The sequence below is a fragment of the Bufo gargarizans genome, chromosome 3 (genome assembly GCF_014858855.1).
Source record: "Bufo gargarizans isolate SCDJY-AF-19 chromosome 3, ASM1485885v1, whole genome shotgun sequence".
NCBI classification, from domain to species: Eukaryota; Metazoa; Chordata; class Amphibia; order Anura; family Bufonidae; genus Bufo; species Bufo gargarizans.
In genome coordinates, this window is record NC_058082.1 from 260096010 (window position 1) to 260629029 (window position 533020).

Below are 533020 nucleotides of genomic sequence, written 5' to 3' on the forward strand. Positions count from 1 at the left end.
CCACCAAACTAACAGACGGATTAACTATATTAATTTCCCTGTCAAGTATGCAGTGCAGGTGTACCTCACTCAAAAAATGGGAATATGTCACCAACCGAACTAACAGACTTTATATTAACAATTAACTATTATATTTTTGTGTCAGAGGTACAAAGATGAAGGATTGCACCCACAAGAAAATTGCTGTAGGTCACCCACATAATTAACATCCAGATGAATTATTATATTTCTGTGTCAGGGGTGCAAAGCTGTTGTATAGCTTCCACAAAAAAAAAATCACTATAGGACACCAACAAAACAAATAGCCAGATGAGATTCCTAACACTGTCCCTCACTTCAGCTGCCTGCTTCCTGTCCCTGCACTACTCAGAGCTGATGGGCGGTGCTACACGTGATCCAGCTTTTATAGATGCTGGGTCACATGATGCACCGGCCAATCACAGCAATGCCATTACTAGGCATGGCTGTGATGGCTGGGTCACATGATGCACCGGCCAATCACAGCAATGCCATTACTAGGCATGGCTGTGATGGCTTCTAAGTGCCCACAGCTTAAAAGCTTGTTGAATGGCTGCCCTGCAGCCTTTCAACAAGCTTTATTAAATTACTGAAAACCGAACTCGAACCCGAACTTTGTTAGTCAGGTTAGTCAGAGAAAATACTCTTAATAATCCTATTAATAACAATTGGCTCAATGGTTAGAGTGTCTGCCTCTGATACAGGTGGCCTTGGGTTCAAGACTTGGCAGTGACAATCTAAAGGAAGCAACATAATTAAGGTTAAATATACAGGGGAATACCCAAGTGCCCTTCAGCATTTCCCCTTCATTGTCATAGTGCTGTGAAAGTACAGGACCCCTGAAGCAGCACAGCAGAAGAGCCACCTTTAATGCATGATATACGGACCTCTTGACATTTAATGGGGTGACCCTCTTTGATATACAGCGCTATTTTTCACATAAAAAAATAATAGAATCTGCAATGTAGGCTCCTAATATAGCCTCTGATGCATGAGTAAACAGAGCCATAGGGGACATTTGGTGATTATTCACTTGTTCTTAAAATGACTATGTAAATCTGACCTCAAGTGTCCACTGACAACTTTATTACATTGGCAATTTTTTTTCTAATCTTAGGCTGTCTCCATTTTGTTTTATATATGCTGAAACAAATCAACCTGTTCTGAAGCTGAGCAGAATTCACTGATTAACAATGCCACCTATGGCACTAGATTAAATGCTCCATGTAATGTGTCTTCTCCCCTGATATTTTTCAAAGAAAAGTAGAAAGAATGGCAATTATACTAGAGATATACTTAAAGAGGACCTTTTACCACTCCTGACATTTATGTTTTAATAGCTCCATGCATTCCCCATGTGATAACAATTCTGGAACATTTTTCTTGTGTCTGTATGTAGTGCCGTTCCTTTATTATCTCTACTAGAAGTTATGAATTAATTGTTATTAGCCTTTAGTAAGGGTACAAGGGAGTGGTATCAGTTGGGGGGGGGGGGGGTGTACATGCACAGACTGACTCTATCCAATCAGTGCTGCCATTTTTAGACTGTGCAGGTACACACCCAACTGCTTACCTCCCCTCTGTACCCTTACTGAAGGCGAATAGCAATTCAATCAAATCTTCTAGCAGGAATAATAAAGGAACGGCACAACATAGAGACATAAGAATAGATGCTCCAGAATTGTTAGTATGTGGGGGATGCAGGAAGCTATTAAAATAGGCAGGTCAAGAGTGGTGAACGGTTCTCTTTAAGACAAACAACAAAATCTGCTTCCTACGTTCTTCTATGTTATTCTTTACAACGTAAGTAATTGTTATTGAAGATATGCAGGTTTGCATGTAGTTAGTAATATTAATAGAAAAATAGTGCTACCCCACAAGAAAAACTATCACCTAATATAATATCTGCATCAGAGTCACGAGTAACATACAGCCTGTAGACTTATCCCCCCCCCCCCCAATCCCAACCCAATCACAAATGTGGGTGTCACCCTGAGGGGAATAGCACACACGACAGAACCTGACTGTACCCCTGAATCCTATTCACAGTAAGTTTGTGCATCTTTTCTCTTGTAAGTCTATGTGTACTAGAATCATCCAGCCTTCAGACTGGACAGAAAGAAGATAACTGTCACGTTCGGTTGTGGGAGGAAAACACCACACAGAACATAGGAGGGAAAGGGGTGAGAGAATAAGGCCTGGAAACTAGGGAAAGGAGATGGACACCTCCTAGTAAAACCCTAATAAAAGTCCTGACTAAAACCAGTATGAACAGACCCCAGAGGTAGGTGAGTTCATACACAGGAATACCTATTGTCCTAACTCACCCTATAGGACCCTGGTACTAATTTTCAGGATTGAGACAACCTATTCCTCCAAAAGGAAGGACAAACAGGAGTCTCCCTCAGGCCTTAATTCAAATGAGAGGGAAATGCAACACACAAAATAACCCAAACAAACTACAAAAGGGAAAGAAAACACTTCAAGTGGCTATGGCAGCACTAGAAACTCAGCCGAGATCCACACAGCAGTTATCCTCAACTCCAACAGAAGCTATAAACCGCATAGCATAGTGGGAGAAACAACAATAAATAGAGAAGGTTAAATGACCCTGTAACGGATCTCCTGGCACCCCCGGGTACCTCTGTCGATAGATGCTCCTAGTGCTTTCCGAGGACTCCAAGCACTCCACTTGACACTATACGCACTGCAGACCCCACAAACCGCCGAAGCTTGGTTGAGGTCTCACCATCTCCTACCCACCCCTGACCTACGACAAGGCTCCAGGTATCCAGTGGGTGAACCTCTCCTAAATCCCGAGAGCAGGAACAGCTCTTACAAGAGCTAGTAGTTATGCCAGGGGAGTATAGCAAATCTTCAGCGTATAGCAATCCCCCAGTGTCGATCAGTTACCCAAACACCAGCCTCAACATGGTAAAGGGTAAAACAGGAACTCTTTATTTGAACACACAAGCATTGTTTTATACACATTTTCCAACAAGGTTACTACCCACAGGGTTTTGTAAAAATAGCCAATAACCACGTACAATACACTCAGACACTCCCACATTACCAAACGTAATGGGCTAACTTAATCACTCACAGACAAAGAACACACATTTTTCCCAAAACACAGAGAGACAATGGAACAGACCTCACTACTCAACGTATACAATGTCTCCACCTTTACAATACACATAGACATTTAACCTCCCAAAATGGCACGAATTAGACCAGGGGTTCAAGTTAGTACAAGTCCTTTGTGAACAAAGGAAGCCTGGCTGATGAGAGGGCCCATAATCCTGGGGCAAGAGGCTGGTAGCCAGGCCCCTCCAAAACCCAGTGGCGAGGTTAGTTTCGCTACAGACCCTAATAGCCACACCTGGGGAAAGAAGGTGTGGCAAGCACCAGAAACAACACAGACATCATTTGATCCAAACGGAAAACATGTCAGATCAAACCACGTGTTGCCAGTCTCACCGATCTCCTGCGACTTGTCGCAGGAACGTCCGTCACAATAACAGCCACCACTGACGACCATATTAACCTTTGTGAGTCTGATGTTTCAGTCACTTGGTCATACGAAGGGTCATCCCCCTAAAGGTGAAAGAAGCCTCCCTTCTATCACTCTCATTGAGCAGAGACATGCTTGATTGAATTTACTTTTTTTTACATAACCTGGTGATCTGCCATAAATGTCTGGAATAAAAATACCCCTTTAAGATCTGACCTATTTGGAGATTATTTTATTGCCTTTGTTCTTTCATTGCAAGACTCCAAGATCCATAACTTTTTATTTTTTTATTTTCTGTTGACGTGGATGTGTGAGGCTATTTTTTATTGTTTGCACTGCGCGGTATACATATTATGTTAACTTTATTCTACAGGTTGATGCCATAGAGCCTCTAGATATGGCAGTCCATGATGTATATTTACAATGAACTTAGCTCTTTTATACAATGTTATTAAAGGGGTTGTCCTAGTATGACAACTTATTCACTATACACAGGATAGGAGGTAGTAGTCTAATTGTCGGGGGTGCAAATGCTAGGCCTCCTGTTGATCATGAGAATGGAGGCTCCTTTTGCTTCATCTGAATGGAGTGGCAGACATGTGATTGTCCACTGCTCCATTCAACTCTAGCAATGGGGACTAGCAACTATCAATGTGTGCAACTAGCTCTTCTACCTGATCTCTAGCAGTGGCATCTATTCATATCCAACGGCTATGCATGTCCAGAATGCTACTTGCCAAGCACTTGACAACAGAAAATAATTTATTAGTGAGTGTAGTTAATATTACAATGAGAAATTCTGTTTATGACTACAGTGGGTGCAAAGGTTGCAGTTGCAACTGCACCCTATTAGTAATGGACCTTGTGCCACATGATGGAATACCAGTGATTTCACTTCTAATGTCCATTCTCAGTACTCTGGCGTAAGTTTAGATATTTACTATACTTCTACTGTTACCACTAACGGTTAGTGCATTATTCTTGCATAATACTGTGTTTACCTTGTTCTGTGGCATCACTGCGTTTGCTATCTATGTACTGTGTCATCATTCATGTCTCCTCATGAACTCCATTTCCACAGAGGTTCAGCTAAAGTTCTTATCAGCTGTATTCAGGATTATAATCCCTAACAAGCAGAGCAGAGAGGAGGATGAGGCAGCTCTTTAGCTCAGTGATCTGAAGTAACTTGTCCTGCTGTGTGATCAGGACAGGTTTTGTGTGTACTAATAGGACGGCGGCCATTTTATTTCCCACGATGATTGCTCCCTAGACAAAATGAGCTATATATATATATACAAAGAATGATGTATACATGTGTGTGTGTGTATGTATGTATGTATGTTCCTCGATCCCTCAAAAATGCAACCATCAATTTCAATGAAACTTGGTATACACATTCCTTGCTACCTGGAAAGAAATCTTGTGAGGGTCACAGCTCTCTAGCTGTTCCTGAGATATTCCCCCAAAAAATGACCTGCATTAGCCAATACAAGCCTGCAAGTCTTTCTCTTCATATCCCAACTGCCATACACACGGTCACATGTCCCTTATCAGCCAATAGAAGCTCGCAGGCCCTTAGTCTCCACATACACACAGTTTTACTCCAGGATTTCATAACAATCCAGCCATTTTTCTTCACTGCTGTAGGTCAGCTGCTAGGGCTACACGACGACATGTGTCGTGCGACAATAAGTCGCACAACACATAGGGCACAACTACACTGTTACATGTGTCACGCGACATTGATGTCGCACCAATGTCGCGCGACAATTTTTATAATGATAGTCTATGGTGTTGCACTGCGACATGTGACATGCTGCAACATCTTGGATTAAATTTTTTAGAACTGTCGTTTCGCAGTTGCAGCATGTCACATGCCGCAGTGCGACACCATAGCCTATCATTATAAAAAATGCTGAGACAAAATGTTGCACGACACACGTCGTCATATAGCCCTAGCATTAAAAGAGTAGGGCACTGTGGAGGTCACTGTTAAAGAGGCGTTCACTGTGAATGTTACTGTTAAGGGGGCAGGCCGCTGTGGAGGTCACTGTTAAAGGGGCGGACACAGTGGAGGTCACTGTTAAGGGGCAGGGGCCACTATAAAAGGGGCAACTGCTGTGGAGGTCACTGCTAAGGCAGCAGGGTACTGTGAGGTCACTGTTAAGGCAGTAGGGTACTGTGGAGGTCACTATTAAGGGGACTGGTCCCTGAGGAGGTCACTGTCAAGGGAGTGGGGTGCTGTAAAACTCACTGTTAAAGGGGTGGGCTGCTCTGAAGGTCAAAGTGAAGGGGATGGGCTGCTGTGGAGGTCCCATTTTCAAGTGGCGTGGCACTGTGGGGGGGGGGGGGGGTCAGTGTTAAGGGGTGGGGGACTGTGGAGTTCACTGTTAAAGGGGCGGGGTGCTGTAGAGGTCACTGTTATAGTGGATACTGTCGATATCTTTTAATGACACACACAAACATTAAATTAGATAGATGTAATAGACCTGTGTGAAGCAGAGTTCTTCTGCTAGTAACCCATAAAAGGTATTTGGGAATATATTTATAATAAAGTAATGTTTAAGTATTTTCAGTACCTTCATTTTCTTATTCCTGGAGAACCCCTTTAAAGTATGTACAAACATGTAAAGGTTAGGAACCAAGAACGTCAAGCTACACGTCTTAAAATAAAGCTGACCTCAAAAGTTGTAATTACATTGTAATTGTTTTACTTTACACAAAATTCATCAGTTTTTTACATTTTCCAGCAAAACTAGGAGCTTGTTCAAAGATACAAAAATGATCACCAGGAAACATAGTCCCCACTGATTTCCATCAGTGATTGTGAGCCAATATCAGGGGTGGAGCCTCCACATACATAAGGTATAAGGGAAGGATCTGCACCTGTTCTGTGTTTTTGACACATATCTGGTTTGGGTTCATAATCACTGATGGAAATCACTGACTGTGTTAGGCTACTTTCACACTAGTGTTTTAGTTTTCCGGTATTGAGATCCGTCATAGAGGCTCAATACCAGAAAAAAACGCTTCAGTTTTGTCCCCATTTATTGTCAATGGGGACAAAACTGAACTGAATGGAATTGTCACGAGAGGCAGACGGCAGGCTTCCTGTTCCCTGCGCCGCCGTCGGCCTCCGATCTCGCGGCAGCCAGGACATTCTAGTCTCCTGGCTGCGCTCTCCTATCTGCTGCGTCCCGGTTGCCATGGTGCGGGGGAAGGTGGGACGTTCGGCCGCACTCCTCCTGCAGGAGCGGCCGACGCTCCCCGTCACCAAGGGAACCAGCTGGGGCTGAGCGCCGAGCTAGGCACTCGGTGCTCTTCTACTGTCAGGGAGCTGGGATCATGTGACGCTGGCCACGTCGCATGACTTCTTCCCTCCACTATTTAAACAGGCAACCTTCTGGCCACAGGTTGCTTGTGATTTTCGTCCCTTAGGCTGTGTATAGTTGTTATTTGCTTACCTCTGGAATTGACCCTAGACTTGCTTCCTGACACCTCTTCTGCCTTTTCCCTGAACCTTGATGTGACCTCCCGGATTTTGGACCTCGGCTTGCCTTCTGATTTTGTCTTGTCTCCTCCCTTGTACCGATGTGACCACCTGGACTGACCTTGGCTAGTTGACCCGCCTTCCCCTTCCGTTTTTGGAGGTACTTGCTTGTTCTACCTCTCTGTCTGCTCTAGTGCTGCGTCTCATTGCCTGTCCACTTCCCTGCTGTCTCTATCTCTCTGCTTGCACTTACGCAGGTCAGGGACTGTCGCCCAGTTGTGCCCCGTCACCTAGGGCGGGTGGTGCAAGTAGGCAGGGACAGGGGACCGGGTGGCAGCTCAGGGGGTGTACTTCCGCTCTATCCTATTAGCCGTGACATTATCCGTGACAGGAATGCTCCAAAATGCATTCCGTTCCATTTAGTTGCCTTCCCATACCGGAGGGCAAACTGCAACATGTACTTTGCTTTCCGTCCTGGGATGCGGAGCAAGATGGATCCGTCATGATCCACAATGCAAGTCAGTGGAGACGGATCCGTTTTCTCTGCCACAATCTGCCACAATAGAAAACAGATCCGTCCTCCATTGACTTTCAATGGAGTTCATGATGGATCCGTCTTGGCAATGTTAAAGATAATACAACCTGATCTGTTCATAACGGAAGAGTTTTTGCTGAACTCTGCCAGATCCAGTAAAAACGCTAGTGTGAAATTAGCCTAAAGGCGGCCATATAGAAATGAGAATGTACAAGTCTTTGTAAATAAATAAAAAAAGTACTGTTTGTTAAACATATAGGAAACTTCTCTTAAGAAGTGGTTATGTAACACAATATAACAAAGACAGCTCCTTTCTATAGAGTGACTTTCAAGAAGCACCAAAATAGAATCTAGGCACGAAACAATTAATTCCTGGATCCCCTAATTAAGCTGTCAAGTTACCCACTTAACAATTCAAGCATTCCTTAGTAATGACAGATTTTTATACTTCTTACTTTATAAGTTTTCTTCAAAGTCTCAGAAAGTTTACATCTGAGAAGGACATTTTATATGGAAAGGCGATGGATACTGAAATATACCAGGTGAATTAAATGCAATACTTTTAATCTTAGGGATGCTGATCCTTAATAGAGATTGCCTTGCAGTTCGCACGCGCCATATTTCTTTGCATACCGCCAAACTTTGACCCATGACACATCCATCAGGTGGTACAGGACAGCCAATTGAGACATTTCAGCACATGGACATACCCCCTACCCTATAAATAAACCTGATCTGGCTGCCATTTTGCATTCTGTTTTTTTGCCAGTGTAGGGAGAGGTTGCTGTGTGGAGCAGGGACAGACTGTTAGGGACACTAAACGCTAGCTAATAGGGCCACAAAAGTCATTTTAAGGACTGGTATAGGTGTGCTATCGATAGGTGTGACATACTGCGGGGTATACTTATAATATACTTTCTAACATAGAAAGTACAGTCGTGACCAAAAGTTTTGAGAATCACATAAATATTGGAAATTGGAAAAGTTGCTGCTTAAATTTTTATAATAGCAATTTGCATATACTCCAGAATGTTATGAAGAGTGATCAGATGATTTGCATAGTCCTTCTTTGCCATGAAAATTAACTTTCCACTGCATTTCTTTGCTGTCATTAAAGGACCTGCTGAGATCATTTCAGTAATCGTCTTGTTAACTTAGGTGAGAATGTTGACGAGCACAAGGCTGGAGATCATTATGTCAGGCTGATTGGGTTAAAATGGCAGACTTGACCTGTTAAAAGGAGGGTGTGTAACGGGGTGCCGAAGGCGCACTTGGTCTCCCATCAGCCGCAGATCTGCTGCTTAGCTTTGGGAACGAGGATCTGTGTTTGACCTCGTTCCCAGGGAGGCTTTGCTAGCTGGGAGGCTCCCTGCTCCTAGGTCTGCCTTAAGCGCTGAGCTGATCACTCGGTGCTCGACTGGTCGATCATGTGACGCTGGCCACGTCACATGACCCTCACTCCCCACTATAAATACAGGCAGCCGGCTGGCCACAGGTTGCCTGTTAATTCTAGGTTCCTGGCATTTTGTTGGACTACTGAATACTACCTGACCCTGTTTCCTGACGATCCTTTGCCTGCTCCTCCTGTACTGCGCGTCTCTCCTGGTATCCTGACCCCGGCTTTCACCTGACGATTCTTTGCGGACTCCTGTTGTACTTCGTTTCTATCCTGGTATTTGACCTCGGCTTTTCCTGACTATTCTCTGCTCATTCCTGAGTACTGCGTAGCTCTCTAGGTATTGACCCGATCTGTTCACGTTCCGTTATTTGTCTTGTCTGTCTTCCCAGCACGTATCCTAAGTTAGGGACTGCCGTCTAGTTATCCCCTGTCATTAGGACTTGCGAGGCAAGTAGGCAGGGCCAGGGGTGAGGGTGGAGCGCAGTGGTCACTATCCTCCCCCCTGTGTGTAGTGTACGTGACCGTCACAGGGTGATGCTTGAAATCATTTGTTAACCATGGTGACCTGCAAAGAAACGCAGGCAGCCATCATTGCGTTGCATAAAAATGGCTTCACAGGCAAGGATATTGTGGCTACTAATATTGCACCTCAATCAACAATTTATAGGATCATTAAGAACTTCAAGGAAAGAGGTTCAATTCTTGTTAAGAAGGCTTCAGGGCGTCCAAGAAAGTCCAGCAAGCGCCAGGATCGTCTCCTAAAGAGGATTCAGCTGCGGAATCGGAGTGCCACCAGTGCAGAGCTTGCTCAGGAATGGCAGCAGGCAGGTGTGAGCCCATCTGCAAGCACATTGAGGTGAAGACTTTTGGAAGATGGCTTGGTGTCAAGAAGGGCAGCAAAGAAGCCACTTCTCTCCAAAAAAACCCATCAGGGACAGATTGATCTTCTGCAGAAAATATGGTGAATGGACTGCTGAGGACTGGGGCAAAGTTATATTCTCCGATGAAGCCTCTTTCCGATTGTTTGGGGCATCAGGAAAAAGGCTTGTCCGGAGAAGAAAAGGTGAGCGCTACCATCAGTCCTGTGTCATGCCAACAGTAAAGCATCCTGAGACCATTCATGTGTGGGGTTGCTTCTCATCCAAGGGAGTGGGCTCACTCACAATTTTGCCCAAAAACACAGCCATGAATAAATAATGGTACCAAAACACCCTCCAACAGCAACTTCTTCCAACAATCCAACAACAGTTTGGTGAAGAACAATGCATTTTCCAGCACGATGGAGCACCGTGCCATAAGGCAAAAGTGATAACTAAGTGGCTCGGGGATCAAAACGTTGACATTTTGGGTCCATGGCCTGGAAACTCCCCAGATCTTAATCCCATTGAGAACTTGTGGTCAATCCTCAAGAGGCGGGTGGACAAACAAAAACCCACTAATTCTGACAAACTCCAAGAAGTGATTATGAAAGAATGGGTTGCTATCAGTCAGGAATTGGCCCAGAAGTTGATTGAGAGCATGCCCAGTCGAATTGCAGAGGTCCTGAAAAAGAAGAGCCAACACTGCAAATACTGACTTTTTGCATAAATGCCATGTAATTCGATAAAAGCCTTTGAAACGTATGAAGTGCGTGTAATTATATTTCACTACATCACAGAAACAACTGAAACAAAGATCTAAAAGCAGTTTAGCAGCAAACTTTGTGAAAACTAATATTTGTGTCATTCTCAAAACTTTTGGCCACGACTGTATATTATAGTGCATTTGTATTGTGCAGCAGTTGTGTGCGGTTCTGCTGAGATACTGCAGCTAGATAGAGGGACAAACGCTATTTGAAGTAACTAATTGTAACTGGTGTGATATACCTGTTGCTCCCCCAAAAAAAAAACTGATTGAGGGGTGTGATACCTATAATATACCTTCTAACATAGAAAGTATGTTATAGTGCATTTGTATTGTGAAGCAGTCGCGTGTGGTTCTGCTGCGATACCGCAGCTAGATAGAGAGACAAACACTATTGGAATAACTAATTGCAACTGGTGTTATATACATGTTGCCCCCCCCAAAAAAACTGATTGAGGAGTGTGATATACCTATAATATAGAAAGTATATTATAGTGCATTTATATTTTGCAGCAGTTGTGTGCGGTTCTGCTGAGATACTGGAGCTAGATAGAGGGACAAACGCTATTGGAATAATTAATTGCAACTGATGTGATATACCTGTTGCCCCCCAAAAAAACTGATTGAGGGGTGTGATATACCTATAATATACCTTCTAACATAGAAAGTATATTATAGTGCATTTGTATTGTGCAGCAGTTGTGTGCGGTTCTGCTGAGATACCACAGCTAGATAGAGGGACAAACGGTATTGGAATAACTAATTGCAACTGGTGTGATATACCTGTTGCCCCCCAAAAAACTAATTATGGGATAGATATAGCAGCTTCCACCAAATATTAATTGAGGCCTGCGATACACCGGCTTCCACCAAATATTGATTAAGGGGTTTGATTTACCAGCTTCCAGCAAATACTCATTAATGGGTTCTATATACCTGTTTCCACAAAATACTGATAGAGGGGATTGATATACCGGCTTCCACCAAATATTGATTGAGGACTGCAATACACCAGCTTCCACCAAATATTGATTGAGGGGTTTGATATACCAACTTCCAGCAAATACTCAATAAGGGGTTCTATATACCTGTTTCCACAAAATACTGATAGAGGGGATTGATATACCGGCTTCCACCAAATATTGATTGAGGCTTGCGATTTACCTGCTTCCACCAAATATTGATTAAGTAATTTGATAAACCAGCTTCCAGCAAATACTCAATAAGGGGTTCTATATACCTGTTTCCACAAAATATTGATAGAGGGGATTGATATACCGGCTTCCACCAAATATTGATTGAGGCCTGCGATACGCCGGCTTCCACCAAATATTGATTAAGGGGTTTGATTTACCAGCTTCCAGCAAATACTCATTAAGGGGTTCTGATATGGTTCTGGATCTGACTCCAATAGTCAGTGATGTATTGTTGATGTATTGCTCCGAATGATATAAAATAATTGGCATACGTACGCCTTGAAAGAGAGATCACACACAGACTGTCACAGAGAAGTCAGTCAATGCAAGATGCTGCGTTTATTGAGATTACATGATATTTTATAGCAAAAAAGAGGAACTTTATGACTCGGCTAATTTGATGATCTAATTGTCACATTACTAAGTCCCATGACAAGGTATCACATTATCACTCCATACTTTAGCAATGTCAGCACTATGTCAGCAATTTCAATATCATAAAGTGTTTAGTAAGGGATTATTAAGGGAGCTGGCTGCTACTTCAGGGGCCATCTTGTTTGTTAAGCAAACTGTTAGATATAATACAAGCAAGTATACATTTGATACTAGATATATAGATATATGATTCCACAACAGTCCCCCCTTGTAGACTTGATTGTAGACTTGATTGTAGACTTTCCCTAAACCTAGCGAATCCCCTGGCATACCATTCGTATCCTCTTCACCCACAGTGGCGACAACTTATCCCTTGTGAATAAGTTCCCGATTGAGCGGACTTCTGGTAATACCCTGGGATTCATTTGTCCCTAATTCTCATCATCTCTTGGATCTTCAGGTCTGGGTGGAGGAGCTTCATCCGCGGGAGTTGGAGAAGGCGGGGGTGTCGGGAATGCAGGGGGTGTCGGGAATGTAGGGACGACATCCACGTCTATTGCGGTGCTAGCCATTTGTTCATAGAGAAGTAGTATGGCTTCTTCAGCAGGCTTCTTTCTGTTGGTGATACGGTTAATGCAGGAAACAACAAATTTGATAAATATGTAGATTACCATCAATATTAGGGCTATCTGTAATATTCCCTGAATTATTCCCATCGTCCATCCACTAATTCCCTTGAACCAGTTACTGGGATTAAGGAATGAGAAAGTGTCAGACCACCATGTTGACTTATCTGCACTGTGAGACTCTAGCCACTCATCTTTTCCAAACCAGCTTTTACCTGTAGATTACCTTGTGGATCGATATAATGGCAGCATGCAGTACCTACTACCTGACACATACCTCCATCCCATCCTTTGCAGTGAAGTAGTCTAATACTAAAGTGTGTTGATTAGTGACTATGATGAGCTGATTCTGGACAACATTAGATGTATTCATCAGTTTCATAATTTCCCAAATCTGATCATCCAAGTAGTCGGTAGCCATTACTAGCTTGTCATATGTTTGTGTAAGCATAGGATAGATTAATAGAGTACTAAAGAACTTGTTGGCACCACTCATTTCCACAAGATGGGGTTTTCCATTTGGTCTAGGAATGTTATCTGCGGCTCTTTTATATAAGGTGTGTTTGGGGATAGCATTGACATTTAATTTTCCATGAGGCAGTGTAAAAGTGGCTGGTGTGAGCCTAGCAATTGTACATAAACCTTTGAAATCCGAAGGGAGCCATTTATATGCCCTGTGTCCACATACTAGGTATATATTTTTTGGGACCGAAACCACTGTACTATTGAACAAACGAGTGATTAAGTGGGCTAGTTTGATACCTTCTGCCAGTTTTTGACCCTTTTCTTGACCCTCTGTGGTTTCACTAGTCATCCCTATTGTCAAGTCCTTTACACTGCGCCGGGCGCAGGCCAGATCACCACTTGCTTCAGCATATATACCAATGCACTGTACTGGACTGTCTGGGTTGGAATCATTACAGCCTGATCTGTTATGGGAACTGAAAACCATACCATGGGTTTGTACCTGTAGGCAGTAACAGTGGGTCCAATTTGGGAAGCAGGATACATTGCTCCACATATAGTCATTCCAGGGCATATTGCTATTCTGAGCTGAGGGTCCTGTTCTGTTTATCATTAGCCATGGGGACCCATCCCATGCTACTACTATTAGGGAAGCTTTTATACAACACTTGATGATGTTTGACAAACTTATTGTCCCACCCGTCATCATCCATTTCCGCCGGGGGAGGAATGTATGCACTGGTGGTGAGTGTCACCAGTGCTAGCAGATAAAAGAAAATCATTTTGTTATTTCTGAATCTGGCGGGTTCCTTATCCTTTTGCAGTGAGAGGCGTGGATCCAGGTGGATCTCCCTTCGAGCTTTACAGAAGTTGGAGTGGTCAGTAGTACTTGGTAAGGCCCCTCGAAGCGTGGTTCTAGGGTACTTCTGACGTGTTTCTTGACCACTACCCACTCTCCTGGTTTCAGAGTGTGGCTGCCTTCTAGGGAGTCAGGATCTGGAATGGAAGAAAAGACTTGCACATGGATGTTAGACAACTGTTTGCTCAAAGCTATCACATACTTTGCAACAGATTCATAATGCATTTGCAACTGTTGAGGGAAGTACAGCCCCATCCGGGGTCCCGATCCAAACAATATCTCATGTGGAGTCAGCTTATGGGGAGGTTTGGGAGTGTGTCTGACTGCAAAGAGTGCTATTGGTAAACACTGAACCCAATTGAGCCCTGTTTCCCTAGTCATTTTCAGCATTTTTGACTTTAATACCCCATTCAGTCTCTCGACTTTGCCGCTACTTTGGGGTCTGTAAGGGGTGTGGAATGCCAGGTGTGACCCTACCATCTTCCAGACCTCTTGGGTTAGGTTAGCAGTGAATGCTGGGCCCTGATCACTCTCAATGACCTCAGGTACCCCGTACCTACAGACAGTTTCCTGTATCAATTTTTTAGCAGTAGTTGTTGCTGTCTGATTCCTGACGGGGTAGGCTTCTGGCCACCCAGAGAACATGTCTACCACTACTAACACGTATTGAAACCCTTGGCACATTGGCATCTGGATATGATCAATCTGGATCCTCTGGAAGGGGTATAAGGCTTTTGGGAGACATTTTTTGGGCGTGGGCTCAGTCCTACCTGGATTGCATTGGGCACAGATTAAACATGACTGGACATATTTCACTAGTACAGGAGTGATTCCTGGGGCTACCCATATTTTATCGATGAGCTCTTTCATTATCGTCTTAGATTGATGAGTGGGCCCATGGGCCACAGAGGCTATTACAGGATAGAGTGCTCTAGGCAAGCACACTTTCTTCCCTTGTGTCCAAAGTCCGGATTCTTCTTCCAGGGCTGACTCCTTTAACCAGGTTTCCTTTTCTGAGCGGGTGGCTTGCTTCTGCATCTGTTTCAGTAGATCCCATGATATTTCTTGTTGCTTGACATTCGGTTGTGCTAACATGATTTTATCTGGCTGTGCTCTTTCCTCTTCCATTGCTGCCTGTTTGGCTGCTTGGTCCGCCAATGCATTTCCTTTGGCTTCTGGTGTGTCAGCACGGGTATGTGCCTTTACTTTGATTACTGCTACTTTGGTGGGCAGGAGTACTGCAGTCATCAAAGCCTCCACTGCTAAAGCATGTTTAATTGGGGTTCCTGCTGCTGTAATGTAATCTCTGGCCTTCCATATTATTCCGAAATCATGAACTACTCCAAAAGCATATCTGGAGTCTGTGTAGATGTTAGCAGTGGAGTCTTTTGCTATGAGGCAGGCCTCAGTAAGAGCTATGAGTTCAGCCTCTTGTGCTGACTGGTCTGGGCGCAATTGCCTTGCACACAGTACTTCATACTCACTAGTAACTGCCATGCCTGTATGGAATTTCCCTTTGTCATCGGCATACCTTGAACCGTCTACAAAGAGTGTCCAGTGCGGGTTTTGCAAAGGAGTATCCTGTATTGATGGTGGAGTTCCTACTTCAGCTTCCATCATTGTAATGCAATCATGTTCTTGTTCTTTGTAAAGAGAGTCGGTTGAGGCCCATAGTTCTTCTTCCTGAAGATCTTCTTCAGCACGTAGATCAATAAAATCTGCAGAATCTCCATCTGCAGTATACTCCCCCCTTGGGAGAGGAAGGAGTGCAGCAGGATTGAGGATGTGGCATCTCTGGATGGTGACATTATCTGGCAGAAGCAGGCTACACTGGAGCCTGAGGTGGCGTTGTGCAGTGAGGTGTTTAGGTTGTGTTTGTTGCAGGATAGCTGAGATGTCATGGGGAGCCATGATGGTGAGTGGGTGTCCCAGGACGATGTCAGCTGTAGCGTTCAGGAGAGAACTAGCAGCATGAACGGCCCTGACACAGGAAGGGGTGGCTCTGGCTACAGGGTCTAGACGTTTTGAGAAGTAGCCTAGAGGTCTACTACGACCCCCATGGCTCTGGGTGAGAACTCCAGTGGCATGACCCTGACGTTCCATGACATAAAGGCGAAAGGGAAGCTGATAGTTAGGGATGCCAAGAGCTGGGGCAGTGACAATGATTTGTTTGAGAGATTGGAATGCTTTTATGGCTTCTGCAGTCATTTGGAAAGGAACAGTAGCAATACGGGGTATGCAATCAAATAGTGGTTGCATTAGAACGGATGCATTAGGGATCCATGGTCTACAGTATGAAATGAGTCCCAGAAAGGTTTGCAGTTGGTGAGGGGTATCTGGCAGTGGGATGTCTGAGACTGCTTTCTTTCTGGCATCCGTAAGATGCTTACTGCCTTGAGAGATGCAGTGACCTAGGAAAACAACTTTTGGAAGACACAACTGTAATTTAGAACGTGAGACTCTGCACCCAGCATCCGCCAGGTAGGCAAGAAGTGAGGCAGATGAGTTCAGGCAGACGGGGTGTGAGTCAGCACAGAGGAGTAAATCATCCACATATTGTAAGAGTTCCACCTCTGGGTGATCTGCTTGCCATGGTTGTAAGATGGATGCCATTGCTTTGCTAAAGCAGGAAGGACTATTATGAGCTCCTTGAGGCAACACCGTCCAGGTGTATTGTTTTCCATCATGTGTAAAAGCAAAGAGAAATTGGGAGTCTTCATGTAATGGGACAGAGAAAAAGGCATTTGCTAGATCAATGACAGTAAAGATAGCAGCCACAGGAGGAATGCTAGCCAGCAAAGTGTGGGGATTTGGTACAATGGGGGTTTCAAAGACCGTAGCCTCATTAACTGCTCTGAGGTCTTGTACCATGCGATATACAGGAGGCTGTCCCTTCACACTCTTCTTTTTAATTGGGTATAAGGGAGTGTTACATGGTGAGGTGGTAATTTTAATAGCTCCATTTGCAAGAAGAGCCTGTATCTGGAGGGTGATAGCATCTCTCTGGGAAATGGAGAGAGGGTATTGTGCTTTATAAGGCAGTAAGTTAGGATTCTTCAAGGTTACAGTGACTGGTGGGACTTTGAGACGCCCAATGTCTTGGGGACCTTTGGTCCAAAGGGTATTAGGGATGAGGTGCAAAATGCTTTGCAGCGAATCCCCTTGTTCATGTGATTCAAGTGACTGGGATTTTAATGCCATTAGGAGGCAGGTTTCTTCAGGACTCAATGCCGTACCTAAAACAACTGTACCATTTTCCTTGAACTGGATGTTGGCACGTATTTTCTGAAGAAAATCTGAGCCTAATAGGTTATAAGGACATGTCTGGCTTACAACAAATTGTGACATTACTCCAGTGGGCAGATGTAACTGTGGAGATTGGCTTTGGGATTTAGTAGAGGGAGTAATCAAGAGAGGCTTAGTAACAGGGTTGTGCTGGGTGACCCCTTCTAAACCAGAGCAGGGTAAATGCATATCTGTGAGCCAGGAAGGGAGTATGGCGGTCTCACATAACACACTGCGGGCTGCACCAGTGTCTACAAGGAATGAGAGTTCCTTCCCTGCCACATCGAGGGTGATTCGAGGGGCGGGGCCTGCAGGAGGGGCAGAGACTGCCATACACGGGGTGTCCCCTCCCAGCAACACTGGTTTGCCAACGTCCTAGTGGGATGGAGCTGGCCATGGAGGAGGAGTTCCTCTTTGGCTCTGATCTGCTGGCCACAGATGTTTGGAGCGACAGTTTCTCTTAATGTGCCCTGGTTTGCCGCACCCATAACAGACACGGGGCGGGGGTCTTTCCTCTCTTTCTTCTCCCGTCATGACTGCCATGACTGATATGCGGGATTTCTTTGTACTACTCTCCAGCCCTTTTGCAACTTGTTCTAAGATTTCCAATGTTAATGATTTCCATTCTGGGCGACAGGTTACAAGAGCTTTGTTCAGATCTGGCCTAAGGCCATCTACAAATGACCGTGCTAGGAGTCTTAAGTGCACAGGTTCATTTGGACTGAATCCCATATCTTTATAGTTTTGTTTAACTCTTTGTACAAACTTTTCTACTGACTCTGCTTTATCCTGCACCATGTCTTGCAGGGTCGTGGACTGCTCTGCTAGTCTGTCTTTCGCCCACTTATATAATTGCTGAATGAAATCACGGCCAGATTCTGAATCACGAGTGTCATAATTTGCTCCAGGGAGTTCTGGTTGGCGTATGTGATCCATTATAAGTGAAGAAAATTCACCAGTTTTATTTTGTACAATACTTTGCAAGTCTGACCAAGTACACCCGTAGGTTTGATAAACTTGTGCCAATTTTCTATAAAAGGGCATAGGGTGTGTATCTGGGTCAGGCATGAGGTTCACTATGGTGAACAACTGCTGGGGGGTAAAGGACACATACCTAGGTGGCCCGACTGGGCGAGTGTTCAAGTATATTTCCCTTAAGGCTTCAAGATTTCCTTGTCCTATGTTATGGATCTCTCTTTGCAGCTCTGTAATTTGGTTTTGAAAAGACTCATTCATTGCTCTTGCTGCACCCTGCTGACTACTTAGGGTAATATCAGAAAATTGTCCAAGGTGCGGTGGGGGGCTGCGATATCCCGGGGTTTGTGCTGCAGTACCAGGTGCATAGTCCACTGTCTGCTGTGAGTCTTCCCCTGCATCTTCCTTTTGTTTCTCCCCATCCTCATCTTCCTGATCTACAGCACCACTTCCTCCTACCATTATATGAGCTGGAGCTATGGGCTGACTGGGTAGCATGTAGGTGCCGTCAGGATTTACAAGTGGGTATATAGCAGTGACTTGTGGCATGACAGAAAGAGCAGGGTTTGGGGAGATTACAAGTCCAGCCTTGGGCGTTGGCTGAGGACAAGATGGCGTCACTGCTGGGACTGGTGAGACGTGCTGGGGGGCTAAAAGAGCATGATTATGTGGGCGTGGAGCACCACAGGCTAAGCACGTATCACGGGGGGCAGGGTTCTGCTGACCACAATGTGTACAAGTCCAACTTCCCCTTTTGTCTGTTCAAATTCTTTGCTACAGTCCAGCCATACCCTGACTGTATCTATCAACTTATCATCATTCAATTTGCCTCTTTTCTCAGTCAACAATGTCTGCCACACAGCAGAACACAACACACCTCCTTTTGCAATACCATAATTCTTTTCTAACTTGCTTAGTCCTTTGACATAACCTTTTCCTCTCCGGTCCGCCACGTACTGTTCAGGTGAACAATAGCCCTTCGGGACACTATTTCGGTTACCCATCTTTTCAAAACAACACGTTCTGGAGCCTTCAACACTTTCTGGAGCCTTCAACACTTTCTGGAGCCTTCAACACTTTCTGTCTCTGATAGTTGGATTAGCACAGACACTGACAAACAAACACCTTGAGCTTGAGATTAACACACCACTGGGTTATCAGCAAGCCGTCTCCTTCCCTTCTACTATTTCTTGGGGTTACACACCAGGGTTACCCCTCAATGTAGGCACTTTAGGAGACTTCTATTGTTCTGTCAGTCTATGCCTCTCCTTTCTCCCAGAGACCAGAGAAACCAACCATACACAAAAAAATAATAAAACACAATACATCAAGCTTATCAATACAATGGGGTTCTTACTTTCATGCCCCTGAGGATGCCTCACTGTCGGTGCACCCCTCCCTAGAACAAATATGGATAGACTAAGCCAAGGGACACAGAATAGGTAAGATGAATATATTTTCTCACCTCTTATTACGGGCCGCGGTCCCGGTGTCCGTTGGCTTGTCTCTCTGGGTCCAGTCTCTGGGGGTACGCCAGCAGGAGGTCCAATCCTCAGGCCCCACGTTGGGCGCCAACTGATATGGTTCTGGATCTGACTCCAATAGTCAGTGATGTATTGTTGATGTATTGCTCCGAATGATATAAAATAATTGGCATACGTACGCCTTGAAAGAGAGATCACACACAGACTGTCACAGAGAAGTCAGTCAATGCAAGATGCTGCGTTTATTGAGATTACATGATATTTTATAGCAAAAAAGAGGAACTTTATGACTCGGCTAATTTGATGATCTAATTGTCACATTACTAAGTCCCATGACAAGGTATCACATTATCACTCCATACTTTAGCAATGTCAGCACTATGTCAGCAATTTCAATATCATAAAGTGTTTAGTAAGGGATTATTAAGGGAGCTGGCTGCTACTTCAGGGGCCATCTTGTTTGTTAAGCAAACTGTTAGATATAATACAAGCAAGTATACATTTGATACTAGATATATAGATATATGATTCCACAACAGTTCTATATACCTGTTTCCACAAATTCTTATAGAGGGGGATTGATATACTGGCTTCCACCAAATATTGATTGAGGCCTGTGATACACCAGCTTCCACCAAATATTGATTAAGGGGTTTGATAAACCAACTTCCAGCAAATACTCATTAAGGGGTTCTATATACCTGTTTCCACAAAATACTGATAGAGGGGATTTATATACCGGCTTCCACCAAATACTCATTAAGGGGTTCTATATACCTGTTTCCACAAAATACTGATAGAGGGGATTGATATACCGGCTTCCACCAAATACTCATTAAGGGGTTCTATATACCTGTTTCCACAAAATACTGACAGAGGGGATTGATATACCGGCTTCCACCAAATACTCATTAAGGGGTTCTATATACCTGTTTCCACAAAATACTGATAGAGGGGAATGATATACCAGCGCGGCTTCCACCAAATATTGATTGAGGCCTGCGATATACCTGCCTCCACAAATATTGCTCTTCTATAGGGACTTTGTCACAGGGTCATTTTGAAAATGACAGGCAGAGGAAGAGGCAGGCCATTCCACAGGGGTGGTAGGGGTCGGGTAGGTGCACCAGGCCGAAACCTAAGTAGGTAATTGGAGAAGGTGCGTGCTATTACGTCAAAGGACGCACCAGAGTTGGTTGAGTGGCTCACTCAGCCTTCCGCTTCTGCACCCTCCTCACTCTCTGCTGTGGGCACCCCCAAAGACACCACCACCACCATAGCCCCTCCACTCGAGTCAGAGGAATTACCGATGCACAGCCATTTTTGGCATCGGATGAGGAAGAGCAGGTAGCAACAGCCGCCACCCAGAGGTCTGACGACAGTACCCAGATTAGCCCAAGGACAGAGGTCCACGATGTTGCTGCCTACTCCGAGATCTCTAATGTCAGTGGTGGTGAAGGTGATGATGATGACGTGTCGATAGATGTCACATGGGTGCCCACAAGAGAGGAAAAGGAGGGAAGTTGAGAGGGAGACAGAGTAGCAGATAGGGGTAGAAGAAGGAGAAGCAGGCAGAACTCACAGTTCACAGAAGGCAAAAAACAGACTGCAAATGTATCTGGAGCGAGCCATCCACCATGCACGGCGCTCCCAGAATGAATGTATCTCTGGCACACAGTGTCGGTGCCTAGATACATCTGACCACAGACATGTGGTCTAGCAAACACAGGCAGGGAAGGTACATAACTTTTACTGACCACTGGGTGAGCCTTCTGACTGCTGTCAAGCATGCAACCTGTGGCACCTGTGTGGATTTTGTGTTACCGCCACGGATTGCATGCAGGCCTGCCTCTTCTTCTCCTCCTCCTACTCCATCCTCCGTCTCCTCCTCAGCTGACTCCTCCTTTTCCGCTGCACCCCCCAAGCCCCCAGAACCTATTCGACGTGCCAGGTGAAACGTTGCCATACTGTGCTGTGGCTGTTGTGCCTGGAAGCCAAGAGCCACACCGGTCCTGCACTGCTTTCAGCTCTGCGGTCACAGGCCGATTAGTGACTAACCCCGCTCAATTTGACAGTTGGTAAAGTGGCTGGGGGGAGGAGGAGGAGCAAGAAGAGCAGGCTTTAAACTTTTCGGGGATCCCTGGTTTTGCCCTTGGCTGGGGGGAGGAGACTGAGGACGACATTCTCCTGGGCAATGAGCAGGAGCCAGTGTGCTCCATCGCTTCCAATTTAATGCAAATGGTGGCCTTCATGCTCCAGTATTTGAAGAGGGACCCCGTATAAAAAGCATAAAGGGCAAGGACCAGTACTGGGTAGCAATGTACTTAGACACCTGGTACAAACACAAAATGGCGGACATGTTACCAGCATCACAGAGGGCTGTCAGAATGCAGCATTTCTAGGCCTTGCTGCGAGAGATGCTGCATTTTGCTGTTGCGGGCACTGGCAGAGGAATTTCCACCCACAGTGAAACAGGTACAGGTACCAATCCTACCGCGCCTGCAAGAAGAGGGCGGTTTAAAGATGTGTTGGTCACTTTGGATATGAGATCATTCTTGCAGCCAACCCATTGACAGCCACCCCCCTCAGGGATCCAGCCTCAGGGAACGCCTAGACGACAGGTGTCCGACTACATCAGGTAAACGGTCGATGTGGACGCTATGAGAAGCAAGGAACCCCTGGACTACTGGGTGTGCAGGCTTGACCTGTGGCCAGAGCTGGCACAATTTGCCATGGAACTCTTGGCTTTCTCCTCGTCGAGTGTCCTGTCCGAAAGGATGTTCAGTGCAGCAGGGTGGATTGTGACCGATAAGCGCACTCGCCTAGCTCACGACAGTGTGGACTACTTAACATTTCTAAAAATTAATGAGGCATGGATCTCGGAGGAATTCAACACCTGTGATGACCATGTTTAATTGAATTACCTCATGCCAGCTCACACATCTGCCACCACCCAGAACAAAGAATGGTCCCTGTCTTATGTAAATACAGTGGCATAAAAGGCCTTTTCTGTCCGGTGAATGCCTAATGTTTGGGGCCTGTAATCTAACTGGCCAACAGTATAATTGTTGAAGGGTGACCGCCTAATCTACCTCCAGCCACATAATCACTTGTTCTTTTCTGTCCGGTGAATGCCTAATGTTTGGGGCCTGTACTCCACTGGCCTGCAGTAAAATTGATATTGAACGACCTTCTAATATACCTCCAGCCACATAATCACTAGATGTTTTCTGTATGGTGAATGCATAATTTTTAGGGCCTGTACTCCACTGGCCTGCAGTAAAATTGTTATGCAATGACAGTCTAATATACCTCCAGCCACATAATCACTTGATGTTTTCTGTACGGTGAATGCCTAATTGTTGGGGCCTCGGAGGAATTCAACACCTGTGATGACGACGTGTTATCGAATTTCACCTATTATCATTTGGTGTTTATTCAAAAGGGGGGATTTCGTTAGCCATGCTTTTAATCCAATTTAATAATTATGGTTCTTATAAACATATGTATTTGACATGTATTTGTACTGGCCTACAGTAAAATTGTTATCCAATGATCATCTAATATACCTCCCAGCCACATAATCACTTTATCTTTTCTGTCCGGTGAATGCCTAATGTTTGGAGCCTGTACTCCACTGGCCTGCAGTAAAATTGATATCCAATGACCGTCTAATATATCTCCAGCCACATAATCACTTGATCTTTTCTGTACGGTGAATGCATAATTTTTGGGGCCTGTAATCTAACTAGCCAACAGTAAAATTGTTATACGGTGACCGCCTAATGTAACTCCAGCCACATAATCACTTGATCTTTTCTGTACGGTGAATGCCTAATGTTTGGGGCCTGTACTCCTGTGGACTACAGTAAAATGTTTATCAATTGACCGCATAATGTACCTCGAGCCACATAATCATTTATTCTTTTATGTCAGGTGAATGCCAAATTTTTAGGACCTGTACGCCTGTGGCCTAAAATAAAACATTTCTAGGCTCCAGCAGGGCACATTTTTGAGAATTTCCCTTTAAGACTCATAAAATTGGCCCCTGATTAAAATACATTATTTTGGGGGGAATTTTTGTCATTGATCCCTCTCTAGTATGTCACTGTCCATGTTGTGGGACTATTTGTGCACTTCTAGTAAGTATTTGGTGGCTGCAAATATGACCTGAAGATTTTCCAGGTTCGCCTGCCATTAAAGTGAATGGGGCCCGCCACGAACTTGCGGTACGCGAACATTTGATGGCGTTCTCAAACCGTCTCAGCTGATGTTTGTCCATCACTAATCCTTAATAGCACCATGCATGGAACTTTTTAGGGTTCAGTTACACTGCAATCTTCTCTCGTGATTGCAGTGTAGTGGTGCTAGTTTAGAAATAAATGGGTCGCAGCACCACTTGCAAGTGTGCCGCTATCCCGAGAACATTTTTGCCATCTGATAAGCTGTTGCATCATATAGTAGTAATTCCTTTTACACTCTGCTTTGGTTCATGTTGGAACACAATGTTACGGGGGTGACGATGGGAAGCCCCTGTGCACCTACCCACGCCAACCTCTACCTGGTCTGGTGGGAAAATAAAATGTTTTTTGGGGAGGCAGGGGAGAAATAGTCATTGTCAATTGTTCTCTGGCTCAGATACATTGGCGAAATGCTCATCCTGTGGAAGGGGTAGGAACAGGAATTTTCAGAATTCGTTGCCTGCCTTAATACTAATGAGTTGAGGCTATATTTTACATCTCCTTTCAGCGCACTCATATGACGGTTTCTCGATTTAACCTTGATTAGAGAGGGGCACGGAAGAATGACTACCACAATGTTTAGGAAGGATGTGGCAACAAACAGCTTATTGCGCTGGAAGAGCAGTCATCCCATTGCGCTGAAGAGGGGGATCCTTAAAGTCCAGTTTTTGGGCTCTGATGGGCAGGCTTTAGCGCTGCTCTAGCTGTTTTACAGGCTAGGGAAGCGCTAAAGCCCGCCCATCAGTCCTGGTGACGTCACCGAACACAGTGCTGGGTGGAAGCCTCCGCCTAGCAGTCCCTATGGAGAGCCCGATATGTCAGTCACTGGATCTCCTAAAAATGCCTTTGCCTGTGCTGAATCTGAAATGCTCCGATGCCTATATTATGGGGGGCTGCCTGGGTGACAATGTGGGTATGTCCGGGTTCAGCTCTGAACCCAGACAACCCCTTTAAATACCCAGGCATTAAATTACTACCACAAAACTGCACTCTTCTGCTCTGCAAAAAAAAATCTTTCCTCTTAAGTCTCGTCACAAATCAAATTTCTTTATGAAATTCGATGACGCAGCCAAATATAATTTTTCTAAATTTCACTCAATGCTGGTTGCAATTGGAGATAAGCGAATTTTTTAAAAATTTTATTCGGCCGGTTCGACGAAATATTTGAAAAAATGTGGTTCAATCTGAATTTATTTGTGGCAAATCGTGTTAAAAAACAGCAATTTCCTGGCTGCAGAGAGCCTTTATAGTGGTGTAGAATACTGTGCCTTGCAGTAACACGCATAGGGAGTCTGCTGTGGTAGTGAAACAATACAGGGAGTCAGTATGACATGTAGATGACAGGCGTTGCTCTTAGACTCACTGAACACTTCACTTATTTGGGCAGGTACGGGGCCAAAACTGACCAAATAACTCGTGTGAACTCAATCTTATAGGTCAATGTTGGCGTCAAGAAGAAGTGCCCTCCTTTTACACCGTCGTCAGCTGATTCCACATAGATGTCTACAAAACCTGTTCTATTAAACGCTTATACAAGTAGAGCCCCCCGACAGAGTGGAGTGGGTGTCAGTAGTAAGTTTGTGTTGACGTCACCGATTCTTTTGCCCTTCCTCTGATCCATCAGAACAACAACCCCCAAAAAATGGATCCTGTCTGTGGTGCATCCGCCTTCACTCGGTCAACATTTGGTCAGTAATCCATCAGTATTGCTAAAGCAAAAAAAAAATATGAAGTGGATCCAAAACATAGATGACACATGCATAGAATATTTGCATGTCATCTGTGTTTTGTACCCACTCCTGCTTTTGGCTACCAATTCTGATGCAAAATAGGGACCATGTCATGCAGGCCTTACAGCTGTTACATAGACAGGATCCGTTGTGCGTCTCATTTTTCCTTCCTTCTGACAGATCAGAAGAAGGGTCAAATAAATGATTATGTCAGCCAGGCCGAAAGGCAAAATAGTGGCCCAATCATGAAGTGGGGATGGTGGAAACAGCATGAGAAGTCCACAGAGTCGCACTATGACATTGTGCCACTCTGTGTCCTCATCATGCTCTGTGTCAAGCATGATGAGGACACAGAGTGGCACAATGACAGAGTGTGAAGGTGGCGGCGGCAGCAGCATCAGGAGGAGTCCACAGAGTGGCACAATGACAGTGTGGAGGTGAAAATAGCAGCATCAGGAGGCGACAGAGAGGCACAATGGCAGAGTGTGAAGGTGGCAGCAGCATTAAGAGGCCACAGAGTGGCAAGGTGACATAGTGTTTAGGTAGCAGCAGCATCAGGAGACCACAGAGTGGCAAGGTGACATAGTGTGGAGGTGGCAGCAGCATCAGGAGACACCAGGGTGACACGGTGGCAGAGTGGGGAGGTGGGTGGCAATACCAGTACCAGCTAAAGATGGTGGGTGAAAGAAGGAGCACTTGGCATCAGATGTGTGGCATCAGTCGGGTGGCAGCATCAGAATAGTAGCTGAGGCAGGTAGCCAGAAGAAACTGGTCTCTTTTGTCATAGTGTTGGTGTGGCACTATGGATGATCTAGTCTGATGCATCAGGCATTAGTGGGTGGAAATCTTGGCTGATCCACGCCTGATTCATCTTGACAAAGGTCAGTCTCTCCACATTTTGGGTGGACAGGTGAGTTCTCCTTGGGGTAACTATGGCCCCCGCTGCATTAAACACTCGCTTTGATGCCACACTACTGGCCGGGCAGGACAGCTTTTCTAGGGCAAACTCTGCCAGTTGCGGCCACAAATCCAGTTTGGCTGCCTAGTAGTCCAGCGGATCTTCAATGTGGGGTGGCAGGGTGCTGTCCAAGTATGCCACCACCTGGTGGTTCAGATCCTGCTCCAGGTCTAGCTCTGCTGCTGCTGCTGGTGAGTAGTTTCTCACTAGGTGAGTGAAGAAAGCTGCTCATCAGCGACTCTAGACTCAAGTTGCTGCTGATGGAGCTGGAACTGCTCCTACCCCCCCCCCCCTCCACAGCAGCCATGGCAGAGGAATGTAAGCGCAGAGGGCCCCCCTGGTCAGACCTGCGAGAGGATGGAGGATGGCGCAGATAGGCAGCGGCCAACTGACTACATAAGATGTCTCTGTAGTAGTTCAGTTTGTCCTCCCAGCGGTTGTAAAAAAAGACCCCATTTTGGACCGGTGGCGAGGGTCCAAGAAGGTGAAGAGCCAGAAGTTATCCCTCTCCTGAATGGTGACAATTCAGCTGTCACTATGCAAGCAAGTGAGCATGCATCGGGCCATTTGTGCAAGTGACTCGGAGGGACTACCTGCCTCCATGTCCACTGCATACTGCCACAGTGTGTCTGGGTCCTCTGCCTTGTCTTCCTCATCGCCATGCAGCTCCTTTGGCTGCTTCTGCTCCTTCTCTCTGTCACCTGTGTAGAAAAACCACCCATTTTTCTACACATTGCTTGTGCTCCAATGTCCTCCTCCTCCTCCTCCAGTTTATTCCTCACAGGGATCATGTGGCCATGAGATCTAGGAGCCACTTCTCCAGTCCCCTGGCGACCGACAAATAACGTGGCCTCTTTAAAGGGCCTGAGAAAACAGCAGGTGTCATGCATGAGATGCCACTGGCTGACATCGAAGTTACACAGGGGAGTACTCCTGTCTGCTTGGATCATCAAGAAATCGTTTATGGCCTTTCTCTGTTCGTATAGTCGGTCCAATATATGGAGGGTGGAATTCCAATGGGTGGAAACATTGCATATCAGCTTATGTTGGGGGATGCGGTTCTGCCTCTGCAGCTCAAGGAGGGTGTGCTTTGCGGTGTACGAGTGGCTGAAGTGCACGCAAAGTTTCCTGGTCATTTTTAGAATGACTTGCAGATGGGTGGCAGACTTTAGGAACCGCTTGACAACCAGATTGAACACGTGTGTCACGCAGGGCGCATGGCTCAGCCCTCCTTGACGCAGTGCTGACACCATGTTCTTCCCGTTGTCGGTCACTATGGTTCCGATTTTGAGTTGCCACGGAGAAAGACAGGATTTGATTTCTTGAAGGACACGGAGGAGTTCCTCCCCTGGCAAAGAAACGACGGCTTGGGACTCTCCACCTCAGCTCGGCACAAGCCAACAGTTCTCTGAAAGGTGCAGACTCCACCACTTGGAAAGGGAGGGGCTGCAGCACCAGCAACTTGACCAGGAGCACATTCAGCTTCTGCGCCGTTGGATGAGTGCGCGCATACTTTTGTCTCTTGGCAATCGCTTCAGTGATCGATTGCTGATGGAATGACTGACGAGGAGTAGGAGAAGGAGCAGGAGCATCAGGATCAGCAGATGATGGGAAGGCCACACAGCACCCTTTGGCTGAGGTGGTGGAGCCTTGACTGCCTGAAATTGGGTGCGTGCCACTGGGCGATGCAGCAGTTGCTGCGGCAGGCTGGACCGACACATTGGAGCCACAGTTCTCTCACGGTTATCAGGCCACTTTGTGGTGACGCTGCATATGTTGACGCAGGGCCGTGGTGCTTCACCCTCTGCCCACAGATTGTACAAATGGCTATGTTTACCTCCTCCGGCTGCTTAACAAAAAACTGCCACACTGCCGAGTAGGTGATTTTACCCCCAACACTCCGCACTGACTGACTGCTACCGCCAGTGCTTCCGTGAACCCCTGCACCACTACTTTTCAGGTAGGTAGGATCCTGCGAAGCGGGTGGTCTACCCTGGGCACGTTTGACTACCGACCTCCCACTACTGCCACTCTGCTGACTCCCGGCCATGCTAGCAATTTGCTGGCTCCGCCGCTGCCTCACAGGCAAGCTGCCACCCTCTTCTTCCGATGATGAAGCCCCTAATTCCCCAGGATCCCAAGTGCGATCAGCTACATCATCATCATCGATTACTGTCTGCCGTCACTGATGTCTTCCTTAACGGTCTCTGGGTCAGGAGCCTGACCACTCGCAATACCAGCTCCCACGCCACTCTCCTCATCACTACTTGCCCAACTAACGGAGGAAGCGGCGGATGTCTCCTCCATATCTTGGCTGGCCAGTAGCTGCTGACTGTCCTCTAGTAGCTCGTCCTCGCTGTATAGTGGAGCTGAGCCCACAGCATATAATACTTGTCTGGCTGAGGGAACAGAAAAGGACATAGGCAGGTTGAGGACAGGTGAGGGCACAGGGCCTGCTCCCGGGCCATGCCAACTGAGGGTTGTGTCTGGTGAACCCACCGACTCTTAGCTGGGGGTGTCTGATGTCACTTGGGACGAAGTGGATGACCAAGTCAACCATTCAAGAACCGCTAGATGACACCGGGAGACCAGGCCTGTTGCTGCGACTCCTGCTGCCACGCCCCCTTACTCTGCTGCGACCTGTGCCTGCTCCAGAAACATTTAGGCCTCTGCCACTCCCCTGTGCAGGGCCTGGCACGTCTCTGTCTGTCTGACATACTGTTAGATCAAATAAATAAATATAAAAGGAAATTAAAACACCCCAAAAAACTCCGTAATTTTCTCATTTCACCACACAACGGCTAATAAGCCCATTTTTTCCCCACTAATACATGCCAAAGAAGGCTTTAGTACATATTTATTCCATAAAGGTGATCGCGCTGCCAAAATTAAGTGGAGGCTTCTAGGTTCGGTCAGATTGTAACAGGTAAAAATCAATCTTCATCCCATGTGGCTGTATGGTATCCATTCTATATATCCATTCAACCTTGCAACAGTTGATGTTAGCCACTGGATCACCGCCAGGCCAGTTCACTTTTACCTTTTCAATACCTATAAACATATGCCCTTTTGGATCTTTCCCATGAAATTTCTTAAAATGTGATGGCACACTGTGATTTTCAAGACCCTTTATCATATTTCTAATATGTTCTTGTATCCTGGTTTTCAGTTTCCGCATAGTCCTACCGACATACTGAAGCCCGCAAAGGCATTCTAGCAGATATACGACCCCCATCTGCTCACAAGACATTTCACCTCTAATTTTATGTTAACCCCTTCTTAGACTGAACTGCTTGTACATTGTTCTTCTTTTTTTCCCTCTAAGGTGCAGTTCCTGCATGGGATGCAAAAACCGACCATGTGAACTGATTTCTTTCTTTGTTTTCCATTTTCATGGGAAAAGACACCATCTCAACGTAAACGAGAAATTTTTGTTTATTATTTATATTTTCATTCTAATTTTTATTTTTATTAATTCACTTTAGAACATATAACTGCACTGCTGAACTGCAAATAATATATATTTTTATGCCACTAATACATGCCAAAAAGGGCTTTAGAACATACAACTGCACCGCTGAATGCCAAATATATATTTTTTTGCCACTAATACACACCAAAAAGGGCTGTAATTTTCTCACTTCACCACACAATGGCTAATAAGCCCTTTTTCACCCACGAATACAAGCCAAAAATGCTTTAGAACATATAACTGCATCGCACAAGGGCAAATAAGATATAGAAATATTTCCTTGTAATAAACCCTGTTAATGGCTGTATCAAACAGCACTTGCACCCCAATAACAAGAACGGTTTGCTGGAATTAGAGAGCTGTATAATGGCAATTTGGATCCCCAGTCAGTGCAGCAAGGTGTAATAGGATTGTTCCTATTACCCAGGCTGTAAACTCCCCTACTGAAACCTGTTCAATACTGTGGAATGATTCCTCCCTATCCTTTCCCTAAACTTCTATACAGCAAAATAAAAGTTTTAAAGTCTTTTCTACCACTGTCCCTAGTGCCTACCACTGTTTGCAGAATCCAAGATGGCTGAGGCTATTTATAGGGCTATGACATCACAGGGCTGATTGGCTGCATGCATGGCATTGTGGGTGATCCCTTGTTCCCAGAGTTCCTTGCTCCATGTCCTAACACGTGCAGCAGCCATTTTAGGAAAAATGTGATTTGTTACCACCATGCATGAGGAAATTCAAATTCGGTGTGAATCTTTGTCAACTTCGATTCGCTCATCTCTAGTTTCAATATTAACTGGTTTCCAATTTTTTGCTACTGTCAGGAGGCCACCAATGCACCAAGCCCGGAAACCTTTTCCGCTTTATCTACAAGAATGGAAAGAAGAATCTATAGAACTATTATAGGTCATTATATTACACCCATTCATACCTTTTATGCAAGGACATTGCAGAGTCCTGGTAACAGTTAATTTTCTAGCATATTGATATAATATTAAATTTAGCCTGTAATGCTTTTATGCTTTTATGCCAGGAAAAAAAAAAACAGACTGGCAGCTGTAAACCTAAAATGAATTATTATCTGCAAAGCTAAACTGAGTAACACAAAGCAAAAAGGAAAGCACTATGGCATAAGACTAGATTTATGCTCTGAGCACATCAATGCTTTCTGGAGTGCTAAAGATTTATTCTTGGCTGCTCTTTAATAAGCCGATAACAAATTCACTTTCTTGTTGTCAAGATGAAACACATCTAGAAATGTCTATCAGGTTTTATCTGTGATTTCGCTGTCATTTTGGGATTACAAAATATTCCAAATCAGAAGAATGTTTAGATGAACATGTAAGGGTGTATTTACATGTGCTGGTTTGGTGGTGTTTTTCTGCACAGCATCTCTGCAGCAGTTTTGTGTAACAGCAATGGTTTAAATTGCAGCAAATACTGGCCAAAAAATGTGGCATTTAAAGCATACCTGTTTTGAAAAAAAAGTTTGCATCATGGCTGTTCTTCACTGTACAATCAGAACTGTGAAAGAACAGTTACTTTTTTTTTCAGCCACATTATTCCCAATTTCAGCTGCACAGTTAGATGCATTTCTCTCAGAAGTAGGGGGTTGTCTCCCTTCTGTGGAATCTGGCAGCACTCTACTGCTGTGATGTCTTTTCCCTTCCCACTATATTTGTTTTCAGCTCTGGAGTCCACAGAATAAATAGGGAGGGATGAGAAACTTACAGACACACAGAGGGTTTCACTGATGTTCAGAAGCAGTGTAGAAGCAGTTGTTTATCAGTCTAAAAATCTCAGCTAGCTCGGACACGCACCCACTTCCTCTTAGCCGTTTTCTGAGTCTCTGTTACCAGAGACAGATCTTGCCTGATAACAGGTAGTTGACAACAAAATAGATGGAAGTGAGACCCCTAGTGGCCATGACTTCACAGCTTTTTCAGGTGGATGCAGGCATATTTTTTAAATGAAGTGATTTAGAAATCTGCTAGTTACACCACTATCTAATAAATGAAATTGTGTGAAAGTACAGTGACTCTTTAAATTCATCCTAAAGAAGCAGTAGGCAAACAGTTTAAACTGTGGTGGCAAATTATTATATATGGCCTCTTTATTGCAATATGTAGGAAATGCAAATGCCGCAAATACCACTCCATATCTGGTATCAGAAAGGGACAAAAAGCCTGTCTGCTACATAAAAAGACAGCAATTGTATAATTGGCACATGGTGGTCTGAAACCCTGATAAATATTCATCAGGTCACAGGAGCTACAAGGATACAGGGATTTATGGTGGTTCCTTTCCCCTACTTAGACCTCATGCACATATATTTTTTTCATATATTTTTTTCCGCATTTGATCTGCTTTTTTTTACTGTTTGGATGAGGACACATTCATTTTAATGGAGCTGCAAAAAATGCGGACAGCACAGTGTATGCTGTCTGCATCTGTATGTCCGTCCTGCAAAAAAAAATCTAAAATAGAACATTTTGACAATGAGGCCTGCGAAAATTGCGGGATGCAGGGTCGGATTGGCCATAGTCCTTACAGGGAAATTTCCCAGTGGGACGATGCCCTGGGGGCCAACTGGGCCCTCCTCACAGTCGGCCAGTGGAAGTTTTTGGGGATATATTTTGTGCTGCTGGAAGTATTTTGTGATGCACTGTGGTACTTGGCTCTGTTGGGGTGGTATAATGTGCCGCAATATGGTATTGCTGGCCCTGCCTTCCATCAATTTAGACCTGACTACAAAACCGGGGCCACTTTTAGTATTTTTTCCAGGGCCACTTCAAGTTCCCAGTCCGCCCCTGGCGGGATGCACGTGTCCAGTACTGTATCTGTATTTTGCGGCTCCACGGTTTGCGGACTGCAAAATATATATGGTTGTGCGCATGAAGCCTTACAGTCCATAATAGTGTGGGTGTGCCTAGTACTGCCCACTCAAGTGAACGAAGCTGGGCTTGGTTGGGCAGCATCCGCGGACACAGCCACACACTTGCTTTGATGAATACTGGAGTGAAAGGGCCATGCTGCTCTATGTAATATCCTGGAACAGCACCCTATCCTCTAGTAAACTATCCTCTGACAGTAATTTTATGTAAAGTGGGGTCTTTCTTTGCAGCACAGCCTTCTCAATATATGTAATGTTGCTGCCTATTGAGGGGTTTTTATCCTTTGCTTCCCCAATAACCTCTAAACATTCTTTCACATTTAATGTGTATGACGAAATAGAAAAACAGCAGACTGAGAAGTGAAATCTTTTATTGGGCATTTTATTTATTTTATTTAAATTATACAGTACAAAAGCATGCAAAAAATATCATCTCTAGGAATGGTACATATTTACATGTAACAGATACATACTGTTACTTCAATGAGTCCATGTAACATGCTTTTGTTCTAGTCAATGGCATACAGTGCTTGCAGCTGAAAATCAGTATATAACACACATACATACATATACATGGAAAGTAGATATACAACGGACAAGGTATTGTTGAGTTTACTCTCCACTCCTCCCTGGTAGTCATAAGAAAGATCAGCAATCGTATGAAAGGGTGCTGGTGAAAGCTTTTCATATAAATTAAATGGTTTGTGATTGTGGATTTTAAATGAAAAAGAAAAAAACAAAAATGATTCTTCATATCTCTCCAAACCCCTCCATACACATGCATGCTCGGCCAAACAGTCTTGTAGAAAGCCACTTCCAAGAAGCTCCCAGTGAACGAAAGCATTGGACGTTTGGATTTTTGATCCTTATCTCCCCTGACATCAACCATTGAGGAGAGTTGGGAGGATACCCATTAGATTTTTGACCTGTTCTGCCAAAATTTGTGGGTTCAGCCAAAATGTATCTAATGTGTATGGCCAGCTACATAGATTTCAACCACTGTTTACTGTTTGGCTAATAGATAAACAGTCCTGAATGGAAAGACCCCTATATTTACTTATAATGTCCTACAGGTCCTTCTAAAAAAATTAGCATATTGTGATAAAGTTCATTATTTTCTGTAATGTACTGATAAACATTATACTTTTATATATTTTAGATTCATTACACACAACTGAAGTAGTTCAAGCCTTTTATTGTTTTAATATTGATGATTTTGGCATACAGCTCATGAAAACCCCAAATTCCTATCTAAAAAAAGTAGCATATCATGAAAAGGTTCTCTAAACGAGCTATTAACCTAATAATCTGAATCAACTAATTAACTCTAAACACCTGCAAAAGATTCCTGAGGCTTTTAAAAACTCCCAGCCTGGTTCATTACTCAAAACCGCAATCATGGGTAAGACTGCCGACCTGACTGCTGTCCAGAAGGCCATCATTGACACCCTCAAGCAAGAGGGTAAGACACAGAAAGAAATTTCTGAACGAATAGGCTGTTCCCAGAGTGCTGTATCAAGGCACCTCAGTGGGAAGTCTGTGGGAAGGAAAAAGTGTGGCAGAAAACGCTGCACAACGAGAAGAGGTGACCGGACCCTGAGGAAGATTGTGGAGAAGGACCGATTCCAGACCTTGGGGGACCTGCGGAAGCAGTGGACTGAGCCACCGTGTACAGGCGTGTGCAGGAAATGGGCTACAGGTGCCGCATTCCCCAGGTCAAGCCACTTTTGAACCAGAAAAAGCAGCAGAAGCGCCTGACCTGGGCTACAGAGAAGCAGCACTGGACTGTTGCTCAGTGGTCCAAAGTACTTTTTTCGGATGAAAGCAAATTTTGCATGTCATTTGGAAATCAAGGTGCCAGAGTCTGGAGGAAGACTGGGGAGAGGGAAATGCCAAAATGCCTGAAGTCCAGTGTCAAGTACCCACAGTCAGTGATGGTCTGGGGTGCCAGTCAGCTGCTGGTGTTGGTCCACTGTGTTTTATCAAGGGCAGGGTCAATGCAGCTAGCTATCAGGAGATTTTGGAGCACTTCATGCTTCCATCTGCTGAAAAGCTTTATGGAGATGAAGATTTCATTTTTCAGCACGAGCTGGCACCTGCTCACAGTGCCAAAACCACTAGGTAAATGGTTTACTGACCATGGTATTACTGTGCTCAATTGGCCTGCCAACTCTCCTGACCTGAACCCCATAGAGAATCTGTGGGATATTGGGAAGAGAAAGTTGAGACGCAAGACCCAACACTCTGGATGAGCTTAAGGCCGCTATCGAAGCATCCTGGGCCTCCATAACACCTCAGCAGTGCCACAGGCCTTGCCGCATTGAAGCAGTCATTTCTGCAAAAGGATTCCCGACCAAGTATTGAGTGCCTAACTGAACATAATTATTTGAAGGTTGACTTTTTTTGTATTAAAAACACTTTTATTTTATTGGTCGGATGAAATATGCTAATTTTTTTATATAGGAATTTGGGGTTTTCATGAGCTGTATGCCAAAATCATCAATATTAAAACAATAAAAGGCTTGAACTACTTCAGTTGTGTGTAATGAATCTAAAATATATGAAAGTCTAATGTTTATCAGTACATTACAGAAAATAATGAACTTTATCACAATATGCTAATTTTTTTAGAAGGACCTGTATAAAAGGTATCGGCAAATTAGATTTCTAAACCAAAAAAAAAACCTTTAACACACAATCTAACATTGTTCTTCTTCCAAACTGCAAGCAATTCCTATTTGTGGGTGACTTTACTACATACCAGGCTTCCAATTTAAATGGGTTCTCCAGGCTCCTGATATTGATGACCTACCCTTAGTATAGGTCATTAATATTAATATCCAATGGGTGACTGACACCTTGCACTCCACCAATCACCTGTTTCCTGCACCCTCTGCTGCTGGAACTAGCACTTTGAATGAAACCAGAAGCACAGCTCCATTTAAAGAGGACTTTTCACCTGCAAAAACAATGTGAACTAAGTATGCTGCCATGGAGAGCGGCGCCCGGGGATCTCACTGCACTTACTATTATCCCCGGGCACCGCTCCGTTCTCCCGATATGCCCTCCGGTATCTTCGCTCTGTAAGTTATAGGAGGCGGAGTCTGCCCTTGTCCTGTGGGCGTCTCCTTCTCCTAGGCTGCAGCGCTGGCCAATCGCAGCGCACAGCTCACACCGCCTACTATAACTTACAGAGGGAAGATAATCGAGGGCATATCGGGAGAACGGAGCGGCGCCCGGGGATAATAAGTGCAGTGAGATCCCCGGGCGCCGCTCTACATGTCAGCATACTTAGTTCACATTGTTTTTACAGGTGAAAGGTCCTCTTTAAAGTGTAGTGGCCGTTCTGGGTTACTGCAGCTCAGCTTCCACTTACTTCAGTGGGAGCGGAGCTGAATTTTTCTTTTAGACAGTTTCATAAATCTTCCCCTATGTCTCATCTAAGACACAAATGTGGTGTGAACAACATTTTGTCCATTCTTTTTAACAATTTGAGCAGGTAATGATCTACAAAGCAAAATTAATAGAATTATTAATATAATTTTTTTAAAAGACTCTGAACTCTTATTAACTAATTCAGAATAACATGACCGTATTTATGTGTCCGCATCTGTTCCACGATGTGGACCCATTTATCCAAATAGGGCCGCAAAAGATGTGGACAGCGCATTGTGTGCTGTCTGCATCCGTACTTCCGTTCTGCAGCCCCACAAAAAAGCAATTGTGGACAAGAATAGGCTTTTCTATCATAGGGCTGGCCGTGTGTTATGCAAAATGCGGAATGCACCTGGCCGGTATCCATGTTCTGCATATCCGCAAATTTGCGGACTGCAAAACACATACGGTCGTCTGAATAAGCTCTAAATGAAGTAGTGTAATAAATGTAATTTTAAACCCATGAATATTTTCTGCTTAATGTATTTGACAGATACAGGCTTAATTTTAATATGACACAAATATAGCCTAGGATTAACATGATGTGAGCTACCAGAGCTGTATTACAAGATTTCTAGGCTCTAAACAGTTACACAGCATATATAGAGATAAGTAACTGACTGTCAAATGGCTGTAAGTAGGTCAACTGTTAATTTGTCATTTTATAGAAAACATTATGAATTCCCTATGCCACCTTGATTTTAATAAATAGGGTTATTACTGGTATAAACTGGTAAGTGCACTGGACCTGTTCTCTAGATGCTTCCTCTCTAATGAAGATGATAAGACACTTGTGGCCCGAGATTCTAAAAGAGAATAAAATTATTTTAAAAACTCTGCTACCCCTTACACAGATATCAGGGTCCGGTGTCAATGAAAGCTGGTCATTGATAGGGCTGGATCATAGGGAGGGCACCTGGGGCTTCCTCCTCCTTGAGGACCTAGGGGGCCTTCAATACTCACCTTCATTAATGGCCATTCAGTAATCCTACTCAGCCAAAAAGATGTAACCATGCATGATCTGAAGTCTAAGTAAGGCTACCTGCATACAGGTGTGGGTAAACATACAGAAGATCCGATGAATTTCCATGAGGATTTCTGTGTGTTTCCACACCAAAAGCCACGTTACTTGTTTTTGTTGCAGATTGATGTTCATTGAAAGGAGTGAAGTTCACACCAAAAATTGTAAACATGCTGCAGATTTCTAAAGCCACAAAGAAGGTCAATTTCCACAAGCAATGCAAAAGCAAAGCATACATGAGATCTGTCTAATCAAATACACTTTGCTGGTTCTGTATTACGATGCGTTTTTTCTGCACAAGAATCCACACGGGAAAACCAAATTGTAATCTGCAACTTGTGCTGGTAGCCTAAGCAGACGTTCACACAGCGGTTTTTGACAGTTGAATTTGGCAAGGATTCCAGACCAATAAGCCGTCGTTGGCCGCACTGATCCTGCCTTCCATTGTTTTCAATAAAAGGCCATGCTGTTTTTCATGTGGCTGCGGTTTATGTCCTTTCTTAGCATGGTCATAAAACCACAGCATTCCATTGAAAACAATGGGAAGTGGATTCCACAAACCCGACGGTGGCTTTTAGGAGAGTTAGATAACCAAGTGCTCTATGAAGAAAAAGTGTTGTCACTATAACAAGGTTTTGTTCATTCAGTGTAGTTTACAAAAAAAAAAAACACACTGACTTCTGCTTTAAAACTACACAATGTGAACAAGGTTTAAGTAAAATGTCACAATTTTTTTTTGTAAAAATATTTCTGGTTTGCTATAGTTATCTCAAGGCATGTCTGAAAATAGCACTGGTGAGGGTCAAGGTGGTTGGACCCTCACTGATTATTAGAATGAAGGGGCTACAGTGCTGAGTCTTCAGCTCAGAAGTCAGAGAATTCTGCACCTTGAGCCATGCTAATAGGCGCTGTATTAATTAAACTCTCAAGTGCATACCAGCCACACAAGAAGAAGACCAGTTGTATCTGGTAGAACGAAAAAGCTGAAAACGCGTAAGAGGATGGGAATGAGAAGTGTGCAATATAGTACAAAATGCTCAACAACATCAAGTGCCTAATTCCCTCACTTACTGAGGAAGATGTCTTCAGGAAACTATCAGGATGATAATGCTACCCCGGAGAAATCTGTCCTTTACACCAGTGTTCCTCAACTACAATCATCAGGGCTCACCTACTGGTCACGATTTGAGAATATCCTACAGAATAAATACCTGTGGTCACGGCCACGGCCACAAAGACAACCGGACCCCTATGCAGACAGAAAGCATGGTGGCCCCAGGCAGAGCTGCTCACCGACTAGTGAGTCCCCCTCTGAGGAACCCCGACACCCCCTTCTGGAGGTTATGCGACTACCAGGGGAAATATCTAGCAAACATGCTGGAAGACAGACATGTAACGACCACTAGACATACATCAGACCCCCACACATAACCCACACCAAACATAGATACAAGGGAAGGTAAAGCCATAGGGAACATAGGGGAGACATCAAGGTGACACTGGTGTCTAGCTAGGAGGCCCTCCCACTGGACAGATGTTATAGCCAGGATAGGAGCAGCACTCCAGCTCACACAAAGGCTGAAGGGCCACTGACCTCACGCTCACAACACAACATATAAAAAGCCAAGAGGCCAGACCCAAGACTCACCTAAATACACACCAGCCAGATAAATAACCCCTTCGGCACCAGACAGGGAAGGACCCAGGGGAAAGGAAGAGCTGCAAAAACTACACGTTGCCGCAGGCAAGGCAACAGTGTCGCGGTGCACACAACAGAGGCCGTGACACTGATGCACTGACACCAATTATCTCACCTGCTCAATACTAAGGAAATCCTGTAAACATGATGGACAGGTGGACCCTGAGGATCTGCTTTACACTACACAGCAAGTCGACAACATCCTGACCACTATAGTAGTAAAGCAACGTGCTTTACAATGAAGACTATTACTAAAGGGAGTGTAATCGTTTTGTAGTGCTATGTACATTAAGAAATACATAAATAATAGCTTTAAAGAAGGCAAGGAAAAATTGCAAAAATCAGCACAGGTGTTATAGTATTCTCAACAGGCCAAAGTGCGCAACAAGCTGTTCAGTGATGAAAATTAAATGGAAAAGGTCCAAGCTAATGTACTGAAAGAAGAACGTGACGTGCTTACAGAATAGACAGAGAAACCCTGGCCTAAATGACTATTTCTAACTCCTAATTCTGCAGTAACTTGTATTATTTCTTTTTTTCCACAAAATGGTAGATTACACCAACTGGCCTGTGCCAAATACACTCATTGCCAAAAAAAAAAAAACTGCACCCAGCTAGAAATGTCAAATTGCTGCAAAACTCGGCAATCGGTTATGTGTCAGGCAGATCTGTAAATGATCACAGGTGTGGTCTCATTAGACACTGGGTCTTGCCACAAGATGGCATAAAAATGCTTCCCCTTCTGCCCTATAAAAAGGCTGTCAGAGGCTACTTTGGGTAATGTACCTCTTGGTGAAAGATCCTTTACTGCTAGACATACCTCTAGAGTACAGTTGAAGACATTTTGCCCAGATTTTGAGAGGGGGCTCATCACTGGACAGAGAGAAGCAGGATGGTCAAAGAACTGCCAACCATCTAGTCCATTCTGACCTAGCTGAGGAGTTGGGAACAGTAGTTACATGATGGCATGCACACAGGCTACAGGTGGTCCAGACAGACCACCAGCCATCACATGACAGTTGGTTATCCCAGTAGGGATATGAGGGACACTAAGAGTTCAGTGATTTGTGCAGGACATCCTGCGGCCACATGTGTTGCCTCTCATGGCTGGGCTTCCAAATGTCATTTTTCGGCAGGATATGCTCACCCACACACAGCAAGGGTTTCCCAAGAATGTCTCCAGACTGCAACACTTCCTTGGCCTGCCCGCTTACCAGATTTATTGCTAATCGAGCATTTACGGGACCAGCTGAGATACCAGCTTCAGCAACCTACAAGTATGCAGGATCTACTGGCCCATCTGCAAAATCTTAACATCTATGGTCAAATGTGCCGCAGGATACCATACAGAACCTGTATGCCTCCATGCCCAACTGTATCTGTATCCAGGCTAGAGGCAGCCAACAGGATACCATATAGAGCCTCCTTTCATTGTACAGTTTTCCTCAATAAACTTATCCTTTCGCTCTAATATTATAATCACTTACATATATCATCATTACAGTCACACATATAATGTTGGAAAGCCTGAGGAAGCGAGCACTGTCTGGTGATACGCGTGGGGACACCTTCTTACCTGCATAATCATGTTTGTTTAATACCGAATCAGATAAGTATCTAGTGCACATATATGCTTTTTGATGTCATAATCATGTACATATTTTATCATATTTAAGTGGCACTTTGATGTGGATACCCTATCTACAAATTGTGTGGGTTTGTGTTTTACATTTTTTTTTTGTTGTTCGATCTCTTTATTAGGGACAAAAAAGTAGTAAATGCAAAGGCATACAACCACAAGACATAGCAATATACCATTTCAGGAATTAGCAGTACAAGGATACAGAAAGTGGTTGTGTGCATAACAAATATAAGGCGGTCCGTCAGTAAAGTGACACAATTCGCATATAAACATACGCCCACTCTAAAAGAGAACAAGAACACAAGGGAACATATACACATACAAAACAGAGACAAAGGGGAAGAGAGGGGAAAATGCCTAAACCCATAAGAACAAGAAGTATTATACATTGATAGAAACGTTGCCCAGCCACGTATGATAAGACTGGGAGCCTTTGAAGAGCAACCAAGGAGACCAGATCTTAAGATATTTAGCCTCATGACCCCCATCCTCAGCAATGAGCTCCTCCATTCTATGTATCCTTTCAAATGTGTTAAGCCATTCTTCGATATGTTTTACATATTTTTGGTCCACACATGGAAGCATAATTGTATACAATTGATTTTAAATGTCTTGGACTTTGTGTGTTTTCAATAAATTATATATTTTTTTTAAGAGGTGCGGCCTTGGCTTGCGGTATTTCTCTTCTCTTCTTGGACAATTTAGTTAATATATTGATACCGTGGCATGCACACTGGATGATACTTTAGGTGTGCCCCCATTTCTTTGGCTTTTGACATATAATGTTTCACTAGATTCCAACAACTCTTTCTTGGTGCATTATTTATTTTTGTCAGTGAGCGCATCAAATATTTTTATTTTTTTAAAGGTTGGGAAACCTCAATAAATTCTCTTCCCAAGGTCTATGATTTCTTAAATATGCTGTTACATGTGTTAGTTAAAATAATGTAAAATAACACTATTGTATTGGAAAATGCAAACCTCATTTATGCACGTGATTATATATATAGTCACATTCTTGGTTTCTGGGAAATGCACCTGTGACTCGGGGAGGCCCAGTGCAGTGGTTGTTGTGGACACAGCGGGGAATCGCTGATGCCAAATCTGTAGCATTCTCATTTGTTATCAGCTACCTGGGAAACCATTCTCCTCAGAGGGATCATTAGAGTGCAATCACATGTGGCTTAGGCAGGCAAGCAATGATTGCCTGGAAAGAGCAGATTCCTGAGAAGGGAATAATGTCTGCTCTTACACCGTTATATTACTTCTAGGGACTAAGAAAAAGTGTTCCACTTAACGTGCATAATTCAAAGACACAAATTGAGATGGTGTGGTAGCTCTGCTACTGTGAACTGTTCATCTTTCCAAAGAACTGCTCTGAATGAAAGGGATCTGCTACTGGGTATATTGATAGCAGAGAAGAAATGTTCACAGCAGAGGAGAAAATACTCACTTTCTTTAGTGCCAATAAACCATAATGATAATTGCTATGTCTATTTGGTGATCAGAAAAAAAAAAAACTACATAATTTACATTCTGAACTAAGATGAGACAATTGTTTCTCGTTCCCATCTTATACTCTGCATTTAATGCCAACTTCAAAACGGGTAAATATGGTGATCATTCTGTATGCCATATTTTCTGTAGTTTTTGGTGAGCAGAGAGTAGAAACACACATATTGCTATAATTAATGGCATACATAGAGGGACCGGGCCCTATAGCAAACATCAAAATGGGCCTTCAATATGGTGCTGGCTTTGGAAATCCAGGACAGAAGTACCTGCTCTCCATATTCTGCTCCACACCCTTTCTAGACTTGCATGGGTTCTCAAGACTCTTCAGCAAGGGATATGGGACCAAGTATAATATGAATATGGATAATTATAACATTTCTGCTATAAGTTCCTCCTGCAGGACCAACTTGCAGTATAATTACAGAAAACCATAATCCGCTGCTGGGTTCTTAACATCATCCTCCATTACCTGTCATCCAGGACTAATTATGCTGTTGCATTATCTGAATATCAATGTAAGTGACAATAGCGAAACCTGGAGAACCAGGTTACCAATCACAGACTGCAATCTTTGTTAATAAGCAGCAGCCAGGTCATATCTGGGAGATTATTAAAGGGGTTCATACCTACCTGGTTCATGCCACTGCTCCCCAGCCATCTCTGCAACTCTGATGCTCTGGCATCAACATCCTGTTGACGGACGACCAGGTAAGCATGAGCTCAACCGCAGGTCGGCTACTCTCTGAGGTCTTTTTAAGTCTTGGATAACCCCTTTAATGTAAGATCTTTTAGTTAACTGCCAGCTGGAACTATAAAGACGTGTAGTAGTATGCTAAACGCAATGTTAAAGGGAACCTGTCACCTCCAACAAACATCCCAAGCCGGCAGCAGTACCTTAGAGTAGCCAGCAGCATGTTTGTAATGATCATTTTCTTCCTACAGGCAGATGAAGCAAAAGCTGTAAAAACGTTCTTTAATCCCCTGCCGGCGCACTTCTATAGTCATGCTTGAAGTCACGGGGGCAGTGGCCTCCTTGCTTCAAGTCACGGTAACCACGCCCCCTTCCCTACCCCTTCGCTGTGACCGACAGCCAGCAGTTCGGCAAAGCCAGCCAAACTTTCATGCGTGACTTCAAGCATGACTATAGAAGCGTGCCGGCAGGGGATTAAAGAACGTTTTTACAGTTTTTGCTTCATCTGCCTGCAGGAAGAAAAGGATTGTTACAAACATGCTGCTGGCTACTCTCAGGTACTGCTGGCGGCTTGGGATGTTTGTTGGAGGTGACAGGTTCCCTTTAAATAACTCTTTACAATATTGTATGACCAAGATAAGTAAACTGTGAATACACAAAATACTTGAACATATTATTTGATGATGGTAGCCTTTGGACTCCTGTCCCATATGTATTTAAGGCTGCCATGGCAAACACTGGCATTCACAGGCACTTAAGCTGTCAAAATGCTTTATAGGGAACTGCAAGCATATGACAGCTGCTGAACGCCTCTCAATTCTTGGCTGGAAATTCTAGTATTTCTGATGATCAGAAATGACACAAGAGTTGACACACTTTCAAATGAAAACAAGAAGTGATAGGCAGCGCAGCGAACTACACATTGCAGAAAAATATCTTAGTGTAAAAAAAATATATAAGAAAATGAAGTAGCAGTGATTTGTTAAGAACACACAGAATGTTGCCTTATTTCAAAGAAACTCAAACTGGCACAAGACCAGTAGAATCTAAATGTGATTCATCAGCTCTTTTGATGCCAAGAGTCAGTGAGAAAAACTTTTGATTAATTATTAATATATATATATATATATATATATATATACAGACGTGGACAAAATTGTTGGTACCCTTTGGTCAATGAAAGAAAAAGTCACAATGGTCACAGAAATAACTTTAATCTGACAAAAGTAATAATAAATTAAAATTCTATAAATGTTAACCAATGAAAGTCAGACATTGTTTTTCAACCATGCTTCAACAGAATTATGTAAAAAAATAAACTCATGAAACAGGCATGGACAAAAATGATGGTACCCCTAGAAAACACAGAACATAATGTGACCAAAGGGACATGTTAATTCAAGGTGTGTCCACTAATTAGCATCACAGGTGTCTACAACCTTGTAATCAGCCATTGGGCCTATATATATGGCTCCAGGTAATCACTGTGTTGTTTGGTGATATGGTGTGTACCACACTCGACATGGACCAGAGGAAGCAAAGGAAAGAGCTGTCTCAAGAGATCAGAAAGAAAATTATAGACAAGCATGTTAAAGGTAAAGGCTATAAGACCATCTCCAAGCAACTAGATGTTCCTGTGAGTACAGTTGCACATATTATTCATAAGTTTAAGATCCATGGGACTGTAGCCAACCTCCCTGGACGTGGCCGCAGGAGGAAAATTGATGACAAATCTAAGAGACGGATAATCCGAATGGTAACAAAAGAGCCTAGAAAGACTTCTAAAGAGATTCAAGGTGAACTTCATGCTCAAGGAACATCAGTGTCAGATCGCACCATCCGTCGTTGTTTGAGCCAAAGTGGACTACATGGGAGACGACCAAGGAGGACACCATTGTTGAAAACGAATCATAAAAAAGCAAGACTGGAATATGCCAAACTACATGTTGACAAGCCACAAAGCTTCTGGGAGAATGTCCTGTGGACAGATGAGACAAAAATCGAAGTTTTTGCCAAGGCACATCAGCTGTATGTTCACAGACGAAAAAATGAAGCATATCAAGAAAAGAACACTGTCCCTACTGTGAAACATGGAGGAGGCTCTGTTATGTTCTGGGGCTGCTTTGCTGCGTCTGGCACAGGGTGTCTTGAATCTGTGCAGGGTACAATGAAATCTCAAGACTATCAAGGAATTCTAGAGAGAAATGTACTAGCCAGTGTCAGAAAGCTTGGTCTCAGTCGCAGGTCATGGGTCTTGCAACAGGACAATGACCCAAAACACACCGCTAAAAACACCCAAGAATGGCTAAGAGGAAAAAATTGGACTATTCTAAAGTGGCCTTCTATGAGCCCTGACCTCAATCCTATTGAGCATCTTTGGAAGGAGCTGAAACATGCAGTCTGGAAAAGGCACCCTTCAAACCGGACACAACTGGAGCAGTTTGCTCATGAGGAGTGGGCCAAAATACCTGCTGAGAGGTGCAGATGTCTCATTGACAGTTACAGGAAGCGTTTGATTGCAGTGATTGCCTCAAAAGGTTGCGCAACAAAATATTAAGTTAGGGGTACCATCATTTTTGTCCATGCCTGTTTCATGAGTTTATTTTTTTACATAATTCTGTTGAAGCATGGTTGAAAAACAATGTCTGACTTTCATTGGTTAACATTTATAGAATTTTAATTTATTATTACTTTTGTCAGATTAAAGTTATTTCTGTGACCATTGTGACTTTTTCTTTCATTGACCAAAGGGTACCAACAATTTTGTCCACGTCTGTATATATATATACACACACATACATACACATACACACACACACACACAGTTGCAAGAAAAAGTATGTGAACCCTTTGGAATTATATGGATTTCTGCACAAATTGGTCATAAAATGTGATCTGATCGTCATCTAAGTCACAACAATAGACAATCACAGTCTGCTTAAACTAATAACACACAAAGAATTAATTGTTACCATGTTTTTATTGAACACACCATGTAAACATTCACAGTGCAGGTGGAAAAAGTATGTGAACCCCTAGACTAATGACATCTCCAGGAGCTAATTGGAGTGAGGTGTCAGCCAACTGGAGTCCAATCAATAAGATGAGATTGGAGGTTTGGTTAGGCTCCTTTCACACTAGCGTTCGTCGGTCCGCTCGTGAGCTCCGTTTGAAGGGGCTCACGAGCGGACCCGAACGCTTCCGTCCAGCCCTGATGCAGTCTGAATGGATGCGGATCCGCTCAGACTGCATCAGTCTGGCGGCGTTCAGCCTCCGCTCCGCTCGCCTCCGCACGGACAGGCGGACAGCTGAACGCTGCTTGCAGCGTTCGGGTGTCCGCCTGGCCGTGCGGAGGCGTGCGGATCCGTCCAGACTTTCAATGTAAGTCAATGGGGACGGATCCGTTTGAAGATGCCACAATATGGCTCAATCTTCAAGCGGATCCGCCCCCCATTGACTTTACATTGAAAGTCTGGACGGATCCGTCCGAGGCTATTTTCACACTTAGCTTTTATATGCCAATATAATGCAGACGGATCCGTTCTGAACGGAGCCTCCGTCTGCATTATTATGATCGGATCCGTTCAGAACGGATCCGATCGAACGCTAGTGTGAAAGTAGCCTTACAGCTGACTTGCCCTATAAAAAACACACACCAGTTCTGGGTTTGCTTTTCACAAGAAGCATTGCCTGATGTGAATGATGTCTCGCACAAAAGAGCTCTCAGAAGACCTACGGTTAAGAATTGTTGACTTGCATAAAGCTGGAAAGGGTTATAAAATGATCTCCAAAAGCCTTGCTGTTCATCAGTCCACGGTAAGACAAATTGTCTATAAATGGAGAAAGTTCAGCACTGCTGCTACTCTCCCTAGGAGTGGCCGTCCTGTAAAGATGACTGCAAGAGCACAGCGCAGACTGCTCAATGAGGTGAAGAAGAATCCTAGAGTGTCAGCTAAAGACTTACAAAAGTCTCTGGCATATGCTAACATCCCTGTTAGCGAATAGACGATACGTAAAACACTAAACAAGAATGGATTTCACGGGAGGATACCACAGAGGAAGCCACTGCTGTCCAAAAAAAACATTGCTGCACATTTACAGTTCGCACAAGAGCACCTGGATGTTCCACAGCAGTACTGGCAAAATATTCTGTTGACAGATGAAACCAAAATTGAGTTGTTTGGAAGAAACACACAACACTATGTGTGGAGAAAAAGAGGCACAGCACACCAATATCAAAACCTCATCCCAACTGTGAAGTATGGTGGTGGGGGTATCATGGTTTGGGGCTACTTTGCTGCGTCAGGGCCTGGACGGATTGCTATCATCAAAGGAAAAATTAATTCCCAAGTTTATAAAGACATTTTGCAGGAGAACTTAAGGCCATCTGTCCACCAAATTCCGAAGGGTTCACATACTTTTTCTTGCAACTCTATGTATGTGTGTGTGTGTAATATATATATATATATATATATATATTTCATGCAAAGTTTTACTCTATTTTTACACATTGTTTATAAGAAATCTGTAAGTTCTATCACAGAAATTAAAAATATTGGATGCTATACACCAGTCAGCCATAACATTAAAATCACTTGCTTAATATTGTGTAGGTTCTGCTCCAAAACAGTCATGGAAAGAGATGAGTGAGTTGATTCTAAACTAGTCGGATCCAACGTAGATTCTGTAAAAACTGCATCCGAATGTGAATTTCTAAGGGTGATTTGATTTGGGTGAATTTTGGAGAGAGAAAGACAAAAATTTATAAAAAAAGAAAAAAAAGAAAAAAAAGTGAGACTAAAGAGAAAAAATAGGAGTCCTAAGAAACCTTGATTCAGGTAGAATTGATTCAGAAATGTATTGAATTGGTCAACCGATTTGGCAAAATTTAATTTTGAGCATCTGGCTCATCTCTAGATCTGACCCATCGAGGAATGGAGTCCACAAGATATCTGAAAGTAGACAGCAGATCCTTTAAGCTTTATAAGTTGAGAAGTGGATCCTCCATGGAGTACACATGGTTTTCTAACACTTCCCACAGATGCTTGAGATCTGGGAATTTGAAGGCCTAGTCAACAAAGTAAACTGTTTGTTATGCTCCTCAAACCATTCCTGAGCAATAATTGCAGTTTGGCAGGGCACACATGCTCATTGTAGGTGCTCTTATTGGTGGACAGGAGGTCAGAATGGTTACCTTTCTATCATATACAATATTATCCTCTTTGGCAATTTGTGCTACTGGAGCTCTTCTGTTAGTCTTTGCTCTTCGTGTGCATCAATGAACTTTGGGTACTCACTACCCTGTTGCCGATTCACTAGTTGTCCTTCATTGGGTCACTTTGTCAGTGGTTGTAGTGTTCTAGCTGATCAGTGTATATTATAATAAACTCCATTCCCAATTGGGGGGAATTTATCATGAACATAATATTTAAAGTCTGCTTTGCATCAGTCTGCACTGGGATACTTTGCATCAAATTTACAGTATCACACGTCCAGTGTCGGACTGGGGTGCCTAGGGTCCACCAGTAAAATTTATTTTGGCTGTGCACTGTACGGATATATTTAAATATTACCTGCTCACACAGCAGCAAGATGCTACCAGATGACTGAATAGGGAAGTCCCTGCAGCAACTTTGAGAAGATAGTTCCTGGGGAACAGAGGACTCTGGCTAGCTTTCCTCTATACCTAGAAGTCATCTCAGCTCTGATGGTGTCTATAATAATAAACTGGGGAGTTTCTTTATCTATCAAGTTTTTTTATATGAACATAGGCTGGTTGAAGTGTTGTACATTGAATATATGTATGTAGTGCAGTAAGTCTACTGTGTTATGTGCCACTTGTGCAGGGGCTGGGAGACTAGGGGCCCACCTTGCTCAGGGGCCCAATGAGGGATTCACCTGAACACCATTCCGACCCTGCAGATGTCACACGTTGTTTATTAATTTTAAACCTAACTCCTGTGTCTAGAAATAATACTCTTTTATGCCATCCTACAGGAGTGACAAAAAAAGTCAGATACATTTGGAGTGAAACTGATTAACATTGCTGACCATAGCCATTTTTTCACCAACTTTTAAAGCTGGAGTGTGTGGTTAAAAAAAAAAAAATCTAAAAGTTGCAAACATTTTTCAAAGGTAAGCATAAAAAGTCACAATGCCCTATTTTGGGGCTTTTTGAAGCCTAAATTCTGGAATGCAGGATGTGATAAATCCAATCCCATTGATGTTTTATAAATGATTTAGAAAAGGTTTGTGGACAGAGAAATTGTTCTTTGTTTGGTAGGTTTTAAATGTGCATTTTCAGCATTTTTATGAACAATAGTGAACTCATGTTTGACAATTCTATGTACAATGCAAACCATTTACATGCCATTTACATGTCTACTGTGGGAAAAAACGCAGAGTGCGACTAGCTATATATGTAGTAATAATAATGTGAACGGCAACTGTAATAGACTATTACTGAATCAAAAAAATACATTACTTGGGGAATGTGTCACATTCTTTCATTCGTTTTTCTATTTCACTACAACATACTGAAACAGATTTTCTTTAAATTAGTTTTATCTTGTAATTCTAGAATTTTCTACTCTGTTGTTCTACATGAACATGGGGGCAGCAATCTTTCCTCAGAAGCTGCAAAGTGAGCAGTAAGAAATTTTCATTACAGCAGGCATCTGGATATTAGAAAACTCATTCAGAAAATGACCTATCGATTCTATGGGATGCTCGGGGATGTATAGTAAATGAGAGCTGCAAATTCCTATTGAACCTCACACTATTTGATATCTACACTTTGGTATATGATTCCCCTCCTCTTTGTCCTATCATCTTTCCACGTGGATTAATGGGTTGTGGATAACTTGTAGTGGATGCTCTAATAGCGCTGCTGGCCACATGTGGCCAGGCTATGCCTTTTTCTTGGCAATCAATGGCCTCATGATTTTACCGCACAATCATGTGGCCATTAGTTGCCGCAGGTGGGCGTGAATGCATTGTTGGCCCATACCCTTATGGTTGGCCCATACCCTGATAGTCGGGCAGAATATCGGGAATGTACATTCCTGTGAACACTCGTTCCCGACCATCTGCCCGTCTAAACGTGCAGCCAATCACCTGATGAACGAGTGAAACGCTCATTCATTGGGTGAAACTGTCCTTTTGCAGGCACCTAGATTATAATTTCTGGGCAGATCATCAGGCGGTGTAAACAGCAATCTGCTGCCAGGAAACAATGCATCTGTATGAGGACGAGTGATCGCAATAGCCATCGCAAGAAATATGTATCACTTCTTATTAAATGAGTTCCCTGATGTCATTTCTGTAGCCTCGAGAACCCTCTTATTAACAGTGGTTGTCATATAGCAACAGTACTAACCTACATTGGCTGGACAGTGTCAGACTGTGCAGGGACACACCTAGCTGAACCTTTGAAATGTATTCAAACTTCCAAAAGCAATAACAGAGGAACAGCACAATATAGAAGTATATAAAAAGATGCTACAGAATTGTGGAGAATGCAAGTAATAACTAAAACAGATGTGTCAGGAGATGTGACAGGTCTTTAAGTTGTGGCAGTCATCTTTCAGTGGGAGTCCAGTTTCACAGTCGGTAATAAAATTATATGAAAAGTACTAGTTTTGGATAATGCTCAGTTACGATTTGTTTTTTAGCTTATCAGCTTTGCTCCATAAGGGTATGCCTGTGATTAGAACTGCATCTTAACTACATTGACAAACAGTCCAGAAATCCATCTTCTGTATCATTACTGTTCCAGCCCATGCAGCTATACTTGTTCTGATTGGCTGCAGTGAATAACCACAAACCCACCTGTGAGGAATATGGATTATTATTTATTGGCAGCCCTGATTGTCATTTGATTCACCTTTTGGCATGTACAGTCAGTGTATATGCAAAATATGTTCTCACCCCCAGTCCTCTGATGTCAGCTAGCAAGGGAGGAAGCCCCAGGGGTCCAGGCTTCAAGGAGGCCCCAGGTGGATAAAGTCACACCTCAACCAGCCAGGTTGGAGGCAAACTAATCCTGCAGGAAAACCCCCAGCAGGAAGTCTCAGCCCTTGCCCAGGATCAATGATACCTCCCAGACATGTTGGCACCTACATTTCATAAGGAATTATGAATTGTCTGTCCATCCCAGGCATAATTTGGTTATATTTTAGCGATCCTGGGGCAAAGCCAAATATCCACATGGTTCTGGCTTGATGCTAGGATGCCCAGGAGAAACCAAATAACAGTCTCTAGTCGTAGCCGGAACCCAGGCGGATCAATTGGGCCCAGAACCATCTTCCTGCGACATTCCGGTCTGGGGTTATGACGCCTAATAGGTTTTATGGGTCATTTGCTGCCAACACCAGAGAAGGAGGGGGTGGACCCTTCCCAGAGGCGGGGAGGGGAGCGGCCAGCTACACATCATAAGCCCATGCAAGCCAGCGGGCGGTGTCTTTTCTGAAGGGGGAAACATCGTGCCAATGTGTTTGGAGAGACCGGGAACCAGCTGACCTCACTGCCCCCACGTGACTGCAGCCAAGGACTATTCCACCCTTATCACCCTAAGGAACCTTCATCTACCCAGTAACTGACTTTTGCTCTGCTTAACCCTGTTGTACCTCTATCACCTGTATCTGTAACCTCAGACCGCTGTATATATTCTTTGTGTATAGTGTTATATCTAGTGCGCGCTTAAGGCTACTTTCACACTAGCGTTCGGGTGTCCGCTCGTGAGCTCCGTTTGAAGGGGCTCACGAGCGGACCCGAACGCAGCCGTCCAGCCCTGATGCAGTCTGAATGGAGCGGATCCGCTCAGACTGCATCAGTCTGGCGGCGTTCAGCCTCCGCTCCGCTCGCCTCCGCACGGACAGGCGGACAGCTGAACGCTGCTTGCAGCGTTCGGGTGTCCGCCTGGCCGTGCGGAGGCGTGCGGATCCGTGCGGATCCGTCCAGACTTACAATGTAAGTCAATGGGGACGGATCCGTTTGAAGATGCCACAATGTGGCTCAATCTTCAAGCGTATCCGTCCCCCATTGACTTTACATTGAAAGTCTGGACGGATCCGTCCGAGGCTATTTTCACACTTAGCTTTTTTTTTGCCATTTTAATGCAGATGGATCCGTTCTGAACGAAGCCTCCGTCTGCATTATTATGAGCGGATCCGTTCAGAACGGATCCGCCCGAACGCTAGTGTGAAAGTAGCCTTAGGCGATTAAATATATAAAATGTAATCTTTTATCTCGATCATGAATCCCCATGTCCGTGTTTCGGCCTAGTTACAAGCTACCGTGGGTTGGTTTCTCACCCTATATAATCCCGTTAGCGGACCGGGTTTATATCAAACGAGAAGCTGGTAGCAGATTTCCCCGGCGGAGAAGGCGCTGTTTCACGGCGGCAGTGAAAAAGGCTCTCTCAGCTTGTTGCATCTCTGTGCCTGCGTGGACAGGAGGCATCTGTGTAAACTGTACCAACCTGACCTTACCTGCTCCTCTGGAGGGCATAACGTCACGCTCTGGTAACAAGTGACTATACTGCATCTCGTGAGCTCGACGTAGGTGACGTCAAGCGGGCACGAGGCGTGGTATTAGTCACACCACCATAAGCTGACTAGGAAATCCATGGAGACGTGATTTCCATGACAGCAAAGGTAGATTAACTAACAATATCAAAGCACAAATAATATGGCAAATGAACCCAATTAAAGTGGAGCCAGGAGATCCTCTAAATGACATATGGAGGACATTTGTTAAAAAAATGTGTAATACATTTACCTTGAATCATCTCAGATTTACTTTATTAGGATCCATAAAAAGCACCAGTTTCTAGTATAATGTCCAGTTTGCATAATTTATAAATCTGTGAAACCATCCGCAAAGTCACGCAGCCAGGAAACACCCTGGACTTCTTTGAACTGGGTTAAAACCGTAATGTCAACCCGCAATAATGCTTTCAATTTGCAAAACAAACTGATTTAAAATATGACAACAGTGCAAATATGAAAACATCAAAGGCATACTGAAAATGAAACGTATGCATAAATTCTAAAAAGGCGAACACAAGATTTTGGTTTTTGTCACTTATCCATTAGTAATTATTAGCATTGCATTAGACTAGACAGTATAAAACACCTACATATATATATATATATATATATATATATATATCTATATCACATGCTCTATTTAGTAGTGGCAGTGAATTCAATGTACAGTATGTTGTAACCAGATCTGCTAGGATGCATGGCATTCTGGAACATGCTTTGCATGGAGTCATAACAACCTGCTGACCCATGTCACATACAAAATGTCATGAGTTATGAATGTACTGCAGGTGCAAAGAAGAAATAGCCCTTCCTGTAGCGAATGTAAACATGTCTTATTTCATACAATTAGAACTAAAGTAAGGTACAACCCGAAACATATCTCCCTGCAGCGGGGCAGGTCATGTGCAAGCTCCTCCTAGCCCGAAGAAGAATCATTGCTCAGCAGCACGCGTGGTTTTCCACAATAGTCCCTGTACAGTCCTCTTTACATAAATATATAGAGAAATTAAAAAATATCTGTATATCATCTATTGACGCCAGAAGTGAGGATAAAACGATAAAAAACAAAAAAAACTTTTGGTTTTAAATCTGTAAATAAAGACATTCATAGGTCAAGCAATCTTCAAGCTACACGGACTGCGTCCTGCAGAAGCAAAGATGGAGATGAGGCACGTTGTTCTTTGTTTTTCCTGTATATATGCACACATATATTATTAACACATACATGCAGACAGACACATTGAATGCAAAGGGTACCTGTTGTCTACAGACATTGGATAGATATTCTTCCAATGATATTATGGAGACACGAAGCACAAAGTGTCTCATGTTCAAGATGTCTCTAGCTCTTGCAGCATGCTCATGAAAACTGGCTCCACAGTGCATAGGCGACAGGTACAGCCTCATGTAGACGTCGCTATCTATTAATCCCATTCCTCAGATATACTGTAAACATTTTACAAAGAGCTGTTTGCGCTGTATATCAACCACAAGCTTTGGTTCGTGATGGTCATGAGGGAACGTGTTTGTGCAACATAGAAGAGCCAGCAGTATAGCAGCAGGCAAAAGTTCATCTGGGCATGCAGGCTCTCATGACGTCCCCTCATCCTCCTCCACGTCTGCCAGCTCTGTGTCTTTCAGCATCTCGCCGCTTGCTTGCTTTCTGAATAAATGACATGATGACAATATAGATCAGTTGTTTGTATCAATTATAAAGCACCCTAGAAAGAACGCATGTGTATACTGTAGTTGGAATAAAAAGCTGAAAATGGGCGTTTAATTAGAGGACTTGCATTACTGAAATGAATGAACTTTGCACGATATAAAATTTTCACCTGTAAAGTCTTTCCTTCATATTTCTCATTCCCTTCCTTTCTTTGCGTCAAAAAACTGCCACAAAACCCAGTATGTGAACCCACGTAAAGGAGACATCTATGCAGAGATTCAGTTTGAGCTTGCAAGCCTAAAGCCTAAGGCTGCACTACTGAAAGATTCAGATGACAAGATGTCGGTTTCTATGTGCAGTCTTGTCACAGACACCAAACCAGCATCCCTATGAATTCTTACGCCACTATAAACACATTTTGATTACTGAAGGCAGTTAGGATGCGGATATTGATACTGATGGCGATTTCAATCCATACATGGTCTCTATAACAGCACCGCACGTGATAATAATTACATCAGGAAATGTCCTCAGTAGTGCAGCTTCAGGCCACTGTCACAGTATTCAAGTCAGTATTCTGTATCAGTATTTGTCGGGCAGAACCAGGAAAGGGTCCTACAGATAAACAATATCATGGAAAGATTTCTTCCTCTTCTCTGTTTTATACCCAAATTTCAATTTCAAATACTGATGAAAAATACTGACCAAATACTGACCTGTGAGAGTGACAGTGACCTTGAGCTTCTGGCCTGCAACATCAACAAGGGAAGGACGATATTAAATGTTGTTTATATACAACGAATGGCCTTTTATTATTATCTCTGGTAGGTGTCCCCTATAAAGTACAGTTTGTGACTTAAGAAAATATAAAGCAAAAATTATATCTACTTAGGATAAAAGAGAACGAGATTATTTCATAACAAGGCCACAAATGAACATAATCCTGTCATACCCAATCACATACAACAAATTATATATTTCCTCATTAACCTTTTCTACCCCGGGCTAGTTTTCAACTTCCTGCCCAGGCCATTTTTTGCAAATCCGACATGTGTCACTTTATGTGGTAATAGCTGTTTTCTCGTGACACATTGTACTTCACAACAGTGCTAAATTTGAGTCAATATATTCTTCCTTTATTTATTTAAAAAACAAATGGTCAAATTTGAATTTCTCTACTTTTAAGACAGATAGTAATGCCTCATAAAATAATTATCAGTAATCATTCCCCATATGTCTGCTTTATGTTGGCATCATTTTGTAAATGTCATTTTATTATATTTTTAGGACGTTAGAAGGTTTAGAAGTTTAGAAGCCATTTTTTCAAATTTTCAACAAAATTTCCAAAACCATTTTCTGAAGCACCAATTCAGTTATAAAGTGATTTTGAGGGGCTTACATAATGGAAACCACACATAAATGACCCAATTTTAGAAACAACACCCCTCAAATTATTTAAAATGATGTTACAAACTTTGTTAACCCTTTAGGTGTTCCACAAGAATTAAAGGAAAATGGAGGCGAAATTTCACAATTTCATTTTTTGTGCAGATTTTTCATGTTAATCAATTTTTTCTTGCAACACAGCAAGGGTCAACAGCAAACTAAACCTCAATATGCATTACTCTGATTCTGCAGTTTACAGACATACCCCATATGTGGTGGTAATGTTGCTTTAGCCCCACATTTTTCATTTTCATAAGGGGTAACAGGACAAAAAGCACCCAAAATGTGTTACCCATTTTCTCCTGAATACAGCAACACCCCATATGTGGTGGTAAACTGCTGTGGGGGAACATGGCAGGACTCAGAACGGAAGGAGCGCCATATGGCTTTTGCAGCGCAGATTTTGATGGATTCGTTTATGAGCGCCATTGGTTTTTATTTTTTGAGTGATTGTCTTATGTGGGGGCTCATTTTTTGTGGGATGACGTGACCTTTTCATTGGTACCATTTTAGGGTACATAAGACTTTTTGATCGCTTGGTATTACACTTTTTGTGAGACAAGGTGAAAAAAAAGGCTGTTTTGGCGTAGTTTTTATTTTTATTCGTTTTTTACAGTATTCACCTGAGGGGACATATAATGTGATATTGTTATGGACGCGGCGATACCCAATATGTCTATTTTTATTTTTGTTACGTTTTACACAGTAAATGCATTTTTGAACAGAAGGAAATCTTTCCTTTTTATTTCATTTTTCTAGCTATTGTCTTAGATAGGGTCTCATTTTTTGTGGGTATGATATGGCAGTTTGATTGGTGCCCTTTTGGGGTACATAAGACTTTTTGATTGCTTGGTATTACACCTTTTGTGAGGCAAGGTGACAAAAATGTTTTGGCATTGTTTTTTTTTATTTTTTTTACAGAATTTACCTGAGGGGGCATCTCATGTGATATTTTTATAGAACAGGTTGTTACGGATGTGACGATACATAATATGTCTATCATTTTTATTTTTGTTAAGTTTTACACAGTATGCATTTTTGAACAGAATTAAATCTGGTTTTTGTGTTGACATTTTCTGAGAGCCATATATATATATTTTTTTAGGGCGATTGTCTTAAGTAGGATCTTATTTTTTGCGGGATGAGATGACGGTTTGATTAGTACTAATTTGGGATAAATATGCCTTTTTGATCGCTTGGTATTACACTTTTTGTGAGGGAAGGTGAACAAAAATGGCAGTTTTGGCACTTTTTCTTTTTTTTTTTTACTGCATTCACCTGACAGGGTGAATCATGTGATATTTTTATAGAGCCGGTCGATACGGACGCGGCAATACCTGATATGTATACTTTTTTTCCCAAATTTTCGATTAATTAATTATGGGAAAAGAATGCTTTTTTATACTTGAAACTTATATTTTTTTTATTATGCAAAACTTTATTTCAACTTCTTTTTTCCCCACAACTTTTGGAGGTTTGATCCCCTGTACAATGCATTACAATACTTCAGTATTGTAATGCATTGGCTGTAAGTGTATTACACACTGTAATACACTTACAGCTTTCCTGCCTGTGAAATCCAGGGGGCTGTATCTCACAGGCCTACATGGCAGCACAATGCTTATGGAAGGCATTGGGCTGCCTTCCCTGCCATCAGGTCCCCGTAATTTGTAGTCATCTGAAAACAATACACAAGAATTTAGTCACTGAAAGTCCATAACATTAGTTGAGATCAATTTATTTTTTCACTTTTTTTTTGTAATTTCTCCTTAAAGAGAACTTGTCACTGGGCCTGACTCTCAGAACACAAGGGTCATAACTGTCCAGTGTCGAAGCCAAGGTTCCCCTTCTCATTTAGTGTCAAGAATGCTTTAGCTGAGATGGGACTACGGAATATAATACAGCAGAAGGCCAATATATGGAATAGGCTACCTTAAAGTGGACCTTTCACCTCTCCTGACATGTCTGTTTTAATAGCTTCATGGATTCCCCATGTAATAATTATGGAGCATCTATTCTTATTGCTCTAGCAATCTGCAGTAATAGTAGAGTGTGGTGTTAACCAGTTGGGGGAGGGGGGGGTTCCCTTTGCCATGGTCACCCCCCCCCCCAAACTGGTTAACACCCCTTTGTACCCTTACTGCAGACTGCTAGCAATTCATTCATAACTTCTAGTAGAGATAATACAGGAATGGTACAACATAGAGACATAAGAATAGATTCTCCAGAATTGTTATTACATGGGGAATGCATAAAGCTATTAAAACAGACATGTCAGGAGAGGTGAAAGGTCCACTTTAAGGTAGCCTATTCCATATATTGGCCTTCTGCTGTATTATATTCTGTAGTCACATCTCAGCTGAAGCATTCTTGACACTAAATGAGAAGGGGAACCTTGGCTTAGACACTGGACAGTTATGACCTCTGTGTTCTGAGAGTCAGGAGACTGCGTCACTTGGACCTACTTGGACTAAGTGTTATTACTGTAGACAAGTGGGGTCATTTATGACGGGACCATTTACTATCCTGTTTTGCAACTTTTGTAATGCCCATGCGACAATATTATGTCAAATGGGGTTTTTTGCTCTCTGCCACTTGTGTGGGAGTGACAGGGATGTGACAGGAGCATGTGGCCCAGGCCCAACACATATGCCCTCTTTTATGCCTAGAAACAGGCACATGGACTGCCAGCAGGGAACTTAAATTATGACGAGGCCTGAGCCTCCCCCATTGCAGGGGGTAAACAAAGACTGCCATTAAAAACGCTGTTCTTAGTAAATGATAATCTTTACATGTTTTCTTAGGCTACTTTCACACTAGCGTTAATATTTCCCGGTATTGAGATCCGTCATAGGGAAGTCTAGTTTTGTGGAAAACTAGACTTTTTATGCAACTAATTACAACAATTTCTTCTCTGCAGTCGCCTGGTGTGTTTGGAAGGTCTCTGAGGGAAGAAGTTCAGCTGCTTCCCTGAGCAAGGTCTGGAAAGTAGTCACTAACTGGAGCAGTAATGTACCGCTGTGCTCTGCGCCCTGAGTTCATACGTGTCAGTGTGCATGTGTGTGTAAATGTATGTATAGATGTGTATGTGTTTGTAAATATGCATTTACTATGTAAATATAGTCCCAACCCTTCTTTAGGAAATCCTTTGTGGGTATTCTGTCCAAACAAATAAGTGACTTTTGTGGGGGTTTGTGCCGTGCTGTCTATTTTATAAAAGAGTGGGCGGCCTGGCACATTTTTTATACATTATGCAAGAAAACTAGCAGAAAATACAGAAACCTCCCCCTATGTCCTCATTTTAGTGATCGGTAGATCTCTCAGCACTCGGCGTAAAAGAAGATAAATGTGCCAGGCCTGCTAGGCGAGACTCCGCTTCGCCACGTCATCTTTTTAAAAAGTGGTGAGGGCAGTCTAGAAATGCCAATTGTGATAACATTTTGTAACCGTGGCGTTTAAAAAGTTGCAAACTAGCTTGTATAAGAATCTACTATACAAATCATAACCAAACATCACGCTGTTCTGTCATCCAGATCCTAGTGACATCAAATGCAAACTTGCAAAAGCAAAATTCACATGGTTATAGAATACAAGATACGCTGGGCAATCGCTATGTATCAAGGAGAGAAAAGAAACGTGAGATGTCATCTTGAGTGAAGGACTGCATGGAAAAAATTGATCTGATTAGCTGAAAATCACAGACGGGCTGCAGGACGTTAGCGGCAAGCTGGCTGGGTTATAAAGCCTGGCGATGTGTTAAGTTGCACAATGCTGGTTAATATTAAGTAACACAAACTGTGATTGGTGTTTCCGTTTTATTTGTAACCAAAAATAAAATAAAGGACACAAAAAGCTAAAACTTGTCAGCTACTAGCCACATTTAGGAAAGACTGACACTTTCTGGCAAGGGGGAGGGAAAATAAAAGATTGGTTAATTTGGACATCAGGTGATAAGCTATATGCACAGTGGTGAGGACTGAAGACACACTAAACACGCCAGTGTAACCAAAGGGGGCAGAACACAGAAATTACCTTAAGTAGGGATGCAATTTTAAAGATGATTTAAACTGGCACCTGTTCCAAGATGGTAAAAATGATACAAAACAAAAAGAAAAGAAACAACAATAAAAAAAAATTGCAAATAAAAAATGCAAAGCGTTTAATGACAGGTCATGGAACGTACTATTATGCTATAAACAACTTAAATATAGAAGACTGTAAGTCCACTTGCATCTGGTTAGGGGAATATCTCACTGAAATCATTCCATTGGATGAGGATATATGTATAGAAAACATTTACAGTAATCATCATGTTGCGCCGGTCATAGCGTTACAGCATTGTGCAAGTTGTAAGAGGCAATACAATATTTTATACACTTCTGAGCACTATAGATGCAAGAGGACAATCCCGCTTTGTTGCCATGGAAACAACCAGTATCACCAAGTACCCCATAGATTTACATATACGAGAAAAAAATCACATCATTTTAAAATTTTGCGCTGCATTTATTAATAATAGTTAATTAAATGATCTACCAACAATTGAGGATGTTAAATATATGTAGGATGCACATTGTTCCATTTCTGTGGTAATAGAAAGTACACATAGCGTACTCAGCAATGACAAGGTGCATACATTCTACCTTCTTTTGCTTCCATGCCACGTAACAGTATGAAAAGCGGCTAAGGCGGCAGTGTTACTTTAAAGCGACAAAGCGCATTGAAGATGTAGCACACACGGACACTGTACATGGCACTATGCTGGGCTTTGAATGCATGTAGATCATTCTTCACAGCATTCAGCAGATTTCTTACACATGCGACTACGGGTAACCCGCGAGAATAAACTTAGCACATGGCTGTATAAGAAAATATCATTGTATGAGAAAAAATACATCTTTCTAAGGCTGGATTCACACTAGCACTAAACTGTCCCGGCCTGTTTCCAGCTGGACAAAAAACGCCGCTTGTGGACAGGTTTCCCGCCAGGTCCTATTATAGTCAATGGGGACTGGCGGTGCTCCAGCTGTTTCTGGCTATGCTAGATCCGATGAACTCAAGCAGGCTGTTCCTTTACAGGAAAAGCCTGACGGAACTGTTTAGCGCTAGTGTGAAACTACCCGTACTTCAACAGTGTGGGATTTATCAGTAGTGCCATAACATAAATTACTGGAAGGGAGCCTGGCTAAAATGAAACCTTTACTAGATCTTTTTGTGCAAATAAATAGTAGTATCCCTCTTTGGGCATCCAGCCAGAATGTAGCCTAGGGTAGGTAATGGCTCTACTTAAGAAGGCCAACTGTATATGGAGATTTAGTGACAATGCTCCATTGGAAATTAATGTGCAGTGCCCAGGATGTGACCTACAAAGCTGCTGACTATAAACAGTGTCTGTATGATTGAAGCTAAGTCTGCAGGCTGGTATCAATTTTATTCCAGTAAACCTGGATACCCAAAGAGGGAAACACACTATTTAAATAGACCTAATAAAGTTTACATTTCATATGTATATAAAGAAAGGCCCCCCCTTCCAGTCAGATATTGCGTCATAAGATGCACGAATCTAGCAGCTGGCAAAGACAGGGCTGCCATCAGGGTAGTGGTAGTACTGGCACTACTGCAGTCACGGGCACGAAGCAGCTGAGGGGCCCAGGCCCAGTTATTTCAGGTCTGTGACATGGCCAGGCTCCACTTCAGTGCAGTGAATACTAATGAAACTGTGTGGCCATTCCATTCTTGATATGGGTTGGGAAAGGAGCCCTCGCCCAGCACACAGCCATTATTTTACAGGTGTCTGTTGGGAACTAACCCGAAACCTTCTGCACAACAGTCAGCAAGTTTACCACTATGCTATAGAATCACATTACTATAAGGATAGGATTTTCTGTGCCTAAACAGCTACTAAACAGTATTACAGTATAGTAATAGATTTGGTTTCCAAGTCGAGTAGCGGCCATAAGCCTAAGACAACATGTTGGCTGAAATGATTTAAGACAAACCACCACTTGACTCAAACCTCAAGCCCACCTCTCCATCTATAGGATGAATTGTAATGAAGACTAAGTCCATCCATCTGACTGGCCACTTTATTGTCCACCAAAATCAGCTGCTGACCGGGTTTAGGAGTTGCTCTCAGACTGAGTTGTCTGTGGTGAGGTAACCCTTTTAAGAGGGTCACAAGTTTCCTTCAACATCCTTTAAAATACTCATTTATGAAAATTCAGAATAAACATAAAATACTCATTTATGAAGGTAGCTGTAATATCGTAATGTGTTTATTTTACCTTTATTGCTCCTATCTTCCGTTGTGGGCCGTAGTCACATGACTGTATCTATGCAGCTCTTTCTTAATTCCTTTGATGTTATGTCATACAGAGGCAGTGATAGAGGAGTGTCTGTGTAATTTGCTGGGTAGGAGGAGCTATAAATTAGCTGGGTATTGTTAGTGGTGGTGTAGCAGAGGGAGGAGAAGTGCATCATGGGTTTGGCTGGATACGACTGGCCAAAGTGCTACATACAAGATATAAACAAACCAGTGTGATTTGCCTACATGGTAAAAAGGGGTCAGGAGAATCCAAATTGAATCCAAATTGAAAAAAAAGCAAGGGGAAGATGGATAAGCAACTACATGGGCATATCTGTTAAAAACAGCAATCAGGGCTGGCATCAGCACATGGCAAAGCACGCCAAGTGCCTGGCCCACTGAGGTCTAATGGTAGATCGGTCGGGACTATTCCTAGCTTAGGAGTCCCTGCTCTGACTCCATATATGGATATGTCCATATATGGAATCAGCGCTATGACCATGAAGGGGGTATCCCCAAGCATTGTCAGTATGCTTGGGGACACACTGTGTATTTAAGTCTAATTACCCTCTCTTTCTAAAATGTTCCTGCTGAGATTTGAACTCACAACCTTCTACATTAAAGGCAAGAACCTTAACCACTGAGCTATTGCGCTCAATGCTAAGCTGTGACAGAAAAACCTCATAGTAGTTTCTCATGTATTAGATATTCCGATAGAGCAGAAGTATCATTTATTTTTTAGTAACTGTAAAAAAATGTATGGCACTAAATAAATGTGTATTACAAAAAAAAAAAAAAATCATACCTCTGATATATATGAATGCATAATATGTGGGAAACTACTAAGGTTTTAGCGATAATATAGTTACAGCAGATTAACATGAAGCTCGATAGCTCAGTGGTTAAGGTTCTTGACTTTAATGTAGATGGCTGTGAATTCGAATCCCAGCAGAATAATTTAAAAAATAGAGGCTAAATAAAACTTAAATAGACACACCAACCTTTTTCATTTGTGTAACTATTATTTTTTGTTGGGAAAGGTGGCAACCCTAACAGAACCGCTGCTCCCCAGTGACCCCCCATAACTTTTTTTTATAGTTATGTCTACCGAGATGTGTGGGGGCTCATTTGAGGAAAATCTGTATTTTTTAACAATACCATTTTGGGGTGTGTATGACTTGTGTATCACTTTTTATTCAATTTTCTTGGGACATAAAGTGATGAAAAAACGTCAATTCAAGCTTTTTTTTTCCTCTTACATCCTTCGCCATATGGGCTAACTTTTTAAAAATATTTTAATAGTATGGGTGTTTTCGCATGTGACGATGCCCATAATGTTATTCTTTTTTTGTTTATTTTTATTTTGGAGAAAATGAGGTGATTTTACGTAAGTTTTTTTTATATTTTAAAAACTTTGTTTAATTACTTTTCATCAGATTGCAACAAGAATAATGGAAATTGCTTTATTATTCTGTATAGAAATCACTATTATTATATTATCACAGTTTAGTGCTGCCACCTACTATCCTGAACTGGGATATACTAATAATGAGGCTGGAAGCCTTGTACTGGCTGCGGCTCATTTTTACATCAGGGTGCACGTCTGAGCAAGAAGCCCGCGCTTCAGTTTTTTAACACTGTTCCTGCGCCAAAGGAAGGAACCCGGCAGCAGGAGCACGTCCTTCACTCACTGCGCCTGCGCCAAATACTAAAAGGGATGGCGCAGGCGCGGGATTTACAGGACACTGAGGAGAACTCGAAAGTCAATCAATTGGACCTGGGCGTGCCAAAGGGTACGTAGATCGAGCCTCTAGGTGCTGAAGCAACGCCCTAATAGCACCTAGAGGCTTATTTTAAGAGAACGGCGGCAGGCAGGGAGTTATAAAGCATATTGTTATGTACTCCTGACATTAGCACACCGCTAATGTCCGTCAGCTACATAACGTTATTTCTCATGACAGAAACCCTTTAAGGGGTTAAAGACTTAACATCTGAATGGCAGAATGGGCTTAATGGAAGGGCTTAAGGGTGCTTTCACATGTAGGTTTTTGCTAGCGTTTTTCTGTCCTTTTGTATTTCTAGTGGTATCCGTGCACAAGTGTTTTTTATGGTAAAAATGCCAGAACCAGATGTTAGCTGAAGATCTATGGGAAATACTAAATCCAGGATGCACAGACTATTTTTGCTGCTGGCATTTTTTTAAAAATCAATTTGGGGTGTTTTTTTTTTTCAAAAACACAGTAAAAAAAAAAAAAAAACTGTAGCCCTTGGCACCTTCTTAATAGAGATAAATGCCATGACAGAAAACATAGAAAAATGCAACAAAAAACAAAATTAAAAATAAAAACACAATTAGCTACAAAAACAACAACACACAGTTATTCAGTTTGTTTTTCTTTACTGGTAAAAAATGTCAGCCAAAATCTGTGTGTGTATGGACCCTTAAAGGGAACCCGTCACCGGTATTTTGGGTAAAGAGCTGAGGACATGGGTTGCTGGGCGGCCGCTAGCACATCCGCAATACCCAGCCCCCATAGCAATGTGTGCTTTTATTGTGGGGAAAAAAAGACGATTTGATACATATACTAATTACCCTGAGATGAGTCCTGTCCCTGACTCATCTCATGTACAGGACTCATCTCAGGTTAATTTGCATATATATCAAATTGTTTGTTTTCCACAATAAAAGCACACAGAGCTATGGGGACTGGGTATTGCGGATGTGCTAGCGGCCATCTAGCAACCCATGTCATCAGCTCTATACCCAAAATCGCGGTGACAGGTTCCCTTTAATGAAAAATCTCTTGCTCTCTCTAGGGTAGGCTCCAGGCATATTGATTTCTATCGCTACTACTGAACTCAAAGGCAGCTACTGAAAAAAATTCTATCACAATCTATACTAGATATCTTCTTTGCTACCTTCAAGCACCTTTGAATGGAAATTTATGCAGCGATTTTTGGTTTTGACTGTAGATTGGCAATGGCAATGTTTTATGAACAGCATTGATATTCCTTATTTATTATGCACAGGAATTTAGGGTTGTTTAGTTTACTGTGCCAGATGGTTAAAGGGGTTGTCCGGGATTGGGGACATTGGTGTAATAGTACTAGGGTGACATACAGTACAGACCAAAAGTATGAAAAATAAGACTATGAAAATTGTAGATTCACACTGAAGGCATCAAAACTATGAATTAACACATGTGGAATTATATACCTAACAAAAAAGTGTGAAACAACTGAAAATATGTCATATTCTAGGTTCTTCAAAGTAGCCACCTTTTGCTTTGATTACTGCTTTGCACACTCTTGGCATTCTCTTGATGAGCTTCAAGAGATAGTCACCTGAAATGGTTTTCACTTCACAGGTGTGCCCTGTCAGGTTTAATAAGTGGGATTTTTTTGCCTTATAAATGGGGTTGGGACCATCAGTTGCGTTGTGGAGAAGTCAGGTGGATACACCGCTGATAGTCCTCCTGAATAGACTGTTAGAATTTGTATTATGGCAAGAAAAAAGCAGCTAAGTAAAGAAAAACGAGTGGCCATCATTACTTTAAGAAATGAAGGTCAGTCAGTCCGAAAAATTGGGAAACCTTTCAAAGTGTCCCCAAGTGCAGTCACAAAAACCATCAAGCGCTACAAAGAAACTGGCTCACATGCGGACCGCCCCAGGAAAGGAAGACCAAGAGTTACCTCTGCTGCGGAGGATAAGTTCATCCGAGTCACCAGCCTCAGAAATCGCTGGTTAACAGCAGCTCAGATTAGAGACCAGGTCAATGCCACACAGATTCTAGCAGCAGACACATCTCTAGAACAACTGTTAAGAGGAGACTGTGTGAATCAGGCCTTCATGGTAGAAAATCTGCTAGGAAACCACTGCTAAGGACAGGCAACAAGCAGAAGAGACTTGTTTGGGCTAAAGAACACAAGGAATGGACATTAGACCAGTGGAAATCTGTGCTTTGGTCTGATGAGTCCAAATTTGAGATCTTTGGTTCCAACCACCGTGTCTTTGTGCGACGCAGAAAAGGTGAACGGATGGACTCTACATGCCTGGTTCCCACCGTGAAGCATGGAGGAGGAGGTGTGATGGTGTGGGGGTGCTTTGCTGGTGACACTGTTGGGGATTTATTCAAAATTGAAGGCATACTGAAGCAGCATGGCTACCACAGCATCTTGCAGCGGCATGCTATTCCATCCGGTTTGCGTTTAGTTGGACCATCATTTATTTTTTAACAGGACAATGACCCTGTAACGGACCGTTTCAGCAGACAAGGGGTTAAAATCCGTTTAGGCAATATGCCCCTTTCCGAGAGACAGGCACAGCTACTGCAGAACACCAACCTCCCGAACTGGATACAAAATAGCACTCCAAACTGGAACCTCGCAAATAGCTGTCAGCAGACGAACAGGAAAAGCGTATCAGTCAGCTTACACTCCTGGCAATCAGTCTCCAACAGCATACAGGGAATCCCCCCAATAACAAGACAAGGCTCTGTGTTGAGGGTCAAGCAGTGCTCTGACTGTACTTCAAGTACAGCCTCTTTTATTGATAAAAAACAAACATAGTACTGCCCACAGGGTTTTGAAATCCAACCAATCAGTAATTCACAACACACACAATGTAAATACAGCAACCAATCCAGTGGCGTAGCGTGGGTTGCCAGCACCCGGGGCAAGCCAAAAATTGCACCCCCCCCCCCCCCCCCGCGCCTACCCCAGGCACGCCACTTTTAACAGATACTGTAGTAGATCACTAGCAGTCCTATGTTACACCTCAGATAACACAGAGATAACTCTCTGAGTACAGATAATGTAGTAGATGGGTGTGAGGCCCCAGAATTCTGAACACGTACAGTGTGACCTGAAGTCTGGGGCCAGAATGCGGCAGTATGGGCCAAATTCTCAATCTTCTCCCCCAACCCTACCATGAAACAGATATGTGGATGGACATTATTATTACAGTAGAATACCGCACCATACCTGTTACATCCAGTGACGTCTCCTGTGATGTAGACTCTCCTCGACGTCTTCATTCAGAGATAAGACCGCCATGATAACTTCTTTCAGCCGCTTCTCGTCTCTGCAGAGTTTCACCGAAAAAAATTTAGGTTCCTCACTTTACTATCATGCTCTCCTTCCTTCAACACTGTCATCCTGCTGCCCCCCAATACTGAGCTAGAGCCAGACAGATAGCTTTCATTCCCCCTGTATATTATAATGGCCCCCTCTTTATTATTAATGTACTGGCCCCCTCTTTAATAACAAAGAGGGGGCCATTATATTAGCAAAGAGGGGGTCATTACATTAATAACAAAGAGGGGGTCATTACATTAATAATAAAGAGGGGGTCATTACATTCATAACAAAGATGGGGTCATTATATTAATAATGAAGAGGGGCCATTACATTAATAATAAAGAGGGGCCATTACATTAATAATAAAGAGGGGCCATTATATTAATAATAAAGAGGGGCCATTACATTAATAATAAAGAGGGGCCATTACATTAATAATAAAGAGGGGCCATTACATTAATAATAAAGAGGGGGCCATTATATTAATAATAAAGAGGGGGCATTACATTAATAATAAAGAGGGGCCATTATATTAATAATAAAGAGGGGCCATTACATTAATAATAAAGAGGGGCCATTACATTAATAATAAAGAGGGGCCATTACATTAATAATAAAGAGGGGGCCATTATATTAATAATAAAGAGGGGGCATTACATTAATAATAAATAGGGGGCCATTACATTAATAATAAAGAGGGGGCCATTATATTAATAATAAAGAGGGGGCATTACATTAATAATAAAGAGGGGGCCATTACATTAATAATAAAGAGGGGGCCATTATATTAATAATGAAGAGGGGGTCATTACATTAATAATAATAATGTACTGGCCCCCTCTTTATTATTAATATAATGGCCCCCTTTTTATTAATAATGTACTGGCCCCCTCTTTATTATTAATATAATGGCCCCCTTTTTATTAATAATGTACTGGCCCCCTCTTTATTATTAATATAATGGCCCCCTTTTTATTATTAAATGTACTGGCCCCCCTCTTTGCTAATATAATGTCCCCCTCTTTGTTATTAATGTACTGGCCCCTCTGTTATTAATGTACTGGCCCCTCTGTTATTAATGTACTGGCCCCTCTGTTATTAATGTACTGGCCCCTCTGTTATTAATGTACTGGCCCCCCTCTTTGCTAATATAATCGCCCCTCTTATTGCTGTGCCAATGCCTGTGAAGCCTTTCTGCTCCAGTCCTCTCTTCTCCTCTCCTTTCCCACCCCCCATACTGCCGCCAGAGCCTCTGCAATTAGGTAAGTTAACATAAAAAAAAAATACTTACCTATCTCCATCCCTGCTTGTTCCCGCCGCAGGCGGTCACGAACGCCTCACTGTGCCTTCCTGCGCCGCGTCATCGCGTCATCTCGCGAGACCCGACGCAGGAGGTCACAGTGAGGTTATCGTGACCGAGTCCTGCGTCGCTCGCCTCTACTGCCTTATAGGCTTCAGGCCTAGTGGCCTGAAGCCTATGGGGCATAACGGAGGGGACGGGAGCCATAGGCTCCCGTAGCCCTCATTGAAATTTCGGATGCCTGGCGCCCCCTGCAATTTGGCGCCCGGGGCAACGGCCCCTCCGGCCCCCCCCACGCTACGCCCCTGAACCAATCGTTCCCGCCCCCTAGAGGACCAGAAGGGAGACTGCGACACAGGACAGATACAACATATCCCCACAATGCATCATGGTTTCCTCCTCTCTGTCCCGGAGACGACCGAAGACAATCCAATTATCTCTCAGGACAAAAGGGAGATCACCAATACACATGTGGAGACAACAAGACAGACATCACCATTTAAAAACACAATGGGACAATAGAAACACACCCACACAAAATCCTCCCCTCTGCCGATGATGACCATTGAACACAATGACGAATATAATTATCAAAGGCAGAGAAATACAGTTTTATAAAACATATCACAGGAACCCCAAAACATGCAATAACCCCATAACAAATATCCTCGGAACCGGGGGATCTGGGTGAACCACATATCCAAAATTCACCCACATCTGTTCAGTAGTTTGGAAGATACAGTTTTATGCCAGTTACACTGAAAATATACAAGTTATACAGTTTCAAACTACTGAATGATGTCTCTGTGCACCAAATACAGGCAAGATAGCACCGTGTTGAAAAGTCAGAACAGTGTCTGTGAGCTAAAATGGCCGCTATCTATTGTTCTCACCATGTGCTCCATCCAAGCAAGTAAGGCAAATGATGCAATCCAGGGACAGAGGGCTCCGTCCCAAGTGTCTTAAGACCCAATAACTTAAGGGACCATAATCCCAGGGCAGGAGGCTGGTAAACAGCCCCCTCCAAAACACCGTGGCGAGGTTGGTTTCGCCACAGACCCCAAACACACCTCCAGGCTGTGTAAGGGCTATTTGACCATGAAGGAGAGTGATGGGGTGCTGTGCCAGATGACCTGGCCTCCACAGTCACCGGACCTGAACCCAATTGAGATGGTTTGGGGTGAGCTGGACCGCAGAGTGAAGGCAAAAGGGCCAACAAGTGCTAAGCATCTCTGGGAACTCCTTCAAGACTGTTGGAAGACCACCCTGGCTATGTTTACCGAAAATTTATTTGAGACAGTAGATGCACTGGACATAATTATTAACGCCTCACAGATGAGAGCCCTGTCTTGACTCTTAAAGGGAATCTGTCATCAACCTTATGCTGACCTCACTGAGGGCAGCATAAAATAGTGACAGAAATGCTGATTTCAGCGGTGTGTCACTTATGAGCTAAAAGTATGTGGTTGCTGAGAACCAGCATCATAATCATTGCAGCCCAGGCCTTGAAAAGAGTCAAATCTATCTGAGAAGAGTCATGGTCATAATCTCCTGCTCTCTCACCCATCTGCTGATGATTGGCAGTTCTCTCCTAGAGAGAAAGGGAGAAAACTATGTAGAAGACTGTCAGCCATCAGCAGGTGAGCAGGAATTCATGAGTAACCAGGACTCTTCTCAGGTGGCCGGGACTCTTTTCCAGGCCCAGTCTGCAATGATTGTGATGTTGGTTCTCGGCAACCACTTACTTTTGCCTTATAAATGACAGACCGCTGAAATCAACTCACCTGTCTCTACTTTATGCTGCCATAAGTGTGGGCCGCATAAAATTGATGACGGGTTCTCTTTAAATTCTAATGAAAAATGAATTGACATTTAATGAGCAAGCCGCCTATGCCTCTGGTGTTGAGAAATGAATATATTCTGCCGAGTCACTGACTGCAGTGTGTGACTGCAGACTAATTACTGTAGGTGGAAGCCAAATGCAAAACAGATTAATACTGAAAAAGAATGAAAAATGTTTTATTCAGTAAGGCAGCAAAAAAATTAAATAAGAAACAGAAATAACTTTACCTTCAGAAAGCAAAGGTTCAAGTAAACAGTGGCTGGCGGCTGCTCGAAGCAGCAGATTGTGAGACATTTGGGTGGTGATGGTGTCACATTCCTACTGTGATAACAGATGGTGAGTGAAGGTAGATATTAACATTGTTAAGCTTAATGTGGCCACTATCCAAATATTCGTCTGATGGTCCAACTCATCCATATATTAGAATGTAAAAATGTATTTGATGTGAGAAGAGAGTTACCATGGAATATGTATATACAATGATCAGCCGTAACATTAGAAAGGGAATAACAATGGATATCTTGTTACAATGGCGCCTGTAAAGGGGTGGGATATATTAGACATCAAGTGAACAGTAAGTTCTTGAAGATGATGAGGTAGATATACTAATACTGGCGGTAACAATGCCAGCCTTAGTATAGAGTCTGTCAGCAGAGGATGTGCCAAATTTCTTAAGAGGCACCGACCTCTTAATCAATTTGGAGCATTTCCAAGCAGTCCATGCTCCAGAAATTCATATCTACATTAGCTATGAGCTGGCGCAGATTTGAACTATAATTTACACAGGTTACTGGCATAAATGGAAATAAATCTGTTGGGCTGTGAAGACCACGGCCCCTACCGCTAAGCCCCACCTACTTTTTGAAAAGTTGCAAATTAAATGCAAATATGGTGTGCGCCATCATGTGTGACTTTTTTGCCGTGAAACGTTTGATACATTTCCCTGGATGGGTTGGAAACAGAATAAACTGACACATTTAAGGATCTGAGAGACTTTAACAGGTGCAAAATGGTGACGACCAGACAAATGGGTCAGAGAATTTCCAAAACATATTATGGGATGCTCCCAGTATGCAGGAGTCATTACCTAACAAAAGCGGTCCAAGGAAAGTCAACCAGTGAACCGTTGAATGTCATGGGTGCTCAAGAGATCATGTTATGGATGGGGAGTCAAGGTTAGTCAGAATGGTCTGATCCCACAGAAAGAGTTACCGTAGCACAAACTGCTTAACAAAGGTTAATGCAAGCTATGCATTGCAGCTTGTGGTGTATGGGACTGGGTAACCATAGACGGGTCAGGATGCCGTTGATGACCCCTATTCACCACAGACAGTGCCTACAGTTTTCTGCCGGGAAACCTTGGAGCTTGACATTCATGTGGATATTACTTTGCAGCAATGTTCTGTCAGACCAAGTACACCCCCTTCAGCAGTAACATACTCTCTGCCATACAGAAAAAACGTGTTTAAGGAACATGACAAAGATAAAGGTGTTTACTTTCCTCCAAATTTCCCCGAAGTCGATTCTATCAAGCATTTGTGGGACAGGCTGATAAAATAAGTCCAATACATGGAGGTCCCACCTGATGGCTTACTAAGTTCTTGGTGCCAGATACCACAGGACAACAGCAGAGTTCTTGTGGAAACCGTGCTTTAAACGGTCACAGCTATTTTGGAGGCACAAGAGGACCTACATAATATCAGGTAGGTGGTTTTAATGTAATGGATGATTGGTGTGTATTGCAGCAGTTGATAGACAAACTGCTATTTCTCTGGAGATCATATGCATGTAATAATCTTCACAAAAAATGCAACAACTGTCTGATCCTGAGTGCCAAAATACTAAAATGCAATAAGGGACATTTAGTTATGTCTTAACGCCACAATAGTTACAAATTATGGAGCACGCTACATGTGTACAATAATTCACAACTTTTAAGAGCTTCTTTCTATTTTTCTAAAGTGTTGAAAAAAATAGATGGGGCTTAGCTCGGTCCGCAGGATTTACTAAAACCTACAGCAGAAACCAATGTAAGTTATAGCTGAAGTCTACGTCCGCCCCTAGCTGGAGTAGACTTCAATTTCTGGCACACGGACTGCCAGAGATGCACAAAGGATCAAGAATGACATATGAGAACACCAGTCTCAATAACCCCAAAACTATGCTTGTTTTGTAGTAAAAAAAAAATAAAATAAAAAAAGCCCTTTAATATACTTTATAGAAAATTTTTACATATTTATTTGTTTGCTTTTGTTCCAGGATGTGAGCTGATTTTGCCAGACAATACGAGTTATTAAAAGGGTATTCTCATCTAATAAGCAATCACTTTATGATCGATGGTGGTTTGATCTGTAAGAACCCCACCAATCCTGAGAATGAATAGGCCGCAGTGCTGTATCCCTTAATGGTGTAAGCTGCAGTACCTGTGCAGGAAAAAATGGTGAATGAGACGTAGCACTAAATTATTAGGATCAGTGGGCTTCCAGAGATCAGACCCCCATTGATCATCTTCGTGAAACCATCAATATATAAGACTGGAATCTTCAAGCACAGCCCTGCCTGGGCCATAATACTACACTTCCCCACTTTGGTTAATGACTGTGTAGGGAAAGTTAGGCCATTTATGTACAGTACAGTGTGGACTCTGTATGACTGACAAAAGGAATCATTACTGTAATACTTCTCTCTTTTTTAACACAAAAGTACCTAACACCACATGGGACATAAAGGGAGAAGAAAGGAGAGCCAAGGAAACATAATGATGTAATCACACATAGTTTAGAAAACCAGAAGATGACAGATGCAACCCCAGGAAAGATCTGGAGGAAAACAGTATTTGGACAAAATACTTCACAAACCTACAGCACCTGTAGGTTCTGCGTCAATGAACAAGCTACAGCTGTGCCACATACACATAAATAAAAGGTATATTCTGTTATATACAGTAGCTATATCTAAGAAGTCACATATCATCTCCATTCAATAGCACTTAAAGCTAAATCTAATGAGGAAGGTGCTTTCATATTTCTTTAAATATTTTAAATGTGTCTTAACCCAAAAGAATAATGTATCTAAGGCTAGTTTCAAAAGTAGTGGTAAATTCTTCAGGAAGATTGTTCCGGCAGAGAAGAAATCGTATCCAGCATAGCTAGATACTACCATACTGTGCCGGAGCCCATTGACTATAAACTGGCCTGTTTTCAGCATTAGTGCCAGGATTCGGTCAGACAAACACTGCTGCTTGCTGCGGTATTTGTCCAGCCGAATCCCAGCACTAATGCCGTAAACAGGCCTGATCCTCGCCAATTCCCATTATAGTCAATGGGGCCTTATGGTGCTCCAGCGTTTTCTGGCAAGCCAGATACAAGGTTTTCCGGCAGGCTGTTCCTCTGCCGGAAGAATTTACCGCTAGAGTGGAACTAGCCTAACATAATATGGAGCTTTATGTGAAGAAGGCTAGGGGAGGGCAATTATTTTGTATTTGGTGAGTGGTTCAGATCCAGTGGTGTACCTTCCATAGAGGCAGACCACATAACTGCTGCAGGTGCCTTGTGGTGCCCAGTATAAAGAGATTTTCACAGCTTCCAATGCAGTCGATGGTAACTCTACAAATTACTATCCACTTGAGCTCCCCTTAATGGTGGCTCCACTTTTTCCGATATTCAGATAAAGTGGGTGACACTGAAGGTGATTTTTTTATTACAATTTTTTAAATAAAAATTTCTTCCACCTGACAAAAAAATGAATTAATAGCCACTATTGCCCATCTACAACTAAAATAAATGTACCTCCCCATGGTGTGATAACACAGTATGTGGCAAACATGAGACCTATTGTGTCTACAGCATATTGGTACCACGGTTCACTTACATTAAAAGATTTCCAGGGGCAGACATGGACCTTTCTTCTTTCCTGGTGCATTCAAATGGGTTTCCAAATGAGCGCTTCCGCAACATTGCTTTCACTAAAATCTTATCAAGAAAAAAGTGTAATGTCAGTACAAAAACTATTGCATTGAGGAACTGCTTTGTGAGAAAGCAATGTGAGGCGCATAATATACATTCCATTTCACAATTGGCTAACTCCACAAACAGAATGCCAATCACATGTCAAATGACAATGGAACAATCAAGAGTATATGGCTTACTAGAAAGGGGTGTGGCTTTTTGGGAACAGAGGCGTGACCCAATTTGTGCCATTTTGCACCAAAATTGTGGATTCGTAGGATTAGTATATCTGCTCCAGTGTTTATATTAAATCTTAAATTAATTTGGGCCAAGAAATGTGTAGGGAGATTAGTATAAAGTAGGGTGCCATAGTGGCAGGCTCTGGCACAGGATCCTCTTGTTGGCGCACAGCTCTATATGTGAAGAAGGGCATATTAGGTTTTCATAATGGATAGCTGATCTAGGTGGTTGCTATTAAGAATGCAAATATATATATATATACACACACACACATATACAGTCTCTACTATACAGTTACTTGACTGCTGCCCTACCCATGTAGCAGATACTTTAGATTTGGCAATTTTTATTGTTTGTGTTATCGTGTATGGAAAATAGGATTTTTTATGGATATTAGTAAAATATATATAGAATATCATACTCTAAGGCCAATGTTTCATACAAATATTTTCTTAAACATCACTACATATCCCTTTTAATTTCTGAAAATGTCCAGCAAATTGTTTTATTACCCGTTTAACCGATCACAAAAATCTGATGCGTCTCAGCAGTGGAAGAAATGACAAAATTAAAAGTAAAAGTAAAAGTAGGTCATCAATTCTATCGACAGAAAAGAAAATGGTTTAATTAAATTTGCATACTTAATAGAGCCGGCTGGCTATAACCTATGGGGACACTCTTCAACATGATTAAAATATATCACTTTTGTAAAGCTCCACTGCCTACTGCATTTTAAGATGGCTCTTCAGATGGGAATAAAATAGATTTCTTCAAATTCCCATGGAAACTAAACACTCTATTAACCATCTATGACATGCGAACATCTTCACCTTGCAATCTGATTACTAACTATACACTGTATGTCAAATATAGATATACATCTATAGTAGATTTCTAGTCTTGACCCCTTACTGAGCTGAGAAAGCGGAGATGAAATACAGGTTACACTGAATCTTTCCCCATAAAATTATATATCAATCTGCTCAGTTCCTTCTGCTCTAGAACATGCTGCCTGCAGATTATACATTTTCATGGTGACAAGTTCCCTTTAAGTTGAGTAAACAATAAATGTTGAGAACCTGAGGACTGATGCAACTGACTATTTAATACCAACTTTGGTGTCTTTTTTGTTGGTGGCCTAAGGGCAGACACTAGTTGTACTCTACCTAGTAGAGGGAAACTGACAGTGCCTCTCATGGGGTGAATACTAATGAGTGCTTCCATTATGGAAGCGCTCATTATTACAGGCGGACCTGGGAGCGGTAATTGCATCGCTCTCTGTCCTGGTCTCCCTGGACCACACGCTGTGCTGTGTCCTGTGCATCAGAAAGATCAGGAAGAGCGCTGAATCTCAGGAGCGGCAGCAGGGTCCAGAGCAGGAGAGATAAGTTGATTTCTTTTTTTGTGTGTGCTCTGATTAACATAGGCATCTGATCTGAGGTCTGAATGGGGGTATTATTCACATTGGGGCTCTGATCTGAGGTCTGAAACAGGGTCTTTTTTACATTGGGGATCTGATCCGAGATCTGATTGGAGGTCATTCACATTGGGGGGGCTGATCTGAGGTTTGAATTGGGGTATTATTCAAATTGGGGGTCTGCTTTGAGGTCTGAATGGGGATTTTATGAACATTGGGGGTCTGAGCCAAGGTCAGTATGGGATTTTATTAGAGGAGTTATCCAAGTTCTCAAACAGCTCTTCCATGTGCCGGGCCCCAGGATGTTAGGGAGGCTTGTCCCTGTCCCCGGCTGCCATTGGCTGCTCCCCCCCGACACCGGATGTTTTCATCCGTGTACAGGAAAAAGCAGCAGCGGTGCAGGGACCAGGAGCGGCACCGGGAGTGGGGTAAGTATATTACCTGTGAGGGACCCGGCGCATGGGGGGGGCTGTTTGAGAACTTGGATAACCTCTTTAACATTGGGGGTCTGATCTGAGGTCTAATAAAAAATATATTTATTCTCATTTACCTCCTCTAAAACTTAGGTGCGTCTTATGGGCAGGTGCATCTTATAAGTAAAAAAAAATACAGCATGTGAAAATTCTAACAATAGGCCTTTAAGAGTTTTATAATATATAATTGATATTGTTTGTAAATGAAGTACATAGCTTTTAACTAGTTCAAGACCCAGCCACTTACCACCTTCCTGGCCAGATGCAATTTCCGTTTTTGAGTACGTGTCTTTGAATGCTGCTCTGTGGTGTGTGTCATTTTTTTCTTGCCTTTTTTTATTTTATTTTACATTGTGTGCCCCCCATAAGGCCATGCAAACCCTTCAGTGGGCATTTAACATATAAACTTTTTTAAATTCATGATTTCTCCTGTAACTGGGGCTGAGATATTAACAACAGCTACATAGGGAATACAGCCCCTTGGGGGCTGCAGAGCGGATCTGGGTCTGCTAAGACATAGCAGCTCATGCACAGACATCACATGATCGCTAGGACCAGAGCAGGAAGATGCAATGCTACTTCCTGATCCTTATACAAAGTGCTCATTAAGCATTGTGTATACATCAATGGAGAGGGCAGGGGCGGAAAAAATATCTCTGCCTTCTCTATGTGGCACTGACAGCCAGCTCCCTGCTTCTACAGCTGCAGGATTAGAGCAAAGCCCTTTTGGAGGGCTAAAACGCTACGTGAACCCAGGAAATATAAAAATATAGCACATACTGGCTTGGCCAAAACACAAGTTTGAGTGATGTAGCTTTGAAAGTACACATTAGATATATTTATAATATGTCACTGTTACTAATAAAATGTGACCTTAGAATCCCATAGCGAATGCAGTAATTGAAACCTCATACCACAGTTGTCAAACTTGGGATAAGCTTTACAGAATTCTTCACTTCCTCTTCAGTGACTTCCACAATTGTACAATGCTCTTCCTCGAGTAGCATTGGGTCCTCCTCATTTTTAGTTACCCAAGGATGAACCTGCAAAAATACTGACAATGATGTACACATAGAATAGAGAAATTTCAGCTTCAGTGCAGCTAAGGCTACTTTCACACTAGCGTTTTGGCTTTCCATTTGTGAGATCAGTCATGGGCTCTCACAAGCGGTCCAAAACGGATCAGTTTTGCCCTAATGCATTCTGAGCGGATCATTTTCCATTCAGAATGCATCAGTTTGCCTCCGTTCCGCTCTGGAGGCGGACACCAAAACGCTGCTCGTCCGTCCTGGGATGTGGAGCGAGACAGATCCATCCTGACACACAATGTAAGTCAATGGGGACGGATCTGTTTTCTCTGACAATAGAAAACGGATCCGTCCCCCATTGACTTTCAATGGAGTTCATGACGGATTTGTCTTGGCTATTGACGGATGAATGCGGTTGTATTATTGTAACGCAAGCGTTTTTTGCAGATCCGTGACGGATCCTAATTCATATGGAATATATTCTTACAGTTTGGATCTCTGCTGTAATTACCATTTGCTTATGAGGCTTAGTTTTCTTCAGAATAGAAAAGGCATAGAAAGATAATTGATTTCATGTTATTTATAATTAATTGTATTATTTCAATAGGATTAATGTGCTGCATAATGTAAAAAGCACCTTCATACAACTGACTAGGACAATAAATTATACTGCACTGAAAGGTACTCCTTTGATGTGTCTGTTGCTATGGAGTTTATGGCAAAAAGTTAACACTGAAGTAGTGTCTTAAAAAGTAGGACAACCATTAATTCTAAGATTTCTTTTCAAGATTTGCAATCAGTGCAATGTAAAATATCTTGAACTTTGAACATTATTACTGAGTTATTCCCATATTTGCAATATACTGTTAAGGATTCACAGAGACTCTCTAGTTTGAAGCCACTTCATCATTTCAGCCTGCAGGGAATATACTATATCACAGCATTTCTCTGCAGATGGCATTAGCACAAATTGGGCATGTGTCCATGTAGCGTAAACACTGCAGATGTGCCATCGTGGATTTGTGCATGGCAAATCTGCAGCATTGTACAGTAGCAGCCAAGTTTTCTCCACACACTGGGAAAAATAATGGTTCAAAGCGAAACAACTGCTGCGATACCGGCAGCCATACCAATCCAAAAAGCATTTGGGTGGGCTTTGCCGAGGCAGATTTTAGAGAAACCAGCTGCTGAACTGCATACTCTTAGGTGGGGATTTATCAATACCTACACTTCAGATTTCTGACTTCAAAATGTCCCAAAATAGTGCATTTAGTTTTTATCAGCTCCTTGCTTGAAAAAGGAACAGTTTTTAATACTGCGTTAAGATATTGCCGATTATGAAATTCCCTACTACAATATGTAAAGGGGTTATCCTGGACCTATAATGCCCCCCACCCCCATATGCCCAGGCCCCTCACAGCAGTTGTACTTACCTCCTCTCCGGCACCCGCGTCACTTCTGTTGCCAGAACGAGCCTCCCTAGTGTCACCCGAGGGGAGATGCAGCAGCGGCAGTGCGGGCATCAGAAGCAAAGCGGGTGCCAGGCAGTGAGGCAAGTACAACCTCTGTGAGGGGCCTGGGTATATGGGTTAGATAACCCCTTTAAAGTGGTTGCTACCAGAGCTTAAATACTGCACTAAAAAATTCTGCCATCATAATCCTTTATTTTCGTTAAATGAAATGTATTTACATACAAAAGGTAGCTTATATATCCGGTAGTGCATTATAAGTAGAGATGAGCGAATTTCATGTTATGAAATTCGTTCACGCTTCGTTTGGTGGTGAAAGCAGAATTGCGTTATGAATTCCATTACCATGGACCATAACGCAATTCTATGACGGAATGCATAACAGAATGCCTTTAGAGGCATTCCGGCATAGAATTACGTTATGGTCTGTGGTAACGAAATCTATAACAAAATTTGCTTTTACCACCAAACGAAGCGTGATCGAATTTCAAAATATGAATTCTCTAATTATAAGGTTAAAAGGACTTCCCGTAAATGATTGGAAGCATTATGCTTTCCATAAGATACATAACACTAATGCCTATGAGTGGTGTCACTCAGTAATCCAATCTGATTGGCTGGCAGGAAGCTGCTGGCTACAGCAAGTGTGTATGGGAAGTGAGGGAAGGCAGTTTTGACCTCAGAGAACTGGCAGAGGAGCCATCTTGAGAGGTTAAAATTGCCGTAACTAAGGGAAAAACTCAAGGAAAACTGTGGTATGTGAAGAAACTAAAGATTGGTTTATGCACAATGCTGCAGCAGCAGTAACGTCTGCTAAAATTGATTTTTTATTTATTTATGAAAACATGACGTTTACACGTTAACCTTTACATATAGCAGTCCTAAATGTGTATACCTTTATTTCTGGAACAGTTATTCTATCTTCAGGCTTCTTCTCCAGCATTCTGATAATCAAGTCTTTAAGTTCATCATTAATGACTGGCCTTAAACGGGAAAGCAGAAAAGCAGGACAATAAGCAATCTACTACTTGGGTTATCCAAGACTAATAAAGACCTTACAGAGTGGCCAACCCACAGTGGTGGTCATACTTACCTGGTCCCTGCTCCTGGGTTCGGTGTCTCTGTCACTCCTGGGACAGTGCTTCCTCTCCCTGTTGGAAAGGGGGAGGGGGGGGGGGATGGACATGTGACAGGCCGCAGCAGTGACCTTCTCCCCTTGCTTCGAGACAACTGGTCACACCTGCAAATTGGCTGCAGCGGCCAGATGTCCTCCCCATCAATGGATGTTTTTTTTCAGCGCAACAATGAGAGAAAGAGCAGGTCTGGGACCAGATAAATATGATCACCACTGTGGGTTGGCCACTGTGGGTCTGTATTAATATTAGATAACCACTTTAAAGGGGTATTCCAGGTAGAAAAAGTAACCCCCTCTCCACTGGACTGGGGAAAAACTGTTCCCTGATCACTGGGACCCCCACCAATCACGAGTAGGGGTCCTGTGTGCTCCATTCGAATGGAGCAGTAGTCAAGAGTGCCCATCATGGCTCCTTTCAAAGTTTATGGGGCTGCTGGAGATAGTTGAGCAATGCACTTGGCTATCTCTAGCAGTCCTCTAGAGATAAATGGTGCATCAGTGTGCCTCCTCCACCTGCTGCTTCATTCATGTGGAGGCATGGATCCTCTTACTAATCAAACAGTTATCCCCGATCCAGTGGATAGGGAAAAACTTGTTCGAGTAAGAATACCACTTTAATTCAACAAAAATAGGACACAATCCCTGCTAATATATTGTACGCAGTACGTGTTATGTCAATGGGTTATAATGTTATCCCTTTTATGTACATTAGGAGTATTATATAAGGTTTTGTACTCTCTGCAATATTAAAATCTTCTTCATTTTGTTTTATATTTGATAAGGGGTCATTATCCAAAGTATTTTGTTTCTTACGAAATGCGTGAAGTACAGATGGATAGTCTACACAGTCCTTCTCATTAACGATTATTTAAAAAAGAATTTGTCAGGAGATTTAGCATTTCAGAGAAAATTATTTAAAAACAAGCTGGGAATGGGAAGAAGAGTCATTTGGGTGGTCTCCGCTGACTTCTACCCAACCAGCTCAGCTTGATTGACATGCTTCTCCCTGTATACAAGTAGGGAGAGAACGGTCAATGAAGTCGAGCAAGGCTGGGAGAAGTTAGCGAAGACCACCCAAATGACTCTTCTACCCATCCTCAGCTTGTTTTTAAACTATGTCTCATCTGTAATTCTGCAGAATTTGAGAGTCAGACCTAACTGTTTGTAAGGAGGGACCATGTTGGTATTTGATGCTGCCCAAGGTTCCCTTTAACTATTTTATTGATAGACTGTTGAATGTGGGTAGACTCCAACTCAAAATGAAAATGGAAAATTGAATTACGTGGTGGAGTATGAAGGCTAATATGTATAGGGGGAGATTTATCAAAACTGGTGTAAACTGGTGCTCATAGAAACCAGTCAGAACCCATGTTTAATTTGCTATGGGCAACTAAGCCAGTTTTCCTTTACATCTACTTTGATAAATCTCCATAGTCTTAATGATTCAAACAAATTGCAATAATACTATTGGCAGGCAGAACTCATATTACATACTGTTCAGGGAACTCCACTGCTTTATGTTTTATCATGTTGTGTAGAACCAAGATGTATTCATCTATGAAAGGACACTAAAAAACAAATCATGGAGATAAATAGAATTAAACTACTGCTTGGAGTTTATGCTGCACACAGCCAATTTACATTTGATTCTGTGACTCTGGTCAATGATGGTTGCTTACCTTTCCAAATACGAGACAATAAAGCGTGATTCCCATTGCCCACACATCTAGTGCCTAGTAATCGAGAAGGATAGGAAAATGTAAATGCATGATTATGACTATATATCAATGCATACCGGACATAGCTATTGAAATACATTTCCAATACCAAATACAGTGCCTTGCAAGTATTCACCCCATTGACTTTTTTCGTATTTTGGTACATTACAGCCTTAAGTTCAATGTTTTGTTAATCTGAATTTTATGTGATGGATCAGAACACAATAGTCTAAGTTGGTTAAGTGAAATGAGAAAGGTATATAAATAAAATTATTTTTTAGAAATAGAAACTTGGCATGTCCATATGTATTCACCCCCTTTGTTAGGAAGCCCATAAAAAGCTATGGTGCAACCAATTACCTTCAGACGTCACATAATTAGTGAAATGATGTCCAATCTAAGTGTCACATGATCTGTTATCACATATACAAACCTTTTTTGAAAGGCCCCAGAGGCTGCAACACCTAAGCAGGAGGCATCACTAATCAAACACTACCATAAAGATCAAGGAACTCTCCAAACAAGTAAGGGACAATGTTGTTGAAAAGTCAGGGGTAGGTTATAAAATTCCAAATCTTTGATGATCCCCAGGAGCACCATCAAATCCATCATAACCAAATGGAAAAAACATGGCACAACAGCAAACCTGCCAAGAGACGGCCAAAACTCATGGACCGGGCAAGGAGAACATTAATCAGAGAGGCAGCAGAGAGACCTAAGGTAACCCTGGAGCTGCAGAGTTCCACAGCAGAGACTGGAGTATCTGTACATAGGACGACAATAAGCCGTACGCTCTATAGAGTTGGGCTTTATGGCAGAGTGGCCAGAAGAAAGCCATTACTTTCAGCTAAAAACAAAAAGGCACATTGTGAGTTTGCGAAAAGGCATGTGGGAGACTCCCACATCTCATCACCCAAATAACACATCCCCACAGTGAAACATGGTGGTGGCAGCATCATGCTGTGGGGATGTTTTTCAGCAGCTGAGACTGGGAAACTAGTCAGAGTTGAGGGAAAGGTGGATGGAGCTAAATACAGGGATATTCTTGAGCAAAACCTGTATTACTCTGTGCGTGATTTGAGGCATTGAACCCAAACACACTGCTAAAGCAAGACTGGAGTGGTTCAAGGGGAAACATGTAAATGTGTTGGAATGGCCTAGTCAAAGCCCAGATCTTAATCCAAAAGAAAATCTGTGGTCAGACTTAAAGACTGCTGTTCACAAGCGCAAACCATCCAACTTGAAGGAGCTGGAAGAGTTTTGCAAGGAGGAATGGGCAAAAATCCCAGTGGTAAGATGTGGTACGCTCATAGAGACTTATCCAAAGCTACTCGGAGCTGTGATTGCCGCAAAAGGTGGCTCTACAAAGTATTGACTTTTTCTGTTATTTTGTCATATTTGTCGTTTGCTTCAGAATAAATAAAAATAAAAAAAATCTTCAAAGTTGTCGGCATGTTCTATAAATTAAATGATGCAAATCCTCAAACAATCCATGTTAATTCCAGGTTGTGAGGCACCAAAATATAAAAAAAAAGTCAACAGGGTGAATACTTTTGCAAGGCACTGTATTTACAGAGTGGCAGGCTTTCTCTGCACAGTAAATCAATCAGAGAACTGCTCTGACAGCTAAGATTGTAGCTCATATCTCTGAACTACTGTCAACTTATAAGCACTCAAAATAATGTGGTTTAAATGAGTGTTTATGAGCTGTCAGGAGTTCAGAGACAAGGACTACACATGGAGCTGTCAGAACTGCTGTGAGACAGAATCAATGTAAAACAGAAAACAAGCTAGTCTGCAGATATACTGAAAGTGAAGGCTGAAGAAGAAACACTGTAGAAAAGACCAATAAAAAAGTTAATAAAAAGCGAGTAAAAAAATGAATTTTAGCCTAAAAGGAGTAAAATGCAATGATAAAAAAAAAAGATTTCTTTGGCCAGCCCCTCCCTGGCTGCTTAGATTGACAGGGCTAGGCAGTGGCAAATAGTGTTGGGCGCGAATATTCGAATCACGAATATTAAATGCGAATATCGTCACTTCAAGAATTTGTGAATATTTAGAATATAGTGCTATATATTCGGAATTTCAAATATTCTAGATTTTATTTTCCTCAGTAACCTCCCTTCTTGCTTGTCGGCCAATGAGAAGGCTGCAATGTATTTGTCTGAGCTTAGCAACATCCCTAGCAACCAATAGGGAAGTTGCCTACCCCTTACTATATAAGAACCTCCCCAGGAGCCATTTTCTACAGTTTCTAAAGAGAGAGACAGCAGTGTCATTGCTGTGCTCTGTGCTTTCCACACTACATTAGATATATAGATAATATACAGTACAGACTAAAAGTTTTCTTTATTTTCATGACTATGAAAATTGTAGATTCACACTGAAGGCATCAAAACTTTAAATTAACACATGTGGAATTATATACATAACAAAAAAGTGTGAAACAACTGAAAATATGTCATATTCTAGGTTCTTCAAAGTAGCCACCTTTTGCTTTGATTACTGCTTTGCACACTCTTGGCATTCTCTTGATGAGCTTCAAGAGGTAGTCACCTGAAATGGTTTTCACTTCACAGGTGTGCCCTGTCAGGTTTAATAAGTGGGATTTCTTGCCTTATAAATGGGGTTGGGACCATCAGTTGCGTTGTGGAGAAGTCAGGTGGATACACAGCTGATAGTCCTACTGAATAGACTGTTAGAATTTGCATTATGGCAAGAAAAAAGCAGCTAAGTAAAGAAAAACGAGTGGCCATCATTACTTTAAGAAATGAAGGTCAGTCAGTCCTAAAAATTGGGAAAACTTTGAAAGTGATCCCAAGTGCAGTCACAAAAACCATCAAACGCTACAAAGAAACTGTCTCACATGCGGACCGCCCCAGGAAAGGAAGACCAAGAGTCACCTCTGCTGCGGAGGATAATTTCATCCGAATCACCAGCCTCAGAAATCGCAGGTTAACAGCAGCTCAGATTAGAGACCAGGTCAATGCCACACAGAGTTCTAGCAGCAGACACATCTCTAGAACAACTGTTAAGAGGAGACTGTGTGAATCAGGCCTTCATGGTAGAATATCTGCTAGGAAACCACTGCCAAGGACAGGCAACAAGCAGAAGAGACTTGTTTGGGCTAAAGAACACAAGGAATGGACATTAGACCTGTGGAAATCTTTGCTTTGGTCTGATGAGTCCAAATTTGAGATCTTTGGTTCCAACTACCGCGTCTTTGTGCGACGCAGAAAAGGTGAACGGATGGACTCTACATGCCTGGTTCCCCCCGTGAAGCATGGAGGAGGAGGTGTGGGGGTGCTTTGCTGGTGACACTGTTGGGGATTTATTCAAAATTGAAGGCATACTGAACCAGCATGGCTACCACAGCATCTTGCAGCGGCATGCTATTCCATCCGGTTTGCGTTTAGTTGGACCATCATTTATTTTTCAACAGGACAATGACCCCAAAAAAACCTCCAGGCTGTGTAAGGGCTATTTGACCATGAAGGAGAGTGATGGGGTGTTACGCCAGATGACCTGGCCTCCAGAGTCACCGGACCTGAACCCAATCGAGATGGTTTGGGGTGAGCTGGACCGCAGAGTGAAGGCAAAAGGGCCAACAAGTGCTAAGCATCTCTGGGAACTCCTTCAAGACTGTTGGAAGACCATTTCAGGTGACTACCTCTTGAAGCTCATCAAGAGAATGCCAAGAGTGTACAAAGCAGTAATCAAAGCAAAAGGTGGCTACTTTGAAGAACCTAGAATATGACATATTTTCAGTTGTTTCACACTTTTTTGTTATGTATATAATTCCACATGTGTTAATTCATAGTTTTGATGCCCTCAGTGTGAATCTACAATTTTCATAGTCATGAAAATAAAGAAAAATTTTTGAATGAGAAGATGTGTCCAAACTTTTGGTCTGTACTGTGTATATATATATATATATATATATATATATATATATTTATTATCATAGAGATAGTTAGTGGGAGATAGTCAGTGTAGGTCATATCCTGATATAGTGTAGCTGTTGAAGTGCAGTGTGTTAGGTAGTGTGATAGGTTCTGCTGTCTATACATACATGCAGACCTGCTAAAATGTGACGTTTCACGTATTGCGCCAAAATATTCGCATCATTAGTGCCGATTAGCGCAATCGTGAATATATTGGAGCACTGTAACTGCATATAAAGCCATTTTTAATGTTCTCTAGTGCCATCCATTTTCTCCAGTCTCAGGAAACTTTTAGCAGCTTGGAAAATGTAGCAAAAGTGACCCACGCTTGTATTTTGCGCGCATTATGCGTGAAATATCGCAAATTCGAATATAGCCCCTGCCACTCATCACTAGTGGCAAAGCAGTAAGGGAGTGGCTGGCCACAGAAATGAGTAGAGCTTGGGTGCGACAAGTGCAATCGTGATGCCCCTATTGCACTAAAGACTTAAAGGGAACCTGTCATCAACTTTATGCTGACTGTAATGAGGACAGTATAAAGTAGTGACAGAAATGCTGATTTCAGCGGTGTGTCACACATCAGCTAAAAGTAAGTGGTTGCTGAGAACCAGCATCATAATCATTGCAGCCCAGGCCTTGAGAAGAGTCACATCTACCTGAGAAGAGTCACATCTACCTGAGAAGAGTCATGGTTATTATAATCTCCTGCTCTCGCCCATCTGCTGATGATTGGCAGTTTACTCCTAGACAGAAAGGGAGAAACTAGATAGAAGCCTGTCAGCCATCAGCAGGAGGGCAGGAATTAATGAATAACCAGGACTCTTCTCAGGTGGCCGTTACTCTTTTCAAGGCCCGGTTTGCAATGATTATGATCCCGGTTCTCAGCAACCACTTACTTTTAGCTGATGTGTGACACATTGCTGAAATCAGCATTTCTGTCAGTACTTAGACTGCCCTCAGTACAGTCAGCATAAAGTTGATGACAGGTTCCCTTTAAAGAGGACCTTTCACTATTTTAAAAACTTAAAACTAACTTTATCAGTGGGCAGAGCGGCGCCCAGGGGTCCCCCTGCACTTACTAGTATGTCTGGGCGCCGCTCCGTTCGCCCGGTATAGGCTCCGGTGTCTGCAGCATCTTCTTTTGTACTGGGCAGAGTTTTTGTATTAGGGTTGTCCCTTGCTGCAGCGCTGGCCAATCGTAGCGCACAGCTCATAGCCTGGGAGTCCCAGACATACTAGTAAGTGCAGGGGGACCCCTGGGCGCCGCTCTGCCCACTGATAAAGTTAGTTTTAAGTTTTTAAAGTAGTGAAAGGTCCTCTAATATAAAAAAAGAATAAAAAGTATAAATAACTCGAGAACAGAGTCTCAGATCAACAAAAGAAAAACAGTGTTTTAATCAGGTGAACCTCAGTTGTGTGTCTATACAAACAGCTGGATAGGGAGGTCGCTGGAGACAGATTCCTTTTAAGCTAAATTCTTAGGAAACAGATAACCGTTTAGTTTAGGCTACCTTCACACTTGCGGTAGCCTTTCCCGGCAGGCTGTTCCGTCAGGGGAACAGTCTGCCGGATCTGTGCTACCGCAAGTCCACTGTGCAGCCAAAAGTCTTCTCTGGCCCCATTCACTATAATGGGGCGGGCCAGAGATACAGCCACAGCACGGGAAACATGCCGAGAGGCGGCCGGACAAAAACCGCAGCGTACTGTAGTTTTATTTCGGCCACCTCTTGGCATGTTTGCCGTGCTACGGTGGCACGGTAGACTTGCGGTAGCACGGATCCGGCAGGCTGTTCCCCTGCCGGAACAGCCGGTCGGAAAAGGCTACCGCAAGTGTCAAAGTAGCCTTTATTGAGTGTTTTTTGAGCTGTCAGGGAATTAGATACAACGGCTCCAGATCAGCAGTGACAGACTTTACTGCAGATGCAGTGAGACTGAATGCTGTAAAATACAAATTTTTGGAAAAAAAAAAGTAATAGACTATTTTAGAAAAATGATTTTTAGCGCCAGATAAGTAGAATACAATAACAAAAACCTCTTCCCGACTGCCCACTGTGTATATACATCCTATCTGCACATGCCCCGTGCAGATAGCACGTATATACACGTGCAGGCAGCGCTTTAATCCCAGCGCTAATCAGGGCTGGGATTAAAGCTCCTGCTCCTGCAATCTAGCAGGGGCAGGTGGGGTCCTGGCTGACAGACACAGCAGGGACCCTGAGGAGAGGAGCGGTTTATTATTGCTTCTGCCTTCTCCTGCGCCGAGAGCGGTGAACTAGCGCATGGTGGAGGGAGCAGGAAGCACTTCCTCTGTTAGCCTGTGTGTCATGCCATACAGTGGAAACAGTGAAAAAAAAAAAAGTCAGTGTCCTCCAGAGGTATTTTAATGACCTCCTGGGGGACATATTATGTGCCAAACTAAAATAAAAATAAGTAATACTAATAAAAAATGTAAAAAGAATTTAAAATGCAGTCGCTAACAGAACCTATCACCATAGTCGTCCCGTTCTCTCAAACCTATACATGTTATATATGAAAACGATGATCGCAAAATAGGGAACCTATTGCAATAATTCGTTTTTGTGTCAGTTTTAATATTTAAAAAAAGAAAAAGCTATAATAAAAAAAAACACTTTTTAATAATAATTAGCGGTTTTCCACCAAATTAAACCTAAAAAAGTTTTAAAAAAAACTAAAAAAGCATTCTAATAAAAAGTCCAAGTGTCAATAAAAAAACACTAAGATTATTTAGGTAGTCAAACATATACGGTAAAAAAGGTACGGTCATTAAACCACCACGTGCACAAAATCACAAAAAGTTGCCCGGTCATGGAAGGGTTAAAGTATAATTTTTCCTTTAACCATATTTCACAGTTTGAATATACATATAATGTTAGAGGCTGTCCGGTTTTTATGTGCTCCTAACACCCCTCATCATGCATACATATGCACCCAATATCATTTTTCATGTCTGAGCTTTCCTTCCTTCTGGAAGACATCACATTATCCTGGCAGATCTGTTTACTTTCTTCCCTTCTTGTTTTGTTGAATACATAACTTTATTGGTACACAAGCCTGGCTGCACTGCACAGTGATGAGTCACAGACTGGTCACGCCCCCCACTCTGCTATGCCTGCAGCAGCTACACCTACTATAACTTCTGTGTCCATCTTTTTGCACACAGACATGAATCTACTTCTCACTCAGTGTCTAAATCCCATCACTGACCATCTACAGGCTCTTCTCTCACCATGTCCAGAGTGTAATAAACAGCTGGAAGCAGCAAACACACCCAAACAGATCTGTATCTAATCCTATCCTGTGTGATACAGCCTGCTGAGCTGTGTATCTAAACTCATCACTGACTGTCCACAGGCTCTTCTCTCACCATGTCCAGAGTGTAATAAACAGCTGGAAGCAGCAAACACACCCAAACACATCTGTATATAATCCTATCCTGTGTGATACAGCCTGCTGAGCTGTGTATCTAAACTCATCACTGACTGTCCACGGGCTCTTCCCTCACCATCTCCAGAGTGTGATAAACAGCTGGAATCAGCAAGCACATCCAAACACATCTGTATCTAATTCTATCCTGTGTGATACAGCCTGCTGAGCTGTGTATCTAAACTCATCACTGACTGTCCACGGGCTCTTCCCTCACCATCTCCAGAGTGTGATAAACAGCTGGAAGCAGCAAGCACATCCAAACACATCTGTATCTAATTCTATCCTGTGTGATACAGCCTGCTGAGCTGTGTATCTAAACTCATCACTGACTGTCCACGGGCTCTTCCCTCACCATCTCCAGAGTGTGATAAACAGCTGGAAGCAGCAAGCACATCCAAACACATCTGTATCTAATTCTATCCTGTGTGATACAGCCTGCTGAGCTGTGTATCTAATCCAGTCACTGACCGTCCACAGGCTCTTCCCTCACCATCTCCAGAGTGTGATAAACAGCTGGAATCAGCAAGCACAAAAACACATCTGTATCTAATCCAATCCTGTGTGATACAGCCTGCTGAGCTGTGTATCTAAACGCATCACTGACCATCCACGGGCTTTTCCCTCACCATCTCCAGAGTGTGATAAACTGTTGGAATCGGCAAACACGTCCAAACACATACAGTCCTGATCAAAAGTTTAAGACCACTTGAAAAATGGCAAAAAAATCATATTTAGCATGGCTGGATGTTAACAAGGTTCCAAGTAGAGCTTCAACATGCAACAAGAAGAAATTGAGTGAGAAAACATTTTTTGAGCATTCAATTTAATGAAAACAACGAATAAACTGAAGCAGGCTGTTTTTCAGCTGATCAAAAGTTTAGGACCACACCTCCAAAAAAAAAAAAATAAACCCCCCCAAAACAGAAATCCAACTTCCAAACATGAACACAGTAATGAGTAGCTCCGCCGTTATTGTGTATCACTTCAAAAATTTGTTTCGGCATGCTTGATGCAAGCGTTTCCATGAGGTGAGTGGGAAAATTTCTCCAAGTGGTGAAGACGGCCGCACAAAAACCATCTACTGTCTGGAACGGTTGTCCATTTTTGTAAACTTCCCTTGCCATCCATTCCCAAAGGTTCTCAACTGGATTTAGATCAGAGGAACACGCAGGATGGGCCAAAAGAGTGATGTTATTCTCCTGGAAGAAGTCCTTGTCCTGCGGGCATTGTGTACTGTAGCGTTGTCCTGTTGAAAAACCCAGTCGTTACCACACAGACGAGGGCCCTCAGTCATGAGGAATGCTCTCTGCAACATCTGGACATAGCCAGCGGCAGTTTGACGCCCCTGCACTTCCTGAAGCTCCATTGTTCCACTGAAGGAAAAAGCACCCCAGACCATTATGGCGCCCCCTCCACTGTGGCACGTAGAAAACATCTCAGGTAGGATCTGCTTGTCATGCCAGTAACGTTGGAAACCATCAAGGTTACATTTTTTTCTCATCAGAGAATAAAACTTTCTTCCACCTTTGAATGTCCCATGTTTGGTGCTCTCTTGCAAAGTCCAAATGAGCAGTTCTGTGGCGTTCAAGGAGACTAGGTCTTTGAAGACGTTTTTAGTTTTTGAAGCCCTTCGGTCTCAGATGCCGTCTGATGGTTATGGGCTGCAGTCAGCACCAGTAAGGGCCTTAATTTGGGTCGAGGATCGTCCAGTGTCTTGACGGACAGCCAACTGGATCCTCTGGCTCAGTGATGATGACATTTTTTTGGGTCTTCCACTTAACTTTTTTGTTCCATAACCCTCAGGATCATTTAGGAAATTCCAAATGACTGTCTTACTGCGTCCCACCTCAGCAGTGATGGCGCGCTGTGAGAGACCCTGCTTATGCAGTTCAACAACCCGACCACATTCAAAAAGGGAGAGTTTTTTTGCCTTTGCCATCACAACGTGTGACTACCGGACAGAAAATGACAATGAATCCACATCTTTGCACAGATTTGGCCTTTTAAAGGCAGGTGGTCCTAAAATTTGGATCAGCTGAAAAACAGCCTGTTTCAGTTTAATCGTTATTTTCAATTAATTGAATGCTCAAAAAATGTTTGGTCTCAGTCATTTCTTCTTGTTGCATGTTAAAGCTCTACTTGGAACCTTGTTAAGATCCAACAATGTAAAATATGTGTTTTTTTTTGCCATTTTTCAAGTGGTCTTAAACTTTTGATCAGGACTGTATGTATCTAATCCTAACATGTATGTGTGTCTGATACAGAGCCTGTTGTGTGCGATACTTCCTGCTGAGCTGTGTATCTAAAAGCTTATGCACACAACCGTATCCATTTTGTGATCCACATTTTTTGCACTCCCATTGAGTTATATGAACTTGAGGACCTAATTTTGAGGACCAGAATAGGACATGTTCTGTCTTTACTGGAACTGACATACGGATGTAGAAAACACACTGATGACATCTATGTGCTTTCCACATCCGTATGTCAGTTCTGCAAAATATAGAACATGCCCTATTCTGGTCCTCATAATGCAGATCTAAAACCCATAGAACTCAATGGGACTGCAAACAAATGTCTAAATCGCACATGGACAGTAACCATATTTAGTGGATCCGCGACTTGCAGAACGCAAAACGCATATGGTTCTGTGCATGAGCCCTATTGCTTATACTGAGCACCCATAACAGTGACAACCACAATGCCCCCTTTGCCATCCACAATGCCCCTCATGTGCCCCCTTTGCTATTCACAGTGCCCGTCATGTGCTACTTTGCCATCCACAATGCCCCCATGTGCCCCCTTTGCCATCCACAGTGCCCCTCATGTGCTCCTTTGCCATCCACAGTGCCCCTCATGTGCTTTTTTGCCATCCACAATGCCCCTCATGTGCCCCCATTGCCATTCACAGTGCTTCTTGCGTGTTACTTTGCGTACATTGTGCGTACGGCGCCTGCATTGGAGGAAAAAGACGGAGGCCGGCGCTGCAACTTGCAGGAGGCGCTGACGTCATTAGTGACGATCCGTCTCCTGCTCAAGGCAGGAAGAGACGACCGGAAGACAGGGAGACCGACTTCTCCAGGAAGAACAGAAAATCCAGCTGGACGAACCATGTGACAAGGAGGAAGATCTCGGGAACGGCAACACTGTGGAAGGTAAGTTTTTCACCAATAATCTTTAATCCACAGGTTAGCATTAAAGAGCAAAAAACTGTTTTTGGCTGGAGAACCCCTTTAAGCAACTTTGAAAGTGCTTTTTACTGTTTCGGACTTACTCTTTTTTGTTTGCCATTGCCCTTGGTGCAGTTTAAATTGTCATGTTAGGCTGAGTTCACATTGCCATTTAGCTTTCCGTTCTTCTGATTCATCAGAAGAACAGAAAAATAAAAAAGGAAAGTTATTTTGAGAATCGGTTATGCTCAGTTAGCATCCGTTTGCACTAAAAATAACTGATCTGTCTTTTTTTTAAGGATCAGTTATGATCAGTTAGTGTCACCTCCATTAAAGATCAGTTATTTTTGACAGGAGAAGTACTCCATGCAGATCATAACAGATGCTCAAAATAAAAGATCAGTTTTTTTCTGTTCTTCTGACGTTCACAGCAGGTGTTTTTTTTGAATAATCCAAGAAACAGAGCACATGATTTATTACGTCCTGTCCTCACTCCAACAGTCTCTTCATGCTGTGCCCTGAGAACTCCATGCTACATTCACCCTGAGCCCCAGCTCCAAGCTGAACTCAGCACACCGCTTGGACTTCTCAGGATGCGTTAGTATTCTATGGCCACTGCCTGGATGTGAGCTTCAGCCCTGGAGTCTGACCTCTCTGGATAATGCATAATGGAGTGGGACGGAGGATAACATTGATGACTATTACGCCCATCATGCAGACAACCTACAGCACATTGGTTCCCACAGAGCTCTTACCACATTTTTGCTTTCCTGTCCCTTCTCTACACAAGGTTCCACCACTCTGTGTTCCTTGCCTCCTATTATCCCTCTTAGACACCCTGCCAAATTCTGTTCTCCCCTTCTACACAGGACCCCATTTCTTGTCTCCTATTATTCACACAGAACCCCTGCTATACAGTGTTCCCACCCCTACACAGTAACCAGCCACTTTGTGACCCCCCCATTATCCATACAGAGCCACATTCTGTTCCCCCCATACATATGGCTCTACCTCCAATTAGCTCCTAGTAGACCCTCAACTGGGCTCCTGTCCTCACTATCCAAAGTATGTTCTAGCTCCAGCCCCATTCAGTAAGGTGCCCAAAGCACTGGTGTGCAGGGAAAGCCAGTCACCAGTACAGCCAGTTATTGTATGAATGAGCCTTCCCTGGCATTTCCAGTGCATAAAGCCAGGACCAAGAGGTGAAGAGTAGCGGAGACTGCTCCAATGTTGGAATGACAACAGGAGGGGATTGTTAGAGTTAAACCTAACTACCAGAAGACCCCTTGAAAGGTTGTGATGTCAATAGGATAATATACTCTGCATATGTGCGATTTTAAACATTGTAAATGAAAAACTTAAAAGAAGCCCTTTGTATGAAAAATATATTTTCATAATCAAAGTTAAAGAAACATTAAATTATGCAATGGTGACCAGAATTACAATCAATGAGTGGTCATTTACTACAGAGCAGTAAATCTTTGATAGTGCTCAGCAGGTCAGTCAAAAGAAAATAAAGTCCATACATATTTAAAGTCCTTTAATTTTTGGGGAAGTATTTCTGGTTTAACTTCCTCTTATCTGATCTGTAAGTTACATCAGAACGTACCTTCCCACTGAACCCGTGGCCAGAATCCGTGAGAGTCTCAGGTGCCATGAAGGCTGGAGTCCCAGCAGTGCTTGACAGGAGAGCATCATTGCCTTCAAACTGATTGCTTACTCCAAAGTCAGCTATTTTAATATGGCCATCATCTCCAAGAAGTAAATTTGATGGTTTTATATCTCGATGAATAATCTTCTGGTAATGCACTAAAAATAAAGCAGAAGATATCCTAATTAAGGATGTAAGGCACTAAGAATTATGTCAGTATATTATAAGTTGTGCGGAATACACTACAGGTGAAACTCCAAAAATTAGAATATCGTGCAAAAGTCTATTTATTTCAGTAATGCAACTTAAAAGGAATTGCATTAATGCAACTTAAAATTTGTTTTTTTGTGAAAAGGTTCAATATTCTAGGCTCAAAGTGTCACACTCTAGTCAGCTAATTAATCCATACCCCCTGAGCAAAGGGAACCTGAGATTGTTACTTTGGGGTTTCATAAACTGTAAGCCATAATCATCCAAATTATAACAAATAAAGGCTTGAAATATCTCGCTTTGCATGTAATGAGTCTATCTTATATGTTAGTTTCACCTTTTAAGTTACATTACTGAAATAAATGAACTTTTCACGATATTCTATTTTTTCCAGTTTCACCTGTCTATCCTATTGTGCTGCCCAGGACCCCAAACCAGTCCATTGTAACAATGATTTAAACTATTAAATTGCACTTTCTTCACTGAATTAAGGCATAAGGAAATAATAATAATACATATCAAAAACCTTAAAGGGGTTGTCTCCGTTCGGCAAATGGGATTTATCATGTAGAGAAAGCCACTTACTAATGTATTGTTATTATCCATATTGCTTCCTTTGCTGGCTGGATTTATTTTTCCATCACATTATACACTTCTCATTTCTGTGGTTACGACCACCCTTCAATCCAGCAGCAGTGGTCATGCTTGCAAGAACTGCCACTGATGCTGAATTGCAGGGTGGTTGTAACCATGGAAACCATGCACATCACCAAAAGAACACCATACCCACAGTGAAGCATGGTGGTGGCAGCATCATGCTTTGGAGCTGTTTTTCTTCAGCTGGAACTGGGGCCTTAGGTAAGCTAGAGGGAATTATGACAGTTCCAAATACCAGTCAATATTGGCACAAAACCTTCAGGCTTCTGCTAGAAAGCTGAACATGAAGAGGAACTTCATATTTCAGCATGACAACGACCCAAAGCATACATCCAAATAAACAAAGGAATGGCTTCACCAGAAGAAGATTCAAATTTTGGAATGGCCCAGCCAGAGCCCAGACCTGAATACGATTGAACATCTGTGGAGTGATCTGAAGAGGGCTGTGCACAGGAGATGCCCTCGCAATATGACAGATTTGGAGTGTTTTTGCAAAGAAGAGTGGGCAAATCTTGCCAAGTCAAAATGTGCCATGCTGATAGTCTCATACCCAAAAAGACTGAGTGCTGTAATAAAATCAAAAGGTGCTTCAACAAAGTATTAGTTTAGGGGTGTACACACTTAAGCAACCATATTATTTTATTTTTATATTTTTTCTTCCCTCTACCTAAAAGATTTCAGTTTGTTTTTCAATTGACTGGTACAGTTTATAGGTCACATTAAAGGTGGAAAATGTTCTGAAATGATTTATCTTTGTCTCTTTTTTTTTTTTACATCACAGAAACCTGACATTTTAACAGGAGTGTGTAGACTTTTTATATCCACTGTATATATATATATTCCACAAAGCTTTGTGTTGCTGCATGTCATCTATAGAATCGATAGAATGCCCCCTTGCTCCCATGCACTCCTTACATTTGTGTCGGTTTCCTCTAGAAACACCAAAATCATACTGATAAATGAATTGGCTTCTTATAAAACTGGGGACATGGAATGATGAGACTGGCGACCATCTTTGGACAGCACTATGGAATATGAGGGGGGGGGGGGGGGGGAAACTAAAAGATTACCAGATCGCATAGATTATAAATATACTTTATTAATAGAATAAATATAATCAATACGTGAAAACAGGTGCAGGAAAAAAGGCGGCATCCACAAGAGGAAGACACAGGGGTGATGATACTCATATTATAATAATCATAAAAGTGCAATAGTATTCAATTGTACAACAAAAGATCCATACTCTGCTTCCTCTGGGATGCCGCCTTTTCCCTGCACCTGTTTTCATGTATTGATTATATTTATTCTATTCATAAAGTGCATTTATATTCTATGCGGTATGGTATTGTTTATTTGGTTTTTACCATAGGCATACTGTTTTACTTCTCTCATGGATATTATATACATGTAACCTTGCATGGTATACACGTGAACAATTGCGGTTATATATTTTTATTGGTTGAGAATAACGAGGGGTTATAGCCCCAAACTCCAAGCCTATTTGCCTAATTAAGCAGTATAACTGTAAGCTCATACTAACGCTCAGAAAAGTATGCAGCGGGTCGGTCATTCCTAGGTGCATGCCTGTCTGCTCTGTGGAAAAAGCTATTATTGTAATTTGTAAAACAGCATCCCCTGTCACAGACATCACCGCACAATGATAATATTCGATAATAAAATGCAGTAAGGGTGAAATAAGAAAACTGCCTCCAAAATGATGCACATGCATAATAATTAGCTGAAATTAGCTTTTTAAGGATCACATCTGTCAAAATGCAAGACTTGCCAGCAGCACTACAATAATAACGGAGGAAAAACAAAACTGGATGCTTGACAATCCGCCAGAAATAGCGAAACTTCATCAGTCTCATATGACAGTAAAACCTCACATTAGATCGCTGGCCTTGTCTAGATATCGGTAGGAAAATGACATGCTATATAGTGACACCAGAAAGGCATTCCCATGTAAATACATCAAGAATACATGTGGGAGAGAAGATGGCAGATAAAGAAGTAATGGCCAGCACAGCCAGCAGTTCGACTATCACAGTACCTACCACATGTGGTGTATCCTGAGGATATGAACAATGCCAAATAATGTGCCCAGGAAATCAATCATCCTGCACAAAACATGTCTAGATAAAAATTACTTACAATTACAGGCCAACTTTTAGGCCTAGTTCACACAATCGTATATTTTTTTTGCGAGTGTAAGGGCCGTTTTTTTGTGTTCCGTATACGGAACCATTCATTTCAACGGTTCCGCATTAAAAACGGAATGTACTCGGTATGCATTCGGTTTCCGTATTTTCGTTCCGTTGAAAGATAGATCATGTCCTATTATTGCCCGCAAATCACGTTCCGTGGCTCCGTTCAAGTCAATGGGTCCGCAGAAAAAAAAAAAAACTGGAAATGCATCCGTATGTCTTCCGTATCCGTTCCGTTTTTGCGGAACCATCTATTGAAAATGGTATGGCCAGCCCAATTGTTTCTATGTATTTACTGTATACTGTATATGCCATACTGAAAAACGGAACGGAAAAACAGAAAGGAAACACAACGGAATTCAAAAACGGAACAAAGGATCCGTGAAAAAACGGACCGCAAAAAACTATAAAAGCCATACGTTCGTGTGAACTAGGCCTTACTGTCAGAAGTGTTCCACTTTCTTGGCATTGTTTCCTCCAAAGATTTGGCGCACCTCATTTAAGACACATTTAGGGTCCATTCACACGTCCGTTGTTTCTTTCCTGATCTGTTCCGTTTTTTGTGGAACAGATCTGGACCCATTCATTTTTTTTCACGACCCATTGAAAATAAATGGGTCCAGATCTGTTCCGCAAAAAACTGAACAGATCAGGAAAGAAACAACGGACGTGTGAATGGACCCTTAGTATTCAGATGGGGCAAAAATAAATACTTTTTCCTACATTTCCTGGTTTTAAACTAGAATGTGTCTTTTGTCTACCTTTAAGATAAATTTAGGAAGTTAAATAAAAGTGGCACAGACTAAACCAATTTAGAGTTGACATACATTTTTAGTCAACAGAATTTTGGCGCATTGGGACATAATTTTGGTGTATACTTAGCCAACAAATAGGTGCTATAAACTAGACAAGACAGTCTAAAGATGCACCAGATGTATCATCCAGCATCAGCCACTATGATAAATTAAGGATATTTTCAGACTGTCTACATTTAGACTGTCTCGGTCTACAAAGTAGACTGAATTAGTAAATGTGAACCTGCATTTTCCAAAAGCTCCATAGTTGGTGGTGGATCACCAAAGTTACGAAGGGGAACTGTTCTCTACATAACTTCGGCGTATCCAGCGTAACTTCTAAATGTAAGACTGTAAGACTTAGATGTCTTACATTTAGACGTTTTTCTACGCCTGGAAATGGTCATTGAGATGGGCCTCTCCCCTTCCCCGTCCACTCTTTTAGACCTGGCGTGAGAAGGGAGAAGTCGCAGATTGCGGCACCTTGTGCGGTTAAGGTTTTGAAAGCAGCACTGCGTGTGAGGGGAATAGAAGAAAACAAGTTGGTAATGACTATGGAACCTCCAACTTTTGGACAATTAAGTACAGATATATGGATTTAAAAGGGTTTTCCACCAATCAGCTGTTTAAGGAGGCACCAGCGCTCCTGTGAGCTCCGCTGCCTTCTCGCAGCTTACCAAGCATAGCGCCATACATTGTATAGGTTGTACTTGGTATTGCACTCAGTCCCATTTACTTGAATGGGGCTGAGCTGCGCCTATGCCATGTGACCGATGAATGTGTCGTCACTGGCCTAGGAAAAGCTGAAAGAAGGTGGCGGTACTACTGCAAGCGCCGGTGCCTTCTCAAACAGCTGATCGGTGGTGGTCCGACATCCATGAGTATAGGTCATCTGTATTAAAATCTCTTAAAACCCCTTTACGCACCATTTGTTTAAGAATAGCCCTAAGTGCATATGACCAAGAGGCACAAGCATGTACAATCACTTGCTATTTCTTCTTAGCTGAAATAATTCAGCTTTTTTTGCAAAAAATTATTTTGCAGCATTTCACAATAGCCCATAGATGACAAAGGCAGGAGTGTTCTTAGAAAACATAAATGGCAAAACATAAAATGGAATTAAGCTGTCAGTCAAGCCGACTGCAGATCTGGAATGATTCACGTTGGCTGGTGTAATAGTTAAATCACATAGGACTGTACATTAACCCCCAATGATTGCAGCAATTACAGCTGCAAATCAATTTCTATGGCAACTGATCATTTTATGGTGCAGAAGGCACTATATTGTGAAATGCCTCCATCTCAGTATTTCAGATGTTCAATACTTGGACAGATCTTTCATAATGACACAACATAGAAGCGGATGCTCCGTAAGCTATACACCAGATACAATTCCCTGCAGCAGGTAGAGCTGCTCATTTTCTTAATTTCAAGGACTGTTTTACATGAGCCATATGGGATGTGTCAGGCCGTTTTTCACCAACGTGTGCTGTCCGCATTTTCTGCACATAGCACACGCACCCATTGATTTTAATGTGTCTGTTCATATATCAGTATTTTTTTACTGCCCGTGGGTCAGTGAAAAAAATCACGGAGACACGCACTACTTTGATTCATCATGCGGAGCAAACCCACCCATTATATTCTATTGGTCCATCAAAAAACACGAACATAGCACCCGTGTTGCGTCCATGTTTGGTCTGTTTTTCACGGACCATTGGTAGGAGATGCTCTGGAACTTTCTGAGCTGAGCAGTATCTGTGGAATACGGAAGACACACAGAGGGCAAAAAACAGACACATGGACCAAATTCTGACATCTTCAAACAGACTGATGTTTTATTGGATGTCAAATGGATTGAAACGTGAATAAAGCCTCGAGGTCTGATGGTTTGAATGTAAGTTGAATCAGTTTTTACTGTGATTGTTGTATTGCAGTTTTTTTGATCAGGATTGCATCAGTTTTACATCTGATTTTCATGCATGTGAAGAAAAAAGGAAGAATAACACACAGCATCTCCTATTGACCATCAATGAAAAATGGACTACATCCGGATGCCATGCGTGTGCTGTCTGTTTTTGCTTTCACTGATCCATTGACTTGAAAGGACAAAACTGAATGTGATTTTACCTGAACGGACAGATAGTCAATGAAAAACAATGCTCACGTGCATATACCAACTGGGTCTAGGTTCAGTCCGGATGCTATCCATTGCAAAGATGGATCGCACCCGGAAGAAAACTTACTTATGTGAAATAGGCCTAAATTTTGGGGAATAATTTAAGCTTTACAGGAAAAAAAGCATAGTTTTGCTATTAATTCATACATAAAGTGAGTATGTCATCAGGAATCTTGCTATTACACCAAGCATAATGCCTGGTAGGGCCCGCAGAGTTTAACGAAATGTAGGATTATGGATCAACACTAGGATTTTAGGTTGGATTTAATAGACTTGTGGCTTTTGCCAACTTTACCAACTATGTGACTTTCTTTCTGCCATGTGTTGTTGTGTTCTCTAGAAAAAGCCTTTTAATTCAATATGTAAATGTATTCTTAAAAGGGGTTCTCCAGGCTGTTCATACTGATGACTTATCCTCAGAATAGGTCATCAATAGCAGAACAGCGGGGGTCTGACACCCGGCAGTCCCGCCGATCGGCTGTTTGAAGAGAAGGCGCGCTCCGTGCCAGCACTGCCTCCTCTACATTGTTTACCTGCTCGCCGTCGCATCCGCAGCGGTGAGCAGGTGTAATTACACCCAAGCCGTCCCATTAATTTCAAATGGGACGGCTCGTTCTTATTCACTATTCCTATTATTCCCTTTAACAGGCACAGCTTAAGGCCATGCACACGAATATGCCGTGTTTTGCAGTCTGCAAAACACGGATGCCGCCAGTGTGCATTACGCAATTTGCGGAACAGAACAGACTGCCCATTATAGAAATGCCTATTCTTGTCTGCCAAACGGGCAAGAATAGGACATGATCTATAATTTTTGCGGGGCCACAGAACGGAGCAATGGATGCAGACAGCACACGGAGTGCCATCCGCATCTTTTGCGTCCCCATTGAAGTGAATGGATCCACATCCGAGCCGCAAAAAATGTGACTCGGATGCGAAACCAAACCACATTCATGTGAATGAGCCCTAACAGGAAGATTACAATGGTTGGCCTAGGAGCCTACAAAAAATCTGAGGCAGCCATGAAGACCGTTGGGCACCCTGCAATTAAGCCACTGTGGGGACAGTGATTAATCCCCTCCCTCTGTCTAACCTCTCAGAAGCAGTGGTCACGGTTGACTCTGCCATCTGAGGGGTTTAATGACCAAGATCAGAATTATTACTGTTCCTGGTCACTGTGGGCAGGTGTCGGCTGTATAACACAGCCAGTGTCCGTTCGTTAAAGGCACACTCCATGCATACCCCCTCATGCATACGATGAAACTATGTCATACTGCTTTAGGGCTCTTTCACACTTGCGTTGTTCTTTTCCGGCATAGAGTTCCGTCGTCGGGGCTCTATGCCGGAAGAATCCTGATCAGTTTTATCCTAATGCGCTCTGACATCATTCTGGAGCGCCCCGGGAGCCGCACGGGCGGTAAGTATACTGCTCCCCCGCTCCCCACTACTACTATGGCAACCAGGACTTTAATAGCGTCCTGGCTGCCATAGTAACACTGTCTTCAAATGCTTTCAGTTCACTTGCGGTGTTACGGATCCGGCGGGCACTTCCGGCAAATGGAGTACACAATGGATCCGGACAACGCAAGTGTGAAAGAGGCCTTAACCACTTCCCATCCAGGCCATTTCCCCCTTCCTGTCACGTTATGTGGTAATAACTTTGGAACACTTTTGCTTATCCAAGCCATTCTGAGATTGTTTTCTCGTGACACATTGTACTTCTTGACAGTGGTAAATTTGAGTCAATATAATAATCCAAAATTTACCCAAAATTTAGAAAAATTAGTAATTTTCAAAATTTCTATTTCTCTGCTTTTAAAAAAGAAAGTGATACCTTATAAAATATGTATTACTTAACATTCCCCTTTATGTTGGCATCATTTTGGAACTGTCATTTTATTTCCTTTAGGACGTTAGAAGGCTTAGAATTGTAGAAGCCATTGTTAAATTATTTAAGAAAATTTCCAAAACCCACTTTTTAAGGACCAGTTCAGGTCTGAAGTCACTTTGTGGGCCTTACATAGTGGAAACCCCCCATAAATGACCCCATTGTAGAAACTACACCCCTAAAGTTACTCAAAACTGATTTTACAAACTTTGTTAACCCTTTCGGTGTTCCACAAGAATTAAAGGAAAATGGAGACGACATTTCAAAATTTCCATTCGGAGATTTTCCATTTTAATCCATTTTTTTCTTTAACACATCGAGGGTTAACAGCCAAACAAAACTCAATATTTATTACCCTGATTCTGCGGTTTGTGCCCTTACATCATTCGTAAACTGATGTAAGGGCACACGGCAGGGCGCAGAAAAAAAGGAGAGGTTTTTGGAAGGCAGATTTACCTGAACTGGTTTTTAGATGCCATATCCCATTTGAAGCCCCCCTGATGCACCCTTACAGTAGAAACTCCCAAAAATGTACCCCATTTTGGAAACTAGGGGATAAGGTGCCAGTTTTATTGGTACTATTTTGGGGTACATATAATTTTTTATTACTCTATATTACGTTTTTTGTGAGGCAAGGTAACCAAAAAATGTCTGTTTTCATTTTTTACAACAGTCATCTGACAAGGTAGATCATGTGCTATTTTTATAGACCAAGTAGTTATGGACACAATGATATCAAATAGGTATACTTTCTTTGCTTGTTTGTTTGTTTCAGTTTTACATAATAAAGCATTTTTGAAAAAAAATAATTATGTTTCTGTATCTCCATTTTCTGAACATCATATTTTTTTTATTTTTTTTGCTGATCGTCTGGTGCAGGGGCTCGTTTTTTGCAGGAAGAGTTGACGTTTTTTATTGGTACCATTTTTGGGTACATATGATTTTTTTGATCATTCATTATTTCACTTTATGTGGCAAGGTGAACAAAAAATTGGTTGTTTTAGCACAGTTTTTATTCATTTATTTATTTATTTTTACAGCGTTCACCTGAGGGGTTAGGTCATGTGACATTTTTATAGAGAAGATAGTTACGGACATGGCAATACCTAGTATGTATACTTTTTCTTATTTATTTAAGTTTTACACAATAATAGCATTTTTTAAACCCCAAAAAATGTTTTAGTGTCTCCATAGTCTGAGAGCCATAGCTTTTTCATTTTTTTGACCGATTGACTTAGTTAGGGTCTCATGTTTTGCAAGATGAGGCAACGGTTTGATTGCTACTATTTTGGGGGGCATACGCCTTTTTGATCACTTAGTGTTGCACTTTATGTGATGTGTGAGGGCTTGCACCTTCATTTTGTATACTGGATTCCATTTAACAAGCTGGTTTATTTAAGGTCCGAATGGAGAATTGCTGAACTGTGTGTACGCGAGACAAACAAAATGTTACTTGTTAGTTCTCAGAACTATGTGTATCTGATGTTCTGGGAGTACAACTGGTTCTAGATACTTCTCAAGGATGAATAACTCAAGGATAAAATAAAGCTTTTTGTAATTAAATGTGCTTGATTTACGAATACCAAAAATGTTATGTTATTATTGTTAATCATGCAATGCTTACGTAAGTGACGAGAGCTGTGTTAGCTTGAGTCCTAGAAACTGGGTATAAAGTATTTCTGTATCCTCTCAAAGTCAAGAGATTATTCTGATACAACTTTGAGTCTGTCGTTTATCTCTTCCAAGTACTCGCACCTTTACCTGATTTGGACCGCAGAAGGTCATAGAGGTAGGGGTTTTGCCCCAACATTTCTTGGTGCCCAACGTGGGGCTCGACCAGTGGACTCCTCCCAACAACTCCGACCGATGAAGGAGAGGGATCTGGACGCACAGATGATCTGAAAACAGTGCTGTTAAGGTAAGAAGCTTATTCTTACAAATCTATCTGTGTCTCCTTTGCCTTTCTGCCTGGGATCGGGACTGTGGGGAAGTATAAAAGGTCTACTTAAGGTCGAGCAATATTTGAGAGGTAAGAACCCCAACTACGTCATTCCTATGATCGCTGCGTATGGATAATATTATTTTTGGAACACCTTTGGGTTTGCACTTGGTATTGCGATACATGTCTTAGTAAGAGTAACATTTTTGGGGCATTGTCAGTCAGAAGGTGCAAGACACCTTACTGAAGAAAGGAAAGAAGCTGTGAAGGACAAAGCTTCCTCAGGGGCCAAAACCTCTCAGGATATTTTTGGGTCTGGTTTCATATTGCAGACCCTGGATAAGGCATGTATCTATGCTTATGACGCCTTTGTACAATTGCCTGTTGTCAGATCCTTTTTGTCTGACAGAACAGGCGATTGACTCCTTTTTTAACTCTAAAATTGGCAATATTTTCTGCATCTGCTCTTGGTATTCCAAATTATCATCAGCCATTTAACCAGTTTTTTTCAGAGCTCCAGGAACACAGTACAGCAGTACTCACTCAAAAACATGGTGATAGGCACAGACCAGTTGCACATGTCTCTGCCAGATTAGATCCTGTGTCCAGGGGTGCTCCTTCATGTGTCAGAGCTGTGGCAGCTGTCCAGCTCATGGTGGAAAAAGCATCTGACATTGTCCTTGACTACCCTCTAGTGGTACAAACACCACATGACATTCAAGGCATACTTGAGTACAGCCAAAACACATTTCTATGGCCAGACAACTGAGTTTACCTTTAAGAGATGCACAACTCTGAATCCTGCTACATTGTTACCTATCACATATTCAGAAATGGGGGAGGGAGGTACAGGTCCATTACTTGCCGAGTTAATGGAAACAGAAGATCATGATTGTGAGCATTTCATGCAACAAGAGACCTCTGGATTTTCACATGTTCATGATCAACCCCTTGATAACCCTGATCTATAGTATTTTGTAGATGAAAGTAGGTTCATGGGAGAAGATGGCCGGTTCCACACTGGAAATGCTGTTATTATGAAAAACATAAATAAAAGTATACATATTAGGTATCGCCGCATTCGTAAGAACCCACTGTATAAAAATACCACATGAACAAACCCCTCAGGTGAACACCGTAAAAAAATAAAAAAAATAAAAACGGTGTTAAAAAAAGCAATTTTTTGTCACCTTACATCACAAAAAGTGAAATAGCAAGCGATCAAAAAGTCATATGCACCCTAAAATAGTACCAATCAAACCATTATCTCATAAAAAATGAGCCCCTACATTAGACAGTCGCCCAAAAAATAAAAAATAAACTATGGCTTTCAGAATATGGAGACACAAAAAAATATATTTTTTTCAAAAATGCTTTATTATGTAAAACTGAAACAAACAACCAAAAAAATCCATAACAACCTGCTCTATAAAAATAGCACATGATCTAACCTGTCAGATGAACACTGTAAATAACAAAAAATTAAAACGGTGCCAAAACAGCTATTTTTGGTTACCTTGCCTCACAAAAAGTGTAATATAGAACAACCAAAAATCATATGTACCCTAAAATAGTACCAACAAAACTGCCACCTTATCACGTAGTTTTCAAAATGAGGTCATTTTTTGAGATTTTCTACTCATGGGGTGCATCAGGAGGTCTTCAAATGTGACATGGCAGCTTAAAATTATCCCAGTGAAATCCATATGGGGTGTTTCTGTAAACTACAGAATCAGGGCAAGAAATATTGAGTTTTGTTTGGCTGTTAACCCTTGCTTTGTTAGTGGAAAAAAATGGATTAAAATGGAAAAATCTGCAAAAACAAGTGAAATTCTGAAATTTCATCTCCATGTTCCATTAATTCTTGTGGAACACCTAAAGGGCTAACAAATTTTGTAAAAATCAGTTTTGCATACCTTGAGGGATGTAGTTTCTAAAATTGGGTCATTTTTGGGTGGTTTCTATTATGTAAGCTTCACAAAGTGACTTCAGACCTGAACTGGTCCTTAAAAAGTGGGCTTTGGAAAATTTCTGAAAAATTTCAAGATTTGCTTCTAAACTTATAAGCCTTCTAACATGTCCTCAAAAAATAAAATGGCATTCACAAAATTATCCAAACATGAAGTAGACATATGGGGAATATTTAAATAGTAACTATTTTTGGAGTTATTACTATCTATTATAAAAGTAGAGAAATGTAAATTTGGAAATTTGGTAATTTTTCAATCTTTTGGGTACATTTGGTAATTTTTTTATAAATAAATATGATTTTTTTTTAACTCAATTTCACCACTGGTTTTCTTGGTGCCCAACGTGGGGCTCGACCAGTGGACTCCTCCCAACAACTCCGACCGATGAAGGAGAGGGATCTGGACGCACAGATGATCTAAAACAGTGCTGTTAAGGTAAGAAGCTTATTCTTACAAATCTATCTGTGTCTCCTTTGCCTTTCTGCCTGGGATCGGGACTGTGGGGAAGTATAAAAGGTCATGAAGTACAATATGTGACGAGAAAACAATCTCAGAATAGCCTGGTGGGTAAAAGTGTTTTAAAGTTATTACCACATAAAGCGACATGTCAGATTTGCAAAAATCACCTAGGATTTAAGGTGAAAAGTGTTTCGGTACTGAAGGGGCTAAACCATTATATGCATTGTCAACAAAAACAATGTTGTCTGGTGGAAGTTGGATACATATCTCTCAACAGGATAGTAAATATTCCAATAGAGATTTTATTTTCATTAGGTTCAATTCAATGCCTCTCATCTAACATGATAAGAAAGGAATAAACGTTGCTTAGTGGTCAATCTGAGAACCCTTCCCCCACCGTCCCTTCAATATGTCACAAAATTCACTAACGGTGATTACTAATGCTCTGTTTATCCATGTAAGATTCCTACCCATATACTGTATATAAGACATGTCTGTATCCATGTTCTGCAAAACATGGTTGTTTTTCTTTTTCATCTTTTTTGCCAGAAGTTGGAAGCTGAAAGGTTACTATTTGCATCAGCAGTGAGAATTTCAAAATGATGAAGTAAACATTGCATGATTCACAAGCCTACACCTAACAGGCACTCTCCACAAGAACAAATAGTACCCCAGGATTTTGACAAAGGCCTCACACCTAGTTAAGGTAGTTCTCTGCTCTGCACTGAAGAGGGGCGATCACCTCGAAACAGCTGTCTGCAGATGAGGTACTCCTAAATTATGTCTCAAGACCTGTTTTAAAGGGTCAAACATTAACTTATAGGAGTGCTACCTTACATCTGGTGCCATCAGAGGCTCAACTTTCTTTTTTGGGGGGGGGGGGGGGGGAAAGAGCTAATTTGCTTAACTGTGGAAACAAAAACTGACATCATTGCCCTCATCCATTCTCGTCTTGATTACTGTAACTCATCATTAATTGGTCTCCCTTTTCCCCACTCCAATCTGTACTTAATGCAGCAGCCAGGCTGATCTCTCTTTCTAAACGTTACTCCGATATCTCTACCCTGTGCCAGTCATTGCACTGGTTGACCATGCAGTATAGGATCTCATTTAAACTGCTCATTCTCAGAAATTTCTCCAAAGTGCTTCACCCTCTACATCTCTGGCTACCATCCAACCCATCTCTGGCTACCATCCAACCCATGCACTCCGTTCAGCAAACATCCACCATAATCCGAACCTCTCATTCCCGTCTTCAAGACTACTCCCGAGCTGCACCAAGTCTCTGGAATGCGCTACCCCAGGCAATTAGGTTAATTCACAACATCCACAGTTTTAGGCGCTTCCTAAATACCCATGTTTTTAGGGTGATCCATCATCAAACACTATCCAGAGCCCATGCACTCAGAAGCACTACAGATATCGGCTGATTACCAGCTCATGCTTTATATCTTTAAATCAACTCCCCTATTTTGTTAAGATGGCCGGACCATTGTACAAAATAAGCACTGTAAGATATGGTCATATAAAATGTCTGGGTTATAATTTAATCTATTAAGTGAACTATATATCAGAATGTAGAATCATTGATATGGCAGAAGAAAAGGTTTCTAAATTAGTATTCTTGGGGTCAATTGTTCTGGTGGTAAGTCTTCTGTATTGCTGGATGTCTAGAGAAGTGTTCACAGTGACTTACATTTCTAAAGCCTGTATTACACTGCCCAATTTTTCAGCAGGTAATCGTTAACGAGCTTTCGTATGAATATTAGCAATCATTTTGCAGTGTAATGCTGTCGCCGATTGCCCGATCATCGGGCAATCCAACTCTTCGGGCATAGCGATTGTTCCTCCCCATGCTGCGGAGGAGATCACTGCCTGGAATAGCAGCGGTCTCCTCCACTAGTGAGCAGGCGATTGCCGGGAAGGAACTCTTCCCTCCCGACAATCATCTGCCACAACGGGCTGTGTAATACAGCCTTAGGGATCCTGAGGGCAGATGGTCTCTCCCTTACATGTATTAAAACTAGATTTGATAACTACTGATCTGGACGTTTCTAGTCCATGTGATTTCATCACAATGTGAAAATGACGGGGGAATGAAGTTGTCATAACATGCAAATTGTGGGAAAATACGGTACCTTCATTCTCTTGGCGCATATTGGGAGGGAATGCACACAAAGATCAAAACAAGCCTTTGTAGCAGGCTGATAGGATGGGGGGGGGGGGGGGGGTTGGGGGGAGTAAGTGCCAAGTTCCCAAAATGGGAACATGGTGGATTTGGCACACGAGGGGCATGTCCTGGGAGTCTTCCTGGGAATGAGGTGGCCTATGAGAACTGATGCCAAAAGGAACTAAACTAAATTCTGGGTAGCTATATGAATAATTCTGCATTACTGAATTCTTTTTATGTGGTGTTATTAGATTGTTTAATTTTGTAGGTTGGTGGTGTTTTTATGGCCAGGAATCCATTAAATAGTGTTGCTTTTGGCTATTGATGTTAATGGTCTCTGTGTTCTAATCTGTTATATATATTTTATTAATTGAAGTGTTTTTATATTTTGAGAATTGGTTTGTGTTTTATCAATATAAAAGGGATTCTGTCACCTCGTTTTAGCTCATAGAGCTGCGGACATGCACGGCTAGATCGCCGCTAGCATGTCCGCAATATACCTGTCCCATAAAGCGGTGTCCTTTTATTGTGTTTAAAAAATGATTTTATAGATATGTAAATGAGCCTGGTAAGGTGCCCAAGGGGCTGTACTAACCTTCTGTGCTGACATATCTATCAAATCTTTTTTTAAACACAATAAAAGGACACCGCTTTATAGGACAGGTATATTGCAGAAGATAAAACGAGGTGACAGAATCCCTTTAATGCTGCACAATTGGCTCTGTATATTTTAAAAAAAAAATTTCAATATACATTTTTGTTGGTGTGCTTTCTTTGCTGACCGTCTCCTAGAACTTAAGTAGTAATATGGTTATTGTTCAATATTATTATTATTACTATTAATAAACATTAATATTGTCGATGATCATATTTCTCACAGCACCTTTCACCTTATGGGTCACCCCTATCTCCTCATAGACTGTAATCTCTTGCAAGCAGGGCCCGCATTCCTCGTTTAAATTGTTGATTTGAATATGTTGGCAGTATATAAATAAAGATTACTATTATAAGGGAACATTGCATGGCCTATAAAACATCTTATACCTACTAGGTACTCTCCACAATGAGTAATAGTAATCCTCACAAGACTCCAGGTATATACAATCTTGCAACATTTTTCTATCTGTAATCGGTTTCAAGTATCCTAGAGAAGGAACTTGAACTCTGATATTATAATTTTCTATTCGACATACACAAAAAATGTTTTCCGATATTCACTGAAGCAAATAAGAATACAATGATTGTTGCTATTAATAAGTTATGTGGGCTGAAATCTTCTACTTTCTGAACATTAAAGTGTTTTTAGATGCAGATTTCATTTGAACTGGATAACAATATCAGTTTAGCTCAGTCAGAATATGAGTGAGTGTTAGGGGTCTGTGGGGACTCGCTCTGGTAGTCAGGACAAGCGGACGCAGTATAGAGGCAAAGACCAGTTTAAAACTCAAAAACGTCAGTGTTTTTCACACTTGTAGCAAGTCACAGTACGACAGTTCATTTGCATTATTGGTGTTAGTTCACACCCAAGATAGCTCAAAAACAAAACAGTCACCTTTTGTCCTGGGTGTTAATCCACACCCGACCGGAATAGCTCAAAACAGAGCAGTCCTCCTGGATTCAGGCCTCCAGACTGGCACAAGGCTCAGATCCCGGTACAGAGATTGCCAGAGCTCCAATGTCAGAGAGAGATAATTCCCCACACCTGACACTGCTGGCTGCTTTTATAGGCCTGACAAAACCCAGCCTGGAACGTGGGAAGTAGTCACCCACCCAGCACTTTGACTACTCCCAGTAAGAGCCGTTCCGGACCAGCTATTTACAGCCATACTAAATAGCAAACTGTCAAACAGCAACTGCTGCTGACACATGAAAACTGGCTCTTACTCCACCGAGGCCAGGAACCTCGGTGACACATACCTATCATCCACGATGATTCCTTGTACCTTCTTACAGGTCAGACATTAATTTTTTTATAATTATCTAAGTTAATTAGGATAACCGGCACGGTTGCCTTTAAGCTGTATAAATGCACAGCTTACATACTCCAAAGGAAGGTGCTTCCACACAGACATCAGTGTTCTACATCAGTTATACAGGAGCTGCACAGTCCGCTTTATCCCGTTCCTGCACCCACCCATTTTGATCAGTACAGAGATGAAACTGAACATTTAAAGGGAACCTGTCACCTGGATTTTGGGTATAGAGCTGAGGACATGAGTTGCTAGATGGCCGCTAGCACATCCGCAATACCCAGTCCCCATAGCTCTGTGTGCTTTTACTGTGTAAAAAAAAAACTATTTGATACATATGCAAATTAACATAAAAGAGTCATATCTTACTTGTGTGACCAGAGAAGAGTCATATTTTCAAGCTCTGACTCATCTCAGGTTCATTTGCATATGTATCAAATCTGTTTTTTTCCACAATAAAAGCACACAGAGCTATGGGGACTGGGTATTGCGGATGTGCTAGCGGCCATCTAGCAACTCATGTCCTCAGCTCTATACCCAAAATCCCGGTGACAGGTTCCCTTTAAGGTGGAAAATCTGCTGTGTTTACAGTAGCAGCAATGTAGGTGAAATTTTACAAAATCTCATCCACACTATGAAAAAAAATATGAAATTGACTGCCGCATGTCAATTTATTCTGCAGATTTCCACTTTAATCCACAGAAAATGCAACAGGACACTTTGAGATGGTAAGTATGGAAGCAGTGTGTGAAGGAAATGTCTTCATGAGATCAGTCTAGCGGCTCTGCTCTCTCTGCAACTGCAGCGCCCTCTGCACTTTGACAGGGCCAGGCAGTATCATCACACCTGACCCCGACTTTTCCAAATGTCAATCAAAGTGGAGAGGGCGCGGAAGCTGCAGAGAACCTCAAGGTATAAAGGCAACGCCCCATTACTCCTAGAGGCTCATTTATTTATTTATATATATATATATATATATATATATATAATATTACCGTATTTTTCGCCCCATTAGACGCACTTTTCCCCCCAAAAAAATCGGGGGGAAATGCCCCTGCGTCTTATGGGGCGAATGCTGACAATTTAACATCGCTGGATGCGATGTAGCGTGGGCTGGGGCCGGGGGAGGGACTGGGAGGAGGAGCTGGGGGCCGGGAATAGCGGCGGGGCGGTGCAATCAGTGTAGTATAGCACCGCCCTGCCGCTCCGGTATACTAATATTAAATGTCTTATTCGATTAAAATGTATTATATATGCCCACTCACTCCTATATTGCTAATCGTACCTTAAATCCTATTCCTAGGTGCTGTAATGCAGGCTGGGCGGGCGGCAGCGTAACTCCTTGATGTCACGTGCCTGCGCCGCCTACTTTATGAATGAAGCAGGCGGCGCAGGCAAGTGACGTCAGCGAGTGACGCGCCGGCCGCCCGGCCTGCATTACAGCACCTAGGAAAAGGATTTAAGGTTCGATTAGCAATATAGGAGTGAGGGGGCATATCTAATACAATTTAATTGAATAAGACATTTAATATTAGTATACAGGCGGCGGCGGCGGGGGGGGGGGGGTAGCTATTGGATGATCGGTGGATGCCACTGTTATGGGCTGGGGGGCTGTGGATGGCACTGTTATGGGCTGGGGGGCTGTGGATGGCACTGTTATGGGGTGGGGGGGCTGTGGATGGCACATATGTAACAGTGCCACCCACAGATCCCCCCTGTAACAGTGCCATCCACAGACCCCCCCCCCCTGTAACAGTGCTATCCACAGATCCCCCCCCCCTGTAACAGTGCCATCCACAAATCCCCCCCTGTAACAGTGTGTCAGTCATCCACAGATCCCCCCATAACAGTGTCCGTCATCCACAGATCCCCCCATAACACTGTCCGTCATCCACAGATCCCCCCATAACAGTGTCCGTCATCCACAGATCCCCCCATAACAGTGTCCGTCATCCACAGATCCCCCCATAACAGTGTCCGTCATCCACAGATCCCCCCATAACAGTGTCCGTCATCCACAGATTCCCCCATAACAGTGTCCGTCATCCACAGATCCCCCCATAACAGTGTCTGTCATCCACAGATCCCCCCCATAACAGTGTCTGTCATCCACAGATCCCCCCCATAACAGTGTCCGTCATCCACAGATCCCCCCCATAACAGTGTCTGTCATCCACAGATCCCCCCCATAACAGTGTCCGTCATCCACAGATCCCCCCCATAACCGTGTCCGTCATCCACAGATCCCCCCATAACAGTGTCTGTCATCCACAGATCCCCCCCATAACAGTGTCTGTCATCTACAGATCCCCCCATAACAGTGTCCTTCACAGATCCCCAGTAATAGTGCCACCCACAGACCACCATTAGTTCCAAACCCACCAAAAGCACACCTTTTGGTTAAAAATAATTTTTTTCTTATTTTCCTCCCCAAAAACCTAGGTGCGTCTTATGGGCCGGTGCGTCCTATAGGGCGAAAAATACGGTATATAATAAAACATAATTTTCTCAGCAATTTGCACACATATAAACACGGGACCAACACAGATGCCCTCAGCCTCTAAGCGCACATGTAACAGGTCAGCCAGGTTCATAGGTACAGATCTGCTTACAGATGCCCTTTAATCTTAGCCTCGATAACTGCAACATTCAATCTTTTTTCTCCCTTGGACCAACAGGAATACTAACATTAACCACTTCATTGCTCTAGACCACTAGGGATGCAGGTATTAATTCATTTTCTGGCCTAGGCCTAGACCCTAGAGATATTACTATAAAGCCATTACCTACCATAGCTAATTATAACAAATTATATGGGTTTTATAGCACTATTTATTTGCCCCAGCTTTAGATCACCCAGTTTTGAAAGAAACAGCACTGTGTTCTTTGACTTCTCAGTTAGTTTTGGGTGACATAAGAATGGATAGAAAAACACCAATTCAGGCTTCAAAATAAATATACTGCATTTTAAATATTACTAATATTGTACAATTTATTAAATACAGAATGTGTTGCATATTTAATTTCATAGGAACTCCGGTGAGTTTAGTAATTGTAATAATATAAATGTTATGTTCTTTCAAGCTATAGCTCCCGTAGGGACCCTTATAGACATAATTTTTTTTATGAGAGCCTAGCTACAAAGGCTTAGTGGGAACATTGATAACAGGCATCAAAACCAGAAAGCTACAACATATACACAACCTGTATAGAAAATGAGAAGTACAAACATACCTTTGCAAGAATCAAGCACTTAGTCCCCACATGAGGCGTTCTCAAGCACATACCTGTATGCCCTTCATACCTCATACATTATTTTATTTCTCCAGTGCAGATTTAAAATAAAAGCAAAAGACAGAAACCCCTAACACCGTTCTGACATTCAATACTAGAGGTTAAAGGGCTTCTGTCACCCCCACTAACAATTTTTTTTTTTGGTGTACTTATAATCCCTATCCTGCGATATTGCCATACATTATGTTATTAATAATTGTCGTTCAGTAGATTTAGCAAAAGAAAGTTGTCTACTTGCTGGTAGCAGCCGCAGAAAACCGCCCCCTCCTTCTGTTGATTGACAGGGCCAGCCGCGATCTCCTCCTCCGGCCGGCCCTGTCAGCATTTCAAAAATCACGCGCCTGTGTTGATTCGGCGCAGGCGCTCTGAGATAAGGAGGCTCGCCGCCTCAGCACTCCCTCAGAGCGCCTGCGCAGATGACGTCACCGAAAGGGAAGACGTCATCGGCGAAGGCGCACTGAGGGAGTGCTGAGGAGGTGAGCCTCCTTATCTCAGAGCGCCTGCGCCGAATCAACACGGGCGTGCGATTTTTGAAATGCTGACAGGGCCAGCCGGAGGAGGAGATCGCGGCTGGACCTGTCAATCAACAGAACGAGGGGGCGGTTTTCTGCGGCTGGTAATGAGCATATCTTAAAAGTAAATTTTTTGCTAAATCTACTGAACGACAATTAAAGCTAGCTGCTTGTCTTAAGGGACCTTGTATCCACGTGGGTTGATTTTTTATGCAATGTTACATTCCATTTCCCATAACTGATGTGATATGCAGATAAAAGGGGAGTATAGGTAAAACATACATGAAGGATCTATAAATAATTTATCAGCATTATTGTGGAGTTCTTTGTGCTTTAGTATTTTACGTACTGAATATTAAAGGATTTTCAGGATAACTATGGTTTGAACAGATATGCTTGTGTGGTTGCTTACCTCATGAACATCTTCCTATTGTTTTTTTTTTTCCAATTTGGATACATTCCTGACCCATTTTCATCATGCAAACCAATCTGGTTTGTTTCCATCCTGTATGTAGCACTTTGTTTCCATCCTGTATGTAGCACTTTGTTTCCATCCTGTATGTAGCACTTCCTGTTGCTGTATCCAACCAAACCCATGATGCACTCTGTTCTCTGCCACTCCCCCAGCTACCTCCATAAATGATCATTTTATGGGATGTTGATGCAAACCAGAAAACTCAAATACCCCTTTAAAACTTACTGCTCAGACTGACCAGATAATGTTGGCAGGTACATCAATGTAAATGCGTTAAAGTATAAGCAGCTCTAGCTTAAACCCTAAAATAATATGTAAAAAGCATGCAGAGTTTCATAAAAGCTTTTTAAAAATGTTAGCACGTATTCAGGCAGCTGAACTGCAAATAGCCTGCAGACATAAAGAGATGCCTGCACATCAAATTGTTTACAACAGCCAGTGCTGTAATAGGCTCGATTAGAAGAGAAGCCCATTAGTGTTCAAGGGCAGGCACAATCCATATGGCTCCACTGTTGTCTCTGTTTAGTATTACCCTCACATCATCCGGGAAGCAGAAATGATTTAACACCATCAAGTAAGCTGCATCAGAGCTGGTGGACAATAACAAGTCATAAAAATTTTAAGTAGCTGCACTATTGTTCTTTCTATTAAACAGTGTCTGGTGGACCCAAGTCATGGGAAATAGGTGCCTGTACTGACATCAGCACCTGAAGAAGCAATCATGGAAATAAACAGCTTTTAAATAAATTAGAAATAATGATCTTAGGTGGACATTTATCATAGTATTTTATGCCAAAAAAGTTGTGCATTTTGGTGCAAGTCATAAATAAATAAATGTCTCCCTTAGTGGGGAGCATATGGAAGATACAACTGTGGTGTATGGAGACTTATTTTCATGGAAAAATAGGTATTCAAGTGAACTCATACCAGCCAACCATAGACACATGGTATGAATTAAAGCAAACCTTCAGTTGAAAAATTCACATTAACGGAGGAATTAACATTACATTTACATGGTGACCTCATTTCATCTTTTTTAGCTTCAGATCCACTAATCCTGGGGCTCCTCTTCTGTCATCCAAGATGGACGCACCGCTTCTCAGACTACTTTATGTACTCTGTGCATCTATAGCCCAAAACATTTCCTACTTGTCCAGCCCTGCTCTTGGGTTGACCAGCACTGTTCATGTGACCAATGTTGGTCAATCCAAAGGACAAAAGGAAGTGTTGTGGGCTACCAAAGGCAGTTTGCATCATGTCATCTGAAATGCGGTGAGGCCATCTTGGATGGCAGAAGAGGAGCCCGAGAGTTAGCGGATCTGCAGCAAATAAGATGAAAAGAAGGTCACCATGCAAGTGTTCTTTTCATGCCCTAGATTTTTTTTCTTGAGCTGGAAGATTGCTTTAATTTGCAATCTTGGTTTTTACAAAGATAACCACAGTCTAATCCTTCATAGTCCAGAAATATACTGTTGCATCAATTAGTCTCCCAAGTTATAAAGACGTCTTTAACATAATGGATCACATGACCACATATATTTTGGGGGCGAAGAATAAGTCTTCAAGGTTCTGCCTAAAATGTAAGGTATGGCTAACTACAGAGTACAAAACGTCCCCCTCCAATTTGTATGCAGCTGTACATTGCTCTAGAATAGAAGCAATGCACTTTGCGGCAGTAATAAGAGCTGAAACTTTTAAAAGATGCTGTAGGGAAAATAAATGGTGTTCTATACTAAAGAAACAGTACCATGGCCTTATATTCGTGATATTTCATATCACAATATTACTGCATTCTCACATAAAAATAATTCAAAATGGAACATTAGTTACACAGATGCCCTTTATCCATTAAATGGTGCAGTATTTGGGCAACCTATAAGGACGAGTTCATACTCAGTGCCCACATTCACACATCGCTATGGCATGGTAAAAGAGCGGTTGATGCAGGCAAAACCAGCTTCAACATGTGGTTTTCAAGTTTATAGTCAAAGCAGTTTTCCGGGCACCTAATACTGAAGACCTATCACCAGGACAGATCATCAATATCAGATCTGTGGGGGTCCCACATCAGGCGACTCCATGGATCATCTGTTGCCATCATTACTGGCTCTTTGAACAGAGCAGGAAGCACAGCTCCATTCAAAGTGTTGTGGCCATGTTGGGTTACTGCAACTCAGCTCCTACTGAGCCCCATATCTGCAGGAAACCACACAACCCCTCTTTAAAGAATAACATTTTTGTGCTAAAATCCAGTTTAAGCTGAAAGAGCAATTAAATTAGTGAATTCAAGCAAAAGGCAGGGTGTAACTATTTCTTCTACTGAGCGTGTATTACATATTCATCAGTGCACAGAACGCTGCGTCTTGTAACAAACTGCAATTTTATGGCGAACAGCATAGAAACAGACTTAATACATAATTAATGTATTTTGCTTGGAGAGGATTTATCAAAGCCCAGGTTACAGATTCCTAACTACAAAAAGACCTCACCGTAGAAAATAAAAAGAGGAGCTGACCTTCACATAAAACGATGCACAGCTATTGCGTACAATAAGCTCTGTGGGTAGTGGAAATGCATTCATCAGGTTTATTTGACATTTTCCTTTATAATAGGAGATGCTTCATATAACGAATCGGATATCTAACATCAAGCATATGAACATATGATAAGCAGCAGTATATATTTTGTTGTCAATGTAGGTACTGAAAATTAAATCGAACAGAGATGATTTGTATGTCAAGACAACAGATCTAAACTACAAACCAGTTCATTAGGTTTTCAAATCTACAATAACAATACTTTAAAAAATGGTGTAATTTATATTGCTAATATTTTGACAATAATTCCATATATATATATATATATACTCTCTACTGTATTATAGTGGGTACAATGAAGAGCTGCCCCAAATTAAATATGATGAAGGATCATCTGACTGGTTTTACAAACAAGAACAACTAATCTATCTGGGCGCACTGTTTTGCACACAATACGTGTTTCATATTGGCTGACATAGTTATGCTTTTTATACCTTCTAGCATAAGTCTATCATAGTATCTAGAGATGAGCAAATTTCAGATTTTGAAATTCATTCAGGCTTTATTTGGTGGTAAAAGCAGAATTGCGTTATGGATTCCGTTACCACAGACCATAATGCAATTCTATGACAATTCTATGCCTTTAGAGGCATTCCGTTATTATAGAAGTCTATAGACTGCAAAACGGAGCCATCCCGTTTCCGTTATGCAGGGAAGTCCTCTCCTGCATAATGGAAATGGGATGGATCCTTTATGCAGGCCATAGACTTCTAGTATGACAGAGTGAATAACGGAATGCCTCTAAAGGCATTCTGTTATGCATTCCGTCATAGAATTGCATTATGGTCTGTGGTAACGGAATCCATAACGCAATTCTGCTTTTACCACCAAACGAAGCGTGAACGAATTTATAACATGACATTCGCTCATCTCTAATAGTATCTTATGAATATATATATATATATATATATATATATATATATATATAAAAGGAAAACAATGGCGGCACCGGAATACAAAAAGGGTGCTATGTCCAGGGATGTAGCAGCTTACCCCATCAATAGGAAACGAAAAAAGGACAGCACTCCAAGTAAAAGTGATGATGATTTAATCACCCATGTGCAGGCAACGTTTCAGCTCATACAAGAGCCTTTGTCAAGCGCTTGACAAAGGCCTCTTGTATGAGCTGAAACGTTGCCTGCACATGGGTGATTAAATCATCATCACTTTTACTTGGAGTGCTGTCCTTTTTTCGTTTCCTATATATATATATATATATACATACATACACACACACATATACACACACACACCTAAAGAATTATTAGGAACACCTGTTCTATTTCTCATTAATGCGATTATCTAGTCAACCAATCACATGGCAGTTGCTTCAATGCATGTAGGGTTGTGGTCCTGGTCAAGACAATCTCCTGAACTCCAAACTGAATGTCAGAATGGGAAAGAAAGGTGGGCTACAACAGCAGATGACCCCACCGGGTACCATTCATCTCCACTACAAATAGGAAAAAGAGGCTACAATTTGCACGAGCTCACCAAAATTAGACTGTTGAAGACTGGAAAAATGTTGCCTGGTCTGAGGAGTCTCGATTTCTGTTAAGACATTCAAATGGTAGAGTCCGAATTTGGCGTAAACAGAATGAGAACATGTATCCATCATGCCTTGTTACCACTGTGCAGGCTGGTGGTGGTGGTTTAATGGTGTGGGGGATGTTTTCTGGGCACACTTTAGGCCCCTTAGTGCCAATTGGCCATCGTTTAAATGCTACGGGCTACCTGAGCATTGTTTCTGACCATGTCCATCCCTTCATGACCACCATGTACCCATCCTCTCATGGATACTTTCAGCTGGATATTGCACCATGTCACAAAGCTCGAATCATTTCAAATTGGTTTCTTGAACATGACAATGAGTTCACTGTACTAAAATGGCCCCCACAGTCACCAGATCTCAACCCAATAGAGCATCTTTGGGATGTGGTGGAACGGGAGCTTCGTGCCCTGGATGTGCATCCCTCAAATCTCCATCAACTGCAAGATGCTATCCTATCAATATGGGCCAACATTTCTAAAGAATGCTATCAGCACCTTATTGAATTAATGCCACGTAGAATTAAGACAGTTCTGAAGGCAAAAGGGGGTCCAACACCGTATTAGTATGGTGTTCCTAATAATTCTTTAGGCCAGTGTATATATATTTTTTAGTCTAGCCTAGTATTTGATATTCCAACTGCGGCCCCAGTATTGTATCAGTTGCCCAGATGCCTTTTCATTTTATACTAGAAAAAGGTCATCTTTTCTGTATCGTGGAAGTATGCCAGTAGCACTTGACATGAAAGCTAAACCATGTTTAGCCATCCCTGATTCACACAAATCTGAAAATCAGCTCCTAGTCTTTCCACAATACACTGATCCCACCAGAGATTTTAGAAAGTGTCACTCTTCTCTTGACATTAATAAATCATATTCCATAATTGGTTTTAAGCAGGAACACAGAAATCACTCTCCAATAACAAATACAAAGAGGAAATGTAATTACCCTTTGATGTATGGTAGCTTCAGGGTATAGTCTGCAATCACAAAGGCCAAAAAAAAAGCTATCATAAATGAACCTTCACATTCCCCAGAGATAGAACCTCTGGTAAGAATCTATAATGTAGTATGGACTAATTTAGTGTACTCATTTAATATTTAAAGACATATCCCGTTGCTAGTCATGCTGAATCCTCACGTTTATTATTAATATTACACACAGTTCAACAGCTCAAACAAGCAGTAACATGGGCCTTCCCACTGAGCTTTAAGAATATTGATAGCAAAACACACAGTTACGTTTAATGTTCTATCACTCATAGTTACATAGTTGAAAAAATACATAAGTCCATCAGGTTCAACGAAGGGATAGGTGGGGACATGATTCCAAGAAGGAAGAGAGACTCAGATTTCTACACGTTTTCATAAGCATTTATGTTTTTTTTACTTTTAAGAATTCATCTAAACCTTTTTTTAAACTGTCCACTGTTCCTATTGTGACCACGTCCTGAGGAAGTCTATTCCACAGCTTCACCGTTCTTACAGTACAGAAGCTTTGATGCTTCTGGAGACTAAACTTTTTATTCTCCAGTCAGAGGCACTGCCCCTTGTTTTTTTAGGGCATTTGACATGGAACAGTTTTTCACTGTATTTTTTGTATGGCCCATTTATATATTTGTATAGGTTAATCATGTCCCCACTTAGACGTCTCTTCTCAAGACTAAATAAATTCAATTCTTTTAATCTTTTTTCATAACTAAGACCCTCCATGCCCCTTATCAGTTTAGTCGCTCTCCTCTGTACTTTTCCAGCTGCAGAGCATCCTTTCTATGTACTGGTGCCCAGATCTGAACTGCATATTCCAGATAAGGCCGCACCATCGCCTTGTAATGTGGTAATATTACATCCCTGCCTTGCGAGTCCATGCCTCGTTTAATGCATGACAATACCCTGGTGGCCTTAGAAGCAGCTGATTGATATTGTATGCTGTTATTTAATCCATCTACAAGGACACCCAAATCCTTCTCTATAAGGGACTCTCCCAGTGTTACATCACCTAGGACATATGACGCATGGAGATTATTACTACCAAGATGAGTAACTTTACATTTGTCCACATTGGACCTCATTTGCCAAGTTGATGCCCAATCACAAATTTGCCAAGTTGATGCCCAATGAGTGTTCAAGTCAGCTTGTATTTTATAGACATCTTCCATAGACTATACTGTAATACATAGCTTAGTATAATCTGGAAAATTAGAAATGGTGCTATTAATCCTGTCCTTGATATCATTAATAAATTAATAATAGAGGGCCCAGCACTGAACCTTGGGGTACACCACTTATAACCCGGGACCATTCTTAATAGGAATCATTGACCACAACCCTCTGGAAATTGTCCTTCAGCCAGTTTTCAAACCAATTACAAACTATACTTTCCAAGCCTATAGGTCTATAATTGCCTGTGGAGGACCTAGATCCTTTTTTGAATATGGGAAGACATTTGCCTTGCGCCAATCACTTGGCACTGTGCCAGTACCTAGAGAATCTTCAAAAATTATAAACAGGGGCACAGCAATGACTGAACTGAGCTCTTTAAGCACTCTTGGGTGTAATCCATCTTGACCCAGAGCCTTGTTCACATTTAGCTTATTGAACTTATCTTGGACCATATCTACAGTTAGCCAATTGAGTATATTACTGGATAAACAGCCCCAGTACCACAGATAGCAGCTCCTTTCTCTTCTTTTGTATATACAGAGCTTAAAAAAAACATTTAGTCTGCCTTTTCCTCATCTTCAGTGACTACCCCTCCTTTACCATTATTTAGGGGGACCTACCTGCTCAGGACCTTGGTCTTTTAGCATTTATATATTTAAAGAAGTTTTGGAGATTTGTTTTGCTCTCTTTTGCCACCTGCTGTTCGTTTTGCATATTTGCTAATTTGATTTCCTTTTTACAGATTTTATTAAGCCCATTGTAATCTTCAAATCCTACAGCTGACCCCTCAGATTTGTATTTTTTAAATGCCCTTTTTTTTTGTCTTTTATAGCCCTTGTTACCTAAAGGAAACAATTTTTCAGTGCAATTACTCCATGTGGATTTAAAGCTCTCCCATCTATCATCAGTATTATTATATGACAGTAGCTGCTCCCAGTCTATGCCCTGAAATGCTGCCCTCAACCCAGGGAAATTAGCCTTTTTAAAATTCAGTGTCTTTTCTCTGCCTGACAGAGTTTGCTTCTTATAGTTTAGGGGGAATATAATTATATTGTGGTCACTATTACCTAGTGTTTCTCGAACAGTAACATTTCTAACAAGCTCTGAATCATTTGAAATTGCCAAGTCCAACAGAGCATTGCCCCCAAAAATCTCCCATTATGACCACTGTACCAGCCTGCGCAGCCCGCTCTACTTGGCTATACAGTTGCGTTTCTATCTCATCTGTGATGTTAAGGGGTCTATAGATTACACCAAGTATTATTTTTTCAGTGTTTATATCCCTTTGAGCTTCCACTCATTACGATTACCAATATAACTGATGTCTCACTCAAATTACTGGTGATTTAGAGACAAACAAGATGTAACAAAGATCAATTATACATGATGTTAGAATATAGTGGTAAGAAAAAAAAAAAGTTACCATCTAGACCAGCAAACTCAAAATCTGCTACCTTTCTTCCTTAACTACTCTGATTAATACATCTAGGACATAGGTGTTCACCAGAGCCCGCAGCAAGCCAGTTAGACTTTGCTGCTAGAGACCCACCAGGTTACGTTTGTGGACTAAGGAGGCAGCAAACAGTTGTGAGCTCACATGTAGCAGACCTTTCAGATTCCAAGGAGTAGCAGGAGAGTAAAAAAAAGCCATCTTATAAGCCAGTAGAGTCAATAGAAGCCAAAACAGAACATAAGGTGTTAACTAAAAAAACAAGCTGAGGAGTGAAAACTAGGATAATCAGTATAAAACTAGTAAGTGGACATGGGGGTTAATCCACAAAAACAAAAAACAAATAAGTCAAGCCAGGAGAATCAGTATATAACTAATCAGTAGACAAGCGGTAAATCGTGACACAAGCCAAGGTCAATACGCAAGAAAATTCAACAGAAATGCAGCATAATTCTGAGCACACAAAACAGGAACAAGGAAAACAAAACCACTGTACTGACAAGCAGCCAGGACTTGGCTGGTCAGCATGGCAACCCTCCTGCAATAGCCATACAAAGGAAGCATAGCTGGATAAGTTCCTGTCACATGAACTACATATAAAACAAATGCATCCTACATGATGGACAAATTGCGGTTTTTGCTCATCAAAATTTATCAAAAATTCACTAATTGATATGCTACAAATAAAACTAAATTCTCTGGGGGGAAAAAAAAACATTTCTCAGTCCCAAGTAATATGAGCCTCTTGAAGCCATTAAGTTGATAAATTGTCTTTCCTACCATTTTGCGCCTATACCCCTTATACACACACACACACACACACATATATACAGTTGCAAGAAAAAGTATGTGAACCCTTTGGAATGATATGGATTTCTGCACAAATCGGTCATAAAATGTGATCTGATCTTCATCTAAGTCACAACAATAGACAATCACCGTCTGCTTAAACTAATAACACACAAAGAGTTAAATGTTACCATGTTTTTATTGAACACACCATGTAAACATTCACAGTGCAGGTGGAAAAAGTATGTGAACCCCTAGACTAATGACATCTCCAAGAGCTAATTGGAGTGATGTGTCAGCCAACTGGAGTCCACTCAATGAAATGAGATTGGAGGTGTTAGTTACAGTTGCCCTGCCCTATAAAAAACACACACCAGTTCTGGGTTTGCTTTTCACAAGAAGCATTGCCTGATGTGAATGATGCCTCGCACAAAAGAGCTCTCAGAAGACCTACGATTAAGAATTGTTGACTTGCATAAAGCTGGAAAGGGTTATAAAAGTATCTCCAAAAGCCTTGCTGTTCATCAGTCCACGGTAAGACAAATTGTCTATAAATGGAGAAAGTTCAGCACTGCTGCTACTCTGCCTAGGAGTGGCCGTCCTGTAAAGATGATGCAAGAGCACAGCGCAGACTGCTCAATGAGGTGAAGAAGAATCCTAGAGTGTCAGCTAAAGACTTACAAAAGTCTCTGGCTGTTAGCGAATCTACGATACGTAAAACACTAAACAAGAATGGATTTCATGGGAAGATACCACAGAGGAAGCCACTGCTGTCCAAAAAACCATTGCTGCACGTTTATTGTTTGCACAAGAGCACCTGGATGTTCCACAGCAGTACTGGCAAAATATTCTGTGGACAGATGAAACCAAAGTTGAGTTGTTTGGAAGAAACACACAACACTATGTGTGGAGAAAAAGAGGCACAGCACACCAACATCAAAACCTCATCCCAACTGTGAAGTATGGTGGTGGGGGCATCATGGTTTGGGGCTGCTTTGCTTCATCAGGGCCTGGACGGATTGCTATCATCGAAGGAAAAATGAATTCCCAAGCTTATCAAGACATTTTGCAGGAGAACTTAAGGCCATCTGTCCACCAGCTGAAGGCTCAACAGAAGATGGGCATTGCAACAGGACAACGACCCAAAGCATAGAAGTAAATCAACAACAGAATGGCTTAAACAGAAGAAAATACGCCTTCTGGAGTGGCCCAGTCAGAGTCCTGACCTCAACCCGATTGAGATGCTGTGGCATGACCTCAAGAAAGCGATTCACACCAGACATCCCAAGAATATTGCTGAACTGAAACAGTTCTGTAAAGAGGAATGGTCAAGAATTACTCCTGACCGTTGTGCACGTCTGATCTGCAACTACAGGAAACGTTTGGTTGAAGTTATTGCTGCCAAAGGAGGTTCAACCAGTTATTAAATCCAAGGGTTCACATACTTTTTCCACCTGCACTGTGAATGTTTACATGGTGTTTTCAATAAAAACATGGTAACATGTAATTCTTTGTGTGTTATTAGTTTAAGCAGACTGTGATTGTCTATTGTTGTGACTTAGATGATCTGATCACATTTTATGACCAATTTGTGCAGAAATCCATATCATTCCAAAGGGTTCACATACTTTTTCTTGCAACTGTATATATATATATATATATATATATATATCATATGAATGTAGTACCAGACCACAAAGGGTTTATTTGTAGTATGTTATCATGAAAATACATAGCTCTACACAAAAGCTGCTGATACAAGATTGTAGCAATTTTTATGCCAAGTTGGTTAAATTTTTAATTCAGACACATTTGGGACAATAACAATGATTGTGAAGTTGGAAACGGCCTTTAAAGAAACTTAAAGCTGATATTTAGTTTTTAGTCCAGAAGGTCAATCAAATAATCATTTAAACTTGGACCTTAAATGAAAATATATCCAGGATTTATCCAGTTCTGACTCCTCTGGCAAGTAGGTATTAGCAATAGAGAGAGCATTTCATTTATACTGTGAACATCTGTGGTCACACAGTTATTACGGAGATCGAATAATCATATGGTTGACACTATGGCCAATAATACTCTTGATATATTGTAGGACACTATAGTGTAGATTTAGGTGTGTCCATATGCATAATAAACAGACACGTAGATGCAGACACTGGCTACATACACTATTGTCTGTCATATGTTATGATATGTAGCCAATAACAGTTTAATAACAAAGTAACATTTAAAAACTGACCACTAAAATTATTAGTATTGATTTAGTATTGTAAATACACTAGAAAATGTCACCACTAACCTTGCACGGAAGCTCTTAGATATTTGATGTGCTATAAAGGTCATTCAGATGGATAACATTTTGAGTAAATTAAGTACATAATAAAGAAAAGTAAATCTGGCCTTTTCAGTCACTCAAGGGTATATTTTATCATCTATTAATGGTTAATAAAATGTGCATTCTGCTCTCATAGTTTACATATTGTGTGATGCTTAAAGGGAACCTGTCCCCAACTTTATGTTGCCCATACTAACGGCAGAATAAAGTAGAGACAGGTGAGTTGATTTCGGCGGTCTGTCATTTATAAGATAAAAGTAAGTTGTTGCCGAGAACCAACATCACAATCATTGCAGACTGGGCCTGGAAAAGAGTCACGGACACCTGAGAAGAGTCCTGGTTCTTCATGAATTCCTGCTCTCCTGCCCACCTGCTGATGGCTGACAGTCTTTTACCTAGTTTTCTCTCTTTGTCTCTAGGAGAGAACTGCCAATCATCAGCAGATGTTCGGGAGAGCAGGAGATTATAATAACCAGGACTCTTCTCAGGTAGATTTGACTCTTCTCAAGCCCTGAGCTGCAATGATTATGATGCTGGTTCTCAGCAACCACTTACATTCAGCTCATGAGTGACACACCGCTGACATCAGCATTTCTGTCACTAGTTTATGCTGCCCTCAGTGAGGTCAGCATTACATTGATGACAGGTTCCCTTTAAAGAGAATCTGTCATTGTGATTCCGGACCAGATCAGTTTTTTGTTATTTTCCTACTGCTCCCATCCTCCCCCCTCTGTCAGCATTCAAAGATTCACTGAAATACCTGCTCAGGACAAAATGGAGTGGACTCATCTGCGCACGCACAGCAGTCCTAACGGTGTATTTCAATGCAGCCCTAAGCGGTGACAGCGAGGGAATGGCCAAAAGTTTTGAGAATTACATAAATATTGGAAATTGGAAAAGTTGCTGCTTAAGTTTTTATAATAGCAATTTGCATATACTCTAGAATGTTATGAAGAGTGATCAGATGAATTGCATAGTCCTTCTTTGCCATGAAAATTAACTTAAAGGAAACCTGTCACCATGATTTAGCGCATAGAGCTGGGGACATGGGCTGCTAGATGGCCACTAGCACATCTGCAGTACCCAGGTCCCATAGCTCTCTGCGCTTTTATGGTGTTAAAATACCGTTTTTAGTGATATGCAAATTACCTCCTATGTGTCCTGTAGCCGGAGATGAGTCCAGCGGAAGGGAGCCCAGCACCGCCCCGCGTCCGCCGAATCTCCTCCTTGCCTGCTGACGTCATAGAGCTGCAGTGCCGAAATCTCGCGATGCGCGAGCTAGCGCATGCGTAGTTCGTTCCCTGTGCTGATTCCAGTACAGGGAATGAACATGATGCCGAGACTGCGCATGCGCTAGCTCGCGCATCGCGAGATTTCGGCAATGCAGCTCTATGACGTCAGCAGGCAAGGAGGAGATTCGGCGGACGCGGGGCGGTGCTGGGCTCCCTTCCGCTGGACTCATCTCCGGCTACAGGACACATAGGAGGTAATTTGCATATCACTAAAAACGGTATTTTAACACCATAAAAGCGCAGAGAGCTATGGGACCTGGGTACTGCAGATGTGCTAGTGGCCATCTAGCAGCCCATGTCCCCAGCTCTATGCGCTAAATCATGGTGACAGGTTCCCTTTAATCCCAAAAAAACCTTTCCACTGCATTTCATTGCTGTCATTAAAGGACCTGCTGGGATCATTTCAGTAACTGTCTTGTTAACTCGGGTGAGAATGTTAAAGAGCACAAGGCTGGAGATCATTATGTCAGGCTGATTGGGTTAAAATGGCAGACTTGACCTGTTAAAAAGGGTGAGGTTCAATTCTTGTTAAGAAGGCTTCAGGGCGTCCAAGAAAGTCCAGCAAGCACCAGGATCATCTCCTAAAGAGGATTCAGCTGCGGGATCGGAGTGCCACCAGTGCAGAGCTTGCTCAGGAATGGCAGCAGGCAGGTGTGACCGCATCTGCACGCACAGTGAGGCGAAGACTTTTGGAAGAGGGCCTGGTGTCAAGAAGGGCAGCAAAGAAGCCACTTCTCTCCAAAAAAAACATCAGGGACAGATTGATCTTCTGCAGAAAATATGGTGAATGGACTGCTGAGGACTGGGGCAAAGTCATATTCTCTAATGAAGCCTCTTTCCGATTGTTTGGGGCATCACGAAAAAGGCTTGTCCGGAGAAGAAAAGGTGAGCGCTACCATCAGTCCTGTGTCATGCCAACAGTAAAGCATCCTGAGACCATTCATGTGTGGGGTTGCTTCTCATCCAAGGGAGTGGGCTCACTCACAACTTTGCCCCAAAACACAGCCATGAATAAAGAATGGTACCAAAACACCCTCCAACAGCAACTTCTTCCAACATTCCAACAACAGTTTGGTGAAGAACAATGCATTTTCCAGCAGGATGGAGCACCGTGCCGTAAGGCAAAAGTGATAACTAAGTGGCTCGGGGGACCAAAATGTTGATATTTTGGGTCCATGGCCTGGAAACTCCCCAGATCTTAATCCCATTGAGAACTTGTGGTCAATCCTCAAGAGGCGGGTGGACAAACAAAAACCCCACTAATTCTGACAAACTCCAAGAAGTGATTATGAAAGAATGGGTTGCTATCAGTCAGGAATTGCCCCAGAAGTTGATTGAGAGCATGCCCAGTCGAATTGCAGAGGTCCTGAAAAAGAAGGGCCAACACTGCAAATACTGACTCTTTGCATAAATGTCATGTAATTGTCTATAAAAGCCTTTGAAATGTATGAAGTGCGTGTAATTATATTTCACTACATCACAGAAACAACTGAAACAAAGATCTAAAAGCAGTTTAGGAGCAAACTTTGTGAAAACTAATATTTGTGTCATTCTCAAAACTTTTGGCCACGACTGTAGTACTGCAGTTCATAGTCCAAAATCAATCTTGGTGACAGATTTCCTTTAACTTACAGATCAATCATGTAAATATCAAAACAGCTCATATTAAAATATTAAACCATAGCAAATGTAATAGATTTAGGGTTGTAGCTGCAGGGGATGCAGAGGCAGAAGTGACACTCAACCTCTAGTGTCGGAGGGCTCCCAAAGGCTTCTAAGCTATTTAACAAGAAACTATTATTATAAACTGCAGATGGTATGTGTCTCCATGGTAACAGACTACAAACAAAAATTCTACAGTAAATATGAATATGGGGTCAAAAGCAGATGTACATATTTATTTTTAAAGGATCACTGAGTTTTGAGGAAACTTTTGATAAAATTTGATCAGAGGAAGTCTGGCTGACAAAGATGGTCGCCCCAGTCCCCAGATAAGCATCTCTGCCACCCTATATCTGCATAAAAATTGGGTAGATTACAAACTACCTGATTTATTATTATAGACACATTGGTTGGTTAAGGTGACTTCTGGGTGCAGAGGCAGGCCACTCAATTTAATCTTTCCCCAAGGACCCGACTTTTTTAAGTTTTTGCAGGAACCCCCATAATCTATCATCCTGTGCGTCTTATTACTGCCTGCCGCTATGTGAGCAGGTAATATCTGCATGTAGCTGTACAATGGGCACCCCAGTCCGACACTGCCATAAACTAATTACTAAACTTGAGACCACCACTGATCAAAATGTTTTCTCACAACTTAATGACCCTTTAATGCTCCAGTTTTCCACATAGAACACAAGGGGTAAAATAAAATGATGGGCATCATGTCTATTACTGATAAAAGAGAGGGAAGGTTATTCCTCACTAAGGCTACTTTCACACTTGCGTTTACATTTTCCGGTACTGAGATCAGTCATGCCTACTGGTGTCAATATTATTAACGGCAGTGTCCACTGAGCTTTCCTCCATATCCATTATATTCTCTAACAAGCTGTCTTATATTCACCTCAACTTTTTTCAATTTCTAGCAGTGTACTGCAAAAACCATGGTTTCTCTGCACCTCTAAGGCCTGTATTACACCAACAGATTATCTGACCAATCAGACCAATAGTGGTGTGTATAACAAAAGATCTGAGTGTGTAAATGGCCATCTGACCAATGATCTGTCAGATAATCTGTTGGTGTGATACAATCAGAGTGCTTTATCTGACAGACTTCAGACTATAAATTCAGTACTAAGTGACAATACTTGACTGAAGTTCTTCTTTCTGACTTCCTCTTATATTTTACAGAACTGAGTTCAGTTGTAAAGTAACTATTGATATCATTAAACTGCTAGGTCTAAAGGGCGACACCCCGATCACGCAGATGATCATCAGGAGGGAAGCGTTCCCTCCCGGGCAATCGCCTGCTCGCTTGCTGAGGAGACAACTCCTATTACGAACATTCGTTAGCGATCCTTGGGCAGAAAATCTGCCCATCTAATACACCCTTAAGTTAAAGAGGACATTATAAACTAAGTATCAGGATATGTAGGGCATAGTACAGGGATCTAACTGGGGGCTGCTCAAAAAAAACAACTCACCTTCTCCCTGACTGTGACATTTTCCGCTGCGATTGGATAGCGCTACAGCCAGGGAGAAGGAGACTCCCATTGAGAAACAGGGCAGTCTCCTCCTCCCTGTTCCGATACTAAAATTAGTGTACCAGGCGGGAGAATTTAACGGTGGCCACAGCGGGAGAACGAAGCGGCGCCCAGGAATAATAGTAAGTGCAGTGAGATCCCTGGGAGCCGCCCTACATATCCTGATACTTAGTTTATAAAGTCTGGACCCATGAAAGGTCCTCTTTAAGCAGCACTTCTGCAAGCAATCCTCTGAGCCAATTTGCTACACTGTGTAGATTTGCACATATTTAGCCTTGGGTCCTTAAAGGGCTTCTGTCACCCCATTAAACCGTTTTTTTTTTTTTTTCTTTACTAATAATCCCTACACTGCGATCTCATCATACATAAGCTAATTAATGATTTTGGTTCAGTAGAATTTCTTAAAAATCGATTTTTATAATATGTAAATTACCTTGCTACCAGCAAGTAGGGCGGCTACTTGCTGGTAGCAGGCGAATCCTCCGATGGTAATGACGCCCCCTTTGCTTGTTGATTGACAGGGCCAGGGAACGGGATAGTTCTCTGCTGGCCCTGCCTGTTTTGATTCAATATCTTGCGCCTGCGCCGCTGCCGTACCTCTCTTCAATCTGCGCAGGCGCACTGAGAGGCGGCCACTCACTCGGCCGCTCGCTCCTCAATGCGCCTGCGCCGGGTGTAGATGTGACGTCATCGGCGCAGGCGCATTGAGGATGGAGCGGCCGAGTGAGTGGCCGCCTCTCAGTGCGCCTGCGCAGATTGAAGAGAGGTACGGCCGCGGCGCAGGCGCAAGATATTGAATCAAAACAGGCAGGGCCAGCAGAGAACTATCCCGTTCCCTGGCCCTGTCAATCAACAAGCAAAGGGGGCGTCATTACCATCGGAGGATTCGCCTGCTACCAGCAAGTAGCCGCCCTACTTGCTGGTAGCAAGGTAATTTACATATTATAAAAATCGATTTTTAAGAAATTCTACTGAACCAAAATCATTAATTAGCTTATGTATGATGAGATCGCAGTGTAGGGATTATTAGTAAAGAAAAAAAAAAAAAACGGTTTAATGGGGTGACAGAAGCCCTTTAAAGGAAATGTGTCACCAAAAAGTTATCTGCCATTTAAAACCTGATAGTAACACACATCCTTTTTTGTAATCTCTTTTTATTTTCTGATTGCAGATTTCTTTATTCTGTTTCCTGCACATGATTATGGGGGCCGCCTTCTTTCCTGAGCTGTTCATAACAGCATTTAGAAAGCATTAAGAATAGTGTTGATCGTGAATATTCTAATTGCAAATTTTTATTGTGAATATTTGCACCTCAAGAATATAGTGCAATATCTTTGTAATCGTGAATATTCTAGATTCTTTTTTAATCAGTACCCATGATCCCTCACTGCTTCTTGCTTGTGGGCCAATAAAAAGGCTGCAATATCTTTGACTTTAGGATTAGTGTTGATCGCAAATTTCCGTATCTCAAATTTTTATAGCAAATTTTTCGATTGACGAATTTCGCAATCAAGAAAATAATGACTGGAGATCACAAATTCGCAAATATATGACGAATATTTGCCCAAATATTTGCGAAATATTGCAAATTCGAATATTGCCACTGCTGCTCATCGCTGATTAAGAAGATTGCTTTATGGCAGCCCCACAATGGACATGAGGGGACCTCACTGTGCAGAGGTCATTGTACAAGGGAAGAATAGATAAGATTTGACAATCACCTTTTGTGAATGATGGATCCTGTCTTATCTGTCATTTTAATCCTGCCTGTAATGATATCACCTCTGTGTATAGATAAGCAAGAGATTGCAGTAAAGATTGATTTAGATGGGGCAATAAATCGGGCAGATTATTGGGATCGTTCTTGACAATCTGCCTGTCTAAAGGTGCTGCCGATCACCTAATGAACGAGCAAAATGCTTGTTCATCAGGTGATCCTGTCGTTCGTGCAGGCACCTAAATGATCATTTCTGGGCAGCAGATCGTGCTGTCTAAACAGCGATCTGCTGCCGGGAAACAATGCATCTAAATGATCAATATCGATCCCTCGTTCTCATACTGTGGAGGAGATCGCTGCATGTAAATACAGCGCTTCACCCCCACTAAACGAGTAGCTGACTATCAGGAAGGAACGCTTCCTTCTCGACAATTAGCTGCTCCTCGGCGCGTGTAAATGCGCCTTAAAGTGATCTGTACAGACCAAGAAGTGACACCTATTATTAGACTTAGTGGTCAGTGCAAAAACTTAAGGGTTTTATGGTTTTTGTTTAAATATAGATAGTGACATGGACTATTAAAAATATCATCACAAATATATTAATATAGGATTTAAACAATGGGTAATTTTCTGATGACACATTTCCTTTAATGCAAGGGACTTTGACTGACACCTCTAGAAGGCGGTGAAGTTTATATCTGAGAATAATGTGAACACAAGTATGCATTTACTGGGCATCTGAATGGTACCAATTACGTTCTAATATTAATGCTGAAAATGTAGGCCACTGGTTTATGGATGCAAAGAAAATGTGACAGGCCATGAATTTAAATTGCCATAATCATTTTTGATTTCTATAAAAACTTCAAATAGGTTTCTAATTCACATATCATGAAATGCTGTATTTCAAATACAATTAAAATGTGTTCCTCAGACCCAAGACTGGAGTATGAGATGGAGCTTCCCCTATTTTAGGGTCCATTCACACGTCCTGTTTTTTTTCATCCTGAAAAACGGTCCGTTTTTTGCGGATCCGTTGTTCCTGAAAATGTTTCCGTATGTCATCCGTATGTCATCCGTTTTTTGCGGATCCGCAAAAAACGGGAACATGTATACATTTCAATAATCAAATAAAGTTGTTTGGATTTCTTTGAAAAAAAATTGAAAAAATAAAAAATAAAAAAAAAATAAAAAATTGTTATGTGTTTCCAGGAACGGAATCCGCAAAAAACGGATGACATACGGAATGACATCCGAATGTCATCCGTTTTTTGCGGATCCATTGACTTTGTATTGTACCAGGATCCGATTTTTCAGGACAAGAATAGGACATGTTTTATATTTAAACGGACATGCGGAACGGAACAACGGAAACTGACAGCACACATTGTGCTGTCCGATTTTTTCCAGGACCCATTGAAAATGAATGGGTCCAGATCTGGTCCTGATCTGTTCCTGAAAAAACGGAACAGATCAGGAAAGAAAAAACGGACGTGTGAATGGACCCTTAGGCTGGTTTCACACGGGCGTTGCGGAAAAATGTGCGGGTGCGTTGCGGAAACACCCGCGATTTTTCCGCGCGAGTGCAAAACATTGTCATGCGTTTTGCACTCGCGTGAGAAAAATCGCGCATGTTTGGTACCCAAACCCGAACTGCTTGGGATTGATGTTCTGAAGATTCTATTATTTTCCCTTATAACATGGTTATAAGGGAAAATAATAGCATTCTGAATACAGAATGCTTAGTATAATAGCGCTGGAAGGGTTAAAAAAAAATAAAAACGTTAACTCACCTTCTCCTCATGATCGTGTAAGTTCCCGGTCGGTCTCTTCTTTAGCTGTGGGCTTGGGCTGAATGACCTTTGGTGATGTCAGATCACATGCTCCAATAACATGGTCCATCACCATGGTGATGGAGCATGTGATCTGACATCACCACAGGTCCTTTAGTCACAGCTAAAGAAGAGACCGGCCGGGAACTAGGCGATCATGGGGATAAGGTGAGTTAACTTTTTTATTTTTTTTAACCCTCCCAGCACTATTATACTATGCATTCTGTATTCAGAATGCTATTATTTTCCCTTATAACCATGTTATAAGGGAAAATAATACAGTGAATAGACTGTCACCTAGAACCCATGCGTGAAAATCGCACCGCATCCGCACTTGCTTGCGGATGCTTGCGATTTTCACGCAACCCCATTCATTTCTATGGGGCCTGCGTTACGTGAAAAACGCAGAATATAGAACATGCTGCGATTTTCACGCAACGCATAAGTGATGCGTGAAAATCACCGCTCATGTGAACAGCCCCATAGAAATGAATGGGTCCAGATTCAGTGCGGGTGCAATGCGTTCAACTCACGCATCGCACCCGCACGGAAATCTCGCCCGTGTGAAAGGGGCCTTAGACTCCCTAATAGGTTCTGGCTCGCTATTACCTACGAGTCCACTACTACATGTCCAGAACACACAGCTGCTCTTGTGGAGGTCTGGCATTGTCAGTCATTCTCTAGATGGGGAGATGTAGCGGCGGCCGCGTAGGCAGCAGAAGCGACGCAGGTGTTGGGGAGCCAGGTAAGTACTAGCTGTGTGAGGGGCCTGGGTGTATGGGGAGGCATTTTAGGGGTTAGATAACCCCTTGAATCTCAAAATATATGTTTATAAGGAATGGAGACCTATTTTACAGCTACAGAGCTTGAAATGCACAGTTTTCCTTCACACTGCCATAAAGGGAAGGTCTACTATTGCAATAATTTCTCCATCTAAAATAAATGTAAAGCAACTACAGTAAAACAAAAACACAAATAGCCTTGATTAAAAATATCCTTATGGTTTAAAGGGTTTTCTGAGAAAAAAATAAATAAATAAAACAAACACTGTACAGCCATGGGTGTTGGAACAACCACAACATTTTATGTTTTTTTTTTTTTTTTTTTACAAAACAATATACTTTGAGGCAAAATGACATGAAGATGACCGTAAGTGTAGAGTGCTGGTGGTCATTTTCAGAACGTGTGAAGCGTAATAGGTCAGGTTATGTATATGTCAAAAGTGTGAAAATTGTCCTGGAAGTGAAAGAGTTAATGGGAGCTCTGAAGATCCAACCTCTGTGATCAATTACGGCACAGAATTATCGCTCTGGGAATATAATCACTGGCAAATGTCAAGGAGCCTGGATTCTTGTGGCCAATCATAAGTTCAATGAAGAACGTGACTTCGAAGACTCTTAAAGGAATGTGTTGTCTATCAGACTTTCTCCCAGTTAAAACCAGATAGTGACACATCCTTTTTTTTCTAACCTGTTCTTAACAGCATTTACAGATATGCTTAATAAGACATATCACAGGTCTGGTGACAGAGGGTCTTTCATTTGTATCTAAATTGTGCTGATTTGTAATATTCTCCAAGTACAGTAAACCCCCTGCAGCTCTGTCTATTTCACAAGAGCCGCAATCTTGTCTGGTTTATGTTGAGATTGTCCAGAAAAGTCCCTAGAAAACGGATTTTAACATCCGAAACCAACTGTTTTATTTCCATTTGGCAAACATTACTGATTTTTACCAGTGTAAGAGGATTTCAGGTAGAAAGAAGAGCCCCAGGGGCTGGCAGCCAGTCTAATCAGGTAAAATGTTTCCTTTTGTGCGTGGAATGAATAACCCATTTAATTCCTGGCTATCATTCCGCTATTCAATTTCCTAATTTACAGCGGTGCTCTGGTTTTTCCTGTCTGCAATGTGATTTATTCGCTGTAGCCAGGAAACGTAATCCAAAGTGATGGAAGCAGTGGAAATTGCTTCTTTCGAATGTTTCCCTAATCCCGACCTGGAACGGTTTCAACATTACATCTAGCTGCCTGTAAGAGGAAAGGAGAGTACTGGGCACATCATTTGCAGAGAAAAGAGCACGTAGAAAATAGAAATGTCAGCATTTAATTACGGATATGTATTTAGCGATTGCCGCGTAACTATGTTTAGCAGGAGATCTGGGAAGATCATCAGAATAAAAGATTATACTTCCAAGAAATATTGAGGATTGGGCTGTAGGCTTGAGTGTCAGTTGTCTATCACCATTCTAGCAGAACGTGAACTGCCTTCAATCCTGACACTTTGGGCATTTATTATTAGGAAAGTGAAATCGCTTGCAGCAGAGAGCACAGTTGCCCATAGGATTTTACCTGTCATTATTCAAGCACATTCTAGAAAATGACAGCAGATCGGTAATTACTATAGCTACAGCTGCTAATTCACCTCATTTCCAGTTACTTCTAGGATAAATGATTAACTCCTATCTGTATTTGGCATCACTTCTACCTTCTGTTCTAAACAAGCCTGTATTCTGCTATTTAGGTCCAGTTACATGGCATCATGGCAGATCCTTACAGATCATGTTAACATATATGTACCTTCCATATAATGTTATTATTTTACTTTTAGTAAAATAATAAAAACCTGACCTGTGTGATCTGACATTTAGCCTGCGGAGCGCTGTACATTCACAGAAGATCAATGGACTCTGAAACATAACTTAACACATAACACTTAAAAAGGACCGTCTTCCCTTTGGTGTGGAGGCACAGTCTTAGGGTACTTTCAGACTAGCGTTTTTGTTTTCCGGTATTGAGTTCCATCATAGGAGCTCAATACCGGAGAAAAAAACCTGATCAGTTTTATCCTAATGCATTCAGAATGGAGAGCATTCCATTCAGGATGCAGCAGTTCAGTCCCTCTTACGTTTCTTGGACGGAGAAAATACCGCAGCATGCATCCGGATCCGTCTGACAAATGCCATCAGTTTGCGTCTGGAATCCTCTGCCGCAAGTGTGAAAGTACCCTTACTTAATTGTGCTTGTCCCTTCACAGTTAATATGCCTACTTAATGCCCCCTCACAGTGGGTATGCCCCCGTAGCACCCCCTCACAGTCGGTATGCCCCCTTGCTGTCCTTAGTGCTGACTCCTTACTGAAGCCCTTGTAGTTTTAACCCAAAAAAAAAAAGCAGTACTCACCAAGCCCCGCTCTCCAGATGAATGAAGCACATTCTCCCCAGGCTTGTGCTTCTCCTGCTCAATCCAACACTTACTTCACCTCGCCTGCTGCTGGGCAGAGCACAGGCTGGGGAATGGTGAAGCAGGGAGCTAACAGCTTCCAGCTTCACCATTGTATTCAACTGTATCTGCATCCTGAGTATGTATATACAGGTGAAAGCAGGACATGCTGCATCCTCCCAACCGTCCACCGAATCCAGGATTGTTAAAAGGAAAAAGTCCTGTGAGCTGTTGCTGGTTGGCCCAATGCAGTTACACAGTTCGCCCTATGGTTAACGAGGCCCTGGGTGAAGGTATATTGCTCACATCTTAAAGAAATCAAGTGTTTGCCCTGAAAAGGGTGAGTTGATCAACAGGAATCGCTCTCTAGTTTTCTCCCTAATCCTAAAAGCATTATTCTTCAACATTCTGACCTGTGTTATGGTCAAAAGCCAGATCTCTAATGCTGCTATTTATACACCCCCTCCCAACTACACTAAGTGGACAGCGTGATCAATTGATGCCTGATGTCATATCATAGGGGGCTGGGAACAGCCCATCAAATCACCTGATTTCAGGGCGGTACAATAGGCCATGCCCCTTCACCAGGATAGGCTGTTACATGATAGAGGGGCAGGTAGGATGGTACAGCCTCCTTTGATCAGCAGCCTGTTGGAAATTGCCATTGACAGAGGATGACAACTAATTGTCCACACTGCAAGCTGTCATCTCATGGTGGAGGATCCACTTGTCATAGGCTACCTCCCAATTCCAAATGGAGGACTGTTGTGTCCAAGGGGCATGGGTCAGTGGGTTAAAGATAATAATAATCGATGTTCTTGTGATGGAATATTACCGGTCACCGGCCAGACATAAGGATGCAGAACAGATTAATTGTGAAAGCCACGGTCATAGAAAACATGTGAACCTGGTATATTACTTGGCTGGTTGCAGGTCATTGATTAGTCTGATAATGCTGAATGGTCATGGGAACCACATTCGTAGCTATAGTCACGGTATGGATAGCCAGTTGTCATAGTGCTCATCATATGGCTACGAATATTACAGTTGGTGTAGTCACGTAGGGTGCTTTATTGGTTTATTTTGACAGCTATATAGAAATAATGTTGATATGGCTCCATGTGCATTGGTCTTAAAATAATGTAATACAATTACACAGAATATCCATTTACACAATCTACCATTAATATAATATACCACTCTTTAGTGCTGAGCCTCCATTATAATTGGTGGGATCAGTCATATAATTAGTGGGAATAGAACTAGTAGGGACCAGGATACATCCCTATCACATACAGGTCCTTCTCAAAAAATTCGAATATTGTGATAAAGGTCATTATTTTCTGTAATGTACTGATAAACATTAGACTTTCATATATTTTAGATTCATTACACACCAACTGAAGTAGTTCAAGCCTTTTATTGTTTTAATATTGATGATTTTGGCATACAGCTCATGAAAACCCCAAATTCCTATCTAAAAAAATTAGCATATCATGAAAAGGTTCTCTAAATGAGCTATTAACCTAATCATCTGAATCAACTAATTAACTCTAAACACCTGCAAAAGATTCCTGAGGCTTTTAAAAACTCCCAGCCTGGTTCATTACTCAAAACCGCAATCATGGGTAAGACTGCCGACCTGACTGCTGTCCAGAAGGCCATCATTGACACCCTCAAGCAAGAGGGTAAGACACAGAAAGAAATTTCTGAACGAATAGGCTGTTCCCAGAGTGCTGTATCAAGGCACCTCAGTGGGAAGTCTGTGGGAAGGAAAAAGTGTGGCAGAAAACGCTGCACAACGAGAAGAGGTGACCGGACCCTGAGGAAGATTGTGGAGAAGGACCGATTCCAGACCTTGGGGGACCTGCGGAAGCAGTGGACTGAGTCTGGAGTAGAAACATCCAGAGCCACCGTGTACAGGCGTGTGCAGGAAATGGGCTACAGGTGCCGCATTCCCCAGGTCAAGCCACTTTTGAACCAGAAACAGCGGCAGAAGCGCCTGACCTGGGCTACAGAGAAGCAGCACTGGACTGTTGCTCAGTGGTCCAAAGTACTTTTTTCGGATGAAAGCAAATTTAGCATGTCATTCGTAAATCAAGGTGCCAGAATCTGGAGGAAGACTGGGGAGAGGGAAATGCCAAAATGCCTGAAGTCCAGTGTCAAGTACCCACAGTCAGTGATGGTCTGGGGTGCCATGTCAGCTGCTGGTGTTGGTCCACTGTGTTTTATCAAGGGCAGGGTCAACGCAGCTAGCTATCAGGAGATTTTGGAGCACTTCATGCTTCCATCTGCTGAAAAGCTTTATGGAGATGAAGATTTCATTTTTCAGCACGACCTGGCACCTGCTCACAGTGCCAAAACCACTGGTAAATGGTTTACTGACCATGGTATTACTGTGCTCAATTGGCCTGCCAACTCTCCTGACCTGAACCCCATAGAGAATCTGTGGGATATTGGGAAGAGAAAGTTGAGAGACGCAAGACCCAACACTCTGGATGAGCTTAAGGCCGCTATCGAAGCATCCTGGGCCTCCATAACACCTCAGCAGTGCCACAGGCTGATTGCCTCCATGCCACGCCGCATTGAAGCAGTCATTTCTGCAAAAGGATTCCCGACCAAGTATTGAGTGCATAACTGAACATAATTATTTGAAGGTTGACTTTTTTTGTAGTAAAAACACTTTTCTTTTATTGGTCGGATGAAATATGCTAAATTTTTGAGATAGGAATTTTGGGTTTTCATGAGCTGTATGCCAAAATCATCAATATTAAAACAATAAAAGGCTTGAACTACTTCAGTTGTGTGTAATGAATCTAAAATATATGAAAGTCTAATGTTTATCAGTACATTACAGAAAATAATGAACTTTATCACAATATGCTAATTTTTTTAGAAGGACCTGTATACTATAATATGTGGTCAGGCAGATTGTGGGGAAAGAGAGAAGACTAGAAAGAAGAAATAGGAGGAAAGGGGTGCCATCTCCACGAGATAATACTGATGGACATTTCAATATCAGGGGAACTAGTTCAACATCGGTGGTGGGAGAGCCTACAATTACAAAAAAACACTGTCTTTGCAACAGGGGTATCCCTCTTGGACAGGATATCGAAGCTCATTGACTACATAATTTAATGCACAGTCACATCACCATATAGCTAACCCCTCTGGTACTGCAGTCTTTAAAATTCCTTATTTGATAAGTGATGTTAGTGATAGCACTAATATTCTGGCCGGTTGGATATTTTCACGGTCCACACAATATTGGCACTGGTATGTTCCTTTAGCAATGTGTGCCATGGCTATATTATTTTTACAGTCATTTTTCTCGTACACTGGTCATGCTCCACTCCCTGAAAACGCAACCACTGTATGCCATCCATTGCTTCACAGTCCAGTGTGCAAGCAGCACAAGAGAAGTCCTTTTTGGTTATACACTATAAAAAAGTCTTCCTTCTCTGAAACTCTAGGCTCTTATGCCTAGAAATGTAATTTTAAGAAACCCTGATTTATGCATTCTGCCCGAATTATTTTTTAATAAATTACTCCAAATTTTTCAAATGTATAAGGTATAAAATATAACGATGCAAGCTGTTTCTACACTTTCTGTATGGGTGACTTGTAGAAAGTAATTTCCTCATGAATAACTATCAAGAGCTCAAGAATGTCCCTCTACTCTTAGACTGCATACTTTAAAGGGTTTTTCTACTGTTTATTATGTTTTATAGCATATCAGGTTTCATTGTCATTTGTATCAGGTATGCAGTTAGTAAAATAGTCTTAGGTAAGGATAGACACTAGTCAAATTGTCAACTTTGTCAAAATGCCCTGCAGTTAATCATGGCAGTTAGACAGGGCAGAAGACGGGGATGATATGTGAGCTACACAAACAAAGCTGTTCACAGCTCCGGTACGATATGTTGCGGTATTGTCTCACTCTATTCACTGCTAGTCTTTTTTGTTGCTGCTATTTACCTTCAAACTCATCCACAACTTCCACCCTTCTATCCACATCAGTCCTCATCTCCTTTCCTCACCCACGTACAGTACACATACACTTTTTACTTTCTTACGTCACCTTGACCCATCTTTCTTCACGGTGCAGCACAAAAACATGCTCACAAATCACTCAACCATCTGCTGTCTCTTTCAATTCCACTGCTACTAGCTGCAGGTGACATCTCAACAACCCTAGGTCAACCTTCTTTTGCTAATCTCAGCTTCTCACCTACCACACAGAGAAATCCTGGGAATCTGATTAACATTCATTGTATGTCTTCTTCTCTCCTTTAACTGTGCTCCTTAGAACTCTCAGTCTATGTGCAACTAACTACCCATCATCCATTCATCTACTGAATTATAAAATGCTGTGGAATATGGTTGAGCTACACAAATAAATGTTTATTATTAATGAGCTGTCCTGATCATCTGGCTGAAGGAGCTTGTGAAGATGTCTATTAGAGTGTAAAGGGTCGAGTATGGTCAGTGTCTGACTTCCTCTTTTCTTGTAGTGTAGACTATACATTTGCGTTCAATGCAGAGGTGTTTCATTTGTAGCCTTTAAAAAAGATTTCCTGTTGCAGTAGTAACCTACTGTAGGACTGTTGCATTATCCACAAATGGTTCCTAGTTAACAGTCATGAGGATACAGATTAAACATGTTAATGCCAAGGCAGCAGCTTCGCAGACTAGGATGTCAATGAGGTAAGATGTAAAACATGATTGTTGAGAGTTTGAGGTAGGACTCCCTGCAATCACAAAAATAAAAAAGGTCCCAGGTGGCATACCTTGGACGAGAGTTGGCCACGCATGCATGGCAATGCTCTACAGAAAAAAAATAGAGATATAAAAACAGCTGAGCAATGTTCTCAGGATTGGCAAGGGTTCTCGTGGGCATAGCACACAGATTATGCCATATATAATGGCAGAAGTAGTACATCCTGTAGCACAATAGGAAACAGTATGTTACAGTAACAGAATGTGCCGCCACTGCTTTCATCTGCATATGTGCTGAACTATAGATCACCATGTTGAGATAAAATAAACTAATTGCATGAGTAGATGTAAGTCATTTTCCAGAACACTGTAATGACCCATGCCATGTATGTCCATCCTATAACCAGGACAGATTTTTATTTGCTGGATGTAAACCTAATGAAGGACAACAAGCATTGAAAATGGTATACATTTTCATTATACAAAGAATAACCTTAATAAAACCATAATACCATTTTAATGATTTCAGTGCACTATATGATGTGATATTTCACAATGCCTGTTCTTTTTTTCTAGTATTTTTTTCTTTTTATCAGTTTTAGACTGTAGTTGCATGTGATCCACTTCCCCATCTGTAGCAAGCAATTTCTTCCTTACCATTTCCTTCTCTGCGTCCATGCTCTACGTGCAAGCTGCGGCTAAATCATATCTAGTCTGCTATTCTTTTGATCTGATGGCTTGGCAGGTATTATGAGAAAGAAACATCTTTCGGGGGAAGTGGTAAGCCAAAGCGACATTGGCTTATATCTTTACCACAAACATCTGGAAGCAGATCAAATTCCTTACATGCCTGGAGAAACATTTCATACCTCCATGTGCTACTGTAGTCCATGCTGTTCTGAATTCACAGAAGAAACCCCAAGTGCATTCCAACTACACAAAGTATACGTTAGAAATAAAAGCCTCAGACTACCATCAAATTGCCATATTATATGTTATTTTAACACTGGTGTGAATGGAATTTTCCTTTTGATGGTAGAGGCTTGTAATTTACATTTTGTTATATTATTCTTCCTCGTGGGTAACAGATGCTGGATGATAACTGATAATTGGAGTAATTACAAAGCAGAACACGTTGTCAATTCGTTTTCTAGAGATCATGAATGGCATACACATCTTTCTTATGCAACGTTTCCTGTTCCTTGAGGAAGTCCTATGTGCAGAAATGTTGCCGTTTTTGGCTGATGTCCTACAAATAAAGCAATGGAGGTACCCTGGACTCTTCTTGCAAGCTAGATTTTCTTGGTGGGTTTAAGTGGAAGCCACTCCAGAACATGGCATGCCACCAATTAAGTTGGGGCACAGGTTACCCATTCGGATATGCTATCTCCTACTATACCCTTACAGTTTTTTCACATTGCAGTCTTGTGCACTAATAAAAAAAAGTTCAAGTTCACCCCCATCATTGTGCACTCAATACCCCATAATGAGAAAGTGAAAACAGAATGTTCAAAATCTTTGCTAATTTATTGAAAGGGGAAATATAAAATATTGCATTGACATAAGTATTCAGACAATTTGCTCAGTACTTCGTTGAAGTATGGGATTTTCTGCAATTCTTCTCAAGCTATGTCAGATTTGATGGAATCTGTAAGTGGGCAGCCATTTTCAGATCTCTCTAGAGATGTTAGATTGGGTTCAAGTCAGGGCTCTGGATGGGCTATTCAAGGACATTCACAGAATTGTCCCTAAGCCACTCCTGTGTAGTCCTCACTGTGTGCTTAGGGTCATTGCATTGTTGAAAGGTAAACCTTCAGTCCAGTCTAAGGTTCAGTACAAACTGGATCAGGTTTTCATTAAAAGGGGTTGTATATTTTTTTTCATAATGATGATAGAATAGGTTAACTAGATCAGATCGGCAGGTGTCTGACTCCTGGCACCCCCACAAATCGGGGGTCTTACTCACATTGGGGCTCTGATCTGGGGTCTGAATAGGGCAATTCACACTGGGGGTATGAGATGAGGTCTGAATGGGGTCTTAACATTATGGGTCTGATCTGAGGTCTGGTTAACATTGGGGGTTTGACTGGTGGTCTGATCTGAGGTCTAATAAAAATTATAATTATTATTATATATTTTTTCCCTCCTGTAAAACCTTGGTGCGTCTTATGGACAGGTGCTTCTTATAGTGCGAATAAATATTGCTAAATACGGTATATAACCATGACAGTATCACACCCACAACTCCATGATATTAAAATCAACATAACTATATAAAAATCAAAATAACAGTTTTCATAGTATATTTATCCACCCAATACAAATAATCAAGTTTAAACCAACCAAAAGCTCTAAACATGAATAATTGACAAGTAGTTCTTGAACATGTCCTCTCATCACCAAAGTGCTAAAAGCAAAGTAAAAGAAAATGGCCATTTTGTTGAAAACATTCATACTCACAGTATTCAATGCCCAACACAATGTCCCTGAAGTATATCCGAGCTTGCTCTTCTGAAAACGGATGGTCACATGGCACCTCCATGACTGGCCTAAGAAGATAGAAAATTGTATTAAAAGCTACATCCAAGACAGGAATTGAATGGGTTGGACATATTCTTGATGCCTTGAAACACTATAGGAGTTACATAATTTACAGTATAAATCAATATAAAATTATGTCATCTTGGCAGTAAGTTTTTGTATTAACGCAAAAACACAAATGCAATTGCACTCTGCAACCAGCACTCTGCCCTGCCTTTATGCTGGATGTTGAATAAGGCATTGGTGTACATTTTGGCCAAAGCGTAACGAGCCACTCACCACATCAAGGTTGCCTTAACGAGTGGTCCTCGTTTGTATCTGTATTTCGCCATAGCAATCTGCACCTGCTAGGGGTTGTGCGGGCTGAATCTCCCAAGTTTTTGTATTAATTTATATCCAAAGCTAAAGTCAGAATTCTGCAAGGTACAGTACATGAAATGACCTTATTATGGCTTTCAACATACAACGTACTTTCCCTGGGTAATCAAAACTTGAAACCAGCATCAGACTGGACCACCAGAGTACCAGAGGATCCTCCAGTGGGCGCAGGCACTGATACCATTGTGGGGTCCAAAGATCCAGGAGGAAAAAAAAAATTGGAACTGCCTTTGGAGATAATGGGGCAGATTTACTAACAGTAGTGCATTTTATACTGCTTAAAAATACGACTTAGGCTACTTTGACACTAGCGTTTATTGCAAATCAGTCATGGATCTGCAAAAACGCTTCCGTTACAATAATAAAATCGCATGCATCCGTCATGAACGGATCTAGTTAGATTACGGTATGTTTTCTATAACCATGACGGATCTGTCTTGAACATCATTGAAAGTCAATGGGGGACGGATCCGTTTTCTATTGTGCCAGATTGTGTCAGTGAAAACAGATCCGTCCCCATTGACTTGCATTGTCAGGAGGACAGTAAAACGCTGCAGGTAACGTTTTGGTGTCCGCCTCCAGAGTGGAATGGTGACTGAACAAAGGCAAACTGATGCATTCTGAGCAGATCCTTTTCCATTCAGAATGCATTACGACAAAAATTTTCAGTTTTGGACCGCTTTTGAGAGCCCTGAACGAAGCTCACAAACGGAAAGCTAAAACGCCAGTGTGAAAGTAGCCTTACAGGGACACATTGTAGGGTACTTTGCAATGTATAAGAATACGAATCCCAGTCTTAATATTGACAAATCTACTATTCTGGTGTATGGACCTATAAATTAGGAGTATAGTAAATCCTGTGTCAGATTTAAGCTAGAATTCTGTCCATGCGCCAAAAATCCGAGACCAGTATTTAAAATGTGAGACAATAATTCTACCTGTGCACCAAAAATCATCCCTTGCGTCAAAAAATAATTGTTAAAAGTTTGAACCACATATAAGTTGGCTTAGTTTTACTCCAAAAATGCGCCAAGATTTCAGCACATTTTTCGGTTCATAAGGGTGCCCATTTTCCATGTAGCAACACCCCTTATTCACAAAGCCATGGTCTCTGTCAGGTTGTGGTCTTGAGAATAATGTCCTCTGGTGGGCCCAAAGAACCCCGGTTGGGCCCTGCTTGAAAACACATTTCAACAGACAATATTTTAGCTGGAAGATGCAAACAATGATTGTGAGCGCAGTTGTGATGCAGCTGAAAACTGTGTGCAGTTACTGTATAAAAAGACATGCATACACAGTCCAGTTACAGAATTTAGCCAGTTTATCACCTAATTTAAGGGTTTTTCCAAGATATTTTTATTGATAACTTACCCTTAGGCCCCTTTCAGACGAGCGTGTCCGGATTAGGTCCGGATGCGATGCGGATGCGTTCAGTGATAACTGCACGATTTCGCAGGCAAAGTCATTTAGTTTTGACTGTGATCGCGTTCAGTTTTTATCGCGCAGGTGCAATGCGATTTAATGCGTTTTGCATGCGCGTGATAAAAAAACTGAATGTATACAAACATTATCTCTTAGCAACCATGCGTGAAAAACGCAGCTTCATTCACTTCTATGGGGCCAGCATGTTCTATATTCTGCGATTTTCACGCAACGCTGGCCCTATAGAAGTGAATGGAGCTGCATGAAAATCACATCGCATCTGGAAGCAAGTGCGGATGCGATGCGTTTTTCATGCATGGTTGCTAAGAGATGTTTGTATACATTCAGTTTTTTATCACGCTCCTGCAAAACGCATTAAATCGTATTGCACCCACGCAATAAAAACTGAAATTAATGCGATCACAGGCGAAACTGAATGACTTTGCCTGCGAAATCACTCAGTTATCACTGAACACATCCGCAACACATCCGGACCTAATCCGGACACGCCCGTCTGCAAGGGGCCTTAGGACATATCAGCTGGTTGAAGAGATGGCAGCTCACTGTGCTAGCACAGCCTTCACTTTATTGTTTACCTGCTGGCCATCGACATCGCAGAGGTGAGAAGGTGTAATTACAAGAAGCCATCCCATTCACCTCAATGTGACGGCTCGTTCCTATACAAGTGTATACTACATAGACATCCCATTGAAGTAAATGGGATGGCTTCTTGTAATTACACCTGCTCACCTCTGCGATTCCAACGGCGAACAGGTAAACAATGAAAGGAAGGCTGTGCTGGCACGGAGGGGGCGGCCTTCTCTTCAACCAGCTAATCGGTGGGGGTGCCGAGTATTGGACACCTGTCCATCTGATATTGATGACCTATTCTAAGGATAGGTCATCAATAAAAATATCTCAGAAAACCCATTTAAACAAACACTGCTGTTCTGTGTAGCAGAAATTATCTAAATGATTTAATTAATTGCAGCTGGCTACATTCAAAAATAGCACTGTGAATGCTAGTTTGTTGATGCAGTAAATACAATTGCATCCAAACTGCGCTGTGTGCCGGCACCCTTACACTGTAGAACACCATAATTACGTAAAGGCTATGTACATCTTCGGAGGCAATTTTTTTATGATTGCATTTTACTCATTTATGGCTAAAAAACATTTTTCAATTGACCTTTATTAAAAATATTGAACCGTTTTGTCACAAAGGGTTAACAGTTTTTCTAGCAGTGTGACTTGTACTTTCACTTTGTGTGGTCATCTAATAAACTTTATATCTAAACTACTAAGAGGTCACATTTTTTATCAGTAAGATAAGAACGGAGCTATAATAAGTGTTTATAATGTTAGAGAGTAGAGATAAGGAGTCAGTCAGCTCCCTGTCTGACAGAGCACAAAGAAAATCCAGAGGCTGCTAGTAGAACATCTCAGCTCTGTACAGAAAAAAGGGCTCCATATTTTTAATAAAGACCAATTAAAAAAATAATTTTTAGCTCAAAATGAGTACAGTGCAACTGGAGGAACGATCGTAGTACCTGGAGAGGAGTGGCAGCGCAGTAGAGGTAAGTGAAGTTCTTTATTTTATCTCTGATCTGAGGTCTGATGCGGGTCTGGCACTAAAAAATGATCTGAGGTCTGATGGGGATCTGACGTGGAGGTCTTATAGGGATTTGGCATGGAAGTCTGAACTGAGGTTTGATGGGGGTCTGACATGGAGTTCTCATAGGGTCCTGGTATGGAAGTCTGATCTAAGGTCTAAAGGTGATCTGACATGGAGGTCTGATGGGGATCTGGCATGGACGTCTGATGGGGGGGTCTGGTATGGAGATCTGATGCGAGTTCCTGATTTGGGGTCTGATCTGATGTGAGCTCTGAAGAAAAATATTTTATTTTCTTATTTTCCTCCTCTAAAACCTGGGGTGTGTATTATCATCAGGTGCGTCTTATAAAATTTGGTACGACAAAATCATACAGAAAAAGGTCATCATGTCACTTAGGGCTGCAGTAAACGATTATTTTAGTAATCGAGTACTCCATCAATGATCATGTCCCCCAGTGCCATCAGATCAGCCCCTCCATGTACCCCACTGCCAGTCAGCCCCTCCATGTCCCCCACAGTGCCATGTCCCCAGCGCCAGTGAAATAAAATAATTATCTTTCCTGTAGGGGCGCCGCTCCACAGCTCCTTCCTCTTCTTCTCCGCGCGCTGCACTGGATCCTGACGTCACACAGCGTTGGGTCATAGTGCACGCTTACGTGCAATATGACCTGATGATGTGTCAGGATCCAGTGCAGCGCGGTACGGGCCGGCGGGTGACCACGGAGCGGTAAGTAATAGCAAGCGCTTCACTCCCGCTCCATGGTCACATGACACAAACGAATCCTTGATGCTAGGAATTAGCATTGATGATTTTTTTGTGTTGAATTACTTGATTCAATCGAGTAATCATTTCAGCCCTAATGTCAATTTAGCCACGGTGTGTGCCATGAAACCCAAAACAATAATGGCAGAATTTCTTTTTCTCCAACTCAAAATTTTTTTTCTTTTTTTTTTACAGTTTTACTTTATATTATATGGAACATTACAAAACTACAACTCATTATGCAACTAAGGGGTCTGGTATGGAGATCTGATGCGAGTTCCTGATTTGGGGTCTGATCTGATGTGAGCTCTGAAGAAAAATATTTTATTTTCTTATTTTCCTCCTCTAAAACCTGGGGTGTGTATTATCATCAGGTGCGTCTTATAAAATTTGGTACGACAAAATCATACAGAAAAAGGTCATCATGTCACTTAGGGCTGCAGTAAACGATTATTTCAGTAATCGAGTACTCCATCAATGATTTCTTTTACTATTAATCAAGTAATCTAATAAGAAAAAATGAATTAATAGACTGTTTTCCTTTATAAAAACAGATCAGACCCCCTGCCATCAGTCCCCAACACCCGTCGTTCCCCCTTGTGCGATCAGCCCAAGTGCATCAGCTCCGTTCCACCAGTGCCTTCAGCTTTGCCCCACCCCAGTGCCTTAAGCTCCACTGCCCCAGTGCCATCAGATCAGCCCCTCCATGTCCCCACTCCCCCAGTGCCATCAAATCAGCCCCGCCATGTCCCCACTCCCCGTGTGCCATCAAATCAGCCCCTCCATGTCCCCACTCCCCCAGTGCCATCAAATCAGCCCCTCCATGTCCCCACTCCCCCAGTGCCATCAAATCAGCCCCTCCATGTCCCCACTCCCCCAGTGCCATCAAATCAGCCCCTCCATGTCCCCACTCCCCCAGTGCCATCAAATCAGCCCCTCCATGTCCCCACTACCCCTGTGCCATCAAATCAGCCCCTCCATGTCCCCACTCCCCCAGTGCCATCAAATCAGCCCCTCCATGTCCCCCAGTGCCAACAAATCAGCCCCTCCATGTCCCCCAGTGCCATCAGATCAGCCCCTCCATGTCCCCCAGTGCCATCAGATCAGCCCCTCCATGTCCCCCAGTGCCATCAGATCAGCCCCTCCATGTCCCCCAGTGCCATCAGATCAGCCCCTCCATGTCCCCCAGTGCCATCAGATCAGCCCCTCCATGTCCCCCAGTGCCATCAGATCAGCCCCTCCATGTCCCCCAGTGCCATCAGATCAGCCCCTCCATGTCCCCCAGTGCCATCAGATCAGCCCCTCCATGTCCCCCAGTGCCATTAGATCAGCCCCTCCATGTCCCCCAGTGCCATCAGATCAGCCCCTCCATGTCCCCCAGTGCCATCAGATCAGCCCCTCCATGTCCCCCAGTGCCATCAGATCAGCCCCTCCATGTCCCCCAGTGCCATCAGATCAGCCCCTCCATGTCCCCCAGTGCCATCAGATCAGCCCCTCCATGTCCCCCAGTGCCATCAGATCAGCCCCTTCATGTCCCCCAGTGCCATCAGATCAGCCCCTCCATGTCCCCCAGTGCCATCAGATCAGCCCCTCCATGTACCCCACTGCCAGTCAGCCCCTCCATGTCCCCCACTGCCAGTCAGCCCCTCCATGTCCCCCACTGCCATCGGTCAGCCCCTCCGTGTCCCCCACTGCCATTTGCCCCTCCATGCCATCCATGGCCAGCTGTCCCCCTTCAGTGCCATGTCCCCAGCGCCAGTGAAATAAAATAATTATCTTTCCTGTAGGGGCGCCGCTCCACAGCTCCTTCCTCTTCTTCTCTGCGCGCTGCACTGGATCCTGACGTCACACAGCGTTGGGTCATAGTGCACGCTTACGTGCAATATGACCTGATGATGTGTCAGGATCCAGTGCAGCGCGGTACGGGCCGGCGGGTGACCACGGAGCGGTAAGTAATAGCAAGCGCTTCACTCCCGCTCCATGGTCACATGACACAAACGAATCCTTGATGCTAGGAATTAGCATCGATGATTTTTTTGTGTTGAATTACTTGATTCAATCGAGTAATCATTTCAGCCATAATGTCAATTTAGCCACGGTGTGTGCCATGAAACCCAAAACAATAATGGCAGAATTTCTTTTTCTCCAACTCAATATTTTTTTTAATTTTTTTTTTACAGTTTTACTTTATATTATATGGAACATTACAAAACTACAACTCATTATGCAACTAAGCCCTCATATGGCTTTGTCAGTTTGGCCTAGTCAGTTGTGGAAGTCAAAACACTGACACTACATACAAGAGTTTACATACCCTTTACGTAGAAGGTCAAATACTGCAAAAAACAAAAAAGGAAAAAGAAAATATTACAATACTGAACTTTAATAATCCAAACATAAACATAGTAAATAACTATATAGAAAACTGCATGGTAGAGATGTATTCAAAGTCATACAATTTTACAAAATAGCTTTTGTATCCGATTTTACCAGTTTTTAGGATCTCTGCATGCGGTCTTTTAATATACCAAGGAGATAATTATCTGTCCATGGTCATGTAATGAACACACGTCATAACAGCTAACAGGCTGCCGTAGATTTAAGTGTGCCGCATAGCATGGGCAGAAGATGCTGCACATATATTAGAGGCGTACAACTCTACATAAATTTGGCCCATCCTCCAGCAGCATAGGTGTAATCAAGACCAGAGTCCAATACGCCAGTCATGATAAATATCCCCCATCATTTTTAGCTAAATATTCCAGTTTTCACATTGGCTACCAGAGCAAACCATACAATATAGTAAGGAAATGTGTGTCTGTAATATGGCAGCCCCAGTGAACAATTTATGAAGATATATATACAGTTCTATAGGGATCACCCAGGTGGGACACTGAATGAAAAAAATGGAGAGATAAATATTAGAATTTTTTTTTTTTTTTTTTTTTATGGGGAATTACTTATGTTTTTTAATGTATTTAATAACAGTAATTCTGTAATGGTCACTAATGGCACATATTAAAAAGTTCTTATCTGAAAGAATACTATAATTTACCCGTGTGACATTTACTAGCACAGAAAATCACTTTTCTTCATTTATGTGCACTTTATATTTGCTTCAGATGCCAATTTAGGACTATAACTAATAGTAGTAACTGTAGTAACCTTTGTCCTTCCAGCATTTATAGAGACAGAAATAGTAGACACTTGTATGCCATAAATACATTGGGGCACATTTATTAAGATTAGCGTTTTTGACGCTGGTCTTAATAAGCCCTAAAGCTGGCGGTGGATCACTGAAGTTCTGTTGAGGAGCAGGCCTCTCCATAACTTCAGCGGATCCATCACCGATTCTAAATGGAAGACAGCTTCCATACTGTCTTAGGGCTCATTCACACAAACGTGTGCTGCTCTTTACCATATTGCGGACCGCATTTGTGGATCCGCAATACACAGGCACCGTTCCGTGTGCATTCCGCATAACAGACATTCACTTCAATAGGTCAGCAAATCCGGAGATGCGGAACGGAACACTACGGAAGCACTACGGAGTGCTTCCTGGGGTTCCGTTCCCTCTCTCCGCACCACAAAAAGATAGAGCAAGTTCTATCTTTTTGCGTTACAGACGGATCGCGGACCCATTCAAGTAAATGGGTACGCGATGCCCATACAGCTGGGCCACGGTCGGTGCCAGAGCGTTGCGGACCTCAATTTGTGGTCCACAGCACAGACTTCACACGGTTGCGTGAACAAGTCCTTCATAAAAGAACTGCCTATTCTTGTGTGCAAAAAGGGCAATCGGATATGATCTAGAATTTGTGAAACGGACGCACAACATGTGCTGTCCGCATTCCTCCAGGAATGATGCTTAGAGTCTTCTTTCAGACTACTCTCCCATTTGCAAACAGGATCTTTGTGGGTCAGTCAGAGTGAACATTGGGTTCCTGGTCACCACGATTACTTAGTTTAGTGTGGTGGTCAGCTCTAGGAAGAGACCTTCTCACATTTCAGAATTATGGAGGCCACTATGATTTTGGGAACTTTCAATAGAGCAGATATTGTTTCTTATCCTTCTTCAGATCTGTTCCTCCTGTCTCTGAGCTCTACAGACACTTCTTTCCTCCTCGTGGCTTGGTTTTTGATTTGAGATGTGGTGTCAGCTATGAGACCCTATATAGACAGGGTTGTGTCTTTCCAAATGATGTCCAATCTACTGAATTTTCCACAGGTGGACTCCAGTCAAGGTATAGAAACATCTCAAAGATGATCAAGCGAAATGCGAAATGGGATGCTCCCAGAGCTTAATTTCAAGTGTCATAGCAAAGGGTCTGAATACTTATATCCATGCTAAATTTAAGTTCCTTTTTAATAAATTTGCTAACAATTGTAAAATTGTGTTTTCACTTTCTCATTCAGAGGTATTGAGTGTAGAATGAGGGGGACTTTCCAAATGCACTGTACCATAGAGCAGCCCTATCCTTCATGCGTAAAATATGTGAATTGTACAGTTCTAGTAATGCAATGGTTACCAAGCTGTGGCTCACCAGCTGTTGTGAAACTACAACTACCAGCATACCATGGTAGCAACAGATTTTGTAAGCCACAGTTTGTACACCACTAGGGAATGGCACTTGCTTCAAATTTTATTGCATTTTATATTATCCTTGTATATACGGAGGTGTATATTTTTCCAAGCTATATAGTTATGTTTAGAGAAATGGAAGACAAAGAACACCCTTACCCATATAAAGATTGTCTTCAGCTGGATCATCCAACACCTGTGAAATAAAATAAAAAGAAGCAAATTATTAAATAGAACACGTTAGGTATATTTTTGGAACAATATATATTTTATAAATGTTTTAATACAAAAAAAAATATTGGCAACATAAACCATAACATTTTCAAGGCTGACTTCACAATGTGGAAAGAAACATAGAAATATAAAAGATTGACGGCAGAAAAAGGATTTCTTAAAAGGGTGATTCCTTAAAGGGAACCTGTCCCCATTAAATTCTGTGTAATCTACACACAGCATGTTATAGAGCAGGAGGAACTGAGCAGATTTTTATATGATTTATGGGAAAAGATTCATCATAACGTGTTATTTATTTCATTTAAACCTCTGCTTTTTTTAACTCATGTGAGTGGTCCTACTTACTGACTGACCATATTTTTGTATGCTCACTCAGATCACTGCTGTCAGTCAGTGAGTAGAACAGCCCACATGACTACAAAGCAAATAAATAGACACTTTTAAATCAATAAATTACAAGTTTTTCCAATTTTTCCTATAAAACAAAATTGATATATATATATATATATATATATATATATATATATATATATATATATATCAATCTGCTCAGCTTCTGGTCTATATCATGCTGCCTGCACATTGCACTGTATTTTTATGACACGTTCTCTTTAAATAGCACTGCGAATGGGATTAAAAAAAAGTAGCAGTGAGCAAAAGCTTATTAAACTACAGTGTTCTGCAATCTGAAGGAAGTTATCCTTCCTTCAGATAGATTGCAGAACACTGTAGTTCAATAAGCTTTTGCTCACTGCTACTTTTTTTAATCCCATTCGCAGTGCTATTCATCCTGAACCCGTCAGACACCTATGCTAATTACAGATTCCACAATCCATAGACGCAGTGGAGGTCCGACTGCTAACTTTTCTATAGGAAACAAATATGTTTTAGAACTCTACATACAGATTTATCAATATAATGATGAAGCACTATCTGGTCATACAGACTGCTATTATGAGCTCCATATGTTGCATCAAGGCAAAAGTTACCGCCTTAAAACTTTATAGTTGACTTTAGAATGCTAAGAACATTGTTGGATATTCAAAAATGAATTAACTCTTTATACATACCTCCACCAATCTGACAATATTAACATGGTCCAACTTTTTCAAAATTGCTATCTCTTGATAAATCCTGTCGAGTGGAGCCATTGGCTTTGCTTGGTCTCCAGGTGCAGTTTTTGATCCTCTGGGGGGTGGTCTGCCTATGGAAATAGAAAAATAGAAGAAAATTATTTTTAAAAAAAGCTTTCAGTAAAAATGAGGTGTAATGATGTACAAAATGTGCTTAAATATAAAATATGTGAAACACCTTTATAACTAATGGTGGTATGGCATATCATTTGGTGTTGCCACCAGTTTCCATTAATCTCTGTGAGAAGTGTCAGTTAGAAAAGCCAAGGAAAGCTTCATCTAGCCCGAGAGACGTTTACTGGCATATACATCTTTTAGGTTTTTGAGCACCCCACTGCTGCGGTAATGAAAATATAACACTTTTCCGGTATTGAGTTCCGTCCTAGGGGCTCAATACCTGAAAAAAACTGATCAGTTTTATCCTAATGCATTCTTAATGGAGAGCAATCCGTTCAGTATGCATCAGGATGTCTTCAGTTCAGTCACTGTACGGTTTTTGGACGGAGAAAATACCGTAGCATGCTGCAGTATTTTCTCCGTCCAAAATTCCGGAACACTTGCTGTGGCATTATTTTCCATTGAAATGCATTAATGCCGGATCTGGCCCCAAGTGTTCCTGTAATGGATCTCCTAGCACCCCGACTGGGTACCTCTGTTGATGGATGCTCCTAGTCCTTCCCGAGGGCTCCAAGCACTCCGCTCGACAATGTAACCACCACAGACCCCACGAACTGCCACAGCTTGGTTGGAGTCTCGCCGTCCTCCACCCACGCTGGACCCAAGAGTGGGCTTCAGCTTCCAGTGGGTAAATATCTCCTAAATCTAGAGAGCAGGAACCAGGAACAAGCTCTTAAAGAGCTTATACTCAGGGGAGCATTGTGATATAGCAATCCCCAAGAGTGTAGTTATCCCATCCCCCAAACATGAGCCAACACTTCATGAAGGGGTTAAGCAGGTCTCTTTAATGAGCACAAAGGCATTTCTTATATACAGTTTTTCCCACAAGATTACCACCCACGTGGACCTTGTGGAGCACAGGACACAAAAGTCACAACAGCATATCAACACAGTATTGTACAGTTAGACATTCCTAGCTAATATAGAGATGTGGCTGCCTCCTCAGTCTTGCACTCCTGACCACCCTGTCTGCCTCATAGGCTGATTTTAATTAGTGTTAGTACATAGTCTGGCCTGCTCCCCTTCATTCACTGAAGCCATTGCACCAGGAGTGGGATAGTTTGTGGACTCCCACTGCAGTCCTTGGTAGCTGTTGGCGCCGGTGGTGTTGTGGAGTGGGCCTGCTGTGTAACCTGCACTCCCTGGTGTATGGTAGCCATCTTGGCACCTAACAGGTAGGATTCAATGTAGGAATGTGGAACCTACACTCCCTGAAGTGTATGGTAGCTGTTATGGCACCTAACAGGTAGAATATAGCGTAGGAACCCGTCTAACAGAGATCGCCTTGACGCTTGGCAGACGGGCTTGGATAGTTTTGTACAAAACGATTTGCCAAGTATCTCGCACTTATAGTGTAGCACTTGTTATTATTATGCAATTTTGTACTCTATATTGCAGTCAAATGTCGCATTGCATGTTTTTTGTCTCTCTATGTTGTTCCCTGCTATAGCAATGCGCTCCTGCGGTTTGGTATGTGCTGACTGACCCCCTTTTTTTAGGTTCTTCTTTGCAGTTTGTCTTGGAGGTGTGGCTGCCTCCTCAGTCTTGCACTCCTGACCACCCTGTCTGCCTCATAGGCTGATTTTAATTAGTGTTAGTACATAGTCTGGCCTGCTCCCCTTCATTGACTGAAGCCATTGCACCAGTAGTGGGATAGTTTGTGGACTCCCACTGTAGTCCTTGGTAGCTGTTGGCGCCGGTGGTGTTGTGGAGTGGGCCTGCTATGTAACCTGCACTCCCTGGTGTATGGTAGCCATCTTGGCACCTAACAGGTAGGATTCAATGTAGGAATATGGAACCTACCAAGTATCTTGCCAAGTATCTCGCACTTATAGTGTAGCACTTGTTATTATTATGCAATTTTGTACTCTATATTGCAGTCAAATGTCGCATTGCATGTTTTTTGTCTCTCTATGTTGTTCCCTGCTATAGCAATGCGCTCCTGCGGTTTGGTATGTGCTGACTGACCCCCTTTTTTTTTTTTTTTTTTATTCCTAGCTAATGTACACAAACCCCCCTCTGCCTGTGATACAATTAAAAAAATACAATGGGCATTGTCTGACGCAATCAACAAATACAATGGGCATTGCCTGTGACACAATTACAAAACACAATTAACTTAATCACTCACAGGTAGAAAGCACAAATTTTTCCCAAAACACAGAAAACACCTCAAAACCTCACATATTCCCATATATTATATTGACCTGGGTGAACATCATATCAAAAAAATCACTCAGATCCGAGCAGGGTTTCCCGAATTCCATGAAAGTTATATTTGACTGACCGCAAGCATGGCTTTCCTGCAAAAAACAGATTTAGGCTGTGCGGCCGGTCTATCTTCTACTTCAAAGTTAGTATATGGGCCATAATCCTGAGGCAACAGGCTGGCAAACAGGCCCCTCCAAAACCCAGTGGCGAGGTTATTTTCGCCACACATCCCCCATTATTTTCCATTGAAATGCTGGATCCGGCCCCAAGTGTTCCAGGAAAACGGATCCGTTTTTGCGGTCTGAACATGCACAGACCTTTAAAAATGTGAAAAAGATAAATACCGGATCCGTTTTTTCCAGATGACAACTGGAGAGACGGATTCCGTATTGCAATGCTTTTGTGAGACGGATCCGCATCCTGATCAGTATACAAATGGTATCCGTTTGCATACAGATTGCCGGAACTGCCTGCCGGAATCCAACAACGCAAGTGTGAAAGTACCCTTAGTGAGGATATCATAAAATGGCATAATCAAACTTCTGTAGAACTTAGCTTCACTATGCACAGTACAGGCTGATAATCCAATAGAGAATCCAATTAGAAAATAATAATAATAATAATAATAATAATAGATCGTGGTCTATATACATGGAATACGTGTCCCTAGCACCCCATAAGCATGAAAGCCATGTTTCCAAATCAGAAAATAAACTGTAATCTAGTTGAACAAAACACATTATTTTGTCTTTAATGTCACGGCAGTCATGATACTATATGTAACACTTTTACATTAATTAAAATACTTACGTGGGAAACCATATTGCTTCAATAATCTCTTCTTCGATAGCACTTTCATGGCCTAAGAAAAATAAAACACAACATGCAATCATAGTATTTTACACTGCTCTTCAATTATGATTTCTGTGCAGATAATTGGTGCTCCTAAGGAAATATTTCCAAATAGCATGGGTGTTAATTAGATTGCAGTTTCTTATAAAGGTGTTTTATGTGCAACTCAACAATCCCTCTCAGTTCTGTATACTATTCTGTGGGGATTGTGAACAGGATTACAAAACCTAGTACTATGAAAAAAAACGGGGTTTATAGACTGCAGGCTAAACCAATTAGATGTGTCATTTAAAAAACGTGACAATATTAAAATCACAGATTTCATACATTCATATAAAAGTGCTTTTCCTATGGCTCACACAGACAATATAGCATAATACTGTGACCACCCAGTATAAAATAAAGACAGCTGTAAGTAATCTGAATGCAAAATGAAATAAAATAAAAATAAAATAAAAAAAGTATAGGCATGTAGCTAATGAGTGAAGATAAACCAAAATATAAAATAAAAAATGTGGCCCTGACAGATTTAACAAAAAGCTTTCTTAGGCTCTATTCACATGTGCGTTGGAGCCTCTGTTGCAGACGTTATTATCATGTTTGTCTAAAAAATAGCAGTGCATGGATTACAATATGTTTTAATTGAACACCTGAATTTCTATCTTTCTAATGGTTTTAAGCTATTTTCTGCCCCAAAGTGCATTTTTGTTTCTTTTTTTATCCATATTTTAATTTTCTGCTGACTTAAATTTAGAATCTGACCATTCATAATAATTATCATTTGTTTTAAACGCATCATCCACGGAAATCTTAAAGGGGTTTTCTGGAATTACTATGGTTTTTAACAGATATTCTCATGTAGCTGCTTACTGCATGTCCATAATCCTCCTCCTTTCTTCATTTTTATTTTTATTTTATTGATTTAGTCACTCCATTCTAACCCCTTTTCACCCCTCTGGTTTACTCACATCCTGTATGTAGTACTTCCTGTTGCTGTATCCAACCAAACCCATGATGCACTTCTCCTTTCTCTGCCACACCTCCAGCACTGTCCAGCTAGTTTATAGCTCCTCCCACCGAGCTAACTGCATTTAGAAGATATTTATTTCTGCCATATTTTGGGTTTTCTTCTACCTTTTAAATGTTATGTACTTTCGTAAAACTGGCACCCATCATTTTTTGGTTTATTAACCCACCATATTCTGACCACTTCATCTACCTTATATTGTAGTATGTTAAGTATAATGATATAAAGCCAGTATTTTAAACCTCAGCTCAATATATTTGTGATCACAATATAATACATGCTGGGACTTGAAAGCTAACCACAGATACAATCTTTTGAATGTGGTAGAAGGTTTACATAGCCTTATTATCTACTCTCAAATATACAAAAGCCTAAACCTTAATTGATAATGCGATTCAATTACCAAAAGGTCACATTTCCAATTAAAAGATAGAGGGGAAAAATCAAATATTTTAAAATACAGCCCTACTGAGACACGACGAGATAAAGAATGCCAGCTCGACAGCTAGCAACTGTAAATTACTTTTATTCTAATGCAATTCAAAACATCGTCCCACAAAATGACTTTGTCATATGTCTGCACTAAACTCTAAATGACAAAATACTTTACGCAAGAAAATATAATGGAATAAAGATTTATTTATTTATTTTGTTTACACAATCAACTGGAGAAAACTTCCAATGACAGCCTCATTTACACAACCTCTTTCACCGGGTTCTTGGTCTGTGTTTGATTTTTGCTGTTGAAAAATCTCTAAAGAAAAATCAATCTGGAAAAAAGGCAATAACTTCTGATTATGGAAAAAAAAAAAACGTGCATGCAACAATCACACTGCGTGAGCCCACGGTTGGGTCGGCTTCACAAATAGACAATTCAGTCCTGTATCCGTATTATGCCTGCAGAACTGTGAGGCACCAATAGGATAATAAACACACCACAGCAGTACTACTGGACTTCACGTCAACGCAATGTACTGTAAAACGTGGCTGCAATTCATGCTGCCCATTGAAATAAATCAGGATTTATGTATTTCAGTGATCCCCATTACTGCTCCATTGAGGCCTATTTGCAAAGATCCACCAACAAATATGGTTCTTGGCTAATAGACAGGGACAGATTATAAAGAAAAGATGCAATTGCCCAATGTCCTCCACCATCTAGGAGCCCCCCATCACCCTCTACCCAAATATGTTTTACAGACCCTCCTAGCAGCAACACAGAGAATATACAACTTCCTTCTCTATGTTTGACTATCTGAGGCTTCATCTGTCTGAAATAGTAAGAAGTAGAAGAAATCCAGCGGGTGAACACTCATTTATTGACACAGAAAAGGGAGGGAAAGTGGCCACCAGACATCTCACATGCTATCTGAAACATGCCCTGGCCTTGTCACCTCAGCAGACATCAGGGTCAGTTTTCCTGCTCCTATGCATACTAGATTGTCAGTGGATCCTGTTATCGTTGGTGGGATCTGCTGGGAATGATCTAATGTGTATTCTGAGCTTACTTTAACCACACATTACATGAAGATGTTAATGGGGAGGGGGCCTCTATAATATAGTCCAGGTCAGATAACCCCCCTCAGCTCAACATGGCCTAAAACTTTTTTAAATTCTATTCAATTTTTTTTATGTAGCATAAATGTGAAAAAATGTGTGTATTCTAACCCTTTAATTGGTGCTTTTTAACCCATTAACACCCACAGTGCTTTGTCTGTAGGTGGACACTTTTTAGTGATTTTGTGAATGTAATGGTTCACCCCGAAAATTTTGCACCATTTTATTTCTTGTAAAGAAATATAGATTTACATTGGTGCAGTATTAAAGCCCACAGCCTGGTTATGTGGAGGTAAGGCAATTGGTACTTTTTGGGTAAAACCAGTGTCTATAGTGCAAAGAGCTAGTAGTCAAAGATTAAATATATGAGATTGTAGCAACACAAGGAATCTATTATCTGCAAACTACATTATCTCAAGAGAGGGACTGCCACCTCTCAACAGTGGATGTGATACAGGTAACTAGTATATGAAGGGTGAATTCACACAATGCAAATATGTTTCAGATATTTCTGTGACCTCTCTCTTCATCTAAATTGGGCCCCATTCATGGAAATGGAACCGTTTCTGATCACAGAAATGTATGCAACTTATCTGCCACATGTAAATGTACCCTAAATGCCGTCTGAAAAGTGACTGAATGCATTACTGTGCCAGTAATGAATTCTTCAGGGGAGGCCCCGATTATGGCGGGATTCCCTTTCAGGTGAAGTGCTCCCCCGCTAAGGGTAAATTCTGTACAGTAAGTGAAGTTACCAGTGAATGAGCTCAGTCTTAGATTACTGAAGGAGAATCTTATGTCTATGTATGAAATCTATACAAGCTTTCTCCACTGTAACATCATAGCATACAGAAGCTTGCAGATTTTTTGTGAACTTCTATGCTTTTATCATGCCTGCAGCTTCTATGAATGGTCACTGGTGATATCCTCAATGCATGTGACTGCAATTCTAAGAGTAATGGCTGTCCTAAAAGTAGGAGTGACGCATAAGCAGGAATTGGATACACGGGAGGACATTCATTAAGACCAGATGTGGACCCATTAGGATCAGATATGGACCTATTCTCTTCAATGGGGCTGCAAAAGATGCAAACAGCACACCGTGTGCGGTCCGCTGACAGGGATTACACTGAGCCCTATTGGGGATAGCGTGATGCTAATGTCTATAACGCACTGCAGAATATGTCAGTGAAATCTAAGCGAGTAAAATAAAACTAATAAAAATCTATAGTGCATCTTTGAAGGTCTGTGCACCAGAAATGACATACGCTAACAAGGGAGCTGTCATTTATTACAGGTATAATTATGCCAGATACTGGCATACATTATAGTAAATGTGCTATCTAGGCCCTGCACCTCCAACTCCATACCATGCTTCACACACTTTGTTTTGGGTGCTGAAATGTGCTCTTCAGGCTAATTAACAATGTATTCTTGGTAGGGTTGCCACCTTACCCATTTAGTATATAAACCAGGTTAATAGCGGCAATAAATAGGTCTGGTTTGGGGACATGGCTTCACATGGACTAAGCATGAGTGAGCATGGAAATTGGTGGCGTCAGGGCATTGTCTGAGGTCTCCACGAGCAGTATAGATCACACTAACTTGATGGCTACATAAAGAAGCTAGATTTGCATTTCTGATGCGTTACTAATCCAATGAATTTCCAAAAATCACATTAGCTGGCATGCGATGCAGCTTAGCGACGGTAATGTGGACATGTGATGCCAATGTATATGAATGAACCATTAGTAGCCAACCATTTCCACATGAACAAAAAAAAACAAAAACAAAAAACACAACTTTAGTTCCTTCCCCTTCAATATTATATCTGACCCCTCATCATACGGTATAAACTATATCTGCTCCCACCCATCATTAACTATTTTTTCCCCCATCGCCTGTTAAATCTATTCATGATTATCCATTATAGAAATCCAATGGGGGTTCAATCTAAATGGGGGCCTTACACTGTGTTTATCGTCCACCATACATAACTCAATAGAGAAAGGAAGATGGTCCAATAGAGACCTAGCCTCATATTTAATCCATTTCAGATATTTTTTTTATTTATCAGGGTCAAATCTATCCTGGACATCGAGTTCCCAGATTTGCTTACACAGGAATATGCTCATTTCCCCTTCCCTAAATATCCCCATACATGCACAAACCCGGATTCTTGGCAAAAACGTGACAAAGGGGACCCTTGGGCCGAGGTATAAATATCTCTCCCCATGGAAATCCTGTCCTTTTCTGGATTAATAACACAGTTAAAGTCTCCATTTACTATGGAAGGACATTCAGGCCACTGATCCATAAAGTTAATAAACAATTAAGAATATAAAGAGAAAAGGGGAGAGGGATATAAATAAAAGCCAAAATACATACCGTATTTTCCGGCGTATAAGACAACTTATTTTTATTTTCAAAAGTCGGGGGTCGTCTTATACGCCGGGTATGCTCCGATCCAATGGTATATTCTAACCCCCAGGTGTTCCCATGGTGACGGGGACTCTTGCCTGGGGGTTAGAATATACAGGGCCCTGCTGCTCACAGGAGTACATTTATAAACTGTAATCCGTAACTTTAACTTTAATCAGCGCCTAGTGGAAGGTGCAGGCACGTGACGTCAGTGAGCGAGCACCGCCCACACTGCCTGTTACCGGAGCTGAGAGTAAGGTATCCTAGTAAACAGATGAGCGCTGGTTAAAGTTACGTATTACAGTTTATAAATTTACTCCTGTGAGCATCGGGGAGGGGGATCTGTGGATGGCACGGTTATGGGGAGGGGGATCTGTGGATGAAACTGTTTGGGGGGGGATCTGTGGATGGCACTGTTATGAGGAGGGGGATCTGTGTATGGCACTGTTTAGGGGGGGGGATCTGTGGATAGCACTGTCATGGGGGGGATCTGTGGATGGCATTGTTATGGGGAAGGGGATCTGTGGATGACACTGTTATAGGGAAGGGGATCTGTGGATGACACTGTCATGGGGTGGATCTGTGGATGACACTGTCATGGGGTGGATCTGTGGATGACACATACATATAGCATAAGATGCTATATAGTGTCATCCATAGATCCCCCCGTAGCAGTGTCATCCACAGATCCCCCTCCCTATAACAGTGCCATCCACAGATCCCAGTCAGTTCCCTGGACTGGATAACATTGTCTTGAAGACAGGGAGGGCTGGGCATTCAGGGGTAGTCTTATACGGAGAGTATAGCCCAAGCCCTATATTTTAAATTGAAAAGTTGGGGGTCGTCTTATATGCCCAGTCGTCTTTTACGCCGGAAAATACGGTAGTTTCCCAACTAATTTTCCATAAAAACAAATCTCCCCTGCTTATCAATGGAGGATGCCCGGCAGACAAAATCAATCCCTTTGTGAATTAATACTGTTACTCCTTTCTGATTCATTATCTATGATCTATATCTGACCTCTCATCACCCTCTATAAGATATAGGTGATCCTACCATCATTATCTATAATCTATACTTTACCCTTAATCATCTATAAGGTATATCTATTAAAGGACTGTAAATTTAAAGTCGGAGTAAAAAAGAAAATAAAAAAAGGTTGCATAATGTTGTGCTTCTTTGTACAATCATAACTGTGAAGGAACTTGTGTTTTTTGAGCTTCCCTAAAGTCACTTTCAGCCATATTATTCCCTGTTTCATCTGCATAGCGAGATGCATTTCTCTCCGAAGCAGTGGGTGTCTCCCTTCTGCCAGTACTGTATGCAGTAACCTCGCTTCCCATTATGTTTCTTTTCTTCTACGGAGTTCAGATATCTTATAAGGAGGGATCAATCAAAGTTACAGAAAGAAAGGGGGCTCACATGATCTTCAGAAGCAGTTTAGAAGCTGTTGTTTTATCAGGCTCAGGATCTCAGTTAGCTCTGGCACACCAACACTTCCTCTTAGCTGTTTTCTGAGTCCCTGCTACCAAGGACAAATCTTGCCTGACATCAGGCATGCCAATTAGGTGGAAAGCTTTTTTTCAGGTGGATGCAGGCATATTTTATAAATGAAGTGACATAGAAAATTGCTAGTTACACCATTCTCTAATAAATGAAATTTTGTCAAAGTACAGTGACTCTATGAAAATAGCTTATATAGACTAAAAATGATGATGATGGGGGAATTAGATATAAATTATAAATTATGATGGGGATAAATTGTACAACGATACAGTGGACTTTTATTGCTGTTTGTGTTAAACATAACATTCTCCATTAAAATGAAATAATTTAAAAGATATAAATTATAGATGATGGGGGTCAAATGGAGATTGTAACTGATAATGAGGGGGTCAGATATAGTTTATAGATGATGTGGGTCAGATATATGGTTATAGCAGTTTTTTTAATTTCTTATTTATTAATGTGTAATAACTACAATACAACAGATTCATCAGATGGGAGTCAAATTATTACAATACAAGAATAGCCAACAGGATCAAGTCTTATCAAATTTATGTGGACAATTCTTGGACATGTAAAAGAATTTGTAAAATGGCACATATACATTGCCTTACATATACATTTACTAAACTGAGCTAATGAGATTTAAAAAGGGACCCGGTGGAGATGCTATACCTAAAGAAAGCACACACACACATATACATATATATATATATATATATATATATATATATATACACACACACACACACACACACACACATACAGTATCTGTCTATAAAGAGGTTTACCAATGCATGTACTTCCCAGAAATTACATATACTAGCTACTGAGTTAGGAAACCAATCATATAACATATTAATAATGAGGATGTATCCACTCCAAGGGCCCCCCTCTGATCGGTAATGTTTCCATTGACAGAGGTTGCTTCTCATCTTTATTAGAACCTAACAGGTCATATATATATATATAGGAGCTAAGTATCATTTTGAATTTAATTTATCTGTCTGTTTTTTTGTTATTCCCTACGTCCACTGATTTCACATCACCTCCTGGTGAGCTGCTATCTGCAGCTGAAACGCGTTGGGTTTGTCTTTATTGGTTATACATGATTCCATCTGTATATGTGTTTTGTTTCCCCTGGATTTATTTATTTCCAATCCAGGTTCTTTAGTAGGGCCTTTTTAGGGCAATAAAGAGACTTAGGTACGGGGGCAGGGTGTCTCCACCATCAGGGGACATCCCTGGGCACAGGATTTTAGATCTTGAGGGTCATCTAGGGAAAGTGTCTTTTCCCATCCATCTACCCACCACCCCCAATTTTTACCTAGTCGGTACTTTATTGACCACATGTAAGAATTTATTCCCTTTTTTTAAGAGGAGTTTTTGTCCCAATGTATTTATCATATTCGGGATATCACTTGGAGCAAACCCTTTTGCTCTATAACCCAGTCAAATAATAAAGGTATCGTTTTTAGGTAAGCACGTTGAATTCTATACTCTTTAAAACTAAAATTCTGTACGTGTAGTCTATCTTCAATTGTAACTTTTTCAAGTCTGTTTCCCACATATTAATAATGAGGAATGCTTCAAAATTCTCTTGGAACCTAGTAGTCATTTCAAATTGCCCGATTTAGAAAACACATTTTCAAATGCTGTAGGAAATGATTACAAAGGAGCCCCCAATTTATAACCTTTGTTTATTAGCTGCATCTACAGATACAAAGAGCATGTCTGTTTACATGGATTTCAGTGGCAACCATGTAATCTTTCCATTCTGCCCCTGCAAGAGTAATTATCACTTCCTGCCAGGTTCCCCTACAGATCACAGCTGATTGATTATGTTCCCAGCAGCTTGATGCCCTGTAATTATTGTTGCATTCCTATACCCTTTTGCTGATTACAGTCCTTTTTGATAAGCAGTACTACTGTGACTCTGATGAAGTAATCCTTAGATATTGAGCGAGTACACCTAGTGTTATATCTTTTTTTATAAATAAAAATCACTTTACCCACTTTCCTGAACTATGTTTGAAGATTAGATTCTGCATTCATGCACTGAAATAGCTTGTTCAAGGTTTCAGATTTACAATGCTTTCTGGAAATGAGAATTGCATAGATATAGATTGGAATGAGCAGTACTACAGTGCCATGCTATAATTCAGCCAGGCATAGTTTAATCAGCTTTATTTTCTGATTTTATTGTTGCTGGAAGAAGGGATTAAAGAAGTCACTAACTTTAAAAAATTAAATAAATAAAATAATAATTTATATATATTTATATTATTTAAAAAAAATGCCACTACTTGAGTGCTGCCTTCTTTTTTTGCTTCCTGTCTACACTTGGGACCTTGGTCTCAGGTCCCTTAGGAGGATTTTTGCACCCACATACTGTTTTGTGTGCTGCTTCTTTTCTTTTTTCATATATATATATATATATAATATATATATATATATATATTAAAAATCGGTGGTGGTCTGAGTGCTAAGACCCCCACAATCTCTAGAAAGAGAGGATAGCATCTCTGCTTGCAGTTAATAGTGGATTTCACAGTTTATTCCCAGAAGATATAAAGTCCTAATCATGTGATGGATTCACGGGTGAAGGACTGATTACAGACAGACACAGTGTATATAACAGCTGTGTGTGTTAAAACAAGTTGTGCACCTTTATGTTCATGATATGACCAGGACAGATTTATATTCACTGAAAGTGAAAAGGGGGAAAAGAGAGGAGAAGATAACAGAAAAGAAGGAGAAAAAGGGGGGAAAGGAAGAAAAAGAGGGAAGAAAGAGGAAAAAAGAAGGAAGGAAAGGAAGGAAGGAAAGGAAGGAAAGGAAGGAAGGAAAGGAAGGAAAGGAAGGAAGGAAAGGAAGGAAAGGAAGGAAGGAAAGGAAGGAAGGAAGGAAGGAAGGAAGGAAGGTGAGGGGGAGCAGAGGGAGAATAGTGGAAGATCACTTCTGTTTTTTTTTATGGCATTTTTAGAACTCTTACCAGCTGGATTATCCCAATAACCCATAATTGTATGCAGTGGACTTACATTACATGACATGCACTCAATTTGTCCAAACACTCGTGTAGTGATGGAATGAAATGTTATTTTCCAGCCTCCACACTTTGTACATTCAGCCAAGCTGGAACATCAATTACAATTGCTATTATTAGATAATTACCAAAGTAAACAGAGAAAGCCCAGAATAGTTCACTGTTATATTATCACATCTACAAGACATGTTTTGCCCTAATGTTTATGATGAAGGAATATTTCCATCCAAATGTAAATGCAGACAAAGGGTAATCTAGGCCCCAAATCAGACTATAATCTCTATGAGATAAACCAATTAAAACATGTTTAAATATCTAAAAAATTAGATTAATATATATTTAATGGCATGCACCTGTTTCACTCTAGTTCCTCAACTTCGTATTTCAACATAAACCAAATGTACAGTATGCTTCAACAGCTCACGAAGATGAGCTCAGAAAAATTACTTTAACTTTGATGAAGAGATTCAAGTTTATTACCACAGTACTGCATGTAACGTGTGTTTATACACTGAGCAAAAATATAAATGCAACACTTTCGGTTATGCTCCCATTTTGCATGAGCTGAATGCAAAAGACCCATTACTCTCAAATATTGTTCACAAATCTGTCTAAATCTGTATGAGTGAGCACTTCTCCTTTGCAGAGAAAATCCATCCCACCTCACAGGTGTGGCATATCAAGGTGCTGATTAGACAGCATGAATATTGCACAGGTGTGCCTTAGACTGCCCACAATAAAAGTCCACTCTGAAATGTGCAGTTTGATCACTCAGCACAATGCCACAGATGTCGCAACGTTTGAGGGAGCGTGCAATTGGCATGCTGACTACAGGAATGTCAACCAGAGCTGTTGCCCGTGCAATGAATGTTCATTTCTCTACCATAAGCCGTCTCCAAAGGCGTTTCAGAGAATTTGGCAGTACATCCAACCGGCCTCTTAACCGCAGACCACATCTAACCACACCAGCCCAGGACCTCCACATCCAGCAGGTTCACCTCCATGATCGTTTGAGACCAGCCACCCGGACAGCTGCAGCAACAATCAGTTTGCATAACCAAAGAATTTCTGCACAAACTGTCAGAAACAGTCTCATGGAAGCTCATCTGCATGCTCATCGTTCTCATCGGGGTCTGGACCTGACTGCAGTTAGTCGTCGTAACAGACCCAAGTGGGCAAATGCTCACATTCGATGGTGTCTGGCACGTTGGAGAGGCGTTCTGTTGACAGAGGAGTCCCAGTTTTCACTGTTCAGGGCAGATGGCAGACATTGTGCGTGGCATCGTGTGGGTGAGCGGTTTGCCGAGGTCAATATTGTGGATCGAGTGGCCCATGGTGGGGTTATGGTATGGGCAGGCGTATGTTATAGACAACGAACTCAGGTGCATTTTATTGATGGCATTTTGAATGCACAGAGATACCGTGACGAGATCCTGAGGCCCATTGTTGTGCCATTCATCCACGACCATCACCTCATGTTGCAGCATGATAATGCACGGCCCCATATTGCAAGGATCTGTACACAATTCCTGGAAGCTGAAAACATCCCAGTTCTTACATGGCCAGCATACTCACCTCACATGTCACCCATTGAGGATGTTTGGGATGCTCTGGATCGGCGTATACGACAGCGTGTTCCAGTTCCTGCCAATATTCTGCAACTTCGCACAGCTATTCAAGAGGAGTGGACCAACATTCCACAGGCCACAATCAACAACCTGATCAACTCTATGCGACGGAGATGTGTTGCACTGCATGAGGCAAATGGTGGCCACACCAGATACTGACTGGTTTTTTTGACGCCCCGGTTCCAGTAAGGCAAAACTGTGCACATTTCAGAGTGGACTTTTATTGTGGGCAGTCTAAGGCACACCTGTGCAATAATCATGCTGTCTAATCAGCACCTTAATATGCCACACCTGTGAGGTGGGATGGATTATCTCGGCAAAGGAGAAGTGCTCACTAACACAGATTTAGAGAGATTTGTGAACAGTATTTGAGAGTAATGGGTCTTTTGTGTATGTAGTAAATGTTTCATATCTTTGAGTTCAGCTCATGCAAAATGGGAGCAAAACCGAAAGCGGTGCGATTATATTTGTGCTCAGTGTAATAGCTAAAGCAGCAATTCATATATAGCAATTTGCAACATATACTATTGGAACCATTCTTAGCCTCTCTGTTAGCTCACCAGCAGTGGACAGGATGTTCTAATAGCAACTGACATTCTGCTCACAACTGCAAGACAACAGGCGAGAATGCAACTTCCACTGCTTCCGCATTTCCAACAGTGAGATATTAAAGGGGTTCTCTGGGAATTAAGAAAATGAAAATAGTTAAAGATTACTTTATTATAAATATATTTCCAAATACATTTCATTAGTTATGATGGCTTGTTTTGTCAGGGGAAATAAAATGGCCGCCATCCTATTAGTACACACAAAATCTGTCCGGATCAGGAGGACAAGTTACTTCACAACAGTAAAGCTGCCTCATTCTCCTCTCTGCTCTGCTTGTCAGGGATTATGATCTTCAGCTGAATTTCTGTAGGAATGGAGCTCATGAGGAAACATGAAGTACAGAGAGGAGGGTGGGGGGTAATGAGCAGCAGCACTTGTGGGGTCGGTGGTAATGGAGACTGCATACATTACCACAGTTTGTCCTGTCCATCCTCTCTGTACTTCATGGCTCCTCATGAACTCCATTCCTACAGAGATAAAAGCTGAAGATCTTCTCATCTGTATTCGGGATAATAATCCCTGACAAGTAGGAGAGGAAGACGAGGCAGCTCTTTAGCTCAGTGAAGTAACTTGTACTGCTATGTGATTAGGACAGGTTTTGTGTGTACTAATAGGACGTCGACCATTTTATTTCCTCTAATAATTGCTCCCTAGGCACAATCAACTTTTTTTTTTTTACTAATGAAAGGTATGAGACTATATTTATAATAAAGTTATATTTAAGTATTTTTATTTTCTTATTTCCCGGAGAACCCCTTTAAGTAAAGGGTTGGGCTGTATACACACAGTAGCATCTGGACACGAGAGTCCATTCTCCTATGTGCAACAGAACCATAAGCAGTCAGTTTACCACTGTATTACATCTCTGTACAGCTCTGTATTATAGAAATAACTCTATCAACATCATTTTTTTCAGTTTTGTCTAGAATCCAACAAAAATATTCTGCATGAATTTGGAGGCATTCACATGTCTATGTAGTCTTCTATGGATGCTGTAACAAAAATCCATACAACCAGTTCCCTTTTGAATCATCAGATATTTTACTTAAAAACTTTAAAAGGGATTGTGTCACTTCAGCAAATGGCATTTATCATGTGGAGAAAGTTGATACAAGGCACTTACTAATGTATTGTGATTGTCCATATTGCTTCCCTTGCTGGCTGGATTCATTTTTCCATCACATTATACACTGCTCTTTTCCAGGGGTTATGCCCAACCTACAATCCTAGCAGTGGTGGCCGTGCTTGTACACTATAGGAAAAATCTCATGACTCTCTGGTGGCTGAGACTGTGGGAGCGCACATGGACCAGCGCTTTTTCCTAAAGTGTGCAAGCACGGCCACCACTGCTGCGCCATAGGGAGATTATAGTGAAAATGTATAATATGATGGAAAAATAAAACAAGCCAGCAAAGAAGGCAATATGGACAATCACTATACATTAGTAAGTGCCTTGAATTAACTTTCTCTACATGATAAATGCCACTTGCTGAAGTGAGACAGCCCGTTTAAGTAACTATGAAGTGCTTGTACATCATAAAACTCAAAAGGCATCCAGAAATTAAAACCAGTGAAGTGCTGATGAGATTCAATAGACCTGAAGAGTCCTGTTCACACTTATTTAAGCCACATTCTTATCAGTGAGATATAAATTGAGCTATAATGAGTGTTTAGGTGGTCAGAGCCCGTCAGCTGAGCTGTCTGACAGAAAGGGTAAAAATACAGAGCCTGCTACTATAGAATCTCAAGACTGTACAGAGAAAGGGGATAACATTTAAAAATCCTCACAGTCCTTTGACAAGCTGTAAGACAAGTGGTTGCAGCAGACGCCTCCCTGCTGTGCCCTGCCTGTAGCAGGACAAACAGATTGGGGTGGGACCCTTTTTGCTCAGTCCCACCCCAAGTCAGCTGGAAGTAAAAGATGTATCAGATCAGCCGGAGATTAACCCGTTTGTTCTTTACAGGATTTCTAAATACTATGTATAAACGATGCAGAAAATGACATGCAGCGAGGGCAAATTATTTATCTCTTCATTGTACAATTTCAAGCTAAAAGCTCAATTCTGGGTTTCCTATGTTTACTGTATTCAATGAGTCCCAAGAGCTGGTATAAGTGGTGTACCCTGCATAACATAAATCACTATGCAGCATGCTATTATTAAGAATAACAGTCCTTGTTCTCACTGTGTTATTACAATACACAAGCAAATGGAAAACAATGAGGTTAGAAAACCAAAAACATTTTCTGGCAGAAAAAAAAAAAACACACACACACATTAAGGGCTCATGCACACGAATGTATTTTCTTTCTGGGTCTGTTCCTTTTTTTTTCGGACCGTATGCGGAACCAGTATGTCCGTATTTCCGTTCCGCCAAAAAATAGAACATGTCCTATTATTGTCCGTATTACGAACAAGGATAGTACTGTTCTATGAAGGGCCAGCTATTCCGTTCCGCAAAATACAGAATGCACACAGATGTCATCTGTATTTTTTGCGGACTGAAAAATACATATGGTCGTGTGCATGAGCCCTAACCAAACTGTGCCCTTGCATCAGATTCACAGTTGGTAGCTTGACAAACGTTTTGAGCTTGTGTTCGAACAGTAATATAATAATAAAGCATATCATAATGATTATTGAATTCCAAAGTGGGATCCATGCACTAAAGCACAAAGAAAAACTTGCTATGAAATCTCACACCCTGTATGTCCATGAGGTGACAGTCCAATGTCAGAAGAGCAACCGTATAGATGTACAACTAAAGAGCATCATCAAAAACACATGTATATCCATAATGCACGCAACAAAATATCTCTATGGCTTCTCACAGAACATCTGAAAGTGTAAGCATTTTCCAAATAATGAAAGCAAAATATTGACACATGGATCAATTAAATTGATTTAATGGCTGCTAATCTTAAGCTTATGGCAAGTAAATGTTAGACTATCAAGAGGAGATAAGGAATGGTCTGGACCATTTAAAAGATTCCACCTTTCCTCAGCCAATTTTGCCAGTCATGGAAGAGAACTGGCTGCTAACAACGGGGGGCATAGACAGCTGGGGGGCACAGATAACTTTAGTCGTAGGTACTACGGCTAGCATTATAGATGACAACACTACAGAAGGAATTATAGAGTGCTAAGTGGCCAATATGGCTGTTATTAGAGGTCACTAGGTCTTTGGGCACTACGGCTGCGACAATATGCTGGCTTTTAGTGGTGGTATAGCTGGGGACACTATGACTGGCATTATAGGGTACTGTGGTTGCAGTTACAGTATGTACACTAGAACTATGATCATGATATAGTCTTCTTTGCATTATACAACCTATGGCTATAGACACTATTGAATATGGGCTTTATATCTATTGGTCCTACTGCTGGTATTATAAAAGCAATACATGTGGTTTTACCGAACCGCAAAACTGGAGCTTGTACATTACAACCAATAAATAATGGAGTTCACAGCGGTGACACCACTTTTCCCATTAATTTCTACTACTGAAGTCCAACTTGGAGGAGGAAACCATCCAGGTTTGGTCCTACCATACAGCTGGGGCCAACTGACCTAGAGGACATGAATATACTAATATACAGTAGTATAATTGTAATACAATGTGTTGGACACTGCTAGAACTTAATTTTACCAAATAAATCAAGACCCCAGAGTGAACTTCAATTCTGATGTTTATGCTTATTTAAACATATATATAATTAATCTAATATATAAAGCTGAGTGTATGCATGTGTGCGGGTATGTGTGTATGTCCGCTAAAGGAATCTGTACCGTCGTATTTACAATCACAAAATTTGCACACTGGTACATCAGGTATCCGGGAAGGTTTTAGACCAGGTCTCAGCTCTCTAGCACGAACCGTTCTTGAGATATTTCCAAAAAATGCATTAGCCAATAGAAGCCTTGTCACATGACCCTTATCAGGCAATAGAAGCTCGCAGGCCCTTAGTCTCCACATACACCCAGTTTTACACCAGGTTTCCATAACAACCCAGCCATTTTTCTTCACTGCTGTAGGTCAGCTTTAAAGGGGCAGGGAGCTGTGGGTGACACTGTTAAGGGAGTGGAGTGCTGTGGAACTCACAGTTCAGGGGGCAGGTAGGGTGGCCATTCAGGCCACTCTCAAAATCCGGACTTAAAAACCCCACTCCCAGGTCCCGCTAAGCCATGCCCCTGACTTGGTCAGGCCATGCCCCCTCCCACTCCACAGTCAACAGGGATTGAAACAATGAAGGTAAAAATTAACCAATGTCAGCTGCAGGGGTGGGAGGGAGGGTGACTTTCTCCCCGCAGCTCATGCTCAGACAGCACAGTGATGCTGTCTGAGAGTGAGCTGTTCAAAAGGACATCCCTGTGTTCGTCCAGGCCCTGCGCTGGATGTAGGACAGGGAGTTTGAAAGCTGGACTCTCTGGCCTAAAATCGGACCTCTGGCCACCCTAGGGGCAGACTGCTGTGGAGGTCACAGTTAAGGAGATAGTCCACTTTGAAGGTCAGTGTTAAGGGGCAGATTGCAGTCAAGGCCACTGTTAAGGGGACAGGGTGTTGTGAAAATCACTGTTAAGGAGATGGGGCACTGTGGAGGTCACTAATAAAGGGGCAGCCATTGTGGAGGCAACTGTTACAGGGGTGGGCTGTTGTGGAGGTCACTGGTAAGGGGGCAGGATGCTGTGGAGGTCACTTTTAAGGTGCCGGGCATTGTGGAAGTCTCTGTTAAGGGGGCAGGGAATGGTGGAAGTCACAGTTAGGGGGACGGCCCGATATGGAGGTCAGTGTTAAGGAGCGGGGTGCTGTAGAGTTCACTATTAAGGGAGAGGGTTATTGTGGAAATCACTGTTAATGAGAACTGTGGAGTTCACTAATAAAGGGACGGCCGCTGTGGAGGTTACTCTTAAAGGAGAGGGCGATGTGGATGTTACTCTTAAGGGGGGCAGGCAGCTGTGGAGGTCACTGTTAAAGGGGCGGGGTACTGTAGATTGCACTGTTAGGGCTTCTTCACATGAACGTAAGGCCTCTGTGCCTGTGCTGCGGGCAGCATGCGGCCGTTCCGCAATACACAGGTCACCAGCCTTGTGCATTCCGAATCACGGATGCGGACCCCTTCACTTGAATGGGTTCTCAATTCTGGAGCTGCGGTGTGGAACGGAACCCCACGGAAGCACTATGGAGTGCTTCTGTGGGGTTCCGTTCCGTGCTTCTGTTCTGCAAAAAGACAGAACTTGTTCTATCTTTTTACAGACTGCATTCATGTGAATGGGTCTGCGATTCGCATGTGGCTGCCCCGCAGTCGGTGCCCGTGCATTACAGACTGCAATTTGCGGCCCACAGCACGGGCACAGAGCCCTTACGTTCGTGTGAACAAGCCTTTATAGCGGATACTGTCGATATCTTTTAACGACACACACAAACATTAAATGAAATAGATTAAATATACCCGTGCGAAGCCGGGTCCTTCTGCTAGTTCATTGTAATACTGAAGCTGACAAATATAAGATTAACAGACAATATTTGCCCATTACAATATCATCTTGATCTGGTGTTACTTACATAATATTTGTCGTCACTTTGATTGTAAGCCAGTTTCACAACACCGTACGAGCCCTAGAAATAGAAAGATATTTAATATGACTGCATATCACATGCCAAACACTGTGGGTTTGCATTACGCATACGCAAGATAAGGCTTTGCCAGGTTTTCCGAGAGACTGGAAGCTAGAAAAGCTGCTGCTACAAAAATCCACAGAGGTTCCCTATTCAGCAAATGTAAATCAATCGCCAAATATAAACATAAGCAAAAAAATAGGTTGTTCTGAAGAGTTCAATGCTTTTATCATAGGGCAACATCTTTTTAAACAAGTTCTTTTGTAAGATTTCTGAAATGCTAGGATAACACTAGTAAAGTTATTGTGAACTGAAAACTGTGCAAAACAGCAGACCAGAGGTGCTAAAAAATTGGGACTACCCAGTCTGGCTTAGAAGAGGTTGGCAGCAGACAGCACCCCGACCATAATCCTACTGAAAACCTTTGGGAGGAATTGTAACACCACTTATGAGCCCATAACTAGCAGGTGATTTACTATCATTTAATCATCCCCTATATGTACATTTACAGAGGGTCATCCTTTGCTTTTTGTGGTTACTCAAGGGTCTCCAAACGTGCCCACTTAGGTCCTGACTCTAAGCATTTATCTCTTCTGTAGGTATCCTGCCAGAAGTGAATAAATCGCTGACAGTGTCAGACCACCAGAGTACTGAAAGATGCTCTGGTGGGCCCAGGCTTTGATATCACAGTGGGCCCAGAGGTCCAGGAGAAAAATACAAACTATTGGCTAATCACTTGCCACTAGGCTCTATTTCTTTGAATGAAAACCTATTTGACTTTATTGATGATATTGGGGTTGTCCACAGAATAATTTCCTCTGGTGGACTCCAGAGAACCCAGTCTGACACTGATCACCGATGGCTCTGTCTCAAAAGTAATAACAACTCTACAAACCACAATTTGTAAAGTTTACTTACAGAAAGGGCTTCAGGATTGTGTTTTGTATATTCTGTAACTACCACTGTAGCACACACTATACACTGAGTGCACAACTATTAGGTAAATATTTTGACCATATTAGCATTTTTATGCATATTTTCTAACTCCAAGCTGTATAAACTTGAATGCTTATTGGATTGAAGCATATTGGGTAATGTGCATTTCTGTAATGAAGTTGGGGGTGGCGTAAGTAGAGCAAGACTCTATATCAAAGTGTGCATAATTATCAGGCAGCTTGCTTTCCTCAGGCAAAATGGGCCAACATTCAATGGACTCTGAAAAGTCCACAATTGTCAAAGTTTAAAATAACTCCATAACATTTACATAACAACAAAAGCCCTTTTCTCACTCTAAATACCCAGTTAAAATATCTTCCACGTGCATTAAAACATTTACAACTGCATATGGATTGGACTAGGCTCTGACTGGCCCACCGGGGAGCTGGGGAAATACTCGGTGGGCCCCAAAACCAGCAAGCAGTGGTGTAGCGGCAGGGCACAGGGAGATGAGCGCTTCCATTGTAGAAGCGCTCATCTCTATAGTCATCTGTATCGCCGTTCTCAGGATAGCGATACAGATGGCTGCTGCGGGGCATGGGAGGGAGAGGCGTCCCCTTCCCAGTTTCTCTCATAGGCTGCAAGCACTAGGCCTGCAGCCCATCAGAGGCCGATAAAGGCGGCACACTGCCTGAGCCGTACAGCGCGGGATACAGGCCGGAAAAGGTCTGCATCACTGCCAGCATGATGGAGGTAAGTATAGGTGCTTATTTTTTTTTTTATATGAAACAATACAGGAGAGGAGCGCTGTGGGGGGCACTTTTTACTGGCACATGATTGGGTGGGCATCTATGGAGGGGCACTTCTTACTGGCACATGATTGGGGGCATCTATGGGGCACTTCTTACTGGCACATTATTGGAGGGGACTATGGAGGTACTTTTTATTGGCACGTAATTGGGTGGCACTATGGGGGCACTTCTTACTGGCACATTATTGGGGGCATCTGAGGCCACAAAGAAGGGGTATTTTATATGGTGGGCACTATGGGGGAAGAGGGGAGAGGAACACTATGGGGGCTTCTACTGAGGCCACAAAGAAGGGGTATTTTATATGGGGGGCTTTGTATAGGGGCATTTTATACTGGGACACATTATGGTGGGTACTATGGGGAAGGGGGAGAGGAGTACTATGGTGTCATCTACGGGGGCACTAAGAAGGGGTATTTTATACTTGCAAATTATGGGGGACACTGAGGGCATCTACTGGGGCACTATATATGGGGCATTTTATACTGGTACATTATGGGGGGCACTAGGAGGAAGGGGGAGAGGAGCGCGATGGGGGCATGTACTGGGGACACTATATAGGGGTATTTTATACTGGCACATTATGGAGGCACTATGGGGACATTAGCTAAACTGGGGGTTATTAAAAGGGGGTATTTTTTGCACTGGCACACATTATAAGGGGGCATTTTTGTACTGTCACATTATAAGGAGAAATATTACTACTGGGGGGGCATTATGGTGTGCTTTATTACTACTAGGGGGTCCATGGGGGAACATGATTACTAGTATGGGCCCTATGGGAGCATTATTACTTCTGGGGCACAGTGGGGACATGTTGGGGGCACTGCAAGTGCACTATTACTACCATGTGTGCTCTAGCAGAGAATTATTCCCATTGGTGGGACTTTTGGGAGCACTATTGCTGTAGGGGCACCTTGGCACAGTATCAGCTTACCACAATTATTTTTGGGGGACGTTATGTTTACACTATTAGTGTTAGGGGCACTATTTGCAGGGGGCAGTTATTTTTGGGCACTGTGTGCCAATAATTATTGAAGGGGGCATTATCAGGGGGACACTAGTATTATCAGGAGATTTATCTGTTTCTGCAGTATAATATTAGGGAGCACAGCGGCAGAGTATTGGGGATGGTAGGATGATTTGTCTAGAAGATGGGAGGATGATGGAAACGTAGTAAACTAAGATTTTTTTTTTGTCAAATTGCACAGACGAGAAATGGCTGAAAAATGGTGGTCTGGTCCAAAAGGAGAAGATGAAGAAAGAGAACATCTACATCAAAGGAGACGTCACTGAATGTAAGAGGTATGGGGCTCTGTATTACCCTGTATGTTCTGTAGTGATAGGAGGGTGGATATAGAATTTGTCCCACCCTGGCCCCAGACTTCAGGCCACACTGTGCATGTTCTGAAATATGGGGGCTCACACCCATCTACTACATTATCTGTACTCAGAGAGTTATCACTGTGTTATCTGTGGTGTTACACTGGATTGCAAGTAATATCTACAACAGTATCTTTAAAATGGGGCGTGGTCACAGGTTGGGAGGCGCAATACTTGGCTTGACCTGGGTGCTTGCAACCCACACTACGCCAAAGCATTTATGGTACCCCAGTCCGACACTGGATTGGACACCCCAAGAAGTAGATTGAGTTCATGGGGCTACGGCAAGTATGCATAGGAGAATGGAGGAAAAGTGGTAAGAAACATGGCACTGTAGGAATACCGTATACATAGAAAATTCTAAAACTCATAGGCGGAGAGTTATCAACTGGTGTAAAGGAAAACTGGCTTAGCTGCCCACAGCAACCAATCAGATTCCACCTTTCATTTTTCAGAAAGGATCAATCTGATCGGTTGTTATGGGCAACTACGCTGCTTTTCCTTTACAGCAGTTTGATAAAACTCCTGCATAATGTTTGCTGCATCTGTGAAGGGTTCAATGAATTTCTTGAAAAAAGCAATAACATCCATATTAGATTGCTTTGTCAGGAAAAAGATTATAGTGGTTACATGCAGTGGTGTATCTTGGTTTTGTGCTGCCCTAGGCGAGACTAAATTCGGGCACCCCCCTAATATAAATTTGACCCACCCCTTCCTGTCAAGGCCAAACCCCTTTCTCTCTAAACCCCACCCCTTCCTATGTGCCATCCACGGATCCCCCTCCCCTAAATAGTGCCATCCACGGATCCCCCTCCCCTAAATAGTGCCATCCACGGATCCCCCTCCCCTAAATAGTGCCATCCACGGATCCCCCTCCCCTAAATGGTGCCATCCACGGATCCCCCTCCCCTAAATGGTGCCATCCACGGATCCCCCTCCCCTAAATGGTGCCATCCACGGATCCCCCTCCCCTAAATGGTGCCATCCACGGATCCCCCTCCCCTAAACGGTGCCATCCACGGATCCCCCTCCCCTAAACGGTGCCATCCACGGATCCCCCTCCCCTAAACGGTGCCATCCACGGATCCCCCTCCCCTAAACGGTGCCATCCACGGATCCCCCCCTCCCCTAAACGGTGCCATCCACGGATCCCCCCCTCCCCTAAACGGTGCCATCCACAGACCCCCCCCCCCCTCCCCTAAACGGTGCCATCCACAGACCCCCCCCTCCCCTAAACGGTGCCATCCACAGACCCCCCCCCCCCTCCCCTAAACGGTGCCATCCACAGATTCCCCCCCCCCCCTCCCTTAAACGGTGCCATCCACAGATTCCTCCTCCCCCTGACGCTCACAGGAAAACATTTAAAAACAAATCAGTTACCTAAACTTTATTCATTAGTGATGTCTTTACTGTATACCTTACTCTGTCTTTCAGCTTCGGTAACAGCAGGCAGTGCGGGCGGGCGGCGCTCACTCACTGACGTCACGCGCCTGCTCCTCCCACTAGGCGGCGCAGGCGCGTGACGTCAGTGAGTGAGCGCCGCCCGCCCGCACTGCCTGCTGTTACCGGAGCTGAAAGACAGAGTAAGGTATACAGTAAAGACATCACTAATGAATAAAGTTTAGGTTACTGATTCGTTTTTAAATGTTTTCCTGTGAGCGGCGGGGCCCTGTATATTCTAACCCCCAGGCAAGCGTCCCTGTCACCATGGGAACGCCTGGGGGTTAGAATATACCATCGGATTTGTGTTTTCACGCTCTCACTGAGAGCGTGAAAACTCAGATCCGATGGTATATTATAACCCCCAGGCAAGCGTCCCCGTCACCATGGGAACGCCTGGGGGTTAGAATATACCATCGGATCTTCTGAATATACCGGAGGCGTCTGATGGGACAAGGGGCAAACAAGGCATTTTGCCGCCCCATTGGCAAGTGCCGCCCTAGGCAAATGCCTTGTTTGCCTCGCGATAGATACGCCCCTGGTTACATGCATCCTTCCTCTGCACGAGGTCAGACTAGTAACTATATCACACCTGCCTTACATCTGTATTCCTCTTTATCAGCTTAGCATGAAACTAATAGCTAAAGCTGTTGGACTTGTATTTTACCCATTTTAAACTTACTATGGTAACTGTATAGTGAAATGCATCAAAACTGTTTGCATTGCAAATCTTTGAAATCTTTGAATGAATAGGGGGACATAGCCGAATTGGTGGTGTACCCCTCATGGTGTAGTTGAACCATATTTCTATCCCCCCCCCCCCCCCTTGTATCTTGTTTGTATTATCTAGGTTCCAGGGAGGCTTAACTCTCTGTGGGTCAAGAATTTCATTGGTGGACCGTGTTGCTGTCCGGCATCTGGGCAAAGGTGTATTTTTTAAAATATGGCAACATTGGTCTACAAGAACTTCAGCTGGAATATTTGTACTATAAATTTTGGCACTTACCATTAGCGTAGGTTTGTCGGCGCTGAGGAGCTAAAGAAGAACATTCCGCCCCTCCATTTTTTTTTTCTTGTCTATAGTCGTGGTCTTTTTAGTGAGGGGTTAGTCGCCATGACACGGTAAGAGATGATATTACATTTAAAGGGGATGTCTGGGTTCAGATATGTCTGGGTGTTATTTTTACAATAACACACTGCCGGGCGGAGGCTTCCGCCCAGCAGAGTATTCAGTGATGTCACCGTTTTACAGGCTAGGGCAGCGCTAAAACCCGCCCATCAGTGACAGTGACGTCACCGGGCTCACTGCTGGGCGGAAGCCTCCGCCTGGCAGCCCTAAGGAGAGCCCCGTACGTCACTGAACTGCTGAAAATGCCTTTGCCCTGCACAATTCAGCGCAGGGCAAATGAGAGCATCAGAGCATAAAATGCTCCAATGCTCTTGTCAGGGGGGCTGCCTGGGTAAAATTCTGAGTATGTCCGGGTTCAGCTCTGAACCCGAACAACCCCTTCAATATGTCTGATGGATGTATTCATTATTGGCTTTAATTATTTATTTAACCGTTGTAATAACTGGTTAACCCTTTAATAAAGTCCCGCGGCCTGGTTTATCCATATACAATTAGCATGTATTTATTGGGTTGTTACATATAGGGATGTGATCATGTCATAGATTAGTGGTTAAGTGTATGGTTTTGAGTTCGCGAATATGGCTATTCATGTTTACACGATTTTTCACCAGAACTAAACCGCACGGCTGGAGAACATTTAAACTTAACCAAGCAATAACGAGATGTGGACTCATGGGATTTGGAGACAAAATATGGCCTCTAAACATATTCATTTTGATTATACTGTATATCAAATAATATATTGTAGTAAATGTCACCTCTCCTGGGGTCCTAAAATGATACCGCATTCACATGAATGGTTTTTAAACCATCATTCTGGCCGCTAAATGTTGCTAGGCACCATGCTAATAATACAGAACATATTTATTGCTTCCTCTACGAGACATCAAAGATCGAATGCACTCTGTCAAAATGTGGCTGCATACTAAGTGCAATTTATTTTTCCAGGCAGCCATGTTTCAGCAGGTCAACAATGATTCAATATACAAACCTGACCCCGGTCCGGTGCTGCAAAGAAAATTCCCTATAAAGGTTTGTTTTGACAGCCATTCTTAATAGTGTCCCATCTTCTCATCCTGTACCCATTAGTTTAGGGGGTTACGACATTTTTATGGGACAAATACATTGGAAAATGTATCTTTATAATTTAGAATTCCACATACATACTATCCAATATTAACATGTGACTGACATTCTATCAGTTAAAAAACAGTTAAAATACAACAGGCTATGGCTTTTCATTGCGCCATAATCGTCTGGAATTACAATTAACTGCTGATATCAGTTTGCCTCTTTAACTAAAAGAAATAACAGTTTATTATCAAGCATGATGAGTGTAACCATCTTTATAACCAATTATTAACGCAACACTATGTTATAAATACATCCAGTTGACCAATATATACCAGTGTTATTGCTCAAGGACAATGATAAGATAAAGTTGCCTGTGACATTAAAATCACTATTCTGCATTGCAAGAAATGTAATTCATATGTGTCGCTATTTTCTGATAGCATATTAAAGAGGACCTTTCATGGGTCCAAACATTATAAACTACGTATCAGGATATGTAGGGCATAGTACAGGGATCTAACTGCACTTACTTTTTTTTCTGGGCGCCGCTCCGTTCGCCAGCTGTGGCCCCCGTTGTATTCTCCCACCTGGTATGCTAATTTTAACATCCATACAGGGATGCCCCCCCTCCCTGGCTGTACCGCTGTCCAATCGCAGCAGAGAGCGTCACAGCCAGGGAGAAAAAACAAAAACCTCACCTTCTCCCTGGCTGTGATGCTCTCCGCTGCGATTGGACAGTGCTACAGCCAGGGAGGGGGAGCATCCCTGTATGGATGTTAAAATTAGCATACCAGGCGGGAGAATACAACGGGGGGGGGTCACAGCTGGCGAACGGAGCTGCACCCAGAAAAAATAGTAAGTGCAGTTAGATCCCTGCACTATGCCCTACATATCCCGATACTTAGTTTATAATGTCTGGACCCATGAAAGGTCCTCTTTAATAGTGAGTAGAATGAGCTTGTATGTAAGTTAAAATAAATTATTTCATTTTCTAAACCCTTTAATGTAGCCTATTTGGCCATATGGACCCATAGAGGTCTTTTATCTATGAGCCAGAGAGGAAAGCCACTCAATCAATTTTCCAGTTTTTGCTCTGGTGGACCCAGAGAGGGAGATATATCAAGACTGGTGCATCCATCCGCTAGTCCTGATCATCCTGCACTGGCGTGAGAGGCACCTACCGTAATTTATTTAGAGGCAGAAGCATCTCTGCCCTGCACCAGAAACTGAAGTCTATGCCAGCTACTTCAGCTAGAACTTCCACGGCTTTCTGGCAAAAGTTATAGTAAATGCGGCGGGCGGTGTTAAGTCCCGGCCACTTCTGCTAAGCCCGCCCCTTTCGCAGCACTTCAGAAAAGTGTCAGGAAGCCAAAAAAATTGCAAACTATGGCAAACATATGGTGTGCCCCATAACGTGCGACTTTTTTTAAACCACAATAGTGGCTTAATTAGCTTAATAAATGTCCCTTAGTTTTTTCATTTCATTGGCAATTCATTTTAATAGTTATGCAGGAGAAATGATCAGTCAACACTAGCTTTCATCCAACATGTTGACGAATGGGACTAGAGTGAGGCAATGGGGGACTGAAGGAGACAGAGCCCCATGGTGGGAAGCAGGTATATATGCTTCCCCCTGCGAGTCCAGCAGCAGGGGATGTGGATGAAAGGCTCCTGAAGGTGGACAACAAAGGAAACATTTTAACAGACCGTAAAAACTAATCTATGAAGACCTATCCAGAAAGCTATACAGAAATACTGAACAAAGCTAATGTTTTAATTACATCAGATAAGGCTACTTTCACATTTTTGGCACAACTCTCTGGCAGGTTGTTCCAGAAGAGAATAGCCTGCTGGAGTTCTCCTGATACGGCACTGCCAGATGTTACCCTTGACTATAATGGGGGTCTGGCGGAGAACCAACCGCTACCCAGCAAATATACTGCATTTCAGCCAGACAAAAAACGTTGCACACAATGCTGGAACACCCTGTGGGAGGTCTGTGCCCCAACTGCGAAAGCGGTATGTGTGGTGATACATTCTGGTATTGGGTCATATCCTCGTCCAGGTCCCCTGCCCAAAGTCAGGTCAGGAGATTGTAGCCATAAAATCAGTAAGATGGAACCACTTCACAGAGACCAGAGACCCGAGACCCGTATCATAAAACCTGAAGATCGTGTGACCTTTCACAGAGCAGACCCGTTAGAGGTGTCAGGAAAAGGCTAGCATCCTCTTCAGCTGATGTCGCACAAGAAACCCCTATCTTGCCATATACATCAAAGAGATACATGGCCTAATCCATATTTGGTCCACTTGCTTCCTCCTGAGAACTCAGGCCATGTATATGCTTCCATGGTATCAAAATCAAATAGATCCCAGCGCAGTAAGGCCTCTTGCATATGAATGGTTTTTTTTTTCCCCGTTTCTGTTCCGTTTTTGTGGATTCAGATTGCTGTCCGTATGCGGAACCATCCATTTCAATGGTTCCACAAAAAAAAAAAAACTGAATATACTCCGTATGCATTCCGTTTCCGTATTTCTGTTCAGCTAAAAGATAGAAATTGTCCTATTAGTGCCCGCAAATAACGATCCGTGGCTCTATTCAAGTCAATGGATCCGCAAAAAATACAAAATGCATATGGAACACATCCGTATGTCATCCATTTTTTGCGGATCCATGCCCACTTCGCCCATGTGTATACTGTTAAAACACAGTGTACATTACACATTCATGATTAAAAATGTTATGTTTCTGTTTGCGATCTGCAAACAATGGATCGCATACGGTAACCATACAGAGATTTTTTGCGGAACTACAGAACGGAAACAAAAAAACTGAACAATGGATCCGTAAAAAACGGACCGCTAAATACTGAAAAAAACATACAGTCGTGTGCAAGAGGCCTAACAGGGAGTAATTATATAACTCCGCCATGTTTGGTAAGCAAGTGTGCGGGACATTACAACGGAGTGGATGGAGGTAATCTGAAGTTGCTTGGATAAAGGCCCGAAAAGATATTTTAATCTATATTTTAAAGAATAAACAAACCACACATACTTGATCAAACGATTCACGATGCAGTGTTCAACATGATTGTATGTAACTAATGTCTTATCACAATGATTCTAGATAAAATAATCCTGACCCATATCTCTCAGTAGATCTTGATATGTGTAGACAAACTGCATTATGACCCTCATTTAAGACCTTATGCGTTAAGCTTTCTATTACGGAGAGACGAGAAGAACCAAAATACGATTATTCAGATGGCGCAGGGCCAAGGGGACTGGAGTTCTGCAGTCAAGGAAGTTCTTGCTGTGGACTTTTTTTTAAAAATCGGTAATTGTTCGTAGGAGCTTGCCAAAGTAGAGCATCATGCGAATTGATTGCTAGCTGGTTATCCTCATTACCTAGCCAGCTTGATGCATATTCCAGATGCAAATAAAAGAAAGCATTGGCAGAAACATACAAGAATGTTCAGATTCAGAGCTGCGTAGCAATTACTTTTCCTGAAGAAAAAGCAGGAACAGATCTCAGAGACCCGTCATTTATAGGTCATTAATATTATTTATTAGTATGTAATAACCAAATGTAGTGGTATTTTAGGCGTCTGTAGCCTCGTTCTGATCAACACGAGCAATAGATATAATTAGTGTTGCTTTGTGCATGTGCCGAGTGTCAGGCCTCGTTTTTGATATTGATGATGTTGACTTCCTGACATGCGTTCTGCTCTATTAGGTACACCGATTTTTTTGTGGCACTATTTGCAGTTTACAACACATGCAAGTGAATGGTGTATAATTACTATAAATAGTGGATTCATTACTTTATCAGTCAGGGGCAGACTGGGAACTTACAGACTGGGAAAAGTGGTCTGAAATTGACAGAAGGCGGGGCCACAGAAGTAGGCGGGGCCAGCAATACCATAGTGTAGGACAAAATACCACCCCAGCAGAACCAAATACCACAGTGCAGCACAAAATACTGCTGTAGCAGAACCAGATACCACAGTGCAGCACTAAATACTGTCTCTGGGAAACCAAATATCACAGTGTAGTACAAAATACTGCCACCCGCCCAACAGTATGAATCTGTATCATTGTCCTGAGGATGGCAATATAGGTGAATTCAGGAGGGCATAAGTGCCTGATGCTCCTACATTCATTAATGCTGAGAGCATTAGGAGGAGGGATTAAGTGGCCACCTGGGAAATTTCCTTGTAGAGTCTATGGTCAATCCGCCCATGGTATCAGTTACCCCTGAGGAAGTGTTTTCCCCACAGAATTCCCATTGTGAGAATTCTCTTTATTTTGTTTACTCTATACATTTTTTTCTTTTATGTCACATTCATTATTGTTGGCATTGGCACTTTTTTGTATGCTATTGAAGCGGTTCTCTTTATTATAACAATATAGCCTTATTAAGGGTGTATGCTGTTTTCTTTTTAGGTATTTTTGCTCCATATAATTTTGGAACCTCTTACATGGATGTATTTTATTGTTCTGAATTGTCTAAAGTTAGTATTTTAGAGTTTTTTTTTACATCTATTAAACTTATTTGGACTTTGTATATCTTGGTGTGCTCCAATTTCATGTGTCCTTTTAGTGTTGACTAATAGTAAGGCTGTTAACAGCCTGCATTTGTGGGAGAGGCGTCTGGCTATTTATCCCCCTACCTGCCGCTCAGCCAGGCGCCCGAGCCTCACGCATTCCTGCGGTATCACGCTCCCTCCCCTCTGATCCGAGACCTTCCTTCCAGTTTCTGCGCACACGCATCGCCGGCGGCTGAACCATCGCCCTCCTCTCCAGCCTTCCGGGTAATCGAGGCACAGCTGGCTCCGACATAGCTGTGCCTCACGTCTGGGCTCCTGCCCCCTGGTGGTACAAGTCAGGTGCCGCTCTCCCCAAGCCTAGTTCCGCTCGCTGGATTCCGGCAGCAGGGTCGGTGAGCTGCGTCCTGGTTCACTATTTTGCCGGTCACGTGCCGCGCAATTGGGGGTGCTAAGCGAGTTTCACTATGGGTAGACAGTGTGGTGCTCACATTTCGCCACCCATGCACTCTCCTTATTTTTGTTTTCTACAAATTTTCAGCACAAGTAATTTTGGCATTGTTCTGGTTCTGTGATGCAGGCAGCGCGCCCACTTTTTCGCTCGTGACCTCTGCCAGCTTGCTCAGGGGCCCTGCAGAGCTATGGTTCCCTCCGTGGGCTCTCACCGGATTAGCTAGGGGTCACAGCACCCGTCCTTAAAATCATGTGCCCTTTTGATATGCGGTGCACAATCCCCCAAAAAAAAAAAAAAAAAGAAGAAGAAGGGGGGGGGGGGGGGGAATAAAATTCCATCAATCAGGGGGGGGGAGGGGATCGATTCTCAACAGTCAGTCCACCCTCGTCGCTGCCTCAGCATCACACATTGCCAGAATTTGCGCAGTGAAGTGGGTGATACGTTACTGTTCATTTTTTTTCTATCTCACTCTGCTTCAGTCTCTGGATCCTCCCACATTGTCGGGGTCCTCTGGATCATCCGGGGTTTCAGTGCCCTGTGGTTCACCCAGGGCGTCACGTCCCTGGTTCGGCTAGGTTGTCACTGTCCCTGGATCGCCCAGGTTTTCCATGTTCCTGGATCGCCCAGGTTGTCAGTGTTCCTGGATCGCCCAGGTTGTCAGTGTTCCTGGATCGCCCAGGTTGTCAGTGTTCCTGGATCGCCCAGGTTGTCAGGGTCCCTGGATCGCCCAGGTTGTCAGGGTCCCTTGATCGCCCAGGTTGTCAGGGTCCCTGGATCGCCCAGGTTGTCAGGGTCCCTGGATCGCCCAGGTTGTCAGGGTCCCTGGATCGCCCAGGTTGTCAGGGTCCCTGGATCGCCCAGGTTGTCAGGGTCCCTGGATCGCCCAGGTTGTCAGGGTCCCTGGATCGCCCAGGTTGTCAGGGTCCCTGGATCGCCCAGGTTGTCAGGGTCCCTGGATCGCCCAGGTTGTCAGGGTCCCTGGATCGCCCAGGTTGTCAGGGTCCCTGGATCGCCCAGGTTGTCCGTGTTCCTGGATCGCCCAGGTTGTCAGTGTTCCTGGATCGCCCAGGTTGTCAGTGTTCCTGGATCGCCCAGGTTGTCAGTGTCCCTGGATCGCCCAGGTTGTCAGTGTCCCTGGATCGCCCAGGTTGTCAGTGTCCCTGGATCGCCCAGGTTGTCTGTGTTCCTGGATCGCCCAGGTGGTCTGCGTCCCTGGTTCGCCCAGGTGGTCAGCGTCCCTGGATCGCCCAGGTTCTGTCTTCGTTTTCTAAAGCCACCCTTCGGGGTATTCAAAAGGAGGGGAAGGGATCCGTGAGCCATAGGCAACCTGTGTCCGGTAAATTGTTCAGGGATCTTTCTTCGTCATTGGATGGTAATCCTTTTGGGCCCTTCACTAGCCTGATTTTGAAAGCGGCCATGTATCTCACCTTTTATGGATTCCTCCGGCCTGGTGAGGTTCTGGCGGGTCCAAATCGCCATAACCATCCTCTGATGCAGCATCGGTTATGGGGCCAGGGCCATTACACTCCCCTGCTACTTTCCACCAAAACCATTCAGACGGGACCCCCTTCCGAGGTTAAATTCTATCCCACGTTGAACGATTGGTGCCCAGTTCAGGTGCTGCATCAACTGCTAGCCCTCATCCAAGGTTCATCACCAGATAGCCCGCTCCTGCCACACGCAGGCAAGCCTCAGCACCCTCAGTTTATATCTTTCATCCGTGCCCTCGCCCAGGGTCTCGGGCCACTCATGTCGCTAGGGGCAGCCTTCGCTGCTCCTCGGCATCAGGTGCCAGCTCATGTCATCCGGTTCATGGGTCCTCCTGCTTTACTAGGGATATGCCCAATCCTCAAGTAGAGATATCTTGTGCCTTTCGATCACTGGCTTTGTAGTTTGCAATAAAGTGTTGTACCTAACTGATGTTTTTTGCCCCCTTTTTTTCACTGGTGTACCCGCGCCCGTGGCTCCCGGCACAATTCAGCCACTATGTTCAGGGCAGGTTTCTCTGCGTGCGCCGGCGTTGTCCTAGCCCTGACCATAAATAGTAAGGCTGTTAACAGCCTGCATTTGTGGGAGGGGCGTCTGGCTATTTATCCCCATACCTGCCGCTCAGCCAGGCGCCCGAGCCTCACGCCCCTCCCTCCTGCCCTTTTTCTCAAAGCTCCCTTCAGGTATGCCCCCTTTTTTTCACTGGTGTACCCGCGCCCGTGGCTCCCGGCACAATTCAGCCACTATGTTCAGGGCAGGTTTCTCTGCGTGCGCCGGCGTTGTCCTAGCCCTGACCATAATTGTGTTTATTACTTGGTATGCACCCTGTTTGTGATATTTATTTGTGGTGCCCGCTTTCATTCTTTGAATAGGGAGAGGGAAGAAACCCACTGCCAGACACTTCTGGTGATGGCTTATCTTCAAAGAACAAAAGCAAACTGATATCAAACTAACCGATCCTCATCTCTGCCGTTGCGGATGTTGCAATGTCCCAATGAAATTGGTGAGTTTGGTCAAACATCTAACGTGCATGGCCTCCCCTCCACTCCTGAGTGACGGCTGCAGCTCACATCCAGGAGACTGCTAATGCTGTTATCCAAGAGCAGAGGGAAGGCCTTGCAGAAGGTTTAGTGCAGAGACCCCATGACACAAGGTCATACAACTTTTATGAATATCGATGAGAGGTCGAATCTGCTCACATACTCCTTTCAAAGTGAAAACCTCAGAAAGAATGGGAGAACTGGGACAAAATGAGAAATCTCCATCCATTTGCTGAGTTTTTCCATTTTGTTTAAGGAGAAAGATGAGAAGTGCTAGGTATTACATTTTTCAAATATATTATGTTTTCAGAGGACCTGAAAACATAAAATGCAATGCAATCTGCAGGCAGCATGTTAAAAGATTCAGTAAAACATGTAATGTATATATGTATATCTCTGCTATTTCAGATTTTATTGTCCACAAGGGAGGAGTTATCAGTGACTGACAGCTATGTACTTTATACCCACTGTATTATCTTCACTGTTTACCTGCTCACTGTTGGAAAAACTGCGGATATGCAGTGTAATTACAGTTGTTCCTTGAATGGGACGGAGGAACTGTAATTACACTGCATGGCCCCTGCAATATCAAAGGCAAGCAGGTAAACAGTGAAGGGAGTACAGCCTCGTATGAGTGCTGCAGTCTCTGCAAACTGCTTAGCAGTGGGGGTACTGGGAGTTGGACCCCAGCTAAATACATATTGATGTCTTATTCTAAGGATAGGTCATCAACATGTGAAACCGGACAACCCCTTTAAAGGGGTTGTCCAAGTTATATTTATTGATGACCTATCCTCTTCAAACAGCTGATCAGCGGGGGTGCCGGGTGTCGGACCCCCACCGATCTGATATTTATGACCTATCCTCAGGATAGGTCATCAATAAATATAACTTGGACAACCCCTTTAATGCTGGTCTGAGAGTGGAGTTTCTTAGACTCATATGTCTGAAACTAGTTCTAATAGTTCAAGAATTTTTTTAAATAAATTTTTAAAGCACTTATAAAATAAAATGCAAATAACAGGGTACGTTATAAGACGCCATATCTTACTGGAGCTGAAGCCTAGAATAATATTAAAATGATTTAATAACTTGATAGTCCAGGCTTTCTCCAGCATAAATGCTGTTACCATCGCAGGGCATCGCCTGATTAAAGGAGATGATTTGACAGAAAAGCTCATACCGCCAGCGAGTCTGTCTTTGCTTCATATGTCCTTTCTCAGCGATCATCAAACAAGCCATCTACTTCAAAATACAGCAGACAGAATTACAGCGTGTTCTTGTTTTATTCATGAATTCATTTTGATACAAGATGCAAACAAGCATTATGTGCAACGCCTTGGGATGGAGCAGACATAAATGCAGATTTGTTCCGCTTTAGTCTTGTGAAACTTTTTTTTTTGCTACAAATTAATGTTAATTATTCCTAAGTACAGGCTTGTCAGCTTGTTTTTTTTCCGAGCATCACAAATATAATTTATTGGGAACATAACATAGGATAAGATACCTGTGTTATAGACGCTTCACACAAGTATGAAAGAAAATGACAAAATTCTTCATTCACATTTGCATTATTTCTGCTGTTCTGCTCCTATGATGGATGAAAATAACAGTACCACCAGATTCGTCATATGACATACACCAACAGCACCCCAAAGACCCCACTGACCATAAAGCTGTCCATCAGCACAGCATGATGCACTATTTTGTACAAAGTTCAGTGGTCCTTCAAGTGACAATATGATTTGCTTCTAGGACGACCATTGTAAGTTGAAACTATTGTAACTTGAGACCATAACTCTATGATTAACCGGTAATTGGTTCAAAATCCTCCAAAATGTCATCAAGACAGGAGAATATGACGATTTAAGAAAAATAAGGAGATAACTTAAACAGATAAAATAAGTCCTCACATGTAACAGTCACGGAATAGCTACTGGAAGCTGTAAACCACTAGCCATAATGAGGACAAAAGCTTCTATAGAGCGCTGCACACTATACAGTGTACCATCATGGTGTACATAGAATCAACTTATATTGATATACCTGTAGGTAAAGAACAGCACAGAACATGTAGTACCGCATTTCTATATCGGCACATCAAAACGTAAAGAAAGATAATAAATACATTGTGTATGAATTCTTTTCCCTATCTATATGAATATAACCCAGATGGCAGTCGCAGTTGCTTACATGCTTCACAACATTAAAGGGCTAATTCCATCTGAGCCATTGATGGCATATAAAGTTAGGATATGCCATCAGTGCCACTTCTAGGAACTGCTCCTTTCTCCAGAACTGGGCCCCCACAGTGAACAGTGCATCCGTGGCCACCCTCTGTTCACCGCTATGAGAGTTGCGAAAATAGCCGAGCACTGGCTCAGCTATACCCAGCAGTCCCATAGTGGTGAATGGAGCAGTGGCTGTGCTTGCACTGTGCACTCTCCACTCATTTCTACAGGACTTCCAAAAATAGCCAAGCGTGTTCCCTCGCTAGTGATACGCCATCATTGTCTCAGATGGCCAAATCTCTTTAAAATACTGGAGCTGCATAACTGAGAAATCCCTCTTCATTGAGTCTAACAGAATAATTTGAACACAAACCATATAGGATACTTACTTTACCAATTTCACTCTGCAGCTTGTACTGGTTCAACTGTACGCAATCCTAGAGAAAGAAAAAAGGTTAAATCATTAATACCACAATGTCAAATTATGCTTAACCAATTAAGCAAACTCACTATAGAGAGATAATGTAAATGCAGAGGTATCCTCCACTGACTGTTGTGAAGACTCGGTTATGATGAAAATTGAAGAATAATGATGGCGGCAATCCTTGGTTCTTTTCCAGAGATGAAGCTTTATTCTGATTATCAGACCCAGATACAGCAGGGTTAATAGCTCTTAAGATGAATGAACTTACTTATACCCAGAATGAGGTGACCTCAGTTCATCAACCTAACCTTCCCTCAGCCTTCCATCTTAGACCATTTTATAATATATATAAAATTATATATTATACCAATACTGACGAGCAGGCAATTGTCGGAATTGTCCTTCCCATCAATTGGCTGCTGAATCTATTAGTGTAAAGGGGTCTTAACATGAGACACTCCACCACACACCATGGCACGTTTCTCATATGAAATGCATCGGAAACATGCAGTGTGCTTCAGGAAACTGACACAAGTGCTTTACATGGGACATAAAGTAACTGTTTGAGAACAGATGCATCAGAAGTCAGACAGACAACTTACTACCTTAGGCTACTTTCACACTAGCGTTTTGGCTTTCCGTTTGCGAGATCCGTTCAGGGCACTCAAAAGCGGTCCAAAACGGATCAGTTTTGCTCTAATGCATTCTGAATGGATAAGGATCCGCTCGGAATGCATCAATTTGCCTCTGACCAGTCACCATTCTGCTCTGGAGGCAGACACCAAAACGCTGCCTGCAGCATTTTGCTGTTCGCCTGACGAAGCGAAGCCAAACGGATCCGTCTTGGCACACAATGTAAGTCAATGGGGACTGACACAATCTCTAACAATAGAAAACGGATCCAGCCCCCATTGACTGTTATGTGTTCAAGACAGATCCATCATGGCTATAGAAGACATAATACAACCGGATCCATTCATGAGGGATGCATGCGGTTGTATTATCTTAACATAAGCGTTTTTGCAGATCTATGACGGATCCGCAAGAAACGCTAGTGTGAAAGTAGCCTTACAAAGAATATCCCTCTCTCTGGAGGTTTAATTGCACAGTAATTCTACATTTCTCATGTGTTGCTTCTGCTAGGAAATTAAACACTTAAGGTGGTCATACACAGTAGTCTAAAGTTGATCAAAATGAAAGATTTAAACCAAAACAAAGGTTTGTTGGTTGAAGTTTAACAAAGAATGATCTTTTTAGCTGACTGATGACAGACTATTATCGTCTGAAAAGTCAACCAGGTTTATTATTTTCATCAGAAAGTTTCGGTCAAAGAAAGATCGTTCGTAAACTAAAGGCGGTTTACATGTCCCGATGTAACAGCCGATCCCCAAAAATCAGCTGCTCGTTCAGTAAAAGAGACCGTTCATCAGGGGATTTGGCTGCACATTTAGATGGACAGATGTCAGGAACAAGTGTTCGCAGGAACGTTTGTTCCAGATAATCTACCCAAATATCAGGCAGTGTAAATCCATCTTAGGTATAAGGAAATAAATAAATCAGACACTTATTCCCTATCCTGTGGATAAGTAGTCTTCATGGGACAACCCCTTTAAACTATTACAAAAATAAGATTTTTATTTCACCCAAAAAAGGTGTAAAAGTTTTATGTTAACATTTTACAGATCCACAACTGACTGTAAATAAAAAGAAATTAACCATCTAAAATATCAGTGTGAAATCTGGCACCACATGTTTTCTACCAGTCTTTCAGAGCCTGGATCTCAGCATGTTTTTGTGCAATATAAACATTCATTCAGATGATCATCTACTAATTGTGTTCTATACTTAGAAAATGAAAATATTTCAAAACCCTAATAGCTGCTGAGCTTGGTGCTGGTTCCAGTTATGCCATATGCAGTAGCTTATATACACTACGGTCCATTATGTCTAGTGTCAGCTCATCTGACAGCACCAAATGACAATAATATTGTGCTGTGCCATGCCGAGACTGACCAGCTTGCCAAATGTGCCACAAAAGCTCAGTGATCAAGCTTGGTTAATGAATCTGTCATTCTGTGTGTGCAGTTAATATCACTGCTATTATGCAGATATATATATATATATATATATATATATATTTTTTTTTTTTTTTTTTTTTGACTGGAAAGGACATAGGTGTCTCCCAAAAGATAATAAGACGATGTACAAGAGCTTTTATTTACATTTGAGCAAAAAGTGTCCAGTCCAAAATTATTCATACCCTTCTCAATAATCAATAGAAAAGCCTTTATTGGCTATTACAGCAATCAAACACTTCCTATAATTGCAGACCAGCTTTTTGCATGTCTCCACAGGTATTTTTTGCCCATTCATCTTTAGCAATGAGCTCCAAATCTTTCAGGTTGGAGGGTCTTCTTGCCATCACCCTGATCTTTAGCTCCCTCCACAGATTCTCAATTGGATTCAAGTCTGGACTCCAAAACTTTAATGTTGTTGTCTGCTATATATATATATATATATATATATATATATATATATATATATATATATATTTATATTTATATAGCGATTCATGGATCAAACACCTGTTGTGAATGTTGCCGTTATGCTCCTTGTTAGGGAACAACAAGTTGTGCAAAAAGTACTGAACAGTAGGACATGTGCATTCAAAAAAGTTTAGAGAAGGTCAGATTAATTTCACCTGAAAAGGTTAGAGTCCATTTTAGGTTCATTCTGAAATTTCACCCACAAACCAAATATCCTACAGACCAAAAGTTTGGACACACCTTCTCATTCAAAGAGTTTTCTTTATTTTCATGACTATGAAAATTGTAGATTAACACTGAAGGCATCAAAACTATGAATTAACACATGTGGAATTATATACATAATAAAAATGTGTGAAACAACTGAAAATATGTCATTCTGCTTTGCACACTCTTGGCATTCTCTTGATGAGCTTCAAGAGGTAGTCACCTGAAATGGTTTTCACTTCACAGATGTGCCCTGTCAGGTTTAATAAGTGGGATTTCTTGCCTTATAAATGGGGTTGGGACCATCAGTTGCGTTGTGGAGAAGTCAGGTGGATACACAGCTGATAATCCTACTGAATAGACTGTTAGAATTTGTATTATGGCAAGAAAAAAGCAGCTAAGTAAAGAAAAACGAGTGGCCATCATTACTTTAAGAAATGAAGGTCAGTCAGTCCGAAAAATTGGGAAAACTATGAAAGTGTCCCCAAGTGCAGTCACAAAAACCATCAAGCGCTACAAAGAAACTGGTTCACATGCGGACCGCCCCAGGGAAGGAAGACCAAGAGTCACCTCTGCTGCGAAGGATAAGTTCATCCGAGTCACCAGCCTCAGAAATCGCAGGTTAACAGCAGCTCAGAGTTGACTGAAAAAAATTCTCAATTGGTAGTTGTATAGAGAAACTGGATCACAGAGGCCAACTACCTAAAACATATCTTTTATTATTATATTCTAAGATCAACAGGGTCCCTCTCCAGGGGACTAATTCAACATAGACAAACAACAAAACAACAAAAAGCGGCCGATGCGGGACAGAAAGAGATGCTCTAATGTTGACAGCGGGTACTGGGCAACCATATGGGGTCCCTGGTGTAACCCTAGGTTGTCCCTGGTCTATTTCTCTGCCCAGAGATGCCCCCAGATGGTAGAGGCACTCTGTCCCCGTGCCTAGAACTGTCTGTCCTTGCAAAGGCCCTTACCACACAGATTGGCCCATATGGATGCCCGGGTCATTCAATGCGTGATTTATTACCTAAATAATATTGGTCTCCCTTCTAGTCTCGACGCGTTTCACCTGTTGTAAGTAGGTTCATCAGGAGACAGTGAAGGTAATCGGGTGGTCCACCCACAATGCTTGGTGGCCACACGTCAATGGTTTAACACATATAAACCAAAATCAAGGAGAAAACAATAAATAACTGGAGCTACCCCACGGTCGCAAACCAACAGCCAAAAGATCTCACAACAATAATATGTTATCACCATAGCCAGCCAGTTAAGATAAAACCGATTATTCAGATTAGTTTAATACTTATCTTTATGCTGCATGAGTCCTAGGCGGCGACCTGTGGGTAGGGGTGCTCCAGGGGGCACCAAAAATGAGGCTTAACAGCAGCTCAGATCAGAGACCAGGTCAATGTCACACAGAGTTCTAGTAGCAGACACATCTCTAGAACAACTGTTAAGAGGAGACTGTGTGAATCAGGCCTTCATGGTAGAATATCTGCTAGGAAACCACTGCTAAGGACAGCCAACAAGCAGAAGAGACTTGTTTGGGCTAAAGAACACAAGGGATGGACATTAGACCAGTGGAAATCTGTGCTTTGGTCTGATGAGTCCAAATTTGAGATCTTTGGTTCCAACCACCGCGTCTTTGTGCGACGCAGAAAAGGTGAACGGATGGACTCTACATGCCTGGTTCCCACCGTGAAGCATGGAGGAGGAGGTGTGATGGTGTGGGGGTGCTTTGCTGGTGACACTGTTGGGGATTTATTCAAAATTGAAGGCATACTGAACCAGCATGGCTACCACAGCATCTTGCAGCGGCATGCTATTCCATCCGGTTTGCGTTTAGTTGGACCATCATTTATTTTTCAACAAGACAATGACCCCAAACACACTTCCAGGCTGTGTAAGGGCTATTTGACCATGAAGGAGAGTGATGGGGTGCTGCACCAGATGACCTGACTTCCACAGTCACCAGACCTGAACCCAATCGAGATAGTTTGGGGTGAGCTGGACCACAGAGTGAAGCCAAAAGGGCCAACAAGTGCCAAGCATCTCTGGGAACTCCTTCAAGACTGTTGGAAGACCATTTCAGGTGACTACCTCTTGAAGCTCATTAAGAGAATGCCAAGAGTGTGCAAAGCAGTAATCAAAGCAAAAAGGTGGCTACTTTGAAGAACCTAGAATATGACATATTTTCAGTTGTTTCACACTTTGTTATGTATATAATTCCACGTGTGTTAATTCATAGTTTTGATGCCTTCAGGGTGAATATATATATATATATATATATATATATATATATATATATATATATATATATATATATACACCCTCTACTATGCTTTGAATAGATATTAAAGGGAACCTATAACCCGAAATGTAGTTTAATCTGCAGGCAGCAAGTTACAGTTGCAAGAAAAAGTATGTGAACCCTTTGGAATGATATGGATTTCTGCACAAATTGGTCATAAAATGTGATCTGATCTTCATCTAAGTCACAACAATAGACAATCACAGTCTGCTTAAACTAATAACACACAAATAATTAAATGTTACCATGTTTTTATTGAACACACCATGTAAACATTCACATTGCAGGTAGAAAAAGTATGTGAACCCTTGGATTTAATAACTGGTTGAACCTCCTTTGGCAGCAACAACTTCAACCAAACGTTTCCTGTAGTTTCAGATCAGACGTGCACAACGGGCAGGAGTAATTCTTGACCATTCCTTTTTACAGAACTGTTTCAGTTCAGCAATATTCTTGGGATGTCTGGTTTGAATCGCTTTCTTGAGGTCATGCCACAGCATCTCAAATCAGGTTTAGGTCAGGAGGCTGTCAGAACCTCCCAGGGAGCCAGTAGTGGGATGAGGAACCCATTGGCAGTAAGCAGCTGACAGCCCAGAACGCGGTACAAGTTTAGGGATAATCCAAGAGGGGTAGTCAATGTCCAATCCGGGTCGAGGCAGGCAGCGAAGGTTCAAGGCGGAAGACAGTCCAGGGGTCAGTAGCCGGGAAGGATACAAAGAAGCAACAGGCAATAGAAGGATCTGCAGGGAGGCTAGGTGTTCACCATAAGGTGGAATAACTCAGCAATGAGCCAGAGCTCAGGCCAGGTCTTTATAGCCAGGGAAGGTAGGAATCACCCTCCCCAGGAACCAATGGCAGGCGAGGAAGGTGGAAGGTGTGTACTGGGAATCTCCCTCAGCAAGGCTCACACCTGACAGCTGGATAATGCAGGAGCGCTATGCACCCGGAAATGTGCGAGCAGCCTGTGTACTGCGCACACGCCGCGCACCCGCACCTTGGGCACCAGGTGTTCTACCGAGCTGAAGGGGAACCCGTGCCCTGCGCCGTGCCCGTGGTCCCAGAGTAGGGGTAACACCCCCTGCTTCCTGACAGAGGCTGACTGGGCGACTCCAGAAGGCGTATTTTCTTCTGTTTAAGCCATTCTGTTGTTGATTTACTTCTAGGCTTTGGGTCGTTGTCCTGTTGCAACACCCATCTTCTGTTGAGCTTCAGCTGGTGGTCAGGTGGCCTTAAGTTCTCCTGCAAAATGTCTTGTTAAACATGGGAATTCATTTTTCCTTCGATGATAGCAATCAGTCCAGGCCCTGACGCAGCAAAGCAGCCCCAAACCATGATGCCCCCACCACCATACTTCACAGTTGGGATGAGGTTTTGATGTTGGTGTGCTGTGCCTCTTTCTCCACATATAGTGTTGTGTGTTTCTTCCAAACAACTCAACTTTGGTTTCATCTGTCCATAGAATATTTTGCCAGTACTACTGTGGAACATCCAGGTGCTCTTGTGCAAACTGTAAACATGCGGCAATGTTTTTTTTTTTTTGGACAGCAGTCGCTTCCTCTGTGGTATCCTCCCATGTAAGTCATTAGCTGACACTTTAGGATTCTTCTTCACCTCATTGAGAAGTCTGCACTGTGCTCTTGCAGTCATCTTTACAGGACAGCCACTCCTAGGGAGAGTAGCAGCAGTGCTGAACTTTCTCCATTTATAGACAATTTGTCTTACCGTGGACTGATGAACAGCAAGGCTTTTGGAGATACTTTTGTAACCCTTTCCAGCTTTATGCAAGTCAACAATTCTTAATCGTAGATCTTCTGAGAGCTCTTTTGTGCGAGGCATCATTCACCAGGCAATGCTTCTTGTGAAAAGCAAACCCAGAACTGGTGTGCATTTTTTATAGGGCAGCTGTAACCAACATCTCCAATCTCATCTCATTGATTGGACTCTAGTTGGCTGACACCTCACTCCAATTAGCTCTTGGAGATGTCATTAGTCTAGGGGTTCACATACTTTTTCCACCTGCACTGTGAATGTTAACATGGTGTGTTCAATAAAAACATGGTAACCTTTAATTCTTTGTGTGTTATTAGTTTAAGCAGACTGTGATTGTCTATTGTTGTGACTGATGAAGATCAGATCACATTTTATGACCAATTTGTGCAGAAATCCATATCATTCCAAAGGGTTCACATACTTTTTCTTGCAACTGTATATAGCAGGGAGAACTGAGCAGATTGATATTTAGTTTAGTGGAAAATGATCCATCAAAACTTGAAATTTATTCTTTTAAACCACTTCTTCTTTTATGCCTTGGGGTCATGTGGGCGGTGCACTCAGTGATTGACAGCTAACTCTGCATGACTAAGCACACAGGGAAGACTGCCAATCACTGAGTAGGACCACTTAAAGTTAATAAAATTGGTCCTCCATGTGTCATTTTCACTGACCCATATACTGTAATAGGTGTGTATGGTCTGCATTACAATTCACTTCTATGGGGCTAGCGCTGTGTGAAAAACACAGAATAAAGAACATGCTGAGATTTTTCCTGAATGCAGAAATGATGCGTTATAAATAACGCTCATGTACAGAGACCAACTGAAATGAACGAGTCAGGATTTAGTGCAGGTGCTATGTGTTCACTTCACAAGCAGAAAACTTGCTCATGTGAAAGGGACATTTTTTGGGCAAAAATTATATTAGTTTCAAGTTTGCAAAAAACATGGTGTGACATTCTGAAAGTATAATGCCCTGTAGTGCATTGTGTCACAAATAGGGATTTTTGTAGCACATTGTGTCACTACCAGAGCTTTGAGACGTTCTCAAAGCTCTGTGTCTCCACCCCTGTGATGATGTCACTTAGGGTTGGAGGTTTTCTCACTGTTCTGTTTCTCCGCCCCTGTGATGAGGTCTTACTCTCAGCTGTCTCTCCTGCGTTTGATTTCTCTGCCTTTAAATCACCCCTCCTCCTATTGCAGGGCGTGGATTATATTTCTCCTTTCAGTTGTAGCTCTGCCTTGAGTATCTTCACTCCTTTAGCTACTAGTTCTCTGGACCTGTGTTCTGCTGCTGCAAGCACTCCGGATATTGCCAGCGGTCCTTGGATCCGTCTTCCCTACGGCTGCAGCTCCATCAGCTAAGTGTGCAGACTTTGTTATGTACCTGGTGATTTCCTGACTGGATCTGAGGTGGCCCCGGTTCCCTCCTTATTCTGTGCAGGGCATCGGAGGCCGTGCCCCTTCCACTATTGTAGGGGTTACAGGGCTCATCAGTCTAAGGTACGCGGGCATGCCTCGTTCCACCATTTGGATCCAGGCATGTGCTTTAGCAGCATAGGGAGAGTGTTGAGGGTCTGACAGGGGTCACCCTTTCTCTTCCCTAGTTTGGGTCCGGTCAGTAGCTCTTTTTACTGTGTATACTCGTGTTACCCTTAAACAGCCGTGACATTATAATCCACCAAAACCGTCCTTGTTGACATGGATCCGCTTTCTGACCTGGTTGACCGCATGCAGGGTCTTTCTTTGGAAGTAGCGGATCTCCGTCAATCTCTGACTCAGCTACAAGCATTGGGCTCTGCTCCGGCTCATGGAGTCTGTTGCGAGCCAAAGGTCTCACTTCCGGAAACGTTCTCCGGGGGCAGTGAGAATTTTGTTCGCTTCAGAGAGGCATGTAAACTCCATTTTTGTTTGTGTCCCCACTCCTCTGGTAATGAGGAACAGAGGGTGAGGATTGTCATCTCCCTGCTCAGAGGTAATGCTCAGACTTGGGCTTTTTCGCTGCCATCAGGGGATCCTTCCCTGCGATCCGTGGAGAGGTTTTTTGTGGCCCTGGGGCAGATATATGATGACCCGGATCGTGTTGCTCTGGCAGAATCGAACTTACGTGTTCTATGCCAGAACAAACTGTCTGCGGAGCTTTATTGTTCTGAATTTCGGAGATGGGCAGCTGATTCAGGCTGGAATGATGCTGCACTCCGAAGTCAGTTCTGTCATGGTCTCTCAGAGGGTTTGAAAGATGCCTTTGCTTTCCATGAGAGACCAACATCCTTAGAGTCTGCCATGTCATTGGCGGTACGCCTTGACAGGCGTCTAAGGGAAAGAAACAAGACCTCTCCGTCCAGCCATTGTCAGTCTAGGGGCAATGGTGCGGACTCATTCAGTATGCAGGGGTCTCATCCTGTCTCGCTCCCCTCTGAGGAGGAGCCCATGCAGCTAGGCCGACTTGCCCCTGATAAAAGAGGATTTAGTCCTCAGAATATGGTGTGTTTTTGTTGTGGGGGCATAGGTCATTTGGCAAATGTTTGTCCGTCTAGGAGATTCCTGAACTGTACTAAGAGCGATAATAAGAGAAAAACCTCAAGTTCATCAAGTTCTGCTTCATCTGCTACTTTGGGCAAAGTTGATGTGGGAATTGATGCTTTTCCTCTGACCTGCAGTTCCCGTTTTCTCCTGTCTGCCAGGGTGGCGCTAGAGAGCAAGGTCATTCCTTGTGAGATTTTTGTCGATAGTGGAGCGGCCGTCAATCTTATTGACACTCAATTTGTAGCTTTGCATGGGTTTCAGGTTTATACATTAGAAAAGGATATACCTGTTTTTGCTATTGACTCTGCCCCACTCTCGCAGAGATCTCTGAAAGGCATTGTTCACAATATCCGGCTAGCTGTAGGTGACACTCATGTGGAGGAGATATCTTGTTTTGTCCTTAACGGATTGCCTTCTCCTCTAGTTTTGGGGCTACCCTGGCTCACTAGACATAACCCCACTATTGATTGGCAAGGAAGGCAAATAAATGAGTGGAGTGACTTTTGTAGAGAGAATTGTCTCACAGCCACTCTTGCTGAGGTGTCTACTAAAACTCTGCCATCATTTCTCTCTGATTTCTCGGATGTGTTTTCCGAGAGCGGTGTTCAGGAGCTACCTCCTCACCGGGAGTTTGACTGTCCCATTAACCTCATTCCCGGCGCCAAGCTGCCAAAGGCACGCCTCTACAATCTTTCACAACCGGAGAGACTCGCAATGCGAACCTATATCTCTGAGAGTCTCGAGAAGGGGCATATTCGTCCCTCAAAGTCGCCTGTTGCCGCGGGTTTTTTTTTTGTTAAAAAAAAAGATGGCTCTCTGAGACCTTGCTTAGATTTTAGGGAGCTGAACCGTATCACGATTCGCGATCCCTATCCCCTTCCTCTGATCCCGGACCTCTTCAACCAAATTGTTGGGGCCAAGGTGTTTTCCAAATTGGATCTGAGAGGCGCGTACAACCTGGTCAGGGTCAGAGAGGGGGATGAATGGAAAACGGCCTTTAATACCCCTAACGGGCATTTCGAGAATCTCGTTATGCCTTTCGGCCTGATGAATGCTCCGGCCGTCTTTCAGCATTTTGTTAATAGTATTTTCTATCATTTAATGGGGAAATTTGTATTGGTGTATCTTGATGATATTTTGATTTTTTCCCCTGATGTTCAGACTCATCAGGATCATCTTTTTCAGGTCCTGCAGATACTGCGGGAAAATAAACTGTATGCCAAGCTGGAGAAATGTCTTTTTATGGTATCAGAGATTCAATTTCTGGGTTTTCTCCTCTCTGCTTCTGGTTTTCGCATGGATCCGGAGAAGGTCCGTGCTGTGCTGGAGTGGGAGCTTCCTGAAAATCAGAAGGCATTGATGCGCTTTCTGGGTTTTGCTAACTACTACAGAAAGTTCATTTTGAATTATTCCTCTATTGTCAAACCCCTTACTGACATGACAAAAAAGGGGACGGATTTTTCCTCTTGGTCGGAGGAGGCGCTTGCAGCCTTTTCTAAGATTAAAGAGAGTTTTGCGTCTGCTCCCATCTTGCTGCATCCCGATGTTTCCTTACCTTTTATTGTTGAGGTGGATGCTTCCGAGGTGGGTGTGGGTGCAGTTTTGTCCCAGGGCCCCTCTCCTGCCAAATGGCGACCTTGTGCCTTTTTCTCTAGAAAACTCTCCCCGGCAGAGAGAAACTATGATGTGGGAGATAGGGAGTTGTTGGCCATCAAGTTGGCTTTCGAGGAATGGCGCCATTGGTTGGAGGGGGCCAGGCACCCTATCACCGTTTTTACCGACCATAAGAATCTGGCGTACCTGGAGTCGGCCAGGCGTATGAATCCGAGACAGGCCAGATGGTCTCTGTTCTTCTCCAGATTTAATTTTGTTGTTACTTTCCGCCCTGGGATCAAGAATGTGAAGGCTGATGCTCTCTCTCGCTGTTTTCCGGGAGGAGGAAACTCCGAGGACCCGGGTCCCATTTTGGCGGAGGGGGTAGTTGTTTCTGCTCTATATTCCGATTTGGAGGCCGAGGTCCAGGCTGCCCAGTCTGAGGCACCTGCCCGTTGTCCCTCCGGGAAGTTGTTCGTGCCTCCTGAGCTACGTCACAAACTCTTTAAGGAACATCATGATACAGTTCTTGCTGGTCACCCCGGGAGTAGAGCCACGGTAGATCTCATTGCTCGGAGATTTTGGTGGCCGGCTCTTCGTAAGTCTGTGGAGGGTTTTGTGGCGGCTTGTGAGACGTGCGCTCGCGCTAAGGTCCCTCGTTCACGACCTTCAGGTTCCCTTCTCCCGTTACCCATACCTTCCCGTCCTTGGACACACCTGTCCATGGACTTTATCACGGATCTTCCTCGTTCCTCGGGGAAGTCGGTGATCCTGGTGGTCGTGGACCGTTTTAGCAAGATGGCTCATTTCGTTCCTTTCCCTGGTTTACCCAATGCTAAAACGTTGGCGCAAGCTTTTGTCGATCATATTGTTAAATTGCACGGCATTCCCTCTGAGATTGTTTCCGATAGAGGCACGCAGTTTGTGTCCAGGTTCTGGAAGGCTTTCTGTTCTCGTCTGGGGGTTCGGCTGTCCTTCTCTTCTGCTTTTCACCCGCAGTCGAATGGTCAGACTGAGCGCCTCAATCAGAATCTGGAGACATATTTGCGCTGTTTTGTGGCAGAGAACCAGGAGGATTGGTGTTCATTTCTCCCTCTTGCTGAGTTTGCTTTGAACAACCGTCGTCAGGAATCTTCTGATAAGTCACCATTTTTTGGTGCATATGGGTTCCATCCGCAGTTTGGGACATTCTCGGGAGGGGCTCTTTCTGGTTTACCTGAGGAGGAGAGATTTTCCTCGTCTTTGTCTACCATTTGGCAAAAGATTCAGAGTAATCTCAGAAAGATGAGTGAGAAGTATAAGCGTGTGGCTGATAAGAGACGTGTGCCTGGTCCGGACCTGAATGTGGGTGATCTGGTGTGGTTGTCTACAAGAAATATTAAACTGAAGGTTCCCTCCTGGAAATTGGGCCCCAAGTTTATTGGGCCTTATAAAATTTTGTCAGTCATCAATCCTGTTGCCTTCCGCCTTGATCTTCCACGGGTTTGGAAGATACATAATGTTTTTCACAGATCTCTCTTAAAACCATATGTCCAGCCCACGGTACCCTCCTCTTTGCCTCCTCCTCCGATTTTGGTTGATGGCAATCTGGAGTTTGAGGTTTCCAGAATTGTGGACTCTCGCATTGTCCGCGGTTCTCTTCAGTACCTCGTTCATTGGAAGGGTTATGGTCCTGAGGAGAGGATGTGGGTTCCGATGTCGGACATTAAAGCCACTCGCCTTATCAGGGCATTTCATAGGGCTCATCCTGGGAAGGTGGGTCCTGGGTGTCCGGAGTCCACCCGTAGAAGGGGGGGTACTGTCACTACCAGAGCTTTGAGACGTTCTCAAAGCTCTGTGTCTCCACCCCTGTGATGATGTCACTTAGGGTTGGAGGTTTTCTCACTGTTCTGTTTCTCCGCCCCTGTGATGAGGTCTTACTCTCAGCTGTCTCTCCTGCGTTTGATTTCTCTGCCTTTAAATCACCCCTCCTCCTATTGCAGGGCGTGGATTATATTTCTCCTTTCAGTTGTAGCTCTGCCTTGAGTATCTTCACTCCTTTAGCTACTAGTTCTCTGGACCTGTGTTCTGCTGCTGCAAGCACTCCGGATATTGCCAGCGGTCCTTGGATCCGTCTTCCCTACGGCTGCAGCTCCATCAGCTAAGTGTGCAGACTTTGTTATGTACCTGGTGATTTCCTGACTGGATCTGAGGTGGCCCCGGTTCCCTCCTTATTCTGTGCAGGGCATCGGAGGCCGTGCCCCTTCCACTATTGTAGGGGTTACAGGGCTCATCAGTCTAAGGTACGCGGGCATGCCTCGTTCCACCATTTGGATCCAGGCATGTGCTTTAGCAGCATAGGGAGAGTGTTGAGGGTCTGACAGGGGTCACCCTTTCTCTTCCCTAGTTTGGGTCCGGTCAGTAGCTCTTTTTACTGTGTATACTCGTGTTACCCTTAAACAGCCGTGACACATTGTGTCGCATCTTACCTTTACCATTTTCTTCCAAAAAATAAATAAATCATAGGGCTCATGCACACTAATGTATTTTCTTTCCATGTCAATTCCGTTTTTTTTTTTTTATTTGCGGAACCATTCACTTCAATAGGTCCGCAAAAAAAAGAAGTTACTCAGAGTGTATTTTATTTACGTATGTCCTTTCCACAAAAGAATAGAACATGTCCTATTATTGTCACACATTTAACAATCCACAACATACATTTTGCAGCAAACTAAAAATGGTGTAGGCAAAATTTTCTTGCACAGAATAAACCAATCTTAACATATCTGCCCCAATGTCTTTTCTCCACTTAGGGCATGTTCACATCTTTGTTAGAGGCTCCACTCGGAGCCTCCATCACAGAGTTCATCAAAAACAGCATAGAGAAAAATTGGAGGATTTTTTCCTCCGCTCAAATAACGTCCTCATAAACGGAAACCTAATGGATCCCATTATAACTTATTGGGGTCTGTTAGGCTCTGTGTGCTGAATCCAGCATTTCCGTTATTTTCGTTCTTCTGCTCCTATAATGATGGAGAAGAAGAACGGAACATAATAGCGCTGATGTGAAAGTGCCCTTACATTCATTTATTCATTCAAATACTGATGTTATTGTTTGCTGTACAAAAAAAAGTGATTGGATAGAAGAATGTTTTTCTGTTAGGGTCTATTCACACGTCCGTTGTTTGTTTCCTGATCTGTTCCGTTTTTTGCTGAACAGATCTGGACCAGATCTGGACCCACTCATTTTCAATGGGTCCTGAAAAAAAACGGACAGCACAATGTCAGATTTTTTTTCAGGACCCATTGAAAATGAATGGGTCCAGATCTGGTCCAGATCTGTTCAGCAAAAAACGGAACAGATCAGGAAAGAAACAACGGACGTGTGAATGGACCCTTAACATGTAAAAATTAGATTATATTAAATAGTAATGTATCAAAAACTACAAAAAAATTAAAACAAAAATGATACCTGCGTTGGCTAACCACAAAATCTGAAAGCTCTCAGGGTATAAAGGGACCTTTATCATGCAGGTCTATATACAAACTCATCCATTTATAAAACCTGCTTAATTGGTTTTGCAATAATGGGATCAGCTTTTACAACACCTTTTTCTTTTCCTTTTGATCGCAAAAAAGTATCTAATGTAACACATACATCGAAAAGAACACTGTATAATCATCCTCCAACTATAGTCTCTATTATGTTAAAGTAGATAAAGGCAGAAATAAAGTACAACTACTTAAATGGAACCGGCCCTCACTGAGGACAGCATGGTATATAGTACAAACCCAATGATTTCAGCGTCTGTCACTTCTAGACTAGTAATCAACTGCCCTTAGTGAGGGCAGCATAGTAGAGGTGACAGGTTCCCTTTAAAGGGGGCGCTACTGATAACCGCAGGCTTTCATGACAAAATAGAAGAACAACTTACGTCAGAATCAGAGATAGAGACTCTGTTGGATTCAATTGTTGGCCGTCGAACTATTCGTGGTGATATGTGTGATGTGGGACCAGTTGCATATGGGCCGTAGCCCTGGTTCTGGGAGGCCAGGCAACCAGCTGTGGGTCTTTCCTGGAGGGAGAATTTTCTGTTTGAAAGTGTAGGCCGAGAAGTGGATCTTTGGAAACTGTTCAAGTCTCTCTGATCTTGAGAAGAGAGAAACACATCCTCACTAGTTCCCGAGCTCATACCGTTATTAGTCATGCTGTTCATATCGTCAGAAAACAGCACATCTGGCCCTTCAGCTTGTTCATCCACTTCTATAGCAGCAACTCTCTCAGCAAGCTCAGTCTGAGTGTCTTTACTTGGGCCAGAATCACACTCCATTGTGTGGGAAAATTCCACCGCAGTCTCTAGGGTGCAATGTACAAGTCCCAATTCAGCTACAACAGATCTTCTTAATTAAGGCCTTGTGTCCACACAGTCCCTGCAAGAAAACATAAATGTCACTAAATGGCAGTACGGAAAATGAAAAGCTGCCACTATGATCACAATTTTTACCATTGTATCATTAAGGGAATTTCCTACTAAAAACATAAAAATATTTGAAATATTAAATATTTAAAAATAAATAGCCACCATATTGTTATTCTCCACAAAAAGATACAATGTTCTTAAACGTGAGTGGGCCACCCTTCAACCTCTGGGCCTCATTAAGAAAAGTGCCTTTATTCCAAGTGCCATTTTGTGTTTAGAGGACCAATTTACTTTTCTACACCCAAACATTAATAGAAATATTGAAAGGTTTGAGTTTTCACATTGGCCACTGAGTACTCATAATTAGCTGACATCTCTTGTAATTTTTCAGCATGAGCTGTGTTCGATTGCAATTACTGTAAAGGTGCAGCCACATGGGTTATTTTTTCATAGAGTACTTTGTTGGGATTTTGCTGTAGATTTACCATTAATTTCACCCTATGCATCCATGGTGGAATTCTGCAGCACAAATTATAAGGGTTTTCCAAGATTTTTTTTTACTTATGACTTATCCATAAGATAGGTCATTAGTAAAAAAAAATAAAAATAAAAAAAATAAAAAAAATAAAACCCCTTTAATATAATGTAGATGTAAAACCCCAACGTAGGTCTACTTCCATTGCGGATGAGATTTAGTTAACTTTCATCCACTTTGCTGCGGATAAGAGATAATTTGTTCATTAGAGGTGTAGAGATCACACCAATGGGGGTAAAGGGGTCCTCCACAAACAAGAGATGGTTAGTTACCTAACCATGAGAAAATGGGGCAAGAGACCAATTTGGAGAAAATGTAGGAGACTTTGATGGCATAGATGGGCCTGGAATCATGGAAAATGGTGCTAATTTGTCTGGGGTGTAGGGGTAGTTTTAAAAGAGTAAAGCAAAGATACCCTTGTATTGATATCCCGATAATGACTGTTGTTGAGGGAAGGGTCATATTTAAATATATATGTATATATGCCGTGACATATATACATATATATTAGCCCTTGTCTATGGGCTCCTCCGGGTGATTAATGTTAGATATGTGCCCCCTTGTTAGATAGGTGCCCCCTTGTTAGATAGGTGCCCCCTTGTTAGATAGGTGCCCCCTTGTTGGATAGGTGCCCCCTTGTTGGATAGGTGCCCCCTTGAGGTATATATGCCCCTGAATCAACCCTATAATCCATATATGCTCATAGATGTGCCCCAAGCATTTAAGTATCATTAACCCCTGATACCCTAACGCTCCCCTATACCACCTACGCTACCTTATACCCTCCTATACCCCCTCCTATATACCCTACCCTATACCACCAACGCCTTATACCCTCCTATACCCCCTCCTATATACCCTACCCTATACCACCAACGCCTTATACCCTCCTATACCCCCTCCTATATACCCTACCCTATACCACCAACGCCTTATACCCTCCTATACCCCCTCCTATATACCCTACCCTATACCACCAACGCCTTATACCCTCCTATACCCCCTCCTATATACCCTACCCTATACCACCAACGCTACCCTATACCCCCTCCTATCTACCCCCCTATACACCCTCCTAATCCTATAGTATTCTCCTATCTACCCTGCCCTATCTCCCTTATTTCCCCCCATACCCTTACTGCCCCCTATAATATACTCTCATCCCCTGCTCCCCGGTGTCTCAACCCCCACAGCCGTCCTGCTTACCCCAGCAGTACAGTTTATGAAATACCCCTTAATTTTACCCCATAGGGATAGCATATAGTCAGGCTTGGGTGGGCGACTGTTAAAGTAATACTAGTTAGATCTTGGGGTGGATTTGGGACTGTGTTAGTGTAGTTAGTACCGTGTTAATGTATTGTATTAGTGTGTGTATCTATATTATAGTGTATTGTTATAACAATATATATCTATCCATTTGTTTAGATATATATAGTTATAAACATAATAATTCCTTTATAATTGCAAGGAATCACTGCCGTAGAGGTAGTATATTGTTGGCACTGTATTACTTGTGTATTCTGTAAGGATTAATAAATACTGTGTCATTTGTACCTATTGTGTAACGTGTGATTACTAGCGGTAGTCAGTAAGGCGCATGCAGCTAGTGCAGCGATCAGTGTAAGCATAGCGAAAGTATTGTGTTAATTGTTATATAAAAGGTATAAATAGGTGGAGTCATCAATAGACGGTTCCTCCTATTCATGAATATTAATTATCAATATTCGCATAATATTGGTGATTAATATTCCCCTTTAACAACTGTGCTAGTAAGTAAAAGTGGTGAACTGGAACTGAGCTCTGAGCTTTAAATGAAACGGTAAAGAATGTGGGCTAGGAGATATCTGGTCTTATATTCTAATATTCTAACCAAGGCTAGTCCTCTTTTTCTGTAGAAAACAACCCTCTCCTGTGTTGAATACAAGAAGTAAACCTTCATAATCAATTAGATCTCATTATTATCCCCTGGCGAGAGGAAAAGACAATTAGTGCTCCGCGAGCAAGCTTGTGGAATGAAAGCCACACAGGTTACTGCAAATATTCCTCTTTATTATCATAACCCCAAGATGATATATTAGGAGTTATATTTACCTCCAGCGACATGCGACCGTGAATTATACAGGCAGCTACCGTGCTGGCACAAATCATCTATTAACTTCTAAATACAAGGCTTCGAAGAGTCTGAAAATATCACTGCTCCAAAATTCATTTATACAGTATACAATACATATGACATGAACATCTGGGATAGCGAAGAAGACAAAGGCGTCACCAAATTATTATCCGCACACTTCTAAGTTATGTATGCATACTGTACGCCAATTAGGAAAAGTAAAATGGTGTGGCACATTTAATATCACTGTTCTTGGGAATAAAATCTACATGAGGTAGTGTTTTGTACACTCATTTTTTTGGGAGTACCATCTCTCCTTGGGGAGAGAGCGCCTTAATCAGCATGAAGAGACTTATAGGCCAAACATGCTCCTCTGGAATTCTGGGAAGAAAAGGATGCAAATGAGCTCTTCACGCCACCAGATGTAAGGCAGCTATCCTATAAGTCAATATTCGACCCTTTGAACAGACCTTGAGACATGACTCGGATATTAAATAAAGCCAGCACTTCATCTGCAGACAGCTGTTTTGGGGTAATTGCCCCTCATCAGTGCAGAGCAGAGTGTACTGGCTTAACTGTGCACAGACACATTGACTGGCCAAAAGAGAAAAGGCACAACTTTTTGTGGACTGATCAAAGCAAAACTGTTATTTTTGAATCTAGTGGCCTCAGAAAGTACATCAGAGCACTGAGCACTAAATTCAAGCCACAGTACACTGTGAAGACAGTAAATGATGGTGCAAAAATCATGATATGGAGATGCTTCCCATACCATGGTATGGGTCTATTTATTGAATACGAGGGATCATGGATCAATTTGAATATGTCAAAATACTGTTCAATGCCGAAGAAGGAATGCCCAAGAAATGGCTGTTTCAACACGACAATGACCCAAAACACACCAGTAAGCGAACAACATCTTGGTTACAGACAAACAGGATTAAGGTAATGGAGTGGCCAGCCTAATCCCCTGACCTCAGTCCCATAGAGAACTTGTGGGGTGACAACAAGTGCGGTTTATGAGGCAAAACCCAAAAATGCAGAAGAACTGTCGAATGACTGGAAAACTCTTCAGAGGCGCCAGAAGTTGGTTGACTCCATGAAACACAAATGTCAAGCAGTTCTGAGAAACAATGGCTATGCCACTAAATATTAGTTCAGTCAGTAATTCAAACTAAAGTGAAATCTCACACTTTTTTTTTTTTAGTTTATACGTTACATTTTTTAGATTTTAAAGAAAAATGTTGTGGTACTACAATTTTTTTTGAACAGCCTAATATATTGGTTTCTTTACTTTCTGTAAAGGGTTAGCACAAACTGGATACATTGTTTTATTGCTTTGATTTGGAATTAAATGTGTAGCATTTCCAGTGCATTTGCAATTATGGAAATAAAAGTTATTATAATACTACTGTATATGTCAACCCTAATAAAACAATATTGTGCAGTGTACACATATTTTGAATACCCTATTGAAAGGGCACTTAATTAAGCTCATTAGTACAGTGCAGTGGACCTGTCAAAATTATTTAGAAAAGGTTTAGTATGCAAAAAAAAAAAAAAAAAAAGAAAAAGCTTTCTTCACCGATACCGCATCACCAATGCTCTGATGCTTCCTGGTGCCCCTCAACACACCATATATGACGGGATAGCAGGGGATCGTTAATGTGCACACAGGCCCTGTGATCAATCAATGTGACTTCACTGGTTTATGTAGAGGCTGAGTGCTCAACGTAGAGCAGCGGCCCCTTCAAACAGCTGATGTACTGGAAATTGGACGCTAGCTGATCTGATATTGATTACCTATATGGAGGATAGGATCTGAGCAAAAAATTACACAGTGCATTGTTTTTGTACACCTGTAGATATTAGCCTTACCAGAGTAACACGGGACAGAGAAGGAAACACAAGTACTGGTTCCATTATGTTTTCTATGCCTTTATAAAGCATACATCAGCTTAAAGAGCCTCTGTTAGCATGATCAACCCTTTTAAACCAGAAAAGCTGCATGGAAGGGTTGCTCATGCTGACTGAAATGATACCTTGTTTTTACAACGCTCTATCACAGAGAAAACTGCATTGTATTAATATGCTAATTAATTTATTGAAGCACTAAGGGGCCAGCAAGAGCCACTGGAGCACCAGTTTGAGAACACCCCTGCAGCCTTAGTCACTACCCCTTTCACTTACTGGTGCTTCATAGGCTCGGACTGGTTTCTCGGGGCTCCAAGTAGCTATTTAGCATATTTATAAAATTGCCATTTTCTCTGGAATGGTAAATTGTACAGACATAAACAAGCTATCATTTTACTCTACATGATCAACCCTACCATGCAGGGTGTCTGGTTCAAAAGAGTTGATCATGCTACAGATGCTCTTTAAAGTGAAAATGCTTGAACTGAGAATAACCTATGCCTTTGTAAGTATTCCACATGAATCAGTAACCAGTTTGTGCAGTTTATAGTCTCTCCCCAAACAGAAGCAAGGTCTACGGTATATTTCAGTGAATCGGCTGTAACATTATAAAAAAGGAAAAAATATCATCTATGCCTCGCACTATATGAAATCCAGGGACCTTGGCATATAAATGGTGGCTCTTTAGTAGTATCTGATAATATGAGAAATCTTTACAAAGCTGTAGATTATGATGCAGGCTTGCTATAAGAATGCGTCTCAGCCAGTGTCGTTTTGGGATGCCTAGGGTCCGCCAGTAAAATTCATTCTGGGGGCCCACTGTATAATTACATACAAATGCTACTTGCTCAAACAGCGGCAGAGAGCTGCAAGACACTCAAGATGACTGATTAAAGGGGTCCCTGAACGACTTTGAGAAGGCAGGTCCCTGGGGAAAGAGGATACTTTGTGGTTAGATCAGTACCTACAAGTCATCTCAGCCACCTGATGTGTCTATAATAATAATAGTAAACTGGTTAGTTTCTTAAATATATTTTTTATACGGATGCCTAGGCAGGTTGAGAGGTTGTAGACTGCCTCTCTGTATGTAGTACAGTCAGTCTGGTGTGCCATGTGCCAGTTATGCAAGGGGTAAAAGGACTGGTGGCCCATCATGGTCAGAGACCCACAGGCGGATACCCCTGTGGGCCAGACAGAGCCTTGTCTTAGCAGCATATAAAAGGAGCTATCACTATACTGATATCTGCAATATTACATCAGTTACAAAAGATAAATGACTAATAATTAACTTGAGTTCTGGTAAATAATTTTTTATGGCTTGTTTGTATGAACTTTGCCATGCAGACTCTAAATGTGTCTCAAGGCTGTATTACACTAGCCCGAATCTGTAGGCGATTGTTGGGTAAGAAGCATTCCTTCCTGGCAATCGCCTACTCATTAATAGAGGAGACCGCTGCTATTACATGCAGGGATCTCCTCCACAGAATGGGGAGGAGCAATCGTCATGCCATCGCTTGTGCCCATGCTGTCTAGTTATTTGCCAGCCGCAGATCGTGATTAAACAGCACGATCTTCCGCCAGAAAATCATGATCTTTCAGCATGATCGCCTAATGAACCAGCAATTGCTCGTTAATATGGTAATCGGCAGCAGTATTAGAATGCAAGATGATTGCTAACGAGCATTACTACAAGCACTCATTAGCGATTATTTGGCAGAAAATCTGTTAATGTAATACAGGCTTTACTCTTAATTGCTTTGTAACTTTTTGTATTGAATTTCTATTAACACACAAGGCTTTTAAAGAACTTAAAGTCTTATAATCAATACTTTTTAAATACCCCGATATGCCGTTTACAACCAGCTCCTAGTTTCAGGCTTTTCTTATGTGGGTGTGCCTTTCCCAGTAATACATGTTGGATCTGTGTGCCCTGGATGCTGCAGCCTTCTCTTTTCAACTGTCTTGCAAATGCTTTTCTTCCTATATACAGGCTGTGTGAGATGCCCTCCTTGGTTTCTCTCACCCCTCTCTACACACATCTTTTGTGTACAACCTCTTCCCTGTCTGTGCTGTCTTCAACACTGAGAGAAGGAAGTGGGACTTTTCTGAGAGCAGCATAAAATATTGACAGGCACACCAATTCCAGCATTGTCTGTAGGCAGCTATAATTTCGTTTCTGAGAAATGTAGTGGGTAACCCCACCTCCCTGCTTACGATAGAAAGCTTGAATAGGCAGTTCTATTAGGAAAATGCGGGTGATATCTATATATTCCACATCTGCAGTTTGTGGACCGCAAAATACATACAGTCGTGGATTTTGTGTATAGAGCTGAGGAGATGGGTTGGTACATATGCAAATTAACCTGAGATGAGTCCTGTATGTGAGATGAGTCAGAGACAGGACTCATCTCAGGTTAATTTGCATATGTATCAAATCGTTTTTTTTTACACAATAAAAGCACACAGAGCTATGGGGACTGGGTATTGCGGATGTGCTAGCGGCCATCTAGCTCTATACACAAAATCCTGGTGACAGGTTCTCTTTAACCGTCCTTCAGGCAGTGACATAATAATTTAGGCACAGTAAACAATTTATGTATCTATCCGTGAGCTTCAGAAAACAGACAGTATATTAGGAATCAATGGAGAAATTCAGATGGTTCCAAGGGGTCCACTTACTTTTTCATTTAAGGTTATACAGAAGCACTGTACATGTGGTACACCTACTACTGCTGTACATGTTGGGAGACAACAGGAGAGGTGAGCTAATCAGTGAAGCTTCATAAAACATCCAATTCAAATGTGTACTTGCAATGGCACAACCTGAACAGGATGCTGGAAAAATAGACAGCGGAGCACATTTATTAAAATTGGTGTAAAAGGAAAACTGGCTTAGTTTCCCATAGCAACCAATACGATTCTAGCTTTTATTTTCCAAAGGAGCTCTGTAAAATGAAAGGTGGAATCTGATTGATTGCTACTGCTTTACACCTGTTTTAATAAAGAATTGTTTTTAAAGTATCCTAAGAGGTGTATTACACTGCCTAATGTTCAGGTAGCATAAGCGCCGATGGATGGTAACACAGTCATTGTGCTGATTACAGAGGCCGATGCACACCGATTGTGGTAGAGATGATTGCTACCACAGTCTTTCCGTCCTCATTCAATTCTGTTGATTATCTGCAGCACATCTCTAATGACTTAGAGAGATATTGCTGCTAATTATCGGGCATTTTTCATACTTATCGGCTTGATTATAGTAGAAAATTATCGGGAACAAACGTCCCTATGAATGCTTGTTCACAATAATTGGACTGAAAATTGAGTGGTCTAATAGGGGCTAAGGCTTCTGCATTCAGAGCAGGCTCAAGTCATAATTGGTCTTTGGTCCCCGAAGCCAAATAGCAGCATGATTTCTCACTGAACTCAACATTTGATTAGGGAATGAAATAAAATGTTATGTGCAACTTGTGTATTGAAAGAACACAAACATGAAAGAATGGATGGCAGCGAGATAGACACAGACAAAACATAGCAGAAGATACCCTGTAATGAAAAAGTAAGCTTTCTATGGTAAAGCCACTGATGTCTGCTAAATCGCCTAGGGCAATATGAAATGGTACATGCTGTTCTTAGGTTGTTGCATCCTTAAAAATCATCTGAATGTGCTTCTAAGGGAAAAGCGGCAGTCGTGGGGTATGACCCCTGCTAGATGGGTTTGGTTGGTATAATAAATATTGTAGACACTAAAAAACACAAGTAATGCCCTTTTTGCAATAAAAATATTTGCTATGGGCGTATCAAACATTCATGTAATTGTTAAATCTAGCTTCTCTTTTACATAACAAAAATACATTTAGAAGCACAGAGCATCTAATTAATGAAGTGAGCCTCCTACATCTGATTATTTAACACAACACTAACGGGTTATAGCTCTCAAGTGTCCTATTCATTCTAAAGCACATACTGGTCACACAGCATTACCCAAAGCGCCTATATTAAGCTATGGACTCATACCGTACTTCCACATGCCTCCGATTTCACATGATTTACACATACGCAATGCTAGCAATATGATACAGCGCCTCATGAAGGCACCACACGGCATAACAATGACCCATTTTGCACTGACCCATTTGGCACCTCTGTATGGATCCATGTGCACAGCATAGGATGTGCTCTGCACTAACAAGTTATGATATGCTTTCTAGATAATGCACTTCTTCACAAAATAAATTCTAATTTTCCAGATTAAATGCTCAAATAGCATGAATGTCATGCAAACAAAATACATTTGCTCTGTGCGCTGCATAAACACCAGGAAATCCAAACTCCTTAGTTTTCTAACGCGCCTTACTTTTAGAAGCGTCGGTGGATCCACTGCTATTGCAGGGCTTTATGAAGACTAGTGTCTAAAAAATGTGCCTCTATATTTTTATGTTGCATGTTGCAGTATTTTCTCCAGCCAAAATATCGGAACACTTGACGGAATGCAGGATCCGGCATTAATTTCTATTGAAATGCATTAATGCGAGATCCGGCACCAAGTTTTCTGGCAAAACTGATCCGGTTTCCCGGTCTGCATACGCGCAGAACTTCAAAAATGTGACACCAGAAAGAGACGGATTCGGTATTGCAATGCATTTGTCAGAAGAATCCGCATCCGTCTACAAATGCTATCCGTTTGCGCACGCATTTCTGGATCCGGTAGGCAGTTCCAGCAATGGAACTGCCTGCCGGATCCTTACAATGCAAGCGTGAAAGTACCCTTAAATCAATATATAAACTTAAATATAACTGAATGAGGAGGAAGCAAAGTATTACAGATTTCAGAAGCCATCTTCTATATATATTGTGACACAGTGAGGGGTTGTGTCTGGCAAGGCAGCATGTGCGGCTGGGCTGGTTTCCAGCCAGGTGAGGTCAAATACCGGACCAGAGTTTAAGTGCCGGTCCGGGTTTTGGCAGCACCTGGCTGTCCTTAAATAGACAGCTGAGCTCAGCAGAGATGTCTTGGTTTTTGGGATCTGAGGCACTGTGCCATGCTGGAGAGCTGGGAGCCGCACGCTGGGGAAACAGGCCTCCTAAAGCCTGCTGTGGACTACTGGAGGCAGAACTGCCAGCAAGGTGACTTATGCTATATGAACTTTCCATTGTGTGTGAATTAACACCAAGACTGCAAAGTTATGTGCTGTTTTTTGCAATTGCCTCAAGAGTGAAAAACACTGACGTTTTGAGTTAAGAACTTGTATTTTGCCTCTGTACTGCGCCCGCTTACCCCATCTACCAGAGCGAAACCCCACTATATACAGTACAGACCAAAAGTTTGGACACACCTTCTCATTCAAAGAGTTTTCTTTATTTTCATGACTATGAAAATTGTAGATTCACACTGAAGGCATCAAAACTATGAATTAACACATGTGGAATTATATACATAACAAAAAAGTGTGAAACAACTGAAAATATGTCATATTCTAGGTTCTTCACAGTAGCCACCTTTTGCTTTGATTACTGCTTTGCACACTTGGCATTCTCTTGATGAGCTTCAAGAGGTAGTCACCTGAAATGGTCTTCCAACAGTCTTGAAGGAGTTCCCAAAGATGCTTAGCACTTGTTGGCCCTTTTGCCTTCACTCTGCGGTCCAGCTCACACCAAAGCATCTTGATTGGGTTCAGGTCCAGTGACTGTGGAGGCCAGGTCATCTGGCGCAGCACCCCATCACTCTCCTTCATGGTCAAATAGCCCTTACACAGCCTGGAGGTGTGTTTGGGGTCATTGTCCTGTTGAAAAATAAATGATGATCCAACTAAACGCAAACCGGATGGAATAGCATGCCGCTGCAAGATGCTGTGGTAGCCATGCTGGTTCAGTATGCCTTCAATTTTGAATAAATCCCCAACAGTGTCACCAGCAAAGCACCCCCACACCATCACACCTCCTCCTCCATGCTTCACGGTGGGAACCAGGCATGTAGAGTCCATCCGTTCACCTTTTCTGCATCGCACAAAGACGCGGTGGTTGGAACCAAAGATCTCAAATTTGGACTCATCAGACCAAAGCACAGATTTCCACTGGTCTAATGTCCATCCCTTGTGTTCTTTAGCCCAAACAAGTCTCTTCTGCTTGTTGGCTGTCCTTAGCAGTGGTTTCCTAGCAGATATTCTACCATGAAGGCCTGATTCACACAGTCTCCTCTTAACAGTTGTTCTAGAGATGTGTCTGCTGCTAGAACTCTGTGTGGCATTGACCTGGTCTCTAATCTGAGCTGCTGTTAGCCTGCGATTTCTGAGGCTGGTGACTCGGATGAACTTATCCTCCGCAGCAGAGGTGACTCTTGGTCTTCCTTTCCTGGGGCGGTCCGCATGTGAGCCAGTTTCTTTGTAGTGCTTGATGGTTTTTGTGACTGCACTTGGGGACACTTTCAAAGTTTTCCCAATTTTTCTGACTGACTGACCTTCATTTCTTACAGTAATGATGGCCACTTGTTTTTCTTTACTTAGCTGCTTTTTTCTTGCCATAATACAATTTCTAACAGTCTATTCAGTAGGACTATCAGCTGTGTATCCACCTGACTTCTCCACAACGCAACTGATGGTCCCAACCCCATTTATAAGGCAAGAAATCCCACTTATTAAACCTGACGGGGCACACCTGTGAAGTGAAGACCATTTCAGGTGACTACCTCTTGAAGCTCATCAAGAGAATGCCAAGAGTGTGCAAAGCAGTAATCAAAAGCAAAAGGTGGCTACTTTGAAGAACCTAGAATATGACATATTTTCAGTTGTTTCACACTTTTTTGTTATGTATATAATTCCACATGTGATAATTCATAGTTTTGATGCCTTCAGTGTGAATCTACAATTTTCATAGTCATGAAAATAAAGAAAACTCTTTGAATGAGAAGGTGTGTCCAAACTTTTGGTCTGTACTGTATATATGTATATATATATATATATATATATATATACATACACACACACACACACACACACACACACACACACACACACATACATACATACATACATACATACATACACACATACACACATACATACACAATTGCCTCAAGAGTGAAAAACACTGACGTTTTGAGTTAAGAACTTGTATTTTGCCTCTGTACTGCGCCCGCTTACCCCATCTACCAGAGCGAAACCCCACTATATATATATATACACACATACATACACACACACACACACACATATATACATACATACACACATACATACACACACACACACAATTGCAAGAAAAAGTATTTGAACCCTTTGGAATGATATGGATTTCTGCACAAATTGGTCATAAAATGTGATCTGACCTTCATCTAAGTCACAACAATAGACAATCACAGTCTGCTTAAACTAATAACACACAAAGAATTAAATGTTACCATGTAAACATTCACAGTGCAGGTGGAAAAAGTATGTGAACCCTTGGATTTAATAACTGGTTGAAGCTCCTTTGGCAGCAATAACTTCAACCAAACGTTTCCTGTAGTTGCAGATCAGACTTGCACAACGGTCAGGAGTAATTCTTGACCATTCCTTTTTACAGAACCGTTTCAGTTCAGCAACATTCTTGGGATGTCTGGTGTGAATCGCTTTCTCGAGTTGAGGTCAGGACTCAGACTGGGCCACTCCAGAAGGCGTATTTTCTTCTGTTTAAGCCATTCTGTTGTTGATTTACTTTTATGCTCTGGGTCATTGTCCTGTTGCAACACCCATCTTATGTTGAGCTTCAGCTGGTGGTCAGGTGGCCAAGTTAAGTCTCCTGCAAAATGTCTTGATAAACTTGGGAATTCATTTTTTCTTTGATGATAGCAATCCGTCCAGGCCCTGAAGCAGCAAAGCAGCCCCAAACCATGATGCCCCCACCACCATACTTCACAGTTGGGATGAGGTTTTGATGTTGGTGTGCTGTGCCTCTTTCTCCACACATAGTGTTGTGCCTCTTTCTCCACACTTTGGTTTAATCTGTCCACAGAATATTTTGCCAGTACTGTTGTGGAACATCCAGGTGCTCTTGTGCAAAGTGTAAACATGCAGCAATGGTGAACTTTCTCCATTTATAGACAATTTGTCTTACCGTGGACTGATGAACAGACAAGGAGATACTTTTATAACCCTTTCCAGCTTTATGCAAGTTAACAATTCTTAATCGTAGGTCTTCTGAGAGCTCTTTTGTGCAAGGCATCATTCACATCAGGCAATGCTTCTTGTGAAAAAGCAAATCAAGAACTGGTGTGTGTTTTTTATAGGGCAGGGCAGCTGTAACCAACACCTCCAATCTCATCTCATTGATTGGACTCCAGTTGGCTGACACCTCACTCCAATTAGCTCTTGGAGATGTTATTAGTCTAGGGGTTCACATACTTTTTCCACCTGCACTGTGAATGTTTACATGGTGTGTTCAATAAAAAACATGGTAACATTTTATTATTTGTGTGTTATTAGTTTAAGCAGACTGTGATTGTCTATTGTTGTGACTTAGATGAAGATCAGATCACATTTTATGACCAATTTGTGCAGAAATCCATATAATTCCAAAGGGTTCACATACTTTTTCTTGCAACTGTATAAAGAAGGACGTATATATGTGTGTGTGTGTGTGTGTGTGTGTATTTTCCGCAATCACTCAAAAACGCAACCATAGATTTCAACGAAACTTGGTATACACATCCCTTGATACCTGGAAAGAAATATTGTGGGGGTCATACGCCACTACACAGCAGCGGCATGGAGTTTGTATGCTCCTACTGTTTTTAGTAAAAAACTCATCGATCAATTTCTACTAAACTTGGTACACATATCGCTTACTATCTGGGAAAGAATACTGTGGAGGAAACATGCCGGTACACAATGAGTTTCAGTCTGTAAAATTAAATGAAATAGATGAAACATACTTGTGCAAAGGCAGGTCCTTCTGCTAGTAAAGTACAAAGAATCTTGTAAAAATGATAGTGTACATACACAGAGGTAAGGATACAGCATTACCAATCATTTTTATCTATGTTTGCGGTTTGGCTTCTGGGATTTGTCTAGTGCTGACCTAAGATATACACATGTCTGTGTATAATGGGCATTTGGCAATTTGTACTGTACATTATACAAGAATCATGCCCCAATATAGCCACATTGCTTCCCTTCTACTTGCTTCCAATCCACCTGTAAAGGTTAAAAGCTATTCCAGTCATTTTGCATAAGGGTACTTTCACACTAATGTTATTCTTTTCCGGTATTGAGTTCCGTCCTAGGGGCTCAATACCGGAAAATAACTGATCAGTTTAATGGAGAGCATTCCGTTCAGTATGTATCAGTTTAGTCCCTCTTACGGTATTTGGCCGGAGAAAATACTGCAGCACGCTGCAGTATTTTCTCCATCCAAATTTCCAGAACACTTGCTTTCCATTTAAATGTATTAGTGCCGCATTGACAGATCCGGTCTTCCGTTCTGCGCATTCGTAGACCTTTAAAAAAATGTGAAAATAAATACCGGATCAGTTTTTCCGGATGACACCGGAGAGACGGATACGGTATTTCAATGCATTTGTCAGACGGATCTGCATCCGGATCCGTCTACAAATGTATTCCGTTTGCATACGGATTTCCAGATCCGGCAGGCAGTTTCGGCAACGCAAGTGTGAAAGTACCCTAACAGGGAAATTTTATGTTATACGTTATTTAGAGTCTCTTCAAGGCTGGACGACAACCTACTGCAATGGCAGCCATTAGTCGTTAACGCCCAACATTTATTACCCAGATAATGCAGAAACAGCTGAATCAAATGCGAAAAGGCATCACAAGAGGGGACAAATAAGGGACAATAAAACATATGTTCCATTATAAACATCATATTACAGATTACAACACCGAGCCATTAAATGGGTAATCACAAAAAGTATTACAGAGTGAATAGAGCATTGCAAATGAAGTATCACTGCGATATACATGCAATAAAAAACCTTATTTTTTTATATATGTACATTATGCTTTTCTGGTAGCACCCCCTGCTGTTTATCCTTCTGTTCCACCTTCCCCTACATTTAGATGTGGGCTGACATGCTCAGTAGCCTCCCTGCTTACTTCCCCTCAGTGCTGCATATTGATCTAACAATAAGGGTAAATGCACACGTTCAGGATTTATGTGCGGAGAATCCAGATCAATTAGTTCGGATTAAAGTGCAGATTTTCTGCATGCGGATTTTGCTCTCCCCATTAAAGTGAATGGACAAAATCCGGACAGGAAAAATAACATAGTGACATGCTGCAGATTTTAAAATCTGCCAAGAAAAAAATCTGCATCGTGTACCTGAGAATTTCAAATTCTCCTAGAATACAATGTACATGACCTACGGTGCGTTTTTTCCGCATGCAATCCTGATTATGTGCATTTTACCTGAAGCTGCCCAGACACCATTAATTCATTTACCCCTACTTCATAGAGGTATATAGCTACAGGGTTTCACTGGATATTGAAATAGTGATACGTCGAAGACCTGCTCGGTTCTATACTAACATGGTCAGTATTTCGATACTAAGCTGAGCTACTGCGCAACTTAGTAGCAGGTCTGACTGACAGAGGGTAAGCACACTGTGTGTATATGAAAGGAACGCCCCGCTCTTAGCCAGTCTCTCCTACAGTATATACAGAGTGCTTCCGTGGGTTTTCTGTCAGTGGCTTCTTATCGCAAAAAAGAGAATGGGTCAGTGATCCGCATGCGGCGGCCTAGAGTCGGTGACCTGGTCTTTTACTATTTAAAACTTTTAAAATTCAATTAAGGAGATGTAAACCTTTGCATTTTGTGTCCCATGCATATAAAATAAAATCACTTGGCCAACAGTTTTTACATGGGTCTGTATCTTCTATGCAGATCTGTATGTCTTCACAAACCCTGTGGTGTCTGATCCTGCAGTTTTACTATGAAGATCCAGTGTAATAGAGGGATTAGACTATACAGGGGTTTCAAAGGGTACTCAATGGTTAAGCGGCTTTCCGCTTCTGTAAAGCTGTAACTGGTGAAGTATGTGGGAAACAGCAGAGGCATGCAGTCTCTTCCCATCTCCTACTTTAGGCAACTTGTTTGGCCAACAGCTCTCTCTCCTGATCTCATATGCATGCTGGCCCAATCCTAATCTCCTCTAACGTTTACAGGGGTTGTCCAAGACTAAAAAAAATTAACAGCCATCTCTTCAGAATGGCTGGACCCATGGTGCGGTTCATACTTACCTGGTCCCTGCCGCTGGATTCTGGCTGCATCGTGATGTTGATTCCCAGAGACCCAGGACCTGTGAAGGCAGCGGTCGAGGGAGATTTGGAAGGTCACCATACAAGTACCGGATGGTTTTCCGGTGCTGCCAAAAATCAGTGTGTTCAGCAGATATATGGTTATGGATTTCCAACTGTACCTTATTACTTCTATTACCATAAACACAGACTATTGAAATTTCAAGGGATATCCTGTTCTATAACAGGCATACCTGGTTATAATCTGCTCATTGCCAATGTTCTCTTATTCTGTGATGCATTACCTTCCTCATTTTGTAACCCCACTGTTGACCGGGCACAAGGTAGGCTGCTGGACACTCTCCATACCCTCTGCATTACATACTGTATTGTAATCCCATATTCCTTCCAGCTATTATGTTGATCAGCTCAATTTTCACATCTGTTGTAGCAGCATGCTTATGTTATCACCACTGTTTGTCACAAGTTTAGAAATAGATAGGTAGCAGGCCAAGGTCAACCTTCCTGATAGACCTGAGTAAACATAAATCACTTTGTGGGAGATTCCACAGGGAATTTGTCATATGGATCGATTCCATGGGGTATACATGTTCTACAACTAGGGTAATTACTATACAGTTATGCTCTGTACTACAACTGAACCAAGACTCAGGCCACTTTCACACAGTCAGTGTTCGATCAGTGATTTCCATCAGTGATTGTGAGCTTTAACCAGGATTGGAGGCTACATGGAGATCAGGTATAATGAAAGATCTGCCCCTCTTCTGTGTTTTTGACCCGCACCTGGTTCTGGCTCAGAGTCACTGATGGAATTTACAGGTCAAACACTGACTGTGTGGATAAAGGTCTAAGGCCTCATGCACACGACCGTGCTCTTTTTTTGCAGACCGCAAACCACGGATCCGCAAAAAAATGGAAGCCGCCCGTGTGCCTTCCGCAATTTACGGAACGGGTGGCACATTGTAGACATGCCTATTCTTGTCCGCAAAACGGACAAGAATAGGACATGCTATATTTTTTTTTGCAGGGCCTCAGAACGGAGCAACGGATGCGGACCCGAAAACTGCAGCTCGGATGCAGACCCGAAAAGCGGTCGTGTGCATGAGGCCTAAAGGGGAAATGTATTATTGCATTTATGCCACAATTCTGACACTAAAAAGCTGCAAATTATGGGAATGACAAATTTGAGCAATAATTTGTATCTTTTTGCAGTTGTATGCTTTGCTCAACAATTTTCAAAAAAGTGGCTGAAGTTTAGCATCAGGGGGTGAGGAATTAATTGAATTGACTATAATTTGCACCAAAAACAGAAGGCACAGATTTTAGTTTCTGTCAAAGGGAGAACCAAAGATGAGGCAAATTTATTAAAAGGCATGCAGCTCCAATCTATTTTAGTTAAAAGGGGTATTCCCGTTGTTACAACGTATCCGCTAGCCTGTGGATAATTATAAGATGAGTGGGGGTCCTAACTGCTGAGACCTCCACTGGTCACGAGAACAGGGACCCTGTACCCTCTGAAATGAATAGGCCAACAGGCTGAGCAGTTAAGTACAGCACTGGGCTACCGGAACTCCCACAGAGATGAATGGAGCAGCTGTTCACAGGCTTGATCTGCTATAGAAGATGTACGGCCAATTTAAAGGGGTTATCCCATGACTAATGTAAAAAATTAAAATCAGACTTCATAGAGCACATGGCAATCTCTTTCTAACAAAGCTAGAGCCAGCCCTTTACTGCACATGGGCCCAGAGATCTTCACATTAATTGCTCCAATTGCTCTGCTAGATTATCTGCAGCCTGGCAGCTCAGGGAGCATGTCCTTTCTGCTGCAGCTCTCTCCCTGTACGGCCACAGGTTCAAACAGAACAAATGACTGGTGGCAGTTGACTGTTTAAACTGAGCACGTTCGACCAGCTCAGTGAGATGGACAAAAAAAATAAGGAAAAGAATAAACAGCAGGTGGCGCTATACAGATACATTTTATTGACTAGCTCACTGGCTATACTACATTTTTAATTACATGCAATGACAGAAGGATTCAGATCCAGGCGCTGGTTTGAAAAAATGTAGAATACGTTTTGTGACACAACCCCTTTAAGAAGTACATGCTTCTGATCACTTATGACACATATTTATGTGCCAACATCCTCCTGCTAAAGCCATCTTAAAAACCTATCATGTACCTACCTTTTCAGCATCCTGACACTACAAAACTGCTAGTACATGCCCTTGTTGTATTCTCCCTAGATACAGCGAGTGTGAACCTGGCTTTAGACAAAGATGCAGAGACTCAATCCAGGTTCAGTCCACTTCTAAGCAGCAGTTACAGAGTATGGTGGCAGCACAATCGTCTGGCAATCCAATACTGTAACGGTAAGGATGGGAATCATGAGACATGGTGGAAGGCACTAGCATAGGAGCTGTCTGGTAGCTCAGCGAGTAGTGCTGCTGCCGGGAATAGAAAACCTAATCTGGCGTCTAAGAATACATTTACCAGGCAATCAATGGTAATTCAAATGCACAGAAATGTAGGCTGTGGTTTGAAGAAGATCTATTAGAGGGCCTTCTAAACCATTCAGGGTATATCTACATAACAAGCCAAGGCAGCATTCACACCTACATATAAAAGTCCAATACACAAACCCTAACAATAAGATATTCTCTGCTCCTGCTCTACCTTCAGATCTACAGTCTGGAGATCGGAACCTCATATACAAACGTGCATCATCTCGTGAGCTGTCTCATTTGCTTCACTGTGCTTGTAGAGAGGCAGCCTGTAGGCACTGGTAAGCAACAGAGCAAGATCTTACAGTACTGATATAAGAGGTCAGGTATTATCATACATCATGGATAAGGGATCTTTCACATGAGCGGATGCCGTGCGAGGAATTCACTGCATGAAAGAGCCAAGCCCCACAGAGACACGGAGCAGTAACATGACTAATAATGATCTGTGCCTCTCTGGGACCACTTTATCTCACTGATTTTGTAGTAAAAAGATCACAGAGCGGCACGGAGCATTATCAATCATGTTACTGCTTAGGGTTGCCACCCGTCCGGGATTCACCCGGACAGTCCGGGTTTGTAATCCTGTGCCCGGGTACAAGCCTTTCTTAGACCCGGGCACAGGATTATTCATTCAAACTGCAGTGTGGTCCGACCGAGACTCCGATCGCATATTTAAGCTGTCACTCCGGGTGATCAGCTGAGCGCAGCGCTCCCGAGCCTCCCCCCTCCCTCCTCCTCCCTCCCTCCTCCCTCCTCCTCCTCCATCCTCCAGTGATGCCAGGCAGCGCTGTGTGTTCACTCACTGTTCAGGCTCCTCCTCTGCCTCCCAGTCCCTCCCTCCCTCTCTCTCTGATAAGGAACAGGAAGTGATGACATCAGAGAGAGAGGCAGAGGGAGCTCCGTGGGAGAAATCATTCTACTTCTCCTCTCCAGCCCAGCTCCAGCAGCCTGCCCATGTAGTGGCCAGCCAAGTGCCCACTGTGCCCTACATGCAGACAACCTGACCAAGACAGTCCTAACTCCTGAGTCCTGACACCTGTCCTAGTCTGTCACTCACTTCTAAAAAGGTATACATAGAAACTGTTACATACAATTACACAATTCAAATGTTTTATGTCACCCCACTAAACTCTTTTTTTTGGCTTCTTATAATCCCTATACTGCGATATATGAATACATAATGTTATTAGTCATTTTGGTTTAGTAGATAATGAATAAAAACAGACTTTTATAATATGTAAATTACCTGTCTACCAGCAGGTAGGGCGGTTACTTGCTGGTAGCAGCCGCATGCTCTTTTCATAATGACGCCCCCTCCTCATGTCGATTGACAGGGCCAGCGAACGCGATCGTTCTCTGGCTGGCCCTGTCTGGTATCAAGATCTCGCGCCTGCGCCGTAACGGTCTTCAGTTGGTGCAGGTGCACTGAGAGGAGGACACTCGCTCGGCCGCTCCATCCTCAGTGCGCCTGCGCCGGGTGTAGATGTGACGTCATCGGCGCAGGCGCATTGAGGATGGAGCGGCCGATCGAGTGTCCTCCTCTCAGTGCACCTGCACCAACTGAAGACCGTTACGGCGCAGGCGCGAGATCTTGATACCAGACAGGGCCAGCCAGAGAACGATCGCGTTCGCTGGCCCTGTCAATCGACATGAGGAGGGGGCGTCATTATGAAAAGAGCATGCGGCTGCTACCAGCAAGTAACCGCCCTACCTGCTGGTAGACAGGTAATTTACATATTATAAAAGTCTGTTTTTATTCATTATCTACTAAACCAAAATGACTAATAACATTATGTATTCATATATCGCAGTATAGGGATTATAAGAAGCCAAAAAAAAGAGTTTAGTGGGGGGACAGAAGCCCTTTAAACAGGTTTCTGAATCTGTCAATCATCAGAAAAAACGTTATGTTATGTAGCTGACTGAGTTTAGCGATGTGCTAATACTACATAACAGTATGTTTTATAACTCGCTGCCGCCGTTCTCTTAAAATAAAGACTTATAATATGCTAATGAGCCTATAGGTGCTATGAGGGCGTTCCTGCAGCACCTAGAGGCTCAGTCTATTCACCCTTTGTCAGTGGCACGCCCATGTCCAGTTGATTGACGTCCAAGTTCTCCTCTTCGTCCCGTAAATCCCGCGCCTGCAGCGAATACTAAAAGGGACAGCGCAGGCATGGGATCATGGGCGTAACGATTGCGGTGCGACAGCGACCAGGGGTGGAGACGGGACATGGTTGGAGGCGGGACATGGGCGTGGCTGGAGGCGGGGCCTGGAAGGGGGCCCTCCCTCCCTTCTGTTCGGGTTTGGCTTGAAGAAAAGGTGGCAACCCTATTACTGCTCCATGCTTCTGCTGTCCGGAGCGGGGCTTGGCTCTCTTTCACGCACGGGAAAGAGTCCTAAGGGTTCAGCAGGGGCTACTGCACGAAGCTCCTCACTGCGACTACATATTTGTAAAGGAGGCAGGTGTCAAGGTAGATCACAGCCTCTCAAATTACCAGGAGAGCCTCACTAGTGAGATGTGCCCCAGTCTGATCATATGCTGCACTGGCTTTTATCTCGCTGCAACAATATCCGATTTGCCAATGTATCTTTTTTTCTTTTTGTGCTTATGACCATATTTTTTATCTGTTTTTTGCAGGTACAACATTGACCCATTCATGTCTATGGGGCCATGCACCCATCTGGACTTTTTCTTTAGATCCGTGTGGCCATTTTTTGAATTATAGAACATGTCTTATTCTCATCTGCACTGTGGTCAATAATGACCATTTCTATTGATGGGAATGAGAAAAATGTGGAGTGCATGTGGAAGGCATCTTTTTTCTTTTTAATCCATGTGCAATCCGTATTTTATGTGGATATCTCACTAACATTCATTTCTATGGGCCATGCACACATCTGGAAGGTATCCACATTTTGCGGATCTGTGTTTTGCAGGCCAAAATGCAGACACAGTCGTGTGCAAGAAGCTTTAGGGCTCATGCACACGAGCGTGTGTAACCCATGCCCTTGCTGCAGACAGATGTGCACGCCGTTTGCGGATGCGGATCCACTGACTTGAATGGGTCCGCGATCCACAAGACACCAAAAAAATAGGGCATGTTCTATTTTTTGCGCTGCAGAGGTATGGACCGAAATCTCACGGAAGTGCATCGTAGTGGGATTACAATCCGTACCTCCGTTCTGCACCACTCTGTATCTTGAGGATTGCAGACCCATTCAAGTCAATGGGTCGGCATCCTTGATATGGAGTGCACACGGCCAAACCCGCATATTGCGGACCAACTGTTTGCGGTCACCAATACAAGCACAGGGCACACACGCTCGTGTGCATGAGCCCTTATCCTGAGTTCAAGGGCAAAATCTATTTAGGCTTGGACTTCTAACGTCAGAAGCTCTATTATAGATACAAAATGCCTGTAGGCGGAGCGATGTAAAAGCGGTTATCTACAAATATATATTAAAGCTATACAACATACGATTAGATATTATTATCAGTTAGGGTTAAAATCCTGCAGTGTTTCAAGTGGAACAAGGCAGACCTGTTCTGGATTTTAGTTCCAAAATAGAGTGATGAGAGTAGTGACTGTTCCCTGAAAAGAGGGATACTCGGAGGAACAGTACGGACACCATTCTTACTGGTAATGAACTGGGATTAACACGGACACTGCAGCCATGCACTATCAGTGGAAAAGTCCATCCATCCTCATACTTTGACACTGTACCACTGCATGAAGCGTATTAATAAATGATGGAAAATCTGTATTATCATGCATTTCCCCGCTGGTCATGACATACAATATTTCACAGAGTCAGTTTCACCCAATTAAGGGAAATATTTGACAGGCGCATTGCCTGGCTTAAAGGGCATTTACAGTACTACAAGCTTGAGCGAATGCTAGGCCCAGAGAGAACACATGTCAAGGGATAAACGTAAGATGTCAGTCCATAAAAAGGATTTTACTGCAGAGCACATTTCTAGAACAACCTTTGAAAGACACAAAGCCATTACTGGTATTGGTCACATATCTAGGAAAAACAATAAAACTGCAAAAATATTAGTATATGACAATTTAATGTCACCTATAATTTATTACACAAAAAAATTAAAAAATATCTGATCTCTGCCAATGTGGAGGTTCCACAGGCTAATTTATTATGGAATCAAATGATCACTTGGTTAATAACCCCCGCTACATTGGGTGGCCATCTGTGATCAACAAACTACAGACAATGCTCATCTAAATAAGACTCAAGACTTACAGACTGTGGGAGAGCCATGAGGTATTTTATTGTAGAGCAGTTTAATTGCCTTATATCTTGTGCTAGTGAAAGTATATTAGGCAATTGGCAATTTGGCTTAAAGGGGTAATCCAATAGTACAAATACTCCCCACAATGCCCGGGCCCCTCCTATAGATGATACTTACCCGGTCCCCAGAAACCCGTGTCCCTCCAGACCCCTGCACGGCCACCTCTGCATCTCCCTGTCGAGTGGAGCAGCCGATAGCAGGCCGTCACGGTGACCAGCCTCCCTAGCGTCACCAGCGATGCTAGAGAGGCTGGTCACCATCGCGACCTGCTATTGGCTGCTCTGCTCCCTGTTGCCGGATGTTTTGATCAGCGCAATGGGGAGATGCAGAGGTGGCCATGTAGGGATCCGGAGGAACGCAGGTGCCGGGTAAGTATCATTTATAGGAGGGGCCCGGGCATTGTGTGGTGTATTTGTACTATTGGATTAACCCCTTTAATGTAATTGCCTTGATACATGACCAAATATACCTCTAAATCTGAGGAGAAAAAAATTGCAACTTCTTATGGCTATAAAATAATGCTAATTCTAAGAAACAAAGACAGGAACTACACCTTAAAGTTTCAATTTAAACGCTTCCATTAACAAAAAAAATAATAATAATATTTACTCCAAAAATGGTACTGGTAAAAACTGCAGCTCACCCCACAAAAAATTTACAGGAATGCCATTTGTGTTAAGGGTATATGGCTGCCAGATGTACAGTCCTGATCAAAAGTTTAAGACCACTTGAAAAATGGCAAAAAAAATCATATTTAGCGTGGCTGGATCTTAACACGGTTCCAAATAGAGCTTCAACATGCAACAAGAAGAAATGGGAGTGAGACAAAACATTTTTTGAGCATTCAATTTAATGAAAACAACGAATAAACTGAAACAGGCTGTTTTTCAGCTGATCAAAAAAGTTTAGGACCACATGCCTAATCTGGCCAAATCTGTGCAAATGTGGATTCATTGTCATTTTCTGTCAGGTAGTCACACATTGTGATGGCAAAGGCAAAAAAACTCTCCCTTTTTGAACGTGGTCGCGTTGTTATGTTATGTTAAGTCCTTGTATAGCGCTCTAGAGGAACTCAATCCGATCGAAGCGCTTGTCGACGGCTATATTGGTGGGCCCCTACGTCATCCTACACAAAAAGCCAGGTAATTTGATGTTGTTCTAATGTGTTCTGGGAGGGAGTTCCAGATCTTGGGGGCCAATACTGAGAAACGTCTGTCCCCCCCTGTCTTGTCCAGTACCTCCTGACGAAGCCGTGAGGTGAAACGCGCGTCGAGGTTCCGCGCCCAGGGTCTGTCATTCAATTTCCACCATGTCCTCAGGTACGGTCTGCATTTAGCTTGATTTAGACTGTGTGTATGGTTCCCCTGTACGTGTCCTTGTTGGGTCCCATGCACTCAGGCGCATACCTATGGTATTATTTACGCATACCCATTGTATTATCTACATCTACTTCCACTCTAGCCCAGTCACTATTTAACGATCATATGGGGTTGATGGTGACGTTAACATCATTAGTGTATGCTAGCTACGACTTTGGGTTTATCTCTTGTCTGTGGTACCGTGTGTACCATACCCTCATTGGGGTGACCATCATACGTGATATCTCACTGGTTTCCCAGAGCCTTAGCTTTGCCTTATACTTGATCGTACCTAATTGCGCATGACTTTGCGTAGTTTCATGGTGTCTTTTTGTATTGACTCACCCTGTGCTTCTCCGTGTACTGTATTACAACATTCCGTTGTTCCCCATCTTTTATATTTTATAATAAATGATATTTTTTGATACAATATTCCACTTGTTTGGTTTTTGGTTTATCCTACACAAAAAGCCAGGTCTTAACCAACTTCCTAAATTCCAGGTAATTTGATGTTGTTCTAATGTGTTCTGGGAGGGAGTTCCAGATCTTGGGGGCCAATACTGAGAAACGTCTGTCCCCCCTTGTCTTGAGGCGGGTTCTTGGCACCGACAGAAGGGAGGCTGAGGTGGATCTCAGTTCTCTAGGAGGATGGTGACGTGTTATCTTTTTTTGCAGGTAGATGGGACCTGTTTTGTAGAGAGCTTTGTGTGTTAAGCAGCACAGCTTAAACTGCACTCTCTCTTTCACTGGGAGCCAGTGGAGTTCCCTGCGTGCTTTTGTGACAGAATCTGTCCAGTCTAGTTTCTTGATGAGCCAGATGGCTCTGTTTTGACAGTGTTGCAGAGCTCCCAGATCTTTCTCTGGCAGCCCCGCAGACATTGCATTACCATAGTCCAGGTGGGAGTTGACTAGAGCTCCCACCACGACCTGTCTGCATGTGTTGGGGAGAAACGGTAGGGCTTTTTTTAGAAGGAATAGGGCGAAGTTTGCTTTCCGTATTACTTCTTTAATCTGGGGACGGAGGCTCATTTCTTGATCCAAGATTATCCCCAGACTCTTTCCTTGTGTGGCGATGGCAACGTTTTCCCCAAAGATAGACGGGGCGGAAGCCTCAGGTGTTTTATGTAGTGCAATAAGCTCAGTCTTGGTCGGGTTGAGTTTGAGGTGGTTATGTGCTAGCCAGTTCCTGGCCTTATTTAGTCCTTCTTGCGTGAGCTTGTAGTCATCAGCGGATTTCGATACTCTCAAAATGATCTGTGTATCGTCCGCATAAGACTCATAGCTGATGTTATACTCCTTCAGAATAGCGAGCAGAGGTCGGACATATATGTTAAAGAGTAATGGCGAGAGGGGAGATCCCTGAGGGACTCCCCACTCCACCTTCTCGACTGGGGAAAAGAATGAGCCCAGTTTGACTCTCTGAGTTCTGTTTTTCAGAAAGGAGTCAAACCAGGCAAGTCCGTGGCTATCTACTCCGATGTCAGCTTTTAATCTATTTAGGAGGATGGGATGACTGATAGTGTCAAAAGCTGCCGACATGTCTATGAGGACCAACCAGGTCCCCCCTCCCTCGTCTGCGACCCTTAGGGCTTCATCTCATAGGCTGACCAGGGCTGATTCCGTGCTGTGTGTTGGCCTAAAGCCCGACTGGTGTTCATCTAGAAGTCGATGCTTTTCTACGTGCAGCTGAAGTTGGCTTGTTGGAGTTGGCGTTGTTGAACTGCATAAGCAGGGTCTCTCACAGCGTGCTATCGCTGCTGAGGTGGGACACAGTAAGACAGTCATTTGGAATTTCTTAAATGATCCCGAGGGCTATGGAACAAAAAAGTCAAGTGGAAGACCCCCAAAAAAAAAATCATCAGCACTGAGCAGAAGGATCCAATTGGCTGTCCGTCAAGACACTGGACGATCCTCGACCCAAATTAAGGCCCTTACTGGTGCTGACTGCAGCCCCATAACCATCAGACGGCATCTGAGACTGAAGGACTTAAAAGACCTCGTCTCCTTGAACGCCACAGAACTGCTCATTTGGACTTTGCAAGAGAGCACCAAACATGGGACATTCAAAAGGTGGAAGAAAGTTTTATTCTCTGATGAGAAAAAATTTGACCTTGATGGTCCTGATGGTTTCCAACGTTACTGGCATGACGAGCAGATCCCACCTGAGATGTTTTCTACGCGCCACAGTGGAGGGGGTGCTTTTTCCTTCAGTGGAGCAATGGAGCTTCAGGAAGTGCAGGGGCGTCAAACGGCCACTGGCTGGGTCCAGATGTTGCAGAGAGCATTCCTCATGACTGAGGGCCCTTGTCTGTGTGGTAACCACTAGGTTTTTCAACAGGACAATGCTACAGTACACAATGCCCGCAGGACAAGGGACTTCTTCCAGGAGAATAACACTCTTTTGGCCCATCCTGCGTGTTCCCCTGATCTAAATCCAATTAAGAACCTTTGGGGATGGATGGCAAGGGAAGTTTACAAAAATGGACAACAGTTCCAGACAGTAGATGGCCTTTGTGCGGCCGTCTTCACCACTTGGAGAAATGTTCCCACTCACCTCATGGAAAAGCTTGCATCAACCATGCCGAAACGAATTTGTGAAGTGATAAATAATAACGGCGGAGCTACTCATTACTGAGTTCATGTTTGGAAGTTGGATTTCTGTTTTGGGGGGGTGGGGGGTTAGTTTTTTTTTTGGAGGCTTGGTCCTAAACTTTTGATCAGCTGAAAAACAGCCTGTTTCAGTTTATTCTTTGTTTTCATTAAATTGAATGCTCAAAAAAATTGAATGCTCACTCCCATTTCTTCTTGTTGCATGTTGAAGCTCTACTTGGAACCTTGTTAAGATCCAGCTATGCTAAATATGATTTTTTGCCATTTTTCAAGTGGTCTTAAACTTTTGATCAGGACTGTATAATACACCAGAGACTCACTGGCAGTGACTGGAATTGGAGATGACTTAGATCCTGGTCATTTAACCCCTCAAATGCCGCAGTCAATAGTGACTGTAGCATCTGTGGGGAAAGACAGGGGGAAGGGGCTTCTTCTGTCTTTTCATCACAGCCCCCCACAGCGAAACTGCAAAGCTCTGATCAGTTGCTATGGCAGCCTGGGGGTCATCTTTATATAGGCCAGGGATCAGCAACCTCAGCTCTCCAGCTGCTGTGAAGCTACAACTCCCATCAGGCAAACATGTTTGGCCGTACTTTTAACTCACATACAAGCGAATGAAGCATTCTGGGAGTTGTAGTTCCTGAAAAGATGGAGTCCCAGAGGTCCCTGATATAGGCCTATCATAGAGCTGTCATACTGTTATCCCAAATCTATACCTACTATTATAGTGAGAATTATCAAACAGATTAAACTGACAACAGATTACCTATGTAATCTATTTAGGAGGTTTCATAATTTCTGTTGACTGCTACAGAAGGACAATATTTTTTAATTCATTTTCGCTGGCATAGTATATGCCTTATATAATAGAACTGAAATGCTATCACAGGAAATCTGGTCTGAATAAGTTGGCGGTCTTCTCCCAGAGGTGCTAGTATAGAGAAAAATAAGCAGAGCACAACATAGTGGGATACCCGCTTGATAGCATCAAATACCTTAGAATATAGATGCTCACCTGATGCTGTCATAAAAACTGTTAAAGCATTAAATGGTGTATGAACAACACTGTCGGACTTGCTACGGGGGTGTATGGATCCACGTTGAGGCTGAAGAACTCTGTGCCTGGGTGTAGAGCAAAGTGGGGGATGAAAAAAAATAAAGACCCTGATGCTAGTGCTTTCCAAGACGGGTTAATCTTTATTCCATAAAATTGTAGACTCAATAATAAGTCCATATATAATGCATTTCGGGGACCAGCCCCTTCTTCATATTAAAAGGACAGAGGATTTGCTGCCCCTAAATGTGAAGGAACTGGTCCCTGAAACGCGTGAATATGCTATCTGGATTTATTATCGTGCTTACGTTTTTTTTGGAATAAAGATCAACCAGTCTTGGAAAGCGCTGGCATCAGCATCCTTTTTGTCTTTCACCCACTTCTAAACGAGGAGGTCTTCTGGAAGCCTTTCTCTGTATATTATTTTAGTATGTGCTCGAAAGGGGGTTAACGTAATAAAACCAGCTGCGGTTTTGCTTCATAATCTATGTTAAGGAAGTTCCATATAATATGGTCTAAATGAGCACACATAGAAATGATGTTGAGATATTAAAATAAATGGCTTCTTCCTTTCCATGCTCAAGGGATGAGTGCATTTCCGATCACATGAATGAAAAGCTCCCAGTGCTTCTTCTAATGTGCCTGCGGTTTTAGAGCATTTACAGCACTCAATAATGTCCTCCAAACTCATCTAAGTGCGGTGTACAGTACTAGTGTGGTCAAGGAAGCAATAATGCCTACTGCTTGCACTGATGTTACTGCACAGCTTCCAATTATTTGCTCCCAAACGTCTTCAAAACGCAGTGGGATAGACATTTATAATAAGTGGGGGAAATGAGGGAGATGGAGACCAAAAAAAAAAATGAACGCTGACTTCATTTTTGACAAGGTAGAACAAAATAAGAACGTGGTCTCATTATATGCAACATGTTTCTAAAAATGTCTCATTGGCTCTCTAATTGTCACGGTTAGAGCTATAAAGATTCTCTGCTACCGGCTAGCATTCAGTCTGTGCCATCATTATAAACTGCGTTGGCACTGTACACATCAACTGCATACAGGAGAATCTGAAATATGCAACTTCTTAAGAGCGAGAGATGTTTAACTATCCAGTATCCCTTTAACAGGATAGGCCGCCGTTAGAGGATGTCTGACAACGATCTTAGTTATGATTTCAGCTAATAAGGTACGCTACCATGTCAAACCCCATAGCCTTCCCAGTATGAAGTCTGTGGTGCTGACTGCTGAAGGCTCAGCATTTTCTGACACTTACTGCAGAGAAAATATACATAACCAGATTAAATACACAACGGGCTGCTCACCTTTTACAAATATTTTAAAAAAGTAAAAGGGATTTTAAAATAATGCAAGGTACATGAACCAATGGATTTTCCTATTCTATTAGGCCTCATGCACATGACAATATCTTAAACCCACAGAGATGCATGGTGCTCACTATAGTGCAGTATAAAAAAAATAAAAATAAAACACTACTACAGTATATGTCATTGGATACTACATTACAAAGCAATGGCTTCTACATAAGGCACCCAACTAAGCATTATGGAGAGGGACACATACAAGCTCCTACACATGGGTCTGGCTTGTGCATGAAGCCTTAGCCTGCAGAGTATTTTATTTGTTAAAAGGAATAATAAATCTAGTAAATGCACAGAAAAAAAAAATCCATCAACACATTTCTCTCATTTATTGTTTTGACTCAAAAGTAATTCTTCTATGTGTGACTGATCTAAATGGCTGCAAAAGGGGCATTGCCCCACTGCTCTGACTAATAGGACACTAGGATGACTGGGAGTCGACAACCCTTATAGTTCTTACGTGTGCCTCAATTTTTTTAAAAAAACAACAACAAAAAAAAAACCACACACCTTTCCGTAGTCCTATATCTACGATTAGGATTCTTTTTAAAGAAACAAATGGGCGATTATTCACCATTTTGAGCAAGCCCACTCTGTAGTTGTATACTTTTTAACTATGTTGATCTGGCACGTTCTTGGCCAAATCACTTCCACATACAAGCCAATGTATGACTGATTGAATACTTTCTAGCCAATCCTAATCTCAAGTGAATGCACAGTTTTGTATCCCTTTAAAGCACTAGTTTGTGATTCAGAGTTTACAGACATACACAAACACCTGGTGCCTGGTCTCCACTCCCCATAGCCAGATTTCTCTATACACCTGAGAAGCTTGAGCCAGTAGGTAGTCCTAGAGGGACAAATTATCTGGAACGCCACAAACCGTGGCAAATAAAAAAAATAAATAAATCAATAGCTCCTGCCAAGAAGACCACTCTTCTTCATGCTCTGACCTGTAATGACAGAGCTAAGCACGCGAAGAGTGACAGTGCAACTACAGCACTGCACTATATAACGGAGCAGAAATGCTAATACATTTGAAAATAGGGAAAAAACATTAAAATATCATTGTTTGGGGGTTGTTTACTGCGAATCATGCCCCATTTACCTACTAATGCTCTAAGCTTTTTAGATTCCCTCTAAGGACCTTGAAAGTAACAGAATTATGTCAAATTTCTTGGCTTTGGAATGCATAATGATATATAGGACAATCGTGTCACAGTTGACGAGTACATATGAAAGAAGGTATGAAGTATACCTGATTTTTTTGCTGATCACCTTTTGAGACTTTTTTTTATTTTTTTACTATGATTTTAATAGTAAAGCAGCTGAAAATACTTTAGGTCAAGACGAAAGAGGTAAAGGCTGCAGTTGAGGTACTGTACAGTATGATCCATAGAACAGTTGCTATGAGAGAGAGAGATGACATCAAACTCATGCTCTGCTAGCTACCTTGTACAGTATTTTTATAAGCCCCATAAAAACTATATTTGATAAGAAATCCATAGTTCATTCCCAGTTCTAAAAAACTAACAAAAAAAACCATCAAAACCAATGTCACCTACTAATGTCATCATCAAGTTTTAAAAAGGAAGAGGAGAAATATCCATAATTGTTATATTTTCAGCTATAAAGCATTTTAATTCTTCAAAGATCTATTTTCCCCATGTCAACTGTCAGTTATTAGCCCCACAAATCATTACGGCACCTACATTGGTAAAAATGAAGAAAACTGCAGCAGTAAGGATGCAAAATGGTGAACTGCATTGAAGTGCGGCTTTTACATACAGTGACTTTTCAGACGGATATAGCCGTTATCAAACTGGTGGCGCTGGAAGGGATAACAAGGTGTAATGGATGGCTGCACTTAGAGAATTTAGGTGGCGTGCAATTGTACAAAATTGATGGTAGCGCTATCCCTTCCAGCAGCACCAGTTTGATAAAAGGTCATATCCAGCCAAAACGTCACTGTATGTAAAAGCCGCACTTCAACAAAAGTTTACCATTCTGCATCATTACTGCTGGAGTTTTCTTCATTTTTATACACGCGGTGGGAACCCGACTCCATGCGCTCATTGGCAGAGTGCCACGAAGTTCTACGTCAGAATAGCACCTACAGTAGTGTTAGGCTACTTTCATATCTGCGGCCAGGAATAGGCTATACAAAAACCGCTGCCTGCAGCAGTTTTTTCCGCCGATTATCAGCATATCAGCCAAGTAGTGTGAGAGGGAGGTTTTATTTCTCTCTATAGATAATGTGAGCATCCTGTAGTACTCCGATATATGAGCCTCATGTGCATTTCTATGTCTTAAGGTCACTGGGGGACGGGGAGGGGAGTTAGGTTGGCATTTTTGAATGTGCCAATGAAACTCAGAGTTGAAGTTGTTTAAACCACTCCTATCAAGTTAAGGAGATAATAGTCTTTTCTTAAGGAACACCCCTTTTGTGATGTAATGTCTGCTATTTAAGTGAATGTAACTTGAATAAAGCTCTCTTGTTCTGGCTCAGGGGGATGAGGAAGTGCTTTTCCATGAAACCAACTTGTGTGTCTGGTCTCGTTATGAGACGTGCATACTTCTAATTGATTTGGCACCACACAAAGAAGATGAGAATTGCATAAATTGCAATAATAGCGGCCGGATCTCTGCTGGACCGCATTATAGTCAGTCAATTAGGTCCGGCAGGCAGGCAGCAGTATTCGCCAATGCCGGATATGGAAAACTCTGGCAGGCTGTTTTCTACCAGAACAGCCCGCAGGAGGCTCTGCCGCAGATGTAAAACTGGCCTTAAAGGACATCTGTCAGCAGATTTGTACCTATGAAACTGGCTGATGTGTTGCATGTGCACTTGGCTGTGTTGGTCCTGTGTTCATATGTGCCCACTTTGCTGAGAAAAAGAAAGTTTTAATATATGCAAATGAGCCTCTAGAGCAGGGTTACTCAACTGGGGGTCCAAATACAGACTGCGGACGCCAGCTGTCCAGACCCCTACCATCCCTTCAGCTCGCTCCTCCAGCGCCTGCCTTGGGAAGAGCTTCTGCTCTTTCCGGCTCACTGGGCACTTCCTAATCTCCCAGGAGCGCGCTGAAAGAGACAGGTCCCTGCACATGCAGGCACCAGAGTTTTTATCCGGCACCTACACGTATAGGGAGCTGTCTCCCTCAGTGCGCTCAGCGGGTTTACAGGTCCCTTCTCTTCTGCAGCAGCGGCACGTAAGGGAGCTCCAAAGGACACTTACGTGCTGCTGGAGAGGGAGATGGTCATCACCACTGCCACCAATGAAATAAAGTTCACATTTGGGGAGAGGGGGCAGAGAGGGGTACAGACAGGCGGGTACACATCACTGACTGCAGGGAAGGACTCCAGGGTGTCAGTGGTGTGTTCCTATCTTTCTTGGGCCTCTCTGTAAAGTTAAAGGTAATGTTTTAAATAAAGATAAAGCCCCTTCAAACCATGATCGTTTTGTTCCACATCCAATCCCCATTATTGGGGGATTGGATGCGGACCCCTTAATTTCAATGGGGCCACAAAAGATGCAGACAGCACAGTGTGCTGTCTGCATCTTTTGTGGCCCCATTGTAATCAATGCAAGAAGAAAAATGCTTCTCTCCAGTGTAAACGTCACCCCTTTCCTCTTATTTCTTTACTCACATATCTGCATCACTTTTCTACCCTTTCTGTGAGTAAGCAGCAGCTTGTCCAAAACGGACAAGAATAGGACATGTTCTATTTTTTAGTGGTGCCCACGAACAGACGTGCTGTCCACATCTTTTGCGGCCCCATTGAAAAAAATAGGTCCGCATCTGAACCACAAAAAAAATGTGGATCAGATCAAATGTGGAAGGAAATTATGGTCATGTGCATGAGGCCTAATAGTGAGGAAAAGGTCACAGAGACTGCACTGTTTGTATATTTCCCCATTAAAGGCAATCTGTCACCAGCAACCTCCGTATCCATCTGCGCGCTTAGACACATAGCTGAGGTTCACCTGAACAAAGGGGCCGTTTTTATTTTGGTCATCAGAGGCCCCACACCTGAGTTATGACACTTTTTCTTAATATGCAAATGAGGCCTTTGGTGCAGTTAAGACATCACCTTTGCTCTTGCTGCACCCAAGCGCCAATCCTTTCTGCGAGTTTCCCTTTAACATTTGGCCGCAGCATAAAAAAAAAAAGTTAGATGTAGAGAGATTTAACAAACAATGTGTAACATTTAATAAATGTGACACAAAGTACATCAACGCAGACTCAAGCAAAACGGACTTCAAATACCCCCCTGATGACAAATTTTTCCCATATATGCAAAACGGCCTAAGGGAGAGAAAAATTCTAAATTATGACATCAATCATTGTGCCAATCAAAACATTATTCAGGTTCTTGTATGTAAAGATATTGTTACACAACACATAATGTAAAACAAATAGTCACAAAAAAATACCACTAAGGCCTCATGCATAGGAACGTGTCCATATTACGGTGCTCAAACTACAGACATGCAAAATATGGACAACTTCCGTTTTTCCTCACCTCGCGTTACTAGAAGCTATTATTCTAGTCCGCAAGACAGACAAGAAAAGGACACGTTCTATAATTTACGGAACGGATGCGGACAGCATATGGATGACATCCGGACCTATAGAAATGAATGGATCCATGTGCAACCCAAAGATGAGGCAGATCGGACACGGATACAAAATACAGTGGTGGGAATGAGGCCTAAAACATCAGAAAGGTCTACATTCAGCGTTTACAAATGTTGCGTCTGAATCATTTATTTTATGCAGCAATTGAAACCATGTAGTTAAAGTAATTAGACAAATTACTATGATCAGATAGTCTAATTGAAAGGTTATGAGTGTTTATGTTGTTAAAATACAAGGCGCACTTTAGTTCTTTCTATGTATGCTGTTCCTGATTATTGTATGAATGATTCTAAATTACACAAGGTGTTACACGGGTTGTGTACTAGGTTCTGTAGATGAAGATAATTACAGTAAACAGATCAAGGTACAAAAGACTGAATATAAGCTTGGTGAGGGCAGTAACAATTTAGCAATCAGATTTCTATGGATTACTTAAACAAAAGAAAAATACAGTTCTGAAAACAAAAGAATGACAAAAAAAACACAATCTGGGAAATTTACTAAGTGAAATACACTAAAATTCTGTTTCAAGTTGGATCAAAATACTGTTGGGGACATTTATCAAATCTGGCACGACAGTTTAGTCTATTTTTGTGACTTTTGGTAACATTTTGTGACATTTGGTAAACTTCACCACTTTCAAAAGTGGAGTGAAAAGTAGTTTGGGATTACAGATTAGAATACTTTTGTCTCATTTATGATGTGCGACTTTAAAAAAAAATTGCATTTCCACGCCAGGCATCCTCCTGGTGTACATTCACTGACAGTGGCTATGCAACATTACATTTGCTCCAAGTAGATTATTACTGTGTGCCATTTCATAAAGCTGAGCACGGCTCTCACATGAGAACTGATCTCCTGCTCTAATGGTCTGGATCAGCAACAGCACCAATCCCGGCCCTTTAACTCCTTACATGCCGTGGTCAATAGCAATCCCAGCATCTAAGCACTTTAGAAGGAAGGATCTTCCTCTCACATCATCTGTCAGGAATCGGCACTCCCGCGAATGCTGATGTCTTAGCATGGCAACTGGGGGCCTAATAAAGGCCCCTAGGTCTGCCTGCAGTGTATGCCCTATCAGGTTGTGAAATAGTCAAAAGTAAAAAATAGGCAGGCACTCTATATCTGGTTTTTATAGGGTATTTATTTATTGTTAATTATTTACAAAGGTTATTATTAAAAAGTTTATTAACCGCCTCCGGACCGCCTAACGCAGGATCGTGGTCCGGAGGCGGCAGCACTGCGCACAGTCACGCATATACGCGTCATCTCGCGAGACGCGAGATGCGAGATGACGCCCTTAGCCAGCCCGCGCATGCGCACCGCGGGCCGGCAACAGTTGGAGGGGGGTCACGTCACCAGCCTGCAAGCCAATGATAGTTGCTGGCAGGCTAGCGATTTTTAAAATATCAAATCAGAAGCCAGTTAACACATCATATTAGTAAATATGATGTGTTAGGCTACTTTCACACTTGCGTTCGGGGCTCTGCTTGTGAGTTCCGTTTAAAGGCTCTCACAAGCGGCCCCGAACGGATCCGTCCAGCCCTAATGCATTCTGAGTGGATGCGGATCCGCTCAGAATGCATCAGTCTGGCAGCGTTTGTGCTCCGCTCAGCAGGCGGACACCTGAACGCTGCTTGCAGCATTCAGGTGTCCGCCTGGCCGTGCGGAGGCAAACGGATCCGTCCAGACTTACAATGGAAGTCAATGGGGACGGATCAGTTTGAATTTGACACTATATGGCTCAATTAGTATTTTTTTTTTGTTCATGGTAATGCAAACGGATCCGTTCTGAACGGATCTAAGCGTTTGCATTATAGGTGCGGATCCGTCTGTGCAGATACCAGACGGATCCGCTCCGAACGCAAGTGTGAAAGTAGCCTTAAATGGCTTCCCTGCTCCTCTGCTGGTCCCTTTCGTCGGTTGGTCTCAGCAGAGGAGCAGGATTCACAGTGAGTAGCACCAAACACTACACTTAGCCCCAGATCACCCCCCCCCTGCAGCCCAATTAACCCCTTGATCACCCCTTCTTGCCCCTGTCAATCACTAGTGAAAGTGAAAAAAGTGATCAGTGTAAACTGTCACTTTTTTTTTTCACTGGTATTGACTTATGTTTTAGGGATAGTTTAGGCCCCTTGGTTAGGTAGTTTAGCGATCGTTTAGCGCCCAGCCCACCGCACCGCAGTCACTTATTCGCTGATTAGCGTATCGCTAATCAGCATTTGTACTTTTATAGTATCTGTAAGTGATCAAAACTTTTCCCTTTTTTTTTTTTTTATACAAAGTTGGCATTTGACCAAGATATTTCTCTCACCCAGCATGGGTATATGTAAAATGACACCCCAAAACACATTCCCCAACTTCTCCTGAGTACTGCGATACCACACGTGTGACACTTTTTTGCAGCCTAGGTGGGCAAATGGGCCCACATTCCAAAGAGCACCTTTCTGATTTCACAGGCCATTTTTTACACATTTTGATTTCAAACTACTTCCCACGCATCTGGGCCCCTAAAATGGTAATAGAGAAAAATTTAAAATTACAGGATATGCCAAAAATGTCTGACAATCCCAGGTCTCTCCACCAAATATATACAGAAAAAATAAATAAAATCAGTGATATCAGGAATTTAAATGGAGGAATCGAAAACAAACCATAAGTATTATTTTATTGCAGTAGATTTTGAATGACAAAAATGAGACTAAAATTTGTGACAATGTTTAGGTCCTACTAAGACCCATAAGATCTACAGTATATAAAATGAATTCTGAGGAACTGACTAAATTCACAATACTAATATCTCACAGGGAATAGGTCATAGTAGCTCTAAAAATACTACATAAGTTGAAAACGTCACCCTTCCCTGCATCAAAATACCAACAATGTCAAACTAATTGAAAGTTCCTTCTGTACTCTAAAGGTACATTACATTAAATTTGTTACTCAATTTATAGTATTTAATAAGCTTTTAAATGTCTGTGTTTGGAGGATGAACGCATACCCACATTCCTAAGCCATCTGGTCCTCCTGAGATCCATCTGGACTCATTAAGAATAAGGCAAAAAGACAATATGTGCTACAATATGTGACAGGGTGACTTCACAGTGAAAATAGATGCTAAGGAACAGTAAAGCAAGTGACTTTGAAATCTAACTACTTTCAGTACATAATGCAAACATACAATACTGTACATTCAGATGGTCTTTAGACAAATTTCACTCTTTTCAAATGTTATGCTGCAGCCTTGTAATAAAATAAAAAGTCATGTTCTTTCCCAACAATCTTCACTCAAAACCCCATAATGAGAAAATGAAAACAGGGAAAACTAAAATTTCACATGGACATAAGTATTCAGACTCTTTGCTATCACACTTGAAATTTAACTCTGGGGGCCTCCCATTTCTCTTGATCATCTTTGAGATGTTTCTACACCTTGATTGCAGTCCACCTGTGGTAAGTTTAGATGATTAGACAGGGTCGTCCTGTCAGCTAAGTTTGCTTCCAGCCCAGCTGTTATAGGTGTAAAAAGGTTGTCACTTCCAGGCTTTGAGGCAGGGCCACCTGTTTAACCTGTTTCTTCTGCCAGATCAGGCATGGGATCCAGCCGGTTCTCTCCGGTTCTGCCGAACCGTTTGTTAAAATTACAGGCGGTTCGCAGGACCGGTGAGAAGCAGGGATCCCGACCCGGTCCTGCAGCTGCGCCTGCACCAGTGGCGTAGCTATAGGGGTGGGGGCGGAGCGGAAGCCGAGAGGAGAGGCCCTGTGTGACGCGCACTGTGCAGGGCAGCTGGGCAGGCGAAGTGAGGAGGGGCCGGGGGAGCGGCTTCAGTTGAGGTGCGACGCAGGACTTAGTCACGTACCTCACTGTGACCTCCTGCGGCGCATCTCGCGAGATGACGCGATGACGCGGCGCGGGAAGGCACAGTGAGCGAGGCATTGGTGACCGCCTGTACCAGGATGCCACAAGCTGTGAAGGAGAGAGAGGTAAGTATTAATTATTTCTCCTAAGCAGGTGCCTACTCCACCTTCCCCTCATCCTGACCCAATGTTTAGATTCTTTTAGCCAAACAAGAGTTATGGATGGGGTTGATGACAATATTTAAGGTGGCCACACACAGGGAAACACATCTATTTTGCCCACAGAGTAAGAGCAGCTTTTTTAAGCGGTACTCCACTATGTAATGGCCCCCTCTTTATTATTAATATAATGGCCCCCTCTTTATTATTAATGTAATGGCCCCCTCTTTATTATTAATGTAATGGCCCCCTCTTTATTATTAATGTAATGGCCCCCTCTTTATTATTAATGTAATGGCCCCCTCTTTGTTATTAATGTAATGGCCCCCTCTTTGTTATTAATATAATGGCCCCCTCTTTGTTATTAATATAATGGCTCCCTCTTTGTTATTAATGTAATGGCCCCCTCTTTGTTATTAAAGTGGGGGCCATTATATTAATAATAAAGAGGGGGCCATTATATTAATAAAAAAGAGGTGGTCATTATATTAATAATAAAGTGGGGGCCATTACATTAAAAATAAAGAGTGGGCCATTATAATAATAATAAAGAGGGGGCCATTATATTAATAATAAAGTGGGGGCCATTATATTAATAATAAAGAGGGGGCCATTATATTAATAATAAAGTGGGGGCCATTATATTAATAATAAAGTGGGGGCCATTACATTAAAAATAAAGAGTGGGCCATTATAATAATAACAAAGAGGGGGCCGTTACAGTAATAACAAAGAGGGGGCCGTTACAGTAATAACAAAGAGGGGGCCGTTACAGTAATAACAAAGAGGGGGCCATTATATTATTAATATAATGGCCCCCTCTTTATTATTAATATAATGGCCCCCTCTTTGTTATTACTGTAACGGCCCCCTCTTTGTTATTACTGTAACGGCCCCCTCTTTGTTATTACTGTAACGGCCCCCTCTTTGTTATTACTGTAACGGCCCCCTCTTTGTTATTACTGTAACGGCCCCCTCTTTATTATTAATATAATGGCCCCCACTTTATTATTAATATAATGGCCCCCACTTTATTATTAATATAATGGCCCCCTCTTTATTATTAATATAATGGCCCCCACTTTATTATTAATATAATGGCCCCCTCTTTATTATTATTATAATGGCCCACTCTTTATTTTTAATGTAATGGCCCCCACTTTATTATTAATATAATGACCACCTCTTTTTTATTAATATAATGGCCCCCTCTTTATTGATAATATAATGGCCCCCTCTTTATTATTAATATAATGGCCCCCTCTTTATTATTAATAAAACGGGATTATTAATAACGGGATTTCGGCTGAAATCATTCAGCCGGCATCCCGTAACAACGCAGGGGGGGGTCATTTGACCCCCCCGTATCGGCGATCGCAGAAAACCGCAGGTCAATTCAGACCTGCGGTTTTCTGCGTTTCCGGTCCATTCGGGTGTCCGGTGACCCGATGAACCGGAAAAAGACTGCGATCGGTGGCGTAATTATACACCACCAATCGCAGTCCGAGGATTTGAGGAGGCGGTGCTGGCCCTGGTGCTGAACACTGCTGTCCAGGGTGCTGATTGGTGCAGGGGAGAGAGGCGCGAGATTCAAACTTCCTGCGCTCCTCTCTCCCCTCCTCTTCCTGTTCTGCACGAGCACCCGGCAGCATCGTCCAGCACCAGCTCCTGTGTCCCCCTAATCGCCATCCATCACCCTCCTGCACCCATCGCCACCCAGGTAGGTTAGGGTCAGTGAGGGAGAGGCATCGTTAGGCAGGGAAAGAAGGGAAAAGTTAGTTAGGAAAAAAAAAAAAAAAAAACTTTTAACTTTTACACAAAACTTTTTTTGATCCATCTATCAGACCCCAGACCCCCCCCTGCCACTTGCCCCCCCCTACCAGCCCCCCACCACCACCAGCCCCCCCACCCCCTCCACCCATCCCCCCACCACTCCCCCCAACCCCCCCCCCCCCCACCACTAGCCCCCTCACCACCACTTTTTTTTTCGCTGACTGGTCGGCACTTTTTAGCGTCCGTCCACTGTTAGCGCATCGCCTGCCCCACCGCTGATCAGCGTTGTACCGCTAATCAGCAACTTTTTTTTTTTCCTAACACTTGCCCTTTTTTCCTTTTTTTAGTACGCGAACACCCGTTGCCCCCACACACACGCACATATAATAAAGTTTTACACACACGCACACCTACACGCACACACACCCATGGCCCGCCGGGTGTTCTCGGCCGAGGAGGCATATGCCCAGATTGCCTCCGACTCCGAGAGCCCCAGTGAGGATGAGGATGACCCCACATTCCTCTTATCATCAGCATCCTCCTCATCATCATCGGATGACGATGAGCCACCAAGGCGGCGGAGACGCCGCCAGGCGGAGCCAGGGGCCGCACATGCTAGGGATCCTGTGGCCCACCCTAGTACGAGCCGCCCTGGGGTTCGTACTGGTTTCCCGGCCCACCAAATAAGTTCACCGGAGACCCCTGCCGATGAACTTAGCTGGTGTCCCCCAGTGGACTTTGAGCCTGAGATTCCGGATTTCGCTGGCAATCCTGGAATCCAGATTCCCACAGTGGGGTTTACTGAAATTGACTATTTTAGTTTTTTTTTCAGTAACCCACTGGTGAATTTGATGGTGGAGCAGACGAATCTGTACGCCCAACAGTTCGTCGCTCAAAACCCAGGCTCAGTTTTGGCTAGACCCGGTGGCTGGACGCCGGTCAGTGCAGCCGAAATGAGGACATTTTGGGGCCTCGTGCTGCATATGGGTCTAGTCCAAAAACCCAGTGTCAGGCAATACTGGAGTGGGGACGTCCTGTACCAGACCCCACTGTACAGTATGGTCATGACACGCTCCCGGTTTGAGGCCATCCGGAAATGTCTGCATTATTCCGATAATGCAGCATGTCCACCCCGAGGTGATCCTGCCTATGACCGGCTGTATAAGATACGGCCTGTCATCGATCACTTTGGGGCCACATTTCAGCAGGCCTACGTACCTGGAAGGGAGGTCGCGGTTGATGAGTCGCTCATTGCGTTCAAGGGGAGACTCAGTTTCCGCCAATATATTCCCACAAAGCGAGCGAGGTATGGCGTGAAGCTATACAAAATTTGTGAGAGTACCTCAGGGTACACTTACAAATTTCGTGTGTACGAGGGGCGAGATTCCCGTATTCAACCCCCAGAATGTCCCCCCACTCTGGGTGTTAGCGGGAAACTCGTGTGGGACCTTATGTACCCACTGCTGGATAATGGTTACCACTTGTACGTGGATAACTTTTATACCAGCATTCCCTTGTTCACGTCCCTTGCCGCCAGATCTACGTTCGCTTGTGGGACCGTGCGGAAAAATCAGCGCGGCCTCCCTGCCTACCCCCTCCAGGTACCTATCCCCAGGGGTGAGACCCGTGCACTTACCAGTGGAAACCTGTTGCTGGTCAGGTATAAGGACAAGAGGGATGTCCTTATGCTGTCCACAATCCACGGTAACGGCACCACCCCAGTCCCTGTGCGAGGTACCGCGGCAACGGTCCTCAAGCCCGATTGTATCGTCGACTACAATCGGTATATGGGAGGAGTTGATCTCTCGGATCAAGTCCTCACGCCATATAACGCCATGCGCAAAACCCGGGCATGGTACAAAAAAGTTGCGGTCTACTTGGTGCAGGTTGCCATGTACAACTCTTTTGTACTATCCCGAAGCGCTGGCAGCACAGGGACATTCCTCCAATTCTATGAGGCAGTCCTCAAGGACCTGATCTTTTCGGACCGGGAAAGAGCAGGCCGGAGTACCTCGGGAACTGGAGGCGCCCGGATCGTCCCTGGCCAACACTTTCCAGGTGTGGTCCCCCATACTGGAAAGAAGGGACGAACCCAAAAAAAGTGCAGAGTGTGTCGCAGGAGGGGGATACGGAAGGACACCACCACTCAGTGCGACACGTGCCCCGATCATCCGGGCCTCTGCGTTATCGATTGCTTCAGGGAGTATCACACTTCCATGGAGTACTAAATTTTTATAATCCCCAACAGTTCACTAGAGAACATAAAACACTATGGCTCTCAGACTTTGGAGACACGAAAACTATTTTTCTTTCCCCCAAAAATATTAGTTTTAGTGCAGGCATCCTCAAACTGCGGCCCTCCAGATGTTGTAAAACTATAACTCCCAGCATGCCCAGACAACCTACAGCCATCAGCAGGGCATGGTGGGAATTGTAGTTTTACAACATCTGGAGGGCCGCAGTTTTAGGATGCCTGCTTAGTGTCTCCAAAGTCTGAGAGCCATACATATTGGGCATCGTCGCGTGCGTAAAAGTCGTCGCTATAAAAATAACTTTTGACCAAACGCCTCGGATGAACGGTGTTAAAAATATAAAATAAAAACGGTGCCAAAACACCTATTTTTGGGCAAAATTTCAATTTAAATCCATTTTGCCGGTAATAAAGCAAGGGTTAACAGCCAAACAAAACTAAATATTTATTGCCCCGATTCTGTCGTTTGCAGAAACACCCCATATGTGGTCGTAAATGGCTATATAGCCGCACGGCAGGGCATAGAACGAAGGGAACGCCATACGGTTTCTGGAAGGCAGATTTTGATGGACAGTTTTTTTTTTGACACCATGTCCCATTAGAAGCCCCCCCTGATGTAGCCCAGACTAGAAACTCCAAAAAAGTGACCCCATCTAAGAAACTACACCCCTCAAGGTATTCAAAAGTTACTTTACAAACTATGTTAACCCTTTAGGTGTTCCACAAAACTAAATAGCGAATGTAGAAACAATTTTAGATTTTAATTTTTTTGTTACATTGCCTCAAAAAAGAGTAATATAGAGCAACCAAATATCAAATTTACCCCAAAAATAGTCCCAAAACAACAACCACCTTATCCCGTAGTTTCCTAGATGGGGTCACTTTTATGGAGTTTCTACTCTAGGGGTGCATCAGGGGGCTTGAAAGGGTACATGGTGTAAATAAACCAGTCCAGCAAAATCTGCCTTCCAAAAACCATATGGCGTTCCCCTTCTTCTATGTCCTGCCGTTTAGCCAAATAGTAGTTTACCACCACATATGGGGTGTTTCTGCAAACTACAGAATCAGGGCAACCCATTTTGAGTGTTGTTTGGCAGTTAACCCTTGTTTTACTCCTAGAAAAAATTGATTATATTGGAAAATTTTCCAAAAAATTGAAATTTCATAATTGTTTCTCCATCTGCCATTAACTCTTGTGGAACACCTAAAGGGTTAACAAAGTTTGTAAACCCAGTTTTGAATACCTTGAGGGGTGTACTTTCTTAGATGGAGTCACTTTTTTGAAATTTCTATTCTAGGGGTGCAACAGGGGGCTTCAAATGGGACATGGTATAAACAAAACCAGTCCTGCAAAATCTGCCTTCCAAAACCCATATGGTGTTCCCCTCCTTCTATGTGCTACCGTTCGGCCAAACAGTAGTTTACGACCACATATGGGGTGTTTTTGCAAACTACAGAATCAGGGCAACCCATTTTGAGTGTTGTTTGGCAGTTAACCCTTGTTTTACTCCTAGAAAAAATTGATTATATTGGAAAATTTTCCAAAAAATTGAAATTTCATAATTGTTTCTCCATCTGCCATTAACTCTTGTGGAACACCTAAAGGGTTAACAAAGTTTGTAAACCCAGTTTTGAATACCTTGAGGGGTGTACTTTCTTAGATGGAGTCACTTTTTTGAAATTTCTATTCTAGGGGTGCAACAGGGGGCTTCAAATGGGACATGGTATAAACAAAACCAGTCCTGCAAAATCTGCCTTCCAAAACCCATATGGTGTTCCCCTCCTTCTATGTGCTACCGTTCGGCCAAACAGTAGTTTACGACCACATATGGGGTGTTTTTGCAAACTACAGAATCAGGGCAACCCATTTTGAGTGTTGTTTGGCAGTTAACCCTTGTTTTACTCCTAGAAAAAATTGATTATATTGGAAAATATTCCAAAAAATTGAAATTTCATAATTGTTTCTCCATCTGCCATTAACTCTTGTGGAACACCTAAAGGGTTAACAAAGTTTGTAAACCCAGTTTTGAATACCTTGAGGGGTGTACTTTCTTAGATGGAGTCACTTTTTTGAAATTTCTATTCTAGGGGTGCAACAGGGGGCTTCAAATGGGACATGGTATAAACAAAACCAGTCCTGCAAAATCTGCCTTCCAAAACCCATATGGTGTTCCCCTCCTTCTATGTGCTACCGTTCGGCCAAACAGTAGTTTACGACCACATATGGGGTGTTTTTGCAAACTACAGAATCAGGGCAACCCATTTTGAGTGTTGTTTGGCAGTTAACCCTTATTTTACTCCTGGAAAAAATTTATTATATTGGAAAATTTTCCAAAAAATAGAAATTTCAAAATTGTTTCTCCATCTGCCATTAACTCTTGTGGAACACCTAAAGGGTTAATAAAGTTTGAAAAAACAGTTTTGAATACCTTGAGGGGTGTAGTTTCTAGAATGGGGTCATTTTTGGGAGGTTTCTATTATCTAAGCCTCACAATATGACTTCAAACCTGAACTGGTCCATAAAAAGTGGGATTTTGAAGATTTCTCAAAAATTTCAAAATTTGCTTCTAAACTTCTAAGCCTTGTAACATCCCCAAAAAATAAAATATCATTCCCAAAATGCTACAAACATGAAGTAGACATATGGGGAATGTAAAGTCATCACAATTTTTGGGGGTATTACTATGTATTACAGAAGTAGAGAAACTGAAACTTTGAAATTTGCTAATTTTTCAAAATTTTTGGTAAAAAATGTATTTTTTTATGCAAAAAAAATAACTTTTTTGACCCAATTTTAGCAGTGTCATGAAGTACAATATGTGACGAAAAAACAATCTCAGAACGGCCTGGGTAAGTCAAAGCGTTTGAAAGTTATGAGCACTTAAAGTGACACTGGTCAGATTTGCAAAAAATGGCCCGGTCCTTAAGGTGAAAATGAGCCCGGTCCTTAAGGGGTTAATAATAAAGTGGGGGCCATTACATTAAAAATAAAGAGTGGGCCATTATAATAATAATAAAGAGGGGGCCATTACAGTAATAACAAAGAGGGGGCCTAAGGCTTTTTAAAAGTTGAGTGGTATGTGTGTAGTGTATATATAGTGTATTTGTGTGTAGTGTATATATGGTGTATGTAAATATGTCGTGACTGTGTTGCATATATATGGTGTATGTAAATATGTGTCATGACTCGTGACGCGCTGCGTATCCACCGCTGAGTAGGGAACCTGTTGTTAAAAATTTGAATCCCACCCCTGTGCCAGATGACAGCAAATGGGCAGGCATTAAATTAGAACTCCTCATATTTCTCACAGTGTGCTACTGTTGAGGGGGCCCTGACAATAAAATCTTTTAGTCTTCCTACTGAGGGGGCCCCCCTTGTGTGTTTGGGCCCAAATCAGCCACTTCCCTGTTTTCCCTATAACTACACCCCTGGCTGAAGATTTACCTTCCAAGAAGACAATGACCCTAAGTACACAGCCAAGACAACCCAGGAGTGGCTTATGGACAACTCTGCCATGAAGGTCCTTGACTGGCCAAGCCAGAGCCCTGACTTTAACACAATCGAACATGTCTGGAGAGACCTGAAAATGGCTGTCCACTGATGGTCCCCATCCAACCTGACAGAGGATCTGCAGAGAAGAATAGCATCATAGTGGAGGAAATCATGTATTTTATATGCATAACTTCAAATGGGTTGTCTGAGCGCTTTATACTAATGACCTATCCTTTGGCCCTCCTGATGATCAGCTGTTTGAAGAGGTTTTGCGCTCCAGTGAGCACCACTGCCTCTTACTAGGTCAGTGATATCATATTAATTAATTGGTCACATGGCTAGGCCCCACAGATCAGATATTGATGACCAATTCTGAGGATAGGTTGCTGCCAATATCAAAATCTCAGATCATCACTTCATAAATAGCTATTTGTATAAGCAGGTTCTTGTGTATTCTTCTATAAATCTTCTCCTATACTATCAGATTCCTTCTGCTTGAGTAGTGCGTTCAGTCAGAGATGGCCACAAGCTGGTGTGTGCAGCTGTCAAGCTCAGGATCATGTGCGGAGAAGAGGCAATGCAAGATGATGACACCTGTGAGTCTTTGGACTGCAGAAACATTTCTTTGAATTCTCTCGATACATGACCAGTGGATATAATTATAACAATACAGATAAAGTATCCTTTTGGGTGAGGTTAGGTAAAAAACATTATTAAAAAGGTTATCCAGTATTATAAAAACATGGCTGCCTTAATCCAGAAACAGCACTGCACCTATCCATGGATTGTATCTAGTATTGCAGCTCAGGTCTATTGACATAAATGGGGCACAGCTGCAATATCCCACACACAATCAAGGGACAGGTACAGTACTGTTTAAAGAAAAAGACAGCAACATTTTTCAACTCCTTTCAAAAAATGGGGAGAAAATGGATTCAGCAATGCGTTTAAAACTAAACATCAGTTACCCCAAGAAGCCAAGGCTGCAAAGTAAAAAAGGACACAGAAAGCTGCCATTTATTTTCTTTCTGAAATCGATGCTGAAGTTGATAATGCATCATGTAGGTGCCTTTATGCACTACACTTTAAAACCATCATACCCATCATCACATAGTTACAAAACAATCATATCACGGATGGGCAAATTACTGTGGAAATGAGAAGCCATTTACCCCACCCCAGTGACCAAAAAATAGGAACTTCCACAGACAACAGAAAACAGCCCAAAAGGATAGGCATCAGACCTACTGGCTGTATGTAGATGTGACACACATATATGAGATGCGGATGCTCTATGGGATCAGATTTATAAATAAAATGCTAAACATTACAGAAAACCTATTGTGCAGTTTGTGTTATAACAATGTCTCCAGAGTAAAACCCTGGTTTAGGATGGCATTGTCAGTTGTACTGAAGTGTGTGTGTTCTTCATATGACATATAGCATTTATTCTCTGTATGGTAAAGGTGACCAATAAATATGTAAAACTAGAGCCAGAGGAACTATTATCTGCTCCAAATAAGTGGAATTCATTTTTTGAGCTGAGCTTCAAGCCCAAACCCAAGCCAAATAAACAGTTGAAGAAAGCCCACGTAAGAAACCATGGCGTAAGTGTATATGTTATGATAGCGCTGCTTTGTCTCAGTGCACATTCGGCATGGAAAGAGGGGGCAGCCTTTGGAAACAGCTGCCTCTCCTCTTGAAAGTATGAAGAAGTACAACACAGTGATTGTCAGCAGTACTAATCATATCGCTAAAGCCTCTTTCATCTGCACACCTAGGTGACCGCTGCACTGGGATTAGCTGTTGCCGCATTTAGTACAGTAAAGGGTTTATCGGCATTGTGTTTAGTGGATGATTGTGAAGGTATTCCTCTTATGCAAGACTTTCTGGACAACCGGGAGGCATCACTGCACCCTCTCCCCTTCCAAATCTAGTATTTAGTCTCATGCCATGAGAACGCTGGTGACTGTCTGTTGAAAAGCTAATGGCCTGTGTCATGTTTATCAAGGCAGTGAGAAGATCATGCATTCCAAGCATCCGTTGCTCCCAGAGACCAGAGCAACCACAGCAAACATTCTGTTCATTATACTGCTTTAAAGGGAATCTGTCATCAGTCCAGCACATGCAGAGTCCTGATATTAATGAGCAGTGATGGCCAGTTTGCATTGTTCGCCCGCGAACACATGCGGGCTGCCATCTTTTTTCACAAGTCCAGCGAGGCACAGGTAAGCCCTTACCTGTGCCTGTGCCGCAAGCTGGTCTGAAAACAAATGCGGTCACCGGGAGCAGGCAGTTCCGAGAACAGCCCGATGCTATATAAGTGCATAAAATAAATAAAGTGATCAAACCTTATGCTAAGGAGATCTGTCACTAGTTAATGCTGTTCTTAGGACATCATAAAACTGGTGACAGATTCCTTTTAAAAGTTCATTTAGACTGGTCTGCCCATGCTCCTGTATTAAAACTGTTCTGAGTTGTTCAGCGAAAAGGGGATGAGGAATGAGCCTCTGTAAGGCCTCCTGCACACGAACACAGACCGTGGGGCAGCCGCAGCGGATCGCAGACCCATTCACTTTAATGGGTCCGAGATCTGCCCGTTCCACAAAAAGATAGGACATGTCCTATCTTTTTTGCGGAATGGAAGTGCGGGACAAAACCCCATGGAAGCACTCTGTAGTACTTCCGTAGGGTTCCGTTCTGTGCTTCCGTTCCGCACCTCCAGGTTTGCGGACCCATTAAAGTGAATGCACACGGAAATGCGGTCGGCAATACGGCAACAGGAAGCACACGTGCGTGTGCAGGAGGCCTAAGTGCGACAGATTTGCCATTCAAGATTCTAAGAAAGCTTACTATGGCAAGCTTCTTGTTACCATGCAGTATTATCACAAACATACACTGCAACTGTTTCCACTACTCTTAGGTTGGTTTCACACGGGCATTGTGGGTGCGTTGCGGGAAAAGATGCGGGTGTGTTGCGGGAACATGGGCGATTTTTCCCCACGAGTCCAAAGCGTTTTAATGCGTTTTGCACGCGCGTGAGAAAAATCATCATGTTTGGTACCCAGATCCGAACCCGGACTTCTACAGAATATCTAACTTCTTCTGTGATTTTACCATTTTCCCTTATAACATGGTTATAAAGGGAAAATAATAGCATAATTAATACAGAATGCTTAGTAAAATAGGGCTGGAGGGGTTAAAAAAAAATGTAAATAATTTTTTTTTTACTCACCTTAAATACACTTGTTCACGCAGCCGGCTTCTCTCTCTTCTTCTTTGAGGAAAAGTACCTGTGGTGACGTCACTGCGCTCATCACATGGTCCATCACCATGGTTCTGATCATGTGATGGACCATATGATGAGCTCAGTGACGTAACCACAGGTCCTTTTCCTCCCAGGTCCTCAAAGAAGAAGACAGAAGAGAAGCCGGGCTGTGCGAACAAGTGGATGAGGGGAGTTAAATTATTTTTTATTTTATTTTTTTAAACCCTCCATCCCTATTTTACTAAGCATTCTGTATTAAGAATCCTATTATTTTCCCTTACAACCATGTTATAAGGGAAAATAATGAAGATCGGGTCCCCATCCTGATGGTCTCCTAGCAACCATGCGTGAAAATTGCACCGCATCCGCACTTGCTTGCAATTTTCACACAGCCCCATTCACTTCTATGGGGCCTGCGTTGCATGAAAAATGCACAATATAGAGCTTGCTGCGATTTTCACGCAATGCACAAGTGATGCGTGAAAATCACCGCTCATGTGCACAGCCCCATAGAAATGAATGGGTCCGGATTCAGTACGGGTGTAATGTGTTCACCTCATGCATTGCACCCGCACGGAATTCTCGCCCATGTGAAAAGGAGCCTTAAAGGGGTTGTCCAACTATGCAGTATATGGGCATGTCATCGCTGCAGACAAGAACATGTCATCATGGCTGCAGCAACCAGAAGGATGAGTAGATAGCGGGATACAGCGCTCTAGAAAGTCTCCAGGATGGACACTAAAACAGTCAGTCAATCAAGCAGAGGGTTGTGGTTGGAGACTATTAAAGGGGTTTTCTCAGTTTTTAATACTGATAACCTATCCTCAGGATAGGTTATCAGTATCTGATCGGTGAGGGTCCAACACCTGGGATCCCCACAGATCTGCTGTTTGAGAAGGCACCAGTGCTCCTGTGAGCGCCCCAGCCTTCTCACAGCTTTTCCTATGCCAGTGACAACACATTCATCAGTCACTTGGCCTAGGAGCAGCTCAGCCCCATTTACCGTATTTTTCGCCGTATAAGACGCACTTTTTCTCCCCCCAGAATGGGGGGAAAATGCCCCTGCGTCTTATACTGCGATTGCTGTCAGTTTTACATCGCAAGCTGCGATGTAAAGCGAGCGGGGACTCGGGGAGAGACTGGGAGGAGGAACTGGGGCCGGCAATAGCGGCGGGGCGGTGCAGTCACTGTACTATAGCCCCGCCGCTCCGGTATACTAATATAATATGTCATATTCAATTAATGGTTATTAAATATGCCCCTTTATGTCTAATAGTACCTTAAATCCTAAGCGCTTCAGTAGAATGCAGGCTGGGCGGGCGGCAGCGTAACTCCCTGATGTCACGTGCCTGCGCCGCCTACTTTATGAATGAAGCAGGCGGCGCAGGCAAGTGACGTCAGTGAGTGACGCGCCGCGCCGGCCGCCCGGCATTGTACTGAAGCGCTTAGGATTTAAGGTACTATTAGGAATAAAGAGGCATATTTAATAACTATTAATTGAATAAGACATATTATATTAGTATATTGGAGCGGCGGGGGATCTGTGGATGGCACAGTTATGGGCTGGGAGGGTCTGTGGATGACACATGTATAACTGTGCCATCCACAGATCCCCCCCCCCTGTAACAGTGCCAGCCACAGATCCCCCTGTAACAGTGCAAGCCACAGATCCCCCCATAACAGTGTCCGTCATCCACAGATCCCCCATAACAGTGTCTGTCATCCACAGATCCCCCCATACCAGTGTCCGTCATCCACAGATCCCCCCATAACAGTGTCCGTCATCCACAGATCCCCAGTAATAGTGCCATCCACAGACCACCATTCGTTCCAAACCCACAGCACACCTTTTGGTTCAAACATTTTTTTTTCTTATTTTCCTCCCCAAAAACCTAGGTGCGTCTTATACGGCGAAAAATACGGTAAGTGAATGGGGCTGAGCACGATACCCAGCACAATCGCTATACAATGTATGGCGCTCTGCTTGGTAAGAGGCAAGGAGCTCCACTGCCTTCTCAAAACAGCTCATCAGCGAAGTGTCCCTGGGGTGGGACCCCCACCGAATTTACACTGATGACCCATCCAGAGGAACTGCAGGGAAGCCAGGCACAGTTGAGGATCGCCCAGCGACACTTGGCATTGTGGTACAAGACTGATTAAAACTTTATTTCTCTCACTAATGAAATTAGTATGACAACATAGGTATGTTTTAAATGGTGACCGCACTGTCAGCAGTTGCGTGGTCAACTTTGCTGAAAGACTTACATTTAAGGAGACCTTCAGTTGACCAAAGTGGAAGAATTAATAGCCCGTCAAACTTCTTAGATGCCATGGTCACAACTGGCCAAGGCATATAAGAGAATATACAATCAGATGCCAATGTTATTGATCTCCAATCAGTGCCTGGTGTCCAAGGCTGTTAGCACCTTAAAAGGGGTTGTCCCACAAAAAAAGTATTCTACAGTTTTCAGCGACCAGCACCTGGATCTGAACACTTTTGTAATTGCATGTAATAAAAAATTTAGCATAGCTACTAAGTTATTTAATCAAATGTATCTGTATTAGTGATGAGCGGGAGGTGCCATATTCGATTTCGTGATATTTCGCGAATATTCGATTGAATATTCGTGTTATATTTGTCGAAATCGAATATTCCTAATTATTCCAATGATCGCGAATAATATGCGATTTAATTAATCGCGTATTGCGATTTTTCCTTTGATAGTATAAGACAACGTTCCTATGACTAATTGACTATGGCTAGGCTAATATGTGTATTTTACGAAATTTCGTAATATTGCTCTAACTTCGTCTTTTAGAATATTACGAATATTCTAAAAGACGAAGTTAGAGCAATATTAAGAAATTTCGTAAAATACACCTATAGATTGTAATTTAGCTAATATAGTGCTATAATCCTTTTTTTTCTCTATTTTTTTGCCTCTTCTGAACTTAAGTTTTGTAAAATATGTACACTATTAAAAAAATTACTATAGCAGTATATTAGCTAAATTACAATCTATATGTGTATTTTATGAAATTTCGTAATATTGCTCTAACTTTGTCTTTTAGAATATTACGAATATTCTAAAAGACAAAGTTAGAGCAATATTAAGAATATACGTAAAAAGTTGAAATCGCGATGCGATTAATATAACTCGAAGTAATCGCATGGCGATTTCAACTTAGCACTGCTATAATTCCATATTAGGCTAGAATTAACGAATATGGAATATAGCAGTGTTACATTGAAATCGCAATTCGATTATTATAACTTGAATTAATCGGATTGCAATTTCAACTTAACACTGCTATATTCCATATTCGTTAATTCTAGCCTAATATGGAATATAGCAGTGCTAAGTTGAAATCTCCATGCGATTATAATAACTTGAATTAATCGAATTGTGATTTCAACGTAATTCTCAAATCCGACAGTACATTCTAGTATATGGAGACGTTCCCATGGTGATGGGGACGCTCCATGAGCACGGAAGTCGGCAGAAGCGGCAACGGGCACTGACTGGAGCAGCCAGGAATCCAAAGGACAGGAAGGAACAACTTTAGGGAAGTGGGAAAGAAAAAAATATAACAATTAAAAAAAAAAAAAATAATATTCAATTTTGCGAATATATAGAACGATATTCTAAATATTCGTGAAATCTCGCAATTGCGATATTCGAAAAAAAAATTGCAATTCGAATATTCGCGCTCAACACTAATCTGTATAGCGCCACCTGCTCTGTTCTTTTTCTTATTTCTTTGTCCGGCTCACTGAGAAGGCCGCACATGCTCAGTTTTATTGCCTCCTGGGCTCTGATAGGGGGAGAGCTCCAGCAGAAAAGACACGCCTCCTGCGCTGTGATAGGGAGACCATGGGCACGCCTCCTGAGATACAGCAGAAGAGACCCTATCCTTGAGCTGCCAGCTTGATATAAATCTAGCAGAGCATTGAATGGGGAGATTTCTGGATCCATGTGTAGTACAGGGCTGGTTCTAGCTTTGTTAGAAAGAGGTTGGCATGTACTATATGATGTCTGATTTTCATTTTTTACATTAATCATGGGATAACCCCTTTAAGTGTCTGAATTCTAAAACTCAGAGCATTGCAGTCTTCTCCTGCTGGTCCGCTATAAAAACATGTCACATCAGAATTCCCTTGAACGGCCACTGAAAAAAACACTACATAGCGGCAGTAAATGGGTTAGCGCACATTATTGATATGGTGTTTCATCATTTACAGTCTTCCACATATTCATAACCACTCATAGCTTGTAATGTGGGTTTAAGAGAAAGAGTATGGCGGCTAATCCTCATGATGGAGAAAACAGGACAAACAGTATCATAGGTTAAGTACAAGACCATGTGCTCCTTATCAGACACTTTCTCACTCTACCTAGTAACTGCAACATATGCCATTTCATATTGCTCCACTGGAAAACCGAGATTATATCAAGTGCCTGTCATGGTAAAGTGCAGCAGCAAATCAGGAACACAAGCTTACTCTCCATAACGAAAAGGGAAATACAAAAGGGCAAAACCAAGGTCATATGGATACAAATTACTATAAGAGTAGCATTTTTTCTTGGTGGGGAAAGCCTCAGTTACACTATTTTTCATAAAGGAGTTAAAAACCTCTTTATAAAAAATAAATAAAAAATAAAATGTTTAGTTTACTGAAAATTAAGGCTATCTTGTAATACAATTTTGCATGTGTTTTTCCATTCAGAGGAAGATGTTATAACCTCAAATCCTAGGTACGTACCTGGCCCTCCCTCATTAGATGTACAGTTTATAAATATATGAAGAAACATACATGCAGAAAATGCATTCATGAACTTTATTTATTTATCAGACTGCTTTCAGGAGAGTGGTACTTGCTCCAACTATTAACTATTTAATTGCCATTACAATTTTTACACTTGACAAGCAAAAATAAAACCGGAACTATAAAATAAAAAAAACATATCACACCCCTACACCCATATATTTCCTGTGAAAATGACACCCTGCACTTTACATTTGTAAGTGCCATCATGCAATATTACAGCAAATGAAAGCATTACATTTTGTAAAAAAAAAAAATAAGTTAGCAGAATCTCATAAACATGCAATCTCCTAAAAAATAGTTCAAGATGTACACAGTTCAAACATGTCACTTATGTCTATGTGTCTATGTTTACAGGCGTATATATTCACATATTTACCATACCTAAATAGACCAGAAACCTCAGGTGCCATTAAACATTTGAGTCATGGAGTCGACAAATGTCATCATTAGGTGCACAGCGTAACTGGTTAAATGGTTGTCTCCTCTCAGACAATGCTGCCATTGTCTAATAGGTGCTAGGGCCCACACCTACAGTCAGGTCCATAAATATCTGGACATTAACACAATTCTAACATTTTTGACTCTATACACCACCACAATGGATTTGAAATGAAACAAACAAGATGTGCTTTAACTGCAGACTGTCAGCTTTAATTTGAGGGTATTTACATCCAAATCAGGTGAACAGTTTGCATATGTGCCTCCCACTTGTTAGGGACCAAAAGTAATGTGACAATTGGCTTCTCAGCTGTTCCATGGACAGGTGTGTGTTATTCCCTCATTATCCCAATTACAATGAGCAGATAAAAAGGTCCAGAGTTCATTTCAAGTGTGCTATTTGCATTTGAAATCTGTTGCGGTCAACTCTCAAGATGAGATCCAAAGAGCTGTCACTATCAGTGAAGCAAGCCATCATTAGGCTGAAAAAACAAAACAAACCCATCAGAGAGAAAAGCAAAAACATTAGGCGTGGCCAAAACAACTGTTTGGAACATTCTTAAAAAGAAGGAACTCACCGGTGAGCTCGGCAACACCAAAAGACCCGGAAGACGACGGAAAACAACTGTGGTGGATGACCAAAGAATTCTTTCCCTGGTGGACAAAAACACACTTCACAACAGTTGGCCAGATAAAGAACACTCTCCAGGAGGTAAGGTGTATGTGTGTCAAAGTCAAAAATCAAGAAAAGACCACCAGAATGAATACAGAGGTTTCACCACAAGATGTAAACCATTGGTGAGCCTCAAAAACAGGAAGGCCAGATTAGAGTTTGCCAAACGACAGATAAAAAAGCCTTCACAGTTCTGCAACAACATCCTATGGACAGATGAGACCAAGATCAACTTGTACCAGAGTGATGGGCAGAGAAGAGTATGGAGAAGGAAAGGAACTGCTCATGATCCTAAGCATACCACCTCATCAGTGAAGCATGGTGGTGGTAGTGTCATGGTGTGGGCATGTATGGCTGCCAATCAAACTGGTTCTCTTGTATTTATTGAGGATGTGACTGCTGACAAAAGCAGCAGGATGAATTCTGAAGTGTTATGGGCAATATTATCTGCTCATACTCAGCCAAATGCTTCAGAACTCATTAGACGGCGCTTCACAGTGCAGATGGACAATGACCTAAAGCATACTGCAAAAGCAACAAAAGAGTTTTTTTAAGGGAAAGAAGTGGAATGTTATGCAATGGCCAAGTCAATCACCTGACCTGAATCCGATTGAGCATGGATTTTACTTGCTGAAGACAAAACTGAAGGGAAAATGCCCCAAGAACAAGCAGGAACTGAAGACAGTTGCAGTAGAGGCCTGGCAGAGCATCACCAGGGATGAAACCCAGCGTCTGGTGATGTCTATTCGTTCCAGACTTCAGGCTGTAATTGACTGCAAAGGATTTGCAACCAAGTATTAAAAAGTGAAAGTTTGATTTATGAGTATTACTCCGTCCCATTACTTTCGGTCCCTTAACAAGTGGAAGGCACATATGCAAACTGTTGTAATTCCTACACCTTTCACCTGATTTGGATGTAAATACCCTCAAATTAAAGCTGACAGTCTGCAGTTAAAGCACATCTTGTTTGTATTATTTCAAATCCATTGTGGTGGTGTATAGAGACAAAAATGTTGTATATCGAGAACAAAGTCGGTGGAGGGCAAACAGCACATGCGCAGCCACCCTCCATTCATTTTCTATGAGTCCACCAATTTCCGTCAGGCCCATAGAAGTGAATAGGGAAGTTGGCCGGTCATGTGCTGTGCGCTCCCATTCACTTCTATGGGGAAGTGCTTGATGGGGGCCAGACCGGAGTCCTCCAGGCTTTCGGCGCTCCATTCTTGATATAGGTGTGGGTCCAAGTGGCGGGATCAGCACCAATCTAACAATATGCCCCCATTGTCGGAGACGGGCTAACACCTTTAAATGGTGACTACATTATCAAGAAATATTTCATAAATCAATAGTGCAGGTGAATAGAACAAACTTTGTGGTATATCTAATGGGAAATGCCTCTTTTTCCACTTATCAGACTCCTTTTCTCCTCACTCCTTTCTTAATTCTTCACACGCTCTGAATTCTCTGCTAAATCCATCTTGGTATCCCAAGATCATCTGTCCACTCACTGATAGATTAAATTACAGTATATGGAAGTCTATGGATGTAGGGGTATGGGCAGGAATGAGAGAGAAGCAGAAATACACACATACAGAGGCTGCAGAAGTTAATAGTAAATTTTCTACCTCACCTCAAGTGCTTTATACACATCAACACTGTTCATGACCTCTCTAATGTCAAATATAGTGTTGCTGCTTCTGAGTGAGAGCGTTAACACTCTGCTCCTCATGCCGATTTTTGGCCATATCACAGAAAAAAAAAAATCTGCTAGAAGAATTAAGCATGTTTACTCTTCTTCAGGATTCTGCAGGTAAAAACCGTGCATTATTCCCAAAAGGATTAGCCCCATGTGCTTATACATTGCAAAAATCCAAGTGTCAGCCTTGGATTTCTGCTGCTGGTTGGATTTATCACAGGCAAATGCACGTCAAGTGAACATACCCGCTTTTTATTATATTACTTTCATAACATTTCCATATGTTATACTACTGGAAACCCCTTTTTATGAAAAAGCTACATAAATCAGCACATATTCCCTACCTGTGCCTACTATTAAAATGTAGGAAAGCTTAATAGGGTTTTTAGGGATCACTTTAACAAATATGCTCATGTAGTTGCTGACCTTAGGCTATTTTCACGTGTTGTTGTTTTCTGGTAGAGGATCCAAATACCCGGGAAAAAAAAAAAAAAGTTTCAGTTTAGTCCTCATGCATTCAGAATGGAAAGAGATCCGTTCAGGATGCCTTCCGTTCCATCAGCATTCTGTTTGGGACCAGACTCAAAACCACTGCAATCTGCAGTTTTGTGTCCGGTCATAAAAACTGAAAAAAACTGATCCGTCACTGAAAACAATGTAAGTCAATGGTGTTAGATTTTTTTTTTTTTTTTAGAAAGCCTAAAACCAGATCCATCAACCATTGACTTTCATTGTACTTAGCGACGGATCAGTTTTTTTTCTGTTTTTATTTCACACAACCGCATCCTAACAGAATGGATGCATCCTGATGTGCAAAATCGAAACGGATCTGTTTAATTCCGGTATTGAAACCTCTTCCCCATGCTTTTCTTTTTCAATTTGGACTCTCCTGACCCTCTCTCATGTACACAAATCACTGTGGTTCATATCTGTATGTTGCACTTCCTGTTGCTGTATCCAACCAAACCCATGATGCACTACTCTGTTCTCTGCTCCTACTAACTCCACCCAGCTGGTTTATAGCTTGCCCCTAACACTAGTTTATAGCTCTTCCCACCCAGCTAGTTACATAGACACTCCCCTATCCCTAACTCTGTATGGACATAACATCACATGGTCATGTGACCCCAGCCATCAATGGAAGATAGGAGCAATAAAGGTAAAAGAAATACATTACAAAATTACAGCTACCTCCATAAATGATTATTTTAAAGTATGTTGAGGCAAACTAGAAAACCCCTTTAAGTCACTGTTCTCTTCTTAAGTGTACAGAATGTGCTATGAAGATTTTGTTTGCATAAGATTGGATGATACATCAGCCTGTGTTATGGCACATGTTTAGGATCCAAACAGTGAGTATGTAACAGAAAGAAGAGCATCTGAGAACAGCAGATATATGGAGAAGCTTCCAGAATTTCTATCAGCTTTTGTCAGCCACTTGTCAGCAAACCTAAAATATGAAACAAATCACAGTGGAGGAAAATCTAGCAAGCCAACAGAAAAACTGTATGCTACAGTAGCTTCTGAATGTAGAGGTTCACTAAGAAACAAAGAAAGCAAACATACTGCAATGCTTTTCTAATTGCTTAGGTGGTCACTAAAGGACCCTTTACATGGCCCGATGTAGCAAGCGATTGTCGGGAAGATGGCATTCTTTTCTAACAAATCGCCTGCTCATCAGTGGAGGAGACCACTGCATTTACATGTACCAATCTCCTCCACGGTATGGCATTAGCAATCGCTCGTCAGGCCCTGTCAGTCATTGCACTGAGAAGCTAATTTGCATATCATTAAATGGATAATTTCTCTGAATCGGGGGAAAGGATCAAGGTGGGACCAACATCTGTTGGGCAGTTTCAGAGTTATCTTAGTTTTAGTCAATAGGCTAATTAGAGCTTCAGTGCATCAAAGGACACAATCCTAGCCCCTCGGCACACCTCTGCTTTCCTGACTCCCCTTGACTGACAGAGCCAGGCATCATCATTGTGCTCATGCCTGGTCCTGTAATCCTCTGGATGTGCCACTGTACATGCTGATTATAGAATCAGTGGTGCTTGCGCAGGATTACAGGTCTAGGCATAATGATGTTGCCCAACCCTGTCAGTCAAGGGAAGGTGGTGGCTAAGTCGGGAAAGCAGAGGAGTGGAGGTGCACCAAGGGGCAGGGTCTCCTGTTTTCCTCATTTGTAGTCTACGGGGAGATACCATTACAGCTATTCTCTACCCAATAGTTTAGAGAGAATTGACAATTACAGATAGAGTGGATGTATATGGTGTTTTAGACTGCTAAAAACAATTTTATGGCCATAAAAATGGCATTACTCATGTACAAACACATACACCTTATGAAATGCTGTAGTTAAAAGGGTATGTGCACAGAAATGTCTATGTGGTAATGCTATGGCTTGGAGGTATAGTGGTCTACCATGCATGTAGAGATTCCAGGTTCAAATCCTTGGAAAGGCTTACATAATAAGATTATTTTTTTCTCTTTTATTTAACCCATATTAAAAGGCTATACTATAATATATAATCATATAATAATAATAATGCATTACTGTATTGAAAATAGAGTTTTGTTTTTGCTAAAACCTATTACTGATTTATTCACAAACACAATAAATGATAAAGAAATCAGTAATATTTATTAGCTTTCAAAAAATGATATGAATTTCTCAATATGATAAGGATATAGACTTTTATTATGGGATAAATGTGGAAGAAGAAAAAAAACTTTCGAGTCTCCCTCAAAATTCGAACCTGGGATCTCTAAATGCAATACCATACATTTAACCACTAAGCTATAACATTACCACACATACAAGCTTGTTTTTTCTATGCTTATAACACATCACTAGGGTCTTTCTAATCATATATTCTGCCTGTAAATAAAGCAGTAATATGACACGATAAGTCCTACCAGCCAGTATGCCTGGCTTAAAAGGGTTGATCCTGGTGACAGTGCAGCTTTACCTATAATAATAAATATTAAAAATATATATATATCACTTTACTCAGCACGATCAACCCTACCAGGCAATATGCTTGGTTTAGGGCTCTTTCACATCTGCGTTATAGTCTTCCGGCATAGAGTTCCGTCGTCGGGGCTCTATGCCGGAAGAATACTGATCAGGATTATCCTAATGCATTCTGAATGGACAGTCCGTCCTTCAGGATGCATCAGGATGTCTTCCGTTCCGGAACGGAACGTTTTTTGGCCGCAGCAAATAGCGCAGCATGCTGCGCTTTTTGCTCCGGCCAAAAATCCGGAACACTTGCCGCAAGGCCGGATCCGGAATGAATGCCCATTGAAAGGCATTGATCCGGATCCGGCCTTAAGCTAAACGTCGTTTCGGCGCATTGCCGGATGCGACGTTTAGCTTTTTCTCAATGGTTACCATGGCTGCCGGGACGCTAAAGTCCCGGCAGCCATGGTAAAGTGCAGTGGGGAGCGGGGAGCAGCATACTTACCGTCCATGCGGCTCCCGGGGCGCTCCAGAGTGACGTCAGGGCGCCCCAAGCGCATGGATCACGTGATCGCATGGACACGTCATCCATGCGCATGGGGCGCTCTGACGTCATTCTGGAGCGCCCCGGGAGCCGCACAGATGGTAAGTATGCTGCTCCCCCGCTCCCCACTACTACTATGGCAACCAGGACTTTAATAGCGTCCTGGGTGCCATAGTAACACTGAAAGCATTTTGAAGACGGATCCGTCTTCAAATGCTTTCAGTACACTTGCGTTTTTCCGGAGCCGGCGTGTAATTCCGGCAAGTGGAGTACACGCCGGATCCGGACAACGCAAGTGTGAAAGAGGCCTTAATAGGATTGATCATGCTAACAGAGTGATATAATTGGTTACACATTCTCTGCGGTACCTTCTGTAATCAAAAGCTAAACAAGCCATGCCAGTTCTCTATGGTTAGCCCATTCCATTTTTAATCTTGCATCGCAGAGTCAGCACCATCCCGGGAGCCAATCTGCCAGCGCAGCACTCCTTTCTGACTGCATCTCTATACAGAGTGAATGGCAGATGTGAATTAGAGTCTCTGCTCTGCCGCATGATAGAAGCTTTTCATTGTTCACCCAGTTTACTTTGTTCTTGGCAGCTTCATAAATCTAATTTCTCTCCATAACAGGGCAAATCATGGCACATAAAGAAATGTATAATTGGACCATTACTTTGAACTATATCACATTTATATTACACTGATACTCCTTCACATTTTATAAATGAAAAGGCAATAATGCATTTCGTATACCATGTGGGGACCTATTCCTGGCTATTCTACTTTCGATGATCTCACTGCACAAATATACTAATAATAGTAAGCAACTATGCAAACACAGTGGGGGGGATAGACCATTAGGGTACCAGTTTTCTACTGTAAAAAAGTTGCAAATGTGTATAGCCTGTCATGAACACTACAGCGACATGAATAGACTACTCTCTGAATACAAATTTACAATTTGCTTCCATGCCTGGACCTATTCTTACTTCAACTTTGCAATTAAGGGCTCTTTCACACTTGCGTTCTTTTTTTATTCCGGCATAGAGTTCCGTCGTCGGGGCTCTATGCCGGAAGAATCCTGATCAGTTTTATCCTAATGCATTCTGAATGGAGAGAAATCCGTTCAGGATGCATCAGGATGTCTTCAGTTCCGGACCGGAACGTTTTTTGGCCAGAGAAAATACCGCAGCATGCTGCGCTTTTTGCTCCGGCCAAAAATCCTGAACACTTGCCGCAAGGCCGGATCCGGAATTAATGCCCATTAAAAAGGCATTGATCCGGATCCGGCCTTAAGCTAAATGTCGTTTCGGCGCATTGCCGGATCCGACGTTTAGCTTTTTCTCAATGGTTACCATGGCTGCCGGGACGCTAAAGTCCTGGCAGCCATGGTAAAGTGTAGTGGGGAGCAGTATACTTACCGTCCGTGCGGCTCCCGGGCGCTCCAGAGTGACGTCAGGGGACGCCCCAAGCGCATGGATAACGTGACCGCATGGCACGTCATCCATGCGCATGGGGCGCTCTGACGTCATTCTGGAGCGCCCGGAAGCCGCACGGACGGTAAGTATACTGCTCCAACGGATCCGTCTGCATTATAACTAAAATTTTCTAAGTGTGAAAGTAGCCTGAGCGGATCCGTTCAGACTTTACATTGAAAGTCAATGGGGGACGGATCCGCTTGAAGATTGAGCCATATGGTGCCATCTTCAAGCGGATCCGTCCCCATTGACTTCCATTATAAGTCGGAGCGGATCCGCTCGCCTCCGCACGGCCAGGCGGACGCCCGAACGCTGCTTGCAGCGTTCAGGTGTCCGCTCACTGAGCGGAGCGGAGGCTGAGCGCTGGCAGGCGGATGCATTCTCAGTGGATCCGCCTCCACTGAGAATGCATTAGGGCCAGACGGCTGCGTTCAGGGCCGCTTGTGAGCCCCTTCAAACGGAGCTCACGAGCGGACACCTGAACGCAGGTGTGAAAGGAGCCTTAGAGTGTAACGGTCGTTCTATTTTAAGGAGAAAGCCGGACAACACAGGGGATTCACGTGCAATATCAAGTGATCATTACTTACCTGCTAGATTGCTCATCATCATTTCAGTTCTCCAGATCTGGTTCCCTGACTGCAGAGATGATGTCACTTTAAAACAAGGACTCTTTGGCTGCAGCGATCATGTGTTGTCACTAGTGTTGAGTGAGCTTCGGATCATAGATCTGAAGTCGCTTCGGTCAAAACTTTGTTTAAATTCTGTATGGAGATCCGTCTCCATACAGCATTCAAAATGTATAGGATTGGCCGAAGTGAATTCCATTATCTCAGAATTCGTGCAAGACTGAATAACTTCGGACATCCAATATTCAACTTGAAAACAATTTTAAAACTGGGATCCGAAGTCGGCTTTGGTACCCAGGTACCAATAGGTACCGAAGTCGACTTTGGATACCAGTTTTAAAATGGTTTTCAAGTTGAAAAATCTGAATCCGAAGTTATTCACTGAAGTCTCACGAGAACGAATTGCACCTTGGCGGAGCCCCTACATTTGAATGCTGTACTGAGACGGATCTCCGTACAGCAGTCCAATGATGTTTTGACAGAAGCAACTTCGGATCTATGATCTGAAGCTCGCTTTGCTCAACACTAGTCGTTACCATGATCTCCACTGCAGCCAGGTAAACAGATCCCATCCCGGAGAACTGGAGCGGCAGCTGTCTGGTTTCCTCCTGAAACCGGAGTGCCCCTTTAAGTGACAAGCTTGTACATATGACATTTTATCCCAGTGTAAGACGTGCGGTAAGTAAGTGGCGTGTACGTATGTCATTACTAGAAGGCACTGCACATTTTCTTCAACAGTATTAGTTTAATGTATGTAATACTCAAATTATAGCTTCAATGAGGGGGGATTGTGGCTACATAACTACTATTATCATCTGGCAAATACTGTTACATGGGACGGCCTGGGGTTGCCTGGCTTGTCAGTGCTTCACTCTGAAATGCAAAGCAAACAGCCCACAATTATTCTAAACAGCAACACATGGCTTTCTGTAAAAACACGGGATTCTGCAAAGCAAATTTATATCCCCACACATAATGCCGTGAATACTGTACAAACTGAATGGTCTTCAAGAGCAAACAAAGCAAATATTTCAAACACCAAGTCAGAATGATCTAAAAGAACTATGATCAAACAATACGGCTCTGTAACTAAATAATGGGGGTCATTTAAATTTGTCAGGGTTGAAGTCCTGACCTGGCCCCCGCCACTCCCTGGATACTCAAAAAATCCCCCGCAACAAAATATTGTCACACTGGCATTGAAAGGTTGCAAAACGTAGCCTTGCCAATTTTATTTTTTTTACAACAAAAAGTAGCGTGAGGCACTTAGTAAATGACCTTTAATGACAAAAATGAAAAGCAAGCCTTATTCAATAGTGAACCATGAAAACACAAACTCAGCAACTGGTATTACTTTCCAAAGAATCTTGTGATACCTTCATTTGGTCCAAAGATCGCATTAGATATCAGAAGGAAATATGGATTCCTATTTAAAGGGGGTTATACTGCTTCTAGACAAAATAAAGTAAAAAACTAAAATAAATATCTAATATGTAAAGCTGAGTGTGTGTGTGTGTGTCCGCTAAAGGAATCCGCACCGTCACATTTACAATCACAAAATCAGGTGTCTGGGAAGGTTTTAGACCGGGTCTCAGCTCTTTAGCACGTACCGTTCCTGAGAAATTCCCCCAAAAAATGCATTAGCCAATAGAAGCGTGGTCACATGACCATGATCAGCCAATAGAAGCTTGCAGGCTCTTAGTTTCCACATACGCACAGTTTTACACCAGGTTTCCATAACCCAGCCATTTTACTTCACTGCTGTAGGTCAGCTTTAAAGGAAATCTGTCACCAGGATAATCGCTATTGAAGTAAAGCCATGGCCAAATATCACTTAGTACCTTATTTCCAGATGTGCCTTTGTTTCAGCAATAGATGTTTTCTATCTTCTGAAAATCCAGTTTATTTGGTATGCAAATGAGCCAGTAAGGTGCCCAGAGGGGCGTTACTCTTGCAGGAAGGAGCCCAGGCACGCCTCCTGCCACAATGTGCCCACCCACCCCTCCTATATCACATTCAAGCTATAACTCTGCCGCCCTTTTCTCTGCTTCCAGTATGGGGGTGGGCTTGGGCACAAGCAGGAGGCGTGTCTGGGCTCCTTCCTGCAAGAGTGATGCCCCTCTGGGCACATTACTGGCTCATTTGCATACAAAGTAAACTGGATTTTCAGAAGATGGAAAATATCTATTGCTGGAATAAAGGCACATCTGGAAATAAGGTACTAAGTGCTATTTTGCCATGGCACTAATCTTATTGATTTTTTTGATTGGGTGACTAAAACAATAGATGGCAGAGGTGCAGTAGACATCGCTTATCTGGACTTTAGTAAGGCTTTTGATACTGTCCCACATAGGCTTATCAATAAATTACAGTCTATGTGCGTGGACACCCATATTGTTGAATGGATTAGGCAGTGGCTGAGGGACAGACAGAGGGTTGTAGTCAATGGAGTATATTCAGACCAGGGTCTTGTTACCAGTGGGGTACCTCAGGGATCTGTTCTGGGACCCATATTGTTTAATATCTTTATCAGCGAAATTGCAGAAGGCCTCGATGGGAAGGTGTGTCTTTTTGCTGATGACACAAAGATTTGTAACAGGGTTGATGTTCCTGGAGGGATACACCAAATGGAAAAGGATTTAGGAAAACTAGAGGAATGGTCAAAAATCTGGCAACTAAAATGTAATGTTGATAAGTGCAAGATAATGCACCTGGGGCGTAAAAGCCCAAGAGCGGAATATAAAATCAGTGATACAGTCCTAACCTCAGTATCTGAGGAAAGGGATTTAGGGATCATTATTTCAGAAGACTTAAAGGTAGGCAGACAATGTCATAGAGCAGCAGGAAATGCTAGCAGAATGCTTGGGTGTATAGGGAGAGGCATTACCAGTAGAAAGAGGGAGGGGCTCATGCCGCTCTACAGAGCACTAGTGAGACCTCATTTGGAGTATTGTGCTCATAACTGGAGACCATATCTCCAGAAGGATATTGATACTTTGGAGAGAGTTCAGAGAAGAGCTACTAAACTGGTACATGGATTGCAGGATAAAACTTACCAGGAAAGATTAAAGGACCTTAACATGTATAGCTTGGGAGAAAGACGAGACAGAGGGGATATGATAGAAACTTTTAAATACATAAAGGGAATCAACATGGTAAAAGAGGAGAGAATATTTAAAAGAAGAAAAAAAGTTTAAAAGTAATATCAGGAAGTATTACTTTACTGAGAGAGTAGTGGATGCATGGAATAGCCTTCCTGCAGAAGTGGTAGCTGCAAATACAGTGAAGGAGTTTAAGCATGCATGGGATAGGCATAAGGCCATCCTTCATATAAGATAGGGCCTGGGGATATTCATAGTATTCAGTATATTGGGCAGACTAGATGGGCCAAATGGTTCTTATCTGCCAACACATTCTATGTTTCTCAAACCCCCCCCCCCCCCTTTTTTTTTTTTTAAGAAAAAAATAAGGGTTTAAGCATTGCCGCTTTCCAAGACACATAACTTTTTTATTTTTCTTTCTATGGAGTTGTGCGAGGGCTTGATTTTTGCATTGGTATCATTTTGGAGTAAATGGTGCTTTTTTATCGCTTGTTATTACGTTTTGTCAGCGGCAACTAAGAATAAATGAGCAATTCTGTCCTTTTTTTCCCTCTTTTTTTACGGTGTTCACCATAGGGGATAATTTACATGATATTTATGTAGTCCCAGTCGTTACGGACGTGGAAATATCAAACTTAATTTTTTTTGCAATTTTTGTAATTTTTTTCATTGAAAAGCGAATTTTCTATGGAAAAAAAGCTTAATTTTTTATTATAGGATTTTTTTATTGAATAAATTCGTTTTTTTAACCAATTAATAGTCCCACAAGGGGACTATAACAGACAGCTTTTTGATTGCTTTTAAAATGAAATGCACTATACCTATAGTGCATTACATTTTAATGGCAATGCTATTCTAACTTTGATCATTAGGCTGCGCCAGAGAGGCGCAGCCTGCTGGAAATTACTGAAGGCTGGTCTGGGGCCTATATCAGACCCCAGGCAGCCTCCACACACATCGGCACCCCGCGATCGCATTTGCTGGGTGCCGATGGGAGACAGAGGGAGTCCGCTTCCTCAGTCAGCACTTTACATGCGGCGGGCCCCATTGCCCGCGGCATGTAAAGCGTTAAACAGCCCAGATCGGCACTCATGCTGTTCCGGGCTGTTAGAACACAGCCGCGGCTCTCATGTGAGAGATGGATCCCCGCTCCCCACTGCACGCAAAAAAGCAGCGGCCCAGCCTAAGGCTCCTTAGTGACCGCCATAAAAACACGTACGGGTGGTCACTAAGAGGTTAAAGGGGCAGCGGGGTACTGTGAGGTCACTGTTAAAGGGGCAGTCGCTGTGGGGGGGTCTCTGTTAAGGAGACTGTAACCAATGGTCAGTGTTAAGGACCAGGTGCTGTAGAGGTCACTGTTAAAGGGGACGGGCCCCTGTGGAGGTCACTGTCAAGTGGTTGGGGTGCTGTGGAACTCACTGTTAAAGGGGCAGGCTGCTGTGATAGTCAAAGTTAAGGGGGTGGGCTGCTCTGGAGATCCCATTTTAAGGAGACACGGCACTGTGCGGTAATGGGGGTCAGTGTTAAGGGGTGGGGGGCTGTGGAGGTCACTGTTAAAAGATATACAGTATCCACTATAATAACACTCACAAACATTAAATGAAATATACCCGTGCAAAGCCGGGTCCTTCTGCTAGTTACAAATAAAAACCACTACTCGCCTCTTCTATTCCTTGTGAAGCCAGAACAGATGCTTCAGGAGACCCCCAATTCTTGTTAACAAGCAGCCAGCATATCACGTCCCATACTACTGATATCACTACTCAGCAATGGAAGCCATGATACCCATAGACACATTAATACTCTAGTCACTGATTCGATGCAGCGGCCACAAGATGACCTCTTGTAAAAAGGTAACCTGAGCTGGATTTGCATGGGATCAAGAGATGACTAATGTTTTTTTCCTTTATTTTGTCACTTTCAGTTTTTATTTTTCATTTTTAATGGAACAACTTTATCATTTGTTTATAAGTGTCTTTATAAATGTCTTAAAGGGATTCTGTCAGGTAGTTTTAGCCTATAGAACTGTGTACATGTTGATAGCCACTAGCACGTCCACGGTATACATTTTCCATAGCTTTTATATATTTGAAAATGAGGCTAGTAAGGAGCCCAAGGGGCTGCTAACAATGTTTCAGGAGCCTAGCCAGGGAGACTGTGAAGGTGCCCAGCACCGCATCATCCGAATCTCCTTCATGCTCCCTCGAGGTCACACAGTTGAAGCGCCGTAATCTCGCGCTTGCCAGCTAGCGCATGAGCAGTTCGTTTCCTGAGGCTGATGCCAGCACAAGGAAGGAACACCATGCCTGATGATATGTGGCATACTTGTGCATGCGCAAGATTGCAGCGCTTCAACTGTTGAACTGTTACGTCGGGGGAGCAAGTAGGAGATTCGGAGGAGGCGGGGCGGTGCTGGGCACCTTCACAGTGGGCGTGGCTGGGCTCCTGAAACATTGGTAATAGCCCCTTGGGCTCCTTACTAGCCTTATTTGTATGTATATGAAATCGTAGTTTTTTTTTTGACTGATTAAAAACATTCGCAGCTATGGAAAATGTATATTGTGGACGTGCTAGTGGCGATCTAGCCGCACATGCACACATCTCTATATGCTGAAACTAGCTGACAGAATCCCTTTAAAAATACAGCTATGACTGCTCCAAAGGTAGCCAACAATGACAGGGTCAAAATACAAATACTAATATAAATTAAAACAGGGTCTAAAATATGCAAACAAAAATAAACCACTAGTTGTAATGGCAACGCCCCCATTGCTCCTAGAGGCTCATTTCTGTAATATAAATATTACACACACACACACACACACAGTACAGACCAAAAGTTTGGACACACCTTCTCATTCAAAGAGTTTTCTTTATTTTCATGACTATGAAAATTGTAGATTCACACTGAAGGCATCAAAACTATGAATTAACACATGTGGAATTATATACATAACAAAAAAGTGTGAAACAACTGAAAATATATGTCATATTCTAGGTTCTTCAAAGTAGCCACATTTTGCTTTGATTACTGCTTTGCACACTCTTGGCATTCTCTTGATGAGCTTCAGTCAGGTTTTAATAAGTGGGATTTCTTGCCTTATAAATGGGGTTTGGACCATCAGTTGCGTTGTGGAGAAGTCAGGTGGATACACAGCTCATAGTCCTACTGAATAGACTGTTGTATTATGGCAAGAAAAAAGCAGCTACGTAAAGAAAAACGAGTGGCCATCATTACTTTAAGAAATGGAGGTCAGCCAGTCCGAAAAATTGGGAAAACTTTGAAAGTGTCCCCAAGTGTAGTCACAAAAACCCATCAAGCGCTACAAAGAAACGGGCTCACATGCGGAAAGCCCCAGGAAAGGAAGACCAAGAGTCACCTCTGCTGCGGAGGATAAGTTCATCCGAGTCATCAGCCTCAGAAATCCCAGGTTAACAGCAGCTCAGATTAGAGACCAGGTCAATGCCACACAGAGTTCTAGCAGCAGACACATCTCTAGAACAACTGTTAAGAGGAGACTGTGTGAGAATCAGGCCTTCATGGTAGAATATCTGCTAGGAAACCACTGCTAAGGACAGGCAACAAGCAGAAGAGACTTGTTTGGCTAAAGAACACAAGGAATGGACATTAGACCAGTAGAAATCTGTGCTTTGGTCTGATGAGTCCAAATTTGAGATCTTTAGTTCCAACCACCGTGTCTTTGTGCAACACAGAAAAGGTGAACGGATGGACTTTACATGCCTGGTTCCCACCGTGAAGCATGGAGGAGGAGGAGGAGGTGTGATGGTGTGGGGGTGCTTTGCTGGTGACACTGTTGGGGATTTATTCAAAATTGAAGGCATACTGAACTAGCATGGCTACCACAGCATCTTGCAGCGGCATGCTATTCCATCCGGTTTGCGTTTAGTTGGACCATCATTTATTTTTCAACAGGACAATGACCCCAAACACTCCTCCAGGCTGTGTAAGGGCTATTTGACCATGAAGGAGAGTGATGGGGTGCTGCGCCAGATGACCTGGCCTCCACAGTCACCGGACCTGAACCCAATCGAGATGGTTTGGGGTAAGCTGGACCGCAGAGTGAAGGCAAAAGGGCCAACAAGTGCTAAGCATCTCTGGGAACTCCTCCCTGTGGTCCCCTGAGTAAGGTGGGCCCCTAGTCCTCTACCCCCTGCACAAGTGACACATAACACAGTAGACATATGGCACTACATATATATATTCAATGTACAGCATCTCAACCAGCCTACTGTATGTGCATATAAAAAAACTTGATAGATTATTAAAGAAACTCCCCCAGTTTATTATTATGGACATGACCAGATAGCTGAGATGACTTCTAGGTAGAAAGGAAAGCTAGCCATTGTTCTCATTTCCCAGGACCTACCTTCTCAAAGTTGCTGCACGGACCCCCATATTCAATCATCTGGAAACATCTTGCTGCTGTGTGAGCAGGCAATATTTGAATGTATCCATACAATGGGCCCCCAAAATAAAGGTTACTGGTGGGCCCTAGGCACCCCAGTCCGACACAGTGTGTGTGTATATATATATATTATATATACACACACACACACACACACACACTAAACCATAATGCAGGCACATATGAACATGGGACCAACACAGATGCCTTCATCTGCCAAGCGCACATGTAACATGTCAGACATAGGTACAAATCTGGCCTTTAAAGTTTTGTGAGGGAATCATATGTAACGCCCCAGAGTGGCAATACCACTTCTGCACCCCGCTATTGTCTTTATTGGTTAAACTCATGTCATCATGTGTATTTATGTCACGTCCTAAACACTGTGCATATCTATTTCTATGTAACTGTTATGTTCAATTGTAATGTACCTAGTTCACCAGAAGGTGGCAGCAAACATGGCAGAGCTACAGTTATAGAGAATGGAACCCTTCTTTCCATTCTAACCCTCTCTCTAAGGAGGGGAGGGACTAGTTAGAGGTCAGTTACAGTTCCCACCAGCTAGGGGAAGGAAGCACGAGCATGTCCCTGTTGGACACGTCTTGCCTAAGCCAGACAGAGCACCTTCAGCTCTGCTGGATGTGGAGGCCACAGCTTGAAGCCTCTGAAGCCAGGAGCAGAGTTCCCTGAATTAAGCTAGAGTCAGATTACAAAACGAGAAGTTACAGCATACATCTAAAGCAAAGTTATTCAGTCAACCAGTCAGTACAGCAAAGCCAGAGAACAACAGATGTAGAAGTGTTTAGTTTGTTTGCCTGCCAGAGTTAATGCTAAAGCCTGCTGGGAACCAAGACAAAGCCTGAAACTGTTGGAGAAACGTTTGTGCAAAGTAAAGCTGTTACTGAACTTCATGACAAGGTCTGGACTCAATTTATTATTTTATCATCCCCTTCATCATTCTCATTTTGAGAATCTGATCTATTTAGCTGGTACCGCATTACGCAGTGGAATTTTCACACAAAAATCCACACGGAAAATCCATGCATACATTCTTATGGTGTTGAAACAGCTCTGTCTTTCTCTATTAGGAATTTCACACCATATCTTGTAAGAAATCTTTCAATGCGGAATATTTAGGCAAAATAAATATTTCAACTGTGAAAAGCTAGCTTTGTTTAGGATATGCAGGCTACATTGCCAGCATGAAATTCATTTTCTGAAACAAAAATTTAAGTACAACGTATTTACCAGGTGCGGGCAAATTGTTGTTGAGATATTATTAAATCTCATCGCCAAAGCGAAAATTAAAACCATACATTTTTCAGGGCACACTGCAGCTTTTGAAAACTGGAGCACGACATATTTATACAATATGCCACTTTCTAGCAGGACAAAAGCCACTGCATGCAATAAAAAAAAACAACTGCAAAAAACAGCGTCCGGATCCAGTTATAGTCAATGGAGTCCGGTGGTAATAGGCAGCATCTGGTCAACTCTGGCAGGCTGTTCTCTGCTGGAGCATTCTGCTGGATCAGTTAAACTGAGGTGTTAACATTTGCTTAAGGCCTCTTTCCCACGGGCATGTGCGCCCTGTTGCCGTATTGCGGACCGCATTTGCAGATCCGCAATACACGAGTGCCTTTCCGTCGGCATACCGCATCACGGATGCGGACCCATTCACTTCAATGAGTCCGCAAATCCGGAAAGGTACAGAACGGAACCCTACGGAAGCACTACTTCCGTTCCGCAAAAAGATAGGACATGTTCTATCTTTTTGCGGAATGGCCGGATAGCAGACCCTTTCAAGTGAATGGGTCCGCGATCTGCTGCGGCTGCCCCACGGACTGTGCTCGTGCAGCACGACCATGGGGCGCACACAACCATGGGAAAGAGGCCTAAATGGCATCATAGGGTGTATGACCCCAATAGATACAAATGCACAGGTTGCCAAGTACTATTTGTACTAGATGCAATGAATACAGAGGCATTTTTAACCATATGGTATGGACCTATCCCATCTTGAAACAGTATAGGTCGAAGGTGGACAAGTTCATAAACACTAAACTGGGGTTCCAGAGGTCTGCTCCCCAGCAAGAAGCCTGCTGGATCTAATATCAGAATTCATCCCCATCAAACACAACAGAAAGCTTCTTAGGCTTTTGATCTTTATCCAAGGAAAAAGATTCTCCTCAACTGTAAGCCTCCAAAGGTTCTGTCCATCTGTCAATGGGTAAAACTGGTTGATCCAGATCTAAGTATAAGCTAACATAATGCAGCTGGCGGAATCCAAATCTTGGATCCATGGATCAAAAGGAAAACTACCGTTGCTTCAGGCACCTAAAGAGTATAGGGGTTTTCACACTTGCGTTCTTTGGATGCATAATGCATATTTTGATGGACAATTGTTTTGTTTGTCTGTTTTTACTTTTTTAATTACCAAAAGAGACCACCTATATTACTCCCATAAACAAATTTTTCTTCTTTGCATACCTGGAATATGATAACACAATAAGGCCCTTTTCACACGGGCGAGTATTCCACGCGGATGCGATGCGAGAGTTGAATGCATTGCACCCGCACTGAATCCCGACCCGTTTCTATGGGGCTGTTCACATGAGCGGTGATTTTCACGCATCACTTGTGCGTTGCGTGAAAATCGCAGCATGCTCTATTTTGTGCGTTTTTCACGTAACGCAGGCCCTATAGAAATGAATGGGGTTGCGTAAAAAAATCGCAAGCGTCCGCAAGCAAGTGCGGATGCAGTGCGATTTTCACGCACTGTTGCTAGGAGACGATCGGGATGGAGACCCGATCTTTATTATTTTCCCTTATAACATAGTTATAAAGGGAAAATAATAGCATTCTGAATACAGAATGCATAGTAAAATAGCGCTGGAGGGGTTAAAAAAAAAGAAAAATAATAATTTAACTCGCCTTAATCCACTTGATCACGCAGCAGGCATCTCTTCTGTCTTCTTTCTTTGCTGTGTGCAGGAAAAGGACCTGTGGTGACGTCACTCCGGTCATCACATGGTCTTTTACCATGGTGATGGATCATGTGATGACCGGAGTGACGTCACCACAGGTCCTGTTCCTGCACATAGCAAAGAAAGAAGACAGAAGAGATGGATAAAAGGCGAGTTAAAATGATTATTTTTTTTTTTTTTTAACCCCTCCAGCGCTATTTTACTATGCATTCTGTATTCAGAATGTATTATTTTCCCTTATAACATGGTTATAAGGGAAAATAATAGCAATCTACAGAACACCAATCCAAAACCCGAACTTCTGTGAAGAAGTTCGGGTACCAAATATGCAGATTTTTCTCACACGAGTGCAAAACGCATTACAATGTTTTGCACTCGCGCGGAAAAATCGTACATGTTTCCGCAACGCCCGTCTGAAAGAAGCCTAACTGAAGCGTGACAACACAGATACAATTATGATACATAAAACATGACGATACAGATACAAATCATGACATCTGAAAATCGATAACTCAGATACAATCATGATAAACTGAAAAATGATGACACAAATACAATCATGATGACTGAAACAGGACAACACAGATACAATCTAAATACCTAAACCATGAAAATATAGATAAAATCATATCTGAAAAATGATAATGCAGCTACAATCATAATACCTGAAACATGATAATACAGAACTATCACCTATACAAAATATAGGTATCCATTTTGAGGCGTAAACCAGTTTGTATACTACACTAGAGAGTAGATTACCAAGACCTTACCCAAGTACTAATTCATGTTGTGTCTTTCCATCTCAATAAGTACGATTTTGATTCTCAGGAGTATGCATCCAGCCTACCAAATACGGTGGCTCTGTTTTCAAGAAATAAACTTTTACAATGAAAAGTTATGTAATTTAGGCTACTTTCACACTAGCGTTGTTGGATTCCGGCAGGCAGTCCCGGATCCGGAAATCCGTCTGCAAACAAATATTTGTTTCCAGATCTGGCTCGCCGGTGTCATCTGGAAAACCAGATCCGGTATTTATTATTTTCACATTTTTAAAAGATCTGCACATGCGGACCAGACAACCAGTTCCGTCAATGTGGCAATTTTGGTACCGGATCCGGCATTAATACATTTCAATGGAAATTAATGCCGGATCCGGCATGAGTTCCAGAATTTTGGCCAGAGAAAAAAAAATATATATATATAAAAAAGGGACGGAACGGAAGACATCCTGATGCATACTGAACAGATTGCTTTCCATTCAGAATGCATTAGGACCAAACGGAACTCAATACCGGAAAACTTTAACGCTAGTGTGAAAGTACCCTAAAAAATAAATTTTTACATCAATTCCTCACAGGTGTTGTTTCACCATAGAGGACTTGATAGGTTAGCTCGCTCTCACACAGTCAGGGTTTGCTCAGTTTTTGATCAATTATTTCAGTCAGTGATCATCTGTCAAAACCAGGAGTAGAGGCTACACAAAGATAAGTTATAAGGCCCCATTCAGATGACCGTATTTTTACTCCACATCTGATCCGCATTTTTTTGCAGAACAGATGTGGACCCATCCAGTTCAATGGGGCTGCAAAAAATGCGGTCCCGCATCCATATATCCATTCTGCAGTGCCGCAAAAAAAGATAGCACATGTCCTATTCTTTTCGGTTTTGTGAACAAGAATAGGCATTGTTACAATGGATGTGAAAAAAAATAATATATATGGTCAACACAGACGTCACAAGTATGTCATCTGTATTTTTGCGGATCTGGGTTTTGCGGAAAATATATACGGTCGTGTGAATGTACCCCAAGGGCTCTTGTACACTGTTTTGCGATCCGCAAATAGAACTATCCTATCCTTGTCCACAATACGGACAAGAATAGTAAAAATGTCCTGGTTTTGGAAATCACTGATCAACACTGACTTTGTGAAAGCAGCCTAAGGCTATATGCACATGACCGTCATGCGTTTTGCGGTCCGCAAATTGCGTATCCACAAAATACGGATGGCGTCCGTGTGTGTTCCGCAATTTACGGAACGGCACGGACAGCCTTTAATATAACTGCCTATTCTTGTCCCCAAAGTGCGGACAAGAATAGGACATGTTATATTTTTTTGCAGTCCACGGAACAGAGCCAAGGATGCGGACAGCACACGGAGTGCTGTCCGCATCTTTTGCGGGCCCATTGAAGTGAATGGGTCCGCATCCAAGCCGCAAAAACTGCGGCTCGGATGCGGACCAAAACAGCCGTGTGCACGTAGCCTAAGTGAGTGTCCTTGCATTGCTCATTTGAATGATGAACAAGTAATGCTACAATTCCCCTTCAGTGACGGTTGCAGGAGAAATGTGTACAGTAGTGGCATTCCTGGATAATAACAACTGCTCTTCATGTTCTACAGAAGCCATGCCAGCTTCTCCTTGAATAGAGGTTGTCTTCATGAGAGTTACGTTCAGATGATAAATATCTGGACAAGGAAATCATGCCAAGTATCAAACATAATGGGGGAGATTTATCATCTCCCTTACACTATAAAAGTGGCTTTGAAAAGTTGCAAGCTGAATGTTTGCGTCTAGTGAGTGCCTCTTTTTACACCACCCTCGCCCTTTTCAAAAAAGGGGGCATGACAAGGTGGAAAAGGGGCATGGCCAACACCCAAGAAAAATGTATCTTCATTTACACCAGTTTTCCGGTTCATATGAAGCCCCGTAGATTTCTAATTAGGCGCACGGACTGCCGGAAGGAGGCTCCTAATTAATGACGAGGCCTGCACATTTCATAAATTAGGTGTATCCTCCAGCAGCGCAGAGGATGTTAATACTAGCAGAGAAAGTACTGGTCTTGATAAATCTCCTCCAATGTTCTCCAAAGTGTTACTGAAAAAAAATGTACCCCTCCATCTGTGCAACCGGAGGCCTCCCCCCAGGGCCCTCTATATCGCGTCACAGGTTTGGTAGGAATGCCGAGTAGTGTAGTCCGGCCTAAATGTCTCTTTATGTGCGTCACGGTGCTCCTACCTGGATACGGCTGGACCCCAGGCTTTGGCTCTGAAGCAATAAATAGGGGGAATAATTGAGGGATTTGAAGAAATAACTTGAGACCAGACCTTGAGATGAAGTTCAATGGCAGCTTTACTTGAATAAACATTTCTCCAAACAGTTTCAGGCTTTGTCTTGGTTCCAGCAGGCTTTACCATAAAACTGGCAGGCAAACTCAACTCTGCTATATCTTTCTCTCACTCTGCTGTACTGAGAAGCTAACTTGGTTTCTTTGGTTCCTCTTTATGCTGCACTTCACTCTTGTCGTCGGACTTATGTTCAGCCAAAAAGTAGGTTAGAATCCTGGAAGCTCCAACATGGAGTCTCAACCAGAACAAACTAGAACTGCCCCACCTCATTCTGGTAGCAAGCAGGACTGGCCCACTTCTTCCCAAAGGGGGAGAATGGAATGGCAAGTTCCATTCTCTCTTAGGATAGCTCTGCCATTTACGCTGCCACCTGCTGGTGAAGCAGGCACATTACATGTAATAAACAGTTACATAACAAGATTATGAATGCACATTGTGGAGGACCTGGAAAGACATACATAAGATGACATTATATTAGCCCATTAGAGATAGTAGCAGGGTGCGGTAGTGGTAACACCACTCTGGGGTGTTACATTTGAATATACGACAGCTGGGTATCTACGATATTTCACACTCTGTCATATATTGGAACATCTCTCCTGCACAAGCATACAGTAGGTTTGCATTTCTCACCTTTCAGACAAAACAACCAGGCTTTGTGTGTCAGCAGGGCACGGCCGACAGCATCAATGCCCTTTGTAATGTGAAGTGAGGTTGGCATCAGTTGTTACAGCTGATTAAAAGTTAAATCCTTATCGTATTACTTAAGTCTACTGTGATATTAACAAGGTGTTAATTGATACTTATGTTATAATAGAAGGGCCAAGATAAATCTCAACAGTACAAACAATATCTGTTAAGATAAAGCGCCCAGAAATACACATGCACTACATACATTTCACAGTGTGCTATAGGATTAACTGTTCTCATATCCCATCTATAAAGACATTTCATTAGATCAGATGATGTATGCATGAGGATATTGTAAAGAAGATGCCGCAGTTAACTACCCTCTGTACGACCATAAAGGGAACCCGTCACTGGGATTTTGTGTATAGAGCTGAGGACATTGGTTGCTAGATGGCCGCTAGCACATCCGCAATACCAGTCCCCATAGCTCTGTGTGCTTTTGTGTAAAAAAAGATTTGATACATATGCAAATTAACCTGAGATGAGTCCTGTACGCGAGATGAGTCAGGGACAGGACTCATCTCGGGGTAATTTGCATATGTATAAAATAGTTTTTTTACACAATAAAAGCACACAGAGCTATGGGGACTGGATATTGCGGATGTGGTAGCGGCCATCTAGCAACCCATGTCCTCAGCTCTATACACAGAATCCCCGTGACAGGTTCCCTTTAAGACTCAAGCAGGAATGACCGACGCACTGCTTTCTAAGGCTCCTTTCACACTAGCGTTCGCTGGTCCGCTCGTGAGCTCCGTTTGAAGGAGCTCACGAGCGGACCCGAACGCAGCCGTCCAGCCCTGATGCAGTCTGAATGGAGCGGATCCGCTCAGACTGCATCAGTCTGGCGGCGTTCAGCCTCCGCTCCGCTCGCCTCCGCACGGACAGGCGGACAGCTGAACGCTGCTTGCAGCGTTCGGGTGTCCGCCTGGACGTGCGGAGGCGTGCGGATCCGTGCGGATCCGTCCAGACTTACAATGTAAGTCAATGGGGACGGATCCGTTTGAAGATGCCACAATATGGCTCAATCTTCAAGCGGATCCGTCCCCCATTGACTTTACATTGAAAGTCTGGACGGATCCGTCCCAGGCTATTTTCACACTTAGCTTTTTTTAGCTAATATAATGCAGACGGATCCGTTCTGAACGGAGCCTCCGTCTGCATTATTACGATCGGATCCGTTCAGAACGGATCCGATCGAACGCTAGTGTGAAAGTAGCCTAAGTGTACTAAATAAGGAGTTCTATTCACATTGAATAATGTCTCCTGACAGCTTCAAATCTGTTCCCTGCAGTAGGCAGTGCAAATCAATGGATTCAATTCCAAGTGGAATGTTTCAGACAATCATTAGCATGGTAACATACATTATCGGAGTAGATGCCAAGCAGCAGGATCAATACTATTCATCTGTATCCCTCTGATATGGCCAGTTTCAGCTTTCAAGCTTTTCTCATTAACTGTGGCCTATTTTCACCAAGACCCAAAGAAAGGCTCACATTTACTCTTGTCGTAACCTGTGCTGCAACTTAGTGCAATGTGACGCATTTTTTGGTGCAATTTGGTACATATAGTTCTTGAGAAACCCTCTCCATCTAGCTTGTCAACAGGGACGGATTGGCCATAGACAGGAAAACTTCCCAGATGCCCAGGGGCCACTTGAGCCCTCCACAAGACCGCCAGCCAGGTCAGTAATGATCTGACGCTCCCCTCCTTACTCTTGAATTCCACTGTGGCAACCAGAGTGGGAGGACAGAACATGGCACCTGGTGCTGGCCACCACAGAGTGGCGGTTACTGGGGAGGTATTTTGTGCTGCACTATGGTATTCGGTTCTGCAGGGCTAGTATATTGTGCTGAGCTGCAGTATTCGGCTCTGCTATTTTGTGCCGCAGTATGATACTGCTGGGCTCACCTACTTGTTTTGGTCTTGCCTTCTGTCAATATGGGGCCACTTTTACTCCCTCCCTCCCCCCCCCCAGGCCACTTTAAGTTCCCAGTCTCATTAAAGGGTGTGGCTTACCACAAGGGGGTGTGGTTTCATTATAATATGGACCTGATCCAACAGGCAGCAGTTATCAACAAAATTGTGCCAACCATTGGTTGGTACAGAGTTAGACCATTGTGTCTCCCCCTGCACCAGACTTATTATCCAGGCTGAGCCCCTGTGACAAATATGGTGCAGGTCCAGACAACCAGTCTAAGTTTACGTCATTTAATTTCAGGCTTAGTAAATCTGCCCCAAAATGTGCTATTTTGATACAAAATGTACATGCTTTATTTGAACGCAACTTTAAGTCTGCTGTATTACCATAAACTGCGGCTCAAAAAATATCATGGGTTTGGCCAGTGGAGAAAAAAAAATGTGCAGAACACCTTACCATCACAAAAAACTGTCTTCTACATTTAATCAGGCTACTTTCACACTAGCGTTTTTCTTTTCCGGCATAGAGTTCCGCCCTAGGGGCTCTATACTGGAAAATAACTGATCAGTTTTATCCCCATGAATTCTGAATGGAGAGCAATCCGTTCAGGATGTCTTCAGTTCTTCTTTTTGACTGCTCAGGACGGAGATAATACCGCAGCATGCTACGGTTATATCTCCGGCCCAAAAAACTGAACACTTGCCTGAACGCCGGATCCGGCATTTTTTTTCCAAAGGAATGTATTAGTGCCGAATCCGGCATTCAAAATATCGGATGCGCAGACCAAAAAAAAAATAAAAAAAAATAAAAACGGATCCGTTTGTCCGTATGACAAACAGACAGACGGATCCGTTCTTGCAATGAATTTGTAAGACGGATCAGGATCCTGATCAGTCTTAAAATGCCATCAGTTGGCATACGTTTTGCCTGCCGGATTCCTCTGCCGCAAGTGTGAAAGTACCCTCATTAGAATGACATAACTTTAGAATGAGTAGGTGGCCACGGCCAAGGACATTAGCAAATGTACTTTTCTCACACCTATAACATAACAATAATAGAATGAGGTGTATTAACATGTTTTCCTTATCGTCACGCTTTTTGTTCCTTTTTAGCAGTATAAATGATACGCCTCTTTCCCATTTTATTTATTTATTTATGTTCCTTATATAGCTGCAACACATTCTGCCGCATTGTACAGAAATCGTTATCATTCCTTCAATTTCATAGGAAGCCAAAGTTTCCAGTTTATTTTTGGAGCGTGGGAGGAAACTGAAGTAACCAAATACATGGGGACGACACAGGGATGCAAACTCCATGCAGATGTTACCCCCTAGGTAACACGTTGTGTTCAGAGGTAGCCTTAGGTAGAGTTAAATTATGATATATATCAGGGGTGGCTAACCTGTGGCTCTTTGCTTCTTCAAGTGAGGCTCTAGCTGCATAGCCAGGAAGCAGTCAGGCCGGCTCACTCTCCACCCCATGCTCAGATCTTTTTTCCTGATAAGGCACTGTTACTACTTTGCAGTTCCAGCTCACTCTTCACTACGTCCTGATGCACACAGTGTGCGAATGTAGTACGTGGAGACACGCACTATGACCTGATGTTGTGCTCATCAGGTCACAGTGGAGAGCGTGTCAGACCTGCAGAGTAGCAGGAGCCCAGTGCCTGATCAGAAGGGAAGATATAGTTTTTAAATTATAGAACTGAGCATGGGGGTCTGATCTTAGCATGGGAGGTTCTGATCTGAGCATGGAGGGGGGGGGGGGGGGCTGATCTGGACAATGGGGGTCTGATCTGACCATGAGTGGGACGATCGGAGCATGAGGGTTCAGATTTTAGCATGGGGGCAGATCTGATCATGGGGGTCTTGTTTGAGCATGGGTTGGTCAGGTATGATCATGGGGGGGGTCAGATCTGAGCATGAGGGGGGGATTTGAGCACTGGGGGTCTGACACAGAGTCTGATTTGTGTTGCCTGATCCGAGCATTGGGGGTCTTATTTTGGGGGTCAGATTTGGAGGTCTGATGAGGTTTAGGGATCTTATTGTAGGTGAGATTAGGATTGGGGGATCTGATTTAGGAGTCTGATCTGAGGTCTGAAAAATATATTTTTTGTATTTTTCTCTTCTAATGAAAAATAAAATATTTTAGCAGACCTCAGATCGGATGAAAAATATTTATTTTATCTTATTTTTCTTTGTGAAAAACTAGGTGCATCTTGTAGGGCGAAAAATACGGTGACTCGTGTGTCATTGTATAGCTTGTGGCTCCTGGTAGTCATATGATGTTGTTTTTTGGCTCTTTGTGTACGTAAGGTTGACCACCCCTGATATATATATTTGCACATTTGACTATTTTTTAATGGAAAAAAGTCCTGCATGCAGTACTTTTTTTTGCATCTAAAAAAAAAAAAAACTACAGGAATGGCTCAAACGCATGTCACGTGCGCAACAGGATGCAGTTTTTTTTTCTGTTCTTTTAACGGATCAGTAGAACAGAAAATGAAACGGAGATGTGAACTATTAGGCCTCTTTCACACGGGCGTCATGTTTTTGGGCCGGATAAGATGCGGGTGCGTCGCGGGAAAATGCGCAATATTTCCGCACGAATGCAAAACATTTAAATGCGTTTTGCACGCGCATGAGAAAAATCAGCATGTTTGGTACCCAAACCCGAACTTCTTCACAGAAGTTCGGGTTAGGTGTTGTGTAGATTGTATTAATTTTCCCTTATAACATGGTCATAAGGGAAAATAATAACATTCTTAATACAGAAAGCATAGTACAATAGCGCTAAAGGGGTTAAAAAAAAACTCAACTTAATCCACTTGTTCGCTCAGCCGGCATCTCTTCTGTGAGGAAAAGGATCTTTGATGATGTCACTGCGCTCATCACATGGTCCATCACATGATCTTTTACCATTTTGATGGATCATGTGATGGACCATGTGATGAGAGCAGTGAAGTCACCACAGGTCGTTTTCCTGTGCACAGCAAAAGATGAAGACAGAAGAGAAGCCGGGCTGCGCGATCAAGTTAAATTATTTTTTATTTTATTTTTTAACCCATCCAGCCCTATTGTACTATGCATTCTGTATTAAGAATGCTATTATTTTCCCTTATAACCATGTTATAAGGGAAAATAATAATGATCGGATCTCCATCCCGATCGTCTCCTAGCAACCGTGCGTGAAAAAAAAAAAGAAAAATTGCACCGCATCTGCACTTGCTTGCGAATGCTTGCGTTTTTTCACGCAGCCCTATTCACTTCTATGGGGCCTGCGTTGCGTGAAAAACACACAAAATAGAGCATGCTGCGATTTTCACTCAACGCACAAGTGATGCGTGAAAATCACCGCTCATGTGAACAGCCCCATAGAAGCGAATGGGTCCAGATTCAGTGCGGGTGCACGCATTGCACCCGTGCGGAAAACTCGCCCGTGTAAAAAGGGGCTTAAATAGGGGGCACAATGGGAGAACAAATCTTACACAAAAAATATGCCATTAAACATCGATATTATCTTCTTACAGTACTAAACTTTGGAGAGAGCATGTTTACAGCTCACCCTATAGAGTCTTCACAGGAAGCCTGAATGGTTTTAGCTTATAAATAGTAGGGATCGACCGATATTGATTTTTTAGGGCCGATACCGATACTTTGTGAACTTTCAGGCCGATAGCCGATAATTTATACCGATATTCTGGGAATTTTCTTTTTTTTTTTTTTTAAATAAAAATTCCCACAAATCTGCTGAAAATTAATGTTTATTGTTAATGTGTATTTTTTTGTAAATCTCTTTTTCATTTATACTTAATATTTTGGTGTTTTATTTTTATTTTTGTAACTTTTCTTTTTTTAGTTTTTTTTTTTACTAACTTTTAGCCCCCTTGTCCTATTCACCCTGATAGATCTCCATCAGGGTGAATAGGAGCTTATACTGTCCCTGCTGCTCTGTGCTTTGTGCACACAGCAGCATGGAGCTTACCATGGCAGCCAATGCTTCAGTAGCATCCTGGCTGCCATGGTAACCGATCGGAGCCCCAGCATTACACTGCTGGGGCTCCGATCGGAGGAGCAGGGGAGAGGGGATCCTGTGGGGGGGGGCACACTGCGCCACCAATGTTTTTAATACTGGGGTGGGGGTGGGGGGGGGGGCGCACTGCGCCACCAATGCCTAATACTGGGGGGACTTGGGGGGAGGCGCACTGCGCCACCAATGCTTAATACTGGGGGGGAGGGGGGGCGCACTGCGCCACCAATGCTTAATACTGGGGTTGGGGGGGGGCTGCACCAATGTCTAATACTGGGCTTGGGGGGGGCGCACTGCGCCACCATTGAAGCTTAATCTCTAATTTATTCATATACAGGAGGCGGGAGCTGGCTGCAGTATCACATAGCCGGCTCCCGACCTCTATGAGCTACAGCTGCGATCCGCGGCACCTGAGGGGTTAACTACCGCAGATCGCAGCTACAGTTCATAGAGGCCCGAAGCCGGCTATGTGATACTGCAGCTCCCGCCTTCTGTATGAGAATAAATGAGAGATAAAGCTTCATTGGTGGCGCAGTGGCCATAGCTCCTCCCCTCCTCTTGTCCCCTGTCCTTTCATTGGCGGCGGCAGCAGCAGCATAGGGGGAGGAGACACTGCTTCCTTCTCCCCTGTGCTGCAGAGGGAACACGGAGAGCGCTGTCAGCAGCGCGATCTGTGTTCCCCATACGCTATCGGAATATCGGCAAAATAGATGCCGATACCGATAGCGGTCAAAAACCTGAATATCGGCCGATAATATCGGTAAATCCGATAATCGGTCGATCCCTAATAAATAGTGTCAAAGTTTATATCCTTCACACCAAAAAAGTGGTTATTGAAAATATGATGCACTGAATGTGAGTCCTCTGTTACTCTGCAGTGCTGGCTGAAGAAGCGTATGAACGGGCAGGAACGCTAATAGGGTTATTGTGCCAGTTCACACCACAAGTCAGGCACCCAAATACACAACATAAAGGACAAATCTTTTAAGATTGCTGGAAGTACAAGACAAGATTCTAATTCCCCTTTCACACGAGCGTGACGGATTAGGTCCAGATGCGTTCAGTGAAACTCGCACCATTTTGCAAGCAAGTTCAGTCAGTTTTGTCTGTGATTGCGTTCAGTTTTTTCGCGCGGGTGCAATGCGTTTTTCAAGCACGCAATAAAAACCTGAAGGTTTACAAACAACATCTCTTAGCAACCATCAGTGAAAAACACATTGCATCCACACTTGCTTCCGGATGCAATGTGTTTTTCACTGAAGCCCCATTCACTTCTATGGGGCCAGGGCTGCATGAAAAACGCAGAATATAGAACATGCTGCATTTTTCACGCAACGCAGAACTGATGAGTGAAGAAAAAAAAAAACTCTCATGTACACAGACCCATTGAATTGAATCAATCAGGATTCAGTGCGGATGCTATGCGTTCACGTCACGCATTGCACCCGCGCAGAAAACTTGCTCACGTGAAAGCAGCCTAAAAAAAAATAAAAAAATAAATCATGATGGAACCTGCAGCTTGAAAACAGGTTGATGGCCACAGGCTGTAGCTGACCCTCCTTAATCTTAACTTGTCAAAACAAGCAGCCAAATAGTAGAAGCAAGCAGCAACAATAAGGAGACGAAATAGTAAACTCCAACGTCCCTACTTGCATGCTTCATAGAGATTATCGTAATATAGATCGTACAGAATACTGTATGTTTATTCTGTGCCAGTTGAACATTGTAGGTAGGTAGAAGGTAAAACCATGACATTCCCTTTATATTTTAGCAACAGTTCTTTAGGAGGCAGAGCAAGGAAGCCATGGTTGGACCAGAAACAGGACCAAACGTGTTCCATATAAAACCCATACAAAGAAGTAGCAATTTGAACTTCCTGAACTTCTAAATCTGTAAGGGTATGACGACACGGTCAGGTTTCCTGATGCAGTTTTAGAAACCAAAAGCATGAGTGGATGATGAAAGGAGAGAAAGTATAAAGGATAGATACGACCTCTTTTTTGAAACCACTCCTGGTTTTGGTTAAGGGATCGTTCTCTCTCAGGGAGTCGCAATCACAGACTTCTCCTCTGACAATAGGGTTAAAGTCCAAATGGTGCTTTATTGTGGTACTTCAGCACCAGCATAAACATAAAACAAAAATAAACACCTGCCCGTCTCGGCACTATTTTAATACATAGGTTGTCTCTATCCTCACCTATAGAGCGCAGTTCACACATGGAATTAGATCCAGCTTTCCTCAGCCAAACGGTCCAGCAGCCTCCAGGATGTGACCACCCCAGTACCTTTGGGGGATTATGGTCCAGAAGTCCTCCAAACTCTTACCGTGCGACCATCTTTCCGCAGGCATCGCTGGGCCCCCAAATTTCAGGCTTTCACACAGTTTCGTGGCCCCTCAGCCCTCCTGACTGAGACCACACAGAGCCTATGCAGGATTCTTTTCCAAAATCTCTCTCGCTGTCTGTCATACACAGAGGGTTGTTTTATCCCTCCATGATTACAACAGCAGGCCATCTGCGATCTCCTCAGCGAAAGGCAATACATGAAATGGAAGGGTGTGGACTGGCAGATCCCACTACCAAACCTATCCACCAGTCCAAATAAAATCCAGCCCAGAACAAAATGTAGACAAAACTGTCTCAGCAAACTACACTTTGCTGAAACCACTGCTTTCTGGATTTTAGTTATCTCACCCAGCTGAGGTATCTGGGTGGGTGGGATATACACACCTTCCGGCACTGTACACATTACCACAGTTCCCAAAACCACATGCAGAAAACTGACCATGTGGCCATAACTAGAGATGAGCGAATCGACTTTGGATGAAACAATCGAAGTCGAGTCGCATAAAACTTCGCAGGAGCTCCTTACAGTATTAGAATGTATTGGCTCAGATGAGCCGAAGTTATTGCTTTGCGAAGTCTTGAGAGGCTTTGCGCAATAACTTCATAAATTAATTTGTACTGTAAAAAAACAAACAAACTCAGGTTTGGTTCCAAGGTTTTTTACAGTACAAATTAATTTATGACATTATTGCGTGAAGTCTCGAGACTTTGCAAAGCAATAACTTCGGCTCATCGGAGCCAATACATTCTAATACTGTACGGAGCTCCTGCGCCGTACAGTATTAGAACGAAGTTTTATGTGAATCGACTTCGGATGTTTGGTTCTTTGTCCTGCCAGAAGCTCATTATTCCTCCTCCCCACTCTCATAGTCCTTATTGTCCCTCTATTCTCTCTAGATCAGGGGTCAGCAATCTCCAGCACTCCGGGTGTTGTGAAACTACAACTCCCAGCATGCTGCATTCACTTCTATGAGAGTTCTGTGAACAGCTGCATAAGCCTGCATGCTGGGAGTTGTAGCTTCACAACAGCTGGATTGCCTGATATTACTGACCCCTGCTCTAGACAGGTTTTAGCTATGAAGTTTCTGATCTTAGCTTATACTATTGATTTATGGAAAGCCGTTTATAACTGGAGGTACACATTAAAATAAGAACATCGTAACATTTATCTGAAGAAACAGTGGGGCTGTGTCCCAGAGGCTGTAGAAAAATCTGGAATCCACACTGCTCCAAGCTGAAATCTCTCAACTGTTTCTCATAGCTGAGCGTATTCACTTTCAGCAGTATAATTATTTAACTGGGAATTTTCCTCGATACTTAACATTTTTCATGTCCAATAAAATCCCTCGCCCAGCTGAGAGCACAGTCTCGCTTCTCAGCCTCTGGAACAAAGATGTATCAGATTGCACAAGGTCATACAGAACTAGGATGACATTTTCAAAAGGATGTATTGCTAGTAATGATGCCTCAGTATTCTCCACTCTTAATGTCAAAACCTTCTGCCCAAACAAAACACTGGAAAATCTTACAAATTATAAAAAGACGTGACAGGCTATTGGGGTCTAATCTCTGAATAATGTTGGCCATAGTTGTGATGAGGCAGACGTTGCTCCGTGGTTGGAGCAGGCACTTGGCTGGGCTCCAGAGACCGCTGATGTGATAGGTATGCACCTGATCCTTCCATTAGAACATACAATGGAAACGAAGCAACCGCAGGATAATGAGCAGAAGATGACCACTTAATTGATTTTTCCTGACTTAGGTGACAATCTCTAGGAAGGCTGATCATGAATGGTAATGAGGACCATGCAGCACCAGGTCAATTAAAACATTAACAGAAGCACTTGTTAGCATACAAGACTCAGATTATCAAGTCATGAAAATGGATTAAAGCCTTGTACATTTGCATTACAAACTCAGTATGTCATTGGACGAATTTTTTTTTTTTTTTTTAAAACCTGTTTTCGTTTTATTAAGATCAATAAAACAAGTCTTAATCAGGGACAATCGTTTAAGTAACGTACACAGTAGGCAGCGATAAGTGCTTAGGCTTGTCTTTCTGAGGTATTTTGCTAAGCGCTATCGATATGTGATACGAAAGGCACATAAAAGGTTAAAGAAGGAGTGGTAAAAGGTGTCCTTAAGGGGCTATACATTGCTCCCTGAGGCCTCCCTCACACCTCCATGATGACATCAGTGACAAGATGGTCATCATGAACGTCCCACCCTGGCAGGCACAACGACTCAATTCATCTGAAAAAAGCAGCTATATAAGTTCCACCCAGCGATAACAGCCAGGGTTTAGAAATGTTGGACTTGCAGGAGCTGCTTAAGCACCGGGCAGCTTAGATCCAAGAAGCAATTGTGGGACAACCCCTTTAAAAGCTCATATTTCAGGAGTTAGTACATACAGTATTCATCTAAAATTGGTTGTCATTAAAAATATAAACTGACAATTTACAAATGTTACATTGGAAGATTAGATATTAAAAGGTAGGGATGAGCGAATCAATTTCGGATAAAACATCCCAAGTCGATTCACATAAAACTTTGTCCTAATACTGTATGGAGCAGGAGCTCCGTACAGTATTAGAATGTATTGGCTCCGATGAGCCGAAGTTATTGCTTTGCGAAGTCTCGGGACACTTTGCGCAATAACTTCATAAATTAATTTGTACTGTAAAACTCGGGTTCAAACAATTATATTAAAAAAAAAACTCGGGTTCGTTTCGCGAAGTAATAACTTCGGCTCATCGGAGCCAATACATTCTAATACTGTAATTTCATCCAAAGTCAATTCGCTCATCCCTAATTAAAGGGGTTATTTATACTTTCGTCAGAAACTAGGCATCTGCCTCTTAATATAGTAGGTGCATCTCACGCCAGTGCAGAGAGATCAAGACTAGTGTATGGGTACCAATGAGTCCACAAAAAAAATGCGTCTTAGGGTTCATGCCTACGAATGTAAGAGCTCTGTGCCCATATTGCAGACCCGAAACGGCGGATCCGCCAATTTACAGGCGCTGGCCAAATGCACTCTGTGTTGCAGATTCTGACAAATTGACTTGAATGGGTCCACGATCTGCGAGATACAGCCAAAGATAGGACAGGTTGTATTTTTTGTGGAGCAGAGGCACGGATCTAAAGTCCACAGAAACACTACGAAGCGTTGTTGTGGGCTTTTGGGTCCGTGCCTCCACACCGCCAAAGATAAGACATGTCCTATCTTTTGCCATATCTTGCGGATGCGGACCCATTCAAGTGAATGGGTCCGCATCCACAGCACTGAGCACTTACATTCGTGGGCATGAGCCCACGGAAGAGCTTTGTAGTTTTTCTGTGGGCTTCAGATCCGTGCGCCTTCACTTCGCAAAAAGATAGGACATGTTCATGGGTATGAGCCCTTACACGGGGTAAAAAAGCCATTTTACAAGGAACAATACATGTTCAAAATGCTACTATTACAGCGCCCCAGGAGTTCTCAGAGGCAGATTACCTTCTTATCGGGCATAGTTTTTTCAGCACACACATCATTTTCTGTGTGTGAACCTAGCCCGACTTTCATGCAACCTCCGCTCTCTAACTTTTTTCATTCTTCCCAAGATATTATAAGGGCCAGTGTGCACACTCGGCAGTGAAAGTGCAACTGCAATAAAGTCTTGACGCAGAGGTGTTCCACCGCAATACAACGTCTGACACACATGGATTGGTTGACCGATATAGACCTAAGTCATTGTCTAGCCCTAGTGTACGGGTGCCTTCACATGCGGCAGACTTAAGCCTCATTCACACGTCAGTGTTCTACGGACGCGCGCTGTACGTGTTCTCCACGGACAGCACACGTCCCCATTCATTTTAATATGTGTTTTCAAACATCAGTGTGTTCACGGTCTGTGGGTCCGTGTTTTTAGCACAGACGCATGCTCTATTTTGTCCGTGTTCACTGATCCATCGCTCCCATTATAGTCTATGGTTCCGTAAAAGATACGGCTGCAGCACAAATGCCATCCGTGTTTTAGGGATCATTAAAGAGATGCTTTAAAAATTATTTTTCAGATGTGCAGGGTCAGTAAAACACTGATGCAACACAGATAGCACAAAGCGGACACACAGACCCATCACGGACAGCTTCACGGATGTATCACTGACCACCTTCTCACGGATTTGAACACGGACGTGCAAATGAGGCTTTAGTTGCAGAAATTTTCTGTGACTAAAAAATCATTTCCATTCACCTAACTGGGGCTTGCAGAAATCCCTGTGCTTGTCGTCAGATCAACCCCATTCAGATGAATGGAACTGATTTTCAGTTGCAAAAATCTGCAGCGTGTGAAGGCTCCCTAAACGTTTGGAGGAAATTATAATTAGGAATGTTCCAGAGTACTGGGATGCCTTCACACACGCCAGATTTTGTTACAGAAATTTCCGCAACTGAAAATCAGTTCCATTCATCTGAATGGGGTTATTTTGGCGACAAGCACGTGGATTTCTGCAAGCTCCAGTCAGGTGAATGGAACTGACTGGTTTCTTTAAAGTAGAAAAGTATGTAGACTTAAACAATCCAAGGATCCACTGAATAAGCATTTTCTATGAGACAGTCGCACTGGCATACCACTCATTCCTGCACTTACGCAGCGCTAGAATTATGTCAGAAATTCTACTAATGGAGAACTCTGACTGTCCATAAAGGTTCGGCAATTTATAGAATACCATGAATCATTTACCTACTCATAACTAGGGCAATGACATACAAATGGAGGCACTGACTATAGCAGACAAATCCCAGACCTTATTTTTTAAAAGCCTTTTGAAAAATAAGCAGGACAACTTGGGCGTAGTGGGCCACCCCTGCCACTTCTTCCTAGCAGAAATCAGGATCAATCTTCCCTAGGATCAGATTTCAGTCAGTGGTTCCCCTTTGACGGTGTCTGTGAAGGGACTGTTGGTCCATAGGTCTGTTTTTGCCATCATTCGTATTCCACATCCACTGCTAGGCTGAAAAAGGGATTTCTAGAGCATCTCCTAGCAATGGTCAGTGAAAATCATCTGACCTATGGACTTCAATGGGTGATGTTTGATCAGCATTACAGACCAAAGTACTGCATACTTACATTGTTTTACCACTGACCCACAAGTATAGATCAATAAACACATTAAAACCAATGGATAGGTGTTATCTCCATGGAGAACATGGCCAGCACACGTCTGATTTACTGACTATGGACAGATTTATTTCTCTATTGTAAATCACAGTCTGTGATGGTCAGAACATTCCTCCATGCCTTGAAATATACAACAATCTAGAACTGGTTATGAGAATATAATACCTACACAGGTCTCCCTGTATGGCTACTATATCCATATCTTATTGTCGCCTCCTCCGTCAGAATAATATAGACAATATACCGTCAGCACCACTAACCATGCATGAATAATTGTGACCCTTCTCCCAAAGACTTGTTCCTGTATGGGCAGCTTTATCTGTAGCGCAGAAAGCCAAAAAGCAGAGCTCTGCACCAAAACAGCAACACGTCAGGGAGGATCCACAAAGCAGATCAATAGGACTTGTCTACTACAACTCCCCTCATCCACCCCTTCTAGGAAGTAGAGCAATTAGCCTGAATAGCCAGGACTACACCAGAAGGATGATGACATGATCCTCCTCTGCCGCAATGAGCTGTCCCTAGAAAAACAATGCAACTGGGAATCCAGGGGTTAATGGTAACCGGACTAACAAGTTTATTAAAGCATCTGGAGGAGGATCATCTGCCATGATCTAGCAATAGGACACAGCCCTCCTACAGATTACACTCTACTGCTCCCATTGCCAGTAGTACAGTGTGCTCAGCTCTGCTGCATCACTACAACTTTCCATCTGATTGTAGTGTTATACTCTACATGATGAGATAGCAGCAATAGACAGGTATACAGGATCCACCTGCAATACAGCACACACATACTGTATCCAATGTGTCTGTGCTGCAGAATACACACATGCATTCCCAGCTCGGTGCTGCGCTCCATCTATTGCCTGGCTGGTACACACAGCGAATTCCGAATAAGCACTGCAGAGGAGCCCCGAACCCCGGCCATGCATAAGTAATAACAGAGGTAAGTCTCACCTGTGCAGCTGCCGTGTACCCGCACCGGGTTCTGCAGCCTGCCCTCTCCCCGGCTATACATGTCAATGTGCCTCTGTGCTTACACTGGCTCCACAACTCTAGCCTCTCCACCAATGGTAAAGGCTAAATACTAGTCTCCGTAAGGACCTACTGACGTCACAATATCACGTGACATCCCGAGGTCACGTGGGTCGGCAGCCGGCGAGCTCTGCTATTACAGGCACTGGCCGACTGTTTGCAGAGTAGGAAGGTCCGGGGTGGCTGCTCGGCGATGTCTGTAGCACAGAGAGGGGGAGAGAGCCTGAGGTGGATGTGAATACTGGGGAGGGGCTGCGAATTCTATGTAGGAAGGGGATTCTGTGTGAGATTGTATGGAGGGGGGCTGTGTGAGATTGTATGGAGGAGGGGGGGGGGCTGTGTGAGATTGTATGGAGGAGGGGGGGGGGGGCTGTGTGAGATTGTATGGAGGAGGGGGGGGGGCTGTGTGAGATTGTATGGAGGAGGGGGGGGCTGTGTGAGATTGTATGGAGGAGGGGGGGGGCTGTGTGAGATTGTATGGAGGAGGGGGGGGGCTGTGTGAGATTGTATGGAGGAGGGGGGGGGCTGTGTGAGATTGTATGGAGGAGGGGGGGGGGGCTGTGTGAGATTGTATGGAGGAGGGGGGGGCTGTGTGAGATTGTATGGAGGAGGGGGGGGGCTGTGTGAGATTGTATGGAGGAGGGGGGGGGGCTGTGTGAGATTGTATGGAGGAGGGGGGGGGGCTGTGTGAGATTGTATGGAGGAGGGGGGGGGGGGGCTGTGTGAGATTGTATGGAGGATCATACAATCCTACAAGGCAGCCCCCCTCCATACAATCTCACACAGCAGCCCCCCTCCATACAATCCCATACAATCCCACACAGCCAAGCCCCCCTAAGCATACAATCCCACACAGACAAACCCTCTAAGCATACAATTCCACACAGCCGCCCCCCCCCCCCCCCCCCCCCCTCAGCATACAATCCCCCCTCAGCATACAATTCCACACAGACAAACCCCCTCAGCATACAATGCCACACAGCGGCCCCCCTCAGCATACAATGCCACACAGCGGCCCCCCTCAGCATACAATGCCACACAGCAGCCCCCCTCCATACAACCCCACATAGCAGCCCCCCCAGTATACAATCCTACAAGGCAGCCCCCCTCCAAACAATCTCATACAGCAGCCCCCTCCCCACCCACCTCCATACAGTCTCACACAGCAGCCCCCCCCAAGCATACAATCTCACACAGCAGCCCCCCTCCATACAATCCCACACAGCCAAGCCCCCCTAAGCATACAATCCCACACAGACAAACCCCCTAAGCATACAATTTCACACAGCCGCCCCCCCTCAGCATACAATCCCACACAGCAGCCTTCCCTCTCAGCATACAATCCCACTAATCCCACACAGCAGCCCTCCCTCTCAGCATACCATCCCATTAATCCCACACAGCAGCGCCCCCACCGATATCTTCTACATGTAGAGGTGAAATCTGCCGGTTTTACGGTCATCAATAAAAACTAATAGTTTTATCCAATCTTTTTAAATTCATTTTTGTTTGTTTTTTAGTGAATGCTGGCGTTCTTCCATCTGCTCGGAGTTTGTAGCTGTGGATAGAGATGGCCCTGCGGTTCGCCCGGCGGTCGTTTCACTGCGAACTTTGCTCATTCGCTGTTCCACGAACATATGGCGATGTCCACCTGCGCCATATTCTTTGCATTGTGCAGAACTTGAGTCAACTGAGACGTTTCAGCACATGGACATACCCCCTACCCTATAAATAAACCCGATCTGGCCGCCATTTTACATTCAGTCTTTTGCCAGTGTAGGGAGAGTTTGCTGTGTGGAGCAGGGACAGACTGTTAGGGACACCAAACGCTACCTAATAGGGCCACAAAAGTCATTTTAAGGACTGGTATAGGTGTGCTATCTATAGGTGTGATACACAGAGGAGTGTGATATATTTATAATATACTTTCTAACATAGAAAGTATATTACAGTGCATTTGTATTGTGCAGCAGTTGTGTGCAGTTCTGCTGAGATACCGCAGCTAGATAGAGGGACAAATGACATTGGAACAACTAATTCTAACTGGTGTGATATACCTGTTGCCCCCAAAAATATCTGATTGTGGCAAGGGTGTGATATACCTATAATATAATTTCTATATAGTGCATTTGTATTGTGCAGCAGTTGTGTGTGGTTCTGCTGCGATACCGCAGCTAGATAGAGGGACAAACGTCATTGGAACAACTAATTGCAACTGGTGTGATATACCAGTTGCCCCCCTAAAAACTGATTAAAGGGTTTTATATACCTGCTTCCACAAATACTGCTCTTCTATAGGGACTTTGTCACAGGGTAATTTGGAAAATGACAGGCAGAGGAAGAGGCAGGCCGTTCCGTAGGGGTCGGGCAGGTGCACCAGGCTGGGGCCTAAGTGGGAAGTTGGAGAAGGTGCGTGCGATTACGTCAAAGGACGCACCAGAGTTGGTTGAGTGGCTCACGCAGCCTTCCGCTTCTGCACCCTCCTCATCCTCTGTATCTGCACCCTCCTCACTCTTTGCTGTGTGCACCCCAAAGACACCACCACCACCATAGCCCCTCCACTTGAGTCAGAGGAATTATTTTCCCATCAATTCCCAGACCTTACCGATGCGCAGCCATTTTTGGCATAGGAAGAGGAGGTAGCAACGGCCGCCACCCAGCGGTCTGATGACAGTACCCAGATCAGCCCAAGGAGGGTAGTCCCCGCTGTTGCCTACTCCGAGATCTCTGTCAGAGCATGTAACCTGTGGCACCCGTGTGGATTTGGTGTTACCTCCATGGATTGCATGCAGGCCTGCCTCTTCTTCTCCTACTCCATCCTCCATCTCCTCTTTGGCTGACTCCTCCTTTTCCACTGCTACCGCTTCTTCCGCTGCACTACACCCCCCTCCCCCCCAGCTCCCCAGAATCTATTCCACGTCTCAGGTGAGACGTTGCCATGCTGTGCTGCGGCTGTTGTGCCTGGAAGCCAAGAGTCACACCGGTCCTGCACTGCTTTCAGCTCTGCGGTCACAGGCTGATTAGTGGCTAACCCCGCTCAATTTGACAGTTGGTAAAGTGGTGTGCGACAACGGTGCCAATCTGCTGAGCGCACTGAAACAGGACAAAATGACACACGTACCGTGCATGGGACACGTCCTGAACTTAGTTGTGCAGCGATTCGTTGCCATATACCCCGGGGTCCAGGACGTCTTGCGGCAGGCCAGGAAAATCTCTGGCCATTTTAGAAGATCTTACAGGCCATGGCCCGCCTTGCTGATGTTTAGCGGCGACACCGCTTGCCCGTCAGAAGTTTGATTTGTGACTGGCCGACGCGCTAGAACTCCACCTTGTATATGCTTGATAGGCTTCTCCAGCAGAAACGTGCCTTTAACGACTACCTGTACAAACTCTGCGACAGGACAGGTTCTGGGGAGATAGGTTTTTTTTTTCACCGCGCCAGTGGCTGCTCATGTGCAGCACATGCAGACTTCTGCGGCCATTTGATGAGATCACCCAACTGGTCAGTTGCACCCAGGGCGCCATCAGTGACATCGTACCTTACGCCTTCTTTCTGGAGCGTGAATCGCGTCATTGATCAAGCCGCCGAGGAGCAGGAAGATGAGGAAGTCGCAATGCTGAATGAATTCCCAGGGGGGCTTCTCCATCTGAGCAAGTCAGCAGGAGTCTGAAGAGGAGTCAGAGGAGGAGGAGTGAAAAGAGCAGGCTTTAAACTTTTCTGGGATCCCTGGTGTTGTACGTGGCTGGGGGTAGGAGACCGAGGACAACATTCTCCTGGGCGATCAGCAGGAGCCAGGCCGCTCCACCGCTTCCAATTTAGTGCAAATGGGTGCCTTCATGCTGAAGAGGGACCCCTGTATAAAAAGCATAAATGGAAAGGACTAGTACTGGGTGGCAACGTACTTAGACCCCTAGTACAAACATAAAATGGCGGACATGTTACCACCATCTGCTGTGGAGAGATGCTGCATTCTGCTGTTGCGGGCGCTGGCCGAGGAATTTCCACCTACAGAGATACAGTTGCAAGTACAAATCCTACAGCGCATGCAAGAAGAGGGCGGTTTGAATATGTGTTGGTCACTTCAGATATGAGATCATTCTTGCAGCCAACCCATCGAAGTCGCCCTCCGGATCCAGTGTGAGTGTACTGTCCGAAAGGACGTTCAGCGCAGCAGGGGGGATTGTGACCGATAAGCGCACTCGCCTAGCTCACATTTGTAAAAATTAATGAGGCATGGATCTCGGAGGAATTCAACACCTGTGACGACCACGTTTAATTGAATTTCCTCATGACAGCCCCCAAATATCCGCCACCACCCAAAACAAACAATAGTCCCTGTCTTAGGTAAATACAGCGGGATAAAAGGCCTTTTCTGTACGGTGAATGCCTAATGTTTGGGACCTCGGTGGAATTCAACACCTGTGACATCCCAGTGTTATCGAATTTCAGCTACTATCATTTGGTTTTTTTTCAAGAGGGGGGATTTCGTTAACCATGTTTTTAATCCAATTTTTTTATATTTTTTGTTCTTTTAAACATATGTATTTGACATGTATTTGTACTGGCCTGCAGTAAAATTTATATCTAATGACCGTCTAATATACCTCCAGCCACATAATCACTTGATCATTTATGAACGGTGAATGCATAATTTTTGGATCCTGTAATCTAATTGGCAAACATTAAAATTGTTATACGGTGACCGTCTAATGTACCTCCGGCCACATAATCACTTGATCATTTATTTACGTTGAATGCATAATTTTTTGAGGCCTGTAATCTAAGGCTACTTTCACACTAGCGTTGTTTAAATCTGGCGTTCAATTCCGACACCGGAACTGCCCGCCGGATACGGAAAAACGTGTGAAAACTAATTACATTTGAATCCTGAACAGGATTTTGATCACAATGAAAAAATGCATTGGAAAAAACAGATCCGGCATTTATGGACTTTAACTTTTTTTTTTCACATTTCTCGGGTTTATCATGCAAAAGCCGGATCCGGTTTGACTGAACACACAGCGCCGGATCCGGCATTAATGCAAGTCAATGGGAAAAAGGCCTGATCCGGCGTTCAAAGTTTTCAGGATTTTTGGCCGGAGCTAAAAATACAACATGCTACGGTTTTCTGAAAAGCCTGATCAGTCAAAAAGACTGAACTGAAGACATCCTGATGCATCCTGAAGGACAGACTCTCCATTCACAATGCATTAGAATAAAACTGATCAGTTCTTTTCCGGATTTGAGCCCCTAGGACGGAACAGCGCCAGAAAAGAAAAGCGCTAGTGTGAAAGTACCCTTACTGTCCAACAGTAAAATTGTTACGGTGACCGCCTAATATACCTCCAGCCACATAATCACTTGATGTTTTCTGTCAGGTGAATGCCTAATTTTTGGGGCCTGTACTCCCGTGGCCTAAAATAAAAAACTTCAAGACTCCAGAAGGGCACATTTTTGAGAATTTCCCTTTAAGACGCATAAAAATGGCCCATGATTAAAATACATATTTTTTGTGGGAATGTTTGTCATTGATCCCTCTCTAGTATGTCACTGTCCATGTTGTGGGACTATTTGTGCACTTCTAGTAAGTATTTGGTGGCTGCAAATATGACCTGACGATTTTTCAGTTTCGCCTGCCATTAAAGTGAATGGGGCCCGCCACGAACTTGCGGTTTGCAAAATTTTGATCGGGTTTGCGCATCATCCTGGCTATGGATAGAGATCAGCACAGACTTCTACAATGGATCCACACACCTCCACACTAAGCCACCTGTTGACCAGCATCTACAAGGGGGCTCCCTGCATTGTACAATTTGTTTAACCCCTTCCCGACTGCCCAACGTAAATATACTTCCGCAATTGGGTATTTAGAGATGGCACCCGCTCCTGAGCACCATATCCCTGGGTGCCTGGTGTTTTACACAGCAGGCACCCAGTATTATGGCGACAGCCTCAATATGCTGGACAGACTTTAAAGTACGGACTGACAAGATATTTGTTGATGTATGCAACATTTTTATTTTGTGAATACCTTTTTTGAAAATCTATAAAAACTATTTAGATAAAAAAAAACAGCGGGCACCCAGGACTGATGTATGCAATTGACAGTAACATCGATTGCACACGTTTAACTCCTCATATGCTGTGGTCAAATTTGACCACGGAATCTGGGAGCTGAAAAACCATGAGCACGTGCTTGCCGCCATGCATTGGCTCCCCCTGACGAGGATCAGGGGAGTCGGATTGTGTTTGCAGCAACTTCAGTCCTCCTGAATGATCCAAGGATGCCACAGCTATGTTCCTATGAAGACCCTGTCTGTGATGTGGAGTCTGAGAGACGCAGTCTAATGATTGCTTGTTCAGGTTACCTGGGGAAACTATTAAAAAGTGTAACAAAAAAATTAAAAGCATAGGTATCGACGCATATGAAAATGCCTGTACTATTAAAACACCATGGCAAATGGTGTAATGAGGAAAAAAAACGGCAAAATCGCTGATTTGTCACGTCACCTCCCCAATTTTTTTTTATAAATTGCAATAAAAAAAATATGGTATCAGTAAAAACAGCTCTGTACACATAAAAAAAAGTTATGAGAGGTCCAAATATGGCGATGAAAAGAAAAAAACTTTTTTTTCCATATTAATAATCAATTGTGTTGATCAAGCACCCAAGCACAATGGAATTCAATGGTAGAACCCCAGCATTAAATCAGGCACCCCCTGCTCTGAAGAGGCGAGGGTGTCTGGTTCATATAAAAAGGTCAGAAATTGATGGAAACTACCACTGAAATGGTTCAGGAACAGCATGGGGAGGATGTCTGGATGCATCTTGGACTCCCAGGTCGCTGCTGGGAACGATGTTGTCCGAGTAGTACGCCACTTTTACAGACTGGCAATAATACGCACAAAACCGAAGATAAAATCGATTTTAGATGAAAAATTGTTAGGAAACATTCTTTCCTGTATATTTACTTGTGTATATAAAGTGCAAGTGCTGTCAAAAATTACAAGGAAGAGGCACTCCGATACAACCAGTATATCACATAAAGGAGGGCATCATACACACCCTTAAAAAATTATGATTGATGGCCTGCTGGTGACCCTCAAACATATTAGGAGCAAGCGCCTGCTGGTGACCCTCTAAAACATTAGGGGCGTAGGCCAGCTGCTGAGCTGACCATCTAAAACATTAGGGGTGAGGGCCTGCTGCTGAGCTGACGATCTAAAACATTAGGGGTGAGGGCCTGCTGCTGATCTGACCATCTAAAACATTTTGGGCGAGGGCCTGCTGCTGAGCTGACCATCTTAAACATTATGGGGCGAGGGTCTGCTGCCGAGCTGACCATCTAAATCATTATGGGCGAGGGCCTGCTGCTGAGCTGACCATTGAAAAAATTATGGTTGAGGGTCTGCTGGTGCGCTGACTCTCTAAAACATTAGGGGCGAAGGCCTGCTGCTGATCTGACCATCTAAGGCTACTTTCACACTAGCGTTCGGGTTTCCGTTCGTGAGCTCCGTTTGAAGGAGCTCACGAGCGGACCCGAACGCAGCCGTCCAGCCCTGATGCAGTCTGAATGGAGGCGGATCCGCTCAGACTGCATCAGTCTGGCGGCGTTCAGCCTCCGCTCCGCTCGCCTCCGCACGGACAGGCGGACAGCTGAACGCTGCTTGCAGCGTTCGGGTGTCCGCCTGGCCGTTCGGAGGCGTGCGGATCCGTGCGGATCCGTCCAGACTTTCAATGTAAGTCAATGGGGACGGATCCGTTTGAAGATGCCACAATGTGGCTCAATCTTCAAGCGGATCCGTCCCCCATTGACTTTACATTGAAAGTCTGGACGGATCCGTCCCAGGCTATTTTCACACTTAGCTTTTTTTTGCTAATATAATGCAGACGGATCCGTTCTGAACGGAGCCTCCGTCTGCATTATTATGAGCGGATCCGTTCAGAACGGATCCGCCCGAACGCTAGTGTGAAAGTAGCCTTAAACATTAGGGACGAGGGCCTGCTGCTGATCTGACCATCTAAAAACATTTTGGGCGAGGGCCTGCTGCTGAGCTGACCATCTTAAACATTATGGGCGAGGGTCTGCTGCCGAGCTGACCATCTAAATCATTATGGGCGAGGGCCTGCTGCTGAGCTGACCATTGAAAAAATTATGGTTGAGTGTCTGCTGGTGAGCTGACCATCTAAAACATTAGGGGTGAGGGTCTGCTGCTGATCTGACCATCTAAAACATTAGGGGTGAGGGTCTGCTGCTAAGCTGACTCTCTAAAACATTATGGGCGAGTGCATGCTGCTGATCTGACCATGAAAAAAAATTATAGGCGAGGGCCTGCTGCCAAGCTGACGATCTAAAACATTATGTTGGTTTTTTTTTATTGTTTATTGTAAAGATTTTCCAGAAATAAAAATAAACATAAAAGAGTCTTATTCTACAATAGTCACCTATATAACTTTAGAGGTCCCTACAAATGATGGGAAATAGCCGGCTCCTGTAGAGTCAGCTATTTCCTATCACTGGTAAGGACCAGGTGCTTATGGACTATAGGATTTAGCCAACTCCCTGTGAACCGGCTATATACTACTTCAGTTCAGGATCTGACCACTAGGGGGTAAAAATCTTACACTGAGTCGACTATTTCTTATCACTGGTAAGGACCAGGTCTTTTTTGGAGTATAGTAGCCATGTCAATGTGCCTCTGTGCTTACACTGGCTCTACAACTCTAGCCTCTCCACCAATCACTAGCTCCTTGACAAAAACTTTAGCCCCCAGCGTGGCGGAGTTCTGATGAAGCCTCACCTCTGGCTGCTGCAGAAAAGGTGCCCTATAAGCTGTGCTGTGAGATGAGTGGTGATAGTGCCCAGCCTGCAGAGTGGCCAGTGCTCCTCTGTGGTGCTCAGCTGCATGAATGTGAGGCTGCCGGGTAAATACAATGCTGGCATCCCTCCAAAGCAAACACCACGTCAATCAGGTAATAATAATGAGATGTGCACAGCTCTTACCACAAATCAACATTTCTAAGGAACTTTGCTCTCACGCTTCATATAAGGAAGTTCAGTCAGTTCTGCTTTTGGTGCCTGTGGGGGTTTTTATCTTCAACTTTTCTCTTTTTTTTTATTTACTCCCCTAAAAAGCATTACCCCAACATTAAAGGGGCTGTGTCACTTCAGCAGATGGCATTTATAATGTAGAGGACATTAATATAAGGCACTTACTAATGTGTTACTATCCATATTGCTTCCTGTGCTGGCTGGATTCATTTTTCCATCACATTATACACTGCTCGTTTCCATGGTTACGACCACCCTGCTGCTGTATTACTGGGTGTTTGTAACTATGGATACGAGCAGTGTATAATGTGATAGACAAAATGATCAAACCAGGAATGGAAGCAATATGGACAATCACAATACATTAGTAAGTGCCTCGTATTAACTTTCTCTACATGATAAATGCCACTTGCTGAAGTGAGACAATTGGGACATTTATCAATAATGACGTAATTTGCACCAAAAAAAATACTAACATTACAAATCAAAAGTGGTGATTTGTTTCACCTCATCTATCAAAAGGCGCACACCACTTTTAAAATGTGACTTTTTAAAATATAAACCTGATTATTCACCTTTTTCTCTCTATTTGCGACATTTTAACACCAATGGCATTAAAATGAACTTGTTGGATGTCAATTTTCTGACAAAACCCTGCTGTTTAGCTCATTTCTATTAGAAAAAAATAAGTGCATCCTGTTTTAATACTTACCTCTCACTTGTTCCCAAGAGTTGGTTTTCTTTTCATAAATGCGTTGCGTGAGAATCGCAGCATGTTCTATATTCTGCATTTTTCACGCAGCCCTGGCCCCATAGAAGTGAATGGGGCTTCAGTCAAAAACGCATTTTAATCCAGATGCAATGTGTTTTTCACTTATGGTTGCTAAGAGAGGTTGTTTGTAAACCTTCAGTTTTTTTTCACCCGCCCGTGAAAAACACATCAAAACGGATTGCACCTGCACGAAAAAAAACGGAACAACTGAACGCAATTGCAGACGAAACGGACTAAACTTACTTGCAAAATGGTGCGGGTTTCACTGAACGCATCCAGAGCCAATTCGTAACGTTGGTATGAAAGAGGCCTAAGGCTCCCTTCACTGGTCGTCCAGTCCCTTGGTGTTACCAGTTAGGGGGTGGGGGTGTCCCTGTATAGTCTGCCGCTGTCATTACTGATTGGATAATGTCAGAATCATCTCAGGGAGCAGACTATTAAGACCAATTCATTCAATCTGCGTAAAACATTGAGAAACCTGATAAATATAGTCCAGAAAAGTGCAGAAAGTCCTTCAGGACATAGCGATTTTCTGTTTTTGCATTTTAGATTTTTACTCCTTGCCTTCCCGGAGCCATAACTTGCTTGTCTTTCCGTTCACATAGACATATGAAGGCTTGCCTTTTGTGGAGCAAGTTGTACTTTCTAATGCCACCATTTAATATAATATACAATGTAGTAGGAAGCTGGAAAAAAAATTCCAAATGGGGTGGAACTGGACATAAACCCCCGCAATTGCACCATTGTTTTATGGGTTTTGTTTTTAGGGCATTCCCTATGCAATAAAACTGACCTGTTACCTTCAGTCTATGGGTCAGTATAATTAATTTTCCGAATAAGACCTCTTGCACACGAACGTGTGCGCCCCGTGGCCAGGCCACAATGCATGAACACCAACCGTGGGGCAGCCGCAGCGAAACGCGGACCTATTCACTTTAATGGGTACGCGATCTGCTTGTTCCGCAAAAAGATAGAACATGTTCTTCTGTTTGCAGAACAGAAGTATGGGACGAAACCCCACGAAAGCACTCCGTAGTGCTTCTGTAGGGTTCAGTTCAGTGCTTCCGTTCCGCACCATTCCGCATCTCCGGATTTGCGGACCCATTCAAGTGAATGGGTCCGCATTTCTGATGCGGAATGCCCACGAACCGGCGCCCATGTATTGCGGATCCGTTCATGTGAAAGAGGCCTAACAGATCTGTTATTTTAGATGGAAAAAAAGTACTGCACGCAGCCTATAAAACGTATCTCAGACGGAAATGGCTTAAATGGATTCCAAATGTACATAACTGATACAGTTTTCTTACAGGATCCATTTTTTTAAACTATATTTTTCTGTTTTTCTGACGGATAAGAAGAACTGAAAAAAACACAGTGATGTGAACTCTCCCTAAGCAATACCACATTTATATATTTTTAATGTGTTTTAATACTACAAAAAAAGAAAAACTTTGGGATTTTTTTTATTTTTTTTTGCATCACCATATTCTGACCCCTATAACGTATTTTATGTCTATAGAGCTGTGTGAGGGCTACATTTTTGTACTTTTTATTGATAACGTTTTGGAATATGTATGACTTTGAATTTTTGGGGAGTTGGTGACAAAAAAAAGTCATAACTAATCGACCATTTAACAATTTTTTTCTTGTTACTCCATTCACTGTATAGGATAAATATATTTATATTTTAATAGTACAAGAATTTTGGGGTGCTGCAGTTCAAATTATCTTAATTTTTTTAATTGTTTTTTTATAGTTTTTAATATTTTTTAAAACTCTAATCGCTTCTACTATACTGTGATGAATTACCATTGTAGCCTATGGAAGTTCCATCATGCCTTGGATCCTTCAGAGGAACTGAAGCTACCACAACAAATAAACGGCTCCCCTGATTGCCACCCTGGGGAGCCGTTTGGGCCCCGGGAGCACAGCACTCCCAGGCAAAGCCATCTCAGATGCTGTGGTTGCAATTGACCAAGGCATCTGAGGGGTTAAATGTCTGTGATCGGCATTATCGCTGATTACAGACATTAGCTTCAGGGGTCTACTGTGTGAAACAGCAGGCACTCGGCGGCTATGGAGCGGACGCCATCTTTAAAGAAATAACATGCGCCTTAGGCCTCATGCACACGACCATTGTGTGCATCCGTGGCCGTTGTGCCGTTTTCAGTTTTTTTCGCGGACCCATTGACTTTCAATGGGTCCGTGGAAAAATAGGAAAATGCACCGTTTGGCAGCCGCATCCGTGATCCGTGTTTCCTGGCCGTGAAAAAAATAGGACCTGTCCTATTTTTTTCACGGCCAACGGTTCACGGACCCATTCATGTCAATGGTTCCGTGAAAAATCACGGATGCACACAAGATTGTCATCCGCATCCGTGTCCGTGATCCGTGTCCGTTTTTTCCTATAATTTCAATGGCAAACTTGACTTAGATTTTTTTTTTCATTTTTCATGTCCGTGGATCCTCCAAAAAACAAGGACGACCCACGGACGAAAAAACGGTCACGGATCACGGACCTACGGACCCCGTTTTGCGGACCTTAAAAAAAAACGGTCGTGTGCATGAGGCCTTACATGTACGGCGCATGTCGTCAAGGACTTAACATCTTGGCTGTGTAACTGTAATGTGTGCTCCCACAATGCACTTCTCTTTGTTAACCAGAGTTCTGCAGAACTTTGAATTTAGCTTTCTGTCTGAATAAAGAGTAAAATATCATATAATTTAAAAGCAACATAAGCTAGCAAGATTAGCAAAGCGGAGATGTTAATCATCTTGTATATTTAAAGGGGAGTATGTCAGTAATTTTGACTATGCTAAACTGCTGACAGCATTAGGTAGGAGCCAGTACAAACATACTTTTGTGCAACTTTTATTATGAGGATTGAGAACTTTCATTCTGCCTTTTTCAGTTCCTGCAAAAGTATTGGAGATGGAATTTCACTGTCAAGTGCTCTCTGCTCTTTGCATTTAGCTGCTCCTCCCCTTCTGCTCTGAGAGATGGTTGTAGTAGTCTCCTTGAAGCAGTTCAATGCACAGAGCACATTACTGCAAAGCTCAGCCACAAGTGCACGTGTAGGAGCAGAATCAGCCAGAATAAAAGTTAATATTCTCACTACTCCTAATAATAAATGTTACAGCGATGGCCCACGGCTGCCACTGCTTCTCTTACCAGTCCCACGGACCCTCCTCCTACTTGCAGTTCTGTTCCGACTTGCAGACCTTGGCCTGCTTTCTGGCTTAAACTCTCTTCCTGGGCCCGTAGAGCACACATGTACACTCCCTCCAGCTCTTAAAGGGCCAACGTGTGCACCCTCATCTTCATCTGCCAATGGCTGGAACTTCTGGGTTACTTAAAGGATTTCTGTCAGTTAGTTTTAGCATATAGAGCTGTGTACATGTGCTGCTAGATCGCCTAGCTCTGAATGCTTTTATTCAGTCAAAAAAAGATTTTATATATATGCAAATGAGGTCAGAAAGGAGCCCAACGTGCTGCGACCAACATTTCAGGAGCCTAGTCATACCCACTGTGAAGGTGCCCAGCACTGCCCCACATCCTCTGAATCCTTGCTCCCCCGACATTACACAGTTGAAGCGCTGTAATCTCGCGCATGACAGCAAGCACAAGCGCAATTTGTTCCCTGAGGCTGATGCCAGCACAGGGAAGGAACACCATGCTGGCACTGACATGTGGCGTACTCGCACATGCATGAGATTACGGCACTTCAACTGTGTGACGTCGGGGAGCAAGGAGGGGATTTCGAGGATGCGGGGTGGTGCTGGGCACCTTCACAGTGGGCGTTACTGGGTTCCTGAAACGTTGGAAACAGCAGCTTGGGCTCCTTTCTAGCCTCATTTGCATATACATCAAATCATTTTTCTGACTGAATAAAAGCATTCACAGCTATGGAAAATGTACATTGCGGCCGTGCGCTCTATATGCTAAAACTAGCTGACCCTCCACTGCCGGACCTGTGCCTGACCTCCATATTGACTCTTTACTGCATGCCCTGACCTCAGACCATTTACCATATAGCATGTGCTCTGCCAGCCCTGACTTTGGTCTGTCCTTGACTAAGATTTTGCCTGATCTCTCGGTGCTCTGTGCCATTGTCTCTAATCCCCGTGGGTCAGCTGTCAATCACATATAGACTACTGCAGGAGGTAACCGCATGGTGGTTCCCCTGCAGTGAAGTCCAGATCCCTGTACAGGGGCTAAAGGGTGAATATCAGGGTGAACTGCCAAGATAATGTTCTGAAGTTTAGCTCAAAGTCAAATCTGATGGTTGACACAGTGGTTCCAAACCTACTGTCGTAACAATTTGCTCAGGCCGTGAAACCTGCTGGAGCACGCAAGATGTGCCTGTCCAAAATATATAAGGAGGTAGCTGCTCAGCATGGTCGCCAAGAGCTACTCCTGCAGTACCTGCATATTATTTCAGACGGCTTGACTACTACCTCTCCTGTACCGCAACCTAAATCCACAGTATCTGCACCATCACTCCTGTCTGTCACAGTTTCTGGTGCCTCCAGTTTGTATCTACCCTTTCCCCCACGCTATGAAGGGGACACTAAGCTATATTGTGGATTTCTGAACCAGTGTACCATCCACTGTGAGTTTTAGGCCCACCTGTTTCCTACTCAATGGTCCAACATAGCCTTTCTGGTCTTTCTATTCATGGAGCACTCGTCTGGGCCACTCCCCTCTTGAAATACAGCAACCCTCTAACCTGGCTACCGTCTACAAGGTCTTCCTGGAACCAAACGGTATCACCTTAGCTGCCTCTTCCCTTCTGCATCTCTGCCAGGGCAACCTCACAGTCGAGTAGTATGCCATAAAATTCCGTACCCTTGCCTCACAACTATCAAAGAACAATGATCCCTTGGTGGCAGCTTTCTTCAAGGGCCTGTCAGGTCACATAAACAATGAATTGGCAGGTTTTGACATTCCATCTGATTTGATTACCCTGGCTACCTGGATTGATCTTCGCTTCAGGGAGCATCTCAGGGAATCTGCACATGAAGAGTTACTAGGTTGGCACCTACTTTCCAGAAACCCATGCTTGTGTCTCCAGCATCTCCTGCCCTGGAACCAATGCAACTGGATAAGATCTGATTATCTGAAGAGGTGTCATTGTTGGTCGATGTTCTTTGCACCCTTTAATTTAATTTTGCTGACAAGAATAACAAGGCGGTTGCCCTCTCCCATTCTTTTGACATTGCTGATCGAACAGAGAAGCCCAGACACATAATCAATCCTGCCAGTATCATTATTGTCACTACAGTTTAGCTGAAGGACATCCTACCTGGCAAGAGATTTATCCCTGTGGCCAAGAGGAGGCAGGTTATGGCCTGGAGGATTATCTTTAAAGTCAGCCTGCTCTCCACAGGCGAGTTAATCTGATTACTTGACATTACTGTTGGCCTACAATTTCTAAAGATGTTCAAAACTTTGCTGCCCTATATCCCGCCCGTGCCCAGAGCAAGTCTTCAAAACATATGCCTTCAGGATTCCTACTCCACTTGCCAGTGCCTGGTGGCAGCATATCACCATGGATTCTATCATCAACACGCCTTCTTTTTTGGGTTCATAGTAATTTTGGTGGTGGCTGACCAATTCTTGACGATGGCTCATCTTCTGTCTGCCAGTCAACTGGCCAAATTTAAACCTTACATGTGGTGTTTAATCGGGAGGTACAGTTTACCTCTGAGTTCAAGAAAGCCATCTTCAAGCTGCTGGATATAAACTGGACTTTGCCTCTGCCTACCTCCTACACTTCACTTCTAAATGTCACAATGATTGGGCTGCTTTACCCCCCATGGCAAAGTTTTCTTACAGCAATTTTAATGAGTCTTCCATTGTTTATGGTGATCAATTAAGGATTCCTCTTTAGATACCTGTCTCCTTTGGACTTGTGGTACCTGAGTCCACTATCAATAACTTTACGCAGATCTGGCAGGAAACTAAAACTTTTCTACTTCAGGTCTCTGCTTGCATAATGAAGTCTGCTTATCGCAAGCACAGGACTCAGCCTCAGTTTTCACCTGGAGATGAGGTCTGGCTTTCTTCAAAGAACATCAGACTCAATGTACCCTTGTACAAGATGGCACCTCGCTTCATTGGTCCCTTCAAAGTGTTTAGACAGCTGAATCTGGTCTGCTATAAGTTGCACCTAGGTTGCTTCCATTCTCGTAATTGGCGGGGACCCCAGCGCGCATCCCCAGAGGTGAGACCCGCACCTAACTGACGTCTCTGGTGTATCCTAGTGATTTGCCATAAATGTCCAGATAGGACAAACCCTGTAATAATACAAAGAGAAAGAAGGTTTCTCAAACTGAGGTACACAATTCTATTTCTAAAACAAATATAATAGCAAGCAAAAAGGTTTCTAAACAATGAAAACATATGTATATATTAATAACAGACACAATTTATCTCTACAAAATTCCTTGTCCAGATCAAAGAATAATGTTTGTCCTGTGAAAAGGTATTTTAACTTGCAATCCATTCACCAGTGCAGCTTGGCTCATTTTTTATTAAGGTTCAATGCGTGTGTGACATTCCACAGGAGTATTTTAGCAGTTCCTTCTGAACAGTAGATTACTTAGCCTATGGTAAATCAAAGCCATTTATTAATGTGACCTGTTTTCACATTCTTCTCACAGCAGACACAGACTCCTGCTTTGTGTATAAGAGCCTGCCCTTCTATTTCAGTATATGTAAAGGTAAAAGGTAGAAATAAAAAAGATAGACCAGACATTGTTACAGAAGACATCATGGGTAAATCTTTCAAGCTTTTCTTTGGGTACATATTTATTTATTTTATGCACTTATATAGTGCTACTATATTCCACAGTGCTTTATGAACATTATCATCACTTGCTGTCCCCAATGGGGCACACAATCTATCAGTATGTCTTTGGAGTGTGGGAGGAAACTAGAGTACTGGAGTATATGAATATTAGAAGTAGGTTCACTTAAAGGGAACCTGTCACCAGAAAATGCAGTGCAATCTGCAGGCAGCATGTTATAAAGCAGGAGGACCTAAGTCTATGATCATTGACTGCAGCTTAGCTGCATTGTGTATAGGAGGTCTTGTCTCCATATAAACTTGGTCTGCTGTTCTGTATCTCCCTCATGCTTTACACTGCAGCACTGTTCAATTTTGCTGCTGTGTGTAAGTGGAAGATCAGTACGTGGAGAGATGATTAGGTTACAGTAAGTATAGAAAATGATTTACTACGGGGACAAACACCGAGACGAGGACTATGAAGAAGCTGCTGCATGTAGATGGGTGGAGGGGGCATTAAGGGGGAAGGGCGTGGAGATGTGCTTATCAGCCATTGATTAGTAAACTCTTGACTCCTCCTCCTGAACTGTGCAGGACTTGCTATGGGAGGAGAGGTTTTGGTTGCTTAGGGTGTTTCCAAATTTTGCGCCTAGTTACGCCCTTGGGTACAGTATGACCCCTAGACTACTTTGGGGGCTATATTATGGTTGTGTACCATTACTCTGGTGTCAATGGGTGGCCGAAATTAAATGGACTCTACAATTTGAACAACTACTTCGTAATCATCATGGTGGGCACAACACAACAATACACTTCTATTATACTGCAGACCTATTTAAAGTGCAAGATAATGCACCTGGGGCGTAAAAACACAAGAGCAGAATATAAAATCAGTGATACAGTCCTAACCTCAGTATCTGAGGAAAGGGATTGAGGGGTCATTATTTCAGAAGACGTAAAGGTAGGCAGAGAATGTCATAGAGCAGCAGGAAATGCTAGCAGAATGCTTGGGTGTATAGGGAGAGGCATTACCAGTAGAAAGAGGGAGGTGCTCATGCCGCTCTACAGAGCACTAGCGAGACCTCATTTGGAGTATTGTGCTCAGTACTGGAGACCATATCTCCAGAAGGATATTGGTACTTTGGAGAGGGTTCAGAGAAGAGCTACTAAACTGGTACATGGATTGCAGGATAAAACTTACCAGGAAAGATTAAAGGACCTTAACATGTATAGCTTGGAAGAAACAAGAGACAGAGGGGATATGATAGAAACTTTTAAATACATAAAGGGAATCAACAAGGTAAAAGAGGAAAGAATATTTAAAAGAAGAAAAACTGCTACAAGAGGACATTGTTTTAAATTAGAGGGGTAAAGGTTTAAAAGGTAATATCAGGAAGTATTACTTTACTGAGAGAATAGTGGATGCATGGAATAGCCTTCCTGCAGAAGTGGTAGCTGTAAATACAATGGAGGAGTTTAAGCATGCATGGGATATGCATAAGGCCATCCTTCATATAGGATAGGGCCAAGGGCTATTCATAGTATTCAGTATATTGGGCAAACTAGATGGGCCAAATGGTTCTTATCTGCCGACACATTCTATGTTTCTATGTTAAAATAATCTGGCCTTCATGCTGGTAGACTATTGTGATGTCACCATATTTGCATAGAATGTTCTAGAACTGGGCCTACAGCTGTGATGTCACTGGATGACATCACAATGATGAATTTGTGAATGTGGGACTCCATGTTGGATGCACACAACTTCAGAAAGAAGATTGGACGCCATCATAAGGATTCATAGGCGTCGGCGCTATGTTGATCGGCGGCTGATGGTCAACTCTATCTCATCCTGCATGTCGATTGGCTCATCGACCCGCACAAGCAAGATGAAGCATCAAGTATATGAGCGGGATTCAGAGGGAGTAGAGGGGGAGGATGGAGACCACACAAGAGACAGCTATGATGCAATGCTCACTGAAGCAACAGAAGAAAACAATGGCCTTACAAAAGCTTTCTTTAAAGCCACGCTGTCCCAAACCTTGGCTCCGTTGATTCAAGAAATACAAGGCCTGAGACAAGATATGAGAGCCCTGGGACATCGCGTGGAGAAACTGGAAACCGAGCAAAGTCAAGTGGTGGCACACAGCATTGCCATAGTGCATTTGTTTAAAGCTGAGATTTCCTACTTGAATAATGCTTACTTCATGAATGAGGATCAAGAAAATAGAAGTAGGAGGAAAAATATCAGAATTAAAGGACTGTCAGAAGAAGTAGTGCCTGAAGAACTAGAAACAGCCGCTAAGAAAATGTTCACAGACCTCCTGGGTGAGAACAGGGCGGGTGCCATTGTGGCAGGCGCAGCACTATCAAGTGCCTTTTGCGCTGTGGCATTAGAACATTTTTGATATCTCAACATACTGTATGTTACTCTGTAATTCCTCTAGCTCCGTTCTATGGAAACAGTAGGTTTAAAGAGCACACCAAATGCTTGAAAATAACTTATTTATTCACTTCAACTTTTCCTCATATATAACACATAGTCCATGTACATAAAACGAGTTGAAAAGATATCACAAAATGGCGGTATGATTAAGATGGTGGTTCAACTGTTCAATCTTGTCATTCAACATAAAATGGTGGATATATTTCTTTCTTGAGTATCTGTACTCTCACTTTAAGTTTTTTAAGCACTTTATGATCTCTCTGAGAGGTATATCTGAGATTTAATTTATAGTTCTACTTGCAGTTAGCAGTGACTATTTGCAGATTGGTTGAGTATGATCTGGTATGGTTGTATGCAATTTGGATTGTAATATGGAATTTGAATTTGGATTGTGAACTGTAAGTAAACACACATATAACGGGTTCAATATACAGTTCCAATCACAATACTAGCAACAGGAACATTATACAGTCCTGATCAAAAGTTTAGGACCACTTGACAAATGGTCAAAAAATCATATTTAGCATGGCTGGATCTTAACAATGAGTAGCTCTGCCGTTATTGTTTATCTCTTCATTTTGGCATGCTTGAGCAAGCGTTTCCATTAGGTGAGTGGGAATATTTCGCCAAGTGGTGAAGATGGCCACACGAAGGCCATTTACTGTCTGGAACTGTTGTCCATATTTGTAAACTTCCTTTGCCATCCATCCCCAAAGGTTCTCAATTAGATTTAGATCAGGTAAACACGTAGGATGGGCCAAAAGAGTGATGTTATTCTCCTGAAAGAAGTCCCTTGTCCTGTGGGCATTGTGGAGTGTAGGACAAGGGCCCTCAGTCATGAGGAATGCTCTCTGCAACATCTGGACATAACCAGCGTCCGTTTGACGCCCCTGCACTTCCTGAAGCTCCATTGTTCCACTGAAGGAAAAAGCACCCCAGACCATTATGGTGCCCCCTCCACTGTGGCGCGTAGAAAACATCTCAGGTGGGATCTGCTTGTCATGCCAGTAATGTTGGAAACCATCAGGACCATCAAGGTTAAATTTTTTCTCATCAGAGAATAAAACTTTCTTCCACCTTTGAATGTCCCATGTTTGGTGCTCTCTTGCAAAGTCCAAAAGAGCAGTTCTGTGGCATTCAAGGAGACAAGGTCTTTGAAGACGTTTTTTGTTTTTGAAGCCCTTCAGTCTCAGATGCCATCTGATGGTTATAGGGCTGCAGTCAGCACCAGTAAGGGCCTTAATTTGGGTCGAGGATCGTCCGGTGTCTTGACGGACAGCCAATTGGATCCTCCGGCTCAGTGCTGATGAAATTTCTTGGGGTCTTCCAATTGACTTTTTTGTTTCATAACCCTCAGGATCATTTAAGAAATTCCAAATGACTGTCTTACTGCGTCCCACCTTAGCATGGCGCGCTGTGAGAGACCCTGCTTATGCAGTTCAACAACCCGACCACGTTAAAAAAGGGAGAGTTTTTTTGCCTTTGCCATCACAACGTGTGACTATCTGATAGAAAAGGACAATGAATCAACATCTTTGCACAGATTTGGACTTTAAAGGCATGTGTTCCTAAAATTTGTATCAGCTGAAAAACAGCCTGTTTCAGTTTAATCGTTATTTTCAATTAATTGAATGCTCAAAAAATGTTTTGTCTCACTCTCATTTCTTCTTGTTGCATGCTGAAGCTCTACTTGGAACCTTGTTAAGATCCAACAAATTAAAATAAGATTTTTTGCCATTTTTCAAGTGGTCTTAAACTTTTGATCAGGACTGTATAACTGTTTTAAATACCTATTTTGGCCTCTCCTGCTTCCATAAAACTGGATTTTCAGTGAAGTGAATGTCTCTTCAGCTCCTGTCTCTGGTGAATAATGATTCTATCAGCTCTTGCTAGGGGAATTCCCAGACAGACTGTGTGTGAGGCTGGCTGTGATTAGTGAAAACTCTTGCTGTGAGAGAAGCTGGCTGTGATTGGTCTAGACTTCTGCCCAGCAACAACAGATTAACACTATGCTTTCTGTTGTTTGTGCTGTGTCACTGAGCTTACCTTACACTAGAAATGAATCTTAAAGGCATATTATCTTTTCTGTGAACACAAAATACAGTTGCAAGAAAAAGTATGTGAATCCTTTGGAATGATATTGATTTATGCACAAATTGGTTATAAAATGTGATCAGATCTTCATCTAAGTCACAACAATAGACAATCAAAGTCTGCTTAAACTAATAATACAAATAATTAAATGTCACCATGTTTTTATTGAACACACCATGTAAACATTCATAGTGCAGGTGGAAAAAGTATGTGAACCCTTAGACTAATGACATCTCCAAAAGCTAATTGGAGTGAGGTGTCAGCCAACTGGAGTCCAATCAATGAGATGAGATTGGAGGTGTTGGTTACAGCTGCCCTGCCCTATGAAAAACACACACCAGTTCTGGGTTTGCTTTTCACAAGAAGCATTGCCTGATGCCTCGCACAAAATAGCTCTCTGAAGACCTACGATTAAGAATTGTTGACTTAAAGCTGGAAAGGGTTATAAAAGTATCTCTAAAAGCCTTGCTATTCATCAGTCCACGGTAAGACAAATTGTCTATAAATGGAGAAAGTTCAGCACTGCTGCTACTCTCCCTAGGAGTGGCCGTCCTGTAAAGATGACTGCAAGAGCACAGCGCAGACTGCTCAATGAGGTGAAGAAGAATCCTAGAGTGTCAGCTAAAGATTTACAAAAGTCTCTGGCATATGCTAACATCCCTGTTAGCGAATCTACGATACGTAAAACACTAAACAAGAATGGATTTCATGGTAGGATACCACAGTGGAAGCCACTGCTGTCCAAAAAAAAAAAAAATCGCTGCATGTTTACAGTTTACACAAGAGCACCTGGATGTTCCACAGCAGTACTGGCTAAATATTCTGTGGACAGATGAAACCAAAGTTGAGTTGTTTGGAAGAAACACACAACACTATGTGTGGAGAAAACGAGGCACAGCCCACCAACATCAAAACCGCATACCAACTGTGAAGTATAGTGGTGGAGGCATCATGGTTTGGGGCTGCTTTGCTGCGTCAGGGCCTGGACGGATTGCTATCATCAAAGGAAAAATTAATTCCCAAGTTTATCAAGACATTTTGCAGGAGAACATACGGCCATCTGTCCACCAGCTGAAGCTCAACAAAAGATGGGTGTTGCAACAGGACAACGACCCAAAGCATAGAAGTAAATCAACAACAGAATGGCTTAAACAGAAGAAAATACGCCTTCTGGAGTGGCCCAGTCAGAGTCCTGACCTCAACCCGATTGAGATGCTGTGGCATGACCTCAAGAAAGCGATTCACACCAGACAATAGACAATCAAAGTCTGCTTAAACTAATAATACAAATAATTAAATGTCACCATGTTTTTATTGAACACACCATGTAAACATTCATAGTGCAGGTTCACATTCATAGTGCAGGTTTTTATTGAACACACCATGTAAACATTCATGGGTAAAAACCCAAGGGCAGAATATAGAATATTTGACACAGTCCTGACCGCAGTATCTGAGGAAAGGGATTTAGGAGTAATTATTTCAGAAGACTTAAAGGTGGGAAGACAATGTAATAAAGCAGCACGAAATGCCAGCAGAATGCTTGGATGTATAGGGAGAGGTATAAGCAGTAGAAAGAGTGAAGTGCTTATGCCGCTGTACAGATCACTGGTGAAACCTCACTTGGAGTATTGTGCGCAGTACTGGAGGCCATATCTCCAGAAGGATATAGATACTCTAGAGAGAGTTCAGAGAAGAGCTACTAAACTGGTCCATGGATTGCAGGATAAAACTTACCAGGAAAGGTTAAAGGACCTTAATATGTATAGCTTGGAAGAAAGAAGAGACCGAGGGGATATGATAGAAACTTTTAAATACATAAAGGGAATCAACTCGGTAAAGGAGGAGAGCATATTTAAAAGAAGAAAAACTACCACAAGAGGACACAGTTTTAAATTAGAGGGGCAAAGGTTTAAAAGTAATATAAGGAAGTATTACTTTACTGAGAGAGTAGTGGATGCATGGAATAGCCTTCCTGCAGAAGTGGTAGCGGCAAATACAGTGAAAGAGTTTAAGCATGCATGGGATAGGCATAAGGCTATCCTTCATATAAGATAGGGCCAGGGGCTATTCATAGGATTCAGATATATTGGGCAGACTAGATGGGCCAAATGGTTCTTATCTGCCGACACATTCTATGTTTCTATGTTTCTATCCCAAGAATATTGCTGAACTGAAACAGTTCTGTAAAGAGGAATGGTCAAGAATTACTCCTGACTGTTGTGCACATCTGATCTGCAACTACAGGAAACGTTTGGTTGAAGTTATTGCTGCCAAAGGAGGTTAAACCATTTATTAAATGCAAGGGTTCACATACTTTTTCCACCTACACTGTGAATGTTTACATGGTGTGTTCAATAAAAACATGGAAACATTTAATTATTTGTGTGTTATTTGTTTAAGCAGACTGTGATTGTCTATTGTTGTGACTTAGATGAAGATCTGATCACATTTTATGACCAATTTGTGCAGAAATCCATATCATTCCAAAGGGTTCACATACTTTTTCTTGCAACTGTATAACAGTTATATGATATCCAACACATGATGTCACAGTAAATAAATCTGCTTTTGTCTTTAACACATAAAGATAGGAACTGTATTTAGGTTATTGGCAGGTCTAGCTCTATACTAGCAACCTAGGACAGGTATTAGCTGGCGAGCTACACTCCCACCAAAATTACCTATAATTCTATGTTCTTAGTGGTAGGACTTGAACATAAATTTGAGGAATTTTCCATCAGGTTCTCAACTTCCAAGTGTCTTTTATCACTAACAACTTCTGTATAGGAAGTTTCAACTTGAGTGGAGTAGTGAGCCATTTTCCTTTTTTGTCAAGTTTTGAGTCACCTATTTGTAACAACACTCTTCTTACTAGTTTGTCTCCATCCTTTTGAACGTCTAGAACTTTGGCCAATTTCCATTGACTTCTAGGTAAATCTTCTTCTTTCACTAACACTATGTCACCAACTTGGACATTTCTTCTGGATGTTTGCCATTTACTTCTTAGCATACTTTTTCCATCTATTCTAAAACTGTTCTGATAGATATTGAACTCTTCGCCATCTACTTTTAGCATATAAATCCTCTTTGGTAAACTTGCCAGGCAGTGACTGTATGTAATCCGACTTAAGGTGAAGTAGATGGTTGGGAATTAAAGGGTCCAAACTTGTTGGATCGTTGATGTTATCAACTGTAAGTGGACGACTGTTACTTCATAGAATAGGGTCCTAAGTGAAGCATCATCTATTCTTCTGGTGTTCTTTTTCAATACTGAACCTAACACATTTCTCACAGTTCTGATTTGTCTTTCCCAAACTCCTCCTGTTAGGCTTGCATGTGGAGCATTTATATGAAAATCACACTGTTTCTCTAACAAATACTCAGTACTTTTTCTTTATCGATCTCTTTTAGAGCTTTCTTCAATTCATTCTTTGCTCCGACAAAGTTAGATCCTTGGTCAGATCTAAGCTCTCTGATGGTACCTCTAATGGCTATGAAACATCTTAAGGCATTGATGAATGCGTCAGTTGACATATCTTCCAATATTTCCAGGTGAATTGCTCTGGAGCTCAGACATGTAAATATTAGTCCCAATCTCTTGTACTCCTTGCGGTTCTGTTTGGTGATGAATGGGCCAAAACAATCCATTCCGCTATAAAATAAAATGGTGGTGATGGGTTTACACGATCTGCCAGTAAATCTGCCATTCTTAGTTTTTCTGTAGGTCTACGTGCCTTTCTGCACACATTTACTTATATACTTTGCTATAACTTTGCTTCCTTTCACAATCCAGTAACCACCTTCTCTCAAACAGCTTTGGGTAAAACATCTTCCTTGATGCAAGGATATGTTGTAGTAGTGATCAATAATTAATCTTGTGAGGGTAAAGTTTTTGGGTAGAATTACTGAATGCTTCACTCTGCTAGGTAACGATGCATTTTCCAGTCTCCCTCCCACCTTCAGTATACCATCCTGCAGAACAAGATTAAGCTTGTACAATGGGTGGTTGTTTGGAAGCCTTTTAGGTTCTTCACTGTAGAATGAGTCGTATGACTGTTTCTTCAGCTTTCATTCTTTCTTCTACATTCAACAATTCCTTCTTTCTGATTCCCTTTGCCAAATGTTGAATTCGAGCTACTATGTTTATGACGGTATTCCATTTTGAACATCTGGCTAGTCTTTCAAGTATGTCATCTTGACACTTGGCAGCAGTGCTCAATGTTTGTACAACATTTACTTCTGGATCACCCATAGATAAGTCTGTGTAACCTTTACTGGGCGTGATTTCCTTTTCCCAAAGGAACTCTGGACCAGTGAACCAGTTAGAATTTTTCAATTCTGTTACATTCAGGCCTCTTGAAGCATGATCTGCTGGGTTATGCTTTGTGCCAATGTGATGCCAATGTTCCAGATTTGTTATTTCCCAAATTCTTTCTCAAATATGTTGGCGAAAATGATATGTAATCTTCGAGCTTTGTTGTTTATGTATTCTAGGACAACCTGTGAGTCTGTCCAAAAATATTCTTCATCTCTTTCAATTCCAATTCTTCTCTCAGAAACTTGCTTACTGATGCTGAAACAACAGCTGCTGTCCGTTCAAGTCTTGGTATTGGCTGAATACTGGTAGGTGCAAATCTGGCCTTCCCCATAACCTTAATCTTCTCCTATTACTCTGATGTAGGAGCACTGACCATAACCATAACTACTGGCATCTGAAAAGTGATGAAGTTCTATTTTCTTGTACTTTCCGAAATCATGAGGTACAAAACATCTGGGTATCCGAAGTTTTGCAAATTGCTCATCCAACTCTCCCACCTTGGCCTCAAATTTTCAGGTATGGGCTCATCCCATCCCAACTTCTGTCTGCATAATTCTTGCAGTATTTATTTTGCTCTGAGGATTACTGGGGCCAAGAATCCCAATGGATCAAATATAGAAGCCACTGCGGAAAGAATGGTTTGTCTAGTTGCAACTTTCTCTTCAATAGATACTTCAAAGAAGAACTTATCGTTCTCTACATTTCATCCCAATACAAGTACGTTCTGAACTGGAAGATAATCATTATTGAGATCTACATTCTTCATTGTTGCTGCACGTTCAGAATCACTGATGGATTTCAGTAGCTCTCTGTTGTTTGAGATTAATTTGTGAAGGCGCAGGTTTCCTCTTGCGCATAACTCTTGGCTTTTTTTCACTAGTTTGATTGCAGATTCTGTAGACTCTAGACTTATAAGACCATCATCTGCATAGTAGCACATGGTAGCCTATCAACAGTCCAACACCAAACTCCTTCAGCAGGGACATTTCATGAGATATGACAGATAGGTGCTCCCATTCATTGGCTGTTTCACAGGTAGGTATGCAATCTCGATATAGAGGTTTATTGTCTTTTGTATAAGCTGGAGGTAGATCTAATGTGCAGTTTGAATGAAGTCCTCTAACTCTCCTTTGACTGTTCACTAATGTGTCTCTCCCCGTCATTGTGGTGAGTTTGAGCCTCACTCGTTCTGTAGCCACTTGTAATTTCTTGCAGATTTCTTGATCAATGAAGGTGACATCACTCTGGGCATCCAGTAGCGCATAGGCGTATGCCTTCTTGTTCCTCCTTTTAGGATTTAATATGCACACTGGTACAACCATTGATGTGCCATTGCTTTCTCCTTCCCGCACTCTGCAAGAGAATACCGATACTTTCAGTATCTTTAGATATTGAGGATTTATCTTTCTTTGGACATTCTTAATGTAGTGTAGGGTGGCATCCTTTGAAAAAGCTGCATGTGGCCTTTTTCTTACACTCCTTAGTAACATGGCCTTTTCTTAGGCATCCGAAACACAGTTGGTTATCCAGCACAAATTGTTTCTTTTCTTCTGGGGACTTCCCCTTTAATTGTTGGCACTTATGGAGTGGTTCTTTCCACAGAACATACACTTGAAGGCAGTCTCTCTATTGATCCCAGTAGTGACTTTGAACTTGCTCTTGTAGGTATCTGGAACTTTAGCTGCTGTATTGGTTGCAAAGCTAGTTGCTCTTTGCATGTATTATCTCTCTTGCAGGCCTTTCTTCTAAGGATTTTAAGACATAAGATGATGTTACTGGATTACATGCTATCTGTGCTTTCTGATTCACGAACTCAGAGAACTCTTTAAAACTTGGGAAGTTCTTACCTAGATCTAACCATTTTGTTCACATTGCGATTCCATCCAGAAGCCACTTCTTCAGGTAGCTTAGTTGGCATCCTGTTGTTTTCTAGATAGTCGTTCAGTACTTCAAGTCCTTGAACATGTGGGATGGCATTGCTGCATGCTTGCAGGAAGTCACTATACTTTTGGAGTCTGAAGTGTTCTTTAGGACCTATTTTAGGCCAGTTATTAAGTTTCTCTCTAAAGGCGCTTTGTACTAAGAAAGGATGACTATATCTTGTATTCATTTTTCAACAAGTTACCTTCAAGAACTTCCTTGGCTTCTCCACCTACATATCTCTGAAGGTAGAATAACTTGTCAACTGGACTGAAGCAATGATGCTCAATGATCATTTCAAAAATTGCCTTCCACTCTATGAACTTCAGTACATCTCCTGAAAATACAGTGGGTTCGGGAACGGGAAGTCTAGCTAGGACTGTTCTCTGTGGTCTTGCTGGGACAATGGTTGTAATATTCTCCTGAGCATTGCCGTGGCATCTAGGAATAGAATCATCCGGTTCTATTTTCTCACTTACTTCTGAATTAGATGAGTCCTTTTCTTAATTTTTTCCGATAGAGATAGAGGGTAAATTCCCACACCTCTTTCCTAACACTGGACTAGGCCTCTCTTTGTTTTACTGAGCAGGGATGGAAGGATAATAACTTATCTCTGCACTAAATGCTGGAGATTTCCTTTCATTCTCTTGAGCGTACGAAAGAAAATAGGAGTCTTTTTCTTCACTTAGTACAGATTTGAACAATAGCAGCTTCCATCTCAATTTCTGCTCTCTTGACAGCAAGTTGTTCAGCTAATTCCTTTCTTTTGGCTGAAGTATTTGAGGACTCTGATATATGGGTGGCACTTCTGCTAGCGAAGGAAGTGTCATGGAACCATGAACCAGACGTACAACAAGAGATAAGTGGAAAATAAGAAGGTTTTATTGAAGAGCAAGCCGTAGCAAAGTCCGAACGGATGGCTAAACCGAAGCAGGGTCTTGCGGAGACAGAGGTCAGGAACCAGAAGGGTAGTCAGACGAAGCCAGGAACAGGAACCAACGGGGTAGTCAGACGAAGCCGGAATCAGGAACCAACGGGGTAGTCAGACGAAGCCGGAATCAGGAACCAACGGGGTAGTCAGACGAGGCCAGGATCAGGAACCAGAAGCAGCAGCAGTCTTGGAAGCATGTGAACACAGGAGGACCAAGCAAGGAACTGAAGCCACAGACCTCCTATATATATGAGCTAGGCATCCAGCTCCTCCCAGTGGGAAGGAGGAGCCGCAGGGTGGGAGGCTACAAGAAAACCCAGAAACCAAGATGGCCGCCAGCACATGTCAAACGAAGGGAACAGCAAGGAGGTAAGACCATGACAGTACCTCCCCCTCAAGGGCCCCTCCTCCGCGGAGTAAGGAACGGTTTCTGAGGGAAGCGTGCGTGGAAGGCTCGGAGCAAGACAGGAGCATGGACATCTGCGGAGGGAACCCAGGAACGCTCCTCTGGACCATAACCACGCCAATGGACCAAAAACTGCACCCGGCCGCGGACCAGGCGTGAGTCCAGGATATTGCTCACCTCATATTCCTCACGATTGCCCACTTGGACCGGACGAGGCCGAGGAATCGAGGAAGTGAAACGATTACACACCAGTGGCTTCAACAGGGAGACATGAAACACGTTGGAGATCCGCATGCCAGGAGGAAGCGCAAGGGCATAGGCTACCGGGTTTACCCTGCGAAGCACTCGGAAGGGACCAACAAAGCGAGGCGCCAGCTTGGGAGTGGGCACTCGAAGGTTGAGGTTGCGGGTGGACAACCATACGCGGTCTCCGACCTGGTAGGAAGGAGCGGGCGCTCGTCTGCGATCAGCCTGGAGTTTCTGGCGCTGCGCAGAGACCTCAAGGGACCTCTGGATCTGTACCCAAGAAGCACGTAGGACGGAAAGGTGATCCTCCACAGCCGGAATATCCTGGGGAGAGAATACCTCCGGTAACACGGCAGGTTGGAACCCATAATTGGCCATGAAGGGAGACGTCCCAGAGGAAGAGTTCACCGCCGTGTTCCTGGCAAACTCAGCCCAAGGCAGGAGGTCAACCCAATTGTCTTGGTGATCGGAGACATAGCAACGAAGGAATTGCTCCAAGGCCTGATTGGATCGTTCTGCGGCCCCATTGGACTGAGGGTGGTAGGCCGAGGAGAAAGAGAGATGAATCCCCAACTGGGAGCAAAAGGCGCGCCAGAACCTGGACACAAACTGACTCCCCCGATCCGACACAATCTCCTTGGGCAAACCGTGCAACCGGAAGACCTCCCTGGCAAAAATCGAGGCCAACTCTTGTGCAGAGGGTAACTTCTTGAGAGGAACACAGTGGCACATTTTGGAAAACCGATCCACAATCATGAGAATGACCGTATGGCCTCGGGATGCAGGGAGGTCCACAATGAAATCCATCCCCAGGTGTGACCATGGACGCTCCCCGGTGGCTATGGGTTGCAAAAGGCCCAACGGAAGGTGCCGAGGGGACTTACTCTGGGCACAAACGGAGCATGCCGCTACATATGCGGCGATGTCGGAACGTAGAGAAGGCCACCAGAACAGACGTGAAACCGCCCAGGACAGCTGATTCTTTCCAGGGTGCCCCGCGGCCTTGGAGTTATGGTAGGTTCGCAACAACCGAGTGCGCAACTCCTCAGGCACAAAACATCTGCCGTTGGGTCTCCCAGAGGGAGCACCAGATTGAGCCGCCAAAATCTGCTCACCCAGAGGAGAAGTCAGGCTGGTGCGAATAGCGGCCAGGATCTGATTCGGGGGTATGACCGTAGTCGGAATCGACTCCTCCCCGGACAGCTCGGAGTACTGCCGTGATAAGGCATCCGCTCTGATGTTCTTGGAGCCGGGTAGGTAGGAGACCACGTAATTAAAACGTGACAAGAACAGAGCCCATCTGGCCTGACGTGGTGTCAATCTCTTGGCCTCAGAGAGGTAGGTCAGATTCTTGTGGTCCGTCAGGATGAGAACCGGAACCACCGAGCCCTCGAGCAAGTGCCTCCATTCTTTAAGGGCCTGCACGATGGCCAATAACTCCCTGTCACCAATCTGATAGTTGCACTCCGCGGAAGACAGTTTCCGGGAGTAAAACCCACAAGGAAGCAGAGGACCCTCTGGTGTTCTACGCTGAGACAGGAGGGCGCCTACTCCCGTCTCAGACGCGTCCACCTCGAGGACAAAAGGCAACCCAGGGTTGGGATGCGACAGAATCGGAGCCGACACAAAGGCGGACTTTAGAGCCTCAAAAGCTCGGATGGCCTCGAGCGGCCAGACCTGAGGATTACTGCCCTTCCTGGTCAGATCCGTGAGAGGCTTGGCTAGCATGGAAAAGTCCCTGATGAACTTCCGATAATAATTGGCGAAGCCCAAAAAGCGCTGCAGGGCACGAAGCCCACTGGGCTGGGGCCACTGTAAGACAGCCGAAACCTTCTCAGGATCCATGGAGAACCCCTCAGCGGAAATGATGTAACCTAAGAAGGTTACCTGGGATCGGTGAAATTCGCATTTCTCAAGCTTACCGAACAGCTTGTTCTCTCGTAAGCGTTGCAACACTCGTCTGACATCCAGAATGTGGGCCTCCATGGATGCAGAATATACCAAGATGTCATCCAAATAGACCACCACACACTGCTGCAACAGGTCACGGAAAACATCGTTGATGAATTCCTGGAAGACTGCGGGCGCATTGCACAACCCAAAGGGCATAACCAAGGATTCATAATGACCGGTCCTGGTGTTAAACGCGGTCTTCCACTCATCGCCCGCCTTGATCCTTACCAGGTTATATGCCGCCCTCAGGTCGAGTTTGGTAAAGACCGTGGCCCCTTTGAGGCGATCGAACAGCTCGGAAATCAAGGGTATCGGGTAAGCGTTCTTGATCGTGATGCGATTGAGACCCCTGTAATCGATGCAAGGCCTCAACTCGCCGCCCTTCTTTTTCACAAAGAAAAATCCAGCCCCTGCCGGGGACGAGGATTTGCGAATGTGTCCGCGTGAAAGCGCCTCCCTCACGTACTCCTCCATGGCCTCATTCTCTGCTACCGACAGTGGATAGACTTTGCCACGAGGAGGAACGGCACCGGATTGTAACTCTATGGCACAATCGTATGGGCGGTGCGGAGGTAGGGCAACCGCGCGCACCTTATCGAATACATCCCGGTACTCTTCGTATTCAGGAGGCAACAGAGAGTCCGAGGAAGTACACAGCAACTTGACAGGCCCATGGATGCAACTAGCCCCACACTGCGGTGACCACGAGAGGATCTCGACCGATCTCCAATCGAAAGTCGGATTATGCTTCTGGAGCCAGGGGTACCCCAAGACCACCGAGTAGTGTGGAGACGAAATAACCTGGAGACAGACCGACTCTCTGTGAACGGCACCAATGGCCATCCCCACTGGAAGGGTCTCATGAGTCACGTGTGGCGGCAGAAGGGGTCTGCCGTCTATCGCCTCAAGAGCCAGTGGGGAACCTCGAGGCTGCAGAGGAATGGAATTGGCGGCAACGAACACTCTATCAATGAACAAACCACCAGCACCAGAGTCCACCAACGCCTGGGTCGTCACCGAGCCCCCGACCCAGGAGAGGACAACCGTGATCAGTGGTTTGTCAACACGGGAAACCGGGGACGAGGAGACTCCACCCAAGATCTGCCCCCGACAGGACCTCAGGTGCGAGCGTTCTCCCGGACGGTTCGGACATGCCAACCGAAAATGCCCACCGAGACCACAGTACATGCATCGGCCCTCGCGTCTCCGGAGTACCCTCTCCCCCTCAGACAGGCGAGCAAACCCCCGCTGCATGGGTTCACCCCCAGACAAGTCATCCCCAGGAGGCGTGGGAGGAGAGGGAGGCACGGGTGGGACAGCAAACGTAGGCGCCAATCTGTTAGGAGACCTCCGCAGGCTCTCCTTAAAGGAAGGTCTCTCCCTGAGTCTGGTGTCAATCAAAATCAGGAAAGAAATAAGAGACTCGAGCTCCACTGGTAGGTCCTTAGCTGCAACCTCATCCTTCAAGGCATCCGAGAGACCATGAGAGAAAGCAGCGACCAGAGCCTCATTATTCCAGCCCACCTCTGCTGCCAGGGTACGAAACTCAATGGCGTATTCAGCTACGGATCGTGAACCCTGTCTGATGGACATAAGGAGCTTCGCAGCAGAGGCAGCACGAGCCGGCACATCGAATACCTTCCGAAGAGAAGCAACAAAACCGGAAAACTCGGCAACCACCGGATTGTTGTTCTCCCATAAAGGGCTGGCCCAGGCCAAGGCCTTGTCCGAGAGCAGCGAGATCAAGAAGCCCACCCTTGATCTCTCAGTAGGAAAGGCATGTGGCAGCAACTCGAAGTAAATGCCCACCTGGTTAAGGAAACCTCGGCACTGAGTTGGCTCTCCCCCAAAGCGCTGTGGAAGGGGGGCAGAACCGGTCATACCCTGAAACACCACAGGCGCAGCAACAGGTGTCAGGGTAGACTCTGGCGCAACAACCGGAGCGGCAGTAGGAGCGGGCCCAGGAGCGACAACCGACCCATCGGCAACGGAAGCTAAATGAGCCGTGCGTTCAAGCAGGGTTTGCAACGCCACAGCGAACCGACCCAACAGGTGATCCTGCTGATCAAGTCTGGCAACCAGCGTAGGTAGCGAGGGTGGCCCTGTACCGTCAGAATTCATGGCTTGGTCCTAATGTCATGGAACCATGAACCAGACGTACAACAAGAGATAAGTGGAAAATAAGAAGGTTTTATTGAAGAGCAAGCCGTAGCAAAGTCCGAACGGATGGCTAAACCGAAGCAGGGTCTTGCGGAGACAGAGGTCAGGAACCAGAAGGGTAGTCAGACGAAGCCAGGAACAGGAACCAACGGGGTAGTCAGACGAAGCCGGAATCAGGAACCAACGGGGTAGTCAGACGAAGCCGGAATCAGGAACCAACGGGGTAGTCAGACGAGGCCAGGATCAGGAACCAGAAGCAGCAGCAGTCTTGGAAGCATGTGAACACAGGAGGACCAAGCAAGGAACTGAAGCCACAGACCTCCTATATATATGAGCTAGGCATCCAGCTCCTCCCAGTGGGAAGGAGGAGCCGCAGGGTGGGAGGCTACAAGAAAACCCAGAAACCAAGATGGCCGCCAGCACATGTCAAACGAAGGGAACAGCAAGGAGGTAAGACCATGACAGGAAGTCACACTTGAGATTGTGGTTCTACCTAAGGACCTAGCATAGTCTCTCATAAAAAGCTTGTTTATTCTCCTTCTTGCTTTAACTTCATGATGGTTTTCCGCAGATGATAGTTCTCTTGTAAGCTTTACCAAATTTTTAGTGACCACAGTACATGTGTCCATGTTCTTTACAATGCCCTGGGAAGATGTTGTAAACCACCACAGGTTGACATATGCTGCCATAAGCTCTGTTTCAGATTCTTCTACCGTCTCTACCATATCACTCAAGTTCCTTTTTATGCTTTCTTGCTTTAGCTTTCTACAAATGTCTTTAATGTATGATTTCCACCTATCATACATCCGGGCAAACTTTTTCTCCTTTAATGCTGCTTCTTGATCCAAATTTTCCAGCTTCTTTGAGGTCGGTTTTCTGGCACATGATGAACCTCTTAGTTTGTCTGTTTGGGCTATATTTGTTTGAGGCAAGACTAATGCTGCATCAGACTCTTCTACCTCAGACAGGTTCCCTTGCTCTTCAACTTCTACTCTATCTATCTTTGCATCCTCTAACAGTAGCAAGGTAATACTAGGTTCAGACATTTTACTTTAAATGCTATCACAATCAATACGAATAATAAGATGCCTTTCACTTTAAATGCAATATTGACAAATGCAGAAACAAATGACTTTCCCCTTAAATGTAACAGCGATAAATGCAGGCAATAAATGACTTTCACTTTAAATGCAATAGAGTCTGTGTATTACAAACTGCCCTTTGTTTTTTATTCCTGAACACAAAAATGTCTCTTTATGCCAAAGCCTATATGCAATGATAAGTAATAAAAGGAAAGTTCTGACCTTATTCTGAAAAGCAGGAACAAATGTCAATCTTAAGGGAGACGTGTCTTTTCTTTATATGATGCGATGCTTGCGATGACTTGCGATGCTTTGTGATGACTTGCGATGCTTTGTGATGACTTGCGATGATCTGTGATGACTTGCAATGTGCTGGCTTGGATACGCTGCTGCAGGCTTTGGGCCTAGTGGCGGGAAACTAGCAGGCTGCAGTATGTGGTCTCTCTGTGGATAGCGGTGCAGGCACTCTAGCTCTGGACTTTGGCCTCCCACCATGCGCCTCTTTCTCTCTCTAGGGATCGCAGGAGGGTTGGCACTCTTTCTCTGACTATCTTGCCTTTGCTGTTCTGCCACTTTAAGAGTCGGCTGCAGTTTGACTAATGCACATGTTCTATGGCCTTTATGGTATCTCCGCTGCTCTAATGCACTCTTTACTGTGCAAGTTGAGGAGCGCTATCACTTCGCCCTCTGAGGGTAATAGTTCCACTCTGGCAGGCGCAGCACTATCAAGTGCCTTTTGCGCTGTGGCATTAGAAGAATTTTGATATCTCTGACTTTTAATTCTTACTAGACCAGAGACGGCACTCTGAGCCCTCTCTGTGGGCACCCACACCCTGGATAAAGTCTATTGTGTGCCAATATGCCTCAGAATTTTCCTGCCATTAATCAGCACAGAGCGCACTATGAACAGCACAGGCAGCGCACTGAATGTAGGCAGGATATTATATCTAAATGATAAAGTACATAGAAGATATACTATATTGGACTGTAGTATCCAGGTTACATTGCCGTGTTGGCACTTTGCGATAAAGTGGGTTTTGAGTTGCAGTTTGGGCACTTGGTCTGTAAAAGGTTCACCATCACTGTACTAGACTGTCTGTTATTCTTCTAGTGCCGTTCTATGGAAAAAGTAGGTTTAAAGAGCACACCAAATGTTTGAAAATAACTTCTATATTCACTTCAACTTTTCCTCATGTATAACACTGCCACCTCCGCAGCAGATAGTCCTTGTACACGAGTTGAAAAGATATCACAAAATGGCGGTATGATAAAGATGGTGATTCAACTGTTCAATCTTGTCATTCAACATAAAATGGTGGATATATTTTTTTCTTGAGTATCTGTACTCTCACTTTAAGTTATTTAAGCACTTTATGATCTCTCTGAGAGGTATATCTGAGATTTAACTAATAGTTCTACTTGCAGTTAGCAGTGACTATTTGCAGATTGGTTGAGTATGATCTGGTATGGTTGTGTGCAATTTGGATTGCAATATGGAATTTGAATTGGGATTGTGAACTTTGTTGTTTGCAAATGGATGCAATATGAAATTGTATGCTTGCATTTTGTATTTGTAATTTGCAATTGAATTTACAATTTGTATTTGCAATTAGTGGAACTGTAATTAAACACACATATAACTGGTTCAATATACAGTTCCAATAACAATACTAACAACAGGAACATTATATATGTTTTAAATACCTATTTTGGCCTCTCCTGCTTCCATAAAACTGGACTCTCAGTGAAGTGAATGTCTTTTCAGCTCATGTCTCTGCTGAATAATGATTCAGCTCCTGCTAGGGGAATTCCCAGACAGACTGTGTGTGAGGCTGGCTGTTATTGGTGAAAACTCTTGCTGTGTGAGAAGCTGGATGTGATTGGTCTAGACTTCTGCCCAGCAACAACAGATTAACACTATGCTTTCTGTTGTTTCTGCTGTGTCACTGAGCTTACCTTACACTATAAATGAATCTTAAAGGCATATTATCTTTTCTGCTTTTGTGAACACAAAATATAACAGTTATATGACATCCAAAACATGATGTCACAGTAAATAACTCTGCTTTTGTCTTTAACACATAGTCATAGGAGCTGTATTTAGGTTATTGGCAGGTCTAGCTGTATACACATATAAGCTATACTAGCAACCTAGGACAGGTCTTAGCTGGCCAGCTACAGCCATAATTATAGAAAGAATACACCGCTCCCTTCTGTGATGCTTCGCGATCTTGGCAATATGAAGAAATCGTGACTGCATCATGTTCTAAAATCACAGAATCGCCAGAGCCCTCTCCTGCACACAAAGAGTTAAAACTTTCCATTACAGCTCACAGATCAGAGGTTAATTAGCAAACCCTGGCCAAAGATTCCTACTGGCCCCCTGTCAGGTTATACATCCATCAATCTGATTTAATCATGACAAAACCTCATAAACGGGCCTTCTCTCTAGTCTAAGCAGCCCCAACACAGCTTGAATTTTCACACTCCTTAAGCCTGGTCAGACCTTTAAAAGAGAAGGACAGATCCTTATCACACAGCTGTCACAACCAGACATCTGAGAAGCTCTGACAGATGCCTTTCAGAACCTCCTCCTTGAGCTTTCTTTGTTTTGGTTTTCAGTTCCTCATCTCGTTTGCTTCTCTCAGCTGTCTTGTAGTTGGACTGATTGCATCCCTTTAAATTCCTCCCCATAATGCATTAGTGTGCGGTTTATACAACTTCCTGGAGTGTGTGTGCATGCTGATCCTATTTCCCAGTCTTCTACAAGATAAGTGTTGTACATTCATTTGTGATTTTATGTTTGCTGGATCCCAGGTGACCCTGACTCCCTCCGTGTCTAGTGTAGGGAGCCGGTGGTCGTGTCCCCCCACTATTGTAGGGTGTTCAGGTGTTATATAGTCGAGGTACGTGGATATGCGATCATCCACCATTGGGGTGTTTGCATAGGCTGAGCAGTCAGGGAGAGTGCCAGGTCTTATGCAGGGGTCTCCCTTTTGTTCCCTAGTTTTGGATCCAGTGAATCTTATATTCATTTTGCATTGTCTTGTTTCCTGTACACCTTCCGTGACATTATAAACCGCCAAAACCGTCTCAAGCATGGATCCGGTTTCACTTTTGACTGAACGCTTCCAGTGTCTTTCATTGGAGGTAGCTGATCTTCGTAAGACTCTTTCTCAGTTTCTAGTGATCGGTTCAGCTTGCGTTCATGGAGTTCGTTCTGAGCCTAAGATCTCGCTCCCGGATACGTTCTCTGGGGGTAGTGAGAATTTTGTGCGTTTCAGAGAGGCTTGCAAACTCCATTTTCGCCTTCTTCCCCATTCCTCTGGTGATGAGGAACGGAGGGTGGGGATCATTATATCGCTGCTCAGGGGTAACGCTCAGTCGTGGGTCTTTTTGCTGCCGGTGGGGGCACGGCCCCTCCGTTCAGTGGATGAATTCTTTTTAGCCCTGAGTCAGATATATGATGATCCGGATCGTGTTGCTTTGGCTGAGTCTAGACTACGTCTGTTATGCCAGGGTAAACAATCCGCAGAGATATACTGCTCAGAATTTCGGAGATGGGCAGCTGATACTGGTTGGAATGATGCTGCACTCCGAAGTAAATTTTGCCATGGTCTTTCAGAGGGATTAAAAGATGCATTTGCCTTTCATGAGAGGCCTATCTCCTTGGACTCTGCTATGTCTCAGGCCGTTCGTATTGACAGGAGTCTTAGAGAGAGAGGAGAGATCTCTCCTTCCTGTCATACTCAATCCCAGGACAGTGTAGCGGTCTCATTCTGTGCGCAGGGGTCTCAGTCGCTGTCAGCCCCTTCTGAGCTGGAGCCCATGCAGCTGGGGTTGAACATGCTACCATTACACCCATCCTCAAAAAGCCTTCACTTGACCCATCTTCCTTGTCCAGTTATCGCCCCATATCACTTCTTCCATATGCCTCAAAGCTACTTGAACAACATGTCCATTCTGAACTGTCCTCCCACCTCTCCTCTTGCTCCCTCTTTGACCGCCTACAATCCGGCTTCCGAACCCACCACTCGACCGAGACTGCCCTTACCAAAGTCACCAATGACCTACTGACAGCCAAAACCAAGAAACAATACTCTGTCCTCCTTCTCCTTGACCTGTCCTCTGCCTTCGACACTGTTGACCACACCCTTCTGTTGCAAACTCTCTCATCTCTTGGCATCACTGACCTGGCTCTCTCCTGGATCACATCATACCTCACAGACCGGACGTTTAGCGTCTCCCACTCCCGCACCACCTCCTCGTCTCATGCCCTCTCTGTTGGTGTGTCCTAGGACCCCTGCTCTTCTCAATCTACACTTTTGGCCTGGGACAGCTCATAGAGTCCCATGGCTTTCAGTATCACTCCTATGCTGATGACACACAAATCTACCTTTCTGGTCCAGACATCACCACCTTACTATCAAGAATCCCACAATGTCTATCTTCTATATCATCCTTCTTCGCCTCTCGCTTTCTTAAACTTAACATGGATAAGACAGAATTCATAATCTTTCCCCCATCTTGTTCAACCCCCCCCAACAGACCTATCTATCACGATCAATGGCTGCACATTATCCCCAGTCAAAAAAGCCCGCTGCCTTGGAGTGACCTTAGATTCTGCCCTTTCCTTCCGACCGCACATCCAAGCCCTTTCCACCACCTGCCGCCTCCAACTCAGAAAAACATCTCCCGCATCCGTGCTTTCCTTAACTTTGAATCTGCGAAAATGCTCGTATATGCCCTCATTATCTCCCGCCTAGACTACTGCAACATTCTCCTCTGTGGCCTTCCATCTAGCACCCTCGCACCCCTCCAATCTATCCTCAACTCCGCTGCCCGACTAATCTGGCTCCCCTTTGCCCAATGAATCCACTTCAAAGTACTGACAAACACATACAAGGCCGTCCATAACCTGTCCCCTCCCTACATCTCTGAGCTACTTTCCCGATACATCCCCACACGCACTCTCCGATCCTCACAAGACCTCCTTCTCTCCTCTCCTCTTATCGCCTCTTCCCACAATCGACTCCAAGATTTCTCCCGTGCATCCCCCATACTCTGGAACTCGCTACCCCAACATTTCAGACTCTCACCTACAGTGGAATCCTACAAAAGAAACCTGAAAACCCACCTCTTCAGACAAGCCTACAACCAATGACCCTGCTGCCTCTATACCACCATGACCAACTCAACCCGCACCTACTGTGTCCTTCTCCCATACCATGTAGATTGTAAGCCCTCACGGGCAGGGCCCTCTCTCATTCTGTACCAGTTTGTAACTCATCTTGTTTATGATTAGTACAATTGTCTGTTATGTATGTGCACCGCTTATCATATGTACAGCGCTATGGAATGAATGGCGCTTAAATAATAAATAATAATAATAAGTACCTGACTCCTTTGTTTAGGCAATTATGTCTCTATATCAAACACCAAGTGCCATAATAAGAGTGAATGGAACCCTATCTGGATCGTTTCATATCACTAATGGAACACGCCAAGGGTGTCCCCTATCTCCTTCCCTATTTATATTAGTGATGCAAACTGTATTGCAAGCATTCCGAGATAACTCCCTCATAAATGGTCTGAAGGTGGGAAAGGTAGAACACAAGTGTGCTGCTTTTGCAGACGATCTTCTCTTACTAATTACAAATCCTATACAAGCCTTTATATAACTCTTTAACACATTTGGCTCACTATCCAATTTTAAGATCAATTACTCCAAGTCAGTAGCTATGGGAGTCTCCCTCTCGGCTCGGACGACTCGCCTCCTCAAGACGTCTTTTCCTTTAGATGGAACCTTAATTCTCTATAATACCTGGGAATTTGGTTAATTTCCTGCGGGGTGAAAGTCTTTTTCCCATGCTCTAATATATGCTGGTACCCATATGTCAGGAATAAACACCAATGACTTGTATAAAAGTGAGATACTGTGACTCTGTAGAGAGTCGTTTAAAGCAAGCTTTTCAAACCAAGCTGGAGTTAAAGAGGACCTTTCATCAGTCCAAACATTGTAAACTAAGTATCATGATCTGTACAGCGGCACCCAGGGATCTCACTGCACTTACTATTATCCCTGGGCGCCACTCCATTCTCCCACTATGCCCTCTGGTATGTTCGGTCACTTGGTTATAGTAGGAGGAGACTGCCCTTGTTCTCCTGGGAGTCTCCTTCTCCTAGGCTGTAGCGCTGGCCAATCGCAGCGCAGAGCTCACAGCCTGGGAGAAGGAGACGCCCGGTAGAACAAGGGCAGTCTCCTCCTACTATAACCAAGTGACCGAAGATACCGGAAGGCATAGCAGGAGAATGGAGCGGCGCCCATGGATAATAGTAAGTGCAGTGAGATCCCTGGGCGCCGCTCTACATATCATGATACTTAGTTTACAATGTTTGGACTGATGAAAGGTCCTCTTTAACTCCAGCTTGGTTTGAAAAGCTTGCTTTAAACGACTCTCTACAGAGTCACAGTATCTCACTTTTATACAAGTCATTGGTGTTTATTCCTGACATATGGGTACCAGCATATATTAGAGTGTGGGAAAAAGACTTTCACCCCGCAGGAAATTAACCAAATCCATCAGAGGTCTCATGGTTTTTCAAAATGTATAAAGATACAAGAACACTCCTATAAAACTATAACACGTTGGTATAACGATCCCTATAAGTTGTTTAGAATGGGATTTTCAGATATCGAGACATGTTTGAGATGTAGAGATCAAAGAGGTACCCTAGGTCATATTGAGTGGGACTGCCCATTGACACGCCCTTACTGGAAACAGATCGAACAAAATATTAGTGAGATATGTAGGCACACGGTGAGACTTACCCCTCAATCAGTCTTATTATGGCTACCCTCAGAGCAGTGGTAACCTGCTCCTTCAGACCTACCAACCACATTGGTTCAAGCAGCTAGATTATTAATTCCTCTACAATGGGCTAAATACTAGTCCCCCCCACCTTGGAACAATGGTATGCAAAAGTAGACCAGATTTATTTGATGGAGGAACTAGTAGGATGGACAACCAGAACACATACTAGATTCATGAAACTGTGGGAACCATGGAGAACATTCCGTCACCCTCAGGAAAAAAAACTGACTCACCAACACTGATCCAAAAACCTACAGCCATATAATACCCCAATTATATAGGCCTATGGACATTTGTGAAGTTGGGTCTACAGACCTGAACCCCTACACGACGCCTCAGGACATAACATAAAAACATGACAACTAGTCTCAAGCTATATTATACCAGTGCTATTCAACTCTAAATAAATATTTGGAAAGCACCCAAGGTTTATACAGTTTATGCTTAAGAAACTATATTTCGGTCACCTGACTGGATAAATGTGCAGATATGCGTTCAGTTGTAACCGTTGTTAAAGATGTATCTTTGGATTATTATTCTGATGTCTCACTCTCCTCATTCATCCCTACACTATCACATTCCTTCTTTCCTTTATGTTCTCTACCCCCTCCCTTACATTCTTCTTTTCTGTAAAATTTTGAAGATAAAATATGTATGGTCTGTAACTTAAATGACAATCAACGCTGTATGTTTTGTTGAAAATCTTTAATAAAAAGAGATTTGTTAAATTTTGGGACCCTTAAAACATTGGACAAGAAAATGGCTCCTGAAGACCTTCTGAAGGCATCTCGTGAAGCTTCCAAAGCCACTCTTAAAAGGAAAGCACCAACCTCCAATGATAGTCAGTCCGGGATATTTCTACCAGCCAAAGAGCTGCGTCAGAAAACATGTTTGCTCCATCTACCAAAGATGTAGGAAGCCCGGAGCTGGGAACACCAGAAGTTGAGACAGCCTATACCTGCAGAGCACAGAACCACTTGTCTCCAGAGCACTTAACCATCCTGAAGAGCAGCAGCCAGAAAGGCATGCTGGACGATGACATCATTAACAAGACTGCTATTCTCTTTCCAGGGTACAGTGTGCTAAAGAAGGCCGTACAAATCCACTGCGACAAGGACTGGGTGAACTGGCTGACCACCTGCTTCAAAAATGGCAACGTCCTAGTGGCCGACAGCATCAAGACTAGCAATTTGCCTCTATCTGTTTGTGAGCAGATGAATAATATAGAAACATAGAATGTCGGCAGATAAGAACCATTTGGTCCTTCTAGTCTGCCCAATATACTGAATACTATGAATAGTCCCTGGCCCTATCTTATATGAAGGATGGCCTTATGCCTATCCCATGCATGCTTAAACTCCTTTTCTGTATTTGCAGCTACCACTTCTGCAGGAAGGCTATTCCATGCATCCACTACTCTCTAAGTAAAGTAATACATCCTGATATTACTTTTAAGCCTTTGCCCTCTAATTTAAAACTATGTCCTCTTGTAGCAGTTTTTCTTCTTTTAAATATTCTCTCCTCTTTTACCTTGTTGATTCCCTTTATGTATTTAAAAGTTTCTATCATATCCCCTCTGTCTCTTGTTTCTTCCCAGCTATACATGTTAGGGTCCTTTAATCTTTCCTAGTAAGTTTTATCCTGCAATCCATGTACTAGTTTAGTAGCTCTTCTCTGAACTCTCTCCAAAGTATCAATATCCTTCTGGAGATATGGTCTCCAGTACTGAGCACAATACTCCAAATGAGGTCTCACTAGTGCTCTGTAGAGCGGCATGAGCACCTCCCTCTTTCTACTGGTAATGCCTCTCCCTATACACCCAAGCATTCTGCTAGCATTTCCTGCTGCTCTATGACATTCTCTGCCTACCTTTAAGTCCTCTGAAATAATGACCCCTAAATCCCTTTCCTCAGATACAGTTAGGACTGTTCTGTGGTCAATGAGCCCCTGAAACATCTAAAATTTCTCAACGTGGATCAGCAGAGAAACACCTATTACTGTGGGGTGTCTGCCATAGCAATTGCCTTTGAGTTTCTGGCAGATGACGGGGAACCCACGGTGATCTTCCAGCACAACATTATGAGAGACCACCTAATATCCTGCTTGCAGAATGGCAGGATTACAGGCTTTCCCAAAAAGGTCAATTAGAGACTCCATTTCTTTCATGGCATGTCGAGTCTATAATGGGCCAAGAGATCGCCCTGACCAGAAGCCTGATATTACGTAAACAGACCTGGATCCTCTACGTCACCGAAGCTGCAGTCTCTACCCAACCCCAGATTACAATTGCTGACCCTTGGTACAGGTCTAGAACCAACAGACTTGTTGGCATCAGTAAGTAACCAGTGACTTTTCTAAGTTTGATCATCTTCATGTACTGATTGGAATAATGTCTTCTCATGTGATAATATATGTATGTGTAGTAAGTATTTAGACAACCACCAAAGGTTTGGGATAATCACACCCCACAAACATTGGCCTTTTAGCCTATGGGCCCCATAACTTTTCTATGGCTATAGTTATACCTATTAATGAGGGGATTATCCTAATTTATTATTTTAACTCGGTCCTAGAGACCTGATTATCAGGCAGTTGTGTCCCGGGAACATGTGTCAGACTATCAGATGATGATAGGGACAGTGTCCATGAGAAGACCTTGTATCTTCATTGGGTATATTAACGATTTGTGATTTTTCTGCTTCCTGATATTTATGGTGTTCTCTGTATAACTTGGACACAGCGGTATCTACTGGTCACAACTGGAAATAAAAACAGCCAGGGGTTAAGAAGGCAATTGAAGCAGATCGGATCACCAGAGGTCTGAGACAAAATGAGGCGCAGAATAAACCATCTCCTGATCTTCACCAGTGACCCCTAGAAGGTATTGGTATTAAGAACCAAAAAGATGCCTAAATCATGTAATATCCTTGTTACAGGAGTCATAAAATATAATGTGATTTATGACAGGAGCTCATAATAATAACAGACATGATGCCAAGTTCTAGAGACACCAGAGTGATGACACAGAAAAATTTAGGGTTTAGATTCTCCAAGAACATGAGCAGAGCAGCGGCCATTAGTGGTAAATCATCCAAATCGCTTGATACATGGCATATATGTATGATAAAATTCTAACTGCCAGCAGTCACCACTAGGGGGAGCTCCCATTGACATTAATATGTAGATCAGTAGATCACCTTGAGAAATGGCTCCCAGGATTTCAACTATGCAAGTGTGTAAGAAAGCAGGGGTTTGGGCAATTTATATCAGGAAAACTGAGCTCCAAGCCCTATAAAGATATATGAAAACAAATCATCCTACAACAATGGGTCCCAGAACAAGAATAACAGCTATAACGATCAATGACAGAGTTGGTATCGCTGTTAGAAACATGGGCCCAAGTTTAATACAGTTAAAGTGATTACAATAACCCACAATGAGAGGGAGTAAATTATGTGTCACTCACTGCTTCTCCATGTTCAGTCATAATAAGCTATAGTTTTTGCATCTGGAGATAAATGTACCAGAGCAGGGGTCTAACTGTGTCCTGGCAATTAATACGGATACAGCTGGAGGTGATGACTCTACAACAGGTCAACAACATAGTGGCCACCGTGTTAGGATCAGATGACCTGCGCTTCAGCAGGAGGCAGATTCCGAGCTTGGTCTCTGCACTCACTCAGCGGACTTTCTGCAGTCAGACGTATTCACTAAAGAAGTGAGTTTCCTGCTGCATCAAAGGCAGATTCCAGGCTTGGTCTCTGCAAAAAGCATTGGACTTGACATTCACCAGACTTTCCGCAGACAGATGTATTCACCAAAGAAGTGAGTTTCCTGCTGAATCAAAAGGCAGATTCCAGGCTTGTTCTCTGCAGAAGTCAACACACTTGACAGTCACCACTTATTCAAGGAAAATCTACCATCCTTGTCATGTGTCATTGTTTTCCTCCACTGCCTTCGGGAAGGTCAGTTCTTCCGCCATGGTTCCCTAGAGGCTTCCTTCATGTTTTTTATTTTCCATTCCTGGGTGCTGATGGCCCGACTCTTCATGAGTCAAAGACCCATCATCAAAAGGGCCACATTTAAGACCAGTACCCTGACTTCTAATGAGAATATCTACTGTACATTTGATATCTTGCAGTTAATAAAGAAGACAGTGTATAGTAAGTATTGGTGTGTCTGAGCCTCTTTCTGAGTCTTCATAGTCACCTGGATGGGGATGCAGGTTGTCGGACCCCTGCTAATCAGATAGTGATGGTCTTTCTTGGTTTTACAGTTAAGCTAATTTTTCTTATCCCCTACATACAGAATAGGGAACAAGTATCTGATCGGTGGGGAGTGATGGGTCCCCCATGATCATGAGAATAGGGATCCTGTGTCCCCAAAGAAATGAAATGGTAGGTCAACCATGTTCCCTTCTGCTTCAATCAATGTCTATAGGACTTCTGAAAATAGCTAAAAATTGTATTCAGCTATCTCCAGCAGTCCCATAGAGAATGAAGAGAATAGCTATGTACACACTCGACCTGCCACTTCATTCATAAAGAGACACAGGATCCAGTTCTTCTGATCAGTGGTGGCCCCAGATATTCTGTGGATAGGGGAAAGTTTTGTATTGGACAACATACCCATTGAAGGGAACAGGTCCGCAAAAAATGTGGATGTAACATGGACCACATTTATATTTTTTGCGGCTTCGCAAAACGAATATAGTTGTGTGCATGGAGCCTTATACAGACTCTACTGGAAAAATAAAAACATTAAAATGTTCAGTCAGCTGTGTATCTCCAATGGAGGATGACCACGAAGCTGCTATGGGGCCCTTGGAGTAAGGGGACCTGGTCTTGGACAAAAGGTCCCCCTCCTAATTAAACTTAATTCTCGCTCTTGTGTTGAGTCCCTTTCCGGGGCTCAGGCTCTGCTTTCCAGCTCCCTACTGTCTCTGTCCTTCGGGCTCCCCTTTACTCAGCACATCATTAGTGGCTAGCGCTGCACCCACTGGAGTCCCGACTAGCACCCTATGTGGTCTTGCTGCTCAGCGCTGGGCTGGCCAATCAGCATTAGCAGTGCTCGCTAATTGGCTTGCCTAATGCCCAGCAAAGAAACTTTTGTGTCCTGTGCAACGGGAGTTGGGATTTCATTTCTTTGCAAGCAACTTGCAAGTGACAGTGTAGAGGATGATGAGAGTGACTTCTGCAGAAGCGATAACTTTACGTGAGAAGTGACTGTGCTGTCAGTAATATGTGTTTTGGGTGTGAATGAACCTCTCATTTCCAGGGCTGAACCTCCAGTTCTGATGCAAAGCTCTATTCTCTCAGATCTGCAGATGAACCTGAATTTTCACCCTCTCAGTCACTGACACAGTGTAACGCCGCTATGCCTAGCTCTCTGCACTCAAGTACAGTAAGTGTCTCTGGGTCAACTTCATGCACTGATGTAGAGACACATGGTATTTCTCTAGCTCCGTAAGGGCATTACTATGATCATTGTCGGACTGGGGTGCCTAGGACCCACCAATAAAATTTATTTTGGGGGCCCACCGTACAGATACATTGAAATATTACCTGCTCACACAGAAGCAAGATGCTACCAGATGATCGAATATGCGGGTCCCTAAGCAACTTTTAGAAGGTAGGTCCTGGGGAAAAGAGGATACTGGCTAGCTTTCCTCTATACCTAGAAGTCATCTCAGCTATCTGATCCTGTCTATATTAATAAACTGGGGAGTTTCTTTAACCCTTAGGATACTTAGCACTTCTCTAGCTATAAAAGTATAGACGTATACAGGTATTCTGAAATAGTGCAATAAATATCTGTAAATGTTGAGATTCCTTTATAGCTTTCGATTATGAAGAAATGAGGATACTGTAAATCCTACAACCAAATGTAGAGAAAATGGTGTCCAGCAACAGGAACTTGATTACACAGTTAACACAACATATTTTAATAGGTACTACTTAAAGGGAACCTGTCACCAGGATTTTGGGTATAGAGCTGTGGACATGGGTTGCTAGATGGCCGCTAGCACATCCGCAATACCCAGTCCCCATAGCTCTGTGTGCTTTTATTGTGTAAAAAAAACGATTTGATACATATGCAAATTAACCTGAGATGAGTCAGAGCTTGAAAATATGACTCTTCTCTGGTCACAGAAGTAAGATATGACTCTTTTATGTTAATTTGCATAAAAGGCAGGAAGTACAAAAATGCATAATACTTATTGAATTTGTCTGCAAATGAAATTAAAGGGGAATTTATATGTTTACGGTAACACAATGAACATTTAGAAATGCTCAGTGAGGGTAGCATAGTAGAGGTGACAGGTTCCCTTTAAATCGATTGTGCATTAATTTCCACACCTCTCAGACTGTTGGGACCCACATTGGTAATCATACTTAACTAATCCTAGGCACTGGGTCCCAGCTCGTTCGTTCCCTGGCCTCTGCTACTTGTCTTTGTTCCCTCGATGTAAACTTCTATTTTGACGCTGCTGCAGCCAATCACTGGCCACTTCTCCCCTTTTATCATCTCAAATGGTCACGTGATGCAAGGGGAGCAAATCGCCGCTGCAGCCAGTAATTGATGAACTACCACCGAGCCACTTGCCACCTATCAGCAATTGACTTGCAGACTGCCATCGAGGGGTTGCCTAACCATTTTAAAATGTGTACTGCACATTAACTTGGATATTTTTTGAAGATTTTCCTTTAAATAAACGAGGTTCAAACATTCACCTATGGTCCTCTACGTCTAGAAGAAAGAAGGGTTTCTACACTAAGATAGAAGGGGATTCTTTACTGTAGTGAGTAGTGAGACTATGTAACTCTCTGCCAGAGGAGGCTGTCATAGGGAATTAATTGAATATGTTAACCCCTTCCCGACTGCCATACGGCTATATATGTGCTAGCTGCACATACCCCGTGCAGCTAGCACGTGTATAGACGTCAGACAGCTTTTTAATCCAAGCTTTTCAAAACACTTGGATTAAAGCTTCTGCTCCTGCCCTGCTGCTGTCACGAACAGCATACAGTGCAGTAATGCCGGCAAGGGACCAATAAAGGGACCAATTGGATCGCAGCAGTGTAAAAATGCCTGTTCCAGGCTCTGATCTGCAGATCAGAGCCTGAAATCAGGTAGTGCATGCTCGTGCCCCCCCCGCCCCGTGCGCCTCCAACCCCTCCCCCCGTGAGCCCTGCATTTTTGCTGGGCAGGCGCTCTCCGGTCCGGCCATCTATCCCCGCCTACCCCTGATGCGCCCCCCCCTCGTGTATCCGGCCCCCACGAGTGTCTGCCTGATGCGGTACCCCCATCTGTGCCCCCAGCCCCATCTGTGCCCCCTGCCCCCGATGCGGTCCCCCTGCCCCAAATGCGGTCCCCAGCCGCCATCAGCAGCGAGTGTCAGCTTAGGTGAACACCGTAAAAAAAAATATAATAATTAAAAGCCGTTTTTGTCACCTTACATCACAAAAAGTGCAACACCAAGCGATCAAAAAGGCATATGTCCCCCAAAATAGTACCAATCAAACCGTCACCTCATCCCGCAAAAAATGAGACTCTATCTAAGACAATCGGTCAAAAAAGCTATGGCTCTCAGACTATGGATACACTAAAACATCATTTTTTTTGTTTCCAAAATGCTATTTTTTGTAAAACTTAAAAAATAAGAAAAAGTATACATATTAGGTATTGCCATGTCCGTAACGATCTGCTCTATAAAACTGTCACATTACCTAACCCCTCAGATAAACGCTGTAACAATAAATAAATAAATAAATGAATAAAAACTGTTCCAACAACCAATTTTTTGGTCACCTTACCCCATAAAGTGTAATAATGAATGATCAAAAAATCCTATGTACTCAAAAATGGTACCAATAAAAAAAACTCAATTCTTTCTGCAAAAAACGAGCCCCTGCACAAGACGATCGGCAGTTTACGACCACGAGGGATGTTTCTGTAAACCGCAGAATCAGGGTAATAAATATTGAGTTTTGTTTGGCTGTTAACCCTCAATGTGTTAAAGAAAAAAAATTATTTAAATGGAAAATCTGCCAAAAAAGTGAAATTTTGAAATGCAATCTCCATTTTCCTTTAATTCTTGTGGAACAAAAAAAGGGTTAACAAAGTTTGTAAAATCAGTTTTGAGTAACTTAAGGGGTGTAGTTTCTACAATGGGGACATTTATGGGGGGTTTCCACTAGGTAAGCCCCACAAAGTGACTTCATACCTGAACTGGTCCTTAAAAAGTGGGTTTTGGAAATTTTCATAAAAATTTGAGAATTGCTTCTAAACTTTTAAGCCTTCTAACATCCTAATTTTTTTTTAATGACATTTACAAAATGATGCCAACATAAAGTAGACATATGGGGAATGTTAAGTAATAAATATTTTATGAGGTATCACTTTCTGTTTTAAAAGCAGAGAAATTGAAATTTAGGAATTTGCGAATTTTTCAAAATTTCTGGTAAATTTGGGATTTTTTCATAAATGAAGGTGAAATATATTGACTCAAATTTATGACTCTCATTAAGTACAATGTGTCACGAGAAAACAATCTCAGAATGGCTTGGATAAAAAAAAGTGTTCCAAAGCTTTTACCACATAAAGTGACGCATGTCAGATTTGTTCATTTTGACCTGGACACTGGGGCATCAATGACCCTTGGTCATGAAAGGGTCAAAAAAGATTGTTTTCCTTACGATAAGAATTGCCCTTTGCCTCATGTGGTTTATGCTTCCCTCTGGATTCAAATTGCTGGATATTAGGCTGAACTTGTATTCAGCTGTACAAATATTAATATGCAATTGAAAAATTTAAGAAGAAGGACTGGAATTCCTACTTCTTATTTTCTTTGAAGCCCTTGCTCATCTTTATAATTCCTACAACTCTGCCTGTAGTATTGATATTCTGATGTATGGACAGCTTTACATTGTAGCCTTCTGATTATTGATTGAAACAAGGAATATATATCGGCAATGCAACTTGGGAACGCTGAAATTCTGTGTGTATAATGGATAATTTTTTTTAGAGTACAGTATTTGAATTCATACAGGTCAAGGTAAACTAGGATGAGCATCAGTACAACAATTAAATGCACAATAATAGCTTTGACTAAATGCATCCATTTTCATCAACTATAAATCTAAACACAAAGAAAATGTAAGCTGATGAACAGGTTTCCATATAGTTAATATGTCAGATTAACTGTCTTGTGCAAATGCACCAATAAACAAAGGTGCAAAAAAAAATGCCTTTTTAGGGTGAGTTCACACACAGGACTTTGCCTGAAATTTTGTGTGCACTATTACAGTTATAGTGGCATTTTTGCACCTGCCTTTATTGGTGCATTTTTCTGTAAAAACACTAACTCCAGATGTTAGCTAAAAGTCAGTGGGAAATCGACACATAATAGTTTTTTTTGCTACGGACATTTTTGTTCGGTGGCATTTTGGTAATTAGGAGGCATTTTTTTTATTCAGAATTTTGAAGGTTTTGTTTTTTTATGATTTGTTGATATCTTCTCTTCTTCTCTACAGTTAAAAAAAAGTACCAGAAAAAAGCATTCACACTGTCGCTAAACAAAATGCCATAAGAACCTCATTCGGTATGGAAAAAGGGAGCTTCTACAGCACTTTTTATTAGTAATCATAAATGCCAGAATAAAGTTGTGTGTGTAGGTTCCATAGTGCAGTATTTCCACTGTCTACTCTCTTTATTATATTATTAAAAAAATTATACATTGCATTATATTATATATACAGTATTATTTATAATATATATAGTATACATAAAGTGATACATTACATTATGTTACATTAAACAGATTTTATCTATAGTAAAAGATACAACTGCTACTATTTTCAAGTGCTTTAGCCCCCTCTGGTGGTACATACAATAAAGTGCAACATCTTACAATAGACATTTCTAGCCGCATTCATTATATGAGGTCTCCAGCATAAACATTTCCTGGACCACATTTTTTGTATAAGTTTAAATATCCATTTTGTGTTCTTATATTTAACCCCTTCAGGTCCCTGTCATTTTTTACCTTAACCCCTTCAAGTCTGCAATCTGTATATATAAGTGATAGCTGCACATACCCCGTGCAGCTACCACGTATATAAACGTTCTGGCAGCTCTTTAATCCAAGCGCTGTAAAGCGCTTGGATTAAAGCTTCTGCCCCTGCCCTGTATGCTGTCACGGACAGCATACAGTGCAGTAATGCCGGCAAGGGACCAATCAGAGTGGCCCCTTGCCGGCAATCGATCCGATTGGTTAGTCTGTGCAGACTAACCAATCGGATCGCGGCAGTGTTAAAATGCCGGTTTCAGGCTCTGATCTGCGCTCTGCAGATCAGAGCCTGAAAGCAGATAGTGTAACTCATGCCCCCCAATCTGTGCCCCTCCAAGCCCTTAGTGCCGATCTGTGCCCCCATCTGTGCCCCCCCATCTGTGCTCCGCTGATCTGTGCCCCTCTCCTGCGCTGATGGCATGCGGTCCGCCCCCTCCCCACCCCCTGCATTAATTTTCAAGCCGCCCCTCCTGCCCCAGCCTCCCTAGATATTGTGGGCAGCCTCCCGACCCCCCCCTTGCAAAAGCGTCCGGTTGCCATGGCAAAGGCGTCCAGTGCTGCCACCTACAGGCAATCTGGAAGTACTATACTTTGGAATGCAAGAGCATTGCAAAGTATAGTACAACTATCAGCCCCACTGGATCTTCAAGATCCAAGAGGGAACTGATAAAAAAAAAGTGAAAAGAATAAAAGTAAAAATAAATAAATAAATAAAAATGTAAATTAGAAAAAAGAAATTGCCTTTTCCTATAAAAAAATGAAAAAATAAAATAAAATACACATATTAGGTGTCGCCGCGTCCGTAACGACCATCTCTATAAATATATCACATGATAGACCCCGTCCGATAAACACCATAAAAATAAAAGCTATTTTTGTCACCTTACATCACAAAAAGTGCAACAGGAAGCAATCAAAAGGGCTTATGACCCCCAAAATAGCACCAATCAAACCGTCACCTCGTCCCGCAAAAAATGATACCCTATTTAAGACAATCGCCCAAAAAATAAAAAAGCTATGGCTCTCAGACTATAGAGACACTAAAACATCATTTTTTGGGTTTCAAAAATGCTATTATTGTGTAAAACTTAAATAAATAAGAAAAAGTATACATATTAGGTATTGCCACGTCCGTAACGATCTTCTCTATAAAACTATCACATGAACTAACTCCTCAGATGAACGCTGTAAAAATAAATAAATGAAAACTGTTCCAAAACAGCCAATTTTTGCGTCACCTTGCCCCATAAAGTGTAATAATGAATGATCAAAAAATCCTATGTACCCAAAAATGGTACCAATAAAAACCTCAACACTTTCTGCAAAAAACGAGCCCCTGCACAAGACGATCAGCACAAAAATAAAAAACATATGGCGTTCAGAAAACCAATCCAGCACAATTTACCTTCCAAAAACCGTATGGCATTCCTTTCCTTCTGCGCCCTGCCATGTGCCCGTACAGCAGTTTACGACCACATGTTGGGTGTTTATGTAAACCGTGGAATCAGGGTAATAAATTATGAGTTTTGTTTGGCTGTTAACTCTCAATGTGTTCAAGAAAAAAAAATTATAAAATGGAAAATCTGCCAAAAATGTGAAATTTTGAAATTTAATCTCCATTTTCCTTTAATTCTTGTGGAACGCCTAAAGGGTTAACAAAGTTTTTTAAAATCAGTTTTGAGTAACTTGAGGGGTGTAGTTTCTACAATGGGGTCATTTATGGGGGTTTCCACTATGTAAGCCCCACTAAGTGACTTCAGACCTGAACTGGTCCTTATAAAGTGGGTTTTGGAAATTTTCTTAAAAATTGTAAGAATTGCTTCTAAACTTCTAAGCCTTCTAATGTCCTAAAAAAATAAAATGACATTTCCAAAATGATGCCAACATAAAGTAGACATATGGGGAATGTTAAGTAATAAATATTTTATTAGGTATGACTTTCTGTTTTAGAAGCAGAGAAATTGAAATTTGGAAAATTTTGAATTTTTCCAAATTTTGGGTAAATTTGGGATTTTTTCATAAATAAAGGTGAAATATATTGACTCAAATATATGACTGTCATGAAGTACAATGTGTCACGAGAAAACAATCTCAGAATGGCATGGATAAGTAAAAGTGTTCCAAAGCTATTACCACATAAAGTGACGCATGTCAGATTTGAAAATTTTGACCTGGACATTGGGGCATCAATGACCCTTGGTCATGAAAGGGTTAAGGACCAGGACATTTTTTGCAAACCTGACATATTTCACTTTATGTGGTGATAACTTTAACCCTTTTAATGCCAAGAGGTTTTTTTTGCATAGAAATACTATGCAGTAGCCTTGCGTCATTCACAAAAACAGGGGCTGCTGCATACATGCTCCGGCTCCTCCGATCGCCACATGGGGGAGCTGGAGCATCACCGGAAGCCCGCGCTTACGGTGTTTTACGCACTCAGATGCCATGGTCAGGATTGAAAACGGCATCTGAGGGGTTAAATGTCCGCGATCGGCAATACTGCCGGTCGCTGAAATGAGCCGCGGGAGCGGGCACCATCTTTAAAAACCCCGCCAGCGCCGTACATGTACGGCGGTGGGTGTTAAGGGGTTAAAACGCTTTTCTGAGATTGTTTTCTTGTCACATATTGCACTTCATAACAGTGGTAAATTTAAGTCAAAATATTTCATTTTTATTTATAAAAGAAATACCAAATTTACAAAAAATTTGAAAAATTAGCAATTTTCTACATTTCTCTGCTTTTAAAACAGATATCTCCTAAATTAGTTATTACTTTAAATTTCCCATATGTCTACTTCATGTTTAGATCATTTTGTAAATTACATTTTTTTTTTTGGGTTGTTAGAAGGCTTAGAAGTTTTAGAAGTGTTGGGTTGTAATATTTCAATTATGAATTATTAATTATGGTCAAAAAAATAATTAACCATAAAAGATTTAATTTATAAAATTTGTCATAAATTCTTAAAATCATGACCTGGTGAATTGTAGACAACCTAATTAATACAATTCACATCTGAGTCCGACTATTTCCTCAGATAAATAAGTTCTTTTTGACGTGAGATGACGTTAATGATAAAACATGTAGTTCTACATTACACAATAATACAAAGGTATTATAAAAATATGCAGATTTATTGGTTACAAGGTTATAAACATATATAAGTAAATAAACACAATGATACATGCAAATGAATATATATAGTGTTAATATAAAGCATTACAAGCTTAATAATACATATGAGTGGAAATAACTTGTCACATTATAACCAAGCTATTATTAGGTTACTATATCAAAATATAAACATAAATTATATACATTACTTCTGTTCAGAGAAAACCTCATGATATCAGGATGGGCATGTCTAATCCTAGACATCAATATGGAATGCTAAATACATTCCGCCCCCCTCTAACCAACTACACATCACATGACTTCAAGATGGGAAAATCCATTCAGGGATATAACTTAGAAGAGATAACTGTATCCTTCCGCCCCATCCTGGACTATTTTCACACATATAACTTTGGTAAGACTATTAAGACAAATAACAGGGATCTAGGATCTTTCCTAGACCATATCTTAAATGGGAAAGACTTGAAACAAGTCTTTCCTGTGGGAATCCATCATTTAGCTTGGCGAAGAATGTTCTATCAATATATATATATATATATATATATATATATATATAAAAAAGGAAAGCAATGGCGGCACCGGAATACAAAAAGGGTGCTAAGTCCAGGGATGTAGCAGCTTACCCCATCAATAGGAAACGAAAAAAGGACAGCACTCCAAGTAAAAGTGATGATGATTTAATCACCCATGTGCAGGCAACGTTTCAGCTCATACAAGAGCCTTTGTCAAGGCTCTTGTATGAGCTGAAACAAAGGCTCTTGTATGAGCTGAAACGTTGCCTGCACATGGGTGATTAAATCATCATCACTTTTACTTGGAGTGCTGTCCTTTTTTCGTTTCCTATATATATATATATATATATATATATATATATATACACACAATTATTTTATGCTTTGCTAGATTATGAGTCTAGATTCTTCTGCAGGTAGAATGAAGTCTCACAATATCCTAAGACTACATCTCAATTTGGAGATGATAAATTAATTAATGTATTTATTCGCCAATCTAGATGGTATAATTTCACCCACACTATCAAATTAGTCTTAATAAAATTAAATATCATTTTCTGTGTCTCTTACCAAGTCCTAGTAGAAATCTCACTTCTGCTCCTAGGAAAGCTGGGTGGTCCATCATAGCGCATCTAACCATGGCTTTCATCCTGATAGACCCCTCTAGAGAGCTCAACTTCTCCTCTCTCCTCTCCTCTTTCTTGTGTGTCTGCGTCTCCCCCCTGTGTATGGTTTATGATCACAAACTTATCAGTTAGACACACCTTCCTAATTTGGAAGTTTCCAATCATAGTCGGATGGCGTGACTATTGATGAGAAATGACATCATAACCTCACCCAGAATGCACTTTTGCTACTGTTGTAATGTCACCTACTCATACCTAGGTGGCACTGCTGTGTAAGCTATTTGCATCATAGTATAAAGGGTTAACATCTGTAAGTCTGAATAAAGGTATAATATACATTTTGACCTTAAAAGCTTTAATTCAAAGCTATAGGGATTAATTCTGACACTTGTAGCAATTAGAGACAGACCTCTAGGCGTCTCTCTGAATGTTTCTCACACTGTTTATTTGTTTATCGTAAATAACTTCAATGGCTTTGTTTTCTCAGGGATATCAGTACCTCCTCTCATACCAAAGAGGTGAATAATTGTTACAAAACACACATCTTCACAGACACTCTTTTAGAGACAAATATTCTCCTAATGAGAAATATATATAATATACTGGATACATGTTGTCTTCATCACATATAACAGTATAATATATATTATATGTTCTACTGATTGTCTTATGCTAAGGACTAAGGCTCATTAAATGAATACATACATATTATATATTTGCTTCATTGATAAATGCCTAATTGTATAGGTAATTATCACCAGCTGCATAGAGCTTATCTTTATCTTCCGTCATAAATTTAAAAGTAGATAAGAAGGCCTCTTCTCAGACTGGTACATTCATGAGAAGAATAACACTAAAAAGTAGAAACTTAACAGCCAAACAAAGCTCAATATTTATTACCCTGATTTATTACCCTGATTACCCTGATATTAACAGCCAAACAAAGCTCAATATTTATTACCCTGATTCAGTAGTTTACAGAAACAACCCCATACGTGGTCGTAAACTGCTGTACGAACACACGGCAGGGCGCAGAAGGAAAGGAACGCCATATGGTTTTTGGCAGGCAGATTTCACTGGGATAATTTTAAGCTGCCATGTCACATATGAAGATTCCCCTAGAGTAGAAACTCCAAAAAAGTGACCCCATTTTGGAAACTACGGGATAAGATGGCAGTTTTGTTGGTACCATTTTAGGGTACATATGATTTTTGGTTGCTGTATATTACACTTTTTGTGAGGCAAAGTACCAAAAAATAGCTGTTTTGGCACTGTTTTTATTTTTTTGTTTTTTACAATACCAAATATGTTTTTTTAGTGTCTCCATATTCTGAAAGCCATAGTGTTTTTATTTTTTGCGCAACAGTATTATGTAGGGGCTCATTTTGTTTGGTATGAGATGACGGTTTGATTGGTACATGCATATGACTTTTGATCGCTTGGTAATACACTTTTTGTAATGTAAGGTAATAAAAAATAGATTTTTTGACACAGTTTTTATTTTATTTATTTTATGTTGTTCGCCTCAGGGTTAGGTCATGTGATATTTTTATACAGCAGGTTGTTACATATGCAGTAATACCTAATATGTATACTTTTTTTTTATTTATTTAAGTTTTACAGAATAACAGCATTTTTGAAAACCAAAAAAATCATGTTTTAGTGTCTCCATATTTTGAGAACCATAGTATTTTTTTTATTTTCTGTGCGATTGTCTTAAGTAGGATCTAATTTTTTTGGGGGGTGAGATGACTGTTTGATTGGTATGATTTTGAGGTGCGTATAACTATTTGATCACTTGGTATTACACTTTTTGTGATGTAACAAAAAAGGATTTTTTTTACACAGTTTTATTTTATTTTTTACGGTGTTAACCTGAGGGGTTAGTTCATGTGTTATTTTTATACAGCAGATTCTTACGGACGCGGCGATACCTAATATGTATACTTTTTAAAATTTATTTAGGTTTTACACAATAACCGCAATTTTGAAGCAAAAAAAACATGTTTTAGTGTCTCCATATTTTATTTTATTTTTTTCCTGACTGTTTTATGTAGGAGCTAATGTAGGAGGTGACGGTTTTATTGGTACTATTTTGGGGTGCATACTCCTTTGTGATCGCTTGGTGTTGCACTTTTTGTGATGTAAGGTAACAGAAAAATGATTGTTTTACCAGTTTTCATTTTATTTTTCCACGCCGTTCAGGTTGGATTATGTGATATTTTTGTAGAGCAGGTCGTTACGGATGCGGCAATACCCAATATGTCTGGTTTTATTTTTTTTTTTTTTTTTGTACAATTTTATGTTTTATTTTGGGAATTGATTTTTTTTTTACTTGAAACTTTATTGTATTATTGTGAAAAACACTTTTTATTTTTTACTATTTATTTTTGTCCCACTCTGGGACTTCAACTTCTGGGGTCTGATCCCCTCTGAAATGCATTACAATACAACCTGTATTGTAATGTATTGGCTGTCAGCTTTTATACACGTAGAAGGCAAGCTCCGATGCCTATGGAAGACATCAGGCTTGCCTTCTCTGACATCGGGTCCCCACCACTGCAGCGCGGGGACCCAATGGGGAAGGGGAGGGAACCAGTACCCTCTGCAAACTGCGGCATACAAAGGGTTAATACGCTGGCATTGGTGTTTTCACCAATGACGGCGTATGCAGCAGGGGCCCGAATGTCAGGTGCTCAGCGGGGCGTGCATAACTGTTATAGGAGCCCAGGCACACCTTCTGCTGGAGCCTCCTCCAGCTCCAGCTGGCTCGGCACATGCGCACTAAGTATGGTGAGGCCAATGCCCACTGCAGGGCATACAATGCGCAAGTGCCGACCATTGACAATGCTCACCAGCCAGCCGGAGTTGAAGGAGGATCGTGACGTTGCAGTGGAGGGGGCGGGCTGGATGAAGCAAGGGGAGGTACAGGGAACAAGTCAAGAGGAGGGCTTGGGCTCCGGCTGAAGGCGTGCCTGGGTTCCTATAGAGTTATGCACACCCAAGTAAATTTCCGGCACTTTGGAAATACACAGAATGCTAAGACAGGTATGTTTTGCATTATGTCAGGCAGCACTATGTAGCCCTGGACTGGGTTACATATAGTTAGATTTGCTGACAGTTTCTCTTTAAGCCAGTACACTCTTCCCAGAATTCCATATATGATTGGGAACCCAATATAACACTCTGATAATATTAAATAACATAAAAGTCTACAACATTTGTAAGAAAAAAATATTTATTAGGCAATTATCAACAGTGTCACATTTGTTAAACATACAGATAGTGTCGACAACTATACAAAATCATGAAATGTTTACAATGAAGACAGAGAGTGATTCAGTCATTACGGGCTCATGCACACGGCCATAGTTTTGGTCTGCATCCGATCCGATTTTTTGTAGGTCGGATAGGGAATCATTCACTTTAATAGGGCCTCATTTGCACGTCCATTCCACAGCCTTGCAAAAAAAAAAAATAGAACATATCCTATTCTTGTCTATTTTGTGGCTAAAGATGGGACATCTCTACAGAAGTTAAAAAGAACTTGGGCGGGATCCATGTTTTTTGGATCTGCGATTTGCGGGCAGCAAAACACTTAAGGCCTTGTTAATGAGCCCTAGCTCTAAGAATCATGGGAAGAATGACTGCAAAAATTTACAAAAAAACAACAGTGATCACTAAAAGCAAGTCACAGTATTTAGAATGTATGTGGATCCAATGTAAAGCACAGCAAGTCAGGAGCACTGCAAGGTGAGTCTGACAACTGCTAGCTATCCCAACATCCTTATAAATATGTATACAAATTGCTTGATTTAACTTTATTTTTTTCAAAAAGGTGTGGTAAACAAGCTTAGGTACCCCCACAATTGTCAGGCTGCCCTCACACATCATAGATATTTTCCTCTCTCACCAAAATGCAAGAGTTAAGCTAACTTTAATTGAATGTGTATGGCCACTACCTGACAATAGAAAAATTATTATCAATAGAAAAAAAATATTGTTATTGTTGTTATTTGTGAATGAGCAACTACCAGCTATCAAACAGTCAATCAAGTCATTTGACCCTATTCAATTAGCATATTGTTGTCACAGACACTCCCGTGACAGGTGCCTGGAGATCAGAGAGACTGGCAACACGTAGGTTAATCTGACTTGTTCCTTGTGGATCTTTTGTGTCTGTGTTGTTTTGGTAATGACAACACCTCTTGCAGGTGTTGTTGGTTTGGTCATTTAACTTCCCCTATTTATTACTGCTTACCCCTTTTGGGGGTGCGGTTTATAGCTTCAGTTTCTGGACTCTGGGCTAGCTAGTTGTTGGATCTCGGTTGAGCTCCTGGCGCTGCCTTTGCTCCACCTGAACTTAAGTGTCGTCTTCCCTATTTGTATTTTGTTTGTTGTATTTCCCTGTCTTTTGTATCTAGGCCTGAGGGAGACTACTGTTCATCCTTCTGGTGGAGGAATAGGTTGTCTCAAGTCCTGTCACTATACCAGGGCCCTATAGGGTGTGTTAGGGCTCTAGGTTCATGTGTATTAACTTTCCTACCATTGAGGTCAGTACTGATAGCTAGTCAGGACTTGGATTAGGGTTGTTCTAGGAGGTGACCTTCTTCTTTACCCTAGTTTCCAGGCCTAGTTCCTACCCCCTTTCTTCCTGTGCTCGGTGTGGAGTTTCTCACCCACACCGCATCCGTGACAATTGTTGGAGGTAGATCCCCCATTTTGCTCCCATTTATCCTGTTTGCTTGTTGGTTCGCTGAATGCTACCCTGTTTACACTGGACAATGATGTAAAATGTGGATTCTTATTAATGTTTTGTTCAGTCGCCTTACTCTGAAAATGTGTGAATAAATTGACAATGAGGTGTTTCAATCATCACTGAGTTGTGTGGCTCTGTTTAATCAAACTGTGTAGGAACACACTTTATTGACAAGTGGAATGCCAATGGTATGCATTTCCAGGAACAATAACAGAGGATTAATACATACACATTCTTAGAAAAGAAGTATCACCACAGTTATTTACTAATACTAAAACAGACATGTCAGAAGAGATGACTAGAGATAGGCGAAGTATTGGAAAATTTGATTCGGCTGCTTCCTCTGAACTTTACAAAAAAATTCTCATTATGACTAATTATTTAGTCACTGAGCGCATTTGTTTGTAAGTAGTGGGTGTAATAACAGGGAATTGTACCCCTCAGATGCTGTGTACGTAGCTGATCGCAGATGATCATTTGACATTAATATTACAGTGCAAAATAAATAAATAACATACCTCATCTATTTGATCGCGAAGAGCCGGGTGCCATCATCTTGATTAAAGATCCAGCGCAAAATCTCGCATGGCCTGGGATGACGTCATCACGTCGGCTGGCGTGGTGCCATTATACGTTACCATGCACTGGATTTTGCGGGATCTTCAATCAAGATGGCGGCAGTCAGGTGTTCACGCTCAAATGGATGAGATAAATAAGATTTTTTTTCTTTTCTTTTTTTTTTACCGCCATTCTGGGAAAATTTGGCTTCACGGCTAATCAAATTTTTCATGAAATTTGGATCGAAGCGCACTTCATGGACTACGATTCGCTCAACACTAGAGATGACAGATCTTCGATACAGGGGTCCTCATTTTAGGACAATTCTTTCTTTTTAGAAAGGGCTCTTGACAATAAGTTGATCACAAAGTGTCCCCTTGATGGGTCCCCTGTGACTAACTGTAATTTATGGGGAGACCTTGCAGTAAGTGTTCAACTTCCCTGCAGCACTACCATGTAGTGCTTAAGATCAATGGTTTGTCTGTCAACTAGAGGACATGTCTTCCAGAGCAAGTTATGCTTTGCATAACCATTCTGCATTCTGGCCAAGAGCTGTAGATCCTGAACAGAACACCCACACATTCGAATTGTATAATAGGGTATATAAGAGTGCAATCGGCAGGCAGCATGTTATAGAGCAGATATATAGTTTTGTGGGAAAAGATTCAGTAAAACGTGTAATTTATTTAAATCTTTACGGTTTGAGTGCTTAGGAGTCATGTGGGCAGTCCTACTACGGGACTAAGAGCTAGCTCTGCATGACTAAGCATACAGAGATAGCTGTCAACCAGTAAACATGACATCCTACATGACTCCTAAACATAGAAAGAGCAAAGATTTAAATTAATAAATTGCAAGTTGTAGTGAATCTTTTCCCACAAAACAATATATATGCTCTATAACAATGCTGCCTGCAGATTGCATGGCATTTTCATGGCGATGGGTCCCCCTCTTCAAGAAGGGAATCACTGAGGTGATAAGAGCTGCCACATACTGTATGCCCATTAGCAAATGTAGAGCTTCTCAACTAGATCCCTGATTTGGCACTTTCAGGGAGTCTTTAGAAGCTGGAATTGTATCTACTGTTTCAGCATTATTTGAGAATTTTAGGTTTGCTATAAATGGACAGAATTCCTATTGATTTTACTGTTGAAACTACAATATAGCATAGATTCTCTACAAAAACTATTGCGTAATTTTTATAATAACCAGAACCGTATGTCATATAGCATTTCTAGTATCGGAAAAAAAGAACAGATCAAATTTTTGGCACTTAAGTTTTATAAATATACTACAAATAAATAAAAAAAGCTAAAGAAACATAATTTAAAGGGAACCTGTCACCAGTTTTATGGTGTCCTAACTAAGGGCAACATAAATAAATGACTGATTCTCTTAGCAAAATGTTGGGTCACTTTCTTTAATTGACCCAGGCAATCTGCCAACATCTTGTATTGAAAAGCTCCAGCTGATAATGATGAGTTATGAATATTCATGAGCTCCTGACTTTCCCCGCCCACCTGCTGCTGAATGACAGTTATTTTCCATATGAATCAGCAGCAGATGGGCAGGTGAGTGGCTAAAGCTCTGAATTAAATATACGCTGGACTCAAATCAGCTCATTAGCATGCGGCATGCAGCATCTTTGTGTGTATATTATGAGGTAACCATCTGTCACACCAGTAAGTGAATACATCTAAGGCACTTTTTAGTAGTTCATGATTGTATATAATTAGTTAGATTATAATCAAATATCCACATGACAGGTTCCCTTTAACATTGCCCTTAATAATACATTGCCCAGCAATGGTGGTGCCTTAATTCGCTAATAATAAAACTATATATACTGTAGGAAGGTGCAAGGGACCATCGTTGACGGAAGGTATGTGTCACCGAGGTTCCTGGCCTTGGTGGAGTAAGAGCCAGTTTTAATGTGTCAGCAGAAGTTTCTGTTTGACACCTTGCTATTTAGTATAGCTGTAATAGCTGATCCAGGACGGCTCTTACTGGGAGTAGTCAAAGTGCTGGGTGGGTGACTACTCCCAACATTCCAGGCCGGGTCTTGACTGGCCTATATAAAAAAAACAGCAAGCAGTGTCAGCTGGTGGTAATTACCTCTCTCTCTGGCAATCGCTGGATTGGGATGAGCCATGTGCTAGGCTGGAGGCCTGAGTTTGGGAGGCTTTTGTCTTGAGCAATGCCAATCGGGTGTGAACTAACACCTAGGATAACAGGTGACTCTTTTGCTGTATGAACGAACACCAAAACTGTTGTATTGTTTTGTTGCCATAAGTGTGAATAAAACACTGAAGTTTTTGAGTTACAAACTGGTTTTTGCCTGTATACTGCGTCCACTTGTCCTGTCTACCAGAGCGAATCTCCACAATATAATATACAGGTGAAACTCGAAAAATTAGAATATCGTGCATTTATTTCAGTAATGCAAATTAAAAGGAATTGCATTAATGCAGATTAAAATTTTAATTTTGTGAAAAGGTTCAATATTCTAGGCTCAAAGTGTCACACTCTAGTCAGCTAATTAATCCTTATCCCCTGAGCAAAGGGTACCTGAGATTGTGACTTTGGGGTTTTCATAAGCTGTAAGCCATAATCATCCAAATTATAACAAATAAAGGCTTGAAATATCTCACTTTGCATGTAATGAGTCTATCTCATGTTAGTTTCACCTTTTAAGTTGCATTAGTGAAATAAATTAACTTTGCACGATATTCAAATTTTTCGAGTTTCACATGTAGTTTTTTTTAGCTTTATAACGTTTTTGCTAAGATGAAAGAAAGAAATTTCAATAAAAAAAGAGACACTTCTGAATATAAAGTACAGGGGACTTTAGTTTGCATATTTCAGTTTTTTATAATTAATGCTGGTGGCGCTCCCATCGAAAGCAACAGGCCTCTGCGTGCCCCATGGATGATATCTTCTGACAAACTGTATTCTTATGACTTTTCAGATGATAACTTAAGTACATCTTAATATAGGATAATAATTAAAGGGATTGTCCAGGATTTTTAAGCAATTGCCTATCCTCAGAATAGAACATTACTAGCTGATTACTGTGGGTCTGACATCCTGCACCCCCGACGATCAGCTGGTCTTTGCAGCTCCGTCAATGAAAGTTAGCGCTGGAGCTACACAGCACCGTCAACAATGTAGTGTTGTGAGCTTGCTACTACAGCATTGCGCCCATTAACTTTAATGGAAGCAGCACTGTAGTAGTGAGCTCCTGCCTCTAGGATGTTGCTGGTGCTGTATAGCTTTGGGGTTCACTTGTGTAGATGGTGCTACACAGACAAGATGATCGGCAAAGGTGTACAGTGTCAGCTAGTGATGGCCATCGCTTAAAAAGCCATAGACAACCCCGTTAACTGTCAAAATTTTCTTGAATAAATATCAACTGGGACTAGTCTCAACAGTGGATGACAAGGTGATACAATATACCTCTAGCATTAGTATGAAAAAAATATAATTTATGGTAAAACTCTGTAACCTTGGATACATGTTAACATGGCATCAGGCCTAACGAGTTCTAAACAATTGCTCTTAAAGGGAACCTGTCAGGAAATCCATACTGCCTGAACCACGGACAGCATGGAATCCTGATGGGCTCCCTTTAAAACACCATGATTTAAAAACAAGTTAGGAATGGGAAGAAGAGTTATCTGGGCAGTGTCCCACTTGCTCTGCCCTACCTGGCTTGGCTTGCTCAGTCTCTCCTTATCTGTGTATACGGAGAGACCTGTCGATCAAGCTGCACCTGGTAGGAAGAAGCTGGATGGAAACAACACCTATGACTCTTCTCCCAATTCACCACTCCCCACTCTATAATAAGGGAGTCTGTTAAGATGTCATGCTGCCCAAGGTTCAGGCATCATACATTTCCTGACAGGTTCCCTTTAAAAATCACACATTGTGTGATAAATAGTGTAGTATGTAGTTCAACTAAGTGAAAGCTATGACAAAAGTCTGATGTTTTAAGGGGGTAAGTTGTGAAGATATAAACCTTTGGAGATGCAGCACCCTCCCTTTCCTGGAAGTGAGAATTTTAGCTGTTTAATGAGACTGTTAGAGTATATTCACATGCATCAGATTTATTGCTTTCCACCAAACCATTAATAGACCTGATTTTCCGTCATTGAAATTTATGCAACAAAATTCCAGTTGTGTATGTACCCTTATTGGTTTTTTTTAATAGTAGTCAAGAAAGGCAATCATCCAAGCATTGTGGCTCTTTAACGTTCACAGCAGAGTCTTCTTATGCTCCTTACATCATCTACAATAGGTTATGCTCTTCCTCACTTAAACATATTCCCTGATACAGTGTCTCTACTTATATCTTTCCCTCATAATGTCTAGTGCCCCTTAAATCTGAATGCTCTAATCTATGGACCATTATAACCACAAAGTGAGAAGTTCTCTACATTACATGTGAACTGTGACTGTGCATTGCCCATTATGAAGTATAAATTATAAAAACGCTGACATGTTTGCTATTAAATTCTGAAATCTATCCACATCACTGCTATACTCATCATCTAGAGGATGGGCCTTTTTATTTTACCACCTGAAAATTTATAGAGAACCTAAATTATGGCCTAAATTACTATAAACCTAAAAACAACTCAAAGGTTAAAGATTTGTGTGGAACATCATAGACAACATGTATATTTGATTGTATTCTAATTGCTGTTTTGAACCATGGTTGTTTTTAGATCTTGAACTGAATTGTTATAATAGTCTCAATTGCTTTGGTGGTGGATATTATATCTTATCACAGAGTATTATACAGTATAATATGGGCAGTCAAATTAGTTTTTTTAATGAAGGCATTCTAGAGGGCATTTATGACAATTGTTTATAAAACCATATTGAGGATGCAGCAAGCACTGGTTGTAGGTCCAAATAACAAATCCATGAAGTATTTGGATAATGACTTCCTTTGTTGCATTTCTGTAAAAATACAATATGAGCCATTACTTTGTTTGACATTTTTTTTATCACTTCAAGTGTTCTGTTTTATTTACTTTAAATAATGTAAAGATTCTTTAAAACCTACTTTACATTAAAGCTGACATTGCATAAATAGAACCAATGAACTATGGTTTTTGTAAATCGTCTTTTACATTTGCCGACTTACCTGTGTTTAACTGTTTATATGCCAGATACAAAATATATAGCACCCATAGATGCACTGAACCAAACCTGCAGTACTAGAGGAATCTTCTAGTAGAACGACAAGATGTCTAGGTGCTAAACAATCATTGATTCTACTTATATAATATCAGCTATTGATTAAAGTGAAAGCTAATAAATCAATCAACTTTATTGTATAACATTACTGATGAAAATTAAAGCCAAGTTAAAGGGGTTCTATGGCTATTTCACCTAATGTGTAGTTGTTACTAATTTGTGGATGGAAGATCTTTTACATAGTACTTATCCCTGGCTCCACTGATGACTCTGCCGGCCAGGTCCTGACCAGATGTAGCTGCTTCTTTTCCTGTTCAGTTGCATTGTAAATGGAACACTAAACGAAGCACCACATACAGTCAGGACCTTGGCGGAAGACCCACAGCTAGTCCGGGCAACGTATAGATGGCAGCATAAGCAGAGCCAGGGATGGGTACTTCCATAGTAACACAGTAACAACTACACCTTATGAGAAATGAACAGAGAACCCCTGTAAAGGTGAAAATTAAACATAATATTTTCAAAGTAGCATTCATACATTGCAATACACAATTTACAATTTTGTCTGGAAACCATACAAATCCAGTTATACAATATCTTCTTTTTTCATTGTGCAAAATCTGGATTTTAGTTGAAAAAACAAACAAACGGAATAATAAAAATAAGGAAGTAATATTTGATTAAGCAGCTTATAAATGTTATTCTAATCACAGTATACTTGCTGATACATACCTTGTGCTTTTTTTTAGAAATGTTATACTTCTTTCTATTAACTGGTCACTGCTGTTTCTGGAACCTCAGAGCCCTGTGAATTCTCATGTTGTAAATTATTAGCATAAGGTGAGCTGTCTTCTTTGCTTACCGTTTTCTGAAATAAGCAGAGGCAAAGCGAACAGACTGTATTTTTGTACTGTTAAAAAAGGAATCAATAGGTCTAAATGATGTAACTCTAGTTCTAAACATGTTTTCATAAATTAATAGTATAGATGAATATAAGAAATGTTGTAATATGTCTTATTAAAGAATTATGCTTCCTCCTGTGCTTGTCATGCTTCTTTCCTCCACCTCCTTCCCTTCATTTATCTCTTGTGGCACCCATCTTTTGTCTCTAGCCTCACACACGAAAGTCTATGGAGAGTGGAGGAGGGATGAGGGGGCTGCTGCCAGCTAATAAGTGATTTATGACCTCACTATGAACAGTGGTAGATCTTTAAAAAAACAGGTATAGTAGAGTCAAAAGTGCTAAGTGTAGCAGAGCTAATAAATGGCATTTTGTATGTCTCTCAAACAGCAGCCTCCTCCTCCCCCTCCTCTATCTATAGACGTCAACTTTAAAAGCAGAATAGAGCATAGCAGACCGATAAAAGTTATTTTCTTTTATAAGATATATTACAATGTTTCTTATATTCACATACATTATTCATGTTTTAGAATTGAAGCAATGCTTTAACCATTAGAGTACTTATCATGTTCTCAGCTTTGGAGCACAAGGCAGGAACTTTTTTAACACATTGGGGCCTCTGGTCAAACATTTCATAAGTGTTCCCAGATGACAAGAGAATTACAGAGTGATGATTTTGTTTGACTTATATACTGTAGATGTAAGATAGTATGGGACAGAACTCTCCAGCTGTGGAAATGCGTACATTTAGTGGAAGAGATACCTTTGTAGTTTTAGTATACTTGAATTTTTTCTCCTTGTAGTAATTTCTTTTTGGAAGTACATGTAGTAACATTAAGTCACAAACAACCGTGGCCTAAAAAACAAAGTCACAGAGATTAAAATAAAAGTCTGAATTATACATAATAAAACAGCAGCATAGGGATCTACTGCATCTTTACCAACTTTTTCTATGAGAGTGAAAACCCTTTAACTCATGAGTGTCACATTGTGGCACTATACACTATATAGAAGGGAATAATGCTTTGTTCTGGTCATTATTTACGTGTTAAAACTGATGATATTTATATTCTTTATTTATATTCTTAATTTACATTTGGATTGGCATAGTGAATACTATACTATGTAGCAGGCAGCTAGACCATGTAAAAGATTCAAGACTCTGTAGCACAGTGAAAAAAACTTTCTTTACATCATAAATATTTTGATGGTACTGGTTAGAAGCTAAGAACCTCTGTTGCCTCTTGTATTCTTTTGCCACTTTTTTTTTATTCATTGAGGTCCAGCAGCAACACATCTGTTACTGGATATTGAGGCAGCAATATAAACCATATAGGGTCAGATTGGAAGTAAGAATCAGACCTGGCTAACAAAATAACCCACTCAAGTACATAGTGAATGTATGCTCTTGCTTTGTACAAGCATATATACACAGACATTTACTAATATGCATGCATATATATGAGCAGACTTTCATACACAGTACATACACATATTAATATCAAATTTACTGCATATGTGCAAATATATACTGTACATACACATATTCATTAAGTACAAGTAGGAATACATGTATTCAAAAGAATAGCAGAAAGTCCCCCTGGCTCATGGTCTCATTATACTTCTAGACTGCTGTAGACACCGTCGCTGCTGCCTACTTACACTACTTTAGGCAAAAAGTTTACAGTATTTGGCTATTTTACTTTAACTCCACTCTTTTAGCTAGGTAGAGAAAGTTTTTTTTTTTTTTTTTTTTTTTACAGTATTTTTACTTCCTACCTTCCCGTAGTTATAACTTTTAAATTTTTCCGTTCACATAGCGTATGAGGGCTTGCTTTTTGCAGGACAAGTTGTCTTGTTGTACTTTCTAATGGAACCATTTAATATTGCATACAATGTAGTGGGAGTTCCAAATGGGGTGGAATTGGAAAAAAATGCAATTCTGCCACAGCTTTATATTTTACCTTGTTTATTTTACATTGTTCCCTATGTGGTAAAACTGGCCTGTTACCATCATTCTCTGGGTCAGTACGATTACATTTATATAGTTTTTTTGTGTTTTAATACTGAAAAAATTAAAAATTAATTATTTTCATGCCATATTCTGATCCTCATAACTTTTATATAGGTTTGGAGCTGTATGAGGGCTCATTTTTTGCAAGATGCTCTATATGTTTTTAATAATACCATTTTGGAGTGTGTATGACTTTTTGATCACTTTTTATTCAATGAAGCAGCAGGCACTTAACGGCTATGGGGCTGACTTAGACAGCCTTGTCCTCTCAGCGACTGTTATTGTTTTGCTGACTTCAAATGAGCAGTTCAAAGTCAAGGAGTCCAAACAGGTTCTTGCACAGGGGCCCTTGGTTCATGGTATCTGCCCCCATGTAAGCTACTGTTATACCACAATTGTGTCACATCACAGGTAAAGTACTGGGACTTCACAACTGTGCTTCATTCACATGCGCTGTCGTGACACCATAAGTGGGTTTCTGTCGAGTGAACTGCTGTGACTTCACAAGTGGGTTTTATACCAGCTGTTGAGACATAAGAGGTGTGGTTCCAACAGGTATAATACTGTGACATCACAAGCAAGTAGTACTCAGGCGGGCAGCTGTACCATTACAACTGTTTCTATAAGGTACGTGGGTTTCAGAAAGGTAACCCACTAGATTTCTATGCAATGTTATTTTTATTAGTATAGGCATGACATAATACATAAATAATGTTTTATTATTGCCTTTTGTTTCTAATTTTATAAATGCCAGAAACGTGTGATGTAGCCATGGTCCTAATATTGCTGAATATGTGTGTATATATAGCAGGTATATACATGATGTAGACACATGGATAAACACTGCTAACATGACACACTGTGAAACAGATTTGTAAACTTACCACACCAAAAATACCAATTCCTGAGCCGATTGTCGTCATTGTTGGAATTATATCAAATTTTCCTCCCTGTAAAATAAATATTGGAGATATTGTTTAGTATGTACACATCCGTAAGTTGTTTCCCTTGCCGTAGATGACTACCAATTGACTTTTTTTTGTGTGTGGACTGCTAAAGCTCACTGGGGGAGGTTTATCAAAACCAGTGTTTTCTATCCCCTGTGTAGTCAAAGGATATGCTTAATTTATGCCTTGTCATGAATTAAGTACATCCTACAGCAGTCCGTGCGCTAGTATGAAATCCTGACCTTGTAGCTGGTGTAGATTTCAGTCATTGTTTACACCACAAAACTGGAGTAAATGATGATATCCCTGCCCACACCATGCTCCTTTAAAAAAAAAAACTCCATTTCCAAAAATTTAGTGCAATTTTTTATGGTAGTTTTTAGGTGTAACATGACCCACAATGCAAGTCAATGGGGACGGATCCATTTTCTCTGACACAACCTGACACAATAGAAAACGGATCCGTCCCCCATTGACTTTCAATGGAGTTCATGACGGATCCGTCTTGGCTATGTTAAAGATAATACAACTGGATCCATTTATAACGGATACAGATGGTTGTATTATCAGTAACTGAAGCGTTTTTGCTATACCCTGCCGGATCCAGCAAAAACGCTAGTGTGAAAATAGCCTAACAATTACATCCACAACCAGTCCCCTCCTAACATCTCTGATCTGCTTTCTCAATACATCCCCACGCGTAATCTCAGCTCCTTACAGGACCGCCTTCTTTGTACCCTTTTCTATTCTTAGCACAATTGACTACAAGATTTCCTACGTGCATCTCCTATACTTTGGAACTCGCTACCCCAGCACATCAGAGGCTCCCCCAACGTCCAAACATTCAAAAGTAACCTGAACACCCACCTGTTCAGGAAAGCTGCAATGAGCATGCTGTCACGACACAGCCAATTGAGCAGCATTTACCTCCACCTACTATGTTCTTCTTCCTTCCCTTGTAGATTGTAAGCTCTTGCGGGCAGGGTCCTCCCCCCTTCTGTACCAGTCTGTTAATAGATCTTTCTTTTTTGTATTTTATATTGTGTATGTGTAACCCCCTCTTGATGTACTGCACCATGGAATTAACCCCTTAAGGACCCATGACGTACAAGTACATAATTTCTTTAAGGAACTTAAAGATCCATGACGTACATGTACTTCATGGTGATCGGGCGAGTGCAGGAGCTGCGCCCGCCCGATCAGCGTCAGAGGTCCGGCAGTCCCTGATAGCCGGACCCCTGCTGCAAGCGTCAGCATCTGTGAAATCACCGATGCTGGTGCATTAACCCTTGATGTCCTGCAGTCAGTGCTGACTGCGATGACGGGTGGGGATCGGAGCTGCCATCGGGTCCCTGTGCTGCTGTGACAGGGACCCAATGGCATGGAAGGCAGCGCGATGCCTTCCTTAGGCATCGAGGCTGCCTTCTGGGGAAGAGCCTGTGAGATCAAGCGCCCTGGATCTCACAGGCAGGAAGCTGTATGTGTAATATACACTGTATTACACATACAGCCAATGCATTCCAATACAGAAGTATTGTAATGCATTGTAAAGGGTATCAGACCCCCAAAAGTCCCAAAGTGGGACAAAAAATAAAGTAAAAAAGAGTAAAAATAAATAAATTCTCCCCCCCAAAAAATTTAAGTTTCAAGTAAAAAAAAAGTAATTTTCCCCAAATAAAGTAAAAAAAGGGAAAAATAGGAAAAAAAAGAAAAGTAGAGATATTAGGTATCGCCGCGTCCGTATCCACCAGCTCTATAAACATATCACATGACCTAACCCCTCATATGAACACCGTAAAAGATAAAAAAACGAAACCATTTTTTTGTCACTTTACATAACTAAAAGTACCAAGCGATCAAAAAGGCATATGACCGACAAAAAAGTACCAATCTAACCGTCACCTCATCCCGCACAAAATGATCCTCTACCTAAGACAATCGCCACAAAAATAAAAAAAAATATGGCTCAGAATATGGAGACACTAAAACATTGTTTTGTTTTAAAAATGCTGTTATTGTGTAAAACGTAAGTAAATAAAAAAAACTATGCATATTAGGTATTGCCGCGTCCGTAAGAACCTGCTCTATAAAAATATCACATGATCTAATCCCTCAGATGAACATCTTAAAAAAATGTAATAAAAATGGTGTAAAAAAAGCAATTTTTTGTCACCTTACATCACAAAAAATGTAATAGCAAGCGATCAAAAAGTCATATGCACCCCAAAATAGTGCCAATCAAACCGTCATCTCATCCCGCAAAAATCGTACCCTACCTAAAATAATTACCCAAAACTGAAAAAACTATGGCTCTCAGAATATGGAGACACTTAAAACATGATTTTTTTTTGTTTAAAAAATTATATTATTGTGTCAAGCTTAATTAAATAAAAAAAGTATACATATTAGGTATTGCCACATCCGTAACGACAGGCTCTAGAAAAATACTACATGACCTAACCCCTCAGATGAACACCGTAAAAAAATACAAATAAAAACTGTGCAAAAAAATTCAATTTTTGTCACTTTACATCACAAAAAGTGTAATAGCAAGCGATCAAATAGTCATACACACCCCAAAATAGTGCCAATCAAACCGTCATTTATTCCCACAAAAATCATACCCTACCTAAGATACTGTAATCGCCTAAAAACTGAAAAAACTATGGCTCTCAGACTATGGAGACATTAAAACATTATCTTTTTGTTTAAAAAATTAAATCATTGTGTAAAACTTACATTAATAAAAAAAAGACATGTAGACATATTAGGTATTGCCGCGTCCGTAATAACCTGCTCTATAAAAATATCACACGATCTAACCCCTCAGATGAATACCGTAAAAATAATAAAATAAAAAAAACTGTGTAAAACCTTACACCTTACATCTCAAAAAGTGTAATAGCAAGCGATCAAAAAGTCATATGCACCCTATAATAGTACCAATCAAACAGTTATCTCATCCCGAAAAAAATAAGCCCCTACACAAGACAGTCGCTCAAAAAATAAATAAAACTACGGCTTTCAGAAATGCTTTGTTATGCTTTGTCATATTTGGTATTGTCGCGTTCGTAACAACCTGCTCTATAAAAATATCACATTAACTAACCTGTCAGATGAATTTTGTAAATAACAAAAAATAAAAACGGTGTTACCTTGCCTCATAAAAAGTGTAATATAGAGCAACCAAAAATTATATGTACCCTAAAATAGTACCAACAAAACTGCTACCTTATCCTGTCGTTTCCAAAATGGGGTCACTTTTTTGGAGTTTCTACTCTAAGGGTGCATCAGGGGGCTTCAAATGGTACATGGTGTCAAAAAAACTGTCTAGCAAAATCTGCCTTCCAAAAACCATAAGGCGTTCCTTTCCTTCTGTGCAATGCCGTGTGCCCATACAGCAATTTACAACCACATATGGGGTGTTTCTGTAAACTACAGAATCAGGGCCATAAATATTGAGTTTTGTTTGGCGTTTAACCCTTGCTTTGTAACTGGAAAAAATGGATACAAATGGAAAATCTGCCAAAAAAGTTAAATTCTGAAATGTCATCTCTATTTTCCATTAATTCTTGTGGAGCACCTAAAGGGTTAACAAAGTTTGTAAAATCGGTTTTGTATACCTTAAGGGGTGTAGTTTCTAAAATAGGGTAACTTTTTGGAGTTTCTACTCTAGGGGTGCATCAGGGTGGGTTCAAATGGAACATGGTGTCAAAAAACCAGCCCAGCTAAATCTGCCTTGCAAAAACAGTATGGCATTCCTTTCCTTCTGCACAATACCGTGTGCCCGTACAGCAGTTTACGACCACATATGGGGTGTTTCTGTAAACTACAGAATCAGGGCCATAAATATTGAGTTTTGTTTGGCTGTTAACCCTTGCTTTGTAACTGGAAAAAATTGATTCAAATGGAAAATCTGTCAAAAGAGTGAAATCTCTATTTTCCATTTTCCATTAAAGGGTTAACAAAGTTTGTAAAAATCAGTTTTGAATACCTTGAGGGTTGTTGTTTTTAAAATGGGGTCATTTTTGGGTGGTTTCTATTATGTAAGCCTCACAAAATGACTTCAGATCTGAACTGGTCCTGAAAAAGTGGGTTTTAGAAATTTTCTGAAAAATTTCAAGATTTGCTTCTAAACCTCTAAGTCTTCTAATGTCCCCAAAAAATAAAATGGAATTCACAAAATGATCCAAATATGAAGTAGACATATGGGGAATGTAAAGTAATAACTATTTTAGGAGGTATTACTATCTATCATAAAAGTAGAGAAATTGACATTTTAAATTTAAATTTTTTCAAATTTTTCGTAAATTGGGAATTTTTTTATAAATAAAAATAACAATTTTAACTAAATTTTACCACTATCATGAATACAATACATGACAAGAAAACAATCTCAGAATGTCCTAGATAAGTAAAAGCGTTTTAAAGTTATCACCACATAAAGTGACACATGTCAGATTTGCAAAAAAATTGCCTGGTCCTTAAGGTAAAAAATGGCAGGGTCCTGAAGGGGTTAATGGTGCTTTCAAATAAATAATAATAGCGGGAAGATACATTTCTGCCCAGGTACAACCTGGACATGCTGTACCCACTGATGCTGTATCATATTGCTAATATTCAATGGCTAACATTTATTTGCAATAAAATTGTAAGATATTTAAACCTTTCACATCCAGTGATGCTTAGTGCCTTGATGCCCAGAGCAAAATTTCACCTTTAATAATGCAGTATTTTTCTTATTTAAAGGGGTTCTGCAGTTTTTTTTTAACTGATGATCTATCTTCGGCGGGGGTCCGACACCCGGGGCCCCTGCCGATCAGCTGTTTGGGAAGGCAGCGGTGCTGGTAGTAGTGCCGCGGCCTTCTCATTGTTTACCGCATGCCCAGTGAGGTCACAACTAGTATCACTGGCCTGGGCGCGGCTAAGCTCCATTCAAGTGAACAGATTAGCTCCGCCCAGGCTACTGATGCTAGTCATGACGTCACTGTGCCTGCGGTAAACATCGCCTTCTCAAACAGCTGATCCGCAGGTGTCCTGGGTGGATAGATTATCAGTTAAAAAAAAACTGCGGAACCCTTTTAAGCTGAGGTCATTTTTATAAATGGGAAATTGCATTTTCCTTACTTTGAAGGTACAGGGTGTCCCACAAAAATGTAGCCCGTCTCCATCGATAGTAGGACAAGATGAACGACCAAGTGGATTGTTTTTTTAAATTACTCACAAGTCATAAAAGATGCTGAGAGTGGTCCCCGTTAATGACACTGCGGATCAAAAGCCAATTTTCTGGTCGTGAAGTGGTGTTTCGTGAGTCAAATAGGGATTTTCAGAGGACCAGAACCTCGTATTCTGGGAATTTACTTGACTTGATCACCTGATAAATGAAACCAAGCTTTGTCCATCATGACTGACAGAAATGGGTCCAAATGTCTGTCAGCAATCATAGTCAGCAACCAAGTCCAGTAATTTACGCATTTAGCTTTGTCAGACTCTTTCATTTACTGCACACACGTTCTTCGGTACGGTTTCAGGTTCAGAGATTTCAGCATTTGCTGACACGTCGTTTGTGATATACCAATTTGCTGTGACAGTCTTCAAGTTGATTTTTGGGGACTACTTGCAATCTGCTGCTGAATTTCATTTCATGCACAACTTGAGCCATCCTGATCGATGGAGGCCTTGGTTTCTTCAACAGAGCCAGTTTGATTCCATTTCCGAACCAGACTCTGAATACCACGTTTAGCTGGTGGTTTTGTTCTGGGATAGTTGTCGGCAAAGGTGTCTTGCGTTTCCTTAATTGATCTGCTTCGCACATAGCCTTCCACAATCACTATTCGCTATTCCAGGGAGAACACCATCTTTCTGACACAATAGGCCACTTTTATCAAACTGAATAATAAATCAGTCTTAGTTGCCCATAGCAACCAATCATAGCTCAGCTTTCAATTCCTACAGGGCTCTGCAAAAATGAAAGCTGAGCTCTGAATGGTTGCTATGGACAATTAAGACAGATCTGGAGATATTGGAGGTGGGCTACTTTTTTGTGGGCCACCCTGTAGTTTAGTCATTAACTAATTTTTAACCCATGAAATGAATCCTCTAATACTCTAGCCTAGCAATGCAAACTATGTGTACAGCATCCACATTTACTGTGCACATGTGAGTGCACCTAGTCTTTGGTGTAAATTGCACAAAAAGTGGCACAATTTGGTGCATCTAAATTTAGAGAAAGTATCTGTGCCTGGTCTGAAAACGGACATGGCTTAAAAGGGGAGGGACGTGCTCACAATTCTGGCATTAAATTCTGTCTCAAATTAAGCCAACCAATACTTTGTATAGAGTTAAGTGTCTCTCCCTGCACCAGATTTATCATCCAAACTGAGCCACTGTGGTGCAGCTCTAGGTAGTTTGTCTAAGATTATGACTCCAGTGTGAATTCTGGCAGAGAACAGCATGCAGGAATTCACTGGATCCAGCAATACCGGATGCGGACTGAATGTCCGCCAGCACCATTAAATATAATGGGGTACGCATTCCAGCAGACAAGCGGAGGACCAGCTGGACACAAACCCCTGCATGCTGCAGTTTGTGTCCGTCTGATTCTCTGCTTGTCTGCTGGAACATCCATGCCAGAGTTTCACACCCGAGGTGTGAAACTAGCCTTAAAAAATCTGTCCCAGTGTTTAAAGGGGTTGTCCGGGTTCAGAGCTGAACCCAGACATACCCATATTTTCACCCAGACAGCCCCCCTAATATGAGCATCGGAGCATATCATACTCCGATGTTCTCCTTTGCCCTGTCCTGAATCGTGCAGGGCAAAGGCATTTTATGGAGTTCTGGCGACGTCCCCGGCTTTCCATTGGGACTGCCAGGCGGAGGCTTCCGCCCAGCAATGAGTCCGGTGACGTCACCGGCACTGATGGGCGGGCTTTAGCGCTGCCCTAGCCTGTAAAACGGCTAGGGTAGCACTAAAGCTGGCCCATCAGAGCTGGTGACGTCACCAAATACACTGGTGGGTGGAAGCCTCCACATAGCAGTGTACCAAAGTAAACAAACAAGCCTTTGCTCTGTGCAATCCAGTGCAGGGCAAGGGAGAGCATCGGAGCATGAAATACTCTGATGCTCATATCACAGGGGCCGGAGGGGTGAAAATGTGGGTATGTCCGGGTGCAGCTCTGAACCTGGACAATCGCTATAATGTGTCACCTCAAAAAACTTGATTTTAGTTTTACATGTTTCTCTCTCAGATATTTTTTTTTAAATCAAAAGTAGATACAAAAGTAGTGTGGGGTAGATCATTAACCTTCGTTTTTTTGCTGACTGTTTACGGTAATGTATATTCTGTGTGATATAACTGTATGAATGCTTGACTACTTGACTTATAATGGCATGTGTGGGTGTATATTTTTTTCGGGGGAGGAACTATTTTATACTTTTGTCAGATTTTCTTTATTTCGTATTTTACAGTTTAATATATTTACTTATCTTTAATCATTTATACATTTTGCACAAATGGTATTTTTATCACTGACCTTGGCACCTTCCGAAAAAAGGTGGTGTGGGAGGTTCTTAATAAATCTCTCCATTTATGTTACACTACTGGGGCTCAGGGTAGCACATGATCTGTGTGTTCCCTGCTATCCCCATATATAGATACACCATTATCAGTGATCTTTATATGTAGGCAGACAGAGAAAATGTACCCTACCTCTGCCTGCCCCTGAGCCCATCAGCGCAAGGGCTGTTATTACCATATAATATGAGGCTATTCATCTTCTGTTTTATAATAGCATGTGCAGTGGCATATCTGCAATGTGGGCAGATCACGCAACTGCATTTTCAAGCAGCCGCCACTAGGGAGAGCTCAGTGAAAACATATGATTTCCATGATAACTTTATAAATTCCTATGCACTGAGCTCCGCCTAGTGGTGGCTGCAGGCAGCTTGCTATCTTTGTAATAGAAGAGAAGCAGGAGATTTATCAATGTATTTTTGTCAGTTGTTTGTTATAAATATATTGCGAAATACGGTGTTCAGAATGAGCGCCATATTATGAAGCAACCCTTCAAATTTTGCCAAAATAAAAGTTGAATAAGGTGGTTGAGGCTAAAGGCAATTTTTAAAATTGCTGTTTGTATTTAACGGGGTTAAAATATGTTTCAAGGACAGCATCAGTATCCCAAATCTTTGGAAGCGTCACGGTCACCAGCAGTAAGACTCTTTCCCGCTGTAAATGGTAGACATAAAAATAAAGATGACTTGGGAAAGGCTTGTGTAAAGCCGAAATGTTGCCTGTCTGCTGTGTTGGTTGTAAATAAATCTTGCACAAAGGAAGACGCTGGTCACGTTTCATCTTAAATTTTATGTCTATCTTCAGAATAGGTCATCAATATCAGATTGGTGGGGGTCTGACCCCCGCCAACCCCGCCGATCAGCTGTTTGAACACGCAAAATACGCAAGTGCTGTCTCCCTTCTCTCTTACTGAACGCCATAGACATAGTAGCAGCAAGCAGGAAGAGAGAAGTCAGATGGCACTGCGTGCATCTTCCCTTCATACAACTGATCGGGGGTGGGGGATGCCGGGTGTTGGATCCCTGCTTATCTGATCATCAATATTAAAAGCACAGAGAACCCCTTTAATTAAAATTTCTTCCATCAGGAGATACGGCCACTGCTGTGATCCAACAGCAGTGGCCGTGCATGCAAGGTAATATCTCTCTTTAGTCTGGTGGCAGGGCGGCAGTATGCATAAGCGTTCAAGCATTGTAGCTCCCGGTCCAGGCGCTGCTCTGCAGTGTCTCTGATCTCAGTGGAGGAATAGCCCTGGAGCCGTTCTATCCTGGAATGCACAGCAAACGCAACTGCTAAGCTCTGTAAAGCTATTCAGGGCTTAGAAAGTTCACTTGCTCTAAGCCATCGAGAGCACGCACATGCAGGCAAGCCGCGCTATGACATCACCACAGTGCTGCTTGTCTGTCAATCAAACAAAAGGTTCCCGCCCACTCAGCAGACAGGAAGTTGGGTGCGCTGGAGCAGCTGAAGAGGTAAAAGAAGGAGATGAGACAACACCTTTAATGTACACATACTTTCTGGATAGAGCTGCACCTATGTACAAGTGGCAGATATGATAAGCACTATATTACTGTATATTCATATTGAAAAATGGGTGATCTCTGTGACCTCCAATATAAAATACACGAAAGTGTACATTACCTCTCCATTCACAAGGATGTCGAAACGAATGCCAAAAACCTTGAATAATGTCCTTTTCCTTATTCCACCCTCCTTGTAGTACCTTGCATGTCTTTAAATGAAAAATATTGTAGACAACATTTTTTATTAAAACAAAAAAAAAATCTGCTCATTCTTTTGTGAACAAGCCCAAAAAAATTTCTTTATATAAAAACAACTGACCTACCTGAAGTTGAAGCCTTTCGAGACTGAGTTTTCATCGTGTAGGGCATGGAAGTTATATGTGGGTTTGCAGTATTTCAATGGCCAATCAAGATCACAGTGCCAGTCTATTACAATACTAATTGTTCCTCCCTGTGGCATAATACATTTTTTACCAGAATTAATAGTTATATGGTTTAAAGTATTATCAGTGTATGAGTGTGTGTATATATATATATATATATATATATATATATATATATATATATATATATATATATATATGTGTATATATATATATATATATATATATAAATATACACTACTCACAAAAGGTTTGAGATATTTGCCTTGTGGTTGAAATTTCAGGATGAACCTAAAATGCACTCTAACCAACAAGCTTAACGGCATTAATTCACAACAGGTGTTTGATCCATGAATCTCACAATAAATTTAATGGTTCAATTGGAATTGGTATTTAAACAGTCTACCTCATTATGCTGTTCACATTTTGACATCATGAGACCAAGACGACACCTAACAATTGATCAACAGTACCTCGCCATCGCAAGGCTTCAAGCAGCATGTTTTCAGATGGAAGTGAGAGAGGCACCCAAGTGTCACATCAGACCATTCAAAACCGTTTACATCACCATGGTCTGCATGCTAGACTGCCTGCAAGTGTACCTGACCACACTACAAGGCACAGGCATCATCGTATTGCATTAGCCAGGGAGCATCTACGCTGAATGAGGGAACAATGGGCATCAGTGCTGTTCACTGCTAAAAGTCGATTCACGCTAAACAGAAATGATGGCCACCAACGATGTTGTAGAGTGTTAGGGTAGTGTTGGTGTTACAGTGTGGGTAGGTTTGTCTAGTCAATACAGAACTGCCCTACACTTTGTGAATGGTACAGAGACAAGCCCATACTACCTCTGTACCCCAGAACCTCAATGACCTGAGGGCCGCCCTTCAAGAAGAGTGGGATACAATGCCTCAGCAGACAATAAGTCGACTTGTGAACAGCATGAGACATTGTTGTCAAGCTGTAATTGATGCTCAAGGTCACATGACAAGTTATTGAGACATTGACATTTTTGTGGAGGTATGCCCACAACTGTTGTTGGCTTTTGTATTAATAAATTGTTTGAGATGAGGAAATCACCAATGCATGCTTCTACTTAAATGCCCTACTTTCGTGATATATTACTGTAGCGCAAACTTTTTTACGTTTTACGACTGAAAATATGTCATATTCTAGGTTCTTCAAAGTAGCCACCTTTTGCTTTGATTACTGCTTTGCACACTCTTGGCATTCTCTTGATGAGCTTCAAGAGGTAGTCACCTGAAATGGTTTTCACTTCACAGGTGTGCCCTGTCAGGTTTAATAAGTGGGATTTCTTGCCTTATAAATGGGGTTGGGACCATCAGTTGCGTTTTGGAGAAGTCAGGTGGATACACAGCTGATAGTCCTTCTGAATAGACTGTTAGAATTTGCATTATGGCAAGAAAAAAGCAGCTAAGTAAAGAAAAATGAGTGGCCATCATTACTTTAAGAAATGAAGGTTAGTCAGTCCGAAAAATTGGGAAAAATTTGAAAGTGTCCCCAAGTGCAGTCACAAAAACCATCAAGCGCTACAAAGAAACTGGCTCACATGCGGACCGCCCCAGGAAAGGAAGACCAAGAGTCACCTCTGCTGCGGAGGATAAGTTAATCCAAGTCACCAGCCTCAGAAATCGCAGGTTAACAGCAGCTGAGATTAGAGACCAGGTCAATGCCACACAGAGTTCTAGCAGCAGACACATCTCTAGAACAACTGTTAAGAGGAGACTGTGTGAATCAGGCCTTCATGGTAGAATATCTGCTAGGAAACCACTGCTAAGGACAGGCAACAATCAGAAGAGACTTGTTTGGGCTAAAGAACACAAGGAATGGACATTAGACCAGTGGAAATCTGTGCTTTGGTCTGATGAGTCCAAATTTGAGATCTTTAGTTCCAACCACCGTGTGTTTGTACGACACAGAAAAGGTGAACGGATGGACTCTACATGCCTGGTTCCCACCGTGAAGCATGGAGGAGGAGGTGTGATGGTGTGGGGGTGCTTTGCTGGTGACACTGTTGGGGATTTATTCAAAATTGAAGGCATACTGAACCAGCATGGCTACCACAGCATCTTGCAGCGGCATGCTATTCCATCCGGTTTGCGTTTAGTTGGACCATCATTTATTTTTCAACAGGGCAATGATCCCTCCAGGCTGTGTAAGGGCTATTTGACCATGAAGGAGAGTGATGGGGTGCTGCGCCAGATGACCTGGCCTTCACAGTCACCGGACCTGAACCCAATCAAGATGGTTTGGGGTGAGCTGGACCGCAGAGTGAAGGCAAAAGGGCCAACAAGTGCTAAGCATCTCTGGGAACTCCTTCAAGACCGTTGGAAGACCATTTCAGGTGACTACCTCTTGAAGCCCATCAAGAGAATGCCAAGAGTGTGCAAAGCAGTAATCAAAGCAAAAGGTGGCTACTTTGAAGAACCTAGAATATGACATATTTTCAGTTGTTTCACACTTTTTTGTTATGTATATAATTCCACATGTGTTAATTCATAGTTTTGATGCCTTCAGTGTGAATCTACAATTTTCATAGTCATGAAAATAAAGAAAACCCTTTGAATGAGAAGGTGTGTCCAAACATTTGGTCTGTACTGTATATATATATATATATATATATATATATTATCCAAAAATATTTTTATTAAATTGCATTATTTTTATGACTTTTTGTGTGATTATCCATAGAAAAATTCTGAAATATTTCAGTTCTCACTCTAGCCATTGGAGCACGCACAATAAGCTTCCATTTACTGTTTTCTTCAGCTTATTTGTGGCTTTGCTGTGTAGACTAGGACAGGTTCAGCAGAGTAATTTAATTAGCATTTAATTGTGGGAGATTTATTCAGTTCTTTAAAACTGATTGCATATTCTTAGTATCATCTTACTTTTACTGCTTTAGTGGGCAGTGTAAAAACTGCAACGTTTCAAGATTATTTTGATGTGGGTAGTCACAAAAAGTTAATAGAGTTAATCCAAAATCTTATTTTTTCAATGATGCCTATCCATGATTAGGAAGCATTTTGGCATATGTTGAAATTATATAATATATATTATCAGTATAAATTGTGTCACTAGTGGGATTTAGAAAGTTAGTATTTGGGCATTTGTTTTGGGGTGACTCTTTTTTTTGCATTACATCTGGTAATCTTAATATTTTACACTATTATTGTCATTAAAAAAAAATTATAATTAGTGAGTATGTCATGCACTAAATGGACTGCCTTTGTGATCACTACAGGGTAAATGAATGACCAGGCAGAACTTCAACCATCAACAACTGATGTCCGGGCGTTACAACCCAAATGGGTTGTCATGGGATGTACAACCCTTTTAAAAGTGTTGTACCACTAATAACAATTATGTCCTATACACAAGATAGAGGATAAGTGTTTGATGGGTGGGTATCCAACCGCCATTTTGAAATAAATGCCTTCTTAAACAGCCTTTTGTCATCTAGTCATAGAAGCTGCTCCCGTATTTGAATTTGTAAATATAGATATTAAGTAAGGCTCAATTCACTCTGTTGTCAGAGGCTCCATTGGCAGTTTTGGCAGAAAGAATAACTCTTCCCTCGACAGCCAATATTAAAATCTGGGTCCACATTTAGTTGCAGAAAGGGAATTTGGTAACCACCCAAACATAGAAACATAGAATGTGTCGGCAGATAAGAACCATTTGGCCCATCTAATCTGACCAATATACTGAATACTATGACTAGCCCCTGGCACTATCTTATATGAAGGATGGCCTTATGCCTATCACTTGCATGCTTAAACTCCTTCACTGTATTTGCAGCTACCACTTTTGCAGGAAGGCTATTCCATGCATCCACTACTCTCTCAGTAAAGTAATACTTCCTGATATTACTTTTTAAACCTTTGCCCCGCTAATTAAAAACTATGTCCTCTTGTAGCAGTTTCCCCTTGTATCAATATCAGAACTCCAGCCCCTTAGGGGTTGTCTACTAACTGACATCCCTGCCCCACCCCTCAGAGTCCATGTATTCTAAAACACCTTTTGAATGTCTATGCAAAGCATCAGGTGTTATCCACAAGCCCTATCTTACCTCTATGGGATGTTGATCTTGCCAATTGACTCTCCAGTTCTTTGCTATTTCCTTAATTTGGAGAGGGACTTGGGTGTTTTATTCAAAGCTCAACAGAGGGATTGTCTATACACATAACACACAAATCCTTAATCGCGAGCAGGATACAAGAGGCTGGTTTTAAAATTATTTTTAAAGTGGTACAAGGTGCCCTGGCCTGAAACCTCATACCCCCTGCACTTCTCTCTGTTTGGAGTTGTGGCTGTTGCTGCATAGCTCATAAGCAGCACGCAATATAAAACCATTGCCTCTCAACTGCCATGGAACAGTGGAATGAGGCCCTGGTGGCTACTTTCTGGGAGGTGATGCTAGGGTGCATAAAGAATGAGTTGGCAGGTCAATATGTACTGTACCATCTACCATGGATGACTTGATTACCCTTACCACCCAGATTGCTATCCACTTTAGAGAGTGCCTCAAGGAATCTGCACATAAGCGGAGAGTTCTCAGACTGGCACCTTCTTTCAAAGGTACATACTCCCACCTTCTTCAACCCCTGGAGCCGGACAAAGTCCAATTGTCTGAGGGGAAGCTCCAATATAGAAACAGTGACTTGTGCATGTAATGCGTAGCCAAAGGTCACTATATGAGAACCCGTCTGCTCAAGGCAGGAAACTCCAGTGCCTATGGTCAACTGGAGAGATGAGACTAGACAGTCAAGCTCTCGCCAAAGTTGATACTTCATGTGCCTTTCTCACCCAATATGATGCTCTGGCACAGATCCACCTCTCGTTCTCCTCTCCTTCCCGGTGGGCCCTAAGCTGCCTAACCTGACCTCTGTTTGATCTCCATACTGACACTAAGCTGCCTGCCCCAACCTCAGTCTGTTTATCGGATTGCACGTACTCTGCCTGCCCTGACTTGGGCCCGTCCCTGACTACAGTTTTGTCTGACCCCTAGGTGCTCTACACCAGTGTCCCATGACCCCTCGGATCAGCTGTCCACCAAACAGAGACTACTCCAAGAGGTAGCTGGGGATACCCTGCAGTGAACTCTAGATCCCTGTGTAGGGGTTAAAGAGTGTATACCGGGAACTGCCAGGATAATCCATTTAGGAGTAGCCCCAATTTAAATCAGTTCACACCCACTGCATAACAGCACCCACAACAAGTGCTTAACTCACTTCCTTTCTGGGATTCACATCCCCACCCATCCCTTGGTTAAACTTGATGGACCTATGTCTTTTTTCAACCATATTAACTATTTAAACTATGTAACTCCTGATACCATTGTATGTGTTTTCAAAATTCTGATCTATTTTTCTCTCATATTTTCTTTCTCCTTCCTTCTTCGCCCAGAAGGTAGCCATATCTGTTCTCCTTCTCTCTATAATTTTTCTAAGGAAATTGCCCAATAATTTCTATTAATAAGACCAGTCTTTAATATTGATTGGACCCTGAGCAATAATTTACTTGGGCCTTCCCACACCCTAGCATGCAATCACGCCTCCATCACAACACACATACAAAACAAAAATCCACACACCTCGTAGAGTAGTAAACTTTAATCATGATGAGTGGCCACTAGAGGTGTTCCTTGGCAGTAATGTAAATACTGCCTTTTTTTCTGAAAAGGCAGTGTTTACATTAAAAAGCTTGCAGATACATGCTATAGACACCAGAACTACTACGTTTAGCTGTTGTGGTTCTGGTGACTATAGTGTCCCTTAATATAGACAAACAAAATCTTAGTTTACTACTTTTCCATCCTCCTCCTATCTTCTGGACAAATCATCCTACCACCCCCAATACTGTGCCGCTGTGCTCCCCAATACTATACTGCAGAAACAGATAAACCACCTGATAACAGTAGTACCAGGCAAATAGTGCCCTTCAATAATTATTAACCCACAGTGACCTAAAATAACTGCGCCCAGCAAATAGTGCCCCTGACACTAATGTTGTAAACATAACGTCCCCCAAAAATAATTGTGGTAAGCTAATACTGTGCCAAGGTGCCCCCACACTAACAGTGCTCCCAAAAGTCCCACCAATAGGAATAATTCTCTGCTAGAGCACAAATGGTAGTAATAGTGCTCCTACAGTGCCCCCAACATTTCCCCACTGTGCCCCAGAAGTAATAATGCTCCCATAGTGCCCATACTAGTAATCATGTTCCCCATAGACCCCCAGTAGTAATAAAGCCCATCATAATGCCCCTAGTAGTAATAATTCTCCTTATAATGTGCCAGTGCAAAAAAATACCCCCTTTTAATACCACCAGTTGAGCTAATGTCCCCATAGTGCCCCCATAATGTGCCAGTATAAAATACCCCTATATAGTGCCCCCAGAAAATGCCACCATCCTTCCTAGTGCTCCCACCAGTATAAAATGCCCATATATAGTGCCCCAGTAGATGCCCTCAGTGTCCCCCATAATTTGCAAGTATAAAATACCACTTCTTAGTGCCCCCATAGATGAGCCCATAGTACTCCTCTCTCCCCTTCCCCATAGTACCCACCATAATGTGCCCCAGTATAAAATGCCCCTATACAGAGACCCCCATATAATGTACCCCTTCTTTGTGGCCCCAGTAGAAGCCCCCATAGTGTTCCTCTCGCCCCTTCCCTGATATAAAATACCCCTTCTTTGTGGCCTCAGTAGATGCCCCCATAGTGCCCCCAATAATGTGCCAGTAAGAAGTGCCCCAATATATGCCCCCATAGTGCCACCCAATAATTTGCCAGTAAAAAGTGCCACCAATAATGTGCCAGTAACAAGTGCCCACATATATGCCCCCACAGTACCCCCAATTATGTGCCAGTAACAAGTGCCTCCATAGATGCCCCCCAATCATGTGCCAGTAACAAGTGCCCCCATAGATACCCCCAATCATGTGTCAATAACAAGTGCCCCCATATATGCCCCCCAATCATGTGCCAATAACAAGTGCCCCCATAGATGCCCCCCAATCATTTGCCAGTAACAAGTGCCCCCATAGATGTCCCCCAATCATGTGCCAGTAACAAGTGCCCCCATAGATTCCCCCCAATCATGTGCCAGTAACAGGTGCCCCCCAGAGATGCCCCCCAATCATGTGCCAGTAACAAGTGCCCCCATAGATTCCCCGCAATCATGTGCCAGTAACAAGTGCCCCCATAGATGCCCCCCAATCATGTGCCAGTAAGTAGTAACATATAAAAAAATAAACACTTATACTTACCTCCATCAGGCTGGCAGCGATGCAGGCCTCTTCCGGCTTGTGTCCCGCGCTTTATGGCTCAGGCGGCGCGATGACGTCATAACTCCGCCTGCATCGGCCTCTGATAGGCTGCAGGCCTAGTGCGTGCAGCCTATCAGAGGAACAGGGAAGGAAGACGCCTCTCCCTCCCCTGCCCCGCCGCAGCACAGCTATCTGTATCGCTGTTCTTAGAACGGCGATACAGATTACTATGAAGATGAGTGCTTCCACAAGGGAAGCGCTGATCTCCCTGTGCCCTGCCGCCACGCCGCCTGGGGCCATCGTGTCACTTTGCCCAATTGGCTGTGCGGCCCTGCTAGCGACCCCTGAAATTTTGCAAAATTGGCAACGACCTCCCCCCCTTCCACGCTACGCCACTGGTCAGTGGGGCTCAAAAGGGAGCTGCCTTGGGCACCCCAGGAGCAACTGGGCCTGGGGCAGCTGCCCCTTTTGCACCACGTTAAAGATGGCCCTGAATAAGACTTATATTCCACATCTGAGCATGTCTTAGACAGTTATTGAGCTTTACTAACCAGTTTATTTTTTCAATTTTGAATATGTTTTGGTCAGCAAGCCAAAAATGACATGTACTGTTTCTAAGTGTGCTGAAGCCTGGAAGACCCACCAATAACGTCAGTGTGATACCTGTGGTATCTATTGTTCAATGAATCTGACAGGAAGTGTGACTTCTGTTATAAATATAAGCCACAATGGGAGTTTGAAGCTAAACAGTATTTAAATAGTATGCACTGAAGCTAACTACAATAAATAACTAAAGATCTACATTAATTTTACCTTTCGTGCTATGTCTCTGAATTTCTGTCCTGTCTGCTCCACAATATATCCCAGTCGAATTACAGGACACAATGGGTCTGTATCTTTATGATAAGTACAGGTTTTGAGGTAACTGCTGGTTACCGTCTCCACTAGATTCTGTCTAAAAAATAATACAAATACATTTATAGCAATATATATTCTAATGATGAACATCTACTTAACTGAAAATGAACACTTCAACTTTATAATGGTTTTGCTTACTTACCTCAGATCAATTAACTCAATGAGGGCTGGATTATACAATTTTCTGGATTATACAATTTTTTGAAGAGACATTTGCTTCAGAATCCTTACAATTTAGGGGCTTCTATCACTTGTACTCCTATGTGGCCTTCCATCTAACACTCTTGTACCTCTCAAACCTATTCTCAACTCTGCTTCCCAGTTAAACCACTTCTTCCCTTGTTTCCACTCTGCTGCCCCCCTCTGCCAGTCCCTTCACTGGCTTCCCACTGCTAGCGAATTCAGTTTAAAATACTAACAACTACACATAAGGCTGTCCACAACCTGTCCCCTCCTTACATCTTTCACCTGCTTTTCAAATACATCCACACACATAATTTCCAATCTTCAGAGGACCTCCTTCTCCTCTCGTCTACAAGGTTTGTCACGAGCATCCGCCATACTCTGGAACTCGCTACCACAGCAGATCAGACTCTCCATTAACATCCAAACCTTCAAAAGCAACCTGAAAACAAACCTCTTAAGAAAGCCTACCACCTGCACTGAGCATGCTGCCACCACACAGCTAAATGAGCACCTTTTACCTTCACCTTCACTTGTAGATTATAGGCTCTTGCGGGCAGGGTCTTCTCCCCCTCTGTACCAGTCGGTTAATAGTTTAATATTTATCATATTTGTATTTTTTACATTATGTATGTGTAACCCCCTCTTAACCCTTTCACTACACAACTGGTAAAAACGGCACCAGCTGCACCATGGCCGGCAGGTCTCTGCTGTTTCAAACAGAAGAGGCCTGCAGCTAAAGACCGTGACCGGCAATGCTGCCGATCATGGTCATTAAAGCTTTTAAATACCATGATCAAGTGCTGGATCGCTTTCTTGAATTGACCCAGTACTTTTGCAAATATCTGTACTGAACAGGTCCAGCACAAGCAGAGTGCTGAAGTCTTCTTAATACACAGCGTGCATCAGGGAATCCTCGAATTCATGAATTCTCAGCTATCCCTGTTCCCTGACGCTGATTGATATTTTTATTCCTATTGAAACAGGGTGGCAGAGAGAGTCATACATGAATGTATTCTCCCTGTAAAGAGCCTCACTATGAAATACTGATTTTATTAGTGTTTTTTCCTTTTTGCCGTATTCTTCATAGTCATTTCTTTGCTGGATGCAACTCTTGGCTAACTAATAAAAGGCAATCTCAGACGGGGACCCCAAAACATATGTCGAAAATGTATTTGATCAGTAGAGAAGAAAAAAAAAGAACTTGATTGCAGCACTTCCCCTTAAGAACTGAGCTAGCTTTATTTGACAATGAAATCGATAAAACATTGGATGCCTACATTCCCCATGCCAATGATGGTTAATAGTCCAATATGACAAGTTTTTCCCAAAAATAGGACAGCAATGATACCATAGGCAAGATAGGTAACATTGTAAAGTTGGTATCAAGACCGCCCTTGTTGAGTGGAGTTGAATGGCAGTATAATACCTTATAAAACAATAGAAAGATACATATTTCATTATAGTTCAAATAAAAGAACAAATAATCAAGATTTGGTAAAAGTTCATTGTACGGAAAATGAAGAAATTATGTTAAAAAGTGCTTTAATAACAGAGTGTTGGAGCAAGGTTCAAGAATGTTTTCCACAGTACATGCCCTCCTAAATGTAATTCTGTGTTTCTTTGGAAGAGATTTGCTTAATGCAGGATTCTTTAAAAGTACATGGCAATGTTTGGCTAAGCTGTTTCTAATAATTCTGTGGGAGTGGTTGTAGGTGGAAATTAAATGCGTTAACCTGGGTCATTGTTTTGGGTATAATGCACTCTGCTTGGAATAATTTGAATGCTCTCCGATAGAATTTGTTAATCTCAGCGGATGGAAACCTTTTCTCTCTAAAGTGGTTTTTTTTTCATAATATTACAATTACGACAAATTGTTTTAAATTGTCCAAAAGGAATATTGTTTTTCGACTTCTTGTAGTGTGAACTGCGATAGTCAAGGAAACTGTCCACCTTTTTGAAAAAGGTCTTGCTGATGATGCGATTGTTAGACATACGATGTAATGGATCCTGAAAATTCTAGGCCCCACTTGTTTTTTATTAAGATAATTAATGACATCATGAAAAGTGTTGGATGGCCCCTCCAATGGTTAGAATAGATAAAATCGGTCTCAAAAGTGCCCATATGCAAACTCGCAAAGCTGGGCATAAAAAGCGGACCCATTGCTGTTCCATGCATTTCATAAATAAGTAAAAAAATAACATTTTATTTACAGCTACCAAAATAAATCCATAGTGAAAATGTTAGTATGTATGTTATACATACCTATTAATTTTATGTCTAGGAAAGCTAATACTGTTTTTTATAAACAAAGTGAAGTTTTCTGCCTGCAACAATAATGGAGGGCTGTAAAATAAAAAAAGAACATAGTAATTAGACTGTGAGCTCTATCAAGCATATAAGGCCATAAATGCAGTTGCATTAGATCAGCAGCCTCATATTACATTATATTGACATTACTAACAAGGACAAACACCCATTGGCAAAAACATCAGTGTATTTCATACATTAACTATTTTTTAGTAGAATGCATCAGTGTGACATTTTGACAGCTGTCAATAAAAGCAATAATAATGGAGTGTACCTAAAATGAATATGGATAGGCACCTCAAAATGCAACTTCTGATTTAACACATGAAAACACCAAAAGGAATTAGCAAATATATTAGGAAATTGCTCTGATTGAGAAGAACATACTTAGGAATAACATGGTCATTTTCCACAGGACACCAAGCATAGACTTCACAAGACGTTTCAGAACTTTCATTGTTGATAGCTATGCAATTTCCAGTGAGGAGACCTGAAGTTAACAAAACATATGTAATAAGGAAACAAAATGTTCCTGTATATCTTGTACTCTATTGGTATGCAATTATAATAACATTTTGTGTGCTCTTATAATTAATTTGACTTTTAAACATTCTGAAATTAAGAGCATATACAGTACTGTACAAAATCTTTTATAATTCTTTTCAAGTTAACAATAACTCAGTATCAGAAAAGAGAAACTTTCATATTAGAAACTTTGCCAGAAGCCTCCAATGTTAAATATAACATCAAACATAACATGATTTAGTTTCTCCACTCTTTACTTTTGTGACCCCTACTGTAATTAATTCATGTTCCTCAGCTTATAACCAGGTGTATTCTTCTAATAGAAAAAGTTCCCATTAGTGTTACTGCAACCATTTTTTTTTCTTTTTACACATTCAAACAACTAATAACGCAAACCACCTTGATTTTATGTAATATTGCTAGAGATGAGCGAATCGAAGCTGATGAAGTGGAATGCTATCCGAATTTCCGGAATTATTTGATCCACACCGAATCCGAATTTCCTCACGCTTCGTGGTAATGAATCGCATTTTTTCCTAAAATGGCTGCTGCACATGTTAGGACATGGAGCAAGGAAGTATGGGAACGAGGAATCACCCACAATGCCATGCATGCAGGCAATCAGCAGCCCGCCAGCCCTGTGATGTCACAGCCCTATAAAGATAGGGCTTGGATTCAGCCATTTTCCAGTGTACTTAGTGCAGGGAGAGACGTTAGCAGGCACTAGGGACAGTGCTCGGAAAGACTTGAAAACGTGTTTTGCTCAATAGAAGTTCAGGGAAAGAGCATTAGAAGTGTAGGGAAAGGATAGGCAGGAATTATTCCACAGTATTGAAGCAGAACAGGGTCCAATTGGGGAGTGTACAGCCTGGGAAATAGGAGCAATCCTATTACACCTCGCTGCACTGACTGCAGATACAAAGTGCCATTATACTGCTGCTCATTTCAGATTTGCAATACCTCTGTAATTCCAGCAAACCGTTCTTGTTATTGGAGTCTTATTAGCCCTTGTGCGGTGCAGTTATATTTATGTTCTAAAGCCCTTTTTTGTCGTGTATTAGTGGGGAGAAAAAAGGGGGCTTATTAACCGTTGAGTGTTGAAGTGAGAAAATTACAGCCCTTTTTTGGCGTGTATTAGTGGCAAACAAAAAAATGCAGTGGGGCAAAAAAGTATTTAGTCAGCCACCAATTGTGCAAGTTCTCCCACTTAAAAAGATGAGAGACTTGTAATTTTCATCATAGGTATACCTCAACTATGAGAGACATAATGAGAAAAAAAATCCTGAAAATCACAGTCTGATTTCTAAAGTATTTATTAGCAAATTATGGTGGAAAATAAGTATTTGGTCAATAGCAAAAGTTCATCTCAATACTTCGTTATATACCTTTTGTTGGCAATGACTGAGGCTCCTCTAGAGCAGTGATGTTTTGGGGCTGTCACTGGGCAACACAGACTTTCAACTCCCTCCAAAGGTTTTCTATGGGGTTGAGATCTGGAGATTGGCTAGGCCACTCCAGGACCTTGAAATGCTTCTTACGAAGCCACTCCTTCATTGCCCGGGCGGTGTGTTTAGGATCATTGTCATGGTGAAAGACCCAGCCAGGTTTCATCTTCAATGCCCTTGCTGATGGAAGGAGGTTTTCACTCAAACTCTCATGATACATGGCGCCATTCATTCTTTCCTTTACACGGATCAGTCGTCCTGGTCCCTTTGCAGAAAAACAGCCCCAACCCATGATGTTTCCACCCCCATGCTTCACAGTAGGTAAGGTGTTCTTTGGAAGCATTCTTTCTCCTCCAAACACGACGAGTTGAGTTTTGACCAAAAAGTTCTACTTTGGTTTCATCTGACCATATGACATTCTCCCAATCCTCTTCTGGATCATCCAAATGCCCTGTAGCAAACTTCAGACGGGCCTGGACATGTACTGGCTTTAGCAGAGGGACATGTCTGGCACTGCCGGATTTGAGTCCCTAGTGGCGTAGTGTGTTACTGATGGTAGCCTTTGTTACTTTGGTCCCAGCTCTCTGCAGGTCATTCACTAGGTCCCCCCATGTGGTTCTGGGATTTTTGCTGACCGTTTTTGTGATCATTTTGACCCCATGGTCAAAATGATCTTGCGTGGAGCCGCAGATCGAGGGAGATTAATAGTGGTCTTGTATGTCTTCCATTTTCTAATAATTGCTCCCACAGTTGATTTCTTCACACCAAACTGCTTGCCTATTGCAGATTCAGTCTTCCCAGTCCTGTGCAGGTCTACAATTTTATTTCTGGTGTCCTTCGACAGCTGTTTGGTCTTGGCCATAGTGGAGTTTGAAGTGTGACTGTTTGAGGTTGTGGACAGGTGTCTTTTATACTGATAAGTTCAAACGGGTGTCATTAATACAGGTAACGAGTAGAGGACAGAGCAGCCTCTTAAAGAAGAAGTTACAGGTCTGTGAGAGCCAGAAATCTTGCTTGTTTGTAGGTGACCAAATACTTATTTTACCGAGGAATTTACCAATTCATTTTTCAGAAATCCTACAATGTGATTTCCTGTATTCTTTCCCCCCATCCTGTCTCTCATAGTTGAAGTGTACCTATGATGAAAATTACAGTCCTCTCTCATCTTTTTAAGTGGGAGTGGCTGATTAAATACTTTTTTGCCCCACTATATATTATTTGCCGTTCACTGCTGCAGTTATATGTTTTAAAGCTTTTTTTTGGCGTGTATTAATGGGGAAAGAGAAAAAGGGCTTATTAGTCCTTGTGTGGTGAAGTTGGAAAATTACAGCCCTTTTTGGCGTGTATTAGTGGCAAAAAAAATTTGGGGCCGTTAACAGCTGAAGTTATATGCTTTAAAGCCTTTTTTGGCATGTATTAGGGTACATTCACACTAGCGTTTTTCTTTTCCGACGCTGAGTTCCGTCCTAGGGGCTCAAATCCGGAAAAGAACTGATCAGTTTTATCCTAATGCATTCTGAATGGAGAGTCAGTCCTTCAGGATGCATCAGGATGTCTTCAGTTCAGTCTTTTTGACTGATCAGGCTTTTCAGAAAAACGTAGCATGCAGTATTTTTACCTCCGGCCAAAAAGCCTGAACACTTTGACTGAACGCCTGATCAGGCTTTTTTCCCATTGACTTGCATTAACGCCGGATCCGGCCCCGTGTGTTCAGTCAAAACGGATCCAGCTTTTGCATGTTAAACCCTAAAAATGTGAAAAAAAAGTTAAAGTCCATAAATGGCGGATCCGTTTTTTCCAATGCATTTTTCCATTGTGATCGAAAGCCTGATCAGGATTCAAATGTAATCCGTTTTCACACGTTTTTCCGGATCCGGCGGGCAGTTCCAGTGTCGGAATTGAACGCCGGATTAAAACAACGCTAGTGTGAAAGTAGCCTTAGTTGGAGAAAAGGACTTATTAGAAGTTGTGTGGTAAAGTGAGAAAATTAAAGCCCTTTTTGGCGTGTATTAGTGGCAAAAAAAATATTATTTGCCTTTCAGCAGTGAAGTTCCATTGTACTACAGCCATTTACGGGGTGTATTAATAGGATAGATAGGTATGTCCTATTAGCCGTTCTGCGGTGAATTGTGATTGTTATATATATTTTTTTTTTGGGTGTATTAATAGGAAAAAGTCTTATTAGCTGGTCTGCAGTGAACCGACATTGTCATACAGCCATTGTTGGGGTTTATTAATTGGATAAATAAGTACTTATTATTAGCCATTCTGCAGTGAAATTACATTGTCATACAGCCATTTTTGTTTATTAATAGAAAAAATAAGTACTTCTTTTTAGTTGTTCTGCTAAGAATTTGCATTGTCACTCAGTGGTGAAATTTGTTTGTGACACAGCCTTTTTGGGGAAAATTGATGGGTGATTGTATCTTCCGTAGGGACTAACAATTCGTCGATTAGCCATTCAGTGGTGAAATTTGTTTGTGATACAGCCTTTTTTTTTGCAAAATTGGTCGGTAGCTGTAACTACGGTCAAGGACAATATATGTCCTTGATGGCCCACTGGGTAAATGTGGTTCCTGCCCAGCCACACCAGCAACTTGTCCAGGTGACGCCGCTTCCACGTTCTGACGCTGTTGGTCCTGCGACAATGTCCACCTCTGCCTCCTCATCCTCCACCGTGTCCTCAGCCGCCACTGCAGGGACAATTTACAGTGCTCCTCAAGCATACCACATGTGCAGGGCACAGCAGTGTCACGCTGTTCCACACTTCGTTTGCCTGGGCGAACGGAGTTACACAGGGGAGGAACTGCTCCATGTCCTTCATAAAGAAATCAAATTCTGGCTTTCTCCGCAACAACTCAAGATCGGAAAGAACATTGCGTTGGCGCTGTGTCAAGGAGGGCTGAGCCATGCGCCCTGCATAGCACACTTGTTCAATCGGGTTGTAAAATGGTTCCTGAAGTATTCCACCCATCTACAAGACATCCTAAAAATGGCCAGGAAACTTTGCATGCAATTCAGCCACTCGTACACCGCCAAGCACAGTGTCATGCTTCTGTGTGGGAGGGAAACACCACACTGAGCATAGGAGGGAAGGGGGGAACAGGAAAGCAGGCCTGAGAAGTAGGGAAGGAAGATGGACACCTCCTAGTGAAAACCCTAACCAAAATCTGGACTGACTACCAGTATGAACAGACCCCAAAGGTAGGTCAGTTCATGCGCAGGAATACCTAGAGTCCTATCTAGCCCTATAGGACCCTGGTACTAATGGCAGGGACGAGACGACCTATTCCTTCAAAAGGGAGGATGAACAGGAGTCCCCTTCAGGCCTAATACAAACAATAAGGAAATGCAACACATAGAACCCAAACAAAATGCAAAAGGTAAAGACTTAACTTCAAAGGAGCAATGGAAACACCAGGAACTCAGCCGAGATCCAACCACAATCTATCCAATAGTCCCAACAGAAGCTATAAACCGCACAGCATTGTGGGAGAAGAAACTATAAATAGAGAAGGTTAAATGACCCTAATAGCCACACCTGGGGAAAGAAGGTGTGGCAAACACCATAAACAACACAGACTTCATTTGATACAAACGGAAAACATGTCAGATCATACCACGTGTGGCCAGTCTCACCGATCTCCTGCCACCGGTCGCGGGAATGTCTGTGACACACACCCTCAAGCGTGCAGCGGCAGAATGGCATTCCCCAACATCGGCTGATATACAACGTTTCCACCCGTTGAAACTCCACCCTCCATAGGTTGGACCGACTATACGAACAGAGAAAGGCCATAAACGATTTCTTGATAATCCAAGCGGAAAGAGGTACTCTCCTCTCCTGTGTAACTTCGATGTTAGCCAGTGGCAGCTCATGCGTGACACCTGCCGTTTACTCATGCCCTTTGAGGAGGCCACTTTATTTGTCAGTCACCAGGACTACGGGATGAACAACATCATTACACTGTTTCATATCCTGGAAAAGATGCTGGCAAATCTGGCTGGTCAGGGGACTGGAGACGTGGTGCCTATATCTCACAGCCACATGAGCCCTGTGGGGGCTGAACTGGAGGAGGAGGAGGACATTGGAGCACAAGCAATGTGTAGTGAAATGGGTGTTTTTTCTACACAGGTGACAAGAGAGGAGGAGCAGGAGCAGCCGGAGGAGCAAGAGGGAGATGAGAAAGACGAGGCAGATGACCCAGGCACACCGTGGAAGTATGCAGTGGAGATGAAGGCAGGGAGTCCCTCCAAGTCATTTGCGCAAATACATGCTCACTTGCTTCTGTTGTGACAGTCGAATTGTCACCATTCGCCATAGGGATGACTACTGGCTCTCCACCATGTTAGACCCTCGCAACCGGTCCAAAATTTTACATCCGCTGAGAGGGAGGACAAACGTAACTTCTATAGAGACATCCTATGTAGTCAGAAGGGAAAATAATAGCATTCTGAATACAGAATGCATAGTAAAATAGCGCTGGAGGGGTTAAAAAAATTTTACAAAAATTTAACTCACCTTAATCCACTTGATCGCTCAGCCGACATCTCCTTCTGTCTTCATCTTAGCTGTGTACAGTAACAGGACCTGTGGTGAAGTCACTCCGGTCATCACATGGTCCATCACAAGATCCATCACCATGGTAAAAGATCAAGTGATATCCGGAGTGATGTCACCACAGGTCCTGTTACTGCACACAGCTAAGATGAAGACATAAGGAGATGCCGGCTGCGCAATCAAGTGGAATAAGGTGAGTTAAATTATTATTATATTTTTTTTTAACCCCTCCACCGCTATTTTACTATGCATTCTGTATTCAGAATGCTATTATTTTCCCTTATAACCATGTTATAAAGGCAAATAATACAATCTACAGAACACCGATCCCAAGCCCGAACTTCTGTTTTGCACTCGCGCGGAAAAATCGCACGTTTTCCTGCAACGCACACGCACATTTTCCCGCAACGCCCGTGTGAAACCAGCCTAAGCGTTTAATAAAACAGGTTTTGTAGACATCTATGTGGAATCAGCTGACAACGGTGTAAAAGGAGTGCGCTTTTTCTTGACGCTAACATCGACCTGTAAGGCTGCGTTCATACATGAGTTATTTTGTCAGTTTGTGCCCCGTAACTGGCCAAATAGGTGAAGTGTGCAGTGATTCTAAGAGCGACGCCTGTCATCTGCATGTCGTACTGACTCACAGTATTATTTCACTACCACAGCAGATTCCCTATGCGTGTTACTGCACAGTGTTCTACACCACTATACAGGCTCTCTGCACCCAGGAAATAGCTGTGTTTTAACGTAATTCGCAGCGAATAAATTCGGATCGAATCGTTTCGGAAAATACGGCGAACCAACCGAATCGAATTTTAGAAAAATTCGCTCATCTCAAAATATTGCTAATGGATACAATATTGAAGACATTAGACATTATTCTTTACTGTATTTTAAAGTCACATTAAAGGGGTTGTCCGGTCAAAACTAACTTAGGGTCATGGCACTTTGCACACAGTTTTGAAGGGGTTTTCCGGGAATAGCTAATGTTTAAGCCAGGGGTGCACAACCTTTTTTGGTCTGAGAGGTGCATTATCATATTGCTCTATGTCAAGGGGCCGCCAATTATACAGGCCAATGAAAAGTGACTGGGGAGGAATGTTCACTATCACAGTCATTCCTCCTTCATTTACTTATATTGATTGTTGGTAGCCCATCCCTGATTACACGAGGAGATGTGCTGATGATAATTGTACATCTTTCATCCTGATAAAACATGCAAATCAGCCAACAAATGAGTGATTCCTTGTTTATAGGCTGATCGGCGGCACAGTTATACAGGCCCGATATCAGGAACGAGCTCTCCTATGAACACTTGTTCCCAATAATTGTCTTCAATATCGTGCAGTGTAATAGGGGCTTAATCGGATTTACCAGTAAATATGATTTTTTTTTAACAAGTTCCTGCAGTATAGCCCCTGAAACTGAAGAGTTATACTTACCTGCTCCCTGCCGCTCTGGTCCTCCGCACTGGCCCTGCTTCCTCCATTTTCTGGTCCCTACGCTGTTTTTACCTGGCAGTGCATGAGCCTAGTCACTTGCACAGCTCCAGCCAATGACTGGCTTTAGTGGTGATGTGACCACAAGCAGCATGCCAACGTTGAAGCAAATCATTGGGGTATGATGATGTCCAGGTATAAAGAGTGCAGGGACCAGAAGATGGAGGCAACAGGGGCAGTACGGAGGACTGGAGTAGCATGGAGCAGAGCAGATGAGTATGAATCTTCTGTTTCAGGGGCCATGCTGTGGGAACATCAGTGCTTTCTTTCACTTCAGAGGATGGGCTCACTGGTTATTACCAGCTCCCGCCAATCCAGTTACAGGCGCCATGCAGTAACCAGTAAGCACTTTATCTTACTAGCATGGAGAGCACTCATTAGTTAACACTTTAATGACCAAGCCTGAAAAGGCCTCAATGACCAGGCACTTTTTTGTGATTCAGCACATGTGGTGGTTTAAACAGTTGTAACTTTTATGTTGGACTACATAAATTATTTTTGCAACTATTTTTACATAGCACATAGGGCTTTATAATTATTTCATGGCTAATAAAAGGAGGTCCAGAGTATGGGACCACCCCTCTATGACTTCCATATACCCTATTAGGGCATATGGACAGGAGTTGTCTTCATGAGCAGTGAATGTCTAAAGACACCTCTAAATATTCTCTATAGGTATAAGAGTATTTTTTTGGGTTCAATACACGGTACTTATATATTGACTTAAATAAGAGCATCAGAGAAGACTCTGTCTAAGTCACATTTGATGTTATTGACTCAAAGGAAACATCATTTTCATACATTGTAATAGCACACACGGGTGTCTGTATAGTTACAGACTATTTTGAATTATATTAAACTAAGCAAGGTAAGGAAAAATAGCTATACTAAGAAGCAAATTAAGACTTTAGTGACTTAACAGGAAAGACAACGTTGTCCCCACCGAGTTTCAAATGTTATATGTATTTGCTGAGAAAGGCACACCATTTTTTGTATGTCTGTGTCCCTTCATTTGATGAGATAACTCCTTGCTGAACAGTCTGGCTTCAATAAAACTGAGAAATCTCCTTGTGAGTCATGTGTTTTAAAGGGAATCAGTTTTAGTTATCTAAGCACCATAAAAAACATATCACCCCACACACTATGCTGCATTGGGGCTCATGTACATGTCCAAACCGTTTGCACAAAGCCTAGGATTTGTATAACTTCTTGCCACACTGGAGATAAACAGTTCAAATATTTTCTTTACAAAACATACTGAAGGGTTTATGTCTTTTATGACAGCGGAAATAATGGTAGTTAACTGACTTTCCAGGAAGCGATGAAGTACAGATCTCCCTGATAGAGACCAGGGAGTGAAAAGGGAGATCCAAATAGAGCTTCTTATTGTGTATAGTGATTTACTGTCTAAGATAGACCTCACATTTTATAATAGAGTTGTCAGTAAACGGGTTGTGTACATCTGTGGAATACTTACCGTGAAAGCAGACCATTCCACTGCTGTGGAGCCTGTGGTGAGGACAAGCCCGGCAATGAACTTTTTATGCTTCCCAACACAAAACAATAGCATTTTCCTGCAGCCACCACTAGGAGAAGTTCAGTGCACAGAAAATGTACAAGTTGCATTGAGTTCAATGGTAACTGTATACATGCCTATGTACTTAGCTTCCTTTAGTGGTGGCTGCCAGCAGCCAGTTTTATAGAACAGTGCATTTGTAAATCTTTACAAATTTATTCAAAAGGAAAAGGTAAAATTTCACATGGACATAAGTATTCAAACCCTTTGATTTTTTGAAATTTAGCTCTGGAGGCCTCCTATTTCTCTTGATAATCTTTGAAATGTTTCTATACCTTGGTTTGAGTCCACCTGTGGCAATTTTATTGATTGGACATGATTTTGAAAGACACACCGCTATCTATATGATGTCTCACATCTGACAATGCTTTCAAAGCAAAAACCAAGCCATGAGGAGAAAAGAACTGCCTGTAGAGCTCAGAGTCAGGATTGTCTTGAAGCGCAGATCTGGAGCAGAGTACAAAACATTTCTGCTGCACTGAAAGTTCTCAAGAGCACATTGACCTCCATAATCCTTAATGCTCTTCTTAATGCTGGTCACCCCTGCAAACTAAATGGGCCTTGGTATGAGAGGAGGCCAAGAAGTCAATGGTCATTCTGGCTGAGCTCCAGATATCCTGTGTGCAGATGGGAGAAACTTCCAAAAGGTCAATAGTTACTGCAGAATTTAACCAATCTTGGCTTTATGGCAGAGTAGCCAGAAAGATGCCTCTCCTAACTAAAAGACACATGAAACTTTTTTTTTTTTAAAGCACCTAAAAGACTCTCAGACTGTGAGATTCTTTGATTCTTTGGTCTGATGAAACTAAGATTACATTTTCCGGCCTTAATTCTAAACATCATGTTTGGAGGAAACTAGGCACTTCCCCACACTATCCCTACAGTGAAGAATGGTGGGGGCAGCATCATGATGTGGGGTTGTTTTTCACCGGCTGGGACAGGGAGAATAGTCAGAAATGAGGGACAATTGAATGGAGAAAAGTACAGAGATCTTCTTATTGAAAACCTGATTCAGTGTGCTCGGGGCCTCAGACTGTGCAGAAGATATACCCTTCAACAAACCAATGACTCTAAACACACAGTCAGGACAACAGAGGAGTGGCTTAGGGATAACTCTGTGAATGTCCTTGAGTGGCCCAACCAGAACCCTGACTTGAACCCAATCAAACCTCTCTGGAGAGACCTGAAAATGGGTGTCCACTAATGGTTCCCACCCAACCTGACAGAGCTTAAGAGGATCTGCAGAGAAGAATGGCAGAAAATCCCAAAATCCAGGTGTGCAAACCTTGTTGCATAATACCCAAGAAGACTGGAGGCTGTATTAGCTGCTAAAGATGTTTCAACAAAGTACTGTACTAAGTCTGAAGGGTCTGTACACTTCTATCAGTGCAACATTTTAGTTTTTCCTTTTCAATAAATTAGCAAAGATTTCTAACATTCTTTTTTCACTTTGTCATTATGGAGTATAACAGAGAAAAATGTGAACCTTTTGTTACCTAATCATAAGGCCACAACATAACAAAACGTGAAAAAAGAATTTCCAAATTCACTGTATATTGTATGAGGGAGATTTATCAATATATTAATACAAGCTATTTTGTTTAATACTTTGATTAATACAGCATTTAGAAAACATATTTTTAAAGCATGTGTTCCACTTTTTCCAACACAGAAGTTAGGTAAAGTGGGCAAAAGTGTGATTTGTTTTTATTAAAAGATTATTTCTTGAGTAAAATACATTGTAAATTCATCAGAAATTTCACTTTGCTGTGAGTCCCTACAATATCCATGTATGTCCCTTATATAAGCTGTAAAACTTTCTTAGAGAAATATCACCATATGTGTCCATGGGATATGTATGGTATTGCAGCTCATCCCCACCAACATCAGTAGGGCTTATAGCTGCAGTACCAGACACAACCAATGAACATTTGTGGTGCTGGTTGTTTAAGAAAGCAGTCATCTTTTTCTAATCCTGTATAATCCCTTTAAATTCCCTATATTCTGCTGACCCTGTCCCAAGCTAAAGTGAGCTACAGAAAACAGGAAATGACAGCCTTTTGTATCTCTGCTAGTGGGTGGTATAAAAACTGCGATATTTCAAGAATTTTGGATGGATAAAAAAAACACAAAAATAAAACAAGTTTACAATAAAAAATATAGTGTAAATAATACATAATTTTTCAAAATGACAGATTTGCAGCTGGTTGAAATCACTTAAATGTGTACTTTAAAGTGATAAAAAAGCTTAAAGGGATTCTGTCACCTCCCCTAAGCCAAAAAACGATTTTAAAGCAGCCATTAAGGACAGCTTACCTGGATTAGGCTGTGCTCTTTTATCTCGCAATCCGTCCAGCAGTTACTGCAAAAAACGACTTTTATTCATATGCAAATGTGTCCTGAAGGTGCCCAGAGGGGCGTTTTGTTTTTCTTAGAGAGCCCAGTACCGCCCCTCTTACAGTGCCCAGCCCGCCTTCCTTGCACTGTCTAACCGCCCCCAGCCTGCCACAGCCTCTCCTCCCTCTCCTCCCCCTCCCTCACGCCGAACGAACTTTCGCACAGGCGCAGTACCCACTGAGGGCTGCGCCTGTGCGATCAGCAGGAGACTGAGGGCAGGAGCTTCATCCTCGTCACTGGGCATGCGCCGAGCCCAGTGACGTCCGATGCTCGCTCCTTCCCTGCTGACTGAGGGAAGAGCGAGCATTGGACGTCACTGGGCTCGGCGGTACTGCGCCTGTGCGAAAGTTCGTTCGGCGTGAGGGAGGGGGAGGAGAGGGAGGAGAGGCTGTGACAGGCTGGGGGCGGTTAAACAGTGCAAGGAAGGCGGGCTGGGCACTGTAAGAGGGGCGGTACTGTGCTCTCTAAGAAGAACAAAACGCCCCTCTGGGCACCTTCAGGACACATTTGCATATGAATAAAAGTCGTTTTTTGCAGTAACTGCTGGACGGATTGCAAGATAAAAGAGCACAGCCTAATCCAGGTAAGCTGTGCTTCATGGCTGCTTTAAAATCGTTTTTTGGCTTAGGGGAGGTGACAGAATCCCTTTAACTATGACTACAGTAATACAGTAAAAAAAAAACAAAAAAAACCCACACTTGACAGATACATACGTGATTATAGACTAAAGAGGGTGGCATGAGCTGGTGTAGAGCCACTGTGTTGCAACAGATATGACTTAAGGATAACCTGGGAATAGAGCCTAAGAAACCTCTATACATGGGTCTGGTCTTCGCTTCAGGGATTCCTTAGGTCATATAACCAGCAGAGTGTTCTCTGTTAGCAACAGTTGACATGACACTAGCCTGTGACCCCTGGACACGGTACAAAATTGATCATAAGAAGTCGTAGTCATATAGGCAGAGGTTAGGACTTGTGAAGTTTAGTACGATAGGTAGAAGGTCAGGGTAGGCAGTGGAGATCCAAAACATAGTCAGGACAACCTGGGTCAGAAACAGAAGTATCGAAATGAAACATTACCCTAGCACAAAACTAGACACATTGGAACCGACTGCTCAGGCCCAGAGTAAATGGGGAGAATGCTTTAAATAACCAGGGGTTACAGAGAATAGACTGGAGCAGGTAAGTATTATACTGGCCTTTTACAATGCTTGGGTCAGTGGACACATGCTAGAAGTTATACTAGATATCCCATGGAGGCATGATCCACATTAGCCAGGAGAGCAGAGAGGAGTTGGGATGCTGAGAGACCCAAGAGGAAGCCAGGAAGAGCTATGGGAAAGCCGTGGAAAGCAACTGCAGGCGAGAGTGGGACACTGGCCTCGCAAATGGACCAGATGAACAGAGTACATATTATTTTAGATCTACAGTCGTGGCCAAAAGTTTTGAGAATTACATAAATATTGGAAAAGTTGCTGTTTAAGTTTTTATAATAGCAATTTGCATATACTCCAGAATGTTATGAAGAGTGATCAGATGAATTGCATAGTCCTTTTTTGCCATGAAAATTAACTTAATCCCCAAAAAAACTTTCCACTGCATTTCATTGCTGTCCTTACAGGACCTGCTGAGATCATTTCAGTAATCGTCTTGTTAACTCAGGTGAGAATGTTGACGAGCACAAGGCTGGAGATCATTATGTCAGGCTGATTGGGTTAAAATGGCAGACTTGACCTGTTAAAAGGAGGGTGATGTTTGAAATCATTGTTCTTCCATTGTTAACCATGGTGACCTGCAAAGAAACGCGTGCAGCCATCATTGCATTGCATAAAAATGGCTTCACAGGCAAGGATATTGTGGCTATTAAGATTACACCTCAATCAACAATTTATAGGATCATCAAGAACTTCAAGGAAAGAGGTTCAATTCTTGTTAAGAAGGCTTCAGGGCGTCCAAGAAAGTCCAGCAAGTGCCAGGATTGTCTCCTAAAGAGGATTCAGCTGCGGGATCGGAGTGCCACCAGTGCAGAGCTTGCTCAGAAATGGCAGCAGGCAGGTGTGAGCGCATCTGCACACACAGTGAGGCGAAGACTTTTGGAAGATGGCCTGGTGTCAAGAAAGGCAGCAAAGAAGCCACTTCTCTCCAAAAAAAACATCGGGGACAGATTGATATTCTGCAGAAAATATAGTGAATGGACTGCTGAGGACTGGGGCAAAGTCATATTCTGCGATGAAGCCTCTTTCCGATTGTTTGGGGCATCAGGAAAAAGGCTTGTCCGGAGAAGAAAAGGTGAGCGCTACCATCAGTCCTGTGTCATGCCAAGGGAGTGGGCTCACTCACAATTTTGCCAAAAAACACAGCCATGAATAAAGAATGGTACCAAAACACCCTCCAACAACAACTTCTTCCAACAATCCAACAACAGTTTGGTGAAGAACAATGCATTTTCCAGCATGATGGAGCACCGTGGCATAAGGCAAAAGTGATAACTAAGTGGCTCGGGGACCAACACGTTGATGTTTTGGGTCCATGGCCTGGAAACTCCCCAGAACTTAATCCCATTGAGAACTTGTGGTCAATCCTCAAGAGGCGGGTGGACAAACAAAAACCCACTAATTCTGACAAACTCCAATAAGTGATTATGAAAGAATGGGTTGCTATCAGTTAGGAATTGGCCCAGAAGTTGATTGAGAGCATGCCCAGTCGAATTGCAGAGGTCCTGAAAAAGAAGGGCCAACACTGCAAATACTGACTCTTTGCATAAATGTCATGTAATTGTCGATAAAAGCCTTTGAAACGTATGAAGTGCGTGTAATTATATTTCACTACATCACAGAAACAACTGAAACAAAGATCTAAAAGCAGTTTAGCAGCAAACTTTGTGAAAACTAATATTTGTGTAATTCTCAAAACTTTTGGCCACGACTGTATACTAGCTCTTAGATCATTAGCAAAAGCTATTGTCATGAGCAGTGGGTGTAGAACTCATACGCCAGCTAACCAGTTTGACTTAGGGTCAGTCCTAAGGGTGTTATCCTAGCAGTCCCCTGGTTTTCACCCGTTAACCCCTATACAGAGGTCGGGATTTTGCTGCAGGGGAGCCACCAGGTTGCTTTTGGAATAGTCCAGGTGCAGTTGGCTGATGACCCAGGGGGTCAGAGACATGGGTGCAAAGCACCAAGAAGTCAAGCAATACTCGTAGTCAGTAACATGTAGAGATCAGTGCAGGCAGAGTACATGTAAATCCATTAAACTAGTCGGGGGTCAAGGCAGGTGGCAGAGGGTGAATATGGTAATAAGGCACAGGTTGGATCAGACAGAAATGTTTGATGGGGTTCAAGTCGGAGCTCTGGCTGGGCCACTCAAGGACATTCCCAGAGTTGTTCCTAAGCCACTCCTGTATTGTTTTGGCTGTGTGCTTAGGATCATTGTCTTGTCAGAAGGTAAACCTCCAACCCAGTCTGAAGCCCAGAGCACACTGAATAAGGTTTTCATTAAAAATATCTGTGTACTTTGCTCCACGTAGATTTCCCTCAACTCTGACCAGTCTCCCTATCTTAGCTGCTGAAAAAAACTCCACAGCATGATGCTGCCACTACCATGCTTTACTGTAGGGATGGTTTGGGCACTGCAGTTTTCTCTATACATGAATCTTAGAATGTAGGCCAAAAAGTTCAATCTTGGTTTCATCAGAATAGAGAATCTTGTTTCTCAGTCTGGGAGTCCTGGGAGTGCTTTTTTATTTATTTATTTTTTACAAACGTTCATGTGTCTTTTACTGAGGAGAGGCTTCTTTCTGGACACTCTGCTATAAAATCCAGATTGGTGGAATACTGCAGTGATGGTTGAACTTCTGAAATTTTCTCACATTTGCACATAAGATGTTTGCAGCTCAACCTGATTGACCATTGGATTCTTGCTCACCTGTCTTACCGAGTCCCTTGTCCCCTGATTACTTAGTTTGGTAGGGTGACCAACTCAAGGAAGTCCTGGTTGTTCCAAACTTCTTCCATTTAAGATGCTTTTGGGAACTTTCAGTGGAGTAAAAATTTTGGTACCCTTCTCTAGATCTGTGCTTCCACACAATCCTGTCCCTGAGCTCTACAGTTTTTTTATGATTGTTTTTTCCCCTGATATGCATTATCATCTATAATACTTTATATAGACAGGGCTATGTCTTTCCAAATCATGTCCAATCAACTGAATTTACCACTGGTGGACTCCAATCAAGGTGTAAAAACATCTCAAAGATGATCAAGAGAAATGGGAGGCCTCCAGAGTTACATTTCAAGTGTCAAGGGTCTGAATACTTGTGTCCATGCAAAATTTAGTTTTTACTTTTTAATAAATGTGCAAACATTTCTAAAATTCTGTTTTCACTTTCTATTAATTGGGCATTGAGTGCACTGTAAAAATAATGACTGCAAACAGTCTTCAGTAGAAGTATCCTAACCATTTGTGTCTACAGCTCTTTTGCAAACCTATGTGTTTCTATGGTTGTATACTACTAAAAATCTCTGTACTTTGTTAATACTGCTTGACAAATGCCACATGGTATGAGATTCGCTAATTGATGAGATGTAATACCACTATGCTAAAAATAATTAGCTTCTTCTAGTGTTAGAATCTAAAGGCAGACATCTGAAGCACAACAGATAGACTGCCCATAGTTATTTTAAAGCATCATCAGGTCATTTTGGCTAGCTCTTTTGCATAAAGAACTTTGGTGGGTTGAAATAGGTATTAGACAGTTTGGTAAGAGAAGGACTAGTTTAATTCTACTGTGTTTATATATTATATAGAGAATTATAAATGTCTTCCAATTAAGCAAATATTTATTAAAAAGAAATGAGCTGTGTTCCAGCTGTGTATCTTTTTGGTTTTGATAATTAAACGCATTGCTGAATTAATCTGTATTAAGATATGGTATAAAGTACATCAGAGTTTTATACCCACCAATTCCCTAATCAGGATGTATTTATGGGGTAACTTCTTTTATGACTGGGATCGATCTAGTATAGCAGAGAGGAGATTATATTTCCACATTGCTCCCCGGTGAACACATCAGCAGAATAAAGCTGCTGTTTATATGCGTAACTTGCAATAGATTATATTGGTGTTATACTATGTATACATTTAATTTGGCACTACTGTAAAAATACCACCACCAAATTATATATGGATGGTTTGAGGTTACCTGATGATGGACCACTGTCCTCTCCTTCTTATAAGTGAAGTTTGCAAAAAGATATGAAAAAGCAAAAACAACATTTTCCACATTAATAAAACATACTTCAAAATTCCATTTATTTCTGCTATTCTCATATTGAAATTTTATAGTAAATAACAGCAACTACAGTATGTGTAGTATGTGCTGTATTCAGAAATCTAAATTTTAAAAAAATTACAGTTAAAGGGGCTCTCCATTATTTTATTTTATTTTTTACAAAAACTGATCTTTCTTCTAACCTGTGAAAGAAAGATCATTTGGTTACTACTTAGATCCCTTGCTCTGCCGATGCCACGGTCCCTGCTGCACTCAGGCAGGCTATTTCACCCGGCTCCTGGGCAGATGTGTGTGCTTCTTTTCCTGTTCAGCTGCATTTACTATTATGCAGCTGAACAGGAAGAGAAGGGCACACATTCAGTCGGTACCTGAGCAGAAGAGCCCACAGCCTGTGTGAGTGCAGCAGGGACAGTGGCATGGGTGATGCAAGGGACCTGTAAGTAGTAACTAAATGATCTTTCTTCCATAAGTTAGAAGAAAGATAGTTTTTTATAAAAAGCCTGGAGAACCTCTTTAATATTGTAATCCGCTTATTATAAAACAGAGTTTTAGCTAGAGATGAAAAATAATGATGAAATGAAATTAGGTATGGAGAAGTTACAAAAGGGTTAAATGGTAAAATTATAATGAATGTATAAAATGTAATATGTATGTAATGTGTGTAATCAGTTTTCCAAAAAGAAGGCACAGTTATTATTACAAATTATTCACTAACCATACTACAAATTATAAGAAAATGTTACAAACTGTGGCTTAAAGGGCTTGGCCAGTTTTATCCCCCCCCCCCCAAAGAAAAAAAAAATTATTTGTAACTGTCAAGGTGACATGTTGAAGGTCTTGATCAGTCATGTCCCTGCTTGCTAGCTAAAGATAGTTCAACTGAGTGCTTTTGCCTCCTTGTTTTAGTGATCGTTGGGGGTCTCAGCATTTGGACTCCTAGTGATCAAAAATTTTGACGAGTCAATATGACGTGTGAAACGTTTTTTTTTTAAATGACAGTTCAATTCCACTGTAATAAGAAGTTCTGCAGCTCTCCTCCTTGTTCCCTCTACAACCTCAACCATGTTTCCTGGTGTTTTTAAAATCTAGAAAAAAGCTACAAAAAAAAGACTGTGTGTGTCACCCTATGACAGCAAAGCCAGGCAGTGTACCAGTACCACCATGTGCCCTCCTGCAGTGCATAAACATTAAACAGAAATTGTCTCTTTCTGATAATTACCTATTTCTTGTTTTGTATTCCAATCTATACATAAGAATAATTTATGGTTTAATTTATAAACTAGTCAATGTTTTACATATATCTCTTATATTCATTTCTCCTTACGCATTTACCAGGTAGTAGAATTGTGACACCTGGAGGAAACTGGGCTTTTCCCAATTACTTTCTACATCACAACCTTTCTAACCTAAGCTATTAGCTGGTAGAATACCTACTTGTATTCAAGAGTGTGTGTGTGTCCAAAATCAAGTCATTGGTAGCCCAAATTAAGCTTGGTTATCCTGCTCAAAAAGGACTATGTGAAGCCCCCCTTTCCTATAGTATTTTACGTTACTTTAGGAATGTTCTCATGTTTAAATGTCAACATAATGATCATGTCAAACTGTACTCTAAAACCACAATGTTTTAATCTGGCAAAAAAATAATAATAATAATACAGTTGGTTATAATAAGATTTCTTAAACGTGTTTCTATTGATATTTTGCTTAACTCATGCATTACAGATGTAGTTAAGCAGTTTGTTAGATTGGTGGGGGTTCCACACCCAGAACTGCCACTGATCAACTGTTTGAAGAGGACCGGCATTCTGGTGAACGCTGCTCACAGCATAACAAGCATGGCGCCGCACACTGTTCAGTACAGTGATGGTGAACCTTTTAGAGACTGAGTGCCCAAACTGCAACCCAAAACCAACTTATTTATTGCAAAGTGCCAACATGATAATTTAACTTTAATACTACAGTCCAATATAGTATATATTCCCTGTACTTTATCATTTAGCTATAATAGCCTGACTACATTCAGTGCCCTGCCTGTGCCATTCATAGTGTGCCTTGCGCTGATGAATGGCAGGAAAGGTAGACCTATTGGTACACCATAGATTTGTTTTCCAGGGTGTGGGTGCCCACAGAGAGGGCTCTGAGTGCCACCGGTGCCATAGGTTCGCCAGCACTGGTATAGTAGATCTGTTTGGTATTGCGCTACCCAGGCCAATTCACTTGAATGGCCATGAGCTGCACAAAGGCCATAATGCTACTGGGCTAGGAAGAGGCCGTGGTCCTCAATGGAGCTCTGCTGCCTCTTCAAACTGCTGATCAACAGAGTGCCGGAAGGAAAGGTCATCAGTACTGTACTCTCGGAAAACCCATTTAAAGGGCACCCACCTTCAGGAGATAGGTGCAGGTGCTAGAGCAGGGAAAAGTCTCTATTAGGCTAATTTAATACCTCTGGCATGGCTGTTCAGACAGACAAGCAGAGGATTGGCTGGACACAAACCAGCTGGTTTTCCACTTGTCTGCCAGAATGCATATAAATCTCTACCAGACCCCATTATACTTAAAGGGGTTGTCCATGTTCAGAGCTGAACCCGGTCATATCCCTTTCTTACCCCACTCAGTCCCTCTGAAATGAGTATCGGATAATTTCATGCTCCAATGCTCTCCCTTGCCCTGTTCTAAATCGCACAGGGCAAGGGCTTTTTCTGCAGATCTGGTGACACACCAGCTCTCTGCTAGGTGGAGGCTTCCACCTAGCAGGGAGCCTGGTGTTTTCACTAGGTCTCTGCTAGGTGGAGGCTTCCACCTAGCAGTGAGCCTGGTGTTGTCACCAGTACTAATAGGCAGGCTTTAGGCTAGGTCTACACGACGACATTTGTCGCGCAACATTTTGTTGCACCAATGTCGCGCGACAATTTTTATAATGGCAGTCTATGGTGTCGCACTGCAACATGCGACATGCTGCGACTGCATGTTGCAGTGCAAAACCATAGACTGCCATTATAAAAATTGTCGTGTGACATTGGTGCAACAAAATGTCGCGCGACAACTGTTGCGCCCTATCTGTCGCGCAACTTTTTGTCGCGTGACAAATGTCGTCGTGTAGACCTAGCCTTAGCGCTTCCCTAGCCTGTAAAAATCCCACCTATTTGTGCCGTGACATCACCGAGAACACTGCTAGGTGGAAAAATGTAAACAAAATAGCCCTTGCCCTGCGCGATACAGCACAGGGCAAGGGAGATCATTGGAGCATAAAATGCTCTGATGCTCATCTCAGAGGGACTGGGTGAAGAAGGGGATATGTCCGGGTTTAGCTCTGAACCCGAACAACCCGGTTAATGGGGCTGGTAGACAGTTCTCCCGCATCCAGCAGCGCTGGATCCGGAGAATTCTCTGCTGGAACAGCCTGCTGGAATTTAAACCGGAGGTGTGAAAGTAGCCTTAGACATTTATGGCATATTCTGTGAATATGCTGTAAGGGAAAGATGATACAGGTGAAGCTAAAGCTTCATTGTTTATTTATTAATGTCCAGAAAGATACTAATGTGTCAATGAAATTTACTTTCAAAGGACAATTTACAGTATGTTAATGGGGTTGTCTAGCTGGTTAAAAAATGGCTGCTGTCTGAATATGTTAAAATCACATGTGGCACATTTTTGATGAGGTGCAAAACTGTGGCAGAAATATGAGGTCGGCCTTGGATTTCTTCCATGTATTCCATGACAAATATAAAAAAACGGTAATCTCTCATAGATTGACAAATAGTTTCATACATTTTTCCAGTCTGTTCGTCCTCAAGCAATGCACTAAAATTAGCAAACAACTTCTGCCTACTCGGATCAGTTATTAAAATAAAGAATAGGTCAAGAAATACAACACCTTCTGGCATCTGTCCATAAAGTGGTCACACAGAGTATACAAGGAACCGTGAGAAGAAAATGAAAGGTTCATTGATATAAAATATGTGATCTATACAAGACATAACTACAAGTAAGAAAAAGATTGTTATGGGATGGAAACTTAGAAATAATTCAAGCCAGAGTACTGTACCGAGAAAGCCCGGTACATATTCCTAATAAATGATATTTAGTGTATTTCATCTGGGAACTAGGTTAAATTTAGTTCATCATTATTACTCTGAGAACTGGCAAGCCAAGAAACATACCCACAAGTAGTTCCAACGAACACACCATCCAGTTAAGGGAATGTTACATTAAGTCACAGACTCTCACTGCATTTGTCTGGAAAAATTGTTTTCTGGTTGAATGTTTTCTATATAAATCCACAAACCAGCAAAATCTAAAAGATATTTTTCATGCACTGATGTGTAAATATATGCTGCTGAAGCTACAAAATGTCGAAAGATCCTTGGCAATACAATGAGTCACCTGTGTAACTTAGTAGCAACACTAAGTTACACAGGTCATAATTGCACAATGTCTAAAAATACGCTATTATACACTTACTGAATGTAGAATATTTACAACAGGTGTTTGGAAAAAATTGCAAAATTGTGAAACATCTGTGCCAAAAAATATGCTTATTGTACACTTAATAACTGTAGAAGATTTGGTTTTTGGAAATGATATCACAATTGCACAACCTCTGCGACCAAAATATACTCTGCAGATAATGCAGTAAAATATGCCTAATGTACACTTATTAAGTGTAGAAGCTTTGTAACAGGATTTTTTGGGGAAAAAGGTGCAATTGTGCAATGTCTGTGGCTAAATATAAGCTGCCAGTGATGCCTTAAAATATGCTGTTGTACACTAAATGACTCTAGAAGCTTTTCAGAAGTTTTTTTGGGGGGAAAGGTGCAATTGTGCAATGTCTGTGACTAAATATAAGCTACCAGTGATCCTAAAAAATATGCTTTTTGTGCACTTATCAACTGTAGAAGCTTTGCAGCATGTTTTTATTAAAAAAAGGTGAAAATGTGCAACATCTGTGGCAAAATATAAGTTGCTGGTGATGCCTTAAAATATGCGGTTGTACATTTAATGACTCTAGAAGCTTTGCAGTGGTTTCTTAGAAAAATAAAAGATGCAATTGTGCAACATCTGTAAAAATATACCCTGTAGATGATGCAGTTATATACGCTTATTAGACACTTACAGGTGAAGTCACAATCTCAGGTTCCCTTTGCTCAGGGGGTATGGATTAATTAGCTGACTAGAGTGTGACACTTTGAGCCTAGAATATTGAACCTTTTCACAATATTCTAACTTTAAGTTGCATTAATGCAATTCCTTTTAAGTTGCATTACTGAAATAAATAAACTTTTGCACGATTTTCAAATTTTTTAAGTTTCACCCGTATTAACTGTAGAAACTTTGCAATAGGTTTTTGGTTAAAAAACAACAACATTCAATCGTGCTTTATCTGTAGCATAATATATGCTGCCCGTGATGCTTAAAAATACACTGTTGTACACTTATTAACTGTAGAACCTTTGCGGCCATTTTTTGGGGGGGAAAGAATTGTGCAATTGTGCAACCTCTGTGGCCAAAATATCAGTGGTTGAGCACAAAATGGTGTCTCAACTTGGGATCTCACATAGAGTCTAATAGATAAGTCAGTATCATCCCTCTTGATTGTCTGTGAGGCTGACTACAAGGAAATATGAACAAGCCCACTGGCCAGGGACCCGCCCAGAGTAATGTGATCCTTCATCGTCCCTCCCCTGTGTACTGAATTTGATATCTAAAATCATAGGCACCATTTTGCATGATTCTTCAGAATTAAATTAAAAAAAAATCAGCTTTTTTGGAAATACAGTTTTTGGGAAATTCTTAATAAATGTAATTAGTTTAGCATAACCTCCCCATTTACAAACTATGCTAACAAGTGCTTATTTTAAATGGACATCAAATAAGATGGCACAAAGGTCACATTACCAGCTGGTCTCTGTTCAGTGCTGCATATATTTCTGGAGGAGACATTTGCCCAGTAAACTCGCTGATATATGAAGAATAATGATGATTTTGCTCATTATCTTAATTGTTTCCAAAAATAAATAAAAACTCTGTTGGAAGGTAGCTCCCCTTTAAGTCAACGTTCAAAATTTAAACAGACCTTTGAGACATTATACAGGTGAAACTTGAAAAATAAGAATATCGTGCAAAGTTCATTTATTTCAGTAATGCAACTTAAAAGGTGAAACTAATATATGAGATAGACTCATTACAAGTGAGATATTTCAAGCCTTTATTTGTTATACTGTATTATTATACAGCCAAGCCAGTATCTCTTCTCGACTACTTTTACACTAGCGGTTTTGCTGTATCCGTCAGGGTTCAGCAAAAACGCTTCCATTACTGATAATAAAACCATCTGCATCAGTTATGAACAGATCCGGTTGTATTATCTTTAACATAGCCTAGACGGATCCGTCATGAACTCCATTGAAAGTCAATGGGGGATGAATCAGTTTCAATTGTGTCCGAGAAAATGGATCCATCCCCATTGACTTGTATTGTGGGTCATGACGGATCCGTCTTGCTCTCTGATATGAGAATGCAACCAAACAGAACAGAATGCATTTTGAAGCATTCCATTCTGTTTAGTTACGTTTTGTCCCCATTAACAATGAATGGGGACAAAACGGAAGCATTTTTTTCCGCTATTGAGGTCCTATGACGGATCTCAATAATGGAAAATAGACACACTAGAGAGCTAGTTAGCTGGGTGAGAAGCATTTGCAAGTGATCCAGGGGGTACTACCTGTATTTCACCTAGTAGATGTAAGGAGTCTTTTAGACCATGTATATTGTCATATACCTTTACACAGTTATCAATTCCTTGCTTTTATGCCATCCTTTTGGTGAGTTCTGCACTTTACAATATCAGGACATGAAGTTGAAAATTAATTCATAATTTATAGAAAAAGACCTCATACTAAAACATCTTAAAAGGGGTTTTACTGGGAGAATAAAAAATAAAAACAGAGACAAATGTTTAAAAAAATGTCCTTGAAAAAGCCTTTGAGATTTGCCTTTTTGGATTTATGTAAGATTATTGTGTCCATAAAAAAATGCTGTCTAGAAACTCATACTTTCCTTAAACTTATAGGATGACTAGGGCTTTTTTTAAAAAAAATTGGAGTACCACTACAATAAAGTGCAGCTCAAAAGGATTGTCTAGGTCTTACTAAGTGATTGCCTATCTTCAGTATAGAGCACCACTAACTGACTGACAGGGGTCTGACAACCCACACTCCTGCCGATCTGCTGTTTGGGTGTAGCTTGGCTCCAGAAGTACACAGCTCTGTCAAATGACTTTAGTGGGAGCACTGCTGTAGTAGCAAGCTCTCTGCACTATACAGATGCTGGTGCTGTGTAGTTTAGGTGCCGTAACTACACCCAGACCGCTGATCAGCATGGTGAGGGGTGTCGGACCCCCACCCATCAGCTTTTGCTGACCTAGAAAAGCTGGGGAACCTATTTAAGGACATTTTCACACGTGAGTGACCATATTGAGGACGCAAACACTAATCATTTTGCATTTGCAAAGTTCCAAGTTCAAGATGTGTCCCCCTATTATCTTCTCAGTGATTGACCTTTTTTTCTTTTTCTTACAAGCTTTTTATTCTATTCATTGGATCAGTGAAAAGGGGATCACAAATGGATGGCACATAATATAATGGGTGCAAAATAGACCAAAGCAGTGCATGTTCACCACTTTTCACAACTGTGTTTTTAACACTGGTCAGTGGTAAAATACAGATGCAGTGGCGTACCTCCAGTGGAGGCAGACCACACAATTGCTATGGGGCCCAGGGGAGAGGGGTCTGCTCTGAATTCCTTTCTGTTCACAATGTAAAAGCACTGCATTTTCATGCAGTCGCCAATAGGGGAAGCAAAGTGCAAAGAGATTATTTCAGTTTCCAGTGAATAGTAACTGTTTAAATTCCTGTGCACTGAGCTCCCTCTAGTGGTGGCTGCAGGCAGACAGCTGTATAAAAGAAGGAAAGCAGGAGATTTATCAATGTATTTTTGCCAGTTGTCTGATGTGAATATTGAGAAATATGGTAGTCAAAATGAGCAGCATATTGATAAAAGAACGTGTTCCACTTTTTCTGCAATTTAAGTCGATAAACTAGTTGAGGAGGGAGACTTTTGTATTGCTTTTTTTTAAATTAAAATTGGTTCCACGTAAAATAAAAATATAAGTAAATTCATTAAAAATCAAGGGCACTGCACTTTGCGTTGCCTGAGAGTGATTGCCACATACGTATAGGAAACTGGGTGCGGCAGGGGGAGCACATACTACGTTTTCCTATGGGGCCCGTTGAGAGCTGTGTACGGTCGTGCACAGACGTCTGAATATACATATACAATTCAATGGATCTATGGGCTGTCCGTAGAGAATGCGGGCAGCACACAGACGTGAAGCAATGATGTGAATAAGCCTTAACAGAAAAAGGGGGCATAAATGTAAGCACTTCTTTGGCACAGAAGAGAATGTAGCATTAACATTAGAATATACACACAATATGGAAGAGATTATTAATGATCAAAATTAATAATTAACACAATTAATAAATAATGCACATGCTGTTAATTCAGTGAATATGATTAGATGGACATAAAGAATTTCTTAGCCACATATTCACCACTATCACCAGTATTTCTTAAAACATACTGTATGGCAACCATTGCATACCTTGGGTCAGCCGAGTAGATAATGCTATACAGTCATCATTAGTTTTGCAAGGTGCTACATCAGGAAGCTGGAAAACATGAAAATTACTGATAAGAATTGCAGATGACTGTGCCTGCCATCACCCCTGCCCTATAGTCCGCATCTTGAGGACAGTATCCATTTTTACTATTTAAAAATGATTTAGTGCATTCTTCTAAGGACAGTTGGCAACAATAACCCTTAATGAAAATAATCTGACCTTATTTGGCTCTAAATACGGTAGTTGCATATTCCCAGGCATATTTCAAGCACATTCAGATAGATCGTGTTTATCAGGGATCTTGTGTTGTAGAACTTTCTATTAATATAAATGTCTATCCCCCCATTTTTATCATCTGTCCTAGAGGACTCATTTCCATTGTAAAGAATTCCCACAATCACTGTTACATTTATTAAGAAATGTAGTGAACTCAAAATACTAAATTTACCCTAGAAAGGAGGTCAATGAACCCCCAAAAGATGACCCTAAACCTTTCTACCAAAGCAAAAAACTTTACGAATAGTGCTGTAAAATACATTACAACCTAGAGGTAAAAAAAAAAAAATCCTAATGTACTACGTAAATCATTTTGGACAACTACATCCAGTTTCCCAATTTGATGTTGCATTCGCAGCCAAAGGAACACGTAATAATGGGGTGAGATATGACCGGAATAATGTGACACTCAACACAGTTACATAGTTGAATAAGGACCGTGATTGTCATACAATAAGTCAGTGGAAGATAAAGTCATATATTCTATCTGTGTATGGCTGAATTTGCAATGTGGCCCTTGCTGGAGACAAAGTAAATTCTCGCTGCATAATAAAAAAATCATATTTCACAAAAAAAAAAGAACCAAGCCCCCACAATAAGAAATCAACCCCTATGATCTGTTGTAAATACCTCACTACATTTTCCCATTTGTTGCTCTGGAGTAATTATGAAGTTCGTCATAACAACAAAAGAGCTGTCTCCCTGTGGAAAAAGCAGAGAATAACATACATTAGCAGAACACAGAACGCTTCGGTAGCTCAAAGACATTCGTAATTTAGATGGAATGTAAACTGTACTCATGCCTGACCCCAGCGCATGATCTATTGCTGCTGCTAAAAGAGTATTCACACTTATAGCTTGTCTTTGACTGTTTTACAGGACAACCAACACGTGAAAGCTGCATTGAGTTAAAAAGACCCATAATTAGGGGTTTGAACTTTAGTATGAACATTCCTGATTATTGCCCCATATAAAAATGTCCACTGATCAAGCATCATTGATCACCTATTTTATGCGGACATCAAAATCATCTTTTGTCAGCAGCACATCGCCCTTTGTAAATGGGAACCAACTGCTGACAATTTAAAAACTGTGTGTGACCAAACGATCACATTTAGGACTGTTCTTTCACATACATGTTCCATGATTGCTCCATGTATATCGTTGATCAGCCCTGATTATATGTCAGTATCAATGGGAAATGATAAAGATTAATATTTTACCATGACTATTATTAACTTCCATTTCTATTGGTATTACATTTAGACTGCTGTGTTCTAGCTGTATTCTGATATAACAATGTGTCCTGGTGATGCCAGATACCTGTACATTTTAAATACATTGCCAATAAAGTATTAGAATATAATGATATTCTAAAACATTATAGATAAGTGGCATCCCCTAATGATGTAAACCTGGAATAATCTTAAAACGACCTATTACATTAAGAATAAAATTCACATTGACCGGGGAGTGGATACAAAACTTACATGGTGTCCTCCTGTTCATCTTTTCAGCTGCAGATCTGCTGATTCAATTCGTCTTCTGCTTTTTAGAGTACCTGATGCGCACTGGGCATCGGTAGTCCAAGACACGTCCTGCTTGTCCAGCCCTGCTTTTGGATTTGCCAGTGCTGCTCAAATTAGCAGTGCTGGCCATCTGAGGGCAGCAGGAAGTGGTTTGGACTACTAAATGCACAGTGAGTAAACAGCGGCATGCCCACCTTGGATGTCAGAAGAGGAGCCTGGGAATTGGCAGACCTGCAGCTGAAAATATGACAAAGAAAGTACTATGTAAGTGCTGTGTGTTCCCTCGTTAATATGAAAAAAAAAAATTATCAGAGGGCTGCTTTAACCGCTTTAGGACAAAGACAGTTTTCATCTTAAGGACAATAAAAATATATTTTGTTTTACTTTTTATCTCCCTGAATTCAAACTGTAACAGCTGACCCCATCACTTCACTCCACCAAGTGAGGTGGCCAGCAGTGACTGTATCCAGCTAGAATCTAACTATATAGGTGACCAGGGTTATGCTTGGCTCTCCCTACTAAACTCTATAGAATAAGTTTTCACAGTTTCCATAGCTCCCATAGATTTCAATGAACAGTGAAAATATGAGTCCCCTCAGCTGCGACTAGTCGCTGAGTTCAAAGGAATCATTATCAATTAGTCCTCACTCAATTATTTCTAGTTAAGCTACTGCAGCTGAACAGGATATAAAAAGCTATGTGGAATTCAGTGATGTGTTTTTGTTTTTTAACAGTACATGACCTGTTATTCGTTAATATATATATATATATATATATATATATATATATATATATATAAGAGAAAAAAGAGGACTGCACTCCAAATTGTGATGAAAATCCAAGCTGTTTTATTCACCCATAATATGGCAAATCTTGCGACGTTTCAGCTCATACGAGCCTTCCTCAAGCATAGAGATAGTGAAAGTGAAGACTTATAAAGCATTTACAAAACGTGTCCCACCCATCGGGGTGTGGTTACAATTAATTTAAGTTACAGACACATGATACAAATATAAAGTGCATATTTCCAGAGTGACTAGCGTCATATGTTCCATAATAATAGGATACAATCCCCTTCATATAGAACAAGACATATACAAAAGTTGATTCCAATTAGAATAATAAAATAGTGACAACATATTGGATGAGGATCATAGAAATGAAAACAAGGAAAGCCATGGAGCCCACATATATGAGCTGAAACGTTGCAAGATTTGCTATATTATGGGTGAATAAAACAGCTTGGATTTTCATCACAATTTGGAGTGCAGTCCTCTTTTTTCTCTTTTATACCATTGGGGATTGCCGTAACCCCCTCTTGGACTTTGCACCCACTCTCAGGTTGGTGCTCCCATTGGACTTTCTCTTTATATATATATATATATATATATATATATATACACGGTACATATATATATATATATATATATATATATATGAAGACCAAAAAACTAGCAGCACTCCAAGATAAAGGTGAAAATATCATCAAACAAACTTTGCTCGGGAAAGGCTCATACTGAGCTGAAATGTTGCCTTGTTACATGGGTGAATAAAGCCTTGCATATTTTCACCTTTATCTTGGAGTGCTGCCCATTTTTTTGGTCTTTTTATACTGGGTAAGCTTTATCCCGTTTGGGCTGTGCACCCATTTTCTTTTTTCTTTCTTTCTCCCGGTGCTGCTATTTCTTTATATATATACAATGCAGACCAAAAGTTTGGACACACCTTCTCATTCAAAGAGTTTTCTTTATTTTCATGACTATGAAAATTGTAGATTCACACTGAAGTAATCAAAACTATGAATTAACACATGTGGAATTATATACATAAAAAAAAAAGTGTGAAACAACTGAAAATATGTCATATTCTAGGTTCTTCAAAGTAGCCACCTTTTGCTTTGATTACTGCTTTGCACACTCTTGGCATTCTCTTGATGAGCTTCAAGAGGTAGTCACCTGAAATGGTCTTCCAACAGTCTTGAAGGAGTTCCCAGAGATGCTTAGCACTTGATGGCCCTTTTGCCTTCACTCTGCGGTCCAGCTCACCCCAAACCATCTCGATTGGGTTCAGGTCCGGTGACTGTGGAGGCCAGCACCCCATCACTCTCCTTCATGGTCAAATATCCCTTACACAGCCTGGGGGTGTGTTTGGGGTCATTGTCCTGTTGATGGTCCAACTAAACGCAAACCGGATGGAATAGCATGCCGCTGCAAGATGCTGTAGTAGCCATGCTGGTTCAGTATGCCTTCAATTTTGAATAAATCCCCAACAGTGTCACCAGCAAAGCACCCTCCACACCATCACACCTCCTCCTCCATGCTTCACGGTGGGAACCAGGCATGTAGAGTCCATCCGTTCACCTTTTCTGCATCGCACAAAGACACGGTGGTTGGAACCAAAGATCTCAAATTTGGACTCATCAGACCAAAGCACAGATTTCCACTGGTCTAATGTCCATTCCTTGTGTTCTTTAGCCCAAACAAGTCTCTTCTGCTTGTTGCCTGTCCTTAGCAGTGGTTTCCTAGCAGATATTCTACCATGAAGGCCTGATTCACACAGTCTCCTCTTAACAGTTGTTCTAGAGATGTGTCTGCTGCTAGAACTCTGTGTGGCATTGACCTGGTCTCTAATCTGAGCTGCGATTTCTGAGGCTGGTGACTCGGATGAACTCATCCTCCGCAGCAGAGGTGACTCTTGGTCTTCCTTTCCTGGGGCGGTCCGCATGTGAGCCAGTTTCTTTGTAGCGCTTGATGGTTTTTGTGACTGCACTTGGGGACACTTTCAAAGTTTTTCTAATTTTTCGGACTGACTGACCTTCATTTCTTAAAGTAATGATGGCCACTCATTTTTCTTTGCTTAGCTGCTTTTTTCTTGCCATAATACAAATTCTAACAGACTATTCAGTAGGACTATCAGCTGTGTATCCACCTGACTTCTCCACAATGCAACTGATGGTCCCAACCCCATTTATAAGGCAAGAAATCCCACTTATTAAACCTGACAGGGCACACCTGTGAAGTGAAAACCATTTTAGGTGACTACCTCTTGAAGCTCATCAAGAGAATGCCAAGAGTGTGCAAAGCAGTAATCAATGCAAAAGGTGGCTACTTTGAAGAACCTAGAATATTACATATTTTCAGTTGTTTCACACTTTTTTGTTATGTATATAATTCCACATGTGTTAATTCATAGTTTTGATGCCTTCAGTGTGAATCTACAATTTTTATAGTCATGAAAATAAAGAAAACTCTTTGAATGAGAAGGTGTGTCCAAACTTTTGGTCTGCACTGTGTATATATATATATATATATATATATATATATATGTATATATATATATATATATATATATATATCTATAGTAAAAATATAGATAATATTAACAGTATATTATATATAACAGTTTTGTCATTAAGGGGTTTTCCAGTGTCTCATAAAATGTTCCATATTTTGCATCATATACCTTTTACTTCCTCTTTTATTGGCATCACTACATTCTAGTAGGATGTTTACATGAAGAACTTCCTGCTGGGTTTTCTAAATAAACACAGCATTCTTTGTCTGTAATGTTTCACAGGGCTTGCTCCGCCTAGCTAACATGGAGAGGAGAGGTTTAGGGGATGTGATTTCTACAGAGGTAACAGTGTGTCAGGTGCAGAAAGCCAATAGAAACATTACAGAGCAAAGCATGCTGGGTTTTCTAAGAAACCCCACAGAAAGCTGATGAAATCAGGAAGTTATGCATGTAAACATCCTGCCAGAATGTAGTGATTCTGAGAAAAGGTTAAGGAAGGTTCTGACATGAAAAGCAGGTGTATGGGGCAAAATAGGCAATGTTTGGGATACTCTGGGCAGCTAAAACAATTTTCTATGAAACTGGTGAACCACTTTAACTTCTGAACTAATTCATGTCATTGGGCTGTTGGCCAGTCATTCAACAGTAGTAGAAATATTTTACAATGTTCTTTACACTATCTGTTTTGACACTTCATAAAGTGATATTTAGAGGTCATTAAGTGCTCATGCACACGGCCATATGTATTTTGCGGTCGACAAAACATGGATTCGCAAAAAAAAGGATGAAATCCATGTGATCTCTGTGTTGCATCCATTTTTTTTGCGCATCCATTGTAACAAAGCCTGTTCTTGTCTGCAAAACAGACAAGAATAGGGCATGTTCTATTTTATTCTGGAAGAACCAATCAAACCTCAATAAAAATCAAAACACAAAATTAAAAGAGGGGTTTAGCCAAATTAGATTTAAAAAAAAAACATTTAGTACCACCAATAACCCCCCCAAAAAATTACAAAGAAAAAAAATATATATCAATAAAATATAAAGTTTATTATTAAATAATGACACCATAAAAGATGAAGCTCAAACAGAGCTGATAGGACTAGGTCAATTGGGTAGCCAATAAAGATAAACAGATTTCAAAAGGTATATCCGTATAACCACTCAATGTTATATTAATCAAAAATATCCCAAATATATAATATGGATTGCGCTGCATCAACGGGAGGCCCCACAGAAATAGCATAATTGCATGGGCGAAAATCACAATATAGAATATACCAGTAGTACAAATTCAATAAATCATATAGATACCCATATTGGCGATGGTCCTAATTATGCGCCATGTGGCAGAAACGCTCGACGCACGTTTCGCTATACAGCTTCGTCACGGGTTCAGAATGTCCATATGATATATTTGGGATATTTTCGATTAATATAATATTGAGCGTTTATATGGATATACCATTTGAAATCTGTTTATCTTTATTGGCTACCCTATTGACCTAGTCCAATTAGCCCTATATTTTTCTGGAACAGACTTGTGGAACAGACACGGGAAGAAAATATGGTCGTGTGCATGAGCTCTAAGGCATATGAGCAGTATCAGCACACAATAGATAAACCTTATGGGTGAAGAGTAGGTTTCATCTATGAAGCTGCTTTTTCATTATGGTTTGGTTAAAGTTTACTTCAAATTTGTCATGTAGTATAGAAGTAAATAACAAAAAAAAGCATATCTTACCTGCGGAGGAAAAACATAGTCGGCAACATCCCAGATTTCTGTACCCATGTTAGAAACATTGGTAATAGCTATGCCTTTCATTTTTACAGAGACAGAGCTTATGATGTCATCTACAGCTTGGTAGCCTTTCTCATACAAGAACACCCATCTGAAGGCAAACAAGAGTGAATTATGGTTAACACTAATATAGTTATACATGCAGCAGTCATTTTTTCAACTACATCAATATAACAGTATATGAGAAGAGGGAGACCAATGTTTAATCTACTGTATACACTATATACGAATGTTTTTGGCCTTCATGTTGACTTGCCATGACAGGATGCATCTCATAAATTGATTTAAAAAAATGCAAGCGTATGCCATCATATTAAGATGTATGGAATGCAACCTGTCGGACAACCCCAGACACTTAGTAAGAAGGGGCCACAGTGCTGGTTTAGCATTGAGTAAACTTCACAATTTTAACCCCATTAGTTATGTGAAAATTTAACTTCAAATCACTATTAAAATTCGTGTTTAAATTCTAATCGTCTTGAATATTGGTAGTTATAGGTATATGTCCACATGGATAGGACTGATTAAATTTATATACAAACCGGATTCCAAAAAGTTGGGACACTATAAAAATCATGAAAAAAAAACTGAATGCAATGATGTGGAGGTGCCAACTTCTAATATTTTATTCAGAATAGAACATAAATCGCGGAACAAAAGTTTAAACTGAGAAAATGTACAATTTTAAGGGAAAAATATGTTGAATCAGAATTTCATGGTGTCAACAAATCCCCAAAAGGCCATTTTCACTACTGTGTGGCATCTCCCCTTCTTCTTACAACACTCAACAGACGTCTGGGGACCGAGGAGACCAGTTTCTCAAGTTTAGAAATAGGAATGCTCTCCCATTCTTGTCTAATACAGGCCTCTAACTGTTCAATCGTCTTGGGCCTTCTTTGTTGCACCTTCCTCTTTATGATGCGCTAAATGTTCTCTATAGGTGAAAGATCTGGACTGCAGACTGGCCATTTCAGTACCCGGATCCTTCTCCTACGCAGCCATGATGTTGTGATTGATGCAGAATGTGGTTTGGCATTATCTTGTTGAAAAATGCAGGGTCTTCCCTGAAAGAGATGACGTCTGGATGGGAGCATATGTTGTTCTAGAACCTGAATATATTTTTCTGCATTGATGGTGCCTTTCCAGACATGCAAGCTACCCATGCCACACGCACTCATGCAACCCCATACCATCAGAGATGCAGGCTTCTGAACTGAGCATTGATAACAACTTAAGTTGTCCTTGTCCTCTTTGGTCCGGATGACATGGCGTCCCAGATTTCCAAAAAGAACTTTGAATCGTGACTCGTCTGACCACAGAACAGTCTTCCATTTTGCCACACTCCATTTTAAATGATCCCATGCCCAGTGAAAACGCCTGAGCTTGTGGATCTTGCTTAGAAATGGCTTCTTCTTTGCACTGTAGAGTTTTAGCTGGCAACGGTGGATGGCACGGTGGATTGTGTTCACTGACAATGGTTTCTGGAAGTATTCCTGAGCCCATTCTGTGATTTCCTTTACAGTAGCATTCCTGTTTGTGGTGCAGTGTCGTTTAAGGGCCTGGAGATCACGGGCATCCAGTATGGTTTTACGGCCTTGACCCTTACGCACAGAGATTGTTCCACATTCTCTGAATCTTCGGATGATGTTATGCACAGTTGATGATGATAGATGCAAAGTCTTTGCAATTTTTCGCTGGGTAACACCTTTCTGATATTGCTCCACTATCTTTCTGCGCAACATTGTGGGAATTGGTGATCCTCTACCCATCTTGGCTTCTGAGAGACACTGCCACTCTGAGAAGCTCTTTTTATACCCAATCATGTTGCCAATTGACCTAATTAGTGTTAATTGGTCTTCCAGCTCTTCGTTATGTTCAAATTTACTTTTTCCAGCCTCTTATTGCTACTTTTCTAAACGTTTTTGGGATTTGTTGACACCGTGAAAATTTGAATCAACGTATTTTTCCTTTAAAATGATACATTTACTCGGATTAAACGTTTGATCTGTCATCTACGTTCTATTACAAATAAAATATTGGCATTTGCCATCTCCACATCGTTGCATTCAGTTTTTATTAACAATTTGTTTAGTGTCCCAACTTTTTGGGAATCCGGTTTGTACCTGTAATTAATGTCCTTGTGATAACAATGAATGTTATGTCCCATTTGGTAGATCACTTTTGAGAATTTTATTTGGTGGGTATTAGATCGGTGTTACTGGCAGCACATTGAGTTATATTTTTCATATAGGCAAAATTAGATTTTGAGGAGGGCAGCACAAAAATATAATACCTAATACAATTGTTTTCTACTCTGTGTTAGAATCTATTTGATTTATGTAAGTCTTTGCTGTCCGTGTCCAAGATGACCCAGGTCTAACTGAGCTACTGAGCACTGGACACTTACGGTAGGCGGATGTTCTTCAAAATGATCACTGGAGGCACCATAAGAAATATGTAATACAATATTGAGACACATAACCATTTTTTTGATGATTTCAAATAAAACATATGTTTTGCAAGATCTAACAGAGTAAAATAATATTTACTTGTGGTATAGAAACTTGAATGCATTATTTAAATCTATATAATTTAACAACTGTAAACTGAGTAGTTTTATGAATTGTTGTTGTATAGTGTTGATCAAGCATGCTCGGCTGAACACCAGTTCGGCTCGAGCATGGCGGTGCTCGGACCAAATACCGCGTGTGCTCGAGCACAATGCTCGATACTCCCCGCACGTTTGTTGGTTGCTACGCAGCCAATAAACGTGTAAGTAAGTACTGCCACTCACTGTAATATCGTAGCCATGTTGGTTAGTGGCATTGCAATGATTGGCTGGCCAGAACGTGTCATCAGCTGCTATAAAGCAAGATTCAATTGAATTTTATTATTTTGTAAGGCAGGGTTGGTGTTAGAGGCACAAAAGTCCTTTTAAGGACTATTGTTGTGTCTGGTAGCAATCTATATTTTTAGCGCAACCTGCGCTAAATTGCATGCAGTTGTTGGAGACCCAAAAGTCCTTTTAAGGACTATTGTTATATCTGGCAGCAAAATATATTTTTAGCGCAACCTGCGCTAAATAGCTTCAAATTGTTTGGCGGCTGCAGACAGCGACATTATCTGCGCTACATCTCCTGTGTAACGTGTGCACAGCCTAAAAATATCTGTGACATCCAGTGTACTTTTTCCATAGACAGTGTCCGCTGCGGACAGTTACATTACGTGCGCTACATCCCCTGTATAACGTTTGCGCATCCTAAAAATATCTGTGACATCCAGTGTACTTTTTCCGTAGATGGTGTCCGCTGCGGACAGTTACATTACCTGCTCTACATCTCCTGTATAACGTTTGCGCATCCTAAAAATATCTGTGACATCCAGTGCACTTTTTCCATAGATGCTGAAGACAGTGACATTACCTACATCTCCTGTATAACGTTAGTCGCTGGTGACAGCAGCGCCATTATGTGCGTTACATCTCCTGTATAACGTTAGCCGCTGGTGACAGCAGCGACATTACCCGCGCTACATCTCCTGTATAACGTTAGCCGCTGGTGACAGCAGCGAGATTACCTGCGCTACATCTCCTGTATAACGTTCGCCGTTGGTGACAGCAGCGACATAACCTGCGCTACATTTTCTGTATAACGTTAGCCGCTGGTGACCGCAGCGACATTACCTGCGCTACATCTTCTATATAACGTTGGCCGCTGGTGACAGCAGTGACATTACCTGCGCTACATCTTCTATATAACGTTGGCCGCAGTTGACAGCAGCGACATTACCTGCGCTACATCTCTTGTATAACATTTGCCGCTGGTGACAGCAGTGACATTACCTGCGCTACATCTCCTGTATAACGGTAGCCGCTGGTGACAGCAGTGACATTACCTGTACCACATCTCCTGTATAACGTTAGCTACTCGTGACAGCAGCAACATTACCTGCGCTACATCTCCTGTAAAGCGTTAGCCACTGGTGACCGCAGAGACATTAACTGCACTACATCTCCTGTGTAACGTTAGCCGCTGGTGACAGCAGCGACATTACCTGCGCTACATCTCCTGTATAACGTTAGCTGCTGGTGACAGCAGCGACATTACCTGCGCTACATCTCTTGTATAACATTAGCCACTGGTGACAGCAGCAACATTACCTGTGATACATCTCCTGTATAACGTTAGCCGCTGGTGACAGCAGTGACATTACCTGCCCTATATCTCCTGTATAACGTTAGCCGCTGGTGACAGCAGTGACATTACCTGCACTATATCTCCTGTATAACGTTAGCCGCTGGTGACAGCAGCGACATTACCTGCGCTACATCTCCTGTATAACGTTTGCACATCCTAAATATCAGTGACATTCCGTTTAATTTATTTTCGCATACACTTACAAAACCTGCGCTACTGTACATGTGACATACAGGTCCTTCTCCAAAAATTAGAATATTGTGATAAAGTTCATTATTTTCTGTAATGTACTGATAAACATTAGACTTTCATATATTTTAGATTCATTACACACCAACTGAAGTAGTTCAAGCCTTTTATTGTTTTAATATTGATGATTTTGGCATACAGCTCATGAAAACCCAAAATTCCTATCTAAAAAAATTAGCATATCATGAAAAGGTTCTCTAAACTAGCTATTAACCTAATAATCTGAATCAACTAATTAACTCTAAACACCTGCAAAAGATTCCTGAGGCTTTTAAAAACCCCCAGCCTGGTTCATTACTCAAAACCGCAATCATGGGTAAGACTGCCGACCTGACTGCTGTCCAGAAGGCCATCATTGACACCCTCAAGCAAGAGGGTAAGACACAGAAAGAAATTTCGGAACGAATAGGCTGTTCCCAGAGTGCTGTATCAAGGCACCTCAGTGGGAAGTCTGTGGGAAGGAAAAAGTGTGGCAGAAAACGCTGCACAACGAGAAGAGGTGACCGGACCCTGAGGAAGATTGTGGAGAAGGACCGATTCCAGACCTTGGGGGACCTGCGGAAGCAGTGGACTGAGTCTGGAGTAGAAACATCCAGAGCCACCGTGTACAGGCGTGTGCAGAAAATGGGCTACAGGTGCCGCATTCCCCAGGTCAAGCCACTTTTGAACCAGAAACAGCGGCAGAAGCGCCTGACCTGGGCTACAGAGAAGCAGCACTGGACTGTTGCTCAGTGGTCCAAAGTACTTTTTTCGGATGAAATCAAATTTTGCATGTCATTCGGAAATCAAGGTGCCAGAGTCTGGAGGAAGACTGGGGAGAGGGAAATGCCAAAATGCCTGAAGTCCAGTGTCAAGTACCCACAGTCAGTGAAGGTCTGGGGTGCCATGTCAGATGCTGGTGTTGGTCCACTGTGTTTTATCAAGGGCAGGGTCAATGCAGCTAGCTATCAGGAGATTTTGGAGCACTACATGCTTCCATCTGCTGAAAAGATTTATGGAGATGAGGATTTCATTTTTCAGCACGACCTGGCACCTGCTCACAGTGCCAAAACCACTGGTAAATGGTTTACTGACCATGGTATTACTGTGCTCAATTGGCCTGCCAACTCTCCTGACCTGAACCCCATAGAGAATCTGTGGGATATTGGGAAGAGAAAGTTGAGAGACGCAAGACCCAACACTCTGGATGAGCTTAAGGCCGCTATCGAAGCATCCTGGGCCTCCATAACACCTCAGCAGTGCCACAGGCCGATTGCCTCCATGCCACGCCGCATTGAAGCAGTCATTTCTGCAGAAGGATTCCCGACCAAGTATTGAGTGCATAACTGAACATAATTATTTGAAGGTTGACTTTTTTTGTATTAAAAACACTTTTCTTTTATTGGTCGGATGAAATAGGAATTTTGGGTTTTCATGAGCTGTATGCCAAAATCATCAATATTAAAACAATAAAAGGCTTGAACTACTTCAGTTGTGTGTAATGAATCTAAAATATATTAAAGTCTAATGTTTATCAGTACATTACAGAAAATAATGAACTTTATCACAATATGCTAATTTTTTTAGAAGGACCTGTACTTGCAAGCATACATACCATTTAATATACAGAAGGCGAGCAATAAGGGACGGGGAAGTGGCCGTGCTGCTGATGATGTACGCAGAGGCCGTGGCCCTGGGCGCTGTAAAACTGTGTCTGCTGCCAGAGCACAAGAAACACACTCATCCACGATACCTAGCTTCATGTCCCAGTTTGCAGGGCAGACCAGTGTGACTAGGTGGTCGGTTGGATTGCAGTAGATAATGCTTCCAGTTGGTCAAGCATCACCCTGTCTTCCACAAAGTCCAGTATCCATAGCCAAGAGTCTGGTCAACAGATTCCTCACCCTGATCCGCCTTCCTCCCACCATGGAGAGTCTTGTCAAACAAGTTATCCCACACTCGGATATTCCGAGGAGCTCTTTTCATCACTATTCCTTGATTTGGGCCTCTCACCAAGCCCGCTTGAAGAGGGACATGAGGAGATCGCTTGCACTGATGCCCAAACTCTCGAGCATCCACATTTACAATAAGATGATTGTGGGGAATGGCAATTAGTGTTTCACGAGGTGGATGATGATGATGAGACACAGTTGCCAATAAGTCAATGGCAATTAGTGTCTCAAGAGGTTGATGATGAGGATGAGACACAGTTGTCAATAAGTGAGGTTGTTGTTAGGTCAACAAGTCAGGAGGATGACCAGAGTGAGGAAGTAGAAGAGGAGGTGGTGGACGATGAAATCACTGACCCAACCTGGGAAGGTGGCAAGCTGAGCAAGGACAGCAGTACAGAGGGGGAGGGATCTGCAGCACTACAGCAGGCTAGAAGAGGCAGTGGGCTTACAAAAAGGAGAAGGCGGGCCACACCAAACAGGCCTGCAACTGTTCCCTGGAGCACCCCCTTGAGGCAATCTCCCTTGCCAAGGGTTAGGTGTTCCGCAGTACGGTGCTTTTTTTGAGGAAAGTGTGGATGATAACAGAATTGTCTTTTGCAACCTGTGCCGTACCAAAATGAGCAGGGGCATGAACACTAGCAACCTCACCACCACCAGCATGATCCGCCACATGGCATCAAAGCACCAAAATAGGTGGGCTGAACGCCTGAGTTCACAATCAGTTTCTGCAGGTCACCACTGCCTCCTTTTCCCCTGTGTTATGTGCTGGCCAATCCCCTATCCAAGACACAGGCCCGGATGCCTCCCGCCATGCACCTGGACCTTCGCAAGCACCATCAGCTAGCAAATCCACTTCTGTGTCCGAGCACAGTGTACAGATGTCTATACCCCAGGCCTTTGAACGAAAGCGCAAATACCCAGCCACCCACCCACAGACCATAGCATTAAATGCGCACAATTGCTGGCCCTGGAAATGTTGCCATTTAGGCTTGTGGAAACTGAGGCCTTCCGCAGCCTGATGGCGGCGGCCGTCCCTCGTTACTCAGTCCCCAGCTGCCACTATTTTTCTCAGTGTGCCATCCCCGCCTTACACCGGCATGTGTCCCGTAACATCACCCGTGCCCTGACCAACGCAGTTATTGGGAAGGTCCACTTAACGACTGACACATGGACAAGTGTTTTGGCTAGGACAACATACAAATAGCCATGTGGTTTATTACCTAACTTGACCCAGATTAGTAATGAACACATTATAAAATGTAACTTTTACTGATGTATAAAAACTGTGAGCACTAAATAAAGTGTTTTAAAATTGCCACTCCCTGAGTCAGTCTGATTATTGTGATGAATGCCTGGAGTAAGTTTGTGCACTCTCCTCACCTCACAGCATTAGTATTCAAAGCTCTGCCCTAGCAGTCAGTTGATCTTTAACACACTGAAAACACTAGGCTGCTTGACCTAAACTAACTCATTATTATTTGAACTGACTGAAACTGAACTGAAGGAAATCGTAATTAAAACCTAACACTGCCCCCTGACATGTATAACCAAAGAACTGGCTTCTTCAGGGTTATCGGGAAGACTTGAAGCCAAACGTCTTAAACGAGATATAAACCCCCCCCCCCCGCAGGTAAGATTGATAGTCTTGTGAAACAATCAAAACAGACAATACCTGTATGACACATACGTCCCTCTATATCCCTCTTACTGGTCCCTCCAATGGTGTCTGTAATTCACTACTCCTCACTTACCACCTGACCAATTGCAGGGCATGTGGACGATTCTTGAATGGCGTCCTGGGCTTGAACATGTTGTGCCAAGACTTAGAAGACCTGTGAAAAGAAAGAGCCTGCACTGAGTCTGCGCTCCAACTAAGATAGAAAGGGCGAATGGGTAGTCGAATGTCCTGCGCGATCCTGCTGTGCGCCGGGACTCTGAAAACCCACCGCCATCGCTGCTCCACAGCATGCGCGTGCACAAACTTAGAAAAAAAGCAGGCCATGTTAATCAACAACTGCTATTTGCTATTCTGGCTTGATTGTGGGGAATTAGTACCAAAATGCCCTTTTATAAGGTCTTGACTCTATTAGATAGCTCTATAATGGCGTCATACAGATCATATGTATATTATAAATTATTATAAATGCATATTGCATATAGAATAATTCAATAGTGATACTAATACTGCTACTACCCATCTCCTGTACCCCCTATAGACAAAAAAACATAATAGTGTGAATGTATCTAACCCTCATATTTGCCACCTTTAGATAAACATAGTGTATCATAGAAATAATGAATAAATACACAAATTAAATATCAGAAATGATGTGTTATATATATTAAATACATTAATGTATTTTACAAATCGTGTATTTTAGTGAAATTAAAATGTAACAATAATAATGTATTATGTACACAGTAATCATGCACCATGTACACAGCGCCCAATATGCTATCATATTCGCACAAGTCAAAAATTCTAGTAGATGAAGAGATGGTATTGCGTGTGTCTTATATAAATTTAACTGCAAAGACAATGGCTTAATTATGGCTCACCCAAAACTTTATTGGACTGATACTATCATTATAAATAAAACCATCAACAAAACCTACAAAAATGAAGAAATAGTAAAGCCTTCATTGAGGCCATTGGGACTAAGGCTATCCAGCCTATAGATTCACTTGGTTTCTTCTGGGTATTTCTTACAAATGCCAAAAAAAGAGAGACATTTGGGATCTCCTGAGTGACATTGTCTCACATGTCTCGATATAGGTGTATCAGCTTTTGTATTTATGCTGCCTATATGTTGACAGATTCTCTGTCTAAATTCCTGAATTGTCTTGCCCACATAGATCTTCTTGCAGGGGCATTGAGCTATATAAACAATGCCTACAGTCTGACAATTAATAAACTCTCTGATTTCGTATTGCCTGTTATCCAGAGGGTTGGCAAACACCATTGTTTTCTTAAGAAAAGAACAAAAAGTGCACCTACCACATGGGTATAGGCCCACCACATTTGATTTGAGCAAAGTGATCTTTTTTGGCTCTGACTGATAGAGACTATGAACCAAATTTGTTCCTCTCCTATGTGTGATACTTGGTCGCATCCTATTCCTTTCCCTAGCAATAAGGCCTAGTAGCTTTCCCTTTACCTCCTGGTTGTCAGTGTGGTGTTTCCTCTTATACTTCATCTGTGACATTATCTTACCGCCCCAAAAAACAAAATTTTTGTTCAGGTCAGTGCAGCTATGGATCCTATGTCTGCACTGGTCGGACAGCTGCAGGGACTGTCTTTGGAGGTAGCAGACCTCCATGTGACAGTCTTGCAGATTCAGAGACCACAGGTGGCTGGTTCCGGTGGTGGGTACCAGGCCTGCCCTGAACCTAAGGTTGCCCTCCCAGACAGATTTTCCGGGGGTAGTGACAATTTCATTCAGTTCAGAGAGTCGTGTAAATTTTACTTTAAACTGCGTCTATACTCTTCTGGGGATGAGTGTCAATGTGTGGGTATGATCATTCATTGCTTAAAGATGATGCCCAATCTTGGGCTTTTTCTCTGCCAACCGGATCACCATCCCCCCAGTCGGTAGATTAATTTTTTTAGAGCCTTGGGTCTTATTTACGATGACCTGGATTGGATCTCTCAGGCCGAGACCAAGTTATGTGGTTTACTGCAGGGAGAACGCTCTGCGGAGATCTATTGCTTTGAATTTAAGAGATGGGCTACGGATACAGAGTGGAATGATCCTGCTCTCTGTAGCCAGTTCTGTCAGGGTCTATCTGAGAGGCTGCAGGACGCGTTGGCCTTTCATAAAGAGTCATTAGAAGCAGCTACTGTATGTCCCTTGCTGTATGTCTTGATAGATGCCTGAGGGAGAGATCTAAGGGTCCTCACCCTCAAGAAATACTGTCAAATAAGGTAGTGGCTTCCTTTGACACTTAAGGTGGAGAGACACCTGTGGTTACGACTTGTGATGAGCCTATGCAGTTAGGGGGAGCTACTCCTGGGACTGCTGGCAAGAGCTTTAGTCATATGAAGGGAGTCTGTTTTTGTTGTGGAAAGAAGGGACATTTTGTGAATATTTATCCGTACATTCAGCGTCAAGGTGAAAAAAAAAAGTTTGATCCCCAAATTATTATTAGCGGTGTGGGTGGGGAGTAAGAAAACGTACTTTTGTCATTTACTGGTAGTACCCGATTTCTCCTGTCTGCCGAGGTGGCGCTCAAGTCCATAACTGTGGAAATCGAGGTATTAATCGACAGTGGGGCAGGGGTTAACCTGATTGATGGACAGTTCATACGTATTCATGGGTTGACTACTAGTGCATTAGAGAAAAGTATTTCTGTCTTTGCAATTGATTCAACACCTCTTACCCAGAAATGCTTGTCGCAGGTGGTGATTTTCATCAGGAAGCCATTTCATGTTCTGTTTTGGAGGGTATGCCTGCTCCGTTGGTTTTGGGCTTACCATGGTTAATCAAACATAACTGTCACACCTGTGACAGGTCTTAGAAGGTCTGAAAGATTATCTGCACATTAGTGATCCGACAGCCTCTTTTGGTTTCACTTTGTCTGTGTGTTGCTGGTATGTCCACACCTCCTGTTCAGGTGTGGATCATGTGACCTTTACCTATCCGTATTTAGTCTGATTTTACCCATCACTCCTTGCTCTGGATAGCTTCATTTAGTTTTGGAAGTTGGAGTGTGGTTCTTGTTGAAGTCCTGTTCATCCATCATCCTCAGAAGTTAAGTGTTCCGCTTGTTGTGTTTTGTGTTCCGCTTGTTGTGTTTTCAGGGAAGGAACGGGTTGTCTCTGCCCTGTCATTAACTTTAGGGCATCCGAGGGTCACCAGGGTTTTCTAGGTTCCTGTGTATGGGCATCTCTACCATCGAGAGGTGCCCATACAGATAGGAGTTAGGGCCAGGAGCAGGGTTTTATAGGTGGTGACACTTTTGCTTTCCCTAGCGGTGAGGCCTTCTTGGTGGGGCATATGGGTTCCATCCACAGTTTGGTACATTTTCTGGTGCTCAAAATTCCAGCATTCCTCTTTCCCCTTCCTTCTTGTTGTCTTTTGGTGTTCTCCCCTACTACATCCGTGACAATAACTCAACCATCGACTGGCAAGCGAGACAGAGTCTCGATTGGAGTAAATTTTGCATAAACAACTGTCTTAGTACTCGTTCTCTGTGGTTACCTCTAAAACTGTACCCTAGTTCATTCCCCAATTTTCTGATGTATTTTCTAAGAGTGGTAACCAGGAGTTACCTCCGCATCGGGAGTATGATTGTCCTGTCAATATTATTCCCGGAGCTAAACTGCCCAAATCTTGGTTGTATAATCTTTCGGAACCCGAAAGAAAGGCCATGTGAGAGTATATCACCGAGAGTTTGGCGAAGGGACATATCAGACCATCCAAATCCCCAGTGGCTGCTGGGTTTTTCTTTCTAAACAAAAATTATGGTACTCTTAGGCCATGTCTGGACTTCCGTGATTTCACCCGTATTACTATCCGTGATCCTTACCCCTTTCCTTTAATTCCGGATTTGTTTAATCAGATTGTCGGTGCCAAGGTGTTCTCTAAATTGGATCTGAGGGGGGAATATAAGTTTGGTAAGGATAAAGGAGGGGGATGAATGAAAGATGGCTTTTAATACCCCTGAGGGTCATTTTGAAAATCTGGTCATGCCTTTTGGGTTAACCAATCCTCCAATGGTTTTTCAAAACTTTTTCAATGACATCTTTCATCATCTGGTGGGCAGGTTTGTTGTTGTATATCTGGATGACATACTAATTTATTCTCCAGACATGGAGACTCATCAGGATTACGTGAAACAGGTGTTACAGATCCTAAGGGAGAATAAATTGTATGCTAAGGCTGCTCACACTTGTGTTTGTGAGATGTCATGTGCTCTCACAAGCAGTTAAAAAAAGATCAGTTTTGCCCTAATGCATTCTTAATGGAAAAGGATCTGCTCAGAATGCATCAGTTTGCCTCAGATCAGTCTGCATTCCGCTCTGGAGGCGGACACCAAAATGCTGCCTGCAGCATTTTGCTGTCCGTTTGACGAAGTTGAGCCAAACGGATCCGTCCTGGCACACAATGTAAGTCAATGGGGATGGATCCGTTTTCTCTGACTCAATCTGGCACAATAGAAAACAGATCCGTCTTCCATTGACTTTCAATGGAGTTCATGATGGATCCGTCTTGGCTATGTTACAGATGATACAAACGGATCCGTTCATGATGGATGCATGCGGTTGTATTATTGTAACGGATGCGTTTTTGCTGATCCATGACGGGTCTGCCCAAAACGCGAGTGTGAAAGTAGCCTAAGATAAAAAGTGTGTATTTACAGATCAGCAAGTGCAATTCCTGAGTTACCTGCTCTCATCCTCAGGTTTTCGTATGGATCCCGAGAAAGTCCGTGCTGTGTTGGATTGGGATCGACCCGAAAATCTGAAAGCGCTTATACGGTTTTTGGGGTTCACCAACTACTACTATAAATTTATCATGAACTATTCGACTGTGGTTAAACCTTTAACAGACATGTCTAGGAAAGTTGCCAATATCGCTGATTGGTCTGATGCGGCATTACAAGCCTTTTCTGCAGTGAAGGAAAGTTTTGCTTCAGCCCCTATTCTGGTACAACCGGATGTGTCACAGTCATTCATTGTAGCGGTTGAAGCCTCCGAGGTATGGGTCGGAGCAGTTTTGTCGCAGGGTCCTTCACCTAGTAATTGGCGCCCATGTTTTTTTTTCTCAAAAAAAAACTCTCGACTGCTGAAATAAATTATGATGTAGGTAATAGAGAATTGCTGGCCATTAAGTTGGCTTTTGAGGAATGGCATCATTGTTTAGAAGGAGCAATTCATTCTATTACGGTAATTACTGATCACAAGAATCTGGCATACCTGGAGTTGGCTAAATGACTGAACCCAAGGCAGGCCAGATGGTTGTTGTTTTTCACCAGATTTAACTTCATTGTCACCTATCGCCCTGGGGTTAAGAACGTCAAGGCAGATGGTGTGTCACGCAGCTTTCCTGGGGGGTGATTCTAAAGATCCTAGTCCTATTTTGTCTGAAGAGGCAGTCATATCCACCCTATATCCTGATTTTGAGGCAACAGTGTTAGAGGAACAGGAGGATGCACTGGGCTCTTGTCCTTCGGGGAAATTGTTTTTTCCCTCCGAATTACGTCACGAGTTGTTCAAGGAACATCACTGTACGGTGCTTGCTGGACACCCTAGCAGCAGATCCACTGTCGATCTCATCTCTTGTAGATTTTGGTGGCCGGGGTTGTGTAAGTGTGTTGAGGACTATGTGTCAGCCTGTTGTACCTGTGCACGTGCTAAGGTGACACATACTCGGCCTTCAGGATCCCTTTCTCTGTCCAAACCTTGGACTCATTTGTCCATGGATTTTATCAAGGATTTACCGAATTCTGTGGGAAAAAACTAGATTATTGTGGTAGTTGATCGTTTTAGTAAGACGGCGCATTTTATAGCATTATCTGCTCTACCTAATTCTACCAAAACTCTTGCACAGGTGTTTGTCGATAACATTGTGAAACTACATGGGATTCCATCTGATGTGGTGTCTGATCGGGGGACTTAGTTTGTTTCCAGATTCTGGAAGGCATTCTGTACTCAACTGGGGGTACAACTGTCCTTTTTTTCGGCTTTTCATCCCCAGTTGAATGGACAGACTGAGCACACTAATCAGAATCTGGAGACTTACTTGAGAAGTTTTGTTTCAGAGAATAAGGAGGAGTGGTCTTCATTCTTGTCGTTAGCTGAGTTTGCCATTTATAACCGTAAGCAGGAGTCCACTGATAAGTCGCCATGTTTTTTGGGGCATATGTGGGTTCCATCCGCAGTTTGGCACATTTTCTGGTTCTCAAACTTCCGTTATTCCTGAGGAGAAACGATTTTCCTCTTCTTTGTCTTCTATTTGGCGGAAAATAAAAAATAATCTGAAAAAGATTGGCAACAATAAAGGAATTCAAGAGGGGCCTGGATGTATTTCTGGAGCGTAATAATATTACAGGCTATAGCTACTAGAGAGGGGTCGTTGATCCAGGGAGTTAGTCTGATTGGAGTCGAGAAGGAATTTTTTATTCCCCTAAAGTGGGGAAAATTGGCTTCTACCTCACAGGTTTTTTTTGTGCCTTCCTCTGGATCAACTTGCAGGATAACAGGCCGAACTGGATGGACAAATGTCTTTTTTCGGCCTTATGTACTATGTTACTATGTAACAAGTATAAGCGTGTGGCTGACAGGAGACGTATGAATAGTCTGGACCTGAAAGTGGGAGATTCTGTGTGGCTGTCCACAAGAAACATTAGGCTTAAGGTACCTTCTAGGAACTTGGGCCCAAGATTTATTGGTTCATATAAGTTCACTGCCATTGTTACCCAGAAGCCTTCTGTCTTGAACTTCCTCAGGCTTTGATAATTTATAACGTATTTCATAAGTCGTTGAAGAAATGTGTCGAACCTGTTGAGCTGTCCTCCTTGCCTCCCACTCCTATCATGGTGGAGGGTAATTTAGAAGTTCAGGTCAACAGGATTGTGGACTCCCGAGTTCCCTGTAGATCCCTCCAGTATCTCGTCCACTGAAAAGGGTGCGGACCAGAGGAGAGAATGTGGATTCCAGCGGCCGATGTGAATGCTAATCGTCTTGTGAAGGCCTTTCACAGAGCTCATCCTGATAAGGTCGGTCCTGGGTGCACAGAGGTCTCCTGTAGAAGGGGGGGTACTGTCACGGTCGCTTCTGTGACAGATGTCAGGAGATCAAGGAGACTGGCTGAGCGTGGAGGAATCTAACAGCCTCTTTGATTACTCTTGATTCAGTGTTGTTGTTCTTAATGACCACATCCCTTGCTTCAGGTGTAGCTTAGTAGTCATTACTTCTACCCTATTTAGTCTTACCCCACCTTTCTGATTGTGCGGTAAGATAGCTTCATTTGGTTTTGGAAGAGCTGGTGTGTGGTCCTCTCTGGAGTTCCTGCCTGTCCATTTTACTACAGAAGTTAATTGTCGCGTTTGTTTGTGTTTGGTTTTCCCTTTGGTTGTTACTAGGCCTCAGGGAGATGCTTGTTTCTTCATCTGGGAAGGAAAGGGTTGTCTCAGCCCTGCCAATATCCATAGGGATCTTTATGGTCTCCAGGGTCCCAGATTATGGGCTTTTCTACCTTCAAGGGGTGCTCATACGGTTAGGAGTCAGGGCCAGGAGTAGGGTTCTCTAGAAGGTGACCTTTTCCTCTCCTTAGCGTTGAGGCCTAGTGGCTTTCCCTTTCCCTCGTGGTTGTCAGTGTGGTGTTTCCTCCTATACTTCATCCATGTCAGTGGGTCTACACCCACTGTCCGTTCACTAAACTTTCCCTAATAGTCAGATTTTGCTTGTAATACAATTCTTTGGCTGTTCTACGCTATTTTATTGACTGTAAGTGTTTTGCGGTCCTCAAATTGCTGATCTGCAAAAGACAGATACATGCCATGTGCACAAAATGTACAGGGCCAGCCCAATGAATAAAAATTGCGGATAAGAATTAGACATGCTCTATATTTTTAGCAGGGCTGCGAAACGGAACTACGGATGCGGACAGCAGGCAGTGTGCCATCCGCATCTTTTGGCAGCCCCATTAAAATGAATAGTCCGCAAAAAATGCGGACAGCACACCATGTGCTGTCCGCATAAGTATGCCGTTCCGTAGCCCTTCAAAAAAAATAGTGCATGTCCTATTTTTTTCTAGTTTGGGGACAAGGATAGGCATTATTACAATGTATCCACAAAAATAACAGATCCGCAAAAAATAACAGATGCCATACGGACCGCAAAACACATACGGTTGTGTGCATGAGGCCTAATACAATTATCAGTATACCTCCCAAAATATTTTAGTTCAGGTGGTGTCTTATAAACCCAAAGCTCTTCCCATGCTGCTATAAATAAATTTCCACTCATTGCCTTACAAGTGGTCTGCAGATAATAACTGCCTTCCCACCAAAATTAATTGTGGGTCAGAACAAAGTCACTACATTCGAAATTAAAGATTTTTTGGTGTACATCCAGCCTCAAATCCCTATCCCATAAAGGTTTTTATTTATTTCATCCCTTTTTCATGTTCAATAATAGTGTATAAGGAGGAGAACACATAATACAGTACACATAATAGTAGACTCATGAGCTGTAGGTTTTTGTACTTTCAAAATCACTTCAGTGGAATCCTTGATATAGGACGGCATCTCCATGTACTTCTGAAAAAAACAATACACATACATGCCTATGCTTGCCGTCTATGATCCAGTCCCTGAGACTATAGGTCTTGAAGGTGGAGCAAATAAATCATTATGGATCATTGGCAAAATATATGTGACAGGAACGCTAGGGTATTTTAGAACTCATTCTTTTATGTTCAAAATCCCCTCTTTTTAGCCCTTATGAAGAATCTATTTCCTTCTTCTTTTAAACTGCTCAGTGGGATTAGATTGCAATCTTCTATATGTTTCTGTATCCTCTAATGTATCATCCATTTTCTTAACAGAATAATCCTTCCCCATAATAACCACCCACACCCTTATCCACTGGTTTAATGACTATATCACTATATGTTTCCAGATATCTTAAAGCTATATTCTCCTTTTTAGTTAAGTTGCAATGGGGGAGAGGCTTAATTTTTAACTCCTTAATATCCTTCAAAATAAGATTTCTAAACACTTCTATTTCCAGTGATTGCTAAGCGGGATTAAAGACTGAGGGATTTTTAAAATCTGTATGGAGGAAAATCTCTTCCTTAATGGTTGCAGATTCTTGGTTGCAGATCCTTCATTTAGATTTCACCCTGACTCACAATTATTTTTGGTGGGAAGGCAGTTATTATTTGCAGACCTCTAGCAAGGCAATGGTTGCAAAATTTGAATCTACTATAGCTTCACAAATGTATTTATAGCAACATGGGAAGATCTTTGGGTTTATGAGAGGACACCACCTGAACTAAAATATTTTGGGAAGTATATCAATGATTGTATTATTTTGTGTAAGGGAAGTCAAGAATCATTTGGAGCGTTTAGTGAAGGGGTTAAAAGGAATGATTGTAATGTCTGCTTAGTGTGGGAAATGAGTCAGGTAGAGACTTATATCTTGTTATCTTTAAACAGAATGAACAATTTGGTACCAAAACATTTTTTTATAAAAGAAACAAACTGGAATAATTTTACTGATCAAATGAGTTGTAATTTTCAATGGATTCGGAATATGCAACTAAATCAAATGTATAGAATTAAGAAAAACTGTTCTGGTAGGGCAAATCTTGTTGAACAAAGAATATTATTGAAAGGACGTTTTTTGGAACGGTGTTATCCTGCTGTACTGGAAATGGCCATGGTGGGGGATCGTGCTAGTCTGTTTACAAAAACGAATGCGTTAAATAATGGTATTGAAACTCCTCCTTTTATTACTACATACACTAGGGACACCGATGCGGTAAAAAATCATGCAGAGACACTGGAATATACACTATTTTTAGTGTCGACAGTCTGAGAATTGTATACAAGTGAAATCAATTTATTAGGGACCGCTTAGTGAATAGTGCATTACCACAGAAACGTAAAAATAATCAAAGGCTTTTATCCAAGTAGAGGATAAACTTGGGGGCGGGAGTAAGGAATATTAAATTGACCAATATATCACTTGTGATAGTACCCATGTAATAAATATATGTTAGAATGTAGCTGTGGATGTAGATATGTGAGACTGAGGCAGAAAGTTTAAGAAAAGCATTGGAGAGCATATTAATAGAAGTAAACAACTGATGACACAGAGTATCAGCTCACTTCTGTAAAGAGCCTAATAAAAATCTTGCAGATTTAAAAGCGATAGCGATCTTCAAATTGATCAAAAATTGGAGAGGGAGAGATTTGTGGGGGAAATTGTCACAGAAAGAAATGTAGCTAATATATGAACTACACACTATGGGGAAAATTTATCAAACCAGATACGTTAGATTTTTGGTCTAAAAATGTTGCACGACATGCCAATTGCAATTTTTTTGAGACATTTTGGAGACACACCACTTTTCAATGTTGTTTATACTTTAGGGTACTTTCACACTAGCGTTTAAGTTTTCCGGTATTGAGATCCGTCATAGGGGCTCAATACCGGAAAATGTTGCTGCCCCTAGACTCCGCCTATTGACCATGCCCTTTGACCCGCCCCTTTTTTGTCAGCCACCAATTTATACAGACTGTACCCTTCATTGTGGTAAGGCCACATTTTCTCCCTCCAGCTACATACCATGCTGAGGGCAGATCCCCACAAGTGTCATCCACAGATCCCCCCATAACAGTGTCATCCACAGATCCTCCATAAGTGTCATTCACAGATACCCCATAAGTGTCATCCACAGATACCCCATAAGTGTCATCCACAGATACCCTATAAGTGTCATCCACAGATCTCCACAAGTGTCATCCACAGATCCCCACAAGTGTCATCCACAGATCCCCACAAGTGTCATCCACAGATCCCTACAAGTGTCATCCACAGATCCCTACAAGTGTCACCCACAGATCCCCACAAGTGTCACCCACAGATACCACAGATCCCCACAAGTGTCATCCACAGATCCCTACAAGTGTCATCCACAGATTCCCACAAGTGTCATCCACAGAACCCCTCCCCGCCCAGCGCCACCTCCTAGCTAATTTATTAACTTCACTTGCTGCTGAGGTAAATGCAAAGGAAGCGCCGTAATCTCGCACAGGCGCACTGGATACAGTAGTCTGCGCCCGTGCTGACTACTGGCAGAGGCATCGTCGAGCAAGGTGTGCTGGAAGATGGCGCATGCGCACTTCGCTCGACGATGCCTCTGCCAGTAGTCCGCACGGCCCGGGCGCAGACTACTGTATCCAGTGCAAGATTACAGCGCTTCTCTGCAACTATACAGCGGCAAGTGAAGTGAATAAATTAGCTAGGAGGCGGCGCTGTGGGACGGATAAAAAGGTCCTAATGCTAAGCCTGGCCAGAGTGGCGTCGGCGCCCCCAGCAAGAGTGCGCTCTACGCGGTGGCGTACTTTCCTTATGGGTGGCGCTGGCCCTGGTTGTATTATCAGTAATGGAAGCGTTTTTTCTGAACTCTAGTGTGAAAGCAGCCTAAAGCAGAAAGGTGAGAATAGATCTGGATTATGGAACATTTACTGCTTGTGATACTTTAAATGTTGCTAAAAACATGCATCCTACACCAGCCAGCCCCCTGGTGTATTTTTTAGGAATCAGTCATACAACACAATGCAGTTGAACCAGGGGCGTACATAGAAATCATTGGGCCCCATAGCAAGAATCTGAATTAGGCCCCCTAATTCCACCCACTACCCATCCCTGGCCCATCCCACCACCTGCCCTTTTGTGTTTTTTTTTTTTTTTTCGTTAAGGCGCTCACCGTACAGGTTCTTTATATATAATAGTGCAGACATTTTCGGCCGCGGCAATACATAATTCGATTTTTTTTATTGTTTAATATTTTTATATGTAAAATTGGGGTGATTTAAATGTTTAATATATCAGTGTTTGTTTTGTTTTGTTTTTTCAATTTTTTTTTTACTATTAATCTATACTTTTTTTTTTACTATTAATTGATCGTGGGACCTGAGGAGTTAAATTACTAGGGGGTGGTGCACTGTCCTGAGTCCTCTGAATAATAATGAGCCTCATAGAATAGTGTTCCCCAACCCTGCAGAAACTCTGCTTTCTGCTGCCCTCTTCCCCCCACTAACCATCCCCCCATGACCCAGTACTCCAAATAAGCAATTAAACTGCAGAGTTCATTAGGGAGGGGAAGGGGGGGGGGGGGGCTGGGGCAAACTGTCCTCCTGAGTCCTCTATATAATAACCCTTATAGAACAGTGCCCCCCCCCCCCCCCAAACCTGCAGGAACTCTTCTTGCTGATGCTGCTGCCCTTTTCCCACAATACCCATCCCTCACCACACCCTATGAACTTTTTTAAACGTAGAGTCTGTCACTCACTGCTGTGAGTGTACAACTTACTTTGTCCTTGGTGGCAGATTGGCAGTGGCACACAACAGGCAAGGGGCATGCCAGCGATGCTGGGGGATGGTTGTAGTTGGGATGGGACTTGGGTCTCAGTGGAACTGGTGGCAGTGGCAGCTGCAGCGCGTGACGTGAGCGTGGTAAGCACAAGACTGCCGTCCTGCCCATCCAGCTGCCTGCACAGTTCTGCTCTGATCTGCTGCTGTCTTCTGAGCCTGCGACTCGCACACTGGCCAATCAGCAGCAGGAGCTTTGCACCACTAAATGCTGATTGGCCAGTGCAGTGCGAGTGCCCAGCAAACAGAGGAGATTGAGCGGCATTGCGGTATGTCACTGGCTGGGTCGAGGGGGGGGGGGGCTGAGCAGAGGGAAAGCAGGGCCCGCCCAAGCTTCAGATAGGGATCGGGACGGAAGACTGTGGCAATGATGAATACAAAACTACAGACATAGGGGCGGAGCCTTCCATGCCCTCCGGGCCCCCCCTTGCCACGGGCCCCATAGCAGCTGCGTGCGCTGCCTATATTGGCGGTACGCCACTGAGTTGAACCAAATACATCAAAACTGTGCACCACTTCATAAATTTTGTCCAACTACACAATGCAAAAGCAGACTTTAACGTGACATAACAACAATCTCAAATGATAAATTACCACCATGGCTCCAATATTGAGCTAGATATTATTATGGGTCATGGGGTATTATGAGAAGAAAAGTGCCCTTAGTGGTGTTGTTCATCAGCAAGCTGATATTATAAGAATTTTTGAGCAGATGGAACATAATAGTAAATAGGATCTCTAAGAATAATATAGATAGGTACCCATTAACAAAGTTTTTTTTCAATATAAAGGTTTATATGTTTTTATGGGGTTTTTTTGTTGGCATTGTAAGGGTTAATGAATGTGGACAATTGTGGACAAGAATAGGACATGTTCTATTTTTTGCGGAAACGGAAGCACGGGTGCGGATCTGCAAATGTGGATGCGGACAGCACATTCCGGCCCCATTGAAAATGAATGGGTCTGCACCCTTTCTGCAAAATTGCGGAACGTATGTGGACCCTTTTGCAGACGTGTGAATGGACCCTAATAAGGACAGTGTGGGAAGTATGGATTTTTATTAGATTCTATCCATTGTTTTTCTTCTCTGGGCATAATCCCTCACCCCCTAGGAGAAAGTGTCTGTAATTTTACGTTACATCCGACATCCTGCAGAAAAAGTGGAGTTTGGAAGAGATGTGAGCGACTGGCAGATTCTGAACAAAACAAGCACTGTGTTTCTACACCTGGGAAACCTTGAGGGACTGTGTTACTCTCCAGTCAGCGGTAAGCTGTCACATCAAACAATGACTATTCTAATTGACATTTCTGATGGACTTTTTATAAGGTTTTTTCTATGGGTGATTTTTAGTGTGATACAATAAGCTCTGAGGTATTTATAGGATTGTGATTATTATACAGAAGTAGCAAATGTTGACTTGCCACTTATGTAAAATACAGTCGCAGCTAACTGTAACAGTTAACACACTGAGAAATCAATGTAAAGTTTGCTCAATATGTGTATTTAATGTGTCATGTGTCACATTACTGATATCTGCATCTGTATGCTTTACTTTCTTATGCTATGTGTGATGTCACAGTGTACATCATGACTCTTTTTGTGTGTATTATGACTGTATCATGACATCATAGTGTGCTTTATCACTATATTGTGACATCACTGTATAATTCCTGCACTTGGGATCACTGTGCGCCTTACCTCACCATTGTGACATTGCTGTGTGCAATATAGAAACAAAATGATCATCTGTTTTTCATTATTGCTGAAGGTGGTCATGGTAGAGTGGAACCCTGTTCCAATTTTTTTCTATGGGCCCATGATTAGGCTAGGTTTACATCTAGCGTGCATTTTCTATTGCTCCACTATAAAATCATAAAAAAAGGGAAATGCTGGATCCAGCATATGGCGGCCATTAACAATGTATGATAATAATGGTGTCTGTCATTCTGCTGGAGAAAATAGCACTGGATGCCAGGGTATTTTGTCCTGCATTGTTACTGGAATCAGATCATTTCAGAAGAAAAAACACATCTAAGGATTTACAGTTTATAAGGTGAGTTCATGGGCGTAGGGATCACCATAGCAGCCATAGCAATGGCTATGGGGCCCAACGCCACTGGGGGCCCGGGCCGCCGGCTAAGGATTATTATTTTTTTTAATTCATATGGCGTAGCTACAAGGGTCGCAGGCACCTCCGGGACAGACAGAGAAAGCGCTATCTGCAGGGCCTGCAGGCTGTGGGCGGTGCGATAAGGTGCAGCCGGAGGCAGAGAGGCATACCTGCAATGAGGAGATGGAGTGGTCCCACTCCCAGTCTTGGGGCAGTCCAACTGGCTGGAAGTGGAGGAGGCGGAGCGTACAGAAAAGCTGCGTGCTGCTGGGCCTGGCAGTGCTGCTGGAGTGTGGGCATGCAGACGTTCAAGTGGCTGTGAGGTGAGGGCTGGCTGACTCTGGGACTGGTAAAACTTACTGTGGAGTCCTGGACCATTATATCTAGGGAGGAGGGGGGAGCAGCACCCTGGAAGTCTGAACCAGTACATTTAAGGAGAAGGGGGGAGCAGGACCCTGGAGGTCTGGACCAGTACATTTAAGGAGAAGGGGGGAGCAGGACCCTGGAGGTCTGGTCTGGACCATTATATAGGGGGGGGGGAAGGACACTGGAGGTCTGGACCATTATATCTGGGGAGGAGGGGGAGTGGGATCCCCGAGGTCTGGACCATTATATTTAAGGAGAAGGGGGAGCAGGATCCTGGAGGTCTAGACCATTATATAGGGGGGAACAGTACACTGGAGGTCTGGACCATTCTATTTAGGGGGAGCAGGACCCTGGAGGTCTGGACCATTCTATTTAGGGAGGAGGGGGAAGCAGGACATTGGAGGTATGGACCATTCTATTTAGGGGGGAGCAGGACCCTGGAGGTCTGGACCATTATATAGGGAGGAGGGGGGAGCAGGACCCTGGAGGTCTGGGCCATTATATATTGGAAGTAGGGGGAAGCAGGATCCTGGAGGTCTGGACCATTATATTTAAGGAGAAGGGGAGAATTAGGACCCTGGAGGTTTGGACCATTATATTTAAGAAGGGGGGAGCAGGACCCTGGAGGTCTGGACCATTATATTTAAGGAGAAGGGGGAGCAGGATCCTGGAGGGCTGGACCATTATATAGGGGGGAACAGGACACTTGAGGTCTGGACCATTATATTTAGGGAGGAGGGGGAAGCAGGACCCTGGAGGTCTGGACCATTATATAGGGAGGAGCAGGACCCTGGAGATCTGGACCATTATATATTTGGAGTAGGGGGAAGCAGGATCCTGGAGGTCTAGACCATTATATATGGGGAGTAGGGGGAAGCAGGATCCTGTAGGTCTGGACCATTATATATGGGGAGTAGGGGGAAGCATGAACCTGGAGGTCTAGACCATTATATAGGCAGGAGGGGGAGCAGGACACTTGATGTCTGGACCATTATATCTGGGGACTGGCGGTGGAAGATTTAGGGTGGGAGGTCTAGGAGAGGTGTGGGGATGTTGGGGTGGGAGGTCCTGGAAGGGTGTTTGGGTGGGAGCTCTGGAAGGGGTGGGGGTCTGAGAGGTATGTGGGGGTGGGAGATCCGGGAGAGGGGGGCCCATAAAAAAATGTTGCTATGGGGCCCAGTCATTTCTAGCTACGCCCCTGGGTGAGTTGATATGCTTTACAGCATACTATTTTTGATGGTGCTGTGTTTTTTTATCGAATGGTTGCCTTTTATTGAAATCCTGCCTGTGATGATAATGATATGACTTCTAAAAAGTAATCTGTACAGAACAGGAAGTATCAGCAGGTTATGAGGCTCAGTGCTCAATTTGAAAACTGCAAGGTGTCAAGATTATATTGAAATATAAATAATGACATTGAATTGATAAAAATTTGATTTTAACAGAGAGGTGAGGAAGGGCACATTTTCAATTAATGCCTCAGGGTGTGTTGTTACATGTGAGGTGACATATTATAAGGGCAATAATATCATATTGGACAATGTTAGGGTAAGTTCACATCACAATTTTTCTATCCTTTCATTGGATACTTTTGAAAAAAAAAGAAGCATATAAAAGTGCAGCACACCATGCTTTTGTATCCTGCAGAGTCCGTTAAAAAACATTTACGTTAACATATACGTTTTTTTTTATGATGGAACTCTATGGTGAACAGATGCAACCGTATGGCATCAGTCTGAGGCATCCGTTAACATATACTTTTTTTGTATATGTTAAATGGAAGGCAAAAACATGATGTGAACTCACCCTAAGTGACACTGCCAGAAGGCCCCAGAACAGGTGAAGATGTCACAGGACCAGCAGTTGATAACATCACAGGCAATGTTGGTCCTATAAGTTAAGTGCCAATACTGTAGTGTCTCAGGAGGGTCCATGATGGTCACATAGTGTGTTACGGTGGGGTACAATGCAGTCCTAAAACTGTCCCTACCTACTTACACAATCCACACTAAACAATGGCCCACAACAGGATGGCGATCCCTTCCTAGCCAGGTGCAGGGGCCTACGGAAGAAAAACGTAATGCCAGAAAGGCACCTAAAATAACAGGTGAGAAAAGCAAATCTGGAGGATTAAACAGATGGACCGGGTCAAAACCAGGAGAGAAGGAGTAATGATACCAAGCTGGGTCAAACACAGAGGATTACATCAAGGTCCAAACGCAAACTGAGGCAGGGTCAAGATCCAGGCAGAGGTTAGGCAACAGGATTCACAGTGACAAAATCATCAGAGGCAGGTCCAGAAACGCAGTCCAAAGTCCAAAACCAGACAATAATGCAATCATTCAACCTACAGTGCTGATTGAGATGTCAGCAAAAGAACTCAGTGACTTAGAGGAAATCCTTTCCATCTCCAATGCAACAATCAGGAAAAAAAATCTCATTTCAATCAATCTACTACAGATAATGTGTAATATTATGCTCAACAAGTTAGATAGGCAGACAGATACTGATACTGAGAATGGCATGTCATTGCTTTTTATCAATAGTCACTTTTATATATATGTACCTAGCATCAATAGCTCTGAGCATTTACCTTGTGTTAATAATTTGTTAACGTTTAAATAAGCCTAACAGGTGGCAGTCATACCAGAGCCAAAAGATAAACATATCATCTATGCCAGTTTTATGACACCTACTGGAGTCCAAGAATGTAGGGTTGTCCAGGTTCTAGTAAATAAAGTTTCATAGACAGCATTCATAAAAATGGTCTGTCGTCATCCTACTGGTCTCCTAACTACCTGCTGCTACTTCAGGACTCAAACATTATCCTAACACGCAAATGGACATGTGTGTGTCATATTGCATCTGTCACACCCCGAAAGTCTCACTTGTTTAGTTTTTCAGCTTGTAAACTTTGGGTATAATGTTGGCTTTACAAGCTTTGATAATGCATAGAACCTAGATAATGTTCAGCTAATTTAGACTCTATTGTGATTGTCCTAATGTGTAAAGACTTGCATAATCTGCTGTATGTAAATTCAATTGTTTGATGGTCTTGCAATCATACAGGGTGTTGCCATGAACTATTCTGACCTTTCTTCATTTCTCCTTACCATTATAATGAAATTTCACACTTGCGACAGGAGTTCCAGCAGAGAACAGCATGCTGGAGCTCTCTGAATCTGGCGTTGCCGGATGGTTCCAGATTGCCCACCAGCCTCAATATCTATAACGGAGTCCGGAAGAGATCTCTCAAAGGAGCTCAGGGACATGGGTCTGCCTGTTACTGACAGCCAGGCCTTGCTGTATCCGAAATGGGGTCCCACAGTGCCCTAAAAAATAACTGGATCCATGAAATAGTTCCACAGGCCCCCCCCCCCCCCCCCCCAAAAAAAAAATAAAAAAAAAATTGTGCTAAGGCTAAGCTGATACTGTGCCAGGGTGTCCCCACAGTAATAGTGCTCCAAAAAGTCATACTAATAGTACTACTTGTCTGCAAGAGATCACTTAGTGTTAACAGTTGCCCTGCAGTGCCGTCCATTAGTAATAATAATCCCCATTGTGTCCCAGAAGTAATAATACCCCATGCTAGTAATCATGTTCCCCATAGTCTACCAGTAGTAACAAAGCCCCCCATAAGCCCCCCAGTAGAAATAATTCCCCTTAAAATTTGTGCCAGTAGAAAAATTGCCCCCTTATGTGTGCTAGTACACAAAATACCCCCTAATAATGTGTGCAAGTACAAAAATATATCCCCTTATACTGTGTGCCAGTACAAAAAATACCACCTTATACTTTGTGCCAATATAAAATGACCCCCTTATAATGCGTGCCAGTGCAAAAAATCCCCCCTTATAAACTGTTCCAGTACTAAAATGCCCCCTTATGTGTGCCAGTGCAAAAATTACCCCTTATAACATGTGGCACTACAAAAAAAAACTTTTAGTGCCCCCAGTAGAACCCATGTCCCTATAGTGCCCCTCTTATAATGTGTGCGAGTAGAAAAAATGTTCCCTTATGTGTGCCAGTACAAAAAAATGCCTCTTTTTAGTGCCCCTAGTAGAACCAATGTCCTCACAGTACTCCCCCCAGATATAACAATGACCCCCTATAGTGGCCTAAAGGCAAGCAGTCAAAAAAAAAAGAAACTCAACGACCTCTATGCCACTGTCAGGATGTGGTGAAGGATACAGGCCTCTTGAGGGCTTTGTCCTAAGCTGTATGCTGTTGGCTCAGGCAGCACAATAATGATGATGTCATTGCACCACCTGTGCAGGCCTCTGATAGGCTACTGAAGCCAATCACAGCGAACAGCAGGGCAGGGAAACACCACTCCTGTGCCCCATCGCAGCATTTAACTGTATCTCCATCCTGAGGACGGAGATACAGTTGAATATCTAGAGATGAGTGCTTCCACAATAGAAACTCTCACTGCCCATGGCTCTGCCTCTGCCCCCCACTTTTCCTTAGGTGGCGCCACCTGAAGTAATCACTCATTGGTGGTGCACCCCTGTCGGAAAGCAGCAATCGATCCAGCAGGTGCCAGAGGATGGGGCAAAATGAGATATCTTGTCCTGTCAATCAAATGGGAGGGGGAGTGTACTGAGCACCGAGGCATAATTGTTAGCAGTGTGCCTATTGCTACAGCCAGTCCCTCGGTGCTCCAACAAATTTGCATAAATATAAAAGTAATGATATCTCCACAGTACAAGCTAAAAAGAAAAGAAAGATCAATATGATCAACTCCACCAGGCAGTATGCTTGGTTTAATAGGGTTGATCATGCTGACAAATGCTCTTTAAACCTGCATTGTTTTCAGGACTTCTACAGACTGTTTCAGGAACATGCTGAAAACCCTGCAGACTGACAAACACTGTGGTAATATAGATGCAGTTTGCTTTTATGATTCATTTCTAGGTTTAGTCTTAATTTAACATCTCAAAGAAAAAGACCCCTCTAATATGTTGCAGTTTTCGAGTTTCCTGACTTCTGAAAATACAAACTACATAGTAACATAGTATGTAAGGCTGAAAAAAAAAGACATCTGTCCATCCAGTTCAGCAAGTTAATCGAGGGGAAGGCAAAAATAAACGCAAAACATTGAGGTAGATTCCAATTTTCTTAATTTTAGGGGAAAAATTCCTTCTGGAATCCAGGCAATCATCCTTCTCTAGTAACTATAGCCTGTAATATTATTACCCTCCAAAATACATCCAGGCCCCTCCAACTCTTTTAGTGAACTCACCATGACCACCTCATCAGGAAGAGAGTTCCATAGTCTCACTGCTCTTACCGTAAAGAATCCTCTTCTATGTTTGTGTACAAACCTTCTTTCTTTCAGACGCAGAGGATGTCCCCTCGTCACAGTCACCGTCCTGGGAATGAATAGATGATGGGATAGATCTCTGTACTAACCCCTGATATATTTCTACATAGTTATTAGATCTCCCCTCAGTTGTCTTTTTTTCTACCTGAATAACCTTCATTTTAATAATCTTTCTGGGTACTGTAGTCCCCCCATTCCAGTTATTACTTTAGTTGCCCTGCTCTGAACCCTCTCCAGCTCTACTATGTCTGCCTTGTTCACAGGAGCCCAGAACTGTACACAGTACTCCATGTGTGTGGTCAGACTAGTGATTTATAAAGTGGCAGGACTATGTTCTCATAACCTGCATCTATGCCTATTTTGATGCAACCCATTATCTTATTGGCCTTGGCAGCAGCTGCCTGACACTGGTTTCTACAGTTTAGTTTACTGTCCACTAAAATTCGTAGGTCCTTTTCCATGTCAGTGTTACCCTGTGTTTTAGAATTTATTATGTACGTGTAACTTGCATTATTCCTTCCCATGTGCATAATCTTACATTTGTTAGTGTTAAACCTCATCTGCCACTTCTCTGCCCAACATAACTCCTTCCGCCAAAATAGCCAGATCTATTTGTAGCAGTATACTGTGCTCTTCTGTGGTAATTACTTTATACAGTTTAGTGTCATCTGCAAATTTTTTTATTTTACTGCGCAGCCCCTCTACAAGATCATTCATAAAAATATTGAAGAGAATAGGGCCCAATACTGTGCTAGTGACTAGTGACGGTGACCTATTCAGAGTTTTCTATCACTGATTTTCTCCCAGTCAAAGCATTCTCATTTTATATACTAACCTTTTATGTGGTACAGTATCAAATGCTTTGGAGAAGTCAAGATATATGACATCCATTGAATCGAACTTACCAGCCTATAGTTTCCAGGCTCTGTTTTTGACTGCTTTTTGAATATTGGCACCACAGTTGCTAAGCACCAAACCTGTGGAACACTCCCTGTCAGTATAGAGTCTTTAAATATCAGAAAGAAGGGTTTGTCTTTGATATTAATTAATTCTCTTAGCATACGGTGGTTTATGCCATCTGGTCCCAGTGATTTGTCTATTTGTATCTTTTCAAGAGGCTACTACACTTCTTCCTAGGTCAGACAGGCCACTTTTAATGGGAAATTAACTTTTACATTCTGCATTTCATCTGGCAATTTATTTTCCTCAGTGAATACCGATTTTTTTTTTATATAGCTTTGTTTTCTTCTCATCACTCTCTGCAACTCCCCCCTCATCATTCTGCAAAGGTCCAACACCTTCAGATTTATACTTTTTACTATTTATATAATGAAATAACATTTTAGGGTTATTTTTACTCTCTTTGGCCATGAATCTCTGTCTCCAGTTTTGCTGCTTTTATTTGTCTTTTACATATTAAAATTTTTTTCCTTATAGTTTTTCAATGCTTCCTTGCTACCCTTCTGTTTTAATGATTTAAATGCTTTTCATCCTCTATTGCTTCTTTTACATTTCTATTTATCCACATTGTTTTTTTTCTTGTTCCTTGCCCTTTCATTCCTGTAAGGTATGTACTTCTCACAATTAGAGTGTAGGATGTGTTTAAAAATATCCCATTTTGTGGCTGTATTTTCTATTTTTGTCGCAGTTAGGTGAGCGACTTCTCTGAGTTGGCTAAATTTAGCTTTTTTGAAGTTTGGTATCTTTGTGCCTACCTGAAGAAACACTCTTTTGAATGAAAGTTGGAAAGTTTTTTTATGGTCACTATTTCCCAGGTGTTCCTCCACCTGGACATCTATTGTTCTGTCAGGTCTATTGGTTAGTACCAAGTCCAGTATGGCCGTCCCTCTAGTCGAATCCTGAACCAGTTTGGAAAGGTAGTTGTCTTTGCTTATTGCCAATAACCTGTTTCCTTTATGAGATCTAAAGCTTTCAGTTTCCAAGTCTATATCTGGGTAGTTGAAGTCCGCCATAATGACGATCTCATTATGATTTGCTGCCTCACCTATCTCGTTTAGTTGTAGATTTTCTATGGACTCTGCTATATTAGGTGGGTTATAACAAACTCCTATCAGTATTTTATTATTGTTTTTGCCTCCATTTATTTCTACCCCCAGTGACTCCATATGTTCATTTTCCTCACCTATATATTCCGGTAGTGTGGGCTTTAGACAGGACTTTACATAATAGCAAACCCCCCTTCCTCTCCCGTTTTTCACAATCCTTTCTAAACAAACTATAACCCTGTACGTTAACCGCCCAGTCATAGCTATCATTCAGCCATGTCTCAGTTATTCCCACTATGTCATAGTCCTCCTCACACATCACTACTTCCAGTTCACCAGTATTATTAGCCAGACTTTTGGCATTAGCATACATACAATTAGGAGGACTATGTATATTTTTTACCCTACACCTTTCCCTGTGGACTGTTCTAGTCCCTTTTTCCACTCCTCCCCCAGTTTCATTACCTTACCCCATGTCTCTATATGCACTATCTTCCCCTCCTATAATGTAATTACCCTCCCCTCCAGTCCCTAGTTTAAAAACTTCTCCAACCTTCTAACCAGCCTTTCCGCCAACACAGCTGCACGTTTGCCATTGAGGTGCAGCCCATCCCTACGATAGAGCCTGTAGCCAACAGAGAAATAGGCCCAGTTCTCCAGGAACCCAAATTCTTCCTTCCTACACCAGTTCTTGATCCACTTGTTAGCTACCCTAATCTCTCGCTGTCTTTCTGGTGTGTCTTGTGGTACAGGTAGTATTTGACCTTTGAGATCTTTGCCCTGAGTTTGTCACCTAAATCCCTAAAATAATTTTTAAGGACGCTCCACCCACCTCTAACTTTGTTATTGGTTTCAATGTGGACCATGACCGCTGGATCTTCGCCAGCCCCTCCCAGTAATCTGTCAACCCGATCCGCTGTATATTGCAAAGAGTCTAAAATAAAAATGTGCATTGGAAATGTCATGCTCTGGTTCGTACCAAACCTGGAATGCAAAAGACATAGCTCAAAGTAGTAAAAAGGGGAGATTGTCAAAGTTCTATATAATTTTGGGAACTGCTTTTGAATCTGGTGACTATAGTCATAGGTTAGATAAGTGGAGAAATGTATTGGGACAAATTTCCCTAGCACGACGGAGAGACTGTTTGAATGTGGTTGGTAAAATGACTTATGTTGCATAGGATCTCAAAATTGATTACAGTATATGTAATTTTATACCCATAAGCTGTTGAAAACAATTTGCAACAGGAAGTAAAAAAAAAAAAATGCCCTAAGTATAAACTGGTAGATACGGATTATATTCATATGGTATGGAGGTGCCCATAAGTGAATCATTATTACACATGCTAGCTTGGAGAATAATAATGAAGAACTGGAAAAATGTAAAGCTGGCAGTGGTGCAATGTTGGGTACACCGGATGAATAATCAGATGTATGCATTAAAAATGTATATGCAATTGCCAATAATGTGCTAGGTGAACACAATAAACAATGGGACTCTTGGGCAAACTGGGAGAGAAATGAAGGGGTTATTGTCGATATTCTTTTTATTTTTATTTACAGCTGTCCTGGGGAAGGGGCTGGCGGAATGGAGGGTATTAAAATAAAATAGCCATATTTATAATGGTTTTAATGGCTTTGATAACTTTTTATACTTCATAATAAAAGATTAAAATGAAAACAGTTGCCACCATCAGTAACAGGAAAGCACTTAACTTCGAAATTTCCTTGATACAAAGGAAGTAAAGTCAGAATGACATGATTGTTTCTAATAGTACACAGATGGTTACAGTATGTTGCAACATAACATCATTATTTGTACTTGAGGTACAAATAAACTAAATGAGTAGTTGAGCATGTTGTTTAACTTCTCACAAAAATTAAATTCTAAATACAAAATACAGCTGGTAATATACAAGTATTTAAAGTGGAAACAATTGCCAAATTTAAACATTTCTAATGCTAAAGAAAAGAACTTGTAAATGCACATAATTATCAGGGCCGGCGCCACCCATAAGCAAGGTACGCCACCGCGTAGAGCGCACTCTTGCTGGAGGCGCCGGCCCACGGCGCCACCTCCTAGCTAATTTATTCACTTCACTTGCCTCTGTGTAATCTCGCACAGGCGCACTGGCAGAGGCATCGTCGAGCAAAGTGTGCATGTGCCGTCTTCCAGCGCACGTCGTTCGACAATGCCTCTGCCCCAGTGCGCCTGTGCGAGATTACACAGAGGCAAGTGAAGTGAATAAATTAGCTAGGAGGTGGCGCTGGGCAGGTAGAGGCTCTGTTGATGACACTGTGCGGATCTGTGGTGGATGACACTTAGGGGGATCTTTGGATGACACTAGTGGGGATCTGTGGATGACACTTGTGGGGATCTGTGGATGACACTTGTGGGGATCTGTGGATGACACTTGTGGGGACCTGTGGATGACACTTGTGGGGATCTGTGGATGACACTTGTGGGGATCTGTGGATGACACTTGTGGGGATCTTTGGATGACACTTGTGGGGATCTGTGGATGACACTTGTGGGGATTTGTGGATGACACTTGTGGGAATCTGTGGATGACACTTGTGGGGATCTGTGGATAACACTTGTGGGGATCTGTAGATGACATGGTATGTAGCTGGAAGGAGAAAATGTGGCCTTACCACAATGAAGGGTACAGTCTGTATAAATAGGCAGGCAACATAAAGGGGGGTCAAAGGGCGTGGTCAATAGGCGGAGTCAAGGGGGAAGCAAAATTAGCTTTTGCCTAGGGTGGCAACAATCCTTGCACCAGTCTTGATAATTGTGTAAGAAAGATCAGATGCTAAACACAAATGAAAAGTCTTTCTCGGATTATCAGTATTCAGTCATCCAGCTGTATGAAAAAACACAAAGAAACTAATTTTAAATGCCAGCAGATCTCAGACAAAACCTACCTGTGGTTGTGACAGCATTTAGGCCTGTTTTAGACATTTTAGCATCCGTATTACAGACAGTACTAAACTTAGATCGCCATAGTATATAGGGTATAGTCTTGCTATCAAATCAAATCTAGTCTTTCAGCAGTATGATATAATTCTAATTAATAATGATCATTAGTCCATTAGTTTTCAGTCATGGTCTCTGTAATTTTAGCGGGCAAAATAGCCCTTAAACAGAGCCTTCAATGCAAATGCTAAGACAGCCAAATTTGCCCATACTTATATTGATCAAGAGATGACTCTCCATATTCTGTCCTAATCTATACAGCAAAGCTGGCACATGAGCTACAGAAAAATTTTTTTTATGGTTTAATGTGAATGCTCTAGTGGCCAGTTAAAACTGGTATATTTGATGATTTTTATTATACGTGCAGTGGCCAGGTTTGGGGTGGCCCCAGAGCTAGTCTGAGTCCCCCAGACACCGCTGAGGTGTTACCAGGTGTTGCTGCTCTCCAGAAGGGATGGTAAGGCATGGTGTACCCCAATGAGAAATAAGTCCAGAGAGTCAGGGTCTGCAGTAAACCAATATGCTTATTTACTGGAGGAATTCAGGTGTAAAACAATACAGACAAGGCATAGGGCTGGCTTCTCCAGTCTGCTCCCAGGCAGAAGGGTTTGATACTGAGGAAAAGCCTGAGCTAGCTGTCACTCTCTTCAGAGGGCTGGTACCCTGGCCAAAAGCTGTTTATCCAGGGTCTGTGGCAACGTATATCCCCGTCTAAGCATCTTCTTCTGGTCACTCAGTAGTCTAGCAGAGTCTCCTCTTCCAAGCACTGTTTTCCTGCAGAACACTAGGGGCTCTGACGGCTCTCCTTATATACCCTTTTTAGCTAGACTGGAACCTTCTAGTGGAAGGGGTGGAGTGGAGAATCTCAGCACAAACAGATACATTGTTTCAACCCCCATCTCTCATAGACTTACATTAGAGCTTCAATGATACTCAATGGCAACAACACAGCAGTTTTTCCAGACAAAAACAAGTTTTCAAACATAACAACATAGCTAATACCAGACATACAAAAGGTCAAGCTGTCCGGTTTTAGTGGTAAACAAGTCTGGCTTTTTTACCCTCCAAAACATGCTCTTCCTTAAACCCTATGGGAGCTGTGGAAAATGACCAGCTTCTCATTCAAAGTCCCAAAAGTCACTCAGTATTCATTAACCCTGTCCACAGAGCATTGCAAATGAACAGGATATACAGTATATCACAACATACACGTAAAATGCAGTTATACAGTATTAAATAGTGCACGTTAACCCTTTCAAGTGAAATAAAGTAAGAAGTTTCTAATTTTATATAAGGGAAACAAGGGCAAATGTACACAAATGTCCAGACTTCACTGTACCCCAACATATGTCAATTCGCATAAAGCATAATTTTTAAAAGATCAACATGACATTTTCTGATGATAATTTCCTATTTAAAACTAACTCTACTATTCATATTGTATGATCTTAATCCCAGTAACAACTGTCACTGTGAGCAGTATGCTCTAAGCAGTTGTCAGTTACCATCACATTGCAGAGAGAGAGGGGAAACGGAAAACTAAAATTCTGAGGTAGGCATAATGGGGGAATTTATTAAGACTGGGGTTTTATAGGCAGGTCCTCCAGAGTGCACTGAAGAAAGATAGCTAAATTTATTAAGAAGAGCACACCAATCTAATGTATCTTTTGACAATCCTTAACCCAGAAAACCAGTTTCTGATTTAAATTATAACAAATTTATCAGGCCACAAGAGGGCCCCGGCCCTTCCACTGGTATAAACCACATTTTAGAAAAGTGTCAAGAGTAGTCTGGCGCAAAATCTGGTGCAAAATGTGGCCAGAAAACTTGAATACAGCTTTTCAAAAGGCCCCCCAATACTGATTCCACATAATCTTGCACGTTTGACATGTAATTACAATAGTAAGAGTAAGCTAAAGAAGATAAATAAAAGACAAAGAATAGGGCACCAGGTTGTGCCTTATGTCATACACATCTCTGAGGCTTGGTAGAAGATAGCAACAGTAGGTTCTATCGGCTACCTTGTAAAAATGTAGAAAATAAATAAAAAATAAATGTATATGTATATATATACAATTACAAGGGGCAATGACCTAAACAACCATTTATAGGAACAATAATTCACAATTGATGAGAGATGAATGATAATCCACTAGTCGTCCACTGCATCTTTCTCTGCTGACCTAAAAAATCATCTTTGGTCGGCAGCACATCCCCTCGTGTAAACAGGCATCTGATTATTACTTTTAATGGGAACATGAGCAGGAAAAACAAACATTCATGTGAATAGTAGTATGTATGTATGAAAAACACAATCGCCGATCAATTTGTTATATTTTCTTTTAGCGCTCATGAAGAGTATTTTATATGCCTGTAAATGGACCATTTTGAGACGTACCAAAAAGAATGGGGGAGATATATCAAGACTGGCGGATCAATCTCCCTCTGCTGGCGTGGGATGCGCGTGATTTGTTAAGAGGCAAAAGCGTGTTAGCAAATCAGGTGCGTATCTGCCCTGCTGTGCTCCAGAAAGTGAAATATATACGCCAGTTATAGGCTGGCATAGACTTCAGCTATAACTTCCGCCACTTGTCTGGTGAAAGTTATAGTAAATGCGGTAGGCTGTGTGAAACCCCGCCTACTTTAGCTAAGCCACACCCCTTTATTGACACTTGAAAAGTGCAGAGAAACCTAAAAAGTCACACATTATTGTGCACAGATGCTGTGCCCCATAATGTGTGACTTGTCGGGCATAAAGGCATTGATAAATGTCCCTTAATGTGTTTAGTGATGTCACCGATACACATGTTGTCTACATTAACTGAGACTAGCTACAGCTCTTCTGAAAGTCTGGCATTTACAGTGGTCAGTTATAGTGGGTTTACATGGGCCAAGGAGCAGCCATTTATCAGGAAGGAAACTTTACATGCTTTTGCAATTGCTCATCCTCATACAGAATCATTGTTTCTGGGCAGCAGATCACTGTTTAGACAGCACGATCTGCTTGCCAGAAATGATCATTTACTGGCCTGCACGAACGACTGCTTTTTGCTCTTTCAGCGGGTATTCAGCTGAACCTTTAGGCCTCATTCACACTTCAGTGTTTGGTCAGTGTTTTCCATCAGGGATTTGTGAGCCAAAACCAGAAGTGGGGCCTCCACAGACATGAGGTAGAAGGGAAAGATCTGCTCCTGTTCTGTGTTTAGAGTTGCACCTGGTTTTGGCTCACAAATCACTGATGGAAATCACTGACCAAACACTGAAGTGTGAACGAGGCCTTAGAGGGGCAAATTGTCAGGAATTTGTGCCCACAGGAACATTCGTCCCCGATGATCTACCCAACTATCCGGCCATGTAAATCCGCCATTGCTGTTACGATTCACTCATTTCTGTTGTCATAATGATAAGTTTCCAGTGTCAATGAAAAAAAAATCAGTGTGATACATGATGAAACTATAATTATTCATTAAACTTGATTGCACCATCCTCGATCTGAAGAAGGGACTGGTCCCTGAAACACATTATATGGACTTTTATTGTATCTACTATTATCTGGAATAAAGATCAACCTGTTTTGGAAAGCACGGGCACCAGGATTCTTTTTGTTCGATACCCATCATAAAAATGATCAGTGGCCAAATCAGTAAATGTAACTGTTGCTCATAGCGACAATTACCATTACGATAGACATTGTTGCCTAGTGTAGGCTTATGAGGATCTAAACCGCCAAGGATCATCCTGATGCAAGTTTAGGTTCCCTTTAAATGTTTTTATAGTATTTGGTACAGCTAATTAAACCCAAAGAAACATTGTAGCTTTTTGTGAAAGTGCTTCTAATAACATTTACTTACATAAAAAGGAATATGTAAGTTGAAGGAATTTAAGGTATTGCACAATGTCTGTCTACACAAGAGCCTGGGACCTAGCTGTTATCAGAGATCTTAATTAAGGTTACTTACAGGAAGTCTGTTGTGTCCAACCCCCACTTCCACCACCACATATATGTCAAATGCATGCAGTTTTCACAAGCTTACTTTAATTCACGGGAATATATGACTAATTCCTTTTTTTTTTTTATATATATATACTAAAGCATCTAACTGACTATGATGTAGCTGAGTCACAAGGGTTGAAAATATACATTTCTAGCATCAAAACAGATGACACACATATGAGCGTTTTTTTGACACACAAAGTCCACAAAGTTTTCTTCATTTATTGAAGAACAATTTGCCTTATGTTACAGACAAGGGTTCTCAATATTGGCAATTTGCACATGTGATATATATATATATATATATATAGCAGAAAAAGAGATTTGGCGGCACCAGTCTGTTGGCTCAGGTGCTATGTCCAAAGGAATGAGCTTTCACCTTCTTATATATGTAGAGAATCGGACAGCACTCCAAGACTTGAAAAAAGTAGAAATCTTTATTCACCCATGTGAAAAATAATTGCAACGTTTCAGCTCATTGTGAGCTCGATTGTGAGCTGAAACGTTGCAATTATTTTTCACATGGGTGAATAAAGATTTCTACTTTTTTCAAGTCTTGGAGTGCTGTCCGATTCTCTACATATATATATATATATATATATATATATATATATACACACACATATTATTACTAATAATAATGATAATAGCAGTAACTAGAAAGCAACTATTCATTACTACTCATTACTCCTACCGTATAACTTATAGTAAAGTCACATACACAAAATACAGTAGAAAAGCAGTTATTCAATGCATCATAGTTGTAGAAACTACTTTTCAGCTTTTCCGTAACTCTTTTTAATACACATCCTGATTCTCTTTTAGTCTAAGTTCAGCATCCATCATGGGAAAGCACCTGTTCTATTAACATCTACTATTATTAATAATGGATTTGTGGGGTGGCAAGTGGGCCAATAGTTTTCACCAGGTTTGACCGAAGAAAATGAGAGAAGTCACAGGACAAGGAAGCATGTATGATCATATGTGGTAAGCGAATATATTTAATAGAGTAATGATTCGGTTAACTCCAGGGCAATGTACATACTGATGTGTAACAGAGTGGCTCATGTATGTTTTTGAGGGATTTTAAGATAATTAAAGGAGTTGTCCAGAATTAGATAAACTACTGCTGTCTTCCAGAAACAGCACCATGTCCATAGATTTATCTAGTACTGCAGCTCCACTATATTGATGCATGTGGACAGGTGTGGCGCTATTTTTGGAAGAAAACTGCCACGTTTTTCTCATCCTGAACAACCCCTTTAAAGGAAATGTGTCTTATAAATGGTGGATCCTATCTATACACAAAGGTGATATCATTACAGGCAGGATAAGAATGACAGATAAGCAGATAGCTGCAGTAAACTGATCTGTACAGACAAAAAAGTGAGGCCTATTATAAAGCTTAGTGACCAGTGTAAAAACTGCTGAATTTTATATTTTTTGTTTAAATATAGATATTGACATGGACAATAAAAAATAAGATCATCAACATTTTTGAAAACATGATTTAAAAAATAGGTTATTTTCTCATAACACATTCCCTTTAAGTTAGAGTCCACTGTTTTAGTGCTTGCATGCACATATGGTGAGAACTAGGTTTAGCCAGAGGGCACTGAAAAAATTCCAATGTCACATTATGAATAAACATAATAGAAAACTCAGTCAGTGGTAATAGATACATGACTATATTATATCATCTACATATGTAGTTATGTAGTAAAACAGAGAACTTCTAATGCTGTACAGCATATAACACAGACAGAATATGAGTATTGCAGTTCATGCAGTGTAAAAATGTATGTTCTTACCATTTCTATGCTGTCATCTCTATCACTTACCCCACAATGTAGCACAGGACCCCAAACTGGATGAGCCTGAAGGTCAGCCCCACTTTCTTGTCCCTGACCAAGACCATCCTTGGGGTGTCATATTCAAAGAAGAAGTCAGAGATCTCTTTCTTAAACTTTCCCACCATCCTGAACTCTGTGATCTGAGAACAGACAACTTGGAGCGAGCAGCTCCTTACAGTGAAAGGGTGGAGAATGAGATCCTTGGTGTCTTGCTAATTCCTTGTTTGCTCAAGAGGCACAGTTTGTGTGAGTGTTCCTGTGAGCTTCTGAAGGAGACCAGGATGTGCTAGGATTCCTGGACAGTGTGAAGACCTGGATGAGTGCAGGCTGTGGATTCTGGACCGAGGGTGGATGTGGGAGGGGTGTGCTCATCTCTAGACTTCTCACATGCTTATATACTTCCATGTGCAGAAGAATTTACTAAAACTACAGTCATAGATCTTATGCAGTAGACCTAGGGAGTGTAAGCATCCAAATTAAGACAGTATGATAAAGCCCCAGCTAGTGACTTGTTTGTCAGACCTAGATAAGTGAGAAGGAAAACCGATTAGCTTATCATAAGCATGTACTAGATTTAACAAGACACATGAGGTTCATAACTGTTGAAGATGTTATAAAGAACTGTTAGGAACTGTATATTTCTTCTTGAAACAGATTACAGCCAGTAGATTCCCCTGATCTCTCTGGTTAGGGGTATAGCTACTTTCACACTAGCGTTAATATTTTCCGGTATTGAGATCCGTCATAGGTTCTCAATACCGGAAAAATAACGCTTCTGTTTTGTCCCCATTCATTCTCAATAGGGACAAAATGTAACTGAACAGAACGCTCCAAAATGCATTCCGTTCTGTTCTGATACCAGAGAGTAGACCGCAGCATGCTGGGATGCGGAGCAAGATGGATCCGTCATGACTCACAATGAAAGTCAATGGGGACGGATCCTTTTTCTCTTGCACAATCTGACATAATAGAAAACTGATCCGTCCCCCATTGATTTTCAATGGAGCTCATGACTGATCCGTTTTGGCAATGTTACAGATAATAAAACCAGATTTGTCCATAACAGTTGCAGATGATTGTATTATCAGTAACGTAAGCGTTTTTGCTGAACCCTGCCGGATCCAGCAAAAACGCTAGTGTGAAAGTAGCCTTAGGAAATGTGATATACTGAATTTTCACTTGTTCATTCCTACTCTTCCCCACATAGATGTGCAATATGTGGTGAGACTATAGGAGTTACCATATCTGGCATAGCCAGAAAGCCGCCAAATCCAATTTTAGTCAATGCGGATCTGGAGGTGGGCAGCAGTGTCTGGCTATGCCGCATACGATTAATTCAGTAGTCGGTTCCTCTCAGGGCCGGCTCTATCATAAGGCAGCCCAAGCGGCTGCTTGAGGGCGCAGAGAAGGTGGGGGGGGGGAACAATTAACTTGCTAACCTACATTTACCTGGCTGAGCCTGTGTGCCGGCCGCCCCCCTGCCAGGGGTGGACTAGCCATAGACCTTACAGGGAAATTTCCCGGTGGGCCGATGCCCAGGGGACCGCCTGGACCCTCCTCGAGGCCGACCAGTGGAAGTTTTTGGGGATGTATTTTGTGCTGCTGGCAGTATTTTGTGATGGACTGTGGTATTTGGCTCTGTTGGGGTGGTATAATGGTATTGCTGGCCCTGCCTTCCATCAATTTGAACTCAACTAAAAAACAGGGCCACTTTTAGTATTTTTTTCCAGGGCCACTTTAAGTTCCCAATCCGCCCCTGCCCCCTGCCCTCACTTACTGTCTCAGTCACAGAGCGGCACGCAGATCACAGTGCTGAAGTTTCTCCTGGGATTCAAACTCGCGACCTTTCACATCATAGACAAGGCATTTACCCACACAGCTATGATAGCTGTATAGCCAGTTACTTAAAAAAAAAAAAAAAAAAAATATAAGACTTCTACTGTAGGTAATTTTGATACCTAGCGTACATACACATGACACCTGCCCCAGCACACTGTGTATGGATGTAGCAGAGCTGGGTGTGTTGGGGCAACTGTCATGTGTATGGTTGTACCCTAGGTATCAAAGTTATCTACAGTAGATGTCTTATATATATATTTTTTTTAAGTAACTGGCTAGACAGTAGTGTTGAGCGCGAATATTCGAATATATCGAATGTACTGTCGGATTTGAGAATTATGTTGAAATCGCAATTCTATTATTTCAAGTTATAATAATCGAATTTTGATTTTAACTTAGCACTGCTATATTCCATATTCGGGAGGGAGAGAGGGGGGGGCCGCACTGGTCTAATTTAATACTGGGAATCCGCAATGGCCACCAATGAATATAGAGGGAGGGGGGCTGCACTGGTCACATTTAATACTGGGGAGGGAGGGGGGGGGCCGCACTGGTCTAATTTAATACTGGCAATCTGCAATGGCCACCAATGAATATAGAGGGAGGCTGAACTGGTCACATTTAATATTGGGGAGGGAGGGAGGGGGGCCGCACTGGCCACCAATGAGTTAAATACAGGGGGGGAGGGGGGGTCAAGAAAGGGGCACTGCGTCTTTTCCTAGCCGCGGCACGCATGGTGATCCCATGGCACTGGAAAACCACTACTCCCCCCACACTGACTGAGTGGGCCAAGGAACTGAAGCACATTCTTAGAATGGAAGAATTGATAGCAGATAGTCAAGAAAGGGGTATGATATTTCAGAACAGATACAACTCTCTGACTTTCTTTCTAGACTCTCAAAGATTTAGGGATTTAGTAGGTTCTTAGACTTACTCCAATAGTGTTCTTGGCGAGCGCACCCTAGCATTAGTTATCTCTCCCTCCTCTCCTAACCCTCTTTCCTTCTGTGTCTTATTTGTTTTGTGTGATTCAGGAACTTCCATTTCACAAAATATGCCTAGTGCTTCTGCTTAGGTACCCGAGGGCTCAGGTTGAATCTGATTCTCCTCCATGATGATAGTCCTCCCTGATTGGGGTTCCCTGGTATACTTGGGACAGCTGAGTCCCTTAGACTTATTACTTTGTTAATGATAATATGGCTGTATTCTACTGGTCCTGCGTGACCCTTTGTTGGGCTGCGCCCGCATTATGTCTTAAAATTAAGATTACACATAAACGTTTATGAAAGACAGGCTAAATAAGAACACGAGCACCAAATCTTCAACACTAGAGGCTGCATCGCATCGCTGACATGGAGGTAAGTATAAAAAATTTTGTTTTGTTTTTTAAATACCGGACTGTTACTTTACTGCCATGGGGTAGGGGGGTAGGAAGGGGCTATTGGCGCCATGATACTGGCACATGGAGGGGGGAGGAGAGAGGCACTTGATACTGGCACATTAGGGGGCAGGGGGAGAGGATGGCACTATGATATTGGCACATGGGGGGGCAAGAAATGGATATGAATCATGAGGGGCAGAAATGTGAAATGATGGGGGGGCAAGAAATGGATATGAATCATGAGGGGCAGAAATGTGAAATGATGGGGGGCAAGAAATGGACATGAATCATGAGGGGCAGAAATGTGAAATGATGGGGGGGGGGGGCAAGAAATGGACATGAATCATGAGGGGCAGAAATGTAGATTCGCTTGTTGACAAAAATCCTTGCACCGGCCCTGGTTCCTCTGCTGCAACAGACTACTGGGTTACCGTAGGAGAGATGTGAACCACACTTGCGTTTGGTGTGGATCTGTCATGGACGCATTCGCACCGATAATACAACCGTCTGTATCCGTTCAGAATGGATCAGTTTGTATTATCTTTAATGGGGTTCTTCAGTTAGTTTTAACTGATGATCTATCCGACACCCGGGGCCCCCTCCGATCCGCTGTTTGAGAAAGCAGCGGCGCTATAGCAGCGCCGCGGCCCTCTCACTGTTTACCGCTGGCCCAGTGACATCACGACTAGTATCAACTGGCGTGGCCAGGGCTAAGCTCTGTTCACTTGAACGGAGCTTAGCCCCGCCCACGCTAGTTGATACAAGCCGTGATGTCACTGGGCCAGCGGTAAACAGCGAGAAGGCCGCGGCGCTGCTGGAGCGCTGCTGCCTTTTCAAACAGCTGATCGGCGGGGGTCCTAGGTGTCGGACCCCCGCCGATCAGAAGCTGATGATCTGTCCAGAGGATAGATAATCAGTTAAAACAAACTGTAACTGTAACCCTTTAACATAGCCAATACGGATCCGTCTTGAACACCATTGAAAGTAAATGGAGGACGGATCCATTTTCTATTGTGCCATATTGTGTCAGTGAAAATGGATCCGTCCCCATTGACTTACATTGTGTGTAAGGACGGATCCGTTTGGCTCAGTTTCGTCATGTGGACACCAAAACGCTGCAAGCAGTATTTTGGTGTCCGCCTCCAAAGCAGAATGGAGATGGAACGGAGGCAAACTGATGCATTCTGAGCGGATCCTTCATTGCATTCAGAATGCATTAAGGGCAAAACTAATCGGTTTGGACCGCTTGTGAGAGCCCTGAACGGATCTCACAAACGGAAACCAAAACGGCAGTGTGAAAGTAGCCTAAGCTGGAACATCAGACTGATACAGTACCTGTCATCCAAACCTCTGACACCAAAATAATGTGTTACCAAGGAACTCAACTGGTAGGTACTTAAAAAAATATATATATAATCTGCTCATGAAAGTGAATACTTACCCTGCCCTTTGTGGTACTGATGGATTGAAATGCCTGATGTGGGTGATCATTCAGTTAATATTTTGGTTAACTCTCAACTGCAAAAGGGGGGAGACAGGTGCCTTTTTAAAGGATTTTGGGAGTACAGGAGTTGGGGCCCACTCGTTAAACATTTATTACATATCCTATTGATAAGCTATAAATGTTTAGTGAAAACCCCTTGAATGTGAGATTCTCAGCCAAAGTCAATAAATTAAGTTGAAAATGAAAGTGTATACTTCCTTATTTTTCAGCCTGCTTTGGGACATACCAAGATGAGTGTCGCAAGATGGTCAGCTTTTAAAACAAAATCTAAAACATCCATCATTGCTTATGTAATCTGCTCTTTAGAAGTTTAGAAATTAAAACCAAAAATAACGAACCCAGAAACGTCAGATTGCTGCAATACTCGAAATGCAGTAATAGCACCAGCAGATATGTAAATTATTACAGTTGTGGTCTGATTAGACCCTGGATTCTGCTCCAAGAGGCCATAAAAGTGATTCCCCACTGCCCTATAAAAAGTCTCTCAGAGGATACTTTTGGGTAGTGTACCTCTTGGTGAGAGATCGTTGACTGCTAGACATACCTCTTTGATGCACTTGAAGAGATTTTGCCCAATTGACAGACTTTTAGAGGGGGCGCATCAGTGGACTGAGAGAACCAGTAAGGTTGTTTCAATGAAATGACTGCCATCTAGGCTGTTCTGACCTTGTTGTTAATAGGTGTTGATAGCAGTGGTTATGTGAGGAAATGCACACACGGCGGCCAGGCTCTAAAAGACCACCAGTAGAGAGGATTGTTTGATCCACTGGCAAACATGAACAGCTCCCACAGTTTTATTGTCCACCATCCAGATACAAGTGGCACCTTCATTACACAACCTTGTCTCTGCCTGGACCATTTCCAAGCACATATCAGAAGGAAATTTGGTGTCACGGCACCCATTACATGTCCTGCTAATGACAACCAGCCACCATGGCCTTCATTAGCAGTGGTGTCATGAACAAGAAACCTGGAATGCTATGGACTGGAACCATATTATCTTTACCAATGAATCCAGGTTCTGTTTGGGATCCAAGAATAGTCAAGTTCCAGTATGGAGGCCTTGTGGTGAGCACTACAATCCTGCCTTTGCTGTGGAGTGACACATTGTCTCAACTGATGGTTTGAAGATCTGGGGAGCCACTGCATACGACAGTGATACAAGTGACACTAACAGCTCAGAATTATGTGCAGGACATCCTGCAGCCGCATTTGTTGCCTCTCATGGCAGGGCTTCCAACTGTTGGTATCCCAGTGGAAGGGAATATCTGCAACTGGTTTGTACTGGTATATCATGTAAATGCAATGCAGTGTACAGTCAGTACTTTCCAGCATGGGCCAGGCATGGCCAGGATTAACCACCTGGCCTAGCTCTCTCTGGAGCTCAGTGTGTGGGCTGGCCTGACCCTCTTGTTCCAGAGGTTTCTGGTCAGTCTAGCTATAGAGAGCGAAGAGGTAGGGAGCCCTGATTCTAGCTCCAATCCCAGGAGCCTTCGTGACCTCCAAAAGCTCCAGGGGATGAAAGAGAGGAACATGTGGAATAAAATTTGCATGGCTACTGCATGAGAGTCAGAAAGGTAACCCAGCATAAACAGTTTCAGACCCTGCTGCTAGAGAGGGGTAACCTGTTAAAACTCCCTCCACACTTCAGATTAGTGGGCACTACAGCCACGGTTGCCAGATTGCAGTTGCTAGAGATACCAGTCAGGGAGACTTACACAAGAGAAATAGTAATTAGTGAGCCATTGCTGAAAACTACTTGCTTAGCTCATGCTTGGACATCTGGGAACAATTTGGACTGCGTACACTTAATTGCTGCACTCCTATTTTGTACATAGTAAAGAAAGACTTTTGTTTAGATAATCTGGCCTGGCTACTGACTCCCCTAACACCACACACTGGAGACTCCGCACCATTTTAAGCCCTGCCTGGCACCCACATGGACATTTAACATCAACTGCACCACAAACTGCCATCAGGCAGGAGCCCCAGCTACAGGGAGTGTTTCGAGGGAATATTGGGTGCCCCTCCTTCACTGCATCAACCCTGGGGAGCCATGGCCTGAGGGTGAACACAATGACACATTACCATCAGGGCCACTACCAATTCCATCCCCTGCTCTCATGGGCTCGCTGCCAGTGCTCACCGAGACACAGCAAGGGTTTCCCAATATCTGCCAGATTGCAACACTTCCGTAGCCTGCCCGACTGACAGATTTATCACCAATCAAGCATTCATGGGACCAACTGGGACACCATCTTTGGCAACCCATGAGTGTGCAGGATCTACAGGACCAGTTGCATGTAAATGCAGCGGTCTCCTTCAATGAACGAGCAGCCGACGGTTGGGAAGGAAAGCTTCCTTCCCAACAATCGGCAGCTCAGTCAGCCTGTGTAAATCCAGCTTAACTCCTTGTGATTAGCTGCAATAATATGGGGATGCTGTGGGCAGCCATTTCCATACAGCATCAGGGAAAATGCAGTAATACACAATGCTTACCATACAATATTTATTTATTTTATGCACTTACATAGCACTACTATATTCCAAGCACTTTACAGAAATTAGCATGAAGCAATGGAGCTCACAATGTAACCCTTTCATGACCAAGGGTCATTGATGCCCTAGTGTCCAGGTCAAAATTTACAAATCTGACATGGGTCACTTTATGTGGTAATAGCTTTGGAATACTTTTACTTATCTAAGCCATTCTGAAATTGTTTTCTCGTGACATATTGTACTTCACGATAGTCATATATTTGAGTCAATATATTTCACCTTTATTTATGAAAAAATCCAAAATGTACCTAGAATTTTGAAAAATACACAATTTTCCAAATTTCTATTTCTCTGCTTCTAAAACAAAAAGTGATACCTAATAAAATATTTATTACTTAACATTCCCCATATGTCTACTTTATGTTGGCATCATTTTGGAAATGTAATTTTATTTTTTTAGGACGTTAGAAGGCTTAGAAGTTTAGAAGCAATTCCTAAAAAATTTCTGAAAATTGCCAAAACCCACTTTTTAAGGACCAGTTCGGGTCTGGAGTCACTTTGTGGGCCCTACATAGTGGATACCCCTATAAATGACCCCATTGTAGAAACTACACCCCTCAAGTTACTCAAAACTGATTTTACAAACTTTGTTAACCCATTAGGTGTTCCACAAGAATTAAAGGAAAATGGAGATAAAATTTCACTTTTTTGGCAGATTTTCCATTTTATTGCATTTTTTTCTTTAACACATTGAGGGTTAACAGCCAAACAAAACTCAATATTTATTACCCTGATTACGTGGTTTACAGAAACACCCCACATGTGGTCGTAAACTGCTGTACGGGCACACGGCAGGACGCAGAAGGAAAGGAATGCCATACGTTTTTGGAAGGCAGATTTTGCTGGATTGGTTTTCTGAACGCCATATGTTTTTTATTTTTCTGCCGATCGTCTTGTGCAGGGGCTCGTTTTTTGCTGAAAGTTTATTGGTACCATTTTTGGGTACATAGGATTTTTTGATCATTCATTATTACACTTTATGGGGCAAGGTGACCAAAAAATTGGCTGTTTTGGAAGTTTTCATTTATTTATTTTTACAGCGTTCATCTGAGGAGTTAGGTCATGTAATAGTTTTATAGAGCAGATTGTTACGGACGTGGCAATACCTAATATGTATACTTTTTCTTATTTATTAAAGTTTTACACAATAATAGCATTTCTGAAACCAAAAAAATGATGTTTTAGTGTCTCCATAGTCTGAGAGCCATAGCTTTTTTATTTTTTGGGCGATTGTCTTAAATAGGGTATCATTTTTTGCAGGAACGAGGTGACAGTTTGATTGGTACTATTTTGAAGGTCATAAGCCTTTTTGATCGCTTGCTGTTACGGACGCGGTGACACTAATATGTGTATTTTATTTTTTTATTTTTTTATAGGAAAAGGCAATTTCTTTTTTAAATTGACATTTTTATTAATTTTTTTATTTTTCATTTTTATTTTTTTAAACTTTCTTTTTTTATCAAGTCCCTCTTGGATCATGAAGATCCAGTGGAGCTGATGGCTGTACTATACTTTGCAATGCTCTTGCATTGCAAAGTATAATACTATTAGATGCCCTGTAGGTGGCAACAGCGGCCGCTTTTGCAAAGCGTCCGGTTGCCATGGTAACCATTGGGTGCTGGCATCGCAGTGCGGCAGCCCCGATGGTTGAGAGAGGGAGCTCCCTCCCTCTATTAACCCCATGGATGCCGCAACCTGCGGCATCTATGGGGTTAGCAGAGTGTCAGCATAGAGCTGACACTCGCTGCTGATGGAGGCGGCTCAGGAATGGAGCCACCTCCATCACACACAGCAGGGGGACCAGGGGCAGCGCTGGAAAGGGGGGGGTAAAGGGGGGGGTACGGCTGCCAACATTTAAGGAGGCTGGGGCAGGAGGGGGCGGGGAGAATGGAGGGGGCGGACCGCATCAGGGGCAGCCCAGGCAGAATACTTGAATGTGGATGGGGCGGGGGGAACTGCACTGCATCAGGGGCTGGCACGGACAGGGGGGTGTTGGAGGCGCAAGATCGGGGGGCACAGAGACACTACCTGATTTCAGGCTCTGATCTGCAGAGCGCAGATCAGAGCCTGAGACCGGCATTTTTTTCACTGCCGCGATCCGATTGGTTAGTCTGCACAGACAAACCAATCGGATCGATTGCCGGCAAGGGGCCACTCTGATTGGTCCCTTGCCGGCATTACTGCACTGTATGCTGTCCGTGACAGCAGCAGTGCAGGGGCAGAAGCTTTAATCCAAGCGCTTTGCAGCGCTTGTATTAAAGAGCTGGTTTGACATTTATAGATGTGATAGCTGCACGGGGGCATGTGCAAATATCACGTATATAAACGTATTGCAGTCGTGAAGGGGTTAAGTTCCCTATCAGTATGTCTTTGGAGTGTGGGAGGAAACCAGAGGAAACCCACACAAACACGGGGAGAACATACAAACTACATGCAGATGTTGTCCTTGGTCGCATTCAAACCTAGGAGCCCAGAGCGAGCAGTGCTAACCACTGAGCCACCATTCTTGTTTATTCTTCTAATTTGGGAGCAAGACATAGCAGTTTAAAGGGTATTTTCGAGAGAGAACAACCCATTGTGACTTTTAGCATAAACATAGTTTTTCCTAATATGGCGGTTGCATATGTTACAAAGTGAAAATAAGAAGTCCAGGAATGCAAGATCACCTATAATGCCATGCAGCCAGCCAATCCACAGATAGCCATCCCCTTTGATTTCACAGCCCTATAAAGCACTCATCCCGCACGGTCTCTGCCATTGTCCTGTGAGCTGAGCATAGGGACAGACGTGGCAAGCGCTCATGCACTAGGGACAGTGTTGCTAAAAATTATTAATGGAAGAATATTGGAGAGGGAGAGTGCAGGGAGACTTAGGCTCCATTCACATGACTGTATTTTTGGTCCGGATCCAATGCACATTTTTTTGTGGATAGGATGCGGACCCATTCTATTTAATGGTTCTGCAAAAAAAGGACAGCACACCGCGTGCTGTCTGAATCCGTATGTATGTTCCACAGCACACAAAAAAAGATAGAACACGTCCTATTGTTGTCCGTTTTGTGGACAAAGATAGACAATGTTACAATGGATCTGCAAAATACATGGATGCAACATGAATGTCAACTGAATTTTTTGCGGATCCGTGTTTTGCACACCACAAAATACATACGATTGTGTGAATGCACCCTTATGCTGCATCAGTATTATTTCTTTATTCCTAAATGTACTTATTCCTACATCAGCCGTGAATGTAATTAAATACCAATAAGATGGAAGCCTTTATTATTCCGGTGCCAGCTTGCCAACCAATACCATCCAGTCTGCACCCCTTAGGGGGGGGCAGGTTTTAGTAATGACCATCCTCATTTTTTGCTGGCTTTACTTCCTCTAAATCATCCTTCAAAGTCTTCATGTCCTAGAAAAGTCAGCAAGATGCAGAGAGAGGTGGAGCTGGATGTTCCTAATGACATATTTTCATTGATATTAGATGATGTGGAAAAGGAGGAAAAGCAGATGGCAGAAGAAGGGCTCCCACCTGTAGGGCAGGAGAGGGCTGGGGTTGGAGAAGTGGGTATGCCAGAGCTAATTAATATTCAGTGTTTAATGTCAAATAACCTGCAGAAAATTGCAGTCCAGAACAGCAATAATATGCATATTGTTCGCCCATCTAACCAGCCAAGCCTCATACCAGCAACAGCCCCTGTTTAAAGGTACTGCTCGGCCATTAACAATGAAGAAGGACTATGCAGTGCGGTCTTCATTATTAACCCCTTAAGGACACGGCCATATTTCACCTTAAGGACCAGGCCATTTTTTGCAAATCTGACCAGTGTCACTTTATGTGTGAATAACTTGAAAACGCTTTTACTTATCCAGGCCATTCTGAGAGTTTTTTTCATCACATATTGTACTTCATGACACTGGCAAAATTGAGTAAAAAAAAAAATCATTTTTATTTATAAAAAAATACCAAATTTACCAAAAATGTATCTACTTTTATAATAGATAATAATACCTCCAAAAATAGTTATTCTTTTACATTCTCCATATGTCTACTTCATGTTTGGATCATTTGAATGTGAATGCCATATTTTTTTGGGGAGGATGTTACAAGGCTTAGAAATTTAGAAGCAAATCTTGAAATTTTTTAGAAAATTTCTGAAACCCACTTTTTCAGGACCAGTTCAGGTCTGAAGTCACTTTGTAAAGCTTACATAATAGAAACCAAAGGAATTCAAAACTGATTTTACAAACTTTGTTAACCCTTTAGATGTTCCACAAGAATTAATGGAAAATAGAGATACAATTTCAAAATGTCACTTTTTTGGTAGATTTTCCGTTTGAATAAAATCTTTCCAGTTACAAAGCAAGGGTTAACAGCCAAACAAAACTCAATATTTATGGCCCTGATTCTGTAGTTTACAGAAATACCTCATATGTGGTCGTAAACTGCTGTACGGGCACACGGCAGGACGCAGAAGGAAAGGAATGTCATACGGTTTTTGGAAGGCAGATTTTGCTGGACTGGTTTTTTGATACCATGTCTCATTTGTAGCCCCCCTGATGCACCCCTAGAGTAGAAACTCCCCAAAAGTGTCCTCATTTTAGAAATTTCACCCCTCAAGGTATTTAAAACTGATTTTACAAACTTTTTTTTAACCCTTTAGGTGTTCCACAAGAATTTAATGGAAAATAGAGATGACATTTCTGAATTTCACTTTTTGGGCATATTTTCCATTTTAATATTTTTTTTCCAGTTACAAAGCAAGGGTTAACAGTAAAAAAAAACTCAATATTAATGGCCCTGATTCTGTAGTTTACAGAAACACCCCATATGTGGTCGTAAACTGCTGTACGGGCACACGGCAGGGCACAGAAGGAAAGGAATGCCATACGTTTTTTGGAAGGAAACATTTTGAAGGACTGTTTTTTTCACACCATGTCCCATTTGAAGCCCCCCTGATGCACCCCTAGAGTTGAAACTACAAAAAAATGACCCCATTTTGGAAACTACAGGATAGGGTGGAAGTTCTGTTGGTACTATTTTAGGGTACATATGATTTGGTTGCTCTATATTACACTTTTTGTGAGGCAAGGTAACAAGAATTAGCTGTTTTAGCAACGTTTTTAGTTTTTGTTATATACAACATTCATCAGGTTAGATCATATGGTATTTTTATAGAGCAGGTGGTCACGGATGCGACAATACCAAATATGTAGGGGCTCATTTTTTTTCGGGATGAGATGACTGTTTGAGTGGCACTATTTTGGGGTGCGTATGACTTTTTGATAGCTTGCTATTACACTTTTTGAGATGTAAGTTGACAAAAAAATAGCTTTTTTACACTTTTTTTTTCACGGTGTTCATCTGAGGGGTTAGGTAATGTGATATTTTTATAGAGCAGGTTATTACGGACTGGGGCGATACCTAATATGTCTAAATTTTTTTATTTATGTAGGTTTTACACAATTATTTCATTTTTGAAACAAAAAAAATCATGTTTTATTGTCTCCATAGTCTGAGAGCCATAGTTTTTTCAGTTTTTGGGTAGGGTTCATTTTCTTGGGTGGGGTATGATTTTTGCGGGATGAGATGATGGTTTGATTCACATTATTTTGGGGTGCGCATTACTTTTTAATCGCTTGCTATTGCACTTTTTGTGATGTAAGGTGACAAAAAAATTGCTTTTTTTACACCGTTGTTATTTAAATTTTTTTACTGTGTTTACCTGAGGGGTTAGGTCATGTGATATTTTTATAGAGCAGGTTCTTACGGATGCGGCGATACCTAATATGTATGCTTCATACATGTTTCAGTGTCTCCATATTCTGAGCCATAGTTTCTTTTATTTTTTGGGCGATTGTCTTAGGTAGGTGCTAATATTTTTGCGGGATGAGGTGACGGTTAGATTGGTACTATTTTGGGGGGCATACGCCTTTTTGATCACTTGGTGTTGCACTTTTTGTGATGTAAGGTGACAAAAATAGCTTTTTTTTTTACATAGTTTTAATTTTTTATGGTAAATATCGGACAGGGTGGATCATGTGATATATTTATAGAGCTGGTCATTGCGGATGCGGCAATACCTAATATGTGTGTTTTTTTTTCTTTTTGTTTTTTATTATAAAATAAGGGGAAAGGGTCTTTTTTTTCTTTTTTTTACTTTATTAATTTTAATATTTTATCAAGTTTATTAAAAACTTTTTTTTTCTTGACTTTATTTCTGATGTTCACTTTTGGGGGTCTGATCCCCTCTGCAATGCATTACAATACATCTGTATTGTAATGCATTGCCTGTAAGTGTATGACACTGAGTCATACACTAACAGGTTGACTAGAAGACCCAGCCTGAGGCTGGATCTCCTCGGCTCCCGTAGAAGGCAGGTCCCGATGCCGTGCAAGGCATTGGGCAGCCTCTGCATGGCATCGAGCTGCCTTCTGAGACATCGAGTCCCCGCCACAGTAGCACGGGGACTCGATGGGCTCACTCAAACACTAACCCCTTCTATGCAGCGGTCAGCGGCATAGAAGGGGTTAATCCGCAGCGATCGGTGATACGGGGGGTCACAGGACCCCCCTCGGCATTGACCCATGGTCCCTGCTGATTGATTTCAGCAGGCACCCAGTTCTAATCACCAGGGGAGCACCCAGGAATTTTGTCTAGGGGGGGTCCGAAAGGCAAAAAAATGTGGCATGTGTAGTGTGCTGTGCTAATTCAATTTTTCAAAGCCCCCTTTATATTTAAAACTGCAGGGACGGGGGGGAGTAGCGTGTTGCGCTGATTCTTTTACTTGGCGATTCTAAAAGCTCTGCAGGAAAAGAACAATGCAAATTGGCCCCGCCCGTTATTAAAAGCCCCTCCTACATATAATAGGCCACTCCCAATAAACACTGTACAGCTGACATTCTATAGTTGCGGCCTGTCTCTACACATCATACGGAGAGGGGGGGCCTGTCCTGGCTGCACTGCCTGCTTCACATCATACAATAGACAGCCAGCTGCAGCCAGGAAGCTCCTCCTCCGCTCTCCTCCCTCCCCCGATCCTGCTCAAGGCCTGTGGTTCCCCCCACCATCTGCCTGCTGCCCCCTTTGGCTGTCCTCACCCAGCTCTGAATCCTCCTTCTGCAAATGGCAGGGGAGGAGCCGGAGCATCTCCTCTCCTACATAGCGCCCCCTACCTCTTACATCCAGTGATGTCATCTTTGTTGTAGACGTTCTCTTTCCTCATCTTCTCCATTCAGACCAGACCGCCATGATGATTTTTCAGCCATCTCCCGTCTCTGCAGAGATTAACAAACAGACATTAGTTTCCCACATTTCCATCATCTTCACATCTTCTGAACCACCTTTCCTGCCACCCCCAATACTGTGCCCGCTGTGCCCCCAATACTATACTGCTGAAACAGTCCCCCTGGAAATACTACTACCACACAGATAGTGCCCCCTGTGCCCCCAATACTATACTGCAGAAACAGTCCCCCTGGAAATACTGCTACCACACAGATAGTGCCCCAATACTGTGCCCGCTGTGCCCCCAATACTATACTGCAGAAACAGCCCCCCTGGAAATACTGCTACCACACAGATAGTGCCCCCTTCAACAATTATTGGCACATAGTTCTCTAAAAAAATAACTGCGCCCAGACACTAATAGTATAAAGATAATGTCCCCCAAAAATGATTGTACCCCCGCTTAGTACCCGCTGTTGAGCTAATGTCCCCATAATGTATGCCAGTATAAAATACCCCTATATAGTGCCCCAGTAAATGCCCTCATAGTGCTCCTCTCCCCTTCCCCATAGTGCCGCCCATAATATGCCAGTAAAAAATGCCCCTTCTAAGTGCCACCATATGCCCCAATAGTGCTCCTTTCCCCCATAGTGCCTACCATAATGTGCCAGTAAAAAAAATGCCCCCTTAGTGCCACCAGATGCAATAATGCCCCCATAATGTGCCAATAAGAATAAAGAACCCTTTAGAGCCCCCACTTCCCCTTAGTGCCCCCAAATAATGCCCCTATAGTGCCACCAGATGCCCCAAAGTGCCATTCTCCCCTATAGTGCCCCCCATAATGTGTAAAAAAAAAAAGCCCCTTTAGAGCCCCCATAGTGCTCCTCTCCCCCATGGTGCCCCCCAAATAATGCCCCCATAGTGCCGTTCTCCCCTTTAGTGCCCCCATAGTGCCGTTCTCCCCTTTAGTGCCCCCCATAGTGCCGTTCTCCCCTTTAGTGCCCCCCATAGTGCCGTTCTCCCCTTTACTGCCCCCCATAGTGCCGTTCTCCCCTTTACTGCCCCCCATAGTGCCGTTCTCCCCTTTACTGCCCCCCATAGTGCCGTTCTCCCCTTTACTGCCTCCCATAGTGCCGTTCTCCCCTTTACTGCCCCCATAGTGCCGTTCTCCCCTTTAGTGCCCCCATAGTGCAGTTCTCCCCTTTAGTGCCCCCATAGTGCAGTTCTCCCCTTTAGTGCCCCCATAGTGCAGTTCTCCCCTTTAGTGCCCCCATAGTGCAGTTCTCCCCTTTAGTACCCCCATAGTGCAGTTCTCCCCTTTAGTGCCCCCATAGTGCAGTTCTCCCCTTTTTTTGTGCCCCCATAGTGCAGTTCTCCCCTTTTTTTGTGCCCCCATAGTACAGTTCTCCCCTTTTTTTGTGCCCCCATAGTGCAGTTCTCCCCTTTTTTTGTGCCCCCATAGTGCAGTTCTCCCCTTTTTTTGTGCCCCCATAGTGCAGTTCTCCCCTTTTTTTGTTTCTCCATAGTGCAGTTCTCCCCTTTTTTTGTGCCCCCATAGTTCAGTTCTCCCCTTTTTTTGTGCCCCCATAGTGCAGTTCTCCCCTTTTTTGTGCCCCCATAGTGCAGTTCTCCCCTTTTTTTGTGCCCCCATAGTGCAGTTCTCCCCTTTTATTGTGCCCCCATAGTGCAGTTCTCACCTTTTTTTGTGCCCCCATAGTGCAGTTCTCCCCTTTTATTGTGCCCCCATAGTGCAGTTCTCCCCTTTTTTAGTGCCCCCATAGTGCAGTTCTCCCCTTTTTTAGTGCCCCCATAGTGCAGTTCTACCCTTTTATAGTGCCCCCCATAGTGCAGATCTCCCCTTTTTTAGTGCCCCCATAGTGCAGTTCTCCCCTTTTATAGTGCCCCCATAGTGCAGTTCTCCCCTTTTATAGTGCCCCCATAGTGCCAGCTCCCCCCCCCCCCAAAACAAACAAAAAAAAAAAAAAAACACTGATACTTACCAGCAGCGATGCGATGCAGCCTCTTCCGGCCCGTGTCCCTGCTGTGTGCTGCCCGGCTCAGGCAGCGCGATGATGACGTCATCGCGCCGCCAGAGCCGGCCTCTGATAGGCTGCAGGCATTAGTGCCTGCGGCCTATCAGAAGAACAGGGGAGGGACACACCTCTTCCTCCCCTGCCGCAGCACAGATATGGAGATGAGCGCTTCCACAATGGAAGCGCTCATCTCCTACTGCCCCCCCCGCCGCCGCCGCTACAATTACATCCAGGGCCGCGCCGCCTCTGGTGATTGGCGGTGCGGCCCTGAAGGATTAAAAAAAAAAATTTGCCTGGTTGTTCTAGGGGGGGGGTCCAGACCCGCTGGACCCCCCCTATAGGTGCGCCACTGCTAATCACCACCTGCCGCGTGGCGGTGATCGGAAATACACATGAAGTACCGGTACGTCATGTGTCCTTAAGTACTGGTACGTCATGTGTCCCCAACAGGTTAAATGAAAGGCAGCAGTGGGCTAATTGGCTGCGCGATTCTTCACCAAAGCATGGTCGCAACCTGTAGCACAGCCGCTCCGTGTGGCGGTAGCCTAAGGCAGAGTGGCCTGGGTATACCTGATTTATAGCAATTTTGTGACTAATTCATTCATAACAAATTTAATTTCTAGGCTAACTTCGATGAAGTTTCTGAATCAAATTTTTTTAAACTTTGCTCATCTCTAGTTTTAATGTATTAGATGTCAAGTTAATATTCCTACATAATATCACAAGAATTTCCTAACAACTATTAGTTTAGTATTATTTTGGTTTCCAAATTAGACTTCATGATTTGTGTTACTAAATTGTTAAATGCATCATTTAAAGGGAATGTTTTATCAGCAAATTACCTTTTTTTTATTATGTTTTTATGCTAAACATGTTTTAAATAATTCTTGGTGATGTTATTTTTAATTTTCAATGTCAATACCTATATAAAAAAAATAAAAAATCCTGCAGAGAACACTGGATCCTTTATTAACAATAGCTCATCTACTCACTCATGACCTCTGTACAGGTCTCACAGAGCATGGGGGACGTTTAGCATCATGTTTACACCACTATTGTAGTGCAAAAACGTAATAAATTATGACACATGTACTAAATCACCGGCTTGATATAAAGTAAAACACTTTACTGTATTAATATTCCATATGTATTACCTCTAAAACATCATAAAAAACCTATACTCTTAAAATACATAAAATAAAGCCATTGACATATATTGCATATATAAATGTGTGTTCACACATGGTCACGGTCCCTCTATCTTACTGCAGTGCGGAGCTCACGTACTGCTATGTTATAATATAGAAAAGTTTCTCAGCGATGTCAGTATAGTTGGTATTCCCAGAGAAGACACTTATTGCTTATAGTCACACAATGATCTTCATGTTACTATGAACAATCCTCAATAGTTTTTCAAGTTGGGATATACAGTCAGGTCCATAAATATTGGGACATCGACACAATTGTAACATTTTTGGCTCTATACACCACCACAATGGATTTGAAATGAAACGAACAAGATGTGCTTTAACTGCAGACTGTCAGCTTTAATTTGAGTGTATTTACATCTAAATCAGGTGAACGGTGTAGGAATTACAACAGTTTGCATATGTGCCTCCCACTTGTTAAGGAACCAAAAGTAATGGGACAATTTGCTTATCAGCTGTTCCATGGCCAGGTGTGTGTTATTCCCTCGTTATCCCAATTACAATGAGCAGATAAAAGGTCCAGAGCTCATTTCAAGTGTGCTATTTGCATTTGGAATCTGTTGCTGTCAACTCTCAAGATGAGATCCAAAGAGCTGTCACTATCAGTGAAGCAAGCCATCATTAGGCTGAAAAAACCACAACAAACCTATCAGAGAGATAGCAAAAACATTAGGCGTGGACAAAACAACTGTTTGGAACATTCTTAAAAAGAAGAAACGCACCGGTGAGCTCAGCAACACTAAAAGACCCAGAAGACCACGGAAAACAACTGTGGTGGATGACCGAAGAATTCTTTTACTGGTGAAGAAAACACCACTTACAACAGTTGGCCAGATCATTAACACTCTCCAGGAGGTAGGTGTATGTGTGTCAAAGTCAACAATCAAGAGAAGTCTTCACCAGAGTGAATACAGAGGGTTCACACCAAAGATGCAAACCATTAGTGAGCCTCAAAAACAGGAAGGCCAGATTAGAGTTTGCCAAACAACGTCTAAAAAAGCATTCACAGTTCTGTAACAACATCCTATGGACAGATGAGACCAAGATCAACTTCTATCAGAGTGATGGGAAGAGAAGAGTATGGAGAAGGAAATAAACTTCTGATGATCCTAAGCATACCACCTCATCAGTGAAGCATGGTGGTGGTAGTCTCATGGCGTGGGCACGCATGGCTGCCAATGGAACTGGTTCTCTTGTATTTATTGATGATGTGACTGCTGACAAAAGCAGCAGGATGAATTCTGAAGTGTTTCGGGCAATATTATCTGCTCATATTCAGCCAAATGCTTTAGAACTCATTACGGTGCTTCATAGTGCAGATGGACAATGACCCAAAGCATACTGCAAAAGCAACCAAAGAGTTTTTTAAGGCAAAGAAGTGGAATGTTATGCAATGGCCAAGTCAATCACCTGACCTGAATCCAATTGAGCATGCATTTCACTTGCTGAAAACAAAACTGAAGGGAAAATGCCCCAAGAACAAGCAGGAACTGAAGACAGTTGCAGTAGAGGCCTGGCAGAGCATCACCAGGGATGAAACCTAGCGTCTGGTGATGTCTATGCGTTCCAGACTTCAGGCTGTAATTGACTGCAAAGGATTTGCAACCACATATTAATGTTGTTTTCTACAATCTGCCTAAATAATGGAATGTATTTTTGATATGAATATTAATAATTCAAAAGTTGTTTTTACTGCCCATAATTGAGCCTCAGTGGGGAAACTTTTCTCACTCAGATTGCATCCTATTCAGATACTGCGGTTTCTCCAATATTAATTTATAATCAGCTATATATACATACTATTTTCAAAAAAAGTGAACTGTCACCCCATTTGTTTCATAAAATAACTAGAAAAATAAAAATACATGACTATATGTAATAAAAAATATTTAAAAAACATGTAAAAAAAGGAAGATAATGAAATAAGGAAATAATTAAATATTTCCTCTTATTTAATTATTTCCTTATTTCATTATCTTTCTTCTTTTACATATTTTTTTTTATATTTTTTATTACATATAGTCATATATATATATATATATATATATATTTAATTAAACAAATGGGGTGACAGTTCACTTTTTTGAAAATAGTATGTATATACATCTGCTTATAAATTAATATTGCAGAAACCGCAGTATCTGAATAGAATGCAATCTTAGTGAGAAAGGTTTCCCCACTGGGGAGCATGTCTTTATAAGGCTCAATTATGAGCAGTAAAAACTACTTTTGAATTATTACATATTCATATCAAAAACACATTCCATTATTTAGGCAGATTGTAGAAAACACAAAAAAAAAGAAAAAGAAAAAAGAAAATGCAATATCTGAATAAAATAATATTATTTTCCCATGGTCTGGTCCCAGATTTTAGCAATCATACCGGTGAAATTTAATCCGGTCCAGTTTTGTGAATCACCATGGTATAAAAGGTGGTTCCTTCCCTCTTTCTGATTACAACTAGCACCACTGAGAAAGTAACCGCCTTAGGTTTCGAAACGCATCTGGTGAATAATTCATTGCGATATCAATTTATCCTTTAAAAAAAAACTGAAAAAGACCACCACAGTGTTTCAAGCATATTGTCTGCAAAGATGGATTATCTACAATACCTCCAATAAGCATCAAAGATCCACGAGCACTACGTCCGAAAGTACTGACACTAGCGCAGGATGGAGCAAAATTACTGATACCTGCGGGTGTTTAAATACCAGGAACTGAAAGCCGCACAACACGTATGTATACCTAAAGACATCGGGGCATTCAAGGTGCGGTAAGAGCCTGATACTTTTCACATATAGGAGACATTGTAGCTACAGTCAGGTCCATAAATATTGGGACATCAACACAATTGTAACATTTCTGGCTCTATACACCACCACAATGGATTTCAAATGAAACGAACTAGATGTGCTTTAACTGCAGACTGTCAGCTTTAATTTGAGGGTATTTACATCCAAATCAGGTGAACGGTGTAGGAATTACAACAGTTTGCATATGTGCCTCCCACTTGTTAAGGAACCAAAATTAATGGGACAGAATAATAATCATAAATCAAACTTTTACTTTTTAAAAATGGTGCGGTAAGAGCCTGATACTTTTCACATATACAAACAGTGGCAAGAAAGGGGGTATGGCATAGAGGGAGAGCACAGAGCTTAGTGTAGCCCACCAGATTAACTATAACTTATGCCAGAAACTGCTGTAAATTATAGCTCAAGTCTATGCCAGCTCCTAGCTGGCATAGACCTGAGGTTTTCGTGCACAAAGTGCCAGAGATACACCTGCTTCTGCCTCTTAATAAATTAAGCGTATCCTACTCCAGCCCAGGGATATCAAGACTGGTGTATGGAAATACCAGTCTTGGTAAATCTCCCCCAATGAGTCAGCTCTTGTCCATTATGTCTGCGGCCTATGGAGGCTGCTCTAATGGTAGCTGAATACAGTTAAGAACAGCAAGGCAAGATGGCAGCCCCAGTAATCATGTTCAGGAAACAGAAAAAAGAATATCTGCAATGATAAAATAAAAACAGATTAGAAAAATAAATGACATATGTTGGAATCTGGAGGAAAAAAATGCAGTATTCAGCATTTTATATGACAGAGCTTATTTATGATTAACTTTCATGTGTTTCTTTTTGAGGCGTGGTGCTACTGGGTTCTCATAGATTATAGGTATTTTATCAGTTACATCTATAAATTTGTAGAGATGAGACATGCTACACCAGCCCAATAATTATTCTTTTATTTGTTCAAGAGGACTTTGACATCTTATTACGTGTATCACTGACTTTATAAGATAATCTGACAAGAGTGCATGAGATAAGACCTAGTGTTGGTCGAGCATCAAAGTGCTCGGGTGCTCAAGTAGAACACCACGGGGTGCTCGGGTGGTCTACTAAGCACCCGAGCACAATGGAAGTCAATGGGAGAACCCAAGCATTAAACCAGGCACCCCCTACTCTGAAGAGGGCAGGGTGTCTAGTTCACATGAAAAGGTCAGAAATTGATGGAAACACCACTGAAATGGTTCAGGAACAGCATGGGGAGGATGTCTGGATGCATCTTGGACTCCCAGGTCGCTGCTGGGAAAGATGTTGTCCGAGTAGTACGCCACTTTTACAGACTGACAATAATATGCACCAAACCAAAGATAAAATCAATTTTAGAGGAAACATTGTTAAGAAACATACTTTCCTGTTTATTTACTTGTATATAAAGTGCAAGTGCTGCCAAAAATTACAAGGAAGAGGCACTCCGATACAACCTATATATCACATAAAGGAGGGCCTCATTCACATTGTGGTACAATTGTTCAGGTAGTTGGATTCCTACACTCTCAAAGCCTATGCACTAATTGAAAGGGCTGCCAAAAATTACAAGGAACCAGCACTCCAATACACCCTTTATTACACATAAAGGAGGGCATCATACACACCCTTGAACAATTATGATTGATGGCCTGCTGGTGAACCTCAAAAACTATTGGAGCAAGGGACTGCTGATCTGACAATCTGAAACATTAGAGGCGAGTGCCTGCTGCTGATCTGACCTTCTAAAACATTAGGGGCGAGTGCCTGCTGCTGATCTGACCTTCTAAAACATTAGGGGCGAGTGCCTGCTGCTGAGCTGACCCTCTAAAACATTAGGGGCGAGTGCCTGCTACTGAGCTGAACATCTAAAACATTAGGGGCGAGGGCCTGCTGCTGATCTGACCATTTAAAACATTAGGGGTGAGGGTCTGCTGCTGATCTGACCATCTAAAACATTAGGGGTGAGGGTCTGTTGCTGAGCTGACCCTCTAAAACATTAGGGGCTAGTGCATGCTGCTGATCTGACCATCTAAAACATTAGGGGCGAGGGCCTGCTGGTGACCCTCTAAAACATTATGGGTGAGGGCCTGCTGGTGACCCTCAAAAACATTATGGGCAATGGTCTACTGGTAACCCTCAAAAACATTATGGGCAAGGGCCTGCTGGTGACCCTCAAAACATTATGGGCAAGGGCCTGCTGGTGACCCTCAAAAACATTATGGGCGAGGGCCTGCTGGTGACCCTCAAAACATTATGGGCAACGGCCTGCTGGTGACCCTCAAAACATTATGGGCAACGGCCTGCTGGTGACCCTCAAAAGCATTATGGGGGCGAGGGCCTGCTGGTGACCCTCTAAAACATTATGGTCGAGGACCTGTTGGTGACCCGCAAAACATTATGGTTGAGGGCCTGCTGGTGACCGTCGAAAACATTATGGGCGAGGGCCTGCTGGTGACCCTCAAAAACATTATGGGTGAGGGCCTGCTGCTGAGCTGACCCTCTAAAACAATAGGAGCGAGGGCAGCCTAATAAGCATGTTGATATAATGGAGGAGGAAGACAACAAGAAAAAGGAGCTTGAACCATATACCCTTTTCAGTGGTGCAAGGGGTGCATGGGAATACAGTGTATTCAATATACCATAAAAGCCACATTTAGAGTGCCTTTATGTTCAGCCGCTTTCCTCTGTTAGAGTAGAGAAGTCAGGGGCAATCCAGGCCTTGTTTTTTTTAAGATGGACAACCGGTCATCATTTTCAGTTGACAGTTGGATGTGCTTATCAGTTATTATGCCCCCCAGCACTAAATACACGCTCTGACAAAACGCTGGTGGCGGGGCAGGTCAGAACCTCCAAGGCGTAGAGCGCCAGTTCGTGCCACATGTCCAGCTTGGACACCGAATAGTTGTAAGGCACAGAGGGATCACTGAGGACGCTAACACGGTCTGCAACGTACACCTTCACCATCTTCCAAAAATGTTCCCTCCTTGTGACACTAGGCCACGCATCAGGTTGAGGGTGCTGGCGGGGTGTCATGAAACTGTCCCAGGCCTTGGAGAGTGTTGCCCTGCCTCTGTTGGAACTGCTGTGTGTTCCCCTCATCTCCCCTCTTCGGTTGGCCAAGGAACTACGTACTCTGCAGCCAGCGTTGTCAGCTGGAAAATTTTGGAGCAATTTTTTCACAAGGACCTTCTGGTATTGCACCATTTTTCTCATCCTCTCCATCACACGAATGAGAGATCAGAAGTTCTCTTTGTAGCGGTGGTCAAGAAGGGTGAACAACCAATAATCGGTGTTGGCCAAAATGCGTACAACGCGACGGTCACGGGAAAGGCAGCCTAACAAAGTCAGCCATGTGTGCCAGAGTCCCAACAGACAAGACTTCATTGTCCTCATCAGGAGGATGACTCTCAATCACCTCATCGTCTTCCTACTCTTCTACCCATCCACGCTGAACAGATGGAATTAATCTTTCATGGGTACTACCCTCTGTAGCGGAGGCAACTGTCTTCTGCTCCTCCTCATCATCCAATTCGCTCTGAGAAGATGAACTAAGTGTGGTCTGGCTATCACCCTGTGTACTGTCTTCCCCCATTTCCACCTCTTCCACATGCAAGGTGGGTTTTCAGGTTTCTTTTGAAGGATTCCACTGTAGGTGAGAGTCTGATATGTTGGAGTAGCGAGTTCCAGAGTGTGGGCGATGCAATGGGAGAAGTTTTGGAGGCGATTGTGGGAAGAGGTGATAAGAGGAGAGGAGAGAAGGAGGTCTTGTGAGGATCGGAGATTGCGTGTGGGGAAGTATCGGGAAAGTAGCTCAGAGATGTAGGGAAGGGACAGGTTGTGGATGGCCTTGTATGTATTTGTTAGTATTTTGAACTGAATTCGCTGGGCAATGGGGAGCCAGTGAAAGGATTGGTAGAGGGAGAGGTAGAGGAGTAACAGGTTGAGAGGTGGATTAGTCGGGCAGCAGAGTTGAGGATAGATTGGAGGGGTGCGAGAGTGCTAGATGGAAGGCCACAGAGGAGAGTGTTGCAGTAGTCTAGGCAGGAGATGATGAGGGCATGTACAAGCCAATACAATGTATTTTCGCAGATTAAAAGTTAAGGAAAGCGCTGATGCGGGAGATATTTTTGAGTTGGAGGAGGCAGGTGGTGGAAAGGGCTTGGATGTGCTGTCGGAAGGAGAGGGCAGAATCCAAGGTCACTCCAAGGCAGTGGACTTGGTTGACCGGGGAGAGTGCACAGCCATTGATCGTGATAGGTCTGTTCGGGGTGTTGAGCAAGATGGGGGAAAGATGATGAATTCTGTTGATATGCCATAAATGTCCAGATAGGAATAACCCTTTAAAATCCAGAGTTTCAATGTTGTAGAGTTCATGATTTATATGGAATATAGTATTTTTCTCTACGATTTTGTCTGGTCCCACCCTTAGTCAATTTCTAATTATATGTGTATAAATGTCAATTGTAACTGTAAAAAAAATAAAGCTCATGACTCTTCCCAATAATCATTATTGGCCGCCGGACATTAGAAAAAGCAGAAAAAGCATTACCAGGAGGCACTAATTAGAATTTTCAGTTTCACTTTCGACAAATTCTGTCCTCTTGATGGAACATGTCTACTATAAGCCACTATTCTAAGCCCAGGCATACTGTTTTTATTATACAGCTATATAAGCATGCCAAGTTCTGCTACCACTTTACATAACTGATTTTGGGATTTTTATTTTTATAGATCGTGACATGAAAAATCTAAAATAAAATCACCAAAAATTCTTAAAAAATATGTTTAACATTAAAAAAATTTCATTTAAATAATAGGTCATTTTCTGATCACACGTTCACTTTAAGTTTTATCAGCAAAAAGAAGGGAAACAAGAACATCAGATTGATGTTCAAAACCGGAAACCTTTACTGTGCTTGTGCATGGTTCTTTACTACAATGTGTAAATGGGATTTTATTAACATCAATGGTGAGTTTTGTTTTTAAAAAATGTATTGCAACCTGCACATGTAAATGTAATCTATACGTTAAACTCTGCACTTTCAAATTGCTATGGCATGTATTCATTGTTTTTTTTAACAGTCTTTATTTGTCATTTTAAGAATAAACATTTAGAACAAGTTCAAATAACCCGATTCACACAGATCAATGATGTATGTAAACAATGGTTTGATATATTAAATCAATATCAGAAAAATCTGTCAGTGTCATTCCTTTGAGTTTACATTTTTGCCGTTGCTTCATAGTAAATGTGTTATACAGTTTGATAGCATTCTCTCATACATGCACACACCCCGCAGCGCTGTTGGACTCCCACCATCTTTTTAAACTATCAATGTTTTAGCATTCAGCCATAATCACCATATTTTATCGAATCTCTCTGGAGTGTCTCTAGCTAGATATGTCATCTTATACATTGGCAAAGCCTCTTCTATAAGTTGCATCCAATGTTGGATTGATGGAACTTTAGGGGGCTTCCAATTCAACAGGATAGACTTCCTGGCATAAAATATTAAAAGTATTTGGTGTGTAACAAATCATCCACGAGACCCAACATACTATTTTCAGGGGAACATACCGCCGGTAATCCCAGTTTTAGGTTCAAGAATTCATGAATTGCTGACCAAAACTCCAAACTACAAAATTTTCGGGCATTCCCATATCATGTGTATCAGAGCGCCAGTCGCCCCATTACACCTGGAGCATAAAGAGCTATTAAGTTGTCGCATTCGTTCCAGCCTGACCGGAGTTAAGTAGACCTTATGCATCCATTTAACTTGTATCAATTGGTCTCTAGCACTTATGACTGTGTTCCTCCAGTTACGCTGGAGTTCCCTTTCATGTCTATCTTCTAGTCTAGGGATTTCCTTCTGCCATCTTGTCATGGCCCTGGTCAACGGATAAGCTAATTGGGACATAAGTACTGAATAAAGGAGGATACTGGTTTCCATACATTTGTTTTTCAAGCAATTGTTTCCACCTCCCAGTATTGTATCTTAACCCTGCCACTACCAAATTGTTTGACATAGGGTAACCTGAACTCCTCTCTCAACTCGGGAAAGGTTTTAAAAGCACCGTCGGAGTACAAATGCGTCAGGTATTTAATACAGTGTTTTAGCCAGAATTCAAAATCAGGAAGTAAATCTAGTTCCAGTAGTTTTACATTCTTCCATAACGGCAACACAGGAGACCATCCCTCTCCTTTTCCCCTATTACCCCAAACCCACGCATGGTCTTTCCATATTTGTATTACCACACTCATGTTAGAAGTGAGGTGTTCAACTAGATATTTGCCCATTCTGTACGGGAAGTTCGTTAAGGCCTCATATGATCCAAGAAGTGCCGCTTCCGGCACCACTGCTGGGTTATTAGCATCCGCCCTTACCCACCAGCTTCCGTGTGTCAACTGAATAGCGCAGTAATATCTGTACATAACAGGCAGGGCCAGGCCTCCTCGAGTGTATGACGCTTTTAGAGTCTATCTAGCTATTCTTGGTTTCTTGTTAGCCCAACGGAATTGTGTCAATAGCCTGTCAATTGTCACGAAATTCGATTTTTGGAGGGCCACTGGCGCTGCCCTATACACATACAATAGTTTGGGTAGAATTGTAATTTTAAAAATAATAATGCGACCCATTATAGAGGAAGAGTTCCCCATGCCTTCAATTTTTGATTGATATACTCCATGATCTGTGAAATATTAAGTAGGATAAATTGCTGCATATCCTTGTGTATGATGATTCCCAGATATTTAAAGTGGTCAACCACCATTAACTTGGAGCTGGATTAGACCAGGATCTCTTCCCCTCCATCCACCCGATACAGCACCGATTTAGCAACCTTCAGACCAGAAAACCTGCCATATTCATCCACTTCATCCAAAAGCGTGTCCAGCGAACTCCCTGTGTTTCTTAGATACACCAACATATCATCTGTGTACAATGACAGCTTCTCAGTTATTCCTGCTATGTTCGAACCTTCTATTTGACTGCAGCTATTCAGGAGACACAACAGAGGCTCTATCACCAAAGCAAATATAAATGGGGATAAAGGGCATCCCTGTCGTGTGCCTCTGTGTATTGGAAAAGGTTCTGACAGATATCCATTAACTCTAACAAGAGCTGTGGGTTGCCGATACAGAAGTCGCAGCCACTTTAAGAAGTTCCCCAGAACCTCCCAAAGAAAAGTCCATTCCACTGAGTCAAAAGCCTTTTCATTGTCTAATGAGACTATGGCTCTGTTTCCCATGTTATCATGTTTAATCTGTAGGTTGGTGTACAAGCGATGAAGATTAATATATCCGTTGACTTCCTCGGCATAAAGCCAGACTAGTCTGTCCCTACAATAGATAAGATAACCCCTGTCAATTGTCTGGCTAACACTTAGCTAAGATTTTTGCATCCAGGTTTATAAATGAGTCTTCCCTGTCTTATGGACCACCACTATTGTAGTCTCAGAAAAAGATAGTGGCAATTCACAATTCTGCAGGGCGTATGTAAACGTTAAAGTTTACTCAGCTGAGTACTAAAATCCTCAGCATATAATTTGTACAATGCAAAATTACATATCTACCATGAGAGTCGGTCAGAACCGTCTGTATCTGAAATTGAGTTTTCTTGCTGACAAGAATGGACATTCCCCTTGCATTGTTAGTGTATGTCGCATGGTAGGTTTTTCCCACCCAGGTTCGGCGGAGAGCAACCACTAAAGAGAAGAGGGGAACTATTAAAAAAGGGCCCTTCACTAAATAGCTCTCACCTTATCTTCTTCCCTATATAACCTAACTTAGTAGAACTAATCTGAGGGAGGATACAGAATAAGAGGAATCTCCATTAAATCATATACTTGTTCCCATCTCAATGCCTGTCACTCTCCCAACCAGACTTCCCCCCCCCCCCAATGACCTGCGTTAATTTAGCAACAGATGTAAGCAGGAAAATACATTTGTATATGGATTATTCTCTGCTTAACTATGCAGATAGATCATTGACCTCCTCCCCAAGGATGGCGGTTGTCCAGCCAATCTGACGCTTCCTCCTGTGTTTGAAAGAAACGAGTAGTCCCATCCACCTGGATTTTCAGTCTTGTCAGATATAACATGGCATACGCTATGCCAAGTTCCCTCAGTCTGGCGCGCACTTGCGTGAACTGTCTTCTTTTCTTTTGTACCTCAGCAGTGAAGTCGGGGTAAAAGGATATTTTTGTGTTCTCGTAGGAAATGTTTTCCTTCTTCCTGGCTGCCGTGAGGATATTGTCTCGGTCTTTATAATTGAGGACCTTTATTATGAAAGGTGTAGGCGGAGTTCCAGGAGGCAGAGGCTTAGTGGGGATTCTATGCGCTCGCTTGATTACGAAGCATTGAGAGAGCTGCAGCGGCGACAGTACCGACTTTATCAGGTTCTCATCGAAGATCTCAGGCTCTGTGCCCTCAGCCCTCTCCGGAAGGCTTGCTGAAGAAGTGATTTTATCAGTTCAGAGGTGTCATGTACTGTGTTTTCCACTTCACCAACCCTACGTTCTACCTCAGTAGTACGGTTTCTCATTTTCTCAATATTGTAGGTGATCACTTTGTAGGTGATCTATTTTTGCAGTTAGGGGTACCTGACAAGCTGCTATGCCTGACATCATATTATCTGTTTGAGGCATATCAGCAGAGTGAGTTACAGAAATGTCTTCCTCCACTGTTTGACTCAGAAGGGTGTAAAGCCGTAGAAGTAGTTTTCCGCCCCATATACAACTGCGTATGCTGCGTATAAAATCTTGCAGAAAGATACTAGTGCTTGAGCACTATTCATATATGGCCTGTGGCTGTCAGCTTCTCCTCACAGTGGCCAGTCCCAGCAGCCACCGACTCAATACAGCGAATTACTTAGCACAGTAATAGTTAATGCATCTCAATATGAAATAAGCAGCGCTCCCTCTGTAGGCCTACAGTAGGATATACTCAATCCGAAATCCATATTGGCACAGTTATTTGCACCGACTTCAGCATCGTGGCCTTGGTAACAAAATGGCCACTACACTGCCGGGCCCCAGCTTCTGCTCCACCTCTGCCTCAGAAAGTGGCTGTCTCTTTCCCCATACAACGGGAACACCCCTCTGCAGTACCCCTTTTTAGCCCGCCACAGCAGGGTTATTGTGGCCAGGAGTATAGCGCAGATATTGCGTGCATTTAAGGTGGTCTAGTAGGGACCTGTAGCCTCGTTGTCAAGATGGCTGCTATGTATAAAGGGAGCAATATGCTCGTCTCCCCTACTGACAGGAATAACGCCCCGCAGTGGAAGACTGTGGGGTAATTCTGATGCGGCCGCCCGGGGATATCTCCTCCTGAGAGTGTCCCGTATCTCACCACCGCTGGGAGACGCGGCTGTCTCCTGGATGTCTGCATCGTCGGCTCCCGCGCATCTCAGCACTGAACCATCCGCTCTTCCTTCCTTCGACAGGCGTCTGCCGGCCACAGCTCCCTTGGCTCTCCAGGAGGTCCTGTGATGCCCAGGTGTTTCCACCAGGTGGGTTAAGTAATTATCCGGTGTGAGGCAGTGACAGGCCTCACGGCTGCTAGGGGAGAGATATGGCAGGAGTTCCTATTTCTTCGCTGTCAATCAGCAGGTAAGAGGCTGCACCAGATGGAACAATCAGTCTGGTATAAGTCCAGACTGTTAGGAGGAGGAAGAGTATGTGTGCAGCAGAGGCCTGGGAAGGCTCTATACAAGTGGGCTCAGCCGAGCTGGCTGAGGGGCCACGAAGCTAGGTATTAGCCTGAACTTTGGGGAACTCCGCGAGGTCTTGGAATCGACAGTCGCTAGGCCAGAGTCAGGAGGACTTTTGGGCCACAATTCCCCAAAAGGTACTGGACTTTGTTACAGCCTGGAATGTTAGGCTGGGAAAAGCCGCATGTTCTTCCCGTGTGTGAACGGGGCTTTCAGTGAGGTAGGGAGTCCTCATGTTTAGTTAGAGCCCAGCCGGGCAGGTGTTTTATTTGTATTGTTTGTTTTGGTTTTGCTGAGGTGCCAAATAAAAGCAATGTTTGGCTCCTAACCCTGTGGTCGATGAAGATCATTGTGAGAATGACCCCTGTGATGAATACCACCCCTCGTGTCCGCTGACGTCAACCACGTCGAGCTCACGAGACCTGGTATGATCACGGGGTTTACCAAAAACGTGAAGTTACGCCCTCCAGAGGAGCACGTAAGGTCAGGCTGGTATAGTTTACACACACACCTCCTGTCCACGCGGGCACAGAGAGGCAACAAGCTGGAAGGGCCTTTTCACTGCCGCAGTGAAAACAGCCCACACTCAGCCCGGGTAACTGCCACCAGTTTCTCGTTTGATATAAGCCCGGTCCGCTAACGGGATTATATAGGGTCAGAAACCAACCCGCGGTAGCTTATAACTAGGCCAAAACACGGACGTGGGGATTCGTGATCGAGATACAAGATAGCACAAGATTAAATTATAGATTTAATCGCTATAAGAGCGCACTAGATATAACACACTATACACAGACAATATATATACAGTGGTCTGAGGTTACAGATTACAGGGTATATGGTTACAATAGGATTAAGCAGTGTGAAAGTAAGTTACCAAGTATGATGAGAGTTCCTTGGCGATGTCCTGAGCAGGAGGCCACCCGAGGGGCTGTGTTCTCCTGCTATTTCCTGGGTCCCTCTAAACACATGTGTAGCATGCGACCCCTCTTCAGAAAAAGACGCCCCCTACTTGCTGGCACCAGGCTTTTAACCTGCAGCTGGTCCGTCCCCTCCCTGCCTCAGGGAGGGGTCAACTCCCCCTCTTCTGGGCTGACAGTGAATGACCCACAAAACACTTTAGGGGTCATAGCTCCAGACCAGAGGGTCACAGGGAGATGGTTCTGGGACTAATGGACCTGCCTGGGTTCAGGCTACAATTAGAGCCCAAACCTGGTACCGGTAGGTGGCTTCTATGGGGAGATATGGGTATCTCCCTACCCCGACTGGGTACGAGTAAACAAAGACCATGGGACCGTACCTCGTGGCCACCGGGACACAAATATGTATCCGGTTTGCGTCTGCGGTGGCCAGGTGATTCATAATTCCTTATGAGAGGTAGGTGCCAATATGTCTAGGAAATCTCATTGATCCAGGCCAAAGCAGATACCCCCTGCTGGGGGGTTTTCCTGCAGATTCAGGTGGCTCCCAACTGCTGCACAGAGGTGTGAACTTCTCCTTGAAGCTTGGACCCCCTGAGGGGTGTCTTCCTGGCCAACTGAGTCATGCCAAGAGGTGCATAAAATTACAATCAGGGCTGGGGGCTTTGAAGCAGGGAAATCCTGTCAGCAAATGGGGGGTGTGAGGACATGGCTGACAGTAAATATTAATCCATATTCCTCACACCTCCCCCTTTTAGAGGGCGCCAGGGGGCAGCACATTCCTGTGCTCCCCCGTGCGCCCATCCGCCCCCTCTCCTTGTCGGGATAGCCCATCGGCGTTCCCGTGGTCACGGCCCCTTTTGTGGCGAATGGTCAAGTGATACTGCTGGAGAGCTAGGCTCCAGCGTAGCAGCCTCCCATTCGTCCCGGATACGGTGTTTAACCAACTGAGGGGGTTGTGGTCGGTCTCCACCGTGAAGCGGCGCCCGTATAAATACGGCTGCAACCGTTGCAGTGCCCAGACAATTGCCAGGCACTCCTTCTCCATTGTGGAGTACGCCACCTCCCTCGGCAGGAGCTTCCGACTCAGGTACAGAACAGGGTGTTCCTGGCCCGTAGTGTCAACCTGGCTGAGTACGGCACCGAGGCCGAAATCACTGGCGTCAGTCTGCACTATAAACGGCAGCGTAAAGTCGGCCGCCTGGAGTACAGGGAAGCTCGAGAGGGTGGCCTTCAGCGCTCGGAAGGCCGTCTCGCAGTCGTTCGTCCAATCGACTGCGGAGGGCAGCTTCTTCTTGGTGAGATCCGTCAAGGGCTTCGCCAGGCTACTATAGTGGGGAACGAACCTCCTATAGTACCCTGCGGTGCCCAGGAAGGACATCACCTGTTTCTTGGTCCTGGGGGTGGGCCAGGATGCGATAGCATCCACTTTCCCGGGCTCTGGCTTAAGGGTCCCCCCGCCTACCCGGTGCCCCAGGTAGTGGACCTCGCTCATGCCCAGCTGGCACTTTTCCGGCTTGATGGTCAAGCCTGCCTGGTGGATCCGCCCCAGCACCTGCATCAGGTGCTGCAGGTGATCCTCCCAGGTGGGACTGAAGACGGCAATGTCATCCAGGTACGCGGCCGCGTACCTTTCGAGTCCCTTAAGCAGCGTGTTGACCATCCGCTGAAAAGTGGCAGGGGCATTCTTCATGCCGAACGGCATCACTGTGGATTCGTACAATCCAAAGGGGGTGATGAAGGCAGAGCGTTCCCGCGCCTCCGGGGTCAGGGGAATCTGCCAGTACCCCCGGCTCAGATCCATGATGGTCAGGTACTGGGCCCCGGCCAACTGATCGAGCAGGTCATCGATGCGTGGCATAGGGTACGCATCGGTGACCGAGACAGCGTTGAGTCCCCTGTAGTCCACGCAGAACCGGGTGGTCCGGTCCTTCTTTGGGACGAGGACCACAGGCGCGGCCCAAGCGCTGTTGGATGCCTGGATGACCCCCAGCTTCAGCATCTCGTCAATCTCCTGGCGCATGTGCTGCTGCACCTCCAAGGAAACCCGATATGCTGAACGCCGGATTGGGGGGTGATCCCTAGTGTCCACGTGATGGACAGCCAACTCTGTCCTTCCGGGCTTGTTGCTGAACAATTCCCGGAAGGGGTGAAGGGTGGCCCACAGCTGGGACCGTTGGTCCGTCAAGAGCTGTTGGCCCACCTCCACATCCTCGATGGACCCACCCGCCTTCACCTGGGCGAGCATGTCCAGGAGGGTTTCCTCTTCCCCCTCCTCGGGGAGGTTGCAGACAGGGAGGGCACATTCCCCCCTCTCATGATGGGCCTTCATCATGTTCACGTGGAAGGCCTTACGCCTTCCTCGGGCGTGGTCCAGGGTGACCAGGTACGTCACGGCATTGAGGCGCTGATGCACGAGGTACGGGCCTTCCCAGGCCGCCTGAAGCTTGTCCTGAGGTACGGGGACCAGTACCCATACCTTCTGACCCACCTGGTAGGTCCTCTCACAAGCGTTCTGGTCATACCATCGCTTCTGGTCGGCCTGGGCCCGCTCCATATTATCGTGCACCAGCTGCGACAAGGCCTGCATCTTGTTCCGGAAGCGCATGACATATTCGACGACCGACACTCCAGGGGTGACTACCTCTCCCTCCCAGGCCTCTTTCACCAGAGCCAGGGGCCCCCGCACACGTCGCCCGTACAGGAGCTCGAAGGGGGAGAACCCCGTGGAGGCCTGTGGGACCTCTCGGTAAGCAAACAGCAGATGTGGGAGGTACCGCTCCCAGTCACGCCCGTGGGAGTCGACCAACATCCTAAGCATCTGCTTTAAGGTGCCATTAAATCGTTCACACAGGCCGTTTGTCTGTGGGTGGTACGGGCTGGTCACCAGATGTTGCACCTGTGTTTGCTTACAGAGGGACTCCATCAATTGCGACATGAACTGGGTCCCCCGGTCGGTGAGCATTTCCTGGGGAAAGCCCACTCTGGAGAAAATCTCCAGCAAAGCAGTAGCCACCTTGTCGGCCCGAATGGATGACAAGGCTACCGCCTCCGGGTACCGGGTGGCATAGTCTACTACCGTCAATATGAAGCGTTTCCCGGAGCTGCTGGGAATGGACAGCGGTCCAATTAGATCCACAGCCACCCTCCTGAAAGGCTCTTCAATTATGGGCAGCGTTACCAGTGGGGCTTTGGGGCGTCTCCCCGCCTTCCCCACCCGCTGGCAGGTGTCACATGAACGGCAGTAGGCAACCACATCAGCCCCCATCTTTGGCCAGTAGAAATGCTGGGCTAATCTGGCCCTTGTCTTAGCGATCCCTAGGTGTCCAGCCATCGGAATCTCATGCGCCACCTGCAACAACTCCTTCCTGAACTGATAGGGTACCACTAGCTGTTGGTCCCTAGGCCACGCCTCCTGTGAGCCCGGCTGGACCGTGACCCGGTACAGCCGTCCTTGGTCCCAGACCATCCGCTCGAGGTCTGAGTCCGAGGGGGGCTGTTCCGCTTGCTCCTTGAGAGCGTTCAGGCTGGCGTCAGCCGCTAACGCTGCCTGAAACTCCTGACTGGACATGGCCAGAATAGACGAGACTGCCACGTCCCCTGTCAGGTCCCTGGGACCTGTCTCCTGGCCTCCCTCTGACTCGGCAGCCACTTGGTCGGAAGGGGGAAAGCCATCAGACCCCTGAGGGGCCCCTAGGGCCCCAGCACTCACACTGCGCGTGACAGCAGCTATGGCCGCTGCCACTGCTGGTAGTGCCTGCTTTCCCTCGGCTCCTGACCAAGTCGCCAGTCCAGACGGACTAACCTGGCCCTCTGACATCCCAGTGGGGGAGGAACACTGCACTGAGAGTTCACCTGGCAGTCCTACTTCTCCTGGGACAGCCCTGACCTCATTTGCATCCTCCCCCCCTGCAGCTGTCTGCCCCCTGCTTGTCCCCCCAGTCACCACACTGGAGGACAACAGGGTCCAGCAGGCTTGCTGGCTACACCCTGGGGCTTCCGCCCAGCTGACAGGAATGACCCCCTCCCCACTGAGGGGAGAGGCACACATTACATCCCCCACATCCCCATCAACATGCATAATAGGTACATTCACAGTATTATCAGGGGGGGACATCACATCACATTCTGGGGAATCGGACCTTGGGGTGTCAGCGGCCACGTACTTAGACACAAGCCGCCCCAGGTCCGTCCCCAGCAAAACACTGGCGGGGATATTTGCGGATACCCCCACCTCCCTTACCCCTCGACCGGCGCCCCAGTCCAGATAGACCTTGGCGACGGGCAGCGCCGGTTCCACTCCTCCAATCCCGGAGACAGTGAGGGATCTCCCGGGCAGTAAATCATAGGGTGTCACCAGTTCAGGCCGTACCAGTGTCATTTCAGCGCCGGTGTCTCTAAGTCCCATGGCCACGGCCTGGCCCACGGTGACCGGTTGAACATTGTCAAGGGACCTCCCACCACCCCCACCCACACACAACACCGTGGACGGTTTCCGGGTTGATGACTGGGACGGATCCCTCGGGCGCTGGGGACACATGGCTTTGAAGTGTCCTGGCTGCTTACACAGGTGACAAAGTCGGGGTTCCCCCACCGACGTGGAAAGTGCAGCAGGGGCCGGTGCCCACTTGGGCCTAGGGGCAGGGGTAGCAGGTGCAGCGTGCGTCTTACCCCCTCTCCAGCCGACAGGTTTCCGGGCCTCTGAAGTCCTGTTGTTGGTGTATTCATCGGCCAGGGCTGCGGTTGCGGAGGCCCCCTTTGGCTTCCGGTCACGGAGGTACTGCTGGAGATCCTCTGGGCAGTTCCACAAGAACTGTTCTGTGGCGATGAGCTCCTTCAGCTGCTGGACGGTGGAGAGCTCCAATCCTGTGGTCCATTGGTCGACCGCTCTCAGCAAGGCCCGCATGTGATCGGCCCAGCTCTGGGTAGAACCCCGGTGCAAATTCCTGAGCCTTTTCCGGTACGACTCAGGGGTTAAGTTATACTGCCTGACCAGAGCCTGTTTGATGTCCTCATAGCTCAGGATGGTCTCGCTGGGCAGGTACCCGAAGATTTCAAGGGCTTTTCCCCTGAGCCGTGGCGTGAGGAATCTGACCCACTGGTCCTCTGGCAGCTGGTATTGATGGCAGGCTGTCTCAAATGCCAACAAAAAGGTGTCCAGGTCCCCATCTTTGTCCAGTAGGGGAAAGTCCTCCGCCCGCAGTTTGGGAATCCGGACCTCTGGAGACTCACATTGGGCTGGGGATGGCTGCTGGAATTGGAGCTTTAGCTGGAGCATCTGTAGCTGGTGCTCACGCTCGGCCCGCTCGCGACGCTCTGCAGCCTCTGCTTGCTCGCGACGCTCTGCAGCCTCTGCTCGCTCGCGACGCTCTGCAGCCTCTGCTTGCTCGCGACGCTCTGCAGCCGCCAGTAGGAGCTCAGAGGCTGCCTGGTCTCCAGCCTGGAGACGGTCCATGGCAGCTTGTAGGAGAGCAGCTGAGCCAGCTTGGCTGGGGGGAGGGGCAGGTGGAGCGAGGCCCGCCGCGGACCTCACCTCTGGCGACTGGCTCCTTGGGGAGCTTTGGTTGTGCTCCCCCTCGCCTTCCACCTCCTCTCCGCCCCCATTTAAAGCATCGGCCATCTCCTTCGATTTGCTCCTTGTGATACTGGCCGTCATTGCAACGGGTGGTCACTGACACCACTGCAACCTGATGCACACACACCTTATTGTATCTGCCCTCAGACAGTCTAGTGTTGAGCTGATCTTAAGACTCCAGCAGCAAGAGCTACTGCTGGTCGTCTTTAGTGTCTGGGAGTATGGGTCTCACACTCACACACACTAGTATCTCGATCCCACTTTGCTGCCACCAATATGTGATGAATACCACCCCTCGTGTCCGCTGACGTCAACCACGTCGAGCTCACGAGACCTGGTATGATCACGGGGTTTACCAAAAACGTGAAGTTACGCCCTCCAGAGGAGCACGTAAGGTCAGGCTGGTATAGTTTACACACACACCTCCTGTCCACGCGGGCACAGAGAGGCAACAAGCTGGAAGGGCCTTTTCACTGCCGCAGTGAAAACAGCCCACACTCAGCCCGGGTAACTGCCACCAGTTTCTCGTTTGATATAAGCCCGGTCCGCTAACGGGATTATATAGGGTCAGAAACCAACCCGCGGTAGCTTATAACTAGGCCAAAACACGGACGTGGGGATTCGTGATCGAGATACAAGATAGCACAAGATTAAATTATAGATTTAATCGCTATAAGAGCGCACTAGATATAACACACTATACACAGACAATATATATACAGTGGTCTGAGGTTACAGATTACAGGGTATATGGTTACAATAGGATTAAGCAGTGTGAAAGTAAGTTACCAAGTATGATGAGAGTTCCTTGGCGATGTCCTGAGCAGGAGGCCACCCGAGGGGCTGTGTTCTCCTGCTATTTCCTGGGTCCCTCTAAACACATGTGTAGCATGCGACCCCTCTTCAGAAAAAGACGCCCCCTACTTGCTGGCACCAGGCTTTTAACCTGCAGCTGGTCCGTCCCCTCCCTGCCTCAGGGAGGGGTCAACTCCCCCTCTTCTGGGCTGACAGTGAATGACCCACAAAACACTTTAGGGGTCATAGCTCCAGACCAGAGGGTCACAGGGAGATGGTTCTGGGACTAATGGACCTGCCTGGGTTCAGGCTACAATTAGAGCCCAAACCTGGTACCGGTAGGTGGCTTCTATGGGGAGATATGGGTATCTCCCTACCCCGACTGGGTACGAGTAAACAAAGACCATGGGACCGTACCTCGTGGCCACCGGGACACAAATATGTATCCGGTTTGCGTCTGCGGTGGCCAGGTGATTCATAATTCCTTATGAGAGGTAGGTGCCAATATGTCTAGGAAATCTCATTGATCCAGGCCAAAGCAGATACCCCCTGCTGGGGGGTTTTCCTGCAGATTCAGGTGGCTCCCAACTGCTGCACAGAGGTGTGAACTTCTCCTTGAAGCTTGGACCCCCTGAGGGGTGTCTTCCTGGCCAACTGAGTCATGCCAAGAGGTGCATAAAATTACAATCAGGGCTGGGGGCTTTGAAGCAGGGAAATCCTGTCAGCAAATGGGGGGTGTGAGGACATGGCTGACAGTAAATATTAATCCATATTCCTCACAACCCCCAAATAAGAGGCGATCCTTTACACCGGGTGAAAAGAGATGGGAAATTCAGGATTCTCCACAGGATTTTAGGAGAGCTCTCTTCCAAGCAGCCTCATGCCATGCTGGTCAGGCCATGCCCCCATGTATTCATTGTTTATGGAAAACTGGAGAGCCCCTTTAGGCTACATTCACATCTCTGGCAGGTTACTTCTGTAGTTTGTCCCAGCAGAGGAGTTACTGTATCCGGCATGACCGGGCACCGCTGGTATACCCAAATATTCCTGCATGGAAAGGTATTTGCCAGGCAGAATGAAGGTAATTATGCCTGAATCCTGTCGGACCTCATTATAGTTAGAGATGAGCGAATTTTTTGAAAAAATTGGATTCAATCAGAATTTATTTGCAGCGAATCACGTTAAAAAACTGCTATTCCTGGATGCAGAGAGCCTTTATAGTGGTGTAGAACACAGTGCCTTGTAGTAACACGCATAGGGAGTCTTCTGTGGTAGTGAAATTATACTGTGAGTCAGTATGAAATGTAGATGACAGGCGTCACTCTTAGAATCACTGCACACTTCACTTATTTGGGCAGTCACGGGGCCAAAAGTGACCAAATAATTCAAGTATGAACTCAGACTTACACGTCAATGTTAGCGCCAAGAAGAAGCGCACTCCTTTTACACTGTCGTCAGCTGATTCCACATAGATGTCTACGGAACCTGTTCTATTAAACACTTATACAAGTAGAGCCCCCCTGACAGAGTGGAAAGGGTGTCAGCAGTAAGTTAATGTTGACGTCACAGATTATTTTGCCCTTCCTCTGATCCGTCAGAACAATAACCCCCATAACACAGATCCTGTCTGTGGAGCAAACGAGATGCAGAATGGTGTGACACCCCCGTGCCCTGCACATGTGGTATGCTGGAGGCGCACTGTGAATTGTCCCTGCATGGTGCTGAGAACACAGTGGAGGATGAGGAGGCAGAGGCGGACATTGTCGCAGGACCAACGGCGTGACAACGTGGAGGTGGAAGCGGCGTCACCTGGCCAAGTTCCTGGTGTAGCTGTGCAGGAACCACATTCACCCAGTGGGCCATAAAGGACATGTATTGTCCCTGACTGCAGTTACAGCTCCACACGTCGGCACTGCCGTGCACTTCTGCAGACGCCGACAGGCTCAAGGACTAGCCCACCTTCTGTTCTACATGCATGTGCAGGGCTGGTACAGAGTATTTCCGGAGTATGCTGGTTGTATTGGAAAGAAAAGACAGGATTACTGGTTCTCAAAAAGCTTAGAATCAACATTGAAAAATATATGGCATCAGAGGTGTGTGAGGACGCCATCACGATAGGACGGGTACGCCATCCAGGGCAGATTGTATATGTTAGTGGTGTACAGAATATAACCAGGAAACAGATTGAAGAATGGGGACAATTCGATCTGATAATTGGCGGCAGTCCTTGTAATGACTTACTGTGGTTAACCCACACCGGAAAGGCCTTTATGGGGGCAGTGGACAACTTTTGGTTATTCAAGAATGTGGTCGCGATAGAGAAAGCATTCCAAAACACAATTTTTCTCCACCTGGAGACGAATCCTGTCAAGATTGATGCAAGTGCGGTTTTGGCTGCTCATCAAGCCAGATACTTCTGGGGAAACCTGCCTGGCATGAACAGGCCTCTAGTAGCTACAGACAATGAGAAGACAAAGCTTCAAGATTGCTTAGAGCCAGGAAGAGTCGCAAAGTTCATCAGGATTCAAACCATAACTACCAGCCCCTGGTCTCTTCGTGACATTCTGTGGTGCACAGAAATGGAGAGAGTCTTCAGATTCCCCCTGCACTATATGAACATCTCAGAAATGAATCTCTGCTCCCGACAGAAGCTCCTGGGAAGGTCATGAAGCATCCCGGTCATCCGGCATCTATTCGCCCTGCTGAAGGATTATTTTGAAAGTGTGTAGAAGCCACATAGGCTGCAGATTTATCATGGAGACCCCGGATTTTATAATATTACATTATTATATAAAGAAAAAAATATGAAGCCCCTTCGTCACCCGACTCCCAAGTGCGATCATCTACATAATCGAGTACTTCGAGTAGTTTTTTTCTCCTCCCTGTTCCCCCTACCCTGTCCTTGGCATCAATTGTATGTGTGTTTTTAATCATGTTCTCGATTTAATAAAATATTTATTCTAATTATTAGTTTGGTACTTTGAGCTTCTTTCCTCTTTCCTTTGTTATAATCGAGTACTGTCTGCACGTCACTGATGTCCTCCTTCACCGTCTCTGGGTCAGGAGGCTGCCACTCCCTCATCACCAGCTCCCATGCCACTCTCCTCATCACTACTTGCCCGCCTAGTGGAGGAAGCGGCGGATGTCGCCTCCCCATCTTGGCTTGCCAGTAGCTGCTGACTGTCTTCTAGTAGATCGTCCTCACTGTATAGTGGTGCTGGGCCCACAGCATACAATACTTCTCTGGCTGAGGGAACAAAAATATACAGAGGCAGGTTGAGGACAGGTGAGGGCACAGGGCCTGCTCCCGGCTCATGCCAACTAAGGGTTGTGTCTGACAAAACCACCAACTCTTGGCTGGGGGTGTCTGATGTCACTTGCGACTTAGTCGAAGATCAAGTCAACTATTCAAGAACCGCTGGGTTGCTGGTCAAGACATGACCGCTAGCTGACACTGGGAGCTCAGGCCTCTTGCTGCGACTCCTGGTGCCACGGCCCCTTACTCTGCTGTGACCTTTTAGGCCTCTGCCACTCCCCTGTGCAGTTATCTGTCTGACATACTGTTAGATCAAATAAAAAAATAAAAAGGAAATTAAAACCCACCCCACAAAAAAGTCTGTAATTTTCTCACTTCACCACACAACATCTAATAAGCCTTCCCCCCCCCCCCCCCCCATGAATACACACAAAAAGGGCTTTAAAACATAGAACTGCACCGCTGACCGGCAAATACATTTTTATTTTGCCACTAATACAAAAGGCTTTAGAATAGATAACTGCACTGCTGAACGGCAAATATATTTTTTCTTTTTTAACTAATACACGCCACAAAAGGCTTTAGAACATATAACTGCACTGCTGACCAGCAAATATATTTTACTTTGGCCACTAATACACGATAAAAAAAAGGGCTGTAATTTTAGCACTTCGCCACACACAAGCTAATAAGCTCTTTTTTCCCACTAATACAAGCCAAAAAATGCTTAAGAACATATAACTGGACTGCACAAGGGCAGTTAAGATATAGAAATATTCCCTTGTATTAAACCCCATCAATGGCTCAAACAGCACTTGCACCCTAATGAGAACGGTTTGCTGGAATTACAGAGCTTTATAATGGCAATTTGGATCCCCAGTCAGTGCAGCAAGGTGTAATAGGATTGTTCCTATTACCCAGGCTGTAACCTCCCCTACTGAACCCTGTCCAACATAAATGCTGTGGAATGATTCCTTACTATACTTTCCCTACACCTTGAATAATCTTGCCCTGCACTTGTAAATCGTTTTTTTTTTTTAAGCACAATTAAGTTTTTTCTAACATTGTCCCTAGCGCCTTCTGACGTCTCTCCCTTGACTAAGTACACTGGTAAATAGCAGAATCTAAGATGGCTGACGCTATTTATAGGGCTGTGACATCACAGGGCTGGCTGCTGATTGGCTGCATGCATAGCATTATGGGTGATCCCCCCTTCCTAGAGTTCCTTTCTCCATGTCCTCACATGTGCAGCAGCCAATCTGTTGGAAAAATGCATGACATCACATAAAACACCCCAAAACCCGTAGGGACACACATATAAATAATTTGAAAACTTTATTAGGTAATGAATAATTACAACTCATGAATAAAAAATAAAAAATAAAGGTTTAGCAGCAATGCAGGTAGGTGCTGCGACAAGTAGCTCACCTGCTGACAAACAAAGTATGAGATCCCCACAACTTATCTTGCTCAATACAAGAAAAACTCAAAAGAGCAATAGCAAAGGTATACCAATAATCTCCAGGGAGCTACCCCATATACCCTATGTATAAACATCCACATAGGGTCCCATAAGAAAAACCACCTGTGGATGCATAAACAACAGGCAGCTAAAAGGGAAAAAGACAGTGAAATACCTAGGAAATGGTACAATATGGGGATCAAACCTCTAGTCAGCTGTGAGCGCACCCCGTCGCACGTTTCGCTCCGCTTCTTCAAGGGGCATGTCTGATTTGAACACCCTGCCACACTATATACCCAGGTACTAATTGGAAATGCGGGACACATGTAGAGGGACCAATAGATGCAATCGATCAAATCCGCTTATCTCGGGCGAGATCTCGCGAGACCAGTAGAGTGACGTCACCTATCACTCTTTAGATGGAGGAGGTATACTCCCAGAATCAAAATAGCGCGAGAATATGCACAAAATTATCGTGTCATCACGGTCACAAGTAAGCATCCCACATTGTGACATCACTGATCACATAATAGCTAATCGCGCAAAATCACGCACGAAAAAAATAACATGACCGCAGTTACATGATCGAACACATTGTGAAGTCACCTAGTAGCATAGAAGCAAGTTCATCTATTTGGGTATACAAATTTTTATAAATTTTGCTTCTAACACGCATTCTTATGAATTCACTCCACTGCATGTCACTTTTTCACCTTGCACCTTTGCACTTTTCATGGCACTGGCTCTTTAAGAATAACACACAGTTCCTTTCAGATTGTTTTAGAATTCTATATTGATCAACATTCTATTATTAAGTACTTATATATATTACAATGATTTCATATTGTCTGTTTATTGTTATATTCATAATTAACACTTGTGCACATTATCGCGCTGTGTATAACGCATGTTAAGCAGTCTTCATTTTGTATTTATTTATGAGCATTGATGCCTTTCATCTATTGGTCATGTATATAAACGAACTTACTAGTATATTGAATGGGGCAGTGCCAGTAATTGGCATTCGCCCCTCATGGTGTCATTGAGACGTATATTATGTATAGTTATGTGTCTCTATTCCCTCTGCACCCCCCTTCTTTCCCTTCTGTTCCCGCCATTTATGTCTCCTCAGGTGAATCTGTGGTTAGCCGGCAGCTGGAGTAAGGTGATTGGCAGTAAAGGTTGCTGACCAGTTGCTGGGCAAAGAGCTATTTTTAGCTGGATCAATGGATTGGTCAAGGTCAAGTTTCGGCAGACAGAAAGATGTATTTATGGAAGGCACTCACCATTGGGGGCTCTGTTAGCAGCTGAAGACTGAAGAAAGAGGATCGTGTCCCGCCCGCCCTCCCAAGGGTTTAGTCGCGGTCTTTTAATAAAGGGGGAGGTGGGGGGGGGGGTTAGTCACTCAGCCTTACTGGGTGGACTCTTGATGAGTAGTGCACTAATGGACTTGAGTTAATATTGGTGGGAATTTCAATGGCTTAATAATTTATGGAATGTGGTTATTCATGGTTACCCCCCCCCCCCCCCAGTTTAATAAAGACAGCGGCCATTTTTATCCACAATGGTAGTCTTGTGTACAAACCGGATTCCCAAAAAGTTGGGACACTATACAAATCGTGAATAAAAACTGAATGCAATGATGTGGAGGTCCCAACTTCTAATATTTTATTCAGAATAGAACATAAATCACGGAACAAAAGTTTAAACTGAGAAAATGTACCATTTTAAGGGAAAAATATGTTGAATCAGAATTTCATGGTGTCAACAAATCCCCAAAAAGTTGGGACAAGGCCATTTTCACCACTGTGTGGCATCTCCCCTTCTTCTTACAACACTCAACAGACGTCTGGGACCGAGGAGACCAGTTTCTCAAGTTTAGAAATAGGAATGCTCTCCCATTCTTGTCTAATACAGGCCTCTAACTGGTCAATCATCTTGGGCCTTCTTTGTTGCACCTTCTACCGTATTTTTCGCCGTATAAGACGCACTTTTTCTTCCCCCAAAATGGGGGAGAAATGCCCCTGCGTCTTATACGGCGAATGCAGTCAGTTTTACATCGCTGGCAGCGATGTAAAGCGAGCGGGGACTCGGGGAGGGACTGGGAGGAGGAGCTGGGGCCGGCAATAGCGGCGGGGCGGTGCAGTCACTGTACTAAAGGCCCGCCCCGCCGCTCCGGTGTACTAATAAAATATGTTATATTCAATTAATGGTTATTAAATATGCCCCTTTATGCCTAATGGTACCTTAAATCCTAAGCGCATCTGTACAATGCAGGCCGGGCGGGCGGCAGCGTAACTCCCTGATGTCACGTGCCTGCGCCGCCTACTTTATGAATGAAGCAGGCGGCGCAGGCAAGTGACGTCAGTGAGTGACGCGCCACGCCGGCTGCCCGGCCTGCCGGCATTGTACTGAAGCGCTTAGGATTTAAGGTACTTTTAGGAATAAAGAGGCATATTTAATAACTATTAATTGAATAAGACATATTATATTAGTATACTGGAGCGGCGGGGGATCTGTGGATGGCACAGTTATGGGCTGGGAGGGTCTGTGGATGACACATGTATAACAGTGCCATCCACAGATCCCCCCCCTGTAACAGTGCCAGCCACAGATCCCCCTGTAACAGTGCAAGCCACAGATCCCCCCATAACAGTGTCTGTCATCCACAGTTCCCCCATAACAGTGTCCGTCATCCACAGTTCCCCCCATAACAGTGTCCGTCATCCACAGTTCCCCCCATAACAGTGTCCGTCATCCACAGATCCCCCCCATAACAGTGTCCGTCATCCACAGATCCCCCCATAACAGTGTCCGTCATCCACAGATCCCCAGTAATAGTGCCATCCACAGACCACCTAGTTCCAAACCCACCAAACCCACAGCACACCTTTTGGTTAAAAATATTTTTTTTCTTATTTTCCTCCCCAAAAACCTAGGTGCGTCTTATACGCCGGTGCGTCTTATACGGCGAAAAATACGGTACTTTATGATGCGCCAAATGTTCTCTATAGGTGAAAGATCTGGACTGCAGACTGGCCATTTCAGTACCCGGATCCTTCTCCTACGCAGCCATGATGTTGTGATTGATGCAGAATGTGGTCTGGCATTATCTTGTTGAAAAATGCAGGGTCCTCCCTGAAAGAGATGACGTCTGGATGGGAGCATATGTTGTTCTAGAACCTGAATATATTTTTCTGCATTGATGGTGCCTTTCCAGACATGCAAGCTGCCCATGCCACACGCACTCATGCAACCCCATACCATCAGAGATGCAGGCTTCTGAACTGAGCGTTAATAACAACTTGGGTTGTCCTTGTCCTCATTGGTCCGGATGACATGGCGTCCCAGATTTCCAAAAAGAACTTTGAATCGTGAATCGTCTGACCACAGAACAGTCTTTCATTTTGCCACACTCCATTTTAAATGATCCCTGGCCCAGTGAAAACACCTGAGCTTGTGGATCTTGCTTAGAAATGGCTTCTTCTTTGCACTGTAAAGTTTCAGCTGGCAACGGCGGATGGCACGGTGGATTGTGTTCACTGACAATGGTTTCTGGAAGTATTCCTGAGCCCATTCTGTGATTTCGTTTACAGTAGCATTCCTGTTTGTGGTGCAGTGTCGTTTAAGGGCCTGGAGATTACGGGCATCCAGTATGGTTTTACGGCCTTGACCCTTACGCACAGAGATTGTTCCAGATTCTCTGAATCTTCGGATGATGTTATGCACAGTTGATGATGATAGATGCAAAGTCTTGCAATTTTTCGCTGGGTAACACCTTTCTGATATTGCTCCCCTATCTTTCTGCGCAACATTGTGGGAAATGGTGATCCTCTACCCATCTTGGCTTCTGAGAGACACTGCCACTCTGAGAAGCTCTTTTTATACCCAATCATGTTGCCAATTGACCTAATTAGTGTTAATTGGTCTTTCAGCTCTTCGTTATGCTCAAATTTACTTTTTTCCAGCCTCTTATTGCTACTTGTCCCAACTTTTTGGGGCTTTGTTGACACCGTGAAAATTTGAATCAACGTATTTTTCCTTTAAAATGATACATGATAAAATGATACATTACTCGGATTAAACGTTTGATCTGTCATCTACGTTCTATTACAAATAAAATATTGACATTTGCCATCTCCACATCATTGCATTCAGTTTTTATTCACAATTTGTTTAGTGTCCCAACTTTTTTGGAATCCGGTTTGTATTTATTATATTGTATGGTTAAATTGTCGAGTATGGCACCATGTGCATTATGTATTATGGCACGATTTACAGTGTGCCGTATCATTTAAGATGTATCATTGTATTATACTATATTATTGTATTATATGCCAATTGTGTTGATATCACTTTTTATCATAATGTATTTGTAATATTATATCTACACGTACATATATTCGCGGCGATATTATGTCCTTTCTATAGTGAGATGGTCGGATATTTGTAGGCGATCATGTGACCAGCGTCATACGATTCTCTTGGGCAAGGTCTCGCGCGATTTGCTTCTATGCTACTAAGTGACGTCACAATGTGTTCGATCATGTGACTGCGGTCGTGATTTTTTTCGTGCGTGAACTTGCACGATTAGCTATTGTGTAATCAGTGATGTCACATTGTGGGATGCTTACTTGTGGCCATGTGACTGTGATGACACGATAATTTTGTGCATATTCTCGCGCTATTTTGATTCTGTGAGTATACCTCCTCCATCTAAAGCGTGATAGGTGACGTCACTCTACTGGTCTCGCGAGATCTCGCCCGAGATAAGCGGATTTGATCGATTGCATCTATTGGTCCCTCTACATGTGTCCCGCATTTCCAATTAGTACCTGGGTATATAGTGTGGCAGGGTGTTCAAATCAGACACGCCCCTTGAAGAAGCGGAGCGAAATGTGCGTCGGGGTGCGCTCACAGCTGACTAGAGGTTTGATCCCCGTATTGTACCATTTCCTAGGTATTTCACTGTCCTTTTCCTTTTAGCTGCCTGTTTATGCATTTACAGATGGTTTTCCTTATGGGACCTTATGTGGATGTTTATACATAGGGCATATGGGTATATGGGGTAGCTCCCTGGAGATTATTGGTATACCTTTGCTATTGCTCTTTTGAGTTTTTCTTGTATTGAGCAAGATAAGTTGTGGAGATCTCATACCTTGTTTGTCAGCAGGTGAGCTACTTGTCGCAGCACCTACCTGCATTGCTGCTACACCTTTTTTTTTATTTCATAAGTTGTTGTAATTATTCATTACCTAATAAAGTTTTCATATTATGTATATGTGTGACTCATCTCTAATTATAGTCAAAGGACATCCAGTGGTGCCCGGCGGTGCCGGATATGGTAACTCCAGTAGTCTGTTCCTGTGCCAAAAATGTATGTGCTGCACAAAATGTATAAAATGGCTTATGTATTGACAAATTGGAGTCACACTATACAGTATATGAACAGTAAAGCATTTTATCAGTAACTAGCTAAGAGCTGCTGATTAGCATTAGTGATGAGTAGCATAGGCAATATTCATTTTCGCGATATTCTTTTGCTAATTTTTGGCCTAATATTCGCCATAAGTTCACAAATTTTAGAACTCGTGATCTCCAGTAATTATTTTCTTGATTGCGAATTGCACGCACAATACAGGCGTGACTCGCTTTTGCTACATTTTTCAAGCTGCTAGAAGTTTCCTGAGACTGGAGAAAATGCACAGTACAGTAATTCCTATCACACTACCTAACACCCTGCACTGGAACCTATCAGCTACACTATATTACTATCTAACCTACACTGACTATCTCCCACTAACTATCTGTGTTTTATATATGAGTTAACTATCTAATGTAATTGAATAAGGATCCAGATGACTCAGCAAAGCACAGAGCACAGCAATGACACTGATGTCTCTCTCAGAACTGCAAAAAAAGCAGAAAAAGGTTGCTGAGGGGTTTCTTATATAGTAAGGGGTAGGCAACTTTCCTATTGGTTGCTAGGGATGTTGGTAAGCTCAGACAAAGACATTGCAACCTTCTCATTGGCCCACAAGCAAGAATCAGTGAGGGTACTGATGAAAAAAATTCTAGAATATTCGCAATTACGAAGATATAGCACTATATTCTACATCTTCGCAAATTCTCGAAGTGCCGATATTCGCTATAAAAATTTGTTTATAGAGCAGAAATACAGTGTTTACTAAAAACAAATTCAATATTCACTATGATGAGGTAATTTATGAACATAGCATAGACAGAAATCGAGTTCTGAATTGTGAAAACAAGTAGAAGTGAGTAAATTCAGCCACTGGTTAGAAAATTACTGGAGGCAGAGGAACGCTCCCCAAGGCTACATTCACAATTATTATGTTCAAGCAGATGTGTAGTTTTTTAACTGCAGAAGTCAGATGTTCTGTGGTGCTCAACATGATTAAAAATCCCACTGCAACCCAATACACTGTAAGACACTGGGTTGCATAGTTTGACAAGGGTTACCAACCAGATTATTTATTTCAGAACAACTTATCAAAACATCTATAGCTAATCTTATCAAAATCTATAGCTCAGAAAACTGATATGAACACATTAGTAGCATAAACTGTGATCTGTAATGGAACATGATTGCAATAATAAGTTTCACTGAAAGGACATTGGAATGTAGTCCCCTATTATTTTCAGACTTTTAAGAAATGTATGGATAGTTGGCTACACTTCGCCTTTCTTTGTGTTAAAGGGGTTGTCTCAAGTCAGCAAATGGCATTTATGATTTAGAGAATGTTAATACAAGGCACTTACTAATGTATTGTGATTGTCCATATTGCCTCCTTTGCTGGCTGGATTCATTTCTCCATCACATTATATACTGCTTGTTTCCATGGTTACAACCACCCTGCAATCCAGCAGCAGTGGTCGTGCTTGAACACTAAAGGAAAACGCCACCTACCTCTCTGGTGGCCGGAACCACAGTAGTGCACATAGGCTGGTGCTTTTTCCTATAGTGTGCAAGCAGAGCCACTGCTGCTGGATTATAAGGTAGTCGTAACCATTGAAACAAGCAGTGAATAATGTGATATAAAAACGAATACAGCCAGCAAAGGAGGCAATATGGACAATCACAATACATTAGTAAGTGCCTTGTATTAACTTTGTCTACATGATAAAAGCCACTTACTGAAGTGAGACAATTCACAGCACTATGCGGCACCGTAGGGGTTAACTACCTCTTTCTCTGCGTACAAGTGCTAGGCTGTGTGGTTATCCCTGCTATATATGTTTGCTGCGTCCCATCTCTTGCCTGTGCAATAGATCGCAATAGATCTGCCAGGTTGCTTTGCCTGCTGGAGCATGTATTAGAGCTATAATCCGGTTGTCAGTCATCTGACCTCACCTGTGCCTGTGAACATGATCGGTTTGTCGGGATGTATTCAGACCTAGCTCTAGTTGCCCTTGACTGTTCTTGGATTTGCATGTGCTCTGTCTGCCTGACCTCAGCCTGGTTGTATCTGTGTGCTTTACCTGTTCCTTTGGTACTTTGCAGTGATGCCTCTGACCCCCATACATCAGGTGCTAACTACACCAGGAATATTCCAAGAGGTAGCAGCCTGGTGGTTCCCCTGCAGCGAAAACCAGATCCCTGTATAGCAGTTAAAGGGTAAATAACAGGGGACCGCTAGGACAACATGCTCAAGAATAACCCAAAGTCAAACGGCTTAGTTGGCACAGTGCTTTCGCAACCATTGTCCATAATACTGACACAGATTTTGTGATGGTGTGCATGCTTTTTAAATTAAATTAGTATATGTAACATTATTTTGTTGGAAAAAAATCTATATAGTTTGTATTTTATTTATTTAAATCTCTGTTCTTTCTATGCTTAAGTGTCCAGTGAGCGGTCTTACTCGTTGATTGACAGCCTTCTCTGTATGACACCCCTGAATATGAATAGAGAGATATCTGTAAGTCACCGTGTTGGACCACTCACTGAGCTCTTAAGCAAGAAAGAGCATAGATTTAAGTAAATAAAATAAAAAATGTGATTCTCTTCACCAAACTACAGTATATATCAATCTACTTAGCTGCTCCTGATCTATAGCATGCTGCCTACAGATACCAATGCACATACAAAGTGACAGGTTCCCTTTAATGATTTAAATGTGCAAAACAAATGTACAATTAAAAAAGTCAAAGAAGAACTGGTCCTGATAATAGTCTGCTCACATACATTTGCCTTGGGTCGTTTCTGCATTATGTGCTTAGACTTTTACCTTCCTCTAGATCAACTTGCAGGATAACAGGCCGAACTGGATGGACAGATGTCTTTTTTCAGCCTTATAAACTATGTTACTATGTTATTTGAAAAAAAACAAAAAACATTAAGATCCAGGAGTAGATATCACATGCAGAAGGTGTCTGTGCAAGAACAGTATATGGGCTTCTTCATTTTCAGCTGCTAATTCCATCCACTTGTGAAATCGCAGAAACTTACCTGGCTGAATCCTACCTGTGATTTCACAGTTGCTCACCTGACAAGAACATAGTTGCAACCTCACAGTGAAATACCTAAAACCCATTTGTGATGTCATATAAGCTGACCTGATGAAAAAACATCTGACATGTCCCAGCAGCATCCTTGACTGAAACCCAGTCACAGCTTCTCATCTGACAGAAACACAGTTGTGAGGTCATAGCAGGTTACCTGACTAAACCAAATTATGACATCACAGTAGCTTACTGAAACTCACTTGTGATATCTAAACAGTCTACGTGAATATAACTCACTTGAGTTGTCACAGATGTACACCTCACAACTTGAGATCAGTAGTTGCTATTGGTATGGATGATGTCGTAAGTAGTGGAACAAAACCAAGAGCCTGGCCCCAGTTGAGTGCAGCTTGGGCCCAGATACCTGAGTTAACGTTAAGGCACTGTGTCTTCGGGCCTACACTGAGGGAACTGTAATCGTCATGCTTAAAGGGAACCCTGTCAGCTCCTGTATGCTGCCTTCTCTGAGGGCAGCATAGTGTAGTGACAGACATAGCGTAGTGACAGACAGATTTGAGCAGGCAGTCACATCAAATTGCTTTATACAACTCACCTTTCAAACTGCACAGCACAAGAGATCAGGCCAATGAGGTGCTTATGTTCCTATGAAAAATAGGGGAAACAAACTGTCAAAAATCATCAAGAGGATGGTATAGGTTGGGGGCAGACTGCATAACAAGCTCTTCATTGGTCTCTCCCGTGACAGGGGTCAGAAGGGCGCCCAAACAGAATGAGGGGCACAGCGGCGCAACAGAGGAGCATATCATGAAAAGAATTAGCTATATGACATCTAGGGATCATGGACTACAGTGTGAGGTATCGCTTTTATAAAGTAAAAACTGGTGAAAGGTCCTCTTTAAGTGTCTTTTCCCTATTTCTTGTTTGTTGCATTCCCCTATCTTTTGGTATTAGGCCTGAGGGAGTCTCCTGTTCTTTCAGCAGGGAAGGAACAGGTCATCTTTTGTCCTGACACTATTTCCAGGACCCTTTAGGGTCAGATAGGGCTGTAGGTTCCTGCGTATGAACATTCCTACCATCGAAGTCTGTTCATACTGATAGTAGCCAGGGCTCGGTTTCGGGATTTACTAGATGGTAACCTTTCCTCTTTCCCTAGTTTCCAGGCCTAGTACCTTTTCCCTTCCCTCGTGTGTTCGGTGTGGAGTTTACTACCGACACCGCGCCGTGACAATTGGACTCATGTCTCTCTCAGCGCTAGTACAATTTGTACAGGATGTTAATGCTGCATTGAAAAAAATATGTCACTAGCTGCAGGCCGGGGAGTGGATGTTGGCTGGATCAGAGGGGAAGCAGGAAGGTGAGTGTAAATGCTTTTACTATTTTATTAAGGCTCAGGCAGTTTTCAGAAATAAAATATAACATGGACAACCATTTAACGAAAGACTGCTGCATATGTATCTTTGGCAATTCCATAGACTTCAAGGAGACAATAACAGTGACAACTATGGAGGCAGCAATAATAAAGGAATATTAAGGTTTCTGCACGATTTCTTTTACTGTACAGCACCATTGTGATCATCACCTGACTAAGAAATAAAAAAAAGAAATGTCATATTAAAGCTATTGCAAGCAGAGATCTCAACATGAGGAATCGATCCAAAAAGTGTATGGAAAATTTGTAGGTGTTCACTGTGCGAAGATCAGTTTTTATTTGCAAATATAGATAGATAGACAGATAGCTAGATAGATATCCCACTGCATTAGTTTTAAATACAATATAGTACCCCCAGCAACAATCGTGTTGATTTAAGCTGTGTCAATGCAATGAAATAAATAACGTAAATGCAAACAATAGTGTAAGATATCTCAAAGTATGAAAAAACAAAAGATGTGTAACTGATCTGTACAAGGAATGTATTTGCTTTCGTCTTGACTCTGTAATTACCAATGTGCCATGGTTCGGCTGAATATTTCTGACAATTGTGAGTAGTCAAGCGTCTTTATCTCTAAATGCAGCAGTTAGCAGGATATGTTCTCCCAGTTGAACAGTTTAGGCTAAAACCACAATGAGCTGTACAAAGTAAATGGCTTTAAAATAAATGCTTCCGGTTAAGTTGCTAAAACAGTCCAGCTATGAACTTTATAAAAATAAAATAAAAAACACAAAAAATGGATGTTGATGACTAAGAACCCTTTATTGACTGGCAGAGATTAAAGAAGTCAGTGTTCTTTTATGAAATAGAACATAGACCGATTGAAGGCATATGGGGAACTCGTTCACCCCCCCCCCCATACACTTTGCAGCTTTTCATCTTTCACACAAAATATACAGTTAGCCAAGAAACGAGTGTCTGCGCATTTGTCAGCTGATTGGTATGGGGTTTAGATGAGCCAATGATCAGCAGAACATACGTTCCTACTAAAAGGCTCTAAAAGGACCTTTACTACGCATGCCTAGGGCTGTCTACCTCTGGTTTAGTCATTTATTTTCTTATACTGGATATTTTCATGTATCTGCTTTGTTGTGGTAACCATCTCATAAAAGAAAAAGCTGGAAATTGCGTCATATTGGTTGTCACTCTAGATTTCCCTGAAACTGATGACCAAATATTTTTTTGTGACTTTGTTCAATCAATAAACTTTAAATATTAAATGAATTTCTGAGAATTTAATTAAAAATGACAACCAACAATGTCAGTTATGCAACAATGATTGCTGCAACTCAATGGAAAAATACTGATATCTCTGTAAGTAAAGTTTAGTTTTAGGTTACTAATATACGGACACTGTGGAACCTAATTTACACATTGCATATTTGGCCCAACAAGGCAAAGAAGATAATTTTAAACCTTTCAGTTATGTTTCCTGTGTGTTTTGGATCCACTTCTGGTTTTAGACTTCAAATACCGATGAAAGATACTGGCCAAAAAAAGTCAAGTGTAAATGGAGCCTTAAGGTTTCCATGAGCTATCATGGGCAGATCTCTGAGGATCTTCAAATGTACAGATTTTAAAGGGGTATTCTGAGATTTTTTAACTGATCACCGATTCTTTGGATAGGTCATCAGTATCTAATCGTGGGGGTCCGAAAACCCAGGACCCCTGCCAATCAGCTGTTTAAGAAGGCACCAGCTCTGGCAGTAGCGCTGCAGCCTTCTCTCACCTAACCAAGCACAGCACCATACTTTGTACAGTGGCTATGCTTGGTATCACAGCTCAGCCCTATTCACTTCAATGGGGCCAAGTTGCGCCTAGCCATGTGACCGATGCACCTGACGTCACATGGCCTAGGTTAGGCTACTTTCACACTAGCGGCACGGACCTCCGGCAGGCTGTTCCGTCGGGAGAACAGCCTGTCGGATCCGTCCTGCCGCTCCATCCCCATTGACTATAATGGGAGCGGGGGCGGAGTTCCAGCGAGGCACGGCAAGAGGCTGCCGGAATAAATGTTGGACATGTAGTTTTATTCCGGCAGCCTCTTGCCATGTGCTGCCGTGCCTCCCCGTAGCTCCGCCCCCATTATAGTCAATAGGGATGGAGCGGCAGTCCGGAGGCACGCGGTCACTAGCGGCAGAACGGATCCGACAGGCTGTTCACACGACGTAACAGCCTGCCGGAGGTCCATGCCGCTAGTGTGAAAGTAGCCTTAAGCTGACAGAAGGCTGCAGAGCTACTGTGAGCACCGCTACCTTCTCAAACAGCAGATCAGTGGGGGTCCCTGGTGTCAGATCCCCGCCAATCAGATACTGATGACCTATCCAAAGGAAAGGTCATCAGTTAAAGGGGTTGTCCGCTTTATTTATATTTATGACCTATCTTTATGATACGTCATTAGTATCAGATTGGCAGGAGGCCGACTCCTGGCACCCCTGCTAATCAGCTGTTTGAAGAGAATGCCACGCTCCTATGGCTTCCAGCACTGCCGCCAATAAGATGCTTAAAAAGAAGGCTGCGCTAATATGAGTGCTACCTTATTTGCATTGTTTACCTGCTTGACATCGTAACTGCAGCGGTGAGCAGGTGTAATTAGACCTAAGCTGTCTTATTCCCTTCAATGGAATGCATCTGTAGTATTCACTTGAATAGGAAGGCGCAGTCCCATAGAAGTGAATACGAAGGCTTAGGTGTAATTACACCTGCTCAATGGTGTTGTTGCTACGGTAATAATGAAGAGAAGTTAGCGCAGCCTTCTCTTCAAACACCTGATTGGCGGCGGTGCCAGGAGTTGCCTCCCACCAATCTGATATTGATGACCTATCTTGAGGATAGGTCATGAATATAAATAAAGCGGACAACCCCTTTAAATAAAAAAATCAGATAACCCCTCTTTAGCCACTTAGGGACCGGATCATTTTTCTCCTTGAGGACCAGACTGATTTTTGCAAATCTGACATGTTTCACTTTATGTGGTGATAACCTTAAAACGCTTTTAATTATCCAGGCCAATCTGAGATTGTTTTCTCGTTACATATTGTACTTCATGACAGTGTTAAATTTGAATAAAAATATTTCATTTTTATTTATAAAAAAAATACTTTCCAAATTTCAATTTCTCTGCTTTTAAAACAGATAGTGATACCTCATATAATAGTTATTACTTTACATTTCCCATATGTCTACTTCATGTTTGGATCATTTTGTGAATGCCATTTTATTTTTTGGGGACGTTAGAAGGCTAATAAATTTAGAAGCAAATCTTGAAATTTTTCATAAAGTTTCCAAAACCCAAGGACCAGTTCAGGTCTGAACTCACTTTGTGAGGCTTACATAATAGAAATCACCCAAAGATGACCACATTTTAGAAACACCCCTCAAGGTATTAAAAATGTTGTTAACCCTTTCGGTGTTTCACAAGAATTAATGGAAAATGGAGATTACATTTCACTTTTTTGGCAGATTTTCTATTTTAATCATTTTAAAGCAAAGGTTAACAGCCAAACATAACTCAATATTTATTGCCCTGATTCTGTAGTTTACAGAAACACCCCATATGTGGTCGTAAACTGCTGTATGGCCACACGGCAGGGCACAGAAGGAAAGGAACGCCATATAGTTTTTGGAAGGCAGATTTTGCTGGACTGTTTTTTTGACACCATGTCCCATTTGAAGTCCCTCTGATGCACTCCTAGAGTAGAAACTCCAAAAAAGTGATCCCATTTTATAAACTACACCCATCGAGGTATTCAAAACAGATTTTACAAACGTTAACCCTTTAGGTGTTCCACAAGAATTAATGGAAAATGGATATGAAATTTCGGAATTTTACTATTTTGGCCAATTTTTCCATTTTAATCATTTTTTTCCGGTAACAAGCCAGGATTAACAGCCAAACTAAACAATATTTATTGCCCTCATTCTGTCGTTTACAGAAACACCCCATATGTGGTTGTAAACTGCTGTACGGGCACACGGCAGGGTGCAGAAAGAAAAGGAACGCCATATGGTTTTTGGAGGGAACATTTACTGGGATAATTTTAACTTGCCATGTCACATTTGAAGACCCCCTGATGCAACCCTAGAGTAGAAACTACAAAAAAGTGACCCCATTTTGGAAACTACGGGATAAGGTGGCAGTTTTGTTGGTACTATTTTAAGGTACAGATGATTTTTGGTTGCTCTATATTACTCTTTTTGTAAGGCAAGGTGTCACGGTAGCTGAGGGAAGGGAAGCAAACCAAATACAACAAAACAACAAAAAACACCAGGCTAGGCCCCAAAGCTAGGCAACAGGGAATGGTCACCACCTGACTATCCCTGAGCCTTTCCCTGACTTCTGACAACATGAGAAAATCCTTAAGATGGAAGTGCTCATGTGCAGTAACCTAAGCCTAGCTCCTAGGGAGCTGGAGATAAAACGACTGGTTCCTAGCGCTAGGTGCAGGAACTAGCGTCTTCCTGAGGCCTAGCCAGAACACACAACAAAAGAGAACGAGTAGGACTTAGCTTAAGGCGGACGGGGAGCAGGAGAACAACCAAACACCAGCTGAGAACTCCAGAAGCAAATATAAAGCACAAGGGCTATAGTGAGAGGCGGGTATAAATAGCACTACAAAATAGCTAATGAGCAAAACCTGTGGGGAGGTGGGATCCTGCCCAAAACCACAACAAAGAGAAACAGAACAATCTTCCAGATAGATCCATGTGCACCAAGTCTCAGATCTTCTCAGGCCTCTCACAGGACAGGGGGTGACTGTACCCCCCCTTCTATGGGTGACCTTCGGGCACCCAGGACCAACCTTATCTGGGTGTGCCATATGAAAGGCCTTCACAAGGTGACTAGCATTGACATCGGTAGCCAGAAACCACATTCTTTCCTCAGGGCCGTATCCCCTCCAATGCACAAGGTACTGAAAGGAGCCACGAAGAACACGCGAGTTGAGTATTCTGGAGATCTGAAACTCCAGATTACCATCTACCAAGACAGGGGGAGGGGGCAAAAGAGATGGTTCAGCAGGTTCAACATACTTCTTCAACAAAGACCTGTGAAAAAAATTATGGATCTTCCAGGCCTGCGGAAGTTCCAGACGAAACACAACCGAATTAACAATGGCCGAGATTTTATAAGGACCAATAAATCTTGGGCCCAACTTCCAAGAAGGTACTTTCAACTTAATGTTCTTAGTGGACAACCACACCAAATCAGCCACACACAGGTCCGGACCAGTCATACGTCTCTTGTCAGCCATCCGTTTATATATTTCACCCATTTTCTTTTTATTAGTTTGAATCTTCTGCCAGATAGAAGACAACAAAGAAGAGAATCTCTCCTCTTCAGGTATTCCAGAAGATTCAGACCCAGAAAAAGTACCAAACTGAGGGTGAAAGCCATATGCGCCAAAAAATGGTGACTTATCAGTGGACTCCTGTCTACGGTTATTAAAAGTAAACTCAGCCAAGGACAAAAACGAAGACCACTCTTCCTGATTCTCGGCGATAAAACACCTCAAATAAGTCTCCAGGTTCTAGTTAGTGCGCTCAGTTTGTCCATTCGACTGAAGATGGAAAGCCGAAGAGAAAGACAATTGAATACTCAGACGAGTACAAAACGCCTTCCAAAACCTGGAAACAAATTGCGTCCCCCTATCAGACACAACATCAGAGGGGATGCCGTATAATTTCACAATGTTATCAACAAACACCTGAGCGAGAGTTTTAGCATTGGGCAGACCCGACAATGGTACAAAGTGACTCATCTTACTGAAGCGGTCTACCACCACCAAAATCACAGTTTTCCCAGAGGTAAATCAGTGATAAAGTCCATGGACAAATGCGTCCAAGGATGAGATGGGATGGACAAAGGAAGAAGAGATCCTGAAGGCAGAGTGTGAGCCACCTTAGCATGTGCACAGATCTCACAAGCTGCTACATAGCCCTCAACACATTTAGACAAACCTGGCCACCAGAATCTCCGGGAAATAAGATCCACAGTGGATCTACTCCCAGGGTGTCCCACAAGGACAATATTAAGATGTTCCTTAAACACCTTGTGTCAAGTTCAGAAGGAACAAACAACTTCCCTGAAGGACAGGAATCAGGTGCCTCATCTTGAGCCCCCAACACTTCTGTCTCCAGTTCGGTATAAAGAGCGGATGCAACCACCCCATCAGCCAAAATTGGAGCGGGAGCCTCCGAATTCCCCCCCAGGAAAGCTACGTGACAAAGCATCTGCTTTGACGTTTATGACCCCAGGGCGATAGGTGACAACAAAATTAAATCTGGTAAAAAAAAACAATGACCATCTGGTCTGCCTAGGGTTCAGATGCTTTGCTGATTGCAGGCAAGCCAGATTCTTATGGTCAGTAATTACCGTAATCGGATGAATCGCTCCTTCTAGCCAACCACGCTATTCCTCAAAGTCCAATTTAACGGCCAGCAACTCTCTATTCCCAATCATAATTTCTTTCGGCAGCAGAAAGTTTCTTTGAGAAAAAAGCACATGGGCGCCATTTGCTAGGAGAGGGACCCTGCAACAAAACTGCTCCGACTCCCACTTCTGATGCGTCAACCTCCACAATGAAGGATTGAGACATCAGAATGGTAGCGGAAGCAAAACATTCCTTTATAGCAGAAAAAGCCTGTAATGCTCCTTCGACCAGACTGAGAAGTCCACACCCTTCCTAGTCATATCTGTCAAAGTCTTGACAATAGTGGAATAATTCAGGATACATTTTCTGTAGTAATTAGTAAAACCCAAAAACTGCATCAGAGCTTTTTGATTCTCCGGCTGATCCCATTCCATTACCGCACAGACCTTTTCAGGGTCCGTGCGAAAACCTGAGGCAGAAAGTAAGTAACCCAGAAACTGCAGCTCCTGGACAGCAAACACACATTTCTCCAACTTAGCATACCATTTATTCTCCCGAAGGATCGATAATACTTGTCTTAAAGAGGACCTTTCACTAGTATACAAACTAAAAACTAACTATACCTGTGGGCAGAGCGGCGCCCAGGGGTCCGCCTGCACTTACTAGTATGCCTGGGCGCCGCTCCGTTCGCCCGGTTTAGGCTCCGGTGTCTCAGCTCCGTCTGTTGTACTGGACTGATTTTTTTGTAGGAGGCATGTCCCTTGCTGCAGCACTGGCCAATCGCAGCGCACAGCTCATAGCCAGGCTATGAGCTGTGCGCTGTGATTGGCCAGCACTGCAGCAAGGGACACTCTTCCTACAAAAAAAATCAGTCCAGTACAACAGATGGAGCTGAGACACACTGGAGCCTATACCGGGCGAACAGAGCGGCGCCCAGGCATACTAGTAAGTGCAGGGGGACCCCTGGGCGCCGCTCTGCCCACAGGTATAGTTAGTTTTTAGTTTGTACACTAGTGAAAGGTCATCTTTAAATGATCCTGATGAGTCTCAATATCGGGTGAGTAATTAGTATGTAATCGAGGTAAACAACAACAAACCTCTCCACCAAATGATGAAAAATGTCATTGATAAAGTGCTGGAAGACTGACGGGGCATTTGTCAAACCAGAGGGCATGACCAGGTTCTCGAAGTGGCCCTCAGGGGTATTGAAGGCCGTCTTCTATTCATCCCCTTCCCTGATTCTTATCAGATTATAAGCCACTCTCACTCTCAGTTTGCCAATCAATGGTAGGGTTATGTTTGATCAACCATGGTAAACCCAGTACCAGAGGAGCAGGCAAACCTTTCAGAACAAAACAAGAAATAGACTCAACATGAGAATCACCCACTCTCAAATGAATATCCTGCACAATATGAGTTAGATACTTTTGCGAGAGAGGAGCGGAATCAATAGCAAATACTGATATCCCTTTGCTTAATGCGCTTGTTATAAAACCATGACTCTAAACAAATTGATAATCAACAAGGTTAACCCCTGCACCACTGTCCACAAATACTTCTAACTCAATATTTTCAGAGTCTAGCGCCACCATGGCAGGAGAAATCGGGTACTGCAGGTAGAGTATAAATATACCTTTTCCGACTCCCCGTTCACGCTACCAAGGGTAATGGAACCCGTTTTATTGGAAACCCCCCCCCCCTTTTTTTTTTTCACTTTGCATTCTAGTTGAGGGGAACCTTGCACCTCTCCCTTAGGTATCTATCAATCCATACGGCTAGGAACATGGCCGCCTCCAAAAAATCGGGGTTTTCATGTAATGTAAGGGCATCTTTTAGTCTAACAGACAGCCTCTGACAGAACTGATTACGGAGAGCTGGGTCATTTCACTCCGAGTCAGTCACCCATCTTTTAAATTCAGCACAATATGACTCAGCAGAACATTCTCCCTGACTGAAGCTACGCAGCTTAGATTCAGCCAGATAGACCCGGTCTGGATCATCATAAATTAGGCCCAGGGCTCTGAAAAATTCATCCACAATCGGAGGGACTGAAAACCGATTGGAAGAGAAAAGGCCCAAGACTGAGCATCACCTTTTAGTAGAGAAATGATAATCTGTACTCTTTGATTTTCGTCTCCAGATGAGATCGGATGTAGAAGAAAATACAATCTGCAAGATTCCCTGAACCGAACAAAGTTATCACTTCCCCCAGAAAACCTATCTGGGAGAGCGACCTTAGGTTCAAGGCTGGCCTGGCTCCCACCAGCAGAGCCAGATGCCAGGAATCTCTGATACAGTACAACAGAATTACAGAGGTCAGCTACCTCCCAAGATAATTCCTGCATGCAATCCACCAGTGCATTAACAGCTTCCATTTTGCACAGATCAAGGGGGGAAAAAATGACGGTATAGGCGGTTTATAATGTCACAGTAGGTGAGGGAAGGGAAGCAAACTAAATACAACAAAAGCAACAAAAAACCAGGCTAGGCCCCAGAGCTAGGGAACAGGGAAAGGTCACCACCTGACAATCGCTGAGCCTTTCCCTGACTGCTGACAACATGAGCAAATCCTTAAGGTGGAAGTGCTCATGCGCAGGAACCTAAGCCTAGCTGAAACTGTAACAAACCCTCAGCTAGGGAGCTGGAGATAAGATGACCGGTTCCGAGCACTAGGTGCAGGAACCAGCGTCTTCTTGAGGCCTAGCCAGAACACACAACAAAAGAGAAGGAGTAGGAGATCCACCAAACACCAGCTGAGAACTCCAGAAGCAAATATAAAGGGTTATAGTGAGAGGCGGGTATAAATAGCACCACTAAATAGCTAATGAGCAGAACCAGAAACAGAACAATCTTTCAGATAGACTAATGTGCAGCAAGTCTGTCAGATCTTCTCAGGCCTCTCACAGGGCAAGGCGTGACACAAGGTAACTAAAAAATTGCTGTTTTGGCACAGTTTTTATTGTTTGTTATTTACAACGTTTATCTGACAGGTTAGATCATGAGCTATTTTTACAGAGCAGGTTGTTACGGATGCGACAATACCAAATATGACTTTTTTTGGTTGTTTGTTTCAGTTTTACATAATAAAGCATTTTTGAAAAAAAATATTTTTTTGTGTCTCCATATTCTGAAAGCCATAGTTCATTTTATTTTTTGGGCGACTGTCTTATGTAGGGGCTCATTTTTTTCAGTATGAGATGACGGCTTGATTAGTACTATTTGGGGGTGATTATGACTGTTTGATCGCTTGCTATTACACTTTTTGTGATGTAAAGTGAGTAGTAAAGTAAAATAGCTTTTTGATACCATTTTTATTTGATTTTTTTTTCCGGTGTTCACCTGAGGGGTTAAATCATGTGATATTTTTATAAAGCAGGTCGTTATGGACGCGGCGATACCTAATATGTATACTTTTTTTTATTTAAGTTTTATACACTAAAATCATGTTTGAAACAAAAAAAAATCATGTTTTAGTGTCACCATAGTCCGAGAGACATCGTTTTTCTTTATTTTTTGTGTGATTCTTTTAGGTAGGGTATCATTTTTGTGGGATGAGATGACGGTTTGATTGGTACAATTTTGGGGTGCATATGACTTTTTAATCGCTTGCTATTACGCTTTTTGTGATGTAAGGTGACCAAAAAATAGCTTTTTTGACACCGCTTTTCTTTTCTTTCTTTTTTTTTACGGTGTTCATCTAAGGGGTTAGGTTATGTGGTATTTTTATAGATCAGGTTGTTACGGACGCGGCGATAATATATATACATTTTTTTACATTTAACACAATAAAAGCATTTTTGTAACAAAATAAAACATGTTTTAGTAACTCCATAGTCTGAGAGCCATAGTTTTTTTTATTTTTTGGGCGATTGGCCTGTGTAGGGGCTCAATTTTTGCAGTTAGATCGGCACTATTTTTGGGGCATACGCCTTTTTGATCGCTTGGTGTTGTACTTTTAGTGGTGCGAGGTGACAAAAATGGCTTTTTTTTTACACCGTTTTAAATTTTTATTTTTCATGGTGTCTATCAGACGGGCTGGATCATGTGATATATTTATAGAGCTGGTCGCGGCGATACCTAATGTTTTTTTTTTTATTCTTTATTATAAAATCAGGGGAAAGGGGCTTTTTTAAATCTTTTTTTAACTTGAAACTTTATTTTATCTTTTTTTAACTTGAAACTTGTTTTTATTTAAAACACTTTTTTAACTTTGTTTTTTTTTTACTTATTTTCTGTCCCACTTTGGGACTTCAACTTTTGGGGGTCTGATCCCCTCTGCAATGCATTACAATACATCTGTATTGTATTGCATTGCCTGTTAGTGTATTACACAGAGTAATACACTAACAGGTTGCCTAGGAGACCAAGCCTGAGGCTAGATCTCCTGGGCACCTGTAGAAGGCAGGTCCCGATGCTGTGCAAGGCATTGGGTATCCTTTGCATGGCATTGGGTTGCCTTCTGCAGCGTGGGGACTCGATGCGCTCCCTCACCCGACACAAATCCCTTCTATGTCGCGGTCAGCACGGACCGCGGCATAGAAGGGGTTAATCCACAGGCATTGGCTTTTACAGCGATGCCGGCGGATACAGCAGGGACCCGGCTACCAGGGACTGCCGGGCCCCTGCAGTGATCGGGCGTGAACCGCTCCGGTGCCCGCCCGATCAGCCGGCCATGCATGTATGGCGGAATGCATTCTGGCAATGCATCCCCCGCAGTACATGCATGGCGTTTTGTGTTAAGTACTGTTAAATTACCACCATATTATGTGCTTTCCCGGGTAACCTGTTTACTCTTGTTGAAATAAAAACCATGAATGTTGGAATTTCTCTTCTATTGGTGTTGAAAAATGGTGTTGTACCTATCTATTCCACAGAGTTAGGCATATGGAAGGATAGTACATAATTTTAATTCTGAATTTCAAAAATAATGGAAAAGTATGAAAAAAATTGGTTAGGGATCAGGAGGCCATACACATTTATACTTTTGTATACATATATTATTAGTCTAGAAATAAACTGTAGCGTGTATCCCGTGTGATGACCAGACATTACTCAGATATAATTGTAACAGCAGACAATAGTGTGCAGGCACATGTCCATTCACATCTTTAGCATGCTGCAGACGTCTGTTTCCTAAACCTGACAAATTTCCATAAAAGGTTCTGCTTAATTGATTGTCCCAGAGGATGCACAATGCTCCATGGCCTCTTAGAACTCCAGACTCGTTTTGCATTTCCTTCTTTCTAAGCACACTGTTTATGTTTCAAGTAATATCTATTTCTGTGACACTTCTATTGGCATTTAAAAAAATTACAGCCAATGCCCTAGAATACTATTTAGTACATCCTCATATTGTAACAGTAACAGCATAAAGCTTACAGCAATACAAACAGGAACATGATCTGATGTTCCATGATCAATTTCCTGTAAATGTGTTACCTATTTATTCATTTGAAGTACAACATTTAAGGAATAAATAAAAATAATAAATATAATATAAAACATCAGCAACACATTACGATTTTATGAATGTACATAATCAGCATTTATAAACCTAAACATAATTATACAATACCTGTAATTTGGTGATTAAAAAGGAAGACAATGACCATTTACAGGTACATCTAAATTAATTAGAATATCATCGAAAAGTTGATTTATTTCAGTAATTCAATTCAAGTAAAACACATTTTATATAGATTCATTATACACAGATCGATCTATTTCAAGCATTGATTTGTTTTAATGTTGATGGTGATGGCTTACAGGTAATGAAAACCCCAAATTTTGTATCTCAGAAAATTATAATATTGTGAAAAAGTTCAATATTGTAGACTCATGGTGTCACACTCTAATCAGCATCTGCAAAGGTTTCCTACCCCTTAGTCTCTCAATCTGGTTGAGTAGGCTACACAATCATGGGGAAGCCACAAAAGGTCATTGATAAAGAAGCTGTCTGTTGACAGAGTGTTGTATCCAAGCATATTAATGGGAAGTTGAGTAGAAGTATCCAGGAAATGGGCTATGGGACATTACTTGTGTCAAGCCACTCATGACCCACAGACAACGTTAGAAGCGTCTTACCTGGGCTAAAGAGAAAAAGGACTGGACTGTTGCTCAGTGGTCTAAAGCCTTGTTTTCAGATGTGGAAATCAAGGTCCAAGAGTCTGGAGGAAGAGTGGAGAGACACAAAATCCAAGTTGCTTGAGGTCCAGTGTAAAGATTCCACAGTTAGTGATGGTTTGGAGTGCCTTGTCATCTGCTGGTATTGGTGTTATATCAAGTCTAAAGTAAGTGCAGCCATCTATCAAGAAATTTTAGAGCACTTCATGATTCCCTCTGCTGACAAGCTTTATGGAAATGCTGATTTCATTTTTCAGCAGGACCTGCCCACCCACACTGTGAAAGTACCAATACCTGGTTTAATAACCACAGTATCACTGTGCTTGATTGGCCAGCAAATCTACCTGACCTAAACCCCATAGAGAATCTATGAGGTACTGTTAAGAGGAAGATGAGAAAAACAAGTCCCAACAATGCAGGAGAGCAGAAGGTTGCTATCAAAGCAACCGGGGCTTCCATAACACCTCAGCAGTGCCACAGGCTGATTGCCTCCATGCCACGCCGCATTGATGCTGTAATTCATGCAAAAGGAGCCCTGACCAAGTATTGAGTGCACATACTGTACAGACTTCTCAGTAGGCCAACATTATGTATTCAAAATATTTTTTTTTATTTGGTCTTATATAATATTCTTATTTTCTGAGATACTAACTTATGGGTTTTAGCCATAATCTTCATCATTAAAAGAAATACAGATACAGCTAGCGAGCAGGCGATTGCAGTGAGAGAAAGCTTCCCTCCCGACAATCACTTTTTGAATTTAAGCATCTGTCAGCTTCGCTGGCCTAAAATGTAAATGTATGGCAAAAATGCAATGTGAATCCAGCCATTAGCCGAGCTGGCATTTCCAGCCATTTCCTGTGATTTTTCATCAGAGAGGCAGCACTGAGGGATTGTTGAGGACAAGTAATGCTTTAACCCATTCTGGTGCCTTTTATAACAAAGTTTCTTCCTCCAGAAAACGCATTCTAGATGACAAATCTAAATAAATCAGTTATGATCTTAGGTAGGGTTGTGATATAGATAGACATTAAGGCTTTAGCAGAGGTGCAACTTCTCTTGGGCCAAAGGACAGACCAAGTGCCATTTATAATACTATTCACTTATGTTGGGCTTCACTCGCACATTTCAGAAGGTAAGAAACTAGTAGCTTTAGAAGCAGATAATCAAATTGAATTATGGGGAAGCTATTGAATTATGTCGGTTGCAACATCTGTCACATCTGGTGGCTGCACTGCAGAAAAAGTCAGATGTCCATGGTATCCAAATGCCTTTTTCCTGAAGCTGTTCCTTGTATTTTTTTTAATCATAGCTCCTCTTACTTTTCAGCTATGGAAGTATCTTTGCACCACTTGTTATGTTAATAAAACAATAAATAGCCAAAAAATTTACATGTTAAGGCAAGAGACTAACCACCATAGAAGGCAATTCATGAAATTATCCAAGCTGTAAAGCAAAACAAAATTCCTAAGCACTTGGCACGATCACATTCCCACATAACTGTACAAGAAAGGAACAAGAGGGTGGTTAGAAATTATCACTTCATAAAGTGAAGTCAAGTAGCCGATAACCAGGATGATAAAAAGCATTGGCAGTGTCTTGTCATTCCTTTATGGGCATATTCTGTAACAAACAATATTACAAAATCAATGCAGAAACCAAGCAAACTGAAAAATAGCCCTCAGATCTGACCACTGTCTGGGGGCTCCCTAACACCAGTATACTGCCTCTCTTTGGACTTACCTGAGCCTACAATATTCAGGGCAGTGTAAGAACCAGCTACATAAGTACTCTGCTCAGAAGCCCCAGGTAAATGGGCGTGTTCAGTATAAAAGAGGCGCTACCCTCAATATATACTACAAGAGAATTTAGCCTAGAACCTTCAGAATCACAGGTGCATATCCATGAAGCAAACATGATTATAAAAAAGAAAATGGCTGCGCACCGTTATATATACAAACAATAGAGTTTGATCAAATATGTGCGCTAAGAGCTTCCATTGACTCATTTATAGTAGCTATTGTTCCACTTTTATTTAGAATGATCCCCATTTCTTAGCTATTGTTTGTTATTTGCAGGGCACATTATAAATTCCTAGGAACATGATATCATTTCCTAATGTCATGAAATGTCCTGAGACCTGTTTCAGTATATTTGTGAGCTGTTTACATACTGCATTTCGGAAAGGCTCAGAGATTCCCTGGTCTCTTTACCGGAGAGGGAATGTGTACACATCATATCCTCTTGTATAGGATAAAAAAAGGTTGATTAGTAATGGAAATAAAGCAAACATGTAAGGTAATTCCCCGATGAGGGCTGTTTGAGAACTTAAAGAGGACTATTCACCACTCCTGACAGGCCTGTTTTAATAGCTCCATGCATTTCCCATGTAATAACAATTCTGGGGCATCTTTTCTTATGTCTGTATGTTGTGCCATTCCTTTATTATTTCTACTAGAAGTTATGAATGAATTGCCAGCAGTCTGCAGTAAGGGTACAGAGGAGTGGTAACTAGTGGGGGGTGGGGGGGGGGGGGGGGTTCCCTGCACAGGCTCACTCTATCCAATCAGTGCTGCCATTTTCAGACTGCGCAAGGACACCCCCCCAACTGGTTACTACCCCTCTGCCCTCTGAAACCCTTACTGAAGGCTAATAGCAATTCATTCATAACTTATAGCATAATAAAGACATGGCACAACATAGAGTCATAGGAATAAATGTTCCAGAATTGTTATTACATAGGAAATGCAAGAAGTTATTGAAACAGGCATGTCAGGAGTGGTGAAAGGTCCTCTTTAAGCATCCCCTTTCTGCAAAGTGTATCCATGAACTGTGAGCCGCCAGTGGACTACCTTTATGTTATGTTTATGTTTACCTTTATGTTTGTATGTTCTGCCGTGATATATTATGTATATTGTGTTATGTATATGCCTTGTTATGTTATGTTGTCCTGGACGTAGGAATGTATATGATGCTTGGCATGGACTTTATTGCAGACATTGTACCCTGTGTGAAAATTGCTAAATTAATGTGTTCTGTGCCTTTAATGGCCACTGCTCCATTCACTTCTATACGGCTTATGCAAATAGCCAAGCCAGCGCTTGGCTATTTTCAGCAACCTCATAGAGATAATTGGAAGGTGGCTGTACATCCACAGTGTGCCCTCCTGCATTTGCGGGCGTCGTATGGTGAGGGTCCCACACCTATCAGAAATTGGGGGCATATTGCTAGGATATGCCCCCAATGTCCAAGATGATACAACCCCTTTAGGCCTATAATACTATACCGATGGGCACGAAGGTTGGCTATGTAGTGGTGGGCATGCAGGTTGGCTGAGGTCAGGGGTCATATGAGTGAGAAATGATATACTAACTATATAGGGCTCACATGTTTCCATTTAAAACCATATGAAAGCGAAATATGTACAGCAGGCAGTGCCATAAGTGCTGTGCACCATGGAGCAAGTTGGCGTTATATCAAGCAAATCCCCTGCTGTACATTTCTGTGTATAAGCCAACATACAAACTGCACACAGATAAAATAAAACACTCTACTTAGTAGAAGCTTGTCAAATGAATTGTGATAAAAGTAAGGGCTCATGCACACAACCGTTGTTGTTTTGCAGTCTGTTTTTCACTGATCCGTTGTTCCGTATCAGAGTTTTTTTTTCTCTGATTTAAGTCCTCTTCCGTTCCGTTATTGCACAAAACATATCCGCATGGTTTCCGTATTTGATCTGTTTTTTGCAGATCGTATAAAGAAACGTATTAATCACCAAACACATGAGCAACATGGGGTGGGCATAGCATTTCTACAGTATGGATCCGCAAAATACGGATGGTCCTGCTGAATGAAGATAGAAGGTCCCTAATAAAATCTACAGAACAACTAACCCAAACCCGAACTTCAGTAAAGAAGTCCGGGTTCAGGTCTGGGTACCACATTCAGTTTTTTCTCACGCGTGTGCAAAATGCATTGCACTCGCGCAGAAAAAAATGAACAACGGAACGCAATCGCAGTCAAAACTGACTGAAATTGCGTGCCTACTTGCACGATTTTCCCTGAACGCACCTGTATTACATCCGGCCCTCACTCGCCACGCCCGTGTGAAGGGGGCCTTAGGGTGAATAGAACAAGGGATAAAAAGATCCCAGGTTCTAGCCCCCTAAAAATTCCACTAAAACAGTAAAAGTTTTAATCATCCCCATTTCCCAATTTTACATATAAAAACAATAAAAAAAATATTATTATATATATATTAGGTATTGCTGCATCCAAAAATGTCTATTCAAATATTTTAAAAGTTTCCTGTGCAGTGAATACCTTAATGGAAAAAAAATGAAAAACACATATCGCCCCCCCTAAAAGAAATTTATAACAGTGATCAAAAAGTCATACATAACACAAAAATGGTAAGAATTAAACGACACTGATGGGGGGATCTGTGGACGACACGTCAATGATGGGGGGGATCTGTGGACGACACGACACTGATAGGGGGGATCTGTGGATGACACGACACTGATGGGGGGATCTGTGGATGACACGACACTGATAGGGGGGGTCTGTGGACGACACGACACTGATAGGGGGGATCTGTGGATGACACGACACTGATGGGGGGATCTGTGGATGACACGACACTGATAGGGGGGGTCTGTGGACGACACGACACTGATGGGGGGATCTGTGGACGACACGACACTGATGGGGGGGATCTGTGGACGACACGACACTGATGGGCGGGATCTGTGGACGACACTGATGGGGGGATCTGTGGACGACACGACACTGATGGGGGGGATCTGTGGACGACACAACACTGATGGAGGGATCTGTGGACGACACGACACTGATAGGGGGGATCTGTGGACGACACAACACTGATAGGGGGGGATCTGTGGACGACACAACACTGATGGGGGGGATCTGTGGACGACACGACACTGATTGGGGATCTGTGGACGACACAACACTGATGGGGGGGATCTGTGGACGACACTGATGGGGGGATCTGTGGACGACACGACACTGATGGGGGGGATCTGTGGACGACACGACACTGATGGGGGGATCTGTGGACGACACGACACTGATGGGGGGGATCTGTGGGCGACACGACACTGATAGGGGGGGATCTGTGGATGACACGACACTGATAGGGGGGGATCTGTGGACGACACTGATAGGGGGGATCTGTGGACGACACAACACTGATAGGGGGGATCTGTGGACGACACAACACTGATAGGGGATGATCTGTGGATGACACGACACTGATGGGGGGATCTGTGGACGTCATTTACAGAAATTTTATTTTTTACTATTTTTAGTTAGACCAAGTTCACACTTCAGTTAGATCAGTTATTTCCATCAGTTATTGTGAGCCAAAACCAGTAGTGAAGCCTACTCAGATCAGGTATAATAGAAAGATCTGAACCTGTTCTGTGTTTTTGACCCGCAACTTGTTTTGGCTCATAATAACTGACCAAATAACGGAAGTATGAATTAGGCTTAGGGCTCATGCACACGACTGTATGTATTTTGTGGTCCACAAAAAATACGGGTGATGTTCCGTATTTTGCGGAACGGAACAGCTGGCCCATAATAGAAAAGTACTACCATATTTTTCGCTTTATAAGACGCACCTAGGTTTTTGAGGAGGAAAATAAGAAAATAATATTTTGAACCAAAAGGTGTGCTTTTGGTAGGTTTTGAACTAATGGTAGTCTGTGGATGACGCACTGTTATGGGGGATCTGTGGATGACGCACTGTTGTGGGGGGATCTGTGGATGATGCACTGTTGTGGGGGATATCTGTGGATGATGCACTGTTGTGGGGGGGATCTGTGGACGACACGACACTGATGGGGGGATCTGTGGACGACACGACACTGATGGGGGGGATCTGTGGATGACACTGATGGGGGGATCTGTGGACGACACAACACTGATGGGGGAGATTTGTGGACGACACAACACTGATGGGGGAGATTTGTGGACGACACGACACTGATGGGGGGGGATCTGTGGACGACATGACACTGATGGGGGGGATCTGTGGACGATACGACACTGATGGGGGGGGGGATCTGTGGACGACACGACACTGATGGGAGGGGTCTGTGGACGACACGACACTGATGGGAGGGGTCTGTGGACGACACGACACTGATGGGGGGGGTCTGTGGACGACACTGATGGGGGGGATCTGTGGACGACCCGCCACTGATGGGGGATCTGTGGACGACGCGACACTGATGGGGGATCTGTGGACGACGCGACACTGATGGGGGGTCTGTGGACGACCCGCCACTGATGGGGGGGTCTGTGGACGACCCGCCACTGATGGGGGGATCTGTGGACGACCCGCCACTGATGGGGGATCTGTGGACCACGCAACACTGATGGGGGATCTGTGGACGACCCGACACTGATGGGGGATTTGTGGACGACACTGATGGGGGATTTGTGGACGACACTGATGGGGGATTTGTGGACGACACTGATAGGGGATCTGTGGATGACATGACACTGATGGGGGATCTGTGGATGACACTTATGTCTCCACAGATCCCCATAAGTGTCATCTACAGATTCCCCCATCAGATGCATCAGTGTGGAGGGAGGAGGCGGAGACACTCATGTGCAGCATAGCGGCCAGCGAAGTATCTGCTTTATAAGACGCACTGCCATTTTCCCCCCACTTTCGGGGGGGAGGGGAGTGCGTCTTATAAAAGTGAAAAATACGGTATCTTTGTCCGTAATGCGGACAATTATAGGTTCTATTTTTTTGTGGAACGAACATACAAAAATGGAATGCACACGCTTCCGTTTTTATTGCAGACCCATTGAAATTAATGATTCTGCACACTGTACAGTCTGCAAAACAAAATATGGAAATATATAGTTATTTTTTAAATTTAATGGCAAATATACTTTAAAGGGACACTGACAGTCCCAATTAGCATATGTCAGTACAGGTCTTCTAAAGTCTATTAAAATCATCTAAGTAGCCCCCCGTCCACCTTATAAATACCGAAATATAAAGTTTTATAACCTGCTTGTCCGGTCACCAATCTGCCCAAGGGGCAGCGTTTCATGTCAAAATGCGCCCAGCCAGCAGCTCCCAACTGCTGCTCTTAGCCCCGCCCAGCTCATCAATATTCACTTAGCTGGGCGGCGGCTACAACTCTCCCGACTCAAGTGCCCGGCGCATGCGCATAAAGCAGAGGCTGCAGCGCTCTGTACGCAGGCGCGATGTGACCCTGGCCGGGCGCATGCGCTGAAGATTGGACGGAGGACATGCCCAGAGGACTGAATGGGCCATGCGCAGGATCGTGAGTCGGGAGAGTTGTAGCCGCCACCCAGCGAAGTGAATATTGATGAGCTGGGTGGGGCTTCAGAACGGCAGTTGGGAGCGGCTGGCTGGGCGCATTTTGACATGAAACACCGCCCCTTGGGCAGATTGGTGACCGGACAAGCAGGTTATAAAACTTTATATTTCGGTATTTATAAGGTGGACAGGGGGGCTACTTAGATGATTTTAATAGACTTTAGAAGACCTGTACTGACATATATACAGGTCCTTCTAAAAAAAAATTAGCATATTGTGATAAAGTTCATTATTTTCTGTAATGTACTGATAAACATTAGACTTTCATATATTTTAGATTCATTACACACCAACTGAAGTAGTTCAAGCCTTTTATTGTTTTAATATTGATGATTTTGGCATACAGCTCATGAAAACCCAAATTTCCTATCTCAAAAAATTAGCATATTTCATCCGACCAATAAAAGAAAAGTGTTTTTAATACAAAAAAAAAGTCAACCTTCAAATAATTATGTTCAGTTATGCACTCAATACTTGGTCGGGAATCCTTTTGCAGAAATGACTGCCTCAATGCGGCGTGGCATGGAGGCAATCAGCCTGTGGCACTGCTCAGGTGTTATGGAGGCCCAGGATGCTTCGATAGCGGCCTTAAGCTCATCCAGAGTGTTGGGTCTTGCATCTCTCAACTTTCTCTTCCCAATATCCCACAGATTCTCTATGGGGTTCAGGTCAGGAGGGTTGGCAGGCCAATTGAGCACAGTAATACCATGGTCAGTAAACCATTTACCAGTGGTTTTGGCACTGTGAGCAGGTGCCAGGTCGTGCTGAAAAATGAAATCTTCATCTCCATAAAGCTTTTCAGCAGATGGAAGCATGAAGTGCTCCAAAATCTCCTGATAGCTAGCTGCATTGACCCTGCCCTTGATAAAACACAGTGGACCAACACCAGCAGCTGACATGGCACCCCAGACCATGACTGACTGTGGGTACTCGACACTGGACTTCAGGCATTTTGGCATTTCCCTCTCCCCAGTCTTCCTCCAGACTCTGGCACCTTGATTTCCGAATGACATGCAAAATTTGATTTCATCCGAAAAAAGTACTTTGGACCACTGAGCAACAGTCCAGTGCTGCTTCTCTGTAGCCCAGGTCAGGCGCTTCTGCCGCTGTTTCTGGTTCAAAAGTGGCTTGACCTGGGGAATGCGGCACCTGTAGCCCATTTCCTGCACACGCCTGTACACGGATGTTTCTACTCCAGACTCAGTCCAC

At 42.6% G+C, this 533020-nt stretch overlaps 2 protein-coding genes across 6 annotated transcripts; both read right to left on the bottom strand.

The window, feature by feature from the left end:
• Positions 1-52400: 52400 nt before the first annotated feature.
• On the bottom strand, positions 52401-297782 carry CAMKK1 (calcium/calmodulin dependent protein kinase kinase 1). 2 transcript variants are annotated; one of them, XM_044285139.1, is made up of 17 exons: positions 297679-297782; positions 206714-207209; positions 191804-191851; positions 174830-174883; positions 157431-157482; positions 154170-154303; positions 153025-153061; positions 150598-150619; positions 144025-144113; positions 93928-94127; positions 81719-81772; positions 81534-81607; positions 79800-79887; positions 77322-77450; positions 74201-74301; positions 59837-59878; positions 52401-54355 (listed from the first exon to the last, which is right to left on the bottom strand). In XM_044285139.1, exons 2-17 carry the CDS (start codon positions 207107-207109, stop codon positions 54283-54285), a joined length of 1593 nt encoding a protein of 530 aa, XP_044141074.1. In that variant the 5' UTR covers positions 207110-207209; positions 297679-297782; the 3' UTR covers positions 52401-54282. The 2 variants fall into 2 exon arrangements, with proteins under 2 accessions (XP_044141074.1, XP_044141075.1); XM_044285140.1 differs by lacking the exon at positions 59837-59878.
• Positions 297783-363273: 65491 nt separating this feature from the next.
• P2RX1 (purinergic receptor P2X 1) lies at positions 363274-460123 on the bottom strand. Of its 4 annotated transcripts, none has more exons than XM_044287852.1 (14): positions 459704-459802; positions 428722-428802; positions 420538-420685; positions 414601-414672; positions 413676-413742; positions 388111-388213; positions 387679-387759; positions 385125-385266; positions 376954-377081; positions 376749-376839; positions 367472-367537; positions 365337-365429; positions 364405-364582; positions 363274-363432 (listed from the first exon to the last, which is right to left on the bottom strand). In XM_044287852.1, the coding sequence occupies exons 3-13, from the start codon at positions 420616-420618 to the stop codon at positions 364442-364444; spliced, it is 1065 nt and encodes a 354-aa protein (XP_044143787.1). In that variant the 5' UTR covers positions 420619-420685; positions 428722-428802; positions 459704-459802; the 3' UTR covers positions 363274-363432; positions 364405-364441. The 4 variants fall into 4 exon arrangements, with proteins under 4 accessions (XP_044143787.1, XP_044143788.1, XP_044143786.1 ...); XM_044287853.1 differs by having other exon boundaries at positions 428643-428802; XM_044287851.1 differs by lacking the exon at positions 428722-428802 and having other exon boundaries at positions 364405-364540; positions 459704-460123.
• Positions 460124-533020: the final 72897 nt, after the last annotated feature.

Excerpts from the sequence above, each read along its gene's own strand:
- CAMKK1 (XM_044285139.1), bottom strand. The coding sequence starts at position 207,109 with ATGGAGTGTGATTCTGGCCCAAGTAAAGACACTCAGACTGAGCTTGCT. Across the intron at positions 191,852-206,713 it reads TCTCTATCTCTGATTCTGAC|GATTGCGTACAGTTGAACCA; the intron begins GTAAGTTGTTCT and ends TTCTTTCTCTAG. Across the intron at positions 153,062-154,169 it reads ATATTGTCAGATTGGTGGAG|GTGTTGGATGATCCAGCTGA; the intron begins GTATGTATAAAG and ends TTTATTTCACAG.
- P2RX1 (XM_044287850.1), bottom strand. The coding sequence starts at position 459,840 with ATGGTGGGAAAGTTTAAGAAAGAGATCTCTGACTTCTTCTTTGAATAT. Across the intron at positions 365,430-367,471 it reads GAATTGGTATTTTTGGTGTG|GCCACGGTTGTTTGTGACTT; the intron begins GTAAGTTTACAA and ends TTTGTTTTTTAG. Across the intron at positions 364,583-365,336 it reads AGTATACTAAAACTACAAAG|TACAAAAATACAGTCTGTTC; the intron begins GTATCTCTTCCA and ends CTTTTTTAACAG.